The following is a 576716-nucleotide window of genomic DNA, read 5'->3' on the forward strand; positions in this document are numbered from 1 at the left end:
TGTTATAAATAGAGTTAAGTTCCCAAAGGGACCCACAAATTCTTCCTAAAGTGTAACATAGCTAAAATTGTCCTTGACAGAGCAGGAAACTGAACCCTAGGTCACCACCTGGGCCTCTCAGAATCCCAGACTCTACTCGCTCAAGGTGACCCCGGGTGAAACGGGACCCCAGGATTTGTGGAAACCTCGACGAAGAGAAGCGGGAGCCCACTGGCAGTGATGACTGCACTTCCCAGCAATCCCTAATTCGGATTCTAATGGGATTATTTTGTTGAGCCTCAGATCTGTCCCACAGCCCTGTGGGTGGAGTGGGGCTTGTCCTTAAGGGAAGGGAAGCTCTTATTCACAGCCATCCTAGGAAGACGTCATTCCAAAGGCAGGAAATGAACTGTGGTGGGCCTTAGCCTAGGGCGAGGGGAAAACATGGTCCTTTTTCCTGGAGCTAGGGTCTGAGGCGTGGGGAGGCCTGGAGTGGGTGGTTGGGCAGAACTGACTCTGGTTACAGGGAAGATGCCAGGACCACGTCATGAGCCGGCTCAGGAACCCACCCTAAAATGGATGTGGGCCTATGTCAAGGAGGGAAGTTATTTTTTGGTGCTATCTCTCTAGTTTCTACCTCCACGTGCAATGGCAGAGCTTGGCTCTTCTGAGGTGTGGGGAATTATGGGAGGTGAGGTTGGGTGGAAGAGACGTCAGCAGCACCATGAAAGAGGGGATCTGAGGATGGAAGACGGCGAGCTTCAGAAGGGAAGGGCAGCAGTGTAGGCCCAGCTGAGGAGGCAAAGGACAGCCAGGGCACACTTGCAGAAGCAGAAAAACATCAGCACCTCACACAGCACTTGTGATGTGCCAGAGACTTTTCCAGGCATTTTATAAGCACATTCAAACCTCTTAACCACCCTATGACACATTATTAGTACCCCCTTTTACAGATGGGGAAAACGAGGCATGGAGAAGTTAAATAACCTGCTCAGTATCAGACAGCCAGTAAGTGACGGAGCCAGAAATTAAGCATTGGCAACTTGCCTCCTGAGGCTGGGGTCTTAACCACATAGTTTATTCTCTTCCATACACAATCATTCACCAGGGACAGCCCCAGAAATATTAATACATGGAAAGGCATTGAATAATACACAAATGAAGTTAGTGAATTAGGGCTTTTTAACATAGCAAGTTCTATGTGTATAAAGTATATGAGGCAAACAATAAAACCCCTTGTCAAATTTGAAAATTTCTAAATAACTTACTTTATGTTTAGGAGTACTGTTGTCTTACAGGCACTTCTGGCTGGAATATACATCTTTATATATCTAATGTTTCTATGTTTCTATCTTTTTAAAAACACACTCAAGGGTCTACATGCATGTCTAACTGGTAAGGATTTTCTTTTTTAATAATCATCATCTGGCTGGAATTTTTAACTAAACCAATGTCAGTTGAGTGATACTATGTTTTTCTGAAAGCATTATCGAGAGGATTCCTAGAATAGTTCATTATTAATGTTCCTCTGACAACGTGCCACAAAGGATTTTAAAGACTTCTGATGCTCATTCTCTTAAAACCATTTTCTTTACCTACTATTCATATAAACACCCATCAAAAGCCTCATATTGTTTCATTAACTGCAATCTTGTTACTCAATCTTTCAGTAACCAGTGATATAAGTCATGAGGTGACTTGCCTACTTGTTAGAACCATTTTTTTTTTTTTTGAGATGGAGCCTCGCCCTGTTGCCCAGACTGGAGTGCAGTGGCGTGATCTTGGCTCACTGCAAGCTCTGCCCCCTGGGTTCAAGAGATTCTCCTGTCTCAGCCTCTCAAGTAGCTGGGACTACAGGCGCCTGCTACCACGCCTGGCTAATTATTGTATTTTTAGTAGAGACGGGGTTTTACCATACTGGCCAGAACTCCTGGTCTCAAACTCCTGACCTTGTCATCTGCCTGCCTCAGCCTCCCAAAGTGCTGGGATTACAGGTGTGAGCCATGGTGCCTGGCCAGAACCAAATTGAAATGTAATATCCCAGGTCGTAAGTTCAGACCTTACTTCCTCCTGTGGTTTCTGCGCCCACAGGTGATGGTCTGAAGAAGAAAGGCCTTTGGAAAAGGGAAAGTTAGCGTAAGCACAGAACTCACTTCCACATCAACTGATTGGGTGGTCTATGTATGATAATGATGACGATGCCTGGCGGCTGGTAAGCAATTATTTATTACTATTATTAAATCATCAAATAGCTATTATTAGTACTCCCTTTGGGGTCAGTGCTCTCTACTTTGTGGCTGTAGAGATTTTTGTTTGTTTCATTTACTGCAGAATTGCGAGTGCCTCTTAGAATAGTACCTGTCACATAATAGGGACTGAATAAATATTTGTTGAATATTAGTTAACACAGCTTTACACCAACCTAATCTACTTATGCATGGGGCAATTTGTGGACAGCAGGGCTATCTTTACCTCATTTTCTTTCTTTGATCCCATTTAAGTTCAGGTCTTCCCGAGTCCTGACCTCTGACTATATCCAGTTTTCATCTGTGCTGCTTCCTTTTGGACTTTCAAATTAATCCTGATTTCCTTGGTTTGACCAGGGTATCCTATAACGAGTGACACTCTGTTCTTTTCCTGCCTGGTTACTTAAGGGACGAAATCCTGCCCTACCTCTCACCTTGAGAACAAACTCTACCTCCAGCCTCACTGATTTTTTTCAAATATTTGTCAACTACGTAGCAGGCAATCTGCTAGGCTCTGGGGACACAATGAAGAAGAAGAAAGGCAGGCTCCCTAGCCTTTGTGGGATTGGGCTGTAATTTGTTTTCTTAATATATTAATACCCATAGGTGGGAAGGATCAAAGCCAGGTTCATCCAATCAACAGGTTGCAGAGCCATGAAGAGAGAGAATACCGCCACACTGATTAGGCACCCAGCCTGGCTTCCTGACAAATAGCCTCACCAAAGCAAGGGACCCCCCGACCACTACCCTCTCTCCTCTCTCTCTCCTTGCTTGTCTTCCCGCTGTACCCCTTTCCCATTCTGAATTGTCCAGGTTATGTGTCATGGACCATGATAGAATGACTCATCTTTACAGAGGGCACCTGTCTGCATCAGACTCCACATCTTGGGTTGCTATGTCTTGAGTTGCTAAAATAAGAATCAGAATGTTCTTATTCTTTGCTCTCTGTGAGTCAAGCCTTGGCCTCCAGAAAAGCCTTGGTTGCCCCAAAGAACTTGGAGTCAGCCGGTCACAGTGGCTCACACCTGTAATCCCAGCACTTTGGGAGGCCGAGGCAGGTGGATTACTGGAGGCCAAGAGTTCAAGACCAGCCTGGCCAACATGGTGAAACCCCGTCTCTACTAAAAATACAAAAAACATTAGCCACGCATGGTGGCACATGCCTGTAATCCCAGCTACTCAGGAGGCTGAGGCATGAGAATTGCTTGAAACTAGGAGGCAGCAGTTGCAGTGAGCCAAGATTGTGCCACTGCACTCCAGCCTGGGTGACAGAGTGAGACTCTGTTTCAAAAAAAAAGGAGAACTTGGAGCCAATAGGGCAGAATTGTCCTCCTTTGACCTAGAAGGCTATTGTATTTATGTTCCTCAGGATGCAAACGGAAGACGAGAAAAGGAACTAATGATCATTCTACGTTTACTTGTGTCTGTGGGCACCGTATGACAATTACTTTTAGACAAACGCAATGTCTTTCCCCTAAACTGGTGGTTCTACAACATTACAGAATGCCCTGGAAGGCTTGCTAACATACAGATGGCTGGGACCAACTCCCAGACCAGTTTTTTTTTTTTTTTTTTTTTTTTTTAGATGGAGTCTCGCTCTGTCGCCCAGTCTGGAGTGCAGCGGTGCAATCTAGGCTCATCGCAACCTCTGCCTCCCGGGTTCAAGCAATTCTTGTGCCTCAGCCTCCCAAGTAGCTGGGACTACAGGTGCCCGCCACCATGCCCAGCTAATTTTTTGCATTTTTAGTAGAGATGGGGTTTTGCCATGTTGGCCAGGCTGGTCTTGAACTCCCGACCTCAGGTGATCTGCCCGCTGCGGCCTCCCAATGTGCTGGGATTACAGGCATGAGCTACCGTGCCTGGCCCAACTCGCAGTTTGTGATCCAGTGGCTCTAGAGTGGGACCTGAGAGTTTGCCTTTTAAACAAATTTCCAGCTGCTGCTACTGCTGCTGAACAGGAGACTACATAATCCTCAACAATCCCACTGTTTTCCATTGTTCCCTAAATAAACATTCCAGACCTAGCAGGGTTGTATACTTTCTCTTCCATGCCCTTTTGGGATCTTTGTACCTTAAATAGCAGGGAGAATGCTCATTTGCTTTCCATACCAGGGAGTTAGTAATGCTTTGTCCACCAAATATCTCACACCTGAGACCCCAGGGAAGTTGCATTTCAGTCTCTGATGACCAACACCGCATACCAAGTTTCTCCTTCAAAAATTGGGTTGGAATGTTGGGTTGTTTAAAGTTTATTCTTATGAAAACCCCATGATAACACAAAAAGAAGCCCCACAAACTCTTTTAAAGGTTTTCTTTGACACATTGATTCCACATTGCATTTCCAGAAATTTGTGTGTTTTAGAAGATACCATCAAAGTTTTATCTCATCATAATTATAATCCCTGTGAGTAAAATGCATGATCTAAAAGTCCCTGGACTTTTAAAATTTAAGCTTTGTACCTAGTAAATGATTATTGAAGCAATTTGAGTACTGTTCTCAGTTTCCTGTAGACACGTGGGGAGGAGGTGGCAGGGAAGCTTGTTAGAAATAGAGTACTTCAAAGATTTTAACTTTCTTATAGTAACAAACACAATTGATTACTAAAAAAGAAAGACTGCATGTTAATGACTCTACATCACAGTAAAATTTCCCCTTAAACTCTGCAGTTTTACAGAGCAGTATGAAGCTAGGCATAGCCTCTACCAATATATCTACATTTAGAAGTCTGATGCCCTGGTTGTCTTTGCTTTTACCAGCTGGTCTTTCCCAGAGGCACACAAGAACTGAATTCATGCACTTGCATAAGAACAACAGCGGTTAACACTCATGTAGTGCTGACTGTGTCCTAGGTACTGCTTTATGCCTTCGGGATAGGTCAACACGGTGAATCCTCACAACCACCTTGTGAAGTAGGTACCGTTCTTATCCTGGGGAAACTGAGGCACAGAGATGCTCAGAAACGTTATGCAAGGTCATACTTTCACATTATTTGCCCAGCCAAGTACCACTTTGGCTATTAGGTACTTATTATTTTAGAACTTGACTCCGTTTTTGTTTGTTTGTTTTGTTTTCTTTGACGGGGTCTCACTCTGTCTTCCAGGCTGGAAGGTAGTGGTGCAACTGCAGCCTTGACCTCCCAGGCTCAGGTGATTCTCCCACTTCCGCCTACCAAGTAGCTGTGATGGCAGATGTGCGCCGCCACACCCGGCTAATTTTTGTATTTTTTTGTGGAGATGGGGTTTTGCCATGTTGACCAGGCTGGTCTCGAACTCTTGAGCTCAAGTGATCCAGCCACCTTGGCTTCCCAAAGTGCTGGGATTACAGGCATGAGCCACTGCGTCCAGCTGACTTGGTTTTTTTAACTTAAGTTTATTTTAAAATGGAATGTCATGTCTCTACTGTAAAAGGAAAATCAGTATCACTGGTCATAAATAGGAGATAACTATGAAATGGATACAACTAATGAAAAACAATGATATAAATTCTAGCCTGAGGCTGGGCATGGTGGCTCAAGCTGGTAACCTCGGCACTTTGGGAGGCTGAGGCAGGAGGATTGCTTGAGCTGAGGAGTTTGAGATCAGCCTGGGTAACCTGGTGAGACCCCATCTCTACAAAAAATTAAAAAGTAGACAGATGTGGTAGCACACGCCTATAGTCCCAGCTACTCAGGAGGCTGAGGCAGGAGGATCACTTGAGCCCAGGAGGTTGAGGCTGAGGTGAGCTGTGATCCTGCCACGGTCCTGCAGCCTGGGCAGCAGAGAGAGGACCTGTCTCAAAAAAAATAAATAAAAAATGATAGCTTGGCTCTTTTTGTTAAGAGGAAGGGAGGGAGGCAGTGGAGAAGGGCTAGTGTTGTAGGGGTGTTAAAAAATATCAAATCCAAGATATAAATACAAAACAAAGTAAAGAAACAAAATAAAACAAAAATGTATATTAATACCAGAGTAAGACTTTCTCCTTAACATAATCATAAGGAATGAGAGGTTTCCAGATCTGTTTTTGTCCTTTCTTTGTTCTGTGTCGTCTCACTGCCCTGAACCTCACCTCTGTTTTCTATCTGAAAATGCAAACAACTTCAGAGGTTCAGACATAACATACAGCTGTAGCCTGGCACACAGTAAGTGCTCAGTAAGTCATTATGATTAACGGTCGCTTTGTGGGGGCAGACGAAAATGTATGCTGGGTATCTTAGCTCTGTGTTTCATATCTGGGCTCTCACTTGTACTTATTTTGTTCTAGAAGATCAGCAGAGGAGAGGTGGGTGGGAGTGACAATACACATTCAGCAGTGACAACAGTGATAAGGCAAAGATGCTTTCAGGGCTGTTGATGTAAGAAATCTGCTCATCTTCTGGGAGACATTAGAGACCTATAATCCATATTTGCATGATCTCGGCCCCAGGATCTTAATTTACAAAATTATTATTGGCTTCAGCGCTATGTATTAATTTGCTAAAAGGTTTGTAGCCTTTCTTAAAAAAATAGAAGGACATGACTTTCTTGCCAAGCTCTGATTACAACCACACTCCAAGAAAAAAATCCATACAAAGAGAACATAGTTGTAGTTGGGGCTTTGGTCTATCTCAAGGGAGTTTTTACTCCATGAGACAGCGTTTGCCGAGCCGTGTGCTGTGGAAAGCGACCTGGTCGGTGCAGCCCAGCCTCTCCAAAGTGGAAGGGAAGGAGGGCGGAAACAATGCGGGAGGCTGAGTGATGGGTCAAAAACCCAGCCCTGAGTGGTGCAACACAACGCCAAACCCCCAAACTTCCCTCAGCAATGGGGCTGGGGGGGGTGCCTGTGGCTTGCTCAGGAAGACAGGAAGAGGAGTCAGTTAGTTCTGGAAGGAAAAAACGCATGAAGTTATGTTAGCTGTGATGAAAGTTCTGAACATGAATTCCTGTGTTCATACTGATTGCTGGAACCCTTCTCAAAATATGATTTGGATCCTTTTGAGGGAAGCAGTTTTTTTTTTGGCCCCCCACCGCCCCAAGGGTAACAAACAAGGGCCTGGTTGGAAAGATTGATGAGTAAGACAGCAGCTGGATGGGGACCTAGTGAACTCAAGGGCCTGTGACCCTTTCTCGAAGGGCAGCTCATGTGCAGCTCCTGCCAGTTATTACCATGCAGGCACGTGGATGCAGAATTGCAGACAGGCTGGTGATGAAGCGACTGTCTACCCTCATACGTGCTGCTCCGTAATGCTGCGGCTTTCGCGTTAGATTCTGCCAACAGGGGGCACCAGAGAGAGATCGGGTGGCAGGATTGTGGGAGAAGGGACTTAACAGCTTCCTAAGTGGTTGCCAGACCCACCAGCATGACCCCGGTACTTACTCTCTCCCTGGAAGCAACAGCTGGTTTCTGTTTCCTGCTTTCCTTCACACTCCTAGAACCAGCATTATTGTGCCACCTCGAAAGTACCAGCCACTGCCAGGGGGCTCCTCCTCCTCAAAGGCCTGAGTCTGAGCTCCACATTTTCACTGAGAACTTCCCCCCCACGGAAGGCAACTACCTTGTCCAAGAATAAATTCCTTCCCAAGGGTGAGCCCGTGGCCAATGGCTGGCTGTTGCAGGGAAGGAAGGGCTGGGCCCCTAGCTTCAATTTGGTACACCTCTGGAGGACCGTCTAGCTCCAGAACTCTCTGCAGGATTGGTTAAGGCCTCTGGGTGGCAGCCCCTTTGTAGGTCAGCTTCTCCCCTTACCCAATTCTGCCTTCTTCACTTCCTTACTGGTGCAGCTCCCTAAAGCACCCCCCAGTCAACTCTACATGCAATTCTCTATCTCAGAGGCTGTTTCCAAGGAACCCAATCTAAGCCAAGCCTGCTTTGTTTGATATACAAAGCATTGCTCTTATATATGAAATAAGTAAAGAAATACAAATGCTGTCAAGTTCACCAAAACATGTTCAACCAGAAAGAGGAAGGAAAGGAATGAGGGTCAAAGAGTAAAAGCAAAGTGAAGAGCAAGGGACAATGACTGGGAGAGTCTACAAGGTATATTAAATGGAGGTGAAGCAAACAGTACCTAGAAGCAGAGTGGTCATTAAGAGCATAATGACTTCCTTGGAGCTTAAACCTCAGCATGTGTCATTCCCCAAAGCCAAGAAGACACAGCAGTCATCTCAGCCTTTTCTGGCACCCAAAGGCCTAAATGAAGACAGCAGGGGAAATACTGCCAGGGACTTTATTTGAATGCAACTTGAACTTGCTCCACCAGCAGAGGCCCTCCATGGCCTGAGAGGGGATGAATGTCTTTTCCATCTGTGTCTGGTCTCTGGCATGGGACAATAGCAACATGGCCTGTGCTCCCTTCCTGCTGAGCAGCACTGGATGACAGGGGATAGAGATGCTTCCAGAGTCCCAGCTCATGGCAGGGAGGCCACACTTCATCTCTTTCTGACACCTACCCAGCCTAGCTAGGAAAGGGGACCAGCTACAGCAGGAAGGAGTCTGTACTTCCATTGTCTACCGCACTGGTTGGTGCAGAAGAGAAGATGAATACAGGTTGAGGTTTAGCCTTTGTCATTTCTATAGGACGCAGTATGTGAACCTCCATCACGTGTCCCAAGGTAACTCTTTCGGGAAAGTGAGATTGCTTTTTTATTAAAGTGTAACGTGTCCCTTTCCCTGCTACCTGCCTCCGCAGCTCACCCATGCTTGTGTGCTCAGCAGGCCGGTCAGCACAAGCCAGAATCACGTCAAAAGGGCAGCAGTTGGGAGGCAGGGGTCAACCACACTGTAATATTTAACTATGTTACTTAAAAGCAACTGGAGAAAATGCATTTTAACTTTCAACTTCAAAGAGAGGCCAAGGCCAAGGGGATTCTTGTAGTATCTCTCCCTGGGGACATATTGAGGAATAATGTTTGAAGGATATGAAAAATACGTGAGGCCGCTATTATCAGAAACCAGCAGCCTTGTTATCTCCTGCCTGTTTATAGACTTGGCATTGGCCTGAGAGTGGAAGAGACACACAAATAACACAAAGAAGTGTGAGAACGGATCACACTATTCTAGGTGTCACTAAGTCACATCTATAAATGTGTATTCTGATGAACAGCGACATAGTGAAGTCAGATTGAGGGTGAACCACTTTAGAGATTGGATTTGGCAGGACATTACTCTCAGATGAGTGGTAAAATCAGACCCCTAGTGAACACATGCTTCTGCTCAACACGTGAACTTCAGCTGGAATTCACAGTCATTTGGACTGCTAAATAGGTCCAGAGTATTTCAAATGGCAACAGTCCACTTTTAGACAATCAGGTATCCTTTTAAAGATATAAAATTGCATTGCTCACCATAATTATTTAAGAACTATCTTTGACACAGCTTCCTTCATCTGTCTATTCAATAAATAATGACTATGCCATCATTGCTGAGTACCAGATCCTGGGCTTGGAGCTGTGAGTACCCAGGTGAAGAGGGGAGACACAGTGCTCACCTCGATGGGGCTTGTAGTTTCATATGGAATCGAGACCTTAGAACAAATAAATACTTACAGTTGTTTTGTGTGTTATTCTGGGAGGACTTAGTCTTATTTAGGAGCCAGGGAAGACCTCCCTAAGGAGGTAACAGCCTTCTGAGACTTCAGTGAATAAGGGGGAGTTGGCTACATGAAGAGATGAGGGGAGAAGGGAGTTCCTAGAAAGAGAAGCACCTCCAAAGTCCCAGCCATGAGAGAGTGTGGCACGTATGAAAAGCTGAGAGCAGCCCCAGACAGGAAGCAATCAGGGCTAGGCAAGGAAGACAGTCAGGGACCTTTACACAGGGCCTTCCATGACAGGGTTTTTAAAATGTATTTTTTGAGACAGGATCTGGCTCCATCACCCAGGATGGAGTGCAGTGGCACGATCTCAGCTCACTGAAACCTCTGCCTCCTGGGCTCAAGTGATCCTTCCACCTCAGCCTCCCGAGAAGCTGAAACTATAGGCACGCCACCATGCCTGGCTAATTTTTGAATTTTGGGTACAGACGGGGTTTCGCCAATTACCTGGGCTGGTCTTGAGCTCCTGGACCCAAGTGATCCTCCCATCTAGGCCTCCCAAAGTGCTGAGATTACAGGCATGAGCCACCACGTCCAGTTCCATGACAGGTTATTGATTTGTAATTTCCCCTTATATTTAAATAGGAAGGTGACATGGCTAATAGGTCCCTCTGTCTGCAGAGGGAAGAAAGAATTGGAAAGAAGGAAGAGATGACATGGGGAGGCAAGTTAAGGAAGTGAATGTCCTTGTCCAGAAGTGGGATGACAGTGATTTAGATTAGGATGGTAGTGTGTAGTGGAGAGGGGTAAAAGGTATCTCAAAATTACCTTTTGGGAGGGTGAATAGGAGTGAAATAAACAGCATGTGGAGACAGAGAATGTTGGATGTGAAGGAGAGGGAAGGGCCAAGAATGACTCCCAGGGTTCCAGTTTCATTAGTTTGGGTAGATGGTAGTGTCCTTTCCTAATGCAAGAAACACAGGAGGAGAAGGTTTGGAGCGGGCAGTGGCACGAGGATGGGGGCAGGCTTGAAAGGGATGATGGTGAGTCTGGCTTTGATTTTGAATTGCTCTGAGCTTTCTGAGTGGACATGTTGAGTAGACAGTTGAAGACATGGGCTTGGAACTGACAGATAGATACAGGAGATATACAGATAGAGACAGAAGTAGAGGCAGAGATAGAGACTTGAGAGTCGTACAAATAAATGAGGTCACAGGTACCTGTGGCTCCCTAGCTTTTTTGAAGGGGATCTACAATGTGAAATGTGTTTTGCATTACACATGCACACTCCATAAATTGTTTAGCATGAACAGTTCTTAATCTGGCCGTATGTGATGTTCAATCATATGCTATTCTTTCTCCTAATGCTGGTGACAACCTTCCACATTGATTTAATGACCCATCAGTGAGTGGCTACCCATAGTTTGAAAGGTCTAATTTAGGGAATGCAGAATGAGAAGAAAAAAGGGGCCACAGTAGACCCCTGAGGAAGTCCACTGTGTAGGGTCAACTAGAGAAGGCGGTGCCTGAACGAACATAGTGAGGCTCCAATGGAGAGGTGAGCAGAAAGAACCCAGGGACCAGCAAGGTCTCCGCTCACATTTGTAAGATGAATACAGCAGCTCTGAGGATTGCCAGGTAACTTCCAAACAGAGGAAGCAGTAAATGTCTACCTTGGGCTCCAGTAGACCAAGGAAGCTCTTTCTAAAAGCTCCCACCAACCTTCCCTTTTGTTTCATTCACCAAGATTGATCACAGGACCAGGTCCAAGCCAGTAAGTGGCAAAAAGGGTGGAATGAGCACACGTGGCTCAGGCTGATTAAAGTCCTCACTCTGTGAGCCTGGGAAGGGGGGACGCTGCCTCAGCACAGGGCAGGGTGAACACCTGAACCTTACGGCTCTCCTAACAGGAAGGAGTTAGCTTCCTTGGGAAGGGGAAGCTGTTGCCTGTACTCCTTGCTACTTAAAGTGTGGCCTAGGAAGCATCAGCATCACGTGGAAGCTTGTCAGAGTTGCAGAATTTCCAGTTCTACCCCCTTCCTGCTGAATCACAGTCTGCACTTTCTCGAGATTCCCCAAATGATCCATGTGGCCACGTGTGTGAAGCCCCGGCCTAGACGGCAAGGGGGCCCACAGTGTCTCCTATGTTGACTCAGGTCACCCTGCTCTCTGTCCATTCCTTCTCGCACTTGCGCTTCCATCACAAATCCCACAGCACCACACGTGCTCCATTAACAAGTCCTCTTTCATTTTCCACAGAAGGAGGCGGAACAGGGTCTTAGTGTAAAGGCAGCAACCTTCCAGCTGTGACTAGCCCAAGCCATCAGCGTTGTTCCTTTCAATTACCCTGTTCCTGGGAGGCATGAAATTCTAGCCTAGGGCTGACAGGGTCACTTGGCTGCTGAAAAGTTCTGTATTTAACAACTCTAGGTGGGGTTTGGGGGTTTTGTTGGCTTGTTTTAAATTTTATTTATTTTTTAGTATAGCTCCTTTTACTTAATGCACAAGATTGCATGCTTTAGATTAGAACTTCTATACACAGGGCCTATGAGGCAACCCTCAGCCTGAGGCCCCAGAAAATATTAAGTATTAGAATAAACTCGCATGCAGCAAGTTCTCTCCAGTGTTTGAGACTCTGAGGCTTTAAGAGACACACAGAGAGCCTAGGAAATTTTCAGAGAAGAATAAATTTGCTTAGAGAATGGGAGGATCAAACCTAAGAGGGAATGTTAACATCATTCACATACCTGAGGCTTAAGAAAGGAAGAAAGAGAAGTGATTAAACATGTAAAATTAGATAACATTTTACTGAGGCATCACCCAACCAGTTCTCTTCAGTAATATTTGCTCTTTCTTTCTTTAAAAAAACCAGTTGTGCATACTCAAAATTTGATAAATTAGGAAAGGATTAACATATAATGCCTTCCTTGACTTTCTTCCTACCCATACATTCATTCATATTGATTACCTGTTATGTACCAGATACTCTGTTCTGACAATCTTGTCATTTTACTCTACTTAACATGAGAACACATTCTTCTAAAAAAACATAAATGTGTCAAGATGGAAACATTAATCAATTTGAGACAACAACATTTCTGATGTAGCTCTAATAAAATGTAGCAATTTCAATATAAAGGGCACTGTTTCCTTGTGTGGCATTCAGACTTTTATACTCTGTCCCCAATGACTTTTCAGTCTCTCGTTTCATTCCTTGTCTCATTTACCTGCTGGTCCTGTCCCATCAGTCTACTCATCTTTGCCTTGAACTCACCAGACCCTTTCATGCAGTTCCCTTAGTTTAAGTACTTTTCTCCCTAAAATACCTTTTGATGCTTTAAAACCCTTTAAACTTTAGAAGTGCATCTGTAGTACTCTCTGCAAAGGATTCTGGAGTCTCACCATTTTAAATTAATCATTCTTTCCTCTGTCTTCCTTGAACATGATGCTTCTACTACAGTTTCACACTTACCTGCTTTGCATTATGGTTGCTTGTTTGCACGGCTCATGGTAAGTTTTCAAAGGACAAAGAGCATATCTTATTCTTTGTGTTCCCCCCAGCACTTAGTTACATTCCTGGTGAGGTAGAATTAATGGTGCCCACCAAATATTTCTAGCTATTTGAATCTTCTGGCCCTACAGTAGATTTACACTGCTTGGTCCCCTGTGGTTGGTTTGGGACATGTGGCCAGTTACTGCTAATGAGTTATAACAAAGCGATGTGTGAAACCTGTGGGCCAAAATTTTAATTGCCAATGCGAGACCCTTCAGCGCCATCTATTCTCTTGGCTATTGTGACTATTCCTGTTTAGGAAAACAGCTACTCCCTCAGCTGCGTCCTAAAGCAAAGATAAGGTCAACTTAGAGCAAAGATTTAGCTGACCTATGATGGATGCGGTGAGAGAATAAGGAATACATTTTTGTTGTTTAAAACCATGGAGATATGAGGTTGTTTGCTACAAAGCAAATCCTAGCCCATCCTGATTGATACACCTGTAAACGACAGGTGTTTGATAAATACTGTGAGTCTAAAATATTTTGCAAATCTATTAGAAGCAGCAATTAATAATTTTATCATCAATTGTAAATGTATTAAGTAAAATTGCAAATGTTAAAATCAGCTGTGCAGAGAGACACTGTGACGTAAGATGAAGAGTGTAGGACATAGAGCCAGTAGGGATGGGTTTGTAAAGTGGCTCTAAATGACCTCAAGGAGGTCACTGATACTCTTAGGACCCAGCACCCTTCAGTCTTAAAGGGCACTTATCTACACTGCAATATTGTTGTGATAATTAAAGATAGCAAAAGTAAAACTGCCTGGTACATGATGGTACTTGGTACATAATTATTATGATTGTTTTAGGTGTATTTTTCATATTGGACCATGTGAAAAGTGAAAAACACGAGAAACTGTACATAGTTCAATTTAAACCAAGATATTCCCTGCTATTCTTTCCTATAGATCAGCAGCAATTTTCTCCCTCCTTCCTTCTTCTACCCATTTTTCAAAAACTAAATAAATGTGGGCTCCTACTGATTTTTAAAAAGATAAATATATACATTATATATATATACATTATATATGTATATGAAGATATAATAATTTATGTCTAAGTCTCATTCAGAGAAAAAAAATATTGGTCATGAATTATTCAGCTTCTTCTTGGGCTAGGCCTTAGTGACCCAAATAAACAGATGCATGGAAAGAAAAAAGAAAGAGAAAAAAATAAGACCCAGGATTTATTTTTAAGCTTTTGTGGCTAGAAAATGGGAATCATCTGTTTTTGAGGCACTCAATTATATTTGTAAAATTTTTTTAAAAAGTGAGCTTGATGATAAATCTATGTGAGGATAATGTTTTGCCTTTTTATGTGGATTTCCAACACTTGTTCAAGTGCAGTGAACTAGTCATCCCAAAACACTTAAACAAAGGTTTCTAACCATCTAATGCCACAATCCCATAAGAGTTTATAGTTACTGTTATGGATGTTCACAGCTTGATTATACTCCTGGCTATGAGAAGTCGTTACTTCAGTCCCTCAACATAAGCAGGGCATGACTCATCTTTCTGAGGCAGTAAATAGCAACTTGGGTAGATCAGCACCATCTTTATACTTCTTAGAATACATTTAACTTAGAAACACATCCCCTCAAAAATACTTTATACACATTGTGACATGTGCTGAAAGAAACATTGCATTCCAAAGATAGGTTCTTGTCTCTAGGGCTCTAACAAGGGGGAGGAAAATCTCAACAACCATGTTTTCCAATTCAACTAAGGATTCTGCTTCTGTAATAGCAGCAAAAAAGGAAAGCGGGAATAAAATCAAAAGACAGGAATGAGCAGATTTAATCCTCCCCTATTGCCAAGTCAAACTTACTCCCTTTTTTTCCCATCCATCCCCTCTCTAAGTCTCTGCCTTGGTCCTCACCTATTTAACTGAAAAAAAAAAAAAAATCAGATTGAATCATGAAGACTTATAGAACTACTACATGCCAGGAATTTCAATTCGTCTTAAGGATCTACGGTGCTGACATTTTCTCTCTTCTCAAGGACCTTATTATTTAGTGTGGAAGAAATAAAAGAATATCAGTAATTATACTTCAGTATAATAAACAGTGAAGACTCATTCAAAATATAACCATTGAAAATAGTGTTTTCAAAAAACACATGTCATTATAGTAAAAACGCAAAATACAAAATTATGTACACAACGTGATCCTAATTTTGTAAACAATACCCACTCATATCCTTATACACTCAGAAAAAAATGGGGGATCGAACTGGCAGACTGAGCACATCAGTCTACTTCCCCCCCGCCGCCGACTTCAAATTCCATTAAAATACCAAACAAGAAAAGTTACAATCAAAGATCAGAAATTCTGAAGATTTCCTGGAATACAGACCAAAGAATTGATTGACAAAGAAATCAAAGCAGAAAAAGACCAGAAGGAGATTACTGCAAAGGTCAGGGCTGTTTTGTGCACTAATGTTCTAGAGAAATTTCAAGCTCAGGGTTAACTTGTACAGTGCAGGGAGGGGCCTTGTCAGTAATTATCTGATCAATAAATTAAAAGATTGCACTATGGGCCAGGCGTGGTTGCTCATGCCTGTAATCCCAGCACTTAAGGAGGCTGAGGTGGGAGCATCACTTGAGCTCAGAAGTTTATGACCAGCCTGGGCAACATGGCGAAACCCTGTCTCTACTATAAACACACACACACACACACACGCGCGTACACACACACACACAATTCAAAAATTAGCTGGGTATGGTGGTGGGCGCCTGTGGTCCCAGCTACTTGGGAGGCTGAGGCAGAAGTACTGCTTGAACCCAGGGAAGTTGAGGCTGCAGTAAGCTGTGACCATGCCACTGCACTCCAGCCTGAGTGACAGAGCAAGACCTTGTCTCAAGAAAAATAAAAAATAAAATCGAAAGATAGCATTATGAATTGCCTGGCCTGTTATGATCTTCCCATCACTCTCATGTGCTGCATTTTTGCCAAGAGTGGTGTTTGCTTTCTGGTTAAAGCCTCAGTAACTGCTTTAAACAGTGAATCTGGGGAGTTTCCTATCAGAAGGGCTGACTCTGGACAGAGAAGCAGAGCAGAGTTGAGTAACTCTACATACAGAACAAGGCGTGGCAGGAGGAGTGGTGGGAAGAAAAGGAAACCATTAGCTGCTTCTGATGTGAGAAGTTCCCAAACCACTTATGCTGGGGAGAGAAACCCCCTCACATCAACATCATCTACCTGAACACCTGCCAGCTTCTACCCCAACACTCTAGAGGATTATGGCTCCCATAATCAGAACTTTCATTCACTGGGATGATTGTCACAGCCATAAAATAGAAAAACAATCGGATTTCTGGATTATTGAAAATACAATCACTGCTACTTTAAAAATTGGGCTGAATATCCAAATGGATGCAAATGAGTATTAAATTAGTGAGCTGGAATATTGGGTCTGACTCTTCCAGGACACAGTGCAAAGAGATAAAGAGAGTTCCAGAAGCTCCTATGTCTATCTAAAGGGTTTGTAAAGAAGGCGACTCTGCCGCCCAGGCTGGAGTGCAGTGGCATGATAATGGCTCATTGCAGACTTGACCTCCCTCAGCACGCCCGTCCCCAGCCTACCCACCCTGAGTACCTGGCACTACAGGCACACCACCATGCCTGGCTGATTTTTGTATTTTTTTGTAGAGATGGGGTTTTGCCATGTTGCCCGGGCTGATATCGATCTCTTGGAGTCAAGTCATCTGCCTGTTTTGGCCTCCCACAATGCTAGGATTACAATACCCCATATTCTTACTATCCATAAGACTACTGAATGCATATTAGGATTTATTTGTAGATTTTGTTTTTGTATTGTTTTGCACTAGACTCTTTCCCACTGAGTGAAAATACTGTAATTTAAATTAACTTAAAACTTTTTTTTATGGCAAGCAATCAAACTGATAAGAAGTTAGGTTCATTTGTTACCTTTTTTAAAGAAAAATTTTAAGGATTGCTTTGCTTTTTAGTTTTGATTTAATTTGGTTTTTAATTATGTAAAATATGCATATAGTTCCAATGTTGTAACTATTTTAAAGACGCATTCAGATAAAATCTGTCTTCCAATCGTATCCTTCCCACCCTGTTCCCTCCCTCCTCCTAAAGGTAACCATTATAAAAATTAATTTTATTTGATACTCTCATTGTTTCTTTTTGAAAATATTGACATATATTCATACATATTTGTATCCCCTCCTTTTTTTATACCATAAACTTTGCTATTTGATTTGTTATCTTATCAGTATACCCTAGTAATATAGAGATATTACTCATTCCTTTTTACAACTGAATAGCATTCTGACACGTGAATGTACCTTAGTTTATTCAACTGGGCCCTTATTCATGGCCATCTGAGTGTTTCCAGTCTTATTACAAACAATGCTGCTGCAATAAGTAAATCTGCACATTTAAAATTTTGTATTTTTGCCAATGTATCTTTGGAATATATTTCTAGAAGTGTGATTTCTGGGTCAGAAAGAAAAATGCAAATGGAAGTTTGCTAGCTGTTGTATTCCCACCTGCAATATATGAGTGTCTTTGCAGCCTTGCCAACAGAGTGTGTTGTCAAACTGAGATTTTTGCTGATCTGATAGGAAAGAAATTGTATTTTAGTACTTTCCTTATTATAAGTGGGGTTGAACATATTTAATTGTTTAAGGGCTATTTCCTATTTCTTTTAAAATCACTTATATGTTTATATATTTTGCTCATTTTTATATTAGGTGAAATTACTTATTATTTGGAAATGACTGACAATGAGAGCATGGCATATAAAAATGTGTGTGATTTGGGTCAAAGTGACACAAATGGGTGGCACTAATTATATTTATTTGAAAACAAGATTGGAGATAAATTAAGCATACTGCGAAAAGGATGACAAAACAGTCATTAAAAGTAGACTAATGAAGTTGTTAAAGATTAAAGCAAAAACTGGTGAATCATAAAACTAATAGAATCATTTAAAAAGGCCTGATTTACTGAAGATACTACCCCAAAATGACAAAAAATTCAAAGTAGACTAGAGGAATTATTGATGATAACTTCAGAAAATTATGAAATATAAATTTATAAACAAAATAAAATCTTTCTTTAAAAAAAGCCTGAATGATTTTAAAACCAAATGCTGACTCTTAGATCAATACATGAACAAGTAGTTTTGAAAAATCTAATGAAATAGCTATGGCTAGTCTCATCAAAAAAAGGAATAAAGACACAAATAGCAATGTTAAGAATTGGAAAGGTGACATACCTAGAAAATCAGATGCGACTTTAAAATTATAATTGAATACTGCATATAATATTATAACCGTATATTATATTATAAGTGAATGTTGTGTGTCTGTGTGTGTGTGTGTGTGAACAGAATTTGTAGGCGTATAAGTGGAATGTTTTTTAGGACATTGTAAATTATAAAAATTGACTTCAGGAGAAGAGATAACCTTAAAACTTTTAGGAGAATTTGAAAAACGAATTGAAGTTTACCATAAAGAAATGGTGCCGGCTGGGCGCGGTGGCTCACGCCTGTAATCCCAGCACTTTGGGAGGCCAAGGTGGGTGGATCACAAGGTCAGGAGATCGAGACCATCCTGGCTAACATGGTGAAACCCTGTCTCTACTAAAAATACAAAAAAATTAGCCGGGCGTGGTGGCAGGCACCTGTAGTCCCAGCTACTAGGGAGGCTGAGGCAGGAGAATGGCGGGAACCCGGGAGGTGGAGCTTGCAGTGAGCTGAGATGGTGCCACTGCACTCTAGCCTGGGCGACAAGGCAGGACTCCGTCTCGAAAAAAAAAAAAAAAAAAAAAAGAAATGGTGCCAAGGATATCCCCCCTTCTGCCCAGGAGTTAGAAAGCCTGAAAGAGTATTGCTCTCATCCAACAACCAGAAAATGCCTGATAACCTGCAAAATCATAATGTTTCTTGACTCCATCAGGGAGCTGAGGTTACAGGGCAAGTGAATAGCTTCAATCTGAGCAAAGACAGGAGCCTCCAATGTAAGCCGGGACACAAGCCCTGGCCCTCCTATGACAGGGCCCAGGTATAAGAGACACGAATGTCATACAAGACAGTAAGAATAATTCAGCTGAAGTTTTTAACTAATTGTTAGATGCCAAATGTGGGCTAATGTGGGAGTACAGAAACACTAGGAGCTGTAGACACGATGGGGGTTTGCACCCACTTCTGGGCTCTTCTCCAGTGGATCTCCACCCAGCTGCTGGAGGAAAGTGTCAAGCCCCAGCTGGACTCTGTTAAGCTGCTAGAGTCGGGAGGTGGCAAACCCTCCTTCCCCCAGGGCACAGGTGAAACCCATGTGGCTGGAAAAAGTGCAAAGAAAAAGCCCTCTGTAAGGGAGGATCAGGAAACTATCCTGAGGGCAGATTGTTGGAGGAAACTAATGCTGGAGAAAGAGTAGGTTCACTGAGAAAGCCCCATTCTCCAACACCAGGATCTTACGGCCTGCATAAGACTAAGGTGGATCAAGACAACAGAGAAACCCCCTCCCCCTACCACCCAGCTAGCAAGCACCAGGTAATAAGCATAGTCTACTGCTGAAAAAATAGGCAAGAGTATGAAGACCCACCCCCCTCAGGTGCGAGTACTCAGTGAAGGTCTAAAGTTGAGGATAGAGGAGGAACATTGAGAAAAACCCTTCAGCAAGCCATCCCTCACCCCAAGCACCAGTTAATACCAGAGGAATTTGAAGCCAATAGTGCACTGAAGGGAACCATAATAACAACAAAACCCAAACTCAGCCCAAATCTTGACTAGATCCGCTCAACTCCCTACACCAAGAGGTGAGCAATGGCAGAGTTGTGCCCATGTTCAGGCATGGCATATCTACTATTTATCTCAGTCTCTACTGTCCTACACACAGTATCTAGCAGTCAATAAAAAATTACAAGGAAAAAAGTAAGAGAAAAAAAGGTCTTGGACCCAGTAGTTTTATGAGTGAGTTCTACTAAATCTTTGAGCAACACATATTTTGCTATCACTTAAGTTATTCAAGAGTATTAAAACTAGGAAGTGGAGAAAAGGGAAACAGAATATTACAGAGAATTTCATAAAGTGGGCACAGAACCTGCTTCATATTTACAAGTCGCTGCCCATCATGCCAGGTGGTGTCAACGCAGGCAGTCAGATTCTGCCCTGGCTTGAGGCTTCTGTTCTGATCCAATGTGGCCATGGAAGTGTGGTCTTTTCAGTTTTCCAAGGATCCCCAAAGAAATTAAATTTGTTCTGGCTTATTTGTGGATTAAATTGACCTCCCTCTAGAACAAAATTTATCTTTCTGTTTGGCCAATAGACAGGACCAAATTTCCTCACCACAACTTCATTTACAGAAACAGGCTGCTGCCCCCCATAACCCCCAACAAATTTCACACTCTAGGCAACTGCCCCATAGTTCCACCTAGTCCTGGTCTCCACAGAGACCCACTAGGTTCCACCCAGGGTGAGTGGGGCCTCACGTGCTGCTCTCACATCAGCTTACCTTACTGTGCCATGCACTTTGTGAGAAGCTCTTCTTTGCCAACCAAAAAAAGCCTTCATATAAATCTTCTCCTGAGTGGGAGAAGAGGAGGGGTGGGTGGAAAGTTTCAAAAGCAAAGAAAACAAGAATGGGAAAGAGGAGGAAGTGGTCAGTGCTCAATGAACCCTGAAGTGTGAAAGGCTAATCCAGAAATCACTCAGTAATCACCACCGTGAAATCAGGCAGGGCTGACATCTCTTGCTACGCATATGCGCACCACCTTCCCTACCTCCCACAAAGCCTCACTTCCTAAACCAAAGTGACCTTTTGAAATCTGGCCAGTCTGCCTCAGCTCTTGGCCCCATGTCCCTCCTATGCAACAGCTTCTACACACCATTAGTTTCCTTCCAAAGTCCCCACCGACTTCTCATTCACAGCAATACTCTTCCTGTTTTCAAAACAAGGGTATTGGCCTATGTACCTGGTAAACCGAAACTAGAGTGCATAGGGCTGTGAGAAGTTCTAAGGCATTTGTGTATTGTACCGGAGACTTTGAAAGAAGGGTGAGGTTTTGGGGGCTCTGATGTGCAAGGTAAGGTACTCAGTGTTCAGAACAATCCTCATGGATCTGTCATGCTCAAAGGAACAGTGTTGAAAGAGTGATTATGGCTTAAGATAATTTGGCTGTCAACCAAATAACATGTTGTTGCTTACTGCCATGTCAGACACTTCTGCTGATTGGTGAATTTCTTTTTTTTTTTTTGAGACGGAGTCTCACTCAGTCGCCCAGGCTAGAGTGCAGTGGTGCGATCTCAGCTCACTGCACACTCCGCCTCCCGGGTTCACGCCATTCTCCTGCCTCAGACTCCTGAGTAGCTGGGACTACAGGCACCCGCCACCATGCCCGGCTAATGTTTTTTGTATTTTTAGTAGAGACGGGGTTTCACCGTGTTAGCCAGGGTGGTCTCTGTCTCCTGACCTCGTGATCCGCCCATCTCAGCCTCCCAAAGTGCTGGGATTACAGGCGTGAGCCACCACGCCAGGCCTTATTGGTGAATTTTTAAGAGGAAGAATAATAATGGCCCCTTACTCTCATAATCAGTGCTGAGTAGTGGCAAGGGGGAGAAAATGGAAAAGTTGGCATGGGAGAGAAGGCAGATCCAGAAGATAGGACACAGCTCAGGTAAAGGGCCAAAGGTCTCCTGAAATGACTCTTTAAGGCAACTTTTTAGTGTTCGACTGCCTCTTTGTTACATTCTTTTTATTTTGCCCCAGCCCTGAGAATGTGGCCTGATTTTCTCTTCTGTTATCACAACTGCTCTTCTGCTTGAGTTTCTTCTACACCTTCAAGATGGCTGAAGAACAAGATGCTTTCTCTCCACGTCTGTGCTGTTTCACTGTGAGTAAAGCAAGTGTACATCTGCTTTCATTTCTTTTTTTTCAAAAATGTTATTACTACTAGTGAGTGTGGGGAAAGAGGGCATACTGCAACATAAAAAGGAGGGAAACTGCAAGTAATAAAAATTGTTTAAGATTACAAGTAATTGGTTTTAGTGATTCTTGATATTTTTGAGGCACAGAAGGGGAATAATGCTTATACAGCAGTGATCCATGTGGTTTAGAGCTGAAGCAGAAAGAAGACATTCATGCAACCAGCAATCATATGAAAAAAGCTCAACATCACTGATCATTAGAGAAATGCAAATCAGAACCACAAAGAGATACTATCTAACACCAGTCAGAATGGCTATTATTAAAAGTCAAAAATAACAGATACTGGCAAGGTTGTGGAGAAAAAGGAATGCTTATACACAGTTGGTGGAAGTGTAAATTAGTTCAGCCATTGTGGAAGACAGTGTGGTGATTCCTCAAAGACCTGAAGACAGAAATGCCATTCAGACCAGCAATCCCATTACTGGATAGATATCCAAGGGAATATAAATCATTCTACCATAAACACACATGCACACATATATTCTTTGCAGTACCATTCACAATAGCAAAGACATGGAATCAATCTAAACGCCCATCAATAATAGGCTGGATAAAGAAAATGTGGTACATATACACCATGGAATACTACGGAGCCATAAGAAAGAATAAGATCATGTCCTTTGCACGGATATGGGTGGAGCTGGAGGCCATTATCATCAAACTAACACAGGAACAGAAAACGTATTTACTGCAGGTTCCCATTTATAAGTGGGAGCTAAATGATCAAAACACACGGACACAAAGAAGGGACCCACAGACACTGGGTCCTATTGGAGGGTAGAGGGTGGGAGGAGGGAGAGGATCGGGAAAAGTAATCAATGGGTACTAGGCTTAATACCTGGCTGATGAAATAATCTGTACAACAAACCCCCACAACACAAGTTTACCTATATAACAAACCTGCACATGTACCTCTGAACTTAAAAGTTAAAAAAGTGGGCACATACCCCTGATATAGATATAGCTTAATATATAATCTCCATATATATATATGACTACACTCATAGCACATATTACAAAGCACATAAAAAGTAAAGATCAAATATTTTCAGAAAAAAAGAAAGTATGCACAACAATGACAACCTTCAAAATAACTCTTCATAATAACACATGATAACTTAGCATCTTTTGCTTACAGTATGATGTTGGTTTTGTGTTATTACTGTAAAGTACACTGGTGGCTTATATTTGCAGACTAGAACTGTCTCAAGATGCTATGATGCTCAATTGTGTTAACCAGTTTATAATCAATTAACCTAAGCTTGATGATGGCAACTGAATTTCCAGGTATACAAATAAATTTGAGGGTGAAGCATAGTTCCTAAAAACTGTGCTGATCTCTGTTTTTATCTGCGGCATTGTATATTATTTGACAATGCGAGGGAACACACTATCTTTTCAACCTAATTTTTCTTATAATTCAAATTACCATTTTAAGCATTGGTAATTTCTCACCAGAGAGTAAAGTTTTAATTACTCATAATAAAGTTTTATGATGGGCAAAAAGAGGAACTGAAGCAGAGTCACAGTTAAAAAAATTATAATTATTTAGTAATGTATATTTAATAATAAACATAAACATACAAAATAACCTCAACTTCACCAGTATTTCTCTTTCTTTTGACTTTTAAATTTGTTTATTTTTATTTGTACAGATTTAGGAGGTATTTCAGGTCCAGTTTTATTACACAGATAGACTGTGTTGTGTTCATTAGTATTTCTTAGCCATTTTGAAGGAGAAATATGGTTCCCTGTGATACTTCATGTTTCCATATTGATTTTTTTTCCTTTTCTTGTGTACTTCCCACAGATGCTGCAAATATTCCCAGCCCTTTCCCCTTGATGCCCAAAATAAATTACTCAACTACCCTGAACCCAGGAACTATTCTTAATTTCACAAAAATTTTATGTAAAGGGACTGAGTCCTTCCATCCCCCTGCCACTTCCTGGACTTTGCTCTTCCATACCTAATTTATCAGAAAAACACACCACCACCACCACAACACTGCTGTGGAATGACAGGAGCCTCCTCAAAGGGCATTGGAGGGGAAGGAACTGTCTGGCAAACTATGAGGCAACGGTTCTAGTGTACTTTATTGGCACGGAGGAGGAAAAAGTATAGAGAAACTTATTTACTCATGTGTTACTGTGATCACAAGAATGAGGCCTGACCTGTCATAATACCCAGTCTAATTTCTGCCTCCATTTTTGTCTGAAACAGAGAAGCCCAACTGTCTGATGGGCAGTTCCGATTGAGAGTACTCTTCCTCCATCACCTGATTCTTAACATTATCCTGGGGCTTTACCATCTACCTGTTCCTGGGACCCAACTCCTTGTGCAGACCTTTCAGCTGGGGGTCCTGGGTCTTCCACAGATTTTTGGAATTATAACAGCAATGATAATAACAATATTGGTGAGGGTGATTATAGACAACATTCATAGGGCACTCTCTGTGCCAGGTACTGTGATAAATACTTAACATTGATTGTCTCCTCTGATTTTCAAAGTCCTAAGAGAATTTTTTTAGTTATTTACTGCTGTCTAAAAAATTGCCACAAAACTTAGCATATTTTACAAAAACACTTTTTTTAAACTTTTGACCTCTTTTACTTGTTAAAATAGTCACATCCATATACATGAAATGATTTGATCATAATGCATTCATTGATTATGGCTCTTGCCATCTTGTGGCATCCAGGATCCTGCCTGAAACGTTTTATCTCACAGTTTATGTGGGTGAGGAATCCGAGTATGACTTACCTGGGTCCTCTGCTTCAGGGTCACTTAGTCAAGGTGACGCTTGGGAGTAGAGTCATCTCAAGGCTCAGCGGGATGAGGATTTGATTCCAAGTTCACGTGGTCATTGACAGGATGCAGTTCCTCATGGGCTGATGGACTAAGGGCCTCAGTTCTTCACTGACTGTTGACCAGAACCTGCCCTCAGTTCCTCGCCTCATGGGCCTCTCCAATATGGCAGCTTCCTTCTTCAAAAGGTGCAAGCCAAGAGGGCAATAGAGACAGTCTGCTAGGAAGATGAAAACCACAATCTTGTGTAGCCTCCATGGAAGTAACTTCCTATCACCGTTACCATATTTTATTGATTAGAATGAAGTCACTAGGTCCAGCCTACACTCAGGGGAGAAGATTACTTACATAAGGACATGAATATCAGGAGGTGGGATCCTTAGGGATCATCTTAGAAATCTTCCATCTCACGGTTTGGGGAAGGAGGGAATAAGAGCAGTTTTAAGATTACAAAGACAATATCAAGACTAGAAGATCAAGGTAGTTCAAGGTCAAAATTGAAGCTAATAAAGGTAAGGCTAAGGGTTGGAATGGAGAAGTGCCTTATACAGCTTTTGATCCATAGTGTCTTCCTCTCTAATATCCATGTCTCCCAGCCCTAACATGAAGGTAGAGCTAAGGAGATGGTGGGTAAGAGACTAAAGGTTATATGAGGGATTACTGGGGCACGGCACAAAAAACTGCTTCTCTCATTGGGAAAGTAATAGAAAATAATGGTAATGGAGTAGTGGAGTGGAACAGCAGCAAAGAGGAACTGAAGATAAGCTATCTTGAGTAAAAGCAACCCAGGGTTCCTATGGGAAGGAGAGTTTTGGCAGAGACGTGCCACAGTATCAAATAAAAAAGGGCAGAGCCAGGGCATAAACCAAGTCTGAAATAAGCTATCCACAATCAAAGACAGTCAAGCTAAAGAAAACAAATTCCAGCCAGGAAACAGAAGGCTGGTTCCGGAGAGATTTTTTGAGGCAATGCTGCATACAGCAGAGGTGTGGAGGAGAGGACGGGGAACATTATTAGCAGCATCCTCTAAAACGAATTCTATTTCATATGTGCTTTATGAAAGGGGGAAAGATTGCAGGAATTACAGGCCTGAAATCCCCCCAAATTCCCGAGGCTCTGTCTATTATAGTCCTTTTCTCCAGCACTCTCCTTCCCCTCCCACTCAAGCTCTTCATCTTGTCAACAGAGCAGGAATCACGGAGCTCACACTCTGAACTTTTGTCTTGGAATTATGCCAGTATCATAGTGTGGGAGCAATAAGTGGGGATTCGTTGAGGGAGGCAAGACAAACATATTAACAACATTGAAGAAATGCCTTTTTAGTACAGAGAAAGGGAGAAGGAATCAGGAAGGGATTTCTTACCAAACCACAAAGAAGATCGTTCTTTAAAGAATGCTAACTTCTCCAGCTTTTAGTGGGGAATTGCCCTGCATGGGGATTAAGAGACCAGTGCCTTTTAATCAAAGGAGGGCTGTACGTTCAAATAACTGGGAACAGCTGAGTGTCCCACCCAACTCTGAAGAGCAAAACAGCTACACGAAGCCACTCCTGCCTGCAGTATACAATGCTGTGTTTTTTGGCTAATTCTCCAAGGATATTACACTTACTTTCAATGGTTAATGAGTAGCTTCTAAGTGCCTGTTTCATTTAATTGTCCAAAGGCCAGTGGGTCCCAGAGCATATAAAGCTGCAAGCTGGCTAATGAGCTCATTCTCTTGGAGCAAGCAGGGAAGCAGAGGAGCGGCAGGGTCAGGGTGCTGGGTTCCTAAGGTGCAAGAATGCAAAACAGAATTGGCCTCATTCTCTGTGCTCTTGCCCTCCTGATGGGTTTCCTGATGGTCTGCCTGGGGGCCTTCTTCATTTCCTGGGGCTCCATATTCGACTGTCAGGGGAGCCTGATTGCGGCATATTTGCTTCTGCCTCTGGGGTTTGTGATCCTTCTGAGTGGAATTTTCTGGAGCAACTACCGCCAGGTGACTGAAAGCAAAGGAGTGTTGAGGCACATGCTCGAACAACACCTTGCTCATGGGGCCCTGCCCCTGGCCACAGTAGACAGGTACGTGCTGACAGGCAGAGGGACCAAGAAGGGCTGAGATGGGCTGAGTTGTGTAAGATCTGAGTAATTTCTGATCCTACTATGGAGCAACTTACATGTCCCATGGGCTGTCTGTCTAGAACCAAAGCTTTATTGTCAGGGAATTACTCTGGGGTTGTTATTAGGAAGAATGGAGCCATCTTTGGGGAAAACCATGATGTAGGGGCAACTCATCTCAGAGAAACCCTACCACCACCCCCAGTGAAAACCCACATAAGCCAATTTAGAAACCCAGGCTTTTTCGTTATATCATGGCAGCTGTCATTAATTAGTGGCAGGTGATGGTTAATTACTTCCCATAACCTGGGATAAGGTTCCAAGGCAAGCAAGTCCCAGACCAAATTCTGCCACACAACAAATGAGGAAGCAGGCATAAAATGAGTCCCGGAATCTCTGTGAGCTCAGAGAAGTCCCAGTTTACTGTCCTTTTAGGTGTTGTGATCTCACCTTGCATAAAACATTCCTTCAGGGGAAGGTGATAATATTCTAGAGGCAAGATTCATTCTATCTCACCATCTCATACATTAGGATAGTTGTCATCAAAAAACAAAACCAAACAGCTAGTGTTGGTGAGGAGGTCAATAAATTGGAACACTGTGCATTGCTGGTGGGAATGTTAAAATGGTGCAACCACTGTGGAAAACAGTGTGGAGATTCCTCTATACATTAAATATTGAATTACCATTTGATCCAGCAATTATACATTCTGAGTTTATACACAAAGGAACTGAAAGCAGGGATTTAAATGGATGTTTGTACACCAATGCTTCTAGCAACATTTATTCACAATAGCCCAAAAGTGGAGACAGCCCAAATGTCCATCAACAGGTGAGTAGATAAACAAAATGTGGTATATACATGCAATGGAATATTAGCCTTAAAAAGGAAGGAAATCCTGGCACATGCCACCACTTGGATGAAGTTGAAAACATTATGCTGAGTGAAACAAGTCTGTTACAAAGGGCAAATATTGTATGATTCCACTTATATGAGTACCTAGCATAGTCAAATTCATAGACACAGAAAGTAGAACAGTGGTCCCCGGGGCTGGTGGAAGGAGAGATTGGGGACTTATTGTTTAATGAATTGAGAGTTTTAAGGTGATGGTTGCAGAGCAATATGAGTGTATTTAGTGCCACTGAACTATACACTTAAAAACAGTAAATTTTATGTCATATATATTTTACCACAAGAAAAAAAGATTTGGTTAATCTTATAGTCAGTATCAGGCAACAAGAAACCTCCTAATTCTTGGCTAGCCACAGGACCATTTGGGGATAACACCCTAGGCATCATTCTCAAGATACAGGCTACAAGACTATAAATTATTTTGCCCTCTTCGTGCAAGAGTAGAAAGTATCTAAAATATTTTAGCTACTCCATGTATCTTGAATATAAGTAATCTTACCCATGAGGGTCCACTTTTGGCATCCTTTATGCTAATTAATAAGATAATAATTATGAAAACTAAAACTTATTTCCAATGTTATACTAACCAGCAGAGTTTCTGGGTTTGATTAAAAATTAAGATAAATGAAATGATTGTAGAAGATGCCTCTAGAGTGATGATTTCTTTTTGTATAAATGTTAGAGGACTACCTCTAGAGTGTGAATTTCTGATAAATGTAACTGATTGCCTTTAGGATATAGCTTAAATTGACTAACACTGCATAATATTACAGTATACTGAAATGTTTGAAAGTAAATTACGGACATCGTGACACCCCCATTTTACTGCCTCTTCTCGCTGCATATAATTAGATGCTCATCCCACGCAGAATGGCTGGCAAGTCAGCCTGGGAAGTCACATTTCTCCAAAGCATTTGCACTCAAAATGGATACCCAGGTTGAGATATCAAAGCAAATGGGTCTCCAATGATGGAATTCCGGGGACTGGGAATGTGGATGGCAGTTGAAGGAGGGTGGGGTTGGGAGAGGTAGCTGGGATTTGGGGCAGGCAGCAGTCATCCTGGAACCTTTCAAATCACTCCAGGGAACAGCTCACCTTTCTGTGTAAAATGCCTTTACACATGCACCCCATGACTCAGCCTTGGCTATTCTGAGTGAAGGCTGAGATTTACGCCTTACAGTAGACAGCTTCTTCAGCTCTGGCTTTGGGCCTGGTAACATTTGGAATGGAGTTGTGGCTACAAATGGCAGTCCCTGTTCTGTTGTGGTTACACACCATAAACACTCCCTGTAGGCACTGGAAGGATCACTCTATAAATACACAACTCAGCCGAGCTCACCGGTCTCTCTTCTTCCCCTCTCCCCCTCCCCCAAATTCATTCATGATGGAGAAGCCAGGAGGATTTAGCAATTAGCAATGCTGGGCAAGATGACCAATGAGAACATCAGCCCCCGGAACGAATGGCTGCTTTAGCCTACTGGCATAGAAGGGGCTGCAACTGAAATCTGCGTAAAGTTGTCAGTTGATATCATTTGAGAAATGAGTATGTTTGTATGTTTTCTTTGAAACTAGGTACTGAGTCTTGAAAGGGTGTTAGGATAGAGACATGGCATCTGATATAGTTCAGAGATGAGCACAGAGTTGGTTTTCATTCATTATTTTGTTGGCTGTGATGATAAGAGAAAGTGAGTGCAATTGAGGGGATGATGCCATGCGAGAAAGGGAGCAAGGATGTGGATGGACTAAGTACTCGGTAGAGAGAAGTTCCCTATCCAAAGCCCCCACCTCCTCTAATGTTGACAAGGATCTCACACTGAATGGCCCTGTTTCCATGAGTGAATGAGCAATAGAGAAGGAATAGCTTGGCATAACGCACCGGGAAAAAAAAATGTGACTAGAGGCAGGCATCCTGTGGCTGATAAAAAGGTTTTTTTGGAAGAGCAGCACATTTTTTAAAAACTGGTGATGCCAGGAAGAAGTACATCTGTTTCAAGAATCCATAACAGTTTAGCTTCGCACAATTTGAGCTGAGAGAGGCAGCCGTCTGCCTCTTTGGCATTAATGCCTAAATAACGCATGCATGTTTGTGCTGTTTTGTCCCCTAGGCCAGACTTTTACCCTCCAGCTTATGAAGAGAGCCTGGAGGTGGAAAAGCAGAGATGTCCTGCAGAGAGAGAGGTCTCTGGCATTCCTCCACCTCTATATACAGAGACGGGCCTGGAATTCCAGGATGGAAATGACTCCCACCCAGAGGCCCCACCATCTTATAGAGAATCCATAGCTGGCCTGGTGGTGACAGCAATCTCAGAGGACACCCAGAGGCAAGGCCAAGAGTGCTGAGGCAGAGAAAGCTCTCCAGCACTCATGATGCCACCGCTGTGGGGAGCAGCTACTGATAATAAAGGCAAACGAGGGAATGTGGGAGGAAAGGCCCCACCAGGGATCCCACATGAGAGCTTGGGGAGGGGATGACAGCCCTGAATTCCAGACATAATTGGCCATGCCAGGGCAGGGCCGGCCAGGGGCCCTGGAAGGGTGTGGCCAACACCAAGCAGACATTTCAGAGGATTCACACTAATCTTAACCCCGGCAGGCCTTGGGTCCCCAAAGGTGTTAACTCTGAGAGTTCTGCTTACAGAGATTCTTTCTGCTCTCACTCAACTTCCCTCCCATCACCTCAACTCCAGCCAGGCAGGAATAGATGCTGGTTGTCAGGACAGCCACATGCCTTCCTGTTCTATATCACCTAGTAATCTCAAAGGGAAGGTTTGTTGTTTAATTTATTGATTGTTCAGCCTTTCGTTTTGTTAGCTTGTTTCCTAGTTACCTCCAGCTGACCATACTACCAGAGTGAGGCAGTACTTCACATCCTGGGAGATATGCCCTCGGAACCCATGAATGTTATTTTGTATTATTTTATTTTCATGATATGTATTTTTTCTATGTAAAAGGAAAATGACTGTAATATTTGCCTTCAAGATGGTTCAAACACAAAATGTTAAATGAGCTGTTTTTTAAAAGAGGTCCTTATACAAATAGGCACGATAAGATTGCTTATAGACCCAAATGAAATAGACAGAATACTTAATTCATAATACATGGAAATCTGGGGTATAGGGTGGAATTTGTACTGGTCATAGATGGTATTAATATACCACTTGATATAAATCTTCTAAAGGTTAAAAACATTTGTATGTAATTCAAAGAATCCCCATATAAATCTCTAGAATTTGAAAGATAAGAAACTCTAATGATGTATGTTCATCATTAACAGGAAATTTCTTGTGTCTCAACATACAGATCTTGACTTTTAGACTTAGGACATTCATTTTTAAATCCGTTGGTTTCTACTCAACTTTATTATATTTTATTGTTTTTTTTAAATACAAGAGGAGAAGTCTGGTTGCAGGGTGGTAGAGAGAGATGCAGCCTGATGCTTTTGAACTTGGGCCAAGAATCTTCATCTCTCCGGGCCTCAGTTTTCTCCTCTATCAAGTGAGGCATTCGTGCTGGCTTCACAGTTGTGGAATGCCTGTTATATGGCAGGCTCTGTGCCATGAGCTTTTCATGCGTGTTAGCCCTCATTCCATCTTTAAGAGACAGGCACTGTGATTATTCCCATTTTACATATGCATAAAACTGAGATTTTGAGAAGTTAAGAAACTTTTCCAATAACACAATGACTTCTAGGAGGGTGAAGAAGGGTCCCTAGAGGAACACGGGAGGACTGACTGACTTCACACTTTTGAGCTAGGTAGCCCTGTCTAACTTCTCTCCTTCTAGGAGACAGTTTGGATTTCTCTCTCCCTTCAGAAAATGGGCTGTAACAGAAAATGGAGCCCCAGGGTTGCTGCAATATCTTAAAGCCCTTGGAGAAGTGGCAGAGATTGCTTTAGGGTTAATCGGCTTCTTTTAAAATATGTAAAATGTCCTCCAGGTTTTCTGCCTGGAAACTGGTCCCTTGCCTCATAGCAGAGTTTCCCCTGATCATTACATGGATGATGAAGAATGATTCCCAGTGGAGATAGCCCTTGGTGAATGGGCACAGGAAGGGCTTTAGACAGTTGGTGAGAAGGATGTAGATCATTCAAAGAGGAAGAGGGTGGTCAAGATGGGATGGAGCCTCCTCTGTGGCCTCATCTTCTCCATCATTGCTGAGTGCGTAGATTAAGTATATCCTGACAAATGCATAAGAAGCTTCATAAAAGGAAATCCTTGTCCACGAAGCATGAATTTGGGAATCTGTTATTTGAATCCTTGGCATTGAGGGCATAAAGATATGAAGGTCACTCATGGTTGTCCAATAAGGAAGTGATCATTTATTAGTGATGTAACTTATTATTCCTCTCTTGTCATCTCTTTCTATCCCTCTACTAAGACAGTTATCCTGAAATTCTCCCTGGTGGTCTGAGCACATTCACTGACTTGAACAAGGACCATCATTGGTCTTTTGTCCAGAGTCTGCATTTGTAATAGATAGTTTTTCCAACTACTGGTAGGCAAGTGAAACAAATGTTGATTTTGGTTTACATAAGAAATAGTTTTAATCTCTTTACCGCAATAAATTTTGTACTTAAATTTCTCTTTTGCCATTTTTTTTTTTGCATCAGAAAAAAAATCAATAAAAGACCCTAAGTCAAAGTATTATTCTCTGGTAAACTAACACAGTGTCAGAATGCATTGATCTTTCTGCAAACCCAAACATTATTGAACTCTAACTGCTGATTTGGAAAATAACCTGGGTGTGTCTTTTTGAAAATAAAATACCAATAGTTATTTGTTGATTTTTTTAACATTTCATGTAAGGCAGAAATAATATCTTGGCAGTGTGAATCAGGGCAGGTTCCAGAGAGTGACTGCATGTGTACTCTGAATCATGTGTCAAGAACAAGGGTAGAACACAAAGCAAATTCTACATTCGAGAGACCCAGCAATTAAAATCCACTGGACAAATCAGACAAAAGTATCCGATTGTGGTTCATAATAATAATATAGTAGTCATCGCCTAGAGGATTCACTCCAGATAAATAGATACTGCCTCTGCTCTTCCTTCTGAAGTTTATAAAATTTACGGTCATGGATTGGAAACCGCAATTCCGTGAATGACAGGGAGAGCACGTGCAACATGAGAAAGTGAAAAGAGAAAAATCCCCATTACAAAGAGTCTTTGCTCATTCTCTTCTCTCAACTGCGGATGGTAGGTTCATATGTCAATGGGGAAGGGAAGTTCTCAGCGTTGAAGGCCCTCCAGTATTGTAATCTCATAATGTCCCTTTGAGCAGAAAGTTTGAGTAGGCCTTACCACCACTCCAGAAGGTGAGGATAAGGTCAGTTATCCTCAATTATAGATTAAGTTGTACTGTGTCTTTTGCATATCTGAGATGTACTGTGTTCATTTTCGACCTTCCATGCAAAACCTTACCAGTGCTTTTACTGACACTCCTATCTATCATTTAAGATTCTATTTAAATATACTGTCTTTGGTGAGGCATTGCTCTAGCTCACCTACATTGCAGGGCACATATTAGGTGCAGATAGGCATGGAAAGATGATAAAGACATGGATTCAGAATCTATATCTTCTCCATATTCTATAAGGTTCCATGACAACCTAGGCTGACTCACATACCAAGTGGGCTGTCAACTGCATGAGCTATTTCTTCTAGTAAGGACTCCAGCTGGTTGGAGTGGAACAGGCATTCTGCTAAGCTCTGCTGCTTCGGATAATCTCTCGCTGTTTGTAACTGTCAAAGGGCCAAAGACTGATTTACTGGAAGTTACATTATTTCCAAAGGCACACCGTTTCTCAGACCCTTCTACACTCGGGGGTGGGAAGCTCCTTAAGACAGGTGTCTGGGATTTCAGTGTCCACATGTTTTGAGAGTATTCAGTGCATGATCCAGCAATGGAATGGAGTCACACAGTTATGTCATTACCAGCTCCTGCAGGTGCTTTTCAAATTCCCTACACCCATCTGAACGTCAAAGTAAATCCCATGCCTTACAAGGATCCATGAAACCGTGCATCAAGCTTCGACTTCCCACGCAGAAAGCCTGCACGCCACGTGCAAGCCCTTCCACCTGTAACGTCATGCAACACGATTTGTCCCGCAAATACTGTGGATGTATGCTGCACTTAGATCAGTAAAAGTCGACAAATGATCTCATTTTAATAATGACTGCCTATCCATTTTCAAGAACATTTAATAAACTCAAGATTCCTGGGTGATGCAAAACAAATTTTTGTTCTGGGGGACTGGCTGACACCTGGAAGGATATTTAGCATGTTTGGTTTCCTACTACTGCCACTAAATGCCTCTCTGGCAAATACTCACACATTTCCGAGCACCCGCCCTGGTTGAAAACCAGCATGTGATGTATAGCGTTGCTTGCCGTTTTTCTGCAGACACGTGGTGCAATGAGTGAACCCCTCGGTAACAGCAGATCACCAGCGTTGCCCTGGCAGTTGCCACACTCTATCCATAGTTTCCTCTATGATTGACTCTTGCAGTTCCCATGAAATTTGGGGTCATTAAAGTCATTTACTATTTTTGTTTTTTTTTTTTTTTGAGATGGAGTCTCATATTGTCACCTGGGCTGGAGTGCAATGGCACGATCTTGGCTCACTGCCGCCTCCCAAGTTCACGCAATTCTCCTGCCTCAGCCTCCCGAGTAGCTGGGATTACAGGCGCACACCACCACACCCGTTTAATTTTTTGTATTTTTAGTAGAGACAGGGTTTCACTATGATGGCAAGACTGGTCTCGAACTCCTGGCCTCGTGATCCACCCGCCTCGGCCTCCCAAAGTGATGGGATTACAGGCACGAGCCACTGCGCCTGGCCAAGTCATTTACTCTCAAAGATTAGTGGCCACAGTGGCTACAGCCCTTTTTTTTTATTTTTTTTTTAATAGAATCTTGCTCTGTTGCCCATGCTGGAGTGCACACTGCTCCATTTTGGCTCACAGCAACCTCCACCTCTTAAGTTCAAGCAATTTGCCTGCCTCAGCCTCCCGGATAGCTGGGATTACAAGCATGCACCACCACATCTGGCTAATTTTTGTATTTTTGGTAGAGACGATGTTTCACTATGTTGGCCAGGCTGGTCTCAAACTCCTGACCTCAAGTGATCCACCCACCTCAGCCTCCCAAAGTGCTGGGATAACAGGTGTGAGCCACCACGCCCAGCCTAGAGCTTCATCTTTAAGAACATAAAGAACATTATATGGGGAACAGTGACTTCCTGCCTCTCTCCTCTCCCGAGAATTAGGCAAGAGGACATACACATATAGTTTGACAAGAGAAGTTTGGATTTCAAGTAAGGCAGAAATAATATCTTGGTGATATGAATCAGAGCAGGTTCCAGAGAATGACTGTGTCCTAGACCCACCAAAAGACCTTCCCTTGACAACACAGCTGAAAAAAACTCTGTCAAAATAGGCAGCTATGCAGCTGCTTCTTCCGGTGGCTGGGCCCAAGGCTTTGCTCTGCCTGACATTCACAACCCTGTGCCTGCTTCAACCCCATGCATCCAAGCCAACTCCTCGGGAGACCCCAAGCAAGTCTCCTCTCCAGCAATCCTAACCCTCATCTCCTAGTCTGTCTTCTGACTCCACTCATCCTTGATGAAATTCTACAAGTGTTTACAAATCCCAAGAAACTCTACTCTTGGGGAAACCACTCTCCTACCACCGTCTCTGAGTCTATTGCCGGTCTCTGTGTAGTCCCATAGCACATTATTTGTGCCTCTCGTAACATTTTTGTCTAACTGGTTATTTGTGTATGTTTGTCATAGCCTCCTATTCCCAAATTATAAACTTATAAGATCAGGAATAATGTTTTATCCATTTCTCTGCCCCATCTAAAACAGAACTCTGCCTAGAGGAGTTGCTCAACCAATGTTCACTGTATGAATGAATGAACAGATGGATGAATGGATGGATGATGAGTAAATATATATTTGGGCTACTGTCCACACATGACTCCATATCAAAATAAAGAAATATAATTTTTATGTAAGCACTAATTTACATTTGAACTTACAAGTTAGAGATCATTAAAAGTTCAGCAACTTGAGAAAATAAGTATTTTCTTACCTAGAGCTGCTACACCCAAGGATACATCTGAGCGTCCCGAGCAAGACATTTGTGATTAATGAACACATGGATGGCTGGCATGGACGTCCACTCATGAGACAAGAACCTGAGAATCAAAGCTATGACATGAATTTGATTCCATTGGTGATCAATCTTGAAATGTTTTTTTTTTGTTTTAGAATCTTAGCTCAAAGCCACCTTCCTATTATTTTGAAATGAAGACAGTTACAGTGGAGGTCTAGATGCCATTTCAGTTTCTGCTGACTCCCAAAGGCAGTTTTGAGTAACTTACCTTTTCTGTTCCATTTAATACATGTCTCTAGTCATAATAGTGAAAAACAGCCCTTGCAGATTTTCTGAAAGGCAGATTTATCAGGATAGGTGACCAGTACTGGAGTTTCTCAACTGGCGAGACAAATAAGTAAAAACCCACAATCCTTGGATAAGGTTGAAATTAGGAATTTCTTTTTTATTGGCCACTAAATGTCCTAGCAAGTTTCTGACAGAAGCACAGACAGAAAATGGAAACAAATACCTTACTGGGAATGTTTCCTTGCTTGCACTAACCTTGACTACAGCAATAACACATTGCTTAACAGTCAAAGTGCACCAGGTCATTTCCGCAAATGGCAGCGTGAGTGACTGTGCTGTTCCCAAGGAAGCAAAACAGATGCAAACAGGTCCCACGTGCCGGGTGTCCTGGCTGAGTACGGAGGAGGCTGCTAGACCGGCAGTACCCTTTTTCCAAGTGAGGAAAGCCAGCTGTGACCCTCTGCTTGCCGGCAGGCGTCTCCACTCTCCCCTCCACCATCCTGCCCATAGCTGTACCACCAATTACATTTTCTTCCAGCATCCACCTCATTTCCTACTTTTACAGCATTTCATCCTCTCCTTTTGCAGCCATTACAAATAAGATCGGAACTGTGTCCAAACAAGTGCATTAAGATAGGCCCCTATTGGCAAAGTCAAAGAGCTCTCACACATGGTGGTCTTTTTGTCTTCTCAAGAGGAACTTGTATAAACCCATGTACCAACATACTTGATGTAATCAAGGAAGGGTTCCCCCCAAATTTTAAGCATTTAATTGCAGAGTCTTGTCAAGAAACTTCTTCCCAACTTTACAACTGAATGGCTGAATTTGAAAGAAGGTATCCAGCTTAATAGCTAAAATAATATTATTTACAAAATAAGAGAGGAAAACACCTATGGATATACTTTGTTGGAAGTGCGCCATTGTGATTTGTAGAAAGCTTTAGAAGATGTGAGAGAAGGTGGTACAGGGATGTTGGGGATGGGATGCGGGAGGCAGGGCCATCAGGTGGGTGGCAGGAGTGAGGTGGGCTGTTGGGAGTTCTATAATAAAACCTTCCCCCATTGTAGACCTGACCTAGGATGAAAAGCTAAACCCTCCTCCATGCTGGGAGTGTCTCCTTCTGTCTGCCCAGAGGCACCTGAGACTTAGGGTCAGTTTAATTCTGGCACTGTTCTCTCTTGTGATTTTAGAACATTTTCTCACTTGGCACCAGTGATGCACAGATGTTGTGATTAACAGCTGCCTAGCCCAGTCGTTGTCAAAAGGGGAGGTTCCTTTGTGTGATAAAATGTAGATATCAAATTATAGTGCAGCTTTAACAAACAACTAAAGGCCCTGCTGCATTTGGAGGAATAGGACAAAACCAAAACCAAACGGATTTTTTTTCTTTTCCCACCCACCCTCTATCCCCCAAAAGCAAAATATCTTTTGTTTTTCCAAAGTCATAAGAGGCACAAACAGGTAGCAAGAAGGCATCAGTGAAGCATCTCCCGCTGAGCACTCTCTTTCGTCCTGGTGAGTGATCTTTCGTCTGTTCAGGTGATGACAGTGGGTCCCCTCCGGCCAGTTCTCTCATGAATCTGGGATATTTTCAGTGCGATGGCTATGAGAGGGCTCAGCACTGCCTGTAAAAGGAAAAGGAAAGTCTGTGAACAACTCAAATCAGTTACATTTTGGGGCATTCTGATGGATTTCTACCATAAGCATCTGGACTCAGATTCCAACTCACTGTTTACAGGCAGAGTCTTCATGAGCAGGACATTTGCTTCCTCCTCCACCAGTGGAAGTTGGAATGGGCAGGGCAGGAGAGTAGGGGGAGAAGGTGATCTCCAAAGTCTTAACCAGCTTCAAAAGAAATTTATCTATAATAGGAAAATGTACAACCCAACTACCAAACATGAGAGCATTGTGAATTAAGGGAGTTCAGAAAAACCCCAGTCTTCTGCTGCTACACCCTCATCCTCACCACACACACAAACGCACACACACACACACCACACACACACACACACACGAGAATAAAAGCTCATTCTTCATCCTAGGGCCATGGATTTAAAGAACCTACAATCCTGATGTTTCTGAAATGACAGACCAATTCATTGGCCAATGTTGCAGAAATAACTGATCATGCCTTCCCATCACATAACACTGGGCTTATGAGGCACCTCAGTGGATTCCCTGGAGGAGGTGGGCATGCTTTAGAAGCCTAAGGAATAGGTTCTTGGGAAGGTGAAGGACATGAGAAGGAGGAAGACTTATTTCTTTCTTATTGTTTCATGGGATTGAGGCATTGTTTTCCAAGGTGTGGAGCATGCAACACTCACAATGATTTTCAGTGGTGCAAGGATATGGTATTGCTAATAAAACAGTGAGAAAATCAGTGTATTTTCCATTCTTCTTCAATCCTTCTGATTTCATCAAGGAGAAACTCTGTTTGCTGCCAATCTTTAACACTTTAACCAAGATAGTGCATGCCTCAGGCAAGAGTTACCCAGCTAGAATGTAATGTCACTGAATGTTTTTATTGAATTCATGTTCATGGTGTGCTTATATTTATCAGGTGGTATTGTTTTTTCCATGTAGAGTACTTTTATAATAAATAAGTATATTGAGGTAAAAACAAAGTGAGTCAATTTAAAGACAAATATTGGCCATGCGTGGTGGCTCATGCCTGTAATCCCAATACTTTGGAAGGCTGAGGTGGAGGATCACTTGAGCCAGGAGTTTAATACCAGCCTGAACAACATAGACCCCATCTCTACAAAAAATAAAAGTTAGCTGAGTGCAGCGGTGTGTGCCTATAGTCCTAGCTACTCGGTAGGCTGAGATGGGAGGATGGCTTGAGCCCAGAAGTTCAAGGTTACGGTGAACTATGATTGCATAACTGCATTCCAACCTGGGTGACAAAGTGAGACCCTGCCTGTCTCTGAAAAGAAAAAATAAAAATAAAATAAAAAATAAAGACACTTACTAATATAGAGATACTGATAGAAAAGAAGTTTGGGTAATATTAGGATAATGGAAGAAACAAAAATTCTGTAATTCAAGAAAAGAAGGCTTGCATTTTGGGAGGGGGAGAGGAATTCAGTTCCTTGTGGGCCCTAACCTATTTCCATGCATGAAGGGAGTGTACACATTCCAATCCACACAACAGGAGCACAAGGAAATGCACAAGGTACAAGACAGCACAAGCAATCCGTTGTATCCTGAGTGGCATGTAGATACAGAAGAATCCTGAGAGATGTGAGCCAGTCTTGTTGGGAGGGACCTAAATGCTAGGGTGAGGTGTAAGGTTTTAATTCATTAGGCAAGGGGAGGCACTGAAGTGTTTTGGGCTGAAAGGTGACATCAGAGCTGTGCTTTGGAAATATTGATCTGGCAGCAATTTATGGTTATATGTATTGAATTATCTTACTCTGTGAAGATGGCTAGATGGACAGGCTCACATAGACTCCTGGAAGCTGGAAGAAAAATGAAAATCTAGAACACAAGAAAGTGGCACTTTCCTCTGGTTCCATGTTGATCATCTTGATTCGTAAAACAGAAGGGATTCTTTTCCTCTTAATAACCCTGTTGGTGCCCAGAAACATTTTACACTGGCACATTTCGCCAGGACATACCCCATGTGATGCCAAGATAGAGGGATCTCTATTCTTTAGGAGCAAAGTGCCCATTTTGTACAGAAATTCAATTATTAGCTTTTGCTCCTCTTCCTGTCTTCTCTTCCCTCTTTCCTGCTCCCCCTTTTTGGTTATGTAATTCTTCATTAACCCCTATCAAAGAAGTTAAACTCAGACAGAAAAAGAGACTGAAGTTAAACTCAATCACTTTAGCTAAGGTTTTAGAGGGCAAATAAAGATAAACATATACTATCCTATTATTTTAAGAAAATGCAATGAAAATGAATTTGAAACTTACAGAACTAAAGGATTAAAACATACTCGGTTTTACATCATTGTAAATTTCAAGATTTTTTGACTCCACATCTTTAAGTGGTGGTACCTACTGGCAAAAGGGTGGGGAAGCAAGTTTTAACAAATACTGTAAACACCAGAGAAGTTCTCTTTTCTGATCTCCACTTAACTCTACAAACTAACGCGTGCTTTCCACTTCTTCAGTAAAACATCCTGACTCAAGTCCATAGCTCACTAGATGTCCGTGACCAATAGATCAATTCCTTATACGCTCACCTACTTCTACCTTCAGCAGTTGAGTTCTGTGTTTATCAGGAGTCAGTTAAGTTTGTTCCCAATATGTTAATACCTATTGTACTAATTATCGAGACTATGCAACTTAATTATATGTAAACCAATGAAATGTGAATGCAAATAAGAAGACTTTTTTTTTTCCTATGAAAATTAAGTTGAGTGTTTTGGAAAGAACAGATAATGGTGATTAGCTAATCCTGTCAAATAAGATGCGGGTGAGATACCACAAAATATTAGGGAGAAATTTTAAAATTATAGAAGAATTATTTTTTCAGGTTGCTTCACTATTGTCTTTAAGTTCCCACTGTAATATAAAGGAATCAAAGACAGATATTATAGATGATGAATTATGAGTGGGAATCTTTTGAAGAACGAGGATCACAATGGCAAACAGTATGCTCATATTAAAGAAAAGGTCTTGGGCAAAAATCAAAATACTGGCAAATGCATGTACATTTATATGTTTTATGATACAAATGTAATAGGATATCTGTGTGTATAGTGGACCTGCTTAACTCTCTTTCTAGATTCATCAACCAAGCATTTGTCCCTTCTTCTGTTCATGTCAGAGAAGAGGGCTTCCGTGGTGCTTATGCAAGCTGAAGGGAAGAAAATGCCACATGAGGAAACTCCTAAATATGAGGACTCCCATTCTGAGCCGAGAGCCCTGGGCAAATCTGGCACAGATGCCATGGAGTCATCTGCCTTCAGGGAAATATGAGTGTTTGGGAAGAAGCACATCAGTGATAACCACCTCACTGATGTTCAGTCTTTTCAGCCATTTTCCAGGAACCACAGAACTTCTTTAGATTTTGTATGACCCTAGGAAGGCCCGGGAAGAAGTTCCTAAAAATACCCAAGATTGAATTTTTTGCCAGCTTTGTGGAAAGGAAACTTCAAGTTAAGCTCCTTTTTTTTTTTTTTTTTTTGAGAAGGAGTCTCACTCTGTCACCCAGGCTGGAGTGCAGTGAGCGATCTTGGCTCACTGCAAGCTCCGCCTCCCGGGTTCACACCATTCTCCTGTCTCAGCCTCCTGAGTAGCTGGGACTACAGGTGCCTGCCACCATGCCTGGGTAATTTTTTGCATTTTTAGTAGAGATGAGGTTTCACCGTGTTAGCCAGGATGGTCTCGATGTCCTGACCTTGTGATCTGCCTGCCTCGGCCTCCCAAACTGCTGGGATAACAGGCGTGAGCCACCGCGCCCGGCAAGCTCCCATTTTTACACTCTTCCCTGAGTGTATAAATTAAACGGTCATGTATCACTTAATGATGGGGATACATTCTGAGAAATGCATCGTTAGGCAATTTCATCCTTGTGCAAACATTATAGAGTGTACTTACACAAACCTAGATGGTATATATCTTTTTATTTATATATTGTTTTCCATATGGGAAACCAAGTGTCCCAGCACCATCGCTAAATATCAATCATTTCCCCTACTTGATTCACAACATCAGTATCAAGTGCCATGTATCAGGTTTCTATACACGCTCCATTCCAATCCTATGGGGCCACCATGGAATATGTGGTCTGTTGTCGACAGAGATACCACTACGTCATGCACGACAGTATATATGTGATAGAATGAGTGGCCACATCATGAGGGCAGAAACTTTGTCTTATTCAGGGCTAAGAAAAGTATCTACTGCTTAGGAGATACTCAATACATCTTTGTGGAGTAAATGAATGATATATTTGACAAAAAGATGATGAGGCAAATAGAGACTCCTGTGGGCATTCCTGGAGGACATCGTGTGCATGTGGGAGGGTCAACAATGCTGGGTTTTTACTCATGTTTTTCTTTAGAAATCACACCTCTGATACATGTAAGCCCCAAACACTTCTCTCATATCATCAACCATGCCTCATGGTGGGTGGGAGTTAATTTTCCTGAGGCAATTGGAGAGGCCGTTGGAATGAGGAGCAAAAAGAGGGGTTATGAACTGTGGATGTGAGTTTTCTAACATGGAGCTGGAAGCACAGAATTTCAAAAGCAGAGAGGAATGTGGATTGGTGTCATTTGATTTCTTCATGGCACAGATGAGGACGCTAAAGACCAGTGTGACACAGGATTGACCCACGGTCACACATCTGTTCGCTGGCTGAGCTGGGATAAGAACATAGAGTGGCCTGCTCTACTGCACTTTCCATCATACAGTTCTGCATATAAGATCTGAGAGTGACAAGGACAAAGAGAGAAAGACAAAATGCACTGAATGGGGAGGAGCAGGGAAATTGTGGGATTGCCACCCTATTGGACCAGATGAGTCCCACATCAGATGAGGAGTTGGGCAGGACTCACTAGTCTTCCTCCCTGACCCAAACCAGGCAGACAGTGGGAGAAGAGGTGTTCTCACTTATGTGGGTTATGTGAATGTCCTGGAAACTCCAAAATAACCCTTTGTGAATAAAGGAAATAAATTAATAGAGACTTTAATCAATTATGTTAGAGTATACCATTGTTTTTCTAATTCCGGCGTTTTTTTACAGTGCCTAACATATTTTTTCTACAGTCAAGGGTAGGAAGCAGTGAACGCTTATCTTGCTCCAAACCAAGCAGGCCATGCATCCTTTCAAGATGGCATCTTCTGCCACCTTGCAGGGTTTTCTGGATGTTTGCTGTCCACTAATGTAGACAGGCTACAGGGGGAATTGGATCCTCTCTCTATTTAAAGTTTTGACACTATGTTTATCATGAATTTTTTGGACATTGATTTCGATTTTTTTTAAAATTACACTACAATATTTATCTTGATTACTGAGTATTTTGGCATCCACGCCCACTTAAATTTTGCACCCAGTTAACCTCCCATTAATCCTAGCCCACATAAATCCTAGAGTAGGTTTTAACTTGTCCCTATTCCCTGGAAAGACAGTTTCCCTTTTCACTTTCTCTCCCATCTTCTCTTTCGCTTTATGTCATTGTTATAATCCTGTTTCATGTAAATTAGATCCATTAAAAAAAAAACCAACCCTAACAAACTGAACTTCTTACTCTGGGAGAAGCAATAGACAGGAGGTATATAAATGATCTGAATGTCACAAGACTCAAAGTAAATAGTTAACTGATTTTTCGGAGGAAAACAATACCCTAACCAGAATCATAATCACTTATCAAGCAAGATTGGTCAGAATCTGTGGAGGGAACCTAGTGCTGGGCTGGTCTCTATGAGGAACATACATTTGTACAGTTGGGGAAGGAGTGGAGCCACGGGTGGAGAGTGAATAGGTGTGGATGACGATAATTACCATAGTTCATCTTTTGGGGCAGGCAATACAAACCAGAGAATGCAGGTAGGTCATCCAACAACAGAAAACATTGACATTTTGGCATCCATAAAATAGAGATTTATAACAAATGCTACTTTCTCCTGATCCCTAAGATCAACTAACAACACTCCCACTTTGTTTAAAACCTGCTAAACCTGAATGCCAGGTTTTTTATCGGATTTCATGCAAACATTCATTTTTAGTCAATATGCTTTTGCACAGTCTAATGGAGTGGTTCTTGAACTTGAACATGCACCAGTAACCCCTGGTGGGTCTGTTAAAGTGGAGACTACAGCACCCCTCATCCTGAGTGTCTGATTCAAGGAGTCTGGGTTGGGGCCCAAGAACTGACATTTCCAACAGCTTCCTAGGATGCTGTTGGTCCAGGAGCCACACTCTGAGGACCACTGCTCTAAGGTACGCTAATTATTGTGCCTGTCAAATGCTTTGCTCCAGCCCAAAGCCAGGCTGCATTGTTTGCATCACATGATCCCACTCCCTGGCCGCAGCTGATTGGACCAGAAGTGGCTGTCTGACCTACAGGCAGCCAATCCAGAGGCTGGCGAGCAACCTACAATACAGCCTGGGGCAAAAACTTCACCTAGCCTAGCAGATTATTTGCCTCAGGGATTTGAACTGTAAGTAAGGAAAGAACGGACAGTTAGTAGTGGGAACTAAATCACCAGGTTGTAATTAATTAACCATGAGGGCATAAGACTCCATGGTAATCCTGGATTATGAGAAAGCAGAGACTCTGAGAAACATGACAAAAAATTATAAGAAGGCCGGGCGCGGTGGCTCACGCTTGTAATCCCAGCACTTTGGGAGGCCGAGGCGGGCGGATCACGAGGTCAGGAGATGGAGACCATGGTGAAACCCCGTCTCTACTAACAATACAAAAAAAAAACTAGCCGGGCGTGGTGGCGGGCACCTGTAGTCCCAGCTACTCGGAGAGGCTGAGGCAGGAGAATGGCGTGAACCCGGGAGGCGGAGCTTGCAGTGAGCCGAGATCGTGCCACTGCACTCCAGCCTGGGCGACAGAGCGAGACTCCGTCTCAAAAAAAAAAAAAAAAAAAAAAAAAAATTATAAGAAAGCCGGGTGAAACCAGAAGAATTAAAGAGAGCAGAAGGAAATAATAAAGGAGTTGGTAGAGAGAAAACAATGGCATGACTCCCAATTATCTCTGAAGATCCATTACCTCCCACTAGGAAGGCCTGAGGTGGTAACTGTACTCTAGGTCTAGCCTCTGAGATTTGGACATGTGACAGACCCTACTCTTGGCTTTCTTGAGCTAACTTTGGTCTCTTTGCATATTAAAATAAAAAATTTTAAGCAAATTAAAATAAAACCACAATTAATTTGAGTGTTTATCTAAACACTCAAAATGTGTTTCTCTTAGATTGTTTTGAGGTATCATCATGGTCCGGTATTCTACCACCAACAAACCCAAAAGCTTTTTTTCTTATGAAATGTAACATCTTGCAAACCAAAATTAACTTCCTCGCCATGCCAGTCCATGGTGCCACCTTCTCTTTCCTGCTAGTAGCAGATCCCTCTGAGCTCTCCATCTGCTGAGCTGGAAGTACTCCTTGGTGGGTCCTTCTCCCTTTCCTGTACATCCAAGCAGTTGCCACAACCTCTGACTCTATTTCTCCCCATCTACTTCCTCATTCTCATCCCCATTGTTTCCTTAACACAGTACCCCACCATCCTGAGCTTGCACGAGTCTGCTGTCTGTTCTCAGTTTCATCAGAGAGAGCTTCTTTTTCCAAGAGACTTGTTCACATGAGGCTTGGATGGCTTCACCAAGGCTGTGGTCAGCCACTCTCAGCCTGGATGTCAGGCTCTTGACATTTAGATTTTACCCTCTGTGTGAGGCAGACTAATGGTCCCCTAAAGACATCAGGTCCTACTTCCCCAACTCTACAAATATTACCTTATTTGGGGAAAAACAGGGGTTTTGCAGACGTGGTTAAGGAACTTGCAATGCGAACATTATCCTGGATTATTCAGTGAGTGCTACATGCAATGGAAATTATTCTTATAAGAGAGAGTCAGAGGGAGATCATATGCACCCAGAGAGAGGAGAAGGCCACGTGAAGGTGCAGGCAGAGGCAGCAGTGATGCGGCCACAAGCCGCTGAATGCCTGCAGCCCCAAGAAGCTGCAAGAGGTAAGGGAGGGATTCTCTCCTAGGGCCTCCAAAGGGAGTGTAGCCCTGCCCACTCCTTGGTTTCACACTCCTGTCCTCCTGAGCATGAGAGAATACTTTTCTGTTGTTTTCAACCACCCAGTCTGTGTAATCTGTTACAGCAGCCACAGGGAATGAGTACACCCTTCCTCTGCACTCCTCCTCCCCAATCCCCTGCCTGCTCCTTCTCCCACCTGCCCACCCCCATTAAGCTGTGATCTCCCAGCCTGAAGCAGCCCCTCCTCTGACTTTCTCTCTCTTGCACTTTTTAATGCATCGTTCTTTGAGTTTAGAATGATTTTAAAATCTCACCCTCCCTCAAGGCCTCCTCCATGAAATCTCTCTGAACACCCCTACCCCACCCAAGTAGGACCTCTCCATTCCCTGGACCCCTCTCTATTAATTCCTGTGGTTTTTTTCTTCTTGAATTATAGGAATTTGTTGGGGAGCTTTTCTCTTCCTTCACCACAGTTCAACTAAAGTCTAAGCTACTGGGAGGTAAAGTTTTTCTTAAAAGTCTTTGTTTCCTTCACAACACGTATCTTGCCCATAGGAGATGCTCAAAATAATAATTGGTGGGTTTGGAATATTCTGTCAAAAGTGAGCTATTGGGTGTTGAAGGCACTGGGGCGATCTACTGAGAAACCACCTTGCGCTTTGTGCCCCCTTCATCCACAAGATTCATCCCTATTCACGAGGAAGAGATGAAGCTAGCCACCCATCCCCCATGTGCCTCCCCATCAATCTGAGTGAGGGTCCAGGCCTTTGTGCTCCTCATTACCGGCCTGGGAAGGCTTAACAGGCACTTGGGTGGTTCCAGCTGAGCCACTGAATGCTAATGTGAAGAAGGGGCTGGGGTGGTGGCTTAATAATTCCAGAGGTGAAAGAAAAAGAAAGCTGCCAATCCAGGAATGTGGTGAAGGGAAAAGGATTGTGCATTCTGGAAATGGTGTGAACCTGAGTCTCCTTGGATGCAGTACCACTGAAGAGGAAAGGAGGCACTAGGAGGAGGCTGGCCTGCGGGCAGTGACAAGCACCACCAGGAAAAAAAACTCTATGCCCATGCCGAAAGCAGCATAGCAGACAGGTGGGTGGGGGTTCAACAATCAGAGATGGCATGGCTGAGCAGCAAGGAACCCCATTGCAATGGCAACCATAGAGACCCACTCTCTTCCCCAGGGCAGCATGCCGCCTCCTGTGCCTTCCATTCCTCTGGACTGTCTTTGATGATCTGAAAAGGGAAGGGAGCCCCAAATGATCACTACTGAGCTTCCTGTCTATTCACGTGGGGGTGGTGAGCTAGAAATGGTTTGATTTGTACAATACAGAAATGTGACATCCCTCACATCCCAAAAGTCATGGAACAATTCCTATCTTTTATGATGATAAACCTGGAGTCACCCTCTGGCTTCATTTCCAATACAACTCAGTGCAGGAGACAGGTTCTGATTACATTGCCCTTCAAATCCTCAACATCCGTGCAATGTAACAGAGAGAGCCAAGTACAAGGCCACTTTATAAGAAACCCTGCCCACCAGGATGACAGGGAGGGGGAGTGGGAATTCATCCCAAGCTCCTCTAGCCAAGCAGGAGTCCTGGCAAGGGTCTGCCTCTTCTGGGAGGAGGGTGCCTTCGTTCTCACAAAGAGGCTGTCCACCAGCCCTTTGTCCTGTGCTCACCTATGGTGAGGCGCCTTTTCCTAATCTGCACAGAAGTACCCTAAATGCTGTTTTACCCTAAAGGCTAAATGCTGCATGTTTACAGTAGCCCAGGTTCTACGTAACTAAGATGACTAGCTATTTTAAATCCATTTTGGAAGCCTATAGAGTAGAAATTATCACTGAAAATGAAGTCAAATACATTTTTGCTAATAAAATTAAATGAAAATACTAAACATTGCAGACATGTTGATCATTATTATAATACATACAACTCCCATCCTAACTTTAATCCCCTTTTCATGTCATAAACCTACTTGTCTCTCTTGATCCTGAACGGACCTAAAATTAGCCAAAATAGACAATATGATAAATGACTATAGATAAATCTGGATTTAGAGCCCAACCCTGAGAGAATCAATCTATCTTGTCAATTTCAGAAAAATAGCTCCTCTCAAAAGTTCTCTTCTGAGGAGGAAAAAAGCTATTCCAAGACAGAAGTAGATGAAATACTCCCAAAGAGGCTCATCAAAGTGAAACTAAGCTAGCATTTTGGGAATGCAGTGACCTGCCTGACAGAAACCAGATTGGCCAGGGAGGCGTGGCCTCCTTCTCCACCACCCTCCCCACGTTTGCAATTGATTTGGGACTTTAGGAAGTGAAGGCATTTAGATTGCAAATCCAAGATAAGATAGAAGAGTCATGAAGCTGATTTTTTTTTTTTTTTTTTTGAGACAGAGTCTCATTCTGTCACCCAGGCTGGAGTGCAGTGGCGCGATCTTGGCTCACTTCAACCTCTGCCTCCTGGGTTCAAGCAATTCTGCTGCCTTAGCCTCCTGAGTAGCTGGGATTACAGGTACACACCACCACACCCAGCTAATTTTTGTATTTTTAGTGAAGACAGGATTTCTCCATGTGGGCCAGGCCGGCCTTGAACTCCAGACCTCACGTGATCCACCTGTCTTGGGATTACAGGTGTCAGCTCCTAAAGTGCTGGGATTACAGGTGTGAGCCACTGTGCCAGGCCTGATATTCTTATTCAAATGTGAGCTCTAATTGGCTCCATGCCCTGTGGGGATGTAGAAGGGGAGAGAGCAAGAGCACTGGCCGCTGTCTGTGGGAGCAGCTGAGAGGCTTTAGGCACAATCTCTGAGCCCTTTCACTGTGCTGCTGAATACTACAAATCTACCTGCAAGAGTTGACAGTTTAAATTGTTAGGACTGTTTCCCTGGCCACGGTTTCCCTGTTCCTCTCTTCTTTCTTTCTATCCACCTCTCCCCTCACCTTCTGCCACCAAAATATTGCAAAAGGATGGGGAATTACTAATTGGTTCAGATCCCCATCCCTCCCAAATGTCCCTCTCATGTCTTCACATTTCTCTTCATTGGGTATATCCACACTAGGCTTCCAGGTTTCTTTCACGTGTAACACACTTGCTACTTCAAAGGGAAATTAGGATCTCCTCTGCCTTTACCAAATCGTTAGCAGAAATAAAACTTCAAGATTGAAACCGAGGTTAAAAAACAAAAGGGCCTTTTCCTCTCCAGTTTGTTTCTCAAAGGACTCTCTCCATTCTCCATTTTCCTCCCTGTCCTCCCTTTGTTCTCCAAAAGACTTCAGAAGCCACGATCAGTGTTCTCAGTCCTCACTGCCATTTTATATAGTTTGTGCCTTGGATTCTAAGTTTTGATTCTTTTGTAATTTTGTAATAGCTGGCACTGAATACTCAAAATGTGCCAAGCGCTATTCCAAATTCATGTATTGAATTAATCTCTAAATAGTCTATGAGGTAGGTGGTATTATTCTCATTTTACAGATGAGGAAACTGAGGCTCGGATGCATTATGTAACTGGTGCAGTCACATGGCAATCAAGCGGCAAAGCTGAGCTCTGAACCTACTCAGTACCGTGATTTTTAACCTCAAAGCTAGGCTGTATCTCACTACCTAGATTGCCCTTATACTGAGGGAAAAGTTTTCATTTTCTGAAAGTTTATAAATATATTTGTCTTAACGCAAAAAGTTTCCCTGTTTCCAGGCACATTATTTGAAAATTACCTTTTTAAGGATTATGAAATATAACAATCACAGGGAAATGCAAAAAATTTAACATACTCTAATTATATGTAAAACTGATGCTTGTCTTTCTGAAGACAAAGCCTATTTGAGTTCTAAATGAACCCATCAAGTCATCCTCCCTTGTTAGCGTACTGTCAGCACATATAGCCTACGTCCGGGTTTTTTCTTTGGCAATACCTTTTTATGATATTAAAGGACTTCCCTTTGACTCCTATTCACAGAATTTTTATCATGAAGAGATGATACATTTTATCAAATGCTTTTTTTGCGTCAATTTTGTTTTCATTTTTGAATTCAGTTGCCCTTATAATACTCTGTATTCTTTCATTCCTCAGCATATAGGTAATTTTTATACGTGTCCCCTGTGGCATGAAAAGAATTTACACATTGAGTTGATGTTGCGTGGTGTAGTATCTATATGTCTATTAAGTCAGGTGTGTTAACTAAGTTGTTTAAATATTCTATGTTCTTACTAATTGTATACTTATTCTAATAATTACTGAGAGGGGTGCTAAAATACTCAAGGGCAATTGTGGAAATTTTCTTCTTATATTTTCATCTCTCTCTCCCTCTTTTTTTGTTTTCTTTATAAATTTAAAACTACTGTGTCTTCCTGGGGGATTTAACTCTTTTATCAGTTTGAAGAGTCTCTCTTTATCTTTAGCAATGCTTTTGACCTTAAAGTCTATTTTATCTGAAATAATAGAGCTAGTTTTTAGGTTATCATTTGCATATCTTTTTCCACCTTTTAACTTTCAAACTTTCTGTATTTTTATGTATAAAAGATGTATCTTTTATAACGAGCTTATAGTTGTCTTTTTTTTTTTTTTTTGAGACAGGGTCTCGCTCTGTCACTCAAGCTGGAGCGCAATGGTATGATCATGGCTGACTGCATTGTCAATTTCCCAGGCTTGAGCAATCCTCTCACCTCAGCCTCCCAATTAGCTAGGACTACAAGTGCACACCATCACACCTGGCTAATTTTATTTATTTGTCTATTTATCTATCTATCTATTTATTTATTTATTGTAAAGACAAGGTCTCCTTATGTTGCCCAGGCTGGTCTCAAACTCCTGGGCTTAAGCAATCCTACCACCTTGGCCTCTGAGAGTGCTGGGATTACAGGTATGAACCACCATTACATTGTCTTTTTCCTACAGCAGTTAGTTCACTGATATTTAAAGTAATAACCAATAAATTCAAGTTTAAATCCACCACCTTATGTGCATTTTACTTGACCTAGCGGTTTTTCTTTCTTGATTTTTTAAAGTTCCTACGTTTTCCTCTCTTAAGAAGTTATGTAATTTTCTTCTATTTTTTTAATCGGTACCTAGAAACTACAACATGAATCCTTGACCTATCAAAGTCTAATATTTATCTATGCCTTAATTTTCTTCCAATATATTCAAGGATCTTACCTTAACTACAATTATGCTCATGGTGTTTAGTTATTGTGGTTGTATAATTTAATTCTCCATCATATTAATTAATATACATATTTCAGCACATTATTATTAATGTTTTATACAGCCAATGTTCATTTATACCAACTCCTATTTTTAACATTTCTTTTATTCCTTGCTGCATTTTATTCCAAATACCCATCTGGGATAATTTTCCTTCTTCCTGAAGAATATCCTTGAGAATTTCTTTTTGTGTAGATATTCTCTCAGCTTTTGTTTATCTGAAGATGTCTTTATTTTGCTTTCATTTTAGAAGGGAAGTTTCACTAGATTAAGAATTCTAAGCTGTCAGTCTCCTTATTTTTAGTGTTGATATAGAAAAATTAGTTCTCAATCAAACTATTCTTTGCCTTTGATTTTCTGCAATTTTAGCCTGATGTGTCTAGATGTGAATTTATTTTTATATATCCTGCTTGGCTTTCTAGAACCAGTGGGCTGACCTCCTTCACTGGTTCTGGGAAATCTTCACCTATCATTTTTTCCAGTGTTGCCTATACCCGAGTCTCTCTCTCCTCTTTGACACTCCAACTAAATTATGTTAGCACTCCTCACTGTATCCTTTGTGTCTCTTACCCTCTATTCTGTATTTTTCTGAATATGATCTTTCATCTTCTAAAGACAGCAATCTTATATTCTTTGTTCTGCAAATCATAAGGACTAAACTGAAAAATCAGATGCATAGTTTCTTCTGAAATATTTTAAGTTCACTGATATTCTTCAGCTGCTGTTAAATCCATTTATGTTCTTAATTTTGGTTATCTTTCTCAGCTCTTTAATTTCAACATCTTGATATATTTTTATAGTTTTCAGTTATTTGCTGATGTTTTTACAGTCAGTGCTTTATTTCCATGAACATAGTGAAAATAACTATTTTACAGTGTGAATTGAATAAATTCCAGTATCTATAGGTCTTTTTCTGTGGTATGTTGTTTCTGTTGATTCTGATACATGTTGCTTTGTGTATCCAAGTGCTTTATAATCTTTTATTGTTTGGTGCCCATTTTGTTTGAAAAATTGCTTATAGAAATAACTGGAGACCTAGAATATTGTTAGTTTCCTTCATTTCCTTTCATGAGACTCCTGAGGGAGCCAGAAGGTCAGAGCCATGGATTTATAATCCTCTGGAGTACAGTCTGTATACCACCTTTGGAATGGTCTTCTTCAAGTTTACAACCTAGAGCAGGGGTTGTTATGCCAGGATCTCTGCCTTTGATGTGTACTTAACTAACCACGTTTCTTTTGGCCACACGAAAATGCCACACAGGTCTGCCTCTTGCAGACTGTAATAGACCAGATCCTCCTCCACCTGGACCTGATACCTGTCACCTTTACCCTGGGCCAGTCATCAAAAGCACCTCTTCTTTAGTACCTCTCCTAGATAGACAAATTCCCCAGGACAGAAAGAGCTTTGGCTCATCTCCCTGAGTGCCAACCCTTTTCCTGTTCTTGTTACTGTTTTATTAGGTCATTGGTCAACCATGCTTTTAATAAGATGCTTTAATATATTTCTTTTTTTTTTTTTTTTTTTTTTTTGAGACGGAGTCTCACTCTGTCGCCCAGGCTGGAGTGCAGTGGCGCGATCTTGGCTCACTGCAAGCTCCGCCTCCCGGGTTCACGCCATTCTCCTGCCTCAGCCTCTCCGAGTAGCTGGGACTACAGGCGCCCACCACCACGCCCGGCTAATTTTTTGTATTTTTAGTAGAGATGGGGTTTCACCGTGGTCTCGATCTCCTGATCTCGTGATCCGCCCGCCTCGGCCTCCCAAAGTGCTGGGATTACAAGCGTGAGCCACCGCGCCCGGCACTTCAATATATTTCTTTCAGCTCTTTTCAGAGGGAAGGTTAGTTTGAATCACCTAGTCCACCACTACTAAAAGTTAGAAGTCCTTCACATGGGATTTGTGTTGTTTTGTAATCATTTTCCTGCCAATATTTAAAAATCAAATTCCATTTGAAAGTCCAGATATCTTGCTTCTTTTAAAATCAGAAAACCTGGCAACCTTGAGTTCACATATTAACAATGCAATAATTAAAGACAGCTGAGCATCACCAGAGTGCCCACCACACTCTATTGTCTTAAACTGGCCCCAATCTAGGACTTACTGCCTGTGTTGGTGGGTGACTGAATTTGCTACCACTGAACAAGCAATAGTGGGCTAGAGGCAGTGAAATAATTTTAATATTAATAAGTATACATTTTACCTGGATAGTTACATATCCAGGAATCCGGGGCATTCTAATTTAAATTTTGTTTTTCTGAAATAGAGATTTTTGTATTATGAGGGCCTTGAAGACTACTGCGGAGGGTTGGCAGATTTGCATAAGGAGCCCAGCAACCATTTGGGGAGTAAAGGTACTGCAGTCCTCCCCGTCCCCTATTATGCCTATGCCCTGAGATGCAAACTCTCAGCATGGACTCAACTGCTCATGACTACAACACAGAACTAGGCTGGGCGCAGTGGCTCAGGCCTGTAATCCCAGCACTTTGGTAGGCCGAGGCGGGCGGATCACCTGAAGTCGGGAATTTGAGGCCAGTCTGACCAATATGGAGAAACCTCGTCTCTATTAAAAAAAAAAAAAAACAAAAAATTAGCTGGGCATGGTGGTGCATGCCTGTAGTCCCAGGTTCTCAGGAAGCTGAGGCAGGAGAATCGTTTGAACCCGGGAGGCGGAGGTTGCAGTGAGCCGAGACCGCGCCATTGCACTCCAGCCTGGGCAACAAGAGCGAAACTCCGTCTCAAAAAACAAAACAAAACAAAACAAAACAACGGAACTATATAAACACGAAATCCAGGAACTGTCTCCACTCAACCCAGCCCTCCTAGGAGCACACCAGAGCTGGCAGAGCAGCTGTGCGGGGGACGTCACAAAGCAAAGAGGCTGAGACCCCAGGCCCAGTTTGGCAAGGAGAACTGCTGGCTGAGTGGAGCCCTGAGAGTGTGTGCTCTTTCCCCTCCCATGTTGAGGGACTGCCGAGGCCCAGGCAGGGACCTTCAGTGGCCAGATGGTGGAGGCCCACCCTACTACCTCCTCTCAGGCCCACCCATGGGGAGATTCACCCCAGGTGGTGATGCTGCTTCTCTGGGAGAAGAGTTCACAGTCTCTCTGTACTTCCCATAACTTCCACCCCACAGCCTACTTGAGGTAACCAGTTACAAGCAGCACAGTGGCATTCTCCAGCTTCCAGAGGGTACAGCCTTCTAAGAAAGGGCTAGCCCTTGGGAAAGGATTTGAGGACATAAAAGGGAATAGGAGGACTGAAAGAGAGACCATGCTTCCTACTAGTCTGGAATTGTGGGGCTTGAGGACCGCCTCTAGAACATTCTTAGAGGACGGATTGAGGTGTGATAACTACGCCAGATTGAAGACGGGAATGCTAGTCTGCCCCAATTTACTTTTTATAGGTGGGTGAGCACCCCCATATTTTTTGATGGCACATAATAAGGACCTTAGTTAAGGTCTTGGGCTCTGAGGCCCAAATCCAGGTTCAAATACCAGCGACACTGTTTAGAAACTGTAGATTGTTCAAATTCTCAGGACCAAAGTTTTCTTATTTGTAAAACATGGATGGATAGCATGACTACCTATAGCACTGGATTGTGGTGAGAATAAGATATAACACACACAAAACACATAGCATTCTGCCTAGCCCCCATACAGGGCAAGCACTTGATATGTGCTGATGAACACTATTATTATTATTATTACCATTAATCATCATCATTGAAGCCAGAAGCCTGATTTGCTATTAATAGAAAAGTAGGCTACAGGTGAGTGGACCAGCATACCAGTCCCAATAAGCTGACCTTTGGTAGATAGTCAACAACCCTTCTAGCTTAAGTTTATTTGCCCATAAAATAAAGTTCATGTTATCTTTTTGATAAAAGATAAAATAAAAAGAGATTAAGAATGTTGTGGTGTTCCCAGCTCTTGGAGTGAGAAAGCCACTCAAATCAGAGGCAACATCTCTGTGTGTCAGCAAGAGGGTCAGTGACACACCCAGTGGGGGAAAGCTTGCCTGCATTTTTGTTTGTGTGCACCAGGCCGTATATATCCAGCCAGAGAGAATACAATCAGATTGCAGTTGCATAAGGCGATGTTGACAACAGAAGGAACAGACATCACAGCTTTTGGAACACGTTCCTTAAGTGTGTATCAGATTCTAAAGAAGTTAGCAAGGACTTCCACATTGAGCAAAGTTGAGTGGCAGAGTTGAGTAGCAGAAGCAAACTAGAAGAGAACTTCTGCCATGAGGGCTACCTGAGTCTTATGGAGGAGGCAGTAGTGGGACAGTCATTAACACCAGGCACTAAAAACATGGAAATGAGCCCTGTAAACGAGGAGAGACTCTTCTGCACAATAGAAAGATTATTAGTGAAATTAATGGATGGTTAATGCACACTTTATGAATGCAATTTTGACAAAGGAACATGTTCTTTTATGGCCTTTGCCTTTAGACTCAGCTGCCATTTCCCCTAACATATTTAAAGTGTTTTAAATAATTGACCTTTTCCTAGTAACTGAAGTGTGCTAGACTGTCTACCCACAATTTTAGCAAGGCTTTGTGCGTTGGCAAAATTAAATTAGAACTTTCTTTACTTCATCCACAGTTATTTTGAATCTCTCAGCTCAACTAGTATAATTGTGTGAAGAAAACTGTCTAACACTGCTGAGTTGATATTGAGAAAGGGTTTCTATGGAGTTGCAAATTGAAACTGATTTTCTTGTTTCTTTTTTTGTTAATTGACCTGAGAAGCAGGAACAAGTCTTCAAGGATCTTGGCACATTTGTCTGGGTTATTTTCTGCATGCTTTATGATTTTCCTAAATGAGGAAGAAATAGAGGCCAGGCACCCCTATAAATGCATCCTATTTAGTTTGGCATTAGAGGGTTTATCTGGTCTGGAGACAATGTCAGTCCTGCTAAGCAGAGGTGGATATAAGGATCCCACATTTCATCCATCACAGGACTTCTCGCCCTTTTTTTCTCCAGTTTTTTTTTTTGGTTGTTGTTTGTTTGTTTGTTTGTTTGCTTGTTTTTTGAGATGGAGTCTCACTCTGTCACCAAAGCTGGAGTGCAGTGGTGCAATCTTGGTTCACCACAACCTCCACCACCTCCCAGGTTCAAGCGATTCTCCTGCCTGCCTCAGCCTCCTGAGTAGCTGGGATTACAGGCACCTGCCATCATGCCCTGCCAATTTTTATATTTTTAGTAGAGAAGGGGGTTTCACCATGTTGGCCAGGCTGGTCTTGAACTCCTGACCTCAGGTGATTCACCCGTCTCAGCCTCCCAAAGTGCGGGGATTGGAGGTGTAAGCCAACACAGCCAGCATCAGTTTTCTTTTTTTAGAGACAGGGCCTCTTTAAGTTGCCCATGCCGGTCTTCAACTCCTAAGCACAAGGGATCCTCCCCACCTCAGCCTCCTGAGTAGATGGCACTTTATAGGCTAACGCCACCACGCCCAGCATTAGGACTTCTCAAACTTTAATGTGCACATGAATCACCTGAGGAGCTTGTTAAAATGCAGAATCTGAGTCAGTAGATCTGGGTTGGGGCCTGAGATTCTGCATTTCTAGGTAGCAACCAGGTGATGTTGATGCCGCTGGTCCAAGAACTACCTTTAGTGCAGCAAGAGTATAAAGCGCTGTTAAAAACAGTGTAAACGTACTTTCTCTTAAACTTTTTATCGAATCTTATCCATTAAAAGGAAAGTGAATTCATAACGATATGAGTCAGAGCCAGCGGCTTGATCCAACAATATAGAAACACTTACATGGTCAAACACAGTGTAAAATGTGTAACTGGGAAATCTTAGTATATCATCAAAGTATCTTAGCTTTTGTTAAACACCACACTGACTGTCCTGACTGTAACTCCCAAGAATACCATTAAAAGCAAAGAAAGAAAGAACAAAAACAACAGAACTGCTACTTCCTAGAGAAATGGGGTGAGGTTCCTTGGAGACTGGGTTTGAGGATCACTGTTAACGTGACCGAAATGCACTGGAACCTTGTTATCAGCTCCCGGAAGTCCCATTCACAGGGGCATGCAAAGTCACAGCACTCTCTGGCTTGGGGTCACTACTGAATGTCATGTGTTTGCTTCCCTTTCTTTGTAAGAATTCACCAGGGCTCATATTCATACTTTCCTTTTTTCATCCTGTTTATCTCTTAACGTTTTTCCCTTTTCTTCTGACATAGTGCGGCTCTTCTGAAAATCATGTGTAAGCAATTGCTTTAAAAAGAAAAACGAAGAACCCTTCTGACAAGAAACAAAAGACCTGAAAAAGGAATTTGATTTCATGAATACAAACATAATCATTTCCCTTTCATGTTTGGTTGTAATCAAAACCTATGGAGTTCAATCTCAGAAGCCTAATGCTGGAGATTTCCAGAGAGATTTGATATTTTTTTTGCTAAAACTTCACAATTCATCTATGTATACAAATATACACAAATACAAATGTAATTTTCAAATTTACAGTGTGTATGGTTTAGCCAAACTCATGTTGATACATGCTGTACTGAATGTAATCAGAAATTGTAAACAATGTGTCATATTCAGAAACCTATAAAGGCAAGGGTCAACAAATTATAGTCCTTAGGCCAAACCCAGGCCACCACCTGGTTTTGGTGCAGCCATAAAAATGGTTATTATGTTTAATAGTTGGGAAAAAAAATAAGATTTTGTGACATGTTAAAATTATCTTAAGTCAATTACAGTGCCTATAGTTTTACTGTAATATAGCTTCACCAATTCATTTATGTATTACCTGTGGCTGCTTTTGTGAAACAGTGGCAGTTGAGAAGTTGTAACACAGACCATACGACTAATGTTACTGGTTGAATTTGTCTTCCATAAGTGCGTATGTTTAGGTCCTAATTGCCAGTACCTCAGAATGTGACATTATTTTAAGACAGGGCCTGTACAGAGGTACTTATGTTAAAATGAGATCATTAGGGTGAGCTCTAATCCAATATGACTGGTGTCCTTGTTAAAAGGGGAAATTTGGACCCAGAGACACACAAGAAGGAAGATGATATGAAGAGATACAGGGAAAAGACAGCCATCCACAAGCCAAAAAAAGAGGCATGGAACAGATCAACAGATCCTTCCCTCACAGGCCTCAGAGGGAACCAGCTCTGTCAACACACTCATCTCAGTCTTCTAACCTCCAGAATAAGAAACAAGTTCTTGTTTTGTAAGCCACCCAGTTTGTGGTACTTTGTTATATCAGCCCTAGCAAACTAATACAGCTAGCAAAGCCTAAACTATTTACTCTCTGGGCCTTTTCAGAAAAAACTTGACTCCTGCTCCAAGGGACCAGCTTTTCTGTTTAACCCCTTGAAGCCAGAGAGCACATGCCTCCTGGCTAGTCAAAGAAACTTCAGGCATCCTTTCTTCAATGAACCTGCCTTTCATCACACACCCACTCCAGTGTTCAAACCCTTTCTGGTAAAAGAGCTTGGAACAATGTCAGGTATAAACCAAAAATACAATTCTAAGCCCCAAACTGACTGAACGGACATCTCCCCCCTACCCCCAATCATTGGCCAAAAGGATCCTGAAAACTAGTTGAGGCCTTGACAGAAAAAGGGGGTAGCATATGCTTCAATATATCCTCCTCTCTGGAGCTTAGGTGTTCACATTTACAGATGCTAGGACTGACAGAACAGACTCTTTGTAGCAATAAGATACCAAATTCCAACTTGACCCTGATAAAGCATCACATGACAGATAACAGGCACTGAAGGAAATCAAAGCATTTTACCCCAAAGTATATTTCTTTGACGTAATTTGGAATGGCTCTACAAAGCCATCTTTTGTGGGGGAAATCAGCCTTCTGTAGAGAATCCCCTTCCCTTGCTAGATCTTTTCTGGAGAGTCTGACACCTTTTGAGGTCTTAGAAGAAACATTTACCGTCTATTCTCTCTGAAGCCTGCTACTTAGAGGCTTCATCCACATAACAAGAACTTCAGCTTCCACAACTTTCTTTATCTTAACTCAAGCATTTGTTTATACTGACTTTACCTCTTCAGACAAAGCTTAACTTTTTCAACCAATTGCCAATCAGAAAATCTTTGAATCCACCTATGACCTGGAAGCCTCCCCTTCATTTACATGTCCTGCTTTTCTGGGCCAAGCCAATGTATACTTTACATGTGTTGCTTGTGTCTTTGCCTGTAACTTCTATCTCCCTAAAATATATAAAACCAAGTGTAACCCAACCACCTTGGGCACATGTTCTCAGGACCTCCTGAGGCTGTGTCACAGGCCATGACCTTTAACCCTGGCAAAATAAACCTCTAAAATGATTGAGACTCATCTTGGTCATTTTCTTTGATTTACACAGGCATTGTGCAAAACTCTTTACATATATGAATTATCTGATTTAATCATTACAACAGTATAAAATAAGAAGTATATCTATCTCAATTTGACTGATAGAGAAATTAAGTTGCCCAAGATCACAAAACTGGAAAATGGCAGAACTAGGACTCAAAACAAAAATAACTGATTTCAGCCAGGTGCGGTGGCTCACGCCTGTAATCCCAGCACTTTGGGAGGCTGAGGTGGGCGGATCACAGGAGATCGAGACCATCCTGACTAACACGGTGAAACCCCGTGTCTACTAAAAATACAACAATTTAGCTGGGCGTGGTGGCGGGTGCCTATAGTCCCAGCTACTTGGGAGGCTGAGGCAGGAGAACGGCGTGAACCCAGGAGGCGGAGCTTGCAGTGAGCCAAGATTGCGCCACTGCACTCCAGCCTGGGCGACAGAGCGAGACTCTGTCTCAAAAAAAAAAAAAAAAAAAAAAAAAGCTGATTTCAAAGCCCAACCTTTGTATCAGAGGCCATCCAGCCTTGATGGTATGTGAAAAAAAAACAAAATCTTGTTGGGGTGCTCCCTAACAATTTTACCCACCTGAGAAAGTGACAGTGGTTTTATCTTTTCCTCTGGCTGTTAAGCTGGTGTTTTTATTCTAATGCTTTGACATCTTGGGGCCTGGCTGACTCTGGAAGGTTTTGTTCTTCCCAGGGTTAGCTAATTCTTAGAGACAGCAAACAACACACCCCGGGAGCTTGCCTTTCAGATGCAAACCAAACACTCCCTTTCTCAGCCCCTCACAGGGCTCTCAAACTTGGGCCATCATTTTCTCCGCCCCAATCACCCCAAGGCTAGGTACCAGGCAATTAGGGAGAGTATCTATGCCCCAGAGCCTGCTAAATTATTCAAACAAGCTAATCCTAAACCTGCTCATCATGCTTTACCTTGCCTTTCCCACAGAATCCCCAAAAAGGCTTCACCCACATTTTCCCTTTGCTCATTCTGCCTCCTGTCCGACCCTGGCGCTTCCCTGTGTGGCCCTGTGTGACGTGTTGTGCCCCCTCCTCTTGGGAACTGTGAGTAACAAACTATCTCTTCAACGGCAGTCATCTCATCATCTGTTGGCCTCCCCATACCTGAATAATAATGAAGTCTACATTTTAAGCCACTCTCTCAGCCTCATCTACCTTCCATCCCATATCATGACGGTATAGTACACAGGCCCAACCTGCCAAAGTATGCCTCAAGTGATGATTTGTACCAACAAAAATGCTCAAAAATAAAACCAAAAACACAAACATGACACCAGAATTGTATAAACCTTTAACAGCTTTCCCTCCTGCCCAAGGCCTAAGCATTCTGGCATTGAGATGCTCCTCCCTGGAGTTTGTGAGGCCTGCCAGCATTCCTGAGAGTCAAAAACAAGGGATGGGAAACTCCCTCATCTGCATCTTGAACAGGAGTTCTCATTCTGGGATTAGGGCATCAAACTTAAAATCAGCCAACAGTAGACAGGAGAGCAAAAACAGCCACATTCTCCCCTTGACAGCTCAGACCCTGTATTCCCCATGTGAATGAAGCATGACCGTGTTAGGAAGCCCAGGCAAAGCTGCCTCCAGATGCTGGCTAATTGCACACGCTAGTCCAGAGCTTCCTTGTGAAGGCCACAGCCAACCTCCAGGTTCACTGTCAGTCCCCATTTGCTAAGATACACTCTTATTTATTATACAAGCAAAGCAAATTATTTACTGTACACCAAGGAAGGACACCACTTCAAAGAAAACCTGAATCACCACCAGTTCATGAGACCTGGGTAGCTTTCTCCTGAAAGGCATGGAAATGCGGTTGTGTTGTGCATCTGGGCTGGAACAAAAAGGCTGCTGGGAAAGGCAGATTGTGCTGGACACAGCCTGTCAAACCCATTCATCTGGCAAGAGAAGTGATGACCAGTGACCTCTGGATTTGTGTGACCACTGCAAATTCATTCATGCTCCTTTTTCAGGCTGAGTAAACAAGATCCAGCAAGACTCGGTGATTTGCGGATATAAACATCACTGGGTTAACCAATAGCTGGTTAAGCGTGTGCTTTAGACACGGTAAAATTGGCACCAAAACAAAAGATACTTTGGTAAGAAGTTGATATTTAATATTTTAGAAATTAGATTAGCATTATAAAGAAAAAAATCAAAACGTTTCTAGGTTTCCTTGTATTTATTTTTAAAGCTAGTTTTGTTTTTTATCTTAAATGACATATAAGAAAGTAGAGAGGAGAAATAGAATTTTTTTTAGGGTCCAGGCTTTCTAAACTGTAATCCAAACTTGACCCAAAGCCAGGATCAAGACATGCCTTTTGGCTCTTCGGTGTTCTGTTCTTAAGACCACTGGTTCTTGGGATAAGCTGGCAATGCCAGTATTCTGGCAAGATTTGGAATTAAGGGCCTCTTTTGTAAATATTGCCACGAAGAGAGATTTGAGATGAGCTCTGTCTCTGGGATTAACATGAGTGGTTCACGGTGGCAGTCCAGTTTCCCACAAGCCCTAGACCGTGTGTAGTGTGCATACACAGGGCTTCGCATGCTCAGTACCTTGAAAGGAGATGTGATCACAATGTTTGGCCAAGAAAAAGGCTTATGGTCATCAAAACTGTAAAAAGCCCTGGTCTATGATAGACAGTATGCCCTGAGGGAATCTCCCAGATTCCCAACCAAGGGAGGGAGTTTTTCACGTGCCATCAGATGACCAACCCTCCTAGGAGTGTTCTCAGCTCCAGAGAAACAATATGTAGTAACGGCAGACTGTGAGTCCAGATTTCAACATCTAAGGGAGAAAAAAAGGACTGTTTGCCCCGGTGTTTTGTCTGCCTTTCCAGAAAGTACTCATCTAGGCAGAAACAGAAAAAAACCTACACATCTTTGCGTCTTTCCAAGTTTAATTCCGCTCCAAGAGCCAGTTACGAAAACACAGCCATACTAAATTCCTTTCTACACCACTAGAGGGAAATCTAACCCACCTGACCAGAACTTGTTTCTTCTTTCTTTAAAAAAAAAAAAAAAAAAAAAAAAAAAAAAAAAATTATAATTACAGAACTAAAATTTTAAGGCTGACACATACTTTGAGACATTATCCTGCTCAATACTTTCTACTCTTGCCCCTGTTTTAAAGTTATTTGAATATATGTAGGCAAAGAGACTTAGAAAAGCACAAACCAGCCATCCTAATTGGGCAGGAGGCTGGACAGTTGAGAAATTGTTCTAACAGTCAACCTGAATCCCTTCCAGTTCAGCTTAAGTTTATTTCCTCAAATTACATATTCATTAGTTATGGAGAACAGCTGGTCATCTTTCCCGCCTCACATTATTCCTTAAATTCCTGAAGACCTCCAAGTCACGCCTCTCATCTAAGCAGAATGAGCCAGCTCCTTAACTTGGTCATAGAGTTTAGAGCCCAACTCTTCACCAAGTGTTTCTCTTCTAAAATCTCTCTTCAACACTTTGCCCTCCCCCATAGTTCCAAAGTGCAGCAACACCGACCAAATTCTGAGGAGAAAAATAAAATGAGGTATTTCCTCATGTTTTCCCTCATATATATGCTATTAATATATCCTTGCTGAGGTTTTCTTTTTAAATAACAACATGTTTTTATTCACTTTTAAAGCTGAATTTTCTTTTTTTCTTTTTTTTTCTTTTTTGGAGAAGGAGTCTTGCTCTGTCGCCCAGGCTGGAGTGCAGTGACGTGGTCTCGGCTCACTGCAACCTCCACCTCCTGGGTTCATGCCATTCTCCTGCCTCAGCCTCCCTTAGTAGCTGGAACTACGTGCGCCCGCCACCACGCCCAGCTAATTTTTTGTATTTTTACTAGAGACGGAATTTCACCATGTTAGCCAGGATGGTCTCGATCTCGTGACCTTGTGATCCGCCTGCCTCGGCCTCCCAAAGTTCTGGGATTACAGGCGTGAGCCACTGTCCCTGGCCCTTTGTTTTCATTTTTAACTACATATGGGAAAGTAAGGAGAGGAAATATAATTTTTTTCAGGGTTTGGAGGGCTATAAACTGTAATCCAAACTTGACCCCAAACCAGGACCGAGGCACAACTTTTAGCTCTTAGAATCATATATACCTAGTATGATCCCAAAATGATGCTCTCATACACACGTGCATGTACACACATATACGTATACAAAAATCTTTATCTTGTCATGAAGGTGAATGGCAAAGTGAATGTGGATTTGCATCACTTCTGAATTTCATTCTGCTTCTCTTTCACATCATATGTATTATATCCATTTCTACTTTATTCTCCAAGTTTTTGACTACTCACTCTAGATCCTTTATGAACTAGAGAAGATATCCAATACGTATTTAGAACATTATTATTTTCATAATGTTTCTAAATCCTATTCATTGCTAATTCAAAATTAGTACAGAAAACTGGTTGTTCTTAAGACACTATTCACTTTTGTAACTGTTGTTAAAGGAAAAACCTTAAATTAAGAGTTTAACTGAGCAAAGGACGATTCTTGAATCAGGCAGCCTTCAGAACCAGATAGGTTCAGAGCAACTCGGAGCTGCCACGAGGTCAGATAACATTTATGAACAGAAAAAGAAAAGTGAAGTACAGAAAGCAGAAGTGAGGTCCAGAAACAGCTGGATTGGTTACAGCTCAGTTTTTGCCTTATTTGAACACATTTTGAAAAAGTGGCTGCCTGTAATTGGCTGAAAGTCAGCCACTGTGATTTGCTGGGACTCAGCTACTTGTCACAAGAGTAGGTTACAGTCTGTTTACACATCCAGTTAGGTCATAGTTCACTATGTATGGAAAAACCTTTAGGCCAAACTTAAATGATGTAAGGAGGCAGCTTTAGGCTAAACTTCTTTTAACACTGTGGAATAACAAATACATTTGGTGTTTGTCCTCAGTTTCTGGCACAGAACTCCTAAAACCTTTGGAACTTCCTGAATGATAGCAGTCTTTGTTATTATTTCAGCCACAGCAGACTTTATGCTACTAAGTGACTCTTGGTGGGCCCTAACATAGTTTCAGGTGGAGGGCTGGCTGCCGGAGGAACCAAACAGATGGTCAGAGGGTTGGAACGTTCAGCCCCACCCCGTGACCTATAGGGAGGGGAGCAGGGCTGGAGACCCAATCCAACCACCAAGGGCCAGTGATTTAATCCACCATAATTACCTAGTGAAAACTCCATAAGAACCCTTCAACAACAGGGTTTGAAGAGCTTCCAGGCTGGTGAACACATCAAGGTGCTGGAGGCTGTCTTACCCAGAGAGGGCATGGAAGCGCCACACTCCTTCTCCACACCTGACCCTATGCATTTCTTCCATTTGGCTGGTCCTGGGTTCTAGCCTTTATAATAAACCGGTAATGCTAAGCAAAGCACTTTCCTGAGGTCAGTGAGTCATTCTAGTGAATTATTAAATCTGAAAGGGGGTTGTAGAAAACCCTAAATTTGTAGTTGGCAAGGCAAAAATGTGGGTAGCCTGTGCGCCCCATTTGCAGCTGGCATTCCTAGTAGGAGCAATCTTGTGAGACTGAGCCCTTAACTTGTGGGGTCTGGGCTAAATCCAGATAATGTCAGAACTGACTTGAATAGAATTGTTGCACCCAGTTGGTGTCAGAGAATCATAGAATTGATTGATCTGAGGAAAAAACCTCTCAATAACACTGAACTGAGGATCCAGAGGCAGCCTTGGACTCAAGCACAAATAAGAAGAAATTCTCTTCTGGGCCTTCAACGTTAACATGGACAATGTGGATTTTGTTATAAGAAAGACTTAGTTTGAACCTCCAATCCAGAAACTACCCACTCCATGAATCTGAATTGCTCCCTGACTCAGTTTCCTTTCCTGCAAAAGCAGGATAATTCTGCCATGGGGCCATTGGAACGATGAATAAGATAAAGGATGTATTTAGAATGGAGCCTGCATATTGTAGGGACCTTAAAAATGGCATTTATTTTATTCAAAACCTCAGTCATAGGAGGAAACCCGATGATAGCACCAACATTCATCCTGAGTGCAGAATATTTCAGCTTCCTGTGTGATATAATAGGGCTGAGAGATTCCAAAGTAATTAATGGTCAATATTGCAATAATTTGGCAAAACTGCGTTGGGCATTTACCATGTACCAGGTGCACTGGGGATACAGGGAACTAATCTGACAGTCTCGGCCTCCTGGTCTCCCATTCTACTGGGTGGAGACAGACAATAAAATAAAATATATCTATAATATTATATATTTTATTATTATTATATATAATATAGTAATATAATTAATATACATTATATTGTGTGTATATATATATATATATATATATATATATATATATATCTGATGAGGATAAATGCCATGGAGAAAGCAAAGCAGGGTAGGGAGGTAAGAAGTACCTGCATGTAAGGGCTATTTTATATCAGGTGGCCAGGGACACCTTTACTGAGAAGTACGGAGACAAGCCACACAGATGTCGGAAGGAAAAGCATTTCAGGCAGCGGGAACAGCTATCGTAAATAACACGAGGCAGAGCGTTCTCGTCATGTTCACCAAACAGCGGTTGGAGTAGAGAAAGAAGCGGGAAAAGAGACAGGAAATGAGGTCAGAGGGAGAAGGGGGCCATTTCCAGTATGTCATTCAAGATCATGGTAAGGGTTTGGGGTCTTCTCTGAATAAGGTGGAGGGGAGGATTTTAGCAGAGCTATGAGGTGGTCTAACATGTTTTAGGAACTGCCATTTACTGAGATGGAGAAGAATGAAAGAAGCAGGATGCTGGAGTTTGTTTTGGAGGAGTGCACAGGAGGCTGGCGGGAATTCAGTGTTGCACACATAAAGTTGGTGATGTCTATAAGACATTCAGGTGGAATCCAATAAGCAACAGAAAAAGAAGTCCAGAAGACAGAGATCGATGCGTGAAAAGGTATTAAAACAGGTGCTGCTCATTCTACAGTTTTAAAGAATTCAAGGTCCCGCTGCTAGCACTTCACACTTCACCCAGCTCTTTCCTATTCAGCGGGTGGCTCCTGGACCAGCAGCACAGTATTGCCTGGGAGCTTGTTAGAAAGGCAAAATCTCTGGCCCTCCTCATACCTGAGTCAGAATCCACATTTTAACACATTCCCAAGGTGACTGGCCGGTAATTAGTTTGAGATGCACTTGTCTAATTAATATCATCCGGGAAACTCTTTAAAAAACTACAGGTCCCACCTCAAAACAATTAAAGTAGAATCTCTAGGACTGGGGCCGAAGCATGGGTACTTTCACCAAGCTGCCTGAGTGGCTCTCATGTGCAGCCTGCCTGGGCTGAGAACCTCTGAGCTGACTCTTCTCATTTCTGTATGTTCCCTCTTTCCTTTCAGGTTTCATTGCTAGTTTTCTTAGAGCGCCATCTCCAAAGAGATACGCGGTTCTAAGAGAGGATGCGGGCTGGTAGCTAGGGTAATCATGTCTCCTGGCTTATTGGGGACAATGTAAACATAATTACAGTTATTACCTTTCGCTCACAGAAGTACAGATCCTCAACTTTTGCTGGTTCGACTTAATGATTTTTCAACCTTATGATGGTGTGAAAGCGATACACATTCAGTAGAAACCATACTGTGAGTCCCCATACACCGACTTTTTCACTTTCAGTACAGTATTCAATCCATTTCATGAGATATTCAACACTTTATTATAAAATGGGGTTTGTGTTAGATGATCTTCCCCAACCACAGGTTAACGTAAGTATTCTGAGTTTGTTCAAGGTAGGCTAAGCTAAGCTATGATGTTCTGCAGGCTAGGTGTATTCAATGCATTTTCAACTTATGATGGGTTTACTGGGGTGTAACCCTGTTGTAAACCTAGGAGCATCTTTATTCTGGTTTAGATGACAAATCCTATGTTCTCCCTATGTAAAACAAAATGGCTCTATACTTTGTTTCTGGATTACAAAGTCTTATTAAGAACAAGTAGAACAAAATGACAGATGACCTTTGGTTTGACAGGTGAATAAATATGAGGGACCTGGTGCTTAGGTATTAGTCGTTAAAGGCTTCTAGGTACAGCTTATCAAAAATACATACTTAAAGCTGGATGTGGTGGTTCACACCTGTAATCCCAGCACTTTAGGAGGCCGAGGCGGGTGGATCACTTGAGGTCAGGAATTTGAGACCAGCCTGGCCAACATGGTGAAACCCTGCCCTTACTAAAAATACAAAATCAGCTAGGGATGGTGGCAGTCACCTGTAATCCCCGCTACCTGGGGGGCTGAGGCAGGAGAATCCCTTGAATCCAAGAAGTGGAGGTTACAGCGAGCCGAGATCATGCCACTGCACTCCAACCTGGGCCACAGAGTGAGACTCTGTCTCAAAAAAAAAACAAAAACAAACAAATACTTACATTCCTCAATTTTGAGGAAGACTGGCGGAAAATCAGGCCCCTCCTAAGGAATGGGGTGAGATCGGGTGTGACTGTATTTTGCCCTGAAAGTACTAAAGCCAAGGGTTGATTAGCCACAGGCTGATTATCAGTCTGTGATTTTCCCAGCCCTTCACAAAACTCCTTCCTTTTCCTTTTGGATCTTCCATTGTTCCTTAACTACTCCACCCACAGGCTGAAAGGGACAAGGGAAGAAGGTCAATGAGAAGCTAATTTAGCAGCCCTGCTAATAAATTGGATGAGAAAGAAAATGGAAACAATTGTACTGTTTCTGGTTACCTGTGATTTTAAACCCTTTTGGCTCATTCCTTTTTCCAAATGATTACCAGCTGGTTTGAGGGCTCATTGAAGGCCTACTGATTGCTGGTAAAATTAAAATAAACTTGTATTTTAAAAAACTAGGTAGTCTTCCAGCAACAGGCCTTTGGAAGCTTTCCTTCCTGATTTACCAAGGACACAGAGTGGGATCAGGGCAAGCACCTGCCCATCTCATCAGGGCCCTCCCCAGCCCGTCCTCTCCTTACCACCAGTTTGTAGGCATATACGGATATAATTTTTAAAAAATATTTTTGATGTAGATAGGAAATTATTTGATATTAACTTAAATAGCATAATCACTGTTCTACAAAAGGATGCAAATGGAAAATCTACATGTGAGAGTATGGTCTAAATGCATATAGATTATATCACAAGTTTTCCTAATTGCATCACTAAGATTGTTATGGGTATGTCTGCAAGGCAATCAGTGTAAATGTTTAAAACATGCCCTGTTCACATGTGTTCAAAATGTCTGGAAAAGAAACTATCCATGGGCAAAGTAAAATAGCCAGATACTAATAAGCCAGTTGAAGGGAACTCTCTGTTCTCTTGCAAAATAATTTAAGTGTAGATGGCTATTGGGTTAGAGTGGGTAAAACATTAAAAACTACCTGTTGACTTGGAACAAGATTAGCAATGGAATCTCTGCAGATTAGAGAAGGTGGAAGGGATTCTTTTGGTAGCTGAGAAAGCAACACGAGCAGGTCTTTCCAGTCAGGCCCTGATCAGGAATAACACTAGCAGCTTCAGGAGTACATCTTACTTTGATCTCTGTTCACAGTTAATCAAAGGCTTTTTGGAAGGCAGAAGCAGGTGGTCCTGGAAAGCAACCCTGTAAGGAGCCCCCAAATGCTACAACTTAAAGGCTTAGGTAGAGTTCAGCAGCAATTAAGACACGTTGGCCTGCTGAGACAGTCTTCTTACTTTCCCCTAGGTGGTTAGATTTCTTTTAAAATCTTACTCTGTGTTATATCCTGACTCAAATGTATTATGCAATAGGGCTTAAGTTGGTGAGTCAATGATGTATGGTATTTTAACAAGGAGTTCTATTTTAATGTAAAACTTGTAGCTAGATCATGTGCTACATACTCAGGGGCCCATCGAGACAGGTCTAGGAAAACTCTTGCTTCTGAGGAGAAGGGAGGGGAAATCAGCAATTCCAACAGCAACATCAGTGAAGGGATTCGCCAGCCCTTCGAAGTGGCAAATTATTTCCACCAACAGGATGAGAAATGTGCAGTCATGGGGACCAAAACCAGCATGACTTACTTTCCTTTACTCACACGACCTTGTAAGAGTAGGCCAATGGAGGCTTTCAGCTTCAAAGGAAGCCTCGGGAAAAGAAAAAAAAAAAAAAAAGCACTGCTTTTGTGGACTGCCTCAGGGAGAGACTCGTGTGTGTACAGGATTGTTGTGACACTTGTCTAAGGGCCGAGTCTCAGTCCAGTGTGGAAGGTAAATAAAAATAAGCAAATATCACAGCCACTTACCCTGTGCAAATAGGGAAAAGAATGTTGAGGAAAAAATAGCCCGGAGTCAGAGTGAGTCAGTGTTGGTGAGGCCAGGAATATCATTCCTCACTCTGTACGTAGCTCTGGACTTTTAGGTCCCTGCTTTAATCTCCCTCCCCAACATGAGATGTAGAATAGTGTTTTATTCGGAAAGACAGGGTAAGCCTCAAATTCTTGCATGATTTGGTACTATCTTGGGCGAAATGTACTCACTAACCAATTAGTTTGGTAGAGTGTGGCCCATCCCCTGCATGGAAAGGCTGTGATCCTGAGAGAAAGAGCCAAGGGCTTCATGCTGGCCACGTGCTTTGCCCACTCATGCTCCTGGTAACCCTGAGAACAGCTCTCAGCCTCCTCTAGCCTCTCCTGTCCCATCTAAGATGATTTTACCCCAGACAGATCTCCTGGCTGTAGGGTCAGGTGTAAGGATCTGTAGCACCCATTATTGCCAAGTTCTTTGAGACTCTCCAAAGAAACAGACCACGAAAAAAAACAACAGCAACAAACAAACAAAAAACAAAACAAAACAAAACAAAAAAACCACTAAACTACTGACAAAGAAAGAAAACCCTGCCAGGTATCTTACTCCATCAGGGCAAATTATAGCTAGAAATTCTGAGCACCTCTAAAATGAGTAGCAGTGAGTATTTCTCTGTCTCTCTACTTTTCCACAAAGGAAATACGGCAGGTAGAACCAATGTTTTCATCTCAAAAAATCATCTCACCAAGGACCTTGCTTCAAAGCCCAGACTGAAGACACCAAGAAGACAGGAGCAGCCAGCTGTATAGCTTGAAGTACCCAACATTAAAGTGGGTCATTTCTGGTATTAATTAATGTTGCCTGGAGCTTTAATGAATGTGGGAGTGGAGAGGCTTATGGTTGTGTTATTTATGATTTTTCTGGGTTCTTAATTAGCCTTACTGTTGAAAACATGAGGAGACTTTGCCAAACACAGTCTGGCTTAGCCTTGTCAATGTCTTTCCTTAACTTAAAAGGCCACCTACATCCTCTCCTCTCAGAGTGGACAATGTAGCAATCTCAGAGACAAATCCCATCTGTACTGGCACCTCAAGACCATGGTCCAAATGTCTGGAGATTCAAAATTTACTTGAGCATACTCAAGGCTGTGAGAGTTTCACCAGTTTGACTCTAACGCTAAATTTCCTTGTCTACAAAAGGTGCCTTTTCTTTACCCCAATTAACAAACCACTGAACAGTCAAGAAAGGACAGTTGTTTGGGAAATGCTGGTCTAAACGGACCTTGTCTATAAAAGGTACCTTTTCTGTACCCCAATTAACAAACAACTGAACAGTCAAGAGAAGACAGTTGTGTAGGAAATGCTGGTCTAAATGGATTACAAATAGATGTGAGAGAGCAATTTTTCTGTTTCAAACACTGTAATGCATGAATTAAACTTGCTTGGAATTGCACTGAGCTTGTCCTCCAGTTGAAATTATCATGTACCTTTCCAGGAGGTAAACTAGCCCCACTAAAGGCCCACGGAGCTCTCTAAATTTGCCAGGAGCTGTGAGACACACTGCTGGGAGCACAGCTGTTTCTGTACCTGTGGCTCCTGGTCATGGCCTCTGGGGTCCCTCTCGTAGCTCTCTGCGTACAGTCTGAGGGTGGCCCGCACACCACTGGAGGAACTGAGCCGGAAGATGAGCCGTGACGCATCCGTGAAAATGATCCTCAGGCCCTGAGACCGAGAACATCCAGAATGGAGCAGTGAGCAAATGAATACACAAGTCATAATCATTAATACCTGCCATAGAAATCAGCATGTTTTTATACCTCAACACAGTCAGAATCAAGACCATTTATATATCGGCTCTGGATACAGGGCATGTGATGGATGTGATGAACCTACTTAGAGCTACCCATTCGTCTCTTTATTCTATTTCCGTTGCTTTGTGGTTAATGTCGGGAAAGAGTTAGGAGCAAAGCTGTGAACAGATACTCGAGTTCTCTTGGGCTGGTGATGTGGGAATCAGAAAGAAGTGGAAGTCACAAGGATGAAATTATATTCAATAAATATTCCTAGGGCCAAAGTTTGTCCCTTGTAAATCTGTGGATGCAATGAAAGTAGGCAATTTGTCTATTACAGTAAGATGGATTGCCCATATGAAGGTTACCCTGACATGAGGTTAGGCTGCAGCTTCCTCTGCTGGCAAGGGAACCCTCCAGTGAAGTGCCCAGGGCTGGAGCCTCAGCTAGGCTCGGGGGGTTGCCAAGTACACTGCCATCCTCTTGGCTCTGTCCTTTCTTCTGTCAATTGAGAAACATGACAAGTCTCAATTATTTTAGGAGATTTATTTGCCAAAGTTAAAGACACACTTGGGAGACAGGTCTATGCCTTTCTCCAAAGATGATTCTGAAGGCTCTGAATTTAAAGGGGAAAGGGCGGGATATTGAGAAGTACACAATTTTCATGTAAGAGGTGGGAAAAATAGTCATTCATGCCTTTGTCTGGCTCAGTGAATCTGCATTGTTTTTTAACATAAGATGACACAGACAAATGAGGCAGAGGAAAATTGCAGGGAATCTGCATTTTACATAAGATAACAGACAAAACCGGGCCAGGGGAACAATCAGATATGCATTTGTGTCTGGTGGGCCAGGGGTGACTGCACCTATAAACTATCAATTTATATTGCCATGGTGAAATTTTAATAGAAATACCTTCAGAGTAAAGATCTAGCAGCTCACCGGGAATTCCCTTGTAGGCAAAATATGGGGAAGGCATGTAGCTTTTCATCTTGTAGCCATCTTATTTAGGAACCGAAAGGGGGAGGCAGGTTTGCGTGACCCAGTTCCCAGCTTGAATTTTCCCTGTGGCTTAATGAGTTTGGGGGTCCCAAGGTTGAATTTCCTCTCACACTTCTCACCTGCCTTCTTCTTCCGCCTGATCACCAGAGTGGGGTGGGGCCAGAGCTGTGGCCCCACCTACTAGTGCTGCCTAGGATTAATTCCTCATTGGCTCAGCACATCTCTATTCGCTATGTATCTATTCTCAGTAGAGGCAGGGATATTGTAAAATTATGACCATAAGATGACACTGTGACTTCTGTTGAAGGAAATGTGCTCTCCTAAGACAACTGATAAGGTAACTCTTGTAAATAAGCATATTGGCAGAGGCCAGGGGAAGGAAGCGGAGGGAACAAAATAATATATCTGGTGACTTGTTATTTTGGAAAACTTATATGTCTCAGGAGACGTTGATATCAGGCATTCTCCCAAAGCAATTTATCCTTGAAATTTCTCTGGCCTCAAGTCCTGTTTAAGAATAAACCATTAGTAAAAATATATATACTTGGTGCATGTGTGACTGCAATTATTTACCCCCAGCCCCATCTGGTGATATCTGCTGGGGGACACCATGGTTCCATCTGAGAGTCTTTCTGCTTTTTTCAAGTTCTGTAGGCTTTTTTGTTTCAATCCCCAAATAAAAAGCTTTAGTTTCTTTTGGAGTGGTTCAATATCTGCCACAATTTGTGTAACCAAAGGGAGCTATCTCCCCTACTGGCAACCAATTACTCTGTAATACTGGCTTTGCAAACAGGATAATATTATCCAGGATTTATTCATTGGGCAAACATTTTAGAGTGGCCCTTATGGATTAGGCACTGTGCTAAATCCTGGGTATATGAATATAAAGACACAATAATTGTCCTCCTTAAGCCTGGAGTAGTTTTTTACAATGAACAGAAACTGTCTTCTTAACCACCTTATGCTGCTGGAGAAGTGAATAGTTACAAAATTCCAAATGGAGCGAGTGAAGCAATTACTGACTGTCTACAAATCACTGTATTTCAAATTATGTTCAAAACTACAATAAATCCCCAAAGGTCTCACAATTGTATTAATATTCACGGCCTTGTTTTTACAAACTCTTTTGAAGCTGTTACTTATGTTTAAGCCTACATTCCCATTGTCACTACATATGGGGTGCGTGAGAACATGACTCTGCTCAGCACTATGGCTTACCCATAAATTGGTTAGAGCAGTATCTAAGGATGAGGTCCTAACCCACCTGTTGCAGATTCCAAGTCACTTGGGATTACCTCTTCTGATAAGCCCCCAGACTCAACCCTTTAAAGTACCTCCCATTAAACAATTAACCTCTCAGATTCATTTTTGGCCAGTGAGGGGAAATTTAAGAATTCAGGTCATAACAAACCATAAACGTGTTATCTGCTCATAACTAAGCCTTTTAAAAATGAAATAATGTTATTGTTTTCCCCTGAGGTTAATTATAATGTCTTTGACTGTACTACATGCTACATGCCTAGAAGATTGTTAGAACCTATGTCTGGTAGCCTGGAATAGATTTCTCACTTGGAAAGATGATAAAGATGTGAATAGCATGCATCAGCCTACTGGATATGGTCCAGCATCTTCCCTGTTTCCTAGGAAACCAACCATGAGATCTTAACTGAGAATCCCTGTTGCTTTTCAAGACGATTCCAGGTGAGGAACATCATTAATTCTCCTTCTCCATATGGAATGTAAGGGTTTCTTTAGAGCCAGCCTAGTCCTGTGCTGCAACAATCCCAGCACCATGTCTTCTGACGGCCCCTTTTATGTGTGAATAACTGTATTGGATATTGGATTGCTTTGGGATCTGCATGTTCTTTCAGCGAACTTAATGAATTTGCAACCCAAACATGAGCCATGTTCTTTCCATTCGCCCAATAGCATTTAAACCATGAAGCCAAAGTTACCACTGACCAAGACTTGCAAAGTTTCCAATTGTTCCTGAATTTCAGTGAAAGAATACCAATAATCGCAGTTATTTTTTAGGTTATACTAGGGGTTGGCACTATGTAGCCTGTAGGGAAGAAGTTGACCTGCCACCTACTTTTATGAAACAAGTTGTATTGGGGCACGGTCATGTCCATTCATTTATATCTTGTCTATAGCTGCTTTTGTGCTACAGTGGCAGAGATGAATAGTTGTCTCAAAGACCATCTAGCCCCCAAGGTATAAAATATTTACTACCTAGCCCTTTACAGAAAATGTTTGCTGACCCCTGGTATAAGGCATTACATTATTCACAACATAGAATACTTGCCTTTTATCCCTAGAGCAGAAAATAGAAAATATAACCATTTGAATTATCAAAATCTCAGTAGAGAGAAATTATGTTTATGAAGACTGTTACAAGGATATAAAATCCCTCCATTCCCTGGTGTTCCAGCTTCTAGTCATAGGTTCATCTGAACCTGTATTTGGCTCAGATCAACTTACCTCTCACCACCTACTCCTAACATAAATGAATTTATTAAATTGCACTTTAGTTTTGTGTTATCACTTTTATTGCAGGACGCTACAAGCTATGTCTTATAAAATCCACTTTTGTAGTCACTAGTAGAAATATCGTTAGAGGCTGCATGAAGCTCTGCCTGAGACATGCCTTCAAGAGCCAAGTATTAGGAAAGCCTTTCCTTCCCTAAGGAACTTGTATTCTTTTTCTTTCTGACAATAAGGACTTTGTAACTAACCACATTTCCCTTTTCGATATGGCTGCCAGGATACTTAATGCCAAACTTGAGGTTCAGCCCAAGTGGGTCCTTATGACTTGCATGACTGTAAATTTTTCTTCTTCTTTTCTTGACTCTACTCTTACTTATATATTCCCTAGTCTTGATTTACGTTTCTTATTTATATTCTAACAACTTCATTATGTGTGTTTTTGCCGCCACAAGTCTTGAAGAAACAAGGCTCAGTGAAAATGAATAAAACAGGTCTCCACCGCAGTGTTAACCTTAACATTTTGGACTTGCTGAGTTACGACTTTGGGTTCTTCATTAGCTAACAAGCTCTGGGAGGACAGAGCCCTACGTACCTCGTTCATCATCATTTTATCCACATAGCCTAGGACACTGCCTGGCACACCGTAGACCTTCCATAAACACTTGTTGAATGAATGTCACTGCATGTTCGACAACTAAAGCGAGCACCACGGCAGTCCCCCTGAGGCAGTCTCAGAGAGCCTGCCTTCGCATTTAGCAAGGATCCACAGGCTACATGAAAACACATGCACATTCTTCATGGTGACCTAGAGCTGATGTATCTACCTTGAAGAGTGGTTGCAAAAGATAAACTATTAAATAGAAAGTGTCTGGCATAGCATCATCATGGCAGGGCTTGACTGTTTACTCCTCTGCCATTTCTCAAGATGTCTTAAGACAAGGGCCAGTTTTGGCCAAAAACAATGGAGTTGAACCATGGTGGGTTCTTGTCCCCAGATGTATGACCTTAGGCAAACCACTAGCTCATTAATTGCAAACCGCTACATACTGGAATCAGCGGAAGGTCTTTAAAAAATGGTGGTGCCTGCCTGGCTCTCACCCCAAACATTGTGATTTAATTCTTTTGGGGTGTTACTTGGGAATTAGGATTTTAAAAGCTCTCTGGGTGATTCTAATGTGCAGTAACTAATTGCAATAACCTCTTTTTTCTGGGTCGCTTGCCTCATCTATCAAGTGACTGGACTGTGCTACATGTCCGTTATAAGGAAGGTCCTTTTAGGATTTAAGGTTTCATACAGAGGCTTCCACTGGGCTGGGATCTTAGGAGGGCTGTTAACACAGTGAGGCTAATAAAACGACTTCATGCCACTGAGTCCCGAAAGCTTCCCCCTGGGGCCTTGTCAGCAGCAGAACCACCTCTTGAACCATCTGACATTATTATTAGTTTTTTTTTTAGCACAATCTTTGAAGGAATTCCTGGAGCAACTGTGAAAGAATTCATGATATCTCCCTAGCCACAGCAGCTAGAGTAGCCGGAATATCCAGGATGACACAGAGGCACACACTCAAAAAAGGGAAAAACACGCTCTCCTTTATTAGAAGACAATGTTAATTATGTGGTAGGGAGGAGGGTGGGGATCAAAAGAGCACTTCAGTTCTAGCTCAGTGTTTTCCTTGCTTTTCAGTAAAGCCTGTGGTTGTGAGCTTTAATGATGACAGTGGAGTTCTGCTCACCTTAGCTTTGTCTCAGTGAAGAATGATTGATAAAGGATTTCATATCCCTTGTCCATATGCAGCTATCTCCACACAAAAATCCTCCAGTGTGCTTCCAGTTATCACTGTAGCATCTCTTTTTCTTCCTGGATTTGCCCCCTCTTTGATTTACTGTTTATGAAGAGTCAGTTTGGAAATGATACAAGAATAGCAACTGGATAAACTCAGGCTAGAATGCTGGATTGGTCACTTTTTAGCTGGTGGTCTTGAGTCACTTAAGCTCTCTAAGCCTTAGTTTCCTAAAAAGCAGATGAAAAATAATACAGCCTAGCTTATTGGGTTGCTGTGAGTGTCAGATCAGAAAATGTATGTGAGAAGTGCTTTGAAAATTATCATTACATAAATATTATTCTTACGCTAAACTTTTAATCAAAATGGTGCTATGCATGAGGGCTTTATTTAGTAATCATTTGCAAAATATGGAAGGTTGGAAAACTTAGGGCATAGCACCATTTTCAATAAAAGTTGATGGTTTGTGATGTGATGGTACATACTTATTTATTTTTAAATTAGGCAGAATTAAGATTAATTGTAACTTTGCTCTGCCCTCTGAAATCACTACTAAACTCATGGATCTCTTACCATTTATATTATCTGCACCTCTTATTGAACTGGCTTACTCCTTCATAATTGGTCAATGTAGACCCTTAACATCCTGAAAGAAGGATCTTGGAGTCATTCTTGCCAATCTCTCTTTTTATTGAAAAGAAAGAAGTTAAAACACTTGCTCAAGGTAACGTATTTAGTAAATGGAGGAGCTTCACTTACTTCCATGTAGGTCTTCTGACTCTAGGCTTACAATCTGAGGTTGAACCATATGCAATACTGATACTCATACATTGCTTGTCATGCGAAATATCTGAACAATATCTAATGTTTTGTATTTTTCCCAAAGCTGACACAGAGCCTTATGTAGGGTAGGTATCTGATAAATGTTTGATAAATAAATTTTAGGGTTTTTACTGTTTTTGTTTTAATTTTAAAAATAAACCCTTGTGTAAATCAATACAGGGAGATCTGTAAGTTGCTAAATACACACAGAGCTGCCAGATATTAGTTTGGAGACTGTCGGACATGTTGCAGCCAGGCAGGGAAGAGTGAACTGTACATTACCAACAGTTATTTGGCAGTATCGGACCTAGTCAAATACTGACTTGGGATGAATTCCAGCGGAAAACAGCACATGGCCCTGCAATCTGGTACAGCGTCGCATATATAGTCAGTTGGCCACACCAGGCATGTGAACCTGGAGACAGGACAGCCTTGGAAGAGAGAGACTCTGCGAGCCTAACTCAGATCTTATCTCCCGCAGGAAATCACGACGATTTATCTGGAAAGCGTCAAGGTGAAGATACTGCTTTGTAACATCTGAACTATATTTTGTAGAAGTGGGCATGCAGCCTAGAAAGCAGGAGATTTGGATTGAACAGACGTATCTTTCCACGCACACCAAAAAAACCCACCTAGAATTCTCCATTTTTCTTTAATTCATAGAGTTAGCTGTGAGTATGAGTTCAAAGGTGGTTGAGCAGGGCAGCAGTTACTCCATATGGTGCTTTTGTGTGAGTTAAAAACAGGTGCCCCCCTCTCCCCCCAGCATGGATAAATTGCAGAAAACCATCCTTCCTTTGGCTGGCTTGGACTTCAGCTTCTCCTTCCCCATTAGGCTGGGTACGTTTGTGCAGTGTGCTGACTGCACAGCCACACTCCGTTGCCCTGCTTTTGGGAGCAGTTCTCGCCCAGCCTTTTTAAAAAACCAACCAGCCCTCTTCGGGGCTAACAATTGCAAATAACTATCTGGGGAAATCAAGGTCAAGTGACTCCTCACATGCTCTTTCAAAGCACCCACCTAGAAAAGCCACACTAGGTGATGAGAGGGCTGCTGGAGGGCGAAGACTTGAAAGCTATTCCTCATCCAAATTCCAACTCTCAAAACTGGAACACTGGAACAAACGCATGCACGTTCTATTTCCCCATTTCTTTGGCCAATGACTGCTGATCCCTGTTCACACAATATCCACCCCAGTCCTGGGATATTTTGGATTCAGGCACACTTTACCCAGACAACAGCATAGCTTCCTCCCTTAGTTCCTGTGATCGTTTGCAGCTTTTCTCTTTTATATTTATATTTCCTGGTGAAGCCCGCCCACCGGACAACACAGAGACATTAGTATTCCAATAGAAAGTAACTGTGTGGCCATTCGAGAATGCTTACACACTTGCTACACATTTTAGGACAATTTTACTACTGACACTTTAGACAATAGTTCTAAAGCAATCAACTTATGCCAGGAGAAGGTAATTCTTTATAACAAAACTCCAGTTAACCAGAAACAGGGAGATGAGAACTCCCCAACTAACCAGAAACAGGGTCTCCCTCATTCTATTTTCTTTCTTGCTTTTTTAAAAATTTGAGACGAGGTCTCGCTGTGTTGCCCAGCGTGGTCTTGGACTCCTGGACTCAAGCAATCCTCCTGTCTCAGCCTCCCAAGTAGCTGGGACTACAGGCATGAGCTATTGCACCCAGCTTCCCATTTTATTTTCAAATCAGCCGACAGGTCATTATAAAGTACTGAATATGTGTTTGGCCTTCAGAGGACAAATAGGAAAATCACAGGAAAAGTGGCTAGTAGAAATTATTTTTTTAAATCTATGGTTTTCAAAATGTCCCAGCACAAGGCATAGTGCAATACAGAGCCCGACTGTCTTTATTTTCCCCAACTGCAGTGTTGTAGAGTGAGCACTGAAGTTGAGAATCCTAATCACAGTTATTGTAGCATCCCATTGAGAATGCCTATAGGAAACCTTAGCTCTGTATCTGGAGAGCTAAACGACGGTATAACAACCACACTGGACTGAAGAAAAGCACAGTCTGATAAAGTGGTTTCACCTGGGCTGCCTTCGACCCATTCTTCAGGGCACAACTTAGATATCATCTCTCTATGGAGAACTTTCTAGAGCCCTACTCTAGTTTCCCCTGCTACGCACACCAAATACCGTTCAACAAACTCCACAGTAATTAGAGTTTAATATCAATGGATCTTCCCTGCTGGATTTTAAGCAGCAGACAGCAATCTCAACTGTCCTGAATACTGCTGTATCCTCGGTGCCAGTGAGCTGACTGGCGTCTAGCAGGTGTTTGGTAAATACTCACTGAATAGATGAAGATGTAAATGAATCAGCCTTTAACAACCTTCACCATATTGGACTAAGTTAGGAAAGGAATATATGTTTATTGCAGAGATTCTTTTCAACATCACGATTTTCAAAGAAAAAGGGTTTTTTTTTTTTAACCCACATCAAATCACAATAAACTAAATGTGATAATAGCCCATTCACTTAAACATTTCTGTAACTCAGTGTAGAAGGGCTACTTGTGGGTATGCTAACTTTCAGATTTAACTAAATTCTATAGGTGGGTTAATCAGTGTGACTAAAATGATTTCTGAGGCTCTACTTCCAGATGTGCAAACCACACTCCAGCAAATGGCACTCCAGCAAAAGGGACAATGATAAATTGTTACAATTACAGCCTCTCAATTAGTTCATTGATTAGAATGTGATCAAAGTTGAAGTTGAGGTCAGGTGCAGTGGCTCACGCCTGTAATCCCAACACTTTGGGAGCCCGAGGCAGGCAGATCACCTGAGGTCAGGAGTTTGAGACCACCCTGACCAACATGGTGAAGCCCTGTCTTTACTAAAAATACAAAAATTAGCCGGCTGTGGTGGCGCACGCCTGTAATCCCAGCTACTCGGGGGGCTGAGGCAAGAGAATCTCTTGAACCCAGGAGGTGGAGGTTGCAGTGTTGCAGTGAGCCAAGATCATGCCACTGTCCTCCAGCCTGGGTGACAGAGTGAGACTCCGTCTCAAAAAACAAAAAACAAAACAACAACAAAAAACAAAAACAAAAAGTTGAAGTTGAAAGTTGATTAGCTAACTCTGAAGAGAGAAGAACTCAATCTTAAAGCTTCAGATTCTCCAGTTGATATGATTCAGTTGCTTTTATACAGTGCTGCGGACAACACCTTAGTGAGCTTCTTCACAGTTGCTAACCACGGGTTTGTTGGATCAAGGTACATATTAAAACACCACATGCTGGAAATAAAATGTGACTTTGAGATTGCCAATTGACTATTTCTAAATACTGAAATTAAAAAGAGCAGACAACTTCTTGCAAATTAAAACAACTCTAAAAGAAAACTGACTTCAAAATCAGTCTTCAAAGTGTGCTTTTTCTCTGAACTAAATTCAAATGGCTCTTTTTTTCCAGGTTAAGGACAACATCAAAATGTTTCCACAGAGCCTGCTTAACTTGAAGAGGTATTAACCAGCTCAGAGTTAGCCTGACATAATCAAATTGGATTTGGTTTTCCACATCACCTAACTGGTATGCATTTATTTACATCAGCTTTTTAACCACCAGCTGAACTGTTACTTGAAAATGACTTCAGCACTGGAAGAGTTTCATGATTTTTGAGCTTGTTAGAAATATAGGAGTTGGTTTGGGAGGCCGAGGTGGGCGGATCACTTGAGGTCAGGAGTTTGAGATCAGACTGGCCAACATGGTGAAACCTTGTCTCTACTAAAGATACAAAAAAAATTAGCCGGGCATGGTGGTGCACGCCTGTAGTCCCAGCTACTCAGGAGGCTGAGGCACAAGAATTGCTTGAACCCGGAAGGCAGAGGTTGCAGTGAGCCAAGATCATACCACTGCACTCCAGCCTGGGCAACAGAGCCAGACTCTGTCTAAAAAAACAAAAGAAAACAACAACAACATAGGATTTGGATGAGTCATAAAAAGAGACTCAGTTGCTTAAATTTTGCTCCTGAAGTGTCAAGGTTTCTCATTTCAAAGCCAGTTTTCAAAATATAGGTCATGGTTCCGGATTGATACCCACTATAGTGGAAATATGCTGTCTCTCAGTGTGGAGCCATTTCTGTCACACTGTCCTTCACTCACAATACCAGGATTGGAGTATTCCTTCTATCAGAGCTGGGGGAGCTTCACAACAGTGGCACTGAGTGGAGATTCCAGGACTTAGGCCACATGTTACAGATGGAGAAAAGATCATAGTAAGAGACAATCTTGATAATATTCTTTGGGGTATCGAAGGTGAAGGGAAGAAAGAGCTCACCTAGCATGATGGATGGAAACCCTCGATGTTTGCACAATGAAGTCGCCCCTGAAGAAAGAGTAGCTCACCCTGCAACCCACATGAATCACACAACTCCTCTCTGTGCTATCTCTTTAGAAGGCATAAACTGGGAACTTCTTTAACTACTTAGCCATTTGATCAAAGTGCTCCCCTATTCTCATTGTAGCCATAGGCTTATTTTTTTCCACGCATACTTGAAGAAAATAGCATCAGTCAGTCATTCATGTGACTAGATTTCACTTGAAAATAGTGACATATCCTCAGGAAGACAGAAGGAAGAACTGCAGTTGTTGAACCATGCCTCATGAAAATGCTTTCTAAATCAGAGTCTCTTAGGCCCTGTATAATGGAAAGCACACACCAATTTTTCTCTTGGCATCCAAGGCCACACATGCATCAGACTCTTGGAGGCAGCTATAGTAAATCCCATGAAACCAAACATGCCACATTGAGGCCAGGGAGGTCCCTGGGAAATCATGTCAGGGGTTCAGAACTTCAGGGTTTCCTTCTTGCTCCTTGAATGGTCCCATAGAGCCAGGCAGGACAGACTTCACTGAGCATTTCCACAGCAGCAGGGTCGGCAGTAGTGGGGTGGTTACCACCGGAACAGGATTTTAATTTCATTTTGGATGGAGAAGCATTTCTACTTTATCTCTAGAGATGTATGTGAAGCAGCATTTTCTTCCACGGTTTATTTCCTGACTCTGACCTCAGGTCAAGGACATAAAGGAGACCAAGCTGCCTTAAAAAACCTTTCGCTTTCTGAAGCAGAGTGTGTGTGCTGGGGGATGGGAGAGGGAGAGAAATGTGAGTTTGAATCAATTCCCAGATGACTTAGAAACTGAAGGGGACTTCTCAAATCTTTATGTGACACTGCAAAATTGTGTGTTTTTTCTCTGCTTATCATATCTGGTTCATTCAATGCTACAATCTTTCCCAAGGATGCTTTTTTTCAAACATAAATAATTTTATTTAACCAATTGTTATCATTTGTTATGTGCCAGGATTTTATAAGTGTCGTCTCACTTAATTCTCCCAAACGCTTATATGAGACAGCCACAATTATTATTCCTATTTCACAGATTTTAAAAAGGCAGGTGTAGGGGGGTCGAAAAGCTTGCCTAAGATAACCCAGCAAGGAGGTGGCAGAGTTGAGGCTCAAATCCAAAACTTTCTGACGTCAAGCCTGCACACCCAACCATTGCTCACACGATTTGCAGTGGCACCAAGGTTGCCTTGGGTGCTCTAGAGCAGAGAGCTGCACTTGAAGAGAATTTCTGGATAAAACAGGAACAGCACAAATTTTGTTTAACAATTCATTGTTGAAAATTATTTCTGTTATCTACATTTTTTTTAAGTAAGTAGAATTTAACTCAAACAAGAGATAACTGGGAATCTCCCACTACCTTGGGATCGTCAATCTGAGTCTCAAATTTTACTGCAAAGTACTTTTAAAATAGAATAAATAGAAGAGTTGGGTGAGTGTTTTCTAACCCTAGGGCACACTGATTATTACTTTTAAAAATATACACCTGATTTGTGTGTGTGTGTGTGTGTGTGTGTGTGTGTGTGTGTGTGTGTGTGACAGATAGAGGGAGAGAGAATAGTTGTATCCTTTTCTTCAACTGATATTCAATCAAATTAAGGATTCTGGTCAGGGGGAGGGAACTGATATTTCTTAAGCATCAATTAGGTACTTACCCCTGTACCTGAGGCTTCACATGACTTTCTCTTCAAACCCTCCCCGTGATGCATGTGTGATAACTATCACTAGTCCTCCCCTCAAGATGAGGTTCAAAGAAGTTAAATAATATGCCTAAAATCACAGATCTAGGCAGTGACAAGCCAGCGTTCAATCCTGTGTCTATCTGACTGCAACACAAGAGAAGAGAATACTGAAGAGAACCTCAACAACCTGCCTCCTGTAGGAAGCAGACACTTGGCAGTATTATGTCTCCTCTGAGCTTTGCTAACAGAGAGATATAGTTCTGTTTCTCCTTACAGAAATCAAATCTCCTTCTATCTTAATTTAAAAATAATCCATAATATAGTAGGTTGTTTTAAAATAACAGTATTTTTAAATCACAAAGACATAATAACAAGGGTTAGCAAAGGTGTGGAGAAACTGGAACCCTCATATACTGTTGGCAGGAATGTCAAGTGGTGCAATTGCTTTCAAAGACCGTATGGCAGTTCCTTTAAGGGTTAAACATAGAGTTACCATTTGACCCAGCAATTCCACTCCTAAGTATGTACCCGGGAGAACTGAAAACCTATATCTGCACAAAAACTTGTAGATGGATATCAATAGCAGCATTATAGTCAAAAAGTAGAAATACCTCACATGTCCAATAACAAATGGATGGATAAACAAACTGTGGTACATCCACGTGATAGAATATTACTTGGTAATAAAAGGAATAAGTACTGATATATCATACAAAGAGGATGAACCCTGAAAATATTACAATAAGTGAAAGAAGCTAGTCATAAAGGACAATGTATTATATGATTCCATTTATTCAAAATGTCCCACATAGGCAAATCCATAGAGACAGAAAGATCAGGGGTTGCCAGGGGCTGGGGGTTGGAGGGATGTTGGAAGGAAGATCACAGCTAAAGAGCACAACATTTCTTTTCTGGGGCGATGAAAGTGTTCTGAATTGGTTGTGGTGATAACTGCACAACTCTGTAAATATACTAGAAACTGTTGAAGTGTGCCCTTTAAATGTGTGAACTGTCTGGTATGTGAATTATATATCAATAAAGATACTATATATTTATATTTTAAAACTGTACCATGAAAAAAACAAATTATGCATTTGGTAGGCTCTCAGTAAATATCCACTGAATGAATGCACCAAGGTACTTAATGGCTATCTTAGAATACTAGTTTATTTAAATTCAAATATGTCTTTCAGATGTCTATAGTTCGAAAAGTATGCTTATTTTGCACTATGTTACCTAAAGTGTGCCCCAGACTCAACTATCCCTGGGGCTGAATGCTGATGCATGTTGACATCCTGAGAGGGTCTCAACAGCACTGCTATGCAGGGATTCCACCTCTACCCAACAGGACCAACTGTAGCAAAGGAACCATCTGTAACTTGCCAACAACGGTGATGCTGCTAAGTATTAACTAACTGGTCTCTCATCACCCCCTTGAGCCAAACCCAGACCTGCATAGAAGCTCTAGTGTGTCTCAGGACCACCAGCCAATGAAGATATCACCTGGGTCCTGGAATCTGGGAAAAGGAAAAAAAAACTTCCTTCTTTCTTTACCAGAAAAATTCCCAAGAGCAGATCCTGGTAGCATGTATCTATTTATAGCTACATTTGAGCTCAGATAGAAGAGTGTAGAAGAGGTTGGGGGAAATCAATACTGTATTAGCCCATTTTCATACTGCTATGAAGAATTACCGAAGACTGAGTTATAGTGGAAAAGAGGTTTAATGGACTTGCAATAATGGTGGAAGGCAAGGGAGGAGAAAAGACACGTCTTACATGGCAGGAGGCAAGAAAGCATGTGCAGGGGAAATGCCCTTTATAAAAACATCAGATCTCATGAGACTTTTTCACTACCACAAGACTGCACAGGAAAAACCCACCCCCATGATTCAATTACCTCCCACCCGGTCCCTCCCATGACACGTGGGGATTATGGGAGCTACAGTTCAAGATGAGCTTTGGGTGGGGACACAGCCAAACCCCATCAAACACATTCCAGGGTAAAAACGAAAACCAATAGTTAGAGTTATGGAGGGGGAGGGGAAATGAAATAAATAAATGAACTTGAGATGCAGTTGCAGAATTAGCCTGATGTGAACAGTTAAAGAAAATCCAAGGAAAAGGTATCCAAGCACTGAGTACACTGAGGAAGATATAAGGTAGAGGAATATTGGATTAACGGCAAAACAAATAAGCTCAACAGACAAGCTTCTGGCAAGTAGACAAAATCGATAACTGAGTGAGGATTAGACCATTCCCTCGAAGGAATGGTTTCCAAGCCTTCCCTGTCAGTGAGCAAAAATATCCCAAGGATACGTTTAAAAGCACGTTATTTTAAATCTCTTGAATTCTATATCAAAATGAGACTTGGATCTAAGAAAAGTTTGTAAAATGGAAGTGGGAATGTGGTCCAAAACTGGAAAAGACCTATCCAGGGTACAGGGGCTCAAAGATGCCAGCTGAGCTCCTGACTTCACATTTCCAAGGACTGACTCATTGGGACCCAAGGACAGGGATCTTTAGTTCTTGGTAACTTTTCTGAATCCATCACCAATAATGGCCACCACATATGAGCACCTGCAGGCTACAAACATTTCAGAAGGAAATGTTGGGTCTGGATTTATTTGACGTATTGGTCTATGCACTACCAAGTGGAAAGAATACTGGACATAGAGTACCCATGTTCTTTGGTTTTTTTGTTTTTTGTTTGCTTGTTTGTTGTGTGTGTGTGTGTGTGTGTGTGTGTGTGTGTGTGTGTGTGTTTGAGACATGGTCTCACTCTGTCTCCCATGCTGAAGTGCAATGGTGTGATCATGAGTCACTGCAGACTCGACCTCTTGGACTCAAGCGAGCCTCCCACCTCAGCCTCCTAAGTGGCTGGGACTATAGGTGTGTGCCACCATGCCCGACTACTTTTTTTTCTTTTTCTTTGGTAGAGATGGGGGTCTCACTTTGTTGCCCAGGCTGGTCTCGAACTCCTGAGCTCAGAAGTGATCCTCCCACCTTGGCCTCCCAAAATGCTGGGATAACAAGTATGAGCCACTGTGCCTGGCCAGAGAAGTCCCATGTTCTAATCTACCCTGTGCACTAACTTGTTAGTGGTCCTTCATCAAGGGCTTTCCTCTTTCCTGGCTGCAGGGTTCTCATCTATAAAATGAGGTCATCTTAGATCATCCCTAAGGACCTCTCCAGTTCTAGGACAGTTTGGCCACTGGTTCTGCCTGATACCCCATCTTAGTGATTTCCTAGCAAGTACCTGTTTCTTGGTCACAGTGCCATCCACAGGGTCCACATATTCAAAGCTATCCGTCTTCGCCACGCTGTAGACATGGCTCCCCACAGCAAACTGCTGGCCGATGAAGGATTTGTCTGTGACCAGGGCCTCCAGGTCCCTCATGATATAATATGTCGTCTTGGGATCCAACCCCTCATAGTCAAACCTGGTGAGGACACAGGAGGAACAGAAACCTAATCAGAGAACCAGCAACTGGGTGGCCCGCTTACAGTTATCTAATCATTGGTTCTGTTTTCAGGGAAAGACAGCACAGAAATACACCTTCAACTGACCTCCGTTCTTCCATCTGACCCTTACAATCCATTCCCCATACAGCGGCCAGAGTAATCTTGTAAAAATCAAATCATGCCACTTTCTTTCTATTAAATCCCTCTATAAATTCCCATCACATTGAGAACAAAACTCAACACCTTAACCTTGGTCAACCAGGCACTGTGGGATCTGCCCTTGCCCACCTCTTTGACTCGACTTTGTTCTGTCTTTTTATCCTTGTTCACTGGCTCCAGCCACACTGGCCTCTTCTCCAGTGCGCATTGACATTGCACCCTTTCCTGCCTCTGGGCCCTTGCGCTTGCTGTGTGTTCCTCTACCTTGTACGTTCTTCTGCCAGCTCTTCAAATACCAGGCTCATTCTTTCCTTCCATTTTCAAACCCATTGTCACCATTAGAATGTGACCTTCTCTGACCATCTATCTAAGGCAGCTTCCCCACTCTGTCTTCTTCTCTCATCACCCTTCATATTTTCTTTTGGTAGTTATCCCAGACTGTATGTATCTTGTTTGTATATTTGTTTACCTATTCATTGTCTCTTTGGCCACCAGAATATGAGCTCCAGGAGGACAGATACCTTAGCTGTCTTGTTCTCTGCTATTTCTGGTACATAGTAAGTTCTATGTAAGTAGAATGGAATGAAAAATGAGAGAAAGGAAAGGAAGGAAGGAAAGAGAGAAAAAACAAGGAAGGTAAAAAGAAAGGGAGAAGGGGAACTGAGCATGCTATGCAACTCTTGGAAACTTGGAAGATACGTCACAATTGTTCCATTCAAAAAAGTCCTCCTAGCCAAGAGTATCAAATGTAACAATGGGGCTGGAAGTCAATTAGAAAAAAAAGAACAGAAGACTAAAAATAATACCAATTGCATTTGTCATTGTGGGGTTTAAAATATGATGATGTATATACCAAGACTTGGCACAGTGCCAGGCACTGGTGCTTATAAACAGCTAACAACTTTTATTTGCCATCATTACCATAAATAAACTATATTTTACAATGTCAGATGGTCTTGGCTGAGACCTAATGGCACACCTAGGAGTGTCTATTTAAGAAGGAAGCCATAGGAGGGGCAGCTGCACCCAAGTCACTTGGAGGATCTTACATTTGGGCTTCCTGTAGGATAGAGAAAGGATGTGAGTTCTCAGAGTGAACTGGAAGAAGGAAGCTCTGAATAGTTGTTACTACTTTTTTCCACTTAAGATCTTTAAGACATCCAGTAAACATCAACATATTAGCCAAGATGCAAAATATGGAATAATACCATGTCTAGCAATGGGTTCCCTGCATCTATATCCCTTTCTTTTATTCTCTTCCTCCTACACAAGGTGTTTTTTTCTCAGCCTCAGAGGGAAAAAAAACGAACTCCCTCAGAACATTCTTTTTCAGCAGTGCATATATTCTGAGACTGCAGTCACTTTAAAGGTAGACATTTGGAGAAGGTAGAGATCCAACCAAGGAGAAAGGGGCAGGAAGACAGGAGAAGAGAGTCTAGCAGGAGATAGAGAGGCACTGAAAGAGATTCAGGAGTTGAAAAAAATCCACTAATATGATAGATCACGTTCAGTCTAGGGTTGTGAATCATCAGATTCGTTTGCCCAAACGTTCACCTTCATATACAAGCAGGATCTAGCACTGCCTTCCACCCCCAAATCCCCATCTGACCACCACCAATAACAACACACTTTCAAGGAAGAAACCTTTCAATGGAGGATTCCTTCTGGGGTCTACTCACACAAGAAAAATAATCTGGAAGATTTTCTCAGATATTCAGGCTCAGTATTAGTTAAAGTGAAATTGTTTTATTATTTTTAGCCTGCCAAAGAAAATTGTCAAGCTGGGAATAATTACATCTCACAAGCAACTTTTAATTTGCCATTTGCTGGGGGTTGAAGGAAACGTTTACCTTTCATTCTATGTATTTTTTCCTCCCTTTTTCTTTATCTCTGTGATCTTTTTGGAAAGAAATCTGTAACATAACTCAATGTCCTAGAAGAAATTAAATCTCTATCGCGTATTATTCTCTAATATGGTATTTGTTATGAAGAAGTAGTTATCATGTAAGCTCTTGGCCACAAAAAAACTACATTATAAATACAGTTATCATAACACCGATTATTCAAGACACCAGCAGAAACCTAGATAATCATTCCACAAATTATGAGGAACACATCTCTGACTCAAAGCGATCTCACTAGGCCAGAGGTTGTCAATCATAATATATCTTGTCAAGTTGGACTTTTTGGAACAGCTTCATGCAATAAAAGAATGTCATGTGCCAATTAACTCTTGGTATGCCAGGGAAAAAAACCACACACGAATCGGGGGTTTTGGTACTTGTTAGAAATAATGAGTAAACCAAGTTTCTACCTGTCCTGAGGATTCATTTTTTATGATACACTGAATAATTTGACGTGTTTGGCAAGCTCTCACATCCCCAGCTTTCTCGACTGAATGGGAACTAAGAATATGATGTTGTTGTTGTCTATATCTCCCAGAAGGTTGCAATCGCTTTGATTTTAACGAGTACAATCACAGGCTTCCTTATTCTCTGATACATATCTAAGTAAAAGGCTTCTTAACAGAAGAAATAATCACCTTATAAGGGAAGTCTAACGCTCTCTTTCTGTCCCTTAAGCTCTTGAAACACAACCAAACATTCAAAGTAGTTAACTATTCATGAACAAAGCAAAATGAGTCACAATCTTTCTGTTTTTAATGCAGAGTCTCTGAGACTACCGAAGGATTCCCTTGCCCCACCTCCAAGTTCTTTACAGTTAACTTCGTTTCCTCCTCCCTCCTCCTAACCCATGGCTTGGTTCTTGTTATGTACACATATCTAGCATACCTAGGTTCACACTCCTAGCAAGTAACCACACTTCCAGAATACTCTTACTTTCATTTACTTAAACATCAGGAAAGTGATATAGACCCCCAACCCTAGGCTCCTACCCACTCACCTTTCCTTTTCTTCCTTCCAAAATAATGGTTTCCTTTTCGGTACTTCTTTTTCCCTGTTTTTTTTTTGTTGTTGTTTTGTTTTGTTTTGTTTTTGAGATGGAGTCTCACTCTGTTGCCCAGGCTACAGTGCAGTGGCGTGATCTCCACTCACTGCAACCTCCGCCTCCCAGGTTCAAGCAGTTATCCTCCCTCAGCCTCCCAAGTAGCTACAGGTGTGCACCACCAAACCCAGCTAATTTTTGTATTTTTAGTAGAGACAGAGTTTCACCATGTTGGTCAGGCTGGTCTCAAACTCCTGACCTCAGGTGATCCACCTGCTTCGGCCTCCCAAAGGGCTGGGATGACAGGCGTGAGTCACCACACCTGGCCTGTACCTCTTTTCATGAGGAGAAAACTTTAACAACATCTGGGGCTCTTGAACCACGAGGCTCCTTCAAGGGGCGCCAGCTCAGGCATCTTGGACACTGAATCTGATTATTGGTGAGGAGGTAAGACAGAGGTAGACAGAGGATTACGAAAGCACTCCAACCTGTCACAGCTTCTGTGTCTGCCTTTTTTACTTGATAAATATGGATGGAAAACCAACAAGAAATGCCTCTGGTTTGACTGCACGACTCTCACAGCCATGATAGTTACCAAATAACTTTGCAAAGCTCTGCAGTTCAGAGTTCCTCTTGAGAGGGCCACCTACCTTATAGGCATTGATGAAAAGATTAAAGAGTGATGTCACCAGGGGAAAGGAAATTGGTGCTTTCCAGCTTCGTAGCCTTTTACACCACCCCCAACTATCTATAAGGGGTGATTCAGCTCCAGCCTCTGTGTTCCTCAGACCTTCTGGGAAAATGCCTCCTTTTTAAGGTTCTAGCCCATCAGTTTTAGAAACCTGTTCTAGGAGTAGTTCTGCAGGGTCCACACAGAGGCCCTTCCCCTTCTCACCTGCAATAGTAGTGGCGGCCAAATTTGGCCCAGTGATCTCGGACAATTTCCTCCACACTCTGCTTCCGGGCAGCAATAATGGAGAGCCAGACCAAGACAGCCCACAGGCCATCCTTCTCTCGGAGGTGGTCAGAGCCTTAAAGGTGAAAGAAAAATTCTGCTGAGGATTCATTTCTGGGAGCAAAGCAAAAGCTAAACGAATTAAGAAGACCAGTTAGCGATTGAATGTTACGCAGAAATGATTGGATCATTTACCCATTATGTTAAATATATGTCTCCTAATACATTTGCATTTCTGAAAAATATGCAACTGAAATTCAAATAAAATAGTAACAAAAACTAAAACTTGGAAATTTCTGAAGGGATCAGAGAGCCAAGTTGACATCTCATTAGCCCATTGAGATTATTCATTTATTCAGTAAATATTTGGTGACCCCTACAATATATCAGGCATTGTTCTATGTCTTGGAGTAAAGCAGTGAATAAGATAGTTTTTACTCATAAAGTTTGAATCCAAGTAGATGGAGTTAGGTGGAGACAGGCAAAGAAAAGTAGATAAGAGGACAAGATGCATCAAATAAGGACAAGTGCTTTGAAGAAAATAAAGAGGTGATGATGTCAGACAGCATAACAGCACCAAAAGCTGCTTGACCTAAGGTTGGCTGGTGGTCCCCTGACCCAACAGATACGTCCGCCTGGAACCTGTGAATGTGACCCTATTTTGGGAAATGCTCTTTGCAGATACAATTAAGTTAGGAATCTTGAGGTGAGATTATCTCAATCTTATCTGGATTATCCAGGTAGCACCTAAATCCAATGATAAACATTCTTATAAGAAGAGGAGGAGACACAGAAGAGGAGAAATACAGAAGGGCAAGCTATGTGCAGGTGGAGGCAGAGATTACAGTTATGCCGCCACAAGTCACGGAACGTGTGGAGCCACCAGAAACTGAAAGAGGCAAGGAGAATCCTCCTCTACAGCCTTCCAAGGAAGCGCGGTCCTGCCAACACCTTGGTTTTAGACTTCTGGCCTCCAGAACTATAAGAGAATACATTTCTGCTTTAAGCCACCCAGTTGGTGGTGATTTGTTATGACAGCCCTAGGAGATTAATACAGATAATTAGGGTCTGCCCCCACTGAGGCAATGGCATCTGAGGTGACACCTGAGAAGGAGTCAGCCATGCCAAGATCTAGGGATGATGTATTCCAAGCTAGGGCACAGAAAAATCAAAGTTCCTGAGGCAGGAATGAATAGAGAAACTAAATCCCACAGGTGTTCATATAGAAAGAGTTAGAGGCGGTTCTTATTGCATCGGGCACACGAATGAAGACTGCAGTCTAAATGACCAGCTTCCCGTGCAATGAGAACCCAGAAGGGTGTGTCACAGGCCCACTTAGGTATCTGTCTGTTAGCCAGTTATAAGCTCTCTCTGAAGTGAATAAAGCCCTGACTGTAAGGAAATGTGTTGTAGTATGAGACGTGGTACCCTGGGAAGGCTTTAGAATTAGGGCCTAAGCCAAATGCTACTTCACAGGTGTGGAAAGTTATTACAAAGTCATTAATTCCCCTGAGCCTCAGCTTCTCATGTGTAAAATGGGGACCCCATCACCCATTTTGCGGCATTGTTGTTGTATCAACTTAATCAAGATAAGAGGACAAGCTCTAGAGTTAGATTTCCCATGTTCCAATCCTGGCTCCGCCATTTACCTTTGTTTGCGGTACTCATCTGTAATCTATGGACAATAACAGCCCCTACCCCATGGGGTTACTGTCAGGATTAAGGAACTAAATATGGCTAGATGTTTAGAACAGTGACTGGGATATCACACATTTTTGCTGTTGATCTTGTTGGTAATTTTAATAAAGCTGTGCGAATTACTGCAAGGTGCTGATTCCTCAATACACGCTTTCAGAAATTGTTCTTGGTTATTCATGTAATTTTATCCTCTAACTCTAGCCATAGTAATGTCTTAAGAAACAGGACTGGGTCCACGGGGTGGACCTTCTTGCAGCAGGGCAATGGGAATGGACAACAGTACTCTTGGGTTTCAGAACTGTGAAACAGACATAGAAAACCAACAAGGGAGACCCAATGCCACAGAGCTGTTTAATCCCTGAAAATGGGATCAAACAATACTTAAGTCAAACATCTTTGACAACTTCTAACTAAAGCTATAGACCATTTACCATACTTGTGACATTTATGGTGTTAAATGTTAAGCTTTTTTTTCTCAATAAGGAAAACGTGCAAACCTGATGGGGGCTGTGAAGGTACTAAAATCAATAATAAAAAGGGTCAGGTTTTAAGTTCTTCCTACACACTGATCAAGGGTCTGCTAATGGCACTGTTGGATGTATAGTTGTGGTTGCCTCTGGGTTAACAGGACCCTGGGCATTAATCATCACACCATGAAGTGTCTTTAGTCTCATCCAGTGAATTCTTTACACTGCTACAAAAATGGAAGAAGTCTGGAAGACTGAGTTAGCTCCATGGCCAACTGCCAAAAAACAAGTCTAGGAAACCCTGCCCAGTGGGATCATTTCAAAACCTTTTGTCCTTTTACAGCTGAAAAAAAATCACTTTTATTTACTGGCTGGAGAAAAATACCCTTTTGTTCTAAAACATGGGCTTTGCATACCTTCAAACTCCAGCTGGATTACATTACCTAGAGATAGAACCATTAGATGCTGTTCAATCTGTGAGATAAGATGTCATAATTTAGTGCTAGAGGGACATAAAGTTCTTTTAGTCGGATAAACAAAAAAACCCACCTCAACATTTGTAGCCAATTGCATAGCAAATTGTGAGTTGGCTTGGACATCCTTGCCTGCAAGTTAAACATTTGCCAAGATTAATAAGGGGCTGATGATGAAGTAAAATTAACGATGCCCTTTATAGTTCTTTGAGTTTGGGACCGAGACATTAATGACGCTTCAATTACACAGATGTTTCCACTGGATGATGACAGTGTACTTTGGAGTGGATTTGGGGACTATAACTCTCCTTCTAAAACGCCCTTCAGGCAAGTGAACGCTAATGCTGTATCAGTGACAGACAGATTAAACAAGAAATTCCAGAAAGCACAAAGGTATCAAATGGTTTTCTAAAACCCCACTACAAACAGAGTAAAAATGGGAGTAGAAATGATCACACTATATATATGACAGAGATAATGGGCTGGATATTTTTTAATGTTTTCACAGGTCAATAAGAAAAAGAGAAACTTCAACGGACAATGGCATGAAAGGGCACATTGGAACCAATGTTCACCCTCATCGTGGTCAAAGAAAAGTGTGTAAAATGGGATATCATCTGGGGCCTGTCAGGTTAGCAAAGGTGGACGGGGGAAGAGTTAACTTGGCAATAATGATCAATAGTCGTTTAAAATATCATGCAGCTTTCAACCCAGCTATTTTATTTCTTAACCTTAAGTCATAGGACATTCAATGAAGTAGGTAAGAGAATAAAGAAAAATTGGAAAAATACTGTTTTACTTTACTGAGACAGGGTCTCGCTCTGTCACCCGGGCTGGAGTGCAGGGGTTCGATCGTGGCTTACTGCAGCCTCGACCTCCCAGGCTCAAGTGATCCTCCCACTTCAGCCTCTCGAGTAGCTGGGACTCTAGGTGCACACCACCATGCCTGGCTAATTTATTTATTTACTTTTTTAGAGACGGGGTCTCACTATGTTGCCTAGGCTTAATTGTTGAACAATAGGATCATTGTATAAAATTCATTCAAAACCTTGTGGGTAGACAAAATAAATCACATAAGAATCTTTAGTAACACAGAAAACCATGTTTATTCAATTCTTTTCATTTTATTGTATTTTTATAGTTTCAGGAGGTACGAGTCCAGTTTTATTACATGGATATATTTGCCTAGTGGCTTGTAGTGTACTCATCACTTAAATAGAAAACATTGTATCCAATAGGTAACTGTGCACTCAATTTTAATAAATGAAAAATCAGTTTACTAAAGAAGAATATTCAGTATATTTTTATAAAAAATATAGATATGTATATATGTGAGTACACAAGTAAACAGAAGAATATACACCAAACTCTTAACATGGTTATTATCTCTGAAGTGGTAGACCTGCAGATGTTTTTCCTCTCTTTCCTTTTAAATATTTTCACAATGACAATGTACTATTTCGTAAGAAAAAAATAAATTTTTAAAGCTGTTGGCCGGGCACGGTGGCTCACACCTGTAATCACAGTACTTTGGGAAGCCAAGGTGGGTGAATCACCTGAGGTCAGGAGTTCAAGACCAGCCTGGCCAACATGGTGAAACCTCGTCTCTACTAAAAATACAAAAACAACAACAACAACAAAAAAAAACTAGCCAGGTATGGTGGCAGACACATCCACGTAATCCCAGCCACTTGGGAGGCTGAGGCAAGAGAATCATTTGAACCCAGAAGGTAGAGGTTGCAGTGAGCTGAGATCACGCCACTGCACTCCAGCCTGGGCAATAAGAGCGAAACTCCATCTCAAAAACAAAAGAAAGAAAATAAAGAAAAGAAAATTGTCAATGGTGCATAGAAATTCACATTTAAAACAGGCCTTTTCTCGAGTCATATAGTTGGGCTCATCTAATATGTATTTTTTTATTGTCTTCTTTGCTTAATAATACGCATTTATGGTTCCTTCATGTCTTTTTATGGTTTGAGAGTGAGTGTCTTTTTAGCACTGAATAACACCAGCACAATTTTTGAAGCTTGCCGCCTGGCTCAGGACATTGCAGGGAGAATGTACCCACATTTCCAAAGCTGTAAGTACCACTCACCTTGCCTTTCTCATCCAACCTAGCCCAGCCTGAAGCCCACGCAATCTTACTCTGAACAGCCATGAGAAGCAGCCATCTCCACCCACATACCAGAAGAAGGGCGCTCAGCTCTCCTCTGCCATGACTCCAGCAAAAACTGATACAAAAAGAGAAGGCCTTTTTTTTTTTTCTGGAGAAATATCACTGTTCCGCCTCCACTCAAATTAAACTTTTAATTTTCTCAATCTTCAAAACCATGCTACTTGAGCTAGGCAGGACACTAATAAGTATATTGCCCTCACAAAAGAAAAGGGAAAAATAAAGAGAATGCTCAATCATCTTAAAGATGTTTTCTTCACATGGAAACACCAGTGTGGACACATCAGCTCAACAAAGCATCTCATGCATTACTAACAGATCGAGCCATTACAGCTGAAACTCAGATAAGGAAATTCTAAATTTGTCAATTAGGAAACATATAAGTCAATTTGCACCTGTTGCCAACTCCAAGTTGTAACATGGGTTAGCGATTTTCAACCCTGCACTGCACATTAGAATCACCTACGGAGCTTTTAAAAAATACCATCGCTCAGGTCTCACCCTGAGCCAACAAAATAAAAACTTTTAATGATGGGGCCCAGGCATTGGTATTTCTTTTTAAAAAACTCCTTGGGGGATTTTCACAGGCAGCCAGGCTTGATAGTCACTTGCTTCAGCAGAAAGGCACTGTATGCAGTCTCACGTTTGGGGCAGAATGCCTGGGGGTAGTGAGTTAGGCCTCTTCCTCTTTTTGCTTGAATGTGGTGCTAAGAGAAAGCAGCCATTGGTCTCTCATTTAATGCATGGCCCTGGCCTTGCTCACATGGGGGGTTCTCACTGGAGTCAGCTTCAGTATCAAGGTTTCTCCCTGCCATTTTTATCTGGAAAACTGAGGACTTTGCCAGCTTTGGAGTGACCAACTCATCTTGGTTTGCGTGGGATTTTCCCACTTTTAGCACAGAAAGTCCCACATCCCGTGAAACTTCTTAGTCCTGGACAAACCAGGATTGTTGGTCATAAATAAGAAACATTACTCACTCAAAGAGGTTCCTGATTATTTTTGAAGCATAATTACAAGGAGGATAAATTCCATTCTAAGAAGAAAGCAGCAAGGCACCAGGCACTGTGCTAGGGGATTTTATGCATCTATTATTTAATTTCCACAATTTGATAGCCCCCTTTTACAAATAAGAGATTGAGCTTAGGTCATCTGTATGAGGCCACACAGCTACTAAGTGGTAAAAAGAGGGTTACAAGCTGGGCAATTTGGCCCCAAAGCCTATGGACTGAATGGCCACTGGATTATCCCAGCAATGCTGTGGCCCTCAGGAGTTGCAAGGAAGCAGGTAAAGCATCCTACGTGGTGAGAGCTGGGGCAGGCTTTCTAAAGGACAAGCTGCAAATTTTCCCTTTATTTCTCCAGTTTACCTTTTTTCATTTAGAAATGGTTTTCATTAATTTGCAGCCTTCTTATCCTTTTTTCAGCTACTCAAGACAAAGATTTGTCTTTGAAAAATAGTGGAGTTATGAGGTTAAAGTGGGGTCACTCTTTCTGGGTGGATCTGAGATTTGAGAACATGTTACAGAATTGTGATGGAGATTGATCGATCGATCGGTAGACTGATAGATTGATTTTCATTTCTCAAACCACTTATGTTCAGATCTTTAACATCAGGCGAAAAAGCAAGGCTAACTGAAAAAAAGTCACCTTTCTATGCTTAAAAAAAAGTTCTTAAATGTACCTAATGTTCATCAATTAGAGAACAAAGCTCTCCTGCACGTAAGTCAGTCAGAGCCAGGTGCGAGTACAGAAGAGTCAGACAGCAGCAAAGGACACATCATGTGCTGTGGGCAATATGGCTCCCAGTGAATAATTCTATGTCACATTTAATAAGTAAAATAATAATAAATAGCGTTTCACACAAGGCTGATATCCTGACCATAGCAACACCCTATATACTCCCTGAGGGAAGAGCCTGTGTCTGAAATTACTCCTCACTCTACCCTGGGCTGGCTCATAGAAGGTGTGCAGTAAATGTTCACTGAATGAATAAATGAATGCCTCTCTAGTATGTAGTGCACATAATTCATCAGATTTGCTCCTCACTAAGGGTAGCTAGTTAGAAGCAACCTGAAATATCATGATGGAAGAAACCTACAAATCATTCCCTCAAATGAAGTTGTCTCGCAGTGAGGAAACTGAGTCACAGAGAAGCTAAGCTATTTGTCTAAGAGAGGGGGAGTCAAGATGGAAGCTGGGTCCCTTAACTTCTCATACCGTGCTGTTTACATGAGACCATTCTCTCAAGTCCCCTGGCATTCCTTCTACCTTCATCCAAAAGAATAACCAGGAGGGGGTTGGGGAGGGTGGGAAATGACTCATCAGCATGACTTGAAAACATCAGCAGCAGACCCTGTGAAGCCAGCAAGGTTGGGTTGAATTGTAGCTCAACCAGTGTGACTTTGGCCAGCAGCTTGACATTCCTCCCTAAACCTCAACGACTTCATCAATAAAATGGGGTCATTAGGGTCTCTATCCCATCATTGTGAAGAAGACTCTAAAATAAAGTACAGGAGGCACTAGGAATTGTGTCTATCACTTAGGAGGCATCAAGCCATCCATCCCAGAGCAGGGAGCACGTTAACCGTATCATGGCCAGCCAGCTGACACGCTTCCCTCACAGAGCATACCAGCATGCTCCTAATTCATACATCCCAACTCATTTTTTTTTGTCACCAAGGCAGATAGGAACGATAGGACTCTAAGAATTGTCCTTTTTTTTTGAGACGGAGTCTAACCCTGTCACCCAGGCTGGAGTGCAGTGGCACAATCTTGGCTCATCACAACCTCCACCTCCTGGGTTCAAGCGATTCTCCTGCCTCAACCTCCCGAGTAGCTGGGATTACAGGCATCCGCCACCACGTCCAGCTAATTTTTGTATTGTTAATAGAGACAAGGTTTCACCATGTTGGCCATGCTGGTCTTGAGCTCCTGACCTCAGGAGTTCACCCGCCTTGGCCTCCCAAAGTGCTGGGATTACAGGCATGAGCCACTGCACCCAGTCTCTCTTTCTTTTTTTTTTTTAAGAGACAGGGTCTTGCTGTGTTGCCCAGGCTGGCCTTGAACTCCTGGCCTTAGGCACTCCTCCTGCCTCAGCCTCCCACATAGGCACAAACCACCACATCCAGTTTAAGAATTGTTCCTTGACAGGTCATACACTGAATCACAAATCTCTCCAGTGGCTTTTAAGGTTGAAGACCTGTCACTTCTACAGTCACTGTACTGTGTTCTCAGTGGGGCCACCTAGCTACTAGTAGTCTCCTAGAATGCAGACTGGGAAGCCTCAAAGCACAACTTTAGGGATTGTATTTAAATCCCAAGGGACAGTTCTCCTTGTTAAAATTCCCTTACTAGACACTGGGAAAAGAACCCCTTAGTCTGTTTGGAAGTCTTCAGTCTCTGACTAAGGGCCATGATGTCCCAGGACTCCCAGTCAGTCCCAGGATACTCTGGCCAGTACAGATGTGGTCTCGGAAGCCCCATTCCTTTGTTTCTGCTCCACCCTTAGGTGTCACACAACAGTCCCTCTTACCACTTTTCATTAGCTTGGAAAATTAATAGAAGGATCAATGGAACTGGGACCATTGAGACTCCAAGAAAAGGATCTTAGGTGATGGAGACATTCTTCCAGTGCTAAGTGAGTGTTCTGTTTCCCGGCACAGGGGTTGATCATTCACAGAGGATCCAGAAGGGAGTTTCAATTTTCTGGCTTTATAAGAAGGCTCACAGGGATGTCAATCACAGCACCTCTGTGCTCTGGCCCAGCCTAGATCGAACTGCACACAAGCACTCAGCCTGTTTCAAATAGCCCCACAGAGAAACTGCTCATCTAGCACTGATAATGCTGTCATCATGGCCTCCACACCGCACATCTGCAACCCAGCCAAATTTATAAACACTGGCTACAAATAAGGAAAAGAAGTGCAGTAGGACCCCAGTAATCTGAAATGCATGGATATATGGCCTCTTTCTCTCTCCTAGAGACTAGAGTCGAAAGATGCGAAAACAGACAAATGTAGAGGGAATAACCATCCAGATGGGGACCGGACTAAAGTTTTCCTATATTTTACCTTTTGAGGAATATAAAATAGTAAATGTAATAATTGTATAAATAAGAGACAGTTAAACTTACTCAGTATTTGTGCAATGGCACTACCGTGAACCCAATCTTCAGTTGGGGTATACATCATTCATATGTGAAATATAAATGAAGAAAGAGGCGTGACCCTAAACATGTTACCAGCTCTACAACTCTCCGGGGAAATAAAGTGTTCATTCACGAAGTAACTGGAGAATGATAACAAACCACAAGACAACAGAGCACAAAATGACTATGCTAAAGTCAGTAAGAATTTGGTGCATACAAAAGATCACTAAAGCTGGAACCCAGCCCACTGTTGAACATGGCTATTTCTGTTACTGTCAACAACTACAGGCATAAGAAATAAACAAGTTAATACAATAAATTATAAATAATTTAAAATCTGTTTATTAACACTAGCTTCAGGAAGGGAGATCTTCCTAGAAGCATGTTGTTAGCTATTAGTTTGTGCTAATAATTATGATGATTGAAAATATTTGAAAATTATATTTTATACAATTCTAATTTTGTTATCATTCATAACATCCTTCCCCATCCCTTTCCAAATGGTCTATATTTGTGTGATTTTGTTTTATAAATCTTCCCAAATCTTGGGATACCCAAATACCTAATCTTCAGAAATACATCCATTTAAGGATGACAAAAAGATAACTACTAATAATACAAGGAAGAAATAACAAAATGAACATTCTTTGTTCCTTCCTTCCACCCACCTATTTTCCTTTTATCTTTCCAGCCTTCCCTCCCTTCTCCCATTCATCCTTCTATCTTTCCACCCATCCTGCAAACATTTACCTAGGGCCTACCATTTATCAAAGAAACAGAGCTGAGCAAGATAGACATGGGCCCTGTCTTGAGGGTATTTACAATACTGGCATGGAATCCATGCATGGAAGCATCCAGCAAACCTCAAAAGACTGGAAAGATACTCAGGAGTCCTTGTGACACAGAATATACACACACTCAGGGCCTCTTCTTGTGCTAGAAATTGGGCACATATGAAAACAGTGAACTTCAAGAGCACCAGGCCTGTACTTCAGAGTTCACAGTGGAAAAATTTGGTGTGACAAGTATGGACAACTCATGCTAATGCCAGCAGCTCTGGATTCAATTCCAAATTTCTAGAAAGAGATGAATACATACAAGAGGTACATACTAAGTGCTCATTTAAGAAAAACTATTATTTTTATGAAAGACTCAACAAAGTACTTTCTTGGAAATAATAAACATTGTTACATCGCTTGATTTTAGTTGGCAAATTTGTATGACTATTGACATTAGTTTTTAAAGAACACACAGTGAAAAGTAATAGTGGCCGGCATGGTGGTTCACGCCTGCAATCCCAGCACTTTGGGAGGCCAAGGTGGGCGGATCACTTGAGGCCAGGAGTTTTAGACCAGCCTGGCCAATATGGCGAAATCCTCTCTCTCCTAAAAATACAAATTTTAGCCAGGGAGTGTTGGCACACGCCTGTGGTCCTGCTACTTGGGAGGCTGAGGCATGAGAATCACCTGAACCCAGGAGGCAGAGGTTGCAGTGAGCCGAGATAGTGCCGCTGCACTCCAGCCTGGGTGACAGAGCAAGACTCCATCTCCAAAGTAATAATAATAATAATACTGAAGATGGTAGCCAAGCTTGGAGATCTTCCAGGCATTCACAAAGAGAACGATTCTTCAGTATTACCTGTGAGTATTAACACAGCTCTGGGCTGTGACAATTTATATATTCTCAAAATGGTATGACTTCTTAGAAAACGAATGACAGTGATGGAAACCAATAGAACATTTTCAACAAATGCCCCCCAAAACTTCAAAGTTTTTGTTTTATCAGATCTTAGTGTTACTGTTTTAACACATCGTTTTTGTGTATGGGAACAAGCCCAGATTGCTTCAAATTTGGAACTTTAGAGGAGTAGCCAGAATGCCATTTAGATGAACAATCTTCTTCTATTTAAGTCTGAGGATTGACAAAATGTTCTCCTTTTCTCTTGTAAAGCAATTTTCTGGGACCCTTCCCAGGAAGTGGGTGAATACCTGGTCCCAGCACAAAAGATGACTTGGCTTCTTAAATGACCTTGGTTCTTCGATAGAGCAAGAAATGCAGGTTTCCTATTTTCCAGGACCTGGAGCCTTCCAAGGGAGAGAAGTCCCAGCACTGACGCCTATCACTAGCTTATGACCTTGGCGAGTTCTGAGAGCTCAAGATGCTGGCAAGGGAAATTTTCACTCAGGATATATCTTTCCTCTTCTGACTCTATCCTTGGACAAAAGCTTAGCATTCTCAGCCTGAGGCAGATCCATATTTTGAAGTTTTCTTGGCATGAAACTACACATTTCTGGTTGGTACTCAGCTTCATGACCCAGAGATGCTGGAAAAGGCCTTCAGCTGAGAAAGCTTGGATCAATTTTAGAAGTTTCTCCCCTGTACTGAGGCTAGAATCTTCCATCTCTCCTCTTGTAGTTAGCTCATTTAATTCTGAAAACTATATCCTTAGAGAGCTCCTATTATCAGCTGACTTTTACAGGTTATGAACGAGGGTCAGAGAGGCCACATGGCTTGTCTGTAAGGAGTAGGCAAGGGTCTCGAATGTGGGTTGTCAATCTTACATTCCTGTGCCTTTGTACTGCCAGGTCCAAACCTGGTGCGGCATCCCGGGCACGTTCTTGCTACTAATTCTCATGAAAAGCAGAACTACTGGTTTTCCCTTAAGCAATGTTTTCTACTCCTGTCTGCAGGTGGAAATTACTTGAGGATCTGTATTTAAAATGCAGGTTCTCAGGCTTCACATTGCCAGGGATTCAAAGTAGGGGTGGGGTGGAAAATCTGCATTTTTAACAACCTTCTGTTGTGATCCTGCCACAGCCAGCTCAGGGCAGTAAGGAAGCTCAGTGTAAGGGCAGAATAAAGCCACTTTGTCTTTCCAAGGCTGAGTGACCTAACTCCTTCAGATTTTCTATGGGGCATTTACTACTGAGTGTGGGAGAGAGAGAATTAGTCATTGTTTTCATGGGAGAGACTGATTAGCACAGTGGAAAGCGGCATACACTTTAGGGCAGGGGACTTGTCTTTTAGTTCCACTGTAAATTTTTTTTTTTTTTTGTCAGACTCTCACTCTGTCTCCCAGGCTGGAGTGCAGTGGCGTAATCTCAGCTCACTGCAACCTCTGCCTCCCAGGTTCAAGTGATTCTCCTGCCTCAGATTCCCAAGTAGCTGGGATTACAGGTGTCTGCCACCACACCCGGCTAATTTTTGTATTTTTAATAGAGACGGGGTTTCATCATGCTGGCCAGGCTGGTCTCAAACTCCTGACCTAAAGTGATCTGCCCACCTGCGCCTCCCAAAGTGTTGGGATTACAGGCATGGGCCACCACACCCGGCCTGTTTCATTGTAATTTAATTCAAGTGGAGAACTTTTCCAAGCTCCATGGGCACTGAATCAATCACTTAACCATGTCCTGGGCTCGGGGGTTTATCTTATCTGTCCCACCAGCCTAAAGTCACTTCAACCTGCAGAATGGCAGAGAAGGCAGTATTTTAAAGCCTTATACACTGAAAACTCTCTTGTGCTCCTTTAAAGGAAAATTATAGATAAGTATAAAGTGAGAGACTTTTAAGATTCCCTTCCAGTCCAGCCTACATGTTGCAATCGGCATAGCTGTCTAAAAACAAAGCTTGCTGCAGTGTCTGTAAGCTGACCTCCCACCATGCAGAATGTGGCATCCTATTTCCGGTTGACTCAAGTCCCTATTTCCGGTTGACTCAAGTCCCAGTATCCAAGATGCACAGGTAAAGGGCTTCAAGAATTGGCACCTCACCTGTATTTCCAATACTCCTTTTTGAAACTTCCTCCTCTACCCTACCCTATACATCAAAGGTCAGCAAACTACAGCCCATGGGCCAAATCTGGACTTAACTTTTTGTAATTAACGTTTTATTCAAACACAACCTTGCTCATTCGCTTATGTATTGCCTATAATTGCTTTTGTGCTACAATGGCAGATTTGAGTAATTGTGACAGAGATCTTTGTGGCCTCTTGGCCCCCAAAGCCTAAAATATTTACTATCTGGCCCTTTATGGAAAAAGTTTGCTGATCTCTGCTATAGAACCAATCTTTTTTAGATTTTTTGGACTATGACCTACAATAAACACATTTTTCCTTGTGACCTACTATACCCATACATGCATGTATGCATATTTATATGCACACAAGAACATTTCAAAAATAGTATCTTTACTACATGAAATGAACACGTCCCCACATTCCCTGCTCTCCCACCTCTATTCCTTCTTTGACATCACTCCCTCCATCTGGCAAGACCTTGCTCTTTCCTATTTGTACATCCGCTGCCCCAACCCTTCTGTAAGCACTCGTTTAACTTCCATCTCTCATAAGGTGTGCTTTAAACCTCCAGCCCAAAAGCACTGTCTCCTTTTGTCATCTCCCATAGCACATTTTCTACTCCTCAATTGCGGTGCTTCAAAGTTTATGCCTTGTAGAGCAAGTAACTATGCATCTCTCTTTTGTTCTTTCTTTTCTTTTTTTTTTTTAGACAGTGTCTTGCTGTGTTACCCAGACTGGAGTGGCATGGCTCATCATAGCTCACTGCAGCCTGGAACTCCTGGGTTCAAGAGATTCTTCTGCCTCAGCCTCCCAAGTAGCTGGGACTACATGCACATGCCACCGCCTGGCTAATTTTCTTTATTTTCTGTAGAGATGGGGTCTCACTTTGTTTCCCAGGCTGGTCCTAAACTCCTGAGCTCAAGTGATCCTCCCTCCTTGGCCTCCCAAGTGCATCTTTCTTATGTGCCCTAAAGTGCTCAGAAATTCTGAAGGGTGTGGTGTTGAACATTTTGTATTCTACACACCATCCAACACAATGCCTGGTACTCTGTCAGCACTGAATAAATGTTTATTGAATTGAAGTAGGCAAATATTTATTACTAAAAGTGTAACCTTACACATGAATGTTTATCCCTTTAATTGGAAACTAAAAGTCTATAATATATTGTAAACACTTAATAAATGCTTATAAAGACAGAGAAAAGGGATAACCTGTACTTACCAGTTTTCATTCCAGTTCCTAGATTTATTTTACTAACTAGTGGCAGAACTATTGTATACAATATATAATTTCTCATTTTTTGAGTTACAGTCACTGGCCTAAGCACACCAAAGAGGAAGGAAATCATTCTATTTTTTAGGGCCCCAGCAGAAAAAGGGTACACTAGTTTTGGCTGTCCCAAGCAGAGCTACCACCTGTATATCCTGAGTTCAGACAGTAGTACTTGAGAAAGCTTGATATGGGCTCTTTTTGTCCTAGAAAACAAACATGCATATGACATCTCTCGTGTACTATTAATTGTAGTGTTGGTAGGGTCCAACTGATTCATGTAAGAGAAAATATCCCAGAAAAAATTCCTTCATGAAGCCCAACATGACTTGAAATACTCATTATGATCATTTAGAGTGAATTTGTTATAATCTGTTTAAGTATGACCCATAGGACTTATTCTCAGAAATTCACTTATGAGTTAATACCAGGAAATCAATTATGATATTTCACTATATTCATATAACAAAAAAGAAAAACTATATTAATATATCACTAGATTCTGACAAGGTACCTGATAAATCCAGCAGTCATTGCTAATAAGACTCTAAGTAAATAGGAATGGGAACAATAGTCTATATAAGCATGATAAAGATTTTACCAATATTAAAAAGCAATTATCAAAACAGATGGTAAAATATTAATACTAAATCTATTGCCACTAAAATTATTAACTTTTTATTACTTAGTATTTTGAAGATGATAGCTAGTGAAATAAGATAAGACTATGAAATAAAGGGTGTATGCATGTTCTCACTTATAAGTGGGAGCTAAATGATGAGAACTTACGAACACAAAGAAGGAAACAACAGACACTGGGGTCTACTTGAGGAGTAGGGTGGGAGGAAAGAGAGGAGCAGAAAAGACAATTATTGGGTACTGGGCTTAATTCCTGGGTGATGAAATAATCTATACCACAAACCCCTGTGACATGACTTTGCTTAAGTAACAAACATTCACATGTGCACCTGAGCCAAGAAAGAAAGGAAGGAAGGAAGGAAGGAAGGAAGGAAGGAAGGAAGGAAGGAAGGAAGGAAGGAAGGAAGGGTGGGTTGTAGATATTAGGGGAAAAACACAAAAAATATTTTATTCATAGATTACATGGTTATATATTTTAAAATCCCAAGAGAATATAGAGTTTTTGGAAAAAATCCACTACAATTAATATGATAATTATATTAATAATTACTATAATGGCAACTAAGGAAGTTGCAAACCAGAGAAAAAGCATATTAATCAATAGCTTCTCTTCATATAAACATTAAGCAAATTAGAAAGGAAAATTAGGACAGCATCACCAAAATCAAAGCAATTTTAAAGCTCTATAGGAAATATGACCCAGTTTCTTCAATGAATAAATAATAAGGGCAAAATATAAAGAAGAGAAATGTAGATTAAAAGAGACTTAAGAGGCATATCACCCAATTACAGTGTAAGATCTTTTAGATCCAATTAGAACAAACTGTTAATGGGGAGGGGGAAAATGAGGATAGAGGAAATTATTAAGAAATTACTTTTAGAGTTCCACTTGTGTACTTCTCTTTAGGATATGCAAATCAGTAAGAGAAATCTATTCCCATCCTAGCAATGGTAAAAGGCCAGGAAATCTCAAACATGGTAAGTTTTCTTGAATTCAGAGATCTGAGACGACCACACAGTCAAGTGAATTCCAAAGAGAAGCCACTCCAAGGAGAGACAGATCCTGAAAATTCTCTCAGCTTTGGCAAAGCACAGGAGAAAGAGCAGGCTGCCATAAAAACCAGATAATAAGAAATCATGTAAGAGTTTAAAAAATTCTTAAAGGCCTAGTGTAGGCTTTCACATTACTTTAAAATCACCTGGGGTTCCAGATACAAGGGGCGCATTTTCAAGTTCTTTTCCACAGATTTCTACTGGGTCCTCACAAAAAATTAGGAACAAAAAAGGAATCTTGGTGGTACAGGTATGCAAGCGATGATCAGCTGCCCCTGGGAGACAAGGATGAAACCCTTCTGCTCCCCCAAACCCTTCTCTTACATGAAACAAATGCTTTATGCTCCTAGGTGTACACGCTGAAAACCTTCTCACCCCCAGGTCCAGAAAAAGATCTATTGTCTCTGAGAGACAGGCAAAGTAAAAACCCTTCTGCCTCTGGGGAGAGGGTAGGAAATCTTGTGCTCAGAATCCTGCACCAATACTAGTCAGAGGTCACTGCTACCAGGGAAGGTTTAAGAGCCTGGAGATAGAACTGTATTTTGTGTTACAGACTTGCAGTCACTACTGAAAACTGAGGGTGAAACAGGAACACTTAAAAACCTCTCCACTACCCTTCCCCAGTTCCAGTACGCAGTAAAAATATGCCACTGCTGGGGGAATTTGAAGCCTGTGGTACACTGAAGGTTAAAACAGAGAGTAAAACCCAAACCCAGATCACCGCTTGACTAGGTTAACTTAACCTTCCACACTAATTGCCCCAAAAAAGAGTTGTACCCATTTCTAGGAATAAATACAATTGACCTGAATATCTACTGTTCTTATCCACATATTATTCAGCATTCAATAAAAATTTATGAGATCTACAAAAAAACAGGAAAACTCAAACCATTGTCAAGAGATAAAGCAATCAGCTGAACCAAAGTCAGAGATGAACCAGAGACTGGAACTATCAGACAGAGTGTTTAAAACAACCATGTCTAATATGTTAAATGATCTAATGAAAAAGATAAACAATTGCATAAACAGATGGGGAATTTCAGAGAGCTGAAAACTGTTTTAAAAGAGTCAAAGAGAAATGCTAAAAAAAAAAAAAACACAGTATCAGAGAAGAATAATTCCTTCAACAGGCTCATCAGCAGATTGGACACAGCTAAGGAAAGAATCAGTGAACTTAAAGATGTTCCAATAGAGATGATCTAAACTGAAACACAAGAAGAAAAAAGGGAAGAAATAAATCAGAACAATGAACATAACAGCTCATTTGTCATCACAAGTTATCTAACACATGTGTAATTGGAGCCTCAGAAGGATAAGAGATGAAGAATGGGGAAGGAGAAATATTCGAAAAAACAATAGCTGAGCATTTCCTAAAATTAATGAACAACAACAAACAACGGAGCCAAGAATTCAAGAGAACCCCACATAGGGTTGAAAACATACATGCATACACCCCTAGACACGTTATTAATATGATTAGACTTTTGAAAATCAAAGATTAAAAAATATTGAAGTCAGCCAAAGGCAGGAGATTGGGGGGTACTTCACATACAGAGGAATAAATGTAAAAATTAAATCCGACTTCTTGGACATGATGCAAGCCAGAAAACAACTGGATGACGTATTTAAAGTATGTAAAAAAAGAAAATTTTTTAACATTTTAGGTGTGATAATGGTACTGTGGTTATGTGGTTTTTCTGAACAAGAGCCCTTATATGTAAAGATTCATCTTGAAATGCTTATGGATAAAACAATAAGCTACAGAGGACTGCTTCACAATAATCAGGGAGCAGCGTTCCCCTGCGGATGAGGGTAGAGATAAAGGAAGATTGATCACAAGTTTATGGTGGTTGAAATGGGAGTGACAGGAACATGGGGATTCAATGCGATATTCTCTCTACTTTCATATACTTTAAAATTTCCATAATAGAAATTTTTAAAGAAAGAGAAATTTCTAAAAAGAAGAAACAAAACGGACAAAAGAGGTAAGCATATCACGGCACATACTCTACTAGGTTTCTCTGATTTTTTGCCTCTACTTAACTGTTCCTCTGTAATTCACAGAAAGTTCACAGATCTCCAAACTGAGATCACAAAAGGCTGCAGCCACCGTCCCCAGTAATATCAACCCAACAAAGCCTACCAGTGCCAAAGCTCTCTTCCCCACACAGATTGCACCGTCCTGAGTCCATCAGATTTGAGAAGAATCTCCATCCAGCTGGGGTCTCATATACAGGGACCTTCATTGATTTGGCCACTCTGAAAAATGAAATTTGAGAAAAGTCAATTCATGTACCTCGTTTTCTGTTTTTTTCTCAGCACAGTAGGAAGACTTTAGGATCTACTAAATCCATCGCTAGATTTCAGAACAACTTCGGTAGTGTTGACAGATTTCAGGATATCAAGCCGTAAGTAAGAAAATAACAAACAACCCATTTCACTGGTTCTCAATTTTGCTTTCTCCACCATATAGAAAATATTAAGTTAATATACAGAATATTTTTTACATTTGTTTCACTTCTATATATTTTTCTTTATCTTTTTGGAAACAGTCCATGTGGGGATATCAGAATCTAAATTAAGAGGGCATTTGGGCACAAACACTTTGGAATATTGTTTAACAGCATCTACTAGAGATGAACTTACCCATATCCTATGAACCAGAAATTCAACTCCTAGAAATTACTAATGACATGTAGCGGACACTGTAATGCACTGCTGAGATTTACCCCCCCCACCCACCTGCTCCCCCTTAGACACACGCACACACACACACACACACTTTAGACATTTTAGGATAAAAATATGCATTCTACCAGCTACTAGGAATGCTGATTGCTGACAGCTCGCAGATGTGGCCCCTATTCTCTGTCAAAGAGAGATGTGTCACCCCAAATCATGTTCCCATGCCTGGGTTAATCCACATGCAATGACTGGTATAAAGGGGTATATAAAGACCTGGCCTCCTTGCCCCAATTTTGCACAACTCTAGAGGGCCATTTCAGCTCCAGAGCTCCCCACAGGTTGGCTGAGGCCTTCGTTGTGACTGCATTTCAATCCAACTTCTCTGTGTTCAATCCTCCTTCCTCACTCCCCTATAAGTTTTGATCTTGAATGCAACTTTGGTCTTAAAGGCAGAAAGGAATAAACTTCCTGAAAGCAAATATCTCTTAGAGCTGCTTCCTGGGGAACCCAGTGTGCAATATTGCTCAACAGGGTGTATATATAAGATTTTACAAGAATGATCATAGAATCACAATTTATAATAACTGAAACAATCCAAATGTCCATCAAAGTAGAATGGACAAATAATCTGTGATATACAATGTAATACCATAAATCCTATTGTGCAAATTATTGCTGTATGCAATAATTTCAATGAATCTCATAAATATAACCCAGACAGATCTGGCTTATGATGGTTTGACTTACAATTTTTCCCCTTTATGATTGGTTTATCCAGATACAATCCCATCATAAGTTGAGGAGCTCCTATGACTTATGGTGGGGTTGTGGTTTCTACTGAATGGCTATTACTTTTGCACCATCATAAAGTCAAAAATTCTTAACTTGAACCATCATACATCAGAGACTGTCTGCTGTGTGCATTAAATGCATTTTTGACTTAACAAAATTTTTTACTTAAGATGGGTTTATCAGGATGCAATGCCATCTTAAGTCAAAGAGCATCTGTATTAAGTAAAAGAAGTCAGTAACAAAGGTATATATACTGTATTGTTCCACTCACATAAAATTAAAAAACAGCCAAAACTTATCAATGCTGTCAAGTTTCAGGCTCAGAGAAGTCAAGTTTTTGTTCAAAGTTTCACAGAGCTAAGGGGCAGTGCTAGAATTGGGACCCAGATCTGCTTAATTTCTCCTCATGTTCCATTCCTTTACACCATCCTGTCTCTTCAAATGTCTTAGTGCTTCATGAGGGATGTAGATCTCAAAGCAGGCTAGGGAATAAGCTGGTACCACAGACATTGGCCTGAAGAGTTTCATCTTCCCCAACGCTAGCAACTGAAAGAGAAAAACACCAAATGCCTACGAACAGCAAGATTTAGTTATTTGAAGGCTGTGAGTGCAGGGGATGACCATAGAGTGGGATCAATGAGGATCTTGAGAAAGAAGAGGAAGAAAGACAAACACAGGATAAAATACGCCATGTAGTAATGATTCCTTTAGGTTGGCTTTGTGGCCAACTAAAGGAAAAAAAAACATCTAGAAACTCTTGCCGTGGGAAGGTGAACACCTCCCTTTTCACAAACCCCAAATACAATGAATGTGCTCAGGACTGAAAAACTGTGTGCTGCCTCTTCCAGTTTGCCTTGAAAAGCACTTTTCAGGTGGTCAGCTGTTACTTCAAATATTCCGTCTTCTCTCTTTTTCAATGGTTTAAGAAAGATATAGAATCATGCTTACATTCTGGTAGGAACAATGAAAGAAACCATCCACAAACTACACAGCAAAGGTAAATTTTCATTTACCTTTATTATAACATTATTTTCATGGTCAGAAGGCTATGGAAGGTCAGAATAACATGAATTTCATCATCAGAAGCTCAAGGAAGAGAGAAAAAGTCACACAGAAGCCTTCTGGGGCAGCACATAGTCAAGCCTGGGTGAAAGTTAATTCAACAAAGATGAATGCATGTGGATAACAAATAAAATGCGCAACATGGGGCAGAGGTGAGGGTGAGAGTGAGGGTACGGGGTGTGGGGATGTATGTTCTCTGACCAAAACATTCTTGTAGGTTCAAAGCCAAGTTGGCAGGTCTGAAGGGAGGGAAAAGGATTTCCCCAGCTCCCACCCTTTCCAATTAATCACTGTCAGGAGGTCATCAAGCTGAAAGCTGCGGCTGGATTTTAAAGGACCGGATACTTTTATAACTATGAGCTATCCAAGCCAAAATAACAATATGGGTAATCAAATTCCAGGATCCTGGCTATGAGTTAATTGTGTCCTAGGGTCAAAAAGGAATTTCCCTCTCTCCTCCCTCTCCTGAACTTGGGATTCATCCCAAACACAGCATTCAGCAGAAACCATGCATTAGATGGGTTTTTGGCAGAAGGCCCCTGGAATCTCTGAAATTCTCTACTACAAAAGCTGAAAACGCAGTTGCCCATGCTGAGGGGCTGAACCCTTCTCCCTAACTGCTTGCCATTGTGTGGGGGAGGTAAACATGAGAACTCACTTCCTAGGAAAGGCCAGAGTGTGAAGGGAAAAAAAGAAAAGTAACCTGGGCCACATTTTTCCTGCAAGTGAGAATGAGCCTGAAAACTATAAAACCTCCTAAAATGTGACTTAGGTTGGAAATTGTATCAACCTAGCTTTCCAACAGTTTCTGCCGCACTACTCCCTATGTGTTCTATTCTGCTAACAAGATGAATGATTTCCTATCTTCCAAATATGCCCTTAAATTTTGTTGTTGTATACTGCCCAGTCCTTTTTTGTTTGTTTGTTTGTTTGTTTTGAGACGGAGTCTCGCTCTGTCGCCCAGGCTGGAGTGCAGTGGTGCGATCTCGGCTCACTGCAAGCTCCGGGTTCACGCCATTCTCCTGACTCAGCCTCTCTGAGTAGCTGGGACTACAGGCGCCCGCCACCACGCCCGGCTAATTTTTTTGTATTTTTAGTAGAGACGGGGTTTCACTGTGGTCTCGATCTCCTGACCTCGTGATCCACCCGCCTCGGCCTCCCAAAGTGCTGGGATTACTCATTTTTCCAGGATTAATCCTCCTTTCCCACCTCTGTTAGAATACTTCAAGTTGCCTGAAGACCTACCTTAAATGCTTTTACAGCATAAAGCCTGTTATCCATTTTGTGCTCTTATAATGGGATAGCTGATACTAGATAATTTATATTAAAAAAATACAAATTTATTTCCCACAGTTCTAGAGGTTGGGAAGTCCGAGATCAAGGCACCAGCATCTGGTGTGGTGAAGGCCTTCCTGCTGCACATGGCAAAGGCAGCAGGAAAAGCTAGCCAAATGCTCTGTAAAGGCTTTTTTATAAGGGTCTTAATGCCATTAATGAGGAAGGAGCCCTCCTGGCCTGAACACCTCTTAAAGGCCCTATCTCTGAACACTATCATATTGGCAACACCTGAATTTTGGAGGGAATGAAGTTCCAACATGAATATTGAAAGCAACAAAAACATCCAGACCATAACAAAGCCTGTGGCAAAGACTGCTACGTGGTCAACAATCCATCTCATCTTTTCAGACACACAGGTGGACTGTAGTTCTCCACCTCCCTTGAAATTAGCTGTGGCCATGTGACTGAGTTCTAGCCAATGAAACTCAAGTTCTAGCCAATGGAACTCCTCTTTCACATCTGGCTATAAGATCTTTTCATTTTCCACGTTCTTTCTCCTTCTGCCAGCTTGATGTGGACAAGCCCAGCAATCTTAAAAGCCATATGTTGAAGATGGCTGACCCACGAGAGGGGAGGACCTGGATCTCTGAATCACCATTTGGAACAGAGTCAACTATGAATCAGGACCCACACCTGTTTTTAACTTTAGGGGACTGAAAACACCTTTTTATGTGTTTGGGTGGTTATACATCTTGGGGATAGTTTTATAGCAGCAGCGACACTATCTTAATGAATACAGTCCTTTCCTCATCACTGAAATCAGTCCAACGTGACCCTTCCTGCTGCGGAGCTTCTGTGGTATGGGTCTTTATGTTTACATTGTCCTTGCATACGCTGTGTGCTGACTGAACACTCTCCCTCCACACACAAACACTATCACCACCAGCAATGTGTTAGAACTTCTACGAGGGCAGAAATTGGATCTTACATGTCTTCATGGCTCCTTCAATGTCTAGAATACAACGGTGCCTCTCCAGACTTGCCCTCAATAAATGCTATATGATTTCAGTTGACTAATAAATATTATTTAAGGAGTTGTTAAAAGGGTTGTTAAATAGCAGGGGACTAAGTAAATCTATTTTATGGTCTTTGCCCCTTGTAGCTTTCTTTAAAATATAAAGTCATTTCTGCATGTTTTATCTGAATCAGTCCTTTTGAGAAAAGAGAATTGCTCCAGGTATTAATTAGTGGGGCTATTAGGATTTGGCAAAGGCATATCTTAGAAAGACAGATCTTACAGAATGAGGGGCAGTGACTAAACGATCCTCAAAGGTTTGAGGAGCAAAAGGATACATTATTTGTATCTTACCACTCTGATGGTCACCCTACCCTTATATGATCAAACAGGATAGTAGATACAAAAGTACCTTAAAAGTGCCCTGAAAGCTCACTAAGCATAGGGGTGCTGACGTATCCACCTTTGCGCCTCCAGGGTCCTGGCCAGTGCTTGCTCATAGTAGGTATTCAAATATTTATTAACCCAAAGCACTATATCATTATGTATGATAAGAGTTTACCAGAATATTATATATTGATGACTCTTTGTTTACCTTGCAAGAGAGTAGCCAAATAAACACAGACTGATCACATCAAATGCATGAGGCATATCCAGCTGCTCTTGGAATCCTATTTCAAGAAACTCGTGATAGATTTAAAGAGCATCAGATCCAGGTCTCTCTTCCTTTCCTCTGTCTTCAAATGTCCACTTTCTTGAGAGCCAAGGAGGGCCCATGGTACTATTTTCTACACGCTGAACTCTCAGACCCCTTTTAAGACCCTCAGATACACAGATTAGAAAAAGATACTTGCATCATGTATATCTAACAAAGGACTTACCTGCAGTTTATATTTTAAAAGCTCTTATAAATAAGTTTTTTTAAAGGCAGATAACCTTAAAAAATAGGCAAAAGTTTTGAACAGGCACTTTACAAAACAGCATATTCAAATAACAATTAGCATATGAAAAGATGCTCAACATCACTAGAGATCAGGGAAATGCAAATTAAAACCACAGTGAAATACTACTATGTACCCACAAGACTAGCTGGAAGGGGTGCTATTGCCAAGTGCTGGTAAAGATGTGGAGCCCTAATGTACTGTTGAAGGGATGCAAATTAGTACCAACTGTGGTGTATTTACTCAATGTGGTATATTCACACAAAGGAGTACCACAGGACAACAAAAATGAACTGCCTGCCATTAGATGAAACAATAAGAATGAATGTTATACTCATAACACTGAGTGAAATAAGCCAGACCCAGAGGAATATACACTGTATGATTTCATTTATGTATCATTCAAAAATAGACAAAACTCATCATTGATGGGAAAACTCAGAATAGCGGTTACCTCTCAGGAGGAGAGAGAATAAGTGATCAGAATGGGGAACAAGGAAGCTTCAGGTGCTATTCTGCTTCTTGATCCAGATGGTAGTTACATGGGTGTGTTCATTTGGTGAAAAATTCCTTGAAGTAAACATTTATGAGTTGTGCATTTTCTGTATGTCCATTATACTTCAATTAAAAGTTTATTTAAAAGAAAAAGCTCTCTGCAGTGTTTATGACTAAGCGCATGTTTGAACTAGCGATGTTTACATAATCCCAAGAATCAAACTACTGAAGATGGAGTTTAATACCATCCTGGATATGCTGGCTAATGTCTGACAGACATTTTACACAACAGCCCTCAAGTTAGCTCTTCAATATTTTCACATCGATGAGTTCACTCCCAGATCCCTTCTTTGATGTCTAGCACTGCTGGCTGGGGCTGCTGTATGGTAAAAGGCTTATATGAGTTTGTACTTTAGAAGCCATTTTAAGAAAGCCTGCCTGGTTCATATATGAATGAGGCAGAGTTCAGCTAAACCTGGTTTTCTAATAGCAATCTTAAAACCTACTCTTAAACCCATTTTTTGGATGAAACAACTCACACTTTCAGGTATTAATAAAATAAACATAAAACATGAGGCTATCATAATAAGATAACTACAAAAGGTTTTCAACCATATATATAAACTTTAGCAGAGTGCTATTCAATCCTGGGGCCTCCATTATTTCAGCCTGGTCTAAACCTCAAAATCCACATATTAAATAACTCCTTCCTTGCCTGTCTTATCAGAGAGGTTGTAAGGTTCAAATGGGATAGTATATAATTTTGCAAAATGGCCTACAGAGTTGCAATATTATCACTGCTCTTAGTACTGGGCCTTTCATTTAACCCAAAGGGAACTAAATATATCATTTAAAGAATATTTAAAAGAAAAAGCAAAAGATAACTGCATGCCTCATAGTATCTCTAAACTCCTAGAGTTTGACCAATTATAAAACAAATAAAGGTGGACCCCAACCCCATGGGCCTTTGCCGCTTTACCTAGAAGCTTCTCCACTTTCATTTTAGGTAGGTGCCATGGGGAAAAGAGGAGGACTCTTCACACTTAGATCTTAAATTCTGTTAGGCAACATAGGCAGGCAGATTTCTGAAAATCCTGACTTTACTTGAAAGAAAAAAATTTGGCTTTAGGAAATTGACCAAAGATCCAAGAGAAAAATATGTAAAATTGAAACTACCGCAGGTTCACTCTCTTCAACTGTTAAATACTCTGGACCCCGACATCTGGGGAATTAACAATTGTCTGTGTTTACAGCCTTGATGCTTGAGCACTTTAATGTAAGCTGTTCCTGGCTCTGGTTATTTTCAAAGAAAATACATTGCCGAAGGTCTAGGGTTGGAGAATTTTAAGTCTTAAGTGCTCCAGCTAAGTCGAGAGATAGTCAAGAGATAATTGTCAGCTATCCTTCAGGCTTCCATGAGATTCTTCCCAGACTAGCGAGACATGAATCACCTTCTTATCTTTTTGATTTGTTTTGCTTTGTATTTTGCAAGTTATACAGACCTCTTATTGAAGCTTTAAAAAAAAACGACTTATGTAATAATCTTAGAATATTTAAAATCAGTTTATTCACTCCTATAACTAAAAGTGGTAATCACTGACATGACAGCTCCAACCCAGGAGATAAAGCATTTCTGTAAAACAAGCTTTTTATGTTTCTTAAACTATTTTTGTTTGTTCTCTCTTCTATATCCAATTAGCATGTTTTCTTAGACAGTATTACAGAAATCTTACTGAATCTATGTCATAAGACACGAGGGAAAGGCCACATCTAGGCACTGGACATTAAATGAATATACAGCAATTATAAATGCATACTTGCTCTAAAAGAAGAAGAAAGAACAGAGAAGACTAGTATTTGTATAATGCTGCTTCACTACTCTGAGTAACAGAGTAATTCTATGAGGCATGGGTACCCACTGAAATACAATGGCATTATCAGTGTTCCCAAATTAAACACCTGTCCCTTGCTATGGTGTTTCATATTGGATTCTGTTTCAGCACGGCCACAGGGACCTCACTGTCTGTCCCGTGTTCTATAAGGGGGAATAAAGAATGGGCAGAATATTCTATAAGTTGGGTCTAAATATAAGAAAAAGATTGATAAACATAATCACATTGAAAATTATAAAATTTCTATTTGTCAAAGACACTAAAAAATGAAGTAAGCCATAGATTGAGAGAAGATAGTTGCAATGCATAAAATCGAAGGATTAAGGGCTAATCTAAATGAAGAAGTCCTGCAAACTGATAAGAAAAACTCAGATCACCTAAGCAAGTCACAGAGGAAGAAGACTGATTGGCCAATATGAAAATATATAGTAAACCAGGGAAATGAAAATTAAAATAACAGCCAAGTATCATGTTACATGCATCACATTAGCCACATAAGAAAAAAAGAGGCCGGGCACAGTGGCTCATGCCTGTAATCACAGCACTTTGGGAGGCCGAGGAGAGTAGATCACCTGAGTTCAGGAGTTCAAAACCAGCCTGGCCAAGATGGCAAAACCCCATTTCTACTAAAAATACAAAAAATTAGCCAGGCATGGTGGCGGGCACCTGTAATCCCAGCTACTTGGGAGGTTGAGGCAGGAGAATCACTGGAACCCAGGAAGCGGAGGCTGCAGTGAGCCGAGACTGCACCATCGTACTCCAGCCTGGGTGACAGAGTAAGACTGTCTCAAGTTAAAAAAAAAAAAAAAAAAGGACAGGGCACAGTGGCTCTTGCATGTAATCCCAGCACTCTGAGAGGCCAAGGCGGGCAGCTCATGAGGTCAGGAGATCGAGACCATCCTGGCTGATGGGGTGAAACTCCATCTCTACTAAAAATACCAAAAAAAAAAAAAAATTAGCCAGGCATGGTGGCAGGCACCTGTAGTACCAGCTACTCGGGAGGCTGAGGCAGGAGAACGGCATGAACCCAGGAGGCAGAGATTGCAGTGAGCCGAGATCTCGCCACTGCACTCCAGCCTGGGTGAGAGAACGAGACTCTGTCCCCCTGCAAAAAATAAGAAAAAATCTAATAATACCAAAGGTTGGTGAAGTGTCATGGGAAAACAGAAACGACAAAAAAAAAAAAAAAAGACAGCAAGATTATAAGTTGGTACACTCACTTTACACTCAGAGTTGTTTGCGAATTCCTGGTAGACTTGTTCATGCCCTATAATCCAGCAAACTCCTCTCTGGTATCTTTCCTAGAGAAACTTGAACACACGTGCACAAGAAGATGAGGTTCAAGGATGTTTATTACCACACTATATGTGAAAGAGAAATACAGCTAAATCAGAAGCAACCTATTATCCATCAGAAAGGCTCTAGACAAGCTGTAGTTTATTTCTACAGTGACAAAAAGCCATAGTCCAAGGCCACCAAATTATAGAATGCAAAAGAGCCACAAAAAAGAAATTGTATGTACTTTTGTCTTGCAATATTATCTCAGACCCCTGCTATTCCAATTACTGTTTCTTCATCAATACTCCATATTGAAAACCTAGTGGGATATCTTTCCAACTCTTTAATAACAGGGTTCAGATATTTGCAACACTGAAGAATTAATGGGACTAAATGAAGAGACACACCACCACCTGGCTCAGAGAAGCAGCCAGAACTCACCAGTGCCACCAGGGCTGTGGAGGAACTTGGAAGATCTTACCCTCCCCCGTAACTATGCCCCTGATGGCAGACGGCAAGTCTGTGCACGCTCCTGCAGCCAACTGTAATTAACTAGCCTGGGCATTGCCCAAGATTCTTAGTGCCTTTTATTTACATGAATAGAACTCAAAACCTTCCTGTTTTGTTTTTTTTTAACTAAGAGATGGTGTTTATCTTTTGTGTACTATGAACACTTCCCCTTCGTTTTCTCCTGCTAACCTGTCCGCCAACATCACAGAAAAGAAATCATCAGTCCTGGGTATGGTTCTTATTTTTGGCTCTCTTTAGGGAGTTCCTGTTTTTTGGACAATAGATTAACATCTCTCAGGGCCCAAACTCTACCCATTCTAGGCAGAGATGCCCTGAGCAGGGCAACATGCAAACCTTTGCGTCCTCTTTGGGAATGTGTCAGCTGTCCATGGTGGGTTCGGAATACCATGGATTGAACACCACATTCCACCTGTTTCATTTCATCATGTAACTCTGATCTGTGACCCAATGGATGACGCAGGTTGCTGTTTCCTGTGAAGCCGAATCAGGTCACAGGCAGCTCTCTCTGCATGGTTCCGAGAAGACAAGCATATATCAAGGGATGCACAGGCAGCCACACTGCCTGAAAGGAACCATCTTCAAGACTGCATTTAGCTTCCCAGGGTTTCCTTTGGTCACTCAGGTTTGGGTTTAATTTTATTGGGAAGCATAAGGAAAGGTCATGCCATACTAATTCTGCTCTAATGTTGTCTTTTAAAGAAACACTTCAGTTTAATGACACATAGTTATGAGGAAAGGGAATATTGAGAAGGTTAATATTCTTTTGTGGGAAGTGAGAGTTTTACAGCAAAAGCTAAGGCTGAGTGAGCAGGAAAGGCAGCCAAACACGTGCTGCCTGTGGAATCAAGTTTAACGTCTTAGCACGGAGGAGAGTAGGGACTCTCAGTTCCCACGCAGCTCCACCCCTTCTTGCAGTGCGACCTTGGCCAAGTTACTTAACCTCCATAAGCCTGGATCTTTTACCTACAAAATGGAATGATAATACATCTCCTTACTCAGTGGGGACTAAATGCGATGAGGCCTGGGAGCCCTGGACCCCCAGAGCACTCCGTGGGCACCGGCGAGAGTGATCGGCCTCATGAACTCTCCTACTGCTGCACCCTCCTGCCATAACAAACTATTATTGAGATGGAGCCTCCTTCAAGCACCAGGATGCTTCAGTTCTTTGCACACATCGTTCACTTAGGTAGGGATAACTCCTTGTATCAGTGAGGTCCCCAACAGAATTGATGGCACACTCAAAACTGAGTAATTTGAGAGTTTAATACAGGAACTGTTTACACAGGTGTGGCTAGTAAAGAGGGCAAGTAACATCAGGGCTACCAGCATCCCATCCCTAGATTCATTACTGAAATCCAGGGACAGATCTGTGTGGATAGGGCTGCCTGGCAGGAACCTTGACCTTCAGAAGAGTCATGTTTCCAGCCTATGGAAATCCTATAGGGAGAGAAAGAAATGCCTGCTTGCATTCTCCTCCTTCTGTCTGGTAACTGCGGTGCTCCCAATTGCCCAAGCCCAACTAAAATCTGGAGGGAAGGGGAGGGGGGTCTCTTGATAGTCCCTATAGGTCAGTCTACAGGATGGGGAGCAGAGAGAAAGAGATGGAGTGGAAGTCTTGAAGGAAAATGAAAGACATCAGTACACTCTTCATCCATCCCCTCCTGGACTTACGCCACTTCCTTACTTTCCAGGTTTATCTGGCCAGTCCTCTCTTTGTACCACCACTGCAAACCCCGGGAGTTAGACACTCAGCACAGGATATTGCATTAGATGCTGGGACACCTAACTCCCTCTCTAATCTGTGAGTCTCTTGAAGTTAAGTGCTTAAAGACACTTGCTCATTTCATGCAAACTTCATGGGGCCCATCAGAACACGGACTCCTCCTACATTAGTATAATGTAGATATTAGATTCCAGAACTTGGTCTTAAAATACCAGTGTAAGCAAATACATGGGATGATTGAAAGTTTGAGATAAGGAGGGAGATTACAGCATGTTCACGCCTGCAATCCCAACACTTTGGGAGGCCAAGGAGTGGGGATAGCTTGAGCCCAGGAGTTTGAGACTGCCCTGGGCAAAACTCCTGGCTCAAAAAAAGAAAAAATACTAAAATTAGCCAGGTGTGGTGGTGTGCACCGGTAGTCTCATCTACTTGGGACGCTGAGATGAGAGGATTGCTTGAGCCCAGGAGTTCAAGGCTGCAGTTAGCTATAACCATGCCACTGTACTCCAGCCTGGGCAGCAGCAAGACCCTGTCTCAAAAAACAAAACAAAACCAGAAAGTTTAAGATAAAATTCAGTGATGGTGGGTGAATTTCCAAAGGAATTACATACAAAGGGTTGGCTGAAAAGGTTAATAACCTTACATGTTAATTCACCAAGTCCAGTGCTGTAAATTTATTATGAAAAGGTAAGAGACTATGGTAAAAGTGGACCTTCTACCTTGGCAGGATGTTTCAAAACCAAATGCTCACTTCATTGTAAAACTTCACAAGGAAGGTAGAGTATACATTTCTCACATTTACACAGAGCACCTTGTGGGGTTGGTGGTTTCATTCAGCACACATGGGAAAACGCTGGCTAAGATTTACCAACCAATATTTTCTTTATATGACTATGATAGTGGTGGGGTCCAAGGGAATTTACTCCCACTGAACACTTTTGAAGAGCAAGGGAGAGGAAGGACTATGTCAAATGCTCTTAACTCACATCAAGGATTCCCAGCAAGAAGCCTTGTCCAAAGAGCCTTGAGAAAGGAGATGCTAGAAGGTGATGCCTTGGAAGCAGAGATATCCCTCCTCCAGGTCCTAACTTGCACTAAGCTCTGAACTCAGCAGGGAAGGGCAGCCCTGCCTTAGCACCCACTCTGGGACTAGCCTAGTGGGGACAGCTGGAGGCATAGCTAGTGAACGTGGCTGACAGTAAGTCTGTTTGGTATCTAAGTGACGTGTTCTCTGTTCCCCTGAACAGTCCGGTTCTGGGGTTCAGATCCAGGGGAGGTGGTAGGGGAAGAGGAAGGAGATGGGAACAGCAGCTGTTTGCATTCAGGATCACCCATGTAGTGCTACCTGCACTGAGACCGATCCTCTCTCAGAGGTCCTAGTCATCTATGGGAGACAGACCAAAATAGGTTGTTGAGAACAGGCAGTTCCTGAGATCAACTGGAGAAGCAGAGACTCCCCAGGGAGATGAGAAGGCCACTTAACTGACCCCCCACTTCTCTGGAGACTGAGGCAAGGGTCATGTTGGTCTGTGTGGTTCTATTCCGTGTAGGGGCTCTTGGTGCTTATGAGAAACTTCTTACTAAGAGAAGGGCAGGGAGCTTTTACTTCAGGGACTAACTGCCAGAAAACAAGCAAGCCTGCTGGTGGTGGAAGGGCAAAGGGCTGGTAGAAAAGCGAATGGAATTCTCTAGGGCTTCTGAGCTTGGAACTGCTTCAGGGGCGCAGTCTTGTGGTGGGGAAGGGGGGTGGTGAGCAGTCCCTTTAGGTCAAAATCCCACCGCCTACAGAGGAGGGAGATAAAGATGAATGGAGCAGGAGGAATACCTCTCTCTGTCAGGCCAGGGCTGAAGCCCAAGCTGTGCCTTTTGTGCTAAAGGTATCCCTTCTTCAAGACCCAATAATTTATCGCTATTAAAAAGTACTGTAGCACACTGAGTTTCTCAGAACAGAACACTGTAATGCCATCTGCTGAAGCGCTGTCATAGTAAATATTCAAATGTAGTGTGTTTGCAATGGGAATAATGCCCCCTTGGTATGTGGTGCCCTTACACAGTGCACATCCTGTGCAACTGGATGCAGCAGCTCACCATTGGCCTCACCTGAATTCAGGCAGAATAGAACCTACTGTCCTCAGGTTCCCTAAGGACATTTCTGGTGTAGCAGGAAGCGGACTACATGCTTCAGAGACAGTCACACAATGGAGAGTGGCCCTGAAAGCCTTTCACCATCTTTGAGCTGTTGAAGACCCAACTTTGAATGGCATATTTTATTTTTTCCAATTGTGTGCCCTGTGCAAAAGCATTCGGTGGTGGTAAACTCTGTGAGTGTGTGTGTATGAGGCCCCATCCCATATCATACCAAAAATATTAAAATATATCCATATCTCACATAAAAATCTACTTTTGCTCCAAAAGAACTTGAAAGAATTTTTATAATTTTGCTTTTGATATGATGAGGCTACAAGTCACTCATTTAATTAACTACTGGCAATGTTATTGCTCATGCACACTAACCAAGCACTAAGCTATTGACTGAGTTTCTCTGAAAATCTTGAAACAGTGTTCCAAGAGTCAGAAAAAAGAAATGATCCGTCACTTATAACATATTTTCTAGCTGGATGAAATACGACAGTGGATTTTTTCCCCCTCATGAAACCAAATGTGCATATCCAATCCAAGTAAAAGTAGCAAATTGACTTCATACGATGTAAACTTTTATTAAACTTACAGTATGATTACACATATGGAATTCCCAGATAGTGGCCTTAAAGGCCTAACCTAGCAAACAAGCTTGGACAGCGTTTCCCCCTCTTTTTGGCAAGCTGTAAAACATTCTGAGATGGGGGAGCTGGTAGTACTTAATTATTCACCTTCTCGGAAGAGGTTAAAATTTTTCACACTTTCTTGATAATAAGAACCACCTGGGGTGCTAATTAAAAATGCAAATTCCTAGACCTCTTTGCTAGAATATTCTGGGTTATGGGTCTTGGTTAGAGCCCAGGTGGCAGTACTTAAAAGTAGTGGTTTCTTTTGTTTGTTTTGTTTTTGTTTTTATGTTCTATTTCTAGAGATTCTTGTTTTTAGGTGAGTTTAAAATATTTAAGAAAAACCGTACTCAGATGACAGTGATCAATTAACATATGCAATTGTATATATCTATTCACAATTTTAATAGCTGAATTTTGATGCACGTTTTATACAGTGTTTAAGAGGTCCTCAAAAGGATATTATCTGATTGGAGGTTCAGACTTGAACTGACATTGAACATTGGTGCTGGTATGAGAGTCTACCATGTGAGCATGCTGACTACACTAGTCAAACCCCAGCAGGCTGAGGTCCAACTCTTGCCTCCCCTGGACATCTCTCTTAAATATAAGCAAAGCAACTGTCCTCCCCACCCTACTCCCATAGCTGTAAGCATCTCAGTGGATTTAAAATCTGACAGACTGGGGTTTGAAGCTCCACTCTTACACTATTAATTCTGTGACACTTGTAAGCCATTAATTTATCCTCTCTTATCCTCAGTTCCTGCATCGAAGATTAAAGAGGCTGTGCAGTAGAATGAAACAAGCTCTGGCTCCTTGGGTAGACAAACCTGGGTTCAAATCCTGACGCCCACCTTTCACTAGCTTTGGGGAATTGGGTAAGTCACTGCTTTTCTACAAGCCTTCATGTGCTCATAGGCAGAGATGGGGGTAGTTGTGACACATGATAAACACTCCATAAATGCAGCTATCACTTAACAGGCAGAAATCCTTACCTTGGGTAGGGGAAGGTGCTTGTGTGAGTTGAAAGCTCTCTGACCATGGGGTCCCCATCAGAGGGCACCCATAGCTGAAGTTCACCTTGAGGAAAAGAATCTCTCCTCTCTTAAGGAAATACTCCTCAATTTTACTTTCCAGGGACTCCAAAGGCTTGCAATTCCCAGACAAGCCATGCTTTTTGCCCTCCAGGACTTGGTGATGCTGCTTCCCTCACTTCGGCTAGCTGAGTCTTAACTGTCCTTTCAGTCTCAGCTTCTGGGAAGCACTGCTAGAGCCCCAGGGCTATAGACTAAAGGTCTGTGTCCACTCCAAATTCATATGTTAAATCTTAACCCCCAACGTAATATTACTAGGAGGTAGGACCTTTGGGAGGTGATTAGTTCACGAGGGTGAAGCCCTCATAAATGGGATTAGTGCCCTTACATTAGAGACTTCGGAGAGCTCCCTCAACCCTTCTGCCACATGAGGATACAGCAAGAAGACAGCCATCTATGAACCAGGAAGCAGGCCCTTGCAACACACCGAATCTGCTGGGTCCTTGATCTTGGACTTCCCAGCCTCCAGAACTGTGAGAAATGCATTTCTGTTGTTTATAAGCCACTCAGTCTATGGCACTTTGCTATAGTAGCCCAAGTGGACGAAGAAGTCTAGAATGAGAGGTCCCTCCTGGGGTTCCCCAGAGAGACACAATCAGCCCACCATCTGCTGTCCCATAGCACCTAGAGCATTTCTGCCATAACACTTTTGACACTATGCTGTCCCCCGCATGCGTCTCCAGCAGCTTCAGGAGGACAAGGGCTGTGTCTTTCTCTGAATATCAACTCAGTTCAGGGTCTGGCAATGAACAGGGCTTGAGGGGTGCCTATTGATTGAACAATGATCTATGGACTACATTCCAATGAGCGTAAGAAATATTATCAAAAACTCAGGAGTGAAGAGATTCTAATATACAGAGCCCCAGCTGCTTTGAAAATCACTGCAGGTAGCAAGTGGTGCTCCTGCTGCAAGTGGACTTTGGCTGCACACAGAAAAAGAGTTTGAGGACCCCTGAGCTAACTGAGAAAAGAAGGGAGGTCCTGGTTAATGCAGGTTTGTTAATGAAATTAGCACGACTCTTGGGTGCTGGGTGGAAGCCTCTAAGTGGGAACAGGCCTGTGCATGAAGGTGCGGGGGTCTCAAGAGAGGCTACACGCAGCCTTCCCTAAGTGTCTCCCCAAACAACCCCTGGCCTGGGTGACTCGGCTACCTGGGTGCCCTGGGAAGAGTGTTGCTACTGCTAGACCTGTCCCAGAACAGAGAGGGTTCATACCTTTGGAGGACACATACTGTCACATTTCTGTGATTTTAGCCTCTCCTGCAGAGTTTTGTTTGCTGGGAAATATACTTCAAAAAGGTGGATTTCAAAGAAGGAAGTGAGTCTAGGATTAGAAGCTACTGGAGAAGAAAACCTATTTGCCTACAAGTAGAAGCGCCTCCTCCCCTCAAAGCCCCCTTTCCTCTTCCCTCTTCCCCATCTTGTAAAATAAACCATAGTTTATTTCAGTGAAATCTCCATACATTTGCAATAAACGCTTTCTTTTTCTTTGCTCCAATTTAATTTGTTTCTGCCCCTGGCAACCCAAATGCCTGTATTTAAACAACCAGTATCCTCAGACTACTAACTGGAAAACTGAATTACCAAGAGATTAAACAGTTTGTCCAAAGCTACGAACTGGTAAGTGGCCGGGCAGGGAGTCAGGCCCTGTCCTGCCCAATTCCAGAACCCATTCTCTGTACACTGAATCATGCCAAGACGTTCTTAGGGACCTCTATGTGTATTTCTGGATATGTTTTGCCTATAAAAAAATTGTTTATAAAAAGTGTGCTGGATTGAAATAGTGGAACTGCAGGAAATACTTGCTGCACAGACCAAAACTACAGCCTTCTTCTAGCCGTAATAATAATAATAATAATAATCACAGTTAACCTTTCAGCATTTACTATGCATTAGACACTGTGCTAAACACTGTGAAAGGATGTTATCACCTTTATCCTCCCCATCCTTAATAGAGGATATTGAGATTCAGAGGTTCTATGACTTGTCCAAGGCCTCAGAGCTAGTACAAAACAGCCCTGTGGTTCAAAGCCAGCTCTCTCTCTCTCTCCAAACTCGAGCCTCACTGTACAGAAATGAATGGTACAGTGCAGGAAGGATAAACCGAAACCTTAAAGAGGCAGTGGTTGCTTCTCCACAGCCATCATTATAATTCACAACAGGGAGGCAAGTACAAGTGATGTCAGGATGTGCAAGTTGTGAAATTTTCACTAGAAGTCAGAAGGCCAGTGGTGAGATGGGATTTTAGTGAAAACTGAGAGGTCGGCTGCATTTGGCAGTGAGCATGATCATCAGACATTTTCCTCCCTCCAGCTTGGCACCAGAAACTGCTTGTGATTTATGCTTCAGAGTCACACAGAGCTTGCAGGCACCAGCTCTGCAGTAGCAAAGAAAACGGATGGGCTGTCTTGGGATGTTTTCGCTGCACGTACCACGTTCCCTTAAAAGGTCTCCAGAGTGTATACAGTTCTGACAGTGGGGCAGAGCTAAAGAACGGCTGGGCCACTCTTCCCCCTTATACGGTCAAGTATTACAACGGCATCCTCCCTTCTAATTTATGAAGCAAAGGAGTGGAGGAATGCCGATCAGGAGATGGGAGGATGTTTTACCAGAGAGACGATATAAAGCTCATCTTGCTGGCAAATGACTTATAAGACCAAGTGGAACAGAACACACACTTGATGAGTTGAGTTTCTTTTTAACTCTAGAGAATAAACACTTTTATCCCTCTCTTGAATGTCAACATTTCATGAAGCCAAAGTATATGCAGAGTTTCTCCACCCCAGTATTAGAGAATGTGAAAAATAAAGCAAGAATAAAAACCTGTAGACTTCATCCTTCATAAATTTATCTCCCTCCTTTCCTAGCCTTCGTTTCCCCATTAAACATATACACACACAGAGACATGCACAGCACGTACGCAACCAATCAGGCGTCTGAACAGAGACAACAATTTCATTTTAAACAGAACACAGAAAGAAACAGGGGATCAGTCCTCTACAGAGAGTTCTTCTCCCTAATGGGCCTTGGCCATGTTGTTAGAGGCTATAGACCAAGTTTCCCCATTCACTCTCTATCCTAAGGCTGGACCCAACGAAGTCAAGAGGGTGTATGAAATGAGAATGTACGGGAAAGTGTGTTGCACATTATAAACCATATAATATCCATAGTTATTTCAAACATTGTGGTAATGTCCTCCTAGAATTCTTACTTTTAAAATTACTCTTTATTGGTTTCGTTTAATACACAACTGGTTTTCTTGGATGTAACCGAGTATAAGCTGTGACATTATTTAAATTACTTTCACCCTTGTTATAATTCACTTTCATTTGGTCAGGCCTCTGGATATATTTGGAACGACATGCTGGGCCAAATGACCAAACTCTTCTATCCTGCCTCAAAAAGCCAAGGAACGCTTGGCAGCCATGCTACGTTTTAATGGAGCATCATACAAGGTAGTGGACAGGAAAAGACTCAGTTATTTTATACACATAAAAAATATTCCTCACCATTTGTAAACCACATGTATGTAAGGAACACCTTGATGTGAAACTGATTACTTTTAAAAGGTACTTGGAGATCCCCGGATACATGGTAGAGCACAAATAACTACACTTAAGAAAACAATTGACAACACTCCCTTCAGGTTAACTCCCCAAATGAGAGGTATTTAGTGTAAATCTTTAGCCTGGAGGTTAATCTTAAAACCAGAAATTTACTAAAGCAGGCACTGCTGAGCCCAAATACATAGAATTTGAAAAGGTTCTATTTAAGGTCTTCATACGATCAGAACAATAAGGAAAACTCAGACTCTCTACCCTTTGGGTTTACTGAATGGCTACACTTGAGTCAGAGTGAGTGAGCAAGTGTAAGGAGAGAATGCAAGATCTCCACGTTGTGTCCCAACATGCAGGCAGTGGAGCCCCTGGCTACCCTGGTGTCTGCTGTATTCCAAGCATCCTCACACTATCTAGGGAGCCTAGGAGGGAGCTTTCAAAGGGTATGTCCAGTTGTTCAACTTTAACCATTTCCTAAGTGCTTGCAGCTCCAATGGATGGGGTTTCCTTCTAGGGACTGGGAATCAAACAGATGGTGTGCAGGTCTTTAGCTTTGATCACCTGCATTGGAATTACCTGACAATCTTGTTTAAAATGCAGATTCTTGGGTTCTATTCAGAAAGAATGGATCAGAATCTCTGGGGATGGGGCCCTGGAATCTGCATTTTACAAGGGATTTTTTTTTTTTCCACCTACCTAATCTTGATAAGATTCTTACAAACTCTAACATTTGAAGACCACTGCTATAAGCACTAAAAAAAATCCTATTGAGTTTAACACAGTTTTATACTCAGCTAAGAAATTAAGTTATGGCCCTAGACCCAAAGTACATATTTCTTAAGATTTGTAGCAAAAAGGGATATTAGGGGACACCTAGTTCAGCCTCTTCATTAGATGAAGAAAGCAAAGCTCGAGGCAGAGTAACTGACTTGCCCTGGGGTCTTAATGCCAGCTGAAGGCCAATCCCTGTGGGAGTTCTGGTCCAGGTCTAGTTCCAAAACTATTGCTCTTTCTGCCATAAGACCCACCACCCTCTCCACTCCTTCCTGTACCCCTTCTATGCCTACCTGCACACCCTCCAGGGGTGTTCAGTTTAAAATGTAGAATAACCCACCATGGTCATCTGAAAGCTGTTCTTTCTGCCTTTCAAATACCCAACCCCTGCTGAAGACAAGAGACCACTGGTTTACTTTTGTACAACTTTTCCCCTCCCCAGTGTATGTCACTCAAGGTGATCTCCTCTTGCCTGGCCAAAGAGTGGGCATGTGATTCAACTCATACTAAGAAAATGCTGAATCTTGAGTGAAGTGAGAATGAGGGAAATGTATGTCATTTCTTCCTTGATCTGGAAGACAATTCTCTGAAGAGATTGCCCATACATAATTCCCACCACCCAGGTTCCTATTATTTTTGAGACCAGCTTTTTCATTGATTCTGGGTTACTCCTTATCCTTCCATTGCATTCCTTTTAAGTAATCTAAAATTGGTCTTGCTACTAGCACCCCAATAATTCTACTTGAACCCATTTGCTTACATCATAACCATATGCACTAGCATTTGACTGAATCCTATGGAAAGAGAAGTTAGGGTTAAATATCTCCCTTTTGGAAGCAGAGAGGATGTGAGACTTGCAGTCGGATGGGTGGGGATGAGGCAGTACTGGAAATCCCAGTCTCCCTCAATGCCCACCACTCTACTTATTCCAAATAGCTCAATATTTCTGTCATTGATCTCAAAACACCCCATCCTTGAACTAAAAGGCTATCTGTGCAGCTGAAAATAGAAAGTCATGAACTCACAACTGCAAAGTGATCCAAAAAAAAAAAAAAAAAGAGAGAGAGACTCTTCTAAGTAGTGCATGCAATCTCCTCAAGATCCAGTGCCAAAAAGCAAATGGGCTCCACCATATCTGCACAAGTAGACAGATTGCCCTCCTTGTCAGTCTGGGTTTTACCTTTAATGTTGTCTCCCTCAGACAGCACCCTGATCCCTGATGTACACTACATCTGCATGCAATTTCCACATAATAGGAGCAGGGCTCCGTTACTTTAAAGCCTTAAATGCCATTAAGAGGTCTTTCTGCCAAAACCCATATTGCTCTTTTCTTACAAAGCTATACAAATATTTATGTTTTCTGTTTGACTTGGCAGAACAAAGGACTCTCAGACTCTCTACTGCTCTTGATTTGAAACGACCGTCTATCTTCTGCTGCAAGTTACTTGCCATTTACTCTGATTCTCCAAAATAAGTTCTAGCCTTTTGGAGGAGAGTTGATAACGAGGTCTAGCATTGGTAGTTGCTCCAGAGAAGTGGTATGCAAGCTGCACAGCACATTAGGATTAAGAGGGAAGCTTTAAAATGTATTTTAAGGTTTTAAATTAACCTACAGTGAAATTGACTTTTTGCTGTGTTCTGTTTTATAAATTTTGACATGTGTAGATTTATGGAACTAGCACAGCAATCGGAAACATGACATTTCCATCAACCACAGAAACTCCCTCATGAAGTCACACACCTCTCTCCACCCCTAGCCCCTGGCAGCTACTGCTTTGTTTTTGTCTCCATAATTTTGTCTTTTGGCATAATACAAATGGGATCATACAGTACGTGACATTTTGAGTTGGGCTCCTTTCGTTCAGCAAAATCATTTGAGATGCATCCAAGTTGTGTGTATCAGTACTTCTGTTTAATTGCTGAGTGGTATTCCATTGTATAGATATATCACAGTTTATTATTCACCTGTTGAAGGACTTTGGGTTGTTTCCATTTTAGGGGCTATTATGAATAGAGCTGCTATAAATATTTGTGTACAGTTTTAATTCTGTAGCTATAGAATAAGAGTGGGAATACCGGGTCATATGGTAAGCATCTGTTTAGTTTTATACGCATTTGACAAACTGCTTTCCAGAGTGGCCCATTTGGCATTTCCATCAGTTCTATATGACAGCTCTAGATGATGTGCATCCTCATCAACATTAAGGTATTAGCAGTAATTTTTATTTTAGCAATTCTAATTGTTATGTAGCAGTATCTCATCACAGTTTTATTTGCATCTTCTAATGGTTAATGGTGTTGAACACATTTTCATGTTCTTATTTGACATCCATATATCCTCTTTGGTGAAGTATCTGTTCAAACAGGTTATATAATTTTAATTGGGTTAACTGTTTTAACTCTTTAAATATGTTGAAAAGATTATACCTTCTCCTATGAATTGCTGTAGCATCATTGTCAAAAATCAGTCAGCCATATTCATTTAGGTGTATTTCTGGACTCGCTGTTCTGCTTCATTATCTCTGCCTTTGCTAATAACACATTGCTTTCTGTTAGTTAGGAAGTGTGATTCCTCCCAGCACTTTGGGAGGCCAAGGTGGGCAGATCACCCGAGATCAGGAGTTCAAGCCAGCCTGGCCAACATGGTGAAACCCCATCTCTATTAAAAATACAAAAATTAGCTGGGCATGGTGGTGGCTCCTGATGAGGCAGGAGGATCGCTTGAACCTGGGAGGTGGAGGTTGCAGTGATCCAAGACTGTGCCATTGCACTCCAGCCCCAGCAACAAGAGCAAAACTCTGTCTCAAAAAAAAAAGAAAAAAATAAAGTGTGATTCCTGTAGCTTTCTTCTTTTTGAAAATTGTTCTGCCTCTTCTAGTTCCTTTGCCTTTCAATATAAATTTAGAACCAGTTTGTTTATATCTACCAAAATCCTGTGGAAATTTTTATTGGAATTGCATTAAATCTATAAATCAATTTATAAATAAATGACATCTTTACTATGTTGACCATGAACATTGTATATCTCTCCTTCTAGGTATTCTTAGACTTTTTTTTCATTAATGTTTTGTAGTTTTCAGCATATAGATCACGTATGTGTTTTAATAAATTTACAGCTAAGTATTTAATTTTTGAGCAATCTAAATAGTATTGCTTTTTTCAATTCAGTTTCCAATTGAACATTGATAGTATATAAAAATAAAATTGACTTCTGAGTATTGACTTTGTATCCTCTGACCTTTCTTTATTAGTTCTAGGAGTTTTTTGTGTGTGTATTACTTTGGATTTTCTATGTAGACAATTATGTTATTTATGAATAGAAGCCATTTTATTTTTTCCTTTTCACCCTATATGCCTCTTAATTCCTTTTCTTGCCTTATTGCATTGGCTGGGTCTGCTAGTGCAATATTGAATAATAGTGGTGAAAGTGGATATCCTTGTCTTGTTCCTGATCTTAGGGGAAAGGTGTTCAGTCTTTTACTATTAAATATGATTTTAGCTGTAGGGTTATTGTAGATGCTCTTTATTTGCTTGAAGAGGTTACCTTTTATTCCTAGTTTGAATGGATGTTGAAATTTTGTCACATGATCTTGCACCTCAATTGATGTAATCATGTGGTCTTTCTCCTTAAACTGCTAATAAAGTAGATTGTATTGATTGATTTTTAAACATTAAATCAGCCTCACTTTCCCGGTAAATCTCACTGATTTTTCTTTTTATATATTGCTAGATATACTGTGTTAATATTTTGTTAATGATTTTTACATCTATATTTATGGAATATCAGTTTATGTTTTTCTTTTTTAAAAATTCTATCTTTGTCTAGTTTTAGTGTCAGGTAATTCTAGCCTCATAAAATGTGTTGGGAATTTTCCATTTTCTTCCTTTTTCTGGAAGATATTCTTTAGAATTTTTTTAATGTTTGGAATAATTCACCAATATATTTATTTGCACTAGGATTTTTTGGAAGGTTTTAAACTATGACGTCAATTTCTTTAATAGTCATGGAAATATTCAAATTACTTCATGTTGGGTGAGTGTTGATAATTTGTATTTTTCAAGGAAGTGGCCCATTTCATCCAAGTTGTTGAATTTATTCATGAAGAGCTGTCTGTAGCATCCTCTTAGTATTATTTTAAAGTCTACAGGGTCTATAGTAGTATTCTCACTCCTGATGTTTATAATTTGTGTCTTCTCTCTTTTCATCTTTGTTGGTCTTGCTAAAGGTTTGTCAATTTTATTTACTTTTCCAAAGAACAAGCTTTTGTTTCTATTGATGTTTTAAACTGTTTTCATTATCATCGATTTCTACTTTTATGTTTATCCATTCCTTCCTTGGGTTTATTTATTCTCTTTTCTCTACATTATTAAAGTAGAAGCATAGTTTATTGATGTGAAAGCTTTCTCTTACAAATATAAGCTCTTAATGCCTATATTAAAGAATTTCCCTTCTAAGCAATGTTTTACCTGCATCCTACAAATTTTGATGTATTTTCATTTTAATTTAATTTAAAATATCTTTAATTTAGTTCATAGTATCATTTGACAAAATTTCAACATCCATTCAAACTAGGAATAAAAGGTAACTTCTTCAGCCAAATAAAGAACATCTACAATAACCCTTGAAATTTTTTCTTTGATGGATTATTTAGAAGCATATTGTCTACCTTCCAAGCATTTAGAGATGTCTTTGTTATCTTTCTGTTATTAAATTTTAGTCTAATTCTATTATGGTCAGGGAACATACTTTGCAAGGTTTCTGTTCTTTTACATTTAGTTTGTTTGTTTGTTTTAATGACCCAGGGTGAATGCTCCATGCACTTGAAAAAAGTATATATTCTGCTGTTGGTTGGAGTGTTCTATAAATGTAAATTAAATCTAGTTGATAGATGGTGTTCAGTACTTCCTTATCTTACTGATTTTCCATCAGATCTATCTGTTTCTGTCTGTTCTGTCAGTTTCTCACAGAAAACTGTTGATGTCTTCACTATAATTATAGATTTGTCTATTTCTCTTTTCCATTCTGTCCATTTTTGCTTATGTACTTTAAAGTTATCCTAATAGGAGCATATACATTTAGGACCATTGGATCTTTTTGGTAAACTGACCCAACATGATTTCAGTTTTCAAAGACTTTGCCGTGCAGTTTAGTTCTCAAGTTTTACGTATACTGTTTAGGGTCAGATCTATTCATGCCCAGATCAGAGGTGAGCCCAGGAGTTTCTACAAAACTTTAAAAGTCATTTTCCCTAACTTCACCCTCTTTCTTGATATCCCTGATAATTTTCAGCTTCCCTGGGACTCTTTTTGGTTCTCTGACCAGAAATAAAGTTGGGGCTTTATTTACTCTGTTCTGCCATACACGTTCCATGTCTAATATTTTATATATATATATATATATGTGTGTGTGTATATATATGTGTGTGTGTGTATTATATATACACATGTGTATATATGTATATATATGTTCATGTCTAATATTTTATATAAAATATCAGAATGAGCTGGGGTAGACTCTGAGCTGTTGTGGGTAATCTGTAGCTGTTTGACCATCTTCTGAGAAACAACTGTCATATATATATATATTATATATATATACTCATACATATGGGCAGACATGGAGAGTATATGGCAGAACAGAGTAAATATATATATATTTTACATATATATTATATATATTTTTATATATTATATTATATATATTTACATATATAGGCAGACTTATAAAGATATATATATTTATATATTGAAACAGCATCTTGCCCTGTTGCCCAGGCTGGAGTGCAGTGGCACGAACACAGTTCACTGCAGCCTCGACCCTCCTGTGTTCAAGCAATCCTCCCGACACAGGCTCCCAAGCAGCTGGGATCACAGGTGTGTGCCACCACGCCTGGCTAATTTTTTTAGTTTTTTTGCAGAGACAGGGTCTCACTTTGTTGCCTAGGCTGGCCTTGAACTCCTGGGCTCAACTAATCCTCCCACGTCAGCCTCCCAAAGTGTTGGGACTTCAGGCACGAGCCACCATGCTCAGCCTGCCCATGTTTTAAAAGAAATGGGGTTAATGAGTAGGAAAACATAGAAGAAAAGAGGCAACAGTGCTTCTCCCTAGTCTCTTGGGACCACCACTTCTCCAAGTGGCAACGAAGGCTTTCCTCCCTCCAAGTTTCAGGCTCTTTTTGGCCATCTTGGATTGTTTGGGAGCTATGGCACAGAGAGTAAAGAAGAGAAAGGGAAAAAAACAAAATGAAAAATGAGGAATCTCTCCCTCCTCCCCCAACATACACACAGAGATTCTCTCTCTGACTGTTAAGTTCCTCGAAACAGAACTAGAGGACTTTCCTGGAGTTCTCCCTGTCTGCACCCATGCCTGCTTCCAGGTTGCAGGCTATGTTGGGTTCAAGTGGAAGAATACTGGACACAGACAAAAGAGAAACTCATCATCAGTTCACTGGTGTCTTAAATTCTGGTCTTCTTCTCCAATCTAGCTACTATTATTTACTTTTTCAGAGTCCTCAAATAGCTTGTTTCGTACATCTTGTCTAGACTTTATAGCCGCATACAATGGGGAAGACCATGGATGAACTGTGCTTCCTTCATCTTACTCAAAATCAGAACTAAATGGGAAGCTTTTTCAACATTCAGATTCCCTGACTCCACTGTAGACCTACTGAATCTGAAAGGGGAGCTGGGAAGTGGGAGATAAAAGGTAGATTTTTGGAAAGCTCCACAGGAAATGTTGATACACATCTGAGGTTGACAGCCATGTCTCAAAATATGGTCAAAGAGCTACAGATTGCCTTCAACTGCTCAGATTCTATCTTTTTTTTTTTTTTTTTTTTTTGACAGAGTCTCTCTCTGTCGCCCAGGCTGGAGTGCAGTGGTGCGATCTCGGCTCACTGCAACCTCTGCCTCCCGGGTTCAAGCGATTCTCCTGCCTCAGCCTCCCGAGTAGCTGGGACTACAGGTGTGTGCCACCACACTCGGCTAATTAATTTTGTGTTTTTAGTAGAGACAGGGTTTCGCCATGTGGCCCAAGCTGGTTTTGAACTCCCAAGCTCAGGCGATCTGCCCACCTCAGCCTCCCACAGTTCTGGGATTACAGGCGTGAGCCACCTCGCTCAGCCAGGAACTCTGGGTTCTTAATCAGAGAGCAAATGTCTCCATGGGCCAAGCACATGATGTGTGGTAAAGCAGCCAGCTGGATATATGACAACAGAGAATTATGGGGACAATGATGAACTAGACAGCCTGTGTGGCTGTTAGAAACAGCCTCCACTCAGCTTCAGACAAATATTGCTATAGGGAAATGTAGGCCCAGTACTGCCAGAACTGCAATTTTTCAATAATACCACAACAACTTGGATTTTTATATGAAATATCCCCATTTTTAAAGGTTAGCAACATAATTCAAAAATAAAACTGCAGAGAATGTTTACTACTTTTAGTCTAGACAGATACTGGTGGCATTTCTACAAAGTATTGTGGGTGTGTATATACGGTATATGCATGTGTGGGTAAAATGTGTGAGTGTGTGTGTGTGAGTGTGTGTGTGTGTGTGTGTCCCTTTGAAAAATTGATTCCTATCCTTGAGATGCCTAGAGATCCCCTATCTGTAGAAAAACCATTTGTTGTTTAGCAGCTTTGTAATGCAGTATCGTGTAAAGCACAACACCAGTCTGAAAGAGATATTCACCAACTTGTAGACTGTTGCCTAAGCATTGGGCTCCCTGAGGCATTACTGTAAATTCCTTCCTCTTTAAGGCACATCATTTCACGGAAGTTGCCAAGCTTCCTTTTCTCCACTAACAATATCCTCTATCAGAATCTCTTCCTTCAATAAGTACCCAGATGTAATAAAACAAGAGGAGAAAACTAGTAAAAGAGAGAAAAACCTCAAAAATGATCATTAATCTATGTTGCCAAGAATTTTTAATTTGCATGTCACTGACAGGTATGTGTCATGATCTCATTTGATTTTAATTTCAAAGCGATGTGAACTGATGGAGATAATGCAGCCAAATGTATGCTACAAACACATTTTCATAAACAAACCAGTTCTTAATTATTGTCAATAATGGAAACTCAGGAGTCAGCTATGCATAAATACAAAGGCATTTTTAAATTTTAGTGAAGAAATTCATTAATACACTTATTTCCAAGCTGGTTCACTTAGCTGATGGGAGCATATTGCTATCACAGCTAAAGTTAAACTTCTGAATGTGTCAGGAAATATATCTGGGTGCATGGTAGAGGGTAAAAAGCTTGGACCTTGGAGTCAGATAAATCTGGTTCTGAATTCCACAACCTTCGCTTTACTAAAACATGACCTTGAGCTCTGGGTTCATCTTCTGTAAAATGTAGTTAATATTGAAATTTTTAAAATCAGCTTTTCTGGTTGCAGGGAACAAAGCCTCAACTCAAGTAACCTCGAATAATAGGGCAGGATTTTGTGAGATGAAGTGGTTGGTACAAATAAATTTACTCGGCAATGAGGACACAGAAATTTCAAGCATGAGGCCAAGCCTCCAAAGACATACAGGAAATGCTAAACAACCAGGCCTCAGAAAGAGAAAAAGCCTCATGTTGTTCAGAATCTAAGGAGTGTATACAGTTTGTCATTGGCTTGTTATCACCTTGACCCAGATACTCCTTCTCCCTGGCTGCTTGTCTTCATTCTATAAGTACACTTTTTATCTTCTGGGTCCTACTTTCTCATCATTCTGGTTGTGTATAACTCCCATGATCATCATGACCTACCAGCTTCCCTCTGCCTGATGACCTGTAAAATACTCCCACTAAATCTTACCTACGTCTTATATATTCAAATTACTACGTTCAGGATTATTAAAAACAAGATATGATAGGCTTGGTAATTCCCTGTTTGGGTAAAGCTTTTTGCTGTACCTCAAAGGACACTGACCGGTCTGTAATAGACTACATTTGTGCCGGTTGCCCGCCTTTGGCCTACTCTGTTATGGCTCAAGGGTGAAGTTTCACTGTAAGAGCTAAGTTATGAGGGTGAAACAGGCAGGGGGGTCTCAGGGCTAGTTCCCTTAGCAAGTGTGAGGATGCTGGTGCTGGGGCTGACATTTCTGGCACAGTGACTCCTTCAGGCCATATCTAATATAGGCATCCAGCACCGTGCCAGATGTCTGGTAGGTGCAATGCATGTTAGTTTACCAAAAAGTTCACCAAGTTACTAACAAGTCACCTATTTTGTAAGGCAGAATGCTAGGCACTGTGGCAGTACGAGTGACAAGGCAGATGTGGTCCCTGCTCTTATGGAGTTTCTACTCTAGTAAATGAGACATCCAAAAATATATATAAGCAACTCAGCAAGCCCACTTTTAGATACAGGATACAGAGAAAAGAAAACACATGTTCACATAAAAACTTGTACACACATTCTTACAGCAGCATTATTCATAATAGACAAAAAGTATAAACAACCCAAATGTCCACCAATGGACAAAAAGATAAACAAAACACTATAACCATATGGCGAAATATTATTAAGCCATAAAAAGGGATAAAGTTCTGATGCATGCCACAACACTGATGAACATTAAAAACATAAAGCTAAGTTAAAGAAACCAGACACAAAAGACCTCATAATGTATGATTTTATTCATATGAAAGTCTGGAAAAGGGAAATCTACAGAGACAGAAAGTAGATTTGTGGTTGCTTAGGGCTGGAGAGGTGATGGGTGTATGATGGGGTGATAGCTAAAGGGTATAGGATTTCTTTTTGACCCGATGAAAATTGCCAACCATTATGATGATGGTTGCATGTATCTGTGAATACACTAAAAACTATTAAATTGTATACTTAAAATGTACAAACTGTATGGTGTGTGAATTATATCTCAATAAAGCTGTTAAAATTCTAAAAACTAAACACATGCAGAAAATTAATAAAATTAAATGTGCATGGGCTATAAAGGAAACAAGAGACTGAGATAAAGAATAAAAGGGAGGGGCTCTCCTTAGGTAGTGTGCTCAAGGAAGGCCTCTCTAAGCAGATGGCACAGAACCCGAGAACTGAAGGAAGAATAGGAACCAGCTGTGAGAACAGCACTGCTAGTAGAGGAAACAGTTTGACCAAAGGCCTGGAGGCAGGCAGGACTTTTCAGGAGAACGGCCATCACTTTCTCTCCCACTTAGGATGCAAGTGTTTCCGAGTGACTTTAAGATAGTTTTTAATTAATTCCAATTTATTTAAAAATCAAATTAACACCAGTCTTTGGCACCTTAACTATAAGTAGGAATAATTTATTTGTGATGTGCAGTAGTCACTCTAGTCAGGACCCTACATCACAGAAAGATCACAACTTTTTTTTTTTTTTTTTGAGATGGAGTCTTGCTGTCTCTCAGTCTGGAGCGCAGTGGTGCAATCTCCGACTCCCAGGTCAAAGCGATTCTCCTGCCTCAGCCTCCTGAGTAGCTGGGATTACAGGCGTCCGCCACCACACCCAGCTAAATTTTGTATTTTTAGTAGAGATGGGTTTTGCCGTGTTGGCCAGTCTGGTCTCAAACTCCTGACCTCAGGTGATCCACTTGCCTCGGCCTCCCAAAGTGTTGGGATTAGAGGCGTGAGCCACCGCGCCAAGCCAAGATCACAGTTTTAACACCAGGTTTTTTTTTAACACCTTTGGCTAACTAGCAAACAAAATAATTTACAAATAATATTTTGCAGAGTGGACCTCAAAGTACCCTATCAATGCAAAATTCTCAACCATGTCTGTACTGCTGTGAACAGATTTCAAATCTTCACTTTGACATTTTTTTCTTTTTTTTCTTTTTTTTTTTTTTTTGAGATGGAGTCTCACTCTGTTACCCAGGCTGGACTGCAGTGGCACAATCTTGGCTCACTGCAACCTCTGCCTCTTGGGTTCAAGCCATTTTCCTGCCTCAGCCTCCCAAGTAGCTGGGGTTACAGGCGCTCATCACCACGCACAGCTAATTTTTGTAACTTTAGTAGAGACGAGGTTTCACCATGTTGGCCAGGCTGGTCTCAAACTCCTGACCTCAAGTGATCCATCCACCTCTGCCTCCCAAAGTGCTGGGATTATAGGCGTGAGCCACCGCACCCGGCCCACTTTGATATTTTATGCGTTAAACTCGAACTGTCTCCTTGAGGGTCTCTTAGGAATTGGCGAATAGAATGTTTTATACAGGATAGTTCCAGACATCTGCAGACTTATTCAGTTAAGTACGGTAAATAACAAAATCCCTATCATTCTACTTGCCTTTTCTTTTGGCCCTGAGCCTTCAATAAGCAGTAGGTTGAAAGAAACCAAAACATCTTTTCCTGACCTCTTCATTTTATTTATGTATTTGATTTTTACAAGGTTCAGTGAACAAAACATGGCCTTTAAGTGAAAGATCCCTATCACATGAGTGCTGTTATTTGACTTGGGACTTGATTAAAACCAAATCTGTTCATCGGCCAGCAGGTCAAATGTGCCCTGTCCCAGTACCGGGGAACATTTAAGATCATGCATAAACACACAGCCATCAAACTGATTCGAACTGGACAAAATACAACAAAATCTGGCCTAAATGGGAGTTTGCTTAGTGGTGGCTCTCAGCTTTCAAAAAACTGTGAAAGAAAAAGTCACAGCTTGAATATGTCAAAAGAATCTTACAGGAGGTTAATGGATTTGTTTATTAATCAAAGCTTAATCAGAAAAAAAAAATTAGCTCCGCTCTCAACAATCTTTTAAAGGGCACATTTTCATATTGGTTTGAAACAGCCCTAAATAATTCTCTGAAATTGGGCAAATCAATTTGTAAAGGTAAAGACTCATGGGACATTGGAACACAGAGGTCATCTTCTGTTCCACTTTCCTCATTTCACAGAGATGTGAAGAAGCAGCTTGCCCAGCATGAACGACTAAAAGCAACAGAATCCAGATTAAGCCCCCTGCCTTTTGGGACAAAGCGTTTTTAACTTTCGGGAGGGCGGGGGGTTGCAGCATCAGCAATTAAAAATTTGAAAGCACACTCTTTGACCTAGAAACTACAAGTTTAGAAATCAATAGTATAGAAACACTAAGGCAAGTGTGTCAAAAATATATATAGCAGGGTATTCACTGCAGTATTGTATATACAGTGCAAAATTGGAAGCAACCTATATATTCAACAAAAGGGGAATTATTGTGTAAAAGATTCTATCATTGTATAACGGAATAAAACAACTGTTTAAGAAAATATGGTTCATTTAGGCCAGGCGCAGTGGCTCATGCCTTTAATCCCAGCGCTTTGGGAGGTCAAGGCAGACGGATCACCTGAGGTCAGGAGTTCGATACCAGCCTGGCCAACATGGAGAAACCCCATTTCTACTAAAAATACCAAAAATTAGCCAGGTGTGGTGGCGGGCACCTGTAATCCCAGCTACTCGGGAAGACGAGACAGGAGAATGGCTTGAACCCAGGAGGCAGAGGTTGCAGTGAGCCGAGATTGCACCACTGCACTCCAGCCTGGGTGACACAGTGAGATACTGTCTCAAAAAAAAAAAAAAAAAAAAAGGTACATTTAAATATTCTGACATGGATATTCATGACAAACTGTAAATTGAAAAAAGCAAATTTCAGATCAAAGTGTAAATATAACCTCAATTTTTTTTTTTTGTTTAAAAACATAGGCACAGTGGCTCATGCCTGCAATCTCACCACTTTCAGAGGCTGAGGTGGGCCAATCACTTGAGGCCATGAGTTCAAGATCAGCCTGGCCAACATGGCAAAACCCTGTCTCTACAAAAAATACAAAAATTAGCTGGGTGTGGTGGTGCTTGCCTGTGTAATCCAGCTACTTGGGATGCTGAGACAGGAGAATTGCTGGAGGCAGAGGTTGCAGTGACCTGAGATGGCACCACTACACTCCAGCCTGGGCAACAGAGCAAGACTTTGTCTCAAAAAAAAAAAATTTAAAAATAAAAATAAATAAAAAAAAAACATAAAGCTGTGTGTGTGGGTGTATGGCACATACAATGTCTGAAAAGTCACATACCACTCTTAATAGTGATTCTGTATAGGAAGAGGGATTTTTTAAAAACAAAAAACAACACAACAAAAAGAACCCCACAAGAATAATAAAACGACCCGTTTCCTGAGGCGTAAATGCAAGAAAGGCTCCTGGTCTGCAAATATCTCACACATGATCAGCGGCAGCTTCCAGGAGTAGATTGGAGGGCTGAGGTTTTGACACTGCATTGGTCTTGATCACCCACCCCCATCCCCACCCCTAATACTTTGCTGTGAAAAATGATGTTCTTTCCATCTTACATGAAGTGCCATCCAAACCCAAGTTTCATTCTCCCCAGCAATCCCCTCTCAGACAGCTCCCTCCTTTAGCTACTCCTAGAGAGAAATTCTAGAAAATCTTGGCACAGAGTCCTGATAAATCCCCCATCCTTATAAGATGGAATAGACTCCAACTCTTAAAAGTGTATTTTGCCCTTCTAGCTGTTATAAGATCATTCTAGAAGAAGACTGTGATTTCATCTCCTGAGGTTTCTCTGAGGGCACACTCCACTGCCACAGCCTTCAGAACTGTGGACAGGTTGCCTCTTTTGGAAAGTTCAACAAAGTAAACTAAGAACTTTAATAGCTGCATTAAATCCTGGTGTCCTTTGTAAAAATGCTTTGGTGACAGAGACAGAGTTTATTACTACCTGAGTATTTGCAGCCTCACTCTGAACCCTCAAGGCCTCCGCTTCCCAGTAAAGATAATTTTGTCTTTGCCTGATCAGCTTCTCTTCTTTGTCTACCCCAACTTGACTCCTGGGTTCCTGTGATACAGAAACAGGAGAATGCGAAGAAAGAGGTAGGACTAGAAAAACAGAATACAAGAGGCAAAGAAAAGTGGACAGTGTTGGCGAGTAGTGGGAAGGAGGCAGTGGAGAACAAGGGCTCCGGATGGGCTGCGACAGTGAGGAAGTGGAGTCGGGAGAACCTTAGATGATGTGGCTAGGATCTGTAAATTGAATCTCTTTTAATGCATTCTGAGGACTGCAAGCAAAACTTACAGTTTCATTTGCTTTTGGTTGTTTCTTTGAATGTCACACTGCCCTGAAACTTGGTGACATAAGGCCCAGAATTTATTCAGGTTATAATACATTCTAGAGGAAAAGGTGGGTATAATACCTGTATGACTGTCTTTAAAAAGACCAAGGTACAAAATTGGTTGCTAAGGACTATTTATTGAGAGAATATAAATAGTTGATGCATATTATGATGAATACTCTAATTACGAAAGACAGCTGAGATTCAAAGAAAGAACCATATAAGAAAATAAACTTCTAACTAGAAAATTACAATCACTGACAGTTTTCAAACTCTGTTGTTCTTTTTTATCATAACAGTGACAAGACATGGAAAATTAAAATGCATAGACTTAGGGGTATGGAAGAGGAAATCTGAGATTTCCCTTACTATGGAAAGTTGAAGCCATTTTTACACTTGGAAAAAAATGGCTGCAAGCCTCCAAATTAGAAATGGTATCCAGAGAAACCCGATTCCAGAAAAGTTGATGGATGCGTTTAATGTCCTTGGGATTGGAGAAAATTAGAATGAAATTAGGAAAGAGGAAAATCTGAAAGTCAGTGAGGAAAGTACAAGGATTTACAAAAATGCCATTCTAATTTTACTTGAAATTATTTACCTTTTATGTGAATGGTATAATTACAACCAATGATACGTCCATAAGTTGAGTTTACTTTAACAGAATAAACACTATGGAAAGGGAAAGCATGAAATGCACTCATGTGTCTCTCCATGAGACCCAGAGCTGTTTAGGCCCCAAGGCCATAGCTCATGCACGTTCACTGCAGGCATAAAAATTTAGAAATACAATAAAAACAGAAACAATCACTCTACGCTGGACTGAAAAACTCAACCTGCAGAATGATGACAAATATCCCATTGTTAAATTTCAAAACCATAGAGGAGACAAAGGAAATCATGTATTTTTAAAATTATTAATTGTTGAAAGCTATTTCAATTATGTTTATTTTTTCAGAGTATTTCTACATTTCAAATGATATATCCAACAGCAGAATTTTTAAAATTACGTTTTGCATTTCAAACAAAGCTCGAAGATGTTGAGAAAATAATGGAAACAAAACCAACCTCAGTTACCCAGATAGTGTTCTTCCTTCCAGCAACACAAAAACTGAGTCTTATTCAAGATCACTGGCATTCTTCCCTGTGCAACAGAGGACTGCGAGGTTCAAGTCCATACATGGCTGTTGTTCAAAAGATGAGCATGGAAGAGTGGCTAGGAAGAAATCTGTCTTAAATCGCAACAGTGGAGATTATCTCTAAGAAGGATTTCCACATAATGATAGCTGTTAAACTCCAGGATGGAGCCTGAGAAAATCTGTGGCCTGTTCTCTAGATGTCAGGACAAACAGAAGGAATGCTTCTTAATCCAAGATTCTGCAATTGGTAGGAATCAATGAAAAATTGCAGACGGGGGAATTTGTCACCCCATATTTCATTCTACAACATACTTATTTCATTTACCTTCCAAAAACATTGACAAAGACCATGGTCGGCTGGGGGGTTTCTGTCTTTTGAAGGCTATAAGAGTAATGAGCACTTCCTGAAGGGAGAGTCTTAAATTGAAAGTTTGAATTGACTCTTTGATATAAGCTTGTGTTTTGTGAAATTTGTGTTAGTGGTGAATATGATTGTCGTTCTCCTGCTTTAGAATCTGGATTGGTTTTTTTGTCGATTGGTTGGTTGGTTGGTGATTTTTTTAACATTTGATTGTATTTATCGCTCTAGCAATGCAGAAAAAAGTGAGCTTCCCACAGTAGGCATACATCAGATTTAATTAGAGTTCTGTCCAATATGAGAAGTAGAGAATTAATATTTTCTTGAGATTTTTATGGTAATAGTAGTAACTAATGCATACTAAAAGTTTATTATGTGCTAGACCTGTTCTAAGTGCTTCAGAGTTTAACTTCATATCATTTTTAAAACAAGACGGTACAATCCTTATAACCTGGTACTGTAACTGGAGCAGACCCTAAAAGTGTTTCATCCATATACTGTAGGCCACTAGAAGACTCCAAACCAAGTTCATTTTCATCTTCATTTTGCAGATCAAGAAAGCGAAGGACATAAAGGTTAAGAGATTTTTCCAAGCTCATCCAACTAGTAAATAACAGAGTTGATGTTTGAATCCAGTACTGCATAATTGATATCACCTCCCCAGTTATGTGGCAGTAACTTTTTGCATGAAATCAGAGTTATAAGGAGCATTCTCCAAAACACAAATACTCATATAAATTTCATGAAGTTTCATAGAATGTATGTGCATATAAAATTGCAGAATGTGAAAGATAGAGATAGCAACTTCTAGGAACAACTGGGTCTCCCACAGCTGGTTTGAATTAACATTAAGAACCAACACTAAGACATGAGAAGCACAGAGCAGAGTGTTCTCCAACAGGCACTCCTGGAAATCCTGATTCCATGCAGAATCACAAACCCCAGATATATATTTCCATACTCCTGACAGGCTATTAGCTTGCAGCTGAAACACAAGATGTGATCTTGGCTCAGTGGAAACAGGCATTAGGATGCCTACCTCAGAGCCAGTTAACAGAGGCAAAGAAAAAAACAGACACAGATGCTTTTGAAATAGGAACTGAAACGAAAATGTTTGAATTTGCTCATCAATACAAATTTGGGATAATGAAACCATCTACAGGCAGCCAAAAAATAAATCAAACACCTCGCAAACCTCTAACTATATGTGCACATATGAAATTGCCTCCAATATCCCATGCAACACAACAGTGCTAGAGCCGTCTCCAAGGGGGTATTTAAAACTCACAAATCATTAATGTTTCTCTCTGAAACACAGAAACAGTGCCCAGTCCCAGAGATGACCACTGACTAAGCGACAGGCTTGGGCACATAATACTTTTCTGGTCAAATTAAAACAAATTATAAATATTACCAAACTGAGTTTCATCTGTTTATAAATTCAAGTGTGTTTATTTGTTCTAAACTGAACATATGGTTGTACCACAATGGATAGCCATAAAGTGTATAAATTTTTAGCCAAATTTGGAGAGCTCTTTACAGAGCATTATAAAAGAAAAGCCACAACGTTCTAACTCATAAAGAGAACTCCAAGTCTTTACTCAATATCGCAGTGTTCAACATAAAACAACCTAGGATCTCAGAAACTTCTCAGAGTTCTCTGTGAGTTTCCACAGAGAATAACAAGAAGTTTAGAGCAGAGCTGCCTCTTTGACAATCTCTGCCCACAGAGTTCAAGCTAAGCCAGCACTACCAGAGGCATCATGGAAAACCTAGGATTGGTTTTCATCCAGCCTTAAGTAAATTACACAGACTTCCAAGGAACTAGTTGCAAGACAGCCCAGAGTCTGAGGCCAAGGAAAACTTTCTACACCCCCTTGCAGAACTATTTGCTCAATTTCTGCACCCTTTATCAAATTTTCCAGCAATAGGCAAATGGGAAGCATATAATGTTTAGACACATTTATTTATACACAAGTGAAAAGCCCAGAACTCAGATCTTTCCTGAGTTGGCCAGAGACCCCACCCTCCCCAGCATTCATGCCCACAGCAGGTGGCCTTATGATGCTCGATAGGATCAAACAGGGATTTTCTGCTCCAGAGGGGATTTGGAAACCCTCCCTAACCCTGCTGTGTCAAGGAACTCTGTTCTCACATCTTGGCTCAGACAACAGAGCTTGAGGTTCTTTGACACAGGATATGGTTGTCAAATAACATTGCAGAGGCCCCTTCTGTCACCTCCATCTCTGTAACAAGATCTGTGTTACAGAATGACTGATATTAAGGGGTAGATGATTAAAATATTTGGGCAGAGCAGGAGCCTTCCCTGCAATCACATTACATGGGCCAAGGTCAACTCCACCCTTGGACCCCTTCTCAAGGAATTCTCAGATTCAAGACTAAGCTCTTCCACTGCCAGGGGGGCTCTGCTTGCTAGGCTGATGAGGCCACCTGCGTCACATTTGCCTCTCTGTCTCCAGTTTCTAGCACCAGTGCCTGACATTGTTAAAAACTCTTTCATGAATGGATGCTTTGGCAAGTCAGGTGACCATAAGGAGCCTATCATGTATCAGCCATCTGCTCGGTCTATTTCCATTGAATAATCACTCACTGAGTTCTTGTGACAAGCCAGGCCATGCTAGGATGCAAAGATGATTAAGGCACAGTCTTGTCCTGAAGGGCCTTGCAGTCTAGGGGAGGCTTCACAGGCAAGTGGTTCTGAAAGAGGCTGAAAATGGAAATATGGCCACCAAATGTAGATTCTGAATCTTTCTGGCTGCCTTCGAGAAGGCATTTGAGTGCTCTGTGACATTCTAGGAAAGTTACCAAGGGAAAGTTATTTGGATGAAGTGAAAAGCTCAAAAGACAGGTTAGTTAAAAAAATGGTCATTCACTTTGACTACATAATCTCCCTTCTGGAACTAGTCCCAGAGAAATTGGCCAAAAAAAAAAAAAAAATAAGAAGAGAAAGACAAAAGCCTAAATGTACGAAGATGTTTATTACTGCACTATTACAATAGGGAACAACTGTAAACCATTTAAATGTCCATCAATAGGGAAAGGGCTAGTAAATTATGACACAGCTATAACATTAGATATGAAAAGTGGAACACAAATATGTATAGGGTCCTGTGATTGAAACCATATATACATATGAACAAAGATCAGAAATGTGCTAAGAACAATTATATGTATGTGTAAGAAACCTGAAGGTTATAAGAGCCTTTTATATATTTTCCTCACTGGATACTCACAATAACCCTGGAAAATAGGCAGTGTGATTGTGACATCCTCTTTTTTTTTTTTAAATACATGAGGAATTGGGATTCAGGAAGATAAGTGACTTGTCCAAGCTCAGAGTAGAAAATTTAAACACAAGAAAGACATCTCACCTCAAATTCCTCCTTTCCATTATACTCTCTGCCTCTGGGGAATGAAAATAGTTTCTGGGCAACTTCTGCAAGTTTTTAATCATGAACATACTTTTTAAATTTCAAGTGCTTTTGATAGTAAAGTCAGATTTAAAAATATATAGCTAAAGCAGCATAAAGAGGTTTTACACACCAAATATCAAAAACCACTACCACTATAAAAATCTTAGCTGAGAAGTCAGAAAGTATCTCTCTTTTTTAAATCTAAAACTAAAAGGATGTGAAATGTGAGATCTAGTGTACTTTCAATACAAATTTATTTTGATTTAAATTATAGAAAACCACTTTGGGCATCCCTTAGTGCTTTCTGTGTCCTGGGTTTACTTACAGTGAAAGTCAAGACTTTGCATCATTAATCAGTAAAATTTAACAAATTATTATCGTACTGTTTGGCCAATGAACACAATTGATTCAAAATGGTTTCTCTTCCACATGCCAAGAAAAAAAAAACAATGAACAAATAAACACCATTTACCCAGAATATTAACATGTGACCTATTTTGGATTAAAAATATTTCTAAAATTTAGGCATCTCAACTCCAAAATAGGATAAGGCTTAGGATAGGATTTGATCCAAACCCAACTCCTCTTGGAGTGCTCTCTTGGGTTCTTCTTCTCCATTATGTACGTCAAAGAATATAAGGTAAGATGTATATTTGTGAAATTTCAAGTCAATCTCCTCCAATGTACATAAACAATGGAAAGTCTCCACATCCCTCCATCACCAGCAATAGCTCCTGGGAATCTCCTCTACTCTAATCCTTATCACTCTCGACCCTTTTCATGGTGGATTGGACAACCTGATGGGATGCTTTCACTGCGGGCCCAGCCTGCCATCTTTTGAAAACAATTCAGCAGCTTGGATGCTTCCACCATGTCATCAAGGGAGTTGCCTCTCCTGCGTTCCTCTTGCTCTTTTTTTTTTCTCACTCCTGTAGAACTTTTGATAACTCTGGCTCATTCCTAAACTTGTCTTTTTGCTTGCCAAGGAACAGTGAAAGAGAAAGAGGTGACTTATACTAGAAAGAGCATACAGAAAAGCCCTCCAAAAAGATGATCTCCCATTATAATTATCTAATTAATTATTTCAAATAAGAAACTTATAAAACAATGAATAGCAAATGAAGAGCTAGAGGATTATACCAAATTTGTCTTAGTAGAAATTTGTTTAATCATATAATTATATGAATTTCAGAGAAAGGAAGAAGAAGGTCAATTTTGGACCTCAGAAGACAGGTCTAGCTAATAAGGGCAACCTGAAGTCATGGTGTCAGGTTTTGCAAGCGTTCTTTAAAATCAAACAGGGCAACCTCCCACTAGTCCCCTAAGAGACATTAATAGGTGCACCTGGGATGGTAGTTCGTTGCTCAGATATGTTTGGGAAATGCTGCATTCTGTAGTCCTTACTGGAGAATCACAACAATCTGTCAAAGGCTATGAAAAGTGAAGAAGTTAAGAAACTTGCTTTATATTTATTTCATCCTTTTCCAAATTTATTTTGTCCATGGAACCCTTCCGCCTCGTTTAAGAACACCCATTAACATTTCCCATGAGCAGTGCTATAGCTTTGGTTGACCCAAAATTCACATGTTGAAACGTAGTTACCAATAATATGATTTTAGGTGGTGGGACCTTTTAGGGGTGATTACATCCCAAGGGCAGATCCCTTGTGAATGAGATTAGAGCCCTTATAAAAGAAGCCCCTGAGAGCTGCCTTGCCCCTTCCACCATGTGAGGACACAGCAAGAAGAAACCGTGTATAAACCAGGAAGCAGGCCCTCACCAGACACCCAGTACACCAGCTCCTTGATTTTGGACTTCTCAGCTTTCAGTACTGTGAGAAATAAATTTCTGTTGTTCATAAGCCACACTGTCTGTGTTATTTTGCGACAGCAGCTGGAACAGACTAAGACAAACGGTGTTCCATGAAACACTTTGTGGGAAATACAAAGTTGAGTCTTTTCTACATTAAACAACATCTCAGGCTTTTTCAGCAGCTCTTCATACGAAACATTTCCAGATGCTTTACCTCCCTCGTTCATCATGAGGTCTGAGGCTTCTGGATGGCAGATATGCATAGAGAGGAGAAAGGACTTCTGAAATGAAGTTAGAAGAAAATCGGCCACAGACTATGTTTACTTATTTTGTCAAGAGATACAGCAGTAGTGAATCAGGGTGGGTTTGAAAGTAAAACTCAGCCTCCTCAAATTCAGCCCAGTTTTCGCCATTTAGGTACATTCTGTTTCTCTAATACTGTCCTGATTGCTTGTCCACTTTCTGCTCCTTCCATTGCAAGGAGGAAAGGAGGGGAGGGAATGGAGTTACGGGTATGTGCGACCACACTTTCCCCATGCAGAGGAACATGGTGTAGTATTTGAGGGATGTCTCTGACTATTTATAGAATCGCAAAGGGTCTTCAAGGGCCTCAGTCCCCAAAGGAAAGAGAGAAAGAGGGAGGCAGAGAGAGAGACAGAGACAGAGAGAGATAGAGAGAGAGAGATTTTGTGCTCTTGGGGTTATTTCCCAAAGGCTGCCATTCCAGGGGAAGAGAAACACCTGATTGAACCTAATGTCAGCTCTGCATGCCATTCTCAACACCAAGCTCTTCACTCCTGCTGCTGGGAGCACTCTCCCTTCAAAGGTGCCTCACCACCATTTACTCTTTCAAATTCAGGTTCTTGTGTGTTCTTTTTAATTTTTGCCCTTGCAGAATGGCCATAATCCAAAAATCAAAAAAATATAGTAGATGTTGGTGTGGATGTGGTGAACAGGGAACACTTCTACACTGCTGGTGGGAATGTAAACTAGTACAACCACTATGGAAAACAGTGTGGAGTTTCCTTAAAGAACTAAAAGTAGAACTACCATTTTATCCAGCAATCCCACTACTGGGTATCCACTCAGAGGAAAAGAAGTCATCATACGAAAAAGATACTTGCACATGCATGTTTATAGCAGCAGAATTCACAACAGGAAAAACATGGAACCAACCCAAATGCCCATCAATCAACGAGTGGATAAAGAAACTGTGGTATATATATACAATGGAATACTACTCAGCCATAAAAAGGAATGAATTAATGGCATTTGCAGGCACCTGGATGAGACTGCAGACTATTACTCTAAATGAAGTAATTCAGGAATGGGAAACCAAACATGGTATGATCTCACTCATAAGTGGGAACTAAGCTATGAGGATGCAAAGGCATAAGAATGACACAATGGACTTTAGGGACACAGGGGGAAAGGGTGGGAAGGGGATGAGAGACAAAAGACTACAAATAGCGTGTACTGTATACTGCTCAGGTGATGGGTGCACCAAAATCTCACAAATCACCACTAAAGAACTTACTCGTGTAACCAAACACCACCGGTTTCCCAATAGCCTACAGGAAAAAAATTTTTTTAATTATGCCCTTGCAGACTGCTTTTATCATATTACTTATTTTCTTATTGTTGTGCTAATTAACTTATTTTAACTACCTCATCAACAATACGCCTTCTCACTTTTCTAAATGAATGGGGAAGAAAGTACACTGGGCCCGGCTAGGTGGCTCACACCTATAATTCCAGAATTTTGGGAGGATGAGGCAGGAGGATCACTTGGGCCTAGGAGTTTGAGACCATCCTGGGCAACATAGTGAAACCCCTCTCAAAAAAAAAAAAAAACAAAAAAAAAAAACCACCACACAAAGAGTGACTCTTGAGGGTCAGTTCTGTTACCAAGAGGTAGGGGATGGGGACATTAGCCCCAACAGTAATCTCCTTCAGTTCCTCCCAATAATATAACTCAACATGAATAAAAACTGAGTGTTTGCTATGCAAATGGAGTTCCCGGGCAAACCCCTCATATAGATAGTTTTGAGCCAATCAATGCTACTAAATGTTTTTTCAGGTCAATAAATTATTATTTTATTGTTGACATTGTTCCTCCTACTTGGCTACTTGGTCTATCAAAAGTTAGGAAAATTACAGTAAGGTCACTTACTATATAGCTTCTAAAATTTTTTTTTACATTTAAAAGTTATTTATATATTCTGATGCTGTCATTCAATACATAAATTTTATGATAGTTATTTAAAATAAAAGTGATCTTCATTGCTTTAACATTTTATTACCTTGATTTTTGCTTTTTTCTCTTCATTTTTTATATATTTGCCTAATTTTTAATTTTAAACCATTTTGAATTACATTTTTTAGACATATCTCTTATAAACAGTATAAAGTTAGATTCTATATTATCTTTCTTCTCTACAAATTGTTCCACGCATGTCTTAATCTAGAATCCATCTACAAAGTAAGCATCTGGAATCAGTCAGGGGCCAGTTAGGAAAGCAGAATCAGCTCTAAGTATTTCTGTTTTGTTTTGTTTTGTTTTTGAGATGGAGTCTCACTCTGTCACCCAGGCTGGAGTACAGTGGTATGATCTCCGCTCACTGCAACCTCCGCCTCTCGGGTTCAAGTGATTCTCCTGCCTCAGCCTCCCGAGTAGCTGGGATTACAGGCATGCACCACCACGCCTGACTAATTTTTGTATTTTTAGTAAAGACAGGTTTCTCCATGCTGGCCAGCCTGGTCTTGAACTCCTGACCTCAGGTGATCTGCCTCCCTCAGCCTCCCAAAATGCTGGGATTACTAGAGTGAGCCACCATGCCTGGCCAGCTCTAGGTATTTCAAACAGAAGGAATTTAATATGGAGAATCAGTTGTTCAGAAGATGGAAGAGCTCAGACACCCAACAGAAGAAACTGAGACCACCTATAGATAAACAACATCAGGAAACTGCTGTAGCCTCTGAGGCTGGAGCCACCCAACAGGACCCAGCCAGCCACCAGGGGTGAGAGAAGAAGCAGGCCCTAGGCAGAGGCCTATGCAGTGGAACTCCTGGAGATACAGGGCAGATTAGGGGAAGATCAGTGAACAGGGCAGAGTGCAAATGTGAAAATGATCAGTACACACCTCGTCTCCCCTTTGTAACACTATGTACCCTGATGTGGACATGTGCACCTGCATGTCCACGTGTGCATACGCACACATATACTCATCACACATTATTCATTGACCTAGCTTTCACCAGCTTTTCCTTTCAGATAAGAAACCATCCATGGACAAAGCATACATCCCAAGTTACATCTATGATTATCATAACACCTTACATTTCTATAACACTTCACTGTCCCAAAGCACATTCAAAACCATCTGTGCATTTTTACTTGAGTTTTCATAACCACCACATGAGGCAACTGAGGCATTTACATCTTCATTTTATAAACAAGGAAATTTGGAGAGATTAAGGTATCCAAATAATGCATCGAAGGGTCAGGTATGACATCCCAGATTCCTCAAGCACCAAGTCCAGGCTCTATGTTGTGTCTCCTGATGAACACCTGAAGGTCATGGGTGTGCACAGTAAGATCTATAGGCTCTAAGGTACCACATCTGGCCACAGACTAATAAACAAGGCTATACTAAACTAATTACTGGCAATAGTCAGCGTCTCAATTCTTTATACTTCACATAACCCATTTTAAGAAAATGTCATCACAATGATCATTCGTATAGTACACGACAGCTTACCATGAGCCTCCGTATTTCCCCGTTTGATGTAATATTCCTAAAATACAGCATGATAAATACCCATATCTAACTGGCATGCATTGTGAGTGAATAAGCTCAAGGTCAGTGGAGCCATTTTTACAGTCCTCATAGATAATATGAACCTTGCATCCCACTTCATGAATTCAAAGGGGTCAGTTTCCTTCAGTGGTACTCAAGATCACAAGTAGAGAATTTTTCTTCAGATGTGACCTATTTCTGACTGCTCCTCCAACCCACAAAATCACAGATGACAAAGCAGCTCTGACTCTGTCTTTGAGCCACACCAAGCCTCAGAGATTTGCTGCTGGGAGGAACATAACTCTAGGATCTTCAGAGCCCCCAGAGGGAGGGCTCAGCTGAGACTGCCATCAATACAGCAGGAATGGCTGAGCCCATTAAATAGCAGGAATTCCGCTAGGTGTACATTTTCAGCTTGATGATACCTTGATTTGGTGTGCAAGCAGTGACAGGTCCAAACACTGGGGTCAAGACATTTTCCATGCACTTGAAAAGCTTCCTTAAGTGAGACTACAGATCAAAGGCAGCTACGCCATTTGGCAGGGAGCATTCAAAGCCTGATGGGAATCTGATTTTAACAGACAGTCTTCGAGCAGCATTAACACTCTGCAGAATGGAGATGAGGGGGATATCTCAACAATGTGAGGCTCTAACAGAATTCTGTCAAGAGGGGAAAAGGCCAGCCACTGCAAAAGAGGCACAAACCCTGCCCTAGATGTTACACTGAAAATTCTTTGATTTCTACTACAAAATTGTTCTGTCTGGCCTCTGAGATAACTGACATTGCCAGACTGGGTGCATTTAAATGCTAAGTAAAGACAGCAATAGATACTGGTTACCAGGGAATGCTTCTAAGCAAAGCTAAGTCTCTGAGAGGATCAGCAGAGGAACTGTGGAGCCATCCTAGTCCTACTTTCTTCCCCCGGACCCCTACAGTATGGCTTCTTCTGCCTCGGTTTTAAAATGCCCCAGCTCGGTCTGAAGCAATGCCTACTCTGATAATGGCCAAATCCTCCCCACAACCAATTCCTCCCAACCAGGATGCCCTTCTTTTCTAGACACCTGACTGGTGGAAATGGAAGAGGAGAAGCAAAGATAAGGGCTGGGAGCTCAGCATTAAACCTATTTGTGTTTTGCTGTTTTGCCCAAAAAATGGCCAGTGATGGAGACCCCATATATTCGTTGAAAATTGCCAGCAATCTTAGAACTTTAAAACTTGGTGGAAAAAAAAAGTTATAACATATTATCTTCTATTCATCTTCTTTCTCAGACAACCAAATCTACACATCATGGTGTCTGTATCTCACTCCTAATTAAAAATTAATAATCAGCTATGGAATTGAGATCAATTGTGTGTTACATTTAATCAAAGGTATTTCACCAGATTTCTTTGATCTGATTTTTCTGTTGAGATTTTAAAGTAGAGGTTTATTTCCACCTATACGTTAGGGCAGGGGCGCATCTTGTAAAGTATTCAGTAAAAGTTCCAGATATTTTGAAACGGGCCACCTGATCCTTACCACATTCTCTTTTTCAGCCGACTATAAAGCCCACATAAGCCTGGTTCCTCCCGCGGTATCATTTTACCCTCTGAACTTCATCTCCCAACACCTCCTTACTCTCTCTGACTCTGACATCCCAAGCTAGAGGGGGTTTAGGCTGGTGACCTGGCAGGGGTTCCCAGGAGAAGGAGAAGGGGGGCTTGACAAGGGAGCTGTTTATCTCCCACCCCTGCCGCAGCCAGCTGATAAGACCCCCAGGGCTCAGAGGGCATTCAGAAGGAGCCATCACAGGCGCAGAAACCACAGCACAGCCAGTCAAGTGCAGCAGCAAGTCATCCTGCCAAATAGCAGGCCGCAGCAAGGTGAGAAACACAGGGGAAGGCTGCCCCAGCAACTGCAGCTTTGGAGATTTCTTCTGCTTGAACACAAAGCATCCTTTCTCCTATCGCCTTTTCAGTTCAGGACAAGCTATCAGTAACAGAGTCTGATTTCCAAAGCACTTCTCTCTCACACCCTCGATGCAGCAGGATGTTAACTAAAACGTCTGCAGGCTAAAAATAATACCACTTGTTGTCTGTGAAGCTGAGCGCGGGAACAGAGTCGGGTTCTGAACTCAGATACCTTGTCTAAGCCAAAGTAGAATGGGAGGTGACAGAAACCCCACGGGGCTAATTCCCAGGGGATCCCTTCCTGAGTCCACAGAGTAAATACAACAGCATTCTAGTTGATTTGCCGAGTGAAATGGGACACTTTTGTGGGCAGGCCCATATGACCCCTAAGCTCAACACACCTTTAGTCAAATTCAGCAAACACAATGGAATCATGCCAGCAGGTGACTATAGGAAGACATACGGGGATGTGATATAGTGAAGGACAAAGTGGAGAGAATGGCCCTTGGTGGCCCGCAAAACAGCTCTGCCTCTGGTCAGGGGAGAAACAGCAAAAAAAGAGAGAGATACAAGACAGAAGAATTAAGTTTGCTGTTCCCTGGTGGTATCAGAGAGGGCTTTGGCAATTGTGCATCTCAAGTGAAGCATAAGGCACACAGGGAACAGTTACTGCCAGAGGTTTCCATAACACAGAAAGGGAAATCAAAGTAGCCCAAGAAACCAGAGACAGGGGAGAGACATGGTCCAACTGAGGCAGAGCTAGAAAGCTTTTCCTGACTTCCTCCAAAGTCTAGCATCAAATCCCAAGAAATCTGGGTGGCTGCATAGAACAATCTTTAAAGACAGGCAGGAAAAGGAGTAAGGCCTCAGTGGCTATAGCTGAAGCAAATAAGTTTTGAAGACAGGAGTTGCCCCAGAATTGTGTCGCATTTATATGCTTTCTTGTCTCTTCCTGCTTGATGCGGTGTGTAATGTACTAATCTCCAACATTGATTTTACTTCTCAATATACTTTGCGGTTAAAAACGCCTATCCTATATTTTGAATATCACCCTGAATGATGGAAATGAAAGCATACGCAGCTCAATGTTTCATGACATGGATCATCCAGGATAATTGATCAAAAATTTCCACTAATGAAGATACAACACAAGCATTTCACATGTCCCCCGGGCCCAGGGGAAGTACAGCCTCTTGTTCTCTGACTCCCAATGTTTCTTCCTCAAGATCTCCTGGATTTGACAGGGATCTAGGGGGCAGTAAAGAGCTTCTTGTGGCTAATCACATGTGCTTCTCAGCAGGATCAGCCTGAAAGCTGAAGGCATAACCCATTGTCAATGAAGGGACCTCCAAATATGGCTCTGTCATTATGTCTCACTGTATTTCGACACGGAAACCCTGTTTCATGGGACCTTCTGCAAAACCTAACTTAAAAATTGTGCCTACTTTACCTAGCTGTGCTGCAGATGGTCTTAAAGATACCAGTAGGCCTGTATCTGATTCAGAGAGTATTTGTCTTATCAGCATGGAGAACTTAGCAGCTGGATGGTGAACTCATTGAACATGGGCTGGCCAGTCTTCACACCTCCCATTGGTATTTGATCTTGGCTTTCCAGCCAACCTGCTGAACCCCGTTAGGAAAAAAAATCTGTCAACATTCAGAGCTGAAGAGGAAATAGCATTTTTGAGATAAAATTTTCTTTGTAGCAGATGTATATTTTATTAGCTTTATCAAGTGTCTTTTCTCAATAGAGTTCCACAGCAGTAGGCTGTAAAATAACAAAATCACACACAATCACGAAAGTTGGAAACACCTCTTTGAGGTTGCCTGCTTAAAGAGACCAAACAGAAAGCCTGAGAGTTGGGCACATTTCTGAGATATTCTGCTGCGATTGTGTAAGATTTGTCTGCGAGCCTTAATTTTCTCATTACCTACTTTTAACAAGTCAGGCACAAATAATTAGAACTGCTTATATAGGAAAAATTGTTGAGGCTTTAAAATGTCTCAACACCAAAAGAGAAGAAAGAGAATGCATATTCTTTAGTCTTAATTTGGTTCCCCAGGAGCAAACTTGAATCCTGAAACAAGAATTCAAACTCACATAGTTTATTTTGTGGGAAGGAAGGGAATGAAGAGAACACAGGTAGGGGAGAAGAGAAATAAGACTAGGAAGAGAAGAAAATTAATAAAGATAGGCTTCTCAAGCCAATTACCACAGTAGGCAACTGAAATTTAATCCCGCATGAGCACGCTAGGGGCCCATGACAAACACATGCTGCAGGGTCCCCCTGAGGGTTAAAGGAGCTGACGTATTTCTACAACATCATCATGCACTACTGCTGGAATCCCAACAGAGCCATCCATCACTTCTTATATAGACTCCTTTTGGCTCAAAGCACTTCACCTAGTATTTACTTTTCTCTTACTATTTCATCTTTTTTTGTGGATGACAGGAAATCACTGGCTAACCAATAATCAGATAAGCAGAGCATTTGTGGAAGGAATTCCTCACCCTCTACATCTTCTCACGAGCATAGCTAATTTATTTCAGATCTGATAGCAATTCCACTTACTTAGAATTTGGATGTCATTCAATACACACCAGACCACAACTGAACTGGACAGCCCCTTTTAAATTTCAACAATACAAACATCTCTCACAACAGTTTCTAGCTCCCAGAAAACATAATTTCTATTCTGAAAGAGGATGGGATTAATTCAATTAATTTCAATTCAACAAAATGTACCTATGTATTTATGTGTGCTATAGTTAAAATACCATTAGTGTGTGTAGATGATAGATAGATAGATAGATAGATAGATAGATAGATATTCCCTGCCTTAACAAATTTATAATCAAGAGTTGAAGTAGAAATGTACAAAAATACTATAAAACAAGGCATATTACAATTACTCAAAGCATAAATAAACAAGGTGCTAGGCACCATTAAGGAGAGAGCAATAAATTCCAACCAGGTGAAAATAAAGGAAATTTCATTTCCTTCAGAAATGAAATGAATTTGAGTTATGTCTAAGTAAAGTTGGCTCCTGTCCCTAACTGCAAGCTCCCTACCTGTGGTCAAGGTCATGGCTTCAGCTGTCCACATTCCTGTGTCCATGTTCCAGGGGATTCCTCCGAGTTCCAGGCCGTGTTTTGAATCCCTTTGACTGTGGTCAGGTGTCCCCATTGTCAGCCCTGAGGCTCTTCCCTGAATTCCCCTGCTGGCCTCTGCCCTGCTGGATCCTGCCAGCCTTTGGCTTCGGGGTCTCCCTGCTCACTGCGTCTCAGAACAACCACCTCAGTTCCTCTCTCTGAGAGGTGTGGGCAGATCCCACACTGCCCAGAGCTCTGCCCAGTTCTCTAGGTCTTCAGAATTTGACCTGGCCCAGGTTTTCCATCTGCATGTGCGGAGCAAATGGACACTGGACAGTGCTAGGCCTTGAATGACCAGAAAGGAAATGGACAGGAAGCCAGACAGACTTTGCATGGAATGTGGAAAGGTCCAGAGAAGAACTGGCTCCTTATGACATGAATAATAAATGAGATCCCAGCACATAACATGGTGCCTTCTTTTCTCCAGTCCCCTGGCTACTCTTCCAGCAGCATTACCATTGGTATACTTATGTGTACCTCCATGACCCTTCAACAAATTCTTCATAATGGTCACGACGGTCAGTCTCTTCATGTACCTCAATAACTTGTGCCTCACACCCTTCTACTGATGGCTGTCCACTGCCTTTCAATTTTTCTTTCTGTCCACTAGGCAAATTCTGATTCTCTAAACCTTCTATTCAACCTTCAATGCACCCTCCAAATACCTCCTCCTCTCTGAAGCCTTTTTTGCCCAGCATCCTCCAATCTTAGGCAAAGCTGATTCCTCCCTTCTTCATACCACCAGTGTACCTTAACCATTATTTCTGTAACTGGTTTACTTGTCTATATGTCTTCTTGGGCAATGAGATTCTCCAAAGCAGAGATGTGCCTTATCATTTCCTTGTGCACCTCCTCTCTGTACTGGGCACAGTATCTGGCCCAGAGCAGTGTGGTCACCAGCCTGACCGGGGCAGAGGAGGTTGGTAAAGAGAAATGAGAGTTTGTTCACAGTGGGGAGACACACATCGGGAGCATGTGTGCATTCAGGTCATTAGGTAGGAAGCAGGAAGACGAAAGTAGCCAACAGCATATCCTTTCATTGTCTTTTACTTGGACCCATTGCCAGAATCAAGAACAAAGAACCTGGAAGCCCCTGGATTTATCTCACCTGGTAGTCTGAGTGGACTCCAGTGATAGGGTGTCTTAGTCCATTTTGTGTGGCTATAAAGGAATACCTGAGGCTGGCTAATTTACTAAGAAAAGAGGTATATTTAGCTCATGGTTTTGCAGGCTATACAGGAAGCCTGGTGCCAGCATCTGCTCAGCTTCTGGTGAGGCCCTCAGGCTGTGTCCACTCATGGTAGAAGGTGAAGGAGAGCTGGCATGTGCAGAGATCACATGAAGAGAGAGGAAGCAAGAAGGTGAGGAGGTACCAGCTCTTTGTGACAAGCAGCTCTCGTGGGAGCTGAGTAAGAACTCACCTCCAAGAGACGGAATTAATTTATTCATGAGGGATCTGTCCTCATGATCCAAACACCTCCCATTAGGCCCCACATTCAATACTGGGAATCATATTTCAACGTGAGGTTTGGAGAGGACAAACATCCAAACCGTAGCACATAGCCTTTGCGATTTCTTTTAATTGATTGATCTACCCTACACCAGAATGGGTGAAAAAGGACCTTATTTTTTCTGTATATGGCTGTGTTGTTTTCTTAAGAGATGAGCTCCTGCATCAGGACATCATGGGCACTAGCATTTCAGAAATAGTGGAGGCAATAACCCGAGCTCGGTGGCATGAATCCATACTTCACATTTTATTAGCAGTGTAATAATTTTCTAAAAGATTAGTATCACAGATGCACTGATATAAGAATGCTTTGAATTCTTTGAGTTCTCCAGAGGCATATTTTAAGTGTCAGATACAAACTTTACTTTTCCAAATAATGAAAACCAAGGCAGTTTTCCTGAAGGAAAGAGCATCTTTAATTAATTCTAGGTAAGTGATTCTAAAGATTAACCAGAAGAGGCAGGTATACCTTAGGTGTAGTGGATAACCTCCAAGGTTTGGTGAGTATTAGCGTATGTGAGTCTGTGCTTGCATAGTTGTTTCTGAAAATATTTGGGAACCCCTTGGGGAGAATCCCCCTCCATAGAGAGTCACCATCACTGGGAGCCTTTCTTACCCAGGAGAGAGGATATGGAGGCAGAATTTAGGGTGAGGACTGTTACACTCATAATTGAGGCTCTGAATGGAAATGTGCTGAGAAAGAAAAGCATAAAGAGAAAGACATAGAAAGAAATGAAGATAGCCAGACAGGTATAGAAGGAACATGACTCCCTTTAAATAGAGAAACAGCCGCACGATACTTTCAAGTAATGCTGCCTTGTTATGTCCATATTTTGACCCATTGTGGTACCTGTGCAAATAGCCCTGATTTCAGGCCAAGCCCTGGCTTGATAAATGGAACTCACACAGTAACAACAGGTTTCCTACCACATCGATCTTGTTGATGTTGGAGCAAATTGAAGCAGATGTTTCCTGTCAACTGTGAATCTCTTCCCAAAGAACACATCAGCATCCTCAACCTCTTCAAGCCACACAAAAGACCAAGGACCTCCATGCAACTGGATTTCTCCTTAACCGCACCATTCTATTTGTTAGGTCCATTATCTCTAAACAATTAACATTTTCTGCAATACTGTGCTCCAGAATGTGTATATAATTGGAATACAGCACATGGCCCTATAAAAGAAAGAAACTATTAAGAAAATGGTCTCTTTAGCCAATTGGAGGAAATATAATTTCTGACCCAGGGCCGCTATGGCCAGCTGGATACTGATGCATAAAGATACCTAACTATTTGTAGCAGAGCAGGAGGTGGGACCCAGAGTGTGAGCCCTGAGATGATCTAGAAATTCCTGTGCAAATGGATCCATCAGCAAAGGGTGATTTCATCCATTAAGGAAGACCAAGCTGCTTGTGGAGAAAATTTGACAACTGTTCGACAGTGCTTTTCCCTCCTTTAGGAAGTAGGGAACACTGAGTAAATGGGAATGTAGGAAATACTAGCATGTGATATTTATCAGAATAAGACCAGAAATGTCTTTGTAAACTTCATGACTCTCAGAAACCATGAAGCGTAATGTGTAAGCTTCACTTTCAGCTGCCAGTAATGTTATGTTTAGAGACAGCATTTTCTTCAATAAGCAATTCAGCAAAGTTGAAGATTTAAATAAAGGCGGAAAAATAATGCAGACTACATTATAAAGTAATAATAGCAGGTAATAGCCACTGATTGCTTCTCCTATGCTAACTACTTTATGTTTATTACCCCATTCAAGTTGCATGACAATCAGACAAGAAGCAGATTAGAAAAGAGAAAGCCTTCTGTAGCAAACCATTCATTGTGAGTAACAAAGTGCTACGTATGGTGTTAGAGAGCCTGGGCTTTGAATTCACAAAGGTAGGGAAGCTACCTTGTCTGCTCACCACACTGATGAACTTCTATAGTCAAAGCACTACACTCAGACTAAAAAATAAAAACAAAGAAGTTGTGGTCCCTGTTCTTAGGGAGCTCATTTAAGGGCTCCCCATGAGCAACACTCGTAATCTAAGAGAAGACAGCTTTATTACAGCCACAAGTTCCGATTCCCCAGGCCAACATAAGCGGTTTCCTCTAAGCATCCTCATTGCCTCTATTGCGGCATTCCATGCATTGTATTGAAAATGTTGCTGAGGATATCTGACTCTGTCACTAAATCATAAAATTTTTTGGACAGTAAGCATGAATCTCATTATTCATACACTATCTGACCCAGAGAAGGTTTTCAATAAATGTTTATTGATAAGCAAGTGAGTAAGTTGTAGTAAGCAAGTGACGTCCAAAAGTAATGAGATTTTTAGGGAAATAGCCATAATTCTAGAATTCTATATTGTCCTTAAATATTGGAAAAATCATATATATATATATATACACACACACACACATTATATATTTATATACATACACACACTACATATGTGTGTATGTATATATATATAAAATATATATATATATATATTTATATATACTTTTTAAAGAGATAGGGTCTCTGTATGTCTCTATGTTGCCCAGGCTGGTCTTGAACTCCTAGGCTCAAGCAATCCTCCAGCCTCACCCTCTGGGGTAGTTGGGACTACAGGCACACCCGGCTAATGGGCAAATAACCTATGAATGAATTAGAGGTGTTGACAGTTGCCCACCCAAAATCATTCCCACTGCTTTTCATATTAAGAGAATCATGACTTTATTCAGGCACCTAGTCCTCAGCAAAGGTGAATTTACACAAAATAGGACAAATATGGCACAGGAGGACTTCTGGAAAAGTTTCCCTGACTTTAAAAAGACACATAAACAGTAGGTAGTCTCTTTTCTGCCATAAGACCACATCGTATGTGAGGGTAATAGCTCGCACTGCTGGGGCCTTTCCATGAGGAAATCTCATCAACGTCAAAGACCACATCCTGAGAATGAAAGAACCTAGTTCCTTGAAGACATTGCTGAGGCAATGAATCACCCACCTCTGCTGCGCCCTTTCTAGACATTTTAATACGAGATGTAACTTTTTCCTTATTGTTTATGTCATTTGTAATTCAGTTTTTGTTACTTGCAACAGAGAGCCACGTTGCTTCCGAAAAACCTTGTTCCCAATCTTTGTGGCTATAACATGACTCCATAGGTAAGACCTGGTTTGGCCTCAGAGGTTTGCCCACTCTGAGCATCAATGTACTTGTTTGTAAAATGGGAAAAATACTTTTCTCATTGGGTTGTAAATTGTTATATCCTACACCCTGGAGTATTTTCTCTGGTAGATATTCCTCCTCTCCTCCTCCTCACCCTCCTCCTCATCATCATCATCCTCACCACCATCATCAAAAATATCATCATCATAGTTCATGTCAGCATCCTAAATTCTTTAGTCTAAAGAAAAAAATTAGCAATTAAATATTAAAGATATTTTATATCTTCAAAGACTGCAATATTCTACACCGAATGTTAAGGACATCATCTAAACCCACAGTACAGACAGCTAGTTGTCCCTCTATAACTCTCATTCCCCTCTATCTTAATAAGACAACCTCTAGTTTTTAGCCACGCTCGTGGCCATTCAGAATGAAGACTCCATTTCTCAACTTCCCTTGGAGCTATATGTGGCCACATCACTAAGTCCCGGCCAATAGGATATATGCAAAATTGTCACCCATCCACTTCCATGAATCTCCTTAAAAGATGGTGTAGTCCTTTGTCCTTCTTCTTCATCCTCTCTCTAGTTGCTGCCTAAATATGGGCATGGTGGCCAGAGCTCCCACTGCCTGGAACCCTGAGGACAAGGGCTGCATCCTACTAGGGAGGCAGAGCTATGAGCTAGATGCAGTGTGGCCCCTGGAGGCTCTTTGCAGAACAGCCACTATCCCAGCCCTTCTAGATGGGGAGAGCGAGGCCCTGAGAAGTGATGAGAATCAGTGGCAAAGTCAGATGTACCACCTCAGTCACACGCTCACATTTTTTTGCTTTGTTCTAAAGCGTCTGCTTGAGCTCTTCCTCGAGTCAGCCCACCTTGGCTCAACGGCATGCCTATCCGCAGCCACACACCAGCCTCTGCTCTGTGATCTCCTCTAGGAGTTGGCCCTTGATGGAAATTTCCTCTTTAAATCCAAACGACCTCATCCAAATCTCACATTTCACATTTCTTCACTCTCACATTTCTCATGCTCCTAACACCCACCTGACTTTTAAGAGTCATGTAAAGAAACCCCATCTGGGGGGAAATGTGCACCTTTCACTTCCCAAGTCTCTCCCTAGAGTACTAGTGAAATTAACTAACGGCTTTGCAGATAAAGGGACTCCAGACAATGTTATGAACTTTTCTGAAGTCATTATAAAAGCAAAAAAACTCCCATAATAATGATAAATTGGGGTTGAGATGTTAATTGTTAAAGAAAGTAGCCAGTGTTATATTAGTAACAAAGAAGTCCACTTTCACAAATCTCTCCTCTGTCCTCTCATGCCGGTGCACAGGTATATCAAAGAGCAATTCTTTTGCTCAGGATGTTTCTCTTATTTCACTTTTGCAGCTTTCGGCTGAACTACTAAACAGGTTATACAATGAACAAATGCTTACAATATGCACACAAATCACATTCTATGTTTTAATGGGATGTGTGGGCAATACAAAGTCAAACCCCTATTATCAGAAGTAGTGGTAGGGTAAACATTTCAGGTCTGTTTGGGGGTTTGAGGCTTTTGGCCAGCATACAGAGACAGAGATGTGTTATAAAAGAAACTCTGTATTTTCCCAGAAAGATAGTTTTTCTAAAGAGATGGGACTTCTAGGGTCCTATAAGTGTTCTACGGAAGCACCTAACAGAGGGAACAATGAGTTTTCATGTGTTTTAGAGGATATTAATCAAAAGGTATGGATCAAAAGGCAATAGGGGCTGAGCATGGTGGCTCATGCCTATAATCCCAGCACTTTCAGAGGCCAAGGCAGGAGGATTGCTTGAGTCCAGGAGTTTGAGACCAGCCTAGGCAGCGTAGTGAGACCTTGTCTCTACAAAAAATAAAAATAAAAAATCAGCCAGGTAGGATGGTGCATGTCTGTGTTCCCAGCTACTTGGGAGGCTGAGGTGGGAGGATCACTTGAGCCTGGAAGTTCATTGTAGTGAGCTGTGATTGTGCCACTGCCCTCCAGCCTAGGCAACAGACAGACCCCTCCCCCATCCCAAAAAAACATAGGTCTATTCCTAGGTCACTAACTGAAAGGCTCAATATATTAATACATATTTTTAAAAAGCTAAAGAAAATTAACAATAATTATTTACAAAGTAATCTGAAAAACTATAAAATAGAGATACATGAGGTTCACACAGCAGAGTCCTCTGGAAGCTCTGATGGGCTCTGAAATGTGAATATACACAGCAAGAAAGCACCCCTGCCTCACTAGCATCCACATGTGGAAGACAGGGCCTGAGCACAGCCACTGGCCAACATTTAGTCCTTAATGTGGAAGCGTTAGAGACTACTCATGAGAATCCACTGCCTATGCTTCAGTCTCTTATCCATAAAGCCCCATTGCCATGACAATAATAGCTAACATCACTGAACGCATAGCGTGGACTGGCACTGCTCTAAGTACCATATATATATATATATATAACCTAATTTAATCCTCAGTACAAGACCCTGTGCTATGGTTTGAATGTTTAACCCCTTCAAAATTTCTGTTGAAACTTCATCCCTAGTGTGGCAGTATCAAGAGGGGGGCTTTAAGAAGGGATTGGGTCATGAGGACTCTGACCTCATGAATGGATTAACTCATTCATGGATTAGTGGATTAATGAGTTACCATGGGAGTGGGTCTGATGGCTTTATAAGAGGAGAAAGAGAGACCTGAGCTAGCATGCTCGGCCCCCTCACCCCCTGTGCTACCTTGGGACTCTGCAGAGTCCTTGCCAGCAAGAACGCTCTCACCTGTTATGCCCCTGGACCTTGGACTTCTCAGCCTCCATAACTGTAAGAAATGAATTCTTTTGCTTCATAAATTACCAAGTTTCAGGTATTCTGTTATAAGAAACCAAAAATAGACTAAGACACCCTGAGAAGTTAGGTAAACAGCCCAAGGTCATAAAGTCAGAAGGCAGAGGAGTTAGAATTCAACCCCAGGTAGTCTGAATGCAGAGGCCAATAAAGGTCAGCGAGTTCCATGTCCCACTTCGTACATGAGCTCATTTGAGTACACTGGCAGACACAAATGCTTGCTTTTCTTAAACTACATTCCCTCTCTCTCCCTCCCACCCCAAAATATAGGTAGTAGAATCTGTGTGAGACAATGTTTATGAACAATGTCATCATGATTTAAAAACACTCCCCAGCTCTATCCTTGAGATTCACACTGAAGCCATGGACCTCCCTGAATCTAGCAGAACACCTTACACAGAGATATTAACACATTTTGTTGGCAGTGAAGTTTGCTAAAGGAAAAGGGAACATGGAAGGGAAGATGAGCTCCATCAGGAATATCCAGTACCACGCAGTGTGCTTGGCACACAAAAGGGGCTAAAAAAGGTTTTTTGGAAAATGGAAATGTGAGAGGTAGGCAAGGTGGGGAAGAAGGGAAGATAAGAAAAGAAGGAAGGAAGGAAGGAAGGAAGGAAGGAAGAAGAAGGAGGAGGAGGGAGGGAGGGAGGGAGGGAGGGAGGAAGGAGAACGGAAGGAGAAGGAAGGAGAAGGGAAGGAGAAGGGGAGGGAAGGAGGGATGAATAGAGATGGAGGGAAAGGGTGGGAAGAAGGAAGAAAGGGATAAAGAGGAGAGGATGAGAAAGAAGGACAGATGACTACTTGAGCACATGCAAAGGTCAGAGGCAAGAACCACTGTTCCAATTTGAATACCACTGTCAGTTATTAGTGAGTCTCAGAGTATTTGCAGGGGTAGGAGGAGGTAAGAAGCTCCTGAATTCCCCCTCCAGAAGTGTACCCCAATGGACTCACCTAGATCATACCCCTTTGCCATCAATTGGGTCCTAATTACTGCAGTTACTCTTTCTGGAAGGAGAAAAGAAAGATCTTGCTTTGGAGGACAAATGTATCCATTCTCAGTCACTTGGTGTGGGACAGAATGACCCTCCTCGTAGCTCTACCTAATGAGGGGAAGGAGGCTTAAGACTGTCAGTCTATCCCGTCCTCTATAGCCCCAGAGAATCAATGAGTCAGAGAAAGTACAAACCCCAACCAAAGTCAAGACTTGAGATGATGTTTCCAGTTTCTTCTTGGAAAGAAAATCTTTGTCTTCCAACTTCATAGACAAGCTGGTGTAACAGCATGGGGTCTAGAAATCCTGCAGACACTTGCTACCTGGACCAGACAGTCAGAGGCTCGGAGCCTAAGGATGAGAGTGATACCATCTAAGGCAGAGCAGACAAGAGGGAATACCAGGTCAAATGGTAGTATCATGTGAGCGGCTGGATCACGGGTCACCTGAGGCCAATCTACTTCAGTTATGTGGGCCAACACATTCCTTTTGCTATTTAGGCCCCATTTCAACTAGTTTTCTCTAATGGGCTGCACAAAGATCCCAAGTGATATGATCTCTCTGTGACTCCTGGTGGATCTTGCATTCTTAAATACAGGCATCAACTTACAAGGAGTTTTCCCTCATGCCAGAATATAAACCACCAATGCCATCAGGACTCTAAAAGAACTTGGAACTCCAAATGACAAATTTAATCATCAGGCAGAAACCTGATCAGAGATGAGATGACTGGATTCCCAGGTCTGGATTCCACCCTTACCTGTGTAGGGCATATAGATAGGGCTGACAAGATTTGTTTTCATTTTTTCCTAGGCTTGGGCGTCTCATATCCAACTGCTAACACATTATTTACTAGAGGATCTCATTGTACTTAATCGATATCTTTTATGTTTCTGGTCATCAGTGTTGTCAATCTCAGATTTAAAACTTAGGCTGGGCACAGGAGCTCACACCTCTAATCCCAGCACTTTCGGAGGCCAAGGTGGGTGGATCACTTGAGGCCAGGAGTTAAAAACCAGCCTGGCCAACATGGTAAAACCCTGTCTCTAGTAAAAATACAAAAAAATTAGCCAGGCATTGTGTCACATGCCTGTAATCCCAGCTAATCGGGAGGCTGAGGCATGAGAATTGCTTGCACCCAGGAGGCAGAGGTTGCAGTGAGCCGAGATTGCACCACTGCACTCCAGCCTGGGCAACACAGCAAGACTTCATCAACAAAACAAAACAACCTCTAGAAGGAATCATACATGCTTAACCCACTTTACCCAGAATATAAGGGAGAAAAGCTGCTGAAGCCTAATAAATAACTTTTAGTGCAGCTGCTGCTGATGATCTTCAAGCAGATTCTGAGGCAAAGATGTAAAATTCCAAACTTACCTTGAACTACAGTCAACGTTTTCCTGGAAGTCTTAAGTTAAAGCCAGGACTGCTTCTTTCAGAGTTTTACTAAACAGTACTGACGTTCAACGTCAAAATTACAGATGTATTGGGTTGAAATTAATTCTGCTTATCTGATGTCATCTACCACCTTGGGGGTAATACAGGTCTCTCTCCCTACCCCCACCCCTACCCCCACACTAACCCACAAGAATGACTTTCACTCGGAGTATAATCAGAACTTTTCCTGCCCTCACAAATAAGGAATAGTGAAGAGATTATGAGGCTTCAGCCAGATAATCAGGTACCAATATTGACTAATTTATTCCATGTGACCTTGGGCAATTACTTAACGTCTCATCATCATATTTTTCTGTAAATACAATGTCAGTCATAGTGCTTGCCTCAAATACTTCTGAAGGTTTGTATGACAATGAAACAACATACTATATAACATAGCAGTCCCCAACCTTTTTGGCACCAGGGACTGGTTTCACAGAAGACAATTTTTCCACAGACGGGGGGAGGGGGATGATTTGGGGATGATTTGACAGCATTCCATTTATTTTGCACTTTATTTCTATTATTATTACGTTGTAATATATACTGAAATAACTATACAACACACCATAATGTAGAATCAGCGGGAGCCCTGAGCTGTTTTTCCTGAAACTAGATGGTTCCCATCTGGAGATGATGGGAGACAGTGACAGATCATCAGGCATTAGATTCTCATAAGGAGCATGCAACCTAGACCCCTTACATGCACAGTTCACAGTAGGATTTGCTCTCCTATGAGAATCTAATGCTGCCACCGATCTGACAGGAGATGGTGCTCACGGAGTAATGCTCACTCACCTGCTATGTGGCCTGGGGTTGGGGATCTCTGCTGTAATAGAGTTCACTTGTAAATAAAAATGCCTACCTGAGCACACAAAACTTTCAGGCAGCATCTTGATTCACCCTGTACATCTATCTTACCATACTATCTTTCCCTCAGCATGACAGGTAAAGTGAAATCAGTGACATTTAGCAAGCATTTAAGCAGTATTTCAATAGACCTAGCTCAACACTACCCTAGAAAGTTGAAGCTAAAATCCATTTTAAAACTTTTTTGGTGGGGAGAGCTACAAAATACATTTTGAAATATAAAGCACACATAAGAACTGCAATGCTCTTTCACTCCAGAAATACCTTCAGGCCTAAGATGACTTACCATTATCTTCCTTCATTTTAAAACGTTGTCAAGCACCAAACTTCTCTGGTGGCTTGACAAAGCATATGATTGAGAGTTAGGCCGGGCTAAACTACCTTCCTTATATCTTTTATATCACCAATAAATTTGACTAATGACTGATATCTGAGAACCTCCAACTCTGTAAGTTATGTCTTTTCCAAAGACAAGATTGCAGGCCATATATTTATGTCCTGGTTCAAACAAAAAGGAAAGCAGTAGACAGTAATTCCAGAGACAATTCAACTCCCCTGAACCTAACCAATGTTTATTGGTGGTCTAGTAAATACAAACCTCTATGCTGGGAACTAGAGTCATTCAAAGAGAGCAATGATTCTTGCCCCTAGTCAGAAAAGGAGTTCCAAGAGAGATGCTTTGTTTTATTTTTAAATAAATAGAGTTTGATTATTTTTATCATCTTTATCAAGGTATAGTTTATATAAAATAAAATTCATTACTTCTTTTTTTATTTTTTGAGAAGGAGTCTCACTCTGTTCCCCAGTCTGGAGTGCAGTGGCAGGATCTCGGCTCACTGCAAGCTCTGCCTCCCAGGTTTAAGCGATTCTCATGCCTCAGCCTCCCAAGTAGCTGGGATTACAAGCCTGCGCCACCACACCCAGTTAATTTTTGCATTTTTAGTAGAGACAGGGCCTTCACCATGTTAACCAGGCTGGTCTTGAACTCCTGACCTCAAGTGATCCACCTGTCTCAGCCTCCCAAAGTGCTGGGATTACAGGCATGAGCCACCGTGCCCAGTCAAAATTCATCACTTCTAAGTGTACAGTTTCATGAGCCTTGACAAGTACACACACACACACACACACACACACACACATATAGCTGTGTAACTACCACTGTAATCAAGATATGGAACATTTTTATCAGCTCAAAACATATACCTCATGCCTCTTTGCAGTAATCAATGGGATTGATTTTTAAATTGAGTAAATATTTTAAGTCACAAGGAGTAAAAGAGAGAGGTTATTGAACCAAATGGAGCCTGCGAAGACCAAAATTGAGATTACAAAGGCAGGCCATGAAGTTAATGTTTCCGCTGGAGAACAACAGCACGCCACATGTTCGAGACTGGGTGGCACTGAGACTGGATGGCATTGAAACCCCAGTTTAAAGTAGCCTTGAATCCCTAATCAGACAGGGCGATTCTAAGGAGCTTCTTTCAGTATTGGATCCACCCACCACTGGTCAAAGTGACTTGTTTAGACCAAGAAGGGCCACGCCGGTGGGAGGGCTGAAAATAGGCTGCTGGACAACCTAAACCATGACAATGCCCTTCCCGAGACAGAATCTGAGTGTCAAAGAGTCCTCACAAATACAGCAGATAAAAGAGAGCTGACTTCCAAAAAAGGTTCGTCTTTCAGTTCTCATGGGAGAGTGATGACAACTATATATTTTAGCACTTGGGTTACTTAACATTCATCTAAGTGTTTTTCTGACTAACTCAGATAGCAGAAACCCAAGATGGCTCATAAAAATTGAATAAAAGTTGATGTATCCAGCATTTCCAAGAGGATTTAGCCACTATCTCCAAATCTCCTACAGTTTATAGTCTTAAGTGTTAACAATGTATTCCTCTCACTCTAGCCACTTAATACATAAATGCTCTTTACTAACTACAGGACTGAGATCACTTTCCCATTAGACACCCACTCTTAGAAACACACAGTTACAGACTTGAACCAGTCTCAGCATCCTTTCCAGTAGGTCAACATACAAACCATAAAGGAAGGCCACGTTATGCGTCTTGTAAATGCCTTGGTAATGAATCCAGTCCTCATTCAATTTGCCAGGGCAAGGAATAAACAACCTTGTGCTTATGTTCAGGCTGTGGGAAGCTTTTCATTATCGACTAGGAAATAACTACAATGCAGTTGCTTCCTTTCATCTCACATTGATTAAGCTGTATTTGCTAAGAGCGTCAGTACCCACATATCATTACTAAAAATCCAACTCAGTACAAACTCACCTAAATGTAAATGAAAACCACAAATCAGGCATAGTTTTATTATACCCAAAGGAGATTGGGTCATTATGCACCATTCATTTTCTTCTTATTATTCCGGTATATTTTTCTTTGCAATCAACAGATAGTATCACGAAATGTCTCTTTGTACAAAAGTCAAAAGAAGCATGTTGATAGCTCATAGTAGTTAACTTTTCGAAATATCCATTGGGGTGGAAGGAACATGGTATCAAAGGACTTACTGAGAAGGGGATGCTTGACTCAAGCCATAAAAGATAAAGAAGAACAAAATGGAATGAGGTGGGGCAAAGGGAATACATTTCAGGGACAGAAGTGCATGCAAAGGCACAGAAATGTGAGGGCATCGAATTTGGGGAACTGTAAGCAGCATGACATGTTTAGAGTGTAGGATAAGAATGTCTGCAGGAATGAAGTGTTTATAATCAGGAGATTTTGCGTGTTATATAATCAGGAGATTATGCATGTTGTATAGTCAAGAGATGGAATCTCCTGCAGGCATTCAAAGCCCACCAACCCATTTTAAACAAGGGAAGAAAATGCACGACTTTCTGCTTTAGAACAACTGCCATTGGGACAGTATAGAAGAGGAAATGAAGAAGAGGAAGTCTAGAGGAAGTGGGAACAGTTTATTGACTATTACAATAGTCCAAGCAAAAGATAATGAGAACCTAAAGTAGAAAAGGAAAAGTAGGAATGGAGAAGAAATAATGATTTAAAAACATTTAAGGGATCCCTCTAACAAAACCCAGTGATTAGTGGTACATCTGGAATGAGGGATTATTCCAAGGTTTATTATTTAGATAATAGGTGACTCATGCAGAGACTAAACACAGGAAAACCAATTTTCAGGAAAAATTAGGAAAGTTGCTATTTATACATGTTAAATTTGAGTTGTCTATAACAGATCTATCTACTGATATCAATTTGGCTATGGAACTCAGGAGTAAAATTTTGTCGAAAGATAAAAGATGAAAATCAGAAGTGCCTAAAACTGACAACGGGTCTAGTATCTAGATCATCCAAGGAACTTCTGCAAATTCATCAGACTAAAAAGAAGAACCCTAAATAGAAAAAAAAAATGGTCAAAGGACAGGAATAGGCAATTAATAGAAAAAGAAACTCCCAAATTTCTCAAGCATATGAAGAGATGCTCAAGCTCATTAGTAATGTGAGACATGAAAAATTAAAATTGCAATGGTATGTTACTCTCTCTCTAGTCCACTGGATAAAAATTGGAAAGTTAGACAACATAAAGTGTTGGCCTGGATTTGAAGATGCAGGAACTTAGAGACTGGTTGGAGAAGCAGGCAAGAGACGGGCATTCTGGAGTACAATCTGACAGTATTTGGTCAAAATTGACTAAATTAACTATAGACACCCCCTCTGGCCCAACAATTCTGCTTCTGAATACACGTGTTAAAGAGATTCTCACACATATCCGCAGGGTGCCTGTGCAGCAGTATGCACTGTGATAGGAAGTGAGAAGCAGTCTGAGTGTTCATTGCTGAGGGAATCAAGAGGCAAAATATCATGGATGCACTCATGGACAAACAAGCAGCAGTTAGAAGCAACACCCTAGATGGATGTACAGCCATCAAGGGGATCTTAAAGTGTGGTCTTTAGTGGAAAAAAAGGTAAGAAATCAAATACAATCTCTTATATAGTACTAGTCACATTAAGTAAAAATATATGCAAAAAATATATACACAAAACCCAATAAACACATTTTTTTTTGTGGTTATCTACGGTGGGGCAGTCAAACAGAGAAAAAAGAAATGCATTATCTTTTTTAAAGTAGTAAGAAATGAGCCTTCAATCAGAGCAATTATTAAAGGATTGTTCAATGATACGTATGATTAACTCGACTCTCTATGCCTGAGGTCCAAAAAAGAGGGAAGAGAATGAGACTAGGAGACAAGCAAGTAGAAATTAGCAAAAAGATGGGCCATTGTGCCATTTATGCTGGTGGCTTTTTGTCCCCTTCTACCCCAAAGTCCCCACTTCATCAAATGCCCTGTTCTCTTCCCCAGGAGGCAGAACTCCATAGGCTGCCCTCTGGCTTCCAGTGCGGTTTGGTTATAGGAGGAACCAGCAGGAGGTTGGAGGGTGAGAAGAGACAAGTTGGGGCATTTCTCCCCCCTGACAAGTTCAGCTCTTGTCTGACAGCCCACTTTTCACAACTCCAGACCTCACTAGGCTGTGGTCACCCTGACCTCTGCCCTGGACCCTTCTTAGTCCTAGGGGTGTTAACAGCTTCCCGCTATTGCTGACGCTAAGGTACCTCCCCATTCCTTCTTGCATTTTTTGGTTTCCTTAACCTCATCCATTTCTTAGACCAGGTTATTAAGTTACAATTACTAAATTCTCTTTAGTAAGCCCTTTTTGAGGGTGCCATCTCTTTCCTGCCTTGATCCTAACTGAATCAGCTATACAGAGTTTCAGGGCAATAACTTACAGGATAAAGGGCTTTCTTCTTTTTTTCTTTTATGTTAATATAAGTTACATTTGAACATATTTATCTGCTAAAGCAAAATAATTCCCATCATTCTATAGCAGAAGCAACGTATGGGAGACCGAGTAATTAGACATAAGCTCACATCACTATCTCTTCCACCACTGTCATCCATCATGACTGATCTGGGAGATGAAACAGCACAGATCTAAAGGACGCGGTAAGAATCGAGGTCACCAGAGATCAGTAGATACTTGCATACTTGCAGGATTAACACTGTCTGGATTCCAACGATCAGCTGAGTATGTTCAAGATAAAGCTATAGTACATATTTTAGATTGGGGATTGGCAACAAATAGCTGTAGACTACATTCTGAGAAATAAGTGTTTTCACATGTGTGGGTGTCATTTCTAATCCCAGCATCACAGTCAGGTCCAGATTCCCGTTTCTGATCTTTGGTCCTATGCCTAATCTCCTCCAAGAGTCCTTCCCTGGATCTCCTATCTAAGCAAGATGCTCCATACCCACCAATGAGTACTGCACCAAGTTCATTTCCACTAGCCTGTGTTACAATTTGTGTTCCTGTATGTTTTCCTTATGAGTTATTCTTTGTCTTCCCCATTAGACTGAAAGCACTGCCATGGGGACCATGTCTAGGACACAGGAGGTCCTCAATAAATATTTCTTGGGTGGATAAATGGTGAACCATCGGGGTGGCATAAGAGCAAATGGAGGGTAGATGAGCACTAATCCATTCACCGCTCTGTTTATGGGTGGTGGACCTTGGATGGCCTTTTTCATAGTCAAAACATACTTTTTAGTTCTGGCTTCTTGGGATGTATTCAAGGATGCTAGGCTTGTTTGAGACTGTAAATATGTCTAGTGAATAGGGCTTGAGTCTGTGTGTGTTTGCTTTGTTTTGCACAGAATTCGGCACAGCCCCAAGCACAGATGGGTGCTTCATAAATATTATTGAAGGATGATGACACAAAGGATTATTTAATACCTCTACATGGGGTGGAGACGGACCTCAGGCCATGAACATACTTTCAATGTGTTTTACTTCTGAAATCATTTGAACCAAAATGTTTCAGCAACACAGATTCATCTGCAACCACAAATCAGACACATTCAGAATGACAAAGCCCCAAAAGAATGCCATTTTCAAGGCTGAAACTGTATTATTCTGGGCTAAATGGAATCCTTGTTTTAGTGACACTGTAAGAGTAGAAATTAAAGACACTGAAAATCTTCCCTTGGGGAACCACAATTATCTGTGAACAATGAAAGTTTGTCTGAATAATTCATCAGCCTCAAGGGTACAGGCCTCCCCTTATTCTGGAATCCCAGGAGTTCAGGCAAGTGTGTCATTTAATGGGTCTCAACTGTGTCCTCAGTTGTTATTCTTCCAGGGCCTGGCATTTATGGGCACATTCCTATAATTTTACTAATTTTTAAAAAATAAGCTATATGGGAAACCACTGTCAACGTCAAAATTTTGAAGCTGCATTGATTTTACCTAGGAAGAAAGAAGCTTATAAAGTGTCCATCATGAGAATCCACCTGGGACCTACACAACAGATCAAATACCCAGAACAAATCACCACGTCAGAGCCCCACAGAATTCTGAATCCCAACCAGCAAGCATGAATAATCCTTTTAAATGGTCACTTACATATCAGAACAGGTCCTTTGTGAAATTTCTAAGCAAGGCCTCTGGTTTCTGACTGAAACAGAGATTTATTGAGAAGGGGGGGTAAAGTGAAATCAAGAACTACTGGGAAATTTCCACAAAAAACAAGGACAAATGGTTTTTGTTGTCAGAGTAAAACCAGCCTCCCCTAGGAGGCTGGAAAGTTATTTGCTAGCCCACAGTGGACAATATTCTCAATTGGTTTGCCAGGGACTCTTTTGATCCAATTATAGTTACTGGGCAAATACAGTAGTACCCTATTATCAGAAGACCTAGTTTCAAATCCTGAGTCAATTCCTAATTCACTGTGTGACCTTGTACAAGTCACTTAAGCTCTCTGATCATTGGTTCAACATCTTTAATATGAGGAGAGTAATGCCTATCTCAGTTACCTCACAAAATTATTGCAAAGATCAAGTGAGATGATATGTCACAAATTATTTCTAAATTATAAGATTCTGTATAAGTGGAAGGGTTAAATATACTCCCATATTATTAAATACCCTACACATCACTCAGGATCCTATATGACTCTGAGTTCTTAATTTCTAGAAATGGTCCCATTTTTGCTTTGTTCCCTACAATTCTATGGAGTCTTTTTTTTTTAAGGAAGGGTGTAGGCAAAGGTAAATGGGAGAAAACATTGAATCACATACCACTCTTTGGTGCTGCTAGGCAAGAATTTTAAACTGAGTTTAGTTCACCATCATGGACTTGAGGTCCATATCACCTCAGGGAGACAAGTAGAGTGGGAGGCATCCAAAAGGTAGGTGATTCTTCTCCCCTCTAGTGAAGAATACAGGCCAATTTACAAAAAAATACTAGCAGCAAATAATTGGAAATTAAATTCATAAAACATTTATAATAGTGTCAAAATAAAGTACTCAGAAATAAATTTAACAAAAATTGTATAAGATCTCTACATTAAAAATTATGAAATACATGTAAGAGAAATTAAAGAAAACCTAAACAGAGAGATATACCACATTCATGGATTGGAAGATTCAAGATTATTAAAATACTATTTTCCCCAAATGGCTCTACAGATTCAACGTAATCCCAATCAAAATCCCAGTAGGCTGTGGTAGAAATTGAGATGTTGGTTCTAAAATGAAATAAAATGCAGAGGACCTAGAATATATAATTTCCCTTTAATCTGACAAAGAAGAAAAACATGTTGGGAAGCTCACCTAATTTCAGTGTAATATTTACATACGAATCAACAGATAGATCAGTGGTATAGAATAGAGAATCCTGAAATAGATCTACATACATATGATCAACAGATTTTTAATAATGGTACAAAGGCTATTCAGGGGAAAGAAAATTCTTTTTTAAAAATGCAATTGGAAAAACCGGATCAGGGAAATAAGTGAACCTCGACCCGTACCTTATACCATGCTCAAAAATTAATTCAAAATCATTCTAGACACAAATGTAAAAGTTAAACTGCAATGACTCTAGAAGAAAATATAGAGAAAATATCTCTCTGACCTTAGAGTAAGCAAAAATTTCTTGTAGTTGACAAAGACATATATAATAATCATATAATCCATTAACTATAAGAAAAAATAAACTGGACTTCCTCAAAATTTAAAACTTCTGCTCATCAAAAGATACTAATAACAAGATTAAAAGTAGCCAGGTTCAGTGGCTCATGCCCATAATCCCAGCACTTTGGGAGGCTGAAGCAGGGGGATCACTTGAGGCCAGGAGTTTGAGACCAGCCTAGGCAACATAGCAAGATCTCATTTCTAAAAAAAATGTTTTTAAAATTAACTGGGTATGATGGCGCATGTGTAGTCCTAGCTACTCAGGAGGCTGAGTTGGGAGGATTGCTTGAGCCCAGCAGTTGAAGGTTATATTGAACTATGATCGTACCACTGCACTCCAGCCTGGGCAACAGAGTGAGACCCTTTCTCTAAAATAAACAAATAAATAATTTTTATGTCATCTGAAACTAAGATCATACTGAAATTTTCCCTCAGTGTCTCCAGAATGTCTTTTTTGAATGGTTTGCCCAATGTAGTATCTCATTTAGAACCACATGTTAGGAACAGCTCCGGTCTCCAGCTCCCAGCCCCAGCGACACAGAAGGCGGATGATTTCTGCATTTCTGCTTGAGGTACCGGTTTCATCTCACTAGGGAGTGCCTAACAGTGGGTACAGGACAGTCGGCGAAGCGCACTGTGCGCGAGCCGAAGCAGGGCGAGGCATTGCCTCACTCGGGAAGCACAAGGGGTCAAGGAGTTCCCTTTCCTAGTCTAAGAAAGGGGAAACAGACGGCACCTGGAATATCGGGTCAGTCCCATCCTAATATTGCGCTTTTCCAACGGGCCTGGAAAACGGCACACTAGGACATTGTGTCCCGCACCTGGCTCGGAGGGTCCTATGCCCACGGAGTCTCGCTGATTGCTAGCACAGCAGTCTGAGATCAAGCTGCAAGGCGGCAGCGAGGCTGGGGGAGGGGCGCCCGCCATTGCCCAGGCTTGCTTAGGTAAACAAAGCAGCCAGGAAGCTCGAACTGGGTGGAGCCCACCACAGCTCAAGGAGGCCTGCCTGCCTCTGTAGGCTCCACCTCTGGGGGCAGGGCACACACAAACAAAAACTCAGCAAGAAACTCCACAGACTTAAATGTCCCTGTCTGACTGACAGCTTTGAAGAGAGTAGTGGTTCTCCCAGCACGCAGCTGGAGATCTGAGAACGGACAGACTGCCTCCTAAAGTGGGTCCCTCACCCCTGAGCAGCCTAACTGGGAGGCACCGCCCCAGTAGGGACAGACTGACACCTCATTCAGCCGGGTACTCCTCTGAGACAAAACTTTCAGAGGAACTATCAGACAGCTGAATTTGTGGTCTCACGAAAATCCGCTGTTCTGCAGCCACCGCTGCTGACACCCAGCCAAACAGGGTCTGGAGTGGACCTCTAGTAAACTCCAACAGACCTGCAGCTGAGGGTCCTGTCTGGTAGAAGGAAAACTAACAAACAGAAAGGACATCCACACCAAAAACCCATCTGTACATCACCATCATCAAAGACAAAAAGTAGATAAAACCACAAAGATGGGGAAAAAACAGAACACAAAAACTGGAAACTCTAAAAAACAGAGCACCTCTCCTCCTCCAAAGGAACGCAGTTCCTCACCAGCAATGGAACAAAGCTGGATGGAGGATGACTTTGACGAGTTGAGAGAAGAAGGCTTCAGACGATCAAACTACTCTGAGCTACGGGAGGAAATTCAAAACAATAGCAAAGAAGTTAAAAACTTTGAAAAAAAATTAGAAGAATGGATAACTAGAATAACCAATGGAGAGAAGGGCTTAAAGGAGCTGATGGAGCTGAAAGCCAAGTTTCGAGAACTACGTGAAGATTGCAGAAGCCTCAGTAGCAGATGCGATCAACTGGAAGAAAGGGTATCGCTGATGGAACATGAAATGAATGAAATGAAGAGAGAAGGGAAGTTTAGAGAAAAAAGAATAAAAAGAAATGAACAAAGCCTCCAAGAAATTTGGGACTATGTGAAAAGACCAAACCTACGTCTGATTGGTGTACCTGAAAATGATGGGGAGAATGGAACCAAGTTGGAAAACACTCTGCAAGATATTATCCAGGAGAACTTCCCCAATCTAGCAAAGCAGGCCAGCATTCAGATTCAGGAAATACAGAGAACGCCACAAAGATACTCCTCGAGAAGAGCAACTCCAAGACACATAATTGTCAGATTCACCAAAGTTGAAATGAAGGAAAAAATGTTAAGGGCAGCCAGAGAGAAAGGTCGGGTTACCCACAAAGGGAAGCCCATCAGACTAACAGCTGATCTCTCAGCAGAAACTCTACAAGCCAGAAGAGAGTGGGGGCCGATATCCAACATTCTTAAAGAAAAGAATTTTCAACCCAGAATTTCCTATCCCGCCAAACTAAGCTTCATAAGTGAAGGAGAAATAAAATACTTTACAGACAAGCAAATGCTGAGTGATTTTGTCACCACCAGGCCTGCCCTAAAAGAGCTCCTGAAGGAAGCACTAAACATGGAAAGGAACAACTGGTACCAGCCACTGCAAAAACACGCCAAATTGTAAAGACCATCGAGGCTAGGAAGAAACTATAGAAACTAACGAGCAAAATAACCAACTAACATCATAATGACAGGATCAGATTCACACATAACAATATTAACATTTAATGTAAATGGGCTAAATGATCCAATCAAAAGACACAGACTGGCAAACTGGATAAGGAGTCAGGACCCATCAGTGTGCTGTATTCAGGAAACCCATCTCACATGCAGAGACACACATAGACTCAAAATAAAGGGATGGAGGAAGATCTATCAAGCAACTGGAAAACAAAAAAAGGCAGGGGTTGCAATCCTAGTCTCTGATAAAATACACTTTAAACCAACAAAGATCAAAAGAGACAAAGAAGGCCATTACATAATGGTAAAGGGATCAATTCAACAAGAAGAGCTAACTATCCTAAATATATATGCACCCAACACAGGAGCACCCAGATTCATAAAGCAAGTCCTCAGTGACCTACAAAGGGACTTAAACTCCCACACAATAATAATGGGAGATTTTAACACCCCACTGTCAACATTAGACAGATCAACGAGACAGAAAGTTAACAAGGATATCCAGGAATTGAACTCAGCTCTACATAAAGTGGACCTAATAGACATCTACAGAACTCTCCACCCCAGGTCAACAGAATATACATTTTTTTCAGCACCACACCACACCTATTCCAAAATTGACCACATGGTTGGAAGTAAAGCTCTCCTCAGCAAATGTAAAAGAATAGAAATTATAACAAACTGTCTCTCAGACCACAGTGCAATCAAACTAGAACTCAGGATTAAGAAACTCACTCAAAACCGCTCAACTACATGGAAACTGAACAACCTGCTCCTGAATGACTATTGGGTACATAATGAAATGAAGGCAGAAATAAAGATGTTCTTTGAAACCAACGGGAACAAAGACACAACATACCAGAATCTCTGGGACACGTTCAAAGCAGTGTGTAGAGGGAAATTTATAGCACTAAATGCCCACAAGAGAAAGCAGGAAAGATCCAAAATTGACACCCTAACATCACAATTAAAAGAACTAGAAAAGCAAGAGCAAACACATTCAAAAGCTAGCAGAAGGCTAGAAATAACTAAAATCAGAGCAGAACTGAAGGAAATAGAGACACAAAAAACCCTTCAAAAAATTAATGAATCCCGGAGCTGGTTTTTTGAAAAGATCAACAAAATTGATGGACCGCTAGCAAGACTAATAAAGAAGAAAAGAGAGAAGAATCAAATAGATGCAATAAAAAACGAAAAAGGGGATATCACCACCGATCCCACAGAAATACAATCTACCATCAGAGAATACTACAAACACCTCTATGCAAATAAACTAGAAAATCTAGAAGAAATGGATAAATTCCTCGACAAATACACCCTCCCAAGACTAAACCAGGAAGAAGTTGAATCTCTGAATAGACCAATAACAGGTTCTGAAATTGTGGCAACAATCAATAGCTTACCAACCAAAAAGAGTCCAGGACCTGATGGATTCACAGCTGAATTCTACCAGAGGTACAAGGAGGAACTGGTACCATTCCTTCTGAAACTATTCCAATCGATAGAAAAAGAGGGAATCCTCCCTAACACATTTTACGAAGCCAGCATCGTCCTGATACCAAAGCCTGGCAGAGACATAACTAAAAAAGAGAATTTCAGACCAATATCCTTGATGAACATTGATGCAAAAATCCTCAATAAAATACTGGCAAACCGAATCCAGCAGCACATCAAAAAGCTTATCCACCATAATCAAGTGGGCTTCATCCCTGGGATGCAAGGCTGGTTCAACATACGCAAATCAATAAATGTAATCCAGCATATAAACAGAACCAAAGACAAAAACCACATGATTATCTCAATAGATGCAGAAAAGGCCTTTGACAAAATTCAACAACCCTTCATGCTAAAAACTCTCAATAAATTAGGCATTGATGGGACGTATCTCAAAATAATAAGAGCTATCTACGACAAACCCACAGCCAATATCATACTGAATGGGCAAAAACTGGAAGCATTCCCTCTGAAAACTGGCACAAGACAGGGATGCCCTCTCTCACCGCTCCTATTCAACATAGTGCTGGAAGTTCTGGCCAGAGCAATCAGGCAGGAGAAGGAAATAAAGGGTATTCAATTAGGAAAAGAGGAAGTCAAATTGTCCCTGTTTGCAGATGACATGATTGTATATCTAGAAAACCCCATTGTCTCAGCCCAAAACCTCCTTAAGCTGATTAGCAACTTCAGCAAAGTCTCAGGATACAAAATTAATGTACAAAAATCACAAGCATTCTTGTACACCAATAACAGACAAACAGAGAGCCAAATCATGAGTGAACTCCCATTCACAATTGCTTCAAAGAGAATAAAATACCTAGGAATTCAACTTACAAGGGATGTGAAGGACCTCTTCAAGGAGAACTACAAACCACTGCTCAATGAAATAAAAGAGGATACAAACAAATGGAAGAACATTCCATGCTCATGGGTTGGAAGAATCAATATCGTGAAAATGGCCATACTGCCCAAGGTAATTTATAGATTCAATGCCATCCCCATCAAGCTACCAATGACTTTCTTCACAGAATTGGAAAAAACTACTTTAAAGTTCATATGGAACCAAAAGAGAGCCCGCATCGCCAAGTCAATCCTAAGCCAAAAGAACAAAGCTGGAGGCATCACGCTACCTGACTTTAAACTATACTACAAGGCTACAGTAACCAAAACAGCATGGTACTGGTACGACAACAGAGACATAGATCAATGGAACAGAACAGAGCCCTCAGAAATGATGCCGCATATCTACAACTATCTGATCTTTGACAAACCTGACAAAAACAAGAAATGGGGAAAGGATTCCCTATTTAATAAATGGTGCTGGGAAAACTGGCTAGCCATATGTAGAAAGCTGAAACTGGATCCCTTCCTTACACCTTATACGAAAATTAATTCAAGATGGATTAAAGACTTAAATGTTAGACCTAAAACCATTAAAATCCTACAAGAAAACCTAGGCAATACCATTCAGGACATAGGCATGGGCAAGGACTTCATGTCTAAAACACCAAAAGCAATGGCAACAAAAGGCAAAATTGACAAATGGGATCTCATTAAACTAAAGAGCTTCTGCACAGCAAAAGAAACTACCATCAGAGTGAACAGGCAACCTACAGAATGGGAGAAAATTTTTGCAACCTACTCATCTGACAAAGGGCTAATATCCAGAATCTACAATGAACTCAAACAAATTTACAAGAAAAAAACAAACAACCCCATCAAAAAGTGGGCGAAGGACATGAACAGACACTTCTCAAAAGAAGACATTTATGCAGCCAAAAAACACATGAAGAAATGCTCATCATCACTGGCCATCAGAGAAATGCAAATCAAAACCACAGTGAGATACCATCTCACACCAGTTAGAATGGCCATCATTAAAAAATCAGGAAACAACAGGTGCTGGAGAGGATGTGGAGAAATAGGAACACTTTTACACTGTTGGTGGGACTGTAAACTAGTTCAACCATTGTGGAAGTCAGTGTGGCGATTCCTCAGGGATCTAGAACTAGAAATACCATTTGACCCAGCCATCCCATTACTGGGTATATACCCAAAGGACTATAAATCATGCTGCTATAAAGACACATGCACACGTATGTTTATTGCGGCACTATTCACAATAGCAAAGAGTTGGAACCAACCCAAATGTCCAACAACAATAGACTGGATTAAGAAAATGTGGCACATATACACCATGGAATACTATGCAGCCATAAAAAATGATGAGTTCGTGTCCTTTGTAGGGACATGGATGAAACTGGAAAACATCATTCTCAGTAAACTATCGCAAGGACAAAAAACCAAACACCGCATGTTCTCACTCATAGGTGGGAATTGAACAATGAGAACTCATGGACACAGGAAGGGGAACATCACACTCCGGGGACTGTTGTGGGGTGGGGGGAGGGGGGAGGGACAGCATTAGGAGATACACCTAATGCTAAATGACGAGTTAATGGGTGCAGGAAATCAACATGGCACATGGATACATATGTAACAAACCTGCACATTGTGCACATGTACCCTAAAACCTAAAGTATAATAAAAAAAAAAAAAAAAAAAAAAGAACCACGTGTTATGGCCCTTCAGTGTTTTTTTTTTGAGACGGAGTTTCACTCTTGTTCTCTTGTTGCCCAGGCTGCAGTGCAATGGCCTGGTAATGGCTCACTGCAACCTCTGCCTCCTTGGTTCAAGCGATTTTCCTGCCTCAGCCTCCCAAGTAGCTAGGATTACAGGCATGTGTCATCATATCTAGCTAATTTGTCCCATAGAATCTCATCTTCTGGATTTTGTGGCTATTTTCTCATGGTGTTGACTCATTCATAAGGTAAAATTTATATACAGTGAAATGCATCTTACTGGTACAATTCAACGAGTTTTGAAAAGTGTGTACATCCATGTAACCACCACCCAGATTAAGACACAGAACATTCCCATCACCTCAGAATGTTTCCCGGTGCCTTCTTCCTTCCCCTCATAGGGTAACACTGTCATAATTTCTATTGCCACATATATGTTTACCTGTTCTGAAACTTCACAGAAATGGAATTATATATCATGTATTTGTTTGTTACTGGCTTTTTATAATTTAATATATTTTTTTATTCATCCACACCCACTGCATGTGTCAGTATTTTATTCCTTCTTATTATTGTGTAGTACACGAATATATAAATATATCACAATTTATTTTTGCAATCTCCTGTTGATGGACATTTGTATTGTTTCCAGTTATTAGCTATTATGAATCATGCAACTATGTATATTATTATGCAGGTCTTTTGTGGACACATCTCCATTATTTTTGGGTAAATATTTAGGAATGGAATGTTGGTCAGATGTAGGCTCCATTTTACAAGAAACTGCCAAACTGTCTTCCATTCTACACTTTTGTTTGCAGTGTACGAAAGTCCTGGTTGCTTCCTAATCAACATTTGGTGTGGGACTACAGGACCATGCTACTACACCTCGTTGATTAAAGAAAATTTCTTGTACAGACAAGGTTTTGCTCTGTTGCCCAGGCTGGTCTTGAATTCCTGGCCTCAAGTGATCCTCCCACCTCAGCCACTCAAAGCTCTAGGATTATAGGTGTGAGTCGCCATGCCCGGCCAAAATTTACTAATTGGTAGTTGGCAATTGTTGACGGAAAAGAAAAAGCAGGTGACAAGCAAGGTACTTTTTGATGTCTTCGGTATTACCACAGGCAAATAAATTATATATATATATATATATATAAAATGTATATTATATTGTGTATTTTAATTATATGTGTAGAATGTATACATATAGAAAGAGATACAGTAAGGAATATAAGTTTTTCTATTAACATAGGTAACCCAAGGAAGGGGATATGATGTTTACATTTTCTTATTTGTGTTTTCTAACTTTCCACCAGGCACATATACTGCTTCTATAATAACACGTGCTGGTTGAAAATGTCAGACTCTGAAATTCAGTGTTTTATAATATAGGGCGATAGATAAGAGGGATGGATAGAGCAAGAAGAATGAAACCTAATAGGGTTAGTTAGAGCCCTACTGAGTGAATCTCTTGTTGGGTATTTTCCATGCACTGTCTCATTTCATTCTTACACTAAACCTATGAAGTATCATTTTTCTATTTGTACAGTGCTAATAAGGCTATAAGTTAGCATTTGAACATAATATAATCTGACCTCAAAACCCATGCTTTTTTCCCCTCACTTATACATACATACTTTCAGGTTAATAAGTTTTGTTGCTAAACATTTATGTAGTATTTACTATGTACCAGGCACCGTGTTAAATGTTCTACATGAAGCACCTCATTTGTACTTCATGACAATCCATATAAAGATACCACTATTATTATCCACATTTTACAGATAAGAAAACTGAGGCACAGAGACTAAATAAGTCTCCTAAATTCCCACAGCTAGTAAGTGGCAGAACCAAGAATTAAGCTCAGGCCACCTGATTCTCCAGCTTCTACCCAGTACACTATACCGTGTTCCCATGCCTTCAACACATTCCCAAATGGAGCAGGGGAGTATAAGCGCCAGCAACCAACAAAGGAGACATCGACGCCAAAGGTCTACCATAAAGTTTTTCACGGTGACATCCTTGCTTACCTGTCCAGGGCCATGCTGGTTGGCATACTCCTCCCAAACCCGCGGACCCCCATCTGACGGAAATATGGAATGCAAGAGAGGTTGGCAGCAATGATGGCCAGGGAGTCAGAAGGGCTCACAAAGAAGCCATTTTGGCCTAGGATCATATAACGGTCCTGTAGGAAGGAATGCATAAAAATGATCAGACAGAAGCATCTGCTAGCAGCCCATTCCCATAATCATCACAATCCACTTTACTGCCATCTTATATTTAACAATCTAACAACTTGAATGAGGCCAAAGAGAGCATGGGAAACATTCTTCTAAACCTCTGAGTACCAAGGGCCCAGAATCTTGACACACCAGGAATATGTTCCACCTGTTGAAATGTGGCTCAAGCTTTAGAAGCCCCCAAATACTTAATTCTTTCTTTCTCCCAAACATAATAGAGAACACTGGTTCTTGCAGAAATAGCTGATTTCTTAACTTGGTGCTTTCAACAACACCAGCCATAAAGAAAGATTTATTGAATAATATATCTTTTTAAATAAACAACTTTGTGTGCCATAATGTAAATCTGGAACTAAGAAAAGTGATGGCTATTTAATTGCAATACTTAGTCATTAAACAGAAGGGCAGATGCAGAGCCAGTTAGGGCACACATGTCCCATACATGTTAGCTCCAGATGTGTTCATTAATTCTCTGCTTTCCAATTCATGGCTCATTATATGGTCAAAGGGTCAGCAGACAGAGAGCTTTCCTACTTACCCCATCAGCATCAAATGCAGCTCCAAATCCATATTCTCCTCCTTTCATTGCTTCCAGAAGAGTCGTTGCATATGTCAGGTTTGGGTCAGGATGCTGCCCTCCAAAGTCTTCCAGGGGAACACAGTTTATTGCAGAATTGGCTGGGGCCCCCAGCTCATCACACAGAACTTTTCTCACATAAGGTCCCATAACTAAAAATAGATACACAGCAATATTAAATATTTGCAGAACCTTCTCCCCAGAGTATTTTGTTCTGAATAGTATAGGAAACACCATTTAATAACCCAGAAGAAAAATACAAATTTACAATCTTCTTAAAGACACAATATAGAACAATATTTGCTTGAACTACTATTTATTGGGCATCTACTATGTGCCAGTTACTGTGGTAGGAACACAGAAGATGTATTCAATCATCCAGTTACATACATTTTTTCACCCAAAACTTTTCTAAAAGGTTGCCAGAAAGAAATCAGCTACATAATAATGATTCATTGCCTGTTGCTTTTCATGTATTAAGAGCTTTAGCTGAATATATGCAAAAGCATTAAAGGGCTCTAGCAACGTTCTTTGTCTCTGCAATCATTTGGACTCTGCCAAGTATATAATTAAACACAAAAAACCACTGAAGCATATAAAAACAAGCACATTTTACCAAAATACCTGCCAAGGAATAGTATTTTCCAGTTCAATGAACATTATGGAGTACGTAACATTGAGCTGCTCTGCTAGGAAATGAAGGGATCATATTGAAGGGATGCAAAGCACATCGTTTCTACATTCTTGGGCTTGTAATCTAGTAGTGGGATGAGTCAAAGCTGCAGATGAATGACTGCAGTGGTAAGACTAAACAATGCACATTGATGAAATAATTATATTCAATGGCTTCAGAGAAGCAATAACCATACATAAGGAATCAAGGAAGAAGCAGCATTTCTGGTGGAACTTGAAGGAATAATATAAAGTTGGCAAAGGTTTGGGTTTGGAGTGGGAAGCCCATCTAAACAGAAGGAACATTTTGAGCAAGGGAACAGAGCCTGAGGTAGAACATAAGGCACATTTGGGGAACAGCATGTAATCCTCCTAGCTGAAATATCTGAAAGATATTGCTTTCCATTTATTTTCCACCAATACAACACACAATCCTCCAATAGCAAACATCTCTTGACTGTGCCTGCCCAGCACACATTTCCTCTTCCTCTGGATACAGCATTTGGGATTCCTATTGGAGAAAAACTCCCTTCCTTGTCTCAGTTTATGGGGTCTGGGTATGGCTAAATCCCACCTCCCCAAGGCTAAGGAGGTGACCTAGGTCTGCCCAATCAGCATCCTGCATCTCCTAGCCAGAACAATTGATTTAAAAATGGACATACAGTATAAACCAGGCAATGAGGCTGAAACCCAGAAACACTGCTCATACTATTTGGAAAAAAAGCAAAGCTGTCTTCCCTGTAGGCCAGATCAATGCTAAGGCAAGAACCTGAAAGTTCTTTTCCTGAGGAATATGATCAGCCCAACAAGAAAGAACAGAACAGCCTAGCCAGAAGCCCTTAGAGTAAGGCCCATGGAGAAGACCCACAGCAGGCTCAGAGATCCCAGCAGAATTTTAGTGCCTTATTCTTAAATATGCCAGAAAGCCAAGGATCAGCAAAATTTTGAAGAATGTATTTGAGATGAGGTGAAAATAAACAAAAAGTAAAGAGAAACCTGGAGGAAACAAAAATTGTACAGGGAGAAGAAAACTTTTTAAAATATATCAGTAATATCCTAATAGAGATTAACAAGATAGAGTAGAATGGCTAAAATGGAAAAGACTGACAGTACCAAGTGTTGGTGAAGATACAGACAAACTGGAGCCCTCATACATTGCCTGTGCCATACATTTCAAGATATGGTATCCATGAAATGTAACTAGGATGCGTTTTTACAAGAGAGAATGGAATAGGTATTTTGGAAAATGATTTGGCCATTCTTATAAAGGTAAACATACATGTATCATATGACTCAGCAATCCCATTCCTAGCTGTTTACCCAAGACAAATGAAAACATAGAGACTTGTTCACGAATGTTCACAGTATCTTTCTTTATAATAGCAAACAACTAGAAGAAAAAGAAACCTAATTTTCATTAACCAGTGAATGGATAAACAAATTGTGGTATATCGACAACACAATAAAATTGTACTCAGCAGTAAAAGGAACAACCACTGATACATGCAACACCAAGAACGTATATCAAAATTATTATGCTGAGTAAAAGAAGCTTGAAGCAAAAGGTGACATATTGTATGCTTCCATTTATATAACTTTCTGGAAAATGCAAAACTATGGTGGCAGAAAGCAGATGAGTGGTTGCCAGGGGCTGGGGATAAGGGGAGAGGTTTGACTACAATGGGCTGCAAAAAACTCTTTGGGGTGATGGAAATATTCAATCTTGATTGTGATAGTGGTTACATGACTGTATATGTTGATCAAATCTTATCAAACTGTATACCTACCAGGAGTGAGTTTTACTGTGTATAAATTATACCTCAGTAAACCTAAGTTTAAAAAGATATGGTATCCATGAAATATAACTAGGATGCGTTTTTACAAGAGAGAATCTTTGGAAAATACAAACAAAAGTTTGGGGAAATTAAAAATATAATGGTAGAACTAAAGGAATGGAAGATAAAGTCAAGGAAATTTCCCAGAAAGTAGAACAAAATAAAGAGATGAAAAACTGTGCAGGAGAAGGGGAAATAGAATAATTAAAGGATCAATTCAGTAGTAACAATAACCAGAATGGTTACTAAATACTAATTCAAAAACTTTTCCAGAATCAAAGGGCACAGGTGTTCAGACTGAAAGGGTCCATCAGGATTCCAACATAATAAAGATAGAGTCCCACTCTAAGATCCATTATTGTAAAACAGAGAAACACTGAAGATAAGTCAAAGGTCCTAAGAACTTCCAGAGAAGAAAAAGGAAAGACAATGGATTAAAAATCAAAATCGCACTGGATTTCTCAAGTTTAATATAATAGCTATAACACAGTACAGCAATGCCCTCAAACTTCTGAGGAAAAATAATATCCAACTTAGGTTTCCGTATCAGTCAAATATTAATCAAGAGCAAGTGTAGAATAAAAGGCCTTTTCAGATATACAACACACAAAATATTTACCTACTATGAGCTTTCTCTCACTGAGTTCCTGGAGAATGCGTTCCTCCAAAATGTACGAGTATATCAAGGTGTCAGACAAAGACACCAGGGAACAGGACATTTAACATAAGAGATGTGTAAAAAGAATTACTACCATGGTGATAAAGGGAGATTTCATGATGACGGCATGCTCAGAGAGCAACCAGTGCAGAGTGAGGCAGATGAAAGTCTCCAGGAAAATGAAGTGAAGGAAGATTTAGACACTGGGGGAGAGCTTGAGGATTAAGAGTGGTAAATATACTTGATTAAAAGCAAGCAATGAGAAAACAAGATAATTGCTGTTTCCAAGGAAATCAAAAAGTTGTACTGTAAAGGAAATATAATTGTAGCATATTGCACGGCTCAGCAGTGTTGTGGTACTGTAAACACTAGATAATGATCTTACCAAACTGATGATATAATTAGGGAAGCATGCTAGAATTCCCTAACTGGTGGGTGGAAAGGGTGGGTGGAGAGGTGGGTGGTGGGTGGAGAGGGTGAAAAAGAGCTGCAGCTCCAGTTCCCATAGTATGAATTCAGTAATGCTCAAAACTGAAAAATCAACAAGGGTCTGTATATTCATAATATTTGATGATAGGGAGATAAATACAAAAAAGAAACAGCTGAAAAATTGAAAAACTTTAACTCTGGAAGGTAACAAATTGGGGGAAGACAGGAGTTGGGTACAGATTTTTTTTCATAATAAATCTTGAACTATTTATTTGACTGTTTAAACCATGCCATGCATATGATCAAATAAATAACAGTTTTACTATACTCCACACTCGAACATGCATAGCCTCAAACTCATTTGTTCAACTTTTGTTTTCATTTACATCCAAAGACAGAAATAAGGGTCCTGAAGTTCTCCAGAGCATTCCAAATATCTGAACATACACATGTTGTGTGAATATCTATGAATCCAACTTTCCTCTTAACCTCTGAAACCCAACAGGCGTAGAGGTCTCAATATTTCCTGCCCACTGATTTGGAGAAAATCACAAGCTTACCTCCATGCATTGCGTCAATGCGAATCTTCAGTTGGCTGGGCCCAGTCAGCAAACTCTTGATGGCATGAAAGTCAAAGATGGCCCGAAGGAGGTTGAGATAGATATCCACTGGGTCCACTATCTCCACTACAGATAGAAAAAAAAAGGAAAATGTCATTGACTGTACCCATGAAAGATACTTGGAAGCATAAAAAGAATCACAACCTTAACAGCATGAAATTCTGGTCACAAGCCCATCATATCCCTACACATGATGTGGGAAGCAAAGTGCCCATTTGTTGACAAAAATCACAAATCAGGGCACAATCAAGATACTACAAACTTTTCAGGTGCTCAATGGGTATAAATGATACCAAGTTATAAATTCTTCCTTGCAGGGAAAAAAATCAATCACAAGAAGAAATTAAGATAAAAATGTGCCCTGGGACTCCTGCTCCCACTTCCCCTCCCAAAAAAATGCACACAGCACACATCTCAATGTTTAGAGGCATTTTGGCATATCCAGTTGCCTTTCTTGTGGGGGCTGGCCAAAGACTGACTCAGCTGGTATGAAACAAATCAACAAGTGACCTCAGTAGTGACCCCTATTTTCCAAATGCCATTGTGCCTACCAGATTCGAGTGCAGAATTGGTGATGAATATATTCCTGGGTTTGCACGAAATCTCATTCATGCCCAATCTAGCACCCAATTTCCAAGTGAATGGCAAATATCTAGAAATTCTCATTAAACACAAATGCTCTCAAGTTTCTAGCACCACCCGGTAACCAGGAATCCAAAAAGTTTTATTCATTTATGTGACATACCAAAAAGCTCAGAATACATTTTTCATACTTGTCAATCAGTATGCTCAGAATTATGCTCAGAAAGTACTTTTCCAAGAAGTAGTAAATCAATTCTTTAGGTGCTAAAATTTGTCCAGGAGCCCTGCCTTTTTAAATTCAATACTAAATTTTGAAACTTACGTATATTGTTTTCAGATTTTTCAAACACATACTACTTTGAAATCCTGAAATACTTTTAAACTTGCACTGAAGATATTACCAATCCACTTTCAATAATTTTTAGTAAATCCAGGTGTGATATTTAATGCATGAGATCTTAATATGCTATTTAATATTATCCCTTCGTCTGATCAAATACATATCTAAAAATATTTTTTCTTGCACTTAAGTCAACGTAATCTATGTGTTCATTCAAATATAATTATATTTGTAACATGGATACTTTTAAATTATCTTTTTACATGAGGAGCATAATAATCTATAAAGTAATTAAAAATTAATCTGTATAAAGTGTACACCTAACAAAGATTAAAATGGTAAATTTTTTTATATATATTTTACCACCATAAAAAAATTAATTTATAAGACAAAAGGTTATGCCGTGAGTACTTTGGAAGTTTTACTCACTCTACATTATAGGATAATGGTTTTGATAATTTCATTCTGGCTCTTCAATTCTTGAACCACTTGCCTAAATACATTTTGTATTTACAATAGGTAACACACAGTACCAAACAAATGTGAAAAATGAGGGAACAAGAAGTCAGTAAAAATTGAAAGTTCACATCAAATAGTTCATGCTCTTGACACTTTAAAGTGAAATGCAAAGGAATTATTTGTTTCTAATTAACTCAAGTTTGCTCAACACTTGAACCAGCAAGAATACAGCACATAAATTATCCCAAACGATTATCTCCAAATTCTTGGAAGCCAGGGAATCCCTCTACCCACCTCCTGGTATCAGTAACATTTTAGAAAACTCATTCAACTAGCAATGTGGCTGCAGCAATGAGCCTGAATGAGAGCTCCCGAAGATTCGGGTCTCCTGGACAACTACAAAAATGGTGAAGATGCCAAAAATAAGCCTAGCCCTTCCAACCATATGTAGTCAGCATATTGAAATCATTTTGCTTAATATAATGTACCCCTTGCCTTCAATTGTCCAGCCATCCCATGAGTGTGCACACACAATGCCTGTGCATTCTCCCGGCTGGATTAGCAAAAGCAGGCACTGTTGCTTCCAGTGAGTATCACGGCTCTCTGTAAATTTCTGCTCATTACCTAAGTAAACAACTGACTCAAAACTGCTCAAGAAAGATTTGGTAACACCGGGCAAACACTGTGACCCCCACACAATCCATTTTAATCTTTTCTCTGTCTCTAAAATATCACATGGACACAAACCAGGTATTTCCTCTTTCGGGCTAAGTTAAATTACTTCTAAAATGAGGATACCATCTTAACACAAACTGCATTCAAGCTTATAGAAGCACTAAAAAAGTAAAACATGTTAGATGTATTGCTATTCTATGTCTTCTAGGAAAAAGCAATACGATAAAATATAGGGGGAAAATGTTGTATGCATACATGTTATTAATGTTGTTGTCATATGGTCTAAAATTAATCTATAAAATAAAAAGCTATCTTCTGAATGCTGTAGAAGCTATATTTGCTTTACAATATAACATAATATTTTTGACAATCTCATTTTGGTTCTTCAATTTTTGAATCACTTGCCTAAATATATTTGGTAGTGACTGAATTCCTTTGTAAAATCTCCTAACACGGTGCTTGGTACAGGGCAGGTGATCAATAATTATGCATTCAATAAGCTGATGCATAATTATTCCAAGCTTGGTTGTACCTTTCATGAGAAATTTAGTAACCCATTGACTTGTTAGGTTTCTTCTTAACTAGCTAAGGCATTCCAGCATCTTCACCTTAATTACTTAGACAAGTTTTAGCAATTCACAGCCTATTTTTGGAATGCTGTAACGAAGTCAAACATAAAACTTTTCCGACGTTGAAAATGATATCGAGTTTGGGAAGTGGTTTTTGAAAGTTTCCAGTTCTGAATATCTTGGCTGCTCTCATGTCTTCTCTCTACACCATATTAAGTTTACACACATTTATCAAGAGTCACCCCTGAGATTAACAGTGCAATAATTTTCATGAGTGTACTTCCCTACAGAAACCAGTCAGCCCCATCCACATAGTTACGGTGACTTCTTCAAAATGAAATCGCTGTTACCTCTGAATGGTTTGAATTTGTTCTCTAGGTCAAATTCTTGTCTTCCTAGTCGAGATAGGTCGATTCGGAGATCAGGACATATAGCATATTCCTCAATCGTTTTGCTGATTTGGTAGATTTTGTCTGAGACAACATCAGGTGCAGGACCTAAAATTTGAACACCAAAAATACATGTTTTTAAAAGTCTCATGAGTTTCAAACAGTGAAATGTTACCATCCTCCTCCACCAGGCAGAGAAAGATTCATTTGTTCTCTAAACAATGATCAATGGTTCACAGTTCAATTAGCCTTGATATTTCCTATACTGTACTCATCCACTATGGGGGAAATTTGATCAGCTTCACCTGTTCTATGTAGACTAACAACCCATATGTTTGTTTGTTTGTTTTAATCCACCTCTAAGCAATGACACATCTTTCCTAAAAATAGTTTCACACCAGCCAGGGAAACCTGGTTACATAATCAGCTTTATTCAGGATATGAGACACAAACAGGATATGCATTTGACAAAAGTGAGGGATTCCAGATTTACATGCAGCTTCCGCACTGCATCTAGAAGAGGAAACTATGCTTTCTACTCCCAACTCTGCTGCGTAATTGATGTGTGAGCTTAGCAGGGTAAGTTAATTATTTTCCCCAACTCACAATCTCTAGTCACTTCTAAAATGCAGCTCAACTAAAAATATATGATGCATTTCCTCGGAAGGCCAAATTGACAAGTAGTATTAGCCTTTAAATAAATTGAACACGAAATCAATACTTGTTCACCTTTTGGGGTTTGCTTTTTTTTTTTTTTTACCTTGTATATCTTAATGCAAGCCATTTCAGATTTTTTATTTTTTCCAACAGGGTTGAGAAACAAATAAGTAGATTGAAATATCTAAAGTATAAATAATTGCTAGATGTATAGATTGCTTTCTGTATGACTCTTACTTGTCAACTACACTGTAACTTTCTACTGAACAAAAATTGTTTCTTGATTTTTAGAATATCTCAATCCTTAGAACTGCACTGTCCAATACAATAGTTACTAGTCACATTTAGCTGTTGAGCACTTAAAATGTGGCTAGTCAAGTTGAGGTGTGCTGCAATTGTAAATGCACACCAAATTTTGAAGAGTTAGTAGAAAATGCAATAGATTGCATTAATAATTTTTATATTGATGACATGGTATAATAATATTTTAGATTATTGGTAATAATTATTCTTTGAATGTTTGATAAATATTTCACTTGTTTCTTTTCACTTTTTTAATGTGGCTACTAAAAATTTAAAGTATGTATGTGACTCACTATATTTTTCTGTTGGACAGCGCTGCCTTAGAGTGTAGCACCATCACAGTATCCCAATAAATGCTCATAAAAAAGAATAGCAATAATCCTATTCTAGTAAGTGGGAGAGAAAACAGCCCAGAAGATTTTACCAACAATTTTCTTGTTGTGTGGGAAAAGTGAAGACCTCAAAAATATAAACATAGCCCTTTGCTTCACTCCTTACCATTTTTTACCCTTCACAAAACTTAAAGAATAGGTAGTCTTGTTTCGTTTTTGCATTATTTTATGCTTGCTAGATTATAGAATGCATGAATATCTCCCTCCACTCCCTACACCCCAGGCACCACATTATATTCTTTGGCTGTGTCCATCATTTTCAAGTCCCTGACTTTTAATGCCAAAGCACACTGATTTCCAAAAGTAAAGCAAGTACTGTCTCTCTAGATAGTTGTCTGTGATGCCATTCAACCATCCATGCTGATAACTTCAGAGTTCATCAACAACTTCTGAATTCCTTTTCAATTTCCAAGTTCCTTGATATCTTCCACTCCAATGACTTTCATCATATGCACACCAAAAATACGTACAATTATAATATATATTAAAATAATTGTTTTTTCAAGGATACGGCAAATCTACATGCATTCATACAAAAATAAATTTTAAAATGCTAAAAAAGAATACTCAGAGATTTTAGACTGCATAAAATAAATAAATGAAAAATGGAAAAGCTACAAAGCTTTTTAATTTGAGATAGTCCCCTTTATTTGTTTTTGCTTTTGTAGCCTGAGCTTTCAATGTGATATCCAAGAAATCACTGTGAAGGGCAAATGTCAAATAACTTTTTCCCTATGTTTTCTTCTGGGATTTTTATGGTTTCAGACCTTGTATTTAGGTCTTTTATTCATTTTGAGTTTATTTCTGTGTATAGTGTAAGATAAGGGTCCAATTTCATTCTTTTACATTTTTGTTTTCCCAGGAACCATTTATTGAAGAGGTTTTTTTTCTTTCTCCATTATGTCCTCTTGTTGCCCCGGTCCAAAAGTAGTTGACTATATATGTCTTGATTTACTTCTGGGCTCTCTATTCTGTTCCATTGGTCTATGTTTCTGTTTTTATGCCAGTATCATACTGCTTTGGTTTTACTTTAGCTTTGTAATATAATTTTAAATGAGCAAGTGTGGTACCTCCAACTTTTTTTTCCTCAGCATTGCTTTAGTTTTTTGTAGCTCCATACAAATTTTAGTATTGCTTTTCTATTTCCACGAAGAATGATATTGAAATTTTGACAGGGGTTGTGTTAAATCTGTACATTGTTTTGGGTAGTATGAATGTTTTAATAATATTAATATTTTTTGATCCATGATCAGTGAGCACAGGATATCTATTTATTTGTGTCTTATTCAATCAATGTTTTATAGTTTTCAGTATACTTTCACCCCTTGGTTAAATTTATTCCTAAGTATTTTTTTGATGCTACCATAAATGGCAGTGTTTTCTTGATTATTTTCAGGTGGGTCATTATTTATGTATAGAAATGCTCCTGATGTTTGTATGTTGATTTCGTATCCTGCAACCTACTGAATTCATTTATTAGTTCTAAAAATTTGTGTGTGTGTGTTTGTGTGTGTGGGGGGGGGAATCTTCAGAATTTTCTATATACAGGATTATATCATCTGTAAATAGAGATTATTTTACTTTCTCCTTTCCAGTTTCGATGACTTTTATTTATTTTTCTTGTTTGATTGCTCTTGCTAGTACTTCCAATACTGTGTTGAATAGAAATAGCAAGAGTGGGCATCTCTGCCATGTACTAAATTGTGGAAAAGTTTTCAGTTGTCCCCAGTTGATTATGATGCTAGCTGTGGGTTTCTTATAAATGGCCTTTATTATGTTAAGAAACTTTCCTTCTATACCTAAAGTGTTAAGAGTTTTTGTTAAGAAAGAATGCTGAACTTTGTAAAATGGCTTTCCTGCACCAATTGAGATGACCATGTGGTTTTTATCTTTCATTCTGTTTAGCCAGTCTTGCATGTCAGGGATAAATCCCACTTGGTCGTGATTCATAATTTCTTTGATGTGTTGTTGAATTTGGTTTTTGTCAATATTTATCAGAGATATTGGCCTGTGATTTTATTTTCTTACAATATGTTTGTCTGGCTTTAGGTATCAAGGTGATGCCAGCCTCATAAAATGTGTTTGGAAGTATTCCCTGTAGCTCTAATTTTTGGAAGAATCTAAGAAGTGTTGGTAATAATTGTTCTTTGAATGTTTGATAAAATTCAGCCATGAATCCATTTGGTCCTGGGCTTTTCTATTTTGGAAAGTTTTTAATCACTTCTTCGATTTCTTTATTTGTTGTTGGAGTGTTCAAACTTTCTGTTTCTTCTCAATTCAATCTTGATGGGTTAGTTTTTCTAGAAATTTATCCATTTCTTCTAGGTTCTCCAATTTGTTGGCATAAAATTGTTCATAATAATCCCTTCTGACCATTTTTATTTCTGAGGTATCTATTGCAATGTCTCCACTTTCATTTCTGATTTTGAGTCTGCTTTTTTTAGTGAATCTAGCTAGGAGTTTGTAGATTTTATTTTTTCAAAGAACTAACTTTTGATTTTGTTTATATTTTCTATAGTTTTTCTATACTACATTTTATTTGCTTCTGTTCTGATCTTCATTGTTTCCTTCCTTTTGCTCACTTTGGGTTTAGTTTGTTCTTTCTTTAGCTCCTTGGGGCATAATGTTAGTCTACTTATGTAGATCTTTTTCCTTTTTTAATGTAGGCATTTATTGCTGTAAACTTCTCTCCTAGAACTGACTTTGCCGCATACTGTGGGTTTTGATACATTGTGTTTCCATTGTTATTAATCTCAAAATATTTTTTAATTTCCCTCTTGATTTCTTCTTTGACCCGTTAGTTCATCATAAGCATGTTGTTTAATTTCCACATATTTGTAAATTTTCCAAGATTCCTCATGTTATTGATTTTTAGCTTCACATCATTGTGGTTGGAAACAATACTAGACATGATTTCAATCTTTTTGAATTTATTAAGATTTATTTTGTGGCCTAACATATGGTCTATCCTGGAGAATGTTCTATGTATGCTAGAGAAGAATGTATATTCTTCTGTTGTTGGATGAATATAGGTCTGGTAGGTCCACTTGGTCTAAAGTAGAGTTCAAATTTAGTGTTGTCTTGTTAATTTTTCGTCTGGTTGATCTCTCCATTGTTGCAATTGGGGTACTGAAGTCCCCTATTATTATTATATTGCTGTATCTTTCTTCCTTCATGTCCACTAATATTTGCTTTACACATTTAAGTGCTTCAACCTTGGATGCATATATATTTACAATTGTTATGTCCTCTTGATAAGGTGACCTCTTTATCATTAAATCATGACCTTCTTTGTCTTTTGGAACAGCTTTTTACTGGAAGTCTGTTTTATCTGATATAAATATAGGCATCCCTGCTCTCTTTTGGTAACTGTTTTCATGGAATATCTCCTTCTATCCCTTACTTTCAGTATATGCCTATTCTTAAAGTTTAAAAATGGGTCTTTTGTAGGCAGCATCTAGTTGGATCTTGTTGTTGATCCACTCAGCCATTCTGTATCTTTTGATTGGAGAGTTTCACCCATGTACCAGCAAGGTTATTATTGATAGTTAAAGACTTACTCCTGCCATTTTGCTAATTGTTTTCTGGTTACTTTGTAGATAATTTGTTCTCTTCTTCCTCTATCGTTGTCTACCTTTGTGGTTTGGTGGTTTACTTTTCTGCTTTGTGGTTACAATATTGTTTTTTAAATATTCAACATGAATACACTTTCTTGTTTGGATATCGTGTAAAAGGTCTGCAAGGAGGGACAGATAATAAGTTTTCCCTTCAGAATGCACTGCTTTGCCTGGGATGAGGAATAATTTGTAATGGTAACTGTTGCTGGTTAAAATTTGGCTCCTACCCACATTCACGCAAACTCCGTGTTCTAAATTAAAAGAGATTTAAGAGACTTGCCAAGCAAACGCATGGCATCCTTAGATGTATCCTGATTTGAATAAAACAGCTATAAATAAAAATATTTGGGGGATTATTGAAAAATTTGACTATAGATTAGTTTTCAGGTGATATTGGAGAATTAATGTTATCATTGTTGGGTATGTTAGCACAGTCATGCCGTAATGCGTCTTTCTTTTTAAGATGCATACAAAAATATTTGGGTGTGAAATGTTCTCATGCTATAATTTGCTTTAAAATTCTTCAGAAAAAAAGATAAGCAAAATAGAAAAACAAGATAATGGGTACATGTTATCTATTTCTTATTCTCCCTATTTTTTTGTGTGTTCAATTTTTAAAAGAAATTTACCCCTATACATATATCCCGCCCCCTCCACTAAGGACCCCCAAACTATAAATTGCTGTAAATATAAGAAAAAGTGAAATAATTCTATGATTTTGAGAGAAAGTCAACACTGTAGGAAAAAGAGAGCCCAGGATTTGGGCTAAAAATCATTAATCTGACCCTGATCAACCCTGTGCCTTCTGCAGTAACTCAGCCTCTCAGGCTTTTGATTTGTCCATGTGTAAAATGAGGGTCATTGTCATTTAGACAACGAACTTCAGGGTATGTTTTAATTTTAAAATTCAGAGTCCTTCCATATCAGATAAGCATCAACTATTCAATAGTTTATGCTGAAGAGTACAGGGGACCAAAAGACCACCCAAATGGGTTCGTGAGCCCATCACGCCACTTCTTTGTTGGATCACCTTGGGCACCTCACTAAATTTTTCTGAGCCAGGTCCTCTTCACCTTGCTTGTCTATCATCAAAGGGTCACTGCGAGACTATAATAAAATAAGAGGAAAGAAATAGTGATTATTAAGGCATATTCTGAACCACATACCTCCATTGGCAACATTAAACTTCACTCCAAACTCTCCCCCTGGTCCTCCAGGGCAGTGGCTGGCTGTTAGAATGATTCCACCAGCTGCCTTGATCTTCCTGATAATGCAGGAGACCGCAGGTGTCGACAAGATGCCATTCTGTCCAATAATCAGTCGTCCAATCTAAATCATCCAAAAAAAAAAAATCAATCCAGTTGCTTGGAATTAAAGGCATTTCAACAGGAAATTGCCCCAGGCTCTGTTAACATACAGCCAATCACCTGATAAAAGAAACAGAGCAGGCTTTAGATTAGGGGAGGCAGGGTAGGGGGACCACTGACATTGTCTCTCCTATCTCATGTCTCTAAGAGCATTTGGTGCACCCGCATCTGGTAGTCAATTATTAACCTGTAAATAGGATATGCCTCATTGATCTTCAGTAGTTTGAAACATCTGCTTCTGATAATCGAGGGGTTAGCTTGAATCACACAAGAAGTTCTTAGTTGGCTACTGACTCAGAAACTATGCATGTGAACACGCTAGAGATTACAAGAAAAAAGAAATGGAATGCCTCTCTCCTTCTTCTGCTTCCTGTAACTTAGAATAAGCTCAGAGAGCAAGGGGACTGATTGACTACAACTTCATCATCTGTAGGCATATTTTAACTGTAATCTTCAGGAACGACTCTTCTCCTGAAAGTAGGAATTCTCTTTCTGCTGTTAAGTGAGAGCATGTGCTGGAGACATTGGAGAAATTACCCAGTCATGCTAAGCAGAGATCTGGAGGTCATCCATGGATGCAGCCAGATTCTTTCTAGAGCTACAAAACTGACTTTTTAAAAAGTCAGCAACACAGCACTGAAGAACATTTATTGCTACACCTTGTTTTAAAATTGGATTCAATAGCATCCAATCTAGTAGTTCTCAATATTTCTACAAAATAGAATCACTTATGAAGCTTTTTAAAATCCCAGTACTCAGACTGCATTCTGGACTGATTATATTGCAATCTCTGGGGTCAAGAGCCAAGCATTAGTAGTTTTAAAGCTCCACAGATGATTCCAATGTTCAGCCAACCTTGGTAATAAAGCCCCCTTGTTACTCAAAGGGCTGGCAGCATGGGCATCACCTGCAAGCTTGATAGAAATGCAGAACCTCAGCTGGGTGTGGTGGCTCCACCTGAAATCCCAGCACTTTGGGAGGCTGAGGTGGGCAGATCACCTGAGGTCCAGAGTTCGAGACCAGCCTGGCCAACGTGGTGAAACCTTATTTCTACTAAAAATACAAAAATTAGCTGATCATGGTGGTGCACGCCTGTAGTCCCAGCTACTCTGGAGTCTGAGGTGGGAGAATTGCTTGAACCTGGGAGGCAGAGGTTGCAGTGAGCCAAGATGGCGCCACTGCACTCCAGCCTGGGCTACAGAGCGAGACTCTGAAAGAAAGAAAAGAAAAGAAAGGAAAAGAAAAGAAAAGAAAAAAAAAAAGAAAAGAAAAAGAGAAAGAAATGCAGAACCTCAAGGCCCACCCAAGGCCTACCGAATAAGAACTTGTATTTTAATAAGATCCTCTCCTCTCTTCCCAGATAATTCATTTGATAAGTACTGATATAACCCACAAGCCAAAACAAACTTTAACATACAATTCAACAGCAAAGTTGCCCTGGCACCATCATTGCTAGAGGTCAGTCACTGACCAAATATAACAATCAGCGAGATCAGGGAAAAAAGATACAGAAGAGATCAAAACACACACACACATACACACACACACACACACACACAGCTCAAAAGCAAAGTGGCCTTGGGATGACTTAGTATAGAAATCCACAAGATCCCCAGGCTACATATTTTCAAGTAGAGGAGACAGATTATAAACAAATAAGCAATAACAATAATAGTTACTAGTGAGGTACATATTAGGAAGGAATTAGACTGCTGTAATAGAGAATAAAGGATGTCAATTTTAATAATAATATAATAATAATAGCTAAGGGAGCTTAGATTTTATTCCAAGTACAACCGGAATCCATTGAAAGGTTTTAAACAGTGAAAGTGACCTGACTGTATTTTTAAACATCATGGGCTGAGAAGCCCAAATGGTCCTATTAAAAAGTTAAGTCACATCAAGTCACTAAAACATTCCAATAGCTTTCCTTGTCCCCCACCAACCCAAAACAAAGCCAAAGTCTTCACTGTAGTCTACAAGGCCCTACATAATCTGACCTCCATCACCTACCATTCTCCATCGTCCTCCCACCCTCCCTCTTCTGTTGCAGCCACAATGGAACAGAACAGCTATTCCTCAAACACACCAAACATGATCCTGCCTCAGGGCCCTTGCATTTTCTTTTTCCTCTGCTTAGAATAGTTGCCCAGATATTAACATACTTGCCCTCTACTGTCTTTTGGGTTTCTGTTTCAATGTAACCTAATCAGAGATAGCACCCTTGACAGCCCTATATGATACTACAGCCAGAAGTCCCTAACTTTTCTATTGTTTCCTATTTCCTTCACCCTGCTATAATTTTCTGGATCACATATATTGCCATCTAACATTTTCTATATTGTTTATTTTCCCACTGTATGTAAAGCCCAAGGACTTTTTTTCACTGCTCTATCCCAAGAACGTAAAATAAGTCTGGCATGTGGTAAGCATACAACAAATATTTATTGAATTAATGAATGGAGAATAATGAATGAATGACGAATGGCTTCTCTGGGAGAAATACCTTGAAGTGGGGCAAGAGCAGAAAGAGGAATATCAGATGGGAGACTCTTCAAGTCGAGTGTTGATAGAGTCTTGGACTAGGCTGGAGCTAACAGAAATGAAAATGAGTCATTTGGTTTGAGATACATTTTTGGAAGGAGGATGAACAGAATATGCAGGTGGACTGGAATATGGAAGCGAGGGGCTGTGGTAAATAGCCTCCAAAATGGCCCCAATGGTCCTTGCCTTTTGGCATTTGTGACTTTTTGTGGTCCCCTCCCACACTGAACGATGCACATCTGGGTAATCAGTATATATTGCAGAAGTGATCGTGTGTGACTTCCATGGTGAGGCCATAAATGGCATGGCCACTTCTTCCCTGCTGTCTTGGACTGCCATTTTGGGAGAGGCCAGCCGCCATGTCATGAAGACACTCAATAAGCCCTGTGAAGAGGAAGCAAGGCCTGCCAACAACGGCCAGCACCAACTTTCCAGCCAAGGGACTGAGCCATCTCACAGTGGATCCTCCGGCCCCTGCCAAGCCTTCATATGACCAAACCAATACCAACATGTAACTGTGACCTCATGTGAGTCCCCAAGCCAGAATACCCATCTCCTGTCTCATAGAAATGATGAGAAATAATAAATATATGTGCTCACACACATTACCATCTAATTTTCTATATTATATGTTTATTTCCCCACTGTATATAAGATCCAAGGACTGTTTTTTTTCCACTGGTATATTCCAAGAACCTAGAACAAATCTGGCATATGGTAAGTATACAATAAATATCTGTTGAATTAATTAATGGGAAAAAATTAATGAATGATGAATGGCTGCTCTGGAAAAAATACCTTGAAGAGTGGCAGAAGTGGAAAGAGGAGGATCAGATGGGAGGCTAACAGCCAGCACCACCTTGCCAGCCAAGTGACTGAGCCATTTTGCAGTGGATCCTCCAGCCCCCATCAAGCCCCAACTAAGCTACTGAGTTTCATGATATTTCTTACACTGCAATAAATAACTAATACTGGACCAGTGAGAAAAGGAGTCAAGAATAATCTCAGCTTTCTACTTTTAATAACTTAATGGATAGTGGTGCTATTAATCAAGTCAGGAAAGAGAAAGGACAATAATTACACCCATAGTAAGTATTATCCAAAGTCGTGATAAATTATTTTCCATATGCTCTTGCTAAAATTGATGTAGTCATTCAACTCATTTTATTATGTATCATGAAACCAGCAATATTGAAGAACCTTCTGATATAGAACTGAATATAATTTAGTCACTGCCCTCAAGTAATAAGTCCGGAGAATCAAGAATCTGAAAAATGTTTGTAACTTTTGCTCAAAATTTTCTCTCAGCCATTTAAAGGGAAAATTATGAAGACTGTATAGTGGTGACAGACTGGGATAGCAGTCCACAAAAACTTAGGATGCCCTTCCATAGCACAGAGTCAATGCTGAGAACAGCTGCCTAGCCAGGGGCTACATTTTCCAACCCACCCTTGCATCTAGATGTGGCCACATGGTGCATTTAGACAATGGGTGATAAACTAGTAGGAGAATGAGAACAGAAGTAATGTGTGTTTCTTCTAAGCTGAGGATATCAGAAAACAGACATATCATCTCTACACTGCTTATTTCTCTTTCTACAGATTCAGTACAGGTAATCACGTGGCTCTGGGCAATGCCAGAGTCACAGGAGGGAAGGAAACTGGGTCCCCATCCCATTTGGTAGACAAGAGTCTTTGCCCACCGGAGACATCCTCATAGGACTATTGTGTGACTGAGAAATAACGTTCTATTGTTTTTAAGGCAATAAAAATTGCCTACATTTCAGGTTTATTTATTACAACCACCCACATTTTCTTAAGCAGTAGCGAAAGAAACATAAACCACAGTTTAATGCCAAATCAAAAATGTCAAATGCAAAATTATTTTATGCTATTACAGTATAAAGTTATGTCCACTTTGGGACAAGGACTTAGAAAAATGCAGAAATAAACATGTAAAGTTATTAAGTAGGAGCTATTATAGATAAGTTTTTATCTTATTAAATTTCAGTTATTTTTGAAAAGGTAATATACACTCTGTTTAAGAAGGTTAAAGTGAGTAATTACACTTGAATAGTTTCAACCTGAAATACTTTAGTTATAATTGGAGAATTAACAGAAGATTAAATTCTAGATATCTGGAAATTTTACCTATGTGAGATCTGCTCATTAACCCATCAATACCAGAGAGAAGAGGTACTGCTGGACATTGTCCTATCATCTGAGGGATAAGTACTGGAGGAGATGCGAAAGAGAGGGTGATGGGGCTTCTGAGGTAAGACATGGAAAATTGTGAAGATATTTGTGTCCCATATGGACACTCACCAAAAGGCGACCTAGGCAGAGGAGGATTTTAATAATAGGATGACCAGTTCTGTGGATGTCAATGAGTGTCTTTCCCCCAGCCATTCCTGACATTGTCCAATGGGCTCATGAGCAAAGTGGCTGATATGGTTCAACATCTCATGTTGAAATGTAATCCCCAGTGTTGGAGGTGGGGCCCAGTGAGAGGTGTTTGGATCATGGGGGCGAATCCCTCATGAATGGTTTAGCACCATGCCCTTGATGATAAGTGTGTTCTCGCTCTGAGTTTACATGAGATCTGCTTGTTTAAAAGTATGTGGCAACTTCTCTTTTGTTCTCTTGCTCCCACTCTTGCTGTGTGATATGCCTGCTCCCACTTTGTCATCCGCCATGAGTAAAAGCTCCTGAGACCTCACCAGAACCCAAGGAGATGCCGGCACCAGGCTTGTACAGCCCTCAGAACCATGAGCTAAGGAAACTTCTTTTCTTTATAAATTACCCAGCCTCAGGTATTTCTTTATAGCAATGCAAGAATGCTCTAATACAATGGCCGTGATGGCAGGGATGAAGGCTATGCATGGGCTCAACAATATGGACTTTCACTCACCAAGGCTGACCTGGCTATGGCCACTGCAGAGCGCCTACTGTACCAGCAGCTGGGACCAACACTGAGTCTCCTTATGGTGCCATTCCCCAAATGATCAGCCAGCTACCTGGTGGTAGATTGGTTAATTTGGGCCACTTCCATCACAGAAGGTGAAGCACTTTGTACTTACTAGAATAGACACAAAGAAGAGGAGATATGAAGACAGATGCAAAGATTGGAGTGACGCAGCCACACCCAGGAAGCCAAGGAATGTATTCTGCTGCCAGAAGCTGGAAGAGGCAGGGAACAGATTCTCCCTAGAGCATCTACAGAGTGTGGCCATGCCGATACCTTGATTTTGACTTCCGGCCTCCAGAACTGTGAGAGAATAAATTTCTGTGATTTTAAACCACCAAATATGTGGAGTCCTAGGAAATGAATACAAAATTTGGAATCTAATACAAAGTTTGTATTAACTTCACAAGGCTGCTATAACAAATTACCATAAGCTTGGTGGTTAAAAGCAATTAAAATTTATTCCCTTATAGTTCTGGAGGCCAGAAGTTCAAAATCAAGGTGTCAGCGGGGACCTGCCTCATCGAAAGGCTCTAGGGGAGGATCCTCCCTTGCCTCTTCCAGTTTCTGTTGCCTCCACATATTTCTGAGCTTGTGTTCACATCACCAATCTCTGCCTCTGTTTTCATGTCACTTTCTTTGCGTGTCTATGTCTTTTCTTCTGTTCACCCTCTCTCTACCAATTAGCCCAGGATAAATGTCATCAGAAAAGGTATGGCTTTCAAGATAAAAAGAAATATAACTTTTGGAAGCCCTTTTGTATAAAGAAAAAGCACTCAACTTGAAGTTAAAAGGCACAGGTATGAGTCTTGACTCTACCCCCTGACGTAGGATCAATCATTTAACTTCTCTGAGGCTCTGCGTCTTTATCTGAAAAGCCAAGAAAGAAGAGGGTTGTTAAAATCCACCGAAGATCAGATTCTACAAACAAAAACTCTTTGTTAAATTAACCATGACACAAACTACTCTATTGTCTTCCTCGCATCCCACAACCCCCTCCAACATATAAAATTTATCTTTAGATAGCAGATTGTCCCTTAAAGTACCATTTTACTCTCTGAAAAAGTCCCAGAAATACTACCCTCTGCCAATGCAGCGGACAGCTACCTTGCAAGGAAAAGATGCACTACCTACATAATTATCCTCAGTTTTGTTTACAGCATTGAAGCAGGCGATATCTGACTTTCATTCCTGAGTGAAATCCAGACCACAGACCAGGGAGGACCAAGCCATGGCATTCTGCTGCTTCCTGCTGAACGTTCCACACCATAGGGTCTGGCTTTGGCTGGAAGAAGGGCAACCTCACCCAGTCCTCCAGAAGATGCACACACCCAAGTGGATGTTACTGCCATTAAGGGGCATTTCCTTCAGCTCCCACGTGGAAAAGGGGGCAAAGTGGACCCTGGTCCACTGTCACTCACACACATACATAGGAGGCACACAGGTACAGATCCCAGGGTCCACATCTATCACATATATGAACATTATCACACAGACCCCTGCAGACACACCTGTGAGGCATATGCATTCCCAAACACACAGACAGACTCAGGATAAATTTGTTCCTACCCAGCCATGACTTCTAAATGCTTGGGGAAACCAAGGCATAGTAGAAAGGAGTGTGCAATTATCATTTCCCATGATGCCGTTACTTAAGAACTCTTTGTGTCCGTCCTTCTAATGGCACCAATGCCTCCCATCAAGCCTTAAACCTCACTTAAATTATGTCATTGGGCTTTTTCACCCACAAATGAGCATAGCAGGTGCCAAGGGAATCAATATGCCCTCTCAAATGCCTTAGACCAGGGTCCCCAGAAAGACAAAATGTTATTTTACAAAAGTTTTCTCCCAGCACTTCTATTCCTTTACATTTCGTGCCATATACAACTATGGTTTTTTAATGATCTTATTTCTGACAGCGGTTTTTCTTCAGAACATCAGCAGCTTCTTTCCTAAATTAGTTTTAGTATGAGTTCCGTTTCTAATTAGCTCAAATTAAAGTCCTAGAGAGCAGCGAGGTAATATTTAAACCCTCAGGCTAAAATTTCAGAGTAGGTGCAGAATTTTGACTCTAAATGAGTTTTTCCTGTGACATAACGTGAATGAAAGCAGGATTTCTTTCATGTGTGAACTGTCTTAAATCAGACTTACCCTTTGTGATTCTCTTTTAGCTTTAAACGCCATTTAAGAAAAAAAGAAAAGAAAATTAAGCATGACATTCCCCAATATCCTCTGCTTACTGTGTTATAATCCCTATCACTCCCCAAGTGAATTGGAGAGAGTGAAGACACAATGAATAGAAACTTCCTTGATGCTTCAGAGAGGAAGTGTTCTCCAGGACCGCACAGCCTCCACCATGTCCATCTACGAAGGGCTGTGGCAAGCCATATACACAAAGATGCCTGTTTCCTGTCTTCTCGGTTAAAAACAAAAACAAAACACTGGAAGGAACCCCAACGCCAAGCTGCCATGGGTTGCAGAGTGCCAGCCCTTAAGTAGTGTTGTCCATGGATAAACAGGACATGGATAAGGGAAATTTCCAGAAATAACAAACTCAAGGCATGAATGTGGTTATCCAAACATCAAGGGACTCCTTCATTTGCATTTGGATAGTTGTGCAGTTATATGATTTGTTACATGGAGACCAGATGGAAGTAAGAGAGCTCATCCTCAACTTCCTGTACCTCTGAAAGTCTTTACATACAGGCTGGAGAGAGAGATGAGAGTCCATTAGCATCAAACCACCATGGATTTCATAATCAATTCCTAATATCTAAATAAGTGCAGAAAAGTCACAGGCATCTAGAAGTGTGGCCCAAGTTCTGGTCTTCAATCGGCCCACCCATTTCTCAAGATTTTATTGAGAAGATCAAGAAATCTAATCTTCCTTGGATGCAAAATGGAGGTGGTGAAAATTGGAAGTATGTCCTTCCTGGTAATTAGGCAATTTCAGTACATAGGAAGTGCTCTGAAATCTTTACGGTATAGAGTCTGACTCACTAGAACAAGAAAGGGCCCCACTTGTTGCCATTTTATGAGGTGACCACCCCAGCTGGATCCCAGGATAAGAACTACAAGTGTCCATTGGGTCTACCTGGGTCTGGGTCAAGAAAGCAGAGTTGAGTGCCCTGAAGTAAGCTGAGATTTTGGTGTTCGATAGGAAACAATGTAAGAATTGACTTTGCCACCTACTGCCTGAGTGACTTTGAGCAAGATCCCAAATCCCTATGTATCTCGGTTTTGTTATCTAAAAGATTACATGATGGAGGATGGAAGGAAGCAACACAGCCAAGACCCAGTTTACAGTGTCTAGCACCTAACAGACTCTCGACACGTTTCACTTGCCCTTGAGTCAGTCTTTCCATGTCACTGAATATTCTTCCACAACATGATTTTAATGCATATAGTCATCCATTATTTAAATTTACCATTATTGACCAATGTAAAAATGTTCTTTTACCTCAAATTTTTATATGTAAAACAAAAACATGTTTGAGGACTAAACCCACACCGTGGTATAAATTAAACTGGATGTAGGCCAGGCATGGTGAGTCAAACCTACAGTCCCAGCACTTCGGGAAACCAAGACAGGAGGATGGCTTGAAGCCAGGAGCTCAAGAGCAGCCTGGGCAATATGGCAGGACCTCATCTCTACAAAAAAATAAGAAAAATTAGCTGGCCATGGTGGCATGCACCTGTAGTCCTAGCTTCTCGGGAGGCTGAGGTGGAAGGATCCATTGAGCCCAGGAGTTTAAGGCTGCTGTGAGCTTGGATAACCACTGCACTCCAGCCTGGATGACAGAACAAGAACGCGTTTCAAAAAAAAAAAAAAAAAAAAAAACACCAAAAAACTAAAAACTAAAAACTGGATGTAGTTTGCCAATAACTAAATAGCAAATTAATTGTAACATGCTCACATATCAACGACGTCTTTCTTCTTTAATCATAAACCTCCTCACTAAGAAGCTGCTGAAGTCCATGGTAGTGACAGGTACATGTCTGCATCCTTGTCCTGACCTGCATCTTCTTTGATTGTCCCCATCTGTGTCTCCGACGGGCACTGCCGAACCGGCCTGCTACCTGATCAATGTTGTACTGAACCGGCCTGCTAACTGATCAGTGTCGTTGAGCTCACTGCACAAAGCTGTTCTTACAAGGTAGATTTCTGCCTGGAATAGTCATACTTACACTGTTTATATTCCTTACTCCTGACCCATCCAACTCAGCACAAGTTCTATTTATTGCCATAGAAACATAGGTCATTTGGAAACACCTCTTTCATTTCTATGGAATGTTCAAACATTTCTGCCATTGTGGACTCTGTTCTAGCCTCTTGTTAAATACATCCAGAAAAGAGACAAAGCTTTATGGGGAGGCTATATGCACACATATGCTATAGAATAAGCTATCTAAATGCTTAAAAATACTTTCCGCCTGGCACCGCACCTTGATAGGTAGACAGAAATTAAGTATCTATATATATCTATCTATATAGATACATATAAATATATATCCCCAAAAGAAAAACTCATTCTCTTACTTATACATAGGTAGAATATAGGTGAATATACGTATACATTTATAGGTAGAACAAAAAATACCCTCAGCCTCTTTAGGGCCATGTGTTTTCTCTGAGTAATTGTCACAATTAATTAAAATATATTTGTATGCATTTTTCGATAAATTCCATCAGACCAGTTTCTGTCTGGTTGGAAAATAGTAACTGCCTATTTGCCAAGTGCCCCTGCCCCCATACTATGTTCCAGCGAACTGAAGACCTCCGGCAATCATAGATTTACAACTCAGCGAGATTAAACAATTTATTGTTATTTATGACACCCAAGCTGGATCTTCTGTATTATATTCCACATTAGCATCTATCACTTTACATTTGGGAGATCCTGTCCAAAAAAAGATTATGCCTCCTAACCAAACATTCAGCAGGGCTGCAGGAACAGGCCCCCTGACAAACATCCTCCCAAAGTACTTTAAAGCACCGTGAGCTCCTGCAGCTGTGCATTTTCAGACGACTCAGCAGATTAGCGTGGAGTCTCTTAGCCTCTGCTTGGTCTGTTCCTTTCAGTAATCTCTCACATGGCCCAGTCCATTCGGTTTGAAAATCCTCATGAAATGAGCAGATTAAGATCTGGCTTCAGTAGAGGGCCATGGGGTGGGCACGGAGGGGACAGGGTTTGCTCTTAACACAGCCTGAGCCTCAGAAAGGTTTCAGATGGAAAAGCATGGCACTGACTCAGCTCATGCTTAACAGGAAATAATGCACAGACCACACCAAAAAAGTCCTTTATGTTGTGTGAAAGTCTGCGTCGGAGCAGCTGCTGCCACCTCATGTACTGTGATAGAGTGTGCATGTGTGTGTTTGTGTGTGCATGAGTGTGAGTACGCACACAAATGTGTGCTGGGAGGGGGAGGAGATCACGCCTTCAGCAGTCGCCACCTCAGCCTTAGCTAACAGCATGGAGAAATGCCAAAAGTCAAGAGGAAGCTGCCCCAAAGCAACTGTGATCACCACATCAGCAGGCGCTTTCTGGTTAGTAAAGCTACTGGGACTAAAAAACACACATGAACTCATCCTTCTTTTATTTTAATCAGAGCAAAATATTCTTATAATAATTGTGTTATATGAATAAATAATTCACAATGCTGTAACCCATTATCACATTCAATCCTCCCAACAACCCTAGAAGATATGTAGACAAGTATTATTACTTTCCCTATTTTTATAAATGAGGAAGTAAAACCCAGGAGGCTAGGCGACTTCCCCACAGTCATATAAGTTGCAAACAGTAGTATCATGATTCAAATCTAAAGCTTCTCCTTGTGTCTTTATTGTTTTAATTTTGAAGGTAATGCATATGCATGTATGATCTTTTAAATCCAGAGATATATATGGAATAGATAGGAAAACGGACTCTCCTTCCCCATTATACATCCCCTCCACCCAAGCTATATCCACTGTTGACTAGAGTATGTACTTCCAATCCTATTTTCTATGCCTACATTATATACAGAAAAGCAGGATTACATTACACACAATATTCCAGTCATTGCTGTTTTTCACCAACAAGCTATCTTTCACATCTTTTTCATACTACATATAAATTTACATCCTTTATTTTAGTGGTGTATATTGTGTGGTTGTGTCATAAATTATGTACCTGTTCTCTGTTGAACACACAGATTTTTTTCTGAGTTTTTCCTTAGCAAAATGCTGCAGTGAGTACCCTTGTACATAGATGTTTGTACATTTGTTCTAGAAAAATCTACAGTATAGATTCTTAGATTAAGAGATTCCCAGGTTATTAGACAACTACTCTATTAATTTAGATATATACTTCCAAATTGCCTGACCAAAAAGTTGTGTCAATTTAACTTCTATGAACAGTATACAAACATGACAATTTTCCAACACCTACACCAACTCTGGGTAATTTCATCTTTTTTAAAAGTTGATGGATTGTTTTAATTTATATTTCTCTCGTTATTAATAAGGTTGGCCACCTGTTCATGTGTTATTATTGATGATATTTGTATTGAATTGTTTGAATTTCCTTGATTTAGAAAACCTTTTTACATGTCATAGACATTAAATATTTGTTGTAAAACTCTCCTTCTAGTATTTTGTATGTCTTTTGTCAAGTAGAATAAACTCTTGTCCTCTGATTTCAGATTCCTCTCTTTCCATTAGAAATCCCGAAATGTAAAACTACATATTGATAGCTAAAAACCAGGATGTTTACTAGAGAAAAACAATACAAAGGCAATAATTAAATATTATGTTTATACAAAATACCTACTAGTACAAACTTAAAAAGAAAGTAAAAGTCAAATGCTTCTACGACTTCAGACTAAGAAAAAGAACTTTTGAGGTTGAATGTTCCTGAAATTTTTCTTTTCATACAACTACGGACATGACTTCAAAAGTTGATGTCACTAAAAATGTAAGATATGAAAGATATTTGAAGACTCAGAGAAGGTGGATTTTCATTTTAAGAAGTCACACATATATTCTAGACATCCTCTTATTCGTAACTAAGAGAGTCAAATCAGATGAAAGAATCTAAAAATTTCCTTTTGACTGTGTTAAGTAGAAGTAGTAGAGGCATATTGGCCAAATCTCGAGTGTTTGCAAATTGACTCTTAAGGCTATAGGCTGACACAGGCCATTGAAGCCCTAGCTTTTTATCTTTAATTTTAAAATCCCCGAACAATTTATACTAATTTTTCTTGTCCATTATTTCCAAATAATCTTGTTTAAATGTTATTACAGTGCTTGCTCATGTTACTGTTGCCTAACAGAAGGGTATCCGGGGCCTTAAAACTGAGAGGGTTAGGATTAATGACTCCAATACCTATGCTTGGACATGTCCAAAAGTAGGTTCCAACTTCTTGTCCTCAAGTCTGTATAGAAACTAGCAAACTTCCAGAGTTCACAAAAGGCTCAAAGAGAACAGATGTTTTATAGAAAATTCTTAGAGCAAGTTTCACGCATAATATTGCTGATGTGTGTCTGCCTTTTCAATAAACATCACTATGCTTTATCACAAGATTTAATAAAGCAGCTTAGTTAAAAATGCCATCTGGGTCTCTGGACACATTAAACAAAGCTTAAAATAACCACCCCGGCAACTGGGAGGACCCAGCTGTTCTCACAACCTCTCCCACTCCTTTTACTTCCCCATAAAAAGAGTGAATGAAGACCACAGACTAAAAGCATCCAGAATGAACTGACACAAACAGGGAGATAGATGGAGTCAAGGGGTCCCGTAAGTTTGCTATCACTCACACAATAGATTTGCTAATTCCACAACTTGGGGATGGGGATTCAGAAAGGGAAGCAGAAAGAGGGAAGAGAGAATCATAGAAGGGCTCATTCAAGTTTTCTAATGTATCACAAACCTGTCCTCCCTAATGTCTGGATCATAGCAGCCCATTCCATTCACCTATTCTGCAGTGAACTCCAGTAGACAATACAAAGCAATCACCGCCCAGTTCTTTCTCCCTTCTAGAGATGAGATATTAGCCACCCAATCCCGGATTCTCAGATCCATTCCAGGAAAGAAGCACTAGGTATCGAAGCACAGGGTTCCCTCCCTCCCTTCTTTCTTCCACCGCAAGATTTGTTCCCCATATAGTTCTAGTAAATGCAAAACCAAGTATATTCTTATTATTTAGAGCAACCATCTTTTCATGGCAAGCTGGAATCAAATACAACCTGCACAAACATCTACCTGGGGGACACTCCTAAGGGTCCGACTGGGCCAGCCTTCTGCATACCACTGCATTTCAGCTTCCTAGTTCACAAGACACTGAGACATTCTTGAATTCTGCAAGGTGCACTGTGTGTTAATATCATTGCTGCTCATCATGTGGCCAATATAGGGCATGACTAGTCAACAAATAAATTTTCTCTTGGCTAAAACTTGCAACAAAACTGTAAGTTGTTTACCAAGGGGCCCACTACAGGTTATATTCAATACATACAGTCAAATCATAATTATCTGAGATATATTCAGTTGACCATATGCCTTTATATTTCAGTAAAAGGTCTTTACATTTCCCAGGGCTATCGATGTTACAAAGTGCTTTCATACGCAGTGCTGCATGTGATTTCCAGGGTAATTAAATGATCCTGTCATACCTGATTTTTAGATGCGGAAATGAGTGGTTTCTGGGTATTTCAAGAGGCTAACACATCTGCCCTCCAACTTGTATGTGAAAACCAAAAACAAAATTCCAAGGCCCCTCGACCATCTGAATGGACTTTGACTCTTTTGGTCAATATATGGCAGAGCTAGGAAAAGAAGGTGAGTCTTCCATCTGCTGATACAGGGTTTTTTCTGCCATACTCCATTACCTCCAAGGCTAAAGTCAAAACAGGGTGTGGTTACCACATGAAAAAATCTGGTTTGGATTTCCCAAATGTGTATGTAGTATTTGGTGATTTACCTTAACTTAACCTATAGTTCTTTTGGGTTGTAACAGTCTGACTCCATTTTTGAAAACAAAACAAAATCGATTTTAAATGCTGAATTATAGATCTTTGCTGTCCAGCATGGTAGCTACTAACCACTTATGGTTATTTGCATTTCTATTTTAATTAATTTAAATTAAGTAAAATGCAAAATTCAGTTCTTAGTTGCTCTAGCCACATTTCAGTTGTTCAGTAGTCACATACGGCTAGTGGCTGGGACAATGCAGAATATAGAACAGTTCCATCATCAAAGAAACTTCTATTGAACAGTGCTATTATATAATGTCATCTCCAGAGAAAGAAGACTTTAGAAAAAGTCAGAAACGGCTGGGCGCAGTGGCTCACACCTGTAATCCCAGCACTTTGGGAGGCCAAGGCAGATGGATCCCTTGAGGTCAGGAGTTCAAGACCAGCCTGGCCAACATGGTGAAACCCCATCTCTAGTAAAAATACAAAAAATTAGCCAGGCGTGGTGGTGCATGCCTGTAACCCCAGCTACTCAGGAGGCTGAGTTGGGAGAATCACTGGAACCCAGGAGGCGGAAGTTGTAGTGAGCCGAGATCGTGCCACTGCACTCTAGCCTGGGTGACAGAGCAAGACTCCATCTCTAAAAAGAAAAGAAAAAGAAAAAGTCAGAAACATCTTGAGGCAGGCACGGTGCTGTCATCTGTCCAATATTGAGGGTGATTTAAGAATAAGAAAGAAGAAGAGAACAAAGAAGAGAAAAAGAAGTTGCCTTGGGTGTACCCACCCAGAAAAGGACAAAGGCATTCCTGTAGTCATTGTGTTGTATTTTAGCTCTTAAACTTTTTAAGAGATTAGAATAATTTGACACATAGAAGATCTAAACCGCTGAAGAGGCTCTGAAGCAGATAAAAATAGAAAGAAAATTAAAAACTAATTAGTTACAAACTAAGCTTAACCACAATTCATTTAAATGATACTATTTACTCTTCACATGATTGGTTTTTCTTTTGCTTTACAGTATGACATAGTTTATATCTTTAAAGGGGAATTAAAATATTTCTGGGAATTTTTAAATGTAAGTTCACATAGCCACATAAAAACTACAGAAACAGATAAAAACTATCTTCTCATTTATTCCCTAATACATTCAAATTAAATATAAAAATCCAAGCATCCACAGTGATATTCAAAAACGCAAAAGTGAGACAAAACAAAATTCACTTGTCACCTGTGGAGGTAGTTAACTCACCAAATCTTCACTCCAAACACCAGTAATTTATTATTATTATTATTATTATTATTATTATTATTATACTTTACGTTTTAGGGTACATGTGCACAATGTGCAGGTTTGTTACATATGTATCCATGTGCCATGTTGGTGTGCTGCACCCATTAACTCATCATTTAGCATTAGGTATATCTCCTAATGCTATCCCTCCCCCCTCACCCCACCCCACAACAGTCCCCGGAGTGTGATATTCCCCTTCCTGTGTCCATGTGTTCTCATTGTTCAATTCCCACTTATGAGTGAGAACGTGTGGTGTTTGGTTTTTTGTCCTTGCGATAGTTTACTGAGAATGATGTTTTCCAGTTTCATCCATGTCCCTACAAAGGACATGAACTCATCATTTTTATGGCTGCATAGTATTCCATGAACACCAGTAATTTTTAAAAGACAGAAATAAACATAGGTTCTGCCTTCCCAGAAGGAACTATGTTTCAGGGTAGCCAAATAACCCAATTGTGAAGAAAATGGTCTGCTTATAGAAAAATGCCAGCTAAAACATGTAGATAGAATTAGAGAATTAGAAATTCACCATTTTGAAACCCCTAATGAAATAATCAACCCAAGCAAGGATCATTAATAAATGCTAAAACAATCAAGTAAACACTGATACAGAATATAACTGAATATACACGGTACAAAGTTCACGTCACAGACTACTGGCTTGACCCAAGAGGGAATATAACAGAGGAGATGGGCAGTGATCGCCCTAACCTTGCGATCATCTCAGCGTCACTAATGATGGGATGTGAGTACACATTATTGCCTATGAAATATTCTTTAAAAAAAGTAGTTGAACCTGAATCTAACTAAACCTTGCAATGGGCTGAATGTGTATGTCTTCCCAAAATTAATATGTTGACATCCTGACCCTAAAGGTGCTGGTATTAAAAGGTGGGGCCTTTAGGGGTCATTAGGCCGTAAGGATGGAGCCCTCATGATTGGAATTAGTGCCCTTATAAAAGAGGCCCCAGAGAGCTAGCTAGTCTCTCCCACTATGTGAGGGCCCAGCAAGAAGGCCAATCTATGAACCAGAAAGTTGGTCCTAACCAGATATCAAAACTGCGGGCACCTTGATCTTAAACTTGCTAGTCTCTAGAACTGTGAGAAATAAATTTCCGTTCTTTATAAGTCATCCAGTTTTTGGTATTTTGTTATAGCAGGCCTAAAAGCCTTTAGAACTAACTTCCAGTTAACCAGAAAAAAATAGAAAACAGAGTGAAAAGTTAAATGACACCATAAAAAGCAACCAGAAAATTCCAGAAGGGGAAATATTCTACAGGACAACTGACTAGTTTTTCAACAAGTCAATTTCATTAAATAAATACATAAACAAAGAGTGAGGGTATTTTCTAGGTTAAAAAAGTCTTGAGCTAAATAATCAAATGCAATGTGCGTCCCTCGATTAGAAGAAACTAATTTGAACAAACCAGCCACAAAAGACATTTCAGGGAGACCAAGCTGGAAGGATCACTTGAGGCCAGGAGTTTGAGACCAGACTGGGCAACATAGTGAGACCCCCATCTCTACAAAAGCAATAAATTAGCTGGGCATGGTGGTGTGCACCTATAGTCCTAGCTACTCAGGAAGCTGAGGCAGGAGGATCGCTTGAGCCCAGGAGTTTGAGGCTGCAATGAGCTATGATTGTTTCACTGCACTTCAGGCTGTGTGAAAGAGCAAGCCTTTGTCTCAAAAAATAAAAGGACATTTCATAATAATTGAGGAAATCTGAATGTGGACTGGGTAATAAATGATATAAAAAACCATTTTTTATTTTGTTTGAAAAGATGATTTTGTAACTATACAGGAAAATGTTCTTATTTTTTAGAAATCTGTACTAAAGAATTTAGGGGAAAATATCATTTTCTTTAATATACTTTCAAACACAAGCAAAAAATAATCATGACACAAATATAGCAAAATGTTTACAATCTATGTTCTATGTTTGTCTATGAGTGCCATTAATCTCATCTCTCTGCTTTTCTGAAACTTTGAACATTTCGTAGTTTTATAATAAATTTTTTTACATCCCATAATTTTATAATAAATTTTTTAAAGTTTGAAGCAAATCAACAACTATAGCTTCAAAAATATCCTGACCCACAACAAACATTGAACAGGGTATATTTCTCCCCTTCCTAAAAAAGTTGGCCCAGGAAGGAGTATGAGAGCTGCCATAGCTCTCCCAAGGCTCATTATTCTCCATCGCTCCATGGGAAATCCCAAAATAAATTTTAAAAAAATTGTTTAAATTTATAACTTTTTTTGATTCTATAATAATTTTATAATAAAATAATAATTTTATGTTTTTAATTTTATATTTTTAATTTATAAAAATTTTTATACATGTTTATGTTTGAAATGTCTATTTCAAACTTTATGAGATATTAAAATATAAGTAATATAGTTCATCATTTTAGAAATTCCATGTTTTTCTTCTCCTCCAGCAATTACATAATCAAAGAGTAACTGTAGTTTTTCCTAGAACATTGCTTTGTAGGCTGGGCATGGTGGTTCATGACACTTTAGGAGGCCAAGGCAGGCAGATTTCTTGAGATCAGGGGTTTGAGACTAGACTAGGCAACACAGAGAAATCCTATGAGTAGTAAAAACACTAAAATCAGCCGTGCTTGGTGGCGTGCACCTATAGCCCCAGCTACTCAGGAGGCTGAGGTGGGAAGATCACCTGAATCTGGGGAGGCCAAGGCTACAGTGAGCCAAGACTGTGTCATTGCACTCCAGCCTGGGCAACAAAGTGAGACTCAGTCTCAAAAAAAAAAAAAGAAATTTAATTTAAAAAAAGAAAATTGCTTTGTAAAATTAACTTTTTCAATCAAAACCAAGACTTTTCAGATATAGAGAATGCAGCCCACTGGTCAGATTTGTCAGTTCAAAGAGAATAAATTCTAGTTTTCTATTTTTCTAGCCTGTTTACGACTATGCAATAGGATATCAAAAAAGACCAAAGCCTTTGGAATCCAAGTTCCATATTCCTGAGTCTAACTCAGCATGCCAAATCAGGAGACAAGCACATTCTCATCAATTTTCAATCATTCAAGACCAGTTTTGCTTATAATTATCCAGTTCTTTTAGACTACCCTTCTCCTGAAGCCAGTCTTATGGCTATTCACTTCACTTTAGCATAAGCCCCCAAGAAGGTGAACAAAATGAGGAAAAGATTGGTTAAAGTTGGCTGTTTGAAATTCTGAAACATGTCCACCATTCCTTTCACCCATGCCCACCCCTCTTAGAAGTAGTACTTTCAGATTATTTAAGAGTCGATGCTTCTATGTGGATTTTAATTTGTCATCTGTCCTTTATAACAGCTAGTAGGTTAAATGTGACTCTATTTTAAGCATATATTGACCTATGCTAATTATCTGCTAAAATAAATTCCACCGTTAGAGTTAATAAAGTGTGTTTGTCATAGAAGATCCATTGAAACAAGAAGCTGAGAAGTCCTTATAGTAAAGTGGGCCAAGAAATAATAAGACATAATAATTTTCCCACGCAAATCAACAACTGTAGCTTCAAAAATATCCTGACCCACAACAAGTATTGGACAGGCCATGTTTCTCTCACTCCCTAAAAAATTGGCCGGGGAAGGAATGTGAGAGCTCCCATAGCTCTCCCAAGGCTCATTACTCTCCATCACTCCATGGGAACAGCCTGTCAGGGAAGAGTGAAAGACCCTTCGTCAACCTCTCTTCAACTCCCTGATTCTAGCCAAACTTCATCAATCCCAAGTGAGGAGCCAGAGAGAAATCAAACCCCATATATCCAGCATCATTGTCTGCTGGAGTCAAAAATCACAATTCCACCACCCACCCCGACACCACTGGCCCTGTTTCTCCCAATTGCTTTTTATTATGTTTTTTAAAAAATCCTCTTTCCTCATCCCTGAAACACTGAGAAGGAGAAATTATAGTAGATAAATATGAAGGATGGAGATCCTTTAAAAATGTTTTTAATAATAAATGAGAAAATGAAAAGGAGAGGGTTGGGAAGGAAGGAGGGAATTCAAACGCCAGGGAATTGTTCAGTTTCGCTTTTAAAGATGTTAACACTCATTTATACATCTGCAAGACACTTCCCTTAAAGAAAAGTTCTATGAGTGTGGGTCTGGTTGCGTGAATAAGGATGAAATTACTTTTTTAGACGATGTTTCCCACAGATAATTCAGAGACCCCTGAAATTACGTATCCCTCTTGTAGATGTCCTTGAGATGCTGCCGGACTTGGGAAAGAGGAAACTGGGATATGGGGCTATGCGAAAAGGTGCTTCTAGTTACAGGACAGAGAGGAAAGGGGCAGAGGGAGAAAAACCCGAAGTCTGAGAATCTGGATTGCAGAAGACTACCGAGGTCGTGGGAGAAGGGAGAGAAAACGAGGATGAAAACCGAAAGGGGAAGAGGCATGAAACGTTGTCAAATGCCAAAAGGCATTTGGAGGGAAGTTGGGAATTGTATTAAGAAAACCACTGCAAATCTCATTTCAGACCATTTAGAGACATGCCTCCTGGGAACTGTGAGCTCAGGCTGTTTAGCATCAAACAAATTGATCCACTCCATCCCTACCCTAAATAAATAAATCATTCAGTAATTCCACTGGGTTAAAGAACCAAAATATTAAAAACCTTCAGGGCCTACTCTTGCCAAATATGTCAGGGATCGTGTGTGTGTGTGTGTGAGTGTGTGTGTGTGTGTCTGTCTGTATGTGTGTGTGTCTGTGTGTGTGTGTATGTGTGTCTGTGTGTGTGTGTGTATGTGTGTATGTGTGTGTCTGTGTGTATGTGTGTATGTGTGTGTCTGTGTGTATATGTGTGTGTGTGTCTGTGTGTCTGTGTGGTGTGTGTGGTGTGTGTGTGTCTGTGTGTATGTGTGTGTGTCTGTGTGTTGTGTGTGTGTGTCTGTGTGTATGTGTGTGTATGTGTGTGTGTCTGTGGTGTATGTGTGTGTGTGTGTGTGTATGTGTGTGTGTCTGTGTGTATGTGTGTGTGTGTGTGTGTATGTGTGTGTGTGTGTGTGTCTGTGTGTGTGTGTGTCTGTGTGTGTGTATGTGTGTGTGTATGTGTGTCTGTGTGTCTGTATGTGTGTGTCTGTGTGTATGTGTGTGTGTGTCTGTGTATGTGTGTATGTGTGTGTGTATGTGTGTGTCTGTGTGTGTGTGTGTCTGTGTGTGTGTGTATGTGTGTATGTGTGTGTCTGTGTGTGTGTATGTGTGTGTGTCTGTGTGTATGTGTGTGTGTGTGTGTGCGTTCTGACACACCACTACTGTTAAAAAGGCAGAGCTAAGCCTTGGGGGATTGGCAGATTATTGCAAAAAGGGCACGGGGCAGAGGGACTGTGATGGGAGCCTGCGAAAGAAGTGTGTGTGGGGACAGTGGGCAGTGAACGCCTTGGGAACAACATGGAACACCGAGAGCTGCCTCGGAATCGACAGGGCCGGGCAGGAGAACGTCCGGAAGGAAAATGAGCAGGTGCGGGATGTGCGCAGAGTCGAAGAGTCCAGGGCGCCCGGGGCGGCTCCAGGAACGACCCCTCAGGGCTTTTGGGGGCGGTGGGTACTGACAGAAGCCGGTGCCGGGGTGCGCCGGGGAGGCTGCGAGCGCGGCGGGAGTGGGGCGCTGGAGGGTGAGGACGCGGGAGGGCGGCAGCGGAGCCGGGGCCGGGCGGGGGTAGGGGGACCTGGGCTAGGGGAGGGCACGGCGGCGGCGCGGCGGGAGGCGAGGGGCACCCGGTCACTCACCCCGTTGGCCGCGGCCATCTGCACCACGACCTCGATGGCCGTCCTGCTGAAGTACCTGCCGTCGCCGCCCACCACCATGGTGCAGCCCTGGCGGTCGCGCAGGTCGATGGACGACAGCACGCTCTGGATGAAGTTGGGCAGGTAGTTGCGCTGGCCCTCGAAGAGGCCGGTGGGTCGCCGCAGACCCCCGCCTCCGGCCGGCCGCTGGTCCTCGTAGGGTGCGGTGGGCACCGTGAGCACCGGTATGGGGCTCCCCTCCATGGCGCCTCCCGGCCGGTCCTGCCGCGGCGCCCGGAGCCGGAGGGAATCTGCAGCCTCCGCCGGGGACTCCGCCTCGCGCCCCGGCCCGTCTCCAGCAGGTCCGCGCCCTGCGCCCCGCACCCGCCCGCCCCTCCTCTCCGCGCGGCCGCTCGCGGGCTCCCCCGGCAGGGGCTGCTCCTGCCTCTTCCGGTAAAGTTTTCTCCCGCCCACCTTCCCTGCCGCCAGACAGCCCGGGGTGCCCTCAGTTTCTCCCCAAGTCGGACTCACTTTCGGGGTGTCCCAAACGCCTGACTCCAGGGCCCGCGAGCCCGACCCCGGTGACTCCCCCACCCGCGCCCGGCCCCAGCCCTCCCCAGAAAACAGCCGGCGGGCGGCGAGGCTTTGGGCAGAGTCCGGGCCCCTCTCCCTGTCTCCCGGGGAGGGCGCAGCCTCCACGCACCAGCTTCTCTTTAGAACAAGGACGGGGAGGGAGTTGGGAGGGGGCTGAAACCTTTTGCCATCAGCGAACAGCCCCAGCCAAAAATAACCCTGGAAAGGCGAGCTGAGAATGGTTATCTCCTGCCAGCGCTGAAATCGGAGGCTGGGCGCTGCGTGTGTGTGTGTGTGTGTGTGTGTGTGTGTGTGTGTGTGTGTGTGTACCCTCCCACCCCGACCATTTGTTGAAGGGAATCACCACTGTCAGACTTCAATCCAACTGGACCCACTCGAGCCATCCACACTTTCTCCTGCTTCTTCCAAAACAGCACACTTTCCGGTATGGACAATTCTTTTTTTTTTTTTTTTCCACTTGTTTGTTTATTGTGGTAGTTGCAACGGCAGCAACACAGACCACACATATTTCCCTATTCTCACCCTTCTCACCCTCCCTACCCAGCTCCTGCCTTAGAAACAGGCTTGTCCTACACTGTATTTGTCCACACTGTCTGAACTCTTCCCTGAATTAATCGTTTTCAATAGGAGGGGGCTAAAGCCCTTACTAATGTCCTACCAGGAGGGAATGAATAAAGCCAAGTTAAAGGAGAATTGGGTATCAGATACTGAGCTAGGTTCCTTTGCACGTATCCTTTCATTCTGCTGGAGCTAAAGATTTTCTGCCTCCTCTCCAAAAAACCCACCAAAACTCCAAAACCAGGAAATTCTCCATAGAAAATAGCAGTGAAGAGAGAAAAGACTAACAGGATAAAACCCAAAGCAGGAAGAAAGTTCTACCTCCCATTTCTCTCAAGGAATTTTTGGACCCACCAAGGCTACTGTCCTGAAATAACCTGCTGCTTCTCCTTCCCCAAATATCGTCCACTTCCTGAGAGTAAGGCTGACCCGCCGCAGGCTTATAAAGCGTTTGGTCACAGTAAGACAACTGTGAGTAATAACACACATTGTATACTGTTTTGCAATTGATAAAAGGCTTTGCATCTGTTTTTCCTTTGGAGGCTGAAGAAAAGAAGAATGGTATTCATGCAGTTCCCATTTTACAGATGAAAACAAGAGGACTTTTTCTGTGAAGTCAAGAAAGTGGTTACGATGGTACTTTCAGCCTGTCTGAATTATGTATTGCCCCTCCCCTTTTTATTAATAACATTGAAATGTGATGGGAAAACCACTGAAGCCATCAGTTGAAATGTGCTGGGACTTTTTAGCCATTCTCTTCAACATAAAGAATGGGTGTTTTTGGAGGGGGTGAGAGGAATGGGGAAACGTTGTGAAAGAGTACAGTGTTTTAGTTGAGGCAGGAAGAATATATTTTGGTGAGATCTACAGCGCAGCATGGTGACTGCAGTTAACAATGAAGTATTGTATATTTCAAAATTGCTAAGACAATAAATTTCAAATGTTCTCACCACAAAAAAGATAGGTTTTGAGGTGATTAATCTATTAATTCTCTGGATTTAATTATTCCACAATGTATACATATATCATAACATCACATTATACCCCCATAAATACATACAATTTTAATTTGTTAATTAACATTTTTTAAAAAGAATGGTGCGGCAAGTCGGGGAGGTAGTTTTTTTTTTTTTCCTCTAGTCTCTACTCAGTCTCCAAGACCCCATCCCCCGTAAAGTTCCTGTCACCCGGGTGGAGTGCAGTGGCACCATCATGGCTCACTGTCCCCTCTCCCTCTGGGGCTCAAGCGATCCTCCTGCCTACAGGTACATGCCGCCACGCCCAGCTAATTTTTGTGTTTTTTGTAGACATGGGGTTTCACCATGTTGCCTAGGCTGGTCTCGAACTCGTCAGTTCAAGCAATCTGCCCGCTTTAGCCTCCCACGGTGCTGGGATTACAGGTGTGAGCCACCAAGCCCAATCCATAAATTTCCTAACTTTTTATCTCCCTGGGAGTGCGCAGCCTACACACACCAGTTTCTCTTTAGAACATACTTAAGAGTCTTGGCTTAGCAACCAACAGACAGAACCTTAACATTTCCAGGGATCTGTGCACCTCTCTATGGTGTGGGGTTTTTAAGATCTCTTTCTAATGACATTTTATTTCGAAGAGCAGGACAGTTTCATTCCCAGAAGAGCAGGTATGGTAAATCCTTTGTTTCAGTAACGAAGACAATGATCTAAACCCTAAGCCTCAGAGATGCCCAGAAACCCTCCAGGCCTCCATCTCTCTGCTCCTAGCACCTGCCTCTCTCTTGATATCAACATCATTCTCCCCTCTCACAGCCCAGCTCCTTCCACAGACCCAGGGACTAGGCACCAACACCTCAGACTAGATTTTAGAGAATTACCACTCAAGAGGCAATCGTCTTCCCTTGGTTCCAATTTCAAGGTTCTCAAAGACTGGAACAGGGCTAGTTTGAGGCAATGTGCCCCACCACAAAGCCAGAAAGAATCTTACAGTGAAAAGGAAAACAATTCTTCCAAAGTAAGGGGTGCTGATCCCCAGAGGGAGGACAGATGGGCGGCCAAACCGTAACTGGGCCGCCATGTACTTCACACTCACTGATCAAGGCTTTCTAAAACTATTTTTCTTTTCTCCGAATTTATACAGCACTTTGTATCACTCATAAAGGAATGTCTTATAGGCTGATAACACCTTTCTATTCATGCTTATATCTAACGTTTAGGTTAGGATAATTTCCTAACCTCAGTGTCCTCACTATAAAATGGGAATTATTATAATCCTTACCTCATAAATTGTTGGGAGGATTAAAATACTTAGTAAAGCGCCTGACTAATAGAAAGGCATTCAATAAATGTTAGCTATTCATGGTGTCATCATCATTATATTTACCATTATTAGTAATCTCCTGTATTTCAAGAATTACAGTTTATATTTTTATAGACCATCACTGTAGCTAAAGGGTCTTTGGGCCATAGGTGATATTCCATAAAGCTTGGTTAAATTGATCTGTGGTTTTTGACTATGGAAACTCAGAATTCCCTCAAAATGTACAGAACAGATTTACCTGCTAAATAAATCTCTTCAAAGCTGACCCCAGGTTTAATTGAATTAATTCCAATGAATTTGTCACAACGATGGAGAAAGGAAACTTAGAGGGCCCCACAGTTGTTTGCTGGTAAAATGAAAAGTTTGGATTAGATCAATGTTTCCCAAAATATTTTCCTCAGAGTGTTAGTGCCCCTCAAACCCTGCATAAAGCAAGAGTTTCATGACCAAGTAGCTTTTAAAACTCCTGTACACTCTACTCCCATTCTTCACAATGCACACTTTCATATTAAAAGTTCTGAGAGGTCCTCAATAGAAGACATCAATTAACTTTTTTTTTTTTTTAAGACAGATTCTCACTCTGTCACCCAGGCTGGAGTACAGTGGCCGCCACTCCTGGCCTAAAAATTTTTTAACCTGGTGCTTCCCAACCTAAACTCAGAGGGACCAGTTTTCTTAGTGAAAGAGAATCAGACTAGCCTGTAACCACAGCTGGTGACACTCCCCTGCCCCACTCCTTGTATGTCCTCAGTGGACTAGGTCAGGAATAAATAAATTTTCACGATTCTCAAGGGCCGATCACTCCTTTGTGCTGAGCTCAAAGCTTCTCTGTAGCATGGGTCACAATGAATGGTAGCCCTGATAGCCCAGAGTAGCCTTTCAGCCTTCTCTGAGCCTCTAAAGACTGAGGATCCTTGGCGTGAAATAGGAGTGACTGATATATCCTTTCTTCCCCTGGGGACTCTCTTGCTCTCAGAAAGGCATCAGCCATCGTCTCCATCTAGAGAATATACTAGCTGACTAAGCTTGACCAGCCTGTCCCAAAATGAGAATCTGGGTAAAATAAGTGTTGAAACACTTCATTCCTTGTAGATTCACAAAACACATTAGCATATTAAAGAGTGTGAAGTTCTGCGGGAAGAAAAACCTATTTAACTTTAATCCAACATTGCCAAGTTTTATTTGACCATGGAGGATTTTTCCAAAACACTTACAAACAGATCAAGGACATTAATCTTTCATGAAACACTTTAGATCCCCAGGGTCCTCTCCAGCTACATCATTCTGTGATTTTCTTTTTTATTTATGATGCATTAAAAGATTAATCTCTATCAGACTTCCATTTAGAAATTCACCAGAATGTGCAAAGGCAGCAGGTAAAATTGCCGAAGGGTATTATAAAAATACCCTCCAGTGATTTTTGAGACTTAAACGGAAATATTTATATAACTATATATTTCAGTTTGTATATGTACATACATGTATATACACACGTATATATGTGTGTATATATATTTGTGTATGTATATCTGTATCTATGTATATATGGCATTATATCCATTTTACAGATGCAGAAACTGAGCTTTAGAGGGGGGGAGCAATTGGTCCAAAGCCACACAGCACACAGGTCATTGATAAAGGTAAAAACAAGAGTTGAAGCCTGAGGTGTAAGGACACAGAGACAAGTACACAAATGTTTACAAGTTACACAAATGACACGTGCCTTTAACATGAATTTCTTGAACATTCATTTAGAGGCCTTACAATGAAGATATCAGAGTGGCAGCAAGTCCTGTTGGAATCAGGGGACCGTGTTCTTCTATACTCCCCTGGCTGACAGGAAAGCACATTGATTTGGCCTGTGGTAGTTATATACTCCCATTGAGTCAGGGGCCACTTCTATGCACACAGGAGGTGCTAAAAATACGCTGTTGACTCATTGCCTCTAAGAGCAGAAGAAATGCCAAAAGTATAGGACAACAGGCAGAAGAACACATGGAAAAATGTCACAGGGCGGTCCTCTAAGGAAGTGCTAGATCCCTTTGAAATCTGTCCAAACAGTTTCTGGTGCTGGGGAAAGTCAATTACATATTTCAAGCAACCCTACATGTCATACGAGTATCTCGTATGTGTTTGTGTACTTGTGTCTGTGAACTTACATCTCAGACTTCAACTTCTTGCTTCCCACCCTTATCAATGACTGCCTGCATGGCCTTGGGCAAGTTGCTTTCCCTCTTCAAAGCTCAGTTTCTGCATCTATAAAATGGACATAATGCTACCTACCTCATGGGGTTAGTGATCACATTTAAAGAGCTAATACGTGGAAATTGCTTACACAGTACCTGGCCCATAATAAGGGTTTAATAAGTGTTTGATGTAATTGTTATGATTATTACTACTATTACTAAAATAATAATTACTACGATAATGATTCTTATTCTCTATATTAGTATTATCTTTGAAAATGGGCATGGATTATGTCTATGTAACCCTTTTGGCACAATATCTAGCATTGTATCACATACAAATTAGAGAATTCATGTTATTAAGGATGAAAAAATATTTTTACTGACCCTTAAATTCTTCATAAGTAACTGCAAAAGAAGCCATTATCCCAACACATGAAACAAATAAAAAAAAAATTCAGTTCCTCTGATGTTTGTTTTTGGAGGTAGCCACGGGATACCTAAATTTTTGTTCTTTTCAGAGAGACTGAGGGGCTCACTATGTTGACCAGGCTGGTCTCGAACTCCTGGCCTCAAGCCATCCTCCCACCTCAGCCTCCCAAAGTGCTGGGATTACAGGCATAGGCCACCACATCCAGCCTACCTAAAATATTGAATGCTGGTAATAAATCTCCTGAGGCCAGCATAAGAAGTTGACGGGCAAAACTAATGCAGGTATGTTTTTCTGGCTTTTGCATGTATTGGGCCTAACTTTGTAAAGCACTTACTATTAATGGCTAACTTGCAAAATTGGTGATTTATTAAAAGCAGATTTTAATTGTTTTACCTAAAAATAATAGGCCTCTGGTCTGCCAAAGATGAAGATTTAATTTCTAGGTGTTCCCCACAATACCTAGAAACATCAGTGTAATCGATGATTAAAAACTTTAACTATTCTCATCAAAGTTCTTTATTTTATGATACAGCAAAAGAAAAGTTTATTTTCTAAAGGTTTCTCTATACTTTTTTTAATAGTTGAATTTCATTTCTGAAGCCTCCTAAAAAGAATAGAATTTAGATCTTTATTAAAGAGGAAATATATTTTCCATGTTTAATTTAAATTACATTCCATCAGTCATTTGCAATCTTAGCCCACACGGAATTTTTTTTTGGTAGTTTTTACGTTTGGGCTTTAGGAGGGGATTCCCAATAATCTCTTTGTAAATATTTTAACATTCCAATGTAAATTAGTTTTTTAAAGCTATTTTATCCATAAAAATGATGAATTTGCATGGCTGAGGGTGAAATAATGTGTCATCAGGACCCCTCAGTTTTGGGGGTTGTGAGTAGATCCCATCGTCACGTTCCTCCAGCCCAGCCCAAGCCTGGCTCAGGTCCTCCTCCCCCATTTATCAGGAACCACCATCCCCAGGGATTCTACGTGCCCTGCCTGACCAGTGTTCTCCATCAGAGTTTACCAATCTTCTGTTCATTCCCTCAGAGCACAGCTAATTTGAAAATTAACTCAAGCAAATAGAGGAACAATATCCCCACCACATTGCATTTTAACATAGGGTTTCCTGGACACACTGTTTCAACCCGAGAGTTGGGCTAATGGTAGGAGTTCCATCTGCTAAAATACGGCTATCAGCTTCAGAGGGAAATTCATGAACCTCTTCATAGTTTGTTTTTATGTTTCACTTTGCACTGTTTCTAAAATTTCCTCTGAAGCCAAAAAATAAGTTATTTCCCAGCACACTGGTCACTTTTCATTTATCACTGGATTGATTTTTCTAACTTGCAGTAGGAGCTGAAATCGACCAGGGGGTTCTTATCCAACAGACAGCAGCAAAACTCTTTGTGTATCTGCGTTCCTTTCAACAAATGTGACTTCCTCAATGGCATCATTCGTGAGAGTAACACAGAGCTCAGCCATAACGTTCCTTCACTAACCCTACCAGGTATCCAACATAGGATGTCACTTCCTTTCACCGTTTTCCGACTCCTGGCAGATATTAATCACTGGGATTTGGGAACAAGGAAATAGAATTTCTGAGAATGCTTGGGAATTCCCAAATTCATATGATTTTCATAACACTTCACTTACAAGTTTTTGAAAAATAATAAGTGACTATAATAACAAGCAAATAGTCGTTTTTTCTGTAACAGGATTATGTGAAAATTTTAGTAGTCTTCTGTTTTAAAAAGATATGATAACAAATGATGATTTATTAATATTATGAGCCAACATATTGTAACAAGATTATAAAATCCAATAGCATTAATAGAGAAAATATTAAAAAGAAATGAATATTATCACAAAATAAATGCTAATGAAAAGTCCTTTAAAGATTGAAAGGTAACACCACAAATACTTAATGCTTTAATCACTGTTTATGTGACATCGTTAAACAAGGCATCAATCATCCCCTCCAATACTATTTAAATAACATAACATTCTGATTTCCTGGCAAGATGAACAGCACTAGAAAGAAGCAACTGTCAAAATTGCCGATTTAAGGGCATATTTTGTTTCTAAAACTTGGCCTTTCTTAGAACACCTTTCGTAGGATTTGTAAAACATGTGCTATGCCTAGGAACACATTAATATTTATTTGCAGAAATGGTTCACTGTTAGCAGTGGACAAGGCCATGAACACACACTTATAACACAGCAACAGATACAAGAAAGTCTGACCAAGGCTCCTTTACTGCTCCTGTCCTGCTCACCTTAACTTTCATCTCCACATGTCAGCGCTTCCTCATCTTGCTTGACTTGAAGTCAGGGCATTTCTTCAAGCCAGTAAGTTCTCTATACTGACTATTAGGCTGTAATTCTCATAGGAAAATTAGAATATTCCTTCCCGTTTTCCTAATTTCTCAACTGATTTTTCTCAGAATTCAGAATTCAGGAATCCATAAATACTGAAATGACAGGAGAGAATTTCCAAATGGAAATGCTATTCCCTTAGTCCATTTTCAGAAGAAATCATAGCATAGTGTTATCCTTCTCTTCTCCAATTTTTTTTTCCTGCAAACTCATGGTTATCACTTCTTTAAGTACGTAGCTCACAATTTTGCCTCCCTTGCAAATGGTCCCAATACAGTGAAGTGGGCCCTCAGTAGCTGTGTCTTTACTACATAATCCCACATTTCTGACCATATACAGGGAGGGTGACCCAGGGAAGGATCCCTGACTCAATGGGATTTCTCCTGCTGTCTCTAGAATTTGAACACCGGAACCCAGACACACAGAGGCTGGGAGACACCGCGGTGTGCTATATCGATGATGGCAGCAGCGGGTGGTGTTCGGGCAGTTAATTGACAGCTACCTGTTGCTGACATCCCAGGAACTGCCTGAACCTCCTCTTTCCCAGTCATAAGATATCTAAGATTCTGCAGTATTCTTCATTAAATCCTAGCATGGTTTAAGCTAGCCAGAATTAGGTTGTGTTGCTTTCAATCAACAGAACCTTAGCTAATACGTTGTTATTTCCTGGTCCTTGTCCCTTTAATTTTCCAGGAAAAGAAGGGAAAATGGCTCACTGGTTTAAAAAAGAGAAAAGGGACAACATACCATTTAAGCAACATTTAGAAGCACTCAAAGAAATCTCTGGAAAGTTCCTGAGACATACATAGGTAGGATCAGCATAAAACTTGAACAGTGTATCTAGGTCATGGTTGCCATGGTTGCCTTGACACAATGAACATCTGTATCAAGATCATATTTTCTTGGTGGGACAGAGAGAACGTGGGCCAGGAAGAAGCACAAGGCGGGACTCACATTTACAGTAACCCTTGTTTTCCAGGGACCATACAACCCAGTTTGTCTAGAGCTTTTCATCCCGAGTTTGTTATCCCACCATAATTATAAATAGAACCTCCTTTTTCTCTCAAGAATATCCCACTTTGGATGATAATTTCTATGACTACCCATTAAGAACATTTAATAACTATAGAAAACTGCTTCTCTACATTTTTTGTATGTTTGAAACATTTTATAACAAAAATATCTTTAAAGTTATCACCTACACAGAATATAGCTGCCAAATGCTCCTACTCTGCTATTCTAACCATGAATCCCTCTGGGGCCCCTTCCTCCTACGGCGCTTGTGAGGATGAAATGAAATAAGCTCTATGAAGTGCCCAACAGTGACCAACACTGAATAAAATACAGCCACCATACAGTGGCCTTCCTTTATGTTTACCAAACTCCTGATAAGTTATTCGGTGATGTTTTAATCTTAATATTTTATGTAGATTATACATTCATCTGATTCAAAATGCAAAAGGTACAAAAGGGTATACAGTTAAAAGTTTCCCAATCCACCACCATTTATCTCCCTGGAGGCAACTGTTTCCAGATTTTTGAATATCCTTAAAGAATGTCATATGTATGGAAAAGAAAGATTACATATTTACATGCATCTGTGTATGCATTTTCCTATGGGAGGCTCACAAAGTCTCCTTGAAGAGATATCATTATTACAAATACCTCTCAATTTACAATGGGGTTATATTCCAATAAACTTATGAAAATATTGTAAGCTGAAAATGCATTTAATACACTTAACCTACTAAACATCATAGCTTAGCTCGGCCTACCTTAAACACTCACATTAACCTACGGTTAGGCAAAATCATCTAACAGAAAGCCCATTTTATAATAAAGTGGGCTTTGAATATCTCATGTAATATAATGAATACTATACTGAAAGTGGAAAACAGAATGTTTGTATGGGTACTCAAAGTACAGCTGCTGCTGAATGTGTATTGCTTTCAAACTATCTTTTTTTTTTTTTTTTTGAGACGGAGTCTCGCTCTGTCACCCAGGCTGAAGTGCAGTGGCACAATCTCGGCTCACTGCAAGCTCCGCCTCCCGGGTTCACGCCATTCTCCTGCCTCAGCCTCTCCGAGTAGCTGGGACTACAGGCGCCCGCTCAAACTATCTTAAAGTTGAAAAATCATAAGTCAAAATATTGTAAGTCAGGGATTGTTTGTACTTCCACTTCACACGATGAAATTGAGCCTTGAAAAGATTAAGTGACTCGCCCAAGGTCACACTGGCAGTTAAATAGTGAAACTTGGATTCAAATTGTTCAGTCACTGCATGTATTGTCTTGAAATTTGAAAAAGAGGAAGAGGAATTAAACTACTAAGTTGAAGGAATATTTTACGCATAGAAGAAGCAGATGCCTCCATGACCAGGTGATTGTGAAAAGCCCACTTGCCCCAAAATATGTCTCCTGGTCGTATGAAATTCCACCATTTCAGACTTTTACCTGGGGATTTAGAGTAATCTGCTGTTTTCCTAGAGCTCCCCTAAAATAGAAATATAAGTCTTGGAAGGCTAAATGTATGCTAACATTGGAAAACTCATTTTCTCCCCTTCGTAAGGCAAGGTACTGAAGGAGGGGGACATACGGGCTGGGCAGGGACATTCTGGAGGCATGGGGAGAAGAAACTGAAAGGCAAGGTTGGATGGAACAAAGAATACCGATCTCAGGATTCACCCTTGAACCTGCCCTAACTTTGTTCTAATAGACTTAGCCACTGACCTGCTGTCAAAAGACCACAGCAGATCTGACTTGTTTTCAATATAATGATGAATATTGATTTGGTCCTTTCATCCAACATTCTCAGCTGGGCCTTTTTTGACCAAGGATATACATTACTAGGAGAGTAAAGGCAGTTAATTCTTCCACACGGGACTTTGGAGTTTCTGAGTTAACCAGAATCACCCACCTTAACATCTGCCAGTTTATACCCCAAGTGCCCCCTCCCTGCTATGCCTCATGTTTTCAATATAGCATAAAATCAGAAATGAAAGATGAAACATCATAGCCATTATCACAGAAATACAAAGGATCCTAAGAAACTGGTAGGTATAATTACACACTAACCAATTGGATCATCTAGAAGAAATGGATAAATTCCTAGACACATAAAACCTACCAAGATTGACTCATGAAGAAATTTTAAAATCTGAACAGACTAATAGCAAGCAAGGAGGTTGAATCGGTAAGAAAATGTCTCCTATCAATGAAAAACCCAAAACCCGATGGCTTCCCAGATTAATTCTATGAAACATCTTAAGAAGAACAAATACCAGTCCTTCTCAAACTCCTCCAAAAAGCTGATGTGGAGGGAATACTTCCAAACTCATCTTACAAGGCCAGCATTACCCTGATTCCAAAGCCAGACAAGAACACTACAAGAAAGGAAAATTACAGGCCAATATCCTTGATCAACATAGATGCAAAAATCCTCAACGAAATCCTAGCAAACTAAATTCAACAGCACATGGAAAGAATCATTCACCATGATCAAGTCATGGTTCAACATAAGCAAATCAATACATATAATATACCATATTAGAAAAATAAACGATAGAAACTATATGGCCATCTCAATACATATAGAAAAAGCTTTTCACAAAATTCGAAACCCTTTCACGATTAAAAAAAAAAACACCCAACAGATCGTGTATTGAGGGAGTGTATCCCAACAAAATAAAGGCCATATATGACAAACCCATAGCTAACACCATAATCAATGGTGAAAAGTTGAAACTTTTCCTCTACCATCAGGAACAAGACAAGGATGCCCGCGGACACCATTCTCAGGGTAATTAGGCAAAAGAAAGAAAGAAAAGTCACCCTAATAGGAAGGGAAGAAGTGAAATTGTCTCTGCTGACAGCATGATCTTGTTATATATAGAAAACCCTACAAACTTCACTAAAAAAAGGTTAGAACTCAACACAAAGAAGGGAACAATAAACACTGGGGACTCCAAAGGTGGGAGGGAAGGATGGTGGGAGCAAGGGTTGAAAAACTACCTATCGAGTACTATGCTCACTGCTTGGGCAGTGGGATCTCAGCACCACGCAACATACCTGTGTAAGAAACCTGCACATCTACCCTCCTGCCTGTAAAATGAAACATACAATATTTAAAAAACAAAAACAAATAAATAAAATTTGAAAACCGTTAGAACTGAACTGATAGGTGAAATCAGTAAAGTTGCAGGATACAAAATCAACATATAGAGCCTTGAACACAGCAACATTCAGCTGTCTGACATGAAAGTCTCAGGGGCAAGAAAACCTCTATACGAACTCAGAAACAATGAGCTAAGTTGTGTTTATGTCTGAAAGGATGTTAAGAACTTCATTCATGTTACATCGGAGCCAATAGAAAGAACCAACAGGAAACCTGTACCCAACAAACAGAAATGACAAGATGAAGGGAAAGCAGAGGTAAGGGCTTACCTTAGAAAGGGCAAGTGATTAGCTCAGTATGCAATACAATGTTTGCTCCTGAGCCAAAACTTTGTATAATACTTTGGATATTACTTGCACAACCAGAAAAATCAGATTTTCGTTAGGAAAATGTGTTTCTGTATAAGTCTTAGCACTCAGCTATCTATAATAACATGAAAAGACAAACTTTTCATCCAAAATGAGTATTTTTGTTTGTCTTGGCTTGTTATTCTAATGTCAACAGCCTCTACATAAACTGTTGAAGTACATGATATAACCACCTCTTTCTCCATCTTTCCCATTGCTCCCATAGGGTTTCAGTTGTGCAATTTCACCATTAGCAAAGCTTTTTGCTGAAATCTGGCTTTTCAAAGGGAGAGTATCCAGAAACAGAAGATGCTGATCTGGGAGGCGCTTCCTAATAGAACTGCTGCTTCAGTTTAACTTGAAAAAGCCCACACCCAGTTCCTAATGACAAACATCTGAACGCCGGGTCTTCCCACGAGCAAGACCACGCTATGCCTCCTGCTCAGTCTGTTCTATAAGCAACACACAAATTGCTCCCTGTGAAGAGGAGCCTGCCAGGGGAGCAACATTCCACCAGACCCTGATTTAGCAAGATATTTCCGTATCATTCCCTCAACCAGCTGGAAGTCCTCCACTGCTCTTGTGTAAAAATCTAACTCATCTCACTGAATTTCCTGATTTAAAAGTCTAATTCATTTCACCAAAAGTATGACAGAAGGAAACCAAGTACACCACCTCTCTCTTACCAAACCAAAGCTATTGCATGTGCATTCTGGGGGAAGAAATGGTCCAAATATGTTACGGAGGGGGTGCCAGCCCAGTGTCATCCTCTTACTATTGCCACATGACCTTGGCTGATGGCATCAGAGGAAAAACAAGTTTATCGATTACTTTCATCCATTAAGCTCACTCCTCCATGAAAAATAAGTCACAAGTCCAACGTCTCTTATTAAAATAAGCACTGCAAAATATAAAGGAGTCACAGTTTTAAAATGGGACACATGTTCTCTAAGCGGTGAACCACTTTACAGATGCACTGTTTACACTGTATAAAGTCCCCTGGAGCCAGGGTTAGGAAGCGCATCTGTTCTCTGATGAATGAGATGAAGGGATGAAGGAGAAAGGAAAAAGAGCTGCCAGAAGTGAGTGGGAAGGAGCCCATGAGATAAAGGAAGTAAATCCATTTGCTGATTGCAATGATAATGGTAATACACGAAGCTATACATACATACATACATACATGCAAACTTTCACATTTTTTAAAAAAAGAACTTCAGGCTTTCACACATGTAATCAGCCCTTATGAACTCTCCTGATTAGCTGCAAAGAAAATCTTCCTTTTTCCTTTTTCCTGCACCATCCTGGGCTGCCTTTTGACTTGTTTTTTTTTATTTAATGTATAAACGATCAGCTCATACTCTGAAGTTTGTAGTCCCCTCCCGCCCCCGCTCTCTCTACACCGCTCATTTACACTGGCAGCTGTCGTGCTGCTGGGCATCCTCAAACCCACCAGTTTCCCTTTTATGTTTGAGCAGACAAACATGATCATGCACTAGGCATCACTGTGCCACCCAAAATGCTTTTTTTTTTTTTTTTAATTGCATCTGAGAGAAATCTCAAGGTTGCAAACCTGGAGTCAGAATTGTCTCCATGTGTCTCAGTGGGAAGAGTATCGTGTGAAGAAATAAGTTGATTCTACTAATCAAAAGGAATTTTTTTTGATATCAGGTCATCCTCCGAATGAATTTATATTACCGAGTGGAGGGTCACATGAAGAAAATGGTCAAACAGCACCACCTACAGCCAGAGCTGAGAAGTGCAGCGGAGCCGGGCAGAGTCAGGAAAGAAAAGCAAGCTGGGGCCTGGCTAAGCGCTCTCCCCTTTCCTCCTGTCTGCACGGAAAGATTAGGATGACAGTGGCAGGAAGCCTGTGCACCTAGTATGCATCACTTGAAGGGAACACACAGATTCCAGTAAACAGTTGGAAGGAAATGTTAATATCAGGCTCTGCTAAACAATAGGAAATCACTCCCAGATGAGACAAGTGACTTTCATCAAAGGTTCCTGATACCTGAAAAGATAGCCCAGGGGATCGTGCACTACATCTGGTGTATGTAAATTAAGCGGGTTTTTTCCCTTTGTAATCAAGGCCCATACACAAACAAAATCACACTTTAGAAACGGCCTATTTCAACTTGTAACTAGCTTGCTTTCAGGGGCTCCAGGTCAAAAAGAAATACAGCACAAAGACGCTTTCTCCTTAGGGACCATACACAAATTCACTGTCCGTTTCTTTCCCACATGGAGCAACAAAGCCATCAGACCTCTCCATCCTCCCGTTGGGTCCTTCCTGATTAAAGTGAGAAAAATCACAGCCCTCTCTCTCCAGATGGCAGGTGACAAGAGGGGGATGCTTGCCTCAAGAAGTCCTCCCCATCCCTCTGCACTCATGCAAGCCGGAGCGGAGAGATGCAAGAAATTATGGATGCATTTTAATTCCCCAGACCCTGCAATTAAAAATGGAAATTTTTTGGCCAGGCGTGTTGGCTCACGCCTGTAATCCCAGCACTTTCGGAGGCCAAGGTCGGCGGATCACCTGGAATCAGGAGTTCGAGACCACCCTGGCCAACATGGTGAAACCCTGTCTCTACTAAAAACACAAAAATTAGCTGGGAATGGTGGTGGGTGCCTGTAGTCCCAGCTACTCGGGAAGATGAGGCAGGAGAATCACTTGAACCCGGGAGGCAAAGTTTGCAGTGAGCCAAGATCACACCACTGCACTCCACTCTGGGTGACAAAGCAAGACTTCATCTCAAAAAATTTTTTTAAAAAATGGAAGTGTTGTTCTTTCATTTGTAAATGTGTTTTGGTAAAAGAGGGGCAGTTTAAGCCACACTTTTTATTGTCTACATTGTTAAAATTCATCAGACATGGACTCTTGACTCCATTTTGCTGGGGCAGACCCAGTTCAAGCATTTACAACAGCTATAACCTCCTCAAATCAAAAAGAGGAATCAGCATTATTGCTAAGTTCAAATAAGGTCTTGTTTTATTTCATTTTTATTTTTTAATGCAGCCTATCATCAGGTAAGATTATCAGTCCTGATTAGGTAAAGGTATTATTACAAAATGCAATTCTTAAAAATTCAGTGTCTAACTACACTTTTAATAAGCCTTTCCCCCTCCCCTATATATTCTCCCTTAGACACCCCTTCTCAAATTTAAAATCACAGAAACTAAAATACGATGCCTAAAGAAAGCGGAGTGACTGCCCAGTCCTGTAATTTGATGAGTGGGAGTACTGAAGCCCAGAGGAGGTCAAGTAATTTGTTCCCTATGTCTTAGATAAGAAGAAAACGACCAGCTGGGAAATCCCACTCATGTCAAGGCAGAGGCACAGGGCCACAGGCTATGGTTGAATTGTGCCACACTCCTACATCCTTCTTTAGGAATCACAGAACATTCTCGTGTTGAGTCAGAGTCACTGACCTCCTTTTCAGGCTCATTGAGTTCTGTCCTTACAGGCTGCGACAAGAAGTTTTGGTATTATGCTACACCAAGACCATTTATCTAGTTCAAGAAATGAGCACAGTCCTTAGACCCCAGCAACTTTCCCCATGTCCAGTAAATTTAGCTTCTCCATTAGAAGCTGTCAGAATGGAGCCTTCTGGCTCGTCTTGATTTTGATTTGTGCAAGAATGAATGGTTGTGCTAAGACAGCTTTCCTAGCTGATAGTGAGAAAACTGTTTTCTCATAACCTATAAAAAATATTAAATTAGAAGCACAGAGTTTATTTCATGACTTTTATCTTCCTGCAATTTTCCTGTGGGCATAAATAATTTATTTTTGTCCTGCCTGCCCCCCCCCCAGTCCCTTTTCCAAGAGACTAAAACAGTATCTAGTGCAAAGTAGATACTCAAATGTTTTTTAATAAACAGTGATCCCAGCCACCTAGTGCATGTTGCCAAATGCCAACCCCATAAATGGCCAAACACATCATCTCATTCAGCCAATCAGAATCAAGTGCTACCTATTTTTTTAAGTTTTCATAGCCCTTGGGCATCTGCTTTCTCAGTATTTCCCAAACTTGAATCATTCTCATCCTGCCTTCATAATTTTGCTCTGTCAATTACCTCTGCTATTATTTATTTCACAAATTTTTAAATAGCCCCACTTTTGAAACTTAAATACGTGCCTTTTAAAAGGAAGCTTTATTACTACTATACATCAAAAGCCATTATTACTTGTTCTAAGTACTCATAACAACATGTTCACAACTATTAAAATTTAGTAATGTACATGCATCCACATACTCTCTAAATTCATGGAGCATCTCCACACACTTTAAGAAACAAGTCTGCATTAGTCACTCAATTTTCTTGACATCCTTCCGACGCAGGACAAACCTTGGGCCCAAAGAATTGAGGTAGGAGTCCAAGCAAGGTGCCAGCCACATAAAGGCAAACCCTGGCTCGGAAGTCAGGACTACCAACCCCTAGATTATGGTTCATGCTCTCTCCTCTGCTCTCCAGAGCCTCCTATCTCCAAGTGTAGCTGGCAACCCACATGCAGCAGCATCCCCTAGAGACTTGTTAAAAATGCAGAAGCTCAGGCGCCACCCCAGGCCTATGCAGACAGAATCTGCATTTTAACAAAGTCCAGGTAATTCACGTGCACTTTAAGTCTGAAAGGCCCTGGTCTAGACCAGCAGTTCTCTAACTTGGCAGCACATTAGAACCATCTGTAGAGACTTTAAAAATACCAGGGCCTGGGCTTCACCTCCCAGAGAATCTGATTTAAGTGTCTGGGGTTTGCCCTGAGTCTAGGTATTTTCAAAAACTCCTCAGCTTATACAAAGCTGGCAGGCTGGGCACAGTGGCTCATGCCTATAATCCCAGCACTTTGTGAGGCCAAAGCGGGCAGATTGCTTGAGTTCAGGAGTTTCAGACTAGCCTGGGCTAAAACCCCATCTCTACAAAAAAAAAAAAATACAAAAAGTAGTTGGGCGTGGTGGTGGCAGATACCTGTAGTCCCGGCTACTCAGGAGGCTGAGGTGGGGAATCGCTTGAACCCAGGAGGCCACGGTCTGGTCAACAGAGCAAGACCCTGTATCAAAACAAACAAAAAATGCTAGCAGCTTACCAGCTAGGGAGGCCTGCACAGCCAGGTTTTCAAACTGGGGCTACATTAGTGGTTCCAGAACTTTAGCTGCATCAAAACCACCTGGATAGCTCGTTCAGCTACAGAAGGTCTGGCCCTACCCCTAGAGTTTCCAGCTCCAGGTCTGGAAAGAGGCCTGATGATTTGCATTTCTAACAACCTCCAGGTGATGCTGATGCTGTGGGTCCAGGGACCACATTTTGAGAACCTTTGCTAAATGAACCGTACAAGATCAAAGCTCAAACTTATTCCAAGAACTTTTCAAGGCTCACCTGCAAGTTGTAGTGGAAGTAAGCATCTAAGGGTGCAAAAAAGTTTCACTATAGACTAAGGCCTTTTACCTGAGCTCTCAAATGTTCACATTTCTCTTATCAACCTAAATAACAAACAAAGAGAGACCCTCCACAAGAAAAAGATATTCGCTTGGAAACAGAGCCTTGCAATGGAAATAGGCAAGCCAGAGGAAACTATATGCATATTCACGGAGGTAAAGGAAGACAAAAGAAAAAATGAGGAAGATGATATGATCATTTTGAAATGATTATCCTTGGCTACAAAGATCAATAACAAAGGCGATGCCAGGCCCAGGTTGGACAGGCAGTTGTTGGGCAAATACCCTTCAGAAGCATTGTTGTGTGCAAAGTTGCAATGGGCTTTGTGCAAGATTGTGTTTTTTGCAGTCTTCTGTGATAATTTTTTGTTATCAGGCATACAAGCCCAAGAATCCTTTTTTCAGGGCCTTCCCTGGCTCTATTTGTCAGGGTTTTGGTTGGGGGAGGGGTATTTTTAACAGTCCCAGTGTAAAAAAGGCCATAAGGTAGGTACCCCAATTGCTTGTTTCATCTTCATAAAATAACTTTTCCGCCAGAACAAATTCTACACATAAATTGTACAGATACCCTGGGATGCAGTCCCTGGAAAAGTTTGGAGTCATTCTCGGGGTTCCCACCCAGGTAGGCAAGCGTAGCCACCGCAGATAAACACAAAGTGGGGGTGCCCGCTGGGATTCGGCAGCAGGCAGTGGCCCTGGTTCTGACACTTGGCTGAAAACACAGCTCCTCTTTGTCACCCTCAGGAAGCCATCCCAAACTGCTCGAGGAGTCCTTGAAGCCAATGTTACCACTAGGACAGCAAGTTTGCCCGAAAGTTATTTTTCTTTGCAGCAGATTCATTAAGCCAGAACAAAGAGAAGACCAATGACTAAAAGATTTCTCTCCTTTTAAAACTCATACTCTTTAACTCATAGCACAGTTTCATTGTCCATCTGGGCAAAGCCGCTGTCTCATTTTGCTTTTTCCCTCTTGTCTGTGATGCTGATACTCATCCTCCCTATCCCATCGGCAACCTCTCTAGTATGCTTGATATGTGTCCTTAAACATTATATCTTGGCCGGGGGCACGGTGGCTCATGCCTGTAATCTCAGCACTTTGGGAGACGGAGGTGGGCGGATCACTTAAGCCCAGGAGTTTGAGATCAGCCTGGGCAACATAGTAAGATCTCATTTTTACTAAAAATAAAAAACAAAAAAATTTAGCCAGGTATGGTGGCCTGTGCCTGTAATCCTAGCTACTCGGGAGGCTGAGGTGGGAGGATCGCTTGGGCCTGGGAGGTCAAGACTGCAGTGAGCTGAGATGGTGCCACTGCACTCCAGGCTGGGCAACAGAGTGAGACACTGTCACAAAACAAACAAACAAAAAACAACTATCTCTATAGAAATAGGCAGGGTTGTTTTATATGCAAATGTGGCTTTAAATTACATAATGACATTACATCAGTAAGCCCATTTTTTCTTATAATTGCACTCAGCGTCATGATTTTAAGACCTGGGCATATTGCTTTATATTTTACCTCATGAGAAGTCACCTTTACACATCTGTTTCTCACACTGAAATCAACATGCTTTTGAGTCAGTATTTAGGACGGAGTGAGGCTGTTCGCTGGAGTTAATCTGACACCAGATGCATTTATCCCTCTTCAGGACTGTAACGAATTGCTTTCCGCTCTGTTCGCCCATGCTCACTAGTTGGCATCACAGGTGTCGCCTTTGAAAAAGAAAAACATCTCATCCCTTGGTTTCCTGACAACCACCACCACCCCCCTCCGCTTGGCTCTTTTTCATGGAATTTACACCAAACAGCACAGAGACAAATGTCTCTCTAACATCTGTGGTTTATCCTTGTTTACACAAGATCACTCCAGCCTATAAAAAAGTATTTTTAAAAAATATGAAAACTTACCCCAATCTTGGATTACAGAGTTTCAGATGAAAATGAAAACACAGTAAAATTGCTTATCAGAGAGTTTCCTGTTCTTATTCACCCTTACTCCTTTGCAGATGTGAGTCATAAATCTACAACCAAATCCTCTCTCCTGCGAGGTCAACTCCCACTAACACCCATGAGGAGGGAATTTGGCTCATATGATAACACTTAGTTAAAATGTATAATGTCCACATGTACATGAGAGATAAAAAGACTGCTTCTTCGGGCACGTTTCCAGCCCAATCTTTCAAAATACGTGAAGTATTTCTTAATCTACTATACCCCATAAATGATAAATATAAGATACTAAGATTTAAAATACTTTCAATAACACTTTGCTAGGCCTCCAGATGAGCACTACATAAGTTTATAATAAAATATTTAAAATAGCTACCATGTATTATGTGTTTCTAATGTGCCAGGCACTGGTCTAAGCATTACTCATGTGTTTTCACATTTTAATCCTCAGAGGCCAAAGACATAGATTTTTTATCCTTGTTTAAAGATGAAAGACCTAAGGCTCAGAGATAAATTTTTTTAAAAATCTTTAATCCCTTTATACAAGAATAGCTCATTCTCACAAGCCAAAAATAAAGCCCAAAACTCCCAAATCTCCCCATATAAAAAAAATACTCTTTAACTTCTTTCTCCCTCCAGAAGCCCTCCTCCCTCTACTTTCCATCTTCAGCCAACATCTGGAAGGTTCTGTCTACATTCACTCCTCCATGTTCCCACCTCCCTCTTCCCTTCCATTCCTTGCAACCTGGTTGCCTCTCACAGCAGTGAAACAGAAAGCCATTTCCTCCGCCCACAACCAACTCTAACTTTGAATCACTGTGCACCCTTGGCCGCTGCCGCCTCCCCCTTCAAATTAACTCCCTGACTTGATCTGCTGTCTCTGGCACGCTCTGCTTACATTCACTCCTACTCTTCATGTCTTTCTGGGCTGCTTTGCCAACTCTTCTTCCTCTGCTGCCCTCATACATCCAGGCAGAGGAGCACAGCTTCTGCCTTGGCCTCCTGCCTTAGTTCTAACTGGTGTCCCCTGAGCATATCGAGCCCCCAGACTGGAGCCTGTGTCCTGGGGTTAATTCCCTTCCCCACCTGTGGAGACTTAGCTCCTGCCCACCAGTGGGGTTATCACAAGTGCCTGCCTTTTCCTCACACTCTGCCTCTTACAGGGTTTCCGTAGACTGGCCATTTATGAGTTGTGTGACCCTGGACCTCAGTGTCCTCCCATAGAAAACAAGGAGCATGAACTAGATTTATCTCTAGTGTCCTTTCTAGGTGTTTCTTTCTTTCTTTCTTTCTTTCTTTTTAAACAAGATCTCACTCTGTCACCCAGGTTGGAGTGCAATGTCGCAATCACGGCTCACTGCAGTCTCAACCTCCTGGGCTCAAATGATCCTCCTGCCTCAGCCTCCCAAGTAGCTGGGACCACCACTCCCGCCTAATTTTTTTATTCTTTGTAGAGATGGTGTTGCAATGTTTCCCAGGCTAGTCTCGAACTCCTGGGCTCCTAAGAATTTTAACATTTGAGTTTTCTTCCAACAAAGAGGTGGAGGAAAATATAATTTTATATAAACATATGTAAACCCTGCTTCCTGCTTTAATTAAGCCATAAATTCCTGCAGCAGCTAGGGATGTGAAGAGACAAGTGAGAAGACGAAATGTGCATAAGACTTTCAGCAGCTTGGAAGTAAACAGGGAGGACTGAAGTGACCCTGTGGCTTCGAAGGTGGCTGTTCATTAGCCTCCTTCTGTCCTTAGACCCGGCTGGAGCATTGCATGCACTGGCTGCCAGGTTGCAGGGGATCTCAGCACCTCCAGCTCACCTGATTGAAGGAGGCCATGTGGCTTTCCCTGGACTTCCTGCTTGGACAGTGAACCCCTGTAGGGCCTGGATCCGTTGCCCTCTTCTTCTCCCACCCCACCCAAGCACTCTTCTTCATGAGTTTGCTTTCTTCTATCTTTTTTTCCTCCACTTTTCATTCAAAAATTGTTGATTAAGCACCTGCTATGGGTCAGACATTTTTCTAGAGTCTGGTAACACCTCAATGAGCAGACAGGTTCTTGTTCTCATAGATCTTCCATTCTAGAGAGAAAGCTGAATGATAAACAAATAATACAGCAGATGGTGAGGGGTGCTATAAGGATCAGCAGGGTAAGTGGGTGAGAAAATGTGCTACTTTGTCCTCTAGAGGCCAGGGAAAGCCTCTCTGTTTAGGTGATATTTGACAGAGATTTGAAGACACTGAAGGAGTGAACCGTTTGGATCTCTAGGGAAAGAGCATTCTTCCCCAGGCAGAGAACAGTAAGTGCAAAGGCCATGATGAAGAAGGGAGCTTGGCCAGAGTGAGGGACACAAATGGCAGCCTACAGTGCATGCATGTCTTAAGAGATGAGGTTCCTGGTGCCCTTTGACTGCGCCAGAGATCCTGTGCCCACAACACACAGACCCAGTCATCCTAAAATACATCTATGCTATAGCAATTTGTCCCAAAATTTCCTTTCATCATGATTTACCTTCTGGTATCCCACCCGTGAAAGCAGAAATTTCCTGCTTTCTCCTAATAATTACTCATAATTCTCCTAATAATTACTAATCTGTCTCCTCCCCCAAAATGTAAGGCCAAGAAGAGCAGGGACTTGGCCTATTCATTCACTGCTCTAGGTTCAGTTCCTATTTCAGTACTAAAAACCAAGTAGGCCCTCAGTAAATATTTTTTTGAATTTATTTATTTATTTATTTTATTTTTTGAGATGGAATCTCTCTCTGCCACCCAGGCTGGAGTGCAGTGGTGCGATCTTGGCTCGCTGCAACCTCTGCCTCCCGGGTCCAAGGGATTTCTGGCTAATTTTTATATTTTTAGTAGAAACAGGGTTTCACCATGTTGGCCAGGCTGGTCTCAAACTCCTGACCTCAAATGATCCATCCACCTTGGCCTCCCAAAATGCTGGGATTACAGGCATGAGTCACCACATCTGGCCAGCCCTCAATAAATATTTATTTTCTAGATGAAATGGGGAACCTAAGTACGCTACATGGTAATGAAGCAGCTGACTTTCTTGGAAGCAGAAGACCTAATTCTAGATGTGGTGACATAAAAGCAATAAAGGAAGGACCTCTATAAATCACTCATGTCTCTGAGCCTCAGCTCTCAAAGTGTTGGATTAGAAATAGGGATGGCAAAATCCTGTCACAGGCACAGCAACTCACCCCCTCCCTTTCATGCCCACTAGACTCTCTGATGAAGCATGGCTGTCTCTCTCTGGAAAAAGCTACGGAATTCTTCCCACCCAATGCTCCTAGCAGCCACAACCAAAGGGTCAGAGGTGATCCTTACAATGAACCCAATTTGCCATCCCTTAATTAGATGTTTAAGATTCCTTTCCACTTTAATATCTTGTGATGCAAATCTAAGCAAGCCTGCTTGTTTGGCCACATGGAGGTACATGTTCCTGCAACATCAACCCCAAGAAATCCTATAGCTCACAGGTAACCAGGTAACCCCTGGTTCCATAGCAGAGGCAGTCACTAGTAATACTTGCTTCAATTGGGACAAATATTTTTCACCCAGAAACTAACTCAAGACTACTTTTTTCAGACTCTTTCGAAGGCTGCTAGAATTGGTCCCTTGAGTAAGCTGAGTGTTGTGGTGCCCCTCAGTTCCCATGCCATAGAAGCTTGAACCTCATTCATTAATACGCTAGCCCTAAGGCTTAAAACCAGTCTGACCTGGCTTGGAGCCTTTAGATCGCTCTCTAGCTTCTGGCCACTAAGAATGAGCTTCTAGGCCAGGCATGGTGGCTCATGCCTATAATCCCAGCACTTTGGGAGGCTGAGGCAAGTGGATCACTTGCACCCAGGAGTTCAAGACCAGTCTAGGTAACATAGTGAAACCCCATTTCTACAAAAAAAGATACAAAAAATTAACCGGGCCTGGTGGCACGGGCCTGTAGTCTCAACATTTCAGGAGGCTGAGGTGGGAGGATCGCTTGTGTGGGGAGGTCAAGGCTGCAACAAGCTATGATCACACCATTGTACTCCAGCCTGCATGACAGAATAAGGCTGGAGTGCAGTCTCAAAAAACAAAACAAAACAAAACAAAACACCTGCAGCCTGCACCACTCCTACTGGTAGGCTTGCTCCGATATCAGCACTTCAAGCAGGTGATAACACTATGAGGTTTATTTTTAATCGCTAGGTGTGTTGGTTGTACTTCTTCGGAATAAAAATGCACTTCCTCCCTTTGAAGTGAGATGTGGACCTGTGATTTGATCTGGCCAAGAAAGCGTGACCGAAAATGACCTGGACACTTCCAATGGGAGCTTTAAAAGCCAGTGCACAATTTATCACTGATCCTTTTTCTGCTTCAGTCATCACTGAAGCCCACGTCAGGATGGAACTCCAATCAGCCTGGATTGCTAATTAAGGATGCTCCATGTTAGAGCAAAAAAATAAGTTGTGTCAAACCACAGAAATTTGGAGGTGGTTTCTTATTGCAACATAACTAGTCTCTATTGACTGATACTCCATGGTGTGAGATTACTCATGGGATTTTTCTAGCTCAGAGTTTCTCAATTTTGGTAGGATTGACGTTTGGGGTTAGTTAATGCTTTCTTGTGGGGACCCTCCTGTGCACTGCAGGATGTTGAGTGCCCTCCCTAGCCTCTACCCACTAGACACCAGCGGCACCCCATCCCAAGTTGTGACCATCAAAAATGCCTCAACAGTATGATTCCACTTATTTGAGGTACCTAGAGAAGTCAAAATCATGGAGACAGAAAGTCAAATGATGGTTGTCAGGGGCTGGGAGAAGAGGGAAATGGGGAGCTGGTGTTTCATGAGTACAGAGTTACAGTTTTGCAAAATGAAAAGAGTTCTACGGATGGATGGTGGTGATGGTTACACAACAGTGTGAAGGTGCTTAGTGCCACTGAACTATACATATGAAAATGGTTCAAATGGCTAATTTTATGTTATATGCTTTGCCACAATTTTTGAAAATGGAAAAAAAATGTCTCCAGACATTGCCAACGTCCCCTGGAAAGCAAAATCGCCCCTGGTTGAGAACTAGTGTTCTAGCGGTACTGCGGCACATTCAATTGTATAATATGTGTAAAAACATGGGCTTAGGGCTCAGCCCTGCTTTTTGTCGTTGAGGGTTAGAATCTCATCTCTCCTAAAATATTTTTTATCCACTCAGATTTTAGGCCAGGATCAACAGGACAATTGAACAGTTTGATCTAGAAAAACCCTCTGTCTATGGACCCAAAACTGGTGTGATATGAATACGCTCTGTAAAAACTCTTACGCTGTTTTAAGCTTTCCATCTGATAAAGAGAGCACAGTAGAGATCCCATTTGGGATAATTTTTCCTGAAACCTACTTGTTTTCCATGCTGTTTCTACAGTTAAGGGGCCTGGTCTTAAAATGTGTTGAAGCGAAAGAATGGGAAGAGCCAAGGGAGACATCAGGGAATTTCCAAATGACAGAATTGCAAACCTGCTGGGCAGTCCTCTGCTGAGGAAGAGGTAGCTCACACTTTGAATGCATCTTGAGGAGTCTTCTCCATACCTGAGGAATAAATTAAGGCTGACAAGGGGGCCTGAATGGTGATTGGCTCTGCTCTTGACGAATTGAATTCCATGCTGGGACAGAGGCAGCAGAGGGCTTCTTACACCCACCTCCACCACCATCGCCCTGCCTAAGTCATCTCAGAGAATCCTCTTTCTATCTCAGTATTGGGCCTACATTCTTATGCTTCAGCCCTTTTCCATAATGACCCCTCCAGATTGCCACACTCCAGAACCACTACACAGAGGGCGGCATTACTGCTGTGTGGACACTTCATCTCAAAGTGAGGGGCCAGCTCACATGATTTGCAGGGTTCCTCTCTCTGGCCTTCTAAAACATTCTCCAGCTTGAGGCTGAAACCGCTCCCCCAAAGCCCCATAATAGGCATAAACAGATTATCCTCCTCTTTTTGGTTCTCATGGCTAGAATCCTTAACTAATCCTCTCCCCACAAAGTAGGTTTGATTTCACAAGCTGTTATTTCAGCTGCTCGTTCTGCCATCTGCTCTTGATTTGCTTGGTGAACACCTCCAGCGTGCTTGGAGCCGCACTGTCACGCTTCGCCCCACTCAGCTTCTGGCCCCCCACCCTCAAACACATCTGCATCTGCATACCCCTCCCACGCCCCAGTTCTGCCCACAGCGGATACATCCATCCGCGCTCCGGGCCCCAGCCCCTTGGGAGCTTGCGCTATCAATTACTTGCACTTAGTTCAGAATCTTCAGCCTCTCCATGTCCATGGCTATTTCATTTATTCAATGTAGTAATATGTTTAAACCTCTCCCGTCCTGGAAAAAAAAAAAAAATGTCCTACATTTAACCCTATCTCCCTCTCTAGCTTAAAGTAATCTGTAAACTTCCTCGCCATTTATTTACTCCGTGTCCCAGGTTGAACAGTATCCACACAGCCCCAAAAATTCATGTTCTCCATAGGAATCTTAGAATGTGACTTTATTTGGAAATAGGGTTGTTGCAGATGTAATTAGTTAGGAATGGACCCTTAATCTACTATGACTGGTGTCCTTAGAAGAAGAGGAGAGGGAACACAGATGTACACACAGAGAGGAGGCCATGTGATGATGGGGGCAGAAACTGGGGTGATGCATCTACAACCCAAGGAACGTCAGGGCTGGCAGGAAAGCCCAGAAGCGAATGGAAAGGCATGGAAGAGATTCTTCCCAGCATCTTCAGAGAGAGCATGGTGCCACCAACACCTTCTGTGAACTTCTAGCCTCCAAAACTGAGATAATAAATTTCTGTTGTTTTAACAAGATACCCACTTTCTGGTATTTTGTGACAGCAGACCTAGAAACGGAATATACCCCTTAAACCACCACAGTTTTCCTTTTGGTTCCAAGACACTTTCATGTACGACCTGCGAGAGCCAAATCCAGTCTTTTTTTGGCCTCTCTGGAGCACATGCAACTCATTTATTCCTTATTGATGCTTCTCCCCCACATTCTTCTCCGCCTTCTTCATTGCTTCCTAATCTCACAGCCACCTACCGCATAGTGGAGTCCCTCGGTTCCTCACCACCTTTTCCCACTCTGTTCATGCTCCACTGCAGTCTCATCCAAATACCAGCTCTCCTCCCACCCCCATGCTGATGATTCCCCAAGCCGTCTGGCCTCAGCCTCTCTCCTGAGATCTACTTTGAGTTCCCCACTGCCTCCTGGACATTTCCACCTAGAACTTGTACAAGCACCTCAAGAACTACATGGCTAAAATGGAAGTCATGCTCTAGAAGCCTCCTTCCCAGGTAAACCTGCTTTTCCTCCTGTAACCTGCATGTCTATGACAGGCTTCACGTTCACACAGAGGCATAAGCCAGACACCTGGAATCTTCTTGGGCTTCTCCTCTGCACCCTTGGACGTGGTCACCGAAGCCAAAGGACTCTGCCCATAAGGGTTTGGGGAAAGTATCCTCTGCATCCCTGCTGGAGGTGCTGTAGCTCAACCTCTCACCGCCTTTTGTGACTAGCGGAGACCTCCACTACACCAGACTTTTATGCTGCTCTGGGAGCACTTTCTTACACCACCTTGCTTTAAGCCATTCCCCTGCTTCAAATGCGTCAGGGTTTCCTGGTCCCCTGCAGGATGATGTCCTTAGCATTCCTCCGCTTGGAATAACAACGCCTCGTAGCATCTGGCTTTCAGGAGTTTAGAGTGGAGGGCTCTGCATTCAAGTCCAGGACCTCCCACACACTCGGTGCATGGCCCTGGGCAACGTACTTACTCTCTCTGTGCCTCAGATTCCTCACCTGAAAATGGGGATAATAATAGTACCTACCTCACAGGGTTGTTGTAAAGATTAAATGAGCAAATACGTTCAGAGTACCCGGAACTGTGTCCAGCATGTGATAAGTGGGCACTAAGTATTAACTGCTGTTGCTGTAAATATTACCTTTCCCCACTCATTTCCATACAGCTTCCCATATGCATTGTTTTCCAGCCAATCAGAACACTCTTCCATCTTGGAAGAAAAAAAAAAGCCTACCTGCGTTCCCCTGGCTCTTGGCCTTGACACACACTGTCTAGAATACCTTTCCCACCATCTCTCATCCCACTCTCCCTATGAACGTACTTCAACTCATCTTTTCTAACCTAAGTACCCTCCCCTGCAGTCAGGCATGCTCTTCACTGAGCCTTCATAAGGCCCTTGTGCTCACCTCTATTGCAGCACAGATCATACTGCATTATAAAGGACCATCTCCTGTCTCTCTGTCCATCTTTCAGAGTTTGCCATATTGATCTTAGTGATGCCAGCACGTGGCACTCAGCTAGACAAAGAAAGCAGGCTCAATAAAGGCTGGTAGAATTAAGTAAAGAATTGTATAAAGGCCTTAAATAGAGCTGGGGTACAAATACTTCCCAGGCTGCCTGGGATAGTCCTGGTTTAGGCCATGGTCCTGATATAATTACTAACAACACCCTCTTTCACTGTCAAAAATATCTCCTTTGGACAATACGTTATAAGGTCACTCTAGGTATTAGAGCTGTGATTCTCACCCTATCAGGCCCAATTTTCTCTTTGCTTAAGAGCTATTTTAGAATACCCTATGCACTATCTTTAAATGGGATTGATAGTCAATAGGAACTGCCAATAACAGAATTTCCAAAAAACCAATGTAATACCCTAAATAGAATGCTAAATGGAAAATGAAGGAGATTTTTTAAAAAGTAGCTTAAACTAAGATTACGTGTGCAGTATTTTGATGTGTAAATGCTTAGTTAAGTGACTTACACTTCTGGCCAAGATGGAGTAACAGAGACCAAAATTACTTTCTGACCTAAAGCCACAAAAATACTGGACAAAATATATGAAACTATGGCCCTCAAGCAACAAAGGGAATCAATCACTGGAATCAAGCGTCAAAGGGCAGTGATCCCCAAGAGATGAGAAACAAATGAGGCTAGCCCCACAATTGACCTCCCCAACACCTTATAAAACTCTCCAGGCCACAGCACAGGAAGAAAGAATGCAGATGGAGCTCAGAGGTCTTCCTGAGTTAGAAAGACAGAACTGTGAGTCTGGGAAGGCCAATGTGGCTAGAATTCATAGGGCAGAATACTGAGGAGGAGAGGGCTGCACAGAGACAGAACTCTGGAAATCTGAAGATAATACTTACCCTCCTTGACTGTTTAACAGAGTAGTGATCAGAGTATGCAGGTATGAAAACTGCCTGAGAGGGTGGGCCCGGTGTCTCACACCTGTAATCCCAGCATTTGGGAGGCCGAGGTGGGTAGATCACAAGGTCAGGAGATAGAGGCCATCCTGGAAAACATGGTGAAACCCCATCTCTACCAAAAATACAAAAATTAGCCGGGTGTGGTGACACATGCCTGTAGTCCCAGCTACTCAGGAGGGTGAGGCAGGAGAATCACTGGAACCCAGGAGGCGGAGGTTGCAGTGAGCCAAGATCATGCAAAGCCTGGGCAACAGAGCAAGACTCAGTCTCAAAAAAAAAAACAAAAAGAAAAGAAAAGAAAAGAAAACTGCCTGAGAATGGAAAAAGAATCATCCGCAAAGATTAAAGGGATTAGAGGATTCCCAATGCTCACAGGGGGCCAGAAACAGTCCCTGTTAACATCAGTCAGAATAGAAAATCTCATAATTCATTAAGATAGAATACTTAGAAGGGTTCTGCCTCAGTAGTAAGCAAAACAACCCTAGGCCAAATACCATTCTTATCATCTATCAAAGTTTACCGGCAAGATCCGGAAGGCTCAAACTTTTCCAAGTAGCTTAACTGTGTGACAGAACAAAGCTCAGGAAGATTTATAGAAATATAAAAACATGCAAGCAGCCAATAAGGTAAAACTGGTGATCTCTGTCATCCAATCAAAAATCATCAGGGATGTGAAGAGGCAAAAAATATGACACATAATGAGGATAAAAATCAATGATAGAGTCCAAGATGGCCAATAAAAACAGCTCCAGTCTACAGCTCCCAGCATGAGCGACGCAAAAGATGGGTGATTTCTGCATTTCCAACTGAGCAAATGGCACACCAGGAGATTATATCCGGCGCCTGGCTCAGAGGGTCCCACGCCCACGGAGCCTCGCTCACTGCTAGCACAGCAGTCTGAGACAGAACTGCAAGGTGGCTGCGAGGCTGGGGGAGGGGCGCCTGCTATTGCTGAGGCTTAAGCAGGTAAACAAAGCAGCGGGGAAGCTCGAACTGGGTGGAACCCACCACAGCTCAAGGAGGCCTGCCTACCTCTGTAGACTCCACCTCTGGGGGCAGGGCACAGCTGAACAAAAGGCAGGAGAAACCTCTGCAGACTTAAATGTCCCTGTCTGACAGCTTTGAAGAGAGTAGTGGCTCTCCCAGCACGGAGTTTGAGATCTAAGAACGGACAGACTGCCTCCTCAAGTGGGTCCCTGACCCCTGAGTAGCCTAACTAGGAGACACCTCCCAGTAGGGGCAGACTGACACCTCACACAGACGGGTACCCCTCTGAGACAAAGTTTCCAGAGGAATGATCAGGCAGCAACAGTTGCTGTTCAGCAATATTCACTGTTCGGCAGGCTCCGCTGCTGACACCCAGGCAAACAGGGTCTGGAGTGGACCTCTAGCAAACTCCAACAGACCTGCAGCTGAGGGTCCTGACTGTTAGAAGGAAAACTAACAAACAGAAAGGACATCCACACCAAAACCCCATCTGTATATCACCATCATCAAAGACCAAAGGTAGATAAACCCCAAAGATGGGAAAAAACAGAGCAGAAAAGCTGAAAATTCTAAAAATCAGAGCGCCTCTCCCCCTCCAAAGGAATGCAGCTCCTCGCCATCAGGGGAACAAAGCTGGATGGAGAATGACTTTGACAAGTTGAGAGGAGAAGGCTTCAGACAATCAAACTCCTCTAAGCTGAAGGAGGAAGTTCGAACCCATCACAAAGAAGCTAAAAACCTTGAAAAAAGATTAAATGAATGGCTAACTAGAATAACCAGTGTAGAGAAGTCCTTAAATGATCTGATGGGGCTGAAAACCATGGGACGAGAACTACATGACGAATGCAGAAGCTTCAGTAGCCGATTCAATCAACTGGAGGAAAGGGTATCAGTGATGGAAGATCAAATGAATGAAATGAAGTGAGAACAGAAGTTTAGAGAAAAAACAATAAAAAGAAATGAACAAAGCCTCCAAGAAATATAGGACCATGTGAAAAGACCAAATCCACATCTGACTGGTGTACCTGAGAGTGACAGGGAGAATGGAACCAAGTTGGAAAACACTCTTCAGGATATTGTCCAGGAGAACTTCCCCAACCTAGCAAGGCAGGCCAACATTCACATTCAGGAAATACAGAGAACACCACAAAGATACTCCTCGAGAAGAGCAAATCCAAGACACATAATTGTCAGATTCATCAAAGTTGAAATGAAGGAAAAAATGTTAAGGGCAGCCATAGACAAAGGTCTGGTTACCCACAAAGGGAAGCCCATCAGACTAAGAGCAGATCTCTCGGCAGAAGCTCTACGAGCCAGAAGAGAGTGGGGGCCAATATTCAACATTCTTAAAGAAAAGAATTTTCAACCCAGAATTTCATATCCAGCCAAACTAAGATCCATAAGTGAAGGAGAAATAAAGTCCTTTACAGACAAGCAAATGCTGAGAGATTTTGTCACCACCAGGCCTAGAAGAGCTCCTGAAGGAAGCGCTAAACACAGAAAGGAAAAACCGGTACCAGCTACTGCGAAAACATGCCAAATTGTAAAGACCCTCAAGGCTAGGAAGAAACTGCATCAACTAGTGAGCAAAATAACCAGCTAACATCATAAGGACAGGATCAAATTCACACATAACAATATTAACCTTAAATGTAAATGGGCTAAATGCTCCAATTAAAAGACACAGACTGGCAAATTGGATAAAGAATCAAGACCCATCAGTGTGCTGTATTCAGGAAACCCATCTCACATGCAGAGACACACATAGGCTCAAAATAAAGGGGTGGAGGAAGATCTACCAAGCAAATGGAACACAAAAAAAGGCAGGGGTTGCAACCCTAGTCTCTGATAAAACAAATTTTAAACCAAAAAGATCAAAAGAGACAAAGGAGGCCATTACATAATGGTAAAGGGATCAATTCAACAAGAAGAGGTAACTATCCTAAATATATATGCACCCAATACAGGAGCACCCAGATTCATGAATCAAGTCCTTAGAGACCTACAAAGAGACTTAGGCTCCCAAAAAATAATAATGGGAGACTTTAACACCCCACTGTCAACATTAGACAGACCAACGAGACAGAAAGTTAAAAAGGATATCCAGGAATTGAACTTAGCTCTGCACAAAGTGGACCTAATAGACATCTACAGAACTCTCCACCCCAAATCAACAGAATATACATTCTTCTCGGCACCACATCACACTTATTCCAAAATTGACCACACAGTTGGAAGTAAAGCACTCCTCAGTAAATGTAAAAGAACAGAAATTATAACCAACTGTCTCTCAGACCACAGTGCGATCAAGCTAGACCTCAGGATTAAGAAACTCACTCAAGCTAGTTTCTAAGGATCATGTCTTCGAGCCAGGATTCCCGATCCAGAGACAATGGCCCCGATGGGATGGAGCCCGAAGGCGTCACCGAGAGTAACTGGAATGAGATTGTTGACAGCTTTGATGACATGAACCTCGCAGAGTCCCTTCTCCGCGGCATCTACGCCTATGGTTTTGAGAAGCCCTCTGCCATCCAGCAGCGAGCCATTCTACCTTGTATCAAGGGTTATGATGTGATTGCTCAAACCCAATCTGGGACTGGGAAAATGGCCATATTTGCCATATCGATTCTGCAGCAGATTGAATTAGTTATAAAAGCCACCCAGGCCTTGGTCAGAATTGGCTCAGCAGATACAGAAGGTGGTCATGGCACTAGGAGACTACAAGGGTGCCTCCTGTCATGCCTGTATCGGGGGCACCAACGTGCGTGCTGAGGTGCAGAAACTGCAGATGGAAGCTCCCCACATCATCGTGGGTACCCTTGGCCGTGTGTTTGATATGCTTAACCGGAGATACCTGTCTCCCAAATACATCAAGATGTTTGTACTGGATGAAGCTGATGAAATGTTAAGCTATGGATTCAAGGACCAGATCTATGACATATTCCAAAAGCTCAACAGCAACACCCAGGTAGTTTTGCTGTCAGCTGCAATGCCTTCTGATGTGCTTGAGGTGACCAAGAAGTTCATGAGGGACCCCATTCGGATTCTTGTCAAGAAGGAAGAGTTGACCCTGGAGGGTATCCGCCAAATCTACATCAACGTGGAACGAGAGGAGTGGAAGCTGGACACACTATATGACTTGTATGAAACCCTGACCATCACCCAGGCAGTCATCTTCATCAACACCTGGAGGAAGGTGGACTGGCTCACTGAGAAGATGCATGCTCGAGATTTCGCTGTATCCGCCATGCATGGAGATATGGACCAAAAGGAACGAGACGTGATCATGAGGGAGTTTAGTTCTGGCTCTAGCAGAGTTTTGATTACTACTGACCTGCTGGCCAGACGCATTGATGTGCAGCAGGTTTCTTTAGTCATCAACTATGACTTTCCCACCAACAGGGAAAACTATATCCACAGAATCAGTCGAGGTGGACGGTTTGGCCGTAAAGGTGTGGCTATTAACATGGTGACAGAAGAAGACAAGAGGACTCTTCGAGACACTGAGACCTTCTACAACACCTCCATTGAGGAAATGCCCCTCAATGTTGCTGACCTCATCTGAGGGACTGTCCTGCCCCAGCCAGGACTCAATCGCTGGGGGCTGAGGAGCAGCAGGAAGGGGGAGGGAAGGGAGCCAAGGGATGAACATCTCGTCATTTTTTTTCTTTGAATAAATATCACATTTTGAGGCAAAAGAAAGAACTGTGAACATTTTAGACACCCTTTTCTTTGGGGTAGGCTCTTGCCCCAGGCACCAGCTCTTCTCCCAAAAAAAAAAAAAAATCCCTTTCCCTAACCTAGTAACCTCAAGATCCCAGAGGCTCTCCTCACCTCAGCTGAGCTCCTTTGAAAGTGATTCAAGGGACTATGTCACTCAGCTTCATTTGCTGGACCAAATCTGGAGGGAGAACCCCTAATACCCCTGAGTGAGGTTGCCCAGGGGCTTGTCCCCAGGTGGGGGGAAGCAGGGGAGAGAAAATGGTAGCCATTTTTACATTGTTTTGTATAGTATTTATTGATTCAGGAAACAAACACAAAATTCTGAATAAAATGACTTGGAAACTGAAAAAAAAAAAAAAAAAAAAAAGAAAAAGAAACTCACTCAAAACCGCTCAACTACATGGAAACTGAACAACCTGCTCCTGAATGACTACTGGGTACATAATGAAGTGAAGGCAGAAATAAAGATGTTCTTTGAAACCAGTGAGAACAAAGACACAACATACCAGAATCTCTGGGACACATTTAAAGCAGTGTTTAGAGGGAAATTTATAGCACTAAATTCCTACCAGAGAAAGCAGGAAAGATCTAAAATTGACACCCTAACATCACAATTAAAAGAACTAGAGAAGCAAGAGCAAACACATTCAAAACCCAGCAGAAGGCAAGAAATCACTAAGATCAGAGCAGAAGTGAAGAAGATAAGAGACATAAAAAACTCTTCAAAAAATCAGTGAATCCAGGAGCTGGTTTTTTGAAAAGATCAACAAAATTGATAGACCACTAGCAAGACTAATAAAGAAGAAAAGAGAGAAGAATCAAATAGATGCAATAAAAAATGATAAAGAGGATATCACCACTTTTACCACAGAAATACAAACTTCCATCAGAGAATACTATAAACCCATCTATGCAAATAAACTAGAAAATCCAGAAGAAATGAATAAATTCCTGGACACATACACCCTCCCAAGACTAAACCAGGAAGAAGTTGAATACCTGAATAGACCCATAGAAGGCTCTGAAATTGAGGCAATAATTAATAGCCTACCAACTAAAAAAAGTCCAGACGGATTCACAGCCAAATTCTACCAGAGGTACAAGGAGCTGGTACCATTCCTTCTGAAACTATTCCAATCAATAGAAAAAGAGAGAATCCTCCCTAACTCATTTTATGAAGCCAGCATTGTCCTGATACCAAAGCCTGGCAGAGACACAACAAAAAGGAGAATTTTAGACCAATATCCCTGATGAACATCGACGCAAAAATCCTCAATAAAATACTGGCAAACCAAATCCAGCAGCACATCAAAAAGCTTATCCACCATGATCAAGTGGGCTTCATCCCTGGGATGCAAGGCTGGTTCAACATATGCAAATCAATAAACGTAATCCAGCATATAAACAGAACCAAAGACAAAAACCACATGATTATCTCAATAGATGCAGAAAAGGCCTTCGACAAAATTCAACAGCTCTTCATGCTAAAAACTCTCAATAAATTATGTATCGATGGGATGTATCTCAAAATAATACGAACTATTTATGACAAACCCACAGCCAATATCATACAAATGGGCAAAAACTGGAAGCATTCCCTTTGAAAATTGACACAGGAGTGCCTTCTCTCACCACTCCTATTCAACATAGTGTTGGAAGTTCTGGCCAGGGCAGTCAGGCAAGAGAAAGAAATAAAGAGTATTCAATTAGGAAAAGAGGAAGTCAAATTGCCCCTGTTTGCAGATGACATGATTGTATATTTAGAAAACCCCATCGTCTCAGCCCAAAATCTCCTTAAGCTGATAAGCAAACTTCAGCAAAGTCTCAGGATACAAAATCAATGTACAAAAATCACAAGCATTGTTGTAAACCAGTCACAGACAGAGAGCCAAATCATGAGTGAACTCACATTCACAATTGCTTCAAACAAAATAAAATACCTAGGAATCCAACTTACAAGGGATGTGAAGGACCTCTTCAAGGAGAACTACAAACCACTGGTCAATGAAATAAAAGGATGATATTACTCTTAATATCTCAGAGGGTTTACTCTCTTCCTGGGATATGGTTTCTAATATTAATTGGGAGAGAGGATGATATGACACCCAGTATTGCAGGGGGTGTACACCCCCTGTTATTTTGTTGCCAATATCCGGGTTGGGAGAGGATGATATTACTGCCAATATCATAGGAGTTGTACACCCCGTCTGTGATATTATTCCTAATATTCAAGGGAAGAGAGAATGACATTACTCCCAATAGTGCAGGAGGTATACATACCCCTGTGATATTGTTACTAATACCCAGTGGAGGAGACGATGATATTACTGGCCATATCGCGAGGTGTGTACACCCCCTCTGTGATATTGTTTTTAATATCCAGGGGGCTAGAGGATGACATTACTTCCACGATCGTAGTGGGTGTACACCAATTGTGTGGTATTGTTCTGAATATCCAGGGAGGGAGAGGATGATATTACTGTCACTATCGCAAGGGGTAGACGCTCCTTCTTTGATATTGTTCCTAATATCCAGGGAGGAGAGTAGGATATTAATCCCCAAATCGCTGTGGGTATACACCCCTTTTTGATATTGTTCCTAATATGCTGGGGGAGAGTCTATGATATTACTGGCCATATCACAGGGTGTGTACACCAGCACCGTTATACTGTTTCTTATTTCCAGCAATGAAGAAGTTGATATTACTCCCAAAATGGAATGGGCTGTAAACCCCCCACAAGATATTGTTCCTAATATGCAGGGGGAAAAGGATGATATTACTTTCAATGTTGCAGCAGGTGTATAATCTGCCTGTTATATTTTTCCTAGTATCTGGGTCGGGGGGGGAGGTGAGGACGGTATTACTCGCAATATCTCAGAGGGTGTACACTGCCCCTGTGATATTGTTCTAAATATCCACTGGGGTAGAAAATTATATTACTCCCAATATCGCAGGTGGTGTAAATGCCCCCCAATATTTTTCCTAATATCCAGGTGAGGTAAGATGATATTACTCCCAATATCACAAGTGGTGTACACACCTTCTTTGATATTTTTCCTACTATTTACTTGTGGAGGGGATGATATTACTCCCAGTATCAAAAGAAGTGTAAACGCCCCCTGTGATATTGTTCCTAATACCCAGGTTAAAAGAGGATGATATTACCTCCAATATCGCAGGGGGTTCGCCATACACTCTGCCTGTGATATTATTTCTAATATCCAGGGGAAGAGAGAATAATATTACTCCCAATATCGCAGGGGCTATACACACCTTGTGATATCGTTCCAAATATCAGTGAGGGGAGGAGATGATATTACCACAAATATCAGAAGAGGTGTACACCTTTCCTGTGATAATTGTTCCTAATCTCCGTTTTGGGAGAGGATGATATTACTCACAATATTGCAGGGGTTGTACACTTCCCCTGTGATATTGTTCCTAATATCTAAGCTGGGAGAGGATGATATTACTCCCAACATCCCAGGGGGTGTACATCCCCACTGTTATATTGCGCCTAATATCAAGGGGTGGAGAAAATGATATTACTCCCAATAGCGCCGTGTGTACACCCCCCTCCTGTGATATTGTTCCTAATATCCAGGGGCTAAAGATTGATATTACTCCCAATATCCAGGGGATAGAGGATGATATTAAACCGAATATCACAGTGGGTGTACACAACTCTTGTCATATTGTTCCAAATATCCAGGCAGGGAGAGGATGATATTACTCAAAACATTCCTGGGGCTGTACACACCCCTCTGTGATATTGTTTCTAATATACAGAAAGGGAGAGGATGATATTACTCTCAACAAACAGAAAGGTACAATTCCCATGTGATATTGTTCTGAATATCTAGGGTGAGAGAGGATGATATTATCCCAACATTGCGGAAGGTGTGAACACCTTCTGTGCTATTGTTCCTAATATCCAGGGAGAAAGAGGATGAAGTTACTCCCAGTATCGCAGGCGGGTGTAGGCCCCCCTGTGATATTGTTTCTAATATGCAGAGGGGGAGAGGTTGATATTACTGCAAATACCCCACCTGTGATATTGTACTGAATATTTAGCGGGGGTGGGGGGTGATATTACCAATAACGCAGGGGAAAGTCGACCCCCCTCCCCCGCTGGATATGACGAGCCATCCGACAGGGAGGTGTCCGCCCCCCACCATATGGAGGGTAATATCTCCCCGCTCTCCCCCCAGCTCCAGCTGCTTTCTGCTAAGGTCCCCGTGCCCCTCCAGGTGGCTTTCTTGGGCAAGGCCTAAAAGAAATTACGTGGTTTTCTTGCTCCGATTTGTTCGCAAGTCCATGAGAAAAACTCAGGGAGTCCTGCATAAATCCGGTGTTCCAGCAGCCAAGGCCGCCAGCTAGCCGGGCCCTACAGTCGAGATGGCATGTCAGGATTCCCCTCTCTTTTACCTCCTCAGCCTTCCGGACTCTGCTTAGGCGCCTCTTCCTCCAGGTTGCCCGCTCCTGTCCCCACCCTTCCTTCCCTGCTCTCCTAATACCATGGGCTGACCCAGCGCAGCATTTCTCACACATCTGACAGCTGCCTGCCTCCTTGTCTGTATCCGGACCCCACAGCCTGAAGGTGAGGGCTGCACCTGCCTTGATCATCATTGTATCCCTTGCTCCTACCGGAGCACTTAACACAGAGTGATTCCTCAGTCAACATTTTCCGGATGAGTGAACAAAAAATAAACCTACACATCAAGTGAAAATTAGGCTGAGCAGAAATGAAGCAAGTGATAAAGTACAAGAGAAGGATATACCTGTTATTCTAGGCATGCTAATTCTAATTTTGGAATTGCTGTGGTTATTTCATGTTACTCTGCCAGGCTTCAGTGTTAGGCAAGGGCAATTCTCTGTGTAAGCAGGGACAGCTCTCCTGAAAGGTCCTGTTGGTCCTGGGAAGTGATGGTACATGTGACTCATCCCTCAAACCAGAAGGCTAAGCTAAACTAGCAGGAGAGCTGCAGCAGGAACATTCTGGCAGGAAAGAAACAGCATCCTCTGTATACCAGCCGTGTGTGGCCCGAAATAAAGGATACCCACCATGTGAAGACTGACCAGGACGCAGAGACAAGGATGTCAGGCAAGATCCCACGCAGGCTTAGGGACACAGTCTGTTTGTTAGCATCATTAAGTACTAGCTGACGTGCATAGAGCATTGAGCATGTGCCAGGTACTGTGCTAAGCACTTCGCATACACTATTTCATGTAATCTCCACCATGGCCATATAAGGTGAAACTTATAAATATCACCATTATATAGATGGGGAAATTGAGGCTTGGAGACGTTAAGTTGTTTGCCTGAAGCCACAAAGCTGGTAAGCAGCAGAGCTGGAATCCAAACCAACAGAAATTCAATCTAGATACCCAACTCCTCACCGCCGTCTATCCTTGGAAACTAGACTAGTCCCCGAGGAAACATGAATCTACATTTTATTTCAACAAATAAGAGCTCTTTCCTTACAGTAGTTATTTAAATAGTTTTACTAAAAATTTAAAATCTATTTCAAGGTTAAAATTTCAAAGCCATCAAACATCAAATATATTATATATGAAAATACATTTGTATATATTATAAACAGATATATGATGTGATATAAAGTGCTAGATCCAGTGCATCAGAAAATACACGCAAAAAAAAGTACCCAACAGCATTACATAAAACATCAGCTGCTTACCAAATCGGCATTAAATACTTAAGGACTGTGACCTATTACTTAACGTATTACAAATCCAGCCTTATCTAAAAATCTCTGTTTGTCCTAGGAAAATAATACTTTTTAAAAAGAATAATTTGGTAATTTGAATAATATTTAGATCTATCTAAACTTAAAGCCTATATATTTACCACGCTTTTACATGCTTACCAGTATTACAGACACAATAAATTTTATCAGGTATTTTTGATAATGTGCTAGGAATTGTTTGAAATATAAAGAAGAATAAGATTTCATTTTCACCATCTCAGAGATTCCAGATAGTGGTGGACACAGAAACCCATGAAAATAACTGCAGGATGAGATAGATGAAATTACAGAAGCCCAATGTGCCATGGAAAAATGGACATGGACATGGAAATTTTATTTCATATGCATACTCATTAAAGAAATAGCAAGCCTAAAAAAGTTAGCTACCTTTGGTTTTTATTACTTATGTCTTACACTCAAGTGAACTTTTTTCTGTCTAATCTAATATCATTCAAATCCTGAGTCCCTTTAATTAAGTTATCCTAAAATGAATTTTCATGAGCACAGAATTTGTGCTATTACTCTATCTGCACCTCATGGATATTACCACATTTTAGATTTTATGTTTTAAAACACAAAACAATATAAAACCTAAAGTTTTAAGATAAAATGTCTTTCGATCTTCACCTAAAATATTAAAGATATAAAAAACTTTATTCTCCTCAGAATAAAACTAGATTTAAAATTTTCAATGAAATAGTTGATAGATCATTTACATTTCTATAAATATATGGAAAATAATCTATTTTTTAATTGTAAGACATTACAATTTTAGATTGTATTTGCATTTAGGAAAATTTCACATAATCTTTCTCAGATCCGTGCTTACTGTGATAAAAATTTGTTTTTTCAATAGTTGATTCTTCAGAATATCTTGACTAATCCTTCTCCCTCTACAAACAATATTATTATTTGCCAATATTCAGAAGTCTGAATAAACGACCTTATCCCTGGGAATATCTTGCCAAAAAACTATTACTTGCAGGTACAAAGCCCAGAATGTCAACTTCTTCAGAACAAACAGTTCAGTTTCTCTCATAAAAATGCAAGGGAAAAAAAAAAAGAGGATTGAGGAAATCTAAAAGAGATATAATAGCCCGTATCAACCAAACACAATACATAACCCTTATTAGCATTCTAATTGAAACCAACCAACTAAACAAAAAGTTTTTAGACAATTGAGGATATTTAAATATTGCTTTGATAAACTGATGCTATTAATGGATTATTTAGCTGTGATAATAGTATTGTGGTTACATTGATGGGAATCTTCTTTTTGATAAATGGGGTCTTGCTATGTTGTTCAGGGTGGTCTTGAACTCCTGGCCCAAAGTGATCCTCCAACCTCAGCCTCTCAAAGAGCTGGGATTACAGGGAGGAGCCACTGCACCCAGCCTCATTGATGGAATTATTATCTTTTAGAGAAATATTCAAAAATACAATACAATGATAGACTATCTGGGACTTGATTCAAAATAATTCAGTGGGGAGGGGACTGTCAGCAGATAAAGAAGACACAAGGTTGGCCCATAGGAGAATTACGTAGAGGTTAATTATACTAATCTCTCTAAACTTAAAGAAAATATAAACATTGTTTGAAATATGACATAATGTATCCTATACAACTGATACCTTGAATAACACAATAACAGTCCCCTTAATTTTAGGAACTACTGGTCATAAATATGCCCTTACATATACACATCTCTTCTATACACAGCAAAATCACATTATTTGACAAAAAGGAAATCTCTTAGGCTGCGTTTAAACTTATTGTTCTCTTTGCCTGGATTTGGGAATAGAAACTGCTTCACTGGCTAAGTAAATCATAACTGTCCCAAAATATTCTTAATTACTGATTTCAATAAACATATCCCTTCGTTCTAAGAACAATTAAGAAAATGAAGTTTATGTTCAGGTAAACCTGACAATGTTAAGGTAGTTGAGTAACAGGGAACTAATGATTAACTGAATTTCATACTAGATTCTCAAATCCTTTTTCTTTTTCTACTCTAATGTTTTCTTTGGATGGGGCGAATTCTAGCGATCACCTATGTAAGTTTTTTGCAGGTGGTATATACTGTTAGCGATCACCTATGTAAGTTTTGCAGGTGGTATATATTGTTAGCGATCACCTATGTAATTTTTTGCAGGTGGAATATATGGAGTCAATGAATGCTTAAAACCAATTAAAAATAATTTCAGTGATTACATGAAAACATAGCTAGAAAAACTAAAGTATTTTTGTAGAAATTACGAGAAGTTTACATTAACAATTAGAATAAGGTTACTATTTAGATTGTAATCAGGGGTCAATGTGGAAAGAAATTTCTGAGCATTTTTCCGGAAGGCTGGGGAGGAATGAGAATCGTGACTCTCCACACTTGCAATAAAATGTGGTGAAGGACTGGTGCAAACTCTCAAAAGCCACCATTTGCTAAATCTCCCCGCCAGCCTTGTTAGTACTTACCGCCGTTTGATTCCATTCTTTTTCTCGTGGTTTCTGCTGTTTCTCTGAATTTTCTAACGACCGTTATTAAGTAAAAACGAAAGCAACGTGGCCGTGTGATCTAGGCAGCCCGGAGATGAAATTTGGGAATCATAAGCTACATTCCAAAGTGTAAACAGATTTTATTCATTTGGGACACTCAGTGCACACAGAATCGGCGCTGTAGAATGTTACTGCCGTGCCAGAAGGCACCTGCGTGGGACTTGCTGGCAACCGACAGTCCCCTCTGCTTGCAACGCTGGGCCAGCCCCGGAGACCCCTAGTCCCCCGGCCCCTGGACGTCCTGTCTCCTCTGCGGCGCCGCTCCTGCTCCGACAGTCCCGGACCTGCCGGCCCGAGGGTTCGCGGAGGGCTGGTCCCTGCAGCAGCCCCGCGTCCCGGCCCCTCGTCTCTCGGACCTTCACCCCCGGCCAGCGCAGCCCAGCTTCCCGGGCAAGTCTCACGCTGCCGGGATCCAGTGCGCGGCGACCCAGTGGAGAGCGCAGGATCGAGACTCCGAAGGGGAATGCCGGCTTCGCGGGGCGGCGCGGGGCACGGAGCTGCCCACCTCTGCGCCGTGGGACGGTGCCTGGGATTAGGAGGTGGCTTCGGGCCCGCAGCGAGCCCAGGGGAGGGATTCCCGGTACCGCCGGCACCTACGTCGGGGGGTGCCTGGGTTCTTGGGGACCGCGAGAGGAGAAAAGAACGAAAATCACAGCAGGGAGGAAGAACGCCCCGAGCGCTCCCCTGCGAAGCACAGGGCTCTAGTCGGGCGCGGTCCGGGGGAGTCTGGGGGCGCCGTTCCCCGCGATCCGCAGAGACTTGCAAGAAAACGCACAGCCCGGGGCGCCGGGGTGGAGAACCGACCACGCGAGTCTTTCGGCGCGTCTGGGTCTCGGGGAGAGAAACGCGCTTCCTGGCGCCCGGGGGCCGTGGGACAGAGGCCCCAGGAGGAGGAAGAACTCGGGGCCCTGGCCCGGGTCAGGCTTCCACCCCTGCGACCCGCAAGAGGCCCGGGCGGGAAAGGTGGCGAGCGCGGGTGGAGCTAGTGGTTCAGAAAGCAAACCTGGCCAGGTGCGACCGCCTGAGGGTCCTCTGGAGAGTTTCCTAATTTCTCCGGGTTACCTATTTCTAGTCTGGAAAATGGAGAATTCTATAGTGTCTTCTTCAGTGAGTGCTGGGAGCGCTAAAGGAGGGTCGGAGCCCGGCAGACCGGGAGCAGGAGGAAGGCGTTGGCCGATACTGTTACTATTATCAGCGTTACTAGTGGGCGGGACAGTGTTGGGGGGTGGGTAAGGGGCCTCCCCGCGCCCCGCAGCCCCGCGCGCTCGGCTCCAGCTCTTTGGCTTCCTTCCCTGGGCAGCTCCAGGCTTAGCTGTCAGCCAGTTCTCAAGAAGACGATCCCGAGGGTCGAAGACCACCCTTGACCCTCGACACTGGACTCTTCGTGCAACTGAGAAGAGCCGTGATTTTTAAAGCCCAGCCTCAGGGTTGCAGAAGCCCGAGATCTGGGAGGCGTCCGGGACCTCCCTGCAGAACCGCGGGGACTCGGCGTGGGATCCAGAGTGCGGCCTCTTGCTCTGTGCAGTCAGGAAGGCGGCCTGGTCTGGTCACCGCGCCCCTGGGACGCGTCGTTGCCTGGGGGGAGGTGGGGGAACTGCGGCGCCTCCACGACGCCTGGTCTGCCCGGCAGGTGTTTGGTGTCGTTGGCGGGTTCGCAGCCGCGCCAGGTGACCGTCCGTTCCGCGAGCCGGGCAGGGCAACCCCTGCGGGTCGCACCCGAAGGCCGGACCTCTCCAAGCCGCCTGGGTGCTTCCAGACAGGTGGACCCGAAGCTCCTGTTTGATCGGAGAATAACGTTTAATTTACTCCGCCACTGAATTGATTGTTTAAATATTCATCTTTGGATATGGTTTAACATTAGGCAAAAATTAGGAGCTTGGAGGCCGTTCCGGGATGGGGTCTGACCCTCAGTCACCCATGTTCGTAGCTGTGTTGGTCTGGCCTGGAGCAAGAGAAGGAAGATAATTGGGAGGGTGCCAAGAAAGCCTGGAGAAAGTCCCGTCTGGGTTCAGCGGCCGGCTGGAGCCGCTCTCCCAGGACGCTTGTTGACAATAAATGAATGAAGGTCGGCCCGGAGACGTTTTCGCACAAAAGGCAGAGGGGAGTTGGAACGTGAACCAGCGAGAAACTGGCATGAAATAGGACCCCTCTATTCTCAGTTTGTTTCCAAACTCTTAGACTGCCCCAGCCCTGCCGGATTTGCTAAAAGTGGTCTATTTCGGACGCTGGTGGTGCTATGGGGCTGACGGCTACCTGTGCAAAGAAGAGGGAAGAATTGGAAGCTGGGGTCTGGGCAGCTACCAAAAGTGGGGCTTGGGAACTTTTCAGAACGTCCTCAGAACCTCAGGAGCCAGGAGGAAATCTCCCGTAGGGGATCTCAGGTAGGGCGTGCCAAGAAATTCCAAGAGATGGGATGGAGAAGAGAAGCCGGAGAAAAATCGGCCAATTAGACTGCTGTAAAAATGTGTGTCTCCATGTTTGTCCTTCCTCCTGAAATAAGAAATTCATAGCTGGGGTTGGGGAGTTGAAGGGGGCTGGGGGAAAAACTTTCTCACATTCACAGAGCAGCTTCCCTCAAAGCGGCACAGAATCGGGAACCCCACTCAGGACAGGGGAAAACGGCCAAGTTCCTAGAAATTTGTTTTCTTTGTGGGGAGCAATTCATGATGGGCGTTCTTGTCTAGTTTCCCCCTACTCCGTCCCCTGACGCCTAGCAACACTTAAACCTTTCTATTTGCAAAGTCTTTTCAGAGTTTCTTTTTTAAGAAATAAGTTTTGAAAATTCTAGTGCTTTATATATACACATGTTGGCCAGTACATTCCAAATTGATCTCAAATGGTTTTCCAGCTTGTTGGGGGGTGATGAAAAATAAATGGAAAATATATTTACATGCCCTCCTATTCTTTTCTTTTGGAAGTCTCATAAATAGTAAATTTCCTATTTTAAAAGCCAGGACGTTTTCAACCTCAAATATTTGGAATTTTTAAAGGCCATATTAAAATGGATTACTTCTGCTATCTATAATAAATATGAATTGTGAAAATAAATTGAGAGAAAATAATGTGGGTTTTTAAAAGTTCCATTTAGAAAGGGAAGAATGAGACGGAATAGAAAATAAACGATGTAGTGTAGTGACTTAGCATTTTATTTCGTCTATATAACTAGGCTTAATTTTAACATCTTAATTTTAACAATAAAGATGGCACGTCAGACACACAGATAAGAAATCAATGTTCTGAAATTCATATCCTACTTACATTAAACATCCCTATCGGGAACACACAGAGAGCAGAAGCATTTTGCACTTGACTTAGGAATAATACTTCCAGTTTCAAGGAAGTGAAGAAGGGGGAACACGTTTAGCATCGGAGGCTGTGTTTTTGTTTGCTTGCTTGTTTTTCTTTTAATGCCGGAACAAAATACCCCACTCACGTTCATAGTACCCCAGGAAATGTGCAAATCGGGAAAGCCATAGAAGCCACAACCGAAGGCAAGAAAAGACGACTTGACGCCCTGCGAAGGTTACGTTCAGGTGGTTTTTAGAGGAACGTAATCCAGCTGTTTCTTTCTAACCATTTTGCAGCGAACAGAAGTTCGTGTTTGCTCTCCAGCGGGATTCAGATGCACACGCCCAGTATGGGCCGCGCAAGGTGGAGTGAGCAGCTGCGGGTCGCTCCGCCCTCCCACCTGGCTCTAGGAGGGCCCTGGGGAGTTGGCCAGGGAACTGGGCGTGGGCGATGCTCAAAAAGCTGGTGAGGTCCCCTCTCCGCCCAAAGGGGCAGCCAGCGATGTCAGCCTAGAGCCCTCTGCCGCTGCCTGATACCTCAGCAGCCCCGAGGCGGCCGACAGTTGCCCGCCCAGCACCGCGCCCTTGGTGGGAGCGCAGCCGCTGGCGCAGTCCTCCTCCTGATGCTGCTGCTGTTGCTGCAAAATTGTCCGAGCAGCGGCGGCGGCGGACACGTGCAGCAAAGGGGCAGCGGCCTGGGGATGCAACAGGCATGATGGTCGCTGGAGCAGGTGGCAGTAGCTCCAGGCGGTCGGGGACAAACTCTGCGCAGCCCCTGTACCCGCTCCCCTGACCCCTTGCATAATACTCTCAATGCTGAAAGAGATGCATCCGCCTCCCGGTCGCGGCGCCAGACCCTTGCCCTCCTCCCAAGGCTGAGGACCAAGTGAGGGCTGCAGCACGGGAAGGGTGCCGGGGGTCGCCAGGTCCGCGCCTTCTGCTTTCTTCGGTGCCCCGGCATAGGCGGGTGCCGAGAGCACTAGGTAGCGAAGAGGATGAGGGTGCAGCAGAGCGTACGGGCGTCTCCCGGGGGCGGCGGTGGGGTAGGCCCCCGGGACAGGCTGCGGCGGGGCAGGGGCCCCAAGCAGAGGGCCTGGGTGGGGGTTGTGCAGGGCGGCGTGTGCAGCAGGTAGAGGGAAGGGGTGGGGCAGGTGGGCTCCCGGGGTCCGTTGGTGGCGCTTGAAACGCTTCCTACGCCGGAGAAAGCTGCCATTGTCGAACATGTCCTGGGAGGCGGGGTCCAGGCTCCAGTAGTTGCCCTTGCCTGGGTGGCCCGGCTCGCGGGGGATCTTGACGAAGCAGTCGTTCAGAGAGAGGTTGTGGCGGATGCTGTTCTGCCAGGCGGGGAACTTGCGGCGGTAGTAGGGGAAGCGGCCACTAATGAAGGCGCAGATGCCGCTGAGCGTGAGGCGCTTGTGCGGGCTTTGCAGGATGGCCATGGTGATGAGCGCGATGTACGAGTAGGGGGGCTTTGCCGGCTGCCGGGCATCTTCAGAGGCCGCCGCAGACCTTGGCGGTGCCCTGAACTTGGTGCCAAACTCTGAGGGGCCGCTCGGGCCGCCGCCGCCCTCGATGTGCTCTTGGGGAAGGGCACCCCCGCCCCACAGGGCCACCTGCAGCCCCGGCTGGGGCGACTGCTCCAGAAACTGCTGGCTCGTCTCCTTCTCCTCGTCTTCCTCCTCGACTTCATCTTCCTCCTCTCCCAGGACATCGATTTCACCGTCTTCCCCTTCGGAGTCCCGGAGGCTGCGCTGCGGTGTGGAGCGAAGGCGCTCAGTTCTTGACAAGCTCATGGAGGAGCAGGTGCTTCAGTCGCAGGGGATGTGGCGGCCGATCACCTGGCCTGGGGCGGGCTGAGCTGGAAGCCTGGGATGAATGTCGCAAGAAGCAGGAATGCTAATGGTTACCCTTTGGGATGTTTTCGTCTGCTAGTTTCTACTCCTTTCCAACAACGTCCGGCAAAGATGGCTTTGCCTTTTATAAAAGCTTCTTCAAGACCATGTATGGTGGACTCCCCCCTTTATAACCCTTCTTCCCCTACCTCTGAGCGGTGCCACTTCCTCCTGACGTAGTCCAATGATGAGGGTCTTCTGGGCAAACACCCGTCCGGAGAAAAGCCCAGCCCCCTCCTCCTCGCACCCACCTGCCACCAGGGAAGATGCTCTACTCATCCGGCGCAGCCAGCCAGTTGGCAAGCCTTTGCATGGGTTCTGTTAAGGCGCATTTAAAACCGCGCAAATAAAAGCGAGGTAGGAAAGTATGATACTCAACATTCTATGACCACCTCGACATGCAGTCTTCCCTCCTGGAGAAAAGAAATGGTGGAGCGGGAGGCTGAAATGTACACGGTTGTTTGTAAAGGAATGTGTAACCGTAAAAGTATGTTTCTGTGTTTCACAGCTGGTAATCACCCATTTTCACTGGTAGAGTCTGTCCTTATCCGGAATGGTGAGCTGAATTATATTTAAGGTTCTGACAATATTCCCAGGCTTCAGGGGAGTGTTGCTTTGCTCCCTCTACCTTCCTACCCACCTCCCCAAGATGCTCTCCCTGACCCAAATTTTCAGAAAAGGTTCAAATGTCCCAGCACTAAATTGTGTAAGTTTATTCAGGGAAGGCAGGAGAGCTCACACGGAGTCCTCTGTCCCCTTGCAGCAATGGTTCTCCAATTTCTTTGAATACTTAACCACAGTAAGAAATACATTTTATATCACAATCTTACACATACAGACATAACACATAACTAAGATGGGTTTCACGAAACAATACACTTACACGATAGTGATCACTGATATTTCCTTTTTAAAAAAATGGCCATAACCAACTAAATTGATTTCACACATACCAGTATGGGCCCAGTTTGAAAAATCCTGTTCTTACAAAGTGGCCCCACATACAAGAAAAGCACCCAGCCTATAAGGGCTTCTCTTTCTCCCTTTCCTCCTTCCTTTCTTCATCCTTTTTAACTAATTCATTTTTAGAGACAGGGTCTATGTTGTGCAGGCTGGCTTTGAATTCCTGGGCTCAAGTGATCCTCCCGCCTCAGCCTCCTGTGTAGGTGGGACTACAGGCGTGCCACTATGCCTGGCTCTGGCTCTTTATTCTTTTTTTCCTTTTTTTTTTGAGACGGAGTCGCTCTGTCGCCCAGGCTGGAGTGCAGTGACACAATCTAGGATCACTGCAAGCTCTGCCTCCCGGGTTCATGCCATTCTCCTGCCTCAGCCTCCTGAGTAGTTGGGACTACAGGTGCCCGCCACCACGCCCGGCTAATTTGATTGGTTATTTATTTGGGACAGAGTCTCGCTCTGTCGCCCAGGCTGGAGTGCAGTGGGGCCATCTCAGCTCACTGCAAGCTCCGCCTCCCGGGTTCACGCCATTATCCTACCTCAGCCTCCCAAGTAGCTGGGACTACAGGCGCCCGCCACCACGCCTGGCTAATTTTTTGTATTTTTAGTAGAGACGGGGTTTCACCGTGTTAGCCAGGATGGTCTCGACGTCCTGACCTTATGATCCGCTTGCCTCAGCCTCCCAAAGTGCTGGAATTACCGGCGTGAGCCACCGTGCCCGTCCTCTTCATTCTTTCAGAAATGTCAACATTAAGTGCGTTTACTGTAATAATAAAACTTGGGACTTCAATGAGGCAAGAAGGGGCTGCAGTGTTGCCTTTAAATCAGTGGGTCCTCATTCACTGTCTGCACTGCGGAGGGGCAATATGACAGCAGAACTGTTCACCTCACTCACTCGACATCCTTAGAAGTAACACGATTTTTAGATTGGCTTCATTAAAATTAGCTCAGAGACTAAAGTAGCACTAGAGAAATAAAACAAATATTTGTTATATAAATAAGGATCTTATTAAAATACTAAGTAAGATACTATGCCACTGTATATATTCATAATTTAAAACCCAGCTACTTGGGAAAACTTTGAGGTGCCATCTAATAAAAATGCAGCATAAAAGAATATTATGCCATTGATAGTCACATAGTATCTATAATTATGACAATGAATGCTCAGTGAGAAATCAAACGCCAACTGCAAGGGCAAAATACAATAAAAAATAGCTTAAAGTAGCTAGTGCCTTCAGGATAAAATCTGGAGAACAGCTTTCTTGCTAATCGTTTTTTAAAACTTCGCTGCTCCTGAAGTTTTCACCCTTGAAGGCTCCTCAGTTTATATGAAGCCTGGAGGACAAATAACAGACAGGTTTGAGCCTAACAGATTTGTTTGAATCCCAAATTTACCAATGACTGCTTGTGTGACCTACTAAACTAAGCTCCAGGAGGGCCAGGCCAGGTGTCTTATTCAACCACATAATCCGAGACGCCTCCTCCCCAGCGCCCCCAGCATGTGAGGCACATTTCCTCCATCAGCATAGGAATAGGATGACCTGGGAAAGGGAGTATTGTTAGTTTTCCTAGCGCCAACTTCGATAGGGATTGGGGTTATTTAAAAATAAAGGAGAAAAATAAGGAGGCGCTCAAAAACAAAACACAAAACCCACATTGATGGGGGTATGTCAAAGGGGGAACAGGAGAAAACTGAAAGAGTTCCCAATGGCCAAAGCTGGGATAATTTGAGCAACAAAATAAAGTAGTATTAAATTGTAACCCAAAGTATAAAATATTCATGTGTCCACACTGATAAACATAAATGATCAAACTAATAAACAAAGCGAAAGGGACAACTGTCCTTTGCAAAAGAATTTCAATTAATTATTTAGACCACTCCCAAGAAAGTACACTACAACTCCCCATTCCTTTAGTGTGGGCTGTGCTCAGTGATTTCCTTCCAAAGAGCACAGTATGAAATGCGGGAAGAGTAACTTTACAATGGAGAAACCTGACAAACACTCCTTCAGCGGTGATCAGGCCGTCAACATCAACATCAATAACAGTCATAACCTTTTATTTCATGTCGTAAAATGGTGACACTTGTTTTAAAAAAATTTAATAACAATGTAATCATACCTCTGCAACCAGCTGAAGTTCTAAGAAAAAATGACAATGTTGAAAGTTTTATCATCATTATTATAAACTTTCATGTTCAGTATATGTAAACTCCAAAGCCAATTTCAAAAGATATTTAAGTGAAATACCATTCTTTAAAAAAAAAGGATATTATATATAATTGTATGAAAGTTAAGTGTTTTACAGTACTGATTTGCTACATTTTATTTATGCTGTAAAATAAATACCATTTTAAAGTTTATTGGAATTCATAACTAAAGTAATAAATAAATGCTTGAAGTATACCCAGTAGAAACTTATTTTTATTAACCAATCGTTTTGATAAGAAATGCTTCTAGTGTTATGTACAAACTTGATCTTCTTTGAAATGTGTTGTCCACCGCTTTTCTGTTTCTGTCACAGTAGCTATAAATAGCTGTTTAAGGATATCCTTATCTAAATTCCTGCCTGCGAACAAAACAAAATACGACGTGATTACATTATGCTTATTAAAATGACACAGTTCACCTATCAATTCCAGTTCATTAAATGCTTTATGGTATTTAGAAATTTACAAAAAGAATAGTAACTGAGTGATTCCATTTTTAACTTTCCAGTTCAGTACATCAAAATCACATTGGTGCTTGGATTAATCACTTTTCTAAAACTGAAAAAGAACAAAAGTCCTAACAAGCTTTTATGAATGTTGTAACATGATAAAGACGGAACACTGACCACAGGCTTATTTAGTTATAAAAGAGGACCTGAATGGTTAATCTGTTTAAGTGGCAAATGATATCCCTTTCAAACGTATTTTTCACTTTAAGACTGTTAATCCTTTGAGACTTACCAATGAGGACCAATCGATTTGTTCTCTCAGTGTCATCCTTCCAGCTCACTGGAGTCTCCTCCAAATCATAGAGCTCATGGACACCCTGGACAATCACTTGTTGTGATTTGTCTTTGATTGACACCAATCCCTGCTCAAAGGAGAATTGACTGAACATTAATCAGCCTCAGTTCAAACTTAAAAGCAGAAATAGAGCATCAATGTTAATGGATTAATAATTGATATTCACTTAAAAAATACAAACTCTTAAGCTGAGAAAATTACTTAATTCCAATTATTTGTGAATTACAAAAAGTTTCTTAATGTTTTTAATTTTCAAAAAAGGTTTCTGTGTATTCTTTTTCTGAACAATCCCCTTTTCTAATGATAAAGTTAATACATCTATTAGGATGGTTTTCAGTGTTATTTATCACAACCAAAACCTGAAACAAAATGATGAAATATGTATCATATCCTATTGATTAAAGATTTTATATAATGTTTCACAGTTTTAGTGGGAAAAGTTGAGAAGTTAAAGGATTTTGGTTATATTAAATAATTTGTTTTAGAAATGGGTTGCAATCAATGAACAATGATGAAATGAAGAAAAACTATTGTATTTATCTGAATAAAAGTTCATTTTGTATTGATTTGCAGAAATGAGAAACGAATTATCTGATAAACTGGCTCCTATGGGGATGAAATTAATTTATTTGAAATAATGTTAATATACCAAAAACTGTGCACACTTGTGAACACACAAGAGTAGGCACTCAACTGACTGGTTAAGCATACACCTAGAATCACTGCTTCCTGGAAGAAATACGTTTCATGACTTAAATACCCAAATATCAAGTAATGTGAGTGAGTTTCTAAATACAGAACAAGAACTCTTCCAGTCCTTTGTAACTTTGTTTAGAGTGTGACAAATGTTTAGTGTCTGCTAAATGCATCAGGAAGCATAATGTTCAGCAGAAGTGAAATTTGCAACATTATTTCTCTGTACTTGGGAATAGAGAGCAGAAGGTAACATTTCAAAGCACACAGGTTGTTCTAGCTGCAACCCTAAAGGAAGCTGTGCATATAAATGATGCCTTATGCAGTGATTTCCAAAGCTCCTTTTCAGTCATGAAATAAAGAAAAATGAAAGTAGACAAAGATGATTTGTACTAAAACCAGTGTTTCTGTTTAAAACCAAATACAGTTTTTGTAACAGCCAACAGTAAACTGTACCTTCAGCCTTATGACCTCCATGCAGTGACTGTCCTTGTTTCTCACATTCTTTTCCCACAGGAGATTCTGTATCAAGTGACATATTTTAATAAGACCAACCATTGCTAATAGCAACAACTATGTAACAAAACCGCTGATAAATCATTAATCAGTTAAAAATTGCATTCACCTGAATAAATATATTAAGCTGTTCTTCCTTTGCATTTCCTGGTACTTCAAATGTGATTGTAACAATACTCTGTAAATCAAGGGAAATAATAATAATTCTTTATAGTAATATCACTATATTTTTTAAATCACAAATTTTAACATGAAAAGGAACATATTCATGGAATTTTACATTGCTTAAACCATATATATTAGGTATTATACTTTCTTCAGCATATGTGCTATTTTTTTCGAATTAGCAACTCTATTTCCTACATTCTGCAGAGGTACCAATGGGTTTAGTATTTACACAAACTACTACCTTGTATTTTAAAAAACTCACTCAAAAACCCTGATGAAAGGGTCCTCATTATTTAATTCATTTTTTCGTGGATTCTCAGCAATAAGAATATATGCAACACATACAATATACTCACTACACAGGGCCAGGTACTTTTGCCTGAGTCGCCTCATTTTATCTTTTGACAACCATCCTGGGGAGTGAAGATAACGATTTCATTTTATAAATTGGGGAAAACAAGGGTCAAAAAAATAAGCTACCCAGAGCCAGGAATAAAACTCAATACCAAAGTAAATTTGTTCTCTTAAAAAAAAAAATACAAAAGAAAGGCTTGGCTTATCTTGAACTGAATAAGCATGTGCCAAGAGGAGAAGAGTTCTTAGTGATGAGAATGACAGGATAATGCCCTCTTTGGCTTTAGTAAGGGTGACATCATCATGTAATGAATATTAACTTTAGGATTTATTTTTCTTCTTTATCTTGATAAATCTCTCACTGTCTACCCTAAAGAAACAGAAGCTTAACATTTCCTCTAACAGGTCACATAATTGAAACCCAAACCTCCCTTTCCCAATATAACCCCAAATTTCAAACTCAGAGATGAAAATACACAAGGGCTAAGCATAACATTGTAAAAACATACACCCCACCTTGGAAAATAGAGGCTCAAAAGCCAAGCTCAAAATGACTTTAAAAAGGTAGACAATAATATACTAAAGCACAGCTTTGCATAACTTCCTAGAACTGCATATCTGGCCGAGCAATTTTACTCACCATGACATAATCATACAGGCTTACAGCAGAAAATACAGTAAGACCAATACTATTTTATAATCCAAACTCAGAGAATCGCTAATGGTAAGTATTAAAGACCAATTTAGGCAGAAACATATGAGACATTTCTTTTTTTCCATAGGTTATTGGGGAACACGTGGTGTTGGTTAACTTCTTTAGTGGTGATTTGTGAGATTCTGGTACACCCATCACCTGAGCAGTATACACTGCACCCAATTTTTGTCTTTTATCCCTCATCCCCTTCCCACCCTTTCTCCCTGAGTCCCCAAAGTCCATTGTGTCATTCTTATGCCTTCGCATCCTCATAGCTTAGCTCCTACTTATGAGTAAGAACATAGCGATGCGTGGTTTTCCATTCCTGAGTTCTTTCACTTAGAATAATAGTCTCCAATCTTATCCAGGTCACTGCGAATGCCATTAATTCACTCCTTTTTATGGCTGAGGAGTATTCTATTGTATGTATATATATATCACAGTTACTTTATCCACACGTTTATTGATGGGCATTTGGGTTGGTTCCACATTTTTGCAATTGCGAATTGCGCTGCTATAAACATGCGTGTGCACGTATCTTTTTCGTATAATGACTTCTTTTCCTCTGAGTGGATACCCAGTAGTGGGATTGCTGGATAAAATGGTAGTTCTACTTTTCATTCTTTAAGGAATCTCCACACTGTTTTCCATTGTGGTTGTACTAGTTTACATTCCCACCAGCAGTGTAGAGGTGTTCCCTGTTCACCATATCCATGCCAACATCTACTATTTTTTTGATTTTTGGATTATGGCCATTCTGCAAGGGCAAAAATTTAAAAGAACACACAAGAAACTGAATTTGAAAGAGTAAATGGTGGTGAGGCACCTTTGAAGGGAGAGTGCTCTGAGGAGCAGGACCGAAGAGCTTGGTGTTGAGAACTCCCAGGCTAAAGCAATCCTCCCACTTCAGCCTCCAGAGTAGCTGGGATTACAGGTACATGCCACCACGCCTGGTTAATTTTTTGTATTTTTTGTAGAAATGGGGTTTTACCATGTTGCCCAGGCTGGTCTACAACTCCTGGGTTTTTAAGCAATCCACCCACCTGGGCCTGTCAAAGTGCTAGGATTACAAGTACGAGCCACCACATCCAGCCTAAAGATTTTTAAAATGATTTTTGCTTTTGTCAGGTTAAATATGTGACTTAATATTTTTAAGGGGTACAATAAACTCCAGTATGAGACAAAAAAGGCTTTAAAAATTAAGATAACACATCATGGGGCTCAAAAAGGATGATCTATATTTTGGAACCAGATGTTTTCCTACACCAATAAACTCTTTTCACGTTAGAAAAACCCTGAAAAAATCTGTAATCCCCAGTGCAGAAGATAAGGGTCACAACTCACAGTTGATTCTAATAATAAACTAAACATCATTTGTCACTTGGGTTTTCTCCTCCACCTTCCCACTCTCCAAACCCAGGTGTTCCTTATGGGGAATAAACAAAGAATCCAACTGCATTAAAAATTCAGGGATAGAGCCTTAATAACACACACATACTATGTCCTACGTAATACCCATTTCAGACTCTTTTTTTCCAGTTTTTGCTTTGAATCTAAAATTAACTCCTTTTTCCATGTATGCTGACACAGAAAGAAACAGAAAAGTGAGGCAATAATTCAGAAAACTAAAGCAAAATGAGGAATTGCCTCTAAAATAAAATTTAGAACAACTTACTCAGGTTTGTTTATTTAGTCTGTTTCTTCTTTAACTCACTGGGTTATTTCTCCATTTTCTACTCTTTTGCAAACAATACCTAACATGCAATAACTTTATATGTTTTCTTCATCCAGAACACTAAGCCCCCTCATGTGCTTAAACTCAAAATCTGTACCTTCACACTCTAGCCCTCTGTTCTTCTTTGCCTGTATAATATCTATACTATAATATCTGGCCACCAAGGACAACTGAATATATGGCATTATATTCCAAATCACTTTGCCTTCCCGATTTTTCTATTTCTAGGTTTCTCTAGTCAATCTAGGCTTGTTTCCCATCCCCCCTTCTTTTCTTTCTGATCCATACTCAGTCAGACAGGATATTCAGGCAAGTCTACTGGTGAAATAGCTCTGGATTTATCCCATTTCTAGTCTCACTGTAACCAACATGTTTCAGGACCTCATCACACAGTATCTTCCCGCATGGTCTCCTGACTCTAAAGTCCAATCTAGCTTACGTAACACTCCTAGACAGTACTGATTAAGTTCTCTTTGTCTAGCAAATTAAAACCTAATACCTTAGACCAGGATTCCAGTACCAACTCTCCACTAAGACTTCTGTACCAGAGACCTACTCATCTGTAAGATTTTCACCTTCTCATTTTTAAACATCCATATTGCTCTTTTCCTTACTTCTTCCTGTCAAAAAAAATCCTACCAGTTCAAAGTTATTTTTTGTTGAGTAAATCAGAATAGCACTTACTCCTTCTTTGACTGGGAAGGGGCAAAAAGGAACTCTCTACAATTCTGGATATCTTTTATATCTTGACCTGAGTGGGAGTTAGAAGGATATGTCTTTGAATGTGCATATAGACAGATATATAGGTACAAATATACGTAAAAATACACTGAGGCTGGGCACAGTGGCTCACGCCTGTAATCCCAGCACATTGGGAGGCCGAAGCAGGTGGATCACCTGAAGTCAGGAGTTTGAGACCAGCTTGGCCAACATGGTGAAACCCCATCTCTGCTAAAAAATTAAAAAAAAATACAAAAATTAGCCAGGCATGGTGGTACATGCCTATAATCCCAGCTACTCAGGAGGCTGAGGCACAAGAATCGCTTGAATCCAGAAGGAGGAGGCTGCAGTGAGCCAAGGTCGCACCACTGCACTCCAGCCTGGGTGAGACTCCAGGCGGAGCGAGACTCCATCTCAGAAAAAAAAGCCCAAAAAAACAAAAACAAAAACAAAACGCAAACATTGAATTGTACACTAAAATTACACATTTGCATGCTTTACTGTATGCAAAGAAATAAACCAAAACCAAAACAAACAAGCAAAAAACTATCCTCATGAAGCAGTTGATGGGGTTCAGGACATGCTATCCCAAAATATGACACCTCAGTATTTGAGAAAATGGCAGAATCAGGAAGGTCACTCTCACCTTCTCTCCTGAAGCAGGTCATAAAACCTAGGAAAGATTTTCTGACCTTCCACTGATGCAGGTCATAAGAACCTCATTTAAGAGGTGCCCTCTCTATACACAGAGGAAAAGAACATCCTTAAGTCTGAATATGAACGGTCACAGAGAAAAATCTGAGCAAACAGGCCTTGCTAAGTTCTTCCCAGTTTATTATTAGATCATACTGTTTTATCTAATTATGCTTCTCCATTACTATCCTCTTCCATATCATAACTAACATAAAACATACACAAGTATGTTTTATGAAGGCTCCTGTGTCAAGTAAAACTTACTAAATAAATTTGTATGTTGAAATTTCTCTTGATAGCTGGTCTTCTGTTAGAGAGACCTCAGCCATAAATCTAGTGATAGGCGAGGAAAAGATAAATTTCCTCCCTTACACCTCAGATCCACTGAACCAAATGAAATTGTTCATGCCTCTGAATCCCACAGCCCTTTGGCTGTGATACTATTTTTCCCTATGTTTATATTATCTAAAGCAGGACAGTGCATCAGAATCTCCTACAGAGGCTACAAAAATATAGATATGCCCTATTTAGTAGTAAAATGACATAATGTCTGGAATTTGCTTTAATACACTACAGCAAGGGCAATAGGTACATACAGGCTTATTATACTATTCTACTCTTATGCACATTTGAAATTTCCTATTAAAAAACATTTGTTTTTTTTAAATACTCCAGGCAAAAGAAATGTTGGGAGGATAGGTGAAATAAAATCAGCTAAATGTTGATGCCATTTAAACTGGGTGATGCATACAAGGGGTTTACTTAACTATTCTGTTTATTCTTTTATATCTTTGAAATCTTCCATAATAAAATGTTAAAAATATACATTAATATACACATACCCAAGTCCCAATCCTGGAGATTGAGGGGTGAGAACTACTGAGTTATCGATTTTTTTTTTTAGAAAGCTTCACGTGTGATTCTGATTTATATCCCATTTGAGAAACACAGCTTTTCATTCTTTTAACAAATATTCACTGAGTATCCACCAAGCCCTGTACTAAGCAATAAAGATTTTATATTTAAGGAATTTATAGACTAATGCAAGGCAAAAGCATTTCAACCAAACTACAAGGCATCATAACTGCCACAACAGGGGTTCATTCGAGATTCTACGGATGGAGACACTGGCCGCTCCAAATGTTCATGGTGAGTACTGCGTTTTCTTCATCTTTTCATCCCTATGATTCTTGGCATCATGTTCTTTACCCAGAAGCTCAAATGTGCTTCATGTTCATCTATATGACAGATACCGACTATCATAAAGAACTGGGTTTTGTTTTTTTTACCATAAATTCTATCCCCAAGGACTTGTATTTCTCTCATTTATTCATTTTAAAGATACGTGAAGAGGAATATCCTATTAACAAAAGTTTCACAGGGAAAGGTGCCACAAACATAGCAGTAAACCTGCTCATAAATATGAACCAAAATGAATACAAATGCAACTAGCTGTTATCTTGGCCCTATTACAACCAATAGCAATTCAAAAACCGAGTGATCACTTGAGAGAGAGGAAGGGAGACTAGGCACACTGCTCACTTACACATCCCCCACTCCACCACTCAGGGTTTTAAGCGGAACAAAGAAGTTATCCTAAAGCTCTACGATCTATGATCTGCTTAACAGAAACGCAGGTACAGTAAAATTATATTTAATTTGTTCCTAGCATCTTAGATATTTACCTTAGGGATTAGAATTTTAGAGCATGGAAAACATCTTAAGGAGTTCAAATTTACAGTGCTACCTGAAGGTGAAACTCCAAGTCAATTTTTATTTAAATAAGCCATGCTTATATCAGACCTTTCCTTAAACAATTCAACCTACTTAAAAACAGACTGCCTGTAGAACCCCCAGGCTGCTTTTAAGGAGTAATCCCTATCAGAACTAATCAATATGCTAAGCAACTACAGAATGGAAAGGCTAGAAAGCATGATTTCCTCAGATTCTAAAACAAATCTGGTTTGATGAATTCCTATTATGTGTTAAGAAATAGAATTAGACTATGTCAAAAGCATTTAAGATTCCAAAAATTATCACCACAGTTCAAAAATACCATTTTAGAAAAAGTTTATAATAAAATAGTCCTAAACATAGCCTATTTAGTTAAAGAGGTCCTTTAAAATCATTCATTAAGAATTTTGGATTTAGATTTTTTTATTTACCTGATCAAGGTGAGGTTGTGTTCCTGGCACATGCTGAAGTTTTTTCTGCAAACTAAAAACAACTGATTAGAAATTCAGAGATGAATACACTTCTGATTTAACTTTATGCGTTATTTAGTGACACAAGGATAATGAAGTGATTTTCCATAACTGACTGTTCTAATATTCTGTAATTCTAATTTTACACATTGTTCACAAACTCCAGTAGAGAAAAGCTGGCAGATTAAGTTTTTTTAAAATTTCTTCAAAAAAACCACACATTCATATATATACATATGCACAGAATAAAGAGAAAAATTAATCTCTTAGCAACACTATTTTGTATGGTTAAACATGTCAGTAGATTTCTTCACCATTACAACAGGTTTAATACAAGCTTAAATATATATATAACCGTTCTAGTATCGCTCAGAGTTCCTTAATTTTCTCCTTAAAGAAAGTTAAAAGGATAAATTTTCCTTTATCAATGTTTTCCCTTGAACTTATTAAAAAACAAATAGTATCCACAAATATAAATTTTCTATATAGTCAGTTACCAATTGAGAGAAAAAGAAAGTCAGAATGTTAAAAATGCATTGTTCTGATATGAAAAGCACAAGAAGATCAATATGGCATAACAAATTACAACCATAACAACTGTAGCATACATTTCAACACTGATGGGGACAGGACAGGAGGGGGAAAGGACTTAAAACCTTGCAGATGTTTTGCTTTGAAGAACAGTGAGGGGTAAATTAGTAACAGCAAGTTTAGGAAGGAGAAAGAATTTGTAGGAACTATTGGAGGGAATGAGTCTCTTTGGGGGGTCCTAGCAGGGAGAATGTCAAATTAAATCCTTCGCAGCTGGTTGCTCAGGAAAAGATTCTCCTGTTTAGCAGTTAAGCACACACAAAAAAGTCATGCAACAGCCTTCCCTATAGTGGTGAGATCACATTAAAGGGCTACTTCAAGTGTCACTAAAGCATTGTAACTGCTCTTAAGTGTAGAATGAGATTACTTTAGAAAAACATTTTGAAAAATCATATGCTTTTCCCATATGTTCAGTATTTAATGTTGTTGGACAATGACTGTCTAAAACTTAATGTGCAGCAAAAAAAAAAAAAAATCTAACAACAAACATTTAAGTTTAGTTCCCAGTAAGTCTCAGAATTTCATGCCCTCGATTTTTTCCCTATTATACACATTTTCAAAAGACTAATCTAGTGGATAAGGATATGCTACCAAAACCTGAAATTCATGAATCGGAAATCATCTTGCACATTAACTTGCAATCTTATAACAATTTTTGTCTCTGCGGACATAAAATGTAAATTCTGCACGCATAAAATGTAAAAAATCTCAAACAGTTTAGTGTTTTGTATATTTAAATCATTATGTTCTATAAGAAACAATAATTTAGGTATTGTCAGTAAGATGGAATTAGCAACATTTCTATTTCTCCCAAGTAAAAGTATAGAATGATATGAAGAACTGGATGCCTTGATGAAAGTACCTGTATTACAGCAAATTACAGCAAAAGACAGAAGTAGAAAGGAAAAACAGAAATTGATATACTGAATATCGAGATGGGAAACGATTTCATACTATAATTCCTATTAGTGAAATAAAACACTAAAGGATACAATATGTAAAGGGAAAAAATAAAATTTCAACTAAAAAATATTTTAGTGTTTAACATATTAAATGACAACCAACTTGCAAGCTCTTGGACCCAACAGAGATAAATTAGTTTAAGAAAGGCAAATTTTGCTGCGTTCAGTGGCTCAGGCTTATAATCTCAGCACTTTGAGAGGCCAAGTAGGAGAATCACTTGAGGCCAGGAGTTCAAGGACGAGCCTGAGCAACGTAGCGAGAGCCTGTCACTACAAAAAAGTAAAAATAAAAAAATTAGCCAGGCATGGGTGCAAGCCTGTAGTCCCAGCTACTCAGGAGGCTGAGAAGGAAGGATCATTGGAGTCCAGGAGTTCAGGACTGCAGAGAGCCATGATAGCCACTGCACTCCAGCCCAGGTGACAGAGTGAGATTCTGTCTCAACGAAATAAAATAATTAAATAAACATAAAAAAAAGAAAAGGCCAAGTGTGGTGGCTCATGCCTATAATCCCATTACTTTGGGAGGCTGAGGTGGTCTGATCACTTGAGCCCAGGAGTTTAAGATCAGCTTTGGCAACATGGCAAAACCTCATCTTCTACCAAAATAAAAAATTAGCCAGGCATGGTAGTGCGTGCCTATAGTCCCAGCTACTCAGGAGTCTGAGGTGGGAAGATGGCTTAAGCCCAGGACGCAGAGGCTATAGGGAGCTGACATTGCACCACTGCACTCTAGCCTGGGCAATAGACCCAGACCCTGTCTCCAAGGGAAAAAAAAAAAAAAAAAAAGAAAGGCAAATTTCATGCAGTATTGTTTCATTTTTTCCCCCTGTAAACATATTTAAATGTATCACAGGATCTGTAACTATCAAAACTGCCCATAGCATCAAATTAAAAAAATAGTTCTAATCCAGACATGGAGGATGAAAGGGATCATGGCTAACTAGTGAAATAGCACTGATAGTCAAATGAAGGGCTAGAACCTTGAAGTAGAAAGAAGAAAAGGATCATCAAGAGAAAAGTTAGGATGGGCTAGACTTCTGGTTATTTCAGAAATGGGTAGCAAAAGACAAAGGCTCTTAAGCTCCCAAAATTAGGTGACAACCTCAGCCAATCTACCTCCCTAGTAAAGCCAGAACTAAGATGGGGAAAAAAGACCATTTTTAAATGAACAAACCAAATTTATGCTTAGGGCTGTATTAGCTTAATGGAGGAAAAGTCATTTCAAAATTAGTAAAACAAAAGCTTTATATGAAAAAACATAGTATAATTCTAAATGATTTTCATACAATCATTATCAAGCATAAGTGATACTGGATACCTGAAGCTGACATGAGGGAAAAAGGCTCAGGGAGATTTCACAACTTTGTACAGCAGTGGCTTGAAAGGATGTAACTATATTTACCATAAAACAACAAGTAGTCATTTTTACCTTACGTAATTTATAAGAATTTTTAGAAAAATAGGCCGGGCGCGGTGGCTCACGCCTGTAATTCCAGCACTTTGGGAGGCTGAGGCAGGCAGATCACGAGGTCAGGAGATCGAGACCATCCTGGCTAATACGGTGAAACCCCGTCTCTACTAAAAATACAAAAAATTAGCCGGGCGAGGTGGTGGGCGCCTGTAGTCCCAGCTACGCGGGAGGCTGAGGCAGGAGAACGGCGTGAACCCCGCGGGGCAGAGCCTGCAGTGAGCCAAGATTGCGCCACTGCACTCCAGCCTGGGTGAAAGAGCGAGACTCCGTCTCAAAAACAAAAAAACAAAAACACAAACAAACAAACAAAAGAATTTTTAGAAAAATAGAAATAACTCACATGTAATTCAGGCATACCAAACTTTCCTGCCTTCCTACTAAATGGAACTAGAAAAGCAAAATGCTGATTTTTTTCCAGGTACTCCGAAAGTATCTTTATAATTTTAACCGTAATTTGTTTAGTCTAAAAACGTACTGCTCCAATACCAGAAGCTACAGGTGAAAAACGTATCTCTCAACTGAAGACGACTTCTTGAATAACTGTGCCACTGACAAGTTTACTCTCTGAGCTTCAGTTTCCAAACTGAGAAGGAGGAATAACTGCCCTGCCTATCCCACACTTCTGGCTGCTGAAATAATCTCAATCAATTTCTTTTTTCTTTCTTTCTTGTTTTTTTTTTTTTTTTTTAACAAACTACATGCAAATTTAATTTTTCCAATTTATAAAGTAAAAGGGGTCCAATAAAACACTGTCACGTCCTACCTCACAGGTTACTGTAGGTATTGTTTTCAAAATGTGAACAATACTACAGACTGAAGGTAATAAAAAAAAAAACTAGTTGAAAGTAGAATTAGTTTTTAAGGGCATGGCTAAGGCAAAATTAGAAATATATATATACGGCTGGGTGTGGTGGCCCACACATGTAATCCCAGCACTTTGGGAGACTGAGGCAGGAGGATCACTTGAGCCCAAGAGTTTGAGACCAGCCTAGGCAACACAGCAAGACCCCATGCTTACAGAAAATTAAAAAAAAAATTAGTCGGGCACGATGACACATGCCTGTGGTCCCAGCTACTTGGGAGGCTGAGATGGGAGGATCACTTGAGCCCAGGAGGTTGAGGCTGCAGTAAGCCATGTTTGTGCCGCTGCACTCCAGCCTGGGTGACAGAGAACTCCATCTCAAAAAAATAAATAAAAAGAAAAGAAATATATCTAGGAATGAGAATTAGAAGTCTCAAGTATAGAGCCACCCACCATGCCTACCCTTAAGCAAAATTGCCCCACCAATTCAAAATACCCAGAGAGATGTCCACTTTCATGACCTTGTATGGACATATACGAGACTTATGAGATATTCATTGCAGCATTATTTGCAATAGCCAAGCTGTGAGAACAAGTTAAATGTCCACTAACAGAAAAAGGGATAAAGTAAATGTGGTATATGTAGAAAATGGAATATCATTCAGCCTTTAAAAGGAAACCTTGCCATATGCAAAAACATGGATGAACCTTGATGACTTTATGCTACGTGAAATAAACCCAGTCACAGAAAGACAAATAATGCATGATTCCACTAGTGTCAGGTAATTAAAATAGTCAACCCCACAGAAAGAGTGTAGAATGGTGGATGCCAGGGGCTATGAAGACAGGGAAATGGGAAGCTGCTATTCAACAGATATAAAGCTTCAGTTAGAAAGACTGAAATGTTCCAGAGATCTGCTGCACGTCCTCATGCCTATAGTTAGCAATACTGTATTGTACACTTAAAAAACTGTTAAGAGGGTAGATCTCATGATAGATGTTCTTACTACAATAAAAAAAGAAAAAGATACTGATGCACAAGAATAACTAATCTTTCTTCCCTCCCTTACCAAAAAGATTCCCCACAGGAGAAGGCAGAAAACTAATCCATTATTAAAGTGAAGAGAGTTATTTGTGTGAGAATCCTAAGCTAAAATTCTCTATGTATTTCATGCACTTTCTCACAGAAAGAGTATTAGACATAGTGTATGGTGTAGAAGTGTTAACGATTAGCCTCTAAAGTTAACTATCATTTACACTATAATTTCTACAGGAAAATGCAATATGATTTCCAAACAACCAATTAGTACAACTTTCAAGAACATACCTCATTAAGAATGGTCTTGTATGCCAAAGGAATGGCAGGAAGCTTAAATCATGGATGCAATTGTGCAAATCATTCCTGTTAACTATGGGGAAAAAAGGTACATAACAATAAAAGTAAACAAATTATACAAAACCTACCTTATTCCAGAGAGACTATCAAAGGCATGAAGATCTAATACATTAGAGAGATGAACTCTAAAAGGAAGAAAACTAACGTGAGCAGTTGGAAATTCTGTGAAATACATCCAATTAATCAAGAAAAAAAACTGACTCTTAAAAAATTTTATACATAAAACTCATAGAAGTGGGCAAATGGTATAAGATTTGAATCACAGTTGAATCAAGATTGAAAATTGTTTGGTTATTACTTCAATGAATTAGCTTTTTAAAAAACTTTCAATTATCTTTTCAATCCTGAAATTTATGAGCTTTTCAAATACATTTTTATAGTTCAAAAATCAGCTAAAGAACAGAAACTTTTCCAAGCAGCTTGTTACTCAAAAGATGAAACAAAAGAAATGACCAAATAGAATTAACAAATAGGTACATTCCAAATACCTCTGCAATTTTTGTATTTCTTTTATTCCCCCTCCCTTGACATAACATGTAATATAAAAATGAGGAGTCAAATAACCAAGGTACAAAATATTAAGTTACTCTAGGACCCTGATCTTCACGTGATTTGATTTCATTCATTCAGAATGGGGCTGCAGGTAGAAAGAAAATTCCCACCATCTGAATAGACATTATTTCTCTTAGAATTATTTAATGATAATTAAACTTATTTAATTGACTCCAATGATTCAAATCAGGTGAGAATAAATAACATATCACAATTAGCATTAGGTTTGGTTTAAATATAAAAAAGCAAATTTATAAAGACTGTTGATTGAGTTATAATTTTAACATAAGCCCAGAAAACAGCAGAGGACAGGCCAGGCATGGTGGCTCACACCTGTAATCCCAGCACTTTGGGAGGCCGAGGTGGGCGGATCACAAGGTCGACATCAAGGCCATCCTGGCCATGGCCAAGGTGGTGAAACCCTGTCTCTACCAAAAATACAAAAATTAGCTGGGTGCGGTGGCACGCACCTGTAGTCCCACCTACTCGGGAGGCTGAGGCAGGAGAATCATTTGAACCCGGGAGGTGGAGGTTGCAGTGAGCCGAGATTGTACCACTGCACTCCAGCCTGGCGCAGAGTGAGACTCCGCCTCGAAAGAAAAAAAAAAAAAAACAGCAGAGGACAGTGATTTCTCCATAATCAAAGCTAAGGTGAAGAAATATTTAAAGAAAATGACAAATGCATAATTTCAAATTTAGATTCCAGAAGCTTGCCAAACATTTGTTAAATTTTCTTACAGGGAAAAAAAAACATCATTGGTCAGATTCAAGATTTTTTTTTTTAATGCACAAACATTTAAGAAAAAACATCTCCTTTCTCTTAGGACTGACCAACTGTGCCTGCTTTGTTGATTCTCAACAGTCTATCACATACTCGTACTCATGGCAACAATACTGTGTTAGATTATGAATGCTTGTATTGGCAAAAAGACAAATTCCCATCTTATTACTCCAAAGTTCTATGTTAGTAGTCTATAACAACAACTCAAATTCTGGGCATTTTAGATGTACAGAATTAGAAAAATGATCAAGCAAAGAGGCAAATGTTCTATGAAGAAATTTTTGAATATCAGTTTACGCTAAAAGGCCAAAGTCTTAATATTAAACATATTTCCTTTTTCACCCCCCTACCCCTCCCCCCACTACTGAGCATATTTATATTGACAGGTCACAAACGAGGGGCATGGGGGCTCCATTTTGGGAGGCCAAGGTGGGCGGATCACTTTGAGGCCAGGAGTTTGACACCAGCCTGGGCAATGTGGCGAAACCGTCTCTACTAAAAATACAAAAATTAGCTGGGTGTGGTGGCGCACATCTGTAATCCCAGCTACTCGGAGGGTGAAGCAGGAGAATCGCTTGAACCCAGGAGGCAGAGGTTTCAGCGAGCCGAGATCGCACCACCGCACTCCAGCTTAGGGGACAGAGTGAGATTCTGTCTCAAACCAGAGTGAGATTCTGTCTCAAAAATATAAAAATAAATAAAAATAAAAATAAAAATAAACCAAATGAATGAAGTTTCCCTCCAAGTTTGTCATCTTCATCTTAGGAAACAGCTTAAAGTTTAATAAAGTTTACACATGCCAATTTTGTGAATATCAAATTCAACAGTTTGGAAACACAAGCTTCTAAATAAACTGTTTCACTGTGACAGTGTCCTTGAGAATACATGTCACCCAGAGGTAATTCTGCTTTATACTCAGATTCTTTCCATACTTCCAAAAAAGGATCAATATTAGACCTGTACAACAAATTACACTCTTTTACAGAAAATAATAAAATATCCAAGTCTCTCGCCAAATTTTCAATAAAGAGGAAAAGTGTAAGCTTCCAGATGAAAGTTTCTATAGCTTTCCCTAAATTTAGTACCACCATGAAAAAGAAATTCTTCACTCATTCAAGGCTTATGACTAGAAAACTAATTTCCATGGCATCAAATCAATTTCCTCCTTTGGAGATAAAACCATGAGATCTTTTCCAAAGCATTAAAATCGCCAAGAAAAAAAAAAAAAGACCATTACCAGCATTTTAAAACTGAGTAAGAGAATGAAGTAAACAAAAAAGGGAAAGAAAAAGCTTCAAAAGTTCATTTTTCTCCTAATTTCTTGAACTCTCTATTCCAGAAGCACCTAATGTTTTTCCTAAAAGAGAGGCTTTCAATTTTCCCTATGTCTAAAGGCTGCTTTAAGCAGCCTAAGACCAAGGACAGTAAAGTGAAAACGAAGAGGGTTTTGGCTCTCCAAGGTGGGGCTGGAATCGCAGCTACTGCTCAGGGATATTTTCCAATGGTCATCTCTTCAAACTCCAGTGAGTCTCACAAACAGGGTGCACCAGCCAATCCAAGTATCCAGTATCTACAATGCAAACTGTAGATACTATCCAAATTGACAGCAGACAGCTCAGTAAATAGCTGAGCAAACTGCAATGATAGCTCAGTCTTGAACTCTGGAAATAAATTTCCAAATGCCTTCCCCAGTGGCACTTCAAACTCAAAAATGTTTACAAAACTAATCACATTTTCCAAACCTACTTCCACCACTACCCCATCTGTTGCTCCTCCTTCCTGTATTTCCTATACCTCAGAGATTAGCGCCACATTGAATCTACCTCCCAAGAGTCATGTTGCTTTTAAAATCCTTCACTAACTCCTTGCTCCCTACAGAAGAAAATCCAAACTATGTATCATGGCATTCAAGACCCTTTGTGGTAAGTTCTCTATCTCTTCAGTCATACCACTTTTTCTGTGCTACATAATACCAAGTTTTCTAACCATTCTAAAATATTCAAAGGTCCCTGGAATACAAAATCTTCCTTATACCTGGAAAGTTATCCCTACGCTGGTCCATCTGTAAACGCCTTATTCATTCTTTAAGACTCAGGTCAATGACTGCCTTCTCGGTCAATATTTTCCTCACTCTTTTTCAAGAAAAGTTGAGTAATCATTCCCTCTATGTTCCTATTATTATAGAACTCTGTGCTTTTAAAATTCTTGTATTAATATTAATATCTAATATGTTGCCTTTTTGTTTGTTTGCTTCTCTGTTTCTGCCCAATGACTGATCTCCCTAAAGGCAGAGTTTTTGCCTTATCCGTTGCTTATATAGTCCTTAAAATGCTATGAAATGCATAGCAGGCAGTTTGTCAAATTAATCTAACATTACTGACCAGCTGTGTTTTGGTTTTCCTCTGTTCAGTCCACTTACATTTCTAAAAATTAAGAAAAAGTCTAGAGAAGATTAAAATGACACATCTTCTAATCTTTTACTCCTACTTCTGAAATCTATGTGGTTCACTAGTACTTCCATTTGCTACAAAATCAACGTAAGTCTTACCATTAAGATGATGCTACACACTATTCCTTTTCCTTACTCTTAACTACCCAAGGTGAGCCTTTTTCTACACATGCTTATAGCAGTTTATTGTCAGTACTTGTCAGGTACAAAATGGTAAAAATTTTTTAAAAAACAAACAATAAAACAAAACTTCTGTAAGAGTGACTTTGACTATTTTGTTAACCAAATCTCCGGTTTTTTTGTTTTTTGTTTTTCTTTTTTTGAGACAGAGTCTCGCTCTGTCGCCCAGGCTGGAGTGCGGTGGTGCAATCTCAGCTCACGGCAAGCTCCGCCTGCCAGGTTCACGCCATTCTCCTGCCTCAGCCTCCCGCGTAGCTGAGACTACAGGCACCCACCACCAGGCCCGCCTAATTTTTTGTATTTTTAGTAGAGACGGGGTTTCACAGTGTTAGCCAGGATGGTCTCCATCTCCTGACGTCGTGATCCGCCCACCTCGGCCTCCCAAAGTGCTGGGATTACAGGCGTGAGCCACCACGCCCAGCCCAAATCTCCAGTTTCTAAACTGATAAGCTCAAGTTGCTACGCCTCAAGGAATTTGACAGAATATTTAATGTAAGATTCAGGACCCAATAGTAAGAATTCTACTCAGGACATCTGATCTTCATTGAAAAGGATTCTAATCCAACTTCAGTCCTCATAGCAAGGAAGTACTATTTCAGAAAGTCCCTAGATTCTCAGATGCATTGGCAAGCACCATGCACTGAAGAATTCACAGAAGAAGATTTTAGTCACTTGCTCACTCATCCACTTGAAGTAAGAAAAATCAATCACTGCATGTTTATTGTTCTATAATAAAGCAAATGTTAGAAATAAAAAGTTAGAAATGTCAAACACACTAAATTGTTACATAATAAACTAATCAAGACGCAACTTTTATTCAGGACATGGATATTTCCAAAATGAAAACAAGAGAATTGACTTAAAATGTTTATAAATACAAATATTACAACAGAACCAAAGCTATTTATGAGCATTATTTTTAAAAGCTTGTTTAAGTATTATGCACTTGTCTGTCTGACATTTTGTAAAGAGGAGAAAAATTAAGGAGAAAGGAATTGTAGAACACTAACAGGAAGAGGACAGATACTGAGGAATGGCTCATGGTATAAGTGAGATTATCAGAGACTTTCTACAGTGGAATTTGAAATGCAGGGGGCACATTTGGTGTATGGTTGTAGAGGATTTACACTAAGGGCATTCTTCTGCTACCTCTGCCAGCAGATGAGTGGTTCCTGAGAATGCATACCAAATTAATTCCCCAGCTGTTCACATGCATATAAGCAGCTGCTGCTGTTACTGCCTAACACTTATGGCAGTCTGTCAGCACCTCTAATCTCGGCCATAGCAGACAAGCCACTCACCTAAGGCCTCTGCTGTACTTCCAAAGAAAGAATTTCTCAAGTAGAGACTGAGTGGAACTAGACTGCCAGCTGTGAGCCTCAGAGGTCCTAGCTGCCTGTTGCTGAGTCTATCAGCTGCTGAGCCTTTCTCACCAAAAAAAAAAAAAAAAAAAAAAAAAAAAAGAGCTTAATAAAATAACCCTGCACAAAAATTTTCTGAAATTAAGATAACATTCAATGGAAAACAGAATTTAATCTACAGAAATACACTTCACAGATGTTTTGGGAACAGAACCTTGAGAAAATGAAAGTCAAAATTTAATAAAAGAATTTGTCGGCCGGGCGTGGTGGCTCACACTTGTAATCCCAGCACTTTGGGAGGCCGAGGCGGGCGGATCACGAGGACAGGAGATCGAGACCACAGTGAAACCCCGTCTCTACTAAAAATACAAAAAAATTAGCCGGGCGTGGTGGCGGGCGCCTGTAGTCCCAGCCACTCGGAGAGGCTGAGGCAGGAGAATGGCGTGAACCCGCGAGGCGGAGCTTCCCGTGAGCCGAGATTGCGCCACTGCACTCCAGCCTGGGTGCCTGGGTGACAGAGCGAGACTCTGTCTCAAAAAAAAAAAAAAAGAATTTGTCAGGAACTTCAAGGTAAAGACTTCATGTATTTTTTGGCAACTATGAAACACTAAGAAGGCTTTTTAAATTTTAAAAAGCCATTTAAACACTTCAAATTAAGATTCTTCAATATACTTCTTCAGATTTCTGCACTGAGTTATCCTCTCGAGTGTTTGGAAGTCTTTTCTTCCTCATTAAACAAACACTTACATAGTGTTATCATGGCTTTGTAATCTTAGTTTTAAAGACAGGCAAATGTACTAGCCAAATATGCCAAACTAACTTATTAAGAGCATTCCAAACAACATTTTGGATCCAATTCTTTTTAAATGCACTTACATCTTTCTTATATTAGAATCAAGCATATTTGTCAATTACTTAATGTTTATTATTAATAACTAAAATGATTTGTTGTTAGTATATTAGGAATAGCTTTTTAAAAGTACCTTGATCTTTGTGTTTCTAAGATTTGTCCTAGTCCATTTATGGATCTGAAATAAATAATAAATGAGGAAGACAAACTTTAAAAGTAAAAATTAACTTTTTAAAAAAGTATACAAAGTACATTGTTTCTAAAACAGGAAATAAGCATACACAAATACATCTGGAACCAGAAAAAAATTAAAAACAGAAAAACAAAACTTGCTTTAAAAAATAATTATGATTTTCCTTCAAACAATAAATCACATATATTCCACTCGTACATCAATAAAACATATATGCAAAACTTCGCACAACTGTCAGATTAAGGGCTACTTTGTGGTTAATAAAAAGACACTTCACTTTAGAAAAAATCATTCATAAATAGTAAGTTATCTTAGGGTTCTTAAAAATGAGTAGATACTCAAAATTTTTACGGTGGTCACTTTTTTCGTCAGGCATACATGGCAGAAATGGCTATATACACACTAAAAATAAAAACCTAGTCGTAAGTGGTTTTGTCCCCAGCCTGTCCTTAGTATTCACAGTAATTCTAAGTCACACATCCCAGGTTCCCTTATAGAATAACCTCTTCAGTTCCCTAATTAGGCTCTCTGGCCGTTATGCCTGTTCTCCCTCTTTTGATACTATAGAATATGGCTTTGTATGGCACCAAAAAGTACCCGTTAAATTCTTTTCAACACACTGTACACCTCATCTATTTATCTTTTCCATTGCCTGTCAGCAATCATCAATTCTCTATCATGAATTCAATTGTCTATAGGGTTACTTACCCAAGATTCTTGCTATTTATTCAAGTTTGTTCTCATGGGTAAGGCTTCCCACATATAATGATTTTGAGGCAAGTCTCTCCACTATTTTACAAAATTCTTAATCTTCTTTTTTGAATACACTCTAGTCTGATGGCTAATTCCTCTCAAACATGTTTACCTTTTTTCAACTCCCCAAATATGATTCTGAGTCAGTCACAAGTCTGATATAAAGGGAGGGTAAAAGCCAAAAGGGTGTGTGATTCATCAAATTGCTTCTTCCAAATTCATTTCTAGTACTGTCAACAAGCTGGCTAATAGTCAATATTGTCAGTGTCAAGAGATTTAGCTTAGGTCTCTATAAGGATATAAAAGTCAAGTAATAATTATCATTCCTTTTATGCCAAAAACGTTTGCTAAATAGATTGTGTTCTTCTTAGCAATCACAATGGTGCACAAGATTTTTGAAGAGAAACAAGATCAGAAGACCAGTGTCAAAAAATGTAAAAGCAATCTTCATTCATCACTTTCACCTTTTCAAAATCAGCCATCTTTTTCTTTCTTCCCTTTTTTACTATACCTTGAACTTACTATGTAACTAAGAAAAAAATTACATGATAATAGCTAACAGAGCACTTACTATGTGTCAGCACTGTGCAAAGTTTACCAACATTGTCTCATGTAATACTCAAAGCAAACTTATGATAGGCATTATGCCTTTTACAGAGGAGGCTTTAAAAGGGTAAATAAGCTCCCTAAGAAGACAATGAGAAACAGACCAAGGATTAGAACCCAAGCAGATTCCAAGGTCCATGATCTTCAACACTATGCAACAATACCTACCCTCCACATGGAGACATTATATTTTTTTATAGTAAAGTTTAAGGACATTACTATTAAAATAAGATGAAATATGTGGAAAAAATATGAATTTTTTTCTTCCACAATCATTAATCATAATCTTCTAATGAGCCTTACCTTTACTAATTCAATTTATAATATATACTATATGAACTGAGATGACAGATTCAAAATCTAATGTCAGTAGAACTTATAAATACCAAGAATAGTAATTTTGAGCCATCATGCTCAAAGCATTTTACACATTAAAGATAACCAACAATAATAGCTACCGAATGTCCCTCTGTATAGGGCTTTTATTAGTTCAGGTCTTACAAAATAATTCAAAACAAAGTCCCTGAACTATAACCTCATTTGAAAAGTCCATCTTTGTTTTCAAAAAGAATGGGAGTCTCCAGAACAGTCAGCAAAATGACTGTTAGCACATATTTGAGCATCATTCATATTGTCCTGATTGTCCTATGCTGATCAGCCTTGGCTATGGACAAAGAATATATTAAAGCAAGCTGGAAGACAAGGCATGGTTGACAGTTAAGGAAGATGAAGTCAACGAGAGTTCAGGGAAAACTGAGACCACTTGAGTCAGGGAAGACTTCACATAGGAAGGGGGGAGAGACAGAATAGGCTCTACAGAATAAATTAAAAAAAAAAAAAAAACAAAAACAAGAAAGAATTCAGGGATTGGCAGAGTGAGAATACATTATGAGTAAAGACAGGAACTGGTAGGATGCATCCATGGGAAAGTGAATTAACCATCCTGGGTAAAGTTAGGGAAGATTGACATTAGGAAAGAGTTAAAGAGAAGACAGGAAAAGAAAGATGGAGTGAGAAGACCCTGAATATCAGTCTATTAACTGTGAACTATACTCTGCAAGCACTGGGGACCATTTATACAACAATTAGCCATCAACAATATATGTGATTCCCTAATGTTCTTGGAGCAGGTAAACCTTATACCTTAAGTTTCTACAGGGCAACGATCAGAGTAAAAAATATTCTGTGTATACGATATGGATCTGTAGGCACTTAACACACTTATCATTTTGTACCTAATTGTCGTTCTTAATTTCTTTACATCTTCTTCTGGAACCAAGTCTGTTTTATTGATGAGAATGATATCTGCCAAAGCAACTTGCCTAAAATAGCAAACAAAAAGAAATGTTAAGAAATTTAAAATAATATACACGCATGCAGATTAATACATCAAAAGAGAAATGTTAACAAATTAAAAATAAATAAAAACACCTCATGTAGATCAATATATCAGTTAAGAATTACATAGTGCTCTATAGGAGTGATTCAGTTTACTCCTAATCCGCTTATTTTTCAATGTGAATGATTTGTATTCATTACTATACAAGTTCAGATTTCATATTACCCATTCGCAAAGTATTTACTAAGTTCTCTTACTTGCTACTCTTGTGCTACAAAGATAAGTCTCAAAAAGTTTACAATCAAAAGGATGATTTTAAACTCATAATTTTCTTTGTGAAGAAAGGCATAAAATTCAGATATCCAATATGGTAAAAAGAAGAAGAGTTTACGTACTAAAATACTGTAATATTTACCAAAATTTTCAAAGAAATATTCTATAAGTTCACTTAATACTAAAAACTGTATTAAACAGGTTTTTAAAAACTATACTTCAGAGCTGGGCATGGTAGAGCACACCTGTAGTCCTGGCTACTTAGGAGGCTGAGGAGGGAGGATCCCTTAAGCCCAGGAGTTCAAGTCCAACCTGGGCAACATAGCAAGACTCCATTTCTTAAAAAAAAAAAAAAAAAGCTATGCTTCAGAAGATGTATCAGGATATTGCACAAATGTCTTATCACTATAAATATACTGCATATTATCTCTGTAAAGAATCCAGTTGACTGAATGCTAGATAACAAAGTAGATGATAATAATCAGAAGCTCTATTTTCTATTAACGGATAGTAAAACTGGAAATTCTTTCAATTTTCCTCAATTATTCAGGGTCTTATGCTTTATCTCAAAGAATACAACTAAATTCTCCAAACTAAATTAACTTTAGTTCACTGAAAAAGCAGGTTTCAACAGTATGTACATCACAAATCCAATTTTGCTATTTTCTATTTGGCTTCTTTATATTTTCTGTAATAACCATATTTTCATAAGGAAAAAAGTTACAAAAATACTTAAGTTCAGCCAGGCGCAGTGGATTCATGCCTATAATCCCAGCACTTTGGTAGGCCCAGGCAGGTGGATCACCTGAGGTCAGGAGTTCGAGACCAGCCTGACCAACATGGTGAAACCCCATCTCTACTTAAAAAAAAAAAAAAATGCAAAACTTAGCTGGGCGTGGTGGCGGGTGCCTGTAATCCCAGCTACTTGGGAGGCTGAGGCAGGAGAATCGCTTGAACCTGAGACGCGGAGGTTGCAGTGAGCCAAGATCTGCTGCACTTTAGCTTGGGTGACAGAGTGAGATTCCGTCTCAAAATAAATAAATAAATAAATAATAATAATTATATACATATATATATAAAATCTTCAATCCCAAAGAAATTCTGTAACAAGAAAATATTTTTAAATGTTAATATTTCCCGAGTTCCTCAAAATTACAGAACTCCTGTGTTCAGCATTCACTTTATGCCACGACAAAAATGACTTTAAGTAAAAATTTAGTTATCAGATCATTATAAATAGATAGCAATAATTCAACTATGGGAAAAAAGAAAATACATTTTCCTTGACTATGTTTTAAAATTTCTTAGTTTGTTTTTGGTTTTCATCTTAGTGATTTTTCTCTTTACAATTAGCCAGCAATCAATATATACTTTAAATATGAATACCTAGTAGCTTCATTGATAAGGCCATCAGGTTTCTCTTCTGTTAAATGCTAAACAAAAAAAAGTTTGAATAAAGTTACTATAATACAATAAAAATCTAATGTCAACACAAAAGATTTTACTTTAGAGATATCTTCTTGCATCTAATAAAAACTTCAACATGTTCTGTTACTGAGTACACGAATTCAAAACTAACTTTTCTAGCTGAAAGCATTTTTCTTCCCCATTTGCAATTTTTTCTACAAGTGAACCTATGGGGCTTTATAGGGGGAGGAAGAGGGCTTAGGATTTCATACTCCTGACCTTTTCTTTTACTTAAAAGGAAAACCCCTTTGATTCACATAATGTCATAAAAACATAGAAGATTACAGTTCAGATTTTAGGTATTTTCCTTCTTACAATACTGTTCTTGTTCTAAATATTCATTATTACTTATTTTAAAAAAAGGATAACCACTGAAATATAGTTTCTTAGAATCTAATATACTTCCCTTCACACCAAAACCCCATATTACAATCGAATATACTTCCCTACACCCCAGCCCACAATCATGCACCACGTGAACTCAGTACTAGGCCTTTCAAACACCCTAGAAACAAACCAGGGGTGGAAAGCGTGATTCTAGCCTAAAAGCAGTTTATCATTTAGAAACCCACACTTGCTAATCTGGCCTCTCAGTGCAACTGTTTATTTTACTGACCTCTCCAGAGTCAGGCTAACTCCAAAAAATATTTTGACACTGACTTAGGGCCCATGTGGTAGTTTTCATCTCTCTGGAGGCAAGGTTTTTTTTTTTGTTTTTTCTTTTTCCCCCTCATAATCCTGTTTACATCCCTAACGTCATCAACATCACAAGCTTCTTCTCTGGGAAATTACATTTTTACCCTCATTACCTCAAACCTCAATAGAGGTTCCCTGTCACAATAAAAAGCTGGCTACTGAGGTTTATAGGCAACTAGATTATAGTAATACTCTATATTTGAAGTCAACTTTACAAATGAATTAAATCCTTGAATCTAACTTTATAAATTATATACATTTTCTCATTTAGCTTTCATAACAATTATGGGAGATGGCTATTTTCATTTATAAAGGAAGAAACTAAATCTAACACCCTCATCATCACAGGATACTATCTTTTATATACAATCACAGGGACTATTTTTTTTTAATTGAACACACACCCATCAAGTAAAATGAACATAATTTTAAAGTCTTTGTGAAACCTTTTATGCCACGTAAAATCAGTCTGTGTACAATGCTACACAAATGTTAATAATCATATATCAGAGCCAAGCCAGTTTCATAATTCATGGGGAGATGATCATTAGGAGTATCTGAATAGTTTGGAACCTCAGAGCAAGCAGGTAAAAATTTTATTTAACAAGCTTGATTAGGTCTACAGAAGAAACATTTTTTCCTTCTAAAAGTTCAACAAATTCTATTTTGAGGAAAACAAAACTGAAATAAAATCATGGCAATGATACTTCTACTTCAGGCAAAATCTTGTTCAATTCAACTGCAGACCCACTCTGCAATTATGGAAGTCACAGAACTTGGCAAGTATTGTATCAAAAATCATTCCATGCCAAAAGACCAAGTTTAATATTTTTTTCATAATTCATCTTGGCCTGAGGCTACAACAAGTCCTATTGTTATATACTCTGCCTCTAGAGAATGAGGCTGCTACAGACCTTGGAATGGTGCCTGGCACACAGGCTCAACAAATATTTGTTGAATGAATTGTAGTTAACACCCCCTGTTGTGGGGATACATAAAAGATGTTACATGAAAAATGCCATCTAACATGCAGCAACAAATCTCTTCCCATCAAGCAGTAAATCTACTTAACAATGATATATTTTTGGCAAGGCATCTGCCTCTGAATGATCCTATAGTACTGAAAATTCTTTTTAAACTGAAATATTTTTCAAGATATTATATTATTGATCTTATGGAAGCTTTTTTAACATATGAAATTGGGGCTATTTGGCTATGAGTTTGTGAGGCATAAAAATGATATGACAGAAGAATTACAGATTTCTTTTTGCATTTCCATGCCTAAATGTAACTAATAAAATGGTAGTTTCACATGGTAATGTGCAATGTTTTAAATGCATTTACCTCTCCAAAATATTAGAATTCTTCACTCAAAGCTAACAGTGGTAGACTAACGTTTTACTACTTCCAGGCAGTCAGAAAGTATCAAATATAAAAATAAATGAAAATCACCCCAAATGAGAGCCTGCCAATATTGGCAGCTGTATTAAAATTCTATGTAATCATATACAATTATAGCGGAAGAAATAAATGTCCTCTTCTACGCACATAGGAAAGCTATACAAACATTTAAAAAAATAAGTGCATACTAACATTTATTTTCTTTAGACATCAGCCCTGCATTTCCCTCATGTGACTTCCTACCTTCTGAAGTCAAACTTTGCAAAAAGTATAAAATCAATGTCTTCTATTCAAAAGAACATTCTCCAATAATACATTATATACCATTTGGTCATTAAGTCAGATGACTTTCATTTATAAAATAAAACAAAATGGAAATTTTGGCATTCTATTCCATCTGTATAAGTAAGTGAAGAAAAAATTTTTACAAAATATTTTTTAAATATTTTATATTACATAGATGTCCAAAGTATTCCTTATCTCTGCTTAACAACTATGGCTTTTGCTTATGTATCAAAAAAGACAAAAATAATTTTGGTACTAATTAATCCAACATATTCAAAAGGCTAAGGTTCAAAACTCCAATTTAACTTACCACAAGAGACAAAGGAAATTAAAGGGGAGTGGTGTGAGACGTTGGTCAAAGAATACAAAGTTTGTTATGCAGGATGCATAAGTCATGGAGAACTAATCACAGCATGATGACTGTAGTTAATTCTATTGTATACTTGAAATCTGCTAAAACATAGATCTTAATTGTTCTTACCACCCCCTCTCAAAAAAATAACAATGTGAGGTGATGGATATGTTAATTAGCTCAACTGTTTTATAATGTAATTCACACATTGTATACCTTAAATATATATAATTTTTACTTGTCAATTATACCTCAATAAAGCTGGGGGGGTTAGGGAGAGAAACAAAGGAACTCTGAAATAACACCACTGTAGACCTAACTTCATGAAAGGCTATAGGGTGTCCTCTTCTGCAGAAATAAAGAAAGAAGCTGGACCGAAAAAAGAGAAAGAAAGAAAAGAAAAAACTGTCTTAAAACTCACTTGCTATGAAAGAACACTGCTATGGACCAGAGTGGAAATAAATCTAGTGTCAAAGATGTCTGGTGTCATTTTTAAAAAGCAGCAGCAGGAACTATTTCTTTCAAATAGATTGGTTACAGACCTAACACTATTTTAGTTTTTAAAAATTATTGCATAATGTCAGTCTATTTATTGTTCTGGCCTTTTCCAAGCCAACTGTTTTCTGACTGAATTGTTTCAACAGATTGTGCAATATAACAGAGGAACCAAGAAGAAACCTCTCACTTGACCTTCTCTGGTTAACTTCATTCATTGCTTCTATTGCATTAAATGTTGTCACATTTGTAGAACTGAAAAGAACAGTGTCAGTAGCCCGGGTGTCAAGTCCTGAGAATAGAGAACTGTCATTTTAAGTTGTCCAATTCTTTGCCTATGATTAAAAAATGAATATTTCAGATCAATGGGTGACAATCCCATTACAGTGATACCCCATGATATCAATTACCACTTCAGTTTCAATTTAGCTGGCTGGCCACAGGGTACCATTTCTCAGCTTTACTTGTGATGGGCTGGCTCTGTGAAGCATGACATTCTTAAATTGCTGCCTATTATCCAAGTGTCATTACTTGTACTGCCTCAGAATTCTCTGAATCACAAGCAGCTACTGAGGTCAAGCTTTGCAACCAGAGGAATTGGACAAGTTGGAAAATTATTTATATCAAGGTAAAGTTATTTATCTGGCATCCGACTTAGAAAATCTAAAGTTTCCATTATCCTGACAGTGTGTCAGTTTTGTGTAGGTATATTGATTTAATAATTTAAGAGGTTTTATCAAGGTGGCAGGAGGTTAAACATTTACTGTGTTTGCATTATTCAGAATGCTGCTTTGTTTTTTGGCCTCTATCATGCTGATAATAGATTCTATTTAATTCTTCTCCATACCTAACTATACATATAAAATTATTCCTATAATCATAAAATACATAAACAGTTTGACTTTCAGCAAGGCATTTTAAGTCTATCAAAATTAAAAAAAAACAAAATGTCTTAGCAGTTATCTGTCACATAGGTATATCAAATTTTGTAATAAATTTATGGAACAGATAGATTTAAACATGCCTATAATAAACATTCAAAATGAATAATCTGGGGCTTTTTTGCTATCTCCATAAGCATTTCGCAAGAAATATGATTTCCAACAGTCACTGGAATTTTTCTGAGTGAAACTGTAATACAGTATTTGGGATCATTCTTTGACTCTTAAATTATATTCATAAATTCATAAATTGAGATTTTAAACTCTAAAAAAGGAGTTCTCTTCCAAACTTTTCAAATTAGGGCACTCTATCAACGAGGGAGAGAAGGCCCAGTGAAGAGGCATTGGTAGCTATTTGACAAACCTGACATATCCCCTTAGAGCATAATTTCAGCAAAGATTTGGGGGAAAAAAGCAAACTTAAACATTAACGAGTTCAGGCCAGGCGTGGTGGCTCACGCCTGTAATCCTAGCACTTTGGGAGGCCGAGGCGGGTGGATCACTTGAGGTCAGGAGTTCATGACCAGGCTGGTCAACATGGTAAAATCCCATCCCTACCAAAAATACAAAATTAGCTGGGCATGGTAGCATGGACCTGTAATCCCAGATACTCAGGAGGCTGAGACAAGGGAATCGCTTGAACGTGGGAGGTGGAGGTTGCAGTGAGCCAAGATTGTGCCACTGCACTCCAGCCTGGGCAACAGAGTGAGACTCTGTCTCAAAAAAAAAAAAAAATTAACACATTCAGATATGAGGTTGGATACAAAACAGACACTGAATTTAAACTTTTAAGAAATTACTGCTTTGGGCCATATCCATATGCTCAGATTGGGACCGGGTCAGTGGGTGGGATAATTTCATTCTCTTCTGCTTTTAGCGGTATTTCACTTGGGAAGTTGAGAAACATCATTTTACTGTATGTAACAACATACTTTTAAAGATCTTACTAAATGCATTTTATAAATTCAACCTCATTTAAATGCATTTTAGGACCTTAGAAGTTAACAAAAACATTCATAGCAGGATGTCTTTTACACTTGATCTTAGCCAAAAGACCAAGAAGCAATGCAAGATGCCTTTTAATGGAGAGAGTCTTCTTACCAATCCTATGTGTATATCCTGATTTTCTTCAATATGTATTTTTTAAATTTTAAGTTCCAGGGTACATGTTCAGGATGTGCAGGTTTGTTACATAGGTAAACGTGTGCCATAGTGGTTTGCTGCACCTATTAACCCATCACCTAGGTCTTCAATATTTTTTAAAAACTCATTTCCAGTGTTTAATAGCAACTTAACAAGAAAAATAAGATCTCAGATGCTTTATCAAGCTCAGTTTCTTCTATGGAACAGAAAAACTTACCAATATTGGGGTTGAATCCTTGTGAAGAGTTATACATACCAAACTTTATCCTAACCCCATATGCTTATTACAAATTATAATTCCAAATTTATCACCAAATCAAACTCAGAGTAATAAAAAAGAAATATTTAACACAAACTAATAATTAAAACACAAATTTCACCTATTGTTCAGGATATCTTTTTGAAAAAGGTTTTTTTTAAAGAAAATTTCAGATACAAACATAAAGAAAATTAAACATTCAATCCCCATATTCCCAGCTCTCAACAATGAGCCACTCACAGCAATCTTTCAACTTACTTTTAATCCATATTTTGAATCCACAATAGTTATGATACCTACAAAGGAAAAAACATTTTAATCACTTTTTAAAAAGAGTGTTTATTAATATTTGTGCAACCATACTTCAGAATGAAAATTAAAACTAACCTATTTCAGTTCACAAATGCTACTCAATAAAACAATGTACTGTTTTTTTCTCTTGCCAGTGCTGCCATTTAATTAAATTCCAGTAATAAGTCAATGCATTTCCTGAGTGGCTACCACTATTTTAAGGCACTAGAGAAGATATAAAACAAATAAAAATTTTAAATTAAATGAGAAAATAAGATTTCCTTGGCACTGAAAAAGGTTACAATCCAAAATATAAGTCAAATTTCGTAACAATCAAATGTGGTAAGTACATAAGACAGGTTATTTCTAGTTTATTTTCACATAATCAAAATCAAGACTTTTCTTAACATTTAAATTATTGCCTAAAGAATGAGACATCTTAGGATATCATTCCTAACATCTCTCACCAGATCCAAATCCAACTCATAAATGTTTTACAAAACATATGCCTAGGTTTCCAAACTACCAATTCCTTTAGCAATCTCTGAATATATGCTGATAACAAAAGAATGAGTTTAATTATGCCTGAGGAATTCAACCAGTTACACGCCACATATATTAGAGCTCAATGATAGGGCCCAGCTTAATAATTCTTAAATTTCTTAATGATTCTTACTTTTGAAAAAGTAAGAAAATTTCGACTGGTTTTTAAAAAGGTGAAAAAGGGAAAGAGAAAGGGAGAAAACATAGTTGCTTAACTAAGAAAGTTTCTAATATATTTTAAATGAAGGCGTATCATTTATAAGTTTATAAAGTAGACTGCCCAAAAGTGTTAAGGTAAATAAAGTAAGGGAGGAGTGTTTAATTCTTATCTTCAAGAGAAAATAAAAGCAAAAATATGATCCTCATATTGCCTGGCAGATTAAAATAAAAGGCTCTACCATTATATTATGGGCATAAATCAAACAACAGAGGATACAGAAAACCTACAAAGCATTTTTTTTTTTTTTTAAAGAAAACCTTAGTGGAAGCACTAAATTGGGAGTTGAGTGACATCGAGTTCCACCATTGTCTGGGGTTTTTTAATCTATATGAAGAAAGACTTCATCATTAAACTAAAGTGTGAAAAGAACAACAATGCAAGGAATTAAAGTTATAATATGAATGAACAACAATAAGCTTAACCATAAAGATTTTACTTAAAAACAAAAGAGGCAGGGTGTGGTGGCTCACACCTGTAATCCCAGCACTTTGGGAGGCCGAGGCTGGCGGATCACCTGAGGTCAGGAGTTCAAGACCAGTCAGGCCAATATGGCAAAACCCCGTCTCTACTAAAAATCCAAACATTAGCCAGGTACGATGGTGCACGCATGTAGTCCCAGCTACTCGGGAGGCTGAGGCAGGAGAATCGCTTGAACCCAGGAGGTAGAGGTTGCAGTGAGCCAAGATCATGCCACTGCACTCCAGTCTGGGCAACAAAGCGAGACTGTCTCAAAAAAAAAAAAAAAAAAAACAAGAAAGATAAAAGGAAATTTTTTTTTTTTTTTTTTTTTTGAGACAGAGTCTCGCTGTCGCCCAGGCTGGAGTGCAGTGGCGCGATCTCGGCTCACTGCACGCTCCGCCCCCCGGGGTTCACGCCATTCTCCTGCCTCAGCCTCCCAAGTAGCTGGGACTACAGGCGCCTGCCACCTCGACCGGCTAATTTTTTTTTTATTTTTAGTAGAGACGGGGTTTCACTGTGTTAGCCAGGATGGTCTCGATCTCCTGACCTTGTGATCCGCCCGCCTCGGCCTCCCAAAGTGCTGGGATTACAGGCGTGAGCCACCGCGCCCGGCCAAAAGGAAATTGTTTTTTAACTTACCATCAAGATAAATATCACTCCCTAATTCAGCATCAACCCAAAACATAGAAGCCACTGCACCTGAAAATATATAATATTCATCAAATAAAAATATTTCTCCACACTGAGAAACATGATTCTACCCATGTTCTAATTTGCCCTGATAAAATTAACAGGTAAACACATATATCTTCTTATGGAAATTATAGTGATAGAACCTTATAATTCCCTAGTTATAGCAAAAGGGAATTATAGTGATAGAACCTTTTACTATTTATACCCATTCCATTTCCATCCCTCTTGTTATTTCCTTTAAAAAAGACCAACTCTAACCACATATAAACACATCATTCTTCTACTGATGCCATAATAATTTAATTAACAGATATTATCAAACAATTTGAGCAGTATGGCTTTGTGCACATCAGACTTATTTTTATTTTCTCATCTCTTTAATATGATAATCATTCAGATCATAAATAGTGAATTATCACTCTAAAGGAAAAGGAAAACAAAACATAGATAATTCCAAAATCACTTGTCCCAAAAAAATTTACTTGTAATCTGTGTAGAACTCGAAGTAAAATTATATACTCTATGGCATTATAATTATTTCTCACACTATTTATTTAGTACTGTATAAAACCTGGGTCTGAGGAAAAATTTTTCCTAAATAATAAATTAAAACTTGTTTTTGACAGAAACTGGTTCAGTACCAAACCACATACCCTGATTAGTATGCCACAACACAAGAAAAAGAAAACTGACAGCAAGGAAAGTATTTGATTTTTGAAAGCATCACAGGCCCAGTTAGTGACAGGGCTGTCTAAAAGAATGAGTGTAGGAGAAAAACAAGGATAACCAAACTCATTCCAATGTCTAAAGCTGTCCGCCTACTCTGACAAGATGTGGGCCCCCAAGCATCACTCTGTGTCAACAGTGAAATACCTGTCAGCTGTTTACAGTGATTACTCATGCAAGATATAGCAAGGGCCACAAGATCTAATGGTTTCCTGATATCTATTGATTTTTTTCCCAAAAACTTAATAGTTTTCCAATTTGACTCAAATAGGATTTGTGAGTAACAGGGGCTGAATCAATGTCCGTTCTTTTCAAAGAAATTACTTTACCATGACAATTATTTAACTTAGAACTGGAGAGTGTCAGTCTCCAAAACGGGAAACAACTGACTTGCCAATAAGAATTTTGTTCACTTTCTTGGCTAAAACATGATTTCAATTAATGAGGGGGAAAATTAAATCTACTGTATCACTACTCCAAACAGTAAGTCATTTAAAAAAACATGAATTTTTTCACTCAGTAAAATATCTAACACACATAAATCATTTTGTAATTTTTAAAAATTCATTGATTTTTATTCTAATAAATAGTTTATAAATCCTACCGTTAATATTTGCCTCCTAAGTTGAAATATGAGTGTATTAACGCTTTATTCTAAAATTGGTATTTATCTTTGATATAATACTTGCCAGACTACACGAGAAAGAGCTATTTAAAATTTGGATGTAGGTATTTAGGAGGAGTAAAGATGAATGAACAAAATTGATCAGTGGCTCTCAAACCAGGGTGCTTTTCTCCCCAGGGAATATTTGGCAATGTCTGAAGATGTTTTTGGTTGTCTCAACTAGGGGAATGCTACTAGCATCTAGTGGGTAGAAGCCAGGGACGTTGTTAAATATCCTACTCTGCACAGGGCAACCCCCTCACAACAAATAATTATCCAAAATGTTATCTGGATAACAATCACCCAAAATGTTATTTGTGCTGACATTGAGAAAACCTGAACTAGATTTTAGAATCTCCCTTCTTCAAAGTCTAATAAAACAAAAAATAAAAATAAAAAATAAAACAAAAAGGCCAACATTTTATTAGCAGCAACCAAATATAAAAGGGCCTGCCATAAACTTTGAACACTGACAGTCAAAATAAGAAACAAAGTTATATATGATTGATGGTCATTCCCAACTCTACCCCTACCTCCAATAAGAGGCTGTAGGGAAATAGTTTACAAAATCCCAAACACTTACCAGAAACACATTCCAAAATGGCAAAAAGTAGAGCCGAGGAATGAATAAGCAATACAGGGAAAAGTCAACAAAAAAATTTCAAGAGTGAGTTTTAACCATCTCCATGCTTTGGGAAGGAGAAGTTCAGGTCACATTCTAGGGCTCAGAACAAAGAGAAATGAGAGGTCTGAGGTCAAACGATGTCCCCATACAAGGCAAAGGAATTTTATTCATAAGCAGTTGGGCAGACCCAAGAGTGAAATACTTGGTACGTCAAGAGAGCAGAGCCTAAAGCCACATTGCCCCATTTGGCTCTCTGAATCACCACTTTTCCCTTCTCTTTCCCTCCACTCCAACAATATACAGCTTTCAAACTAGGGCTCAGGAGAAAAACAAACTTGGGTAAGGAGAGTGGAGTATTAAAAATATTTCCCATCAACACCACATATAAATTCTCCCATATCAAGAAGAAACATGTATGCATATGTATTACAGCCTGACAAAAAGAAACACACACATACAGGGAATAAAAGACAAGAAAGAACAAAAAAATGAATAAATGAATAGGGCACACAAGTGGCAAAGAACCCATTCTGGAAGGATACATAACCCAATAAAAACTAAAGAAAATTCTCAACAACTTCATCATAATGAAGAACTTGTAAACAATACAACCCTATAATAAACAAGCTCAAAAGCAAGAAGAAGCAGAATAAGATGAAAATGCAGTTTGTAGTGCTAAAGAAACTTAGAGCCTATATAACACAATGACTTAACCAATTAATTCATTTAAAATACCAAAAAAAGAACAGACACTGGAGAAAACAGAATTATTGACAAAAAGAAAGGCTTCAGATGATCACAGTAAATGCAAAGGTAAAAGACAAATCAAAGCAATCAGAATACATAGGAAAAACAAAAGAAAATTCAGTATTAAAAAAACTGGTGTCATGAAGTAGAGGATCTAATAATTTGACCAAAAAAAAGTATTCATGGTAATAAACAAGGAAAATGTTCTTGAAAGAACTAAGGGCATATTATAATTTAGGGAAAAATGATTTTAAGTGACACTTAGATACATCTTGCTTATACTACTGAATTTCAAAAATAAAGAAAAAAATTCTCAGGCATTTTAGATTTTAAAAAAGCACCTTCAAAGAGGGAGGGGGAAAAATCAGACTTTTCCACAGTAACACCAGATGTCCCAAAATAATAAAACAGTGAACACAAAGTTCTAATGAAAGTGTTCCCAAACAAGTTATTTTTCAGGAATGAAAGCAATAGGCAGACATTCTCAAGCATTAAAGAAAACAGCAAGCATTGAAACTCAGAGACTATAATACTCACAAATTCTTCCTAATAAAAGGAGAAAACATTGGACAAAGAAATCCAGCCAATCAAACACGAGGAGATTATGGAACAACGTTTACAAAGTTGAGGGGGAAAAAAGTGTGACTGATAAATTTTATACCTAGCCAAGTAATCCTTCAAGTAATATAAAAACAAAAGACAAATATTTTGAATCAATGAAGTGTATAAGAACCCAAAGAATGCATGCAGTACCTGTAACTTGAAAAGATTGCCTGACAATGAAATTCAATCAGGAGATGGACTAACTCAGGAATGGAGAAGCAACAGTACTGGTAATGAGCACCAAAACTATTAAAACATAGAACTAAAAGAATTATGACAGAACCATGACAACATAAATATGATCAACATGAAACTAGGCCAATTAATATCCTACAATGGCCTCTAAGTGTTCAAGTGAAAGGAACAGTCACCTGTTTCTCACTTTAAATCAAAAGCTAGAAATGATTATGCTTAGTGAGGAAGTTATGTTGAAAGCCAAGATAGGCCAAAAGCTAGGTCTCTTGAGCCAGTTAGCCAAGTTGTGAATGCAGAGGAAAAGTTCTTGAAGGAAATTAAAAGTGAGACACAAATGATAATAAAACTCCGGTAAACACACAAATGATAATAAAACAGCCTTATTGCTGATATGAAGTGGTCTGGATAGATGAGATGATCAAACAAGCCACAATGTTCACTTAAGCCAAAGCCTAATTCAGAGCAACCCTAACTCTCTTCAGTTCTATGAAGGCTGAGAGAGGTAAGGAAGCTGGAGAAGAAAAGTTGGAAGGTAGCAGAGGTTGGTTCGCAAGATTTAAAGAAAGAAGCCATCTCCATAACATAAAAGTGCAAGGGAAAGCAGCAAGTGCTGATATAGAAGCTGTAGTAAGTTACCTAGAAGATGTAGCTAACATCATTCATGAAAGTAGCTACACTAAGCAATAGATTTATTTATTTATTTATTTATTTATTTATTTATTTATTTATTTTGAGATGGAGTCTCGCTCTGTCACCCAGGCTGGAGTGCAATGTGCAATCTCGGCTCACTGCCACCTCCGCCTCCCGGGTTCAAGCCATTCTCCTGCCTCAGCCTCCCGAGTAACTGGGATTACAGGCTCCTGCCACCAAGCCAGGCTAATTTTTGGTATTTTTAGTAGAGATGGGGTTTCACTATGTTGGCCAGGCTGGTCTTGAATTCCTGAACTCGTGATCTGCCCACCTCGGCCTCCCAAAGTGCTGAGATTACAGGCATGAGCCACTGATTTTTAATGGAGATGAAATGGCCTCCTTTAGGAAGAAGATGCCATTTAGGACTTTCATAGCTATAGAGAAGTCAATGCCTGGCTTCAAAGATTCCAAGGACAGGCTGACTCTCTTGTTAGAGGCTAAAGCAGCTGGTGACTTCAAGTTGAAGCCAATAATCATTTACCATCCTGAAAATTCTAGGGCCATTAAGAATTATGCTAAATCTCCTCGGACTGTTTTCTATAAATAATAAAGCCTAGATGACAGCACATCTGTTTACAGCATGGTTTACTGTTTACAGCACGGTTTATTTTAAGCCCACCATTGAGATCTACTGCTTAGAAAAAAAAAGATTCCTTCAAAATATTATTGCTCATTGACAATGCACCTGATCACCCAAGAGCTGTGATGGAGATGTACAAGGAGATTAATGTTGTTTTCATGCCTGCTAACGCAACATCCATTCTGCAGCCCGCTGATCAAGGAGTAACTTTGACTTTTAAGTCTTATTTAAGAAATATATTTCATAAGGCTATAGCTACCATAGATAGTGATTCCTCTGATGGATCTGGGCAAAGTAAATTGAAAACCTTCTGGAAAGGATTCATCATTCTAGATGCCATTAACAACATGTGTGATTCATGGGAGATCAAAATATCAACATGAATAGGAGTTTGAAAGATGATTTCAGCCCTCACAGATGATTTTGAGGGATTCCAGACTTCAATGGAGGAAATAACTGCAGATGTGGTGGAAATACTAAGAGAACTAGAATTAGAAGGGGAGTCTGAAGATGTGACTCAATTCCTGCAATCTTATAAGAAAACTTTAACTAATGAGAAGTTGTTTCTTATGGATGGGAAAAGAACGTGGTTTCTTGAGATAGAATCTACTCCTGGTGAAGATGCTATGAACACTGTCAAAATGACAACAAAGGATTTAAAATATGACAGAAGCTTAATTGATAAAGCAGGGTTTGAGAGGACTGACTCCAATTTTGAAAGAAGTTATACTGTGGGTCAACTGCTGTCAAACAGCATCATGTGCTATAGAGACATCTTTTATGAAAGGGAGAGTCAACTAATGCAGCAAACTTCATTATTACCTTATGAAATTGCCATAGCCACCCCAACCTTCAGTAACTACTACTCTGATTGGTCAGCACCCACCAACATTGTGGCAAGACCCTCTACCAGCAAAAAGATTATGACTTGCTGAAAGATGAGATGATCGTTAGCATTTTTTAGCAATAAATATTTTTAATTAAGGTATGTATTTTTTTACACAATTCTATTACACATTTAATAGACTACAGTATAGTATAAACACAGCTTTTTTTTTTTTTAAGAAATGGGGTCTCATGCTGTCATCCAGGCTGGAGTGCAGTGGTGTAATCATGACTCACTGCAGCCTCAAACTCCTGAGCTCAAGTGATCCTCCCAAGTAGCTGGGACTACAGGCCTGTGACATCACACCTAGCCAAAACGCATAACTTTTATATGCAATGGGAAACAAAAAAATGTGTGTGACTCACTCTATTGTGATATTCAGTTCACTGCAGTGGTATGGAACTAAGCCCACAATATCCCTGCGGTATGGCTGTACAGTATAAGAATCCCCTGAAGGGCTTATTAAAAACAGCTTGCTCGACCTCCTCCCTTAGAGACTCTGATTCAGTAGATCTGGATTGGTCAAGAATTTGCATTTCTAACAAGCTCCCAGCTGAGGCTGAGGCTGCCATTCAACATACTATCAAGTAGCACTGGCACAGAGATCCCTGGAATAAAATTTACCTACGTGCGTGTGTGTGTGTGTGTGTGTGTGTACAGTCTTGCTCTGTGTGTGTGTGTGTGTGTGTGTGTGTGTGTGTGTACAGTCTTGCTCTATTGGCCGGGCTGGAGTGCAGTGGCGTGATCTCGGCTCACTGCAACCTCCGCCTCCCAGCTTTCAAGCAATTCTCATGCCTTAGCCTCCTGAGTAGCTGGGATTATGGGGTGTGCCATAACACCTAGCTAGTTTTTGAATTTTCAGTAGAGACTGGATTTCACCATGTTGGCTAGGCTGGTCTTGAACTCCTGGCCTCAAGGGATCCACCTGCCTCAGCCTCCCAAAGTGCTGGGATTACAGGCATGAGCCACCATGCCCAGCCCCTACTTGTATATCACAATAGTGAGATGATTACTTTTCAACTTTCTTCTTTGTATTTTTTAGGTATTTAAATTTTTTTTTACAATGAATGTTCCGTCTTTACCCAAACAATAAAATCTTTACTGTAAAGAAAGTTAAAAGAAACATTAACATTTTTCATAACTACAGTTTGTATAAAAGCTTTCTCTGTGATCTTTAGTTTTTCCTTCTTCCTCTGAAAAGCTGAATTGTGTTTAATTAAACTCTCTCAAAAGTATCAAGTTTTTGTCTATAAAATGGCAAAACTGGCTATGATGAAATAAACTGGTATTTGCTATTTCTAATAAAAGCATACAATATATTTTTCTTTCTTACCAGATTCAAATAATATTTAACACCAACATATTAGTCCAAGTCCTATCATCAGTCAGATTTATCAGAAAGGTATGAAAACCTATGCCTACTATAAGGACCAAAATAGCCTAATTCAATACTACTTTGAAAACATGGGGATGATGTTATTATGTAATTGTTTTAACTACAATAACCATTGATCACATTTGAACCCTCAGGATACTTCAATATTTCTTTTGGACAACTATGACCTGTTTAGTAAATCACCCCCAAATACTTTAAAACAGTTTTACAAATCGCCCCAATGCCAGAGACCCAGATTAAAAAAAAAATAATGGTATGGGTCAGATTCACAGAACAAGCACTAACTTTTATGCAAACTGAAAATAAAGATTTTAGGGCGGGTGCGGTGGCTCACGCTTGTAATCCCAGCACTTTGGGAGGCCGAGGCGGGCGGATCACGAGGTCAGGAGATCGAGACCACGGTGGAACCCCGTCTCTACTGAAAATACAAAAAAATTAGCTGGGCGTGGTGGCGGGCGCCTGTAGTCCCAGCTACTCGGAGAGGCTGAGGCAGGAGAATGGCGTGAACCCGGGAGGCGGAGCTTGCAGTGAGCCGACACTGCGCCACTGCACTCCAGCCTGGGCAACAGAGCGAGACTCAGTCTCAAAAAAAAAAAAAAAAAAAAAAAAAGAAAATAAAGATTTTATCTAAAAGTTATTTGGGGAAAATAAGCAGACTTTATCAATAATTAGAGCTTGGTAAGAAGGTAACAGAAACTCATTGTTAGAAACAGGTTGACTCTGTGTAGCTTTCCATAGTAGAGTTTAGAGTTTCTTGTCATGATTCCCTTATCAATGCAGTATAATAACTACTTACACAGCATTTACATTGTATTAGATATTACAAGTAATCTACAGATGATTTAAAGTATATGAGAGGATGTGCATAGGTTATAGGCAAATACTACACCATTTTATGTAAGGGACTTGAACATTCATAGATTTTGGTATCCTCAGAGGTTCTGGAACTAATACCCGTGGATGCCAAGGGACGACTGTATTTAGAGGTAGAATGTCTCTGCTTTTCCTACATGTCTTTATTTTTAACAACTTCTGTTCTTACAAATAATCCTAAGTCTATCAATAAAACTTCAAATTCTATTAACAGCTTAAAAGTATCAAGATCATTCATTCAACTGCCAAAGAAAATGACAACCTAGTACTTTTCCTCTTTTAAACCAAAAGAAGTTTTTGGTTTAATACTAACGAAAGCTTTAATACTCATTTTAAATATTCCTCTAATACATCTATTTACAATATATCACAGAACTATATTCTGGTTATTAATAATCTCACTTCTTACCAGGATCTGCTAATCCAGTGGTCTCTAACAGTATGTAATCAAATTTCCCCTTCTTCTGCATCAAATTCTCAATAGCTCTAAGGCCATTGTCCCTGGAGAATACCAAAACATAATTTACAGTTGATTACCTAAATATTTTGAAGTGATTATTATAAACACTTTAAAATATATTCAACAACCCGAGACAAAAGTATCCTTAGGAATGTGAAAATTTAACTCACTTCTAACCTTCTAACAAAATGTCCGTCCCATATTTACCAGTGAGAAAACAATAGATGAATATATATAATAGGTAAAAAGAAATCATATACATAATAATACTTTATTAAAATTAAAAGCAGAGGAAACTTTATTTGACCAAGTATCTTTTTATAGCTTCATGAAATTTAAAAACCCACATACAAAATAATGATAAAATTTATTAACTATAGTAGTTTAATATAATAGCTAAAGGGACACTGATATTAAACACCATTTAATTCTATTTTACACTAGGATGCAAGGTTTTAATTTCCCTTTTTTCTTATTTTATCAAAATTGAAGGAAAATACTTAATAGATTACATTTTGGTTGTTCAAGAAAGTCTGTTATAATTTTATACTTGCCAATACATTTGACACAAAGTCAAACACCTAAGGGAGTAAATGATGCCGAAGAGATTTAATTCACTAGAATACACAAAATTAACACTACAAGCAGTCATTTTTATAATTCATTAAACAAATATTTGAGTGTTACTATCTGTTGGGTAACTCTTCTAGGGTCTATGGTAGACTAGTGAACAGACACTGTCCTTGGAAACTTAACTAGTGGAACATAATGTAAGGTTTTTCTCTTTTTTCATAGTCATTTATTTTTTTTATAAGGTTGAACACTTAGAAATATGACCAATGACATATTAAATTCAGAATAATCATTTTTTACATATGAGATTTTCATGCACTAGAGATTAAATAAGCCCTGACATCAAAAGCAATAAAAACTCAATAAAAGGACCAACACATTAGAGCAGATAGAAAAGACAGCAACAAACACTTTAAGAAAATGCTTCCTAATAAGTTTATTTTCTATTTGTTTGAAAATACAATGAAGCAAACTGTGTAAATTCAGTTAAATTACTCAAGAAAATTAAAGCTGGAAATATAATCGATAAACATTTCTAGTAAACCATGTACATAGTAAACACATTCCTCACTTCACAGAACAGCAGAGGCAACCGTTTCTAAGTTCCAGCCACTCTTCATAGAGCTCTCCACCATGGCTAACAGCTAAGGATTTTTCCAGCGCACTTCCTAGAATAATTAACAAACAGCACTCTTTAGCTTATGTCCATTAGCCAACAAAAAACAAAGATGAGGATAACTCAATAATGGAGATCTTAAAGCAGAAACTGCATTTTATAACCTATATTCTTTCATTTTATTCATGCAGCCTCGATATCTAAATTACAGTACACTACATTATTTTAGCTTTTATTTAAGATGACTTACGCCCTGAAAAAGACACATTCTAAAGTGATAAACAAACCTACTTCCTCCTTAGGCCTCTTACTTGGCCACCCCCATTTCTTAATAAAGTAGCTATCTCGAAGGCATTTTTTTCTTGTCCAGGGTAAACTTTCTAAATAGACTAGTATGTTTTATATACTGGATTTTGTATGCCCTTCAACCTCTTAAGAGACTGTCTTATCTATCTTTTTCTTTTCATTTTTCTTCTAAATTGTTTCTGTTAGACAAACTGCTGAATATTCCCAATGAGTAAAAACCCTAGTTCATCTTGAGGAAGATTTTTGGCCAGTGTATCATGTGCTCATTTAAAAATTAAACTTATAGGGAGGCCAAGGCGGGCGGATCACGAGGTCAGGAGATCGAGACCATCCTCGCTAACACGATGAAACCTCATCTCTACTAAAATTACAAAAAATTAGCCGGGCGTGGTGGTGCGCGCCTGTAGTCCCAGCTACTCGGGAGGCTGAGGCAGGAGAATGGCGTGAACCCGGGAGGTGGAGGTTGCAGTGAGCCGAGACTGTGCCACTGCACTCCAGCTTGGGCAACACAGCGAGACTCCATCTCAAAAAAAAAAAAAAAAAAAACTAAACTTTCAGTCAAATTCACATATTTTCCTAGCAATACTTACTTAAGAAAGAATAAACTATATTTGAAGTGCCTGTTATAAGAATTATTTTAAATGTTTTACTTTTCCTCTAATAAAGAAATATACCAAACGGTGAAGTTCTAAAAGTCCAGTAAGCAAATGAGCCCCCATAAAATTGAGTAGTTTTACATTTACATATTTTTTATATTTCAGCTACGTATTAATAAAGAGCTTCTAAAGAGGTTGATACGGAATTCAGACAATATACAGAACGTTAATGAAACATGAAGGAAAGTGTTGAGAATGCTGTGAAAAATAAAATTGCAAAAATGATTCAGGAAAAAACAAAGAAAATAGTAAGAATAAATGTAATCAGTGTGCAATAGGTTATTTAATAAGATGATAAAAAAAAGTCTGTTATTAGAAATCTCAGGATTTTTGCCTAAAAAGCACTTTTCTCTTTAGTTTATTAAAAGCAGAAATCGAATATAACTGGCTTCCCATCCTATTCATAAAACCTAGCTCTTTTACTCTTTACACTGAAAAAAATAGTACGTTTTAAAAGAAATCGTTTCATAGATACTGTTTTTTGGCTAGAGGTGAGCTTTGATTACAATTCACACTTATGAAGAAAAACTCCTATGAAGGTAACAGAAGTATTGTGTCTAGCGCTTTTTTTTTTACTACAGTTTAATATTTGAGTTGAGAAGTTAAGCACGCTTATTTTCACAGATAATTTAAGATACATGAGGATAAAGACCATATGTTTACCTTATTTTTAAAATATTGAGTTTTAACCGCATTGCAGATAATAAACATTAAACAAAGTTAACTAATAAGAGAAGCATTTTCAAATATTTTTCATGAGTTGCAATAGAGTCCATACAAAAGTGCCTTTCTAGTTCCTAAAAAAACCATTTTTTGGCCAGGCATGGTGCCTCACACCTGTAATCCCAGCAACTTTGGAAGGCTGAGGTGGGTAGATCACAAGGCCAGGAGCTCAAGACCATCCTGGCCAACATGGTGAAACCCTGTCTCTACTAGAAATACAAAAATTATCTGGGTGTGGTGGCACACACCTGTAGTCCCAGTTACTCGGGAGGCTGAGGCAGGAGAATCACTTTAACTCAGGAGACAGAGGTGGCAGTGAGCTGAGATTGCACCACTGCACTCCAGCCTGGCGACAGAGAGAGACTCTATTTCAAAAAAAAAATAAAATAAAAAATAAATGTTTTTTCATATGTCTAGATTTTTACTTCTGGAGTCATTTATTTCATGTAAAAAATCTAGTTTAATTCTGTTAATAAGAATTCCAAAGTTATACAAAATAAAATTTTATTAAAACTAATTTCAGTATCTCAACCCATATAAATCTTAACAGAAATTAATCTAATTTTTCTAAAGCTATCCACATCAATACCTTGCATTTCCATTTTTAAATATGGAATATCAATTCACCAGCGGAATAAACAGTCACATAAAGTCTTGCAACATGACATTTACTGAACTTTACTTACCTTCCCCAAATTCATTTAAAATGACCGCTACTCTTTTACTATGTTGCTCTGTCAAAATATAGTTCAGAAGTGTTGTCTTCCCGGCACCTATAAAACACATTTTTTGTACATTAAAATTTCAAAATAATTTTAAAGATACAAAAAACATATAAAGAATCCTAATGTTTTTGAGAATTTGCATGCTATTTTTCATATATTATTTTAGTATAGAACATCCTAGAGGATAAGATTAAAGCATCCTTTGAAACCTGTTGCAAAATACTTTATGTAGACATAAAATTTTATATTTACAAATACTCCTACAAGTTGAAACAGTTTCTTCAACCTAGCCTAACCTTCCCTAAAATTTACACACAATCTTTTATTTATAATGACCTTTTATTTCAACATTAACCAGATGCAATTCAGGCTGACTATATGGCTACTTATAGTATGCTTTAAACAATCTATAAAAGTTTTTATGAAATGGGGAATAGAGCCAGGTAGTGTCAACAATGGACAGAATGTTCAGTAAGATAAATTCATAAAGCTATACCAACTTTATCCAGCAGGTGGCATATGAAACCCAATATGTCAATCTCCAGTAGAAAAAAAATAGTCTTGTGAACCGTACAGGCTAAAGTTCATAGAGGAAAAAAAGAAAATCCTAACTGCATAGTATTGTAGTTCAATTGTATGACTATATCATTTCTTTATCTTTTTTTTGTTGGACATTTGGTTTCCAGTGTTTTACTATTACAGTGCTGCTAAAAAATTTTACATGTAGGCTATACATGTCTTCTGAAATACATTAAGTTTTCTAGTATATAACTAGATCTTCCTATAACTAGGAAGATTTTACGGAGTATTAGGGTATTAATATCTTTTAGGTCATATTCCTTTCAAAGCTTTTTAAGAGATGAAGGCTGATATTTAGAGTACTTTAGGAAGCTCAACATCACAAAAACATGAAGTAGAGAATGGAAGCGAGAGACAGGGCAATGAGGAAAATCTTAAAACCAGTCCAAGCCTGAGACAGAGACCCTGAACATGAGTGTTTCACAGGGCAGTGATGTGAAAACTGAAAGGAAAGGGTGAATGTAAGAAATCTTCTAAGAGAAGATTTACCAGGGCTTTTTAACCATATTATGAAAAAAAACACTTTAAGACATAGTTCATTCATTCGAAGGTTTCTAATACGTTACAGATTTATGCTGGGCCTTGGTGAAAAAGTGAACAAGACAGTCTCTGCCTTCATAGAGCTTAGAAATATTAAGGGAAGCGGGTAATGGAGGGGAATTCAGAGAATAAGGAGGCAATTATGTCACACGGTGACATATTCAATAGGAGATGTACAAAATGCTATGGAGAACCTAAGAGGGACATCTAGCCAGAGGAGTCGCAGTAAAAAATACCTATTCCAAGGGGCTAAAATACTTGGCACCTTTGAAGTAACATTAGTTCATTGTGCGGGGCCAATTTGGCAGGCTGGAAAGGTTGGCAAGATCCAGATCCTATAGGTCCTTGTAATTCATGTTAAGGAATTTGAATTTTAACCCATAGGGACGCTACTGAAAGGTGTGACGCAATCGGATTGACATTTATAAAGATCATTAAGGCTAACATGCAACGAATAAATTAAAGGGCAGCAAGACTCCAGATTAGTCGGGAGGCTTTTAGAGTATTCCCAATGGTTGGGATCAAAGGTGCAGGATTTGGGGGGATGGTAACGGATGAAGTTTCAGACATGTTAAGTTTTAAGTTGTAGGACATCAAAATAGAAATTACACAGGCGTGCAACTAAAGATGGACAAAGGGGGAAGTTGGAGGGAGCCTTAAAAAAGAAGCCAGAGAAGCAGGTGGAAAAATCAGAAGAAAAATGTAATAGAAGACAAAGGAACAGTGTTTCAAAAAGGGAAAATGGTCAGGGATAGGAGTGAAACTATTCCTAGATTCAGCAACAAGGTTGCTGGTATTAGTCCTCACTCCTGAGCTTCAGATCATTTTCTCCAATGATCTACTGACCTACCAGTGAGCAACATGGGAAAGGCCCGAGGGACACGTTTGAAATACATTGTTTTGGACAAGAAATTTGTTCATCTTCTCAGTAGAGCAGCCTCTGAATAACTGTGGGGAAATGCCAAAACTCAATTCCTTTATAAAATTACTTTCAAGCAAAAAAACGAGAATAAACTTACAGTCTACAAAGTTTAAAAAAAAACAAAAACAGTTATTTCTTATTTTTACATAAAAGGTCATGAGGTGGCCCAAGTCTGTACCTGTCTCTAGCAACACCTAGGAATATTATTTCCCGGAAACAGTATCATTTTATTTACATTTCTTAACTTTTTCCAAATTTCTAATACAGTCATATATTTGTTCTAGCCCTTCTATTTAACTGTAAGGTTTAAAAATATATTTCTCAAACTTTTCCAGTAAGAAACTTCCAGTGTAAGTGCATAAACCGCCCTTCACGAAACTGCCAAGTTCACAAGCCTGTGGTTTCGAGTATCCCTGTGCACTCCTAAACGTTCTTAGTTTGAGAAAGTCTTGGAGGACAGAGATTTTACTCTTACTTCCTACGCAGTGGTTTACAAACAGACCTCAAAAAAAAAAGTGTTTGAGATAGGAGCACTCCCCGCCAACCGGCTGGAGGACTTTGGCTCGTGGGGAAGAAGAATCTACTGAGGAAAGCCCCACGTGTCGGGCATTTTACAGAGGGGACATCCTTTAACGGCAATAGGTAGGTGGTGCCGGCCCTATTTCACAGGTGACAGGTATTTTTCCATTTTCAGGTGAGGTAGATGAGCGTCAGGAAGGTAAGATAACTTGGTAAGAGGGCACAGAGATAATTGGGCGGCGTGTCTGAGCTTCAAAGCCTTGCTTCAAAGGCTAACTTTCCATCTCACTTGAGAAATGGGAATCGAACGCAGAGGGGACCGGGCATCATTACACTCCCAAGATGACAGGTAACCCACGCGAGGAGCAAGTGACCCAGCCTCTACCTCAAAGACATCTGCTCTTGATCCTGAGGCCCCAATGCCTCAGGAGAAGAGGCACCGGCAGCCCCCAAAATCCCAGGACACCAGAGTTCACGGCATTTTTGTGACCGGGATGGTTAGTTACCTAAATACCCGGTGATAATTGTGACTGGGATCTTGGCGCCGAGGCCAGACTTTTCCTCCTCCTCGCTTTGCTTCGCCTCAATAGGAACCAATTCAGGACAATCCTCCTCCGCAGAATCCTCTTCCTCATCCACAGATCCAACAGCGGGTAACATTCCGGCCTACAGCACGTCCCTACCTCAGCCGAACCGTTGGTACCAACAAGCCGTACCGCAGCCGCGCACGCCCGGCACGCACTCCAGGCCTGGACAGGGCGTGACGTCATCACATCGCGACGCTAGCTGATCCCGGCCGCATTACCTGGGCTCCGGAAGAAAAGTGCCTCGTCCCTTAGCCACACCCCCCGGGGAGGTGGGCTCTCCCCGACGAAAGCTGGACTCGCCCCTGGGCGTGTTGTGTGAACCTGAGCGACGCTGCGGAGTCCCGAGGGCGCACTGACCACCCGTCTGAAGGTGTCACTGGCGCCTAGAGCCTTAATAAGCTACTGGCTGTAGGTAGGGCTGAGGCCAGCCTGCTGGAAATCTGGAGTGAGTAGCCTGACCTAACCAGTTCCCACAGGGCATAGACTTTATCAACTTGATTTTTTAGTCTCGTTAAAAAAAAAAAAAGTTTTAATTCATAAGGGAAAGAATGGAAGGTTATAACATTACAATTTTAATTGTAATTTTTATACCTGAAGGATAACCAGTGACACTTTTTTCTTTTTTTATTATTACATATTATATATGTAATTCCAAATTTTTAGTATTCATGCATCACTTTTATTTACTTTTTTCTCATTACTTATTTGGACCTCAGGTAACCTAAGTTCATTAATCATATTTGCTGGTGCATGACACTCTCATTACGAATCCATAGATAGCCCTCCTTTCTAATATAAATTTATAGTGAACTCCTTTGCCCTCATTCCTAGCCTAAGAGCATTACCAGTAAGTTACACGTACCTATGGGCACCGCCCCCATTTCCAATCCACAGCCTGCCCCATAAGATAGTAACAACAGTCATGAATTGGTTCTGGATTGCTGATCATTCCCTGTTTTCTTTTTAGTTTTATCACATATACCACGTATGTACTTAGGTAATATGTTGTTTAATTTTGGGTGTTTTTGAACTTCATAAAATTATCCATATAATATATAAACTCCTGAGGCTTGCTATATTTTTCAGCATCACTGCTGTCTTGTATTCTGTTGTGTGGCTACACGGCAATTTATTCATTTCCTCTCAATTGTTCCAGGTTTTGCTCTTATGAACAGGGCTGCTATGAACATTTTTCCTGATGTATGTGTGTGCAACTTCCTCTTGGGTGTCTGTGTAAGAGTTGAATTGCTGGGTCCTAGATTATTCAAATGTTATACTTTACAAGAAAATGCACCATTATTTTTCAAAATGTTTGTACAAATTGATACATTTTCCCAGCAAATTATAAGAGATCTCCTTGGTCTGTATGTCAATATTATCAGGCATGCATTTTTCACCAATCAGTTGAGTACAAAAGAAGACTTCATTGTGATCTTCATTTGCATTTCCTTGATTACTAACAAGGTTGAGAATCTTTTCATGTGTTTTGGCAATATTTAATTCTTAGAATGACCCTGTGAAGTGTTATCCCTCTTTCAAACATGAGGCACCAAGAGTTAAGTTACTTGTCCAGGTTAGGTCATAAAAATCCATCTGATGCACAGGCAGAATGTTTTACTACTATCCTGATGCCAAATAAAAGGTTGACTTTTCCTTCCTTCTCTGAAATTCCCCATAAAATATGCTGTATGTGTTCCATTAGTTCTACCGATAAGGATATATAACTTGAAAGTATCACACCTTTTGCAGAACACAGTTAAGACAGAGGGTTTATATTTGTGCAAATGAGTATAGTATTATATTCACACATACACTCAGTCTGAGAAATCAGGTCTTGAGTGCTTTGCCAGCTTTCACAATGTAACCATGAACCAGCTGAGGAAGAAATGAGGCAAATATCTTAGGCATGGTGATTCAGTTCACTTTATTCTACCAAAGGAGGGAAGCTGTGATGGGCAGCCCAAAATAGATAGCTTACGCCCTAAACACAATGGTTCATGAGCTTTTTCGCTTCAGGAATGCTATGAAGTATTGATTTTTTTGGCAACCTAAGGGAAGGAGTAACATTGCACCCACAGGCATCACACTATTTGCTTAATGTCCCTTCAGCACTGCATTACTGCCTGAATAGCAGCTATTACAGCCCTCACCACCTTCTTTTACATATTTTTTAAAGTACATCCTTGTGGGTTCCCAATATGGCACTGGCTGAATGTTAATACTAAAATCCCTCTTTCTGTTTTTTGAGACAGGGTCTCACTCTGTCACCCAGCATGGATTGCATTGGCATGATCACAGCTCACTGCAGTCCTAAACTCCTGGGCTCAAGTGATCCTCCCACCTCAGCCTCCCAAGTAGCTAGGACTCTAGTCATATGCCATTACATCTGGCTAATTTTTCTTTTTCTTTTTGGTAGAGACAGGATCTCACTATGTTGTCCAGTCTGGTCTAAAGTCTCATCTCCAACAATGAGCAACCTGTAACCTATGAGGCCAGCTCAGTCAAGTTGACCAAATAGCATTATTGTAACAGTATGTAGCCTCAGTGAGAGCAAAATAAGTTTTACACATTGGCCAAAAATTAAATGCACCACAAATATCTATCAACTGATAGACAACCAAAATGTGACAAATGGATAAACAAAGTATGATCTATCCATACGATGGAAAATTATTTGGCAATAAACAGGAAAAAGGACTGATACCTGCTACAAAATGAATCAATCTTGACAACATTATGGTAAGTGAAAAAAGCTATTCACAAAAGACCACATGTTGCATGATTCCATTTATATAAAATATCCAAAATAGGCAAATCTATAGAGACGGAAAGTACATTAATGGTTCCCAGGAGTGGGGGGCTGGGGAGAGACTGCAGTGTTTTTTGGGCGGTGATGAAAATGTTCTGAAATTGATTATGGTGATGGTAGTACAACCCTGATTATACTGAAAACCATTGAATTGTACACTTTAAATTGGTGAATTGTATCATATGTGAAATTTATCTCAATAAAGCTGCTATTCTTAAAATAAATAAACACCTATCTGTGCATCAAAATGGGATGCCTGTGTGCATTTGTAGAGAAACACTGTCTTCAGCAGTTTCAAATTCTGGCCTTAGGTACAAGTAAAAAGATTACAGCTTGATAAAATTTTTCCTTTAGTCTGTGATAAAATTTTTCCTTTAGTCTGTTCCATATTCCACTTCAGTTAAATTTTTATCCATGGATTCTGTGGAGTCCTGTCATTTTATTTTCTTAGATAGATTTGTAATTTCAGTTCTCCCAAAATAGCTGGGCATGACTTTTTATTTTTATTTCTTTTTTCTTTTTGAGATGGAGTCTTGCTCTGTTGCCCAGGCTGGAGTGCAGTGGCATGATCTTGGCTCACTGAAACCTCTGCCTCCCAGGTTCAAGTGATTCTCCTGCCTCAGCCTCCTGAGTAGCTGGGATTACAGGTATGCACCACCACGCCCAGCTAATTTTTGTATTTTTAGTAGAGACGAGGTTTCGCCATGTTAGCCAGGCTGGTCTTGAACTCTTGACCTCCTGATCCATCCACCTCAGTGTCCTAAAGAGCTGGGATTACAGACGTGAGCCACCGCGCCGGGAATTTTTTTTTTTTTTTTAACTTATAAGAGGGTTATCTATTCTGAGTGAGACTCTCTCATCGTTGTTAAATTGAAAATGCCTTTTTAAATAAGTATGAAATTTCTTTTTTTATTTTTTTATTTTTATTTTTATTATTGTACTTTAGGTTTTAGGGTACATGTGCACAATGTGCAGGTTTGTTACATATGTATCCATGTGCCATGTTGATTTCCTGCACCCATTAACTCCTCATTTAGCATTAGGTACATCTCCTAATGCTGTCCCTCCCCCCTCCCCCAACCCCACAACAGTCCCCGGAGTGTGATGTTCCCCTTCCTGTGTCCATGAGTTCTCATTGTTCAATTCCCACCTATGAGTGAGAACATGCGGTGTTTGGTTTTTTGTCCTTGCGATAGTTTACTGAGAATGATGTTTTCCAGTTTCATCCATGTCCCTACAAAGGACATGAACTCATCATTTTTTATGGCTGCATAGTATTCCATGGTGTATATGTGCCACATTTTCTTAATCTAGTCTATCGTTGTTGGACATTTGGGTTGGTTCCAACTCTTTGCTATTGTGAATAGTGCCGCAATAAACATACGTGTGCATGTGTCTTTATAGCAGCATGATTTATAGTCCTTTGGGCATATACCCAGTAATGGGATGGCGGGGTCAAATGGTATTTCTAGTTCTAGATCCCTGAGGAATCGCCACACTGACTTCCACAATGGTTGAACTAGTTGACAGTCCCACCAACAGTGTAAAAGTGTTCCTATTTCTCCACATCCTCTCCAGCACCTGTTGTTTCCTGATTTTTTAATGATGACCATTCTAACTGGTGTGAGATGGTATCTCACTGTGGTTTTGATTTGCATTTCTCTGATGGCTAGTGATGATGAGCATTTCTTCATGTGTTTTTTGGCTGCATAAATGTCTTCTTTTGAGAAGTGTCTGTTCATGTCCTTTGCCCACTTTTTGATGGGGTTGTTTGTTTTTTTCTTGTAAATTTGTTTGAGTTCATTGTAGATTCTGGATATTAGCCCTTTGTCAGATGAGTAGGTTGCAAAAATTTTCTCCCATTCTGTAGGTTGCCTGTTCACTCTGATGGTAGTTTCTTTTGCTGTGCAGAAGCTCTTTAGTTTAATTAGATCCCATTTGTCAATTTTGGCTTTTGTTGCCATTGCTTTTGGTGTTTTAGACATGAAGTCCTTGCCCATGCCTATGTCCTGAATGGTATTGCCTAGGTTTTCTTGAATTTCTTAATTATAATATTTTAGGATCGATTACAGTTTCTGATGTAACTTAAAAATTTCTCCTCATTTAGCTTTGCTATTTATACAGTAAATGGTAGCAGGCTATAGTTTCCCAACTCATGATCTAAGCTAATATAATATACTGTTTTCTTAAGCAAAATTAATGAAATTTTGCAAAATTGGATCCTCCTTGCTATTTTAAACTCAGTTTGTAAATCACTCACCATTAAAACAACCCTGGACCCTCAAAGGGTTAGGTACCACTGTGCTAATTACCATAGTGCTAATATTCAGAGGAAGATCTGAAGCTGAGAAGCTTAAACTTTTTTTCCAAGGGCACTAATACCTGGCCTGGGAAAGACCTAATTAAGGTGAAACTCGAGTGTTTGCATTGTAGTAGGAGTCCTCCTAGGTGGGAACAGAGCAGAGCAGATAAGCTCTTAAACTGTCTGGATTTCAGCAGCTCAGCTTTCTGACAATAACCTTGCCATATGTCCTTTGGCACAATTCCCTACGAATTCTCTACTACGCTCCTTTGCTTCGTTCTTCTCTCTTGAATAGTTATCTTAATCACCATAAGAAAAAGAACCATAGCTATATCCAAATAAGAAGAAAGCTAAAAAAAATACCAAATTGGTTTTGTTTTTTGTTTTTTTCTTTCTCATTTTTGCAACTTCCTGCAAAGGAAACAACATACTAGTGGCCAGCAATAGCTACTGGTTTAGAGGAAAGGAAACTGAGAGTTTCAAAATTAACCCAGTTCCTCTTATCTAGCTGTGGCAAGTAAATAAATAAAATATTTTTGAATGTTTAAAGTTTATCAGTTTATTTAACATTTTTCATTGGATACACATGAACTTGTTGGGAACATATCTAAAAGGCCAGAGGCCAATGGCTTGTATTCTTGTGACTGCTTTGGTTAAGGTAGAATATCAATATTCAAGTGTCATCCAGTCCTCTTTTAAGATATACAACCACTGTAAGGACAGGAAAGAATATTTCCTCTCCAGAATATTGAAGATCACTAGCAGGTGAAAAATGTACATTTCAATGTTTTTAGGAACTGTGACATTAAAGGCTGTAAGTAACATCATTTGAATTAATTATGTTTGGTGGTTAAACCATGCTATTAATAAGTCTTAGCTTACAGTTGAGTCACTTATAAGTCAGCTTGCCATAAAATAAAAAAAAAAAGAAAACACCATTCACAGCCCTCAAGCTGACAAGTTAAGTGGTGCACCATTGTCTCTAAAAGAAACTGTATTTTAGATACTATAGGAGTGGGCGGAATGACAGGAGTGGAGGTTGGGCAAAATGAAAAAAAATGTTTTGCAATGATTTATGATGTAATAGTTTAGGAGAGAGTCTAAATAATTTCTTCTATTGTCATTAGAAATTTCAAACTGACATTTGTGGCTATAAATTTCACTTTCTAGTTTTTGTAGTGTTAGAGAAGCCTATTCCAAAATCCATAGGCACCTGCTCATAATTCCTTAAACGTAAGTAAAAGGCGTGAAACAAATGATCCATCTCCATTCTTCCTTCCCCTTTCTATTCCCTCGAAGAGTGTTTAATCATACTTAATTGAAATACCATGCTACTGGCAAAGCCAGGTCTTTCTGGCTTCAAGACCAGGGTCTTTTGAGTCCTATAGGTCTGTCCCTCAGTCATTGTCTTAGACCTTTTGTGCTGCTATAACAAAATATCCAATACTGGGTAATTTGTAAATAATAGAAATTTATTTCTCACAGTTCTGGGTGCTATGAAGTCCAAAATCAAGGTGCCAGGAAGTTTGTGTCTAGTGAGGGCTGGTCTCTGCTTCCAAGATGGTGCCTCAAAAGCTGTGTCCTCCTGAGGGGATGAACACTGTGTGTTCACCTGGCAGAAGGAGACAGAAATAAACTTTCACATTGTTTAAGTTTCTGTTTATGCCACTGAAACTAATCCTAACCAACTTATTTGATTAATTGTTTTTTAAATAATATAAGTAGGCTGTGCACAGTGGCTCATGCCTGTAATACATGCACTTTGGGAGGCTGAGGGGAAAGGATCTCTTGAGGCCAGGAGTTCAAGGTCAACCTGGGCAACATAGCAAGACCCTGTTTCTACAAAAATTTTAAAACTTAGCTGGGCATGGTGGCATGCACCAGTAGTCCCAGCTACTCAGGAGGCTGAGGTGGGAGGATCGCGCAAGCCTAGGAGTTTGAGGTTACAGTGAGCTATGACCACTGCACTGCACTCCAGCCTGGGTGAGAGAGAAAGACCTTGTTTCTTATTAAAATATATATATACACACATATATATATATATGTGTGTGTGTATGTATATATATATAGTATTTATATATAAATTATATATTATACCTGAATGTATTATAATTATAAAAAATTCAAACAGTAGAAAAGTATTAGGGTAAAACATGGAGTCTCTTTCACTAACCTCAATTTTACTTCCCTTCACCAATATTATATAAACACCGTGAGCAATTTAATAGACATAGGTCCAGATATTTTTGGTCCAATATTATCTTTGCCCCTGCCATGTTAGATATTTTTCTGTAGGAGAAGCAAGATTCCCTCCTGAAAGAATATTCCTGTTTAGACTAAGTCTTATGTATATGAATATATGTATTTGCATACATGTGCATTCATAAAATTATAACAGAAAGAGTACATTTGTATACATATGTTGCTTTTGTTTTTAATAAATAGGAACATAGATAGGCTTTGTTCTGGAGCTTGCTTTCTTCACTTGACAATATGCACTGATACTCTCCTTCTCACTAGAATTAGAAATACATCAGTCATCTTTTTTTTTTTTTTTGGAGACGAAGTTTTGCTCATGGTGTCCAGGCTGGAGTACAGTGGTGCAATCTTGGCTCACTGCAACCTCTGCCTCCAAGTTTCAGGCAATTCTCTTGCCTCAGTCCCCCAAGCAGCTGGGATTACAAGCACCCGCCACAACATCTGGCTAAATTTAGTATTTTTAGTAGAGACAGCATTTCACCACATTGGCCAGGCTGGTCTTGAACTCCTGACATCAGGTAATCCACCTGCCTCAGCCTCCCAAAGTGCTGGGATTACAGGCGTGAGCCACCGCGCCAGACCATACATCATTCATTTTTTAAACCACTTCATGTTATTCCACAATAGAGATGTAACTATTTCATCATATCTTCAAAAGGGACATAAAGATTGACTAACTACCTCTTCAAAACATGCTCGAAAGGTAAATTCAACATATTATCAAGAAATATAAGAAAGTATGTTGGTTAGCTATAGCTTGTATGTTTAATAATAAGCTTTATTCTTATTCTCCTTTGATATTTTAGACTTGTTAGCATGGCTTATTAAATTAGTTCAGTTATGGAAATATCAAATTCAATAAATTTTAATATTAATTTCTTATTAACAGTTCTGGTTACTTGTAATTAATATGATTCTACCCATATACTGTATTTTTACAGCAAACTCATATTTTGGATTGTGTATTGCTATCCATAAATTTACACATGTACTTTCATAATTTAATTGTGGTTAGTGAGTTTTTGGCAGCAGTATACAATACATAGATTAAAATTAATTCTGAACTGACGCTAGAAGAAAGATGAGTTCACATATTGCATCTTGATAATAGTGCTGGTTTGTGCCTAAAGTATAGCTTAGCTATTCATATCCCTGGGTAATACCACCAGTAGGCTGGGTACAGTGGCTCACATCTGTAATCCCAGCACTTTGGGAGACCAAGGCAGGTGGATCACCTGAAGTCAGGAGTTCGAGACCAGCCTGGCCAACATGGTGACACTGCGTCTCTACTAATAATACAAAAATTAGGCAGGTGTGGTGGCACACTCCTGTAATCCCAGCTACTCGGGAGGCTGAGGCAGGAGAATCGCTTGAACCCAGGGGATGGAGGTTGCAGTGAGCCAAGATTATGCCATTGCATTCCAGCCTGGGCAATAAGAGAGAAACTCCATCTCCAAATGAAAAAAAAAAGAAAAGAAATCTCTTTTCTCCATGTCCAAATGGAAAAACAAAGAAAAAAGAAATAAAAAAAAAGAAAAAAGAAATAGTAAGCAGAATATTATTAATCTGTATGCTTTTCCATCATAATGGTTCCTTTTACTTCATGTATTTTTGTTTATGAAATTCTGTAAATCATACAAGCTACAGATGGTGACAGCAGTAGAAATATAAACTGTAGCACACTTGTGTATACATTAATATGTTCAAAATGTATAAAGAAATGGTATTTATATAAATAAATACGTATAATTATTTGATCATAATCAGAGGTTAACATGGGTTACCTTTTGGGGAGAGGAAATAGGAGAGGTGATATGGTTGGCAGACAAAGAGGGTATGGAGAAGTAATCTCCCACTGTATTAGTCTGTTTTCACATTCCTGGGCAATTTGCAAAAGAAAGAGATTTATTGGACTTACAATTCCACATGGCTGGGGAGGCCTCACAATCATGGCAGAAGGTGAAAGGCATGTCTTACCTGGAAGCAGACAAGAGAAGAGAGCTTGTGCAGGGAAACTCCCCTTTTCAAAACCATCAGATCTCATGAGACTTATTCACTATCACAGGAACAGCATGAGAAAGGCCTGCCCCCATGATTCAATTACCTCCCACCAGGTCCCTCCCACAATACATGGGAATCCAAGATGAGATTTGGGTGGGGACACAGTCAAACCATACCGTTCCACCCCAGCCCCTCCCAAATCTCATGTCCTCACATTTTAAAATGAGTCATGGCTTCCCAACAGTCTCCCAAAGTCTTAATTCATTTCAGCTTTAATTCATTTCAGCGTTAACTCAAAAGTCCACAGTCCAAAGTCCAAAGTCTCATCCAAGACAAGGCAAGTCCCTTCCACCTATGGGCCTGTAAAATCAGAAGCAAGTTAGTTACTTCCTAGATATAATGGGGGTACAGCATTTGGTAAATACAGCCATCCCAAATGGGAGAAATTGGCCAAAACAAAGGGGATACAGGCCCCATGAAAGTCTGAAATCCAGTGGGACAGTCAAATCTTAAAGGTCCAAAATGATCTCCTTTGCCTCTATGTCTCACATCCAGGTCATGCTGATGCAAGAGGTCGGTTCCTATGGTCTTGGGTAGCTCTTCCCCTGAGGTTTTGCAGGGTACAGCCTCTCTCCAGGCTGCTTTCACAGGCTGGCAATGAGTGTCTTTGGCTTTTCTCAGTGCACAGTGCAAGCTGTCCATGGATCTACCATTCTGGGGTCTAAAGAACGGTGGCCCTCTTCTCACTGCTCCGCTAGATGGTGCCCCAGTAGGGACTCTGTGTGGGGACTCCAATCTCACATTTCCCTTTCACACTGCTCTAGCAGAGGTTCTCCATGATGGACCCGCCCCTACAGCAAACTTCTACATCTTCTGAAATCTAGATGGAGGTTCCCAAACCTCAATTCTTGACTTCTGTGCACCCACAGGCTCAAAGCCATGTGGGAGCTGCCAAGGCTTGGGGCTTGCACCCTCTGAAGCAACAGACAGAGCTGTACTTTGGCCCCTTTCATTCATGGCTGGGATGTCGGGTATGAGGTCCCTAGACTGCATACAGCAGAGGGACCCTGGACCCAGCCCATGAAACCATTTTTTCCTCCTAAACCTCTGGGCCTGTGATGGGAGGGGTTGCCGTGAAGAACTCTGACATGCCCTGGAGACACTTTCCTCATTGTCTTGGGGATTAACATTCAGCTCCTTGTTACTTATGCAAACTTCTGCAGCCAGCTTGAATTTCTCCTCAGAAAATGGGATTTCCTTTTCTAGCACATTGTCAGGCTGCAAATTTTCCAGACTTTTATGCTCTGCTTCCCTTATAAAACTGAATGCCTTTAACAGCACCCAAGTCACCTCTTGAATGCTTTGCTGCTTAGAAATGTCTTCTGCCAGGTACCCTAAATCATCTCTCTCAAGTTAAAAGTTCCACATATATCTAGGGCAGGGGCAAAATGCCACTAGTCTCTTTACTAAAACATAAGAAGAGTCACCATTGCTCCAGTTCCCAACAAGTTTCTTGTTTCCGTCTAAGACCACCTCAGCCTGGACTTTATTGTCCATATCACTATCAGCATTTTGGGCAAAGTCATTCAACAGGTCTCTAGGAAGCTCCAAACTTTCCTACATATTCCTGTCTTCTGAGCCCTCAAAACTATTCCAACCTCTCCTTGTTGCCCAGTTCCAAAGTTGCTTCCACATTTTCGGGTATCTTTTCAGCAGCGCCCCACTCTACTTCTACCAATTTACTGTATTGTTTCATTTTTATGCTGCTGATAAAAACATACCTGAGGCTGGGCAATTTGCAAAAGAAAGAGGTTTATTGGACTTACAGTTTCACATGGCTGGGGAGGCCTCACAATCATGGCAGAAGGTGAAAGGCACATCTCACATGGAAGCAGACAGGAGAAGAGAGCTTATGCAGGGAAACTCCCCTTTTTAAAACCATCAGATCTCATGAGACTTTCTCACTATCCCAAGAACAGCACGGGAAAGGCCTGCCCCCATGATTCAATTACCTCCCACCGGGTCCCCCCACAACACATGAGAATTCAAGATGAGATTTGGGTGGGGACAAAGCCAAACCATATCTCCCCGCCAAAAAAAATCCTGTTTAGATTAAGTTTCATGTTTATGAATATATGTATATGCATACATGTGCATGCAGAAAGTTGTAACAGAGTATTACATATGTAAATATGTATTTTTTATATGTACTGATTTGTAGAATAGCAATTATAAGTGGTATGAGGTGAAAGAGGCAATTTGTTCATAAGTATGTGGTATGATTCCATTTCAGTAAAAATTAACAAAAACATGCTTGTATGTGCATGGGCATATATTAATATGTGCTCATATATATATGCTATACATATATGTATTTATGCTGATATATGTATGTGGAAACAATATGTTTGGGATGATACACACCCTTGCAATAACATGAACTACCTCAGGGAGTACTATAGATGACAGAGACAATGGGGGAAGAGGAGCAATGTTACCTTAAAAAAAAATCTTTGCATCCTACTACTGGTTACAAGAGGCATATAAAATTATTTTTAAAATTTTAAATAAATATGTTAGCAACCTTTGTATGGATGGAAAATTTTAAATATGTATGAAAATACTGATTGCGTGTACCTTTTGAAATTCTACTGATAGGGATTTATCCTACATATTTACATATACAAACATTTATGGCATTCATAGCACTATTGTTTTAAAGGTGAGATGTTGGAAACATCCTAGCTATTTAACTATAGGGGAATGGCTAAATAAGTTTGACTTATTCAAAGGATACCATGGAAGAGCAAGGCTTTGCATCATATTTCGATATGAAACTGTTAGAAGCACTTTTATTTTGAATAGCCTCTAAGAAAAAGTTGGATAGTAACAGTCTAAATGAAATATTCTGATTAATAACAGAACCTATACTATAAGATGGTGAATTTCTGATCAGAAAGGCGAAAAGTTCATCTACAGCTTAAGTGGACAAATTTAATTTTCTATAACATTCATATCTGATAGATTAAACAGGCACAATTTCCTTAAGAAACATGCTTTATAAGCTTTATGGTCACTACATTCTTTAAAGTTAAGGGTTACATTCCTGGGAGATTAAATAAAAACTGCAAAGTTAACAGTTGACTTGCCTGAGGAGGTACTTTGTTCTTCCTCAGTAAACACTGAAGAGAAAAATAATGTAATATAACAGAAACAGAGCATGTATCTGAAAAACATGTAACAGCAAAAGGGAACGCACAGGCCTTTGCCCTACCTGGCTGGTGTCCTTTGTTCATTGTACTTCTGAGGTTGCCAGAATGTAAATGTTCATTTCACTATCTTAACTGAGCAGAGTAATAACCAGAATCATACTTTGAATTCTAAAAGCTCTTGGATCAAGAAGATTCTGTCTTTCCAAGGTTTGCATCAAATATCATTGTGACCTATACTATCTTTTTAAATATTAAGTGAAGCTTAATCAAAATTTTAGGTTTGAAATACAAGAGTCATTAAAAAGATATGTTGTTAGGTAGAAAAACATGCAGAATTGTATGTTGTTTCATTTGGAGGGGAGGAAAAGAAAATAGAAAATGCTTAATATAACAATTTTTATTTTTATTACTTCATGTAAGAACTTCTCTACAACCACTGACTTTCTTACTTGCTTCCTGAGCAATGTAGAATTTTAGTCATCACTTCACCATTAATTTCTTGTTATTAATCCATTGCCGTTTTCCCAGCTGAAAGAGAAAACTTCCTTTTAATTTTCTAACTCATTTTGAAACAATTTCAACTTACAAAAGTTACAAAAATAGTAGAGATTCCCATATACCCTTCACTGTGTTTTCCTCAATGTTAATGTATTACTATCACTACAGTGATCAAAAGCAGGTAATGAGCATCGATATGCTACCATTCACAAAACCAGAGACCTTATTCACATTTTGCCAGTTGTCCCACTGAAGACCTGTTTCTGGGCCAAGATCTAATCCAGCATCCCACATTGCATTCGTCACCTCTCAGTCTACCTTAATCGGAAGCATTGCTCAGTCTTTGTCTTCCAGGACCTCGACACTCTTGAGGAGTCCTGATCAGTTGTTCTGTAGAATGTTCCTTCACTTGGATTTGTCTTATGTTTCAGCATGATTAAATTCAGGTTACATATTTTTGGCAGGGATACTACAAATTGATGTTGCATCCTTCTCTGTGCATCACTTCAAGAGGCACATGACATCCACCTGTGCTTTTACTAGAATGTTAACTTTGTCAGCAGGGTTCCTCCACCGTAAAATTACTGTTTCCCTGATGCAGTTAATAAGTATCTGATGGGGAGATACTTTGAAACTATGTAAATGTCTTGTGTTTTCATCATACTTTAGCTCACAGTTGATCATCCATTATTCTATTTCAAAATTACAGCTTTATTAAGGCACAACTTAGCCACTCATTTAAGTGTACAACTCAATGAGTTTTAATAACATTTATACAGTTGTGCCACAATCATCCCAATCCAGTTTTAGAACACTTTCACCATCCCAAAAAGTTCCTTTGTGTCTGTGTACGATTAATCTCTTTAGCTTAGGCCCCAGGTAACCATTGGTCTGCCTTCTGTCTTTGTTTATACAATACACAGAATTTTTTCTCATTATTTACTTGCTTGACTTTTTACTCTGAACAAATATTAGTTTATAAGTGAGAAGAGAATTTCTAACACATTGTTAGACAGGAAGGACACTGACCAGCCTGGAAGTCAAGAGAAATGATGGATTCTTTGGTGTCAGACTAAACATAAACTTTGAATATTCTGGATATTAGCAGAACCTAAATTATCCAGTTGCCTTAGATCTTCAGTTAATTCATAAAAATAATTCCAATTAAATTCTTTCTCTGAATTTATAAAATCAAAGGCATAACCTTTGATCCTTATAAGCACAAAGCAATTTTGATTTTATCATGTCAACATGCCTTAGAAAAATGGTAAGTTCAGGGGGTTTTGTTTCTTTGTTTTTTTCTTGCTGTCATTTTGTTTTGTTTTCCTTTGGTTTGTTAGTTTTGAAGGCCTTCACTTTTTGGTTTGCTGTTTAAAATTATTTTCTCCCAGAGCCAATTTTATTAACCCAGTGAAATATAATTTCAAGGACATTGTGTCTTACCCACACCCTCCAAGGTATATTTTATATAATAAGGCAACGTTGTTAAAATCAGGATAATTTTATTTTTAAAAATTGTATATATCTAGCATCTCTCAAAAGAAAATCCTTAGATCTAGCAGTACATGGCCCAAGTTTCCACAGCTGGAGCAAGTAGTGGCCGTCCACTTTAGACAGAATGTGTTCTTCAGTTTGCCAAGGCCCCACCTATTCCCTATTGAATCACATCACGACCGCTTCATTCTTGTAAGCTCCTTGTCTAGCCCTGTTGGACACTTGAGTTTGTTTATTTATTTATTTATAAATTTTTATTTTATATATATATATATATATATATATATATATATATCTGTATAACCACAACCACAGATGCATGCATATTAAAATTTAACTATTTTCCATAGTTAAATTTTGGCAGGGATACTACAAATTGATGTTGTAGTATCTATTGGCAGGGATAATACAAATTGATGTTGTAGTATCTATTGGCAGGGATACTACAAATTGATGTTGCCAATGCCCCACCTATTCCCTATTGAATCACACCACAATAGCTTCATTCTTGTACGCTCCTTCTCTAGCCCTGTTGGACACTTGAGTTTGTTTATTTAGGCATGGTAAAGTAAAGCTCACTAATGTTAAATTTGCAGGTATCCTCCCCAACACATAAATACCCAATACACTCTACCATTTCTATCTCCCCACACTTCCAACGTTTAATTTTGGTTAGATTATTTCTTTTTCATTATTATGACTATATAAATAATATACACAGATGAGATTTATAGTATCCTCTGATTCTTTTTTCATTCCTACTCAACTTTTTATTTTCCCTGAAATTAATAATTTTATGAGTTATAATTTTTAATGAGTTTTTATTGTAGTTTTGGTTGCATAATACCATATATTTATCATTAATTCATTCCCAAGCTCTTAAAAAGTTGCTTAAATCTCCTTTTCGTATGTTCAGATGAATCCAGTATTCTTTCAATGTCATTTTCTTCAAGAAATCTATCCTAGGGTCTTGTGATCTGCTCTGTGTTGGAAATTGTTGCCCTTCATGTTACATGCACAGCTCAGGGATCTTGCTGCAGATTCCCTTTTCTTCTGTCTTGTGCTGAATTCCCTTGATTCCTAAATCCTATGTCTTCCTCTTTCATAATTTATACCTTTATTTTTTGTGGAGCACATCCTCTAGTAGCTTCCTGAGAAAAAGTGTGCATCGGGTGAACTCTTTGAGACCTTGCACATCTTAAAATGTTTTTAGTGTATACATAGATTCAGTTGATGGGGTGGCTGGTTTAGTAATCAGGCTACAGTTAGGCTATGCTACAGCAACATATCCCTAAAGTCTTAGTAGCTTAGTATGAGAGGAGTTTATTTCTACTTGCATCCCAGACCAAAGCAGGCCAGCCAACACTCACACAAGGCTACTTTCATCGGGCAGTTCCAGAAGTTGGGCGTCCTTCACTTCAGCTATCAGAATGAAGGGGTGAGAGTGCAGAGAAGGCACAACTACTCTTAATTGTCTCAGACTAGAAGTGGCTTCTTATCCCATTCATACTCCTTTTGTGACTATTGCTCATACGATCTGGCCTAAGTCCACAGGGACTGGCAAATGTAGAGATGAATGTTTGTTTACTTCATGTCCTCTGACACAGTGAAGTTGAGAATTCTGGGTTGGAATTCTTTTCTCTCTCTTTTTTTTTGAGATGGAGTCTCATTCTGTCACCCAGGATGGAGTGCAGTGGCACAATCTCAGCTCGCTGCAACCTCCACCTCCTGGGTTCAAGTGATTCTTCTGTCTCAGCCTTCTGAGTAGCTGGGATTACAGGCATGTGCCACCACGCCTGGCTAATTTTTGTATTTTTAGTAGAGATGGGGTTTCACCTTGTTGGTCAGGCTGGTCTCAAACTCCTGACCTGGTGATCTGCCCTCTGTGGCCTCCCAAAGTACTGGGATTGCAGGCATGCACCACTACACCCAGCTAATTTTTGTATTTTTAGTAGAGACAGGGTTTCACCATGTTGGTCAGGCTGGTCTCGAACTCCTGACCTGGTGATCCACCCTCCTCACCTCCTAAAGTGCTGGGATAACAGGCGTGAGCCACCATGCCCGGCCTCTTTTCTCTTTTGAATGTGGTAGGCACTGCTTCGTGTCTTCCAACTTCCAGTCTCCCAAATTGCTGGTGAGGAACCAGTTTAATTATTGACTCTTGTGTATGACTACTTCCTGTCTTCTGAGCACAGAAACACATAGGATTTTCACTTTGTTTCCAGTTTTTATAAGCTGAGTTGTGTCCCCTCCTCCCCAATCCACCAAAATTCACTCAGTGAAGCCCTAACCCCCAGTAGTTTAGAATATGACTGTATTTAGACGTGGGGCCTTTAAAGAGGTAATTAAGGTAAAATGAGGTCTAATGGGCAATTCTTAACCTAATATGACTGGTGTCCTTTTAAGAAGAGGAGACGAGGACACAGACAACACTGACCAAGGGAAGACAGTATGAGGACACAACTAGAAGGCAGCCATCTGCAAGCTAAGGAGAGAAGCGTCAGGAAAAAACAGACCTGCTGTCACCTCGATCTTAGACTTCTAGCATCCAGAACCATGAGAAAACAAATTTTTGCTGTTCAAGCCACCCAGTCTTTGGTGTTTTGTTACAGCAGCTCTAGCAAACTAATATATCGGTATTTTAAAATCGCACAAATAACGTGCCTTGGGATGGGTCTAACTCCATTCTTTTTTTTTTTTTTTTCAGTCAAGTAGTCTTTTACAATCCAACTCATGTCCTTGGATTTTCTTGAATTGTTTTATTGATTATTTCCTTTCTTCTCTTTTCTCTGTTGCTCTTTGTGGATCTTCTCTTATTTAGATGTTGCACTTATTATTTTAGTCCTTTAATTTTTTTCTTTTTATTTTCTAACTCTCATTTTCTATATTTTTGCTCTGCTTACTGGGAGATTGGCTCAAATTTATCATCCAAACTTTCTCTGAATTTTTTATTCTACTATTATATATTGTTCAAATTTCCCAGAGCTCCCTTTTTGTTTCTTAAATGTCCCTTTCTGAAATAGCATAAGACTGTTTCGTGGGTGCAATACAATATCTCCTCTTATGACTCTGTGGATATTTTTTAAAGTTGTAAATCAATTAAAACTTTTTACTTTTTACTTTTATTGGTACATAATAGGTATTTATATTTATGGGGAACATAAGATTTTTTTTTTTTTTTGAGACGGAGTTTTGCTCTTGTTGCCCAGGCTGGAGTGCAACGGCGCGGTCTAGGCTCACTGCAACCTCCGCCTCCCAGGTTCAAGTGATTCTCCTGCCTCAGCCTCTCAAGTAGCTTGGATTACAGGCGTGCACCACCACGCCCAGCTAACTTTGTATTTTTAGTAGAGACGGGTTTCTCCATGTTAGTCAGGCTGGTCTCAAACTCCCGACCTCAGGTGATCCGCCTGCCTCAGCCTCCCAAAGTGCTGGGATTACAGGCATGAGCCACATGCCCAGCAGATATTTTAATTCAGGTATACAATGTGTGATAACCAAATCCAGGTAAATGGTATATCCGTCGCCTCAAGCATTTATCCTTTTTTTGTGTAACTAACATGCCAATTATACTGTTTTAGTTATTTTAAATGTACGATAAATTATTGTTGACTGTAGTCACCCTGTTGTGCTAGCAACTATTAGATTTTATTCATTCTATCTAACTATATTTTTGTACTCATTAACCACCCCACCTCCCACTACAACTACCCTTCCAGCCTGTGGTAACCATCATCCTACTCTATCTCCCTGAGTTCAACTGTTTTCATTTTTAGGTCCCACAAATGAGTGAGAACATGTGCAATTTGCTTTTTTGGGCCTGGCTTATTTCACTTAACATAAGGTCCTCCAGTTCCATCCATGTTGTTGCAAATGACATTTCTCATTCTTTTTTATGGCTGAATAGTATTCCATTGTGTATATGTACTACATTTAAAAAAATCTATTCATCTGTTGATGGACACTTAAGTTGCTTCCAAATCTTGGCTATTATGAATAGTGCTACAGTAAACATGAGAGTGCAGATATCTCTTCAATATACTGACTTCATTTCTTTGGGGTATATATCTAGAAGTGGGATTGTTGAATTATATGATGGTTCTATTTTTAGTCTTTAGAGGAACCTCCATACTGTTCTCCATAGTGGCTGTACTACGCTCTTTGGATACTAATAATAGTTTTCTTCTCCCAGCATAGTCTTGGTTAGTTCCAAATTGTTTTCTCTGTTTGTTTGTTTGCTTTGGTCTCTACCTTTCATGCTGGTAGTTCTCGTTAGATGTCTGATAATCTTTGGTAGTCTATTCAAATTTAGGAGTGAGGTACTAAAAGACCTTATTGGAAGTTCTGATTCCGTGAATGAAGCTTCTTGTCCACCAGCTTCAACTAGGTCATCTGGCTGGGCCATTTAGTTGGGTCATTCTTGGCATCAGCATCTTTATGTCTTTCCTCTGGAAGTGGTCAGATATCCTGGAGAATAATTTTCTAATCTCTAGTGGTTTGGAATTAGAATGGGGTAAAAGACATGGGGTTTTGTTAGGTTATAAATGTTCCCATAAATTTTCACTACCCCTTCATTTATATTACTGAACTCCATCCCCAAATGTGCCAAATGTTCTCCAGAAAGTAATTTTCTCTATTTACCTTATCCAGCCTCTGCCAGGCTGGGAGAGGGACCATTATCTGGCTATACAGGGTTGAAGAGAGGATGTAGGGATCTAACAACTTCTTATACAGACTTATAACCCAATCCTCCTATTTTTGAACCTACCTTTATCCCCATTTTCAGTGGTATCTGGTATTTGGAAGCTGTTTGGGAGGTCTGTGATGTAGTCAGGTACTTCTGAGTTTTCTCCAAGACAAATTTAGGGATCATCTTTCTCAGGTGTGTTACCTCTTGTCTATATGGCTTCTGAATTCCAAAATCTTGTTTTTGTCTTCCTTTCTAATTTCATCATCATTGTGGGTTTCTGCCTTAAAAAAAAAATCCCTTTACTGTCATTTTATTAGGTTTCAGAAGAAAGCCAAAGTAAGTGCATTTCTATAATTGATCACCTCTACTCAGTAGTCTATTTTGCATTTTTACAAGGAAATGACAAGTTGACTCAGGAGTGTTTGAAGACAAACAGGCCTGCTTTATAATTTTGCTACTGGCCATCCCTACATTCAATGCACTTGGTCAACAATTATGTCCACAAAACAGAAATTTGCAACTCTGACTAATGCTTTTATCTGAGGAACCACAAGTCATTCACTTTTATGGTTCACTTGTCAACTGTAAGGGAAACTCTAACTGCTAATAACTTTAACTATATAGTCAAAGGGATCTTGTAAAACTCTTCCTATCTTCCTAGCTTTAGTCTTTGAATATAGTGCAAGGTTACTACTAACACTCCCCGACACCTGATTTTCTTTTGAAATACCAAAACCTCCCATTTTTGAGTGTTCAGTGTATGCTGGAGATTGGGATAGACGCATTTACATGGATGATCCCATTTAATCCTCCCAAAAATTTATAGTGTCCAGGCCAGGTGCGGTGGCTCATGCCTGTAATCCCAGCACTTTGGGAGGCCAAGGCAGGCAGATCATCTGAGATCAGGAGTTGGAGACCAGCCTGCCCAATATGGTGAAACCCCATCTCTACTAAAAATATAAAAATTAGCCAGGCATGGTTGTGTGCGCCTGTAGTCCCAGCTACTCTGGAAGCTGAGGCAGGAAAATCACTTGAACCCAGGAGGCAGAGGTTGCAGTGAGCCAAGATCAAGGCACTACACTCCAGCCTGGGCAACAGAGCAAGACTCCATCTCAAAACAATGACAACAACAACAACAACACCCTTATAGTGTCCATGTTATTATCTGTATTTTACAAAGAGGAAAATCGAGGCTCTGAAAAGTTAAAGGATTTGTTCAACTTAACACATCTATTAAGTGGTGAAACTAGGCTTTGAATCCAAGTCAGCCTTACTCCCAACCACTTTCCAGTTCATTATGTTGTCTTAAAGATGACTGCTTGCCAGGACTTCTCAAATATTCATTTTCATGTCCCCAGCTCATTTAATTACTTTCAGTTCCTTTTTCATTTTCCAATCCAGTCACCTATACTATTTACCCTATGTCAGTGAATGACATCCAGTTGGTTCAGTATTTCAAAATTTCTGGCCCACCTTCTCTTCTCATTTGTATCTGGTTACCTTTTTATCCACCTTAGATATCATTTCCTAGGAAAGATTCCATGACCTCCCAAGGATTGACTTTGTACTTTTCATGTGCTTTTACAGCACAAACAGAATCCTCTTTGCCCTATCAAAGTAGTAATTACCAGGTATAGAAATTATCTGTTTGCTTATCTATTCCCCAATTACACTAGGCTCCTAAGGACTGTGGCAATATTCATCTTATTTATGAGTCATATCTACAGCCTAGCACAGTGCCTGGCACATAGCGGGTGCTCACTACGTATTTTGTTGAATGAAGTTACGCACATACCTCTATGACATAGTTTGGATATTAGTTCCCTCCAAATATGTTGAAATTTGATCCCTAATGTGGGAGGTGGGGCCTAGTTGGAGGTGTTTGGGTCAGGGGGACAGATCCCTCATGAGTTGCTTGGTGTCATTACGGTAGGATTGAGTGAATTCTCACTCTTAGTTCTTGTGGGATCTGGCTGCCTAAAAGAGCATGGCACTCCTCCCCTCTCACTTGCTCTCTCCCTTGTCATGCGACATGACTGCTATGCCTTGGCCTCCCCCCATGATCAGAAGCTTCATGAGGTCCTCGCCAGAAGCAGATGCTGGTGCCATGCTTCTTTCAGAGCCTGAAGAACCATGAGTCAAATAAATGTCTTATATTATTAAATTACCCAGCCTCAGATATTCCTTTATAACAATGCAAAATGGATTAAGACACTCATATTTATTAGTCCATTCTCACAGTGCTCGGCGATTTATAAAGGAAAGGGGTTTAATTGACTCATAGTTCAGGGAGGCCTCAGGAAACTTACAATCATGGCGGAACAGGAAGCAAACACATACTTCTTCACATGGCAGCAGCAAGGAGAAGTGCTGAGCAAAAGGGGGAAAGTCCTGGATAAAACCATCAGATCCCATGAGAACTCACTCACTATCATGAGAATAGCAGCATGGGTTAACCACCCCCATGATTCAATTACCTCCCACTGGGTGACATGTGGGGATTATGGGAACTACAATTCAAGATGAGATTTGGGGGGACACAGCCAAACCATATCACACTCTGTCTGAATTATTAATAAAATATTTTCTAGTCTAAAGTAATGTTCCAATGATATTTTAGCATTTGCCAAATAGAGTTCCATAAAAGAAGAGTCTTTAGTGCATATTATTTATTATTCAGGGTGTAGATACTATTTTAACTTCCACATTCTAAATTATAGTGTGGGTATCAATCTATGAAGTAGGTGCTGACAAGTTGTCAACATTACTGAATTTTATGGTGAAGTTTTAAATTTGAATTTTTATTCAAATACAAATGAAAAGACCATTTTATTCTCAGGTAAAAAATCTATCATGCTTTGATGCTTTTCACTTTAATTGAAAAACAACTCATTATATAAAGTACAATGCAAGAAATATTCAGAAAAATATTCCTGATCTCCAGTTGTTACTCTACCTAGATTTTTCTGGGACCTATGTGATAAAACTTATCATGATTCTTGAAAAAATAGAAGTTCATACAACTGTTATCAGAATTTATATAAAATGTTTCTCAGAAAATGTGGTTTCTCCAGCTCGAACACTCTATAACTCTAAGCCAAATTGAAAGAGCAGATTGATGGGATAAAACACAAAGTATGGAAATAAATAATAAACTGCTTCCCTGAAAAAGCCTACCTCTGCACATTGTTTAAAAATTGGAAATAATCCAACTTCTGTGTTCTGATATTCAATGCAAGTCATTAGAGTAAGATGAGAATCTTCCTGTGGATTCAGATTGAAATCAGGGACGGTGTAGGGAGGCCATAGTCAACCTTTGAGCTACCCTTGAGGGAAGAAATTAATTGATCAAATATTAACTGCCCAAGTATATTCATAGGATGGCCATCCAGTAATGAGAATGAACAGTCTCCAACTAAAGGCAACAATATAGATGAATCTCAGAAACATGATATTGACCAGACAGAAAAGATTCCACTTACATAAACTTCAAAAGAAGATAAAACTGATCTATGACATTAATAGTCAGAATATTCATTATCCTTGAGGGAACTAAACTGGGAAGCCACATGGTAGGGCATCTGGAAGCTAGTAATGTCCTCTTTCTTGATCTGTTACATTGGTGTGTTTATTTCATTAGGTTTATTGAGCTATACATTTACCACCATGTACTTGTCTCTGTATATGTTTTGCATTGAAATAAATTTTACCAATAAAATAATAAAGCAAAATAAAGCATTAACTGCTTACTGTTTTCAATAATATGCTCCTCTCTCCAAGAGGCCTCCAATACAAGCAAAAGTGCCCTGAATTATGACCCCAAATATTGCCTAATGGCAGGATATCTGAAACTATAGTAACAGGATGTTGGAAAAAAAAGTTCCCCTGGGATAATCAAATACAACAAAAGGGATATTCCAAAACCAGATCACCATATGCAGACCTTATCATGAAAATTCTGAGAACCATTTCCATGACTATTGGATTCCACAAGATTTTTGAAGATATTTTTAGGGGAAGGATTTTATCAAGGAGAATTCCCACTTCTGCTTATAGGGAAGAAAAATGTGGAAGGGCTGCTACTTCTTCCAAGGCTTCTTACGACACCTTTCAGAAAGCTTAAATGACCATTTTCATGAACTTAAATGGAGCTGGGAGACCCAGAGGATGCTGCCTGACTCTGGCCCAACGATGCTCAAGTAGCCTGGGGTACCAGGGCAAGGTGGTATTGGAATCAGCAAGGCTTCTCGGGCCAGGAATGTCATGAGCATTTTCAGTAGAGCAGACGTGTGCCCCGGTGGAGAGATCCAGCCAAGGGTCATTTGGGGTTCTGTCTAGTACAATCACTTAGAGAGTGGAGGGCCCTACCAGCGGGAAACTAGACAGGGGCTACAAATGCGTCACAAGTAAACACCAAGAATGCATGCAACTAGAGATGCATGAACCAGACACAGTGACCTATAGGAGAGAAGTCTTCTGGAAAACAGTCTTCCAGAGGACCCAAGCAAGCCCCAGGAAAAGCGTCAGATTTTAACAACCACCAGGCATAGAATGTGCAAAACCAGATTACATCAGTGTCCATTCTGCAAGAGCTTTCTTCTTCCTTACCATTCCTCTAACAGCAAGAGGTCAGAAATGGTGGGCCAGCTGAGATGGAAGAAGAAAAGAGAAATGGCACAAAGTAGAGAGAAGACACCGACCATACCTCCTTTCCTCTCTTTCTGACCACAGGTGGACAGCCCGAAGCACACTCCAACTGGGGGAAGGTTTGCCATTAAAGATAAGGTGGAGTTTTGATTATTATCTTGGCTAGTAAAAGTCATGGAGTCTGCCCACTATCATATGGGAGGGGCGAGGATTACACCTACTTAATGCGCTTTGAAGAGGCATTGGGAAACCATAATAAAGATGTGGAGTTTTTTTCTTTTCTTTCTTTTTTTCTTTCTTTTTGTTTTGTTTTGTTTTTGAGACAGAATCTGGCTCTGTGGCCCAGGCTGGAGTGCAGCGGCACAATCACAGCTCACTGCAACCTCTGTCTCCTGGGCTCAAGCCAGCCTCTCACCTCAGCCTTCCTGTGAGTAGCTGGGACTACAGGCACATGCCACCACCATGCCAGGCTAATTTTTTTATTTTTATTTTTTGGTGGGGATGGGGTTTTGCTGCATTGTCCAGTCTGGTCTCAAACTCCTGGGGTCAAGTGATCTGCCCCCCTCAGCCTCCCAAAGTGTTGGGATTACAGGCATGAGCCACAATGCCCAGCCAAGATGTGTTTTGATTTTACCTATTAGTAATGCATTCACTCTATGGGTTACATAGACATTTACATTAGTATACTCAGTTTTTTAAAAGTTTATTGCTGAACGATGATCTACTCCTGGAGAGAGAACCATTTCGGCGTCTTAAGTTCACAGTATGCCTTCCTATACCAGCACTAAGCTCCCCTTTGACCTTGTGCTTTTCCTTCTGAGCTCTGTTCCCCATGTTAGGAATCCTACCTCTCAAAATACCTACTTAACTGCCATTTTTGCAAAGGATTCCTCTCAACTCTGTTCGAATAATCCAAGCTAAAATTCAAGCTAATAAAGGTTTTTAATCACATCTTTTAGGAATATTTTCCTTTTATTTCATGATTCTCAAGCAATGGTTCTCAAACTTTGATACGTAACGGAATCACCTGAGGAGCTTGGCATACCTGTAAAGGCCAATGCTTCATTTACGTCAATGAGTCTGGGTCTTTGTGTTTGCTATCAGTTCTCCAGGCAATTCTGATACTGCCAAAGTTTGAGAGTTTCTGTCTTAAAAGACACAAATTGCTAATGGGTGGGACACAGATTTGGAGACATGGCAGTCATGTTGCCTTGATCTAACATCCAGAGTTGACCTCTTACTCTACACCATCATCATGCTGCCCATCATCATGCTGCTACATAGTTCACAAGATCACAGAGATTGTGCAGTTGGATTGTGTCATGGTATCATAACCAGTCTCTGCTCCAGACCAGTCAATTGCTCCAGCCCAGTCAATTGAGAGTGATAAACAAGAGCAGCATAGCTTGCTTTTCCCTCTCTAAAAATGTCCTGGTGCTTGTCATGGTCTCTGAATTGTTATGGTGTTATGTAGGGAAGTGAGTTGGGGTGGAGTGAGCCAGAAGGATATTGAAGAATACTGAAATGGGAAAAAGGCATTTCAAAATATTATGTAAAATTTGGTCTGATGCTGAGAGATAGCAGGGACCAACAACATTTCTAAAGATTCTATAAACCTGCCTGGGCTTTGTCCTCCAAATGGTTCAAGGTATTTAGGGAGATTATAGTTACTTAAAGAGAGATGCCCCAAAGTAGTCACACATTACTTAAAAGATGAATATAAATCAATAAGAAAAACACTAAGGCCCTAATAGACAAGTGGGAGATGACATAAACAGACACAAAAGAAAATACAACTATGCAGTGAACTAACAGGGAGAAATATTCAACTCACCTAATGAACTACTTACATAAAAATATTTTGAAATGTACTTGTAGCTTATTAAAGTTGCAAAAATGAAAAAACTCAATGAGGGTTCTATGAAATAGAATTTCTTATAACATTGCTTATAAATTGGTACAAACCAACAAACAACAAAATTATGTTTGTAGTATTTTATCTTTAATATTTTATCTTGAAAACATACACACCATGAATTTCTGCTTACTTTTCATCTAGATTCAACAACTGTTTTATTTTATTATTATTATTATTATTTGTAGTCTGATTCTAATGGAAATTACTAATAGCAGCAACAGCAGCATCATTATTGATGACCCCCTAAGAGTCAGTTGTAGACATCATACCGTTCAGTCCCTTTTGCCCTAAATGATTTAGTGTGTATCTTCTAAGAATAAGGATATTCTCTTTCATAAATGTATTGCTGGAAAAAAGGGGCCTGATTCAGACCCCAAGAGAGGGTTCTTTGATTTCGCGTAGGAAGGAATTCAAGGCAAATTGCAGAGTGCAGCGAGAAGAGAGTTTGTTGAAAGTTATTCAGTTACAAAGTAGAGCATCCTCAGAAAGCAAGAGGAGGAATGCACCATATTTGTTTTAAACTCTTCTTACAGAGGAGTCTTATCTAAGTAAGCTAAGTTATATCTACGTGTGGGTGGCCTGACAGCATGACAAAATTTAGTACTTTGTTGATTTAAAGAACATTACCTTTGGGCATTTTAGTGTGTAAACCCATCAAAGCATGACTATAATCACCTTAAAAGCACATACTCTTATGTAATATTGAGGTATCTAGACATTCTGCTGTTGGAGGAATTTGTCCTTGCAAGCATTACTAAACTGCTTCCTTAGCCATATGGCTCTAAAGCAACACAAATGTCAACTAGTAATAAAAATCACAGCCAACATGTCCTGAGAGCATACTCAATATCCAGCAATATGCTCTGTGCTTTGTGTCTATTATCTTAATTAATCTGTTTAATAAAAGGTATGGTAGCCTCTTTTCACTGCCTACACAACTCTCCTCCCCTTTGTTCCTCTTTAGTTTTGGCAGCTCAAGAAAATGAATCACCATAGTTCTGAGCCAACCATGGGTTATCCACTTTTCTCAGTCAGATACTCTTTCTTTCCCAGCATCCCTTGAAGCTGAGGATGAACATCTAACCCATTTCTGGCCGGTGAACACTGTAGACAAATTTCCTGGAGGACTTCTGGGAAAGATGGAACCTCCCATGGAGAAAGCCCTGGCCTCTTCCTTTCTTCCATTTTGTGATGCTGTGGCTGCTTGGAGTCATGGGAGCCATCTTTTAGCCTTGAGGTCATAAGAATGACAACCAAAGGCCCATGTGCTGAGGACGGCAGAGGGAAGCGACACAAAGAACCTCAGTTCATATGGCACTGTTGAGTGGCTGGCCCAGTTCTGGACCATCTCATCTGCTTTACTTAGGTAATAAATTTAGATGTTTAAGCCACTTTCAACTGGACTTTCACTACGTTGCTGCTATAGACATTACTAATGGATACAGGTAATGATAATGATAGAAATAGTTACTTGTCACTTAGCATAAGTGCTTTATATTATTTAATCTTTATAACCATCCTATGAAAAAGGTGTCACTATTAAGCCCATTTGATGGGTCAAGTTGAATACAGACACATTAATAATGTGCCAAAAGTCACATAGCTCATAAGGAAAAAGTTAGATGCAAATCCAGGTGTTTGGACTTCAGAGTTCAAACTCTCAACCCCTGCATTATCCTGCCTCCTTCTAAGCAAGGACATAGCCGTGTACATTATGACATATATGGCCAATGGAAAGTTAGTAAATGCATGGCGAGAAAGAGTCAGTTGAAATACTCATAAGAAGATATAATTATTTCATTTATCTGCTTTCTTATGCTCAATTTTACTAGTCAAGTCTCTTTGTAGCTTACTAATTTAAGCAAAAAAAAAAGTTATCAGAAGGCAGAATAGTGGAGTTGTCATAAGGGCAGACTTTAGGGTCAAACCTCCTGTGTTTCAATCCTGATGCCTCTCATTAAAAGCTAGGTAACGTTAGGCAGTCTTCTTAATCTGCGCCTCAATTTCCTCCTCTGTAAAGTGGAGATAATGACAATGCATTTCATATTTGTAAAATGAAGATAAACTGAAACAATACATTCTTAAATAACACTTGGCATACAATAACTAATCAATCAATATTAGCTTTTGATCCGGAATCTCTCTCTTTTTCCTTCTTCTCGGATCTGCCTTCTTCCCGTCTCAGGCAGCTACGCTGGTGGTGTCTAAAAGGCCACAGAATGTCCAGGCTTACATCCTTTTCTATTTCATTTGCCACAAAATGAGAAAGTCTCCACTGCAAATGGTTCCAGCAAGAGTTCTGGGTTTGAGGCTTACTGACTTTTATTGGTCCTCTGACTTAATTATGAAGGACAGGGTGGCCATGCTCTGACGAGCCAGACTTAGGTTGGAAACCCACTTTCGGTGCCTACAGTGAAGGCAGCTCCATCAAGACTATGTTCTGAAAATGGAGGAAGCATCTTTTTCAGAAAATACAGAAAATGCAGATGCTGCTCCCAGAAATGGGAGAAATGGATACTGAACCAACACAGCAATATGTGCCTGCTATACCCACCTCATCCACAGAGCTAGTGGTGACATGTAAACACACACAACAAAAAAGAACAAAATAAATATTTGAGGGCATCAAGATAATGGATACAAAATAATAAATACAGAAATAAGATTAACACAGAAAATGAATACAGCTAAATAAATATAAAATGCAAAATTGAAACTTTCCAGCAATGTGACTGTAGCATGAAAGATTAAGACATTTTTCATTTAAAAAAGACTGAGAGGAAATATTCCAACATGCTGACAGCTTTGTTATGGGCCTAGAGGTGAGGGGTGGGTGGGCAAGAGTTTCTCTCTTAGCATAATGAGGCCAATATTATAACCTATAAGAAGTAAGATCAAGATAAATGAATGGGAAGAATTTGATTTTTTTCATATATATTTGATGGGGGTCTTCAGAAGGAAATTAATTTTTTTCCGTAGAAGAATGTTATCCACAGCCTGGAATAGAAGCCCACCACTGGATCTCCCCCAAGCATAGAACAGACCCCAACTTTCCCCTTTGTAGGGCCAGCAGAAACTGGAACGGGTGGAGAGGGGAGTTCACAAGATTTGGTGGCTGCCTGGGAAATTGTCCAGACAGAAGAACTAGCCAAAGGATGTGTAGTGGAAGGTTTAGGGAGAAGACAGACGGATGGGGCAGTGGGTAAATAGAGAGGCCTGAGGGAAGTGCAGGGGGAAGCTGGGAGTCAGGAGTGAGGCAGTGACCAGAGGCACGTAGGCATTCAAATGAGCGGCAAAAATGACCAGACTACACGTTAACTTCTTGACTCTCTGTCCCCGTAATTTATTTTTCTCTCCGTGAGATATGACTTTGGGAAATTGCCTAAATTTTTCCCCAAAGAACTATGTATTTTGCATTAGTGTCCAATATGTGAGGTCAGGTTGAGAAAGGTGGAGCTGACGGTGCCAAGTCTAGGAGACGTCATGTTCCCCACCCCTCTGCTCCATACCCTACCGGGATCAGCAGCATCCTCACTGTGGACAGCCAGTGGCAAGGCCTCCCCCAAGGGACTATGACCTAGATACAGAAACAGCAATCACCGTGTGTGGCTTTCAACAGCCTGTGAGATCAAGCTTGAATTCTTTAACAGACCCTCACACTCAGGCCCTGCCCACCTCCAAGGCTTTATTTTTGCAACTCGCTTCACTCTGCACCCCCTGGCTCCCATCATTCTTCTAATTCTCAGGATAAGTTGCAGTGTCGTCTGTCTCCCTGCCTTTGCACAAGTGCTCCTTCTGCCTCATGAACTTGTTTAAGACCCAGTTCCACTGTTACAGCGTCGGTATAGTCATTCTTCCTCAGCGTCAATCTCTCTGCCACTACCCTCTCCCAAGAACAAGTCATTTCCTCTCTGTGCTTCCTCACTCGCCCAGACTGTTATATGGCAAAATGTTCCTGGGCCTGAGCCTCTTCTTTCCTTCTTTACGTGTGTCTCATTCCTGGACTATGAGTTCTGGGAAGTCAGGGAACAAGTATTTTTTGTTTTGCCCCTACTATCACCTAGCCCAGTGCATGACATATGGTAACTACTTGGTAAAGGTCTGGGGGAATGAACAGAAGACACGTGGATGATAGAGTGAACTTATTCACTCATTAATGAATTAATACAAAATCCTTTTAGTTATAAAATGCTATGGTATAAATATTCCTACTGAATATGCAATAGCATTGTACATTCGAATATATTCTAAATGCTATATTTAAAACACTAATATGTATATTAAAGTATATATAAAATATAAAAAATCTGCATGTGTATTTATCTAAAACACAATGATAATTTTTTTTTTTTTTTTGAGACGGAGTTTCGCTCTTGTTGCCCAGGCTGGACTGCAGTGGTGCGATCTCAGCTCACCACAACCTCTGCCTCCCAGGTTCAAGTGATTCTCCTGCCTCAGCCTCCCTAGTAGCTGGGATTACAGGCATGTGCCACGATGCCCAGTTAATTTTGTATTTTTAGTAGAGACGGAGTTTCTCCATGTTGGTCAGGCTCGTCTCGAACTCCTGACCTCAGGTGATCTGCCCGCCTCGGCCTCCCAAAGTGCTGGGATTACAGGCATAAGTCACCGCGCCCGGCCTCAATGATAATTTTTAAAGGAAAGTTTGCTAATCTTTGTTCTTTTCATATTGGAATATTTTTTATGACAAAACAAGGAATGACGTGAAGAAAATGAGGAGCTACAAATTCTAATGTCTAAGGTATGGCTGGTTTTAAATACCTGCACGCAAATCTTTCTGTATGTTTCACCAATTGTAAGACAACAATAAAGATATCTACTTGCTAGTAATAATGTATGTGCTGGTTTGATTTTTCAAACCAAGAAATAAATACAAAACAGAGTTGAAAGATATTCATAAGAAGGTACAACTAAAATAAGAGAATAAAAAGGTAAAAATTGTCACTGTCTCCCGAAAGACAAGTGAAACTTGGCCATTTCCATTCAAGTTCACTTATTCATTCATTTATTCAATAAATACTTTTTGAGCACCTACTATGTGCCAGGCCTCTAGACACTAGAGATAGAGCACAAATTGAGCAAACAAAAACCTCTGCATTGATGGAACTTTTATTCCAGAAGCATAAGAGATAATAAACAAATAAATAAAATATATAGTATGTCAGATGGTCATAACAGCTATGGAGAAAAACGAAGTTGGAAAAGGAGTTAGAAAGTGTCAGGACAAGGGAAGGGGGCATTGTCATGTTAACTAGATGTTCTTGGAAGATGACATTTGAACTAAATATGGGGAGGTCCTGTGTGGTTTTGGGGAAGAAGGAAGGGACATGAAAATGATCACGCTTTTTTTTTTCTCTGTAGTCCAGTCCTCAGGATCTTGCATTCCACTGCGCTGTGTTTATTGGTAATGACCCACACTTTTAATTAATTAAATGATACTGTCAGACTGAAAGAGATACTCCATCCCATAGAGATGGAACATGGCAACTCGACTCAAACCTTGAAGAATGGGGAGAGACTGGTTGTGGTATAGGGGGAGGACAGCAGGAAGGATAACATAAGCAGGAGGAGGCCCTGGGCAGAGAAGAGTACTGCCTGCTTTAGGGACAAGCTGAAGATCTTCCCTGCTCCAACAGAAAGGTAAGGAATAAATCTGGTTTTGTGAAGTGGGCATACAAGCTAGCTAGAAAAGGTCATGCTTGGTCATAGAGGCTACAGGAAGTCACCAAAGCTAAATGAGCAGAGAAGAAATATGATGAAACAGGTATTTTGGTAAACTTCATCTAGTGATAGAATCAGATTAGATAGGAGAAAGAAGAGGCTAAAGGCAGTGAAGCCATTTAAAATCTTATTTTTGTTATCTAGACACTAATTTATAAGGGCTGGACCAGAATGAAAGCCACTGTGAGAACAGGGATATTTACAAAGAAGTGATATTTATAAGGAATAAATGGCAGACCTTGGTAGGTGATTAGATCTGAAGGACACAGGAGGAAAAAAAGTTAGAGCTGACGTATTCCTAAAGTTCAGAGAGAGGCAAGCAGATGGAATCATTCCAAGACACCGGCCTCTGTGATCCAAAGACGGTGTGACTTACTCAGGATCACACAATTAGCAAAAAGCTGAAGCCAGAACCCAGATTGCCTGCTTTTCCCTCCACTGGATGAATCCAAAGTTTTAAACCTGGAAAATGAGGAAGTAGTGTGCCACCACCGCCCCCCCAAAAAATGGGTGATTATGGACAGATAGCTAGCTTCCAGTTGAGTAGGGTAGATGGAGAATTTTGGTTTTATATTGGAGTTTGAAGATATTACAATACAGAAATATGGGAAATAGGCAAAACTTTAGGATAGGAAATGGCTCTGCCCTTACTAGTTTGTAATCTTGCTCAAGTCACTTAACTTCTCTAAGCTTCAGTTTCTCCAGTTGCAAAGAGGTGTGTGGGGGGGGATTAATGTTATTATTTAATGGTTGCTATGAATTAATTTTTATAAAGGACTTGGAGCAGTACCTGGTACAAGATAAGTGTTATTTAGTTGTTTGTTAAATAAAATAGGTAAGATGCAATGTAAAGAAAGAGATTGGCTTTCTGGGGAGGTAAGAAGAAGATGTGGGGAAAACTAGAGAATTTAGGATAATTGATGTATGGTTTGAGATAGAAGTCAAGTGAAGAGTTCTATAAAGGTGAAAAACAAAATTGAATGACACAAAGATACAGAGAAAGAGGAAGGCCAAGAGAGACCATCAGATGCAGAAAGAAGGAGGCCTCCCAGAGTTCACTCTGGACAGAGAGCTGATGGAAAACGAAAGAGGCAGTGAGAATAAGGAAGAAAGGCACTTGGATGGCTATTTGCCAGCGATATGTGAATGTATCTAAGAGCAGATCAAACTTGAAAATAGGCATTTGACTAAATTAATGGATAACACATTCATGGTTTCATGGTGAATTGTTAAAAGAATGTTAAGGAAATCTGGAGACAATTCTAACCATCAGGCAATTGACAGCACAGAGGATAATAATGCTGGCCTAACCTTCATGGTTAGGTACCAAATACTAAATCTATTGCAGTATGATCTGAGGCAAGATGGAAGATTTTATGATTCCCACATTCACCCAAAAAGTTTCCTTGATTGCAAATGCTGAAAATTTGAGATGCTTTCATTACATTTCATTTATGTTTGTGTGAAACCAGTATATTTTTGTTCTATATGAAAGTTTATGTCATAAACATTCAGAAACTCAGGAGTTCATCTGAAAGGCTGACATAGTGCACCGTGGACTGAAGCCTCTGGGGCAAAATGTTTTCTATGTATCATTCGTTGAGTCTCAGTTTGAAGAAGTACTTACACATTTGTTCTCTTTGTATTTTGCTATCAAAATATTTGCTCATAAATTCCAATGTAGTAAATAAGGAGATTTTTGAAAGTCAGAAACTCTAAATTTCAAAAAAGCTTTATTTTTCTCTGGGTTTGTTTTCATATGTAGTCGATCGTAGTCTATGCAGTGAACTTTGTCTTATATGCTTAAAAGGGCACTGATATTTGGTGGGGGTTGGGGGGCGGGGAGTTACCTAACCCGTACTGAAAAGTTAACTAAACTACCTGACACAGCTGAAACCAGAAAGGAAGGCTATATCAGGAAGAGACTGAATATAGTCCTTAGGCGGATTTTAGTATTAGGTTACAAATTAGGTTGTATTGGATTGGCACTGTCCAGTAGGAATATAAGGAGGCTCACAAATGTGAGCCACATATGTGATTTTACATTTTTAAAAATGCAAGCCACATTTTTAAAAGGGAAAAAACAAACAGGTGAAATTAATTTTAATAATTTTTTTATATCCAAAGTATCATTTAACATGCAATCAACATGAAAATCATTAACAAGACATTTTGCATTATTTTTTCTGTACTGTCTTTAAATTCCCGTGTATATTTTACACATCCAGCAGTTGGCAATTCAGACTAACCATAGTGCCAATGTGGCTATCATATTAAACAGTGCAGGTTTGAACCAAAAATGCTTTGCTTTGTTTGTTGTTGTTGTTTTTTTTTTTAGACGGAGTCTTGCTCTGTTGCCAGGCTGGAGTGCAATGGCAGATCTTGGTTCACTGCAACCTCCGCCTTCCGGGTTCAAGTGATTCCCCTGCCTCAGCCCCCCAAGTAGCTGGGACTAAGGCGCCCGCCACCACGCCCAGCTAATTTTTTGTATTTTAGTAGAGATGGGGTTTAACCACGTTGGCCAGGATGGTCTCGATCTCCTGACCTCGTGATGCGCCCGCCTCGGCCTCCCAAAGTGCGGGGATTACAGGCGTGAGCCACCGCTCCCGTCCTGCTTTGGTATTTTTTAAGAGCAAGTTGGTAAATGCAGGCATTATATGGAGAGTGCTCTAGTATAGCACAGGTTAGGGCAGCATGCCGGCAACTTGAAACGAACACGGGCTTGTCCACTCTAGTAAACACTGGGACTCTTCTGTTTTTATCTTGAGTTTGAGGCAGGGCTTCTTAGTAGACCTCAGTCTGAAACTGAAGTAAACCTGGACGCAGTGTACCCTTGAATCGCAAGAATGCCGCATTCAGTGTTTGTCCGGAGAAAAGCACTCATGCCAGGTTGTAACGAAAACATTTTTTGAGAACTCATAATGTTTATTCCTTGGATGAATCCATTATATTTATTTAGTGTCTCAGGAAGGATGATGAGCATATTGCTTGCAAAAGTTGATTTGAATCCTGATAGATTCCACTAACTTTTTTGTCTTTTTTTTTATTTTGGCTGCCTTCTTCGAGAATGGTGTCGACCCTTAATAACACCTAGCCTTAAGAATCCCTGGGTTGATTCCCGACCTCGCCAACTTTGTGGGGCTCCCCCCACTTGCCCACATTCCCTGGCAGCCTCGCCGCTTCGGGCAGATGGAGTTTCCGGCCTGTGCTCCGCGGTCGCCTGTCGTCCGCCCGCGCTCCTTTCTGCCGGAGGTCAGCGGCCCCGGGCAGAGCGCGCCGTCTGCCCCAGTATCCGGAGGCCAGTTCCGCGCTGGGTCCACGCCTTCCTCGCCCGCCGCTGCCTGCGTGCCAGGCCGGGTGGCGGTGCCGGCCGTCGCTGCTCGGAGCTTGGGCCCTCCCCCGCGGTGATTTCAGAGTAGAAGGTGGAAATGCGGAAGTTTCTAGCTCCGACTGACAGATGAGGTTTGCGCTTGGCTTGGCATGCTCCGCGGCTACTCTGCGGCGCGCCGGGCCCCCGCTTTCCGCACCCCGCGACCCTAGAAGCCACCGAACCGCCGCCGGGCCATGGCCACTCTGCCCAGCGCAGAGCGCCGCGCGTTCGCGCTCAAGATCAACAGGTAAGACGCCCCCCGCGGCGCGGCGGGTCGCGGCCGCACAGCCCAGCACTGTCTGGCGCGGAGCAGCGCTGCGGGGGCCGAGGCCGGACGAGTCCCTTTGCGTCCGCGGCGAGGCGCGCCTGAGACCTGGGGCGCCCGGTTCCCGAGGCTGCGGCGGTGGAGCCGCGGGACGTGCGGTGGCTCCTGCGCTGGGCCCGGCTAGGTCCTCCCCGAGAATCTCGGTGCTCCTGGACGTCCTCAGCCACCGGGGATCGCTTCTCAGAACAACCTCGCCCGCTCCCGCCCTCCAGGTTCTTACAGGCGGCCGGGTCCCAGGAGGGTGATAGGCGCCGGGGTAACCGTGTTGGGCACGCCACGGAGCGTCTCATAAACGGCTCCTTCCTTTGAGGCAAGTCTGAGCGGAGGGAAAGAAGTGAAGTGGCTGAAATGAGAGTTGCGTTTGAGGCAGGCTGCAAGACTTCTGTTGTCCTGAGCAGGGCTCTGTCCTCTACTGCTTCATTATTCCAGAAAGAGTTTGGCTCCTGGTGGCATCGCTATTTTTATACCCTGGTCCAAAGGAGCCATGAAGTGGAAAAAGTGATTTTTTAAAAATCTCCACTTAAATAAACCAAAAGGAATGGCCTGTGGCTGACATTTTGAGATTTACAGGATTCCAGCAAAAAACTAAGGACTGGGGGATCCCAGCTCACCATCCAATTCCTAATCAAAGTTGCACAAACTAAATGTAAACACATTTACTGCTCAAAGTTCTCAGTAAAGGTGCTTTAACTGCAGTTTTTCCTCCACTGAAAACTGCTGACAAGTAGTTGGGACATTTTTGTCTTGCCCTGAGAAAGCTAGACTGTCTAGTTAAAAGATAATAGGAAACTCATTCTGAAGTGTCAACTTATTCCATTGCCCACAGGGCTGTCCGATTTGTTAATCTTTGTTTAGCTGAGCCTGTGAAAGGTGGATTCCACCGTAGGTTCATCTTTGTGCTGTTAGTGTGTGAAGAGGTTTGAACAAGGAATTAAAAGCCCAGAAAAACAAGGCGGTAAGGTCTTCTAGAGGGCATATTGAGCTTTATTGACGATTTTATTTCCACTTGATATGTAACTGCCAGCAAACTGTTTTGCTTACCTTACTATTTCGTCATCTGTAAAATGACTAATTATTTATGTATATTGCATATTAATGTTGGAGGCCAAAAGGTACTAGTCAAAAGGCATAAAGAGGCTGGGTGCCATGGCTCACATCTCTAATCTCAGCAATTTGGGAGGCCCAGATGGGAGGATTACTTGAGCCCAGTGTTTGAAACCAGCCTGGGCAACATAGTGGGGCCCCTGTAGCTACAAAAAATAACTTTAAAACGTTAGCCAGGTGTGGTTGCATGCACCTGTAGCCCCAGCTATTATTCAAGAGGCTGAGGCAAGAGCATCGCTTGAGCCCAGGAGGATCACAGCTGTGATCATGCCACTGCACTCCAGCCTGGGTGAGAGAGAGAAACCCTGTCTCAAAAAACAGACAAAAAAAAAATAATAAGGCATGAAGTATATCAGGGATCTCCCTATGGGAATTTTTTTCTACATTAGGGTTCATAGCTGTTGCATGCCAGGAGGGGCAATTCATTCAGGGAGTATAGGGAATCAAACTGAAGTTACTGATGGGTGTATTATTTGCCATAGCTACTGCTCCTCTGTCTTTGTGAATTTTAGGTCAGGAAGTGTGACTTGGGCAGAAAGATGTTAGAAACTATCGGGTTGGGCAGGGTTGATCTGGGGTGAGTGGCCAAGACTTGGACTAATCCTACAGGCAGTCTTGCAAGCAGCTGCGGGTTCCGTGTCACCTAGGGGTTAAGAATGAAGGCCCTGGTTAGTGTCTGATCTGCTTGCAAATTGGCTCTCTGCTACAAAGTCACTGTGCAACACTGGACATGTTACTTAACTTCTCTAAGTTTTGGTTTCTTTATATGCCAAGTAGCGATAATCATAGTACCTACTTCTTATGACTGTGGGGAGGATTGAATGAATAATAGGTACAAATTCTGAACTGCCAAGTGCTAGATATGTAAAATACACATTGGAATTTAGAGATAGTACAGAAAAAATAATGCAAAATGTCTTGTTAATGATTTTCATGTTGATTGCATGTAGCTTGTAGTGTCTGGCTCAGAATAAATGGTAAATAATTTTTAGTTACCATCGTTAACATTACCATCAGCTTCATTGCTGTCATCATCTCCATCATCACCAACTTTGAGAGCCTAAGATAGAAAGGTAGGAAGGAAAGCTGAAGTTGGAGAGCTTCAGGCAGAGATCAGTTTGGGTTGGGTATGGAGATGCCAGTGGCTGGCTGGGAGCTTTCTTGGGGCCAATGTTTCCCCTCCTGTGCCTTCCATCCGGTACTGAGAACACAAAACACATTCAATGGAAGAAAATATGTGATGAAATGTGATCAAGAAGAGCCCCCTCAAGTTAAATAAAGTATGAAATGTTCTATAATCCTCAGGCAAGAAAATGGATTGGAAATTCCTATTCTTAGAGTTCTGTTTTCCTTTTTGAAGCACTCTGTGTATTGTGCGGGAGAGTTATGCTAAGGAGCTTGGCAGACATTTTTATTCAAAGCAACAGATGAATAAGGACATACCTAGTATTAATATATCATTTAATTTCACCATTTATTGTTTACTTATTGTGTCCCAGACACTTTATTATACAGTTGATGGATTTTATGATTAAATTCTCACAAAAACTATCAAACTCATGAAGTCTTGTACAGAAGAGGAAAAGGAATCTTGGAGATACAGCTGCACAAGGCCATGTAATTTTTTCAAGACCATACAACCAGCAATGGCAGAGCTGGGATTGCAAACTGCTCCAAAGACTGTGTTCTTACTTGGGCCTATTGTTATTCTGATGCCTGTATCCCAAGAATTTCCCTTAAAGCAAGAGGGGAATTAATTTTTAAAAAATCATCACTTTGGTAGCAGCATTGGCAAAGTGTTCTGTTTCTGATTAGTGTTTAAAATATAAACATTAACAATGTGATGTTTTGCAATGTTGAAGGTGGAAAAGAAATGTTTTCCCTTACGTGCCTACCTATTAAATTTTTTAAATAGATCAAATTCCAAAAGTAAGACTGTGTTGAAATATAGCCATTAGTACATTCAGCATGTGCTCATGTTTTTCACCTTACTACTCAGAATGGTGTAAACTATTCCTTAAAAATATTTGTGGGATAAAACCAGTGTGCTTCCTGTTAATGAAGTATTCAAATCTGATATATTAAAAATATTATTTGTAAAGAGTTCAGTTCTGTCCACAACAGTCTCCAAAAGGAGTGAGCAGACTATCTCACAATCTGAGAAGAAGCCCACAGTCTTTAAATTCTGTTGGCACTGGCCTCTCATGCTCTTATAAATTCTAAATTTCATGTGTTGTAAGTCATCATATGGGACTTGTTTGGTTTTGAGCGCCAAGTGTAATTGTATAACTTGTTATAGTTAAGCATTTCGCTAGAATCTGCAGCTCAGGAAGATATAAGAGAAAGGACCCATCACTGAATGTTCTGAGGTAGAAAAGTGAAATTAATTTTCTTGTAAGTGCGATATACTTGTCTTCATTTCCATTTTATTGTTGGTGACTTGCGTGCCAAGGAAAGACTAGATCTAAGTTAGGCAGTTCATAATAACGTTTGCGTTTGGGATTTCAGGTGCTGCTGCATTAAATGTCATAACACGGTACTTGTAGAAACATCTAGTCTTGTTAATTGCCTTTTTTCTTACTGGAATTTAGTGCCTTTGTAGATTATCAAAATTATTACTAGTACTCTGAAAATTTATTAAACAAAATCTTAGTGTCTTTCAAATACAGAATAGATGTACAATTTGATCAAATATTAAAGTAAAAATAAGAACCTTGGATAAAGAGGATGAAAGTGTAGAATGCAGAAAAAAACATTAACCCTCTTGTGGATAGTCAGGATTGAAAGGAAGAAAAAATAATGGCTTACTCTTCTAGAATGCTTTCTATGTGGCAGAGACAGTTCTAAATATTTACATATCATAACTCATTCACCTCTATGAAATAGGAGCGATGACTATCTCCGTTTTACAGATGGAGAAGCTGAGTGCAGAGAAGCTACAGAAATTGTCCAAAGTCACAAACAACTAATTAAGCTCACACCTGAGATTCAAATGCAGGCAGCCTGGCTCCAGAATCTTCTCTTTTAATCATTATACCATGCTGCCATCTCAGCTTTATTTTAAAATAATAATAAGTAACATTTATTGATTATTTAGTATGTGCTACATATTGTGCTAAGAACTTTATATACCTTCATTTCATCCTTTCAGAAAAGGAACAAACAGGGCTGGGTGCAGTGGCTCATGCCTGTAATCTCAGCATTTTGGGAGGCCAAGGCGGGAGGATCACCTGAGGTCAGGAGTTCAAGACTGGCCTGGCCAACATGGCGAAACGCCGTCTCTACTGAAAAATACAAAAATTAGCCAGGTGTGGTGGCGTGCACCTATAATCCCAGCTACTTAGGAGGCTGAGGTGGGATAATTGCTTGAACCTGGGAGGTGGAGGCTGCAGTGAGCTGAGATGTGCCACTGCATTCCAGCCTGGGTGACAGAGTGAGACTCTGCCTCAAAATAAAATAAAATAAAAAATAAAAAAGGAACAAAGTATTAGGCACAATCATCATCATCAGAGAGTGATTTTATGAAAGACAAAAACAAGGTGGCAAGAAGAGAGAATAAAGTTACATAAAGATAGCATTTAAGAACAACCACAGGCTGGGCATGGTGGCTCACACCTGTAACCCTAGCACTTTGGGAGGCCTAAGCTGGTAGATGGCTTGAGCCCAGGAGTTCGAGACCAGCCTGCGCAACATAGCAAAACCCTGTCTCTACAAAAAATACAAAAATTAGCCAGGTGTGGTGGCTTGCACCTGTGGTCCCAGCTACTTGGAAGGCTGAAATGGGAGGATCACTTGAGCCCAGGAAGTTGAAGCTGCTGTGAGCAGTGATTGCGCCACTGCACTCCAGCCTGAGTGACAGAGTGAGACTCTATTTCAAAAAAAAAAGAACAACCCCAATAATTTTGGGCATAACAACCAGAGCACAATGAGCTACAGAGAGCTGTCTGAGAATTATTTGCTAATTTTATCTGCAAAGATAATACAAGCATAAAAATATATGTATTCAAATGTATAGATGTGTATCTGCAGTGACAGCAGAGCTGTTCCTCAGTAGTGGGGGTGGCTGGCAGAGTGAAGTAGTGTGCTTTCAGGAATTGCTTCATTTGTCTCATGTGTTCTAGACCAAAGACCAATAGAGGGGCTTGGGCAATCAGACTCAGAATTTTTGGTCTTTCACATTTAGAATCGGTTCCTTCCAGATTCTTGGAAAAGGTCCATTAGTGCTTTAGGCATCTAGTGCTATTCTGAAGATGCCTTACAAAATGTATGCTGAAATAACCTTCTACCAGGGTGAATTTTCTTCATTTGGAGTTCTTTGAGTTCCGACCATTTACATATATTGATGAAGCTAATGTTTACTTTTTCATAGACCAGTGGAAAGAAAACGTAGTAACATGTAGTTACCCAGGGAAAGATGAAGAACTCAGGGGACCCAGTCTCCCATCTCAACTCCCCATAAAGGTAGTGATAGAATGGGATGATGTTAAAAACACCTCAGCTTTCCATCCTCTTTAAGGGACCATGAGAAGGTAGGGATGTGACCATACTCAGACTTCTTGCTGAGAAAGCTAAGAAACAAAAGCATTTAGTTTTTTTCAGTGGCAGGTGCTTATTAATGTTTGGCCTATTTGATAAAGGGTTAAAGCAACAGGAATGTACTACTGCTGTTCCCACAAGCAGCTAGTCTAATTTCTTTCTGTTTTTTTTTTTTTTCTTTTTTTGAGACAGTCATGCTCTGTCGCCCAGGCTGGAGTACAGTGGCACCATCTTGGCTCACTGCAACCTCTGCCTCCCGGGTTCAAGCGATTCTCCTGCCTCAGCCTCCTGAGTAGCTGAGATTACAGGCACGCACCACCACGCCTGGCTAATTTTTCTATTTTCAGTAGAGATGGGGTTTCACCATGTTGTTCAGGCTGGTCTAGTCTAATTTCTTACACAGTCAGCAGCAGAAAGGCTCTCTGGGCTCTAGGTAAACGCATGAAATGTAGATAGTGTGTTTAAGTGTGGTTCCTATGCTTCTGGAGTTGGCACCGTAGTGGTACCATTTGCTGTATCGACAACGGGGGGGTATAGACCAAAAACAGATTGACACCTCTGAAAGTATATATGAACACATGTTGATGCAGCATTTCTGGTGAAACTAAGCAAATTGATAAAGTTGGCGTAGGGTACAAGACATTATGTCATGTCCCACTGCATTACAATTAAACACAAGATTAGAAAGGAGAAATGATGGCAACAGAACCCGTTTCTCCATCTGTGTATTCTCATGTTCATCATCACAGATAGGAAAGTGCAGCTGGCCCTCCACATCTGTGGGTTGCACATCCCTGGATTCAGCCAACCACAGATCAAAAATATTTGGGAAAAAATGTAGATGGTTGCATCTGTACTGAACATGTACAGACTTTTTTCTTGTCATTATTCCATACATAATATAGTATAATAACTATTTACATAGCATTTACATTGTGTTAGGTATTATAAATAATCTAGAGATGATTTAAGTATACAGGAGGGCTGGCCATGGTGGCTCATGCCTGTAATCCCAGCACTTCTGGAGGCCAAGGTGAGTGGATCACTTGAAGTCAGAAGTTTGAGACCAGCCTGGCCAGCATGTTGAAACCCCATCTCTACTAAAAATACAAAAAAAAAAAAAAAAAATTAGCCAGGTGTGGTTGCAGGTGCCTGTAGTCCCAGCTACTCAGGAGGTTGAGGCAGGAGAATCGCTTGAACCTGGGAAGCGTAAGTTGCAGTGAGCCAAGATCGCACCACTGCACTCCAGCCTGGGTGACAGAGCGAGACTCTGTCTCATTAAAAAAAAAAAAAATCATGAACAACTCTGTATGTAAATCAATACAGAGCTACATTATAATTTACATAGGCTGTATAAAATCCTGTTGATTAGATGTAAAATGATTTATTAAATTAATTTTCTATTATTGGGCATGAAGATAGGTTCCAGGCTGGGCACAGTGCCTCATGCCTGGAACCTGCCTCCCGGTGCTTTGGGAGGCAGACACAGGAGAATCAGTTGAGCCCAGGAGTTTAAGACCAGCCTGAGCAACAAAGTGAGACACCATCTCTACAAAAAGCAAACAAAACATTAGGCAGACAGGGTGGTGCATGCCTATGGTCCCAGCTACATGGAAGGCTGAGGTGGGAGGGTCACTTGAGACCAGGAGTTTGAGGCTGCAGTGAGCTATGATTGCACCACTGCTCTCCAACCTGGGCCACAGAGTGAAACCCTGTCTCAAAAAAAAAACAAAAACAAAAAAGCAAAAGAGATAGGTTCTAACTTTTCACAATAGTGTATAGAGTTTGATGAAGCAGTCTTATACATACCTTTTTCTGTGCTAGTGCAAACACCTCCTTACAAATTTGTAACAGTATAATTGTTTGGTCATAGGAAAGAAATATTTTTCAAGCTTTTGACTGCCAAATTGACTCCCAGAAAAGGTATAACTGTTTCTGCTCCTACCAGTGGCCCTACGAATGCTCCTTTCCCCACATTCACACCCCCACCGAGTTTTATCATTCTTTTAAATCTTTATTTGCCAGTGTTGACCTCTTCTCTTAAATGCCTGTAACCTCTTCCTGTTTAGCTTCTCTCCTAGGTCAGAGAGTGAACTCTGAAGTCATTCTTTAGGGATTAAAATAGTCATGCATTTCTCCTTTTTTCTTTGCCTTACATGCAACCGTAAATGGTGAGAACCTTTATCCTTTTTCACTTTCTGCTTCTGTTCCTTTAAAAGGTGGATTAATGATAAAGGTAGATTGTTCAAACAACTTAGTTATTTCTTAATTTTGCTGTAAACTCTAGTTGCCAGACTTTAAACTGTGCTTTTTACTTTGCTTAACAATGTAATCCAATCTACCTCCTCCTTTGGGTGCCTAAGCCATAGCCCTTTTAAATAAAATAGCAAATGGAAAATCAGAATCCCTTTCTATCGCAAAATAAGATTCCAGATTACATAACTCATTGCATGTGTTTTCACTTGGATGAGAGAATAGAGAGTATGGACCTCTTTCATACTTTTTTTTTAATGTTCCTTTTCTTCTAGAATTGGTTTCTGGGGCTAAAAGGAAAGAGTAGTACCACTCTGCTCAGAAACCTCAAAAAACTTCGACTTCTGTCATTCTCATTAAAGGGGAAAATTCATTGTTCTTCTGTGATAGAGACCAAAAATACAAATAGCTGAACTGGAACTAAATTAAGAAAAACAGAAGTTAATCAACTCCACTGCCTCACTCCCATCTCTTCGTAAGTTAGTAGGCTTGTAAGTCCTAGGCTGGTTAGTTCATTCATTTATTCCCTCATGCCAGCCATTGAGGGTTATTGTGTTCTAAGTGCTGTGCCAAGCCCCAGAAATACAAAGACAAGTCAGTCATGGACCTGCCTACAAGGAGCAAGGAGATGTACTCAAAATTGAGAGCTGGGAAAAGAAAGGCACTTTCCCTGGCCTCACAGCCCTCCATGACTTCAAAGTATTCCTCTCTGGGGTCATGCCACTAGGGATAATAGCATTATCCAAAACATTTTTGGAAATCCTTTTAGAATTATTCTCAGGGACTGGAGTACATTTATTTTTAAAAAGAAGCTTGGTGGTTTAAAATCTCTTTTTTTTTTTTTTTTTTTTTTTTTTAGGGAGAATCTGCTTTATTATTTGAAAAGTTTCAAAAAATATAGAAAATACAGATGATAATATGGCAAGTATCTAAGGGTGTCCACTTAACAGAATTAACACCTGTTTAACATTTTGTCACTTTTGCTTTAGTTGTTTTTTTTTTAATTAAAAAAGAGAACATTACAGATAAATGTGAAGTCCCTGTTATTCTCTTGCCCATTTCTGTTCTCCCTGCTGCTTCCTGAGAGTGCTAACACAAAGGTGTACTTTTGGGGTGTGTGTGTATATGCATATCCATAAACAATATATGGTATAGCTTCTGGAGGGATCCAGAGTCATTAGCAGTCAAGCAAGCTTATTAAATAAAATAATATCAGCTTCAGTTAAAGGTAAGATGTAGCCGTGAAATAATGGAGCTGATTTTTAGGTACCTTGTCAAAAAGTTCTGAAAGTAATTGCAAAGAGGAGTTCCAAAAGTGAGTTCAGAAAGACAGCTTTATCAGAATAAATTGCATGGTACTGCATACAGGAAACTATAAAGAACAACAGTTATTTAGAACTGTTCATTCTGACAGTGTTTTTCAATTACTCCTTAATATTATAACCACTTACTCATTTCCTGAAATCACCAGGAAATTTTTCAAAAAGATTTTTCTCCCCCAGAGAATGTACCCGCGATTTGCATTTGACCCAAGATAAGCAGTTGAGTCCATAACATGTTTATTTTTAAATACATGGTTTTAAAACACAAAATAAAAATTCTACCTCATTGCTTGGAGCTTCAATTAAGGAAAGTATGCACATTAGCAAAAAGAAGATGTGATACTTGCTCAGAAGTCTTGAAGTGGATATTTTGGCCTTCGTATGACTGAATGGTCAAGCTTGACTCTCCTGGTTCCCTCAGGGAGGCCCAGTCCCTCTGCTGCCACGGGTAGAAATACTTTTTCCTAAATCGCTGCTTCTTCTCGCTGCCATACAGAGCAATATTCAGGACACAGCCAAAACCTTCTTTGGCAGACCTTTTTGTGTTCTCTCTACTCAGCTTTCTGCTGTGTAATATGAGCACTCTAGACAAGTTGGGCTGTGCTTAGGAAATTACACTTGGGGTCTGTGATTTCCTAGGAAGGCAAACTGGAGCTCCCTAAGGGGTACTAGTCATCGTACGGCATTTACACTAGCATTGCAGTCCACTTTCACCTATGCAAGTAGAAAAACTCAGGCTCAAAGTCCACTGACAATGCAGGAGTCCCTTATCTGCTGGTTAACATACATGTTGTTTTAAGATGATGGCCATCTGTCGTCTGTGGGAACAAGACTATCACCCACCTGTTGACATGCTGGCTGGTTTAATATCTTACTCTTTCATTCCAAATAACTACCTGGTCTCACAAATCCCTTTAGATGGGTGTCCAATTTACCTCCTCTATCTTATTCTCTGTCCAATAATTTCATTCAAATCAACAAGATATTTTATTGATTGCCTATGACTTTCTCTAGGTATTATGGGAGATTTAAAACGCAAACAGACAAGCAGCCTATGCCCTCAGAATCCAGCTGGAGTGAGCGGGTGACTATAAATGCAAAAGTTAGAGAGCATGGGGAACAGTGTTTGATTGTGTGGCTGGGGAAGGGTAAGGAAAAAAACTGAGAGAGAGACAAGTCTGTAGCCCTGGCTACAGTAGGGCAACAGCTCTGAGATGAGCCTCAGCTGGGCCCTGAAGGGACGGGACTCACAGATGAAAAAAACATAGTGGGAAGAATAGTTAGCAGTGTGCAGAAGGCATTGGAAGGGATTCCAGGGGAGGAGTGAGGAGGGAGCCACAGTCATTCCGATGTGAGGTAGTGAGATCTGGGATTAGACTGGATCATCAGAATGGAAAAAAAGGGCCTGCTTCTGCAGACAGTTTAAAGGAATTGGCTAGATGTGGGAAACAACTACATACTTATTCATTCATTCATTTCATGCATATTGCTTATAGCCTACTATGTGCCTAGCACTATTTTAAGTGCCGGAGATAGAGTCATGAATAAGATAGACAGGCTTCTTATTTTAAAAAAAGTAATATACCAATGGGGAGACAATGAAGAAATAAACCGTAAACAAACAAGGAAACATCAGATAAAATAAGTGTGATGCAGAGAATGTAAAAGGGCCATTGAGAGGGCATGGATTCTTTAGATAGGATGGTCAAGGAAAGCCTCTCTTAGAGAAAAACCTCTGAGCCAAGACCAAGCAGGGGAATGACCAAGTGCATGGTTGGGGCAGGAGTAAGTTTGATATGTTGGAAGAAAAGCAAGAACTCGTCTGTCTCTAGTGGAGTGAATGAGGGGAGAGGAGGAGAGCTGAAGAGGGAAGTTAGCAAAGACCGAATCACATAAAAGCCTTAAAGGCAATGGAAAAAATTTAAATGTTATTCTAAGTGCAGTGGTGTGTTAGTCCATTTTCATATTGCTATGAAGAAATACCCAAGACTGGATAATTTATAAAGAAAAAAAAGGTTTAAGAGACTCACAGTTCCACATGGCTGGGGAGGCCTCACAATCATGGCAGAAGGCAAAGGAGGAGCAAAGGCACATCTTACATAGTGGCAGGCAAGAGAGCGTGTGCAGGGGAATTGCCCTTTATAAAACCATCAGATCTCATGAGACTTACTCACTATCATGAGAATAGCATGGGGAAAAACCTGCCTCCATGATTCAGTTATCTCCCACGACATGTGGGGATTATGGGAGCTACAATTCACAATGATATTTGACTGGAGACAAAGCCAAACCATATCAAATGGGATGGTTTATGGAGCAGGGCATGATGTGATTGACTTTTGTGTTTAAAAGATCTATTGTACAAAGAAGTAAGGAGTGGAAGCAAGGAAACCAGCTGGGAGGCAGTGGAGAATCCAGAGGAAAGATGACAATGGCAAAACTAGAGAGCAGAGTTGAGAAGGAGAGAAACAGGCAGCTATGGGATACATTCTGGAGCTAGGGCTGACGAATTAGATATGGGGTGGGGCAATGAAAAAAAAAAAAAGAGAAATCAAGTTGTCTCCAGGGTTGAATATTGATGCTTTTAACAGAGATTGAAAAGACTGGAGGAGAAGTAGGCTTTTAGGGTGAATCAAGAGTTTAACTGGGGACATATGGAGTCTAAGATGCATGTTAGACATTCAAGTAGAATTACCTACTATGCAGTTTTATTTAGGAATCTGAAACTCAGGGGAGAAGTCAAGGCTGGATATTTAAATTTGCAAGTCAATACCAAACATATTTTTACATAAGAAGGAAAAAAATATTGATATGATGTTGATAAGTTTTTAATAGCCACAAAGCTATATGCATAATATGGTATCATTTTAATTAAAAAATAAATATATGCATAACTCTCTACAGAGATAAATGATCAATACATATAACAAGGAGAGAACCACAAAGACATACGCCAATATGTCATGAGTGTTATCTCTGGGTAGTAGAATTATTGATGACCTTTGTGTACTTGGGACATGCATGTATGAGTGTATGTGTGCATGCATATTTTGCAAGTTTTCCTCAAAGAATGCTTTTGTACTTGGTAGAAGAAGCAATTATAAAATAAATGGCACAAGATTTCCATCCTGGTCAAATGGGATAAGGATGATGCCAATGAGAAATTATGAAAATTGGAAATTAGAGTTAGTTTTGGGAGGATGATTTTTTACTTCCCTTGTAGAGGTTTTGTTTAAGACGACGTAGTAGACTGTCCATTTACATATATTTGCTGTCCCTCCCTATGGGAGGATTTTACTTTTCACCTGTTGAAGATGATGTGGTCACTTGGAGGTGAAGAGATAGCCTGGGCTTTGTCACATTATCTTTCTCCTATTCTAAACAATCTGCAGCGTTCCAGGTGGTGGATGATCTGTCATCCTGCATCCTGGAGTAAAGATGATTAAAGCAGAGCTGCAGCTGCCCTCTGAAGGTCTTTGTTTTTATAAACCACTGAGATTTTTGGATTGTTTGTTATCTCACCATAACCTAGCCCACCCTAACACAGATGAACATAAAATACAGAACATTTCTATTGGGAAGCTTGAAATACAGGCTTGGGGCATCAGTGGTAGGTCAGGATGGAAAATGTTGATTAAAAAGTCACCTATGAGGTGGAGATTGGGACTGAAGAATGGGTAAATTTTCTAAATGGAAAGTATAAGAGGAAGAGAAGAGGAATGGGCCTAGAGGAAGAGTCACTGTCAATCCATACAAGAAAGAAGAGATACAAAAAGATAGGAGGGGGGATTTGGCCAACGCATGGCAGACCGTTGTAGTATCAGAAAAGAGAGCTAGGAGGGTAGTTACAAAGATCACATGCCAAATTATGAGGGCAAAGAGCCATTGGATTTGCCCTGAAGGTGGTCATTGAAAACCTCTGAATTGGCAGTTTTAGCGGAGCTGTGGGGAAGGAAGTCAGGTTTCATAAGGTTATAGAGGGAGTCCATGCAGAGGAAATAGAGGAAGCTGGTGGAGGCCACTCCTTTAGAAAGCTTGGATGAGGCAGAAGAGAAATGGGACAAGTGGTAACCAGAAGGCCCCTACAAGGCTGTGACTTTTACACAAATATGACACACAATTCTGAACAAAGGATGTGCTGATCTTACAGAGGAAGGATGTGTTTTATTCCCAAAAAAAACTCTTACATATGGGTAAAGTTATTCAAGAGACCCTATGCTGTTTAATATGCAACAAATTTTGCTTTGCACCAGCATTAAGACCTCTAACAATAAGTAAAATATTCTATTTAGATACTTTTTACAGGAGATTTTGAAACTCTCATGACACTGACATACTACCTTTCAGAACATGGTACTGTTTAAAATTTTATTATTTTTAAATTTATCTTCATTGTTTAAAGTTGAAAAATTACAGGAAAGAGTACTTTTATAATTATATTTTTCTATTTACAAACCACCTACTGTGTGCTGAATTTTGCCTCCCCAACATTTTTCAGGGGAGCATGGCCCTACTTGCACTTTGAGTTCAGATTTCTGGCCTTCAGAACTCTGAGAAAATAAATTTCTTTTGTTTTACGCTATCCAGTTTGTGGTAATTTGTTACAGTAGTCCTGGGAAACTAACAAACCACCCCAAAATTTACTGACTTAAAACAGCCATTATTATTTCTCACAATTCTGTGGGTTGGCAATTTGGGCTGGGCTCAGCTGGACAGTTATTCTGCTGGTCTTCCTGTAGACATTCATATGGCTGCCATTATCGGGTGGCTCAAGTGAAGCTGTAGGGTCTAAGATGGGCTCACTCACAAGTCCAAGGCCTTGGTGCTGACTGTTGACTGAGATTTCCCTCTTCCCATGGTCTCTTGTTGTTCAGAAACCTAGCTGGTCTTTTTTGCATTCTTAACTGGTAAAGGGAACATTCTAAGAGAATGAAGGTGGAAGTTGCAAGGCTCCTTGAGGCTTAAGTCTAGAGCTCTCCAGCGTCACTTCCACCACATTCATTGGTTAATGCAAGTCATCAGGCAACTCAGCTTCAAAGAGTAGGAGAATAGAATCAACCTCTTGATAGGAGGGGCTGCAAAATAGTTGGTCATTTTAACCAACCACAGCACCCAACCAAAAAAATTAATACTATCCCGTTTCAAATTTCAGAATGTTTAAGCAGAAGGTCTTGTCTTTCCCTACTTATATCACAATACCCATTTTAGTGGCAGAGAAACTGAGACCAAATAAAATTGACTCCTTTAAAGTTACCAAGTGAATCATGCTTTGTGAGAGACATGAAGACAACTATATGTCTGGAAGAGCTAAACATTGTCCTGCCTGGAGGCAGGTATATGAACTTAAGAATCCCTTGAGATGCTCTTAAATCCCTTAATTACATTGATGGACTCCAGATTGCAGAGCTGTCTGGTCCAGAGATAAAGCAGTGGTTTGAGAGTATCAGAGAGAGGGGGGAGGGGGGAGGGGGGAGGGGCAGCATTAGGAGATATACCTAATGCTAAATGACGAGTTAATGGGTGCAGCAAACCAACATGGCACATGGATACATATGTAACAAACCTGCACATTGTGCACATGTACCCTAAAACCTAAAATATAATAAAATAAAAAAAAGAGAGTATCAGAGAGAGAAGGTGCCTGAAAATTGCCACATGTCCCCAAAGGCAGGATTTGAGGCTAAATTAAATGATTAAGAGTCACCAACCTCTTTATTCTCAACAGTTACCAAATAAACTTAGAAACTCAATGACTGCTGCTGTCTAGTGTTAGTTCTGGAATAGGAGAATTAAAAATGACTAGAAAAAGAAAATAGAGACAGAGAGACTAACATATCTGAAAGACATGTGCTGTGGGCAGTCTTAGAAGGATCACCCCTATATCAATTAGGATTGCTTTTAGCTGCTGCAAGTAACAGCCAATCAAACCATCTAATGCTTTAAACAAATTAGGGGTTTATTTATTTTTTTCTTACATAACAAGAATGCCAGTGGTTGGCCATGCAGGCTTGGTGTCATGGCCCCCAAGGTACCACTGGAGACTCTGGTTCTTTGTGTCTTTGTGTCCCACCATCCTTAGTGTGTGGCTTTCATCCTTATGGTCACATGATGACTCCTAAAACTCTATACAGTGAATCAGTATTGGAGATAGGAGGAAGAAAGAAGGTAAAAAAGACATGCCAACTAACTTTGCTCCCATTAAGAAGCTCTTCTAGAAGCTCACATAATGACATTTGTTTATGTATTTCATTGTTGAGAGCTGTGTTAGCTCTCTCTACAAGGGAGATTGGCAAATGTAGTTTTCATTAGCCCAGCACATTGTCACCCCCAACAAAACTCGGGTTGAGTTAGAATGAAGGGGCTAGTGGATATTGATAGGCCACTGGTAGTTTCTGCATGGCCTCCAACAATTGCTGTGGATGTAGATTAGTAACAGAACTTCCACTACGGCCTCATAGCACCTCTATCCCACTAGTACCTGTAGTAGGTCCAAATCATCTAATTCCAGGAGCCTAGCTTAAAGAAGAGGAATGTGGAGGCTTCTAGGTCCAGTATTAATCAAGGTAAGCTAGCTGTGAGAACAAACAATCTCAAAATCTCAGTGAACGAAACCAACAAAAACTTGTTTCATGTTTATATCATAGTATGATGCAGGTCAAGTGGTTCTCCTCCAAGCAGTGACTCAGGGACCCAGGCTGCTTCTATCTTATAGCCCTACCATCTTGTGACTTCCAGGTTATGTTGGCATCATTCAGCCAGCGGCTAGGAAGAAGAGAGAGTGAAAAATTGTGTGCCCAATTCTTAAATACCTCCACTCAACAGTGGGACACATGGCTTCTACTCACACTCCCCTGGGGAGGACTGCTTACAAGATCCATCAATCTGCAAGGAGGGCTGGGGGAATATATTATAGTTCTTGCCTGGCAGCACTTCCAGCAGGAACACTTCACTATGAAAGATGAGCACAAGTCTTTGGGGGGCAGCTAGCCTTCTGTGCCACAAAAGCCCAGTCACAAAGGAAAAGCCATTACCAAAATGTTCAATAAACAATGTACACCTAGTGCGGTTTGCTGTTGTCTGATAGATAAAAACTGTGTTGTTTTAGTCACAAGGATCTGGATGTGGGAGCTATAAGGAAAGCCAAAGCCAAACGAGTACAGCTGAAGCACCTGAGATCCCAGGAGGAGACAAGAAGAATACAAGGTGTCATTGTCCTATCAGCCAGGCAGAAAGATGGTAGGAAACAAGACCATTTAAAATCTAATTGCAATTGCAAGGGCTGGGCACTGTGGCTTACACGTGTAATCCCAGCACTTTGGGAGGCCGAGGCAGGTGGATCACTTCAGCTCAGGAGTTCAAGACCAGCCTGGGCAATGTGGTGAAACCCAGTCTCTACAAAAAATACAAAAATTAGCCAGGCATGGTGGCATGCGCCTGTAGTCCCAGCTACTCAGGAGGCCAAGACTGAAGGATCAATTGAGCCTGGGAGGTTGAGGCTTCAGTGAGCTGTGATTGTACCACTGCACTCCAGTCTGGGTGACAGAGCAAGACCCTGTCTCAAAATAAATAAATAAATAAATAAATAAATAAAATCTAATTGCAGGCAAGGCCACAGGAAGTGGCAAGTGCAACTGAAGACTTCCTAGAAATCCCACACATTGATAAGCAGCCGGGTTGTTCAGCCAGTTATTTTCCTGAGAACCACCAATTTTAAAATATTTTAGGAAAAACCACAATATTGAGATATTTTTAAACAACTTATATTTAAACAGCATATATTTAAACAAAGCAATTAATTTAGAATGCATATTTTATTTGAGAAAAAAACAAGATATTCCTGGTCTGGCAAACGACATTCTAAAATATTCACTCCCACTTGTGGAATGGCTGAGTTATAGTCCAGCTCCTCCTCTGTAGGGGAGGATTTAGTGGAGAAGACGAGTCATGTTACTTTTTGTGACTATTTTTCTTTGGGTTTGTTGACTCCTCTTGTTTTATTCACCTTCTAATCATTGAATAATCTGTACAGTCAGGCTGCCTTATTCTTGTTGGCAGTTGTCGTAATAATAACAATGCACAGAGCCATTGCTACTAACAGAAAGCAGGGCAGACCTTTGAGTCTGAGTTTTGGGATACAAGTTTGATTCCATCCCAGCTCCACTGATTCCCAGCGAGATTTGGTTCAACATCATAGGACCAAATGAAATAAAAAGTATGAAAATGCTACACAAATCAAAGAGCGCTAAAGACACATTAATGAAACATCTGTAAAATGGGTATAAGTACCACGTTTCTGAGGTAACGTGTAATACAACTGGCACAGGGTTCCACACTTGATAGATGCTCAAAAAAAATAATAAAAAGTTAACATGGACGAAGTAAAATAAACTGGAAATAGGAGATGGAGAAGGGTTAAAACAACAGCCACCATTATAATGTAAAGTAGGATTTCAGCTCATTTAGAAGCACAGAGGTTATATGGTAAGTCCTCACTTAATGTTGTCAGTAAGTTCTTGGAAACAGTGTCTTTATGTAAAACAACATAAAGCAAAATCAATTTTGCCATAGGCTAATGGATATAAGCAAGAGTTAAGTTCCAGTACATATGTGATGACATATTTCCAGTTACAAAATATCACCAAACTTCTAAATAAAGACCAAAAGACTCCTAATATTAAACATTGAAATAAATGTGAGCTATACTTGCATTTAAGGAAAATTAATACAAACAAGTACAATAATTATTTACTGAGTTATTCCAGTTCGGGATCGTGGGTGGCTAGAGTCTATCCCAGCCACCCAGGGCCAAGTTTGGAACCCATCCTGGCCAGGACGCCATCCTATCACAGCTCGCACTCACACACACTCTCACTGGGACCATTTAGACACACCAATTCACCTACTCTGTGCATGTTTGGGATGTTGAGGAAACCGGAGTACCCTGAGAAAGCCTACATGGGAGAACGTGCACACTCACACACACGGTGGCTCCAGCCAGGAATCAATTTGTTTTCTCACCAATGTTATAACCAAATGACTTTGAATGAAACAACGTTATTTGATAACCTGCTGTATTTAGAGTTGACAAAATTGATCCCTCTGAAACACATACACACATACATGCATGGTTGCACATACACATGCACACACACATGCATGCACACACTGCACACACTTAATGCTAAACTTGAAAGAGATTTAAAGGCAATAAGGAAAGTTGGACTTTAAATTTCCCCTGGACCTCACATTTTCTGGGTACTGAAAGATGTGGTAGATACACGATTGCCTTTTCCAAAAAGTAACTTCTATGGAAAATCCTGACAGTTATAAGAGACTACAAAGGTGATTTGATAGAGCCACTTAAGTAATGTGTGCAATATGATCACCAGGAATACTTATATGAAAGATGAGAAAGAAAGGAAATGTTGAAAGAGCAGAACCATGAAGGAGAAGAAGCAATTGATCCTGAAGAATAGCAACTGTAGACAGGGATTGGAGACCTGCAAACATGTTTCCTATTCTTTCCTAAAATGAAGAATAGCTTCTTATTACAAAAGCTGTATATATAAATTATAGAGAAGTCAGAAGTGCACATAAGCAAATACTTTAAAAATTATCTCTAATTCTTTGACTTATTAACCATTTTAACAGCTTGATTTATATTTTTTCAGATACACACATACATACATATTTCTACAAAATTGGAAGTATGCTTATATTTTGCATCATAACCTGCTTTTTTATTTAAAAAATATCATGAACAACTTTTCATATCGTTAAATATTCTTGCATTACATTTCTAATGAATGCATAACATTCCATTGTAAGGATAGAGCATAATGTAACTCATTCTGTATTGAGCTACATTGATTTCCAGTTATTCACATTAGAAACAGCACACCACTGAATAAATTTATGCATTCATCTTTGCTTACCTCTTTAATGATTCTTCACGATAAATGCTAGAAATAGAACCACAGACTCAAAGGTCTCCATTGATACGTGTGGCTGCCTTGTTTTCCTTTGCAAGGTTTTGTGTGGCATCCGCCTTTAAAAGGAGGTTAAAGATATTTTTCTTATAACATCCCTGAACTTTACCTCAATTCTTGGGGAAAGTTATTGAAAAGTAGTTTGTGTTCAAATAAGTACAAACTGGCAAGGTCAATCTTTTATACATGTTATCAGGAACAAATCAACCTCATAAAACGGAACTAAACCCATTATTATGATTGAGTCAGCAAACCTAAAGATGTATTTTGTTTGGACAAATACTATTAATTCCTTAAGTTCCCTTGTGGCCACAGTTTTTTTTTTTTAATGAATGTTTTTCTGAGTAATCTTGGTCCTATTTGAGGCCATCTTTTTATGCATTACCAGTATTTCCAGCTACACCCAACACGTAAACTAGCCCTCTGTAGGCAATTAAATGTATATTTTCCTGAAGAAAGTAAAGTTATATAGAATATGAGTGAGTATAAGGTCACCTAGAAGAAGCTATTAATGTATACTGCACAATTTCTTTTTATTGCCAGAGCTACACGTTACTTACATTTAAGTCTGCTATTTAATTCACTATTATATTCCCTTATTAATGAATTAATTAATTCATCCATTCATATGACAGATATTTCTTGAGCACTTACTTGTGCCAGGCACTGTGTTAGACTTTGGGGATTTGGAAAGACCCTGCTGCCCTCATGAAACTTACATTCCAATGATGGAAACAGATCATCTGTAAGTGTGTAAACTAATATATCATGTCAGATAATGTCTCATTTCCTTATCTCTTAAATAAAAAAATATTCTATTCCATAGGGCTGTTATGAGAACTGAGTGAGACTATGTGGAAATTACCATGCAGATGCTTAAAAAATATTATTTCTCTTTCCTCTTTTAGAAAAGGGAAAATGATTTGTATAAATCATTAAATACTCCCTTGATATTACAAAACTAGCAAATTGTTTTTTGATTTTATTTTTTAAATTGTCATATAATAATTGTACATATTCATAGTGGTACATAGTGATGTTTTGGTATATATAATTATAGTGATCAGATCAGGACAATTAGCATATCCATCATCTCAAACTCTAATCATTTCTTTGTATTGGGCATGTTCAATATCCTCCCTTTAAGTATTTGAAATGACACAATACATTATAGTTAACTACCTCATCCCACAGTAGTATAGAGCACTAGAACGTATTCCTCCTATGTAGCTGTAATTTTGTATCTCTTAACAAATCTCTCCCACCTTTCCCTTCCCCTTACCCTTCCTAGCCTCCAGTAAACTCTGTTCTACTTTTTACTACTATGAAATCGAAGTTTTTTTAGCTTCTGCATGTGAGTGAGAACGTGAAGTGTTTAACTTTCTGTTCCTGCCTTATTTCACTTGGTGTAATGTCCTCCATTTCCATCCATATTGATGCAAATAACAGGATTTCATTTTTTAATGGATACCATTCCGTTGTATATCTATCCCACATTTTCTTTATCCATTCATTTATTGTCAGACACGTAAGTTGATTCCATATCTTGGCTATTGTGAAAATGCTGCAGGAAACATGGGGGCACAGATGTCTCTTCAATGTAATGATTTCTTTTCCTTTGGATAAATTCCCAGGAGTGGGATTGCTAGATCATATGGTAGTTCTAATTAGCAAATTCTATATTCCACATTAAAGGAAGGAATAGGTAAATTTTTTTCAAATTTTTTATTTTGTTAGAGATGGAGTGATCCTCCCACCTCAGCCTCCTGAGTAGCTAGGATTACAGAGGTGAGCCACAGCACCTGGCATGAGATAGGTAAAAATTTTTTTAAATGTTTATTTTGTTTCAGGTAAAATTAGGTATCAACTGTTTCTCCACAGAGAAGAGCAGCTTAAGCCTTCACAGCACGTAGTTCTGATAATTCAGGTCTTCTTTTGCCATTTCTCAAACATAGCTATCTTGTGTTGCTACGTGCAATCTGCAGGACCTTAGAAGAATCATACATTTCATCTCTCTGGGCCTCAGTTTCCTGAAGATGAAGTTATGTTATATGGTTCGTAAAGTTCATTTCAGGGCTAACTTCACTTTTTCTGTCCTTGTAAAATTTATTTCCCTAGTGGATCCCCTCCCCACCCCCACTACTCCCCAAGAAATGACTGCTATGCTCCCAAACCAGTAAAAAATGATAAACACTTGACTATGACTTTTTTCAAAACTCTGTTTGACAGAGAAGTGGAAAGATCTACTGTGGAATGCTTATATTTTAATTTGTCCTCATTGATAGGAGAGGACAAATGTAAACTAGGAGAAATGGAAAAACCAGTGATACATGTCTTGTTATGTCAAAGGAAAAAGCTAGAGACAATATGATTATTAATAATTATTTTTTAAAATTAATTCTTGCATTTATTGAGCACCTGCTATATCCCTCATATGCATTACCTTGTATAAGTCTTGTAACAGCCCAAAAACTTAAGAGTGTTCTTATTCTCCCAAGGATGCAGATATGGAAACTGAGTACAGTTATGCAGTATGTGAGTGGCAATGCTGCCATAGAAACCGAAGTCTAGCTGAGACCAAACCCATGTTTTTAACAACTTGCTTCTTGCCTTTGCCAACCATTGCCACCAACAAGTCAAAACTTACTTGTTGCTGGAATATAGTTTCATCCTGGCCTTCCACGAAATTTGTTGAGCTTGGTTTTTTTTTCCATATGCCATAATATGTTTAGTTTCACCTCAGATGAGTCAGAGGATTTACTTTCAAGAAAGATGGACCCCGTCCACTCTAAACAGTACCAGAGGTAGCCTTACAGCGTCAGAAAATCCTGTGGTAGCATCTCTTCAGCAGAACTCGGAATATGATTTTAAGAGTTTTTTCTGTCTTTCCATTAGAGCAGGCCAACACTGACTTGATTTTTCTCTGAAATTAGCTGTGGACAAAGATTCTTCTTCAAACTAAAGATTCTAAGCTTATTTTCCCCCATCACTTTATCAAAACTAGAAACAATCCATTAAAAAAACTGCCCAGCCTTCAGGGGCTTAATCAACTCAGTGGTATAAAGCATGACACTTGATTCTGAGATGCAGGAGAGAATATTTGGATTGCCGGGAGGTGATCTTTATGTTTCTTTATGTGTATAACAAATACATTTCAACTCGCATCTAGCCCCTTAAAACCAGTGCATGTTTCTGACCCTGCATGCTACTGACATTGTGAATCGCACGGCAAACAGAACATGGGTCACTGTTGTTTTCCTGATCTGGGAAGACGTCGTGGTGTGGTGAAAGGGACACTGCGCTGCTGATCGGACTTGGGTTCTGTCTCTTCTCTGCTACCGGTGAAATGAATTTCAGATGCAAAGTGGAAAGATCAATCGTTTCTTGGCCTTTTGGCTAAGATCAAGGGAAGAAGAAAGATCAGATGAGTCCCGTGACAGTCCAATATTTACTGACTGACACATGTTCTGTTTCATCTCAAGATTTCCAGGGGGCTCCAATTTGGACCACTGCCACGGTCCCAACTGCCAACCTATGTTTTCCCTTCTTCCCTACCTTCCCCGCTGCAGCCTCAAGTGGCTCCAGGTAAAGTGTTATTCTATATATCTCATTGTCTGAATCTAGAGGACTCATACCCAAATGTGTTTCTCAGAGTTTGTCAATGAAAGGGACCCTTTGACCCACAATCCCCCTTTCTCTTCACAACTCCCTCATCGGCATCCTCGAAGACAATCCATGGTGCCTACTACTCCTCATCTTGTTGACGTGATTTTAATGTTAGCTCTCGCCGGGTGTGGTGGCTCACACCTGTAATCCCAGCGCTTTGGGAGGCCGAGGCGGGCGGATCACGAGGTCAGGAGATGGAGACCATCCTGGCTAACACGGTGAAACCCCGTCTCTACTAAAAATACAAAAAAAAATTAGCCAGTCATGGCGGTGGGCGCTTGTAGTCCCAGCTACTTGGGAGGCTGAGGCAGGAGAATGGCGTGAACCCAGGAGGCAGAGGTTGCAGTCAGCCGAGATCGTGCCACTGCACTCCAACCTGGGCGACAGAGCAAGACTCCGTCTCAAAAAAAAAAAAAAAAAAAAAAAAAGCTCTCAAAGTTTTCCTCCACATTCCATGAAAATACACTTTACAATCTAGTATTCCCCCCACCACACACACACACACACCACACACACACACACACACACATACTGAAACAAAAGAAACCGTATCCAACTTCATTTCCGTTTCCAATTCATTCAACATTTTCTATTCTGTTCTATTGCATTTAAAAAACGCTGGCCACAACCCACTAAACTGATCTCGGATCAGACTTTAATAAATCAGACTCCCCCTTTTATACACACAGAGCACTCTCTACTGTTTCTTCCTAGTACTCGTCACAATTTGTAGCTCCTAAATCATGTGATTGCCTACTTAATGTCTCCCCCGACCTGCCCCTGGTGTTCTGTAAACTTCAAGAGGATATGTTTTGCTCACCTTTGAATTTTTAGAGCCCGTACAACACCTATCGTAACATAAATGTTTAATAAATATTTATTAAAAGAATTAATAAATGAATGTGGCCAGCCCTATTCGGGTCTGCATGGTTCCTCCCTAGAGTTCCATCACACTTCACAGAGCTAAAGTTTGCTCCCAGCTGTGGAGGTTTGAGGCTTGAAACTGCTGGAGGTGCTTCCCACCATAGCTCGTGAAGGCCCCACTGGTGTTTTCTTCCTAGTCTGTCTCTAGTTGATCATGACAGATGGGCCAGTGTGTTTTGAAGAAGACTGGCTGCTGCCTCACCAAATTCTGGGGGCAGGTGCCTTTCTCCAGGGGAATTCATGAAGAGACTCTCCAGGGGTAGGGCAGACCACTGGGAAAAACAAGACCCTTGGGTTTTCTGACCACTGGCCACTTGTTTTTCCCACATCAGGAGAGTTTATCATCCATGCTCACCCACCTCCTGAGGTTGCTTTGCTGGTGCTGATTTCAGGTCCCAGGCCCCTAAGGTCCCACCCTCACTCCACAAGCTGCCTACACAGCTGTAGTTATTTTCAGCTGACAGCTAGGTTATTTCGCCTTCCAAGATAGTTTCATTTATTTATTTATTTATTTTTTGAGATAAAGTCTCACTCTGTCACCAGGCTGGAGTGCAGTGGCACGATCTCAGCTCACTGCAACCTCCACCTCCTGAGTTCAAGTGATTCTCCTGCCTCAGCCTCCCCAGCAGCTGGGATTACAGGCAAGCACCACCATGCCTGGCTGATTTTTTTGTATTTTTTTGTAGAGATGGTGTTTCACCATGTTGGCCAGGCTGGTCTCGAACTCCTGACCTCAGGTGACTCGCCCTCCTCAGCCTCCCAAAGGGCTGGGGTTACAGGCATGAGCCACCACGCCCGGCCGATAGTTTCTTTTTTAATAGGCAGCTCTTAAAGGCCTCAGAATACATCTCTAATGATGAAATCATCAGGCAACTTGACAAAGAATGAAGAAATTGAAGGGTTCTCTCAATAGCATCCCAAGGGAGCTGACCCTTGCCTACCATAGGCTGGCTCCATTTGCTCTAGTGCTGTGAATAAAGGAAAAAACTAATATGTTGAAGCATTTATTTAGTGCCAGGAGGCAGGTACTTTCTCAGATACCCTTTTTCTTCTCACATAATTCCAGGTCATTGGCAGAATAGAGATGCAAACCAACAACTTGGGCAGCACCAAGATGCAGATGCTAAAACTTTAAACTTGCTGGACAAAATGATATGGGACTTTGAAATAATTATTCAGACAATTGACGCAAGCAAACAAAAGCAATTAAAAATTGTGCATCTGGCTGGGCATGGTGGCTCACACCTGTAACCCCAGCACTTTGGGAGGCCAAGGAGGGTGGATTGCCTGAGCTCAGGAATTCAAGACTAGCCTGAGCAACATGGTGAAACCCAGTCTGTACTAAAAATACAAAAAATTGGCCAGGCGTAGTGGCGTACCTGTAGTTCCAGCTACTTGGGAGGCTAAGGTGGGAGGATTGCTTGAGCCTGGGAGATGGAGCTTGCAGTGACCTGAGATTGTGCCACTGCACTCCATCCTGGGTGACAGAGTGACACCCATCTCAGAAAAAAAAAAAAAAAGGGCATCTGGCCAGGTGTGGTTGCTCATGCCTATAATCCCAACACTGGAAGGCCAAGTTTGGAGGATTCTTTGAAGCCAGGAGTTTGAGACCAGCCTGGGCAACATTAGCATGACCCCATCTCTACAAAAAAATTAAAATTAAAATAAAAAATAGCCAGACATGGTTGTGAGCACCTGTAGTCCCAGCTACTAGGGAGGCTAAGGCAGGAGGATCCTTTGAGCTCAGGGGTTCAAGGCTGCAGTGAGCTAAGATCGCACCACTGCACTCCAGTCTGGGTGACAGAGTGAGACCCTGTCTCAGGAAAAAAGGAGGCATCCAAAAAAATGTTCCCTTTGATCCATTTTTTATCTGACATAGACAGGAGAGGTGACGAAAGGGAATGTAAGAGTATTTAAGGGATTATTTCTTTATGGTAGCAGAAGGACAAAGACATGTCTGAAAAATTTTTCACATTGTGTAAAATGATATTTTCTTAGTGGTCTTGCTGTTGAATCCAGAGATTGTGGTCGTGTAATTGATACGTAATTTATCAGTTATTATTTATTTTTAAAGCTTTTATTTTTATTTATTTATTTGTTTATTTTAGAGATGAAGTCTTGCAACGTTGCCCAGGCAGGCCTAGAAGTCCCGGGCTCAAGTGATCCTCCTCTCTCAGCCTCCCTAGTAGCTGGGACTATAGGCACACACCACTGTGCCTGTCTAATTTATCAACTTTTAAATGAGATCATCTGGAAGTTCAAGAAAGTTAGATAAAGGGTGATACCACAGAAAAAAAATAAGATTTTTCTCTTTAAGATGAATATTGAATTTAGAATTCCTTAATTAACATTGAGGATCACGTGCGAACTGCAGATAGGGAATATGGAGTATTTAAAGTGTTCTGAATGACCTGAGTGTTTTCCTTTTGATGTTTATTAAAAATATGTACCACTTACAGCTGAATTGGAATATAGTTCTACATAAATTGTTATTTACACCTGATATACAGAAAGAAGTGTGTTTCCTTATTTATCATACTATTAATTTGAATGTGCTATTCTTTTTTTAATTGCTTTAAAGTCAATTGGGGAATCAGATTATGAATTTCTATTTTACTGCTTCCACATTTCCTAAGTTAATCAAATACGACAAGTCAGTGAGCTTGTAGAATTTACTTGAATTTCCTAATCTTTTAACTGAGAGGGTATTTTCGACAGCAAATATTTTGTAGCATCCATTTGTCATTTTTTAAATATTCAAACTAGTTTTTTTTTTTTTAATAATGCCAAGTACACTTGGTGGCTAGTAAATCCTGGCCACTGTTATTGTTGTCATTATTGTTTTTTGTTTGTTTGTTTGAGACGGAGTCTCGCTCTGTCGCCCAGGCTGGAGTGCAGTGACGTCATCTCGTCTCACTACAAGCTCTGCCTCCCAGGTTCATGCCATTCTCCAGCCTCAGCCTCCCAAGTAGCTGGGAATACAGGCACCCACCACCACGCGCGGCTAATTTTTTGTATTTTTTTTAGTGGAGTCGGGGTTTCATCGTGTTAGCCAGGATGGTCTCAATCGCCTGACCTCGTGATCCACCCGCCTCGGCCTCCCAAAGTGCTGGGATTATGGCAGAGAAATGTTTGTTTCAAAAGTGTGGTAGTCTCTAAGGAAATAAATACTTCCAGACTAAATTCTGTTTACAGTATTATCATTAATAAACTAAAACATTACTTCTGTTTCATTGCCCCAATGTATATTGTATTAAAATGTTCTTTTCTGATCTTCTCTAAGTTAAAAAAAAAAAAAAGAAAGTTGAGTAAACAAGCTGAGCAAACTTTGTGTTGAAACTTTAATATGTCCAAGGAAAAGAATCTTGCATTAAGTCCAATACAGAGAGTCTGATAATTTGGTGGAGCAGAGAGCCTCATTTGAGGTGGCTTTTCGTGAACACCGTCTCTGAGGTGTCACCCTACTATCATATTCACTGTCCACCCTGGGCTTTGCCCCTCAAGCCCCGGGGCTCAGGTCTTTTGTTTTGCCTGTTTCTCCCTATAGTCTCCCTGGCCTGTGCCTTTTAGACAAAACAGATTAACATCACCTTTAAGCCTCCAACACTGAACATTCTGTCTTTATAAGGCCTGACTCATCACCAATTTTATTTGGTCAATTTTACCTTCCTTCCTTTCAAAGGAACACCATTTGCCTATGTCAAGTATTCTCTTTCTTTTATTTTTTCCCTTCCTTCCGTCTTTCCCTCCCTCCCTCCCTCCCTTCCTTCCTTCCTTCCTGCCTCCCTCCCTCCTCTCTCCTCTCTCTCTTTCTTCCTTCCTTCCCTCCTTCCATCCTTCCCTCCCTCCTTCTCTTTCTCTTTCTCTTTCTTTCTTTTTCTCTCTGTCTCTTTCTTTCTTTTTCTGTCTCTTTCTTTCTTTTTCTTTCTTTCCTTCTTTCTTTCTTTCCTCTCTCTTTCTTTCTTTCTTTCCTCTCTCTTTCTTTCTTTCATCTTCTTTTCTTTCTATCTTTCTTACTTTTGATGTAGCTGTCACGACCTAATGAAAATACTGGCATAAGTGATGCCACCTTTAGATTCTCCACCTTCCTGTTCCTGTCCTATTCACCAACATGAATTGGTTTGTGGCTGTAAGTACTTGGTGGGTTATTGCGCATAGATTCAGTTGCATTTTTACTGAGATAGTGCTGTTACCAAAAGCAGGGGTGCTGCTTGAAGAAGCAGACCTAACTCTGAAAACTAGGGACTCTCCAGAAACATAATAATCTTAAGGATGGACATTTATGGCCTATTGTTGTTACTTCATTCTAGGTGGCAGAGTGAAGTGAGTGAGGGCAAAACTGACTGCACACTTACGGAAAGAGGGCTACCTCCACCACAGACAGGTAGTGGGAGGTCCCGCTCTTCCAGGTTGAACCCAATATCCCGTCTTCTCATTCCTCTCTTGGTACCTGTTGTAAACACTTCCCTCACCTGGGACTGCATATAGGTGAAAGATTGCTGGGGAGTTTCCGAGGATCTTGGGCCAGTGCCAACAAATGGCAAACTTTCAAGTCTAGAGATGGTCTTATGGCATGACTGGGGGACACCTCTTCCTTCACCAGAGCATTCGCATCATCCCCAAGGTGCCATGCCCAGTTCTTTTGTCCAACAATAAACTCTGTGAAGTGGAGTGAAGTCATCACCCAAGCCTTAGCCTGCCTCTGACCACAGCCTATTACTCCACAAAGATAAATGGAAAGAGGAAAGTCAGTGATGTTTTATATCCTGTCAGTAGCAATCTCACAGCCTCAATAAATTATCTTTCAGAAGTTTAATATGTAATAAGTGGCATTTCTTCTTCATTCCTAGCTGGTTAGACTGCATCACATCTGCCATGCCAAACTATTAAGAGTAATACAATTCTTACTCTTAGTTTATTAAGAGTAAAAACTATTACTCTTAATAGTTTAGCATGCTATTACTCTTCTTTTTTTTTTTTTTTTTTTTTTTTTGAGACAGAGTCTCGCCCTGTTGCCCAGGCTGGAGTGGTGCAGTGGCACAGTCTTGGCTCACTGCAACCTCCGCCTCCCAGGTTCAAGCGATTCTCCTGCCTCAGCCTCCCAAGTAACTGGGATTACAAGTGCCCACCACCATGCCTGGCTAATTTTTTTTTTTGTATTTTTAGTAGGGAAGGGGTTTCACCATGTTGGTCAGGTTGGTCTCAAACTCCTGACCTCAAGCAATAACCCCGCCTCAGCATCCCAAAGTGCTGGGATTACAGGCATGAACTGCTGCACCTGGCTGACATGCTATTACTCTTACAGCGTCTGGACAATCCCTAAGAGTCTGAAAGCTCTATAAAGTTGCAGGTAGTCCAAAGGCCCTATCCCTTATTCTAGAACACAGGCTTTATAACACCGACTTTGGCATGTCTGTAACAGTCTGAACTCCTCCACTGTATTCCACGTACTAGGGATCTTTTAAGTTGTCATTATGTCCTGGCACAAGCATTTATCATATTTCTGGGAGCATGTAGGGTTCAAGATGCGAGGGCAAGAGAGGGCTGAGTTGTTTGTTATTAAGCTGACAGGAAATGGCCAAGGCTCATGTGCTACTGCTTGCAGTTGGGCAAAAGAGGATAAATTAATTGCTTTATAGAAATTCCTTTCTGCATTCTTTAGGGAAAATTTTTCCATGTGAGCTAAATGAGTCAAAGGGGGTGGTTTCGGGCTTAACAGCTTTGACATTGTCCCTTCAAGGAATGAAACAATTAAAGAAACTGATCTCCTCTGAGAAAAAGACCATTTATAATAATCTATCTACTCTACATAAAATATTCCCAGTAGGCTCATCAAAACAAGACCCTTTGATACCACATCATACTGGGTTTTTCCTTATTGGGATTCCCCCATGTTTTTTCTTTAATGCTTCCCCATGTTTTAGAAACAGATTTGCTTACCTGGAACCTTCCACACTCAATTCCAAATTTATCCTAGTACTATCATTTGGGAGTAAACAACATGTAAGGGGCCTACACGGGTGGAAAGCCCATTCAAGAAACTGAGGATAATCAAATGGTAGAGTTGATAGTATGTGTATAATCCCAGGGAGGAGTTTCGTGATGGAGTAGAAGGTCAACAGTGCCCGACGCAGCCGAAAGTTCACATTAAATCAGGACAGGAAGGAAGTCACTGGCTGTCCAGCTAAAGGTCTTTAGTGGCTATATCAAAAGAAGCTTTTACAGAAGGGTGAGGGTGGTAGCCTGCGAACACTGGATTAGAAGTGAGAGGGACTGAAGGAAGCAGGAGCTCCAGGTCAGGGGAAGGGGAGAGAATGAGCTTGAGGAAGGCCCTCTGATGAAGGGAAGGCTCTTTTCTGATGCCAGTGAGTTGAGCAGACTTATAGAAGGCAAAGAGGAGTCTGGGGACAGACAGGGATTGTCCAGGTAATGTAGGAAACATTTGACAAGGACAGATGTCGAATAAAAACACGAATGTAATTTCTGTTTCAGATGTCTCCTTTGCCTGCCCCATCCAACATCCTAGAAAAATATTTGGTGCATTAACACATTTTGGACTTCACAGGGCTTCACTTTTATTGTGTTCAAGATTCGTTCCTTGGTGAAACACAGAGACAAACTACACAAAAAGAGAATCATAGTTGATGAAAAAAATCAATGTTTAGAAGTTGCTCTTAAATCTTTTACCCATGGCTAACATGGGTATTTGGATTACATTTGGAACGTATTCCAGGACTACTTATCCATGAAAGGATTAATGATATTGGAGCCAGGTTCAAAGTCTCAGCAACAAGCTAAAACCTGCTCTTTTTAGTATTCAGGAGTAAAGCTTAGTATCCTTTCTTCTGAAAGCTTTCGCATGCTAAGCTTTCCATTGCCAAGCCCCCGGGAAGGAAGATACCAGAAGTTTAACTCCTATAGCAACTTTCTCTGAGATGCGCCTGGTTATAACATTTTCCAGTAGGGCTATCTTCTGTCTCCTTCCTTCTCTGTGCGTACCAGTAAAGCCTTGTACAAGTTTCTTAAACTTTCTTGGCTTCAGTTTCCAAATTTGTAAAGTGAAGATAATAATACCTCCCTCATACGGTTGTTGTGAGGACTAAATGGGCTAATGATCAGACAGAAAGCACTCATTAAGTGTGACTAACATGGTTAATTGCAGTAACAGTAGTTCTAGTAGTAGGCTTTTCCAGGTTATAAGGATTAAAGACACGCTCATGTTACCTAAGTTAATGGTGCATTATTTTAAGGGTACACCAAAAAGTAAGAAAAATGGGAAACTACTTAACCAGCACATAGGGTGCAGACCCGAGAGCAATTCTGTTTTCTTTTTTTTTTTTTTGAGGTGGAGTCTTGCTCTGTTGCCTGAGATGGAGTGCAGTAGTGCGATCTCGGCTCACTGCGACCTCTGCCACCTGAGTTCAAGTGATTCTCCTGCTTCAGCCTCCTGAGTAGCTGGGACTCCAGGCATATGCCACCATGCCCGGCTAATTTTTGTACTTTTAATATAGACGGGGGGTCTCACCACGTTGGTCAGGTTGGTCTCGAACTCCTGACCTCATGATTCAACCTCCTCAGCCTCCCAAAGTGCTGGGATTACAAGCATGAGCCACCGCGCCCAGCCCCGAGGGAATTCTTGTAGCCTGACAGGTTTGGGACTCTGAGTCTCTCGGTGTGTCTGTGTCTCTGTCACTCCACCATATGTTTAGCAGGCTCAACTAATTTGCCCAAGATCACACAATTAGTAGATGATTATGCAAGATTTGAACCAGTTATTACTCATTGGAATATGATTACTGTGTAAGTTGGCATGAGAATATTGAAAATAAATGTCGTGTTAGATTCGTTTATTTTTTAAAAAATGTCTACGTAGGTCAGGCGCGGTGGCTCACCCCTGTAATCCCAGCACTTTGGGAGGCCAAGGTGGGCAGATCGCCTGAGGTCAGGAGTTCAAGACCAGCCTGGCCAACATGGTGAAACCCCGTCTTTACTAAAAACACAAAAAATTAGCCGGGCCTGGTGATGCATGCCTGTAGCCCCAGCTACTTGGTAGGCTGAGGCAGGAGAATTGCTTGAACCTGGGAGGTCGCAGTGAGCCAAGATCGCGCCACTGCACTCCAGCCTGGGCAACAGAGTGAGAATCTGTCTCAAAAAAAAAAAAAAAAAAAAAAAGTCGTGTGTATACTTCTTCACATCAATTTAGGCAGGCTTTATTGTTAACTTTTGTTGATAGCAAAGATGCATTTAAACTACTTATTATTGTCCTAATCTAAGAAAAACAAAAATGGATGAAGTTGGTCCTCGGGTATCCCAAGGCACAGAGTGTTTTATTCTGTCCTTGGGACAGAGGTTTGATTCAAAATGTTTTTTCAGAAACTAGCCTTGAACACCTAATTTTATTAATATTCTTTTTACACTCCATCCCTCCTGGGAAAGGACTGGACCCCAATTCCCACCATGGCTTTTTTGGGACCCATTATCTTCCTCAGCTTCCTATGCATCTGCAGGGTGGTCTGGGCTTCACTTCCTCTGTGTCCCTGTATGAAATTAGGTGGATATGGATTAGTCTGATGTAGGAATATGACACTGTACTAAGGTTTAGTTTGTACGTTATTCTCCCAAGTAACTGATCTTTCCATCCAACTAAACACTTCCTATGTGCTTTAAGGTGGTAGCAATTACAAGCATAGCAAGTTATGATTGGTCAGGGATTTCTTTCCTCTTTAAATGGTGACCTGCTGTCCATTGTACCTACTCAAGGCAACTTTCTTTAGGAAAAAAGACCACAGTCTACTTTCCTATGCATAAACTCAGTTCTCATTCCATCTCTACCACTTGCAAGATTTGTTAGGCTTAAGCAGTCCCTTAACTTCTTTGAGAGTTTGTTGCCTTGCCTACTTCATTGGAAGTAAGGCTCTGGAACAGGGAAGGTTTGCCTCCATAAGACTAAAAGTTATGCTAATATAAGAGACTAGCAAAACTGGAGACATGTTCAGCTCTCTTCTTGTGGGGAATACCTTGCCCTTGACCAAAAGCTTGTCCCAGAAAGAGCCGTGTGGGTGTTGGCTTTGTGCCCAACTTGTGGCTCCTCTGCCGTGATTGATGGCTTCATTTAAGAAACAGGTTTTAGGATTTTTTTCCTAAAATCTTATTCCTGTTAATTATCATGGATCAACTTCACCTTAGCTTGTTTAATGCACAGTCACCTGTTATAGAAGCATTTGAAAACCTCCAGGGATCACAACCACACTTATGCATCGAGAAAAGAGAGTGAGGCCAAGATTTTGAGATGTGTTCAAATGCAAGAAGCTTTTAAAATGCAAAGTATTCTAAAACTGTTGAAAGTTAAAGGTAACCGTTGTTCCCTTGTTGAAGGTAAAAAGTAAAGCATTTTTAGGAAAGCACTTTTCCTTATGTGTCTAATATTTGGGAACTGCATAGGAGAACAGTTTAATAGGAACCCTGATATCGACAGTAAGATATATTCTTAATGTGATAACCAGACCCAGGGCAGAATTTGCAAACCCATGGTAGGCATACAGGTGGCTGAAGAAGAATTGGGACAGCAAGATCTCACTGAGATGCAATTCCATTCCTCCATTTGTTACAGATTAAGATTTCTGAAAAAGACCATCCTTCTAAACCCTCATGGACTCTGCAGATAATATGAGGCCAGAAAATGAATAATTCCCAACTCTTGTTATCTCATTACTGGCCAGTGTGTCTGGCTTAGCTGAGTGTGTGCCCTCTGAAGCATACTCTATAATTATTCAGCAGGTATAGTCCAGTTATTCCTACTTACTTTAGCAAGATTACCTTTCTTTTATTTTCCCTGTAAAAATCCTTCTCTTCCGTCTTTCCTCCTTTCTCTTTCCTCTTTGTTAACTTTTTAAATCTAAGGTGCCTTGAAAAACTTGTTTACATAGTAGTAAGAAGGAAAATGTTGACTTATGCTATCCTGGGAACCTTGACCTTCCTGCATTGTGGATAAATCATTTCCCTGCAGGTGGAAGTGGAAAATTGCAGATAGAACCACATTGACTCACATTCTCCTTCTGCTTCCATTTGAGTGAGCACCAAGTATGCATCAAGACTTGGGATTATAAAGTTGGTTTAATGATGAGACAGGTTTCTTGGTCCGGTTTTCCATTGGCTCGAAGTTCACGAGGCAGTTGTTGCTTGTCTCAAAGTGTCCTTAGGTGGACTACATCTGAACCCTTGGGGTTGTTAAAATGCAGATTCTAGCTGTGCTCAAACCAGTGAATCAGAAGCTCAGGAGGGTGGCGCTCAGAAACCTGCATGTTTGATCAGTTCCTTAGCGGATTCTTATTTTTGTACGCTAAAGTTTGAGGGTCACCACTGGGAGGATTCCAGAACAGGGCCTGCAGAGGAGTTGTTCAAATTTGCTCAAGTTAACTTTGTTGTTACAGCATTAGCTTGAATATCAGGAGGTTTTGTATTTAAGTTCGCTAAAAAAAGAAAAAGAAAAAAGAGAACAGTCTCAATATATAAAAGGAAAGGTTTTCATATATGTGCCCAATTATAAGTATCTTGAGTAATTTTCTAGGAGTCTAAACAGAATGTCTTTAGATCGTCTTATAATGATCCTGAGACTCTTCTGACTGTTTTGAGTTTAAGACAGGTAATAAGAAAGAAATCACCAGTTAATGCAGAAGGAAATAAATTTCTGTACATAATAATATTCACATTTGCCATGTCTCTTTTAAAAAGTCCAAATAACAGGCCGAGTGCGGTGGCTCATGCCTGTAATCCCAGCACTTCAGGAGGCCGAGGCGGGCGGATCACCTGAGGTCAGGAGTTTGAGACCAGCCTGGCCAACATGGTGAAACCCCATCTCTACTAAAAATACAAAAATCAGCCAGGCATGGTGGTGCGTGCCTGTTGTCCCAGCTACTCGAGAGGCTAAGGCAGGAGAATCACTTGAACCTGCGAGGTGGAGGTTGCAGTGAGCCGAGATCGCGCCACTGTACTCCAGCCTGGGGGATAGAGCAAGACCCCATCTCAAAAAAAAAAAAACCAGCTCAAATAACTTTACCATACGTGTCCTCTAGTCTCTTATCATTTCTTCATATGAAGAATAATTTATACTCATTGATGTAAATTTTGCTATATTTTATACAACAAACATAGTATTATTTTAATATTGCACATAGAGAAAAATACCTCTTCCCCTCACAATTAGAAGGGTTGGTATTTTTATTCAGGCTTCTTGATTTAAAATACCTGCTTGATCCATAACTCAGGCCATACGATTTCACCAAAACAAATATCCTAATTGTTGTCATCTTGAATAACTGTTTAGTGCACAGAATGTAGTCTCATTTGTTAAGAAGTGATTTAAGAGATTATTACTTCTGCATCTATCGCACTGACATGGCCAACTCTTTGGTAAGGGAAGAGTAAGGGAACTTATTTTATATCTAGATAGAAGTTTTATTAAGGATACAGTATTAGGATTCATACGGGAAATAGTGGATAGATCACAAGAACGAGGCTCTTTCCGAGCCCTGCAGGAAAGAATCTTTGCAGAATAATAAAGGACATGGTGGCTTCTTGGAGAATGTTGGCTGAAGACTGGGCCTTACTTCTGGAAAAGGCTCAGTGCTAGAGCTAAGTGAGCATCAATATGCCAACACAGGCAAGAAAATCCTGCAAGAGGCAGACTTGGTTCTTAGGTCAGAACAGGCTCTGCTTCAGAACTTGATCCAGTACCCAATTCTTTTCTGCTTCAGCTTCCTTTTCTATAAAATGAGGGTAGTACTTATCCCACGAGTGAGCTGTTACGAGGATAAATTTGGCTTTATTGAATGTGCATGATTCCTGGAACCCATAAAGATGTCAAATTTAGAAGCCTCAGAGAGATTTCCTTTGCTCTGTGAATAACTAAATTTGATTAGCTGGGGTGGGGTCTGTCTGGGTACTTTTCCTTGTGAAGAATTTTTCCCTCATTCTGGTCATCTCCTCCCCTCCTATATAGGCACCATATATTTTTCTTGCCTCAGTTACCTATGGTGATAAAACTCCCTGAGCTGAAAGGATCGCTGGATAGGGCAGTCTCAATACAAAAGAATGTGGCAGAAGCTCAGGCTTCAGCGCATGTCAGAATAGTAGCTTCATGAGGGCAGAGGCTTTTGTCTGCTTTCCTCCTTGCAGTATCCCCAGAACTTTGAGCAAGTGCACACTCAATAAATACTTGAAAGAATAAATCAATGTCAGACATCTGGGCTATGTCTCATCTTTCTACTTTTCTCAACTAAGAGATTCTTGTCATTCTACATCTTTCCTGAGCCTGCTCTCCTTCTCCAAATATTCACCCTTCCAGGCACTGACTCCACCTCCCACATCAGAGCTTTTTCTTAAAGTAAATAACAGTCAACAATCAATAGCTTCGGCCGGGCGCGGTGGCTCAAGCCTGTAATCCCAGCACTTTGGGAGGCCGAGGCGGGCAGTTCACGAGGTCAGGGGATCAAGACCATCCTGGCTAACACGGTGAAACCCCGTCTCTACTAAAAATACAAAAAATTAGCCGGGCGTGTTGGCGGGTGCCTGTAGTCCCAGCTACTCGGGAGGCTGAGGCCGGAGAATGGCGTGAACCCGGGAGGCGGAGCTTGCAGTGAGCCGAGACTGCGCCACTGCACTCCAGCCTGGGGGACAGAGCGAGACTCTGTCTCAAAAAAAAAAAAAAAAAAAAAAAAATTAATAGCTTCATAACTTTGGAACAGTGCAGTTTCTTTGGTTTAAGAAGCATTGTTTCCATCCTCCAAACTAAAATAAATTTTGAGAAAAGATGGAGACGGTTTGGGACTGGGGAAGAAGGGAATGGAGGAAGTGATTATTTGAGGGCGCATTAACTATTTGTACAAAGTAGGATATCTTAGTTAAATTTGGCTACATAGGAAGTAGATGTAGTATCATTAAATAGATGTCTGTTAGAATCTTGATTTTCAAATTAACTAGATACTCAGGGTTACTTAGACTGAGGAAAGGTGATTACAGTCCTATGTCACTGAGGGAGAATGGCGAAAGGGCAAGAGAAGGCTGGCAGGTAGAGCTGGAATTTGTCTGCTAGCAATAGACCAGTGGTTCCCAAATGTAAGCCTGCATCAGAATCATCTGGAGGGCTTGTTTTTTGTTTTCGTTGTTTGTTTTTGTTTTTGTTTTTTGAGACAGAGTCTCGCTCTGTCGCCAGGCTGGAGTGCAGTGGCATGATCTCAGCTCACTGCAACCTCAGCCTTCCAAGTTCAAGCAATTCTCCTGCCTCAGCCTCCTGAGTAGCTGGGATTACAGGCATGTGCCGCCATGCCCAGCTAATTTTTGTATTTTTAGTAGAGACAGGGTTTCACCATGTTGGCCAGGATGATGGTCTTGATCCCTTGACCTCATGATCCGCCCACCTCGGCCTCCTAAAGTTCTGGGATTACAGGCATGAGCCACCACACCCAGCCAGGAGGGCTTGTTAAAACACAGATAGCTGGGCCCATCCCCAGAGTTTAGGATTCAGTAGGTCTGGCGGAGGCCTGATAGTCTGCATTTCTAGCTTGCCCAGGGGTTGTTGATGTTGCTGGTCCCAGGACCACATTTTGAGAACCACTGCAATAGAGGGTGTGCATGAAGATACAACAACAATTACCTGATGGTCCTTAGCTTAGTTCAGTTGTCCCCCACAGGTTGAAGCAGTGTTCAAGGGCAAACAAAAACTTTCTCTCTCAGCCACCTCCATAAGTTCCATAGTTTAACAAAGCAAACTCAGAAAAAAGGAGGAAGTTAGAACTGCTCCATTTCCCCTTATAGCAAAGGCATGTGTATTTCACAACTGCAATCAGCTTGAATAGCAGAGGCTGGAAGGCTCTCCATGTCTTTACTGAAGCCACCTCACTAAGTCACACAGACATGCTGCTAATTCACTGCCTTGGCCAGCACATCTGAAAATAAATAGCACCATTATAGGCCCTTTCATGAATACACAGCATGTGGCCTCTAAATTGGCCAAGGAGCTGGCTATGCTGGGGCAAATAACTTAGATAAATCACAAATCAGAGTGGAGAAATGAGGTGTTTTTAATCAACAGCATCCAACAATGTGTGTTGAGTTTAATTGAATCCAGGTAGAGGAGGAAGTGGGTGCAAGAGCTCGAAGTATGCTGAGAATACAGTTTTATTTTGAAATTCCAGGAGACTTAGAAACAACATGGTAATGATGAAAGGAGCCCTGAAGAGACTCTATTTTTTTTTTTTTTTTTTTGAGATGGAGTGTTGCTCTGCCGCCCAGGCTGGAGTACAGTGTCACAATCTTGGCATACTGCAACCTCTGACTCCCGGGTTCAAGCAATTCTCCTGCCTCAGCCTCCCGAGTATCTGGGATTACAGACATGTGCCACCATGCCTGGATAATTTTTGTATTTTTAGTAGAGATGGGGTTTCACCATGTTGGCCAGGCTGGTCTCGAACTCCTGACCTCAGGTGATCTGCCCGTCTTGGCCTCCCAAAGTGCTGGGATTACGTGCATGAGCCACCATACCTGGCCCTGAAGAGACTCTTAAGATAGTTTCATAATAGTTTAAAAAGTTGTGTGTGTGTGTTTACAATTTCTGTCATAAATCTATGGCAACCACAGCACAAACATTTTAGAAAAAGAAAAAAAAAACAACTCTAGGTTGAGTGTGGTGGTTCATGCCTATAATCCCAGCAATTTGGGAGGCTGAGGCAGGAGGATCACCTGCATCCAGGAATTTGAGACCAGCTTGGACAATATAGCATGACTCATCTCGACATAAAATTAAAAATCAGGCATGGTGGTGCATGCCTGTAGTCCTGGCTACTCTCAGGGGACTGAGGTAGGAGGATCTCCTAAGTCCTGGGGTTTGAGGCTGCAGTGAGCTGTGATCTCGCCACTGCACCCAGCCTGGGTGACAGACCAAGACCCTGTCTCAAAAAAGAAAAAAAAATTCTATTTTCCTACCTCTCTAACATAACTGTGAATAGTAGTGTTTCCTTCTAGTTTTTAAGTAACTATTTAAAAACATGGAAGGTTTTCAAATGATATTCTTAGATTTAAATACATTTTTAAGCTTATACTCATATAATAAGCATAGTAACTAAAAGAATGTTCTCTGGAGTCAGATAGTCTTGGGTTCAAATCCTCCAGACATTTCCAGCCCTGAGTTTTGCATTTGTTAAATAGGGATGATAAACCTGGTTCATAGCATTGCTGTGTGGATTCAATGAAGTGCTTATCAAGTGCTCAGCCCAGAACCCTGTGTAATGTAAGCACTCAGTAAATAGTGGCATCATTTTCTGTTTTCACACACAAAAAATGAGTCGACCTTCTGCAATCCTAATAATCAGAAAGTTCTTCTTAATGGCCAGAAGTATACCTATTTTTAGTCTATGCATTTGGCAAAATTTCATTCCACAAATTGTTTGGTGGTCCCAGGAGCTGCTTTCAAGATCTTCTCTGACCAGCTTGTTGAGAGCTTTTGTTATCTGTGTTTTCCTCGAAGATTAGACTCATCAAAGACATGTGAAAGCCAAAACAAAGGAATGACCATTGGTGCTCAGAGTGAGAGAGATTGGTTTAGTTGTTTAGCCAGGCTATGTGGCTTTGTTCCCAGACCACAGATTATAACCACACCATTGTGGGCACCACATATAGCCATTCTGGTAAACTAGATATGGGTTGCTAGGGACATGGGCAAGAAACCATGGGTGGGGAGGTGTGGACCTCTCAGCCCTGCTCTCTCAAGCCTGGCCAAATTCACATCTGCAGCGGGGACTTTGTTTCTGTTCCAGACCTGTTTATCCAACTGTCAACTTGACATCCACTTGGAGTCCTCATGAGAACCTCAAACTTAGTATGCCCAAATGAAATTTTCAGCCCACCAGAAGGTAACCATACTGTCTTGAGTCTTACAGTTACCCTGGAAACAAAGGGATTAACTTTACTAGATAGCCACTTCCTTCCCATAAAGTTAAGAAAAGAGCCCCTCAATGCAAATGTTGGTTTTGCTTAACAAATAAATGGATTCTTGGTTCTTCAGGATAGTTACAGATAACAATGGGCAGAATAGCCAGTTAATTCAATAACTCCTTTAAATTGTGGAAAGTATTTTGTACACTTTCTTTATATCGCTGCTTAGAGTGTTAATTGGTAAAATACTCTGAAGGACTAATACACAAACATTTTCACCCAACAATTCCAATTCTAGGACTTTATTCCACAGATATATTTTTACACGTATGAATTCACATGTACAGTTTTCTGAACATTTTTTATGCTGGCAGAAAACTAGAAACAACAGAAATGAATGAAGGAGACTAGTTAAGAAATTATTGCCCAGTTATATAGTAGAATACCTATGCAGCTGCAAAAAAAGAATGAGACAATTATTATGTATTTGTCTGTTAAGTGAATAAAGCAAAATGAAGATCACCAGCAGACAGATAAGCAAGTTGTGGTGTTCATACAGTGGAATACTCCTCCATAATAAAAAGGAATGAACAGTGGGTGAACACTGCAACACAGATGACTCTCAAGTACTGTATTCCCGTTTGTGTAAATAAAAATGCGGGAAAAAATGTATACACGTATTTGCTTATAAACTCGATATGCACAGAAGGACACACAAGAAATTATTACCCCGGGAGGCGGAGCTTGTAGTGAGTGGAGATTGCGCCACCGCACTCCAGGCTGGGCGAGAGAGCGAGACTCCGTCTCAAAAAAAAAAAAAAAAAAGAAATTATTACCCAGATTGTCTATTCAGAGGGAACAGGGTACCTGGCAGACAAGAGTAGGAGGGAGACATTTTACAATGTGCTTTTTTATACTTTTTATATTTAAAATTGCAAAATATATTACATACTCAAAAATAGAATAGCTTATATAACTATGTCTAAATATTACATGTAGTTTTCTTCTCTGGCTATTTTCTTTTTGGTTTTTATATAATTTTTTAAAATCCACTTACTTAGCCCAGGCACATAAATGGAAAGAAAAATATGCTTAAAATTAAGTCATTTGAAAAAACAATCAAATATTTAAATGTTTTAGAGCTAGTATGTTTTTGTTGGTTTCTGGTTTAGTTCTACATGGCATCAGACTAGCTGCTGTATATGATTTCTGGACCTTTGCGATTTGTCGAGATTTGTTTTATGGTCAGGGATATGGTCAATATGTAGATGTTTAATGTGTGCAAGAAGAATGTGTACTCTGAAGTTACGCATAGTGTTTTCTGTATATGTCAATTAGCACAAGTCTGTTTATCATGTTCAAGTTCTGTGTGTCTCTGGGTTTTTTTTATCTGCATGATAGAAGAGAAGTATGTTTGAAACTTTTACTATAGTTGTGGATGTAATATTTTTCCTCTTACTTTTGCAGTTCTTGCTTTATGTATTTTGAGCCTATATTACTTGGTACATACATATTTAGAATTGTTGTGTCTTCCTGGTGGATTGCCCTTTGATTATTTAGGAAATGTCTCTCTCTTCAGTAATACTTCTTAAAGTCCATTTTGTCTGATAGTACTATAGCTACCTCAGCTTTCTTTTGGCTAGGTTTCATAACTTTTTAAATTCTTTCACTTTCAGTCTTTTTATGTCCTTATATTTAAAGTGTGTTGAAAGAAAGAAAAAGAGAGAAAAAAAGAAAGAAACAAAGAAAGAAAGAAAGAAAGAAAGAAAGAAAGAAAGAAAGAAAAAGAAAGAAAGGACACCACAATCTACCTGTTTTACAAACATGTATATGTAACCCAAAACCTAAAATAAAAGTTAAATATAAATAAATAAAGTGTGTCTGTTCATGAAAACTTGCTTAGCATCATTCGTCATTAGGGAAATGCACATTAAAAACACAATGAGATACCACCACGTACAACATATCTAGTATAATGGCTGAAATTAAAAATACTAACAACACGAAGAATTGTTGAACATATGGAAAAACTGGAACACTGATTATGGGAGTATACAACCACATTGTGAAACACTTTAACTGGTCATTTACCCAAGAGGAATGAAAGAATGTATCCATATAAAGATCTGAACACAAATGTTTATAGCAACTTTATTTGTAATAGCTAAAAACTGAAAACAACTCAAATGTCCATAGATGAATGGATTAAAAAAAAACTGTGTTATATCCATACAATGGAATACTCCTCTATAATAAAAGGGAGTAAACTACTAATACCCAGTGCAATATAGATGGATTGCAAAATAATTCTGTTGAAAGAAGCCAGACCAAAAAAAGATATATATTTTATGATTCCATTTATATAAAACTCTAGAAAATGCAAATAATCTACAGTGACAGAAAGCTTCTTAGTAGTTACCAGGAGAAGGAGGGTAAAAATTAAGACAGGGCATGAAGAAACTTTTTTATTGTAGTAATGGTTTCATGGGTCTATACATATGTCAAAGCTTATCAAATTGTATACTTAAAATATGTGCAGTTTATTGCCAGCTAATTATACTCAATCTGTTTTTAAAAGTAAAATGTGCTTCTTATAAGTAACAATTTTTTAAAATGTAGTCTGATGACCTTTGTCTTTTAGAGAATTAAATATGTTTACATTTAATAACTGATATAGGCCGGGCCCAGTGGCTAATGCCTGTAATCCCAGCACTTTGGGAGGCCGAGGAGGGCAGATCGCCTGAGGTCAGGAGTTGAAGACCAGCCTAGCCAACATGGTGAAACCCCGTCTCTACTAAAAATACAAAAATGAGCCGGGCGTGGTGGCAGCTGCCTGTAGTCTCAGCTACTCAGGAGGCTGAGGCAGGAGAATTGCTTAAACCCAGGAGGCAGAGGTTGCAGTGAGCCGGGATTGCACCACTGCAGTCCAGCCTGGGCAACAGAGGGAGACTCCGTCTCAAAAGAAAAAAAAAAACACTGATATATTTGGGTATAAATGTTCAATCCTACTGTGGGGTTTTTTCTGTTTTGCCCACTTGTTTCTTGTTGCTATAGACGTTACAACAATACACGTTTGACTTATTAGAATCCTAGTATTAATTAGTACTTTTACCATTTCCCAGATGATATAATATGGGCTTTAAAACACATGAAATCCGTTTACCCGTCATACCTTTTGTGTATCATTGATGTTCTAATTCTATGTATATTTTAAACTTCACATTATTACCATTATTATATTTATATTGTACAGTCACTGTCATTTAGATTTACTTACATTTACCCTTTTGGTGTATTTCAATGCTTTCAGCACTTCTGTGTTTCCCTTTGGGATTGCTTTTCTTCTGCCTCAAAAACTCTCTTTACTATTTATGTTAGTATGGCTCTGCTGGTAATAAATTCTCTCCATTTTTGTTTATCTGGTAAAATATTTTTTCCTTCATTATTTATGAAGGATATTTTCACTAGGTAGAAATTTCAGATTGTTAGTTATTTTATTTCAGCACTTCGAAGATGTCATTGCATTGGTTTGTGGATTTCACTTTTTCAATTGAGAAGTTAATTGTTGGTTGCATTATTACACTTTGAAGATAATATGTCTTTTCCCTGGATGTCTTAAAGATTTTTCTCTTTGACTTTCAGTAGTTTTACTATGATGTGTCTAGGTTTGATTTCCTCTGTATTGATTCTGATGGGCATTTATAGAGCTTTATGAAGCTGCGTCTGGTATTTTTGTCAGGCAATATTTCTTTAAATACTACTTCTGCTCCAGTTTCATCTCTCCTCCTCCTTTGGGATCCAGCTGACATAGGTTACATCTGTTACTTTATGACTCAACACACTTTTCTGCAAAGACTCTCTTTTCTTTAAACACGAGAAACTAAATGGTTACAGGTGTTCTCTTAGGTGATTATGCTGCTTCATCAGTAGATGGTGATTATATCAAGAAGGAAACTTACATGATGATATATAAAGGCTGGGGAGAGGAGATGTTGCTGAAGACGTTGAGAAATCCTTCTCTAGTCTTGCTGCTGGAACCCTCAAACACTAAGTCATCTAATAAATATTCTACTGTCTTCAGAGGAGTTTTCTAAGTGAAAGGGATTTGGGACTTCCCTGTGAGGAAGAAACGTAAGTTCCATGCCTGCCTAATAAGGGGCAAACTTTTCTTTGTAGTCATGTTTCCACCTGTTGAATCTGTTTTATGGAAGTTGTACAGTTATGGCTTGTCTGTTTATGAGAAGAGATAGAAAATATGTGAAACAATAAAACCTGAAATCATCCATTGGGAGGCCACAGGCTGAAGAACTTACAAGGAATTTATTCTAGAATTTATGGCTGAAAATATGTATGCATATATGTATATGACTGTATAGAGATACAGTTATGGATAGAGATAGAAGATGTATGTGTAGATATATAGATATATGAAGTTTGCTACAGAAATTCATTTTGTAGACTTTTAAAAGTGCACTTTCCTAAAAGCATCCAAGAATGCATCTCAGAAAAAGCCTTAGATTTCTTTTACGTGGTCAACTCCAGGAACTACTCACTCTTGAGCTAGATGTGTGTTTTCAGACCTTATCCACGCAATGCACAGTGATCTAACCCTTTGATAGCTACATCATTCAAAGTCAGTTTTTCTACGTGCGACAAATTTTTAAACCTTGATTTTTTTTTATTTATTTTGAGACGAAGTCCCGCTCTTGTCCCCCAGGCTGGAGTGCAATAGCATGATCTCGGCTCACTGCAACCTCCACTTCCCAGGTTCAAGCGATGACTCCTGCCTCAGTCTCCTGAGTAGCTGGGATTACAGGCACCTGCCACCATGCCAGGCTAATTTTCGTATTTTTAGTAGAGACGGGGTTTCACCATGTTGGCCAGGCTGGTCTTCAACTCCTGACCTCAGGTGATCCACCCGCCTTGGCCTCCCAAAGTGCTGGGATTACAGGCTTGAGCCACCGTGCCCGGCCTAAACCTTGATTTTTAAAAAATACTACCCTGCCCTAACCTTGTAACTTAGGAAGTTTGGGGAGAGGGGTGTGTAACAACCTTTCACTGCTTATTGGATGTAAATCATTTCTAGTCCTGAAACAATGGCTATTTTGCAAGGTTTAATTATACCGTATGTTGTGGTTGCATCCACATGTATACCCACAAATGTCTGTAATTAATACTTATTACTAGCTTTGTACTTTACACTGTATTCGTGGAGTGTTTTACAGTCGTTTGTTACCAAGAGTGAATTATATATTTGCTTTTCTTTACCCCACCCCTTTCACTATTGTTTAAAACATGTCAGATTCAGGAAAACCTCGAGACCCAAACCTCTTTCAATACTTATAGACAAAGTTTTTTTCCTTAAATCAGTTTTAAAATCCATCCAGCCATTTTGGCTGCCGGCCATACCAGCAGATAATGAAAGAATTTTCCTTGAGGGTCGAAAGCCAGGAAGAAGCCTTCCAGGGCTGTTTGGTTTCCTAGTACAGCTGCTGGAGTAGCTCATGGTGCTGATTGATCTGCTTGGAGATTCTTGTGCATCTTCGCCTGTTAGAGCTGGAAAGACGCTCAGGACTATACAGCTCAGCCCCTTTGGTTTACATATAATGAAACTAAGACCCACGTTGGTCAACTAATGTGCTTAAACTCAAGCAAATGGCAAACGGCAAAACTCAGGACTCTGTCAATGAGTTTTCATTCTTTTCCTTTATTCTTCTAGACACATATTTTATAAAGAAATGAGGCAGCATGATGTTTAAAATACTTAAAGTGAGAATGAGAAAAACTGATGTCTACATATCATGAAATGATTTAAAAGTTTAAAGTGCATTGTCTTCTCCATCAAAACTTCTTTTACTAATTTTTTTCTCAAAATCTGGCTCAGAAATCTTGTTTTAAAAGCTCCCTAAACATTCCTAGGCAGAATTAGTAACTCCTTCCTCTTTGCTCACAAGGAACTGTGCATATTTCTGTAATAGAATACTTACCATATTATATTATAAGTATTAAATTATTCACCTGTCCTCCTCCCACCTACCCCCTGGATCAGGCTTCCCAGGAGCAGCAACAGAGAGCCCAGCAATTTGTGTGTTCTCAATGTGGAATGAATGAATGAATGAATGAATGAACCAACCATTCCTTCACAGTCTTGCACTATCAGTGAATCTTATGCTTTATTGGACATAAAAATCACCTGGAATTGCTGACGTAAAATACAGTTTTCCAGGCCATAACACAAGAGATGCTAATACAGGACTGGGGTGGGTCCAGGAATTTGAATTTTTATCTAAGTAGCTGTTGACTTAATGCAAATGATCCAGCAGCCACACTTTGCAAGCTCTACTCTATGATTAGTTGCGGTTTGTAGTCCGAATTGTATATCATAATTATCTGCTGATCTGAAAAAAACATAGAGCTTGTTTACCCACTCCTTACCACCAATCCATCACCACCGTTCTGACTCCTTCGTCACAATGGGTATTGACATTTTAAATAAATCCCAAGACTCCCTTCCGGGAAAATAAAGAAGATAATGTTTATAAACTATTTTGAGTTCCCTAGAAGAAGGGTATCTTAGCTCATTAAGGAAATATTATCATGATATAAATCTAACATCATGAAACTTATCTTGGACATGTCAAATTTGGTCTGAGAATCAAATGTAGAGGAAAATAAAACCCACACACAGTGCCTGCTGGAAACGGAACCTGTGCAAACACCTGCTTGGGCTGTGTTCCTTTTTGTGGAGACAGATGTCCTCCTTCACTAGGACCAGGGTAGAGATGAAGAAGGTTGATTTGGACATTGGGGTGCTATATGTTCTTTTGGCACTGAAGTTCCATATTAGGAAACTTAATAGCTGACATTTACATAACTTTTAAACATCCCAAGTAGTATGCTGTGTCTGCACACTATTTTATATATATACAATTTGTTTGTTTTTGTTTTTGTTTTGAGACAGGGTCTCACTTTGTCACCCAAGCTGGAGTGCAGCAGGCATGAACACAGCTCACTGTAGCCTCAACCTCCCAGGCTCAAGCAATCCTTCCACCTCAGCCCCCCGAGTAGCTGGGACTACAGGCACACACCACCATACCATACTAAGTTTTGCATTTTTTGTAGAGACTGGGTTTCACCATGTTGCCCAGGCTGGTCTCGAACTCCTGAGCTCAAGTGATCCACCTGCTTTGGCCTCCCAAAGTGTTGGGATTACAGACCTGAGCCACTGTGCCCAGCCATATGTTTTTTTTTTAAATTATGAACTTACATAACTTCACAGGAGACAGACCTGAATGAGGTAGTTATTAAACTACTTTGTGACTATGGAAAGGATTTCTGATACTTGTTGTATATTTGCACGTATATTGTTATATTGTTGTGTGTTTGTATTTAGTTGCTCATACTATTTTTTACTGTACCTTACTTTGTATGCAGGTTTCCATGGGTCAACCTAATTTATATTTTTGACATTTTAAATGGAAAAATGATATTCCATATATTTTATACTATTATTTGTTCAGTGTTCTTTCCAATGTGGGATGCTTTGGTTATTTCCAATTATTTGCTATCATGCTATCATATACAGAGTTCTTATGTTCATTTCTGCTCAAAATTATATTTTTGTTTGTATGAATTCCATGGTGTGTATTTCCCAAAGCGAGATAGTTAGATAAAAGAGTAACAGCAGTTTTATAGTTCTGGTTGCATATTACGGTATTACTTTCCAGACACACAGAGCCAATATACAGCCCCACCAGGGGTGTGAGGCATGCTGGTTTTCCCACAGCTTGACCAACATGAAATTTATCATTCCAGCCTATCTGTGCTAGCTTAATATGTATGTAGGGCCTCACTAGAGATATTTTATTTTGAAGTTCTTCAAATGATATGAAGCAATTCTTTTCCAAGTGGAATGATTCACTATTTTCATTTTAAGGACAAACCATTCGTTCATATTTGACAGTTTTGAAGTGACAGGTTTAATTGCCTTCTGTATAATTGGTTCTGTAGGGAGAGAAAATAGGAGTGCTATTAGGTATTGGGTTAGGCTCAAAGTGTCAAGGAAGAAGACTAGTTGTATAGTTCTGAATTAGGAAACTTGTATATGGAGGACTGGAACAGAAATACCAGTTGACCCTTTAAGAAGGGCTAGAGAACAGGAACATTCTGATTTCATGATGACAAAAATATTAGAGTTTTGACATAGGACAACAGATCTTGCTTCAAAATGAAAGCAAGACCCTGTCCTTCCTGCCTCTTTGATCCTCTCACAGTGCCACTTTCCTTCCTGAGCATTTTCAGATATTCTTATTTCAGTTAGACCACTCTGGTCTATAATAGGACAAGTTTCAGAATGGCCGTGAAACTAAGACGTGTTATTTGAGAGCTCTTGGGGGAAGACCTGGAGGCAGCAGTCTCAGGAGAAGTCAGTCTTATCTGTAAAAAGGTCAGCTTGATCACAGAAAAGGGCTTTGGCTTGGTTGTGTTGGCCCTCCATGGCTTACGATCCTCGTTTCAAGTAAGCAAATAAATGATTGCAGTGTTGGTTTGAGTCCTATGGCGCCAAACACAAGACACATTGTTGCTCATGCAATACAGACCTTTTGTTTTGGACAGTGGTCTAATCTGCTGATTTTTTAAAAATTGGTGACTGTCCAACTTATAATTAAAATCAGTCTATCAAGCACTTGGAGACAAAATCTGAGGTTATCCTTTCATTCCTAGTTGTCCCACTAATTTTTTGCCTTCACTTTTGTCTCTGTAGAATGTTTACACATACACCTATCTATCTCTATCTATTTAGATATAATTTATATACTACAAAATTCACCCATGTGTACAGTTCAGTGATTTTTAATGTATTCACAGTCATCACTACAATCCATTTCAGAACATTTTCATTACTCCAAACAGAAACCCCAAACTCATTAGCAGCCACTCTCCATTTCTCTGCAATATCCCCAACCTTAGGTGACCACAAATCTACTTTCTGTCTCTATAGATTTTGCGATTCTGGGCATTTCATATAAGGAATCATAGAACATGTGGTCTTTTGGTTTAGCTTATTTCACTTAGGATAATGTTTCCGAGGTTCATTTATGTTGTGGTGTGTATATGTACTCTCTTCCTTTTTATTGCTGAGTAATTTTCCATTGTGTGGATATACAACTTTTTGTTAAGTCATTCGTCAGTTGATGGACATTTGAATTTTTTCCATTTTTTGGCCTTTATGAATAAGGCTGCTATGAACATTCATGTGTAAGTTTTTATGGGGAAGTGTGGTTGTCTTTTTTTTTTTTTTTGCAACAGAGTCTTGCTCTGTTGCCCAGGCTGGAGTGCAGTGGAGCAATCTCAGCTCACTGTGACCTCCGCCTCTCGGGTTCAAGCGATTCTCATGCCTCAGCCTCCCAAGTAGCTGGGATTACAGGCACATGCCACCACATCTGGCTAATTTTTTTGTATTTTTAGTAGAGATGGGGTTTCACCATGTTGGCCAGGCTGGTCATGAACTCCTGACGTCAACTGATCTGCCCACCTCAGCCCCCCAAAATGCTGGGATTACAGGTGTGAGCCACCACACACTGCCAGAAGTATGTTTTCATTTCTCCTGGGTAAATACCTTTGAGTAGAATTGTTGGGATACATGGGAGCTCTGTTTAAATTTTTCAGGAACCACCAGATGGCTTTCCAAAATGGCTGCACTATTTTATATTCCTACCAACAGCATGTGCGTGCTCCAGTTTCTCCACATCCTTGCAAAGAGTTGTTATTGCCCGTCTTTCTTGTTATAGCCAGCCTAGTGGTTGTGAAATGGCATCTCATTGTGGTTTGATCTGCATTTCCCTCACGGCTAGTAGAATATTTACTTCTTATCCTAGTATTTCCTTATACTTTTAAAAAATTAAATAAAGAAAATGCTGTAGAAAATTAAGGAGCACAGTTTGTCCCTACCGCTACAGCTTCCTCTGGTGTTTCACACTTCCTTGCCTCATCCTGTAACGGGCCACCACTAGGATGAATGTGCTCCAGCCTTATTCTTCCAATCTTCTCTCCATTTGTCATTCAGAATCCTGGGAAAGAGAGATACTTGTCCTGCCGTGAGTTACGTGCCCACTCTTTTGATTTGTGTTTCTGCCTAGACAGTGCACAGCATGAGTGTTGGCATCTTGAAAGGAAACTAGGGTGCTCCTGAGGGAGAATAGATGCCAAAGTTGGGACAGAAGCCCAGTTTCCTGCCTCTCTAGGTGTAACTCATTGCCAAGGTCGGGAGCAAAGCAAACCATGTAGGAAACCTCATCATGCGGGGTAGTTAATAAGTATACCCTGGCACACATTTTCACAGAGAAAACATAATAAGCTTCATTTGTAATATTTAAGTATTACATTTAAAGCTACAAGGTTTAAAAATTTATATATACCCTTGTTGGATACAAAGCATGTTTAAAATATATGACCTCATTTGATCCTCAGTAATCTCTGTTAGTTTCTAATTATATTCAGTAGTGGTATTGGTATTGTATGTTTTGGCCTCATTGTGGTTTAAATACCCTTTTGTGAACTAGCCTGAGAATCCAACCACCAACACAATGATGTAATGAGAAAACGTGCTGTGAGTTCCAAACAAATGGCTAACAGATAAGTGCTCAGAAGTCAACCTGTTCGTAAGCTGGGGTGCCAGCAGGTGTGAGTAGACAGTGGGGAACAGCTTCCTCTCACGTGTGTGGCTCCCTAAAGTGTTGGCCGAGCATTGTCCACATGGGTGATGCAAAGGATCACTCCACTAGGAGCAGTTTGGAAAAAATACAATCACTGGGAATTCCTGCAGCATTGAAGGTGCCTACAGGGAGGTAGAAGTATTCATATAACAGTTCTCTGGTGTTCTCTGTTGTAGCAGCCAGTCAGCCTAAAGGGTTCAGCTGCTTGAAATGAGAATGGCTGGATCAAAATGGCAGCTCAGGGTTTAAAGGATTCTAGTCAGAGACCGGACATCCTCACACAGAGAAAACTCTGAATGGCTGGGGGAGAAGGAGTCAAATGCCCTGGATCTTTTTCTTGGGCCTCAAAGTCCTCCTTCTGTCATCATCCTTCCAGTATTGGGCAGGACCCTGACTGCAGGCCTCATGGCCTCTGTGAACTTCTCAAGGGTGTGTATTATCAGACAAAAACTGCAATGTCCACTAACAGGCCACTGAGGGTATCTTAGTCAGTTCTGCTCATCGTCCAGCCAAGACCTACGTTTCATAACATGATATCAAAGATTGCATCTAAAATTGTGATGATTTCTTAAAATAATCATTTCATTTAGATTTTTCTATTTTAATCCAAGGTATTCTTCAGCGGAAATAAGGAAACAGTTTACTCTCCCACCAAACCTTGGCCAGTACCATCGACAGAGCATAAGTACCTCTGGCTTCCCCTCTCTTCAACTAGTAAGTATGAGTTCCAGGTTTACTTAGCGATTGGTCAAGTGCAAAAGTGCCCAGGGTATGTGTTTGCCTCCTGTTCCTTAGATCTTCCTACCGTCACCTCACATTCTCCAGTCACCAGATCCTAACTCTGTGACTGTGTCTGGACATCAGACAATATCCCTCTCTCCCTCTGCCAACCAGTACTTAGGGTGCATAATAGAACCTCCGGGAGCTGTGGTTTTGATGTCTCTAGACTAGGTGGGCTTCCAGGTGACTCAGTCTCATCCAAATTATGGTTCATATTTGGGGGAGAAGGGCTAGCTTGAAAACTTACCACCATTTGTAGTATGCATTTTTTTGGAAAAGCGTATTCCAAAATCTGAAATGCCGAGTTACAGACTTCCTTTTTGTAAAATCATTTTCTTGCTAGTATAATTTACATATAATAAAATTCACACATTTTAGGTGTACAATTTGGTGAATTTGGGCAATTTAAAGTCACTTAACCTTTACTCAGTCAAGATATAGAACACTCCCTTTATCCTAAAGCGTTCCCCAGTGCCCTTTTACAATCTCCTCTCCCCATCCTCTCCCCAGGCCACACCCTCCAACTCACACAATCTCTGATTCACTTCTGTCACCATAATTTTGCTCTATCTGGAGCTTCATATCCTGTTACAGTATGTACAAACCTTCTTTTTTTGAGACAGGGTGTCAGTCTGTCACCCAGCCTGGAGTACAGTGGTGTGATCTCGGCTCACTGCAACCTCAACCTCCCAGGGTCAAATGATTCTCCTCCCACCTCATCCTCCCAAGCAGCTGGGACTACAGGCGCATACCACGACCCCTGGCTAATTTTTGTCCTTTTTGTAGAGACAGGGGTCTCGCTGTGTTGCCTGGGCTGGTCTTGAGCTCCTGGGCTCAAGAGATCCTCCTGCCTCAGCCTCCCAAAGTGCTGGGATTACAGTGAGCCACTGCACCTGGCCCTAAACCTTCATTTTTAAAACACATTTCCTCTTAAGTTGAAGATTGCCTACATTTTTATATCAATGCCAATTGTTGAGTGTGCCTATATGTGTTATATTATTTGAGCACTAAATGCCAGATGTGTGCCAAGTGAGATAAATCTGACAAATGAGATGGTTTGTAAAACCAGAAGTGAATATTCACTTCCTTTGTGAGAGAGCTCCAGCCCTCCTGTACTCACTTCCTCACACAGCACAGCAGCACCCTCTTGCTGGTTCTGGTGGTTATCTTGAAGAAGTTAGGTTATTTTTTGTTTCTAGTTATTACTTCAAAACCACTTCTGCTCTTAGAAATTTTGTAACCTTCCACTCAGTTTCCGGTAACCGCCATTTTGTCTCCTGTAACAATTTACACGCCGGGTAACTGTGAATCTTTTAAAGGTATGTTTTACTGGAGTGATTTCTGGTTATTTCAGAAGGATAATTTGTGTGTTGCGTCATTAATGAAATAGTAGTACTAAAAAACCTATAGCATCTTTTACTGCAAGAGGTAACTTTCCATGCCATTTTTTCAGAAAATCTACTTATGACTTCAGTGGCTTGCTAGACTGGCCTTTTTATTTGTACTTTTCCTGTGTTTCAGAATTGCAGAGTATAATAAAACCATATTGCATATTGTGCATATTGTGTCCTTTTTCAGGTATATTAGATAAGCTTTACACCAAGATAAATTAGATATGCTTCTTGGTTTAATTTGTGCTAATATATGTTTAATTGAAAATCAAAAAAAATTTTTTTAATTGACTGAAGTTGTATTCCAAAATATGCAAAATTTAGTTTAAAATAGATTGGATACACTTTTAAATTTTAAACAAGTGCTTTGCTTTTTTAAAAAGTAAATGAAGGCTGCAGCTTTCTGCAGTAGTTGTCTTGGGAAATAGTGTGGACATCACTCCTAAGGAAGTTTAGCTAACAGGCTTTAACCCTTTCTCTCCATACCAGCTTTTACTTTTTTTTTTTTTTTTTTTTTGAGATGGAGCTTAGCTCTTGTCACCCAGGCTGGAGTGCAATGGCGCCATCTCGGCTCACCACAACCTCTGCCTCCCAGTTCAAGCAATTCTCCTGCCTCAGCCTCCCGAGTAGCTGGGATTACAGGCGTGTGCCATCACATCTGGCTAATTTTGTATTTTGAGTAGAGACAGGGTTTCTCCAGGTTGGTGGGGCTGGTCTCTAACTCCTGATCTCAGGTGATCCGCCCGCCTAGGCCTCCCAAAGTGCTGGGATTACAAGCATGAGCCACCGTGTCCGGCCGCCAGCTTTTGCTTTAATGCCACAGCCTTAAATTTTCTTTCAGGAGAAATTATTTTATGTAAAGTTACAAAGGAAAATAATGCTTAATATTTGTAAGCATTCGTTTGGTAGTTTGCTGCCTCCTCAGTAAGTTTCCATGAAAGTGAATCTTGATGAATTACTACATTAGCTGGGTGGTGAAGTTAACATGTGGCTTAGCTGTCCATTTTCTAAGAGAAGATATCAAGAAAATAGCAACAATAAGTAAAATTGTTAAATTATGCAAGAATCGCGTATTCCTACCTGTCATCATTTAGTCTTAGTTCTATTTGCATGTGAATATCCTTTAAAATATATTACTCCCAGTTATTCTGCTTTACTTTTCTGAATCTCTTTTCCCATCTCTTGACTTCAACTTCAGTGTATGGCCCTTGTTCCTTCTACCTGGAGAACGGAGGCATGTGGAAGCCCAGAGGATTGAATTTTTTTTTTTCTTTTCTTTCTTTTCTTTTTTTTTTTTTTTTAGATGAATAGTCTACTTAGGAAATCCCATCTCTGTAATGTTTACCTGGTATCGTGTTGTAATGTCAGAATGAAGTGGCTGTTCTTCCCCTTGAGTTATCGTCCCGAATGAAGGTTCCCCAAAAGAAATCATCAACTTACATGGTGATTTCCTTTTACCTTTAAAAAAAATATTTCTTTTCATGGAAAGATAATGGAACATGTCGGTAAGATTCATTTCCAGGAAGGCAAAGGTCATCTAAAGACTCTCAACCTAAAGCTGTTTTAGAAAATTTTCCTTAAAATGAGAAGCCGTAGGTTTTCATTGCATTATTTTGGCTAATCGAAAAATAAGACCAAGTGCGTTCTGACCTTCGTTTCTCTTACCTTTATTTTTACAACCACCATTTCAATGGCCCACTTGCTGATACAAATGGTTGTTTAATTTTAAAAAGCACTTAATTGAAGTCGAGTTATTTAGAACCTGATCATTTACACGTCTTTGTTGTTGCTGTTTTGCAAGAGTGAAGAGCTTGGGGTCAGGTGAATCTGGGATGAAGTACAGTTGTCATTTATTAGTCATGTAATTTGTGACAAGCCACTTAATTTCTCTGAAGACTTCAGTTTCTTCATTTGTAAATCGGCATAATAATGCTGTCCCTACTAGGGAATATAGAATTATATAATAGGTCCTTTGTATATATTGGCTAATATTTCCCTCTGATGATTTGGCACTATGGAGGCACTGTGGGAGATTAAAGGAAGATCATGAATAAAAGGTGACTTCAGCTCTGAAGGGCTTTATGATCCGTTTGGGAGAACAGGTGATATAGAGTATACGGGCTTCGAAAGTGGCAGGTGTTTAGAAGAGAAAAGGATAATGACGTAATAGGAGGCAAAGGCTTGATTGAGAAGGACTGGGCAGTAAAATTATCTAGGGACAATTCAATCAGAATTCCTGGGGCTGGGGACCAAGCATCAGTATTTTCAAGTTCCCTGGGGACTTTAACTTGAAGCCCAGGTTGAGAATCATTTAAAGAACTTTGTTATTTATTTATTTATTTAAATTTTTAATGTATTTTTTGAGATGGAGTCTCGCTCTGTCGCCCAGGCTGGAGTGCAGTGGCGCGATCTTGGCTCACTGCAACCCCTGCCTCCCAGGTCCAAGCTATTCTCCTGCCTCAGCCGCCCTGGTAGCTAGGAATACAGGCGTGCACCACTACAAGTGGCTAATTTTTGTATTTTTAGTAGAGACAGGGTTTCACCATGTTGGCCAGGCTGGTCACGAACTCCTGACCTCAAGCAATCCACCCACCTCGGCCTCCCAAAGTGCTGGGATTACAGGCGTGAGCCACCGCGCCCGGCCTAGTTTTTTGTTGTTGTTGTTGTGGTTGTTGTTGAAACGGAATCTCCCTCTGTCACCCAGGCTGGAGCGCAGTGGTGTGATCTCGGCTCTCTGCAACCTCTGCCTCCTGGGTTCAAGTGATTCTCCTGACTTAGCATCCTGAGTGGCTGGGATTACAGGCACTCGCCGCCATGCCTGGCTAATTTTTGTATTTTTAGTAGAGACGGGGTTTCGCCATGTTGGCCAGGCTGGTCTCGAACTTCTGACTTCAGGTGATCCGCCCGCCTCGGCCTCCCAAAGTGCTGGGATTACAGGCTTGAGCCACTGCGCTCGGCCCATTTAAAGAACTTTAAAGGTACAAGTATTCCAAATAGGGGAGAAAATATAAAGAAAGCTAACACTTGTTTTGCCCTGTGCGCTTTGAATTTCAGAAGGTGTAGTAAGCAAACACCACTTACTAACCCTACAGATATATCCTTAGAAAATACAGTGGCTTCCGTCATAAATCTGATAAATCAGATGAGAGGAAGGGTGTATGTTTGATGTTGATTTTTCTTTTTGTTTTATTGGAGGTTTTAAAAACTATAAATGTCAGGTCTGATGACTGTGTGTATAAACATTTTTGAAGCAGATAAAATATTTTTGAATTTTGCATTTTTTAGTATGAAGGGGATCCCTCATTTGAAGTTGGTTTTCTAGATGTGATGATAAACTTGTTGCAGGTGTATTTGACACTCCTACCAAAATCCTTTGTGACCCGGGCTAGAAGGCAGCTGTAGCTAGTAAATAACCCTGTGTGTAGACTCGCTATTGCCACAGCTGTGTGAATAGATTAACCAGAGACCCTCTGGTGCCAGCCACCTATTTAGGCTAACAAGTCTATAATCAGTACCTCTGTTAAAATGAAACTGTAATATACTATTGTCTTTTCATTTATTTATTTATTTATTTATTTAGAGACAGGGCCTCACTCTGTCGCTCAGGCTGGAGTGCAGTGGTGCAATCTCGGCTCACTACAAACTCCGCCTCCCAGGCTCAAGCGATTCTCCTGCCTCAGCCTCCCAAGTAACTGGGACCACAGGCACACCATTGTGCCTGGCTACTTTTTGTATTTTTTTTGTAGAGACAGAGTTTCTCCATGTTGCCCAGGCTGGTCTTGAACTCCTGAGCTTCAGTGATCTGCCTGCCCAGGCCTCCCAAAGTGCTGGGATTAGAGGCATGAGTCATTACACCCAGCCTATTTTCTGATTGTTCAAAGCCAGACACAATGGCTCATGGCTGTATGTAATCCCAGCAATTTGAGAGGCAGAGGCAGGAGGATAGCTTGAAGCCAAGAGTTCAAGGCCAGCCTAGGCAACCGTAGTGAGAACTCATCTCTACAACAAAGTTTAAAAAAAAAATTAGCCAGGCATGGTGGCACATACCTTTAGTCCCAGCTACTTGGGAGGCTGAGGCAGAAGGATCACTTGAACTGAGGAGTTGGAGGCTGCAGTGAGCCATGATTGAGCCATAGTACTCTAGCCTGGGCAACAGAGTGAGACCCTGTCTCAGAAAAGAAAAGAGAAGAGAGGAGAAGAGAAAGAGAGAGAAGAGAAGAGAGAAGGGTAGGGAAGGGAAGGGAAGGGAAGGGAAGGGAAGGGAAGGGAAGGGAAGGGAACGGAAGGGAGGGGAGGGGAAGGGAGGGGAGGGGAGGGGAGGGGAGGGAAGGGGAGGGAAGGGAAAGAAGAGTAACGTACAAGAGAAGAGTAAGGAGACCCTGTCCCAGAGGAAAGGAGGGGAGGGGAGGGGAGGGGAGGGGACAAGAGAAGAAAGAGTTAGGATCTATGCCCTAAGGAAGCAAGAAGGATTTGAGACATTGTATAGGCCGTTAATAACCTTAAGCTACATATTTTATGGATGGAAAAATCCTATTTTTAAAAGTGAGAAAAGTTTTGAAGTGAAATGGAATGAATTAGCTGGACCATAACGGCTCTGACTGAAGAAAAGCACGTAAAAAGCCACATCCTGGATATGTACCAAACACCATGGTTACATGGCATGTTTGTATATGTAACATTTATTTTAAAAAAAAGTCTCATAGCTTAGAAGGCATTTATTTTTGTTACGTGTATAGGCTTCTGTGCAATAAAGCGACCTTTTTTATTTTACAGCTCAGGATGACTTAAATGGTTAATTGCCTGATAAATATGGTCCTCTTTTATTCTTCTGATTCTATTGTTCTTTTGCACTTCATCTTTCAGGGAGTTGGGCTATTCTTAGGTTTCATTGATTGCACTGGAAGGGGCATGATGGAAAATGAAGATCTCAAGAGAGTTTTCATGCAAATTCACAATGAGAGATAAAATAAAAGAGTGGCAGTCATTCTCTACACAGAGCAGGCATTTCTTTATTGTCAATGTGCAGCAGAGGAATCAACTCAGCCTTGGTGAAACTAGAGTGATCCCCATGGCGTCATGGCGGCATCTCCCTCTTAGTGGCGTCAGTGGTAGATTGTTGTTGGTGGAAGCAGGAAATTGTTTAGTCCATAAAGTACAGAACTTTGATATCACAGAAGGTAGAAGAACTTAACTGCCTTCAGCTTCGTTTAAAGATAGTAGAGAGCTTACTCATTCATTTGAGAAATATGTATTGGGTCTCTGTGTCAGGAACTGCTGGCACAGCAGTGAGATTGAAGATACAACAGTGAATACGATAGAGGGCCTATCCTCATGGAGTTTGCCTTTCAGAATGAGGGAAAGACACAGACAAATAGAAAATGTTGATTGTATCAGAGAGTATCGAGGGCTTTGAAGAATGAAATCGTGACCCAGAATAGATGCTTTTAGATTGGGTCATCTGTGAAGGCCTCTATCTGGAAAGGAGACACTTGGGCAGAATTCTGAATGAACTTGACGGATATCTGAAGGAAAAATATTCCAGTCAGAAGGAACAGTAAGTGCAAAGTCCCCAAGACTTCAGTAAGTGACATGCTCCAGAAACAGCAAGGAAGCAGAATGAGGCCTGAACAGAGTGGGCAATAGGAAATGCAGTCATAGAGTAAGCAGGGCTGGGTCACAGGCCTCAGAGACTGTAGAACATTGGCTCCTACTCTAAGACAGGAAGCTGCTGTGAGCATTGAGATTAGGCGTGGAACCATTTGACTTTTTATGAGGATCACTCTGGCTGCAGTGTGGAAAATAGACTGGACGAGGGAGGGCAGTTAGGAAGATGTCACGGTAACTCAGGAAAGCAATGGTGGTGCTTTGGACTAGGGTGGTGGCAGAAGAGAAGGTGAGAAGTATTTGGATTCTGGATATATTTCAGAAGCAAAGTGGACAGGATTTTCTGATGGATGATATGTAGAGTGTAAGAGAAAGAGAAGAAGCAAGATTGACTTTAATGTTTTCCACCTGGGCAATTGGTGGACTGGAATTGCCACTTGCAGAGGTGTGGAGGTATGGAAGGTATGGGAAGAGCAGATTGCCAGGAAAGTTAAGAGTTAGTTTTGAACTCATTGTGTTTGAGAGGTCTGTTAAATTACCAGGTAGTGATGTTGAGGTGTAATTGGAAAAGTCAACCTGGAATTTATAGCAGAAGTTGAGGCTGCAGATAAAAACTTGTAATTTTAAAAATGTATATTTAAAGCCATGGGAGCAAATGAGATCATTTGAGATTGAATGCAGATTGAGAAGAGATTTAGAATTGAACTCCAGGGCACTGCATAGTAGGAGGAAAACCTAGTAAAAGTGGTATCTGTAAGACAGAGTTACCAACTGTCACAATTTGCCTGGTACTGAGAATTTTCTCAGTACATGAGATTTTAAGAGACTGGGACACCCTGAGACAATTGGTTGCCTTCCACGGGAAGAAAGTATGTCAAGAGGGAGAGAGTGATCAACTGTATCCAATGCACTGTGTCCAGTAAACCAGGACTGAGCAAAAACCATTGAATTTGGCATCATGAAGTCTTAGGTGACTTTGACAAGGCTTGTCTGTTGTGAATAGCCAAGTAAGTGTGAGGACCACTCTCCAAAAGGTAAATAAACATGCACGAGGATACAGGTGCGCCACCTGGGGACATCGTGCCTCTTCCCCATCCCCACCAGGAGTGGCGTGAAGCCTCCCCCGTGCTGTAACGAGGCGGCCAGGTCCTGTGTGACTGCACATGTGATTTGGGGGCAAGTCATTTAAGCTCTCTGTTTTCACCATCCTATTTGTGAAATATTGTTTAGACTTGTGGTTTGAGTCAGCTCTCAGCATGCTATCCGTACACTACACTGTGTTAGGAGCTACGTAGATTAATTTTTAACAGATATGGTTCTGGGGTTGTAGGAATTTTCAATTTCAGAACAAATAGAATCCTATCCTTTGTCAGGAGAAATAGCCTTTGACATGTGTTAGGGGGCAAGGGAAATCTCAAACTTGCTTAATTTTAAAAATGAATATTTGGTTATGGATAATTTAAGCTTTGGTGATATTTCTAATTATTTTTTGTGTGTTTCTAGTCTACTGACCAGAAGTCTGAAAAAAATAACTAAAAAGAAAGACTGCATAAGCCTTCACTAGAGAAGTATTGAAAATTGCTTGAGGGAAGTGACTGTTTCTTTAGCTTGGTGTCTGATTGCTGTAGGACCCCAGTAGTATTTGTTGAATGAATGAAAGGAGGTGTATCAGTCAGGTTCAATCAGAGAAACAGAACCTGTAGGAAATCCATATGGATGTGTATGAAGGTATTGGCTTGCCTACTGCTGGTGTGTGGCTAAGCAAGCTTAAAAGTCCACAGGGCAGATAAGTCAGGAAGGAAATATTCCAAACAGACCGAGCCCCCTTGGGCACAAGCTGAAGCCTGGAGTCTGAACTGCCAGAGAGCCTCTACCTTCTTAGAAAAGGCTTCCAACTGGCTAAGTCAGGCCCACCCAGGGGAATCTCTCCTTTGATTAACTTAAAGTCACCTGTTTAGGGACTTTAATTACATTGGCAATATTCCCTTCACGGAAGCACTTAAATGACTGATTATGTAACTGAAAAAAGGTGTGTGCATGCTACAAAATGGCTGCAGTCTCCCTTCTGTCCTCCAGCTCTTGCGGGAGAACTCTCTTGTAGCTTACCCTGTCTGAAAACACACTGGAAAGGAATTCGAGGAAATGTAATTCAGCCTAGCCAAGTTGACACATCATGAAGCCATCACGAAAGGTAAAGCCTGGTTTAGGAACATTTGCATTTGCAGTCTTAGGTATTTTTGTCTTATTTTTCAAAAGGGGTTGGGCACGGTGGCTCACGCCTGTAATCCCAATACTTTGGGAGGCCGAGGTGAGTGGATCACTTGAGGCCAGGAGTTTGAGACCAGCCAGGCCAACGTGGTGGAATCCCGTCTCCACTAAAATTACAATAATTAGCCAGGCGTCGTGGCGCATGCCTGTAATCCCAGCTATTCAGGAGGCTGAGGCACAAGAATTTCTTGAACCCAGGAGGTGGAGGTTGCGGTGAGCCAAGATCCTGCCACTGCACTCCAGCAACAGAGTGAGACTCTGTCTCAAAAAAAGAAAAAGTTGTTTTGGTTTTTAATTTTTTATTTTTTCTTATGTTATTACATATAACGAATGATATGCATACTCTGAAAAATCATGACATAAACGTGACCTTCTTGAAATTACTTTGATCTTCATTTAAACTAGTTTTTCGTCTCCACTGACTAGGAGACCACATATAGCACAACAGCAGAGAGGGCAAAACAGTTAATTTTCATGTTTGACTTTTGAGCTTCCAGAGACCCAAGTCTTGCCTTGAACTGATCTTAGGAAATTCCTCATTCCCTACCTGACCCTGTTTCTAAATGGCATCCCTACTGAAATGCAGTGCCACTGTAACTCTCTCCAATATTTGTTTTCTTCTTTGGCTAATCACTAGATGTATGTATATATGTTTGTGTGCGTGTGTGTGTGTGTGTGTGTGTGTGTGTTGACTGCCTTATAGTAAAGCCTACTCTTGAGATTAAGACTCCTGACAGTTTAGAGAACAGAAATCTTTTTTGGTTCCTGGTTATTACTTGAATTTGCAAGAGGAACAACTGCTAGGAGGCCTAGTTAACAGTAGTTAGGGTCTCCACCGACTTGCCAAGGGCAAGACTAGTTTACACCACACTTGGAATGACCAATTTCCTCCCACTTTAGTTTCAGTGTAGAAAGAGTAGGGGAGAGAAACTATTAAATGTAGACTTGGGTGTAGTGCTAGAACCATATTCAATAATGCTATCACTGCTGTTTGTGCTTACCAGCTCTTCAGTACTGGAATAGATTCAGACCTCGAGAGTTTATGACTTTATCATCAACTGGGTATGTTGCCCTTGGCACATTGCCACACAGTGCTTAATGATGATATATGTTCTTTATCAAAATCCCCCCCCAAATAATGGCATTATTTATGTGTGAGAAAGTTGCGCATTTCACCACCTCATGGTTTATTAGAGTGCAACTCCATAAGAACAACTGGCTGTGATCCTCTGTACCCCAATGGCCAACTCAGGAGCTCAGTATGCCCTACCCAGTAGATGCTCAGCACATCACTGCTGAGTGAGGAATCATTTTCTCCCTGGATAGTCTCTGCTGGAGGTAACAGGGGCCGTGATCAGCCAGGTTTTTCATCATTTGTAGCTTTGAATTTCAGGGACATGACAAGTTTGGTTTTTTGTTTTGTTTTGTTTTTTTGGTTTTCTAGAGACGGTTTTCCTCTGTCACCCAGGCTGGAGTGCAGTGATGTGATCCTAGCTCACTGCAGCCTCGAACTCCTGGGCTCAGTGTTTCTCCCACCCCAGCCTTTGGAGTAGCCAGGAGTATAGGTGGTGTACCACCAGACCCATCTAACTTTAAAAAAAAAAAATTGTAAAGACAGTCTCGCTTTTTTGCCCAGGCTGGTCTCATACTCCTGGCTCAAGCAATCCTCCTGCGTTGGCCCCCACAAAGTGCTAGGACTACAGGTGTGAGCCACCGTGCCTGTCCAACATGACAAGTATTATTCTCTGGCAGGAAGTGAAATTTTTTTTCACTGATGATTGCACACAAATGTCATATCTCCATGAGGCTTCTACTCACTAGTTTTACAGCTCGTGTCACCTTGCTTCAAACTATGCTTCAGTATAATTTTGAAGTGTATATTTCCATTGCCTCTCCTTGAGTAATTGATATTCTTCACAATAAGTTTACATTTATTATCACTTTTATTTACTTACTATTATTACTCTGAGCAGCCAATCTTATGAGAAGCTCAGAGTGTAATGTGTGGGTCATGGTCAATATATTATTTGACTCACTTCCAAACACACTTACTATTGCCTGGTGTTTTGATTATTTCAAAATATACAGATTTCTTGAAAGGCCTGCAAAAGAAAACAATCAAAATTATAGCGGTTAAGAACATGAGCCTGCCTCGGTTTGAATTCCAGATGGGCCAGTCCCTAGCTGTGTAATCATAGGAAAATTGTTAAATCTCTAGCCTTACTTTCTTCACCTGTAAAATGAGGATACAGGCCGAGCATCCCTAGTCTGAAAATGCAAAATTCAAAATGCTCCAAAATCTGAAACTTTTTGTGTACCTCCATGACGCAACAAGTGGAAAATTCCACAGCTGACCTCACGTGACGGGTCAGTCAAAACGTTGTTTCATACACACAATACTTTATTTGTGTAAGTTTAAGTGGTACAAGTGCAGTTTTGCTACATGAATATACTGCATAGTGGTAAAGTCTGGACTTTTAGTGTCTCCATCACCCAAATAGCATCCATTGTATTCATTAAGTGATCTAGCATCCGTCACCCCCTCCCACCTTCACAGCTCTCCAAGCCTTTCATGTCTAGCATTCTGTGTCCATGTGTACACACTATTTAGCTCCCACTCCTAAATGAAAACATGTGATATCTGTCTTTCTGTTTCTGAGTTTTTTCACTTAAGATAATGGCCTCCAGTTCCATCCATGTTGCTTCAAGAGACATGATTTCATTCTTTGTTATGACTGAATAGAATTCTTCAGGCACAAAGTTATTAAAAATATTATATAAAATTACCTTCAGGCTATGTGTATAAGGTGTATATGAAACATAAATGAATTTAATGTTTCCAGTTGGGTTCCATCCCCTAGATGTCTCGTTATGTATATGTAAATATGACATGATACGAAAAATTCAAAACTCTGAAACACCAGTTGAACTCAACTTGCAGTAAGAATGCATACCTCACAGGGTTATAGTGAGGATTGAATGAGACAATCCTAGTCCAATTTCTTTGCACATAGTAATGCTCAATAATTATTACTTGAATGGGTATAAACTTTATAGTAATGAGGTTGGGGCTGGAAAAAATGCAGTTTCATTATTTCCTATAGAAGTCATTCAATCCTGACTCTAAACTCTCTATTCCATGTGGTGGTTGGGTGGGATGGGGTTGGTCCTATGGAGGTGTCTGTGGCAGATTGGCAGATGCATTTGTCTTGTGCGTAGCTGGTGTCTGTTGTTTCCTCTGGCAGAGTTCACCAGTGTCCTAATGCAAACTTAGTCCTCATCTGGCTGCTGCACAGGCTGATCTCTGGCTCCTTTAGCCCCTCATGGTTCCTGTTGTTTCATTTTGAGAGGCACCCTTCTAAGGACTATAGTCCTGTCTTCAGCTGACCTTCAGGTCCCCAGTCAGAACGAACGGAACCAACTCTGTCCCTTCTCGTAGCACCTGGAAACCCTGGGAAATGAAGGGAATGCTTTGCTCACAGCTACTGAAGTTGTCCTGTCACCTTCTCTTCTGCCCTCCTTTGCCATGGCATAGGAAAATGTAAGTCAGCAATCTCATTACTCAGTATATACCCAGAGGAATATAAATCATTCTACCATAAAGACGCATGCACGTGAATGTTCATTGCAACAGTATTCACAAGAGCAAAGTCATGGAATCAACCTAAATGCCCATCAATGACAGATTGGATGCAGAAAATGTGGTACATATACACCATGAAATACTATGCAGCCATGAAAATAATGAGATCATGTCTTTTGCAGGAACATGGATGGAGCTGGTGGCTATTATCCTTAGCAAACTAACACAGAAATAGAAAACCAAATGCTGCATGTTCTCACTTATAAGTGGGAGCTAAATGATGAGAACTTACCAACACAAAGAACAATAGACACTGTGGTCTACTTGAGGGTGACGGGTGGGAAGAGGGAGAGGAGCAGAAAAGATAACTGTGGTCCTGGGCTTAATACCTGGGTGATAAAATGATTGTACAACGAACCCCCATGACACGAGTTTAGCTATGTAACAAACCTTCACGTGTACCCCCAAACCTAAAAGTTAAAAAAAAAAATCCCAGACAGAAAGTAGGGCATATTTTGCCTAATTTGCAGCTTCATCCTCACTCCCTAACTTACGTCACTCATGTCTCCTCTATCATCAGGGACAGCAAGAGTGGGGAGGGGACGAGGCATGCCACATCTCCATTCTCTGATCTATTTCCTCTTGCCTCTTCAACAGCGCTTTGTCTCTCCTCTCCATCTTGAAGCCCTTACTGGTATATGGTTTCAAAGGGATGAAAAACCGGTTTCGTTAGTACTTCCCTTGGATCTGCCCTTGTCTCCCATCAAGGCAGTGCAAGTAAAGAATCCAAGATATTTGTTTTGTTGGTCCACTGGAGGGTACAGGTAGAGAAAAACAATAACTTCCCCACCACCCCCAGGCCCCCTTGGGCTGATGGCTCCAAAGACTCTGCCCTAAATGAACACTTCGTAGAGCTGCTATTATTATGACACAAATCTCCTTGATCTAAGTGATTCTTTTACTTTCTTAGGGTGGTCGTTCCTAAGTCTTTGGATTTCACAGAAAAGAAAATATATTTTAATTGAGGACTGAAAAGGTTGCCAACTTTTAATTTTATCAACTATAAGAACTATTTTTATAATTACCATCAATTTCTATTATTTCTTTTATTCCCCCTCTTTCCAACTGTGGAAGGTAAAATTGAAGAGCAAAGAACACTTATTTCAAAGTGAGTACATTTTGCTATATGAAAACTCAGCAGATTGCCCTGAATTTGCTTGTGTAGCTGCAGTGCAGTGGAAATTTCTTCCCGATCAGCACCAGTCACCCCAGTGACATTTAGAAATCACTGCCCTGGATTGTTTCAGCCACTGAAACACTCGGTGTTCACTGTCAGCTATGATTATATATGAAGTGCTTTCGAGAACCAATGTATAGCATAACTTAGGCCAAAAGAAACACTGTGCCTAAATACTCAGCCAAGGAGTGTTGAGTTTGCCTGGATTTCTGGAAAATTGTCTCCATTCCCTAGTTCACTTTTTTTGGGTAAACAAAACATGGCCTCGGAGAGCTTTTGCGGGAGAAATTATAAAAATTCAGCGAAGCTTTGTGATCTCATTTTGGATCTCCTCAGGATTCCTCATCAAGCTGCAATTAAGGAGAGAAAAATTCCGCCTTGGGGTGTGATTTTAATTAGTCATCATGTTTTGACTTGACTTTCTGTGCTGCATTTTTTTCCATATCACTACTTCTGTGTTTGACAGCTCCTCCAAAGAGTCGCCCTGTTTTATGCCAGGAGCGAAGTACTTACTAAGTCAAAGGAAAGCAAGGCAAACATCTACTATTGCCTTTGTGCTTTTACCGGAAAACTGGGTGAGAACCTCCTTTTCCTTTTCCCTGCCTCTCCAGCCTCAGTTTTATGACCCTGTGGAGCCAGTGGACTTTGAAGGACTTCTGATGACACACCTGAATAGCCTGGATGTGCAGCTTGCCCAGGAGCTCGGGGACTTCACTGATGACGACTTGGACGTGGTGTTCACGCCAAAGGAATGTAGGACTTTGCAGCCCTCTTTGCCGGAGGAAGGGTAAATAGTTTTCTAAAATGTAGATGTGATTGGGATTGTCATGATTGTTTTCAATAAGCGGGTGGGGGAGATGCCCTCGATCTGAACTTAAAAATAAAATAAAATTACTCAGTCCATTCAAATGTGTGGGACAGCTGTATGATATCATCACCTAAGTATGGATAGTTTTTAAATCATTAGTTTGGCCAGAGCTTTTGGTGTGGAAACTAAGCCAGTGCAAGGGATGCAGGGGGACCAAATGAAATGCTCAAGAGGAGGTTAAAAGTGCAGGCTCTGGAGCCAGACCACCTGGCTGCCAGCTCAGTGACCTTGGCTGTCACATGACCTCCCAAATCCTCGGTTTCTCCATTTGTAAAAATGTCAAGATTTTTAATAATAATTACTGAAATGCTGCCATCCAGAAGCATTTTGATTGCTTACAGTTATGAGACTGGATCAAGTTAGAAAGGTAAGGTAAACCCACATTTATTGAGCATCTACTGTGTTCTGGGTACTGAGATAAAAAGATGAATAAGTCAAAGTCCCTCCTTTGAAGAGAGTGTCATGCAGTGCTAAAACAGTGGGGAGAGCTGTGTAGAATAAACATGTGAATAGCTAATCAGGGCCTGAGTTTCTATAGTTGGCTATTCTATATGTTTATAGGCACGGGCTTTTGGTATCAAACTAACTGTGGAATTGTAGCTAAATGAAACTCCTGTTGCTTCCAAAATGTAAAAAAAAAAAAAATGTCTCTTTGGAGGTTTAGGATAAACTTTTATTTGCATTTATTTTAAAAGCCAAATTAAGATTCATATCCTCCTGGACAGATTCCATCTTCTCATCTTCCCCAGAAGGTAAAGAAGATCCTGACACACAGCCCCTGCCCTCTTTACTCTGAGATATTCTAGTTCTATTTTGGATTTTATTTCATCACAGTTTAAGGAGGTTAGATGATAATGGGGTGGTATTATTGTGAACCGTTGCTCTCTTGTTCAGACAGTTCTCACTCACATAGGAGAACTGACTGTATGTGTAGCTCTGATGTTTTAAAAATACACACTTCCCAGGAAACAAAAACACTGTCATTTTGGGGATGCATACTCCCCCATTTTCAGTCCATTTATTCAGGTATGACTTTAATATAAGTTAACAGTTACTATTTTCATCTTTAATGAAGAATCATTTATTCCTTTATGTAAAATTTATGGATATTTCCAAATATGGTCAGAATCTTGGAAAAAGCTGTTTAAAATGCTTACAGTAGCCAGTCACCCCAGCTTGTTCCCGTGGTCCCAGCTACTCGGGAGGCTGAGGCAAGAGGATCACTTGAGCCCAGGAATTTGAGTTCAGCCTGGGTAAAATAGTGAGACCCTGTTTCTTACAAAACAAAAACAAAAAACAGTACAATGAATTTAGAGGAAGGAGGAGTTTTTGTTTTCGGTTTGTTTTTTTTTTGAAATTTGATAAGGAAGATAATTTCTTTACTTAGCATCAGTTTTTTAGTATACTATTGCCTTGTCAAAAGAATTTATAGGTAACATACCTGTCTGATGACTTTAAGACAACCTCTACTGTTTCGGTTGTTGCCAGAAAGTCTTCTGTATAATTAAGGCAGGGGAAGGTATCATCATCACACCAGAGTAAACAATAGCTGACTCCTGTTGAACACCCTGTGCCTAGCCCAGGACTTTATGTTGAGCTGTGATGGCGTGGTAGTGAAAAACATGAACGCTACAGGTGAGCTGCCTGGATTCAGGTCCCTGCTCCACCACTTGCTGTGTGACTTGGAACAAGATCCTTACCATCTCATTTTTCTGCAAAGTGAGAATAACAGTAATGCCTACCTTATGGTGCTGATTGAGAATTAACTGAATTAATACATATAAAGTGATTGCCTCAGTGCATAATGCACAGTAAATGCTACCTAAGTGTAAACTATTAATATCATATATGCATCTTATTGTGTGCCAGGCAGTATTCTAAGCACTTTGCACACTAACTGATTTAATCTTCATCAAAGCTGTCTACTAAAAGGGGCACTCTTACTACTATAACGGCTTTAAGGAGAGGAAACTGAGGCACAGAAGGGTTGAGTGACTGGCTCATGGTCACATAGCTATAAGGGATGAAGCTGGGATTTGGGCAGTTAGGGCCCGGAGACTACATGTGTAACCCTTACAATATTTCATCTAATACTAACAGCATGTCTCTGTTCTTACCTCCTTGTTACAGGTGAGAAAATTAAGGCTTGTAGCATTTAAGCCTGTTTATTTCTGGTACTAATGCATTTGCAACAATAGCAAAAAGCTTTGCTACAATTGTTATTTCTGATTTCAAGACTCTGAAGCACTTGAAGAGTATTGCTCATGGTGCATTCCTTAAGCAGACATGACAGGAACCAACTGAATTAATGATCACCAACAAAAGCCAGTGTTTGCAATTTCGTCAAAGCATAAGACAACTGTTCTTTTTCCTGGCTTTCAAAAAGGAGAGCATGCGTGTCCTAACAAGGTTACACATGCATAAAAAATATGACCAAATTACCCTGTCAGAGATAGGTGTTTATACTTATTTTCCTTGTTTTGTATTCGATTACAGCTAGTTCTACCTGTCTTGTGTCAGAATGCCTTTGGGGATAGTTATAATTTAACATGATTCTGTATAATAAAGAAAACCCACAAAGCAAAAAATGCCAACGTGTTTGTCTGATCAAAGTAAAAATGTTTCTTGCCCCAGGAATACTTCAGCCATTTGGAATGATTGGGCAAGAACATCCTAAGCATTCTCACTGATAAGGATTTAAATTCATGTCATGTTCCTTGCTCATGATAAGGGATTGTTTTGTTGTTTTACCCAGTAATAACAGGTGTTTATTTCATTTTCTACCTCATTAGGGTTGAACTGGACCCTCATGTCAGGGATTGTGTTCAGACCTACATCCGGGAGTGGCTAATCGTGAACCGGAAGTAAGTTACTTTTTTTCCGCTTTTTGTATACAAATATTAATTTTATATTGTTAGTTTTTAAATATTTCTTAATACTTTGAACAGTTCTAGGTTTATAGAAAAATTGTATGGAAAATAGAGTTCTCATGTACTCCTTCCTTATCCCCACTCCGTATCACACACACAGTTCTCCCTATTATGAACATCTCACTTTAGGGTGGTACATTTGTTACCGTAGCTGAGCCAATGTGGTTATGTTGTTATTAACTAAAGTCCATAGTTTACATTAATGTTTGCTTTTTGTGTTGTATATTCTATGGGTTTTGACAAATGTGTAATGACACGTATCTGCCTTTACAGTATCATACAGAATCGTTTCACTGCCCTAAAAATCCTCTGTGTTCCACCTGTTCATCCTTCCTCCCTGGCAACCACTTTCCTTTTTTACTGTTTCCATAATTCCACCTTGTTCTTCAATGTCTTTTTGAGGCTTGGTAGCTCATTTTTTTATTGCTGAATAATCTTTCATTGCATGGCTGTACCATTGTTTATTTATCCATTCACTTACTGAGAAAGGAAGTTCTATTTTACACATAAAGAATAGACTGAAAGCTTGCCTAACCCCTAGCCCGTGGGCAGCATGGAGCCTAGGATGGCTTTGAATGTGGCCCAACACAAATTCATAAACTTTCTTAAAACATTATGAGATTTTTTTTGCGATTTTTTTTTAAGTTCAGTAGCTATTGTTAGTGTTAGTGTATTTTATATTTGGCCTAAGATAATTCTTCTTCCAGTATGGCCCAGGGAAGCCAAAAGTTTGGGCACCTGGAATACAGCCTTTTTGTTGTCTTCTAATTCTGATGAATTCCTAAGGGGAAAAAAATTAAGTGAATTGAAACCTGGCCTCAGATTCAGAGGTGGCATTCGAGTTTATGACCAAGAAATAAATTACTTGCTGGCCTTCCAGTAAGGGATCTTTCTTTTCTGCATTAATCAAACCTTCTGTGACATTGTTCTGAGCTTTTTCTTTCCATGCCATGGACCTGGACAGCACTCTCTCATGAGAAACATCTATGCACATTGAAATTCTCAACCTGCGTGGGTATACATGTTGGGGGCGAGATGTGAACTGTCTACAGATTAGGGCACACCCCACTAGAGACACATCACAGAACCTTTGACAAGATGTTAGTAGTTTAAAATTCTGATAGCCTCACTCCTCCTATACCTCAGTAAGAATTACTATTCTATGGGGTAAATGATGAAAGACTTTGAGGATTGGGTTTTATCTAGCTCCTGGAAGAGGGCCACTGAGTTTGTGCTGAGGTTTTCATGAGCAATGTCAATATGCACACATTTACAGCAGCAGAAAAAGAGAAAGCATTCGTTATTAAAAGTTACTAAGAGAAAGATGCTAATGCATCATCTGTTCTAATATGAATGGAAAACAAAGTTTGCTGGGGAGTCAAATAAAATTATGGTTTGCTGATAATAAATAAAATATTTCGGAACAAGTTGTTCCCAAGTTTTTAAATGCTATCGTTAGAGGTACTTTCTGGACATTAAAGATCTAAAAAAATCTGAGAAGGAACAACAAATAGAAAGATCCATTTTGATACATTTGGTTTTCAGATTTATTTTCTAGTTCGGGCTTGTCCACTTTTTCACTTCTCATGGCAATGCAAGCTTCTTGGAGTAGTGATTTTTCTTGATCTTGCACAAATGTAAAAGGAAAAAAATGACTCTTTTTGGAATACTTGTAGAAATTTTAGAAATAATTATGAAACAAAAATCACTCAGTTTCATTCTAGACAGATAATCATCGTGAACATTTGATGTCTGTCCTTTGAATAGTGTTGGGATTTTTTGGTATATGTTTGTATGAAAACTAAATAAGATTATAATATCATTTTTGTAACATGCATTTTCGGTTTTTGCAGTAGTGATTCTCTCCCTTTGCTATTAAATATACTTCCTCCATACAATGATTAATGATTGCATAATATATTTATACCAAAATTTATTTAACCAATTTTAGTGTTTAGGCGATTCTTTACTTTTCAGTGGTGTACTTAAAATGCAAAAACATCCTTCTCACTAAAAATTTGTACATATTTATGATTTTTTCTTTGGAATAAATTCCTACAAGAGGAATTTCTATGTCAAAGGATATGCACAAATTTAAAGATTTGGAATATACTAAATCAAGCATTATGCTGGGCGCAGTGGCTCACGTTTATAATCTCACTCAGCACTTTGGGAGGTTGAGGTAAGAGGATCACTTGAACCCAGGAGTTCAAGACCAGCCTGGGCAATATATAGAGACCCTGCCTCTACAAAAAAAAAATAAAAAATTAACTGGGTGTGATGACGTGCACCTGTAGTCCTAGCTACTCAGGAGGCTGAGACAGGAGGATCACTTGAGTCCAGGAGGTCAAGGCTGTAGTGAGCGATGACTGCACCACTGCACCCCAGCCCAGGCAACAGAGAAAGACCCTGTCTCAAAAAAAAAAGCCGGGCGTGGTGGCTCACACCTGTAATCCCAGCACTTTGCGAGGCTGAGATGGGTGGATCACCTGAGGTCAGGAGTTCGAGACCAGCCTGACCAACATGGAAAAGCCCCATCTCTACTAAAAATACAAAATTAGCCGGGCATGGTGGTGCATGTCTGTAATCCCAGCTACTTGGGAGGCTGAGGCAGGAGAATCACTTGATCCTCTAAAAATAGCTAAACTGGGAGGCAGAGGTTTTGGTGAGCCGAGATCGCACCATTGCACTCCAGCCTGGGCAACAAGAGTGAAACGCCATCTCAAAAAAAAAAAAAAGATTATTGACACTATATGTATGAATCCTCAAGAATATTAGATGTTATAATTTATCAACATTTCCAATTTTACTTGTTAAAAGATTGTCTTTTACTTTCATTTTCTTTTATTATTACATTAGGCATCTTTCTTCTATATATTTCTTGGCCATTTTTTATTTTTCCTGGTGCTCTGCTTATTCATGAAATTTGTGCATCCCTATTAATATATTTGTCTAGTCTGATTTATTTTTATAAGCACTTTATTTGTTAAAGATATTAACCCTTGTCTATCATGTATTAAAAATGTCTTCCCCAGTATGCCTTTTGTCTTTTAAAGTTGTTTTTAATTTTCAACATTCAGAATTATTTATATCGTTAAATCTATATTAATATTTTTCCTTATATTTAATTTTGGCATCATGCTTAAAATTTGATTCACAAACTTATTATTATTTTCTAAGAGTATGGGATTAAAGCATTAATCCAGACCATTAGCCACTTGACTGTTGCTTCTGTTCCCTTATGTGTCTCCATTTGTTTTTATCTTTTCTATAGAAGCAATGGTTATCCATATATTTATTCTATGCAAGTTTTTGCATCTTGTTCCCCTAAAAAAGAAAGGAATATCTGTTTTAACTTTATGTTTGGCAACATTCTAGGGATGGGATTACCATTGGCCCAGTTCTCTGCACCCCTGTGTAATGGAGCAGTTCCCTTCTCAAAGGTCACCTAGTGGACAGGGAGAAGTGTACAACTTCAGAACTCATTGTCAGTTTCTGGCAAGCTTTCTTAGAGAAAAATTGCATCTCTTTCTATCCCTCTGCCTCGTTCTCTTGCACTCTGAATCTAACACTCTGCCCATGAAAACTATAATTCCTAGCACACACTCCTCCCAGGGCTCATTCTGTCTCTATGTGCATCTGTCGTATTTTATCTGTGGGGAGAATCCAGTACACTATTGCCAGATGCCCTTCATCTCCCAACCTCACATACTACATTTTTAACTTGCTTTCTGTGAGTTGTATCTGTGTTGTTTTAGAATGATGGTAGAAGGAGAAGGACAAGGAGAAGGTGTTAATTCATATAAATGAAACCAGGTGGAAGCTGTGATGGCTTCATAGATAAGCCACTATTATGAAGAAGGAGAATTCAGATTTCTGTATAGACACTGACCAGGGACTCGTGGGCAGGAAGGTGTACAACACCTTCTTATCTTTATTCAGTGAGTTCCCCTCTGGGGAGACAAAGTTTGGTACATCCTTCTCTTTCCAGCTCCATCTGATCCACAGAGGTTCTGTCCAGATTCAGGCATTAAGGTATCTCTTCATTTGGATGAGTTTCCAGTTTTTCTGTGTCTTCGTAAGTGGTTTACTAGAAAGTTGGAGGAGGATGCAATAGGGGTTGCTGGCCGTTTGTTAATTAATGATTGATTAGCTCTCCTGTAATTGGTTATGCGCCAAATAATGTATGATTGTTTTGAAAGAAATCAAGTAATATGGAGGTGCATTAAGGAAAAGGCAAATCTCATGCCTCACTACTTACCAGCATCCTACGCTTTCCTTAACTCACTCTTCACTGCGTAAAGCCCAGCTGTGTAGCTTCCAGATCTTTTCATACCCTCACAAAAAGATATTTGCCTATTTATATTTTTCACATGAAGATATATGTATTAATGTATGTATTTATATATTACAAACATTTCTTTAAAATAACTGTCCATGTCAGACCTATATCCCATTCTACTGAAATGCTGCCTAGTGTTCAAAGGGTGAAGGAATGTGTCATAAGTTGTTGAAACTAAATGACCATTTTGGTTGTCTCCATTTTTCATAATTGCAAATAATACTGAAACAAACATATCTGCACATTTGCCCCTACACATGTGTGTGAATATTTCTGAGGGTAGAAATGAAGCCAGTGTACATGGTATGCTCTGATAGGTACTGCCAAATTCTTCTCCAGAAAAGTCGTGCTATTTCATTCCATTACCAACTGGGCATGAAACTGGCATGTTCCCATATCCTTGCCAGTGCTGGGTATTATTTATTAAAATAAAATTTAAATTCCTCCAGTCTTCTTTTAGTTATTATTTTAATCTGGAAGCTATTACACCTACTTTCTGAATACAGTTTCCTATCACCAAGTTTCCTTTCCTTATGTGTTCTAAAATCCCAGTTAAGTATGCACTTAACCATCCAACCATAAGTCCCACTCTTGAGTGTTTACATAAAACCTATATGCAAATATAGCAGTTTAGCAGTTTTATTTGTAATTGCCAAACCTGTAGAGCAGTTTTATTTGTAATTGCCAAAAACTGGAACAAAACCCAGATTGTACTCAGTTGGGTAGTAGATAAACAAACTTTGGTAAATCCATACAATGGAATATTACTCAGCAGTGAAATGGAACAAACAATTGATATATACAACAACATGGATGAATCTCAGATACAGTATGCTAAGTGAAAGAAGCCAGACAAAGCCCAGGCATGGTGGCTCACACCTGTAATCCCAGCACTTTGGAAGGCTGAGGCAGGTGGATCACTTGAGGTCAGGAGTTCCAGACCAGCCTGACCAACATGGTGAAACCCCATCTCTACTAAAACTACAAAAATTAGCCGGGCGTGGTGGCACGTGCCTGTAGTCCCAGTTACTCGGGAGGCTGAGGCAGGAGAATCTCTTGAACTCGGGAGGCGAAGGTTGCAGTGAGCTGAGATCATGCCATTGTACTCCAGCCTGGGCAACAAATTGAGATTCTGTCTTAAAAAAAAAAAAAAAAAAAAGCCAGACAAAAAAGATAACTGCATGATTCCATGTATCTGACATTCTGGAAAAGATAAAGCTACAGGGATGGAAAACAGGTCCATGGTTACCAGGGTCTGGGAGTGGGGAAGGGGGCTGACTACAAAAGGACATGGGAGTGTCCTTTGTGGGGTGCTGGGACTATAGTGCCCGTGATGTAAAATCTGCCTTGGACCATTAAATTAGAAGAAATCAATTCCATTTATCCCAAATATTCCCTGCAAGTGAAATACTTTGGTAGCATATATAATAATAATTCAATAAATATTAGCTATTATATTTATTAAGTAGTACATATCAGAAAACATACTTATATTAGCGTGTCAAAGGAATGAACACAGAATTCTCTCCCATATATTGAATGTACCATGGAGGGGGGGACCTGCCTTCCTCTGGAGGACCATACTTAATGAAGCCGCTTTGCCTTATAAGGACATGCCTTTGTTATCCAGAACCATGCAGTCAAACACTGATTTAGTTAGCTCCTTTATTCCTCAATTATCTCCTTGCTGATGTCACATTTCTCTATAATATCTAGAGATAGGCTTTTATGTCCTTGCTAGCTGTGGTAATGGTTTTGAATCCCACTTAGGGGGCAGAGGAGTAGAGTAATGGCCGCTTGCGTTCCCTCCCACCCTCATCATTCTATAGGGCATTTGCCACTCAAGTTCTATAATTGAGACATTTAAATCATACACATAATGCTGCCCATGAAGGGTAGAGGAAATTTTTAGATTTCTTTTTAAACCTAACAGAGAAAGATTAAGTTACACAAAAATGTAAAATACATGATCTCCAGTACATTGGAGAAAATGTATTTTCTTACTTGATATGTTTGTGTTACTTAGACTGGAAGATTTATTAAACGATTTCCATTCTATCATTCATGTCTACAGCACCAAATTTGGTGTCCTTGTTCTAAAAACAATAGTACTTTTCTCCCCATGACTTTTGAAAATGATTACTGGTTTACTGATTAGCATAGTGTCGTGTTTGCTTGTTTGTCCCACCTTTTATCTGCATATTTTGATAACGTTATGTAGATCAATATTTGATGACATCCTTTGGGTGATATTAACGATTTTAAGCTTTATTTCTTCTGTCATGTTCTCTAAATGAACCAAAGAGGGATAAACTTCAGAATGTTTTTGATGCTTGGTGGAGAGCTGAACTCTTAAGTAATTAAACTTGTTTACATACTATATTTATTCTTGCCGCAGAGACTGAAACATTTCATGAGTGTTATGGGCAGCATCATAAAAGTCTTTAGACTTTGTTTTTCATCTGGGGTGATTAAGGTAATTCTGAAGGAAGGTTGAGCTCAAGGAGAGCTGAGATATCAAGGAATGGGGTATCATCTGTTTTGTTACTCCATATTTTACTCCCAGTGAACTGGTAAACAATTAAAATTCAAACACATCAGTGCGTATAATTCAGTTACTCCCAAAACACCATAAAAATGTCTCCCTGATCAATAATTGCTTATTATGACATGCATTTGTTGTGCTAGCTGTCAAGGTGCTTAGCTATTTGCTTTCTAAAAGTATGAAAAGCACGCCCGGCTCATCAGCCTATGTGGTAACAAAGAGCAAAATCCAGCTGTGGAAGTCACAGAGCCACTCTTGACCTGTGGTACGTAGACTCCCTCCCCACTAAGTCTCTCCAGGCTCTGTTCACACACACCAGCCTGGTGCAGCTTGGATGCCCTCCTCACACCATATGGGTTCTCATTTTCCATGCCAGGCCGTCCGTCTTAAATGGATGCATCCTCACCGTGTTTGAGATTCAACTTCCTATTCTGGACCTCCTCGGCTACTCCCTACCCCAAGGCATGGAGGGCTGCCTTGTTCTGATGCACCTTATGATTTTAGCACCAAATTGTACAGGAAGGGAGAGAAGGGAAAGGAGGAAGAGGATGTGAAAGGAAAGAGACGGTAGGGAAGAGGAAAAAGAAGATGAGGAACACATTATTTTCTAATCTTCACAATAGGTCCTCAAAATGAGCAACATTTCCCCCTATTTCATACTTGAGGAAACTGTGACTCAGAGAGACTAAGGCACTTGCCCAAGGTCTCTTAGTACATTAAGGAGCCAGCATCTGCACCCAGTTCCTTCTGACTCTAGAGCCTGGATTCTGCCTGCTCCACCACACTGTCTTTAAGGAGAATGCTCTCAAAATGTGCTTGGTCTTTGGATTGTTTCAAACGTGTTAGAATAGTGTTTTAAGAAAAGGAATGCAGATCTCCTGCGAAGCAATAGGTCGAGTTCATTTCATGAGAATCATTTTTCTTGCCATTGGCCTACTTCCCCATTTTTCTCCTGTCTGCATGTAGGTGCAACAGGAACTCGGCTTTATTTGACTCCATTGCCAGGGTGGGGTAATGAGGCTGGGACTCTCTTGTAGCCAGTGGCAGTGAGCCAGCAGTCTCACTGCCTACCCAGTGATGGTTCCTTCTGCGGCCAGCACTTCTGGAATGAGTCATCTTTACATGCTTGCCAACCCTTGTCCTCTCCTCCCCAGCCAGGTTCACCCTTGCTGCCGTCAGGGAGCTTTGAGACTTCCTGAGATTTTTAAATGGGGAAGTAGATGTTAAACCTAGTATGAGGAAGAGAGGGAAAGTTGGCTCTGGTTTCAAACAGTCATAGAAGATGCTAGTCTTAATGCTTTCCATAGCAAAAACTCTGAAGGCTTAAAGCGTACATATTGTGAACTGAACTTTTAACACTATTGTGTAACTAATTTGTTAATGCCCATTTGTCATTGACTGTGGGGTCCATGTGAAAAACTCCCACAAACACTCTAACAAAATGGAAGACAGAAAAGAAAGCAAGCATCATTTGTGTACAATAGCCAAAGAACAATAGCCCAATAAATTTGATGGTCCCAAAAGTTAAGCATCTTTTGAGGAGAAAATTTGATTTTAGGGCCGGTTGGGGTAGCTTATGCCTGTAATCGCGGCACTTTGGGAGGCAGAGGTGGGTGGATCACCTGAGGTCAGGAGTTCGAGACCAGCCTGGCCCACATGGCAAAACCCCATTTCTACTAAAAATACAAAAATTAGCTGGGTACGGTGGCGCGTGCCTGTGATCCCAGCTACTTGAGAGGCTGAGACAGGACAATTGCTTGAACTCGGGAAGCAGAGGTTGCAGTGAGCCAAGATCATGCCACTGTACTCCAGCCTGGGTGAAGGAGCCAGACTCTGTCTCCAAAAACAGAAACAAACAGAAAAAGAAATTGAGTTTGATTTTTTCAGATACAGTGCATGAACTTTTTCTCATAAAATATTAAAGCTGGCGAAAATATCTTAGAATTCACCTCATGTTCATGCTTTACCCTATGAAGAAACAGAGGCACAGAGAGAAATAACTTGAGGATAATAGAAACAGGCACACACCTGTAAGTGTGTGTGTGTGTGTGTGTGTGTGTGTGTGTGTCAGAGAGAGAGAGAGATGTTCCCTTGTAAATAAACACTGTTGGAAATAGCTGCATTTTATTATAAGACAAAAAGTAATGCTAAAGCTGATATAGTTCTGGTTGCTAAGCCTCACACACAAAAGGTCTTTAGGTAGCTGCTTCCTGATTTTTATTTCTGTGGCCCAAAAAGGTCTCCTTGTAAACCTTCGTGTCATGTCATACTAAACCTTTGACATCAATACCCTTTAAAATGCACAGGTCCTTAAAAAAAAAAAAGGCAAAGGGCAAATACTAATGTGGGAAATTTGAATTTTAATTAACTGTTTGTTTCAATGTTAGAATAAATTAATGTTAGATAAATTCTTTGGTAATTTTTTCCCCCTAAAATTGGATTTTTCAAGAAACATCACTCGTTCAGTATATTGTTATTTGCGGTAGCATAATTTTAGGGGATAATTTAATATTTGCATATATTTGTCACTACTTGGGTTGGTTTTTGTCCCCTGACCCCCAGCCAGGATGTTAGATCACACAGATTTTTTTTTTCTTTGAGCCCTTACGGGAGAGTCCAAAACAGTCACTTTATGCACTAGGAAAGTTTATCCAGTCAGCATACACAGATATGTTGTTGCCTACATTTATATTTGCGAGAGTGACTGTTAAGAAGCTAGCAGGTTTATTAAATCTGTCTGAGAATCTCTCTCAAATAACTCTGTTAATGGACAATCCAGCAATCCTCCCATCTCATCCTCCCAAGTAGCTGAGACTACAGGCAGGTGGTACCATACTCGGCTAATTTTTTGTGTTTTTTGTAGAGATGCGGTTTCACCATGTCACCCAGGCTGGTCTCAAACTCTTGGGCTCAAGTGGTCCTCCCGCCTTGGCCTCCCAGAGTGCTGGGATTACAGGTGTGAGCCACTGCACCCAGCCTGTATATTTTTCTTGAAATCCTTTTTGAATGTTTAGTCTTACTTCCTTATTCAGAGTTCACCTTGTTTATTTTTTTTTTCATTTCCCCAATTTAGCGTGCTTTTCACCCAGCCCTAGCAACATAGGTTTGGGTCAGAGAAATTCAAGTGGCCAGGGGACGCTAAAGATAGCCCATTATGGCCGGGCACGGTGGCTCACATCTGTAATCCCAGCACTTTGGGAGGCCAAGGCGGGCAGATCACAAGGTCAGGAGATCAAGACCATCCTGGCTAACATAGTGAAACCCTGTCTCTACTAAAAATACAAAAAAATTAGCTGGGTGTGGTGGTTGGCGCCTGTAGTCCCAGCTACTCAGGAGGCTGAGGCAGGAGAATGGCGTGAACCCGGGAGGCGGAGCTTGCAGTGAGCGGAGATTGTGCCACTGCACTCCAGCCTGGGTGACAGAGCGAGACTCTGTGTCAAAAAAAAAAAAAAAAAAAAAAGAAAAGATGGCCCATTATGGTAAGCCTTGACTTGAATTAGTCACCAAGCTAGTCTTACCTCTTTTCTAGGCTAATTCTTGTTTTGTTTTTTTTTTCTTTTTTTTGGCTCAAAACAAATTGTCTTCAGAACACAATAAAATCCAGGGAGAGTGTCCTGTTCTTCCTACAGACATCACCGGGACATCTTATTCTTTAATTAATTCAGTCAACTAAAATTGGTCAAATACCTGCTCTCTGTGCCAGAGTTATAAACTTTGTATTTGTATAATTGCTAGTAGCTCTCTTACATTTCTTACTTTATCTATCTGGCATTTGATCTGCCTAATACCTTGCAATATCACCTCATGTCCCTTTACTAGCTTGGTGGTTTTTCTATAGTTCAGGAAATCAAACAAAATGGTGTGTGACCTGGAGGAACTAGAAAAACAATAGTAAACCAAACCCAAAGCCAGCAGAAGAAAAGAAATAACCAAAATCATAGCTGAAAAAAATTAAGACGTGAAAATCCGTACAAAAGATCTATGAAACCAAAAGTTTGTTATTCAAAAAAATAAACAGGGTTTATAGACCACTAACTAGATTAATAAAGAAAACAAGACAGAAGATCGATCCAAATAAGCACAATCAGGAATGACAAAAATGACAGTACAACTGATGCCTCAGAAATATAAAAAGTCCTCAGACACTGTTATAAATACCTCTATGCACACAAACTAGAAAACGTAGAAGAAATGGATAGATTCCTGGAAACACACAAGCCCCCTAAAATTGAAGCAGGAAGAAATTGAAATCTTGAACAGACCAATAATGAGTTCTGAAATTGAATCAGTAATACAAAACGCAGCCCAAAAAGCCCTTAATCAGATGGATTCACAGCCAAATTATACCAGACATACAAAGAAGAGCTAGTACCAATCCTACTGAAATTATTTCAAAAATTCAAGGGGGAAGGACTCCTCTTTAACTCATTCTGCAAAGCCAGCATCATTCTGATACCAAAACCTGGGAGAGACACAGCAGAAAAGAAAACTTCATGCCGATATCCCTGATGAACATCAACACAAAAATCCTCAACAAAATACTGCAAACCAAAGCCAGCAGCACATTGAAAAGTTAATTCATCACAATCAAGTAGGCTTTATTCCTGGGATGCGAGGTCGGTTCACCATACACAAATCAATAAATGAGACTCATCATATAAACAGAATTAAAAACAAAAACCACAGGATAATCTCAATAGACACAGAAAAGGCTTTTAACAAAATTCAACATCCCTTCATGTTAAAAACCCTCAACAAATTAGGCATTGAAAGAACATACCTCAAAATAATAAGAGCCATCTATTATTCAACTATCCACAGCCAACATCATACTGAATGGACAAAAGCTGGAAGCATTCCTCTTGAGAACTGGAACAAAACAAGGATGCCTACTCCCACCACTTATATCAACATGGTACTGGAAGTGCTAGCCAGAGAAATCAGGCAAGAAAAAGAAATAAAAGACATCCCAATAGGAAGAGAGGAAGTCAAACTAGCTCTGTCATAGTGCAGGCAATATAATTCTGTACCCAGAAAACACTGCAGACCCTGCTAAAAGGCTCCTAGAACTGATAAACAACTTCAGTAAAGTTTCAGGATACAAAATCAATGTACAAAAGTCAGTAACATTTCCACACACCAGTAATGTCTAAGTTGAGAGCCAAATCAAGAATGCAATTCCATTTATTTTATTCTTTTGAATAAAATACCTAGGAATACTGCTAATCAAGGAGGTGAAAGATCTCTACAATGAGAATTATGAAACACACTGAAAGAGATCAGAGGTGACACAAACAAATGGACAAATATTCCGTGCTCGTGGATAGGAAGAATCAATATTATTAAAACAGCCATAGTGCCCAAAGAGATTTTGAGATTCACTACTATTCCTATCTAAACTGCCAACATCATTTTTTCACAGAATTAAAAAAAAAACCTATTCCAAAATTCGTGTGGAACCAAAAAACCTGAATAGCCAAAGCAATCTTAAGCAAAAAGAACAAAGCTGGTGGCATCACACTGTGTGACTTCATACTACACTACAAGGCTACAGTGACCAATACAGCATAGTCCAGGTACAAAAACAGACACGTAGACCAATAGAACAAGATAAAGAACCAGAAATAAAGCTGCACACCTACAGCCATCTGATCTTTGACGAAGCTGACAGTAACAAGCCATGAGGAAAGATCTCCCTATTCAATAAATGGTGCTGGAGTAACTGGCTAGTCATATACAGAAGATTGAAACTGGACCCCTCCCTTTAATCATATACAAACATTAACTCAAGATGGATTAAGGACTTAAATGTAAGACCTAAAATTACAAAAACCCTAGAGAAAAAAACTGGGAAATACTATTCTGGCCATTGGCCTTGGTAAAGAATTTATGAATAAGTCCCCAAAAGTAATTGTAACAAAAACAAAAATTGACAAGTGGGACTTAATTATACTAAAGAGCTTCTGCACAGCAGAAGAAACTATCAACAGAGTAAACTGACAACCTACTGAATAGGAGAAAATATTCGCAAACTGTAAATCTGAAGAATGTCTGATATCCAGAATCTATAAGGAACTTAGATAATTCAACATGCAAAAAACAACCCCATTTAAAAATGGGCAAAGGACATGAACAGATACTTCTCAAAAGAAGACATACACGTGGCCAAAAAATATATGAAAAAATGCTCAACGTCACTAATTATTAAATAAATACAAATCAAAACCACAACGTGATACCAACTCACAACAGTCAGAATGCCTGTTATTGAAAAGTCAAAAAATAGACTGGGCATGTGGCTTACGCTTGTAATCCCAGCATTTTGGGAGGCTGAAGCAGGAGGATTATTTGAAGCCAGGAGGTTGAGACCAGCCTGTGCAATGTAGCAAGACCATGTCTCTACAAAACATCAAAATAAACGGAAAAAAGAAAAAAGAAAAAATTAGCCGGGTATGGTGGCATGTACCTATACTCTCACCTACTGGGAGGCTGAGGTGGGAAGATTGCTTGAGCCTAGGAATTCAAGGCTGCAGTGAGCTATAATCACACCACTGCACTCCATGCTGGGTAGCAGGACGAGACCCTGTCTCAAAAAAAAAAAAAAAAAGGGGCAAAAATTAACATGTTGGAAATTAGTTCAGTCACTATGGAATGCAGTGTGAAGATTTCCGAAAGAACTTAAAACAGAACTACCATTCAACCCAGCAATCCCGCTACTGGGTCTATACCCAAAGGAGTATAAATTGTTCTACAAAAGAGACACATGCACTCGTATGTTCATCACAGCACAATTCACAATAGCAAAGACATGGAATCAACCTAGATGCCCATCAACAGGAGACTAGATAAATAAAATTTGGTACGTATACACCATGAAATACTGCACAGCCATAACAAAGAACAAAATCATGGGTTTTTTTTTTGGCAACAACATGGATGCAGCTGGAGGCCATTATCCTAAATGAATTAACACAGGAACAGAAAACCAAATACCACATGTTCTTATTTATAAGCAGGAGCTAAACATCGGGTAAACATGGGCATAAAGATAACACGGTAGACACCGGGAACTACTAGAGAAGGGAGGATGGAAGCAGGTGTGCGTTGAAAAACTGCCTATTGAGTACTATGGTCACCACGTGGGTGACGTCAGTATCATTCATACGTCAAACCTAAGTGACATGCAATTTACCCATGTAATGAATTTGCACATGTATCCCTTGAACCTAAAATAAAAGTCAGAAAAAAATAAAAGATAAGATATCCCGTATCCGCAACAAAAATAAAAATGGCGCGTGTTTGTGCACTTGACTTTGCAGCATGTTTTCCAAAGATGTCTTTGAGTCATAAAAATGGGAAATACACATGTTGGTTTCTCTAGTCATCACTTGACAACTTATATGTTTTACCTTTCTTATGGTGGTCTGTCTCATTTCTTCAGTGACAAGGCTAGACATTCTCTTTTAAACTCTTTCCATAGCTGTATATTATTCAACACAATTTTAACAGAGTTCATAGAGTGGAGATTGAGGATGTTTGCAAAGATAAATCATTTATTTTTATTTTTTCTTAACCGTGTCCTGCCTGCTTTATTCATTATTAAGAACATTGATGTGAAGATTAAATGGTTTTGTCTATTTTTATCTTCAAACGATCTCTATTTGCGGCTTCTGCACATTGCTAGATTTATTCCAGCCACTTACACTAGGGTCATAGTTTAGCTTCAGCTCGGAGCCAAATGCCCCACAGCTGAAATGACCGCACCTCTGAAGTGGCATTTTCGCAGGCCATGCCTCCCTTTAATAATGAGCCAGCCAGGGGGTAAATTTGTATCTCATTACAACAGAGCCTTGTATTAGTCCTGGAGTATAATTAAATGTGAGAAATTACAATTGGTGCCCTCTTTGAAAGCTCTCTCAGCACCATGTCTACACTTAAGCCATTACTTTTATTTTTAATCTAATGGTTTGCCTCTCTCTCTCCCTCTTTCTCTCTCCAAATTAAATATCAACCATAAAAGAAACCAAGGAAGTCCAGAAATTTGTGGCTTTAAAAAGACTGGATCCCGAAAAGATTTTCACAAGACGCTTCCGAAACAGACGTTTGAGTCGGAAACCCTGGAGTGCAGTGAACCCGCTGCTCAGGTATTTCCTATCAACAAACATGGTTACCAGGTTACTGGGCCCTTCTGCCAGGGCATTCTGTCGATTTTACAAACTAGAATAAAGATAGACTCATAGAAAGTTTAAGTAGGAGGAACTTTACCATCTGAGGCAGTGATATATTTTTTCAAATGTATTTGTAGCTATAGAAATTGGTGTTCAAATGAAAACCCAGAAACCCAATGATTAAAATAGAAAAAAGTGGAAAACCTCTAACTGGGGGACAGAGACACCTTGGGCCCATCCCTACGACAATTCCTGCGGAGACTCTTGGTGCCCCTAAGGCAAACTACAGAGTAATGTAAAGCTCCGTGCTGAAGCCAGAATACCTGCATTCTCCTAGTGATTCTACCATGTACTAACTCTCTAACTTCAGGCAGGATAATTAAACTTACTGGGCTTCAGTTTCCTCCCCTGGGAAACAAGGATGATAATACTAACTCATGAGGTTATTTGAGTATTAAATGAGTTAATATCCATAAAGAATTAGAATATTGCCAAGTACACTTAGTGCCTAGTAAATGCGGGTCACTGTTGCTGTTATTCTTATTATTCTTTTTTTTTTGTTGTTGTTGTTGTTGAGACAGAGTCTTGCTGTGTCGCCCAGGCTGGAGTGCAGTGATGCGATCTCGGCTCACTGCAAGCTCCGCCTCCCGGGTTCACGCCATTCTCCTGCCTCAACCTCCCAAGTAGCTGGGACTACAGGCACCCGCCACCACGCCCAGCTAATTTCTTTTTGTATTTTTAGTAGAGACGGGGTTTCACCATGTTAGTCAGGATGGTCTCGATCTCCTGACCTTATGATCCACCTGCCTCGGCCTCCCAAAGTGCTGGGATTACAGGTGTGAGCCACCACGCCTGGCCAGTTGTCATTATTCTTATAAAGTAATTACAGTTTAAAATTCAAGTTAAAGTGTCCATATTGTGAGATGAACTTTTAACACTATTCTGTAACTAATTTTTTAAATGCCTGGGGTCATTTGAAGAACTCCAGAAAACACTCTAACAAATAGAAGACAGAAAGCAAGCCAGCCTTCATTTGCATAAAACAGCCAAAGAACAATAGCCAAATAAATTTCATGTTTCCAAAAGTTAAGCTCTATACACCTATGTTCACAGCAGCATTATTCACAGCAGCCAAAAGGTAGAAGCAACCCAAGTATCCATCCATAATGAATGGATAAACAAAACGCGGTCGCCGCGGGCTGGGGGAGGGGGGAGTAGGAAGTTATTGTTTAATGGGTAGAGTTTCGGCTTTCCAAGATGAACGGCATTATGGAGATGGATGCTGGTGATGGTTATACTGCAGTGTGAATGTGTTTAACGCTACTGAGCTGTCCAATCTGCCCATTTTATAGATGAGAAAAATAAAATTGAGAAGAAAAAACTTGTTCAAGTTTGCACAGAACTTCTTGTAAACTAATATAGTTTTCAGCTTCCACGTGTCTTCATAATACAGGAATCTCACCATGCTAGAAATGATTCGAGGTTTTAAAATAATACTAATTTTTCAGACAAGGTGGTCCCCCTAAAGCAAAGCCAACTACTTACTTGGAGCTCCACAGTAGAATCAGCTATCATTTCCAGCGCTAAATATGACAGGCTTACTGAGGGATAGAATACCTGGATGCTCTGCTCTATGGGAGATTTAAGGAATTTTTCATCAGTAATTTTGACTAAATTCCATTTTCACCCTACATGCTGACCAATTAAATTGTCCCTCTTAATGTTAGTCAGACAGAAGCCACAGTAGGTATTTCAACAGAAGAAATTTAACACAGGGAATTGATTAAACCGGTTTTGGAGGTCTGAGAGAACCAAAAGGGAAAAATTGAGGCTATCCTAAAATCGTCATTATGGAAAACAGCACACCACCCTGGGGCTGGGGTATATGGCAGTGGTTCTCCACTTTAGCTTCATCAGAATCTCCCAGAGGGTTTGTTCAAACATAGGTTGCTGGGCCCTGTCTGCTGGAATTTCTGATTCAGTAGGTCTGGAGGGTGAACCTCCATACTTTTTAATTAGCATTTCCTAAGTGATGCTGTTGCTGCTGGTCCCAGGACCACAATTTGAGGACTACGGGTCTAGGGGAAGAGCTTGGAGGTGTCAGAACGTAGAAGCTCAGAAGAGGAGCCTGAGAGCAAGGACTGACATCCCTGAGAAGGTACTGCCCAGCTGGTGGTGTTATCTCAGGATCTCGGCGGGAAAAACCTCATGGAGCCTGGACTCACAGCTCACAGGAGGAGAAATTGCCTGGCTGGTGCTGGTACCTTCAAGGAGGTAAGGTAAGGGTGATTCTGGAAGTACCAAAAGAACTGAAGGCTAGAACCAACTGTCACTACGAAGGTGAGAGGAATAGCAAGAGGAAGGAGCCAGGCCCTCTGACCTCCTTGAACCATCCGGTAACCCTATAGGGCTCCCTATTGACAGAACCTAAAGGGAGCAGCAGAAACAGCGGAAATATGATTTGCTGACCCAGCATCAAAGAACAAAGCATAAAAGGGTGAATTTGGCGCCCAGAAACCATAGGTGAAGACCAGCATACACACAAAGCACATGCTTTCCTGCAGCATACTAGCAGAGAACTCAAGTCACTGTGTTGTGTTTTCTTTTTTTTTTTGTTTGTTTTGAGATGGAGTTTTGCTCTTATTGCCAGGCTGGAGTGCAATAGCATGATCTCGGCTCACTACAACCTCCACCTCCCGAGTTCAAGCAATTCTTCTGCCTCAGCCTCCCGAGTAGCTGGGATTACGGACATGCGCCATCACGCCTGGCCAATTTTGTATTTTTAGTAGAGACGGGGTTTCTCCGTGTTGGTCAGGCTGATCTCCAACTCCTGACCTCAGGTGATCCGCCCACCTTGGCCTCCCAAAGTGCTGGGATTACAGGCGTGAGCCACCGCACCCGGCCCACTGTCTGTGTTTAAGAGCCAAGTTGATCGTATGATCCAGCGGTCTCACTACTGGATATATGTCCAGAGGAAAGGATATGAGTATATCAAAGAGACATCTGCACTCCCATTTTTATTGCAGCACCATTCACAGTAGCCAAGACGTGGACTCAACGTAAGTGTCCATCAACAGAAGAATGGATAAAGAAAATGTGGGATGTATACACGATAGAATACTCTTCAGCCATAAAAGAATGAAATCCTGTCATTTGCGTCAACATGGATGAGTCTGGAGGACATTAAGTGAAATAAGCCAAGCACAGTAAGACAAATACTGCATGATCTCACTTATATGTGGAAGATAAATAAGTTAATCTCATAGAAGCAGAGGGTAGAATAGTGGTAACTAGATGCTGGGAAGGATGGATGGAGAAGGGAATAGAGAGGCTGGTTAACAGTTACAAAATTAAAGCGAGATAGGAGAAATAAGTTGTGGTATTCGATAGTACTGTAAGGTGACTAGAATTAATAATAATTTATTCCGTATTTCCAAATAGCTAGAAGAAAGGATTTTGAAAGTTCCCAACACAAAGAAATGATAATTGAGGCAATGGGTACACTAATTACCCTGATTTGATCATTACACATCGTACACGGGTGTTGAGATATTACACTGTGTCCCATAAATAGGTACAACTATTATGTGTCTATTAAATTTTTTTAAAGAGCCAAATTGTACAAAAGTTGTTTGTTTTGAAATATTGGAATAATACTCATCATGGAGAGAATCTCAGACTGTGAGATGACAGCAATGTTTTCAATTCCACTTTCATTCTTGTGCACCTTCTTATTGGGTAGAATGGTGAGGCCACATAGCTAGATTTATAAAATTTAAACACGTATATGATAAGATTCCTTGGTACATGTAGATTTTATAAAAATTAGATTATATTATGCATAATATTGCATAACTTCCTTTTTCATATTAGCAATATACTGTGATTATCTTTCTCTTCCAATTAATACGTGTTCTTTCTGTTTTTGAGACAGAGTCTTGCTCTGTCGCCCAGGCTGGAGTGCGGTGGCATGATCTCGGCTAACTGCAACACCTGCCTCCCAGGTTCAAGCGATTCTCCTCCCTCAGCCTCCAGAGTAGCTAGGACTACGGGCATGTGCCACCACACCTGACTAATTTTTTGTATTTTTAGTAGAGACGGGGTTTCACAATGTTAGCCAGGATGGTCTTGATCTCCTGACCTCGTGATCCCCCCACCTTGGCCTCCCAAAGTGCTGGGATTACAGGCATGAGCCACCGCACCTGGCCAGGTTCTTTCTTTTAATGGCTGCATAACATTCTATTTTATGAAAGTTCCAAAATCTCTTAATACTTCCTTTTGGGGGGCATTTAGTTTACTTCTATTGTTTTGCTATCACAAACTGTTTCAGAGATGCTCTTGACCTCACATTCTTGCACACTTGCCAGTTATACCCTACGGATAAATTCTTAGAAGTGAAATTTCTAGATTAAGGGATGAGTAATGTTAGACTTTTGACTTATATGTACCTTGACGTCCTTTTAAATAAATTTGGGAAATTAAACTCATTTTCCTCAAACTCTTATAAATTCTAAGAAAAACAAAAGTATTATTAATTGAAGTGTTAATGTTGATTATTTCTAGCACATTCAGTTTATGTGCTAGAAATGTATGATCTAGTAGAGTAGTACTTTTGTGAGGTAGATGTCACAAAAAATGTGTAGTACGGAGAAATTGTCCAGTAGTATGTCCATTTAGTAGAATTTTGAGAATAACATTTTGCCATAAATTTTATAGATATTTACCATTAATCCATTTGTAGTCCTACAACATATGGTTGATTACAGTTATACATTTTTTGCTGAGTCTTTGGTTCAAGGCACGCAGTTCCCAATTACAAAGACATTCCTAATGGAATAAAGCATCCACTTTGTGACTGATTTAAGGTTGTTTTCTTAAAGCACACCGCAGCCAAAAGTGGACACAGCTTGAATAGCAAATTTTTTCCTTTTTGTTGTTGTTGCTTAATCCAATAACTGTTACCAAATTCCTGTAGAAAAGCGTTGCCCACTCCCACATTGATCTTTGGAAGCATAACATTCAGCTTTGGTGTTTATACACAATTTAATTTGGAAGGCTCCTCACAAATCGTCTTATTTTCCAGTTTCAAAAACCAAGTTTTGAGTGGAGATTAAGACAAGGTCTCTTTATTTCCCGGTGCAGTCTCCTATCTATTTATTTGTGAATGAATGAATGAATTAATTAATTAATGAGACAGGGTTTCACTTTGTCACCCAGGCTGGATTGCAGAAGAAGTCATTGTGGCCGGGCGTGGTGGCTCATGCCTGTAATCCCAGCACTTTGGGAGGCCAAGGCAGGCGGATCACTTGAGGTCAGGAGTTCAAGACCAGCCTGGCCAACATGGTGAAATACTGTCTCTACTAAAAATACAAAATTAGCCAGGCGTGGTGGCATGTGCCTGTAATGCCAGCTACTCAGGAGGCTGAGGCAGAAGAATCACTTGAACCCGGGAGGCAGAGGCAGCAGTGAGCTGAGATTGCGCCATTGCACTCCAGCCTGGCCAAAAAAAAGTGAAACTCCGTCTAAAAAAAAAAAAAAATCCGGTCTTTCCTCTTAGCTTTATTAAATACACCTTAACTTTAGAAGCTTAGAAGCACAGTAATTAGAACTGGGCTAACTTTAAAAAAAATTTTCACAAAGAAATTAGTAACTTGTAGGGTCATTTATAATCTTTTTCTCTGTTACAGTTTTAAAAAGTTAATACAATAATTTATTTACTTATTTTTTGAGACGGAGTCTCGCTCTTGTTGCCCAGGCTGGAGTACAGTGGCACAATCTCGGGTCATTGCAACCTCTGCCTCCCGGGTTCAAGCGATTCTCCTGCCTCAGCCTCCCAAGTAGCTGAGATTATAGGCACTGGCCACCACGCCCAGCTAATTGTTTTGTATTTTTAGTAGCGATGGGGTTTCACTATATTGGCCAGGCTGATCTTGAACTCCTGACCTCAGGTAATCCACCCACCTCAGCCTCCCAAAGTGCTGGGATTACAGGCATGAGCACAATATTTTAAAAATAGTACTTTATTACAGAAGCTAGATGTGCACTTTAAATTATTACCAGAAAATTAGTGTGGCAGACAAATTCTATGGTTGTCTCATCATCTGGGCCTGTGACATTCACACCTTTGTGATGTTCATCCCTGACTGTGGGTGGGACCTGGGACTTGCTGCTGTCAAAACAATATAGCAAAGCGTGAGAGGATGTCACTTGTGATCATATTACATAGCAGCCAAAATGGAGTAAAGACTTAAATGGGGCCGGGCGCAATGGCTCACCCCTGTAATCCCAGCACTTTGGGAGGTTGATGGGGGCAGATCACCTAAGGTCAGGAATTTCAGAACTGCCTGGACAATATGGTGAAACCCCATCTCTCCTAAAAATACAAAAACAGCCGGATGTAGTGGTGGATGCCTGTAGTCCCAGCTACTAGGGAGGCTGATGCAGGAGAATCGCTTGAACCCGGGAGGCAGAGGTTGCAGTGAGCTGAGATGGCGCCATTGCACTCCAGCCTAGGTGTTGCAGCAAGACTCTGTCTTCAGACAAAAAAAAGGTGATCATACCTCGCTGCAGCCTTGAACTCCTGGGGGGGGTTCAAGCCGTCTTCCTACCTAAACCTCCCAAGTAGCTAAGACTGTAGGTGCACGCCACCATGCTTGGCTAAGTTTTGCTTTTTTTTTTTTCTTTTTTTGAAGAGACTGAGTCTCATGGTGTTGCCTAGGCTGGTCTTGAACTCCTGGCCTCAAGCAATCCTCCCACCTTGTCTACCCAAGTACTGGGATTAAAGGCATAAACCACTGCACCTGGCCCCGTCTCGTTTTTGTTACAACTTCCTCCAGCTCTGTTTTGCTCTAGTGTGAGAAATGAGCGTGGGTCATTAAGAGGCTCGGCCCCCCAGCCCCAGGAAAGAACAAGCCAACAACCGATAGGAACGTAGTGCTGTTTTCAGTCCTTTCCTCAGGACTGGTTTGTCTGCATAAGATGAGTAACTACCTGCTTCCAGGTGACAAGAAGACATTTAATTTTAGAATAGTCGATCCAGGAAGCTAAGATGTCATTCTCGTCAAATCCCCAGTTTCTTCAGAAGACTTGAGGCCTGGCTGAGATTCTGCAGTCCCAAATTGGAGCAGTCTTGAGACATCCAAGATTCTTCAGTTCTCATTTTAGATTCGCTGTCTCTCTCACAAAGACCCACTGTTTTCTCTCACAGGCAGGCCCCCGCCACTTAAATGTGCTGTGCGATGTGACTGGGAAAGGCCCCGTCACTGCCTGTGACTTTGACCTCCGCAGCCTGCAGCCTGACAAGCGGCTAGAAAACCTCCTGCAGCAAGTGAGTGCCGAGGACTTTGAGAAGCAGAATGAGGAGGCCCGGAGGACCAATCGGCAGGCCGAGCTCTTTGCCCTTTACCCATCAGTGGATGAGGTGGGTGCCACTGTTTCCATACTGGAGAATCTCAGTGAAAACTCTGAGAGTCATGTGGACAATTGTGTTGTTCATTATTACTGTATAGCAGCCCATGATGCCAGGGCTCACTTGTATGATTTCTGGGGCCTTGTTTTTCACTCAGGCGAGCCTGTGTGTCATGGCACAGCCAATATTGATTATCATACAGATGGTTTTCTGATAATAATAACAACTGGAATTTTCACAGCACTTTACAAAATGTGTTCACTAAGAGCATCTCATTTAATCCCCAAACGTTTCAAGGGTCTACATGTAGGAATCACACCCAGCAAGTCAAACCATCCTATTATTTGAGGGTGTGTGTGGTCACTAATCCATTGAGACATACGTTACTTAAACTTTGATGTTCTTTAGTGCTTTGTTACTTTCTTTTTAGTGGTCTCTATGAGCAACCAGAGAGACCTGCTTTGAAAACGTTTCAGGCGGGATAATCACAGCCCGTGCTCCCAACGTGTAGGACTTTGGGACCTTGATTGTTTACTTCTTCCTTTATTGGAGCTGACTGACAACAATAGGATAGTGTAGACTTTGCCTGTGGTCACTGCCTGAGGCACTTGGGATGAAATGAGAGGTGACCATCATTCAAGCCTTGTGTCTGTTTGAACTCCTTGTACTGTATAGGAGGCTGTCAGTTTTCCCCTCTGCGTGAGGTTATCTACACTTCTGGGTCTTGTCAGAACAGATTACTGCTATATCTCTCCCGTCCAAATTGTATTGAAAGTTCAGTTGGAAGAAACAGGATTTGAGGAAACTTTGCATAAAAGATGTTCTATCCATCCATGCCTCTAAATATTTGAAATTTGATCCTTGGATTAAGTGAGACAATCAGAGAGCCTGATACCCCCACCCTTCTGGATTGTGTTTGCTCACCTGCCCTTCCGTGAGCTCCCCACTGGTGAGCAAGGAGGACAGTAAAGGAAACCGCAGTCATGAGATAGGATATCACGTCCACATGGAAATACTATTGTTGACATTGACCTACTCACCATCTAGCACCTTCCTCTTTGATGATCTGAAGGGCAATTAGCCTTCACATCTTCAGAGAAAGAAGAAGCACGCTTCTGCTGAGATAATATGAACACTTAGAGATTGTGCTCATTTTGTAACTAACTCTCTTAAATTCTTTACTTAGAGCAAATTTCTGTCCACCTTCACCAAATGTGGCAACTTACTGATTGGTGTCCTGAATTTACTCCAGCTTTCTTTTCTTTTCTTACCGTGATTTTCTAAGCACCTTGGTTTCCTCATCTATTTTTATTTTATTTGCAGTTTTTGTCAGCAGCCTCAAATGGTCTTCTGAATGAGGCAGAGTATAAAAATAAATTATCTCACTTATATATAGACTCTAAAAAAAGTGGATCTCATGGAAACAGAGTAGAAAGGTGGCTACCAGGGGCTGTGGGGAGAGGGAGAAGGTGTTGATCAAAGGCTACAAAGTCTCAGGCTGGAGGAATACATTTTAGTGACCTATTGCACTGCATAGTGACCAGAGTTAATAATAATGTGTTGTATATTTCAAAACTCCTTTAAAAAAAGATTTTTAATGTTCTCATCACACACACACACACAAAAGGTAAGTTGGTGAGGTGATGGATATGTTAATTAGCTTGATTTAATCTTTCTACAATGTATACATAGATCAAAACATTACACTGTACCCCATAGATGTTCACAATTAGTATTTGTCAATTAAAAAGTAAATTAATAAAGTATGAATAATGTGAGCAATATCATCCTCTCCTTTCCTCAGATTAGAAAGCAAGAATTAGGCTAAAGAGCTTTTTCAAGATTCAACGGATAAATTAAATTATAAAATGGGGCCCTAACCCGCTAACTACGAAGTTCATGTTCCCTTGCTTGTGTATCTACATACATACGACTACCTGGTATGTTGGGACACATAACTGAAATCCAAAGATGATATTTTTAAATATCATGTAACTGTTTCGTTTCCATCCACAGTATTAAGACTTTTTACCAGATTTGTCAAGATATATTAAATCAGACTGATTTGGCCTTTACTTTCCTTCCTCTTCCTCTCAGTTCTGTAATGGAGATGCCGATGTGTAATACAGGGACCCAAAGTGGGTGCCAGAAGAGAGAGAACAATTGGAGGATGCAGAGAATATGTCCAGTGAGACATTTGCTTGTCAATGTCTCCCTGGTGGTATTAGATGGGAGAATGTTCCATCTGAGCTGATTAAAATAATGAAACATAGCCTGGTTTTAGAGGAACTTTGTTTTATGATCTTTGAAACAATGCAGACACTCCACTGGGACTGAAAGTTATAATCTAGAAGCAGGCCTAATGGGGCCTGCTTTTATCGAGTAGAGAGAAGTGCTTCGTAATTAGTGTTCCAGTTATTTCTAAATTGGCATGTCTAAAATGCTTGAGGGCCTCTGTACCAGCCCTTTAATATTTTGAAGCTGTTGTCACAGAAATTGCATTTGTCCTTATAATTTGTGCTTTTTTCTAAGAAAGTTCTATGGAGGAAAGGTAAATTTCTACCTACTCTGACATGATTACAAATGCTGGTTTTTTCAATGACACAATCAGATTTTTAAATATTATCACTACTTGATTTCCCTGTAAGCAAAGTTAGAAGAGAGGTAAACTAGTATATCCAAGTTACGGCTGAGTCTACAGGAGAAGCAAAAGTTGGACTTAACCACCAAGCTTCTATAAGGCAAGTTCTTTCCCTAATTCATTCTGATTCTACAAAAGGTGGTCATTCTACAAAAGGCATTCTATGTCAATCCCTAAGAAAGATTCCACTAATACTCCAAATCATAAAAATGTTTGCTGAGGCTCTTGGTTACAAGTGACAGAACCCAACTAAAACCAATTCAGAAAAAAAGGTTGGGGGGGTACTTCTTGGCTCACCTAAGGAAATCACAGGTAAGTAAATGTGGAGTTGACCTCCAGATCCATTGGGACAGTAAATGAAAGAATATGATCTCTCTCATACTGTCTCTTTCTCTCTCATTATCTCTTTCATTCCCTTCATTTGTATGTATCTTTAGGATGATGAAAACAAGAGGTATCCATTAATGTTTCACATTTCCACTTTCTGCTTGCTTGGGAATTAGTTCCCATTTCAGTTAGCTATAAAGCCTGAGAAAATTCATATAGCTTAGAAGAGACTTAGGAAATATATCATCCAAATGTCATATGTGGACCTTGTTTGGATCTTGATTTAACAAAGTAACAATAAAAACAAGTTGAGACAGTCAGGGAAATTTGAAACTGACAAAAATTATTTAGTGGCAATAAGAAATTATTTATTTTTAGGCATAATAATGGTATTGCTATATGTTTTTAAAAGTCTTTATCTTTTAAAGATAAGTACTGAAATATTTATATATGTATATGGTCTCTGGGAAGTTGCTTCTACGTAATCCAGTACTGAGCGAGAAAGGTAGTAAGTGGGTAAATAGGTGAAACCAGAATGCCCCTGAATTGAACTTGTTGAAGCTAGGTGATGGGTGAACGGTGGTTCATTGCATTACTCTCTCAACTTTTGTATATGTTTAAAATTTTCCCAATGAAAATCTTTTTTAAAAGAATTTCAAAAATTAGAATCTAGACCAAAGGCAGTCCCAGAAATCCATGAGTGTCTCTACCTTCAGGTTGTTTTCCAGTTAGGGAGATCTTCCCTTTAGATATGTCTGTTCCAATGATCCTAAAAGGTCCAGATTGCCCTGAGCGAGTAGGCATCAAAACAATGTCTCCTCTTAAATAAACTCAGCCATTCCACCCAGCAACATGGCCAACCGTAACCACAAGGAATGGGGACCACAGGGAGAGGTTGGAGTAATGATGAGCTTACCACATTGATCATTCCACCAAAGTGGGTACATATTTACCAAGAAGGTGACTTTACTGCTATTTGCAAGAATGTTAAGCTTGCTGTGGGGTATTCAGTGGAAAGCTCCCGGGAAAAGACAGTGAGACGTGACCCTGTTCTTTGGACCCTTGCGATCGGCAGAGCACTCACCAGTGTTTGGAAAGCATACTGCAAGAGTGAGAATTACTGTTTTCAAGGATTTGCACTGCTCATTTTTGCATACATGAATATAATTAACATAGAATGATAGTTCAGATGCAGATGTTAAGGTTACAGTAGGGACTTGATATTTCTCTTTAAGTCTTTAGTTTCTGTGCAGTAAAATAAACAGGTAGAGCTCTTAATTTGTCATTACTAAATTTCATATACCTAGCACTTTAGCAAGCTCTAACTGCATAAGCCTGTCTAGAACTTGTCAATTCAACCCCAAGTCTCTATCATCTGTTTAAGAAAACAGTGAACTGAGAAAGTGACTCTGTATTATAGGATCAATGGTTTACAGCCTTCAGTGAACCATTCTGACTCAGATTTCAAATCTGAAGCTCACATACTTACTAGTAAAGCCCTTGACAGGAGAAATATTCCAAATGTGTAATTAGAGTGTTTAAAAAACACACAAAAACATCAACAATAGATAGAAGATTTTGCAATGCCATCTGGTGGATGTTACTAAGCCATATCCATGTTCACATTTCCTTCCTTCCTGCTTCAGTCTCTTTGTCTTAAATGCTTGGGTTTCTAAAAGGAGAAACTGTTTGCTGCAAATGCTGGCTTTGAGGTTGGGGGTTGGAAGAGAAACTTTCTTATAAAAGGCAGTGTTAGAAAAAAAGCAAATCTAAGTTAACTTGAGCCGTGAACGGTATCCTTCCCTTCCCTGGGTTAACTCTAATTGGAGCTCCTCACAGAATTCACTAATGATTTCCTTACAATGTGATTAAAAATAGGAGGATGCTGTGGAAATACGTCCAGTACCAGAATGTCCCAAGGAACACCTGGGCAACAGAATATTGGTCAAGTTGCTGACCTTGAAGTAAGTATCAACAGACACACTACCACTGCTTTGAGATTTATCTTGCCTTTTACATACAAATGTTGTATCTATTATCAGAGCTTGAATCAAAGCAGAGCTCCTAAAATACTTTTCACAGTGGGCAGCTGTGGAGTAGTAGAAAGGGCACGTTTGAGTCCATTCCTGGATTTTTTTTCTACCAACCTTTTGATGGTCATTCTTCTGCAATAGAGAAGGCGAACACACGTGTCTACTAAAGTTAGGCACGTAAGGTAATCTAGTGAAATGACCTACGTTAAGAAAAATAGCACTTCAATCAGTGGTGTGCTGGAGTCGACTGTACTAACTCATGAGATCTGACAGTGCACATCTCTTCCCGTGTTCAGTGAAGTCACATTGGTAACTTTAAATTGGCCATGGCAAAAGTATTCACCATGTAGAAATCAGCCAATGCTACACATTTGCACCACCCTCAGCACCCAGAGATTATTTGTTAAACATTTACCAGTATGCCACTGTTGAAACACAATGATAAATGCAACTGAAACTCAGTCTTAGTGCCAGGGGACAAGAGGGAGTGGTGGGGACTGTAGTAAACTATGTTAACGGGGCACTCACTACTAGCAACAAACTCTTGCCATCCAAATAAACAGGCCCATTTTTGTCAACTGTCTTTTCTATTTTTTCAAGAGAAGCTGAAAACCTAGATTTTTCTGCATAATATACCAACTCCCTAAATATGTTCTCATTCCCTTTATAAACACCATATAATTAAAAGAAAACACGACTACAGTCTGGTTTCATCTTGTGGGCCAATTATTTGCCACACACTACTTTAAAGCAGTTGCGTCCAAACGTTTCAATTGTATACTTTGATAGCAAAAAAAAAATCCTCTATAGACATGTATTAATTTTGTACTTTCATATTAAAATATTATCTACGTTATAAAACATATAACTGAGAAATTTTAAAGAATGAACTAGATAAATCTAAATAAATTCTAGTATTTTCTTCCTGCACTGCAATAGATTGTCTTGTGTACTCTCGGAGTGCCTCCATGCCTCTCTTCCTCTCTGCAGACTGCTATTTTCAAGAATTAGTTCTTCAAATCCACAGTCGAAACCTTTAAAGTTGTACATATTTTACCTAAGCAAAACTACAGAAGTGTAACATTTATTTATGTACTATTTGATGGGTCATCCATCTCTCAAAGTCCCTTCGTGGGTCCCTTCAGCAGCCCCTGGTTTGCAGTGAGAAGGCATCTGGATTCTGGGTGTAAGGCTGGGTTTCAACCCCTGGGAACTTCCCTGGGATTTTGAGTTCTTCCCTATAAATGAAGTTGATAGACCTTATGGTCTCAAAATTCCTACCTACCACAAACTTCTATGATTCTAACGCATAGCCTCTGCCAACTTCTTCTGCCTCAGAATACAAGCCAGCAAGTCTGCTCACACAGCTATGGGTGGTCTCTTGATGTTACAGTCTCCTCCCGCTGGCCAATTCTACCAGAGGGGCTTCAGGGCCTTTTGTACGGAGAAATGAGCAGCGCGTAAACCTGCTGAGTGTCAAGTAATGGGCACAGAAAAGCAAGCCCTTGCCCTTGCAAACCAACCTGGCAGTGGGAGCTTCTTTGTCTGTCTGGTCGGCAGGAGGACTGAGTGGAAGTGGCTGTTCCCCTCTGCATTGTTTAGGGAGCCTTCGCTATTGTCTGAGGGACCCACCTGCCCCCACAGGATGCATCATCAGGCTACTTTTAGATGCAGCGACTATGTCATTTGAGATGGCAGAAATTCTCCTCTGTGGTGCTCCTTGCCAAGCTTTCTAGACCTCTCCAGTGAATAAGAGGCAGCTGTTCTCACAGGTGGGAAAACATGGTCACTAAGAGAGATATGTGTTATTTTTAAAAAATTTTAATGGAGGCCAAGTGCGGTGACTCACACCTGTAATCCCAACACCTTGGGAGGCCAAAGTGGGAGGATCGCTTGAGGCCAGGAGTTTGAGACCGGCTTGGGCAATATAGCGAGACCCCCTCTGTACCAAAAACTAACAGATGTGTTAATTTTTAGCCCTATAGCTACATTGGGAGGCTGAGGTGGGAGGATCGCTTGAGGCCAGGAGTTCAAGGCTGCAGTGGGCTATGATCATGCCACGGTATTCCAGCCTGAGCGACAGAGTGAGAGCCTGTCTCTAAAATTAAAAAAAGAGGAGTCACTTGAATATCTCTTAATGAAAATTGTCAAGTGCAGTTTCTAGTGATGTCCCCGCAACTGCCAAAGCAGAAATTAAGTCGAATTGACGTATTTGCCAGGTGCACTTGGCATGCTCATGTGTTTTAAATAGTATCCATACTAACCTATAACTGCAAGAGAAGAGATGGCCCAAAAAGACAGCCGTAGGAATAACTACTTAGAGTAAACTAGATGAAAGAAAGAAACAAATTCTTATAGGTAAGCCTAGAATGTGACAGTATGAACAGTAAAAATATAAGGGTAATATTAATGGCAAATGTTTTCCCATTTACATTGATATGTAGGATTCTATTCATAATACTACACGTTTTAGCAGCTGAGGAATTTGTTTAAAGTTGTGGGCATCTGTAACTGTCTGTATTGCTTTTCAGAAATATAGAAACCCTCAAAGATACAGAAAGAATTAGGCTCCTGCCTATTTTGCAAGTGTTTGTAACAGAAAAAAAAAAGTGACAACAAATTATTTTTCTGTTTTGTATTTTAAGTGGAGAAATATTTTAAGATTTAATACCATCTTATGGAAAGTAATCTCAGCTCTTAGGAGTCTTCTTGATGGTGAAACTTTAATGTGCAGAAAATTTACTCAGGCAGTTTATTTTAAATGCAGATTTTGGAGGACCTCCCGTAACAATCTCCCTCAAGAGATTCTGGTTGAGTAGGTCTCCGGTGGGATCAAGAAGCCTGCATGCTGGCAAACTTCTTTTGCTTCAAAATGCTAGTTTCTGGGGACTACACTTGAAGAACAAACACTCATAGAAAAAGCCCAAGTTCTGTGATCAGAGATGGCTGGGCTCAAAACCTGACTGTGCCGGTTCCTAACTTTGTAGACTTTGGCAAGTTCCTTATTCCCTGGGAACCTTGGTGTCCTGGTGTATTAAATGCAGATAATATCTGCATTACGCTGTAGTTGTGTAGAGTGAAGAGACTGATGTGTGGAAAGCACTTATTATAATACAATTTTAAGTCTTTAATAAATGTGAATTCTCTTTTTCTTTCTCGGAACCACAGAGGTCTTACTACTCAATACCACCCTAAGTATATCACAGCAATATTCAGGCCCTTTGTGTAGTAGGGAGTACACAATTAAACATAGGTTGAGCATGCCAGGCAGCAGCTGGTGAGCCTAGGCCCAGGAAAGCCCCCAACTGGCCTGGTGCAGTGGCTCACACCTGTAATTCCAGTACTTTGGGAGGCTGAGGCAGGTGAATCACCTGAGGTCAGGAGTTCGAGACCAGCCTGGACAACACGGTAAGACCCCCATCTCTACTAAATATGCAAAAATTATCTGGGTGTGGTGGCACATGCCTGTAGTCCCAGCTACTAGGGAGGCTGAGGCAGAAGAATTGCTTGAACCCGGGTGGCGGAGGTTACAGTGAGCCGAGATTGCACCGTTGCACTCCACCCTGGGTAACAAGAGCAAAACTCCATCTAAAAAAAAAAAAAAAGGCCCCCAATTAATGTGCAATTACCTGATAATAGAAAGAATAATCATAGAAATCCTCAACACTGGGCTTTTGAGTGGTAAAATGTATATAACATAAAATGTACCATCTTTTTTTTTTTTTTTTTTTTTGAGACAGAGTCTCGCTCTGTTGTCCAGGCTGGAGTGCAATGGCATGATCTTGGCTCACTGCAACCTCTGCCTCCCAGGTTCAAGTGATTCTCCTGCCTCAGCCTCCTGAGTAGCTGGGATTACAGGCGCTCGCCACCATGCTCGGCCAATTTTTGTGGTTTAGTAGAGACAGGGTTTCACCATGTTGGCCAGGCTGTTCTTGAACTGACCTCATGATCCGCTTGCCTCGGCCTCCCAAAGTGCTGGGATTATAGGCATAAGCCACTGCACCTGGCCAAAATCTACCATCTTAACCATTTTTAAGGTACAGTTCAGTGGTGAGTACATTCACATTGTTCTGCAACCATCACTGCCATCTATCTCCAGGAATTTTTCTCTTCCCAAACTGAAACTCTGTACCCATTAAACAATAACTCCTTATCCTCCCTACTCCCCAGCCCCTGGCAACTCCCATTCTACTTTCTGCCTCTATGAATTTGACTACTCTAGGTGCCTCATGTAAGGGGAATCATAAAGTAACTGTCTTTTTGTGACTGGCTTCTTTTACTTATAATGTCCTCAGGTTCATCTATATTGTAGTATGTATCGGAATCTCCCTCCTTTTATGGCTAAATAATATTCCATTGTATATATGTGGCATATTTTGTTTTGGCCTCACGTGCATCTGTTCATGGCCACGTGGGTTACTTCCACCTTTTGGCTATTGTGAAAAGCGCTGCTACTTGGCATTGTTTTTAAGATACATTCACACACATCATTATACATGATCCTCACAAAAGCCTGGAAAATGGAAAGGCAAGCATCCTTACCTTATTTTGCAGATAAATAAATGGAATTCAGAAAGGTAAGTAACCTGATTAGGATCGCAGAATTAGCAGATGGTGGAAGAGGAACAGAGTCCAGGTCTCTGCCTGGGTGCCCTGTGAGCCTGCCATGATTCCATATTGCCTCATTTCCAAAGGCGCCATTTGAGCAAATAACCCTTTTTGTCTGTGCTCATATTCTGTCCAAATATTCTTCTAAAAAGTCCTCTTTTGAGACAAAGCTATCCATTGATGAGGACATCCTCTCGCACATACCTGGAGACTAAACATGGCTTTATTGACATGACGTCTGAGGTGATGGTGGACTGGGGCCCTTATCCTGGTGCTCTCTAAAGGTAACATCCAAAGCCATGGGACGTCAAGCTGAGAAACTTGGAAGACCTTCATCAGTGTTCCCTGTGCACCTGTAATGTCCACCAAGATACTGAAGGCAGATAATGCACCAGGATTGTGCTTTGGGATTCACCATTTCAAGGGGAATTGGCAATTAGGGCCAATATGAGGGCTCCTCTTTCTAGCTCTCATGGGGCCCCGGCACCTCAGTGTTTACCTGCTGTGCTGAAGCCCCTCCCTGAACTCAACTCAGCAACTCCCCAGTAATGGAGTTAGGAAGGGCCAGACATTCATCCCCATCAAAACCCAGCCTTCTTCTGACTGTCCCACTATAAATCTAAGGAAAAGCAATTGAACTTTTCTTATGTTGCCATCTGAAAAGCCCCCTTCCTTCGAATTGAATAATACAGATCCTATCCTTTAAATTTTTTTTATTTCAGTGGCTTTAGGGTAAGTGGTTTTTGGTTACATGGATGAATTGTATAGTAGTGAAGTTTGAGATTTTAGTGCACCCGTCACCCAAGTAGTGTACATTGTACCCAGTGTGTAGTTTTTTTTATCCCTCATCCCCCTCTACTCTCCCGCTTCTGAGTCTCCAAGGTCCGTTATACCACTCTGTTTGCCTTTGCGTACTCATAGCTTAGCTCCCACTGACATAGAGCATTTGGTTTTCCATTCCTGAATTACTTCATTTAGAATAATGGCCCCCAGTCCATCCGAGTTCCTGCAAAAGACATTATTTCATTCTATTTTATGGATAAGTAGTATTCCATAGAGTATATATACCACATTTTCTTTATCCACTCATTGGTTGGTGGGCAATTAGGTTGGTTGTTGGTTCCATGTCTTTACAATTGTGAAACAGATACTATCCTAGCAATAAAATGTGAAATGTGAAAAAATCCATTACCTCAGACAGAAAGTCTACCCACTGAAAACACAGTAGTTACAATAAGAAGATGAATCACACTAAAGGTCCATTCAGCCCACTCTCTCTTGCAGTGAGTGAGTGAGATATCCCAAAAATATCCACCATGCTTTTGTAATGTCAGCCATGATCTCGAATGATTAGGAATTTTTCACAAACCTCCCATGTTTCTCCGTTAATATCCCAGTGTGATTCTCATATACTTCGAGTTTTCCAAATATTTCAGGAAACTGCTCATATTTTTAACCAGTTTATATATCTAGGTGTTTTCAGAAAATTCAAAATTATCTAACTTAAAGCCACATAGATTTTCCTCTCTTTCTATGGTAGGTTCGAGATTGAAATTGAGCCTCTGTTTGCCAGCATTGCCCTCTATGATGTTAAAGAAAGGAAAAAGGTAAGAAAGCAAAGAAAAATCCAAAACCTAAGGCACATATATTGTTCATGATTCTTTGCGTGTATGTTTTTAAATCTTCTTTGCAGCAAGAACCTATCAGATTTGAAAGCAAATGATCTTTGACGGGTCCAGGTCTGTTGCCTTTGCAATTTTTCAAGCAGTGGTCTAAGAATGTAATTTATGATCTTTGAAGAATTTTAGAGGGAAAGGCTACTGGAGGTGCTGGCCTGGGTGGAATAGAGAAAGAATGAAATAGCACATGGGGTTGTGTATAAAACAAACCCATTTAAATACATTTTTAACAAGCTTGGATGTGCATGTAAAGCTTCCTCAGTTTGAGAGTTCTTTGCACTGTGAAATAGGCTCATCGTGACTGAAGGGCATCTTACATGGTAGAGGTCTCAATGTGTCACAGAGTTCGGACCTTACTTACCAACTGTAATGTGCTTTGAATGAAAACAGTGACCAAGAGCTCTCATGTGTTTTTAATGTTTAGTTACTTTGTGCCTCCTAGAAGAGGACAGCAATAGCAAATGCAGAGTAGGATGGACACTTCTGCCCTTCTTTACCCATCATCATTCTGTATCTAAGGAAACAAGCATCTCCTGCATAAATATTAATCACTGAGATTTGTAGGATAAGTTAACCACTAAAACAAGCAGAACCCCAAACTCAGTGGTTTAAAGCAATAGTTCTCAAACTTGAGCATGCATCAGAATCTCCTGGAGGACTTGTTAAAACACAGGTTGCTGGACCTCACCCACAGAGTTTCTGATTCAGCAAGTCCAGGTGGGGCCTGAGAATTTGCATTTCTAACAGTCCCCTGCTGATGCTGAAGCTACTGGTCAGGGGACCACATTTTGAAAACCGCCGGCTTATAGGCAAGAAGTTGCTGTCTTTGTTTCTTTAACCATCCGGGGTGGGAGGAGGGACCCCTCTGTTCCACGCAGCCACTCAGAAATGCAGGCTGGCAGTGGCTCCTCCATCTTCAGTATGTGCTCTCCCCAAATCACTCTTGTCACTGCCATTGCTGCCCCTGAAGAAGAGAAAAGAAGGATGGAGGAGGCCTGGAAGTTTGAGACATTGCTTCTGCTCACAATTCACTGGAGAGAATTCAGTCACATGATCACCCCTCATTGCAAAGGAGGCTGGTAAATGTAGTCTCTGCCTGGGCAGCCACTCACCACTAAAATTCTCTTGGTGATGAAGGGGAGAACCCAACCAGACAGTGGCTCTTAAGTAATATGACACTAAGAGAGCCAGGAGCACTGTTCTCATCATGCTCTTGCTCAGAATCTTCACTAAGATTCATTCCCTACAACCAGGCTTTCTTCATGATGGCGTTTCTCTACCTTCTTTCCATCCATAGTCTATGCAGAGTCAAGCTAGACTACTGACTAAGCTTCCCCCAGCCGTTCAAGCCTCTGAGATATTTATTCATACTCTACTCTCTCCCTGGTACATCATCACCCTCCACCCCTGCCTATCAGAATCTTCTAAGGCCCATCCATCTCCAGTGCTGCTTCCATGAAAAGCTGTCCTTGTCACCCAACTGCAAATGGCCTGTCACTCTGGAACTTCCACAGTGCTTCTTTGTATGCATGTGGTGACTTGTATTTTGCTTTTAGTGTAGTTAGTTACATGTTTGCCTTTTCCCTCACGTTTTTTTTTTTTTTTTTTTTTTTTTGAGTCAGGGTGTCACTCTGTTGCCCAGGCTGGCATGCAGTGGGGCGATCTTGGCTTACTGCAACCTCTGCCTCCCGGGTTCAAACGATTCATCCTTCCACCTCAGCTCCCAAGTAGCTGGAACCACAGGCACACAGGCACATGCCACCATGCTGGCTAGTTTTTGTATTTTTTGTAGAGGCAGGGTTTCGCCACGTTGGCCAGGCTGGTTTCAAACTCGTGAGCTCAAGCAATGTACCTGCCTTGGCCTCCCAAAGTGCTGGGATTACAGGTGTGAACCACCACAGCCAGTCCTTCCCTCATTCTTGATTGTGAATTAATTGAGAGCAGAGGTCCTGCTCTTCTATAGTGAAGTTACTGATACTCAGGAAATACTGGTGGGTTAATAAACATTTAAATGTTTCAAGGAACATCTCTCAGATGGCTCCAGTATACCTAGACATTGTGACACAACATTTATCAGATTTATCCAGGAGCCACTTTACGATTATTACACTTACTCCTTCAGCAAAATTTCTCTGTGGTGTTTTTACTCCTTTTTAACGTGTTTAAACCATGAATGCAACAGGTCTAACTTATGTTTCACTTTGCTGGTCATTTACAGATCTCGGAAAATTTTCACTGTGACCTGAACTCTGACCAGTTCAAAGGATTTCTGCGAGCTCACACGCCTTCAGTGGCCGCATCAAGTCAGGCGAGATCTGCAGTCTTCTCGGTCACCTACCCGTCCTCAGACATCTACCTGGTAGTCAAGGTAATTCAGCGCGATCTGATTTGCCCAATCTGATGTTTTCATTGCTGCATTGTTCCCAGCACATGTTTGGGGTGCACGAAATCTCAGAATGTGTTCACATATCCTCTGAGATTCGCTTTGTTTCCTTCTCAATTTACCCCTTTTCCCTTCTAAGTAAACTGTTTCAGATACTAGAAAGACTAGGTTTTGGAGACATACAGACCTAGGTTTGAGTCCTGGCTTTACAACCTAGTAATTAAATGGCATTGGCAGTTTCCTGGTCTTTCTGAGACTGAGTTTCCTCATCTGTGAAGTGGAGATAATCACGCTGACCTCAGTGGATAGTCATGACTACAGAATAAAGCTTGGCACATCTTGGGCACCCTTCTCCTGATTAAGGAGAGTTCCCTCAGTGACCTGGTGCAGAGAAGCTGCTGTGGAGAAAGGAACAAAATCTCTGGGTTAGAGTTTCCTAACGATGTTCGTGTTGTTCTAGAGATGCATAGTTAAGTGTTCCCAAGTCCAGGCTCTTACAGTTTGAAGCATAGGCTGTGGTTTTCAAGTTTCACCCTCCTTTTTTTTTTCCTTCTTACCATGTCACAGACTGTCTCTAATGAGAGTTGAAATCTATGGGGCAATTATAAGTAAAAGAGCCTTTCATTCTAGACTATACTCTTTGCTGTTGTAAGAAAACCAGATCCTTTCTCTGTACACCAAAATGGTTAGAAATTAACAAACATCAGGTATTTTACCTACTTTAGGCCAGATAACTGGTCTTATTGACTCTTTTTTTTTTTTTTTTTTTTTTTTTTTTTTGAGCGGTGTTTCGCTCTTGTCACCCAGGCTGGAGTGCAGTGTCACCATGTCGGCTCACTGCAACCTCCACCTCCCGGGTTCAAACGATTCTCCTGCCTCAGCCTCCCGAGTAGCTGGGATTATAGGCACCCACCACCCCAGACCAGGCTAATTTTTGTATTTTTAGTAGAGACAGGGTTTCACCATGTTAGCCAGGCTGATCTCAAACTCCTGATCTCAGGTGATTCGCCCATATTTGGCTCCCAAAGTGTTGGGATTACAGGCGTGAGCCACTGCGCCCGGGCATAAAATCATTGTAAAAACAAAACACCAAATTCAGGTGTCTGATTTCATGTGCCCCCAGCCTCTTAGGTTTGGAACATTATCTGGTTAGTACCCCATGATCTCATGGATTCCAAATAATTCAGGTAGTTTGGAGGTCACTTAACAGATGGCAAATGTCTTTTCACTCTAGCTTCTTTAACACCATATAACAAAGATTATGAGACGTTACTGGAGCTTGAGGGGAACTTATTTAAGCTTATAGAAAGTATAGTTAAAATTATATTGCTGAAAAGACACTTCTATTGTTGTCAAACTTTAATGTGTCTCCTTTTCGTTGCAATATTACTTAGACATACAGGAAAATTAAAGCCCACTATGGTAGCCCTGTAGGTAAGTTCACAATTCTCTGTCAGCCTAGGAAACTGAAGAAGCCAACACTAGTTCTATAGAGCCAAATTTTATCTCAAACTCTACTTCCCAGTGGATGACTTTCTCTTGATTAATCCATCATATTCTGCCAAGTAACAGTGGTTACCCATTGGTTCCTATCACTTACTAAATATGTTCCAAAATTTTCAAATGTATAAATGTGTTCGTTTGGCATAACAGACATACTAAAGGGTTTGGATAGATTTAAGGAATTGAAATCTACTCAGCAAGACAGCCCCTGGTTGGCTTTCTGTTTGCTTTTCTTTATCATAATGCCATCATTGTTGCCTCTTTCCCTTTAAATATATAGTAAATGGTGTTAAACTATTTAGCACATCCAGGCAGACATTATTTGGTAAGAGGGGCTTCTTTCTTTTTTGTTTATATTCCCAGGCCGAACATCAGGGTCTTTACTGTATTTTAGGTAGCATCATCTAGTTCAGGTGTTGCATATAATATGGCTTTAAGGGATTATTTGTGCTTAAAGGTTTAATTCAAGATTTTGTGAATTTTTTTAAAAAAAGAGTTTGTTTTACAATCAAGGAAAGAAGAGTGAAAATGGGAGTGAATTAGAAACTTTTCAAAAATTGTTTAAAAATAGGTATGCCATGCCTAATTTAAATATTTAATAAGTTGCAATGTGCCTATCCTTGCACACATAGGATTGAGAAAATCTGAGAGCCACATAGTTTGAGAAAACACAGAGAGCCTAGCACTTTAGAAGTCTTTCAGATGTTAAATTTCCTGTCTTAAAGAGTTTACAAGCCAGTTAAAAAAACAACTTGGCATTCAAAGAAATGGGTTCAGATTCCTATTTTGCTACATTTGCTGTGTATTGTAGCAAGTTTAGTCTCTCGGTCTAATTGGACAACTATCCCTGTGCCTGAGTGGTTTTGAAGAAAATTGAAATAATGTATGTAAAAACACCTACCCTGTACCTGACATACCATAATTAGGTAAACAATAAATGGCCATTAAATATGAAAAAGAAATAGGTATGCCAAGTGTTAATCCTACCCCTTCTGAATAGAGCAGAAGGTAGTCTCTTCCCTTAAGAAGAGTTTTAGGTTAATCTGATAGGCTTCTTTGCCCTACTTTCCATGGTTATGAGGAGTCATGCATTTCATTACACAGTTTTGCATAAATCATGAAGGAAAAAACAATAGGTTCTCATGTCAGCCTGCAGCTCCTTCTTATGAAGTACCTGGAGTTCTCCTTGCCCACTGCAGCCAGGGCATAGTATCTGCTGGTCTGGTCAAATCTTACTTCTCCTGCCTCCTGTATGTTCCATAATACACACTACTAGTGCATGAAGCTGTGGCATTCCCCTTCCTTGCTTCAGGGTCCTAATTAAGAAGTTCTTAGTCTCTGTTCAGAATTTATTCTAAAGACCACATTTTTAATCCATTCACTTCATGGAAAAATTAGCTTCCTTCCAATTTGTTCTACAGGCTCCTGACTATGAGCTTGAGGAGAATAGGGGCAGTGTTTATCACCACCTTATCCCCCCAGCTACTACCATATAGAAGGAACTCAACAATGAGTAAATGATTGCTGATTACCAGGAATACTGGTCAGTTTCTAGCTCAAGTGTTTTGTGCCTGTTTTCACTGCGGTGCATCTCTCAGTGGGATTCGCCTTCTCTTCATGCTGTGGCAATGGGAGGGGGTTTTGAACTTCTTTTATGAGAAGAGAGACTTCCTGCTTGGAGTCCTCCCTGAAGCAGATATTCATTGAGTAGCCTCATGCTGTTTCCTTTGAAACCCCATAAATGCCCCTTTATCATGGGTAACAATACCCATGTATTGTTAAATAGTTTGTGCCTAACTCACAGCACCTATTAAGTATGTGTCCCTTTTGGACTATGTTGACCCAAATTCTTTCTTCAAGGATCATCTCAACCAATGGGACTAAATCCACTGGTTTTACTCTTCAACATCTAAGTTAAATTTTCTTTGAGCAGAGAGTTAGGAAATTTCAAATTTCTCCTTGTCTTTCTTTTAAATATGGTGCCCAAATTTATGACAACTGGCCAGCCAGTCACTTTACCTGAAGCGAGACAGAAGACCCTTCATTCATTCTTATTACCAGCATTCATTTCTATTAACAGCCAGTTAGCAAAGTGAGAAGCTGCACATCCCAATGCTTTTGAGTTTCTTTCCAAGTCTGTTAAATCCAGAGAATTAGCCCTAATAGGAATTACAAGGGATATAATTACAGATAATTTATTTGGTTCAGTCATTCATTTTGTGGAAGGTTTTAGTCCCTAACCTGACTTTCACAGAGACCATATCTCTTTTTTACATTGTAAGCAATAATAAAGAAAATGAGTTTTCCACTTCTTACATATGTCTCCTGGGTTTTGTTTTATAAAATAACTTTTATTACCTTTTTTATTATATACATAATACATGTTTATTGTTTAAAATAGAAAATACACATAAGCAATGGGAAGAAAATAAAAATCACACATAATTCCACCATACAAAGATAACTACTATTAACACTTGCTGCATTTGCTGAGCATCTACCTTCAGCCTTTTAATATGCCTTTATGATTTGTTAAATAAAATTATATGCTATTCTTTATATAAACCTTTTAATCAAAAAACATGTATCACAGATATCTTCCTATGTCATCAAATATTGTCATAAAATGTAATTTTGATGGTTGCATAGATTCCTTTATATGGATATAATTTATGTGCCTTATTTTAATATTTTTTTATTGGTAGATTGAAAAAGTCCTGCAGCAGGGAGAGATTGGAGACTGTGCAGAGCCCTACATGATTATCAAAGAAAGTGACGGTGGAAAGGTATGGTAATTTGAGTATTGTTAAATGGAGACATCTTAGAAGAAGCAGGTATTTTCAGAAGTGTGACATAAAATAGCTAATGGGCTTTAGTCCCTAATGTATCCCTATATAACACACTACTACATTGTAATTAAATAAAAGAGGAAAAGAAACCTGGTCACTGATGATGACTTTTTTTTTTTTTTTTTTTTCTGAGGCAGTGTCTTACTTTATCTCCCAGGCTGGAGTGCTGGAGTGCAATCACGGCTCCGTACAACCTAGAACTCCTGGGCTCGAGTGATCCTCTCCCTTCAGCCTGTTGAGCAGCTGGTACTACAGGCACATGCCACCATGCTTGGGTAGTTTTTTGTTTTTTGTAGAGATGGGGTCTCACTGTGTTGCCCAGGCTGGTCTCATGCTTCTGGCCTCAAGTGATTCTCCTGCCTCAGCCTGCCAAAGTGTTGGGATTACAGGCATGAGTCACCATGCCCAGCCTGATGATGATTTTTTAGAGAAATAAATCCTTGAATTTTCTAATGTTGACATACAGCAAGATCTGACTGCATAACTTGTTTGGGGCAAGGCCACCCCCTGTTGTCTTCATTCTGAGGCTCTGACTCAGCTGGTTGGGTGGTCCACGGAGACCCCAAAACTAAACAGTGCCAGAGCTCTCCCGGCCTTCCTCAACAGCATGGGCCACTGCCCTTTCAGGTATGCAAATAACTGGGAATTGGCTGCCACTACCATGCATTATATATTCATTAGCACAGTGTAGGTGTTGAGCCTATTAAAAGGATATCTTTTCTCAGCAGCAATTTGCAAAGATTCCCAGTGTGATTTTTAAAACATGGCCTTGGCCAGGCGCGGTGGCTCACACCTGTAATCCCAGCACTTTGGGAGGCCAAGGCGGGCAGATCATGAGGTCAGAAGATTGAGACCATCCTGGCTAACACGGTGAAACCCCATCTCTACTAAAAATACAAAAAATTAGCCGGGCATGGTGGCACGTGCCTGTGTTCTCAGCTTCTCAGGGGGCTGAGGCAGAAGAATAGCTTGAACCTGGGAGGTGGAGGTTGCAGTGAGCCGAGATCGTGCCACCGCACTCCAGCCTGGGCGACAGAGTGAGACTCCATCTCAAAAAAAAAAAAAAAAAAAATGGCCTTTCTGGAATAAGACTTGCCTTATTAGTATTGTACTCTACAGACTCATAAATGTCAAGTAAGATTTATTGAACTCGAGGCATTTTTTTTTAAATCTATCTTTTATTCTGAACTCAGAAAGAACACCTTGGAAGTATTGTAAACTTCCTAAGGAGTTGTTAGGAAACTTTTTAGAATTTTTTGGAGTTTTCCAAGGCAACTTTTGGAGAAACAGGTTCACTTGGGAGCTTGGTAGATGATATATTAAACTTGATTTCAAAATTCTTTTATGCAAATCGAAGTCACATAGCTAGCCACCAAAAGAATTGATAATCTGGTATAATGAGTCCCTTTTTGTTTTTGTTGGCTAAAAATGTATTTTACTAATTAAGTGTAGTCTTTTGTAAACTCCTCGTTTTTTAATCTTTTTTTCCTTATCAGCTAGACTTCTGGCCCAAGTGCATCATTTTTCTGCCTATTCACTGTTTTTATTTTTTAGTGAGAAGATGTGTATTTACTCTTTTTAATCAGTAGGGTTTGGATTTTGGAGATGGCTGCCATATTCAGGTCAGAGGCAGTTGACTTGGTGCTGATTGTTTCAGCTTGTTTTTTTCCATTTTCGTCCAGAGTAAAGAAAAGATTGAAAAACTAAAACTCCAAGCTGAATCCTTCTGCCAGCGTTTGGGGAAGTACCGGATGCCCTTTGCCTGGGCACCCATAAGCTTATCAAGCTTCTTCAATGTCTCCACCCTTGAGAGGGAGGTAACTGATGTGGACTCTGTGGTTGGTAAGATTTTCACCTGCAGTGGGAAAGGGAGGGCTCCCCAGTGTGCCACTGCCCAGGTCCACAGCTTACTAGTGGGGACTGGGGGCACAGTGAGGTGTGGGAAGTGGGGAGGAAGAAGGAGATAAATAGAATGAAACACTATTATGACTGGATTACATATATTTGGACAGTGATCTCCAAAAGAAATTATCAAGAATGTTGGTGAAGATTAAGTATACTCTTACAGTAAGATTTTCTAGATGGTATGACACTTTAAAAAGTTGATTTTTGCTAGCCACCCCCTCTCAAAAGTAAAACTTTAACAAGAAAATGTAGTAACCATCTATAGTGTGTTAAGCAGAGACACCACGGTCGACTCCTAAACCTAAAAAAAAAAAGCCTGGGCATTTTGTGATTGCTGATCTTCCTGCCACCGCTTTCTTTAATGCCATCTATGTAGACCCAAGTAACTTATTGATAAGAGTTATGTATAGAGCTTAGAGGGCACATACGCTAGGTAATTCAGGTATAGGGCATGCTGAGGCCTCAGTCATCTCTAGGTCATCTCTCTTGTCAACCTGACAACAGAGACTGATTCTTAAGGAGCCACCAGAAGATGCAAAGATGTCGTGTATTATACTGAGGCAGAATGGCAAGTTTAGGTGGGTAGAGGTAGCAAGAAATTCTAATTCAACATCATAGTAAGAATTAAGGATAAGAAGATACTCAAAGACAGGGGTTGGAACTGTTCTAGTTCTAAGCAATTTGATTATTTACAAGAGAACCCATGAGTTTTTGCAATATAAAAGCAACAAGATCTCCACCCAAATCCCAAAAGGGGATAAGAAGCAACTGGGCAAACTATCAGGGTCCCAGCCCAAGTCTGAGTGTGATTTGGGGTTCTAATTCCCATTGGGCAGGTCACCCAAGGCAGAAACTCAGTCTTGCTGCCTGGTCCACATAATGAGAGCAGAGAACACTGGGATTCAGAGTATATACAGGCTGACCCCAGCATGTTTGGGTCACAATCCCAAATTCCTTCAGCGGCATTTGAGTACATGCCCCTCCCAGTGGAACGCAAATATAGAAATAAAAGAAAAGCAAACAATGTGCTGACTAAATAAAGCTTATCAGGAGACCTCGTTCTGGCTATAGCTCTGGACTCTTGCCGGGTGGCATTTGGTCTACCCTAATTTCCATGTGGGAGGGGCCCATGGATGCTCCTGGCCTCTCCCCTCTGGTTGGAGGAGGATCAAGGACACCAACAGGAGGATTAAGAAAGGTAGGGGCCAGTGGAAGGACATTTGCATTCAAAACAAGGATGGCCATATTCAGTGTTCCTGATGAGTGACTTTAAACATGTATATTGTGAAGTTAATAACTGCTGTGTGTTTGAACAGAAAGGCATACTTTGGAGTGACAATTGTTTTTCTTAAAGGGAGAAGCTCAGTGGGTGAACGGAGGACATTGGCCCAATCTAGAAGGCTTTCTGAAAGAGCCCTCTCCTTGGAGGAAAATGGGGTTGGATCCAACTTCAAAACCTCCACCCTGAGCGTTAGCAGCTTTTTCAAGCAGGTATCTCTTCACATTACAGTGTGTCTGGATTTTTCCCCATACTGGCATGGGCACTGGAACCCACAGGAGGAGGATATGTAGTGATTAAGAGAGCAAATTAGTTAAGCTCACTGTCTTAGTTCGTTTTCCGCTGCTTATAATAGAGTATCTGAAACTGGGTAATTTAAAAAGAAAAGGAATTTGTTTCTTACAGTTATGAAGGCTGAAAAATCCAAAGTTGAGGGCCCACACTTGGTGAGGGCTTTCTTGCTGGCGGGGCCTCTCTGCAGGGTCCTGAGGTGGCGCATGGTGAGCAGCTGAGCATGCTAGCTCAGGTCTCTCTTCCTTTTCTTATAAAGCCACCAGTTCCCCTCCCATGATGCAGGTTAATCCATTAACCTGTGAATGGATTAATCCATTCATGAGGGCAGAGTCCTCATGATTCAATGACGTCTTAAAGGCCCCAATTCCCAACACTGCCACCGTGGGGACCAAGCTTCACCATGAGTTTTGAAGGGGACATTCAAACCACAGCATTTACAAAGCCTCAATTTCATTAGCCAGAAAACTGGAACAATAGTACGTAACTTCATGTGGCTAGCAGGAAGGTCAGGTGACATGAGACCCGTGAAGCTCTTCTTAGAGTGCCCGGAATACAGTAAGTGCCCAATCAGTGTTAGCTATTTTAACTGAGAGAAGGGTTAGGTTTTGTTCCTCCTGATGCAAACTATCCTATTTGAACTATCTTGGCCAATCCATTCATTAAGCTATGACAACAGTCTGGCTGGGACATCTCCTTCCGGGTGGATCTCAGGGTTTCTCGGCCTGGCTATTCATGTGCAAGTTTCCACTTTCACTACTGCTTGATGTGCAAGTTTCCAAGGCTCCTCACTTGCTCAGAGAGGGTGACCGTTCCAGATGGTACTCTTTGTTAGCTCAGTAAACATCAAGACTATTTAAAAAAATTAAAAACTCCTAGACTTGTCAAAGGTATAGAAACAGAAAGTAGAATGATGGTTGCCAGGGCCTAGGGATAGAGCGGATGGGGAGTCGCTGGTTAAAGGGTACAGAGTTTCAGGTTTTTTTTGCAAGACAAAAGCATTCTGGAGGTTGGTTGCACAACGAGAATGTGCTTAACACTACTGAATAGTGCACTTAGAAATAGGTAAGATGGGCCAGGCGCAGTGGCTTCTGCCTGTAATCCCAGCACTGGGAGGCCGAGGCAGGCGGATTACATGAGGTCAGGAGTTCAAGACCAGCCTGGCCAACATGGTAAACCCCGTCTCTACTAAAAATACAAAAGTTAGCTGGGTGTGGTGGTGCACACCTGTAATCCCAGCTACTTGGGAGGCTGAGGCTGGAGAATTGTTTGAACCTGGGAGGTGGAGGTTGCAGTGAGCCGAGATTGCACCACTGCATTCCAGCCCGGGTGACGGAGTAAGGCTCCATCTCAGAAAAAAAAAAAAAAAAAAAAAAGAGGTAAGATGGTAATTTTATGTTAGTTATATTTTGCCACACTTAAAATAAACTCACTGGGTCTGACTCTGTTTTGGAAAGTTTCCCATAGCTACACAGTGTTCGTGGAGCATTTGAAGGGGTTAGATTAACCAACTGAAATGCAAAAGGGATGCTGAGGGGGCCTGTGCACCGTGCCACATAATAGAAATAGTAAGGCTCTGAAAAGGTTTCTGTTCAGCATACACCCCTTCCCAATCTTATGACCTTGGAGGACAAGGTACTTAACTAAGTCTGGATGGTCTCACTGGGAATAAGACATATCTACCCACTTACCTTACTGGGTTGTTGTAAGGATTGGAGATCATGCATGTGTGCTCCTGACCCATCTTGGGCATACATGAGGGTGGGCAGCATTTATACTTAACCTTGTTCGAGACAAATGTGAAGAAAATGAGATGGAAAGATGCTTTCTCCACCTTCAAACATTTGAAGAAGAAAGTAAACTTATTCTGTGTTGTTCCAGCGGGGTAATACTGGCATCAGAGAGTGAGAGTTATAGGGGGGAAGCTTTTCGCCTGGTTTTCTAATGGTCAGACAGGCTTCCTTAGAATGCAGCAGATGCCCCATCCCCAGAAGGACTGATAAGAGGCTGAGGCACAGTGAGTCACAGTGATTGAGAAGGATTTAACAAGAAGTGGAACTCAGTGATTTCAGAGCTGCCTATAATCCTAATTTCTATGAAAGACTTTTGAGAATAAAACTTAAAGGTAAAAATCTTCCCAGAAATTGTTTGTCCCCAGCCCAAGAGTCAAAGGTGCATCTACACTAACTCTGACTTTTCTGCTGGCAGGAAGGAGATCGCCTTAGTGATGAAGACTTATTCAAGTTTTTAGCTGACTACAAAAGATCATCATCCTTACAGAGACGAGTCAAGTCAATTCCAGGTGTGAATGACTTATCTTTATCCTCTTTAGCTGTGCCAAAACCGCTTATCATTAGACACATTCTTTGTCTAATGCCAGAATTTATAAAATCATGTTTGCCAAGTGAAATGTGAGATTTTGTGTTAGGGGTTAAGAATCTGAGTTGTTCTATGTTTTTGGCAAACCTATTAATGTTTTTTAAATTTTCTTAAAGGATTGATTTAGTAAAAAAAACCTTGTGCTTTAGATCTGGTTTCTCAGATAATGAGATAATTGTTTAAACAGAGGAGCCCCTTTAATCAAATAAACTATTATATTTAGTATTAAAAAAGTGAATGTGAGATGCTTTGGTAGAAGGCAAAGGCATCTTCCTTATCCTCACTCAGCAGCCCTGGAGGTACCTCTGTAGCATCCTCAGGTCCAGGGAAGCCAGTTTGATTTTTGTTTGTTTTTGTTTTTGCTTTTGTTTTTGTTTTTGTTTTTTTTGAGATGGAGTCTTGCTCTGTCACCAGGCTGGAGTGCAGTGGCACAATCTCAACTCACTGCAACCTCTGCCTTCCAGGTTCAAGTGATTCTCCTGCCTCAGTCTCCTGAGTAGCTGGGACTACAGGCGCCTGCCACCACACCCAGCTAATTTTTTGTATTTTTAGTAGAGACAGGGTTTCACCATGTTGGCCAGGATGGTCTCGATCTCTTGACCTCGTGATCCACCCACCTCGGCCTCCCAAAGTGCTGGGATTACAGGTGTGAGCCACCATGTCTGGCCGGAAGCCAGTTTTAAAACTCCCGATTTTTACTGCTAGCAATGCAGGGAAGTTACTCAACGACGTAAAATTATACTGTGGTAATTCAGGAAAGAACTTTAAAAATCATCTAACCCATTCCTTCTCATTTTACAATTTCTTGCTTTATATTTTATTTTATAGAGGCTAAATCTCAAAAGTTATCATGACACACTTTTCTCAAGCTGCAGGAAATTAGCTCCAAAGCTTTTTTATAGTACTATAGTTTGTTCTTATTTTCATGAAAGAAACACGGTTCAACAATCTTTCTTTATTCCCTCCTAACATGAGAGTTTCTTTACTAGAACATTCCTATTTTCTCTCTTTAGGCTTGCTGAGATTGGAGATTTCTACAGCTCCAGAGATCATCAATGGCTGTCTGACTCCTGAAATGCTGCCCATGAAACCCTTTCCTGAAAACCGGACGCGCCCGCACAAGGAGATTTTGGAATTTCCAACACGAGAAGTGTACGTCCCTCACACTGTGTACAGGTGAGAAGCAGATACAGGCCGGGCGCGGTGGCTCACGCCATAATCCCAGCACTTTGGGAGGCCAAGGGGGGAGGATTGCTTGAGCTCAGGAGTTTGAGACCAGCCTGGGCAACATGGCAAAACCCTGTCTCTACAACATATACAAAAGTTAGCTGGGCATGGTCGTGCATGCCTGTAATCCCAGCAACTTGGCAGGCTGAGGCAGGAGAATCGCTTGAACCCAGGAGGCAGAGGTTGCAGTGAGCCAAGATTGCACCACTACAGTCCAGCCTGGGAGACAGAACCAGACTCTGTCTCGAAAAAAGAAAAAAGAAAAGCAGGTTCTTGGAAAACCATTGAACTCACATTCTGAGTTTTATTTGAATAACGTTTTCTCATCCTTCAACCTGTCTTCCTACTTCCTAAGTTTCAGGGAAATGAAATGTGATATTTACGTAACCGGAGGTGATTGCCAAATCTCTTTCTAAACATAGTTTACCTGATTCTCTTTAACAAGAAAGGGTTACTTCAGATGTAATTGTAGCTTAGGATTATAGTGGACATATGTTTTGCAGAGATTAAAAAAAAATCTGCTAGTCATTACCTTTGTTTTCCTCTGTGCAGAAGGACATATTAGAAAAAGAGCAATGTGACCAAAATGTGCTAGTTGTCAAAAGGGCAGGTTTTCAGCTAAAGGCTAGCTCTTTCCAATAGAATTTACAGCAATAATATAATAGTAGCACACATTCCAATAGGATTTACAGCAATAACAGAAATGTTCTATATGTGTGCCACCAGTACAATACCCACTAATCACATGTAGCCAGCATTTGAAATGTGGCCAGTGCAATGGAGGAACTGAAAAATTAATTTTAATTACTTTTAATTTAAAGTCAAGTAACTGTATGTGTCTACCATATTGGAGAGTATGGAGCTAGACACTAAAGGCCTAACAGGTTGGGCTGCCTTGGTTTCTGAATCACATGTGGTGGCACCTGACCTATTCCATGGGGTCTGGAAGGAATGCTTGTCAACACACATCTGCCAAAGGCATTAATGCTCATGCACTTCTTTATTTTGAGACTATTTCCTTTAATGCAGAAAAGGATGCTGTCTATAAAAAGCATCTCTTCCCCACCATCCAGAAATGACATTGTTGTTTTCTGTATTTTTATATAAAAGAAACACAGTGGTACTGATTCAGCTGAAGTCTTCTCTTATCCCCAGTCTCCAGTCACAGACTTTTACCTCACTTCCTAGACTTTTATCATCATGAAATTATGTATGTCCTATTTTTCTCCTTTTACACATACTTACACACACACACGTTTGTGAACACTCAATGGCATTATCTTCATATTCATTTAAAATTTACACAAATGACTTCATACTGTAGGTCAGGGGTCCCCAACCCCCCGGGCCATAGACCATTACTGATCCTTGGCCTGTTAGGAACCAGGCTGCACGGCAGGAGGTGAGCAGCGGGTGAGTGAAGCTTCGTTTATAGCCACTCCCCATTGCTTGCATTACCGCCTGAGCTCCTCTTCCTGTCAGCTCAGCAGCGACATTAGATTCTCATAGGAGCATGAACCCTATTGTGAACTGCATGTGCCAGGCATCCAGGCTGTGCGCTCCTTATGAGAATCTAATGCCTGATGATCTGTCGCTGTCTCCCATCACTTTCAGATGGGACCCTCTAGTTGCAGGAAAACAAGCTCAGGGCTCCTACTGATTCTATATTATGATGAGTTATATAATTATTTCATTATATATTGCAATGTAATAATAATAGAAATAAAGTGCACAGTAAATGGAATGTGCTTGAATCATCCCAAAACCATCTCCCGTTCCCTGCTGCCACCCCAGTCCGTGGAAAAATTATCTTCCATGAAACCGGTCCCTGGTGCCAAAAAGGTTGAGGATCGCTGCTCTAGGTGTTATATTACACTTTGTTTTTGTCACTCAAAAGATTGATTTGTTTTTCTTTTTTCTTTTTTTTTTTTTGTTTGAGTATTCCTACGGAGTCATGAGTCATTTTTCTTTCTACTTACCCAGATCTCCACAAATTTTACCAATGGGAACTTTTTAATGGCTTGCATTTTTGGAAATATCAATATTGATTCATATAAAGGTTTTTTGTTTTGTTTTTTTTTGGTTTTTTTGTCTTTTTTGTTTTTTTTTTTTTTTAGATGGAGTCTCGCTTGGTCACCCAGGTTGGAGTGCAGTGACGCAATCTCGGTTTACTGCAACCTCTGCCTCCCAGGTTCAAATGATCCTCCTGCCTCAGCTGCCCAAGCAGCTGGGACTACAGGTGCCTGCCACCACACCAAGTTAATTTTTGTATTTTTAGTAGAGACAGGGTTTCACCATCTTGGCCAGGCTGGTCTTGAACTCCTGACCTCGTGATCCACCTGCCTTGGCTTCCCAAAGTGCTGGGATTACAGGTGTGAGCCCCTGTGCCCATCCTGTTATTCCTTTTAACTGCTGTATAGTATTCCTTTGTGAAGAGGCCATATTTTATTCACTTCCTTGTTGATATGCGTTTATGTCTTTTTCAAGTTTTCAGCTCTTACAAACACTATGGAGTAAGATTTTTTGTCTTTGCCACTCTGTACACATTTGTGAAAGTTTATTTAAGAAATATATCTAAAAGTGAAATTACCAGGTCACAAGTAATACACATTTCAGTCTTAGTTTTCTAAAATTTTACATTTGCAGTCCTAACAGCAGTGTAAGAGAATTCCCATTTTCCAGTTCCTCACCCATACTTTCCACTATGACATATGTGGGACTAAAATGCAAAGAACTTCAGAGCTCACCTGATCCAAGCATTCCCACCCCCATATTTCCAGATGCACAAAATGAAGACCCAGAAAGGATAAGTGAATGGTTCCTTGAGGTCAAAAATTACAGTGAGGTGGCCAGACACAGTGACTCACACTGTAACCCCGCTGCTTTGGGAGGCTGAGGCTGGAGAATCGCTTGAGGCTGGGAGTTTAAGATCAGCCCGGGCAACATAGTGAGACCCCATCTCTACAAAACATTTTAACAATTGCCCAGGTGTGGTATCGTGCATCCCTGTAGTTCTAGCTACCCAGAAGGCTGAGGCAGAGGACTGTTGAGCCCAGCAATTCGAGGTTACAGTGAGCTGTGGTCGTGCCACTGCTCTCCAAATCAAGCAACAGAGTGAGACCCTATCTCTAAAAAAAAAAATAATAATTTAGAAAAATAAAATTATACTGAGAAATACAAACAGCTATTTTTTAGGAATGGAGAGTTCTTACAGTATTCAGGAGGTATACACTTATTTCCCCATTTAATCCTTCCTGGAGCAGCTCTTCATTTTCAGTCCTCATTCCTTACATCTAAACTTAGTCCCCATGTCTCCCTCCTAGAGGAGATAAGCATTCTTAGGATGCAATAGTTTCGATTCTCTATTCCTTAGAGGAAGATGAAGGCATGAAAATGTTTGCTTATGGATGCTTTGTATCTTTTTAGAAACTTTATCCTATAATCGGGAAAAAAATGCTTGTGGCATTGGAAGAGACTTGCATCCAATGAATTCTATAGTTATTCAACTTCCCCTCAGCATTTAATCACCCACAGGTGGCATTTACAATGCTCTCTACTCCTTGCTGCAAACATTATCCCTTAATTACATCACAGTGGGACTCAGAATACATTAATGCACTGAATGATTCAGAAATGTAGTAGGGTAAAGGAGGACAAGTCTGGACGGATTACAATGGACCCAACTTGTCATCATGAGAAACAGACCCGCAAATACAGAGTTAACCTTCTTGAGCTGTACTGGGCACTGTAGAAGTGCCAAGGACACCCCGTTAGAAATGTCAAGGCCACCCTGTTAGAAACCAGGTCTTGGGGAATGACAGAAGAGACTTCTCTCCAGTTTGGTTGTGGCCCCTTCTCTTGGCTCACAGTTCTTCTCTGTGGCTCTCAGGCCACCATATTTTATAGTATATTTAAGGAAAGAGAGAGACAATGAACTTGGTTCAGAATCTTCATGAAAATTTCACAGAATTTAGGAAGCATCTTATCTAAATCTCTTGTTTTAAATTTTTAGTTTTCTTCTCCAGTCCTTGTGTGGTTTAGAGTGGTTTTGATTAGATTGGGCTTGACAGTTACCCAGTCCCAGATGAGTGTCCCCTTTCCTGCACCTCCCCCCATCCACGACATGGAAATGGAAAGAATCGAGTGAGGTCTGAACCCCAGGTAAAATTGGCAAGCTGACTAAGTTCGCCTTGGGTGACCTCACCTTTTCATTTCTGTCCATTTTCCTCTCTTTTTGTTCTTTGCTATCTCCCCATACCTCAAAAAACCTGGACCTCGTGGCTTTTCTATACTGGCCCCCAAAATAAAAGTCTCTTTTCAAGCAAGGATCTCTAAACTCATTCGCTGCGGTAGTGATAACAGGTATGGATTAGTCTTATCACTCCCAAGAGTATTATCATTTTGGGCCGGGTGTGGTGGCTCACGCCTGTAATCCTAGCACTTTTGGAGGCCAAGGCAGGTGAATCACCTGAGTGAGTTCAAGAGTTCGAGACCAGCCTGGCCAAAATGGTGACCCCTTGTCTCTACTAAAAATACAAAAAGTAACTGGGCGTGGTGGCGGGTGCCTGTAATCCCAACTACTCAGGAGGCTGAGGCAGGAGAATCGCATGAACCCAGGAGGCAGAGGTTGCAGTGAGCCGAGATCCTGCCGTTGCACTCCAGCCTGGGCAACAGAGCAAAAAAACTGTCTCAAAAAAAAAAAGAGGTATTATCATTTTGGCGGGGACAGCAGTTCCTATTTCTTAATTGAAGAAATCCAGATTTCTTCTCATTCCAAGAGTCTGTCAGGTAACTTTCACTGTCGATGTTGCTATTTCCATGCCAGTCAATAATCCTGGTCATAGCTGTATCCCTTAAGGAAATCAAATAAATGAAATATGAAGATTTGTGGGGCAGATAAATTCAGGAATATTTCTTCATTTATAGAGGATTCACCTCATGAATTTGAAATATGGCTTGACTTATAAAAAGTTCATCGACCTGGAGCTTGTAGACAATACCTCTGTCGGGCCAAACAATAAATGCTTACACTGAGAAAGCCAGGTTTGGGATTTCAAATTAGTGTGCCCTTAACATAAACTGCAGAGCCCCCTTGGGTGGAGGGAAGCATTACCTAGTTCTAATAGCAGATGTCTTCTGGCCTTGAGTGCCAGTGGTAACCAGAGTCACACATTTTAGGATTTTGGTATTGATGAGGGTTTCAGCTGAACATTACTTGAGTTGAACTCCAGTTACCTTTACCTCTTTTAAAGGAGCAGCTGCCACAGTGCCTCAGGTAATGTTGGCTTGGGATAGGCTGGCATTGCCTTCCAGTCCCCAGCCTCACCTTCCTCCCACCTCTTCACTGCCTCTTTTCTCTGCCCTGCCCCTTCAGGTGTCCTGTGCAGGGCACCATTCGAGTTGCATTCTAGTGTATTAGGTCGGTGCAAAAGTAATTGCGGTAATGTGTGTGCTGCCCCGTGTCTCTACCTTATTCAAGTTTCTTCAAGGAACAGCTGTAGATGAGTTCTGGTAGAACTGGGTAGTGCTCCCGGAAGTAACCCCATGGGTCAGTGAGGGTTGGGCATTCATAAAATAAATTCTTGCTCTAACAATAGAGACCACCTTCTAGAGCCAGAAGTGCTCATCCCAGGAATGACCAGGGGCTCCCAAACCAGCGGCTTGGGCCCTCTGCAGTGCCATGTGCAGCCTCTGTGGGTTGGAGGCATGGAGCTAGAGCAGGGTCCCCTGAACCAGAGCCAGGCAGGAGGCTCTGAGAAATCACAAGCAGAAGGACAGCAATTCTGAAAGCAGAGCAGAACAGCTGGAAAAACGGAGTTGATGAAAAGGATTATTCAAATCCAAGCTTGGCATTCCTTGCTCTGTGTCCAGATTAAGAAAATACTAGTGGTTTGCCTGGGAACACATTTGTGCCAACTCCTGGCTTATTTTCCATGTGACCCAACAGCTGGTACTGGAGACACCAGCTGCTTTCTGGTGGGGGCGGAATGAAAACAGCATGGGCTGAGGCCAAGGCCCAGCAAGGCCTTCAAGGGCATCCTATCCTGCGGCCGCCACGGGGGTGTGTGCGGAGATCACAGGCGATGAAGTTGTAATGAGCTTGTTAAGCTCCCTGCCGTCCCTTTAACTGGTGATTACAGTAAAGAGAGCCACATAAAGTACGTTTTCATCTCTCATTTCAGCCCCCAAGAGCCTCTGAGGTCTTGTTTATCCAATTATCAGACTTGCTGTGGAGGACTGTGCTTGCTGAGAACAAGCATATCGGTTGGAACATGATTTCTCTGAAGGATAATTAGCCGTTTTCAGGACTCCTCCTATTCAGCTGAATGTTCTCAGACCAGAAGTCTGATCTGTCCTAACGGGCATGTGTTCCCATATCGCAGTGGAGTCTTAAGGAGTACTACCCGCCTTCTCTTCTGCAGGGGAAAAAGAATGGCATAGCATGCACACAGGAGCTGACCGGAAGGAATGTCTGCGAGTTATGATTTAGTGACTAGAACTTCTAAGGAAAGAAATGAACCAGAAATAACTCCAAGCGAAGTGGTTAGGAAGGGGGGCAGGACATGGGCAGTATCCTTGAAAGGGACTTTATTTCATCCAAGGAAATAGATTCCCAGTTTACGCCCAGTTAGCTCTGTATTCAGAATGGATCTTCTCAGTGCTGGGAGAAGGAAGGGTGGTGGTTGTGCATCAGAGTAAGTGTCCAGCCCCACCCTGAAGACTCCCATTCAGGTGGTCTGGGATGGGGCACTGGTGGTCTGGCACTCTCTTTTGTTCAAAATCAAAGCTTCCGCCTCCTTCTTATGGAAGGGAAGCTTCCACCAACCCTTAATGAGTTCCTCTACTAGATGGAGTTGTCCAGTGCTCCATACCGGGCACAGCAGCTCACACCTGCAATCCCAGCACTTTGGGAGGCCGAGGCGGGAGGATCCATTGAGCCCAGGAGTTCAAGACTAGCCTGGGCAATATAGCGAGACCCTGTCTCTACAACAGCAGCAAAAAAATTAGCCAGGGGTGGGGGTCCACACTTGCAGTCCCAGTTACTAGTGAGGCTGAGGCAGGAGGATCGCTTGAGCCGGGAAGGTCGAGGCTACAGTGAGCTGTGATCATGCCACTGCCCTCCAGCCTGGGCAACAGAGTGAGACTCTTTCAAAAAACAAAAACAAAAAACTCTGTCCTAAGTATAAGATGATCCGGAAGCCCAGTCCTTGGTTTTACTAGGCTTAGCAAGCAGTGGCTTATGGAACAGAAGCTTTTATAAACAAACCATTCACTTAGGAAGGGCAGTAGCAGCCCAGGCAAAATCTAGTCATTTGAATTAGCCAAGGAATGGAGACAAAGACAAAGTGAATTTCTGGTGCTAGTTGCAACTTGGTCTCGATAATAAATCAGGAACACAATCCCCACATTCCTAATGCCTTGCTCCAAAACTCAGCAGTTCTCCTATTTGTAAGATGGAAAAAATTCAGGAGGGAACCAATTGCCTAAGGTGATGACAGCAAAGCTGCTGTCCAGTATAACATTCAGCCACTAGAGGGCACAATTCACTCACTTTCTAGATTCAGATACACAACTACCTTTTTCGCTACAAAACATATGAAGTCGTGATTTATGAAAGTAGGACACATATTTTATTTTTTGCCCTTGAAGTGCAAGACCAGGAAAAACTGAAAAGTATTGCAGCGTCCTACGAGATCACTGCTATCATTTTTTCGCAAAGGATTTTATTCCAGCCTGTCAGTTTCTGCCTCCTTTCATTAGTAAGTCCTGACCTTAGACATCTGGCATTTTTTTGGAAGGTGTGGTGGGGAGGGGGACCAAGAGATGCATCCCTTAATGTAGCTAAAGATCGAAATCTTCTCATTTTGGGGAGAGTTGCTTACTGTACATGTTTACACATTCACCAATTCTGCCTCGTATGTAAACCAAAGAATGTGCCGAATTTTCCTAGAATCATGGTTGAGGCAGGTAGGAGTAAGGAGGTGCTGTGTACATTAGTGTCACTGATTCCACCGTTCACAACTCCATATCACTCTCCTTATTTTATACTCTTGAGTCCACCATGCTTTGGTGTTACAGCCCATATAGAACTGTCCTACCTAAAAGTCCTGCTGTCGGTTTAACAGTGACGAGTGTCATTTTTCTGCTATCCTTTACATAGAATTCAGCAGGAAGCTTCACGAGGCATCCTGTTTCTACATGGGTTGCCCTGGTTGGTGGAGGCAGAAGCAATGGAGAAGTGGTGATGACATTAGGGCAAAGTTAGGCTTGCATTTGACTGATGTTGAATAGTTTGTCTAGATTAGAGGGAGCACCTAAAATCCAAAAAGCCTTTTGTCTTTGATTTCTATGCTTTTGTTAGTTTTACAAATTATTATTTAAAATCAGTCCTTTGAAGTGGCTTGTTTTCTTCTGATGGGACAGCTTTGGGAAACTGTTTAGTCTTATTTCTTTTGCAATTGGGAAGTTGTAGGGGACGCTATTTTGTAGCTTTTTCATCCTCAGTTCTGACTTCCTCAGGTGCTTTACAGATGCCCCCAAAGATCAGCATTCATCCACGTTTTCCTGAGAGTGTTTGGCCATCTCTAAAGCAGAGGTATTTTAACAGCTCTCCTTCATGGATGTCCTGTGGTTTCAGGCCTCAGACAGGCTGCCCTTGGGCCCTCAGCAGAAGTCGGGAATTGTCTTATACTTCCGGATCGTCTTATACTCAGGCAAAATATGAGATACTGCGCCAGGGTTTCCCAAGGGAAGAAACTGGATGGGAGGTGCAGGTAAACCCCACAGTACAAAATAAAACAGAGCTGTGAGTAGTTGAAAGAACTGTGTTTTGACAGCATAATAAGGTAATTGTTTAAAACCATGGCTAATTCATCAGATGTCATGTGTCTTTTATAGTTAAAAGATGAAATTTCTTTACCTACTGGTGTAAACAACAGAAAGATTCTAAAACTTTCAAAAAATGTGCCGGTCCTGGCTGCTTTGTTTCATGTTCTTTGACAACTTTCAAAATGTAAATTGAGATTCATGTAACTATTAGTGGAAATATAAATATCATGACTTCATAAGGATAAAATTAGAGGAGCTCAACATAATGGCTCATTTTAATGATTTCTAAGGGGTTTCCATGCCCAGGCTAATAAGTGTACATTTAGCAATAAGAAAATCTCAAAGCCTGTTTCTTTTCTTTCCCTAGAGTTATAGCTTTTAAACCCAAGCTGGTCATTCCTTTTGTACCACTCCACTCACTTGATAGGGGTGACATGGGCTGAGCTTTCTCTCCTATCAGTGTTCAAAGACAAGTTTAGCAGCGTTTCTAAACTTCCTTCAATCAGCTCACAGGACACAGACCAGTTTTGCTATCCTATTAACAGATTTACGTTTCTGTTCTCTCGAAGTGTCAGTTAATGTCCTTAAAGGTAATATGCACAAATATACACAATAGTCTCTGAATTTTTCTCAGAAGACAAACTCAGAAACCTTAGAATTCTGATTCATTCTCTTTGGCTCAGACTTGATGAATTTGCTTCTCAGAGTAGGGGCATGAAAATTATTCTTCACTTAATGTAATCTGTTTCTTCTTTCTCCCTCTCCTGCCCTCCAATAGCACTTCTGAGCTTGTTTGTTCTTCCCCTTACACCCATTGTTGGAAACGTGGCCTCCCCTCATTCTCACCTTTCCAGAAATCTCCCTGTGCTCCTTACGCTTGGCTTATCGCAAACTTGGAGTTCTGTTTTCTCATGCCCTTCTTGCATTTTCTTCTTTTAAGAGACAGGGTCTTGCTCTGTCTCCAAGATTGGAGTGCAGTGGTATGTTTCTAGCTCACTGCAGCCTCAAACTCCTGGGCTCAAGCGATCTTCCCACCTCAGCCTCCCAAGAGGCTAGGACCACAGTTGTGTGTCACCATGCCAGCTAATTATTTCATCTTTTCTAGAGACAAGGTCTCACTCTGTTGCCCAGGCTGGTCTTGAACTCCTAGCCTCAAGCAATCTTCCTACCTCAGCCTCCCAAAGCACTGGGAGGTGCCACTCTTCTTGTATTTTTTACCTTTGCATTTATTTCCTGGTTACAATACTTTTAACTTACTGGCTATTGAACTAGATTCTGCCAATGTACGTGCCGTCCAGGACACGTTCATGCCCCTTTAATTTTCTTAGAACATCAGTGAGATAGTCTTACTAGGAAGAGATAAAGCGCAGGGGTCTGGTTTTCTGGCAGGTTTTCTTTCATTTTAATAACCAGCCAACCCACGGAGGAAGGAGTTGATTGATGGCTGCTTCCTCTTTTGTAAAGAACAAACATCAAATTAGTGGTTTGTCCTCACTTTGCAGATAAGCAGAATAATAACACCTGTGCCTCTCCCTGCATTATTTTGAAACCAATATAATTTTGTTTGGATGGAACACAGATAGCAACCTTAATGGGGCAGAATGTGGAAGAGGAATTACCGAAGGGGGACCAGTCAGCCTGTCAGGCAGCAACTCTGATGCCAAAGAATGGACACGGGATCAGAGCTGTGGACCCCTGTCGTGATTGCAAACTTCCTGAGGGTGGCAGAGATTCATACGATTTCTTCCATCAGGACAAAAATCAGTGTGCTGGAGCTCACTCAGGAAATGCTCTTTGGGATTGGCATGGGAAGGGGATGAGGCCGCTTGACAATTAGCCTAGTTCACTGGGATTGTGTTGTAGGCCAGAGCTGGGTGGTGGTACCATATGGCCAACAGGAAATGCCAGCGATATCCCTAATTTCCCGAGCTTCCTGATAGGTCCTGGTATGGTCGGGGATCCACCGGGATTTGCCTTATATGGTCTACCTCTGACTGAAATCAAACTCTAAGTAGGTAACTGGGGAAGGCCTTTCTCCAGTGAGAAGGTTTTGATGTGATTTCATCATCGGGGACTGGATTGGACCTGGAGAAATCAGTGTTTCTATAGTCTCGTTTCTAAAGTGGCACCCTGGTCTTGGGCAGGTCAGAGGGACAGATAGTTGGTCACCACCTTCAACACCAATCATGGCTGGAAAAGGGCCCCAGTAGGGAGTGCCTTTCTCACCAATCACCAAGGCTAGAAGACTGTCTTCAGTTCTTTCAGATGCCACAAAGGTGTCATTAAAGCAGCCCATTGGCAAATCGTGTACTAGTTTTTGATGATCACATTGCTGTCTTCCTTCACTGTTTCTTCCCTTGGTCCTGAAATTAAGGCTGGGCTCCATTTGACAAGTTATCTTCTGTGCAGGTAGAGCAGCAGGCTGTGTTAGCTCACAGCATCTACTCAGTAGGCACGGAAATATCCACTGAATGGGACTGAGAAAGTGGAATGGGAGGGGAACGTGTGAAGAACAGGAAGTTTTCCCCTTTATGTCCAAAGTCTGTCTACTTAGATCAACAGGATGGTGATGATGCTTTCTGGTTAAAGATGTCATGGCAAGAATCTTCCCTAGACAGCTCTCTAGCAATAGCCAGTGGCATGTAAACCCTGCATTTTTGCACCATATCCAGTGTTTCCAACTCCCTTGTAGAACTTTCCCTGAAGTCAGCAAGAACCCTGTGAGAATCAGGATTTGTCTAGAAATTTAGCATTTACCGAGTCAATGATTCTCTAGACATGTCAGTACCTCCAAGGGATTCCTATGCATGTTTGGTGGGCGTCGAGCATGTGGCAGTTTGGAGAAGGAAGTGGAGAATGCAGCAGCAGCAGGAGAAATGTTTGATGTTGCTAAACATCAACCCCACGGCAAGCCTAGAACTGGGGGAATGGGAGGCATGGTGCAGGTAGCTGCTGACACACAGCTCTAGAGATAGCTGCCTGCAAAGCTAGATGGGACTCCAGGCAATAGGCTTCAGGGTCTAACTGCTCTTTCAAGGTCACTGATTGTTACAGGAGCCATGGTCTGCAGCATTGAGCATGGAATTATTATTACTACTAAGCATGATTCTCACCATAATGCTATTGGGGTGAAACACAAGAGCCCAGAGAGAATATGCTTATTTTATGCAACCTCTAATGTTTCCTCCCAGAGTTGTGATGAAACTGAGCCAAACTCTAGCATGAGAATCAGTATCCCAGGCCAGCAGCCAAAACAAGTGGTGACACTTGGCCAGGCACGGTGGCTCATGCCTGTAATCCCTGCACTGTGGGAGGCTGAGGCGGTGGATCACAGGGTCAGGAGTTTGAGACCAGCCTGGCCAACACAGTGAAACCCCGTCTCTACTAAAAATACAAAAAATTTGCTGGGTGTGGTGGCAGGCACCTGTAATCCCAGCTGCTTGGGAGGCTGAGGCAGGAGAATCACTTGAACTTGGAGGTGGAGGTTGCAATGAGCCAAGATCACGCCACTGCACGCCAGTCCAGTGACAGTGTGAGACTCTGTCTCAAAAAAAAAAAAAAAAAAGTGCCGACACTTTATATATCTAGCTCTGAAAGAAATGAAGTCTGTAAGAAGGACTGTTAACCCTCAGAATGGTCTGGGGATGCTACGTCCCCATGTGGACTTGTCACACTGGTGTGAGTGTAGGGAGTGGGAACACTTCTCAGCTCCTTCCTCACCATGTGTCATTCAGGGACAAAGGGAGCAGGATATCTTCCCTTTGAAAAATCTCATATGCCTGGCAATGCTCGTCACCCTGCGAATAATGTTGATGCATTCATCTAACCAATATTATAAGCCCCTGCTCTGTGTCAGACACTATGCTTGGTGCTGAAATAGACAAGGAGGGATGACTGCCTGTCTTGGAAGGCAAATCCCAGTCTCCTAACAGACGCTAGAACCACAGGCAACCACGCTGATCTATGCAATGACATGTAATGCAACTTTGTCCTGCAACCACCTTGAGATCTTTGAAAGTTCTCCTACCTCCAAAACTCAGACAAGTCCCCTTTCTTGCCAAGTGCCTAAAGCAAGGATATGTTTATAGAGGCAGCTGGGGACATCTGGCCAATTTATTTCCTAGCAGACCTGCTGTTTCCCCTGATTCCAATACTTTCTTCCCCAACCCAAACCAAGGCATCTGGCAATGTTAAAAACATAAAGAATGATAAAACAAGCATTTTAATGAAGATTATTGATTTATTCATTGGCTGTTTCTTTAAATGGGTAGAGAACTAATAAAGGATCTACCCTGAAATAACCGAAAATATCAGCCTCAGCGCCAGCAGAAATTGAAAGCTTTCTGGCTTTTATATGTGTTTTTCTCAGCTGGCAGATTTGTTTTAGGAAACTATTTGCAAAGCCTGGGAAAAATGTGCTCTCTCTGTCTGTTAAAGGAACATGCAGGTTGGTTGGTGCTGGTTCTGCATCTGACAATTCTGTCTGGTGGCCTTAAAAAAAAAATACAGCATAGTCCAGATTTGGACTATGCAAATGGTGTCTTTAAACTTAACTTTTAGGTCTTGAGCAAAGCCAAGTATTATTGAAATGTTTATTTTATTTTTATCTGCAGGAGGTTTTCATTCAAAATGTGTTGCTTTGGGGGAAAAGGAAGGATGTTTGTACTGGGTACTTTTTAGCATTCTTCTTATTATCTGACCTATCACAACCACTTTAGGAGACATTAATTAATTTAGTTCATATAATCAAAACTGGAACCAAGGAAAAATTATTTATACTTTTAGAAATTCTCATGTTCTTATACTTCTTTGGAGATTGAAATGACTCCAAAGAGACTATTTTGTGATTAAGAATATTTTTGTGGCCGGGCACAGCGGCTCACACCTGTAATCTCAGCACTTTGGGAGGCCGAGGCAGGTGGATCACCTGAGGCCAGGAGTTCGAGACCAGCCTGGACAACATGGCAAAACCCTGTCTTTACTAAAAATACTAAAATTAGCCAGCCGTGGTGGCGGGCGCCTGTAACCCCAGCTACTCAGGAGGCTGAGGCAGGAGACTCACTTGAACCCAAGAAGCGGAGGTTGCAGTGTGCCAAGATCATAGCATTCCACTCCAGCCTGGGTGACAGATCAAGACTCTGTCTACAAAAAAAAAAAAAGAAGAATATTTTTGTGTAGGGAGTCATTATATTATGTCTTTAGACCAGGAGGTCCAATTGAGGCAGAAACTTTTGAAGTAAAACCATTTTTTTTGAAGGAAACACATATTTAAATATCAAAGAACACTGGACATATACTTTTTAAAATTTGCATACTTGTATTAGTTATCTATTGCTGTATAACAAAACCTTTGCAGCTCAAAACAATAGTCATTATCTCACAAGTTTATGTAGGTTACGCAGGTGCAGCTGACCTACTCGGTCTGAGCCTTCGAAAAGCTGCAGTGAGGATGTCAGCCTAGGCTGCCGTCACCTCAAGGGTCACCTGGGGGTGGATCCACTTCCAAGCTCACTCATGTGGCTGTTGGCAGGATGCAGTTGCTCACGGGTTGTTAGGCTGAGGGCCTCACTTCCTCACTAGGCCAGAGGCTTCCTTAAGTTCCTTAACATGTTTTCTCATGGGGGGCAGCTCACAGCATAGCAACTGGCTTCATCAGAACAAGCAAGCAGGAGGGTAAGAGACAGAAAGCAAGAGAGAGGCCGGGGTCTTTCACAGCCTAATCTCAAGAGCAGTACCTCATCACTTTTGTCCTATTTTGACAAACGTCATATTGACTTTTTGTCACTACATCAGAAGCGAGTCACTAGGTCTAGCCCACACTCAAAGGGAGAGGATTTCACAGAGCAAGAATATCAGGAAGCAGTCTTTGGTTATTTAATTAGAAGCTGCTAGCACAGTTCTTAACGAAGCTATAAAACATTGAATTGGGAGGAATATGGGCATAGGAGCGTGACGAGGGAGGGCAGGTTAATTCTGTGGATGCTGAGGACAGTGTGCCTCATGAAAAGTGTTCCCGTCAGACTAGTGTATTTCTTTTCCTTTTTCTTTTTTTCTTTTCTTTTTTTTTTTTTTTTTTTTTTTTTTTTTTTTGAGATGGAGTCTTGCTCTGTCACCAGGCTGGAGTGCAGTGGCATGATCTCGGCTCACTGCAACCTTTGCCTTCCTGGTTCAAGCGATTCCCCTGCCTCAGCCTCCTGAATAGCTGGGATTACAGGCACGTGCCACTACCCCCAGCTTATTTTTTGTATTTTAGTAGAGACGGGGTTTCACCTTGTTGGCCAGGATAGTCTCAATCTCCTGACCCTGTGATCTACCCGTCTTGGCCTCCCAAAGTGCTGGGATTATAGGCATGAGCCACCGTGCCCAGCCCAGAATGGTGTATTTCTAGGACGTCTGCAATGCATCACTCTCTAATAAAAGAAAAAAAAAATAGCCACTTCTTGACAGATACTCAAAGGTGTGGAGTCCCTTACTAAACCACACTCCAAAGAAATAAGCCTTACAAAATAGGGAAAAGTTGTTTTTCACCTAGAAAGCAGATTCCCTGCATTTTCTTATTTTCAAATAGTGGGGAGAAACCCTAAGTTGTACATATGTAGAAATGGACTCATTTCTCCTCTTGCACAGCACCCCAGCAACCTTGTACACCCTATTCCTCCCTAACTGCCAACCACACCCTCACCTCCCAAGCATCTGCAGATCTACATACATATTATCAAGTCTGTACAGAGTACTGAGTGAAATGGTCACTGTAGCTATGGAAAGGTGAGATTTGCAGGCTGTCTGAAATGTTTCTTGCTAAAGTAGTTCCAGTCCTTCCCCCATTTAGAATAAAATACATTCTTAGTAAATGACTTTTAGGCAGAAAAAGAAAACCACACTGGAAATAGGATTCTAATAAACCAACATGGGGCTCGAGCTGCTGAACACATTTCTGACCCATCCCTATTCAGAAACTACAAGACAAATATGACAAAGAATATCCAGATCACTTAGACCCTTCAAACCACATCCTGGGTTCCAAGGAGAGTGGCTGCGAGTTAGGAGAGATACATTTATCCAGTGGACCTTTTGACTGTCTTGTCAATGTTAAGTTTAAGAAAAAAATGTAGACTAAAAAATTTTGGCCAGGCGTGGTGGCTCACGCCTGTAATTCCAGCACTTTGGGAGGCCAAGGTGGGCGGATCACGAGATCAGTAGATCCAGACCGTCCTGGCTAACACGGTGAAACCCTGTCTCTACTAAAAATACAAAAAAAAATTAGCCGGGCGTGGTGGCGGGCGCCTGTAGTCCCAGCTACTCTGGAGGCTGAGGCGGGAGAATGGCATGAACCCGGGAGGCGGAGCTTGCAGTGAGGCGAGATCGCGCCACTGCACTCCAGCCTGGGCTACAGAGCGAGACTCCGTCTCAGAAAAAAAAAAAAAAAAAAAAAAAAAAATTTGCTTTGGGTCCCTTCCCACCTTCCCTTGCTTCGTCACTTTCCTTAAGCCTCTAAGCATCCAGATCTTCCCCAAAGCAGTGCTTCCTAGTCAACGATTACCCTATCCTCTTTTTATCCCTTTTCTTCGCACCCACCTTCAGTCCATAAATCCAAGCTTTTTGTAAGGAGGGAGGGTGAGTAAACCAGTTTGTACTAAGGTGAGAGTGAATTATGTATAAACCTCTTAATATATTAAATCTACTAAGCAGTGTTTCAGAAGGAAATTTGCTAACATGGACATCTTACTTGAAAAAAATTTCAGTTGATTCAACAAAGTATGGTTTAGAAATCATTTTCAACCAGGATTGGGGAGAGATTTTTTTTTTTTTTCCTTCAAGCAGTTAGGTTTCCCCAGCAGATTTTGAATGCTTGGTTATTTGTGATTCTTTTCTATGGGAATCTGATCTGGATAAGACCTAAGATCATAAACACTCTAGCTTTCCCTTTGGGTCTTTTGCTATTGAAAACTAGTTGGACTTAAACAAGTTAAGTGGGTTTTAAGGATGGCTCCTTTCACCCATTTCTAAAAGATAGCATTCTTGAGGTTCTGCTTTATTTAGCAGAAGGAATGCTGGTTTTCCAATCTCTCACTCAAAAGGAACTTTTACTTATCTCATAAAAAAGAATGGGATGGAGATTAATGTAATAGAAAAGGTATACTACAAATAGCAGCTATATTTAATCAGTTCATGTTCAAAGATAAATTAGTAGTAGTAATAAGAGTTGTGCTGTATAAAATCACCATATCTCATGTTCAAATTGCAGATCATCAGTTGAAAAAGCATGGATTGTTTTCTCACTGAAAGAAATCTTTAAAAATCTAAAAAGTGTCTAAGGCAGTTATAGAGGTTATATAACAAGGTATAAAATTTCTGAGTGAAAGGAAAGTAAGGAGAGAGAAATAAATCTAAATGTGTGTAAGGTTAATATGTACACAGAATGTTTCTTAAGGCCTTTGACAGTTCCTTTAAAAATCACCTGCAGGCCAGGCATGGTGGCTCATGCCTGTAATCCCAACAGTTTGGGAGGCCGAGGTGGGCGGCTCTCTTGAGGTCAGGAGTTCAAGACCAACCTGGCCAACATGGTGAAACCCCGTCTCTACTAAAAATACAAAAATTAGCCAGGTGTGGTGGCATGCGCCTGTAGTCCCAGCTACTTTGGAGGCTGAGGCAGGAGAATCGCTTGAGCCCAGGAAGTGGAGGTTGCAGTGAGCTGAGATCACGCCATTGCACTCCAACCTGGGTGACAGAAGGAGACTCCATCTCAAAGAGAAACAAACAACAACAACAACAACAGCAAAACCTGCAAATTTGAGCTGCCTAGCAGCCAAGCAATAAAGGGAATCACAATGAACGATAAGATTCATATGTCTGCCAATTTAAAAACAAACCAGTTCTCTTGGGTCAGTGCTTCTCAAACTTGAATGTACATTCGAGACACCTGGTGCATTGTTAAAATGTAGGTTCGGATCTAGCAGCTCCATGGTGCGTTTCTAACTTTGCTCCCAAGCAATGCTATGCTGATGCTGATGCTGACGTTGATGCTGCTACTCCTTGGACTGCCCTTTGAGTAGTAAAATTCTAGCTCACTCAAAAAAACCTCATAGTTTATTTGGAGTAACATCCCTTTAGCCCTTTAGCTCCTGTAAATGTTGTAAGACTACATTACAATAAAGTTCTGGTGAGTCTAATTGTTGACCAGAAAGATTGTTTACTTCAGAGCACCTGGATTTGAATTGCAGCGTGCCACCTGCTGCTGTGTTACCTGGTACAAGTTAATGCATTCTCTTCGCACCTCAGTTTTATCGTCTTCTGAATGAGACTAATAGTAGTACCTGTCATAGATGCTTGTAACAGTGCCTGCATAGAGTAAGAATGAAATAATGTTAGCTATTTTTTATTATTACATTTAAAATAGATTTTGCTGGCAATGAAATATGAATGATAAATTAAAATCATCTCCTCAGCTGTTTTCTTTGCATAAGTACCTTAAAATAATGTATCTAGATTTGCAATTTCCTTCTGAATCCTTGAATAAAAGACACCAGATAATCAGAAGATGTTACTGACATTAGTAGGCATTTGAAGTTCACTCCGATGGAATCAGTCTATTTACAACAAATTGCTATAGAGAGTAAAAAGCGCCAACCTTTTCCTGTAGTTTTTGAATGACAGCATCTTTGTTCATGCAGTTGGCTTTGCTGCATTTCCACTTCAGTAAATAGTTCATCAATTTTTTGGCTCTGTCTTTGCAAAAAAAAAAAAATCTACAGAGGGAGAATTTTAAAACACAAATGAAGAAAAAGAAATTACTTTGAAATTGCCAAAATCGTTTGGCTGTAAGAGCTTCTTTAGAAAAACAGAGCTTTTTATGTTTCAGTGGTGTCGTATCAGAATTGCATGTTGCTAGTAGTTTGCTATCAAACAACACTTGTGTTTCAAGCTATTAAAAAATGAACAGAATAGGCCAGGTATGGTGGCTTACACCTGTAATCCCAACATTTTGGGAGGCCGAGGCGGGCGGATCACTTGAGGTCAAGAGTTCGAGACCAGCCTGGCCAACATGCTGAAACCCCCATCTCTACTAAAAATACAAAAATTAGCCGCGCCTGGTGGCATACTCCTGTAGTCCCAGCTACTTGGGAGGCTGAGGCAGGAGAATTGCTTGAACCTGGGCAGTGGAGTTTGCAGTTAGCTGAGATCATGCCACTGCGCCCCAGCCTGGGCAACAGAGCAAGACTCCATCTCAAAATTAAAAAAAAAAAAAGAATAAAATAGAAACACCGATTTTTCTGGTATTTTGTACCCTCCCCCGAATATCCATACCCAAGGCATTTTGAAGATTTCCCTAAGCTGGAAGCACCAGACCACATGTTATTTAAAACATATTAAGATGTACCTACTGTATTATGTATACTTTCTATATAATTTTATAACAGTCTGCAAAGTAGCAGGAAGAAACTTTTGCCTTCAGGTTAAACTCAGAAGAGTTGCCATTGGCTAACGAAAAATTTTGCATTTAGTAAGCATTTAATTAAAAATTTATTAATTTCGGTTTTGAGGTTTTACTTTTCATATTTTTAGAGCCAATAACTTCTGGAATCTCAGACATTTTTGTGGAATCTTAACTTGTTCATAGATCCTAGGTGCTGTGTTTGTCATCCTGAGAGCTTAAATGGCCCTGCCAAAACCTCAACCTCAGCTCAGAGTAGGAAATCGTCAAGCACTTGGTAAATGGTAAGCAAATGGATTTCAGTCACTAAATGGAGCTGGAGGAATGGAGTGCTCCCTCGAAAAGAGCATTTCAGCTGTCACAGTGGCTTGCGCTTGTAATCCTAACGCTTTGGGAGGCCCAGGCATGAGGACCACTTGAGCCCAGGAGTTCGAGGCCAGCCTGGGTAACACAGGAAGATTTCACCTCTACAAAAAGTAAAAATAAAAAATTAGCCAGGCATTGTGGTGGCTTGCATCTGTAGTCCCAGAAACTTAGGAGGCTGAAGCAGAGGATCGCTTGAGCCCAGAAAGTTGAGGCTGTAGTCAGCTGTGATCACGCCACTGCACTCCAGCCCAAGAGACAGAGCATAGACTCCATCTCCAAAAAAAGAGGCTGTGACAGAGGAAGGCAGGGGGATGTTAATCGGAGAGACACAGAGACTGGGAGAGACTGAAAGAGAGGCAGAGAGAAATACACAAATTACAGACACAGACTGAGAGAAATGGAAAAATGAAGAGAGGATCCCATAGAGATTGATTGACTTCCCAGGTAACATATAATATCTTACAATCCTGCAGAATGTTTAAAGTTGCATTTTAAAAGGCACTCGGTTGGTTCACACAATCCTGGTAAGAAGATCATTTTAATTAGTATCATATTTTGCAGTTTCCAAAGCAGTTCTTAGGCCTCATTGCATTTAAGACCTGGCGCCATCCCTTTTATTACGGATGAGGAAATTGACTTGTTCACCTTACATTTGTAGAGCATTTTGCAATTTTTTGAAGGACATTTCCACCCATTATCTAATCACAAGTCTCCATAAATCACATCTCCCCTGGTATAAAAGCAGCTCAAATTACAGGTGCTACTGAGATTCAAAATGCAGCCCACAAAATCAGCAAATATTTTTGCTTTGTTAACTCCTTTTTTAAAAATGGCGTAGATTTCATATTACTACTTTGTTTCAGGCTGTATATTGAAGTAACGAAAATAAAACAAAAATTGACACCAATTTTATTTTGAAATAAAATCTACTTTTCTCACTTTCCCACATCATTTTCTAGCTGCTAGCCTTAATGCATATTCAATTTTTGCATATTTACAGCCCTGTCAAAGATAAAATTTTATTTTCTGCATTTTCACTCAACATTATACACTGAGTATTGGCCATTTAACTCATCTCAGTCCCACTTTCAAAGAGATACCCAGGAAAAGAAGCAGCAAGGTTCGTTCGACCTTGAACAACTACAGATAATACTTTGGCTCTCTTTGAGATTTTTAAGGCCCATAAGTAAAATATTTTCAGATTACAGAAGGCTTGGGATTCTGGTTTTATCACATGACTGATTGGTCCTCCATGTTCTCCTTGGCAGATGTGGGTATCAGTGGCACAATGTTTTTCACTCAAAACATGGTTTAGCTTACCATTACCAGGAATGGCCGATGTATACGCATTCATATCGTGAAGGTTTATTTGCACCTCCACTCTTCTTAACCAGGCTATTTTCACAGGAGAAATAACCCCAGCTTCATGAATCCTATTCCCATGACCTATTTGCTAATCTCTTAAAATAATGGCCAACTCACATGATCAGTAATGATTGACTCACCATGACATCATCCATCACCTTTGTCACTGGAAGCCCACTTGCCTTAAAGAGTGCAGCATCTTCCAACTTTGCTCCAGCAACTTCAGCTCCTCATTAAATCTCTCCCTGTAGGTCATCCCTGCAACCAGTTGACGCTGGAGCTCAGCAGCCAGCTGATGGGGGCCTTCACTCCTCTGGTCCAGCTGCTCCCCTCTCCTCTCAAAGCCCTCTTTTCCTTCTCTCCTGCTGGCTGACCTAGAAGCTCAGCTAAAGAGACGTTCAAAGTGTCCAGTTGCTTAAACAGGTGGCCAGTGTGCTTTTTGCTGTAACTCACTTGCTCCTTAAGCTCAGCTCCAAGCTGTAGAAGGCCATGGGAGAGCACGTTGATGTCATCTTGGGAATAATTAACAGGGTCAGGTTTTTCTGTTTGTTTCCTTGCACGAGATGAAGAGCAGGATAAACTTGGGAGAAGCCAAAGTGATGTTTTTGTAGTGTGGCTTTGAATGATTTCAAGGTCCCTTGGTTAACCTATTCTCAGCAAAGGAAATAGAAGATGGTCCCAAGATGGTAAGAGCAGAGTGTTTGGTTGATAATTTGATCTAAAAATGACCAGATTCCACAAGTTAACCCCAGAGCTGCTCAGTAACAGCAGTTTAAAAATAAGTTGAAGACTCGTTGCTAAATGAGTGGAAAGAATTTGGAGTTTCCAAAATAGTTTGTAATCAAGAAAAGCCATATGAGGGGGTCCTGGAGGGAAAATTGCTGATGAATATCAAATGTCCCGTTCTCAATGCAGTGGTATATGTGACTGAAGAAAACCACTTTTGTCCACATTTGGGGAAAGATAAGATTATACTAAATGCCTGGCACATACACTGGACCTTCAGTTACTTAGAAAACTTTCAAAATAACTTTGCCATAACAAGTGGGAAATTATTAAGGTCATGGGCTGTCTTCTCAAAAATACTTGGATAACATGATTCTCTGGCTAGTATGAGACCCTTAATTTATCACATATGAAGCATATAAGCCTGCTTATCAGTTCATTAATAATTATTTTTATCTGGCTTGGGCTCTGGGTTACTGGCCATGCAGGCAGATCTTCCCTCCCAAAAGAAAACATAATTATTCTCTTGTATTTGTTTCCTTTAAAGCATGCAGATTTAACAAAACATATTACTTAGCACTCTTACTAATTTAGAAATATGATGACCCTTAAGAAATGCATCTCCTTAAAAGAAATTCTAGGCAAACTCATTTAACCTTTCTGGGAGTTAGTTTCCTGACCTTCAAAAATGGGATGTTGGACCAAATTATCTTGAAGTTTCCTTCCAGCTGTGTGGTTGGTGGGGCGTGCTGGCAGTGTGGGGCAGGACACTGAATATCTGTGGTGGTGATGTTTGGATACAGGGGTGAGCAACCCCTTTGGAAGCAAGATGCAAAATTGCTGGGCAGTGTTGGGGGTGCATGGGAATGGGTGGCAGTGCCCCTGTATTGGAGTGTAAGAGACAAGTGTGGTGAGAGCGGTCTGGCAGGGCTACTACTGTTATGATTTACACAATCCCTTTCATCCAGCGACATCAAAGCACCTTCACAAGCTCTGGCTCATTATTCTGTCAAACACAGCATTCAAGAAAGGTTGATTGGCATCTTCAAATTAATTCAAAGATGATGAAGTTGAGCATTGCAGAAGATAAAGGGATTCTTCCAAAAGTACCTGCACTGCAGAGGGGCACGATATATAAAGTGTTCATCACGGGTTTCTAACTGAAACAAGGAAATAACGTGAACGCTTATTTTTAGAGGAGACCAGTATAAATTATGGCCTATTCAGAATATGCAATACCATGCACCCATTAAAATCATGTTTACTAAGAATAGTTAGTCACATTGGGGAAATGGTCATAACTGAATAACATTTAGTGGCATAAAAAAAGATAAAGCTTTGTACATACAGTATGAGAAAAATGTTTAATGTGGCTGGGCATAGTGACTTATGCCTATAATTCCAGCACTTTAGGAGGCCAAGGCAGGGGTATCACTGAAGGCCAGGAGTTCAAGACCAGCCTGGGCACCATAGTGAGACCCTGTCTCTACAAAAAATTTAAAAATTAGCCAGGTGTCATGATGCATGCCTACTATTCCAGCTACTAGGGAGGCTGAGGCTGGAGGATCACTGAAGCCCAGGAGGTCAAGGCTGCAGTAAGCCGTGATCATACCGCCGCACTCCAGCCTGGACAACAGAGTGAGATCCTGTCTCAAAAACTGAAAAAAAAAAGTTTGATGTATAGAGGGGAAAAGGCTAGATGGAAATATGTTAAAGTCTTGATGGTGATCTTCCTTGGTACAGTGGTATAGTAGGTGGTTGCTATTCTTTTCTTTATACTTTTATGTACTTTTATGTTATGCAAGGTTGAAAAAATGGGCACACATTACTTTTATAATCATCTGTGTATATGATAATCATATGATTATGAAAGAGGGAGTGTGTGTGTGAAAGTGGAATGGACCAATCAAATAGAATGGTAGGGAAGACCTCAGAAGATATGACATATGAACTCCACCCCAAAGATGAGAAGAACCAGCCATTTAGTGAATGGGGAAGCCCTCTGGGGAACAGAAGGGACGAAGGAAGGAATAAGTTTGGAATGTCCTGGGTTTGAAAAAAGGCCAGCATGGGGGAATGATGAAAGTTAAGGTCAGAGCCATTGCCAAGGGCAAGGTCATGTGGGACCTATGATAAAAAGTTTGGGAAACCCTTGTGGGGGCCTGACATAATTTATTTTACATTTTTGAAAGATCCTTCTGACCAATATATGAGGAACATTGTCAGAGGCAAGTGTAGAAGTCAAGATCTATTGAGAAGGGGTTGCAGGGGTCCAGGTGAGAATGAGGGTGGTTCCGAGTGGAGAAACAGGGACAAGGTAGGTTGGAGTGTGGGTCTGACTTGTTAGCCGTGTGGAGGAAATAATTATCATCATAACTATCATTTATGTTTTTAGGGGGCCATATAACTTCAGTATGTTTTCAATGTTCACATCTGTAGGTTTACAGAGTTTGTACTTCATAAGGTACAGAAGTAAATCACTTGTCATAAATCATGCATTTAGAAGCATATATCGTGCTTCTATTATAGTAATGATAATAATAGAAGTCTGCTGCTAGTCATAAAACTTATCTGTTCAGAGAAGCCTTTTTTTTTTTTTCTAGAGAAGTCTTCTAGGTTTCAGTTGTTGCTCATTAATGCTCACCACAGCCCTTTGAGGTCGGTGCAATTATGCTTTGGAAAAGCTAAGTAACTTGCCAAAGGCCATGCAGCTAAAAGAAGCAAAAGCTGGATTCAAATCTCAGCTCTCTGCCTCCAGAGAGAACACCCTCCACCCCTCTATGACAATACCGCTCAACAGACATTAGCTCTGCTTATTTGATTGGAGGCAGTGGAGATGAACAGAAGTGAACAGTGAGCAGAGAGGGGTTTGTACCCCACACACATCCCTGCAACCCAACTGTAAACTGTCTTCCGTCATCGTTTACTATATCCATGTCCACTCCTGACAGCATCAGTGGCTCAATCATATCTACCTGCATCAGGGTTTTAGGCTGCCTCAGTTTAGACAGAGCAAGATTTGGGAGGTGCTGGTAAGATGGCCAATGGTTGAGTAGAAACAGCACTGTACTGGATCTCTGCCTGCTCTGTGGCTCATTCATCATGTGTCTCATCTTTAAAAGTTGGAGCTCAGTCTAGGTGCCTCCTGGCCTGAGCACACCAGAATTCTATGCTAATCCCTTCATTGTGACATGGCCTGTCGTCTACTTTTCTGGGAAGACCACCTACATCTCACTGATATTTGAAGCTCATTGAGTATTGTGATATATCAGCCCAGACAGTCACAGGGTACAGCAACTCATACTCGCTCCCAGCACCAGGCCAGCCCCATTCTGCCTCCAGGGAGTCACCCAAAATAGAGAGATGAGGGTAAAATGAGACCTAGGAATACTATTTATTTGCCTTCATGGCCTTTGAACTTGCACATCCAATGTAACGGTTCCTGTGTGTTCTTGATTGTTCCAATTATCATTTTTCCTCTCGAATACCTGAAAGCATTCATTATTTTACAAGAGATTTGAGTAGAGAATCCCTGTGCCCTAACTTTTCTTTCCTTGATGTAGGATGTTCTTCTGTGACTAGGTAAGTTTATCTCAATGTTTCCCCAAATAATTTCTCAGAATGTCAAGTTCATAAAAGCTACCATGAAAGGATAAATAAGTGAAAGGAGTTCTGAGGTGAAAACATTTGGGGAAAGAAGAGTCTTTCTCCTTCTAAGGCATTCTCAGTGCACAGTAACCTGTTTATCTCACTTTGCCCTGGTCTGTCCCAACCACATTTGCTCAACCCCCCTACCTTCCCCCTACACTTGTTAACCCTTTGCAGAACACTAGGGCTCTGTGGGACAGGCTGGGAAATGCAGGTTGACATGCCACTGTTAATACCTAGAAAATTAAGGCAAACTTGTCCCTAAGAGATGTCAGGATAGCACAGTATGAAAGGGCCATGCTTATCAGGGCTCTTATCTAGAGAATACAGTGGCTATGAGCATGACTCTGGAACTAGACAGTCTGGGTTCAATTCCCAGCTCTGCCATTTAGTTATATGATATGGAGTATATTACCTAACATCTCTGTATCTCATTTGTTCCTCACTTGTGACATGGGGATGATGACAATGATAATAGTGCCTACCTATAGGATAGTTATGAGAATTAAACAAATTAATAAATATGAAGTATTTGGAACATTGGCCTGACTCAGGATAAGTTCTGTTTAAAGGTTAGTATCATTATTACTGTTTCTTCAAGCCAGGAATATACTTCACCAATTATGTATACACTCATTCCTTCGTTCAACAAATACTTAATACTACTGTGTCCCAGGCACTATTCTAGCTACTGGAGATAACATCAGTGAATCAAAAATATCAGAGAACAATCCCTGTCCTTGTGGAACTTACACTGTAGTGGAATCTACTACTAATAATGCAAATAGAAAGAAAAATATATGCAAGTTACCCCGGCACTGAGTAGCCTAGTACCTGTCCTATAGTTGCCAAATGGATGGATATATTATTTATATTGTTGTCGTTGTTATACAGTAATTGAGCTTGGAGGTTTGAGCTGCCGTCTTAGATAAGAACAGAAAGCTAAGCCAATACAAGTGTCACGCCAGTAAGAAAAGGAAACTACTACATAAAGATTAGGAAGAAAAAAGAGAAGAATGACATTAGGCCATCATCTATGGCCATGAGTTTTATTTAAAATGAGCTGGACCGTTTTTGCCTTCTTTATCTGTGTATCAGAGATACAATTACCTCTAGGCAGATTTCCACATTCCAAGACATTAAGACTTTCTAAGCTGCAGCAGACACATCTTTACTTGTAGCAAAACAGAGAGCGATGGGGGTTATTTTCCGATGACTGCAGCTGAAGAGGAAGAGTCAAGTAATTCACTCCCTTCACTTCTGAGAGGAAAAACTTCTTTGGAAAAAGCACCCCATGAATGGAATTCTCTGCATTCGCTGAAGAACTTAGTTAAAATAAACTCTAGACCTTTTTCATTGATTCTTTATCTCTTCTTTTCCAGAAACCTTCTCTATGTCTACCCACAGAGGCTGAACTTTGTTAACAAGCTAGCATCGGCCCGGAACATTACAATAAAGATCCAGTTTATGTGTGGAGAAGATGCTAGCAACGCGATGCCGGTAAGGAGGGAAATGAACATTTGCCTCAAATCAGGGTGGGCTGCACACACCTGTCAATTCACACGAGTCCAGGACTCATCAGTGTACGAGTCCATCTATTCCAGGCCAGTACTGCTCAGCATGTGCAAGGGCTTCTGTGCCCAGGATATCAGTGGGGAAACAGGGTCAGTCTTACAATCTCTTTCTCAACTTATTCTGTAGTGAGCTTGGAACATACAGATCATTTTAGAGGATTAAAAAAATCATAAAGTCTTTCCATACTGCCCATAGGACCACCCCACTCTAAAGGCATACAAAGTAAAGAGATGGCTCAACATGTCCACCATGTTTGCTGAGTGTCTTCCATGCACAAACAGTACACACTGTGTTATACACACACTGTGTTACACACTTACTCAAGCTTCGGACCACAGTGCTAGTAAATACAAAGTACTGCCTAGTAATTATGAACACACACCACCTCCACACCTTCTAGGAGTGGATCTTTGTTCTGAGGCAAAATATACATCAAATTTTATATATATATATACATATAAATAAAATGCAGTGTGCTCCAAGGAACTCAAAATGCCAGAATTTATACTTTTTAAACCATCTCCTACTAAATGAGATGGTGGTTAGCTATTACTATTTCCCATAAGTCATAGAATTCAGTTAATATAACTTTCTTTCTTTCTTTCTTTCTTTTTTTTTTTTTTGAGATGGAGTTTTACTCTTTTTGCCCAGGCTGGAGTGCAATGGCCACAACCTCCACCTCCCAAGTTCAAGTGATTCTCCTGCCTCAGCCTTCCAAGTAGGTGGGATTACAGGCATGTGCCACCACCTCCAGCTAATTTTGTATTTTTAGTAGAGATGGGGTTTCACCATGTTGGCCAGGGTGGTCTCAAACTCCTGACCTCAGCTGATCCACCCGCCTCAGCCTCCTAAAGTGCTGGGATTACAGTCGTGAGTCACTGCACTCGGTTAATACACCTTTCTAAAAAGAAAAAGAAAAAAAAGAAAAAGAAACCTTTCTCTTAATGTCCCACCCAAAGAAAAAAAGAAAAAATAAAAAACCTTTCTCCTAATGCCCCATCTGTCTTCCCAATGCAAGGTGTCTTAAGACAGTGGTGGGGTCCTTTTAGTGCTCTCTGCTCAGGCCCCTGGCATGCCACTGCCAGGAGTACCAGGTATGCTTGTGCAGATCCTGTGGCAGCCAAGATGCCCAGCCAAGGGTGACTGTGGGCTAAAGTCCAGTCTGTTCTCCATTCACTGAGCCATGGGTTCTGGTGCTGGGATTACTGCATCTAGAGGAAAGAGCTTTTTTTCTCTGCACAAAGGTGAGTGGACTTGTTCGTAATGCGACCTAAATGCTGCTTCAGGCCCAAGGAGGTATCTTTTTCTAAACAGCACAAATGTAGATAAGGCAATGGAGATTCAAATCACCTAAGTGACTAGGTCTGTATGTTTGGAGAGAGAGGAACCTGGAACTGGGGATTTCTCACTCAAGGCAAAAGTATGTAACTTTGGCCTGTTGGATAGACCTCTAGGCAGTGAGGCAGAGTGGAGAGAGTACTGGTTTTCTAATCTCACAAACATGTGGCCCTTGGTCACTAATATAGCCCCTTGGAACCTCATTTCACCCTTCATAGCCAGTTCCTCTGCACTGGTGTGCTTGGGCCAGTTGCAGTCCCAGCACTTTTTTTTCTTTTTGAGACAGGATCTCACTCTTGCCCAGGCTGGAGTGCACTGGTGCAATCTCGGCTCACTGCAACCTCTGCTTCCTAGGCCCAAGCGATCCTCCTGCCTCCGCCCCCCGAGTAGCAGGGACTATATGCATGTGCCACCATGCCTGGCTCATTTTTGTATTTTTTTGTAGAGATGAGGTTTCGCCATGTTGCCCAGGCTGGTCTCCAACTCCTGGGCTCAAGCCATTCTCCCACGCCGATCTCCCAGAGTGCTGAGAACAGGTGTGAGCCACTTCTCCTGGCCAACCCAGCACTCTTAATTGTACAAAATGCAGCTCTATGAGACCAGAACATCCTGTTGGCCTGATGATAGTCAATCTGATGTACCCAAATTCTACTGATAATTTGATCCTTTCTCTGCTGGTGAACAGGTCATCTTTGGAAAGTCCAACGGGCCTGAATTTCTGCAGGAAGTGTACACAGCTGTTACATACCATAATAAGTAAGTCTATTTCAGCGTTCTAAATATACGCCAAGGTGGTTTCATCATCCCCTGGTTTTTCCAAGTCCCCTGGGTGGTTCCTCCTAACTATTTTTATAATTCAGGGACTGAGGGGCAAAGGAAATCCATGCCAGTTCCGTGACTCTGTGTTGAAGATGTATAACTTTGCCATTAACCAAGACTGAGAGAAGAACGTGTCTTCAAGAACCAGTATAGTTTTGACTTTTCCAGAAGCTTCTATTCTAGTATGATGCAAAGAGGTTGCTTACGTTAATTAAGGAAACACATTTCCTAACTTGCTTTGAGACACTAGAGAGGGCCAGAAGCACAATCCGGCTCCCCTTGCCCTGTGTGTCTCTATCCGCTCCACTGGACACCTGCCCCACTGCCTGCCTAGGCTGACCGAAGGAGAAATGGAACACTCATTATTCCACCAGCAAATGGAGTCATGGAATAATGCCTACCCTGTTATTCATGTCCCACAGGGAAGGGAGAGACATCTGCACAGTGTCAGACAGAATTGGGTTTGATCCAGGCCTGATAACCTGGGCCTAATTAAGTCCTTCGTTTAAGCACATTCTGGGATTGGGATGAGGATTACGTGAGTACATTACATACCTACATTACATTACAATGTACATAATGTACTTCGTAATTAATGAAGCACCTAGGGCTTCATAATGCAGTTAAATCCGGTTCCTTTTTGCTCCTGCCTCATTCATTTGCTTCTACTCTTTGATGAGTGCAACTAGCTGCTAGGCTCGGTTCCTTGGGTAGAGATGGAAAAAGGAGGTCACAGCAGGAGTCCAAACCTCATCCTTTCTTCAAATTAAGTTGTTGGAGTTTTCCATTGTGTCGGGGAGTTTGTTTTTTGTTTGTTTGTTTTTCCCTGGCAAAGTCTTTAGTTCTTGAACAGTTTTATGTAAAGGGAAGTGTATCTAATAACATCAGCTTGGTCTCAGGGACTTCCAGCTTCAGAGCAGAGTAATGTAAAATGAAAAGCAAAACACCAGGCAAATTCTGAGGAGCAAAGGGGCTGTGGCGTTTTACAATCAGAGAAGTCATCATTCTTGCTAAAAGTTATTTGTGTATAATGTGCTTTTGAAACAGGTCTCCTGACTTTTATGAAGAAGTGAAAATTAAGCTCCCCGCTAAGCTCACAGTAAATCACCACCTCCTGTTCACCTTCTACCATATCAGCTGTCAGCAGAAGCAAGGAGCCTCCGTGGAAACTCTCCTGGGATATTCAGTGAGTCGTTTCCAGCCTGCTGACTCACACTCCAGTTGTTGGTGCATCTGAGGTCCCCGCAGAGATAAACAACCAAATTCTACTCACTTGATTTTTTCTAGTCAGAAGTAGCAAAACATGCTAAGCCACATTACAGCAAGAGGCAGAAATGATTTGCCTTAGCAAATGTCAAATTTCAGGAACGGAAAGCTAGTGGGTGATAGATATTGGAAGAATACTCATTTGTTTTTTAAAAAGCGTTGCAATGTTCACTGTTTCCAAATTTAATATCCGTGCTTCACGTATAGAACTAGCTTTGTCCCCCAAGAAGAAACAATTTTTTCCTTAAAAAATATAAAAGGTAAAATAAACATTGATGTTTTTCAGACACATACAAACATTGGCTACAGGGAAAAATGCTACTGCTTTAGCTCCAAAAGCAATAAATCATCAATATTACCATTTCAGGGGCTCTCAGACATTTAAAATGCAAAGAACTGGACAGAAATTACTGCCAAAAAGAGTACTGGTCAATATCTAATCACTGTTTAGTTGCACTTGATTATTGCGAGCTAGATAAATTGCCAGAATTATATGCTGTAATAAATACCACTTTATTATTTACATCATCTGTTTCAGTGGCTGCCAATTCTCTTAAATGAACGTCTTCAAACTGGATCCTACTGTCTCCCAGTTGCCTTGGAAAAATTGCCACCCAACTACTCCATGCATTCTGCTGAGGTAATTGGCAAGCTGGCCATCAGCTGTTTCTTGTCCAGCTGTAGTCTTGGACCACCTTCCCAGACCCACTTTTCATTCCCATGTGGCCATGGATGCTCACTGTGTTCTCAGAGAGCAGCACATTGTTCTGATAGGATGGGAGGAATAACTGACTGTGAAACCTCATTCTTTTAAATGCCACCAAATCAGAATGTTTAGTAGCCGCAACCTACACCCAAGGCAGCATGACCTTGCATTATCTACCACAGAGGGATTCCCAGAATAATGTATTATAGAAGAGGAGGCAAACTAAGGCCAATCATAATAAACAACTGCTCCCATCAAGGATCCTTATAAAAGATTCCCAGACCAGATTCCATCCGTTTCTTTCTTGGGTCAGTTGTCACAGCCCTCTGGTAGATACCAAGGTATTTATTCTCCTACCAATCCCAATGCTAATAGCCTTTCCTACTTCCTGTTTCTGGCACTTCCTCTTGTCCATCCACTCTGCTGCAGTGCACCCATTTAAAGGGAAGCCCAGGCAGATCACCTGAGGTCAGGATTTCAAGACCAGCCTGGCCAATGTGGCGAAACCCCATCTCTACTAAAAATACAAAAATTAGCTGGGCCTGGTGTTGGGTGCCTGTAATCCCAGCACTTTGGGAGGCCGAGGCAGGCAGATCACTTGAGGTGAGGAGTTCAAGACCAGCCTGGCCAACATGGTGAAACTCCATCTCTACTAAAAATACAAAAAGTTAGCCGGGCATGCTGGCGGTGCCTGTAATCCCAGCTACTCGGGAGGCTGAGGCAAGAGAATCGCTTTAACCTGGGAAGTGGAGGTTGCAGTGAGCCGAGATCACACCACTGCACTGCAGCCTGGGTGACAGAGTGAGACTCCAGCTCAAAATAAATAAATAAAAAATAAATAAAGGGAGCCCAGGGGACTGTCCACCCTGACTGCACCAGCTCTCACACTGCTGTCCCACTTCTCAGTTCCTTGCATAGGTTTACATCAATAAGCATTATTTTGAAGTAAATCTCGGATATCGTATTTCATTTTAGTCTGCATCTTAAAAGATAAGGGATTTGTTTTTAACCGTCACAATACCATTGTTATACTTTAAAATTTTAACTGTAATTTCTTAGTATCATCAAATATTCACTGATCAAATTTTTAATTATCCCACTAATGATATATTTTTGATGCTTGCTTTTCAAAATTGGTATTCAAATAAGGTCCACACACTGCTATTGATTGATATGTCTCTGGAGATGCTTTTAATCTACAGATCCTCCATCTCTTTTGTTTTCCTTGCAATTTTAAGTTGAAGAATTTTGCAGAAATTTGAATTTAGTTTCAACCGTTCCAGTCAACTTTCTTCTCTGTTCTTTCTCCATCTACCACCTCACTTCCGGCTGTTTTCCTCTTATTTTCTTTTTTCCCTAAAGAGAGAACCAACTTTTGCCCTGGACCATAGGCATGTGTCTGGTAAACCAAAACTTCTCTCATCAAAGCCATCTAAGGGGCAATCCGAGTATGTCCACAGACATTTCCCTGATTGGTCTTTATGATTTGGACATCAACACCTTTCAGTAGCCCTCAGAACCACCTTCTCATCATCAAGTTGCACACTCTAATTTCTTAGAACCCCCATTATCTTCTTAAGCTATAGGAAAGACCTGAGTGTTGGAGAGAGACAAATCTGTGTCCAAAGTCCAGATTCTGCCACTCCCTAGCTGTGTGAATGTTGGTGAGTTGCTTACCCTTTCTGAGTCTTTTTTTTTTTTTTTTTGAGACGGAGTCTCACTCTGTCGCCCAGGCTGGAGTGCAGTGGCGCAATCTCGGCTCACTGCAAGCTCCGCCTCCCGGGTTCATGCCATTCTCCTGCCTCAGCCTCTCCGAGTAGCTGGGACTACAGGCGCCCGCCACCATGCCCGGCTAATTTTTTGTATTTTTAGTAGAGATGGGGTTTCACCGTGGTCTCGATCTCCTGACCTCGTGATCCGCCCGCCTCGGCCTCCCAAAGTGCTGGGATTACAAGCGTGAGCCACCGCGCCCGGCCACCCTCTCTGAGTCTCGAAGATGAAACTGAGCCCATATCTGCATATCTGCCTATAAGGCTGCTGTAAGCATTAAATGAGATAATGCTTGCCAAACAACCAACTCAATTCCTAAGTCAACATTAATTCCTTTTTCTTACTTGCGCTGTGCTGTGTTTATAGATATACCCTTAGCCTCTGTTAGTATCCTTTAAACCTGCACTGTCTAATAAGATAGCCACTAGCTACATGTGGCTATTGAGGAAAACATGGCTAGTTCAAACTGAGATATGTGCTATAAGTAAAATATGCACCAGATTTCAAAAACTTCATGGGGAAAAATGTGAAATATCATATTAATAATTTTTTACATTGATTACATACTGAAACAGTCTTTAGGCTATATTGAGTTAAATGAAATATTACTTCCACATGTTCCTTTTTTTTTTTTTGGAGACAAGATCTTGCTCTGTCACTCGGGCTGGAGTGCAGTGCACTGGCGTGATCACAGCTCACTGTAATCTTGAACTCATAGGCTCAAGCAATCCTCTCACTGCAGCCTCCTTAGTAGCTGGGACTATAGGCATGCACCACCATGCCCAGCTATTTTTTTTTTTTTTTTTTCAGTAGAAACAGGGTCTTGCTATGCTGCTCAGGCTGGTCTCAAACTCCTGGCCTCATGTGATCCTCCCACCTTGGACTCCCAAAGTCCTGGGATTATAGGTGTGAGCCACCACGCCCGGCCCCTTTTTACTTTTTTAATGTGGCCACTAGATGATTTTAAATTACATGTATAGCTCACGTTATATTTCCACTGGACAGTGCTATTTTAGATCACAGATGGCAAACTAAGTGCCTACAGGATCCAGATGAGTAACATAAATGAATGCCTTGTTCTGGTGGCATCTGTTTACTCTGGAGATTGTCTCTTCCCCATCTGAAGGTCACAGCTGTTCCCTTCAGTCTACAGATTGGTGACATGCTAGGATATAAGGCCAATTTTTTCATTTCTTCCAGTACTCAAATGAAGTTAGAAAAGCAGTCTTTTATGGGAAATTTTCAGGCTTTCAAATATTGGTAACTAATTTTTTAAAGTTCCTAATACTTCAAACAGAACGTGTCTGTAGGCTACAGCCCACTTTGCGCCCCAGCTTGTGACTGCTTCAGATGGCTTTAAAGGTCTCCATCCCATGTACACATCTACCTTCCATTACAATGAAAGACATACAAACCTAGGCGAGGCCCTCCTCACTCAACACTGCAGGACATCTCTAAAGGAATGCAATTTCAATGGGAATTTAAGGCAAGAAACTGTCTCTAAGGCCTACAAAGGTATTGATATATAAACAGTATAAAAGAGTCACTTTGAGTAATTAAAGCAGGAGCCGAGCTGGCCTAGAAACATGTTGCAAACACTTGGAAAAACTGTGGTAAAAGGGAAAGTAATATCAGGTACTCAAAAACATTAAAATTTCCTGTCTTGTAAAGATATTCTATACTTTGTCCTGACAATTCTGATTAATGGGGAAATTGCTGGGATCTTAATTTATTTTAATTCCTAGAATCCAGAATCATCAATGCTGGTTTGGAACTTAGAGACAGATCACACAGTTCAACCCTCTTCTCACAGCATGAGAACAGAACACTAAGGCCCAGAAAGTTTAATTGACTCGTCTAAGTAAAAATAACTAGTTTGAAGCAGGGCACAGTGGCTCACCCCTGTAATCCCAACATTTTGGGAGGCCGAAGTGGGCGGATCACTTGAGCCCAGAAGTCTGAGACCAGCCTGGGCAACATGGTGAAACCGCATTTCTACAAAAGATAGAAAAATTAGCCTAGTGTGGTGGTGTGTGCCTGTAGTCCCTGCCACTCCAGAGGCTGAGATGGGAGGATCATTTGAGCCCAGGAAGTCGAGGCTGCAGTGAGCTGTGATTGCACCACTGTACTTCAGCCTAGCGACAGAGTGGGACCCTGTCTCAAAAGGAATGAATAAATACATAAATAATAACTAGTTTGGTGTAGAATTGAAGTTGAATCTAGGGCTCCTGACTCCAAGAACAGTTAGATTAGGTTTCAAGAGAGTTCTGTATTTGTATAACCCTGACATTTCTAGTCAAGTTGCTCTGCATTGCTTGTTAGTAATCAGAAAAGGGAATTGGATTGCTAATCTTTTCTTTTTTTTTCTTTAACACAGAAAGTCCCATTACAGAATCCTCCCATTAAGTGGGCTGAAGGACATAAGGGAGTATTTAATATTGAAGTGCAAGCTGTTTCTTCTGTGCACACCCAGGTAAGGAATGTCAAGGTTAATAATGAAGGTAAAGGTGCAGCAGAGGAGCCTTTGAAGGACAGGACAATAAAAGATCACTGAAAATCCTGGTCTACAGATAAATAAAAAATAATCCTTCAGTTCTTTGTGGGGACATGCAAATCTCTTTAGGTTTCATTTGTCACTGGAATAGAAAGACCTTTCAAAACCTCTGAGCACCTGAAGGAAAGAACCTAGTGTTTGCACTGTTGGTTGAGAAACTTTGCAGTGAGACTTGATTTGAAACTCTCATCTGCTGTTACCTCTTTTCCCTCTGTAACTCTGCCACTTTACCAGCCTTTAAAAAGAAGTTCCATACTCCCTCCTTTACCTGCCACTGTCTGAGTTCTGCATCTGCTGAGACCCCTCTCTTGGCGGTATGCTTACCTGGTATGCTGACCTCTGCTTACAGAACGTGTCAGAGCCTAAATTATTTCTTCTTTAGCTAATAATTATTGAAAGGTTCAATTTCATGCACCACATTCTACAAAGAAGTTCATGACCTCGGTCTGAAACATCATGTCTTAGACCTTCTGGTCTGAAACGCTGGATAAGAGATTCTACCCATAAAGAGCTATTCGATTGTGTTTGTGAATCCACTGGTGAACACTGATGGTATAAAACCCCATGAGGCCTGCCTTCTCCCTTCCCAGGACAACCACCTGGAGAAGTTCTTCACCCTCTGCCACTCCCTGGAGAGCCAGGTGACCTTCCCCATCCGCGTGCTGGATCAGAAAATCAGTGAGACGGCACTGGAGCATGAGCTGAAGCTCAGCATCATCTGCCTGAACTCCTCCCGCCTGGAGCCGCTCGTGCTCTTCCTGCACCTGGTGCTGGACAAGCTCTTCCAGCTGTCCGTGCAGCCCATGGTCATCGCTGGCCAGACAGGTATGAACCTGCAGGGCCGGGCTGGGAGGAGGCAGGAGCAAGCAAGCACTGCCTTCTTTAATGAAAAATGACTTTCCAGAAATCCAGAGGCCAATGTGATCTTCGTTTCCACCAATGATGTGTGTTCAAGGGAGGCCAAGTCTTGCGCTATTTTTTTCTTTTGAGACTCTCTGCATGTTGGAAAGAAAAACAAACATTAAAATAGGATTCTTAATATTATAGCTTTCTGTAAACTTTATTAAATGGTTATAGGCAGTCTTTCAAATTCCATTTCTGGTAATTGATGAATTTATTTTACCTTGAAGATATTTTTGTTTTCTTGACTAACAGGAAATGGAACATTTTAAAGTAAGACAACCTGTGTTAAATGGAGGGAAGGAACTCTCTAAATTGAAATACAATGCAATCAATTTTTAAAGTTAGAACATAAACTCACTATTTTAAAGTGTATAGTTCAGTGGTTTTTAGTATAGTCTCAAGGTTGTGCAATGACTGCTACAATCTAATTTCATAACATTTTCATCAGCTCCAAATAAAACCCCATACCCTTTAGCAGTCACTCCCTATTCATCCTTCCCCCTAGAACTCGTCTGTTCTCTCTCTTACGGTCTATTTTAAATGCTTACTTTTAACAAATTAACACTAAATACAGTGTGTACATTTTCCCTTGGAAATAATCTCAAAAGCTTATCCTGGAGGCATGACCAGAGTCCAGTGTTTCTCCTCCAGGGTAGACTGGCTGGTTTAGGGCATCTTTAGTTGCCACCATTTTCAGCTGTGCCTATATAGCTCTTTGCTTTCCAGTCCAGCAGACGTCTTTTGGGTACCATCCATATGCCCAGTACTGTACTACAAGTTGTAGGCTTTGTGACAATAACCAAGAGCATCTCAGACCTCAGAGGACTTATAATATGGCAAAGAGTCACCAGCACAGGACGAGAGTCCTCAAAGGGACACAGCTAAATTTTGCAGTGGTGGTGGGGAGGGTGGTATCAAAGGAGAGAGTGAGAAAACATCCACCTGGGAGGATGCAGGAGGTCCACATGAAGAGGTGGCCTTGAAGAAGGGATAGAGTGAAAACCGACAGAATAGGGGCAATGAGATGAGCGTGGCACAGCAGAGAACCAGAAAAGTGTAGGAGTGTCAAGAAGAAAGTCGATAGCACGGTTGGTGGTGGAACAGAAGCACATGTGGGAGTGGGCTGGGACAATGAAGTGAGGGAGCTTTTAGAGCCAGGGAGGGGCGTGTCCTCTTAATCTCTCATTCTGCTTTGCACCCTGATATGCATCTTTTGTGCTTCCACAGATCAAACGTCCTGTGTTGGAGGCTAACTTTTCATCCATGTAGCAGCTGCCTCTCCAGCTAGATTCTTGCAGAGCTCTGCCCTCCTTCGATTGCTTTCTGTGCCCCCACATATGTGGCACACTGCTTTGTATGTTCCGGCTAGTTAATACAGACTTGTTCACCAGAAAAAAATATTTATATGTTTTGAGCAGCTTCTCCATAGCAAGTTGCCGCCTTGTGGTGTGGGGACCACGGGCTGTTGGCACAGGCAGAGTAAGTGGAGGCGGCTAGTCTACAAGCATTTATTCAGAACCTATTCTGTGTCTATGCAATGGAAAGCACAGTGGGGGCACAAAAAATTTGAGAACTGCACTTTTTTTGGGAAGGATTCCAGCTTTCACAGAGAGACAGTTTACCGCCAGACACAGCTGGAGAATCACATAACTCAGTTTCACTTGGGCCCTGTACTGTGTGGAGTCGGATGGCTTCATGCAGAAGGTGGGACTTACGCTGAGATTCCCAGGGTTGGTGGATTTTGTGGATAGGAGTGAGGAGGGCTTTCTAGGTGAGGACAACAGAATGAGCAAAGTCTCAGAGGTAAGAGAGCAGGCATGATGGGACAATACAATGACTGCCTCATTTTAAGGGAAGTTGAAGTGAGCCAAAAAGGGTACAAGGTTAGATAAGTATATTGGAGCCAAACTACAGAGGCGTGGGGCACCAGAGCAAGAGGGTCTATGCAGTAAATCAAATGTGCATGGGCCACTGTGGTAATGATTTGATATGCAAACATTTTTAGGTTAATCTGTATAAGAATCAGGGTCGTGCAGCACATCTCAGATCATAGTGTCCACAACAGTCACATAAAGATGCAGAGCCTGATTAATACACCCTCTGGGGTGGGGCCTGAGATTCTGCATTTCTCAGTGGCAACCAGATGATAGTGGTCATGTCCGTCTGCAGCCCCCACTGAGTGCTATCAGTTTACAACCTGGCTTACAGAAGGAGGACATCTGGACAGTCTTATGTCTTTGTCATTAAAAACCATCAATGCTACTCAGTGGCAGGAGGAGGGAGGTCAAAGGAGGGAATGTGGAGGCATCTGTGGTACTCAGAGCCAGCATGCCAGAGCTGACCAAAACCATTTACCCTTCCCAGGCCTAGTTAAATTGGTCAGCGGTCAGGACTCATTGTCACTGTCCTGGAGAAACTTCCACCTCGGGCCCCTTAAGGACCAGCTGTGGGAGTACCCATTTTTCTCTTGGTTCCTCAGCCAACTTCTCCCAGTTTGCCTTCGAGTCCGTGGTGGCCATCGCCAACAGTCTGCACAACAGCAAGGACCTGAGCAAGGACCAGCACGGGAGGAACTGCCTGCTGGCTTCCTACGTGCACTACGTCTTCCGCCTGCCAGAGGTGCAAAGGGACGTGCCCAAGTCAGGTAGAGTTGCCCTGCGTGTGGGACTCTGGTGGGCAGGGCATCACCACCTCCACCCCACTGCAGTGTAATCCAAAATAAAACATCCTATGCCAGGTGCAGTGGCTCACATCTACAATGCCAGCACTCTAGGAGGCTGAGATGGCAGCATCACTCGGAGCCAAAAGTTGGAGACCAGCCCAGGGAACATAACGAGACCCTGTCTCTACAAAAAATATAAAAATTAGCAGAGCGTGGTGGCACATACCTGTAATCCCAGCTACTCAGGAAGCTGAGGCAGGAGGATCACGTAAGCCCAGGAGTGGGCGGCTGCAGTGAGCTATGATTGCACCACTGCACTCTGGCCTGGGAAACAGAGCGAGATCCCATCTCTTCAAACAAACACCCTAAAACTCCATTTTAGTTTTCAGGACAATACAAAACTTACATGAATGCTGAAATTATGTGTTTCTTTATAGATCTTTCTTCCTCCTTCCTTGACTCTTTTTATGCGCTAAACACTTATTTTGTCTGCCCATTTGATAATCCCTCACTGGTCTTTACCCTCTTGCTAATTTATGATTCAGCTGAGAATCTCTTTTTTAAGATGGAGAAGTGGCGACTGATGCCCAGTGGCAGTGGTTCTTAAACTTTTTGTTATAAAAAAAATCCCTTTTCACATTTACCTCAAACTAAACTATTGAAATAATAGTAATGCATTTCCCCAACTCTTCTTAATTATTTACATAGGTAATAATCAAGTAGAACTTCTTGTCAGCATGATATAAAAATTAGTGTCGGTGAGATCACAAAATTGCAGGCCCAAATAAATATGACACTTTTGTTGGTCTATGCAGCCTCATTTCTAGTAAATCTGAAAATTTGATTGAGTTTTTAAAAATACTAGTGATGTGGCTGGGTGCAGTGGTTCATGCCTGTAATCCTAGCACTTTGGGAGGCCAAGGTGAGCAGATCACTTGAGCTCAGGAGTTCAAGACCAGCCTAGGCAACATGGCAAAAGCCCATTTCTATAAAAAATACAAAAATTAGCCAGGCGTGGTGGCAGGCACCTGTAGTCCCAGCTACTCAGGAGGCTAAGGCAAGAGGATTGCTTGAACCTGGGAGGTAGAGGTTGCAGTGAGCCGAGATCATGCCACTGCACTCCAGCCTGGAGGACAAAGTGAGACCCTGTCTCAAAAAAAAATAAAAAATAGTAACATCTCATAGACTCCCATAACCACTTGTGAAAACATGTCAACATTTAAAGATGAAAAACAGTACTGTATACATCATATACAGTAATCCTCACAAGGTTCAGATGACTCTATGGATTTTTCAATCTGAGAAAACCTCACTGCATGAATTGTAAAGTTGTCATTTAAATATTGATAAATTAAAAATATCCACATTTTTAGCTTCTCATGAGAAATCAGAAGCTCTAGCAATCCTGGGGTGCATTTCCCGATGTCAGTAATAGACTGGAGCCAGTAGTACCCCCTGCCTTTGTAAGAGGCATGGGTTGGCTATTTACCATAATCTCCATCACTCCCTGGTGCCTTATGCCCCATCGACTTCTCTCCAAAAGTTTGCCTCCCTGCCCCAACCAGGATTTGTTGAGAAGACCCTGATTCCACGGCCTAATCCAGTGGCTTTTCATCTACCCTATCCCTCCTCAATTCCTTCTTAAACTCAGTAAGTAACTCTGTTCCCCTGTCTGTTGACATGTCTGTGCCTGGTGGGGTGCAGGCGCTCCCACTGCCATCCCCGACCCTCGGAGCTACCACACGTATGGACGCACGTCAGCTGCTGCTGTGAGTTCAAAGCTGCTGCAGGCCCGGGTGATGAGCAGCAGTAACCCAGACCTCGCAGGGACACACTCCGCAGCAGACGAGGAAGTGAAGAACATCATGTCTTCAAAGGTAGGAAAGATGTCAAACCCTGGAAGGGGACACAGCCTTTTTTATTTTTTAACTAAAACTTGGAGAAATAACACAAAAGCAACCACTACTGCTGCCCACCATGCTGGTCAGATGCTTTAATGCTCAGCTTTGGAGTGATTAACGTTCTTTAGAACAGATTAAGACCATTCTGACAGATGCAGCAGCAAGACCAGCATCTGAGGATTTGCTGAGAACTACTTAGCTCGGGTAGCAAAGTTTTAAAGCATCAGGGGTTTAGCCACATGGAGCCATGTGGCTAAACCATGCATTTTATTTTCAAGGAAAAAAAAATAGCTTTAACTTTTGATACCTGGAAAGGTTGTCTTTAATTTTGTTTTGTTTCTTTAATACCTACCTCTTACATTCATTAACATTCCCAGATTGATTATCTCACAAAGAAGTCCCAAGGAACGGCCAGGCCCAGTGGCTCTTGCCTGTAATCCTAGCACTTTGGGAGGCCGAGGCGGGCGGATTACTTGAGGCCGAGAGTTCAAGACCAGCCTGGCCAACATGGTGAAACCCTGTCTCTACTAAAAATACAAAAAATTGGCCAAGTGTGGTGGCTCACGCCTGTAATCCCAGCATTTTGGGAGGCCGAGGTGGGTGGATCACAAGGTCAGGAGTTCGAGACCAGCCTGGCTAACATGGTGAAAGCCGTCTCTACTAAAAATGCAAAATTAGCTGGGTATGGTGGCGCATGCCTGTAATCCCAGCTACTCGCGAAGCTGAGGCAGGAGAATTGCTTCAACCCGGGAGGCTGAGGTTGCAGTGAGCCAAGATTGCGCCATTGCACTCCAGCCTGGGCAAGAAGAGCAAAACTCTGTCTCCAAAAAAAAATACAAAAAATTAGTTGGGCATGGTGGCAGGCACCTGTAATTCCAGCTACTCAGGAAGCTGAGGCAGGAGAATCGCTTGAACACAGGAGGTAGAGGTTGCAGTGAGCTGAGATTGCGCCATTGCACTCCAGCTTGGGCTACAAGAGCAAGACTCCATCTCAAAAAAAAAAAAAAAAAAAAAAATCCCAAGGAACAATGCCAAATTTTACAAGCAAATAAAAACTGACATCCCGAAAGGGTTGATGGCTTGGCCTGTATTGTTTTTCCCTCTATGAATTCTTTAATTTTTTCATGATAAAGCTTTACTTTCAGAACAGTTTTAGAGTTATGGAATTATATACTCTATATCCAGTCTCTCCTTTATTAACATTTTACATTGGAACGGTCCTTTTGGCACAATTAGTGAACCAATATTCATGGAATATTATTCATTAAGTTCATCTTTTTTCACATCTTCTCAGTTTTTCTCCAGTGTCCTTTTTCTGTCCCAGGATCCCATTCTGGGTGCCACATTACATTTTTCAATCTTGCCTCCATAGGCTCCTCTTGCTGGGAACAATTTCTTAGACTTTCTTTGTTCTTCATGACCTTGACAGTTCTGAGGAGTAATGGTCAGGTTATTTTGTAGATTGTCTCTCATTAGGAATTTTTAAAAGATTATGATATTATTCACATACCATAAAATTCACCCTTTTTAAAAAGATGGAGTATATGATCCAACGGTCTTTAGTCTACTCACAAAGCTACCACGATGAGTTCTTAGCCTGAATTTTTTCTCCAATGATCTGGGGCCTCAGGGTGGCTGAGCTATTAGAGTAATATCATTTCCCCTGATTAAGAGAAATCAAAATCTCTGGGTTGAGACACAGACACAGTTTCATCCTTACAAATTTCACCCGCTTGACACAGTGTGGTATGAGGAAGGAAATCTGGAGACCAGGGTTTGGGGCTGGGCGCCAATACTGCCCTGCCATGTGGCCATGGGAAAGTCGTTTAACTGTGCTGGGCCTCATGTCCTCATCTCTGCAGAGGTCCTGGTCCCTGGATGAACTTAAGAACCATCTACCCTGGATCTTTTAAAAACACTGGATTTGGCCGGGCGCCGTGGCTCATGCCAGTAATCCCAGCACTTTGGGAGGCTGAGGCGGGCGGATCATGAGGTCAGGAGATCGAGACCATCCTGGCTAACACGGTGAAACCCTGTCTCTACTAAAAATACAAAAAATTAGCCGGGTGTAGTGGCGGGCGCCTGTAATGCCAGCTACTCAGGAGGCTGAGGCAGGAGAATGGCGTGAACCCAGGAGGCGGAGCTTGCAGTGAGCCAAGATCATGCCACTGTACTCCAGCCTGGGCAGCGGAGCGAGACTACGTTTAAAAAAATAAAAAATAAAAAAATAAAACAAACAAAAAAACCACTGGATTCACCCCCTGACATGCTGATGATCTATAGTTTGAGCCATCAGGAATTTTTAATATTCTATCCTTTTTGACTTACAAAAATCAGTGCAGGGATGTGCTGGAGTGAGCTCGTACCTGTTCCCAAAAGCTGATTGCTTAGTTTTCCAGAATTTATTGAGCCAGTTTTGAAACAGACATTGTTAAAATTAAATCGTATAAACTTAAAATTAAATAAGTTATGTTAAAAACAAAGGTAATCTGAATGCAATGTGGTATGCTAGATTGTATCCCGGAACAGAAATAGGACATGAGTGCAAAAACCGGTGAAATCCGAATCGTTCGTGGTTTAGTTAATAGTAACATGTCAATGTTAATTTCTTAGTTTTGACAAATGTACCTTACTATAAAAGATATTAAGAGAAATGCAATGAAAGGCATATAAGAAATACTACCTTTGCAACTTCTCTGTAAATCTAATAATAACTATATAACTACTCCAAAATTAAAAGTTCACTTTAAAAAGGGAAACCTAGTCCCTTCCTAATACTTTCACTACATGCTACGATATCTAAATTCTTCATTCTTTATGTCTACTGTGTCTGTGTGATGGAAATACTATATAATGGCTTGCTACCACACATGTCTCCCTAACTGTGCATTTCCATGACATCGTGTTGGTAGATTGAAATCAGCTATGATGAAAAGTATTTATGGCACAGAAATTGGCAACTGCTACAAATTAGCCCTACCCCCCTGACGACTGGTTGTTAAACATTTGCCAGCCCATCACAATTCAGCCTCATACTGAAAGCCCCTTTCAGCAATACCACTTTCTGATCACCGAGGAAAGAAGTGGTCTGCAGCTATTACTGACAGCCTTGATCTTTCTATTTTTCTTTAATAAAATGAAAATATTAAATTTTTATGTGGACAGGGTTAACAATTTTCTAATTATTTTCTAGCATGGGGAGAAAATGTCTAATAGAGCGTGACCCCTCCACTTCCTTTCAGAGGTAGTTTCTGACAATGTTGGCGTTTAGGAGACAGTGTGGTGCAGTACCATAGGAAACCACAGAGAGACACTGTTCCCACACATTTTTTCCTGGCGTCTCCTGAAGTCACAGACTCCTAGAATGTTGGAAGGGACTACTCAGCACCCCAGATTCTTAAATAGTTTTTAACCGTAGGTTGCTACACACAAACTATTAACAGGGATTATCTCAAGCGCAAGTAGAATTAGGTATCACTTCACTGTCTCTGCTTTGTTTTATATTTACTTATGGCAATTGTTTTACCTTTGTAACCAGGAAAAAAAATGTATAAAAAATGAATTCTGAGGTTGCGGTTTCCAGGTGTCTGGCTTACCTTTCCATGGTTGGTTGATTGTTAAGCCATGGTTTGTGTGTTTTAGATCGCCGAGCGCAACTGCAGCCGGATGTCTTACTATTGCTCTGGCAATAGTGATGTTCCAGGTTCAACTGCAGCCCCAAGGCCAGCCAGCAAAAAGGTACCTAACAGAGCAATGTGAAGTTCATCCCAGGATAAGAACAGAAGGATTTCCTCATGCCCTCACGCTGTGCTTGAAAATAGTCAAAGTGCTCCCCTGCCTGTTCTTGACGTGCTAACACACACACACACACCCCTCACACACTTTTGCAGCCCTGTCCTTTACCCCGCGTTGGACCACCTAACTGCCCATTAACTCAGTGTTTCTCACGCATCAGAATTACCTGGAAGTCTTGTTAAAACTCATCGCTAGACCCTACCTCCTGTGAGTTTCTGATTCAATAGATCTGAGCTGGAGGCTCAAGAATTTGCATTTCTAACAAGTTCCCCGCTGATGCTGGTCCAGGGAGCACATTTTGAGAACCACTGCGTTAGCCTCCTTTTAGTAGAGGGAAAGCTGGGGACAATTCATCCTTGACAAAAGTGAATGGCAATAATTAGGTATCACTTGTTTCAATACTATATAAACTAATATGAAATGCTTCCTCATAATTCTTCACAATCAGCCTTACCTATGAGTTCAGAAACTTTAAAAGCTGTTAAACTGCTTACCAGGATTTTTAAAGCAACAAAATTCCCCAATCATAGTCACAGCCTATGTGGTCTGAGCGATGGAGGGAGAAAAAACTGTCTGCCCTAAGTTTCCTCTCTTCTAGGCACCCAAGAGTCTCACCTTTATAGTAGCTACTTAAGTTTTTAATGTCTTGGAAGACCTGTATTAAAATGTAAACACGGCAGGGCACGGTGGCCCATACCTGTAATCCCAGCACTTATGGAGGCCGAGGTGGGTGGATCACCTGAGGTCAGGAGTTCGAGATAAGCCTGGCCAACGTGGTGAAACTGCCTCCTACTAAAGATACAAAAGCTAGCTGGGCATGGTGGCAGGCACCTGTAATCTCAGCTACTCAGGAGGCTGAGGCAGGCGAATCACTTGAACACGGGAGGCAGAGGCTGCAGTGAGCTGAGATGGTGCCACTGCGCTCCAGCATGGGCGACAGAATGAGACTCCATCTCAAAAAAAAAAAAAAAGAAAAAAAGTAAATATGCATATTGCAAAGGATAACACAGGAAGCCATTTGCAAGAGCTAACATCACAGAGAAATGTTTATTAAACAGGCAAGGAGGGAATGAGCCTCCCCAAGTCTCCCTTTGGACTGAATGAGGGAAAGATCAAGTGTGGGAGGGCCGGGGCCTGGTGCTACACGCTTCTCAGTTTTCCAGGCACCATATGTCTAGTGAGAGGTACCAGGATTTAACTATAAAAGGAAAAGTGAAAAAAGATATGGTTAGGCTAAGAACAAATTTGTCCACTTGCTCTAAAATTTAATATTAGGCTATCATAGGCCCTATGCAGTGACTGGTTATAAGTATTATACCATTTTCCTTCCTTAAAAACCATTATTTGCCTATAGCCTGACTTCTTTAACCCATGTCCTGTCTGATTTTGCAGTTGCCATGTTTTGACCTGAAATGACCAGAATAGAGACGTTTTATTTCAAAGGGAAGTTTGGCCAATATGTTTCCTTAATATCTTAGCAGACAGAGCTTTGCTGCTTGGCTATTTCATAGAACCTCCAGAGCAAGGTGTTCTTGTGATAATACTGCCCAGAAAGCAGCATAAATGACTTTAAGAAGCAGCTTATCCTTGACTAATCTCTTCTTGCCATAAGACCCTGGCAGACAAACTGACCTATTTTCTAGAGGCGACCTTTGAAGCTGGGGGGAGCGTGTCTTTCCCACAATGAGAAGATCAAGGTGTAGTCCAGTTATATTGTGTGCACAGTTAGACCACCTGCTAGCTTAAAACTCAACCCCACGCCTCTCTCAAGTAAGACAGCTTCACTTAAGACTCACAACAGCAAACAAATGTGTTAACGTGTATTAAAATTATTAAGGTTTGACTAAGCTCACAAAACAAAGTGAAACCAGTCAATAAGCTGAAACACCTAAGCATTCTCCATTCATCACCACTAACCCACTGGGGATCTAATTGGTTAGAATACCCAAGCATGTATACAGAGATTTTCCTTTTCTCATCTTTTGGTTTATCTAAGTAGCTCTCAAATTTTAATGTACACAAGAATTAGTACATTGGGTTGCATGCATACTGGACTCTGTGGGTAATTTTTTTTTTTTTTTTGAAACAGAGTCTCACTTACTCTGTCACCCAGGCTGGAGTGCCGTGTTGCAATCTTGGCTCACTGCAACCTCTGCCTCCCAGGTTTAAATGATTCTCCTGCCTCAGCCTCCCAAGTAGCTGGGATTACAACCGTGAACCACCACATCTGGCTAATTTTTGTATTTTTAGTATAGATGGGGTTTCACCATGTTGGCCAGGCTCATCTCAAACTCCTGACCTCAAGTAATCTGCCCTCCTCGGCCTCCCAAAGGGCTAGGATTACAGGCATGAGTCAACACACCTAGCCCCCTGTGGAGGGCTAATTTAAACGACTGTCAATGGCAATGTTTGCTGTAATCAGTTTTTGCTTTAGATGTTGAATTTAAAACAATTTGCAGGAAATCAACGTGGCACATGGATAGATATGTAACAAACCTGCACATTGTGCACATGTACCCTAAAACATAAAGTATAATAAAAAAAACAATTTGCAGATAAGGAGATGATATTAGGGCGTTCAAATAGCTTTAGCTTTCTTACCTACTTTCTTACCAGAAAAAAAAATGAGTCTATCTATGTTTATTCCAGGTTTTGTGGGCATAAGATGAAAGAAAACCACAGAAAATTCCTAGACATCGTTTTTGGTATTAGTTAGGGTGACCAACTGTTCTCATTTTCCCAGGACTAAGGGAGTCCCCAAGATATAAGACTTTCTATTTTAAGACCAGGACATTATCAGGCACACTGTAATGGATTGATTGCCCTACCTTTAGTCTTGAACTTCTTCCTCATCAAAATGATTGTCAGGAGCATGAACACGTAGCCAGATATGCTGGAGAATGGGAAAGGTGTAAGTCACCATGTGCGCCATTTGCTACTGAGCAGTAGGTGACTTGAAGGAAGTGAAGATGCAAAGTGGAGCTGGGGGACTTTCCAAGCATCTGGCCCTGGGACATAGAAATTTAGAAGTTGTGAGTTAAGGCTGATACTACTATGCCTTTCAGAGGCCAAGATCCTCTCATAAACCCCACCGATCCTGTTTCCCACAATGCCATATTGGCATTATAAAAACAAAAATTGTCCATGTCCTAGAGAGTTTAGACACCATCTAGACAGTGGTCCTTAAAGTGTAACCCTGGACGAGCAGCAGCAGCAGCAGCAGCACCCGGGAACTTGTTAGAAATGCAAATTCCCAGGCTATTGAATCAGAATATCTGGGGGTGGGGCCCCCCAGTCTGTGTTTCATCAGGCCCTCCAGGAGATTCCGATACACAGAGGCCGGGCGTAGTGGCTCACACCCGTAATCCCAGCACTTTGGGAGGCCAAGGCAGGTGGATTGCTTGAGCTCAGGAGTTTGAGACTAAGTGGGCGAAACCCCATCTCTACCAAAAAAAAAAAAAAATTAGCTGGGCTTAGTGGCACACACCTTTAGTCCCAGCTACTTGAGACTAAAGTAGGTGGGAGGATTGCTTGAGCCAGGGAAGTTGCAGTGAGTGAGATTACGCCACTGCACTCCAGCCTGGGCGACAGAGAGCAGCCCTATCTCAAAAAAAAAAAAAAAAAAAAGTTTGAGAACTGCTGCCACCAACCAACTGATTTTATGGATGAGAAACCTGAGGGCGAAGAGAGGAATGGCTTACACATGGTCACACAGAGTTTTCAGCAGGACCCGAGAGGAAAGTAAGACGGTACCGGTTTTAATGGCTACCCAGAATGTTTCCATCATAGAATAGAGTTTCACTCCCAGGCTGAGTCCACTCCTTCAAATGTCCTGTGCAGCACTGAGCCCAGCCTTCTACCCACCAAAATGTCCTCCTGTCTCAGGTGATCTCAGCACTGACTTTGCCATCCACCACTTACTGCCTAGAACGTCTAAGACACATGCTTCAGGAACTGACAAGCTATTAAATTGGGGGGAAAAAAGAAAAGAAAAAAAGTGTTGGTGAATAATAATAGCCTTTGTCATCACAGCCTAATTTTTCTGGTTCTTATTTAGCATTTCCATGAGGAGCTTGCCCTCCAGATGGTGGTCAGCACCGGAATGGTGAGAGAAACAGTCTTCAAGTATGCCTGGTTCTTCTTTGAGCTTCTGGTGAGATTCTTGCACGTTTGTATCTATGCTCAATAGGCCAAGAGAAGCACACGGCAGAAAGGAATTGACATTTTGTTCACTGAGTCGCCCCTGCTGAAAACCTGGGGTGGTTTCTTGAAATCTAATAATCTCTCACCCCTCCCCATCCTTCTTCCACTAAATTGTGTTGCTTCTACCATGAAAATCTATCTCCATCCTGTGAGTTCTCATCACCTTCACCACTACCCACCTGGCCACACACCGTCATCTCTCATGTGCCTCTCGCCTCTCCTCTTTTTCCTGCCTGTATCCATTTTTGCCCTTGGCCCACCCATTCTGCACGTGACAGCCAATACGAAACAGAGAATGTCACGCTCCTTTTAAAAACCCATCGATGGTTTTCACTGCACTGAGAAGAAAGCACAGTTTTTATCGTGACCTAAAAAGCCGTCGTGTGATTCTGTCGTTTTCCTCCCTCTCTAACCTCATCTCACGCCACATCCCCCCGTCATTCAGCCGCATGGTCCTCTTTTGGTGCTTTGAAGATGCCAAGGCCGTTTTGGCCTCACAGCCTTTTCCAGGTTCTCTTCCTGCTCCCTAACTTTCACCTCTGCACCCCCAACACACACAGTTTCTATTCTTCTCTGTAGATTTCAGCTTCAGTGGAACCATCCCCAAGAGGCCGTTTCTGACCGGCTTATTCTGTAATATATCTTCCTCTATTATTCTCCTTCTGAGCACCCTATTTATTTCCTTCCTAGCGCTTATCACAATTTCTAATTGTTTTTTCTGTCTCAACTATTAGATTTTTAGGATTTGGGTCTCTCTTGCGGATTATCCCATCTCTAGCCTGAGCACACTGCTTGGTACCATGCAAGGCCCAAATAATATCTGTTGGAAAACAGAATGAAATTTGTATATCTGTTTATCCTAAAACTTCTACTATTACTCGAGCAGAAAAGCAAAAGTTATAGCCATAATACCTTCATTTTAAAATAAGGGGAATAATAGTGATAACTATTTTTTTGTTTATTAATGGAAGTAAAAGGATTTTACCATAGAGGCACTAAAAATAAACATTTCATCAGTGTTGATAAACAGAGATGCATAGTGAGATGATGTTGAATGAGAAAGGTCTAAAGACATCGCCACCAACTATATAAAAATATATATGCAAACAATGTGGAGGATTTGGAATAGGTTGAGATTTAGTGATAGTGTTAGCTTTATATTCACTGGGTTCTTTCCCCTGTCCCATTAAGTGAATCTTTTTTTTTTTTTTTTTTTTAAAGAGAGTCTAGGCTGGGCATGGTGGCTCACACTTGTAATCCTAGCACTTTGGGAGGCTGAGGCAGGCGGGTCACTTGAGGTCAGGAGTTTGAGACCAGCCTGGCCAACATGACAAAACGTGTCTCTACTAAAAATACAAAAATTAGCCGGGCATGGTGGCAGGTGCCTGTAATCCCATGTACTCAGGAGGCTGAGGCAGGAGAATTGCTTGAACCTGGGAGGCAGAGGCAGCGGTGAGCTGAGATTGCGCCACTGCACTCCAGCCTGGGCAAAAAGAGCGAAACTCCGTCTAAAAAATAAAAAGAGTCTAAAGAGATGGGAGGGTTTCCACCTAAGCTCTACTTTTTATATGCAAGTTGAAGCCCAAGAAAAAGGGAGAAATGCTGACAGTAGGACATAGAGAACAAAGCGCAAAGGAAACAAAAATGAAACATCCCCTGGGGAGGAAATAGGAAGCAATGTGGAACAGAGTTCAGAAGAAGTCAGGTTCATGCCACAGAAACACACCCAGGATTCAAATCCCATGAAGTTTTGCAAAGCCCCAACCTCTGTTTTGAGAAGGGTCCCAAAGCATCATCCCAAACCCTTGCCACAGAACCACCTGGAGGTGCTTAGTAAAAATAAAGCAGAGATTCTTTCTCGAAGCACTAAAATTAGGAGGCTGGAGGCCAGCATTGTGCATTTACCTGTCTTCTCAGGTGACTTCTAAGCCTGTTAATGATCCACTGGTCGACACCACCTCTGTTCTGTGAGTCCTAAACAGAGCTACAGGTCTTTTGGAATTTGTACCCAGACAACACCAGAATTTTTTTCGTTCTAAAAGCCAAGCTAATGAAGGTGGTGGCTGCAGCTCTCAAGTCTTGGGGCAAGAGCATTAGCAATGAGACATGAGCTCCATGCTCTGGCAGGAAATGGCCTGGGCCATAAAATCCATTCCCCTCTTGTTTCTTGAGGCATGAGAAGTATCAAAACCAACACCCCATGCCCTTTATTTCCTGCTTCTATTTACACATCCCACCCACCATCATGTCTCTCCATAAAGAAGATTCACTCAGCCTGGCTCTGCAAAAATGAAAAAATTAGCTGGGCGTGGTAGCATATACTTGTAGTCTCAGTTACTCAGCAGGCTGAGGCAAGAGCATCACTGGAGCCCAGGAGTTCAAGGCTGCAGTGAGCCATGATCATGCCCCTGCACTCCAGCCTGGGCAACAGATTGAGACCCTGTCTCAAAAAAACAAAGTGGGGCGCAAGAAGAAGAAGAAGATTCATTTGAGTCATAATCCAGCTATGGATAATTCATACAAATAATTCATTCCCAAAGTGGAATTCAGTGTTGCTAATTCTGAGTGGTTCCATGTGGCATCTTAGAGCTCTCTTTCCAAAGGAAGTCTGCATTCTCTGCAGGTGTAATGATGACTCTCTTCTTCATAGAATCCCAATAATAGTTGGCGTACCAGTGGGAGAAAGAATAATCACATCAAAAATGTACTGAGCATCTTACTGTATATGTGCCAGGCAGTGTTTTGAGCATTTTAAAGCATTATCTAATGTAATCACTATGCAATCTTGAGGTAGGAGGAGCTTTTATTATCCCAAATTTACAGATGGGGTTGGAGGAAGGGTGGTGGCCATAAGGAGAGTCTCCAAATCAGCCAAAGGCTTCAGCATCGCCACTTCACTGCCCCTAACTGCTTTTGGCCTTGCACATTTATTTACTAGGGCTTGGTTGGCCCAGGAGAGAAAGTGTAAGCTAAAGCACATGGCCCGTCTTACCTCTAGGAAGTCCCTCATGGTAAACAGATGAAGTTTTTTGGGAAGAAAGCCCTTGCTAATCTAAGCATATTGCAGGGGTTTGTCAACATGCAGATCACCCAAGACACCAGTTCTACCAGCAGCCTAAAACCTAAGTCTATCAGGTCCTGGCAGGACAGAGTTTCCATTGCCCCAAAGGGTTAACTGAAAAGCGTTGATCAAAAGGACTCTGCTTAGCATGTATGGGAGATTCAGGGGCCAGTGAGGATTGGTGAGAATCCCCACGGTACAGCAGCTGGCAGAAGCCTTTATCTATGCTAGCTCTAAAGAATCAAGAGTACAGCAGAGTAACTGGGGCCTAGAAAAATCTGGAGGCAGATGAGACAGTCTTAGAAAAGGAGCCTGGGGCCTTAGAAAAATGTTGCCACTACCAGGACCCCACTGCAGCAGGGATGAGGTCAGCGGAACTGAGTAACTACCTGGGCCTCCCTGTTCTCCCACCTACTGATCCCCTTGTTTGTGCTCCTATTGGCCAACTCCAACTGGACGCCAAAGGTTACGGGGGCCTGAGTGATGTGGTCCCTCAAGACCCCCTTTCCAGCATTCAGAGACAGAGAAGGACAAACAATCCATCAGGGAGCTGGGGTAGAGGCAAATGGAAACTGTCATCCCCCAGCCAGAACTTTGCAAGGAAATTGATCTCAGACTCAGACAAGGTGCCCAATTCTTCATACACTGTTTATGCATTTGCCTGACCAATGCCCAGGAAGTTATTTGAAAACCAAAACAGTTTTGTTTTGTTTTTTTTCCAAAAAGCTTGAGAAAGACAACAGCTTCCTTGGCCTTAGCCAACAACCTGGGCAATTTAACGCCCTCCAGTTGTGTCCATGCCCAAGCGCTAATGAACAATCACCTTGGCATTAGAGCTGTTACACACAATCCTTGGGCGACTTTCACACTTGCTAATGAATAAAATCTCTGTGCTTCTAGAAACTGCTGAGCCAGACCTTGGAGAAATAAATGGGTGACCTAGTTTACTCACTCAGGACATGAAGTTCCACATTAAGGGGTTCTTTAGAGGTACCCTTACTTTAAATGGGCCACAAAGGCCCATATAGGGGAAAAGATTTTTGTGCCTCGCCCCACTCAACAAATAATGGGCCAGGCCTCCACTAGTGTTTCTACTGGATTTTCTTCTCTGGAGATCCGGAGAACACAGTAGCTGGCAAGCTGCTGACAGTCTGGAAAGAGGCCATTGGTTGGAAGTATGGTATTGTGCGAATTATTTATTTGGTTGTAGGATGGCCAAACTCAGCAGACAGGAGCCAAATACAGCAGTGAGTTCTGAAAGTCTTAGTGCTGGGGTGGTTAGCCTGCCCAGAATCAGGATTGGCATTGCCCAAAACAAAGACGCCTTATCTTCTTAAGTCCTTTGTTAGGAGCATAGTGAGAGAGAGGCTTTTTTCAGGCAAAAATGGGTCCAGTTCCTACCCTTCATTCAGGTCTTCTCACCAGGTGCATGCGGCCCTGTGGGATATGAACCCATCTCTGTGTCCCAAACCAAACAGGATGCCGCCATGAGGAAAAACCATGGTTTCTATACTGAGCTTTAGGGTTTGATGTCCTTAGGTCTTCCCTGAGCTAGCCATGGCATTATCTGAAAACATGAAACACATGAAGCCTGTGTCTCTGGTTTTTTTGTTATTTTACCTTCCCTTTGTTTTTTCTATTTGTTTCCATGCTAACAAAAATTGCCAGTGCTGCATGTGTCCTTAGAAACTGAATTCTGCTGTTACTGCATTAATGTTCTCTCATGCAGCTCCTGGGAGTGGAAGTCCCCTCTTCTTCCAGTCTCAACACAGAGGGCAAATGTGGGTAGTTCAACTTCTAGTGCCATTATTATTAGTAGTAGTAGCAGTAGTAGTAGTAATATTGCAATGGCTGTCTGACTAATCTAGACACGTTCACGAAAATGATTTCAGAGTGTAGGGACCCAACCACAAGACCTCCTAGTCTTCCCCATGTTCCTGATAGCGTAAGCAACTTCCAGCAAGGATAAGACTCACCCTCAGATGGTGTCAAGGGGGCCTATATTGACCTGTGAATCTCCTGGCCCCAAGAAGATGTCCAAAAAATAAGCACGATCTTGATTTAAAATTGTGGTAGGCATTGAGATAGTATTATTCTAGTCATAATGCAGACAGTCGCCAACTGACACAAGGATTTCTATATATAGACACGATATGTATATCCATATAGATATATCTGTATATAAATATCTTTGTGTCAGTTGATGAATTGTTTGCATTATATATGTAACCACAATATACACCAGTTTGTGTCAATACAGCAATTTGTGTCAATTGGTGACTTGTATTGACACAAAGATATCTATATAGAGATACTAGATAGTTAGATAATCTGTGTATAGATATTTTTGTGTCAATTGGTGACCGTCTGCATTATGTATGTAACTAAAAATTAGACTTATAGAACTCAAAATTTCCCCTAGAGGTAATGTTTCCCCTGGAGGCAATGTTCTAAATAGTGGTTCTGTTTCCAGCTGGCCAATGTTTCCTGCTCAATATATAATATAGCTAAAATTTCCAGGAGCAGAAGATAACTGCTGGGAACTACAGAACTGTTTCTGGAAAAACTGTGCTCCCTCAAGAAACACTGAAACTCAAGATAGGAGGAACATTTCTCCCATGTTCTCCTTACTGTAGTTTCAGGAACAGAAAAGACTTTAGTTCGCATCAAGAAACTTGTGATAACCTGTTCCTTTCTACGTCTCTATGATAGAGGACACGTAGATGATTACAGGAGCCCAGCTCAGGTCTGCCTTCCAGGATGTAGGCAGTTGAGAACACTGTAGCTAAAGAATTAAGCTCCTGGCTTTGTCAGCAGCAAGAAGGAAGCCTCTGACTTGGGGTCAAAAAGAGGACACCCTTCCCACCTCCCGCCACCATGGTAACCATTGGTGTGTCTGCAGCATTTTAGTGCAGAGCTTGCTCGGGCACCACCAGCACAGATAAAGCGTCAGAAAACCCATTGTTAGCATTTCTGTGAGTCTTTCCCCCTTTTTTGCATTGTACAAGCAGGTCACCAGTCTCCATGTTGACGTTTCCCCCATCCCGCTCCGTAGGTGAAAAGCATGGCCCAGCATGTACATAACATGGACAAACGGGACAGTTTTCGGAGGACTCGTTTTTCTGACCGTTTCATGGATGACGTAACTACTATTGTTAATGTGGTCACCTCGGAAATTGCAGCCCTTTTAGTAAAAGCACAGAAGGTAACTGTATTTTACTCTTTATTTTCTAAATTGTTTACCTGGAACATATATTACTTTCATAATCAGAGAAAAATAAGCATCATTTTAAAACAATAATTAAAATATAACTGTAATGACAATTAAACTCAGTATGTTATACTGGACTGGACCCCGATGTGGGGCTGGAAAATTGTTATAAAGAAATTACATGCGTGAGGCCAGGGGTTCGAGAACTGCCTGGTCAACATGGTGACATGGTAAGACCCCATCTCTACTAGAAATACAAAACTTAGCTGAGCATGGTTGTGCATATCTGTAATCCCAGCAACTGGGAGGCAGAAGCAGGAGAACTGCTTGAACCCGGGAGACAGAGGTCGCAGTGAGCCGAGATGGTGCCACAGCACTCCATACTGGGTGACAGAATGAGACTCTGTCTCAAAAAAAAAAAAAAAAAAAGAGAGAGAGAGAAATTGCAATATGGACTGTGGTTTAAATTATCATGTCAGGCCGGGTGCAGTGGCTCACACCTGTAATCCCAGCACTTTGGGAGGCCAGATCACTTGAGGTCAGGTATTCGAGACCAGCCTGGCCAACATGTTGAAATCCCATCTCTACTAAAAATACAGAAAATTAGCCGGGTATAGTGGCATGTACCTGTAATCCCAGCTATTCGGGAGGCTGAGGCAGAAGAATCGCTTGAGCCCAGGAGGCGGAGGTTGCAGTGAGCCAAGATGGTGCCACAGCACTCCAGCCTGGGTGACAGAGTGAGACTCCATCTAAAAAAAAGAAAAATGTAGATATGAAAGATAATATTTTTGCTCTTAGGAAATACACCTTGAAGTATTATGGGGTAAATGGGCATGATATTTGCAACCCATTCTCAAATGGTTCAGAAAAAAATGTTTTTATGTTCATAGAATGATAAAGCAAATGTAGCAAAATGTCAAGTATTGATAAGCTTCGTTAAAGGGTATACAGTAGTTCTTTGTACTATTCTTGCACCTTTTCTGTAAGTGTGAAATTATTTCAAAATAAAAGCTAAAAACTATATAAAATGAAATAAATCAAACGTTTAAAAGGCGGCTACAAAAATCTTAGGAAGCAATGTTTGTTATTAATAGCTTTGTCATTATTGAGAATTTGCATAGTACCAAGTGCTCAGGAGATTTTCATTTGGTTATTCCTCATGGCAAACTTTGTTGGAACAGCAATGCTATCTCCATATTGGTAGATGTGAGAATAAGGCACAGTGAGGTTGATAAATTTTCCAAAAGTCACACACAGCCAGCAGTAAAGCCAAGACTGGAGATTTTAAACCCAGATACTGAGTCATGTAAGCCACCCAGGAAGAGTGGCCACGTGGAGAATGCGGAGAGAGTTCGAGGACCTCTCAGCGACGCTGTGGCAACCTCTTTATCAGGTCCCCATCCATCCCAGTGACTTGACTGGTCAGCATGGCCTGAATTTGCAAATTGCATATTAACAAAAGCAAAATAGTTTCAAACCATATTTTTAATAGTGTCAAAGGAAATTGATTTGTCATTCTGAGAATAAAGGACATAAACATGAAAAACTGAATCCCAGATTGCTCTGAAGCACTGTAAAATCCCTCATAAACAGGAGCACTGAGAAATAATACAAATTAAAAATTTTAAAAATAGGCGTAGCTTATTAATTGGGATTCATGGAGGAATTCACCCTATGGAGTGAATATACCCTGTGGAGTCTGACTCTGACCTCTCTTAGGCTGGAAATGCTGCCTAATTGGGGAATAAATTTCTTAGGTAAAAACTAATTCTTTTATCCTGATTGGATTTTTTGTAATAATCCTTAAAAATTAAGAAACTATCTCATTGAAAACAGTAAGTACTTTTCAAGTCAGTTTGCCAAAAAAAAGAAAATAGTTACAAAAAAAAAGTTACCAGGATTTAAAAAAAAAATAGGATCCAACATAGTATATAGAGAACGAGCTTAATTATACACATGTAAATATGCATGTAGAAAAAAAAAGTGACTGGAAGGAAATGCACCTAAATATTAACAGTACGTGAATAATTACTTGATTCAACCTCACAGTCATGGCTTTAGTTAAAGGAGACTCAACTACTTTGCCCAGTGTCACCCAGAAGGACAGTGGCTGAAATAATAGGACCTGTCTCTCCCAATTTTCCCACCAGTGACCTGGAAGTTCAAATCCAGAGTGTACCACAAAATGATTTGGGTGTTTGTTTGCTTTTAAGGAAAACGAACAGGCGGAAAAGATGAACATCAGCCTGGCTTTCTTCTTGTACGACCTTCTCTCCCTCATGGATCGGGGCTTTGTGTTTAACCTCATCAGACATTATTGCAACCAGGTGAGTGTCCCCCGACCCCACCCCACCCCCGAGCGAGCCATTTTGTTCCTTCTCATATAATGTGATGTTCGTTGCCATGGTACGCTGTCTTATTCATTACTGAGTTGGCATGAATCCTACACATCCTGTGTTTTGCAGCACATCCCTCATGTCTGTGCCATGGACATTCCTCAGACGTGCTGGTTTACTTTGATTCCTGGAGCATTTACTGATACAGTGTAGAAGGGTCAACAGATTCATCTGTGGGAATTAAAATTTGTGATACGATCTGAATCTTCAATTTGACATTCAACAGAAAATTAACATGGCTATACAGTATTTTCAGTCTTTGAAGAGTCCTCACGCTCCCAGTCTGAGGTCTCTTTTCACATATTAGGGTAATTAATTAAGTTGCTGTTGTGATGCTCCGACTTGAAAGAACCCTTTAAAGCATTCTTAAATAAAATCATTCAAAGAGATTTAATTTCACTGAGCATACAGCAAATATTTCATAAACCAAGTACATAAACCACAACGTCCACCACCACCATCACCACCACCTCCACCATCACCACCTCCTCTACCATCACCACCACCTCCACCATCACCACCACCTCCACATCACCATCACTTCCACTATCACCACCACCTTCACCACCACCTCCACCATCACCACCTCCTCCACCATCACCACCACTTCCACCATCACCACCACCTCCACCATCACCACCTCCTCTACCATCACCACCACCTCCACCATCACCACCACCTCCACATCACCATCACTTCCACTATCACCACCACCTTCACCACCACCTCCACCATCACCACCTCCTCCACTACCACCACCACCTCCACCATCACCACCTCCTCCACCATCACCATCACCACCTCCTCCACCATCACCACCACTTCCACCATCACCACATCACCATCACCACCTCCTCCACCATCACCACCACCTCTACCATCACCACCACTTCCACCATCACCACCACATCACCATCACCACCTCCTCCACCATCACCACCACCCACCATCTCCACATCACCATCACCACACCACCACTCCACATCACCATCACCACCTCCTCCACCATCACCACCACCTCTACCATCACCACACTTCCACATCACCACCACCACCACCACCTCCACATCACCATCACCACCTCCTCCACCATCACCACCACCTCTACCATCACCACCACTTCCACCGTCACCACCACCACCACCATCCCACCATCCACATCACCATCACCACCTCCTCCACCATCACCACCACCTCTACCATCACCACCACTTCCACATCACCACCACCACCACCACCTCCACATCACCATCACCACCTCCTCCACCATCACCACCTCCTCTACCATCACCACCACTTCCACCATCACCACCACCACCACCTCCACATCACCATCACCACCTCCTCCACCATCACCACCACTCCACCATCACCACCATCACCACCACCCCACCACCTCCACCACCATCACCACCACCTCCACCACCACCATCTTCTCCACCATCACCACCATCACCCTGCCCACCTCTAGCAATATTATCACCTTTCCTATCACTTCCAATATCGCTACCTCCTCCACCATCACCACCATAGCTCCACCATGACCACCTCCTCACCTCCACCATCACTTCTCTGCCATCACCATTCACCATCATCACCCTACCCACCTCCACCACCATCACCACCTCCTCCACCATCACCATCACCACCACCTCCACCATCACCACCACCTCCACCATCCACCACCACCCCCCACCACCATCTTCTCCACCATCACCACCATCGCCCTGCCCACCTCTAGCAATATTATCACCTTTCCTATCACTTCCAATATCGCTACCTCCTCCACCATCACCACCATTAGCTCCACCATGACCACCTCCTTCACCTCCACCATCACTTCTTCCGCCATCACCATTGTCACCATCATCACCACTACCCACCTCCACCACCATCACCACCTCTCCCATCACCACCAAGTTCTCTGTGATTAGTCACATAGTGACTTTAGATAAGTTTTTCCAATTTTATGGGTCTTAATTTCCTCAGTTTTAAAATAAGAAGCTCCCCCCTTAGGGGGTTTGAGCGATTTGAGGGCTGATCAAGGAAAAGGATAGGACCATAAAAAGCAGTTACATACAAGCTTCATTGAGTAGCACTTGGACAGGGTTACATAAGAGCGGAAGCCCCTCCTAGCATGAGAACAGCCATAGGCTTGCAGTGAGGAGGGCACCATCCAGAGGAGCAGGGGAACTCCCAGGGGAGAGGAGGATTAGGGCAGAAGCTTATAGATCTGGGTGAGGCTGCTCCACAGCACAGCAGGGAGTCTCTGGGTCAGAGAGCTCCAAGGGCTGTAGCAGCTTAGGGCCCTGTATCTGCAAGGCTCTATCTTATCATTAGGAAACAGCTGTCCATCGAGATTTTATAGGGTCTGCAAAGAAGGCAGGCACTAAATGGATGAAAATCTGCTTATTTGAGCTATTTTTGTTAATGACTGGGCATGGTAAAATTTGAGTTAGGTATGAGCCAAGGGATCAGCACCAGTCTACAGTGAAGAAATAAACAACCCAGGGGCCAATACACAGAGACAATCTTTGACTTGTTTACATAACACCTCCCCTCCAAAAAAAGAAAAAGACATGACTTTTCTAAAGGAAGTCCTGTCTACGGCCATACCACCCTGAACACACCCAATCTCATCTAAGGGAAGTCCTGATAAGGAAGCAGAATAATAAAAGAATCCGAAGGAAACATCAGAAGTCCCCAAGCATCCCCATCCCATGCACCCTGACCCCTGCCCTGCAGCGGATCTTCTGTCCCAGGACCCACCAGAATAGAATGGCAGAGGGACACTTCACTCCTCCTTGCCCTCCTTCTTCAGTATTTAGGATTCCAGGTTAGTCTGTTTTCAAAACTTTGAGTGTATGAAAGATACCCTAGATCACCACTGTAGACCCAAGCTTAGCTACTCACATTCCCAGGCTATCTTCATTCCCAACAGCGAAATAAGGCAACCCAAGGTAGATGTCTGCCTTCCCTGCAAAACTCATGTTTTTATTTTCTCTTTATGTTTCCTTTCTTTTCTCTTGCTCGCTATCTTTCTCTTTAAATTCTTTCCTTTTCTTTTAGTTACCATTTCTTTTTTTCTTTCTCTCCTTGACTCAAATGCCAAAGATCCCTAGACCGGGAGTCAAGAAGCCTACATGCTGATTCCTGGGACACCATTAATTACTTCTGTGATTGGGAGCATCAGCCTTTGAGGCATTCATTTCCTCATCTGCAAGAAGACTAGGCTGGATTAGATTTATCCACCAATTCTGTGGTCTGTGTCGGCCGGTGACATCCACGGATGTTACTTAGCACCGTTAGTGGCACTCAGGCCTCAAAAGGTCACTGATGCCCATTCCTGGTGATTTAATTCGTTGATCCCAGCTCTCTAGATACAGGATGAACTTCATACCTGAAGCAAGTTGTATTCTTACAAAGTCGTCTGACTTTATCATTTTGCATAACCTATTATGTTTTCTGCCATCTAAAGGTTTTGTGGCAATGGATATAACCTTAGTCTTTTTTAATAGTCACTAAAAATATACAAATCCATTTCTTCAGTTACTCCCTGTTACTTACAATGTGCTACTAAGTGAACACTCATCACTTGGGTAGGGGGCATTGTGAGTCTTGACCTTTGGGGAGGATGTTTTTGGAATGCACCTTACTCCTCTTTTCAAAACATCACTCACATTATTTTTGAAATGTCTATTTTTTTCTTTTGAGATGGGGTCTTACTCTGTTGCCCAGGCCAGAGTGCAGTAGCACAATTTTGGCACGCTGCAAACTCCACCTCGCAGGTTCAAGCGATTCTTCTGCCTCACCCTCCCGAGTAGCTGGGATTACAAGTGTGTGCCACCACTCTCCGCTAATTTTTGCATTTTTAGTAGAGACAGGGTTTCACCATGTTGGCCAGACTGGTCTTGAACTCCTGGCCTCAAGTGATCCGCCCACCTCTGCCTCCCGAAGTGCTGGGATTACAGGTGTGAGCCACCACACCCAGCCTGAAATGTCTGTTTTTAATGATGTCTCAAGGGACCTATGAAAGATACCCATAGTGGGGCCTTCTTTTAAGTGCCAGTGTCTTGTGGGTTCACGTTCTGATAGCCACCTTGACCTGACAACTGTTAATGAGTAACCTAAGTGACAGGCACATGACCAAGTTCTAATCCCTTCAATGTGCTGGTGGCTCCACTGGTCCCAAGTCAGCCAGGAGTGCACATGGAAAGGTTATGGGATCTGGTAACTGTGCTTACATAGAAGTCGTATGTTTTGGTTTAAAAATAATATATAATGGCATGTACTTGTTTTAAGTGGATGTCTAACTATGAATTAATTCTATAGGCAATATGTCCCACAACACGTTGGCTTCTTGTAAAATGGCTGAAAATATGTGTTCATTTAAATTATATTGTTTAGTCTGTAATCTCAGCACTTTGGGAGGTCGAGGCGGGAGGATCACGTGAGGCCAGGAGTTCGAGACCAGCCTGGCCAATATGGTTAAACCCCATCTCTACTAAAAATACAAAAAATTAGCTGGGCATGTTGATGCGCACCTGTAATCCCAGCTACTCGGGAGGCTGAGGCAGGAGAATCGCTTGAACCTGGGAGATGGAGGTTGCAGTGAGCCGAGATCGTGCCACTGCACTCCAGTCCAACAGAGCAAGACTCTGTATCTCTCTCTCTCTCTCTCTCTCTATATATATATATAGTATATATATATATACACTATACTATATATATATGTGTGTATATATAGTATATATACTATATATAGGTGTGTGTATATATATATACTTATATATATATATATTTTAAAAAACTACTCTTGAAGTGAGTGAAGAGGAGGCATGTCCATCACAAGGATGATGCTTCATATTTCAATGCTGGGGTGGGGGTGATAATGATGAAATATTGAGGGGCTCAAGGTGCATCAGCGCCCCTTCCTTCCCCTACTTTGCCTTTAGAGGAGCTGCCTCTGAGTCTGGGTCTTTCAGTTGTTCAACTTGCCTGGAGGAAGTAAGGGGTCTCTTCCAGGCTGTGACCTTTGTCTGCTTTTAATTGCTTTTTTCATGGTTTATTTTTTAAAGGAAGATTTTTCCGAAAAACTCTTCCAGCTTTCTTTCTCTTTCTTCTCCATTTCATCGTCTCTCACTCTGGGACAAGCTCCTTGAGTTTTTTGCAGGTACTGTGTACTTTCCTAAACAGTTTGATGCCTTTCTCTAGGGAACTGGTTCTGCAACTTTCCAATGGGGCCTTTAATTAGAAACTACAAAAGAACACTTGCAGCATAAAAGTCATCTAGTCATATTCTATTAGTTTCATACAGGCTCATATGAGGTCAACTCCTTCCATTTAGTTTCTTGAACACAGTAGAGTTTTTGTAAAATTAATTATGTTACAGTGAAGATGTACCTCAAGATTTTCAGCACAGGCTTCCCATGGTATTAAAGATTTGTTAAAGTGGAGATCGGGATAAGAATCCTCATTTTGGACAGCTATTAGGCTAGAATCACTAAGGGGAACTGTAATGAATGAAAATTTATTAGACCTCCCTGTAATGCAGAATTTACCATCTGTTGCACTATCCCATTAGTTTTTATTAAACTGATTGCCTACATCTGGAGAGAAAGGATATTTTTGTGTCTGCCAACCTGAACTCTACTTACCTTGTAATAAATGTTTCATTCCTCTTTTCATTTTTCTTCCCAGCTGTCAGCCAAGCTCAATAACCTTCCAACGCTCATTTCCATGAGGCTGGAGTTCCTGAGAATCCTCTGTAGCCATGAACATTACCTCAATCTGAACCTTTTTTTTATGAATGCTGATGCCGCTCCAACATCTCCTTGTCCTTCCATATCTTCTCAGGTAACAAAAGAATTATTTAACTTAAAGAATTATTCAAGTTATTTCACTTAGCTAGCTCAGTTTAATCATGTATTTCCTATAAAGGTTAGTCTTATTAATTTGATGAAAAATCAAACTATTGAAACCAGATCAAGTATGCTACCCTGAAGTTATACCACCAGCTAAGAGTTTACAATCTACATAATTGGTTTCTCCCCAGGCTCAAGGCTCCTTGATCAGGTTAAGTAAAGCAAAGAATCCAATAAGCCCTGTGAAATTTAGAAACTCACAGAAAAGTCTCAAATCTTCCTTTGTCTGACATTAGCCAATTATTGTATTATGCAGATAGAGGATTCCAAAGTAAATAAGTTTTGGAAACCATATGTTCACCAGGTTTCTTTCCAATAGGCCCTCTCAGAGGCTTAAACTTGTTCATGTCAATTGTAAATACACAAGAAGCAGAAGAGGAAACGGGAGGAGGTATGCATGATAAGCAGTGATTCCCCACATGATTTGACATGGAAACCCCACACCACCTCATACATTTTTTGAAGGGCTAGTGTCCTCTGGAGTAACTTTAAGAACATGCTGTTTTATAGTCACGTTCCATTTATAGGGAACAGATCAGTAGCTCAGAGCATCAGGCAAAATTTCTCATTATTAGGTTATATTTCTGTTGCATATTCCTTGACACTAGTACAAAAGTGAAGGCTTGTCTTACTAATTGAAAAAAAAATCTTAGCCATATATGCCATATGACCTGATCCAGATATTAGCTACATGACCATCTTCCTGTGAGCAGGGAAAGATCTGACTCACAAGCAGCAATTCAAAATGCATAAACTTTTTGCTCCATCCTGCCCAGCAGCTTACGTCCTAAAACTTCCCTGGACTACGCTTGCCCTAGGTTCTTTCCCACCTTCCCCTTCTGACTGCCCCAGGGAGTGGCCAAACCCAGGGACCAGGCTCACAAAACCATGAAGGATTTCTAAGGACACTTTAGATGCTCTTAATGAAATACAAAGTGTGCTCCCAGGATACAAATACAGGACAGGAATTACTGAGGACCAGTAAATCTAATACTTCCCTCCCTGACATCACCTGTAGTTCCAGGCCAGCAAAAGGCTGACAATGTGCTTAAGCCAAATTCACAAGCGTAGCTGAGGCCAGGCACGGTGGCTCACACTTGTAATCCCAGCACCTTCGGAGGCCAAAGGGAGAGGATCATTTGAGGCCAGGGGTTACCAGCCTGACCAACATAGTGAAAACTCATCTCTACTAAAAATACAAAAATGCATCAGGCATGGTGGTGTGACTGTAATCCCAGCTACTTGGGATGCTGAGGCATGAGAATTGCTTGAACCTGAGAGACAGAGGTTGCAGTGAGCTGAGACCATGCCACTGCACTCCAGCCTGGGTGACAGAGTAAGACTCTGTCTTTCAAAAAAAAAAAAAAAAAAAAAAAGATACCTGAGTAAGCAGGGCCTTAAACAGAGGGGGCATTTGGTTATAGAGGAATTGCCTGCTCCCAGCCACAGGACTGGGTGAGGTTATTATTTCTCTGTCCAAATTTTATCCTAGGATTTTTATCTTCAGCTTTTGATTTCAGGTAGGGAAAGGAGTGTCATTCATTTTTCAACAGATCCAGGGTGCTTTATTTTCATCTTTCCTGCTGGGCAGTGTTCTCTCTGTGGGGATGAGAAAGCGCAGTAACCACTCTGTGCCTCAGTTTCCTTATCTGCGTTATCTGGCACCAGCAGTACCTACCTCACTGGGGAGGGCTCACAAAGCCTGACTGGGGCAAGGGCTCAGTAAACACTAGCCATCGCTCTTTTCATTCCAGTTCTTGTGACTCATAAAATGGTGCTTTGCGTTTCTGTAGAACTCGAGCTCCTGCTCCAGTTTCCAGGACCAGAAGATCGCCAGCATGTTCGATCTGACTTCCGAGTACCGCCAGCAGCACTTCCTCACCGGGCTCCTCTTCACAGAACTGGCTGCTGCTCTGGATGCCGAAGCGGAAGGGTATGTTTCTGGCATTTAAATGGAAGATGAAGCCAAAAAAAAGATGTTCTTTAATAAAATTTGCAGTCTAGCTTCTCACACTTGGTAAAAAAAACTCTATTGTAGTCACCAGTTCTGAGGAGTAGAAACATCTGTCTTGAGAAAATGGTACCCATAGGCATGTAGCAAGGCACAAGGGATGAGTAAGAACTACAGAACGACTTTTCTTGGCCACCTATTTGAGTGGAATTTACCAGTTCTACTATAGCAGGTTTCCCAAGGTTGCTTTGATTCGTGAACTCCCTAGGAACAAAGCCATTTTTAACAAAGGGGATAGCATGCAGAGGCAACCACAAGATGTCACTTGGGTCAATGCTGATGAAGGAAATAATGGCTGCTGAGAAGGCAGCTGCCCCATGCCCAGATTAGGTTTCTTGCAGACAGTGCTTCTCAGGCCAAGAGACGCCACACATCCAGGGCTTCTCAATCCTTTTACCTCTTATCTATCTGATTACTCAGGGACATGTGGCAGTATCTAGCCTAGAAGTCAACAGACAGAGAGAGAAGTAGACCACCCCCTTCTTTCCTTCTCTCCCTATGCTCCATGAGCTCATAGAATCAGAAACCCACAGGCTACCTGATTGGACTGAAGAAGATAATGCCTTCTAAAATATTATTCATTCCATTCAACAATTATTGAATGCCTTCCATGGGACAGACACAGTTAGGTGTTAGAGTACATCAGAGATATATCAGTGTACAAAACAGACAAAATTCCCTGCCCCTCGAGAGTTCACCATCCAGGGACTCAGATTCAAAGATGATTAGGATTGCAAAGTAATTGAGGTTCAACCCTTCTGGTGTTTAGATTAGGCATACAGAATTGCAGGAACTTGCTCACTATTCCATAACAGAGAACAAAATCTAAAGCCATGGTCTTCCCAGTCCCTTCCCAGGACCCACTCTCCTATACCAAACCATCTCCCTGCACAGGGAACCTGTTCCCGTGACTCCTTTGCTAAAGAAGATTCCAGAATAGTGTTTGCTAATTAATGGTAGCATTGCTGTATGTTATGGATGGATTTTTGTCTAAATGGAATTTCTAAAGTTCTCTCAAAGTGCTTACAATTTACTGAAGGAAACAGGAGGTTCCTGCATGAAACAAATACAGGAGCACATCGAGTTTGTGCAACTGCAACAGTCACATGGATCCCAAGCGATGTACCCATGCCCACACCGCTTATGTGACTGTATGTCTGTGTCTCCTGGCAGGATAGTGTGGGGAATCTCATGCCTTTAGCTCTCAATTCTGCCTCCTTCTTGATGACCTGGCCTGAGTATATCCTTTGAGAACTTCACTTTCCATGGCTTCTGTTCTAGCCATGGCATTCTATTCTGGATTCCTTGTAAAATTGTTGCTGTTATATTATTAGCAACAAGGTAGAGTATATTCAGAGATAATCATGTAGTTATGTTTAATCAGGTAGATACATTCTTCAAACACACACACACACACCACACACACACACACACACACACACACACACACACAGTACCCTTTCTCCCCCAAGAGAGTAATTAATAGTGTAACTCCTTTGGCAACACAATAATCCCTGATTGCTGGGTTGTCAGTTAGTCTCCTGGAAAGTCATTAGATATACTGTCACAACGCTTCAACAATACTTCCTATTGATCAGCACTTTTTTTTTTCTTTTGCTTCCAAGACAGTTGGTAGACTTGCCAACACCTGTACATCCATGGGGCAAGGGCCAGAAGGACACATCTCAGTACCTGAACCCCTAGGGAGCCACAGCTCCGGTTTCCACTGGGTTTCCCTTAGATCTCTGACACCTGGGTATATCCACAAATGTCTATGCATCGTTAAATCCACAGTGTTTTTCAAGCGTTTAGAAATTGTCTGTCATCTTTGTGTTAAGCTAGCAAATTGCAATGCCTAATTCAAAACACATCCCATTGCCGGGACCACAGACTAAGAACAAGAACAACTTTTGAAATGCAATTTACAATTATCTTTCTTTAGCCGCAGTGCAAGAGTCTGAGTCATTTAAAATTTTGGTTAATATTTTCTATATAATGTTGAATTCTGATGTAGCCTTATTTTGTTTGAAAGAAGAAAATATATATATATATATTTTTAATCTGGATTCTTTTTTTTAATTATTATTATACTTTAAGTTCTAGGGTACAAGTGCACAACGTGCAGGTTTGTTACATATGTATACATGTGCCATGTTGGTGTGCTGCACCCATTAACTCATCATTTACATTAGGTATATCTCCTAATGCTATCCCTCCCCCCTCCCGCTACCCCACAACAGGCCCCGGTGTGTGATGTTCCCCACCCTGTGTCCGTGAGTTCTCATTGTTCAATTCCCACCTATGAGTGAGAACACGTAGTGTTTGGTTTTTTGTCCTTGTGATAGTTTGCTGAGAATGATAGTTTCCAGCTTCATCCATGTCCCTACAAAGGACATGGACTCATCCTTTTTTATGGCTGCATAGTATTCCGTGGTGTATATGTGCCACATTTTCTTAATCCAGTCTATCATTGATGGACATTTGGGTTGGTTCCAAGTCTTTGCTATTGTGAATAGTGCTGCAATAAAAGGATTATAAATCATGGTGCTATAAAGACACATGCACACGTATGTTTATTGTGGCAAAATGTATATTTTTAAAATTGAACATCTATGACTAGGTTCCAGATACTCCACTATGTATTTTATTTACTTTTTATTATAGTATAATTGATATAAAGGACCCAAATCCTAAGTGTAAAGTGCAGTTAATATTTCCTGTGAATATATTTGAGTAACCACCAGTCAGATAAAAAATATAATATTCCATTATCCTCTCTCAGTTACAGGCCCCCCTCAAGTAACCACTATTCTGACTCTTATTATCAGAAATTAATATTGCCTGTTATTGAATTTCATAGTCCTTTGCTGAATGTTGTGACTGTGACATCCTTCAGTGTGGTCGCATGTGTCAGTATTCATTTTTTTTCAACTGTATGTCATATTCCTTTGTCTACTATAATTTCTCTTCTGTAAATTGACATTTGGGCTGCTTTCTGTTTGTGGGTATTGGGTTTCTTTGGGGGTATAAATATAGCCTATTTTTTATTTTAATATACTGTTCTTCAATAGTTTAATAAATATGTGTACATGGTCTTAACAAAATGTCAAAAGAATATACTCTGAGCTAGGAAAAGAAGAGCAAACAATTCAAAGCAGGAAGATGGCAGGGAATAACAAAGGTGATAGCCAAAATAAACGAAATAAAGAATAGAAAACAATCGTGGAAATCCGCAAGATGAAAAGCTTGTTATTTGAAAAGAGCAACAAAATTCACCAATCTTTAGCTGAACTGACCAAGAAAAAAGGAAGAAGACTCAGTTACTAAAATCATAATTGAAAGATTCAACACAATCATATCACAACAGACCTTACAGAAATAAAAAGGGTTATAAAAGAATATTATGAACAATTGAAAGCCATCAAATTGATAACCTAGATTAAATGGATAAATTCCTTAAAAGGTACAAAGTACTAAAATTGACTCCAAGAAGAGATAGAAAATCCAAATAGACCTAAAGAAGTAAAGAGATTGAGTTAGTAATCAAACTTCCCACATACACCTACTATGTACCCACACAAATTAAAAATTTAGGCTGGGCGCAGTGGCTCATGCCTGTAATCCCAGCACTTTGGGAGACCAAGGCGAGTGGATCACCTGAGGTCAAGAGTTCAAGACCAGCCTGGCCAAGGTGACGAAACCCCATCTCTACTAAAAATATAAAAATTAGCTGGGTGTGGTGGCAGGAACCTGTAATCCCATCTACTCGGGAGGCTGAGGCAGAAGAATCATTTGAGACTGGAAGGCGGAGGTTGCAGTGAGCCAAGATCATGCCAATGCACTCCAGCCTGGGCAACAAGAGCAAAACTCCATCACAAATAATAATAATAATAATAAATTTTAAAATTTAAAACGTCCCACAATAAAAGCTCAAACCTGGGGGCGTTACTGATGAATTCTACCAAATATTTTTTAAAGAATTAATTCTAATTTTTTACCAACTTCTAGTCTTCTCTTCCAAGGAATAGAAGAGGTGGAATACTTCCCAACTTTTTCTATGAAGCTAGCATTACCCTATACTAAACCAGACAAGGACGTCATGAGAAAACTACAGGCCAGTATCTGATGAATATAGATGTAAGACCCTCAACAAACACTAGCAAACTGAATTGAACAACATATCGAAAGGATTGTACACCATGGCTAAGTAGGATTTATCTCAGGAATGCAAGATAGGCTTCATATCTGAAAATCAATTGTTGTACCATATTAATAAAATAAAGGACAAAACTCATACAATCATCTTAGCAGATGCAAAGAAAAGCATTTAATAAAATCTAATAACCCTTCCCGATAAAAACACTCAACAAACCTTTTAGGAAATAAGAGAACTTCCTCAACTTGACTTAAGGGCCTCTATGAAAAATCCACAGCTAATGCAACACTTATTAGTGAAAAACTGAACGCTTTATCCCTAAGATTAGGAACAAGACAAAAATGTCTACCCTTGCCACTTCTATTCAACATATTAGGAGTTCTATCTAGGGCAATTAGGCAAAAAAAAAACAAAAACAAAAGACATTTAGGCCGGGCGTGGTGGCTCACACCTGTAATCCCAGCACTTTGGGAGGCCAAAGTGGACAGATCGCTTTGAGCCCAGGAGACTGAGAACAGCCTGAGCAACATGGCGAAACCCCATCTCTACAAAAAATACAAAAATTAGCTGGGCATTGGTGGCTTGTGCTTGTAGTCCCAGCTACTTGGGAGGTTGAGGCTGGAGAATTGCTTGATCCCAGAAAGCGGAGGTTGTAGTGAGCTGAGATCACGCCACTGCACTCCAGCCTGGGCCACAGAGTAAGACCCTGTCTCAAAAAAAAAAAAACTACCTCTATTCATAGGTGGCATAATCTTGTTTATAGAAAACGATAAGGAGTCCACGAAAAACTCCATTACAACTAATAAATGAATTCAGCAGGGTTGCATGGTGTAAGATCAACATACAAGAATCGATTGTGTTTCTATACACTTATGATGAGCAATCTGAAAATGAAATTAAGAAAACAATTTCATATAAAATAGCATCGGGAAGAAAAAATATTTAGGAATAAATATAACAAAAGAAATACAAGAGTTATACACTAAAAATGACAAAACACTGTTGAAAGAAATAAAGATATAAATAAATGGAGGGTATCATATGTTCATGAATCAGAAGACTTAATATTGTTAAAATAGCAATACTCCCTAAATTGAGCCATAGATTAAATGCAGTTCTTCTCGGAATTCTAGCTTGCTTTTTTTTTTTTTTTTTTTTGGCAGAAATTAGCAAACTGATCCTAAAATTCGTGTGGAAATTCAAGGGACCCAGTATAGCCAAAACAACCTTGAAAAACAAGAACAAAATTGGAGGACTCACACTTCCCAATTTCAAAACTTACTACAAAGCAAAGTAGTCAAGACTATGGGGTTCTGACATATGATAGACATATAGATCAATGAAATTAAGAGTCCAAAAATAAATCTTCGTATTTATAGTCAATTGATTTTTGGCAAGAGTGCCAAAACAATTCAATGGGGGAAAATAGAATTTTCAATAAATGGTGTTGGGACAACTGGGTATCCACATTCAAAAGAATAAAGTTGGACCCTGTATTACACTATATACAAAAATTAACTAAATAGATCGAAGACCTAAATCTAAGAGCTAAAACTATAAAATTGTTACATAAAATTATAGAGGTAATCATCATAGACTTAGAAAAGGCAATGGTTTGTTAGATATGACACACTCAAAAGTATGAGTAACAAGAAAAAAATAGATAACTGGACCTCAGTAAAATTAAAACTTTTGTGATTTATAGGACACCATCAAAAAAATGAAAAGGCAACCCACAAAATGGGAGAAAATATTTGCAAATCAAAAACCTAATAAGGGACTTGTATCTGGGATATACATTTTAAAATCTTACAACTCAGTAGTAAAAAGACAAATAACTCAGTTTTTTAAAAGGCAAAAGATCAGAATAGACATTTCTCCAAAGAAGATACGGCCATAAGACCATGAAGATGTTCAGCATCATTAGCCGTCAGGGAAATGCATATTAAAATCACAATTAAATACCAGTTCATACCCACGAAGATGGATATAATAAAAAAGACAGGTAATAAAGTGTTGGCAAGAATAAAATGGAGTCTTCAGACACTGCTGGTGGGAATGTAAAATTGTGCAGCCACCATTGAAAACAACTTGCTGATTCCTCTAAAAGTTAAACAGACTGGGCGCGCGGTGGCTCACGCCTATAATCTCAGCACTTTGGGAGGCTGAGGCAGGCAGATCATTTGAGGCCAGGAGTTCGAGACCAGCCCGGCCAAGATGGTGATACTCTGTGTCTACTAAAAATACAAAAATTAGCCAGGTGTGGTGGCAGGTGCCTGTAGTCCCCGATACTTGGGAGGCTGAGTCAGAAGAATTGTTTGAACCCAGGAGGTGGAGGTTGCAGTGAGCCGAGATTGTGTCATTGCATTCCAGCCTGAGCAACTCCGTCTCGAAAAAAAAAAAAAAAAGTTAAACAGACCATACAAGCCAGCAAATGTACTCTGAGGTATGTACCCAAGAAAAGTAAAACTTAAAACTTGTACACATATATTCATAGCAGCATTCATAACTCATAATAGCTCAAAAGCAGAAACAATCCAAATGTTTATCAGTTGATGAGTGGATAAAATTCACCAATGGAATATTTTTTAGCAATAAAAAGGAATGAAGTACTGATGCTACAATACGATAAACTTGAAAACATCATAGTAAACAGCAGACCCAGGGTTAGAACACAGGCAGTCTGTTTCTGGATTCTATATAGTTCTATCCTATATTGCTTGGTTTTCACAGCCAGCTCGTTGCTTAGGAGCATTTTGATCACTCTTGACTGTTTAAGAGCTCTTTAGTCAATTTCCTTTCACCATAATCTCTTGATTCCTGTGTTGTGCCAACAGAATCAGCAAAGTACAAAGGAAAGCTGTCAGTGCCATCCACAGCCTGCTAAGTTCTCACGACCTGGACCCACGCTGTGTCAAACCAGAGGTGAAGGTCAAAATCGCTGCCTTTTACCTGCCTTTAGTTGGCATCATTCTGGATGCTTTGCCACAGCTCTGTGACTTTACAGGTAATAGCCCTTCTGTTTTCTTTCTTGGATTGATGGGGGCCCTGCCAAATGCCCCATCCGAATGAGATCTCTGTCATTTGTTCCAGTGCTGCTATGTTCATATGAGCAATTCTTCACAAAAATGGTCTCCAAACCTCTTTAACACAGGCCTCAATCAGTTAAAAAAAAGAAAAAGGCGTATAGCCCCATATGTGCTTTTTGTTTAGAAATTATTTACTTGTTTCTTCCTTCATTCATTTATTCATTCATTGATCTGCGAGTATGGGATGAACTTTATAAACCATACACCACAAAGGGTGAAATAATAACAACATTACTCCCTTTGGAGATCATGCTCTAACACCTTGAAATAAGGGAAGGTATTCCTTCCCTTTTATGAATATGTAAGCAGTCTCAAATGAACCCAAATAATTGTTCCACACAAAAAAAAATCGTGGCATATGTCAATATTAGAAAATTCTATCATAGCAGAGAAATGTTGCCCTTGGCACTAAGTGGCTAATTTTGAGGTTAATATGTCTAGATTAGCAACAAGAGGAAAGGATAAGTTGTCTTAAAGGGGTTTTGTGAAACCCCTGAATCTGTTTACAAATTACATTGTGGATTAAGGAATGTAGAGGAAAGAAAATCCTCCGAAATAGAAGAACTTCTTATGTTGACCTGAGAAAGGCAGTCCATTGGCCTACCCTCTCCACAGCGTATGTGTGTGTGCGTGCGCGCGCACACACACACACACACACACACACACACACACACACACAATTCCTATCCCGTCAGAGTAGTTCTTGCTTTTCCTCCAGCTCAAGGGAAGTTTTGGAAATGTCCATACTGCTCTCTTGGCAGCTGAAGTGTGCTGGGATCTGGGGAATGCTTCCCTGAGCCAGCCTCATTACAGGCAGTCATCCTTGAAATCTTGGAACCATCCAGGTTTTCCCACCTCCTCCAAATGGAAAGTGTCATGTGTGACTAAATTATTTATAATATTATTACGGTGACAAGTATTTAGTTCATGAAAATGGGACCAAACGCCCATAGTCTTTAATTCGTACAAATCATAAAATGAAAAGCAAGTATTCCTGTGGAAGTAATTCTCTCCTTTCTTGAAAAAAATCCTCCAGCAAACTGCTAATGGGGTAACTCAGAAGAGAAAGGTTGAGACAGGGGTTAGGGTTTGTAGAGTTCTGTTGGGGCCAGAGTGCAAGGAAAAGATAGAAACAAGCTCAGCACACAGGGCTGAGCAAGCAGCACCATGAGGTCAGCAGCTTCCTCTAGTAGCTCCTGATTGCGGGGAATTGAAAACAGAGTTGTTTTTAACATTTACGGACATAATGCAGAGCATGGCATGTGACTTGTAGCCCATTTTGAGAATCCTTGCTGGAAAGTTTCTAAAAAGTTCCATTTCAAGGGCTTGCTTGTTCCCAAAACCAGGAACCACTTCAGCACACATTCTCCAAAGTTTTCTTGTCAATTAGAATATTCCATATCAGTGACTGGGAATCAGAACTTTTCAACATTTGGTCTCCAAGCCTTTTAAACTTCAAAGACTTCTTTGTATATGCATTGAACTTTATGATCATGATGTAGCTGATGAGAGAAAACAGAGAAAAGTATTTTATTGTTATAGGTTACATAGTACATCTATTAAATATGGAATCTTTAGGTTGATAAACTCATGAGAATATAGTCTTTCAAAAAGATGCATCTGAATTCAGATTCCAGCCCCATTTGTTAATATAAGTGACCTTTGAAAGGCTCAACTTTTCCATGCCTTCTTTTCCTCTGTAAACTGTAAAAATGTGATAACGACACCTACCTTTTAGGGTTACGATAAAGACGAAACTAGAGAACTTGTATAAAAGCATTTTGCACAGCACATGTTTGTATCTTTCCCGCTTTTTCTTGTAACTATAACCCTATGGCAATTAAGGGGAAATAAGAATGTATCTCTATGTTAGTTGTGATCATGTTATCAGGTCTTGCATAATTTCCATGTGCTGTTTATTTAGCCATTTGTTTAAAATCCCAATGGCCTTAATAAGTATTTCTAAAAATTGGGTTTTGGCTCAGTTTGGTGGCTTACCCCTGTAATCCCAGCAATTTGGGAGGCCAGGGCAGACAGATCACTTGAGGCCAGGGGTTCAAGACCAGCCTGGCCAACATGGCGAAACCCTGTCTCCACTAAAAATACAAAAGTTAGCCAGGCGTGGTGGCACACCTGTAATCCCAGCTACTCAGGAGGCTGAGGTAGAAGGATGGAGGGGAGATGGCGCCACTGCACTCCAGCCTGGATAATAGTGTGAGACTTTGTCTAAAAATAAATAAATAAATAAACAAATAAATAAATAAGAAGAAGAACTGGGTTTTGTTTTCACAACTTCAGTGGAAGAAATGTTGTTTACCCTCAAATTTTTCTAAATAATTGCAGGCCCGGATGGCTGTAATGTCGACAGGTCTAGAAAAACATGAGTTTTTAGTAAAACATGAGTGAATCAATCAGTTGTGAATGTTTTACCACACTTTCCCCAGAACTGCTTGAAATATTAATAGTTTTTGATTGTATACTTGGTAGCATTCTTAAAAACCAGACTTTTAAATGATTTATCCTTTTTTTTGCCAGCATACATCTAGACCTATCTATAAATATGGGTATGTCTATATTACATAGATACAATAAATTGACATTCACTTTAAACATTTGAAATATAACAAATTATTGCTGAACTTGTGATAATAGCTTTTTATTCTATACAAGGTACTTGCTTCATTCTCTAATTGTAGGTTTCTTCTATTTGGTCATTATTTAAAATAATGTCATTTATTAGAATAGAGAATAAAGTTTAAAAAATTATGTTACAGGAAACTATTATGGATGTTTTGAAAACTTTTTGATCACACAATTTGAAAAATTAATTTCTAGCCCAATCTCGTGCTAGACGTTGTCTCTTTTCTTAGCCTGCTGTGTTTTCCTGTAGATGATAGCAGATACGTAATGCTAAACATCAGGCTTAAAATTACTGTGCTGACTTTAGTGACTAGGAAGTATCAGTCTCTTATTGGGTAGGGGACGTAGGGAAATGTCATGTTTGACTTGACATCACAAATGATGTTTTCATTGCAGTTGCAGATACTCGCAGATACCGCACCAGCGGCTCGGATGAAGAACAAGAAGGAGCTGGTGCCATTAACCAGAATGTGGCTCTGGCCATAGCAGGGAATAATTTCAATTTGAAAACAAGTGGAATAGTGCTGTCTTCCTTGGTATGTTGGTGCACATGTGTCTGGTTGATTTTTCATCTCATGTCTTCTGTCATCTGTTTTGTTTTTTTTGTTGTTGTTTGAGACAGAGTCTCACTCTGTTGCACAGGCTGGAGTGCAGTGGCACAACCTCAGTTCACTGCAACCTCCGCCTCCGGGCTTCTTCATGCCTCAGCCTCCTGATTAGCTGGGATTACAGGCATGCACCACCACACCTGGCTAATATTTTCGTATCTTTTAGTAGAGACAGGGTTTCGCCATGTTGGCCAGGCTGGTCTCAAACTCCCAACCTCAGATGGTACATCCACCTCAGCCTCCCAAAGTGCTGGGATTACAGGCGTGAGCCACTGTGCCCAGCCTCTTCTGTCATCTTCTGATGGGAGAACTCAGCTTAGAGCAGGCATTGATGCTTTCTGCCTCATTTTGCTGGAAAGAATCATTGTGAGGCTGGCAGCTGAGGTGCACACAAGTCAGAAAGAGTTCTGGCAACAGCAAGAGATGTGCAGATCAAATTCAGGCAGTCCCAGTGGTGCTGAGTTCAAGTTCAAGAAACCACAAAAGAGGAAAACTTGGGAAATCTGAAATCGTTGCAAAGGAGATCAAACCAAGGCTCCCTGAGGGTGGAGGCTTAGGCTGTGTTCAGTCTATGTATGTGTAATTCATACTGTGTTATGCCTCCAAAAAAAAAGACTGAAGGAGGCTGGTAGCTTAGTGTAAGGGCTTCTTAAGCAAAAGACTGCAGCTTTTCTAGGACCCCAGGGAGCCTAAGGAGGGTTGTTTGGCTCTGTCCTTTTGCATGGACTCTGTGGGCTTAAAGATGGGCTCCCCTGGGAATGTATCCTCTGATTCAGTTGAGGTGGAATTCATCTCTGTTCGTCGATGAGCTCTGACTATCCCTTGTGAAGACAGCAGTGCATCCTCCAATGTCATTTACTTTCACATTTCAATGTAGGGTATAGATGTGCAGAGAATTTAACTTGCTTCTCCCGTGAGAAAGCAGCATCCTGACCTAACTCTTCTTAATGGATGACTTTCTTCTCTTCCTTCCAGCACTTAGCAAGCCCCATCCCCATGAGGACTGGGGGGACAGTGAGGCAGGAAGATGAGACAGAGAAAAGACATTTGAGATTTGACATCACTGATCTTACTGTTGGAGAAATATTGTGTTTTATGACCTCCTCCACCTTTCTAATATCCATCTTACCGAAGTTAGCTGCTTGAGGTGGTTTATGCCTTTTACATTATTTGCCTCTAAGGGAAAAACTCAAAAGCCCAAAGTTCACCTGTGAGAACATGGTCCTTGTGAGGTTGTATCTCAAGATGTCCTTTATTCTTGTCAACAAACTCAGAATAACCAAAGTTAAAGTTGCTTTATAACCTCTATTATTTCCATCCAAAACTAACATTTCCCTCCCATACCCACAAATTCCTCACTGCAATTTCACCAGTACATTCCACTGGATATTAGCTACGCTGCATGAACCAAGGGTGCAGCCTCATTATTGTTGTTTGTGTTGATGAGATGAATAACAGAGGGTGTGCTCAGCACTTTAAAATGAATACTTGTGGCCAAAATATTAAAGCAAATAGCCTGAACCCCCACACCCCAGCCCCAGGCAAACATAAATTATGGTTAAACTTCCGTTACAGAGAACTCCACAAACATGGATTTGATTAATTTACTGAGCAGTTCATGACCCTTATGTTATACTTTGCACTATGTAACAAAGAAGCTAAATCTTGAACAGGAAGGTTATTCATGGCACGCAGCCAGTTTCCTTCTCTCCTGTAAGTCTAACCCTCTGCTGTCCAGCACCAAGGAGAAATACTTGGAGATCTTAGCAGCATGGAAGCCCCTTTGTATCCCTGGGATGGCAGCATGCATGATCAAGGCCCAGGGCTGATCACCAGGCCACACTGCTCCTAAGACAGAGGTACTCAGATACGTGGCTGAAAGCCTAGCTCAAATACTGCCCCAGGTGAGCCTCTTTGCTGAGTAGCCCTACTCAAAGAACATAGCTTCCCCTGCCTAGGGAAGGCAGGGCTCCTGGAAACAGATCTCCAGCTTAGCAATGAAGTACAGTCATGGTATTTTAAGAGAACACATTGAATTTTTCTGTTGCTTGACTGTTAAGCCTCAAATTTTTCTGTTGCTTGACTTCTTCCCTGGCCTCCATCCCCCAATCTGCCTCCCTCCAGCCCTATAAGCAATACAACATGCTGAACGCCGACACTACTCGCAACCTCATGATCTGCTTCCTCTGGATCATGAAAAATGCTGATCAGAGCCTCATTAGGAAGTGGATTGCTGACCTGCCATCAATGCAGCTCAACAGGATTTTAGATCTGCTTTTCATCTGTGTCTTATGTTTTGAGTATAAGGTAAGTCTGGAGTGGCACAACTTTATACCAGCTCTTATCTCCCAAGTGTAGTTCTGTCTTGTTACTCATCCCCTTTGTTTGGGCCACGGAGGCATCATTAATTTTTCTCATTTCTGTATTCAAATCCATAACCCATTTGTAGGTATAGATATGATCATTTCACAGGGAAAGGATCTCTGCCTTCTGCAGAGAGAACCCCGTTTCTGTTAACAGAGTTTTGGCCGTCGGATGTTCCCAATCAGCATCTCAGCGTAGCACATGTCAAACTTGGCTGGCATCACTATGGAGTGTGCTGTTTTGGTAACTCTCCACATCAACGGAGATCTCACCAGAGGACATGTCCTCCTACCTCTGTCTTGTCCAGGGAAAACAGAGTTCTGACAAAGTCAGTACCCAAGCCCTGCAGAAGTCAAGGGATGTCAAGGCCCGGCTGGAAGAGGCTTTGCTCCGTGGGGAAGGGGCCAGAGGGGAGATGATGCGCCGTCGGGCTCCAGGTGTGTTGAACTGGCCCTTCCCTGCTCTCTGTCAAGCAGTTTTTCACTGTTTTTGGGGAGGAATGTCCTCCCAACATGATTAGACACGATTACTTTCTTGAGATATTTACAGTAGTGTCAGAGACAGCAGATTCTGGGAGTCTGTGTGTGACATTCGTGTTAGCCCTGTGCCTGTGAGGGAAAGCACTGTTCTACAATCACAGGAGCCCTGAAAACAGCACCAAATGACATCTTTTAATTAAAACTTGTTGATGGTAAAAGGTCACCTCTAAGAATGTCAGTCATGGATGAGGTGGAAGGTGTTTCCCTCGAGGCTGAGGCCTTTCTATGTGACATTTGGCTAGTCTATCCGGAGCATGGTCAAGAAACTGAACAGTTCTAGGCCCACGATCATCTTCTCGATCATTCAGGGCACTATTAGAATGGAACCAATTCCCTGAAATGGCTTCAGAGTGTCCCAGTCATTCAAGGATTCCCCACAGGAGGAATGATCTCAAAAAGGCTGAGCTCGAATAGAATGAAATCCCCAGGTACCCTCAGTCTTACTGACCATGATCAAAGTAAAGCAGAGTGACAGCTGATTGTATTCGAAGGGCCACAGTGGCAGGGAACTTGGAGGGAGCTCATAGTTTTCAGTGGTGGTCAGGTACCCTCATTTGACACCCATACTTTCGTACCCAACAATTCAGTAAGCCCTCATAGTTTCACAGGAATCCTCTGCTCGTGAGAAATATCTCTCTGACATTCCAGAAAGGCAGAGGTTCTTCTTATATTCTAGTCTATCAATCAAAGAGCGGGCCAACTCGGACATAGGCATGGCGACTTTGTCTCCCACCAGCAACCTGCATGGACTCTAATTAGCCCGAGAAATGGTGCTGAGGCCTCTCAGTTGAGCTTGTTATGAACTTCTGGTTATCTTGGAGGGTTTCATGCTAATCAAATTCCTATCATGCATTTCTTAACTCCTAGGGAACGACCGATTTCCAGGCCTAAATGAAAATTTGAGATGGAAGAAAGAGCAGACACATTGGCGGCAAGCTAATGAGAAGCTAGATAAGTGAGTCACTCAGCAACTTTCTGCTACTTTTACCTAAAGTCCAAAACTATTTTTCCCAGGCTACTTGTATTACTGAAACAACTGCATCCTTCCAAGGGTTAGAAAATGAAACATCATTATCTGTGTAAATACAATTCATCCAGGGACCCAGGATAATCAAAGGTATAGGGAGTTGTGGTTTCCAGCTCTTTAAAATTTGTCACATTGATAAGCATTTAAAGAAAACTAATATTTCTTTAGCAACCTCAGATGGCTTAATAAAAGCAGCTGATTTTGCAGGGAGGGTAGCAGGGAAATAGAGAAAGCAGGACACGGTGCCTAGGACCATATACTTTCATATCGATATTTCCTTTCTGGAAATGTGTACGAGATACACATTCAGAGATACTTATGTCAGTGCTACTTAAAGTTGTTTTTTAAAACTGAAAACATTCTAAATGCTCCAGAATAGAAAAATATATTTAAAAGTTGGATTGCCATCAAAATGTTTCAAAATCATTTTAATGACATGGGGAAATGCTTATGACATAATGTTAAATGAAGAAAGGCAGGGTAGACACTTGGTTTTCAAGTATCGTAGTGGCTCACCCCTGTAATCTCAGCACTTTGAGAGGCTGAAGCAGGTGGATCACCTGAGGTCAGTAGTTCGAGACCAGCCTGGCCAACATGGTGAAACCCCATCTCTACAAAAAATATAAAAATTAGCTGGGCATGATGGCAGGTGCCTGTAATCCCAGCTACTCAGGAGGCTGAGGAGGAAGAATTGCTTGAACCCAGGAGGCAGAGGTTGCAGTGAGCTGAGATCATGCCATTGCACTCCTGCCTGGGTGACAGAGCAAGACTCCATCTCAAAAACAAACAAACAAAAAGAACCTCAAATCTCTGATGACATATAGTCAATGTATATTTTAAAGGCTGGAAGGAAATTTACCAAAATATTAACTGTGGTTTTCTTTGGGTGCTGGGAATGTCGGTAATTGATGTTTTCTCTTTTATACTTTGCTGTGTTTACTACAGTAGATGTGTATCATAATATATATTGTTATCAGAAAAAATTATAAAGAAATGAAAGAATAAAAAAACCTGTTTGGATCGAGATCTATGCTATAGATGAATAGATATATTGATGTGTATTGCTATATATGCAACAATTTAGACATATGAAAGCTAAAAGTATATACGTTTGACTAGATAGCACGTTTCCAATACCGTTTAGCCACAGGCAGCCTAATGAGTCCCAGGGTTCACTGAGCAAAATGTTGTGGAGCTAAAATCACTCCTGACACACAGTTGACAAGATAGGATACCCCCTGGGTGGTGAAGCACCCATCCAAGGGGGTATGGGGCAGACTCGATTAGCAGTGCTGTTTTGTAAATAAATGTGAGTTAGTATCTTTGTTGTTACCACAAGAATGAATCATTCTGGTTAACTTTGGGGACTTTTGGGAGTCACATTTATTTTAAAACATTAAAGAAATAAGTATATTTTTATTGTAGATGTGACTTGGAAACCCAGTTGTTGGTATCATGCCTATTTGCTTTGGGTGTGTTATTCTTGCACTAAATTCCCTGGACTGATTTATAAAATACTTGGATCTGAGAGTCCATACATTCTACTTTGGGCAGTGAACAACAACTGCACAATATGCATGCCGTGGGTGCTACAGAATAGCTTAGGTGGTTTAGCTCATCTACTCTACTAGATTAAGAGAAGACCCCTAAGTAGGCCTGTTTTGCCCGGGCTGTAAACTGGTGTTTCGGAAAACCTTTCCCTTCTGCTTGCAGGAGCAGTACATTACTGGTCCTAACCACGCATGGCCCTACCAGTTTGCTCTAGGTTAGTTCTCAGCTCTGCTCTACGTGGTGGGCTGCTGGTTATCAGAGCTACTGATTCACATCTACAAATTCTCAGGGGCTTTCTGCCTTTTCTTTTTTAAAGGGAAACCATAGTAAAATTATAACTGTTCAACCTACCTACCTGGAAAATTTATAATTATAATAATGGTGTCTTTCACCCTCTTTCTGATCATTTTTCGATTATTTTGGCTCTATTTCTTTTAGAGCAATGATCTTCCACTTAGGCTGCATATTAGAATCACCTGGGGAGCTTTAAAAACTATCAGAGCCCAGCTGGACCCTAGACGACTTCAATTGGAAACTCCAGCAGGACCCAGAAATCAATAGTTGGTAAAACTTCCCAGGTGATTCTATTGCCACCAAATCCACTGTTTTAAAGGAATAGATGGTAAGCTTTTTTTCTTTTTTTTTTTTCTTTTCTTTTTTTGAGACAAGGTCTCACTCTGTCACCCAGGCTGGAGTGCAGTGGCACAATCACAGCTCACTGCAGCCTTATCCTCCTGGCCTCAAGCAATCCTCCCACCTCAGCCTCCCAAGTAGATGGGACTACAGGTGTGTACCACCACAACTGGTTACTTTTTGTATTTTTTGTAGAGACAAGGTTTCACCACGTTGCCCAGTCTGGTCTAAAACTCCTGGGCTCTAGTGATCCACCTGTTTTAACCTCTCAAAGTGGTGGGATTACAGGCATGAGCCACTGTGCCTGGTCAGATGGTAAAGCTTTTAAAAAACCAGATTAGTGGTAGTGATGGTTGCACAATATGAATGTACTTAACGCTACTGAACTGTATACTTACAAATGGTTAAGATGGTAAATTTTTATGTTAGGTGTACTTTATCACAATACAAAAATTTGGGAAAAAAACAGATTAGGATACTCTAGATCTGTGCTGTCCAATACAGTAGCCATTAGCCACATGTGGCTATCAAATGCTTGAAATATGGCTAGTTCAAATTGAGATAATAAATCAAGATAAGTGAAAAATACACACCAGATTTTGAAGGCTTATTGTGAATAAAAGAATGTAAAATATTTCACTAGTAATTTTTATATTGCTTACATGGAGACAGTATTTTTTATTTTTTAGGGTAAACAAAATATATTAAAAATAATTTCACTTTTTCTTTATTTTTTTAATGTGGTTACCACAATATATAAAATGACATATGTGGCCCCCATTGTTTCTACTGGACAGCATTGCTCTAAATTTAAAACTAAACTAGCAGTCAATTAATTAAAAAGGATGATAAGGGGCTGGGTGCAGTGGCTCACACCTGTAATCCCAGCACTTTGGGAGGCCGAGGCGAGTGGATCACGAGGTCAGGGAATCCAGACCACCCTGGCTAACGCGGTGAAACCCCGTCTCTACTAAAAATACGAAAAAGTAGCCGGGCGTAGTGGCGGGCGCCTGTAGTCCCAGCTACTCGAGAGGCTGAAGCAAGAGAATGGCGTGAACCCAGGGGGCGGAGCTTGCAGTGAGCCGAGATTGCACCACTGCACTCCAGCCTGGGCGACAGAGGGAGACTCCGTCTCAAAAAAAAAAAAAAAAAAAAAAAAAGGATGATGAGGTGAAAATGGTAAATTTGATGTTATATGTATTTTATCACAACATAAAAATTTGATGGCTCATGCCAGTGGTCCCAGATACTCAGGAGGCTGAGGCAGAGCATCACTTGAGCCCAGGAGTTGGAGGCTTCAGTGAATTCTGATAGTGCCACTGCACTCTAGCCTGGGTGATAGAGCAAGACCCTGTCTCTAAGGAAAAAAAAAAAAAAACTTTTAGAGTTCATTTATTTTACACGTATATTTTCACTTGGAGAATGAGAAAAAATGTCAAGTAGCTTGGGACCAGAGAGCCTGTCCTAAACATGAAAACAAGTAAAACACACAGAAGTACTTATTTTTTGAGTCCTCAGTGGTATATAAGCAGCTGCAATGCCCCCATTATTAGGTTAATGGGACTCAAGAACAGCTAAGTGGTAACCCTGGTCCAAGACATATAAGCTGATATAATGATACCCCAACCCCATGGTAACATCTTGGCTACTGAGGCATCTTGGTAAAGTCAATTCTTCATACCTCCCTTTCCTTGCAGCTAGATTTGGATGATGATACAAAATATCCCTTTACAGTTTCACTTAGATTTCATAAGAATGGAAGGGCTAGCAAAAATAACCATTCTGATTCCTTAAAGTGAAACCTAATAGAGGAGCGAGCACCAGGCAATTTCCCATTCCCTAGTGGGCAATGACCAGTAATGTCCAGCAGGATATTAGATCACCTGCCCTACGGGAATACAGTCTTGTTTCCCAATGGAAAAGGACGAAAGACCCCACGCAGTTGGCTGAGGAACCTCAACGTGATCTTTGGGAAGTTAAGAGGCTGACTGTCGCCTGACCTGGCTCTGAAGCTCCACCCTTTCCTAACCCAGCCTCATCACTGCCAAGTTCACATCACATCCAGTCTCACTCTCTCTCACATATTGCAGGGGCTTCCCCTTACTCAGATCTAGAAATGGTTTCCATGCATGAAATACAGCCATGGGCCTGAGGCTTTAGGCAACAATCTGATAGGGGAGCTTAATTGCTAGTAGCAGCTAATAACTGCTTCTCTACCCATAGTGTTATTTTTATAATTGTCCTCATCATTATTAATAATAGTGGGGATGAGGATGACCAGGGGACCTTACCTAGACAGTTGTTTCAACAAGACATGAATCACAGAAGGCACCTGCACTCTAGTTACTCAGGGCCGGTTGCTCTGTTTTCGTTTCAAGGTTGACTATTCTGGAGATTTCTTTACACCTTGGTGCATAGATTGCCATCATGGGAACCTGGCCAGGTTTGACATGCGCTTTAATTTGACCTCTTGTTGTTTCCTAGAACAAAGGCAGAGTTAGATCAAGAAGCCTTGATCAGTGGCAATCTGGCTACAGAAGCACATTTAATCATCCTGGATATGCAGGAAAACATTATCCAGGTGAGGAGAACAAACACCCAATCCGATCTGTTGGCTGTGAATATGTTTACTAGAATAAGGACTTCTTGATGCAAAATTGTGAAAGACATAAATGTGATCGCATAGTAACTTTTTTTAAAAAATGAAGTTGAGAAGTTTACTATTTGCAACTGTGTCTACCTTATAAATTCCAGAGATACCAAACATTCTTCTGGCTTCTTTGACTTAGGGCTTACTTGGAGAGGGTTAGGTGTTTGGCCAGCTGACCCACTTGGTTAAATCTGTGTGAGTATGTACCAAGTTTATAATATGGATGTTGGGTTTGTCGTTTAGTATCTAGAACAGTAGTGGTAACTAGGATTTTTTCTGATGGGTCAACTCCAGTTGAATGATGGTCACTGTCTGATATGGGAGCTATGATTATGACTAGGCTAGGTAAAAATAGTGCTAAATTTGATAAATGATGTCTTCTTTGGACTTAAATTTGTTAAGGAAAGTCATTTGTACCATAAATTTGCCATCCCTGCTGTAGAAAAATATAGCTTTGTGAACTTTGTACCATACTAATTTTATCTTCTATGTGATATTTCCACAAATTCTCAAGCTGTCTAGGTAATAGTGAGTTTTTAATTACCCTGAAAAATGAATTCTTACATGTTTCCATTGAGAAGTCATTCATTACAGTAGGTCCAGGATTGCTTTTAGGGCTAGAAGAAATATTGTTGAAACACAATGAAATCTTAATTCTCTAACTTTTAAATTGTCTAAAATCAAAGTAATCATCATACAAAAATAAACACAAAAAGTATGTGATATTTTTGTTAACTTTAATATCTTTGATAACTTAAATGCTTGGTATCACATTCACCACATCTTTATATAGCACAATATTAGGTGCCAAATATCTATACTAGCCCCCAAATATATTTGCAGTTTTCAAAGAAAGGTGAAACTTTTTGTTATTATCCTTGGTGTTGTTAGTCCTTCTGTAGGTGATAAACAAGCTTCTATTTAGAAACATTGCTGCCACCAAGCAGCCCCCATTGTACTGGGAAGCCCACAATTGTGTTTCGAATCCCATAAGGAAAGCTATGTCTTGTACACAAAGAAAGAACTTTCCAAAAGATATGACCCAGGATGAGGGAGATGGGCCTTACACCTTCATTTAGGAACCCAGAATTAGATATAAATCCCAAACTCATTGGGAGCATTGAAATGAAGCCATTTGGAAATAGGTCTTTGGTTCGCATGGTTAATGGATGATACCCATGGTGGCTCACCAAACTCTTAAGACTCACCACTGGAGATGGAACATCAGCATTACTGAGCTAATTGTCAGGAACATCCAGTTCATTGGCACAGTGCAGGGATTCAATGATGCTGCCCTTCCATTCCCCCAGGCGAGCTCGGCTCTGGACTGTAAAGACAGCCTGCTGGGAGGTGTTCTGAGGGTGCTGGTGAATTCTCTGAACTGTGATCAGAGTACCACCTACCTGACTCACTGCTTTGCAACACTCCGTGCTCTCATTGCCAAGGTAAACATGGGATGCTTGTTTTCTTCCTCTTAATTAAGAGTAAGATTCTCATCTAGCTTCACACTTCCCTCTTCAGGTGGACCAAAACTCACAGAGCATATTAAGTGGCATCACAGTAAAGGTTTTAAGTCTTCCTAGGAAGAAAGCAGATGCCCTGATTCCGTGGGAAGCCACCATGGAGAGAAAAGCAGTGGCTCCCTTCTTGAAATGTGGACCTAACTCTAGAAGTTTAAAATGGCCGTTCACTGAAGGTCTATGACGTGAGAACAGAGATCAACTGAGTGACTTAGCAGTTTCACTCTTTCTCTGTAATACCTCCGCTGAGTGAGATTAAATCCTCTATGTGACACTCATTAGTCTTACAAAATGTCATGCCATAAAATGCCAGGAAGGTCAGAAATGAATTTCTCACAGCCTGAGGAATGAGGATTATCCTGGGGTAACATGGAGATTATTTTTCCCTTTCTTTCTTTCTTTCTCTTTCTTTCTCTTTCTTTCTTTCTTTCTTTCTTTCTTTCTTTCTTTCTTTCTTTCTTTCTTTCTTTCTTTTCTTTCTTTCTTCCTTTCTTCCTTTCTTCCTTTCTTCCTTTCTTTCTCTCTCTCTCTCTCTCTCTCTTTCTTTCTTTCTTTCGAGACTGAATCTCGCTCTATCACCCAGGCTGGAGTGCAGTGGTACCATCTCAGCTCACTGCAGCCTCTGCCACCCGGGTTCAAGCAATTCGACTCAGCGTCCTGAGTATTGGGATTATAGGCGTGTGCCACCGCACCCAGCTAATTTTTGTATTTTTAGTAGAGACAGGGTTTCACCATGTTGGCCAGGCTGGTCTTGAACTCCTAACCTCAAGTGATCCACCTGCCTCGGCCTCCCAAAGCGCTGGGATTACAGGCGTGAGCCCCCATGCCTGGCCTATTTTTCCCTTTATTGAAGATCTCAGTTGGTGCCTTCTACATGGGATCTTTCAAATTTAAAAAGTAAAATTCTTCTGCTCATCCTTATCAGGACCGTTTTCTCTTTCTTCATCACCAGTAATTTCCCAGGAACCCAGGGAACTCAGGTTTACTTCCATCATAGTTGTGATTTCACCAGTGAGTGCAACCTGGCTCACAGTACAGTTAATAACACAGCTCTGACCTTAGCTGGACAGTTCATTATTAAATCTCAAGTCTACTCCATTGCTTAAATCCATCTTCTGATTCACATAGCTCATTATCTTTATGGAATAATGCATTAACTCCTCTAGGCTTTTTCTCATCCAAATGGACATTTGCGTATTTCAACGGTCCAGAAAGTGTATCAAACTGCCAAGTGATGCCTAATGGCCCCTTACGTCTCTCCTAGTTTGGAGACTTACTCTTCGAAGAGGAGGTGGAGCAGTGTTTCGACCTGTGTCACCAAGTCCTGCACCACTGCAGCAGCAGCATGGATGTCACCCGGAGCCAAGCCTGTGCCACCCTTTACCTCCTCATGAGGTTCAGTTTTGGAGCCACCAGTGTAAGAGTTCAAACCAGCTGAGTGACCTGGAATCAGTAGAGAAAATTGATGCAAAGCATCAGCTGAGAAAAAAACATAAGGAAATTTTGCAATATTGTAGTTTACTTCTGCCCTGTGAGAAAGAAACAATTGAGTATGCAGATAGATAGCAGCTTCCATTTTAATTTGCATCTAAGAGTGAATTCATCAGATAAATGCAGTGGTCTCTATCAGTATGTTTCTAAAATAAACAGTCAGGGGCCAGGAAGGATGGCTTTCACCTATAATCCCAGCACTTTGGGAGGCTGAGGTGGGTGGATCACTTGAAGTCAGGAGTTCAAGACTAGCCTGGCCAACATGGTGAAATCCCATCTCTACTCAAAATACAAAAATAGCCAGATGTGTTGGCGCATGCCTGTAATCCCAGCTACTTGGGAGGCTGAGGCAGGAGAATCACTTGAACCTGAGAGGCAGATACTACAGTGAGCCGAGATTGCCCCATTGCACTCCAGCCTAGGCAACAGAGTGAGACTCCATCTCAAAAAAAAATAATAATAAAATAAAATAACCAGGTGCAGTGGCTCATGTCTGTAATCCCAGCACTTTGGGAGGCCAAGGCAGGCAGATCATGTGAGGCCAGGAATTCAAGACCAGCCTGGCCAACATGGTGAAACACCCGTCTCTACAATACAAAAAATTAGCTGAGTGTGGTGGCACGCACCCGTAATCTTAGCTACTCAGGAGGCTGAGGCACAAGAATCACTTGAACCCAGGAGGCAGAGGTTGCAGTGAGCCAAGATTGTGCCACTGTATTCCAGCCTGAGGCCCTGTCTCAAAAAAATAAAATAAAGAAAGAAATGGAAGAATATTTTAGATTAAAAGTTATCATCTGTGGGGGAAAAAATACAATAGACAGGTTAGAATTCAGAAAAGTGTTCCCTGTTTCTAAATTCTGACTAGCTAGTGCCAGAATGACCTATGGAAGAGAATTTTAAATGATCAGTGTCATCTAACCTGAGTTCTATTTTAATATTTTTTTTATATATTCATTTATTTGTTGAGACAGTATCTTGCTCTGTCACCCAGGCTGGAGTGTAGTGGCACAATCATAGCTCACTGCAGCCTTCAACTCCTGGGCTCAAATGATCCTCCAACTTCAGCCTCCTGTGTAGTAACTGGGATTACAGGCACAAGCCACCTTACCCAGCTAATTTTTTTTGCATTTTTGTTGAGACGGGGTCTTGCTGCGTGCCCAGGCTGGTCTAGAACACCTGAGCTCAAGTGATCTTCCCTCCTCAGCCCCCCAAAGTACTGAGATTATAGGCATGAGCCATCCTGCCTAGCCAGGACTTGAGTTTTCTTCAAAGCAACGAAAACTTTGGAGTTCAGCTTTATTATAGAACAGTCAAGTTTTCTTTAGTTTGTCTAGATTTTGATACATTCTTTGGAATTTCCATTTGTGGCCATGTTAATAAGTATGCTCAAGTGATATATAAAGATAAATTGGCCCATGGAAGAAAGTCAGCCTCCTCCAAATGCGTTTGGGATGATTATTTAAAAGCCTTTAGGACATTCCTCAGGGGACCTTGAGGTAGCCATGTTTCTCCATGGGTCTGTAAAGAAAGAAGAAACAAAACCTTGTTGCTTACCCAGAGTTCAAAATCTCAGAAATGTCGGCCACAGAAGTCCCCTTATTTATTTATTTAGAGACAGGGTCTTGCTCTGTCACCGTGGCTGGAGTGCAGTGGTGAGATCTTGGCCCACTGCAACCTCTGCCTACCAGGTTTAAGCGATTCTCCTGCCTCAGCCTCTCGAGTAGCTGGAATTACAGGTGTCCGCCACCATGCCCAGCTAATTTTTGTATTTTTAGTAGAGACGGGGTTTTGCTGTGTTGCCCAGGCTGATCTTGAGCTCCTGACCTCAAGTGATCCACCCTCCTTGGCCTCCCAAAGTGCTGGGAGGCCGAGCCAGAAGTCCCTTTCTTTTAATAAAGTTTAAATAAAGTCCCAAGAAGAAACTCTTGGCACAAAAGGATATACCGTGTTCTTGGACCCAACTTTATAAGAATCTTCCAGCTTGCAGCACAAAGGCAGCCCAGTCCTCAATGAAAATTTAAAGGGAGCCTGACAGATTTATGTGAGAGCAATGTCTATTTAAACCATTTAAACAACAATATGAATCTTGTGCAAAGTGTAGCTCCCATTTCATTGAGAGAAGAGGAAATAATTAAGACGGAGTAAAGGAAACACTGAGGATTTGTTTGTGTCTGGCCACGCTGCTTTCCGTTATCCACTGCTAAGTATGTCTTACTTACTTCATCTTTTTTTTCACTGATGCAGAACTTTGCAAGAGTAAAGATGCAAGTAACCATGTCGCTGGCATCTTTGGTGGGAAGAGCACCAGACTTTAATGAAGAGCACCTGAGAAGATCCTTGAGGACAATTTTGGCCTATTCAGAAGAGGACACAGCCATGCAGATGACTCCTTTTCCCACCCAGGTACATCGAAGCACATACCTTGTCTCATGCGTGAGCTCGGGATCTGCCAACTATTGTGTATGTATGTATGTATGTACATATATACACAATTTATATATAAATATACTTATATAACATTTGCAAGTATTTATTGTCCAATATGCATGCGCTCTCAGCACTCTGAGAGGTTTTAAAAAGAAATGCATCCACCACTCTCCCCAGTCTCAATATGCTAACAGTCTATTTGGAGTGCTCGGTCTCCAAACAATTAGGAGGCAGTACAAGACAAGTGATACATAAGTGTCAACTGTGTGGTAAGGAACTAAGTGCTATGTAAGGTTAGAGGAAGAGAGGTCATCATCAATAAACAATCCGGTGGCCAGGAAAGCCTGCAGGGAGGGATAAGATTAAAGGCTGGGGTAGGATTCAGCTAGGCAGGGGAAAAGTGAGGGGGAAATTGTGAGTAGTTGAAAGAATGAATTATTTGTGTCTGAAGGGATGGTAAAGGGACCAGCTTGTCTGGTGAGGGGTAAGGAAGGGCTGAGTTTGAGAGAGCTTGTAAACAAGGTTGTCCTAAGGAAACTTGGAAGGACAGTAATCTCTTCCATGTCCATTACAATGACCATGGACCTCTAGCCTTTTATCTTGTGTCTTTTAACTCCACCTCCTAGCCTGCTCTATGGTAGGGTCTTAATTAAGTGAGAATGAATGAATGAATGTTTTCTTTTATTCCTTTAGTCTGAGAACCCTATTTCCAGAGTCTATTTTGCCCTCTCAGGCAATGTTGCATCCTCATTCTCAGAACCCTTTTCCTCTCCTCTACATCAAATCCTTCCTCTCTCATTTCATCTTGACCATACTCCTTCAATTTCATCATTTATGTAGAGGTATTCACCAACAAGACCAATCAAAATATGAGCAGTTTAATAAAGGTCTCCAGTGCCTTCACCCAATGAAATGACTCTAGTGGTAGAAATTTTAGGAGCCCTGGCAAGCTGGCAGAGGGGAAGGGGGATAAGACAACATTCTGTGGCTGAGTCACCTGCCAGGGTCTATAGATCAAGCCATAGTCTTTCATTGTTTTTGTACTGCAGGCTCCCCTGGACCTCCACTGTTGGCTCTTGTAATTAAGAATAAATGATTACAAGAGGTTCTAAAATCTCTGAAGCCCTGGGAATATCCAGGAGGCTTCTGAGACATGGAACTCAAGCTGAGGTCCTAAGCTGCTTCCTACTTCGTATAAAAAGCCCTGATATTCCAGAGTAGAGTTTAGAACTTTTCAGGTTACAAATAACTGAAACTGGTTCAAACTAATTTAAATAAAAATGTTGGAGATAGAGACAGTATGAGGATTCAGGCAGATTTATGGATCTCAAGGGCCAACACACATCCAGGTCTCATAAACACCTGGGCTGGCGAAGATGAAAACTAGAGTCAGATCTAGATGACTTTGCCACCCCTAGTCTCTGCTGCCCTCTGGTCCACCCCTTCCCATGGCTTCCCCTTGCATTTCAATGTAATCCTAACTCTTCGCCTGGGACTACAAAGCTAAGATTATTCTGAGGCTTACACCTTTTGCAGGTGGAGGAACTTCTTTGTAATCTGAATAGCATCTTATATGACACGGTGAAAATGAGGGAATTTCAGGAAGATCCTGAGATGCTTATGGATCTCATGTACAGGTAAGCTTTCCTGACACACTCAAGGGGCACCACTTGGGGGTCGAGGATTTGTCACTGTGGAGTTCTTACTAATGTAATGATCACAGCTAGCATGGATATAGTGGTTTGGATGATAGCCAAATAATATGTAGAAATTAAACATTCAGAGTAGGTTAATTCATAGTAAGTTTTCAGAAGGATCTCCCTAATTTAAAGTGAGGCATTATTTAATAATGCTATCTTCTACTTACCACAGAATGAGAGAAAAGGATAATTAACTGTTATAGGAATTATTTTCTGTATGCTTTTGTTCCAATTATATTCAGACACACATATATAGTTTTACTTTAGAAATCATTTTTTACGCGTAGTTTAAAACTTGGTCTTCCAGTCCTTATTCAGGAGAAATTACTCACAGAAGCAAAATTATTCCGATGCAACATCACACAAAGGGCAGTACTTTTGTTTTCTGTTTTATTTTGAGAGAAAGGAAAGAAAAGGCAGAAAATTGCCTGAGAGCCATTAAAATAGACATCATGTTATCAGGTATTTTTTCCCCATAAGGCGTTTACTAAGTACTATTTCTTGGAGGTCAGCACAGCTTAAACATGGAATAAAAATAGTTGGACTAATAAATGTTTTCTTCTCTCTCGTTTTCTGGAAACGTAGGGCAGAATCTCAGGTGGAGGGGCATGGGGAACTCTTGGGGAGAAAAAAAGAAAAGGTCACACAAAGTAGAAGAACAGTGTCATTAACGCACTGTCCTCAAAACTGCTTATCAATCTGTCTTCAGAATTGCCAAGAGTTACCAGGCATCTCCTGATCTGCGGCTGACCTGGCTCCAGAACATGGCAGAGAAACACACCAAGAAGAAGTGCTACACGGAGGCTGCCATGTGCCTGGTGCACGCCGCTGCGTTAGTGGCTGAGTATCTGAGCATGCTGGAGGACCACAGCTACCTGCCCGTGGGCAGTGTCAGCTTCCAGGTAGGGTGTGTGCAGCTTTTCCTTTAGAGCAGTGGTTCTCAACTGGGGCGATTTTGTCCCCCAGCCCCGGGGACATTTGGCAATGTCTAGATACATTTTTGGTTATCACAACTGGGATGGGTGAGTAGGTGCTACTGGCATCTGACTGGTAGAAGCCAGGATGCTGCTAAACATTCTGCAATGGGAGAGCTCCCCTGACAAAGAATTATCTGGCCCCAAATGTCTGTAGTGCTAAGGTTGAAAAATCCCAAGTTCATACATTATATTTGCTTCTTCTAATTGCTTTCCCATCGTCATTGCTTTTTGTTTTTTTTTAACTATTGTTTACAATAAAGGCACCTGGCCATTATTACTAGCACTTTAGGAGACATTTGCAAACACTTTCACATGCATGGCTTCATTTGAACCTCCCCCTAAAGCTGTGAAGCAGGTAGGTAGGGAAGGTGTTATTATTCCCTCTTCACAGAGGAGAGAACTGAGAGAGCAACTTTTCTAAGGTCATTTAAACGCTTTTTCAAAGACTTGTACTTAACACAGTATACTGACATCTGTGAAAGTTTGGAAAACATTGGATAAATGATTTTCCTCCTGGCCCATTCGTTTGATTCCACTCTCCAACTTTGTAGGGGCCCACTCTCCAATCCAAAAATCAAGAAAGAATCAAATTGACTTGAGAAGGGAAACCAAAGGCTGAATCAGTACCTTCTTAGGATAAGCTGAAAACTACCCACAGCTGGCAAAGGGAAATTGTCTGCCAGACCTGAAAGCTGGCTCAGATGGGGATGCTCAGTGGCCACTTAAAGTGTTCTTACTGAATAGTTTAATACAGTCTTCAGAGAGAGAGAAAGTAAAAAAGCACAATGCTGGGTACTTTTTTTGTAAGAGACGTGATTTGTAGAGATGGCCATCCCTGAAACCATGAACAATATAGCTGCAGTAATAGAGTGTTTTCAAGCCAGACTCACGAAGTCGTTTACAAGGGTTTGTATTATTCTTGTTTGAATTTACATGGCTGATTTTATGAAAGGCTTTGTTCTCGTTATTGTTCTTCAACACAATTTTGTGATGTTGTATGAACCAGAAAGAAAGAACAATTCAAAGTAGCTTTCCCAGGCTTAGAGAATAAGTCACTGAAACTATGCTGGTGCAGCCAGGAGCTTCTGGTTTTCCAGAACACGGCAAAGCTGGGTATTGCCTCCTATGAATAACTCCTCCTTTCTTATGGTCCTCAAGAACAAAAATAGTTATTCTGTGATTTCGTGCTCGGCAAATGAATCTTCTTCTTAATTCAGAAATGTTTGTTGTCAAAGCTGATAATTAAATCTCATCCAAACGCATAAAAATAACACCTGATTTCAAATCACATAAAAGTGCACAAGAAAGTTATAAAAGTTATTTTAGATGTATTTGCTTCTTTTCTCAAATTTTTTTTGAGCATTTGATACTATCAAGAATAAATATTATAGCACTACTCTTTCAATTCCCAGGAAATTGTAAGGTTTAGCACTTGATATTGTTTCATTTACTAAATTATTTTATAATTCTTTTATTCCTTTTCCCGTGACTATATTTTATTTAATATTTATCACTTAAATATCAATTGCATTTCATTATTGACTTTTATATTTAGTAAGCCTTACTGTCCTAATTTTACCTAGAATTCAATTGATTTGCTAATAATGACATGCCAAAGTAAGACAGAAGCATTATTACGCAATCAACAGAAATATTCCACATTATCCCAACATGGGGGCATACAGCTCTATCTGTTCACATATGTTTATCCATTGATTCCTTCTTTTAGAGAATATTTATTGAATACTTATTCTGTCCTCATGAACGTTACATTCTAACCAGAGAGACACAATATAACTAATTATTCCAATCTTTATTCAGTTATAATTATGAGAAATACTGTTTTAAAGAGGCACAAGATATTGTGAGCATTTATGGTCCAGGCCCTGTGGGTCGGGGAAGGGTGAAGAAGCTGAAAAGGAAGGCAGAAGAAACTGAAGTCTGAGGGATTCTTGATGTACAGGAGGCAGTGAGTTAGGTGTTCTCAGCTACAGAAGAGAAGCCAAATTATATTAATGTGTATGAGTGAATTCTTACTTCTCTCAAATGGGACATACCCAATCAATTTGGAAATGTAGCTGGCAAGTGAAAGGACACCCAACGCAGACTGACAGAAGGTAAAAATGGAATTTATCAGCCTGTGTGAGGAATGTGAGCCTGGAGTAGCACCTGCCATACTGGACCTAGGGTCCCAAACAATGTCAGCAGAGCTCACTGTCATCACCACTTCCCATCTCTGCCATCTGTTGTGTCAGCTTCATTCTTCACAGGCTTCCCACACCACAGTTTGGGTTTACATCTCTAGGTTCAAGTCTAGGAGAGAAGAGAGGTGCCTCCTTTCTAGCAGTTGCAGAGAAAGCCTCAGTGCATCTTACTGATCCTGTTCAGGTCCTGTGCTCATCTCTGAACCAGCCATACTGGCCAGAGAAATGGAGTGCTCTGATTTACTGACCCCAGGTCACAGGTCCACACCTGGAATTATGGGTGATTTCTTCCCCCAAATCAGGATGCTTTACTTTATAGAAGGAGGAAGGAATTCTAGACTGCATTAGCAACAGATGTCCAGTGTCGCTTTTGCAAATGCTCTGTGCTTTGAGTTTCAACCTTGTTCTGCTCCAATGAAATAGAGCTTTTGGAAAAGATTTATAAACTAGAGATAAATGAATATGTGCAAGGAAAATAACTTTGAGGTCACTGAATTCCAGGAAACTGAGATCACTGAAATTCGGTGTCCCAGAGTGCGATATTTATTTCACAACTGTAGATACGGACACATTCTTAGATACTGCTGTTACTTGTACCTCCCTGATTCTGAAGCCAAGAAAGTGTGCAGAATCCTTTTCCTCTGACTACAGCTAATGAGGCTACATAGCTTCAAATCTGTTCTTCCAATGTGGAAAATTGCATACAATTCTAATAGTATTAGTGTCTTGGGTTATTAAATGCTTTCAACTGAATTTCTTGGACCTTCTGTTATCACAGAAACATCATAATACATAGGCCAGGTTTGGAAGAAAGACTGGCCACAAAGGCTTTGAGTGCCTCCTCCTATATCCCTAAAACTACGTTACAGTATTTCATGTGAAGGGATAGGGCTATCTATGACAGCTATGTCCTGATTGATTGCTGAGGTCGATTCACTGGATCTTGTTAACCAGGCCAGAAGGCAGACAGCTTTTAGTTCACAAGCCAGCTCTGATCAGTTGGTAGTGGCTGACTGGAGCACTATGCTGAAAAATTTTGAGACTACATCCAAGCTCTGGGGAAAAAGTACTACAGTTGATTAGTTATGCCTGCCATGATTACAGCAATAGGAAGGAGTGGCATGTGTGCCACCTGTTTGTAATCCCTAAACTGGGAAGGTTTCCCATTTCTTCTATTTTCCATATGTATTTCTTCCATAGCTGTGAGCTAAGAAGAAAATGATTTTACCTGTCACATATTCACTGCCAGGGCCAGTGCTAGGGTGAGGAGGCACTCACCCTCAGAGTCAAGCAGGTACAAGATCAGTACTTCCATGGCCCTAAAAGCGAGTACCTCTCTAAGTTTTATGTCTTGGGTTTCTCATTTGGTTCACCCTAACCATGGTCTCTGCATGCTCTGCTAGAGGCTCTAAATGCAGTAGTTTATGTAAAGGAAAAAAATGCATGGAAACAAAATGTTCAGGAAGAAAAAAACACACACACACAGTAACTGCTGCAATGCCATGAAAACTTCCGTAATGAAGACAGCCTCGCTTGCTGTTGTCATATGTCATGGCTGTTTATCTGAAAGTCAACTCCGGAGTAGCAACATCCTTCAGAAGAACACCACTGGAAGTCAGAGGTCCACTCGGTGAAACAGGGAGTCTAATTAATGTTACTTGGCCTTTGCCTTTTGAAAACCAAGACACCAGCCCTATGTCCCTTAGGGTTATTGCACTAAAGTAACGCAGCTGTTGTGACATTGAGGTAAGTGTCCTTTATACAAAATCTCCTAATGCTTAAAAAGAAAAACGTGAGGTTTGAAGACCTGTTGCTCAGTAAGCCCCTTCTAAATGAATGGCAGACAGATACTCTCCGGGTAGAATTACAGACCTAGTTTAGTCACAGCCTTGGTAAGGATCTGCCCGCCAGCTTCCTCATTTCCCCATTCGGGGTTCTTGTGGTCTCTTACTAGTGTGGTCGCCCTGTTCTCCAGGCTTATACTGTGGTCTCTTTCAGAATATTTCTTCCAATGTGCTGGAGGAGTCTGTGGTCTCTGACGACACCCTGTCACCTGACGAGGATGGGGTGTGCGCAGGCCAGTACTTCACCGAGAGTGGCCTGGTGGGCCTCCTGGAGCAGGCTGCGGAGCTCTTCAGCACGGTCAGTGCCCAGAGGGCATCCCGGGGCCTGGCCTCCCATACTCCAGCTGGACTTGGGGTGCTGGGAACACCTGGTCTTAATGGCCCAGTCAGCCCCACTTCCCGAGGACACATGCCAGGGTGTGCGGGGCAGGGGATGGGCCTGGGGAGGACTTTGATGTATGCAAATTGCATGAGCTCCCCAAGGGAGCTGAGATAGCCTTTCATCACAGTGCTGGTCTGAGCTTCACTGCATGCTCATTGGCTGGGCAGCAGTTTCACAGTATTATTTCCATTTAATAGGGGTGGAACTAAGCCACAGAGAGGTGGAATGGCTTGCCCAGGGTTACACAATAAATGATGAGACATGTTTTCACTCCCTCATTTTTCCTCTCAGAGAGAAAAAAATTAGGGAGGAACCACTGGGTGGAGAGAGAAGGAATACACAGACAGTGTCTTCCCTCCTAGGCACTGTGCAGTGTGAAGGATCGTCACAGACCAAGACCAGCTTACAGAAATGTGGGGACAGAAACCACTGAGACTCCTCTGGTTAACTTAATCTGGATCCAAACACTCCTAGTATATATACTAGAAAAATATGGAGAGAGATGAAGTCATTGAGTTTCAGAGCAAAGAGGAAACACTCTTGTCTATTTTCTTTTCTTTTCTTTTTTTGAGACAGAGTCTAGCTCTGTCGCCCAGGCTGGAATGCAGTGGTGCAATCATGGCTCACTGCAGCCTCTGCCTCCAGGGTTCAAGCAACTCTCCTGCCTCAGCCTCCTGAGTAGCTGGGATTACAGGTGTGCACCACCACAACTCGGCTAATTTTTTGTATTTTTAGAGGAGACAGGATTTCACCCTGTTGGCCAGGCTGGTCTTAAACTCCTGGCCTCAGGTGATCTGCCCATCTTGGCCTCCTGAAGTGCTGGAACTACGGGTGTGAGCCACCACGCCCGACTTGTTTTCATTTTAATAATCTCCCTCCTCCTTTAAATTTTAAGCCAAGAAAGTATTCAGTACTTTACTATATTTAGCTGACCCCATTTTGTTTTCGTCTATACTATACTCATCCTTATTTTCCAATTTTTATTTCCAAGTTTCCTCTCTACAATTTTATGTATTTTAATTATTGTTTTAACTATTTTCTCTCTATTCTTGCTTTCCTTTTCAAGATTCAGAAAATGTGTAATATACTCTCATTTTTCCTCAAACTCAACAAAATTAATTAGAATCCTACTAACACTTTGGAGGCATACATTTAGCATCTGGCTAGAGGAGGGCCTCTGATGAAATTTAAATATACTAAAACTGCCTGTCTGAATTGCTGTTAGTCCCTGCTACCAAACTTCTGTCCTGTTTTCTCTTTTTGTTTTGTTTTGTTTTTGTTTTGGGGGCAGAGTCTTGCCTTGTCACCCAGGCTGGAGTGCAGTGGTGCATCTTGGCTCACTACAGCCTTGCCCTCCTCCCACCTCAACCGCCCAAGTAGCTGGAACTACAGGAGCGTGCTACCACACCTGGTTGATTTTTTAATTTTTTGGAGAGATGGGGTCTCCCTGTGTTGTCTAGGATGACCTGAACTTCTGGGTTCCAGTGATCCTCCTGCCTCAGCCTCCCAAAGTGCTGGGATTACAGGCATGAGCCACTGCACTTAGCCAGTATTTTTGTTTGTTTGTTTCCCAAAAGCTCTTCTCCCTACTTATCACCATACAGGACTACTTAGCAAGGTGTCTAGTTCAGTTTGAAGGCTACCACTGTCCCCAAAATGCTCAGATACCCCTTCTTGCCCTGTAAAATACTGTGATACGACAATAAATTCACTGTCCAGCACATTGTTTGGGCACTGACCTCTGGTTGCTCTTCTTAAGTTTCCAGGGGATTAAATTGTCTCTGATGCTCTTCTCCTCTTTCCAAGGGAGGCTTATATGAGACGGTTAATGAGGTCTACAAGCTGGTCATCCCCATCCTAGAAGCGCATCGAGAATTCCGGAAGCTGACACTCACCCACAGCAAGCTGCAGAGGGCCTTCGACAGCATCGTTAACAAGGTAGCCAGGGAGCCTGGCTGGCAGGTCCTGTTACCTGGTGGCAGGCGACCCTGTCTTACAGATGCTTAGCCATCCTTTCTCTCCAGGGAGTGATTTATCTTTAGCACGTTGCTTTTGCTCTCACCTGTCAAAGAGAAAAGGGCTGGAATTCCTCTAACAGAGGACCAAAATTCCAAACATGAAAAGATACAGCTTAGATTACTTTATAACCAGGAAATGTAGGAAATTTTTAAGTTTAATTAAAAGAAGGCCCAGAAATCTTTCATGGGATTTCTTTTGTTGTTATTTCTGAAGTTTATTCCGTAAGCATTAAATTTTTTTAAGGAGTAATTTCTGTTTACATCAGCCATAGGAGTAAAATGCTTTGTTAACACAATGAAAGACCCTGCCCTTTGCAACTCAGTGGCTCCTCAGGATGACATAACTAAGGAGAGCTTTTTATATTTTGTTCCTCAGGATCATAAGAGAATGTTTGGAACCTACTTCCGAGTTGGTTTCTTTGGATCCAAATTTGGGGATTTGGATGAACAGGAATTTGTTTACAAAGAGCCTGCAATTACCAAGCTTCCTGAGATCTCACATAGACTAGAGGTAAGAAAGGTGACTCTGTGTGTCTGACCTGTACACTTTACAAAAACAAGTTAGAGTGGGTCATTACCAAACACCAACAAATGAAGAGTTAGGGATTCATCACTGATCTCTACAGAAAGTTTTCCCCTTGGCATTTATAAAAGGCAAAGTAGAAAGATATCAGGTGAGATCATGAGGTGATGTAAGATTTTGATAGTTTTTCCCTAAGACTCTGCGTATGCTTTTCACAGTTTGTAGTTTTATATGACGAATATTTATTTTCAAGTCTGTGCAAAATTCAGTCAAGGTCATGTGCTTTCTTATCACCCTTTCCAAATATTAGTAGTTTATACCAGTAAATCGAGAGGAATAGAGTTTTTCAACGTGAAGTTTAGCATCTTGACTTTGAAGTACTCTAGCCAAATGACCGAATCACCCCTAGATAATGGTGAGGACATCCTTCAGGTATCACTGGATGGCAGCTGGGGTCATTCTGATGTGGAGCTACTCAGCAGTAGCCAGACCATGGGCTGTGGCCAGCCCAGCTCCAACCTGCCCGTGACATTTGGTCCATAATATAACCGAAAAGTACAGCATGTTGTTAGAAGCAAAGCTGAAAGCATGGAGAAGAGAAACAGGCTAGAGAAAGGTCAGGACAAAAGAAACACAGGTTGTTAAGGGCCGAACACTAAGAACTCAGTCAAAGGTGCCTCCCTGAAAAAAACCTTCTCAAGCACATTTGGGGATTTGGATGAACAGGAATCTGTTTACAAAGAGCCTGCAATTACCAAACAGGACTGGGGTCCTTTGAACTGCTCACAATTAACCAAAGATTCACTCCTTAGGCTTTCATTGCTTTGAATCTGTGCCCTCCTATGAGTGTAAAACTTAAAACATTTGTGTTGCCTAATGGCTTCTGACACTCTCCATCCATGCCAAAAAAGACAAGAAGGTTTATCCTTACTTGACTCAAAGAAGCCATTGCCCGGAGTGGCTGGGTGAGTTGCCCCAAAATTGTTTAGCACATGAGAAAAAGAGCTAGCAATTGACCCCAGTCCACTTGGTTCCCTGTATTGTTTCCCCTACTTAGAATTAGAGGTATATGTTTTATCTTCTTGTGCACTGTGATTTGTCACAATATGGGAAGCCTGGTGACCTCCAAGTTCCCAGGGTGCAGAAGGCTAGAAGTAAAGAGTGTCATACCCCAGGAGATACCTCAGCAAATATAATGATGTTAGCTGAATTAGCGGCCAAGCATACATCTTATAGGGAAGCATATACCAGTTGACAGTGCTATTTTTATTTTTGTCTTAGGAAATGCTGAACTTTGCTCATTAGCTCAGAGGAACTCTCAAAAATCAGTGAGCGTCATTCTACCTTGCACTTGCTCCAAACTTATTTCACTTCTGAGAAGACAAAGAGTTGCATTATGTTAAAATAACCTTTATAAACTATTGGTTCTTCTTACCTAGGCATTTTATGGTCAGTGTTTTGGTGCAGAATTTGTGGAAGTGATTAAAGACTCCACTCCTGTGGACAAAACCAAGTTGGATCCTAACAAGGTATAAAAAAATTTACAAAAAATAACCATCAAGCTCTAAATCCCTTCATTCCCTACCCAAGAATACATAATGATCTCATCTATCTGGACTCTCCAAGTCACTTAAATGCAGTCATACCTTTTTGTCTAGAGTTCAACTACTAATTGGTCAGATCTTAAAGAAAATATAGTCAAAGGCAGGAATCGTAATAGGAGCGCTACCATTTATTAAGCACCAACTGTGTACCTGGAACTGCATTAGGCCCTCTACATACATATTTTATTTCATCCTGCAACAACCCCTGGAAGTAGGTTTTGTCTTTCCTATTTTAGAGATGAGAAAACTGAGACATAGAAGAGTCAAGCAACTTTCAAGGTTATGCAAGCAGCAAAGCCAGTACTCAGACTTGAGGTCTGTTGATTCCAAACCCGTACTCTTCAGCACTGCTCTTCACTGCCTTTTTATAAAACCTTTAAACTCTCCATTTCAAACTTGACAACGTTTAGCGGCTTCCTTCTTTAGGCTGCAAATATTCCTTCCAGCCAAGTACAGGATTACTGTGCTGTTGGGGGAATGGTAAAAAGGGCTTGGGTTTGGGTTTCCTCACTTTCACAAGAGGGTATGTTCCATTTCACCCCAAAATGGGTGTACAGTTCTGATGCTAACACCTGGAGGTGGTATCAGCTCCCACAGGTTAAAGGCTCAGTCCTCCTCAAGACTGCCCTGACTTCAGATGCCAGCTTCCAGTGGGACCCCCAGGCCAGCCACGCTTCTGATCAGCCAGCTACAGATTTGGGAGTTTCTATAACCTGTTAGCTTGAAAATAGGAGAAAACAAAACAAAAAATAATAATAATAATTTGGGAGTTTCTATGATACCTCTTAGATTAATTAATTCACTACAGTGACTCACAGAATTCCAGAAAGTACTCTGGTTACTCTCAGAGTATTATGATACAGGGTGAATCTTTTTTGTGCCTCTATTTATGGCTTCCTGGCTTATCGGTGTGTTCTCCAACCAGGAAGCTCTGCCAAGTCTCAGTGTCCAGAGATTTTGTTGGGGTTTCATTATGTAGGCAAATTGAACACAATCTCCAGCCCCTCTCCTGTCTCCAGAGGTCATCCAGTTCCTACCCTCTAATCACAGAATTGGTCTTTTTGGTGGCCACTTGGCATCCTGAAGCTGTCCAGGGGCCCAGCATGAGTCACCTCATTAGCATCACAAAGACACCCATCACTGAGGAAATTCCAAGTGTTTCTAAAGCTCTGTGCTAGGAAATGGAGACAAAGACCAGATATATGCTTTATTATACCACAGGCTCATGCTGCCCGCTCAGCCCAACTCACATGTCCATGAAAGAGCTTTCTAAGTTACTGGAAATAATGCAAGTGCAAAGTATCATTAAGGGCCCTGGGACAGAGGACCATTCACCATCTAGCAAACCTATAAAATGAAAGGTCCAAACCCCCAGTTCCATCTTCCAGGATATGAAGAAGATAATGGAAGAGGGGAATAGTTGGCCAAATTGAAGAGTTTGTTTTTCTACATTTTTCAGAACGCTTTCTCACTTAAGACACATTCCCTAGCCTAGGCTTGAAAGCAGTGACTGTGGTAAGAGTTTAACTAATCTTCAGACACACATGTCTGGGCGATGGAGTTGGCCGTGTGCCCACAGTGATCTGTACATAACACAAGCTGTGTAAAATGTGACCTCCCTCAGCCAAGGTGCCCTTTTCCCCTCTTTTAAAATTCCCAGGGTAGGTTGTGAGAGTTTGGAATGAGAGTCTGAACCCAGAATTACAACCAGATTTCATTATACTAAGTCGTGATTTACAGTCTGAGGTCAGTGACCCCACCCATCTCTTTCAGTGGGTGAGTGTCCCAGCATCTGCACTCATGGTCACTTTTTTTTCTAAGAGGTTGTCTTCTTTAATGGGTACTTATTCGCTCTGTGTTTGAGGGTGGAGGTGGTGTGAGTGTGTGTTTAAATGAGGCCTAGGCAGTAAAATTCAGTTTTGGTGTTTAGTTCTATGAGTTTTGACAAACACACGTAACTACCTTCATAACCAAGATATGGAACAGATCCACCACTCCAAAATACTTCCCATGCCCACTGGTAGTCCATGTTGCAGTAGTTCCTTCCTTTCCATTGCTGAGTAGTATTCTATTGTGTGACTACCTCACCATTTGCTTGTGAATTCCCCACTGGAGGGACATTTGGGTTGTTTCTAGTCTTTGTCTGTTATGAATAAAGTTGCTGGAGACATTTGTGTACAGGTTTTTGTATGGACATAAGCTTTCATTTCTCTCATGTACACACATAGGAGTGGGGTTGCTGGCTCCAATGGTAGTGCAGTTTAACTGCATGAGAGACCACCAGCTTCTTCTGCAAAGGAGCTGTGCTTTTGCGTTCCCACCCTCTGTGTGTGAGAGCTCTAGCTGATCTCCATCCTTGCCAGCACTTGACATTGTTAGTTTTCTTTAGTTCGGCCATTCACGCTTCCTCATAACTGTGAGGTGGTCATGGTCATTCTGAGAAGGATAGTTTGTCTCTTTGGAATAGCAGTTTGCAAACTCTTATACCAAGGTTTCCACTGTGGATCAGTTTGCTCTGCTAGGAAGGTGAGGCCGGTGGCCCTGACTCTCCCCACAGGCACGTTCCCCTCTCCCTCCTTGCAGCCCCTTCTCTCCTTGGGGGTGGAGAGGAGGAACTTCTGCTGGCCACATTCTCCCCTGCATCTGTAGCTTTTCTGCACCGGGCAGGGCAGTGCTGGCACGCCATGTCCCTGCATGCGCCTCCATTGCGTCAGGGATGGCTGTTTGCAGAATAGCTCATCTTCTCCCTCCCTGCCTTTTCCCCCTTAGGCCTACATACAGATCACTTTTGTGGAGCCCTACTTTGATGAGTATGAGATGAAAGACAGGATCACATACTTTGAGAAGAATTTCGACCTCCGGAGGTTCATGTACACCACCCCGTTCACCCTGGAGGGGCGG

At 40.9% G+C, this 576716-nt stretch overlaps 5 protein-coding genes, 2 long non-coding RNA genes and 1 pseudogene across 11 annotated transcripts in view; 5 read left to right on the plus strand and 3 right to left on the minus strand.

Moving 5' to 3' along the window:
• Positions 1–21803: 21803 nt before the first annotated feature.
• On the plus strand, positions 21804–24098 carry LOC105738476. The gene is made up of 3 exons (XR_001114282.1): positions 21804–21913; positions 22006–22129; positions 24035–24098. It is a non-coding gene; the product is annotated as an uncharacterized LOC105738476 (long non-coding RNA).
• Positions 24099–26740: 2642 nt separating this feature from the next.
• On the plus strand, positions 26741–31056 carry TMEM252 (transmembrane protein 252). The gene is made up of 2 exons (XM_003273839.4): positions 26741–27087; positions 30142–31056. The coding sequence occupies exons 1-2, from the start codon at positions 26810–26812 to the stop codon at positions 30374–30376; spliced, it is 513 nt and encodes a 170-aa protein (XP_003273887.1). The 5' UTR covers positions 26741–26809; the 3' UTR covers positions 30377–31056.
• Positions 31057–36573: 5517 nt separating this feature from the next.
• PGM5 (phosphoglucomutase 5) lies at positions 36574–222382 on the minus strand. Its single transcript, XM_030810753.1, has 11 exons — positions 221945–222382; positions 200242–200404; positions 194068–194214; positions 191033–191158; positions 186840–187030; positions 186092–186246; positions 109192–109307; positions 91271–91406; positions 87065–87248; positions 71460–71594; positions 36574–38068 (listed from the first exon to the last, which is right to left on the minus strand). Exons 1-11 carry the CDS (start codon positions 222203–222205, stop codon positions 37979–37981), a joined length of 1704 nt encoding a protein of 567 aa, XP_030666613.1. The 5' UTR covers positions 222206–222382; the 3' UTR covers positions 36574–37978.
• On the plus strand, positions 173149–185581 carry LOC115834781. Its single transcript, XR_004029753.1, has 3 exons — positions 173149–173338; positions 174258–174376; positions 184120–185581. It is a non-coding gene; the product is annotated as an uncharacterized LOC115834781 (long non-coding RNA).
• A 32484-nt stretch (positions 222383–254866) lies between the features above and the next one.
• Positions 254867–256091, plus strand: LOC100602558 (annotated as a pseudogene). The gene has a single exon (XR_004029815.1). The product of XR_004029815.1 is annotated as a eukaryotic initiation factor 4A-I pseudogene (transcript).
• An 11595-nt stretch (positions 256092–267686) lies between these two features.
• Positions 267687–270857, minus strand: FOXD4 (forkhead box D4). Its single transcript, XM_030812835.1, has one exon. It carries the CDS (start codon positions 269639–269641, stop codon positions 268304–268306), a length of 1338 nt encoding a protein of 445 aa, XP_030668695.1. The 5' UTR covers positions 269642–270857; the 3' UTR covers positions 267687–268303.
• Positions 270858–272739: 1882 nt separating this feature from the next.
• On the minus strand, positions 272740–320732 carry CBWD1 (COBW domain containing 1). Of its 4 annotated transcripts, none has more exons than XM_003273846.4 (15): positions 320402–320732; positions 317297–317383; positions 314881–314977; positions 313686–313777; positions 305238–305297; positions 303344–303381; positions 297433–297479; positions 295670–295756; positions 293016–293060; positions 286778–286834; positions 281449–281500; positions 275029–275097; positions 274860–274925; positions 273648–273777; positions 272740–273265 (listed from the first exon to the last, which is right to left on the minus strand). In XM_003273846.4, exons 1-15 carry the CDS (start codon positions 320553–320555, stop codon positions 273159–273161), a joined length of 1188 nt encoding a protein of 395 aa, XP_003273894.2. In that variant the 5' UTR covers positions 320556–320732; the 3' UTR covers positions 272740–273158. The 4 variants fall into 4 exon arrangements, with proteins under 4 accessions (XP_003273894.2, XP_030670378.1, XP_003273898.1 ...); XM_030814518.1 differs by having other exon boundaries at positions 320579–320595; XM_003273850.4 differs by lacking the exon at positions 305238–305297.
• Positions 320733–355503: 34771 nt separating this feature from the next.
• DOCK8 (dedicator of cytokinesis 8) overlaps positions 355504–576716 on the plus strand; it is a 240320-nt gene continuing 19107 nt past the window's right edge. Inside the window, exons 1-44 of the mRNA XM_030815609.1 lie at positions 355504–355665; positions 406791–406893; positions 421654–421829; positions 424703–424774; positions 439748–439871; positions 447103–447315; positions 452150–452235; positions 458453–458519; positions 460810–460959; positions 465183–465263; positions 467009–467168; positions 468586–468722; positions 471010–471103; positions 472194–472356; positions 499156–499273; positions 501372–501442; positions 502553–502691; positions 503310–503411; positions 507625–507720; positions 508392–508626; positions 511184–511348; positions 513071–513243; positions 516910–517005; positions 521120–521215; positions 527382–527531; positions 529751–529864; positions 535634–535789; positions 537651–537790; positions 544862–545031; positions 548150–548289; positions 550486–550668; positions 551033–551162; positions 552132–552219; positions 556960–557056; positions 558436–558570; positions 559910–560062; positions 562381–562539; positions 564100–564200; positions 564973–565165; positions 569443–569586; positions 571477–571608; positions 572065–572199; positions 573651–573740; positions 576585–576716. The exon at positions 576585–576716 is cut by the window's right edge and continues 105 nt beyond it. Coding sequence (XP_030671469.1) covers positions 355613–355665; positions 406791–406893; positions 421654–421829; positions 424703–424774; positions 439748–439871; positions 447103–447315; positions 452150–452235; positions 458453–458519; positions 460810–460959; positions 465183–465263; positions 467009–467168; positions 468586–468722; positions 471010–471103; positions 472194–472356; positions 499156–499273; positions 501372–501442; positions 502553–502691; positions 503310–503411; positions 507625–507720; positions 508392–508626; positions 511184–511348; positions 513071–513243; positions 516910–517005; positions 521120–521215; positions 527382–527531; positions 529751–529864; positions 535634–535789; positions 537651–537790; positions 544862–545031; positions 548150–548289; positions 550486–550668; positions 551033–551162; positions 552132–552219; positions 556960–557056; positions 558436–558570; positions 559910–560062; positions 562381–562539; positions 564100–564200; positions 564973–565165; positions 569443–569586; positions 571477–571608; positions 572065–572199; positions 573651–573740; positions 576585–576716 — 5712 coding nt within the window. The 5' untranslated portion in view covers positions 355504–355612. The remainder of the gene's footprint in view (positions 355666–406790; positions 406894–421653; positions 421830–424702; positions 424775–439747; positions 439872–447102; positions 447316–452149; positions 452236–458452; positions 458520–460809; positions 460960–465182; positions 465264–467008; positions 467169–468585; positions 468723–471009; positions 471104–472193; positions 472357–499155; positions 499274–501371; positions 501443–502552; positions 502692–503309; positions 503412–507624; positions 507721–508391; positions 508627–511183; positions 511349–513070; positions 513244–516909; positions 517006–521119; positions 521216–527381; positions 527532–529750; positions 529865–535633; positions 535790–537650; positions 537791–544861; positions 545032–548149; positions 548290–550485; positions 550669–551032; positions 551163–552131; positions 552220–556959; positions 557057–558435; positions 558571–559909; positions 560063–562380; positions 562540–564099; positions 564201–564972; positions 565166–569442; positions 569587–571476; positions 571609–572064; positions 572200–573650; positions 573741–576584) is intronic.

Source organism: Nomascus leucogenys, chromosome 1a (assembly GCF_006542625.1).
Source record: "Nomascus leucogenys isolate Asia chromosome 1a, Asia_NLE_v1, whole genome shotgun sequence".
Classification (NCBI taxonomy): Eukaryota; Metazoa; Chordata; class Mammalia; order Primates; family Hylobatidae; genus Nomascus; species Nomascus leucogenys.

Coding starts and splice junctions, on each gene's coding strand:
- TMEM252 (XM_003273839.4), top strand. CDS start 26,810: ATGCAAAACAGAATTGGCCTCATTCTCTGTGCTCTTGCCCTCCTGATG. Junction 27,088..30,141: donor CCCCTGGCCACAGTAGACAG/GTACGTGCTGAC, acceptor TTTGTCCCCTAG/GCCAGACTTTTACCCTCCAG.
- PGM5 (XM_030810753.1), bottom strand. CDS start 222,205: ATGGAGGGGAGCCCCATACCGGTGCTCACGGTGCCCACCGCACCCTAC. Junction 187,031..191,032: donor CATTGACGCAATGCATGGAG/GTAAGCTTGTGA, acceptor ATCTATTTTTAG/TTATGGGACCTTATGTGAGA. Junction 71,595..87,064: donor GCACTGTGACCAAGAAACAG/GTACTTGCTAGG, acceptor TCTCGGTCTCAG/GGCCTGAGGATCATTTTCAC.
- FOXD4 (XM_030812835.1), bottom strand. CDS start 269,641: ATGAGCTTGTCAAGAACTGAGCGCCTTCGCTCCACACCGCAGCGCAGC.
- CBWD1 (XM_003273846.4), bottom strand. CDS start 320,555: ATGTTACCCGCTGTTGGATCTGTGGATGAGGAAGAGGATTCTGCGGAG. Junction 317,384..320,401: donor AATTATCACCGGGTATTTAG/GTAACTAACCAT, acceptor TGTGTTTTATAG/GTGCCGGGAAGACAACACTT. Junction 303,382..305,237: donor GAGTGATATTTATCTTGATG/GTAAGTTAAAAA, acceptor TTTCCTTTGTAG/GTATCATAACTATTGTGGAT.